The 576,716-nt window shown below is 40.3% G+C and overlaps 3 protein-coding genes and 3 long non-coding RNA genes across 12 annotated transcripts; 5 read left to right on the top strand and 1 right to left on the bottom strand.

Annotated features, from left to right (window-relative positions):
- The first annotated feature begins 2,548 nt into the window (after positions 1–2,548).
- On the top strand, positions 2,549–290,001 carry WDFY3 (WD repeat and FYVE domain containing 3). 7 transcript variants are annotated; one of them, XM_044945700.1, is made up of 68 exons: positions 2,549–2,920; positions 31,015–31,108; positions 90,252–90,462; positions 107,414–107,537; positions 115,417–115,470; positions 120,352–120,461; positions 124,198–124,359; positions 128,837–129,029; positions 130,331–130,517; positions 132,213–132,379; positions 141,365–141,832; positions 142,786–142,887; positions 145,260–145,453; positions 150,814–151,271; positions 152,738–152,821; positions 158,110–158,287; positions 162,894–163,108; positions 165,285–165,400; positions 167,817–168,045; positions 169,424–169,524; positions 169,679–169,897; positions 173,662–173,843; positions 177,725–177,956; positions 179,435–179,595; positions 181,866–181,977; positions 184,176–184,366; positions 185,550–185,702; positions 188,622–188,695; positions 188,779–188,940; positions 190,332–190,426; positions 193,653–193,773; positions 194,106–194,323; positions 198,610–198,845; positions 199,996–200,130; positions 202,939–203,118; positions 204,753–204,986; positions 213,168–213,267; positions 214,745–214,905; positions 215,941–216,170; positions 217,248–217,357; positions 218,935–219,117; positions 220,188–220,345; positions 221,558–221,635; positions 223,112–223,339; positions 230,003–230,056; positions 232,226–232,394; positions 235,457–235,620; positions 239,096–239,244; positions 241,022–241,142; positions 241,614–241,699; positions 243,578–243,658; positions 246,912–246,966; positions 247,232–247,351; positions 251,556–251,673; positions 253,043–253,149; positions 255,214–255,367; positions 260,713–260,804; positions 261,029–261,241; positions 263,723–263,870; positions 265,082–265,236; positions 266,181–266,339; positions 268,281–268,460; positions 272,788–272,970; positions 274,386–274,482; positions 277,856–278,179; positions 278,798–278,909; positions 279,262–279,459; positions 286,651–290,001. In XM_044945700.1, exons 3-68 carry the CDS (start codon positions 90,283–90,285, stop codon positions 286,772–286,774), a joined length of 10,638 nt encoding a protein of 3,545 aa, XP_044801635.1. In that variant the 5' UTR covers positions 2,549–2,920; positions 31,015–31,108; positions 90,252–90,282; the 3' UTR covers positions 286,775–290,001. The 7 variants fall into 7 exon arrangements, with proteins under 7 accessions (XP_044801635.1, XP_044801632.1, XP_044801630.1 ...); XM_044945695.1 differs by lacking the exons at positions 2,549–2,920; positions 31,015–31,108 and adding an exon at positions 39,103–39,255; XM_044945696.1 differs by lacking the exons at positions 2,549–2,920; positions 31,015–31,108 and adding an exon at positions 39,103–39,255 and having other exon boundaries at positions 198,610–198,800.
- LOC123334394 lies at positions 63,390–71,374 on the top strand. Its single transcript, XR_006552148.2, has 2 exons — positions 63,390–63,482; positions 69,560–71,374. It is a non-coding gene; the product is annotated as an uncharacterized LOC123334394 (long non-coding RNA).
- Positions 290,002–303,572: 13,571 nt separating the features above from the next.
- On the bottom strand, positions 303,573–380,006 carry CDS1 (CDP-diacylglycerol synthase 1). The gene is made up of 13 exons (XM_025289780.3): positions 379,487–380,006; positions 363,796–363,923; positions 349,465–349,561; positions 342,495–342,592; positions 338,149–338,288; positions 327,018–327,076; positions 325,135–325,217; positions 322,598–322,685; positions 319,919–319,987; positions 316,692–316,844; positions 315,201–315,320; positions 312,380–312,483; positions 303,573–306,407 (listed from the first exon to the last, which is right to left on the bottom strand). The coding sequence occupies exons 1-13, from the start codon at positions 379,604–379,606 to the stop codon at positions 306,278–306,280; spliced, it is 1,389 nt and encodes a 462-aa protein (XP_025145565.1). The 5' UTR covers positions 379,607–380,006; the 3' UTR covers positions 303,573–306,277.
- A 12,631-nt stretch (positions 380,007–392,637) lies between these two features.
- LOC123334546 lies at positions 392,638–394,238 on the top strand. Its single transcript, XR_006552565.2, has 2 exons — positions 392,638–392,838; positions 393,707–394,238. It is a non-coding gene; the product is annotated as an uncharacterized LOC123334546 (long non-coding RNA).
- Positions 394,239–479,843: 85,605 nt separating this feature from the next.
- On the top strand, positions 479,844–482,011 carry LOC123334395. The gene is made up of 2 exons (XR_006552149.1): positions 479,844–481,286; positions 481,582–482,011. It is a non-coding gene; the product is annotated as an uncharacterized LOC123334395 (long non-coding RNA).
- Positions 482,012–482,182: 171 nt separating this feature from the next.
- NKX6-1 (NK6 homeobox 1) lies at positions 482,183–488,624 on the top strand. The gene is made up of 3 exons (XM_025289781.3): positions 482,183–482,991; positions 484,730–484,902; positions 487,041–488,624. The coding sequence occupies exons 1-3, from the start codon at positions 482,328–482,330 to the stop codon at positions 487,299–487,301; spliced, it is 1,098 nt and encodes a 365-aa protein (XP_025145566.1). The 5' UTR covers positions 482,183–482,327; the 3' UTR covers positions 487,302–488,624.
- Positions 488,625–576,716: the final 88,092 nt, after the last annotated feature.

Consider the following 576,716-nt stretch of genomic DNA (forward strand, 5'->3'; position numbering starts at 1 on the left):
GCACAAAGGGTTTACCCGACTTTAATACAATTCTTTGTTTTATAGAAGACCTTGAGTTTATCTGAGAGTGAATACATGTGCAACAATAGCCATGTTGCGGGAGAACATGATCTGACCTTTTTTTTTTATTACCGAACCCTAAGATGACAGAGAAACTATACTTAGCCAGCAACAAAGACTAAAGAAGGTAAGGGCTGTAATGATGATGGATTTGAAACAGAGCTGCAAAAAAGTAAATATGAAGGGTTTGATTTTTCCTGGGCACTATCCCCTTAATTTAGAGCTTATATTTATATGGCTTCAGTAACAATGGAGAAAACTTGCTACATTTTTATCACTTTTTTCAAGATTGTATCTTTCTGTATTTATTTTCTATCACTGAAGAACCTTTGTGAGATTTTGTTTGTAAAGACATTAACAAGGGCTGTATTTGCATACTATCCATGCACATCATTGCAGTGTATTTTCTTCAACAGAAAAATGCTTATAATTAAAGTGTAAATGAATGTGACTATCAGTGTGAATAAAATCTGATAAGTTTCCTGAAACCTTCTATGTAACTGAAAATCCTTTTAAAATGCACGCAGGCCTCATGTTTAAGACAACTGTCTTTCTTACTCAATGCTCATGTTATCCATTTTATTGTCTAAAAACAGTCACTCATAAGGAAATAATCAAGAATTTTGTAGTAATTTTGTCTAGTAATAGACTGGAGAAACACAAAATCTAAATAAACACCTAATGACCAAAAAAAGAAAACACACACATACACATATTGCCTTACACAATGTAGGTGCTTTGTTTTCAATAATTTATTCTAAACTGTATTATAGGAAGATGTCTCAAAGACTTGGGTTTAAAAGTTTTACATGCTGATACAGGTTGTTGATTTCAAATAGGAGAATTACTAGTATTGAAAGATGGCAACTGAAATCTGAAATCTAACAAGGTACCGGTTACTCTGTAAAGATCAAGGAAGATTAGAACTCCACCTCCCAAAGCATACCAATATTTTTTATTAAAATACATTTTTAAGTTTGTTTTGGCACCTTCTTTTCAAACAGTTTGAAGCGCATTTTTATAATAACTTTACATTTGAATTAAAAAATTACTTTGAATTATAAAACTATATTTAAAAACATTTCCCCCTGTAATTGGCCTATTGAAGGGAATAACCTTTGAATACATTTCATCGTCTTATTCTGAAAGGGCAAGCTGCTTTTTTGGGGGGGATAGGCACTGTGACCCCACCCCCCCACCCCCAAGTGTTCACATTTAACATCCCTTGTATTTGTCAACAGTGCTGAATCTTGAAGTAATCTGCGAGTGAATCCTTACAAATGGGTCCAATTTGCCAAATGCCAAGTGACTAAACAGAAGCAAACAGCAAGTTCAGCTTGCTTCATCTTTAGTAGAGGAAATTCACAAGCTTCTGTAGATTGCAGTTAGGAAAAACAAGTTTGTCATTAGAACGATGAGGTGACCACTTCCCCCCTCTAACCCTGTCCACTCAGAATTGCTGACTCAGTTTGTCTCCACTGCCAGTAAAGTATGCCCCACACGGTCCACTGGGTTGATTAGCAACCAAATACAGAGGGGCAAACTGATAATCGCTTAGCAGTTCTAAGGTTTACCAAAACGTGCTAATTGGGTCTAAACACTGTGTTTGTTAGGACTGCAAAGGTATCCATGATGCCCTTTAGAGGAAGGGGAAAAATAACCCTACAATCTTAAGGCGACCAGTTCAAGGTCACTGAAGGAAGGAAACTGAGATCGGGGTCTTGAATGCCTCTGTCCTCTACGGGGTCGAAGCCAAAACACCACAGCATCCAGGAGTGTCAAAGCTGCGTAGTAAAACAGCTTAGCGTGGGCAGTCCTTTTGTACTCCAGCAGGAGTAAAATTAACGCAGCCTGCCGTCCGTCTGACAGCATCCAGCAAATGGGTGTAGGGTTAAGGAGAGCAGCGCCCAGCTGTCCTTTCTCAGCTGAGTCTATTTGAGAAATTGGGACCGAGGCGGGAGGCGGGAGGTGGGGGGGGGGGGGGGGAGCGCACCGCGGGCGAGGGGCAAAGGGGCTGCGAGAGAGAAACGGGAGTCGCTGGCTGAGGGCAGGACGTGGGGAAGGAAGGAAGCCGGGGTGTGTGCCTCTGGAAAGGGAAGGCTGTGGGGAGAGGGACCAGAGTGAAAAAGAGGGGGGAGGGCAAAGTCAGGCTGAGAGAGTCGAGCGCCCGCTGCCAGCAAAAGGGGGAGACGAAGCCAGCTGGTCAGAGTGAGGAGGGGGAAAGCGGGAAGCCGAGGGAAGGGAAGGAAGTCGGGAAAGAGGAAGGAAAGGCAGGAGGGTTCAGAGGAAGGAGCCGCTGCAATTTCTGCGGCCGGCTCAGTAGGAGGAGCAGGAGGGGAAAGAGGAGGATCCAGAGTCAGTCAGTCAGTCAGGCAGCAGCGGGAGGTGGAGAAAGGAGGAGGATTAAAGATGGCCACCAACCGCTGCGGGGAACGGCAACAGCCCCTCACTTCCCGGGATGGTCCCTGCGGGGCGGCCCGGCCTTGATGGAGAGGAGAAGCCCGAGAAGCGCCGAAGCTGAGGCGGCGGCGGCGGCGGCGGCGGGGACCCAGCGAGGAGGAGGAGGACGACGCGGGGAAGCAGGGAGCGGGGCCGGAGAAGGCAGAGGAGGCGGTGGCGGCGGCGTCGCTGCCCCGGCTACCTAGCGCCGCTCGCTGCACGGCCCCGGCCGACCGGCTCCCGCACCCCGTGGCCGCAGCCTCGATCGCGGCCCGCAGCCCCATCTCCCCCCCGCGCCGCGGGGCTCCCGGGCCCCGCCGTGGACGCCGCGCCTGCCGCCCCCTCCCCGTCGCCAGCGCGCCCCCCGGCCCGCCACGGTCCCCGCTCCCGGCCGGGCCAGCCCGCGCCCACCCGCCCTCCGGTGAGTGCCCCCCGGCCCCCCGCCCCGCTCTCCGCGGCCGCTTTGTTCGTGCGGGGCGGAGGCGCTGCCCACTCGCGGCCCTGCGCACGCTGCCCCTGGGGGCGGGGAGGGGGGGACAGGCCGCGGCCCAGCTGCCATCCTCCCCCGGGATCGCGCTGCCCCGGGGCCGCCGCCGCCGCCGCTGCGGGGCTGGCGGCCTGGCCTGTGTCCTCCACCGTGGCCTGGAGAGGGCGCCGTCGCGGTCCGGTCGGCGTCGGGGTCAAGGGCTCGGGCTGTGGGGAGCGATGCTGGGGGTGTTTCGGGGGATGAGGGAGGCGAGGGCTGGACGTTACCGCGTTTAAGCAGTGGGGGCGTAACCTGGCGGTCCAGGGATCCGGGACCGATCGGGGGCCCCTCCGCCAGACCCCGCGGGGTCTCGGCTCCCGGAGCTCCCACCCCCCTCGCCCCGGGCACTGCCAGGCGAGGCCTCCATCCCTCGGGCGCTGTCTCCGCGGCTGTGGGCCTCTCCTGGCTTATTTTCGAGCCCTGATCTCCCCCACCCCCCCACAAACCCCCACGCCCTGTGCTGGAAACCTTCGCTTGTGCAAGCAACCGGAGATGCTCTCGCGGAGCGTGTTTGCCCTTTTTTTCTCTTGTACGGGGGATGCGGTGCCATCGCAAACATTCACGGTTACGGTGGGCTTTAAATAGCAGTTTTGACCTCGACCAAAAGCCATTTGGCAGACCTGGTCAGTGTTTGATCCTCAGCGGCAGCGTTTCATTGATTATTATTATTATTATTATTTTTGGATTGAATTCCGAGATCCACGCTATTAGGTTTTCCTTTTTCTGAAATAATCTGATAAAACCGATTGAAAGGATGTTTACTATATCTGTGAACCCTTGCCTCTACTTCCAGTGCCTTAAAAATGGTTGTTTCCTGTGGGAAAATGGTGCTACTGCATACGAAAAACTATTTTTTGTTCCGTGATGGGCATGAGTTGGTTAGTGCCAAGTGGTTTCTGTTGTCTGAAAACCAAACAATTAAAAAAGGAAAAAAAAAAAAAAAACCTTTTGCTTTGAGATAGCAGCAGATTTCCAGGTTGAAATTACTTGATAGCAGGTTTGGAACAGTTTCCACCATCAGACGGTGTGACAAACAACATAAAACAGGACCAAAAATATGTTGATTAAAAAAACAAAAAAAGCTTGATTTGCTAGTAGTGCATAGGTCAAGAAAAATATAAATCTCACTTGAAAATAAAACTTGAACGTGAACATGGGACTCTAAGCATAGGAATTAGTTTGATTTCTATAAAAGATACTTTAAAATACATATTGTATTGGATTGATTTGGGAACCCTTCCTACGGTATTTGAACATCAGTGGTGCATGTTAATGCTTGGAACCTTTCATTCTTATGCTGGTAGGTTTCTACTACCAGTGTCTTTTTATGAGTTGATATTGATTCATGTAAAAAATGTTATGCTTCTAATTTAAAATTTCTGTAAAAAGGAGATATGAATTACAAACATGATGTTCTGGTCTTACTTGCAAAATCTTTTTCTTTTAAGAGTTAATGACAGTGTACTATTTCAGTATTATTTGGGTTCTCTCCTTTGACGATTCTTAAACTCCACTACTCAGCGTTGCAATTTTAAGAGTTTACATCAGGCATTTTCAATTTCATGCATGTGCTTTAGAAAGTCCTTGAATCCTTGGAAATCATATGCAGAATGTAGCATATATTTGCATTTTTTCCTGGGTAAAGAGTCCAGAGTCAACACATTTTCAAAAAGATCTGGCGCTGCAAAAAATTATAAGCCACCAGATATATAATTAAAGAATAAATCTGTATTTGGAAAATTAAAAATCTTAGGATTAGATTTGATCATTTGTTATCTTTCCCTTCCAGTTATGTCTAAGAAATGCTTGTTATTGAGGGTTTAGCTCACAGAAGTCATTTTTCATGCATTCTTACTGAAGCCTTAGGAAAATGTGAATCCCATTTTACAGATGTGGAAATAGATACTGAGAGATGCTCGTTCAAAGTGACAGCCAACTGGTGGGCCAACAGTTGAGCCCAGACTGTCCAACACCAGAGCCAGCACTCCTAATAATAAGGCTGCACTCCTCTCTAAGTCAATGATAGCATTTGCTTCATGTTAAAATTAGTAATTGATGCTTGACTACCATAGAACAGTGGATCGATCTGCTGTTATCATAACACAAAATACTATGGAGTTTTAGAGCCTCTGACTCTGAGTAGCAAGAGACCTTAGTGATTCTAACCTCTTCTAATAGTACTAGTCTGAACTGACACTCAAAGTAGGGCCATTTCTACTGTGTCTTTGGCAGGATTATCCAGACTCTGTTTTTAATACTTCCTGTGACCACAGGTTCACATTTTCAAAAATGTTTTAAAATATTTTTTCTGTTTATGTGAGTTAAAATCTGCCTTCTTGATATTTCAACAGATTAGTTTCCAGTTCTTCCTTTGTATCATTTGTCATCCATTAAAGGATTAATAGTTAAATAATTCCTATTCCTACATTTTTTTTGTAGTCAGGTTTTTGAGATTAATTTATATGTGGTAAAAAGTCTTGGCAGACATATACAGTTGGCTCATCACCACCACAATCAACATATGAAACATTTCTATCACTCCAAACAGCTCTCTCCTGCCCCTATGTAGTGAATCCTTTCCTCTACCTCTGCTGCTGCTAAGTCGCTTCAGTCGTGCTCGACTCTGTGCGACCCCGTAGACAGCAGCCCACCAGACTCCACTGTCCCTGGGATTCTCCAGGCAAGAACACTGGGGTGGGTTGCCATTGCCTTCTCCGCCCTCTACCTCTAGCCCTTGCTAATTGTTAATCTAATTAATATCCCTGTTATCTTGTCTTTGTAGACAAGAAATTTATGTCTATATAACATAAATGAAATTATACAGTATGTAGTCTTGATGTCTTTCATTTATCGTAATACTTTGGATATTCATTGAGTTGTTTCTTGTGTCAGTAGTTTCATCAATGGTATGCTGATAAACTTGTAACAACCTGTCCTCCAAAGAAAAAAATCGCAGATTGGTAGCATCTGCTAATTACTGCAGTGTAAACATGCTCATCATGGCCCACATTGAGCACCTAAATCAGCTTGCAAAACTGAAAATGTAGCAGTAGGCTGTCATAAGCTGTACCAGTCAGCCCCAGCACAGTGCTAAATTTGTTCTTTTGTGTTGTTGAGTACCTCTCCATTACAATGAGGTACCACAGTTTGTTCATTCATTCATGAGTTAGACATTTAAGTTGTTCCCAGTTTTGGACAGTTATGAATAAAGCTGCTATAAACCATTATGAACAGGTCTATGGACAGGAGAAATGTTTTCAGTTTTCTTGAGATGCACCTAGGAATGGGATTACTGGGTCCTATGAAAGTGTATATTTTATCAATATTAGTTACTTCATATTGAACTGCCAAACTGTTTTCCAAAATGACTATACTGTTTTGAATTCCTCTCTGCATCAGTGTAAGAGAATTTCAGTTATTCCTGTACCCTTGTTGGCATTTAGTATTGTCAGTTATTGAAATTTTAGCTGTTTTGTTATATGTGTAATGGTCTCCTTTAATGGTTTTGACTTTTTAATTCTTACTTTCAGCAGCATTTGAACCAATGTAGAAAGTTTGTGACAGATATTGCTAAATAATTTTTTGGCTTGGTCATCAGTCACTATCTCAATATAAAGGAGGTAGCACTTTAAGGCTGTTTCTTTGAGTTTCTTATTCTACTGTTGGCTTTCATATATTAAAATTCCTTTTATAGGGACTTTTCCTTATAAAAGCCCAGTGGCTGGGACTCTGTGTTCCCAATAACAAGGGCCCTGGTTAGGAAGCTGGTTCCCACGTGCCACAACTAAGACCCAGTGCAGCCATATAAGTAAATAAATGAGTTTTTTTTTAAATAAATATATTTTTTAAAGCTTTTATAATGAAACCATCACTGGAGAATTCTAATACTTAGTCCTTAACATTTTTTAAAATGTGGCTTTAAAAAAACTAGGTGAAGTTTTGTTTTTTTAAGGAAAATTTAGGGTTAAAAAAAAATCCTCAAAATAATTATAAAGCATTTCTTCAATTTTTAGCTGGACTTAAAGGGAAAATAATAGACTGAAATAATTTAAACATGTGGTCTTTGACATCATTCCAGGTGTTGTAAGGAGCATGAACCCATGAATAATTGTAGCATGACTTTAATCTTTAGAAAGCTGAGTTTCATGTAACGTTATGATGTGCGTTACCCTCCCTTAAGGTGACTTTTGAGCAGAGACTTGATGCATTTAAGGGAGTGAAAGTTTTAGAGCTGGAGGAAGAGCAGGTACTGAGGCTCTGAAGCAGGAGGGTGTTGAGTGTTGGGAGAACACTAGGGTTGGCTGGAGGGAGTTGAGAGCTGAGGTCAGGGTGGTGGAGGCCCGCAAACCACGTAGGCCAGTACTCTTAAGGACTTTGACTTCTGCTCTCAGTGAGTTTGAGCCTGAAGTGTGTCCTGTGCGTGAACAGAGAAGTGTTGTCTCCTGCGTGAAGTTCCTGTGGTGTGCCACCCTCTCCTGCCTGCAAGCTGGTCCTTGCCCAGGAATAGTGCTTGGTCGTCCTTCCCCTGTGGGTCCCCTTGGCACCCTTTATCATACCTCCACTTAAAAGCTGCTGTATTTGTCTTTATCTCCTCCCCCTAGATGGAGATCCTAGATTTTTCTTTTAAACCTCTGAATTCCTGTTTCATTAGATGAATGCTTGCTGAATTATGGAATTGCTGAAAATGGGGTGAATCATTGACAACTGGATAGGAGATACCCAACAGTATTGCTCATGTGGACGTGGATTCTGTTTTGCTGACCCTGTGTATTTAGTGCTGGGGCAGTGAGCTGTGCATAATAGGTGCTCAGTAAATACTTGGTGCATGTTTGAGTGCACATCCGTGTGCTAGCCTCTGCTGGCTTTTTTCTCTCTTCCCGTAAGCCCATGGGCAGACTTCCTCCAAATCCCTTAGCATGTTTCCCTATGGGCTTATCCTTCCTCTGATTGCATGCTCAAGAAGTGCCAAATGCATAGGAAATTCACTCATTCATTCATTATAAACAAATGTAATAATAAAGAAATGTAGATGATTTCTCTCCAAGCTAAATAGATAGGGTTCCTTGCACAGTGTTTTGGTTCATTCTTCTGTAGAATGAAAATATTCACACTTCTGTTTTCCTTTCTTTAGTGAGAATTTTTGAGATTACTTTATTACTGGGCCCCCCAGATCTTTAATAAGCAAGACACTGATTATTTAATAAACAAGACACAAGGTCTAGAATATCACTTCTATAAACAACTGAAGCAGGAGCCTTGCAGAGTGTGAAAAGTCTAGAACCAGAAATAAAGTCAATGATATTTTGTAGTGTGTTTTATTTGGTTGAACAGTTATGATTGCTATATTTACCTGACTGTATGGATGTAGAGCTTTGGGGTTTTGTACTGAGTTTGTAGAAATGTCAGGCCCCAGAACAGAGACCCTCAACTCTGAAACATCTACGTTAAGCCTTTTTGTTTGTTTTGGCTGAGTCTGGTCTTAGCTGTGGCCTGCATATGGCATCTTAAACATGCAATTGTTAATGGTATCAATAACTCCAAATATCTCCGGATTCCTTGTTCCGATACTCCTGCATGTCTTTGAACCTGCAGGAGAGGGACATTGGGAGATGATAGGTTTTGTATTTGCAGAAGCTGCAAGACTTGAGGCAGAATATTTAAAGTAATGTCTTTTAGTGATATGAGTCATTTTTCTTCCTTTTTTTGTTAAGCCAAAAAATTATTGTGTACTTGGGCTTCCCTTGTGGCTTAGCTGATAAAGAATCCGCCCGCGATGCAGGAGACGTGGGTTCGATCCCTGGTTTGGGAAGAACCCCTGGAGAAGGGAAAGGCTACCCACTTCAGTATTCTGGCCTGGACAATTCCATGGACTGTATAGTCCATGGGGTCGCAAAGAGTTGGACACGGCTGAGGAACTTTCACCTCGCTTCACTTCATAGATGTTTTTGTGTGTAATAGATCATAAATATTGGATTATTGACAGTCACAGTGTTGTAATCCATTGTGACAAGTCTAGTGATAATATCCCCTGTAGTTTTTTTTTAATATATGAAATACTTTGTGCATCTTAGCCCAGTTAATGGGGATGCTATGTGTCTTTTGATCAACTACACTGTGATTTCAGTGAGTGCTGAAATTTGGTTTGGGTTTTTTTGTTGCTGTTTTAATGGTTATTTGTGAGTTGGGCCTTGGTTTTACTTCTCCAGTGGAATGATATTAAATTTGTGCGTTGTTTTTCTTAAATTAAAGAAAATTATTAACAATTTAAATTTGTTTCTTTCCCATAAATTTTCTTTATTAAAAAAATTTTTTGTCACCTGCGTCTATTCGTGTGTAGTATATTCGAGTATGACTTGCTGTGCTTAGTTGCTCAGTCGTGTCCGACTCTTTGCGACCCCATGGGCTGTAGCCCACCAGGCTCTTCTATCCATGCGATTTCCCAGGCAAAAATGCTGGAGTGGGTTGCCATTTCGTTCCCCAGAGAGTATGACTTGGTACAATGTTAATGAAATTAGTTATTTTAAGTTTAATATACATTGTTCTATGATCAGATGCTGTTGTAGCTGAGCAAACTTGAGACTAATACTGTGGCAACCCTTTTATCATTATGCCAACTCAAAGCAGATACTCCTAAGTATCTGCTGTTGAAAACGGAATCCCTCCTCAGTAAAGTGAAGAGACCTAGGCAGTACTGTATTTACGTGTCTTGATAAGACTTCAAGTCTGGATTAGTAACTTTGAGTCAACTAGACACATGTGAAGCCACAATGGATTTAAAGCACTACTGTACTGATGTTGAGTTTAGAAGGCCAGTGAATGAGGACTTTTTTTTTTTAATAAACTAATCATGGTTGTTTGATTCTTTTGTGTGTCGCCTAATCCCTTTAAAGTATTTGTTGTTACTACTTATAAAAGATAAGTGCCTATTTACAATGGTACTTCAGAGGCCCCCAAATTAAGAAATTTGAATTCCTATTCTGCCTTTGCCTCTTTTTAAAAAATAATGTGTATTTATTTATTTGGCCACATCAGGTCTTAGTTGTGGTATGTGGGCTCTTCAGTGATCTGATGCGGGGTCTTTCCTTCCTGCCTCTTGGCCTAGTTGCCCCAAGGCATATGGGATCTTAGATCCCTGACCAGGGATTGAACCCTTGTCTCTTGCACTGGAAGGCGGATTCCTAACCACTGGGCCATCAGGAAACCGTTGTGCTGTTTGGTTCTTCATCTGTTGGCAGCCCTCATTACTGCAGGTCCCTTAGATGATAGTGACATTGAGTTCTGACGCTTCTTTAACTTTCCTTGTTTCTTAAACCCTTGGTACCAGTGTTGTGAGAATCATCATGTTACATTCTGATTTTTGACATGTGTAATAGGTATATCCTCAGCACTTGATGAATCTGCCAGGCCCAGCTTCCTCTTCCTGTATAATGTTTCTTTGTAGCTATGTCCCTCTGTTCTCTGGCCAGTGTGGTCTTCAAGGAGGCCAATTAATCAATGGCAACCCACTCCAGTACTCTTGCCTAGAAAATCCCATGGATGGAGGAGCCTGGTAGGCCACAGTCCATGGGGTCGCAGAGTCAGACAGGACTGAGCGATTTCACTTTGACTTTTCATTTTCCTGCATTGGAGAAGGAAATGGCAACCCACTCCAGTGTTCTTGCCTGGAGAATCCTAGGGATGGGGGAGCCTCGTGGGCTGCCGTTTATGGGGTCGCACAGAGTCAGACATGACTGAAGCGACTTAGCAGCAGCAGCAGCCTAAGAAAAATAGGAATCTGATACATAGTCATTATCTGATGTTAGAAAGTCATGCCAAAATTATTTTGTATCTTTTTTTCCTTCCTGGTGTGCAGGGTGGCAACTAATTTATTTGCACAGAATCTTTTAGTTTTATTGCCTTGTTCTAGGTAATGCATCCATATACATACATTTTGTTTTATAAATCATATAATTTAGGAAGTGATTAAGTATTGTCTATAGGACTCAATCGGAGAAGGCAATGGCACCCCACTCCAGTACTCCTGCCTGGAAAATCCCAAGGACAGAGGAGCCTGGTGGGCTGCAGTCCATGGGGTCGCTAAGAGTCGGACACGACTGAGCGACTTCACTTTCACTTTTCCCTTTCATGCACTGGAGAAGGAAATGGCAACCCACTCCAGTGTTCTTGCCTGGAGAATCCCAGGGACAGGGGAGCCTGGTGGGCCGCCGTCTCTGGGGTCGCACAGAGTCGGACACAACTGAAGTGACTTAGCAGTAACATAGGACTCAATACTTTAAAAGAATCTTACAGGTATCTTCTCAAAATATCCAAATTTCTTAGTACATTTTGAGTGTTTGAGTTTGGATGTGCAACTTACTGTTTTAATTTCCCTAACATTTATTCAATTTGCATTACCTTACTGGTATACATATATATATATAAATATATATATATATATATATTTTTTTTTTTAAGAAATAAACTCAGGACGTTGGGGAAATAGTAGAGTCCCACATACTCTTCACCTGTCACTCTTGACCAGTGGTAATATCTTATGTGACTAAAGTACAGTACTTATTTGAATTTTATTACTAAAATCACAGTGATTTTGCTAGTCTTAAAATGTTGACAAATATAAGAATGTTGATATTGTGATATTCACTCCTCAGGGAGTGAAGAGGTTAGGTTCTGGGCTTTGTTTCCATAGGCAGCAGAATCCTGGGAATTTCTTCCTTGAATTTTCTATAAAAAGGACAACAGGTAACTAGGCAAATGGCTGATTATTTTCAACCCAGTAGGTCGTTCACACCCTGGATCTAGTCAGGTAAGATCAATCACATGTCATTCTTCTTAATTCCTTTTGGCTGGGTCTTTTTTTTTTTTTTTTTTTAAAGGATTCGTCAGTTTTTATTTAACTTATTCTCCATAGAAAGTAATAGGTCATCATGTGAACCAAAAAATTTCATAAGGCATAGAGGATATGAATAACAATTACTTGGCATGATTATATAGACATAGTTCAAAGTGTTGTACCAAGTTTATGAAAATACCTATTCACAACCACGACTTAACTACCATTGGCAATGTCTGACACCTCAAAGACTCTCCATAAAATTCCAAAATACCCTCAAATCTTATAAAGTGGCCTGGCTTTTTTTTTATCTAATCACTACTATATTTGCTTACCGGAAACTTTCATTCTTACCAAGTAATAGAGTAGTAAAGAAAGAAGTACTGGGCAGTTAGTCAAGGGATGGTATTTATTAACTACCTGCTATCATTTTGTTGAATACAGAGGAGATTTCAGAAATAGAAGGGATGTTCTTAGTATAGCTGAATAAACAGCTGTAGAACATTACCACACATTGTATAATATATTTCAGCAAATTTTATTCTCTCTCTAAATACATACACACTGGCATGTAATTGGCCTTCAGTATGCACTGAGTGAATGAATGTAGTTAGGTAATAAGCATGTTGTCAGAAAATGATGTAAGTCTTAAGAAAATAAATGTTTACTGCCACTCCTAGGAATTCTAAGACTATTCATTATCAAGTGAAAGAATGATAATATATGTTTTATTATGTTTCTTTATTCTCTTTGTCCTAGAAATCCCTCAGTAAATTCATAATCAGATCTTCTTGATTAAAGCCTGAATCTCTCTGTCTCGAAAGCCCAAGTTCTTTTCCTGTGGCACACTGCTCATTAAAACACAGTGATTTAGATGATATATGCCACAGTTAAGTAAACAAGTATGAAATAAAAATAAACTCAGTTATTTTTAGAAATATCATTGTGTGTTGATTGCCTAATAATTTTATTCAGCCTGATTTATTTCTGTGATGCCTCTAGTGACTAAGTTAGTCCAAATATAAAGGATTCAACTTGCTCTGGGAACCTAGTTCTTCTTTCCCAAAATAATACCCTGTAAATAGGTTCTCAAATGATGCTGTAGTGTTTATTAATAATTGTGTACTTTTTTTTCTCAATTACTTATTAAATGTTTTATTGTTTGCTGTCCTGGGTGCTCTGGTATTTGCATGAATGTTTAAGACATGGATACTTCTGCTCTCAATAACTTTATAATATGATGAAGATAAGATAAACGCATAAATGTTTGAACAGTTTACAATTAGTCTTAGTCTATCTGAGGGGTGCAGAAGTTTTGTGGATGCTTAGCTAGTAGATTACTTGTAGTTGAAATGATTCAGATAGCCCTAAGATGACGTTTGATCTGAATATCAGGGGAATTGATTGAATTTCCTTGGTGAATCCTGTGAGATTTACTTCTATCAGAATTATAGAAAGTAATAAAATCAATTGATTTCACCATTAATGAGTCAGATGAGGTCTCTTGGGGAAAAATTCGCCTGAATTTATTATTTACAAAATGAGGAGAAGGGAGAGGGATAAAGTCAAAACACATGAAAGCCTTAGTTTTACTCCTGAAGCCTTTTACAACTAGGTCACCATGAAAATTGTACTAAATGACTTCTCTAGCTTATATTCTTTTAAAGGATAATTTGATCTGTTGGATAGATGACAGGTGTGCTTTATATATTTCATTTGCTAAGTTCTGAAATAAATTAGATGTTATCTCTTTGGTCAAGATGAAAACTGATGTATTGCTGTTTTATTATTTCTGATGTCTGGCCGTGTTTAAAGTATTTCTGTTGTCTTGGAGTGAAATAGCATTGAAAAAATTATTTTGCCATTGTGAAGTTCAATGTGGCTAAGGTATCTTATTGGTGGCAGGCTTAAAGGAAGGCTGGAGAAGGAAGAGAAAGGACAGTGGTGGGGGGAGGGGGTCGAGGCAGGGGTTGGGAACGCCATCGGGGGAACATGGAGAGAGAAAATAGAAAAAACACTTCCCTGTAAAGGGCGCTTGTTCTGTCCAGGGTCACTTGGTATAGCAGATGCTGACCTGTACCTAGGCAAACCTGGAACATTTCCTTTCTTTGTCAAACTTTATGAAAAAGCAGAAAGCGCTGAGTTTGCTTTAGTTATGCAATGAATACTAATGAAGAATGGTGTCATAACATGTGTTCTCCACCTCCTTCCCCACAGAGACCTAGATCTAAATCTGAGTCACCAGAGTAAATAAGTTCGGTGATTCCCAGCTTGAGTTAGCTTGCATAACCACCACATGCGCTGGCATAGGTGTTTATATTTTCAGGAGGGTATGGAGAAGCCTGACAAGACATGGCAGCTGCTGGAAAGGCCTTTAGGCCACTGTAGCCCCAACACACACTAGTGTAGTTGGGAAACGGGAAAATGTGTGCTGAATAGCATTTCTGAGATGGTAATACTACAGTGATCTCTATTCACAGCTAGGAGGGTTATATCTTTCTTACAAAGCTTATTCCTTTTTCAGATGCGCTTTAATTTTTTTCAGCCTAATACATTCATCAGAAATGAGCCAGTTATTGACTGTAGCCAGTATTAAGAGGGCTTCCCAGGTAGCACTAGTGGGAAAGAACCTGCCTGTGATGCAGGAGACATAAAGAGATGCAGGTTTGATCCCTGGGTCAGTAAGATCCCCCTGGAGAAGGAAATGGCAACCCAGTCCAGTATTCTGGCCTGGAGAATCCCTTGGACAGAGGGGCCTGGTGGGCTACAGTCCATAGAGTTGTAAAGAGTCAGACACTGAAGCATGCATGTAGTATTAAGAGATCTTTAAGGATCCCCATATTCTAGCCTTCCTTCTTCCTGCTCTGCTGCTGACACCCACTTCAGTGCAGCGGTTGATAGTTGTCTCACAGATCCTAATATCATCTGACAAAGCGTCATTCCAGTCCAGTGAAGCTCTCTTAAGCAAGTGCTATTTTACTGGAAGGAGACGGGTTGCATTCCAGTAGCTAATTGTTACTTTGGTCTTGTTATTTAACAGCAGGTATGCAATATAGATAGTAATCACACCTGGGTATGCCTTCTTGCATTTTTGTTAAAATTTAGAAATGCTCTTTCATACCCTAGTGGTGATACTGATTTGTATTTGAAAAAATGTTTACCTCATTTTTCTAAGCAAAGGTAAGTACTACGCACAGGTTTTGAGCTAGATATTTGCATTTTGTTAGCTATTATCATTAAGAAATCAATTTTTAAAAAGCCCTGTTTTTATTTTTAAAGAAGTTTAAATATGGCAAAGTAGTAAAGAATGCTGTGGTTTATTGGAGTTACAATTAAAGCTTAATTTCATTATTATTTTCCTCATGAGACTTGAATTCACTAGAAAATGTCAATGAACAGCAATTTAGAAGATAAATTGGCCAGAAGCCTGAAATAGAGAAGTTCTACCAACATAAACAAGCAGTAAAGTGAATTTTTAAAAGATAGATGTTCAACATAGTCTTAGATTGAGAAAAGTGTTGTAATAGTATAAAATTAGAGTAGAGGAAAATAATTTGCTGGGTGAAAAGTTAAAAGTAAATGAAATTAATCTATCACGTGAGATGCATTTTGCCTTGTGTTTATCGACTAGTAGGGGGTGTTTGGGGCTTCTCTGGTGGCTTGGTGGTATAGAACCCGCCTGCCAATGCAGGAGATGCGGGTTTGATCCCTGGGTCAGGAAGATCCCCTGGAGAAGGACATGGCAACCCACTCCAGTATTCTTCCCTGGAGAATTCTATGGACAGAAGAGCCTGGTGGGCTACAGTCCATGGAGTCGCAAAAGAGTTGGACACACCTTAGCGACTAAACACCACCACCACCTAAGCTACAGGTGTTGAGGAAGAGTTCCCTTTGGTAGCCTGTGTCAGGGATAGAACAGGCAGAAAGCCATCTTCTTGATTGCTTGTTAATGGGAATTCAAGGTGAAGAAGCACATGGAATTGTGGGGGGACAGGAGAGAGAGAGAGAAAAATGAATGAATAAGTTCATAGGTGTATTATGTTGTTATTCAGTTGCCAAGTCATCTCTGACTTTTTTCAGCCCCATGGATTGGAGCATGCCAGGCTTCCTTGTCCCTCACCATCTCTGTTTGTCCAAGTTCATGTCCATTTAATTGGTGATGCCATCCAACCAGCTCATCCTCTCTCACCCTCTTCTTCTGCCTTCATATCATAAATGTATACATACATTTATATGATTGGCTGTCAGAGAATTCTGTCTCTTGGCACTGGGCTACGATAATGGCCTGTTATCAGTCCTTGGGGTTGGAACTAGTAATCAAAAGTAGGCATCCCAGTCCTAGGAAGAGACCAGACAGGGACCAGACCGGGAATCTCCAGAAGTGTCAGATCAGAGGCCGGGTTACAATAAGTGAGGGATAAACAGGCCTGAAACAGCAGAGAGGGTAAGAGTGGAACACAGTGGGTATCAGAAGAAGCTCGGAACCCTAGTCATCTAGTCGGGGATATAAAGGCGGGGTGAGTTAATGTTAATAGTGACGCCATCCAGAAGTGAGGATTAGGGCTGAAACTACTAAAGCATCTCCTGTCAGAAGTCTGTATTGGTGATCTAGGATTTAAGTGACAGGAGAAGCAGAAACAGGCTCGGCTTGACTTTTTTTTTTTTTTTTCTGTTTTATATACCATTTTGTAAGGACAGAATTCATTTCCATTGTTAATCAGTAATCATTCACTTTGCTTTGCTGGCACTTGCATGGATCACGAGATGTAGAGAACTGCTGACACTTGAGAGCAATGTCTTAACAGGGAACTGGTGCTAAAACGAACAGACTGAAGCTTTGGGGTAAATGTACTTTCTTGCAAAATAGGAGGATATGAAAAAGCATGTTAGGCATGAGAGTTCTAATGTCATAGTTCTGAAGGCAAAAATACACTCTGTTTAGTTTTTGAGCAGGGTAAGAGGAAGCAAGGAAAATGTACAGTTAGGGTCATTTGATGTTAAAATGAGAACCTTCCAGACCTTTTTAATTGCTAGAAGAAGTCGTAGTAGCATTTTGGGGGTTTCAATCAGCTGATACCACCTTAAGGAGGACTAAAAGGTATTTTTGGAACCCATACTGGAAGTTGAATAATGAATTGAATGAATGGGACTTGAGCAGAAGAAACCAGAGCAGCTCTTGGGAGCCTAGCAGCAGCAGAAGTTTTTATACCTTCTTTCCAGACCCCTGCCAAGGGGAAGTCAAAAGGCGGGCAGCCCTCCTAGCTGGTGTCTAGAAGGTCACCCGTTAGTAGCTTAACTACCCTTTTCCCTTCTCTGGTCTTTCCCCTCACTTCCCTCCCCGCTTGTATAAATGTCAAGATAACCCTGATTTATGCCATCCACAGAGGCAACTTCTCTAAAAGAGAGAAAGTCTAAATGCACACCAGAGGCAGTGCCATAGGGCTGCCAATTCTGGGTGATGTCATGCTGCCCCGGTTCTGTGGTGATTCTTTCTTGATATTTTACAACTTTAATTCCTGCGAACTTGCTCTGTGCATGATTGGGGGAAAGGACACAAAAAGAAAATATATTTGAAGGGTAAGATGCGGGTACTTACTGAACACCAGGGATTAGGAAGTTAATAGTGGCTACAGTCCTTAATATTGCATCAGTGCAGACCCCCTAACCTGTTTCACTTCCAATTTCACACCTTCTGTGAGCACCTCAGCTTATCAGCATTCTGTTCCTCGCACACTGACGCAGCCCCTCATTCTTGAAAGGTTCTGAGCTCCTGGTGGTTCTGACTGTATAGGATTGTGATAGCTTCCACTAACCTTAACCCCACACAGCACTTCCAGAACATGCTGCAGTGGATTCCACTGAGCGCTCCTCATGGTCTTTCTAGCCCCCAAAGGTAGAGTAGCAGCCGCTCTTTCCCTTGTTAGTAATGAAGTGTCATTCTTTTTTTTTCTAATTTTTAAAATCTTTTGGCCACACCATGCAGCATGCAGGATCTTAGTTCCCTGACCAGGGATTGAACCTGTGCCCCCTTCATTGGGAGTGCTGATGGACTATCATTCTTTTTTTTTTTTTTTTAATTTTATTTTATTTTTAAACTTTACATAATTGTATTAGTTTTCTTATCCCATCCCTGTAGCCTTCATTTTTTCTGTTTTTTTTTTTTTTTTTTTTTTTTTTGCTGTCATGAGGAAATCACCCTGAACATGATAAGGGCAGCTAGCAGGAAAGTTTGTGTTTTTCGTTTTTTTTTTTTTGGTCTCCTGGTAGAAGTATTTCTTGGTTATTAAAACTTCTAGGTCAGCAGACTTCAGAGTTCATAAGACAAAAAGCAAAACTCTGAGAGAAGAAAAGATACCACTGCACTATTACTGTTTGGTTGCTACATCCAGGATATTTTGGAGGTGGGAGATGGCTTATATTAGTTGGTGGTTTGTAGCCTACTTTATATCCTGCAGGACAGCACCCCAAATTCAGAATCTTTTAGCTCTAGCAACAACTATTACATCAAACTTCCAGGTGTAAGCATTGCTTCCTACTGTGGGGACAGCTGTGTCTGAATAAAAATCTACTTGATAAGACTTACAAGGCCCTGTGTGTCTACCCGTTGCCATTTGAAGTGAACTGGATCAGAGGCCATGTGGTTTGTTTATTCTTAAGTTTTTATTATATTTTGTTTAGATAGTCCTTTTTGCTTCCGAGGTGGCACAGTGGTAAGGAATCTGCCTGCAATGCAGGAGACACATGAGATGCAGGTTCTGTTCCTGGGTGGGGAAGATTCCCCTGGAGTAGGAAGTGGCAACGCACTCCAGTACTGCCTGGAAAACTGAGCTGTGCTGGCTCCTGGTTGCTGCATGAGCTTTTTTCTAGTTGTAGTGAATGGGGGCTACTCTTCCTGGCGGTGTGCTGACTTCTCATCATGGTAGATTCTTTTGTTGAAACTGTGGGGCTTTAGAGCACAGGCTCAGTAGTTGTGGTGTTTTGTTGATCCGTGGCATGTGGGATCTTCTAGGACCAGGGATCAAACCTGTGTCTTCTGCACTGACAGGTGGATTCTTTACCACTGAGCCACCAGGGAAGCCCCAGCCATGAGATTTATAGGATGCATTTGGTTATACCTACATAGTGGTGCTGGCAGAGGCAGATTCAGAACTGGAGTCTCTTACAGCGAGGGTCAGCCATCAGCATGTCTGTAATCCAAGGGGCTGGGTGCCTGTGGGGGACTCACGCCAATGGCTTCTCGACAGTGGAGCAGTGAGGTCAGTCTTAGTGAGTCGGTGTCATGGTCCCTTGCGTAACTGCTTCTCCTGCCACCTGGTTGTGATTATTTTCATGAAATCTCTGAGCATGGACGAGGCTGGCTGGAGAGGGAGTGTGACCTGATCTGTGATGAGGGTCATCTTACCCACCCAATTATTAATAGGCTTTATATTTTGTTTGCATTGGCAGTGGCAGAATTCTGGTGAGGGACGTTTTTAGACCGTGGCCCTGTTGTGAGAGGTTCATTCAAATAGTCATTACCTTCATGACTCTCCCCCTTAGTTTTTTCTCTGATGTTTTTCTTCAAGGCCATTGATCATGGCATAGAAAAGGGAAGGATTGCAGGCTCTCTAGTCACTCTAAAAAGTGTCTGCCACAGAAATAATATATTCTATGAGTTCTCAAAATTTAAGCAAGATTTCAAGTCACATCCAATGGCTGTATTAAATTTGAGCCTATTTTTGTTTTACTTGACTCAGATCTTTTCCCCTTTTGATTTCTTGTTTTATAGTTCTTCAGTCATAAAGGCCTCATTTAGAAACTTTGAAATTTTGGTTTATAGAATTCCAAAATGCCATATATCCTGTATTTGCGATGGAGTGTGTTTGTATGTGTTTGTGTATTTTTTTAAACATTACATGTGTATGTAATGTATGTATGTAATGTAATGTTACATACATTTCAGTGTATGTATTTGACACTCAGGTGTTTATTGAAAGTCATTGCAGGAATTAGTTTTTTAATGTAATTATACTAAAGTTGAATCTCTTTGCTTATCTCATCAACATAAAGTTTCCATTTAAAGCTATAATTGACAAAAAGTACAATGTATCCTAATCTGAAATGTCTAGAATTCAGAGGTTGATTTGCAGTGAGGAATTGCAGGAGAGTCTTTATATATATTATTTTCCTTTGCTAATTTTAGGTTTCATGCCTGGGCATCTGATAGGACCCTGATGCTATGACGGGCTCTTAAACAGGAGTATATGGGTGTATTTTCCAATTTTTAGTATTTGCAGACCATGTACATCATCTTTAGATTACTAGCTGCTGATGATTTTGTCATCCTTCAAAGGGCCCTTCAGTATCTATCTCTCCTCTCTTTTTAAATGAACCTATTCCTTAAGTTGGAGAAGGAACTGGCAACTGTCTCCAGTATTCTTACCTGGCGAATCCCATGAACAGAGGAGCCTGGTGGGCTACAGTCCATGGGGTTGCAAAGAGCTGGACACGATTGAGCAACTAATACACATTCCTTAAGTATATACATAAAATTGAAGAAATTGTAAGTGTACAGCTCAATGAATTTTCTCTAAATGAACATGCTGCTGCTGCTAAGTCGCTTCAGTCGTGTCCAAATCTGTGTGACCCCATAGACGGCAGCCCACCAGGCTCCCCCGTCCCTAGGATTCTCCAGGCAAGAACACTGGAGTGGGTTGCCATTTCCTTCTCCAGTGCATGAAAGTGAAAAGTGAAAGTGAAGTCGCTCAGTCATGTCTGACTCTTGGCAACCCCATGGACTGCAGCCTACCAGGCTCTTCTGCCCATGGGATTTTCCAGGCAAGAGTGCTGGAGTGGGTTGCCATTGCCTTCTCCCTAAATGAACATGCTGAACCATTAAAAAAATAAAATGAAAAGTCTAGTCAAAGGCAGGGAAAAATATTTGCCAAACATGTATCCAGCAAAACATTTGAACCAGTGTATCTGAAGAACTCTCATAACTTAATAAGACAAAGAACCCTATCAAAAAATGGAGAATTTGCACTGACATTTCACCATGGATGTATGAATGGTCAGTACATTACACACAGAAAGATACAAGTACATAGAAAGATGCTCAGCATCACTAATCATCAAGGAAACGTGAATAAAAACCATACAGTGATACTATTAATACTATACACTCACTAGAATGGCTAAGAATCAAGTTTCACAATGTTAACATTGATGAAGGTGTGGAGTTTCCTCTCATACTTCGCTGATAAAATGGTAGTGCCACTTTATCCAATAGTTGGTTAATTTCTATACAGTTTAACTTATTATTTACGAGCTGTAAATTCCATTTCTAGGTATACATGTGAGAGAAGTGAAAGCATGGTGTTTGTTTGCTTTTCATGAATAATGACATTAACACCCTTTCATCTGCTTGTTTGCCATCTACGTCTTTTTTTTTGTTTTAGATGTATTGACATCTGTTGCTCTTATTAAAATTAGCTACTTGTTTACCATTGAGTAATAAAGAGTTCTTTATATATTTTGGAGATACCTGTCTTTTATCTGGTATTCGTTTCACAACTACCATCTCCCAGTTTGTGTCTTCATTTTTAAAACAGTGTCTTTTGAAGCGCAGAAGTTAATTTGATAACATCCAGTTTTCTCCAGTTATTTCTTTCATGGTTTGTGCTTTATATCTTATTAGATTTTTTTGCCCAACCCAAAGTCAATAATTTAGCACTGTTTTATTCTAGTTTTAGAAGTTTAAGGTTTTACATTTAGGTCTGAGATACATTTTGAGTTCAGGATTGGATGTGATGTGATGTATGCGTTGGTTGAGATTCTTTTGTTTTTGGATTTTTGCATGTGGATGTCCAATTGTTCTAGCACTGCTTGGTGAAGGTTTTTCCTTTCTCCATTCAGTCACTTGAGATCTTTGTCAAAAATCAGTTGATCGTGTATGTTTGCATCTGTTTCTGAAATCACTTCTTTTCCATTGATTTAGGTTTCTATTCTTTCACCAGTACCACACTGTCTTTATTACTGTGGGTTTATAATAAATCTTGTAATGTCATATAATATGTAATATGAGTACTTCAGTTTTGCTTTGTTTTGAAATTGTTCTGGCTATTCTAGTTTCTTGGCTTTGCTGTGTAAATTTTAGAATTCTGATGGTTCCCTCCACCCCCCAAAAAAAGCTACCTGAGTTTTGATTGGCGTTACATTGAATCTATAGATACATTTTGGAAGAAAGAGTGAATCTAAGTAATTTTTTGATGTATTTACCCTCAGCCTGGGTGGAGGTAAGAGGGAGGGATTATACACAAATCTTGAACTCTTTCCTATAGAGTTTATTTTCTGTGGCTAAATAGGTAACCCTGGGTAATCTTTCAGTGTGTTATGGATTGAGTCAATGTTTTCAGGTTTTTGAAGCTAGGACCTGAGGAAGGAGGGACATACCCATGTGAATTGAGAGAAGGCAAAAATGAATCCTGTGGGGATGGATTGAAATTGAAGGTATCAGTGTGAATTTATTAGTTTTGAAACTGGTATGTGTATGTGCACATGTGTATGTGTGTATGAACATATGTGTCTATATATATTTATATGCATATATGTATATGCATGCATGTATTTCATAGTAGTTCTGTCCAAGAAAAAGATAAAGAACAGTGGACATAACTAACTCCCCATTGTGGTCTCTGATGTTAATCTTATTCCCAACACAAAGGAACTGGAGTTTTTCAGAGGAATGGCTGATTACAAGAGTACATACCAGATGAATCTGTATCTTTGTATTTTTTTTTTAAGCTATAAAATAGGAATGTTTTTGGAAAAAAATGGGAGCATGTTACAAGCCTGTTGGAGGTCCTACTTTCTCAGTCATCAAATTAGTATAATAATGAACTGTGAATCATTAAAAATAGCAATTTGTTATCCATAATGTTAACAAATTGATAAATGTATAAATAGAGAAGGGAGGTCTCTTGCTTATAGTAGAATTCTGAATCCTAGAGGGAGAAAAATCATCATTTTACAGCCCTTATAGTAAATGACAGATAAGAATCATAACAAAAATATAGGGGGAAATATTGGTGAGAAGCAGATGTCTCCCCACACATTATATACAAGGTATAAAATAGGGGTAATATATATTGGTGATATCCCGGTGAAGCTAGATATGATGCTCTGAGGGATACAATGTCATCTATGTAGTATTCCAGCCAAGACTATATAACATGAGTCTGGAGGAACCACTGGACAAAGCCCACACGAAGAACATTCTGCTTAATAATAAAAAGGGAGTCGTTTATGTTCTTTAAAAAAAAAGTCATAAAAAACGAAGGCTGAAATCATGGGCAGCTTAAGAAAGATAACCACTAGCTGTAGAACCTGGCCCTGGACTAGATTATATACCAGATGCAGAGAAAAATACTATAAAATGATACCATTGGGTCAATTGAAATAAGTTGGAGTACTGACCTTAAATGCAGATATTGCAGCCATGAAATTAAAAGATGCTTTCTCCTTGAAAGAAAAGCTATAACTAACTTAGACACCATATTAAAAGCAGAGACATTAATTTGCAGACAAAGGTCCTTATGGTCAAAGCTGTGGTTTTTCCAGTAGTCATGTATGGATGTGAGAGTTGGACCATAAAGAAATTTGAACACCAAAGATGCTTTTGAACTGTGGTGTTGGAGAAGGCTTTTGAGAATCCTTTGGACTGCGAGGATGTCCAACCAGTCCATCCTAAAGGAAATCAATCCTGAATATTCACTGGAAGGACTGATGCTGAACCTGAAGTTCCAGTACTTTGGCCACGTGATGCAAAGAGCTGACTCATTAGAAAAGACCCTGATGCTGGGAAAGACTGAAGGCAGGAGAAGGGGACGACGGAGGACAGACTGGTTGGATGGCATCACCAACTCGATGGATATGAGTTTGAGCAAGCTCTGGGAGATGCTAAAGGACAGGGAAGCCCTGCGTGCTGCAGTGCTTGGGGTCACAAAGAGTTGGACATGACTGAGCCACTGAACAACAACAGCAATGTTCAAATTACTAACGAGAACTGTACTATGGTTATGACAGAACATCTCTGTTCTTAGGAAATGCACAGTGAAGCAAAGGAGCAAAGGGCCATGAAATATAAAATTCATCCTCAGTTGCTTTAGGAGGGGGGAAAAACAGCTTGAGTCTGTCTATGTGAAGGGAAAGAAAGTGCGAGAAAAGAGGACAAATGATAAAACAAGGTAACATTAACAATTGGTGACTGAGTGTGAGTGGTTATTTTTGTATTCTTGTATTTGGAGCTTTTCTGTACATTTGAAATTATTTCCAAACAAAATATTTGAAACACTTAAAATATATCTGTCCTGTATTTTTAGGCTTTCCTTATTTATAAAGGGCTCGGTTCTTTGTCTGGAACAAGTTTGGAATGAACATTTTTATAATATTTTCCTACATGTTGGTGTTGCAGCTCTGCACACTAACCATTGTTGAATATGGTAATAGCTGGGAAATAAATCTCACCCTGTGGACAGCCGGGGGAGGGGAATCATTTACTGTAGTGGTTGCTCTAGGTTTATGGACGTATTGGCTACATCTCCTGAAGTCTTTTGAGTTGTTATCTCTTATCTGTTGAAGAAATACTCTGATGATTCTTTTATTGACACATCAGGAATCTAGCTATTTTCCCCTGATTATTTAGATTATTTTCTTTTGTAAACCCAGAAAGATTGTCTTGTTTAGCCCTAAGGATGTTAACTATTCATTTCTTCATTCAAAAAATATTTATTGAATGCCTACTATGTGCTGGCCCCACCCCTTCCAAGCATTGAAGACGTAGTACCAAGAAAAACAAAGCTCTTGCCCTTGTGGATTTTCTGTTTTGCAGGGGAGGAAATACACAAGCAGAAATAGAACTGAAATAAGTGAATGTTAGTGACATTGGCGAGAAATAAATCAGGAAAGTGTGTTAGGGATGCTGGGAGTGGAATTGTTACATAAGTAGAAGCAAAGATCTGAAAATAGCGAGAATGTGAGGCAGGTGGGGATACTCATCTCAGAGTAGTTTTGAGGCAGGAAAACAGCAAGTGTGAAGCTCTGAGGCAGGAGGATGCCTACCTGTATAAGGAATAGCAAGGAGGAACTAAGTTACCTAGGTTCCTTTTTGCTATTTTAAAGATTTGGGTATTTATGAGATGAGAAGCCATTGGGAGATTTTGGGTACAGATGTTACATTATGTTAATATGATTTTTGTAAGATTATCAGGATCACTCTGTCTCCTTTGATGAAAAAGGACTGAAATAGATCAAGGGTGGTAGTTGGGAGGCCGGTTACTAAATTATGGAAAAATAATCCTAGTGAGAGATGAGAAAGATGATAGTTACTGTTACACCAAGTCTCTAGGTAGGTGCGGAGAAGGCAATGGCAACCCACTCCAGTGTTCTTGCCTGGAGAATCCCAGGGACGGGGGAGCCTGGTGGGCTGCTGTCTATGGGGTCACACATGGTCAGACACGACTGAAGCAACGTAGCAGCAGCCGCAGCTAGGTAGGTGATATGAAGGGTAGTCAGATTCTGGATATGTTTTGGAGATAGAGCCAGTAGTTTTTGCTGATGGGTTAGAAAGAAAGTGGGAACTTGAGTGGTCATGGAGAAAAGGAGAAATTAAGCAAGGAAGCTGACGAGTGGCCAATGAGGTAGGATGAAACCAGCAATAACTAGGAGAAAAGCCAGGTAAAGAAAGTGTGTCAGACCTTGATGAATCATGCCTGTTGCTGCAGATAGGTTAAAAAAGAGATCTGACTAGTTTTTGAATTTTACAATATATATGTCAATAATGGGTGACTTTGGAATTTTCAGTGGTGTGTTGGAGAGCAGTTTGAACTTAAAGAATACTGGAAGACAGAGAACAAGGACAACTGTTTTCTGACCTTTCACTGATAAGGGAATCAGACATTGGTCATAACTCAGATTGTGGGTGGGGTCAGAAGTTTTGCCACTGATGTTGTTTGATTTCTAATGATTAGAAATTGACACATATACACTGGTGGTTTTGCTTTATTGGGAGGACAGAATTAGGAAATTGATGATGTAGGAAAGAGAAGTGGGACTTAACTAGAGCAATGTCCTTGAATAGTAGGGGCATGCTGCTGCTAAGTCACTTCAGTCGTGTCCGACTCTGTGCGACCCCAGACATGGCAGCCCACCAGGCTCCCCCGTCCCTGGGATTCTCCAGGCAAGAACACTGGAGTGGGTTGCCATTTCCTTCTCCAATGCATGAAAGGGAAAAGTGAAAGTGAAGTTGCTCAGTCGTGTCCGACTCTTAGCGACCCCATGGATTGTAGCCCACCAGGCTCCTCCGTCCATGGGATTTTCCAGGCAAGAGTACTGGAGTGGGGTGCCATTGCCTTCTCCAAGTAGGGGCATAACAGCTAGTATTGAACCTGCATCTCCTGCATTGGCGGGTGGATTCTTTTACCACTGAGCCACTTGGGAAACCAAACTTTCTGAAACCATGTCAAAGTCTAACTCTTTCACTTTAATACTAGCTAGTAGGGGCATAACAGCTAGTATTAAAGTGAAAGGGTTAGACTTTGACATGGTTTCAGAAAGTTTGGTTTCCCAAGTGGCTCAGTGGTAAAAGAATCCACCCGCCAATGCAGGAGATGCAGGTTCAGTCCCTGGGTTGGAAAGATCCCCTGGAGAAGGAAATGGCAACCCACTCTAGTATTCTTGCCTGGAGAATCCCATGGACAGAGTAGCCTGGTGGGTTACAGTCCATGGGGTCGCAGAGAGGTGGTTACACCTGAGCACACATGCGCATATACAGAATGTTTAGGCATAGTAGAAGAGTGCAGATTCAGGTAAGTGGGTAAGTGTGATTCCAGAATTCTTTTGATTGCTTATATAGGAATCAATGGCAGCACTGTAGAGTGATTCAAATTACGTGGCTTTTGATTGTCTTCCTGTATGATGCTGTCTGTCAGGCAATCTGCCAAGAATCCTGAGAAGCCATAGGAGGGCTGTAGCCCTGCTTGTTACAATTCTTTTCCCCCAGATATTTAGCTTTCTGTTACTCTTTTCATTATTTAACACCTGGAAAGAGATTCCTAAAACTTTGGGAGATATCTGGAAAAAATTATTTTCTTGCAGATCTTTAAGCCAAAGAGTATGATTCAAAGGTCCTTAGAATTTATTAATACCAGCACATTTTCATGTTATAGATATAACAAAACAACTTAACGACATAGTTAGGCCAAGGAGGTATACCTAATTGTCTAGTCAAGGCTAGAATGCAGGTCTCTGGTGTTTGAGTTTATATAATTTAGTTTTGAAATTCAGTTTTTATACTTGTGTGCATATACATTCAGACTCAACCTTTTGACAGCAAAGCTAACTTACTCTAAATTGGAGGCAACCAAAGCATGAAATAAAAACACCTAAAATGTCAGAGTCAAAATGAGAACTCTGTCTAAAATGTCATTTCAATTGTGATTTGTATAAAATGGATACCTGAAATTATATTGCATATTGTAATTAGAATGCACTGAAATCATATCAAAGCATTTGCTCTTGACTGAATTTTTATCAAAAGATTACAAAACAGGATTAATAGTGTACCATTTAAAATTTCTAATACTTGAAGACATCTGTAGATTATGTTAAAATACAAACATGGGTTGAGCAAAACGTTGGTACTCTAGCTCACTGTTTCCAGTTCTGTCCAGCTCACTGCTATTTTTGCTTCTGTGTCTTTATCTCAATACTTGCCTGTATCCGTTAATTCAAAACAGGTAAAATCAAATAATCAGCAGACAAAACACATATATAATTTCTATGAAATAGTAAGTAAAGGGCAAAAAACTGAGGAGGAAATGGCTCATAGAAATGAGTAGATATTTCATAAAAAAGGAAATATGAGTTAGCCAGTAAACCTGAGGAAATGCTTGGTATCATTAATCAGCAGGGAAATACAAAGTAAGACTACAGTTAGATGGTTTTATACCCCTAAGTTAAGAAGATGGCATTACTAAATGTTGAAGAGAACGTGTGGGTCAATATGGACTGCCTAGTGCTGGTGAACTACATCAGTCCTGAATGTTCATTGGAAGGACTGATGCTGAAGCTCCAATACTTTGGCCACCTGATGCGAAGAACTGACTCACTGGAAAAGACCCTGATACTGGGAAAGATTGAAGGCAGGAGGAGAAGGGGACGACAGAGGATGAGATGGTTGGATGGCATCACTGACTCAATGGACATGAGTTTGGGCAAGCTCCAGGAGCTGATGATGGACAGGGAAACCTGATGTGCTGCAGTCCATGGGGTCGCAAAGACTCGGACATGACCAAGCGACTGACCTGAACTGAACTGAGAGTGGTGAGATTATCTCTTGCTAAACACACTTTAGGGAAAAGAAAAATTGGTGACCTCATGAAAAATTGAAAATACACATATTCCTCAACTCCTAGGCAAATCCTTAAGAGAAATTATGTCACATGTGGAACAAATGCATATGAGAACTTACATAACAGTAATGCTCATAATGACAAAACAAAAACAGAAAACCTGGGAAGAAAACAAAATGCTCTTGAAAAGAGAATGGATAACTCAATTCATTTACACAATGTGGAATTATTCTGCCTTGAGATGAAAGAACTACAACTGTATGCAACATTATGAATTCAACTTGAAAACATAAAACAGAGTGAGGAGATGAAACACAGTGCTGAAGGATATGTTCATATGTGGTATGCTTTCTGAAACTTGAAGGAATGATATGACCCTGATGCTGGGAAGCATTGAGGGCAGGAGGAGAAGGGGGTGGCAGATGATGAGATGCTTAGATAACATCACCGACTCAATGGATATGAGTTTGAGCAAACTCTGGGAGGTGGTAAAGGACAGGGGAACCTAGTGTGGTGCAGTCCATGGGATTGCAAAGAGTCGGACATGACTTAGAGACTGAACAACAGCAACTACACAGCACAGAATGCTGCTGCTGCTGCTAAGTCGCTTCAGTTGTGTCTGACTCTGTGCGACCCCATAGATGGCAGCCCACTAGGCTCCTCTGTCCCTGGGATTCTCCAGGCAAGAACACTGGAGTGGCTTGCCATTTCCTTCTCCAATACATGAAAGTGAAAAGTGAAAGGGAAGTCGCTCAGTCATGTCTGACTCTTAGCGACCCCATGGACTGCAGCCTACCAGGCTCCTCTGTCCATGGAATTTTCCAGGCAAGAGTACTGGAGTGGGGTGCCATTGCCTTCTCCAAAAGCATAGAATATAAGGTAGCAATTACAGAGGATTGAAGAGTTTAGAGATATGGGGGGAGGGAAGAGCAAATCAGTAAAACATGACCAGTTACTTATATTTAGGTTCTTGAGTTGGGTGGCAGATACATGGAGATATTCATTCTGCGCAGTTCAGTTCAGTTGCTCAGACGGGTTCATTCTATTACTTGCTTTAAATTTAAAGCATGTTACAAATACCATGTTTTATGGCAGTCAGTACTTAATGTATTTTTTTAAAAAAGCAGTGAAGACATATTCTGATGTTGGGATTTAGGAGACATGTCATCACTTCTGCCTACTTTCTCACTGTCACTTGAATCCCTAATGTTACTCACCATTTCACTGGAGGGATCTTATTTAAAAATCTTAAATCTCATTAAGCCTGTGTCTGCCATCTGACAAGCCACTCAGTAACAACTTGGATGAATGACAGAATGAATGATTTGAGAAAATAATTCACGATTTTTCTTAGAAACCACCAAAGAGGTAGATTTTTAAAAAAAATACTTTTTCATAAGAGATGAGACAGCAAAGCTAGGTTTTTGTTCCATAGGTTTTTGAATGATAATTAACTGTGTATTTGAGGGCAATATTACTGATGTTTGAACTGTTGTAGTAATATAATCACAGAGATTAACAAACATGACAGAACACATAGTTGATCAGAAAAGGAAAATGTCGTTAAGAGTTAGAAGGCCCGTGCGATTAGTCCAAGCTTCTCATTTGTGAGTGAAGGAGCTTTGGAATTGAAGAAGTAATTGAGTAACAAAAGAACTTGTTGAGAGCAAAGTTAAGAAAGACCAGAATGATTCATGGTGCTGGTGTTTTCATATTGAAATACCGAATGGTCAATAAAAGAAGCAGTTAAATGTCCTATAAGTGTGTGTGTGTGTGTGTGTGCGCGCGCGCGCGTGTGCGCATGTGCGCCCATGCATAGTCACTCAGTAGTGTCCGACCCTTTGTGACCCCATGGACTGTACTCCATGGGATTTCTCAGGCCAGAATATTGGAGTGGGTTGCCATTTCTTCCTCCAGGGGATCTTCCTGACTTAGAGATCAAACCCAGGGTTTGAACCCACGTCTTCTCTGGCTCTTGCATTGCAGGCGGATTCTTCACCATTGAGCCTCATGGGAAGCCTTAAGTATCCTATAGAAGGCAAGCTAAATATCTTGAGGTTGGATTATATCTATTGAGTGAGGAAGCAGTGTTTTTTATTTGGATTTAGAACATATCAATTTAGCTCTATACCACATTTATCTTCAGATGCTTGACAAATACTCCTAGAGAAATAACATGATTTTTTTTTTTCTTTTTTGCTCATATTTGATTCTCCAAAAAGAGACATTGTGATCTATGATGTACAGATGAATACTGGACTAAAGTGTCAAGAATTAGGTTCTGAACTGAGCTCTGCTACTAAGTAACTGTTGTCATTAATGCTTTAAGTAACTTTTCCAGATCTCGGCCTCCTCACCAGTAAAATGAAGAAGCTGAACCAGATGGAGCTTTGAATGACTGTATTCTTCTTTGGATTTTGAAGTATTTATTTATTTGGCTGTGTTGTGTCTTCATTGTGGCACATGGGGTCTTTGTTGCAACAGGCTGGCTTAGTTGCCCCACAGCATGTAGGATCTTAGTTCCCCCACCAGGGATCAAACCCACGTCTGCTGCATTGCAGGGCAGATTCTTAACCCCTGGACCACTAGGGAAGTTCCTCTTCTTTGGATTTTGAATACCAAATTTTATCTGGTTTTAAGTGCTGTCATATCATTAAACTATTGGCAAGAAATAATGAGGTAAAGAGAAAATTAGTAGGAAATGAACTACTCATAATGCTAAAACATTCTGAAAATAAACTGGGTTTTCTCTTTTTTTCCTTTCATTGCAGGTATAATACTTCTCCACATCTGCTTCAGGAAGAAAGTGCCTGCCACTCCTGTTGTTTCTACGCAGGTTCATGCCAGCCCAGAATACAGAATCAGGTCAGTTTTAGGCCTGTTTTGTCTGTTGACCAAGAAGCCAGGAAGGGCTTTGCTGCATTGTTGTGTTGTAACAAGACCACTGAACTGTGACCCTAAGGGGCTGGGTTTTAATCCATCTTTACCACTGATGATTAGGTGAACGAGGCAAGCCTCCTTTCCTGGATAACTTTGTTTTCTGCACCAAAAAGAAAAAAAGAAAGGAAAAAAGGAAAGAAAAAAAGAGAATGTATTAGAATCAATTATATTTCAGTTTCAATCCTGGCTTTAAAGCATTATACTTTTATTGTAGACACCTACATAGAATAAAATTATGTTTTGCAGCATCATTTCCTTTTTATCCTGGAAAATCTAGTTGTAAGCACAGGCTTTGGAACTCTTTATTGTTTTGTAGCAACTCTGAGTGACTAGATTGAATAATGAGCTATATTGTGAGGCACTTGGATACTTTCACTATCTAGTTGCCAGAGTTTTAGTATTTTACTTTGCTCTGTTGTTACTGAAAAATTTTAATTTTTATCGTATTTTGTAAACAGCATAAATTGATTTTCTCACAGTTCTGGAGGGTGGAAGGTCAAGATCAGGTTGTCAGTGTGATTGGATACTGGTACAGGTTCTCTTCCTGACCTGCAGAGGGTCTCTGTCTAGCTTCGTCCTCACAAGGCAGAGAGAAGGAGAACCAGTTGGAGAGCTTCCTTAACCTCTTCTTATCATTATTGGTTTAGGGCCCCACCCTTATTATCTCATTTAACCTAAATAAGCTACCAAAGACCCTGTCTCCAGGTTTGGTCATGTTAGGAGTAAAGGCTTCAACATGTGAGTTGGGGGGGGGGGGGGGGGCACACGTTTCAGTCCATAGTAACCACCTAGTAGTAAACTTGCTGGATTGTGTGAAATCTTCATCTTCACCTTCTCTAGATATTTCCAAAGTGATCTCTAAAGTGGCTGTCATCATTTACACACCCACTAGCAAGTGTGTAGATTATGGGATATATATATATATTTTTTAATGGGATATTCTTTACTAGAACAACTGAAAAATCCCAAATGGAAAGATAGAGGGCATGGTCTTTTCAAATTCCAACTCCTTTTTCCTGTTCCACCAGTATCTGGGAAGTCTTCTAAACAGCTGTTTAAACCTTGGCTTCTTCTAGTCAGTTCTTGTGTTTGTAGCTATGGTGCTATATTTTACATGGAAGGTTCCTAGTCCTTCAGTGATGTTCTTCAGCTGTAGAGAGGTTATCTTTTTGACCATGTGAGTTCTCTACTGATTGCAAGTGACTCAGTTCACATCAAATGCAGAAAGGAGATGTTATCAGACTTGTGGATGTGTCCCAGGGTACACAGAAGGACCCAGGGACAGCTGGGCTGTGCAAAGAGAACCCAGGAAGCAAATGAAGTCAGGTGTCTCTCCAGCAGTATGCCTCTCTTGCACATCCATCTCACTCTCTTTGGGTTTGGCTTTCTTTACGTTTGAACTCTCTCATGGAAGCATGGTCACTATGCTGCCCATAATTTATATCCATTTGCATTTATATCTTGTAATTCAGACTCCCAGAAGAAGGCTTACTCTTAAGCACCTAATCCCAGATACTCCAGAAAACAAACTCTGATTCCCTGGAAAAGTTGGCACTGGCTGTCTTGAGATCTTTGTTTCTCTGAAAAGGATCTGACATGTTCTTACTAAAATGTAAATGACTGAATAATATGGTATAGTAGTACTCCTTCCAGGTGTATTTGTATTTTAATTGGATCAAATATTAAGCTAAAGCTGTATTTCCAAACTCTGCACAAGTGAAATCTTGGGTTCCGGTATATAAAAATGTTAACCCAGATGCATGAAAATCACTAGGAATTGAAAGACAGTGCTTTACGGTTCAGGGAGTGGAAAAGAAAAATGTGTAACTGTTTGTGTAGTTATGGGAGGAGAGCAGATAGAGATTAATAGTCAAATATATATATATATATTTCTAAGGTAGCAGTGTTACAAAGATTGAATATAGCAAGTGAAAGAAAAGCCTTTTCTATTTAACTTCTTGAGAAAAGATTTGAAGGTAGGAGAAAGGGCCATTTGGTTTAGTCTCACCTCTACTAACTGTGATTTGGGATAAGTGACTTATTCTCCGTGTGTGTGCTCGGTTGTGCAACTCTTTGTGACCCCATTGACTAGCCCACCAGGCTCCTCTGTCCATGGACTTTTCCAGGCAATGTTTTTACAGCATCATTTCCTTTTTATCCTGGAAAGAATTTCTCAGATGAGAATACTGGAGCAAGTTGCCATTTCCTTCTCTAGGGGATCTTCCCAACCCAGGGATCAAACCCACATCTCTTACATCTCCTGCATTGGCAGGCGGCTTCTTTACCAGTGTGCCGCCTGGGAAGCCCCATTCTTCTGTACCTTAATTTACTAAATCCCGGCTCCTTTTCAGCTGTATGACCTTAACTCCCAGACGTCAATTTCTTCATCTTAAAAATGAGAATTGATGATAGTGGGACCTCAGAGTGTTCTTGTGAGGAATTAATCTATGTTAAGTGTTCAGAATAGTTTTTGGCACATCAGCAGCAGCAGTGTCAATTTTTGAAATGAGTCAATTAGATTTATGATTGCAGGAGTCCCAGCTAACTTAAAAAAAAAGAATTCTGTGGTCCAAGATCCTCTATTATGACCTCATGTCTTTTTATCAGAGTAAAGACTTAAAAACTTCGGCCATCTACTTGGGTCCTATATTGAGGCTAATTTTGGTATTGTCAATAAAAGTTATTTTGAATTCACTATGTCTATTAGTTCTCTTTTGCTACATGTATTAATTTGTTAAGGTTGCCACAATAAATTAACACAGACTGAGTGGCTTAAACAGCAGAAATTCATTGTCTCAGAGTCTGGAGGCCAGAAGTCTGCAGTCCAGTTGTCAGCAGGAGTGGTCGCTTCCAAGATGTGCAAGGGAAGGATCTGATCCAGGCCTCTTTCCTTGACCTGTCGATGGCCTCCTTTTCTCCATGTCTCTTCACATCATCTTCCCTCTGTGTGTGTCTGTCTCTGTTCAAATTTCTTCGTTTTGTAAGGTTACCAGTCATATTGGATTAGGGTCCACCCTGTTTGCTGTTGCTGTTTAGTTGCTATGGTATCCAACTCTTTGTGAGCCCATGAACTGTAGCCCACCAGGCTCCTCTGTCCATGGAATTCTCCAGGCGAGAATACTGGAGTGGGTTGCCATTTCCTTCTCCAGGAGATCTTCCCGGCCCAGGGATTGAACTCAGGTCTCCTGTGTCTCTTGCTTGGCAAGCGGATACTTAATGACCTCACTTTAACTTGATTACTCCTGTAAAAATTGTGTCTCCAAATAAGGTCACATTCTGAGGGGCTGAGAGTTAGGCTTCATTGTATGAGTTTTGAGCAGACACAGTCCAACAGATTACCCCAAAGCTCAGTGACTTAACACAACAAATGTTATCTCTCAGGTCTTGGGGTGAGTGTAGTTTCCTGGGTCCTCTGGCTCAGGGTCTCTTGCAGAGCTGCATTCTGCACGTTTGTCCACCAGTGCTGTGGTCTCGTCTGAAAGCCCCAGGGGAGGATCTGCCTCCACTTTGCTCACAGGGCTATTGCTGTGTTCAGTTCCTCATTGGTTGTCCACCCTAAGGCCCCGTTCCTCATGTCGGCTGTTTGCCAGCAACCTGCTGGCTCTTGTTGCATGAACCTTTTGTTTTTTTGTTTGGTTTTGTGATTTAAACTGGCAACCCATTTGTAATTTAACCCAACTGTAATTTAAAATGGCAACCCATCGCTTTTCCCCATTCTGTTTCCTAGGAGTGAGTCATTAGGTCCAGTCCACACTTAAGGAGAGAGGGCTTCCCAAGTGGTACTAGTGGGAAAGAATCTGCCTGCCAGTCCTGGAAACACAGGACGTGCGGGTTCAATCCCAGGGTCGGGAAGATCACCTGGAGAACGAAATTGGCAACCCACTCCAGTATTCTTGCCTGGAAGTCCCATGGACAGAGCAGCCTGGTGGGCTACAGTCCATGGGGTTGCAAAGAGTCAGAGTCAGCTGAATGAGTGCACACGTGCATGTGCACACACACACACATGGACACAAACACACACAGACACTCACACTTACACTCTCTCTCTCTCTGTGTCTCTCAAGGAGAGAGGATTACACAGGGATGTAGATTCCTGGACAGGAGGTCATTGGAAGCCACTTTGAAACTCCCTCATAGTATTGATATACAAGAATGAAGAAAGAAGAAAATATGCTAAGTGAAAAGATACATAAATATTTTAATACTATTCAGGACACTTTAGTCTTAAACTCTAAGCATAAGTTTATCTCCTTTGTGCCATATAGTTTTGTAATAAAAAATTACTCCCTCACCCTTAAAAAAAGGAGAAATGTAACTCTTATCATTTCCTTTTTTTTTTTTAAAGCAAAAAGGAGTTAATTCTGCTTCCTTTCATAAAATTTGTTATTTTTTTATCCTATGTAGAATTCTTCAAGTGGTATCTGACTGTATGCTTTGCTGAGTTGTTAACCTGCTATTTCTCATAGAATATCCAAAGGCCTACCTTTATTTTCCTAAAATATTTAAGAGTGGGAAGTTGTTGTTTATTAAGATTACTTTAATTTTATTAGCTATTCTGTGGTCACTTTCTGCAACTAGGTTATAAAGTGTGAGAAATTATCCAACATTTGTGAGAATACTTAGTATACCAAATCGGTTAAAGGAAATGCCCACTTATACAGTGTAGTCCCACAGTCATATAAACTTCATTTACCAGCTAGCAGTTCTCAATATTTATGTTGATGGAGAAGTAATTGAGAAGTATTATTATGGATTCATTTTTGTCATCTTTGTTTTGGAAGGCAGGATAGTTGTTTCTCGGAGAAGGCAATGGCACCCCACTCCAGTACTCTTGCCTGGAAAATCACATGGACAGAGGAGCCTGGTAGGCTGCAGTCCATGAGGTCGCTAAGAGTCGGACATGACTAAGTGATTTCACTTTCACTTTTCACTTTTATGCATTGGAGAAGGAAATGGCAAGCCACTCCAGTGTTCTTGCCTGGAGAATCTCAGGGACAGAGGAGCCTGGTAGGAGGCCGTCTATGGGGTCGCACAGAGTCAGACACGACTGAAGCGACTTAGCAGCAGCAGCAGCAGCAGCAGCAGCATAGTTGTTTCTGGAAATGAAATTTGACCTAGTTGACTTTATCAGCACTAGTTAATATAAGGTGAGTGTGTATGTGTGTGTATGCATGTATTTAGCACATGGAATAACAGTATTTTCGTAAATTTAGTCTAAGAAAATCTCAAATTATTGAGAAAAGATGGTCTTAACTCCATTAGAGTAGATTGTACTTCTAAAGCATCTGATTACGTGACTGGATTTTATGTTTTTAAATTATAATTATTTGTGAGTTACTATAAATACATATTATTTTGGTTTAGTTATTAGGAATGATCAGACTTTTAAATCTCAGTAGGCTTGGAAGTTGAAGTCCTCTCATGAGTCTGAATTCAGTAGGCTTTCTATGTGATATCCCTTTTTACTTGTTAGTGGGATGTAGTTTAATAGAAACAATACAAAATTTTCTATTTAAAACTTCCTTTTGATCACATAGAGTAGACTGGGGAATGAATTTTCATAGTTGAACAAATGGTAATGTTTTTTGCTTAGAAAAGTTCTGTTGCATTGATTATGACAAAGAGGAAGTTTTAAACTTAAGCTCTTATGATTTTGCATTATAAGGATGTTGAGCTAAGAGTTTTGTTTATAATTTGCTGCCTTTATGTCTTAAAAACATCTGAGAATAGATAGATTTATGACCAGATTTTGGGCTTTAGACTAAAAAAATACCGTAGCATTTTTATGGTTTACAAAATTGTTGCACACTATTGAAAGTCTATAGAATGTATTCTTTCTAGAAATATGTATTAAGAGAGTTTAAAAAGTTCAAGAAAGGGAACTCAAAGCATAATAAAAAGTGCAGATATACTTAATGTGAAACTTACATTATAAGATTTTAAAAGTTTTTTTGATCAGAAAAAATAAGTTGAAAAGTAAAGTAGCACTACTCATTAGAGTATTGGGATTTAAAAATTTAATGTAGTTTTTCTTTAAGAAATGATACTTAAAGTTTGGAACTTAGAAATACTAATCATTTTAAGCATGCTTTAACACATGATGTGAAACTGTTCTCTTTTTTTCCTTAGACTTTTGGTTTGTTGTCTATGACTACATCAGTTTCTATAACTATATCAATTGAGTTTATTTTGATCCTGAATATCCCTTATTTAGCTCCTGTTTTGAGGTCAAATTATGCATGTCATTATTGACAGTATGATTAAAAAAATTGTATGAAATATTGAAAGCAGATATGAGAGCAAAACTGCAGTGTGTATTATGTAATTTCTCTTCTTGTGTCCTCATCTGTTAGATGAGTTTCTAGTCTTGGCTAGAGAATTCCATGAACAGAGGAGCCTGGGGCTACAGTCCATGGGGTTGCAAAGAGTCGGACACAAGTAAGGGACTAACACTTTCACTTTCATAAGGGTTAAATGAGATAATACTAAAGTGCTTACTATTGTGCCTGGCACATAGTAAGTGAAAGCTAAATTCATGGTAGTTGCCATTTCTTGGTACAAGCATTGGCCTTAAGTTATGTTTACTTATGTTTTTGAAGGTTAGAATACAAGCAAAATGATGTCTTGTTAATGATAATATAGAACCCTTAGTATTCAGTTGATTATGTAGTTTATTAGCATATAGAATTTATTTTTGAAAAGTAGAATAGAGTTTACATAAATGGCTGTGAGTTTTGAGCCATCACTAAAATTAATGACTTGAAAGAGGGAGAAAAAAGGTCATGGAGGAGGGGGATGTGTCATTTTTGCTGGAGGTCTAAGGAGAGATTTTGTAGTCACTAAATTCATATATATATGTGTGTATAATATATATATATAAACATATATATTTTTTTTCCACAAAATTGGGAACACTAGGATGTCAACTTCATTTTCATTTTCTTTTAAACTTTAACTATTAGCCACTCTGTTCTTTGTTTTGTTTTGACCTGGGTGAAAGGAGTGGGAGAAGGCTTGCCTGTTTTTTTCTAGTCTTACGAAGGACATAATCCTGTTGGTCTTGTGTTCCACCTCAGTTTTTTTTTTGTTGTTGTTTTTTTTTTTAATTTTTTGCAGAATCATTTTGAGTTTTTAAATAAATATTAGGATGTTTCAGTTCTTTCACCTTCCAGATTGCTGAAATTATTTGTAATAGCGTTCTCTCTCTTCCTTCCACCTTCCTTCCTTTCTTTTCCTTGATTCCATCGAGATAATTTTTGACCTTTCATTTGGCTGTTATGTTTGGTCGTAATGCATGTTTTGTAGGAAGCAAATTCTGTGTCATGTGTTCATGGTGCAAGAACTTTTTCTCTCTATAGTATCGCTAGCTTTTTCTTAACTGTATAATTGTCTAACCCCAACCCCCTCCTCCCCCACAATGAATTTTTGTAGTTACTTCTGAACCAGTTAAAATCTGTACTTTATGAGAGCAGAGTTATTAGTTGGCTTATTTTTTAAAATATTTTATAATTAAAACAATCTAAAAATTTTTGCCTTCCTCTAACAAAAGTAGATTATCTTGTGTTTTGCTGTATCTGGGTGAGCATTCAGGAAAAGAAGGGCTTCCTTTTGTGGTCAGAGGTTGTTGAAGGAATGCTTTTATAAAAGCTTTTATCTGAAGACAAACTGTATCCCCCATGAAAGAATAACCCTTAGTTTATTGTACAGAGGCCCAACTAAAGAGATTATGTGCTTTTTAAATGTGAACTTATCCTTATCTCCCCTGTTTTTTTTAGGGTTGTTTTTTTTTTAAGATTTTTTTTTTTAATATGAACCATTTTAAAAGTCTTTATTGAATTTGTTCCAATATTGCTTCTGTTTTAGGTTTTGGTGTTTTGGCTGGAAGGCAGGTGGGGTCTTAGCTCACTGGCCAGCGGTTGAACCCGCACACCCTGCGTTGGAAGGAGTCCTAACCACTGCACTGCCAAGGACGTCCCTCCCCTGGTTTTTGAATCATACATTTTGATGTTTTTCATTTCCTAAGCCTGCTAAAAAATGGCCTTGTTCAAGGAACTCAGTTTTATACATCACAGGTATATGAAATACATCCCCTTCCCTGAATAATAATCAAAATAATAACAACATTGACTGTTTCTTAGGGGTTTTGCATATATGACATCATTTATTCTTTGTAACACTCCTGTGAGTTTGCTTCTATTATTATACTAATTTTATAGGTTAGAAACAAGCAGGAGAAGTACCTTGCCAAAGGCCACAGGATTAGGAAATGGCACAACCAGGATTTAAATGTGGGAGTCTGACACCGGGGCTCAGACTCACCTGCTCTTTTATCCTGCCTCTCTTATACATGAAGAAAGACATCATTCCGTTCTTTTCTCTAGAAGAGTGTGAAGCATTCTTATAATATTCAAATTTGTATTTGAAGGCAGTAGCCTGTGAATGTTCATTATATCAACCATAGGCCTCAAATATTCTATTGCTGAGAAAAGTAAGAAAATACAAATCAATCAATGTTTGGATCAGAACAATTTGTTCTGTCTTCTCGGTGACCTTGTATAAACTTAATATTCTATTTGGGGAAAGAATCTATTGATTTTTAAGTAATTGAATCCTAGGCTTTGCTGTGACCTAACCATATTTTTGATATTTAGTACGCTAATTTTACTTAGTGATTTCCTTTGCACATTTTGTACCTACATAGAAGTCCATATTTATCTTTTTTTTTTTTTTTAAGATTATGTAGAGAACAAGTATCCAGTATCAGATACTATAGAACTCAAGTACAGGAAGAGCAGCCACGCTTCCGGGAAACTGGAATTTTTTTGGTTATTTATTCACCATTTCTTTTTCCGAAATTGCTTATACTCTTTGTTTTTGTGTCTCTCTTCCAAATGGTTTATTCTGTTTTCTTAACATGCAGTGGTCAGTTGTGGGTGTGAGGTTCAGCAAGCTTCTCGGCCCCCACAGCTAATTATCCTGGTTCTCATATTCTAAATTCTAACTTGCTAAGAGAGAGGATTCATTTGTCTCACGTTATGAATGATGTCCAACACCCGTGCAGTCATTGGAACAACCCAGCTATGTGTTCACAATAGCATTGCCTTTTCAGTGAGTGGGGAAAGGGCAGATTCTCCAAGGGCTTGTGTGTAGGAAGAAAATAAATATCTTTAGTAACTGAAGCAATCCTTTTTTCTTTTTGAGATTTTAGTTACACGAAAACACTTTTGAGATTTTAGTTACATTTCAAGGTTATTGATTTGAGTTAGTTCCTTGCTTTTTCTTTGTAAGTGTAAGGACTTTGTGGCAAACTTATTTCCCACAGTTAATAGTTTATGAGTCTGGAATGGGGAGTTTTAAGTCTCATTTAATAGTGGAAAATAGTCTGTTAATTAAATGAATTTTTCATATCTTTCACAAGTCATATCTTGTAGCTTAATTTTAAAGAAACATAAAATTTAAACAGTGTTCTCTTTAACCTGTAGTCCACCAAAAAAAACAAAACAAAACAGTGGCCTTAGCCATTCTTTTTTACATTTTCTTTCAGTTTATTATACTTCCTTCTGTATGATTTGCCTAAGAGCAGGACTTTTAAGAGTGGTTGAACCTTTTAAGAATAAGAAAGTATCTACCACAGAATTAACAGAAAGGTGAAGAACATATATGAGATTGTGTAATGTATATGCAAATAATTCACATATTTTAATTAGAAATATATAGTTTGATCCTTTACCCATTTGTTTACCTTGGTATATGATGTTCTCATTGTGACAGTAAACTCCATGGTTTAAGAAAAGATTTGTACAGCACAACCATAATTTTTCATCTTTAGTAACAACAGAAAATCACATGGTTTTATGTTTAAAGTATTAATATAAAATACATTTGTTTTAAGTTTTTTAGTTGTTGTTTTCACTACATCAGATGGGGTATTCTTAACCATTGGACCACCAAGAAAGTCTGTTTTTAGAGGAGAAAAAAAGCATTATAATTTTGTATATCCTTCTTACAACCTGGCTGGAGTAGTAAACCAATCTAATATTTAGCAGTTAGCCCTTTGTAGATCAGCGGGAAGTTTCTTCAGTTCAGTTCAGTTCAGTCGCTCGGTTGTGTCCGACTCTTTGCGACCCCATGAATCACAGCACGCCAGGCCTCCCTGTCCATCACCAACTCCCGGAGTTCACCCAGACTCACGTCCATCGAGTCAGTGATGCCATCCAGCCACCTCATCCTCTGTCGTCCCCTTCTCCTCCTGCCCCCAATCCCTCCCAGCATCAGAGTCTTTTCCAATGAGACAACTCTTCACATGAGGTGGCCAAAGTATTGGAGTTTCAACTTGAGCATCATTCCTTCCAAAGAAATCCCAGGGCTGATCTCTTTCAGAATGGACTGGTTGGATCTCCTTGCAGTCCAAGGGACTCTCAAGAGTCTTCTCCAACACCACAGTTCAAAAGCATCAATTCTTCGGTGCTCAGCTTTCTTCACAGTCCAACTCTCACATCCATACTTCTGGTCTAACAAAAATACTAGAAATCTAAAAGCAAGTGGAGACTGGCCAGTGGTTTTATGTCCCTTCTTTTAAACTGAACTTTGAGTTTTGAAAATTTCCAGCGTACAGAAAAGCTCAATGAATGAATGCAGTGTACATCCAAATACCTTTAACCTTAATTCAACAATTACCAGTGTTTTGCCACTTGCATTCTCGTTGTGTTTGTATATATTTCACAGAGGAGTGAGGCATCACTGAACCATTTGAAAGTAATTTGAACCATTATGATGCTTCACACTTGTAAACACTTCAGCATGCACCTCCTAGAAATAAGGACATTCTTCTCTCTGACTACTGTAACATTATCATATATTAGAAAATAATAGTCATCCCATACTGTCATGTTTAAATCTAGTCCATATCCAAATTTTCCAACCATCCCCAAGATATCTTTTATACCTTTTTTCAAACAACAGGTTGGTTTGATCTACACCTTACATTTGTTTATGTCTTTTTGTTCTTTTAAAAATCTGAATTGGTTTCTCTTATCCTTTTTCTCTGTTTTTTTTTTTTTTTTTTTTTAATGATAGTGACCTTTTGAAGAGAGTCCAGAACAAATTTCTTATAGAAATCCACCTTCTGCATTTGTTTCTTCTTTGTGATATTGGAAAATATTCCTGTCACAGGAGTAGGAAGCTGTACAAGATACATAAGAACAATCTCCAGGGGAATTAAATAGTGACTGGAAGTAGTTATTACTGGGTTGAAGTTAGTAAATGAGAATAATTAAGAAAGGTTTTTTCAGGTTAATGGAGCTGAAGTTGGGAAAAGAAAGATGTTAAAGGGAATGCATATGGCACTGAGGTGAGGGTTGGTGTCAGATGGTTACTTGATAAAGAGAGAGGAGAGGGTTAGGGAATCACAGTCCCCAGCTCCTAGAGGGTTAGGTGTTCAATTCTGTGTTGAGTGGTTGAACAAACTAAGAAGTCTTTTCCGCGAAGTGAACCCAGGTCAGCTTAACTGCGGTTGGAAAAGCAAAGAGAGTTGTGTGCGTCAGACCTTTTCTATGTTACGAGGTTTTCCGTGAAAGTACAGATGTCATATTAATGTGTGCTGCTTCTTACAAACTTTCTGGGGGGAAATTTGGAGCCATGATTTTATACTTTGTCTATCAGTTCAGTTCAGTCACTCAGTCATGTCCGACCCTTTGCGACCCTATAGACTACAGCACACGGGGCTTCCCTGTCCATCACCAACTCCCGGAGTTGTCTATATCTCTTGTATTCTCTCTGTATTAGGATAGTTGTCTAGGTCCTGAAGTGGGAAGTACCAGGTACTGTAGTGACAAAAGTTTCAGAATTAGAAATCCTAGGTTGAGATCTTGTTTACCACGTTGTGGCTAAGCAGCCTGGTTTGAGTACTTAGCCTCTGTTTCCTCCTTTGTGATGATGCAGCAGCACAGGGTGAGGGAAAGAACAGAAGCTTTGGAGTTAGGCAGATGTGTTTCTCAAGCAGCCTCGTTCTTCTGGTTACTACCATGTGACTTTGGGCTACTTCTCTTATTCTCAGTGTTCTCTTCAGTAGAAATGGGATTAATATATCAATTCCATATGATTATTCTTAGAATTAAAGAGATATTCATATAAAATGCTGAATGTGGAGCCGTAAGTACTTAAACATGTTACTTTTCTTCGCAAAGAATTGTTGCAAGGATCCTGTTAAATGGTTAAACGAATGTGAACTGTCTTTGTTCAGCATTAAGTCCTACACAGGAAACTTAGCTGGTGCCTAGGAAATAGAATGCAGATATAGCATTTAGTTATTTTTGCTGCTTTTTACATTGATGAAATCTCTGCCATGATTATTTCCTAGGAAATATTCTGTACATGCTATAAAATAATATTAAATGAATCTGCTTTTTAAGAAAGTAGAATAAGTGTAAACATTTTATAATAATTTGTGCTGGTGTATATCTAAAATGATTCACTGATCTGTCAGGGCTCTGAGCTAAAATCAGTGGGGCTAGGTGAGTTATTTGTAGCCTGAATGCTTTGGCTTTTGATGTAGGCTTGCAGGAATTTGTTTTATTTTCAAAGTGTTTTTTTTTTTTTAATGAAAGAATAAAAATAAGCTAATTAAAGCTTTGCAGTTTTAAGGTAGAAAAAATAATATCTCACTCAGAGTTAAGGACTGGTAATCTGTTAGCCAACTGGAATATTTATTTTTGGTTAAGTTAAGACATGTGGTAAGCAGCAACTGCTAAGAGCATCCATCATTAGCATTACAGATTGGTAAGGACTTCAATAAGAATCTGATTATCTTTTCATCAAAAGTCTAAGATGACTTTCCCTTCCCCCATTATTTATAAAATGGAAAGAGGTGCCCAAACTGCCTTTGTGAGCACAAAGACCTCAGAGGATATTTCCCAGTGGATATAAGATAGATCAAACATTTCAATGTTTAGATGTCATTTAATTCTTTAAGCAATATGTATGGAGAGTAAGTTAAACAACTTCGTTCCAAATAATAGTTCTTGCTATACTATTGGCCATATATTTACATGCTTGTGAGCTTAGTCGTGTCCTATTCTTTGCGACCCCGTGGACTGTAAACCACCAGCCTCCTCTGTCCATGATTCTCCAGGCAAGAATATTGGAGTGGGTTGCCATTTCCTTCTTCAAGGAATCTTCCTGACCCAGGGATCAAACTCCTCCTGCATATCCTGCATTGGTAGGTGGATTCTTTACTGCTGCACCACCTGGGAAGCCCTTATTTACATAAGAAAATATGTAAATAGAAATCCAAGCAAAAGAGCCCATCTGTCAACTGAATTGACCTTTGATATTAACTCTATCTCTTTTTCCTCCCTGCCTTCCTCACTCCCACACCCATAACAAACACACACATGTGAGTGCATGCACAGTTAAGATTTTTAAATTAAAGTTTGAAGGACAGATGTTACTTGTTATTAAAAGGCTAAATGTGGTAATTAAAACATTTTTTTGTGGGGAGAGGAGACCATGCTGGGACCTACTAAATCCTCAGTACTTCTATTTAGTTTGTTTTCTTCCTTCTTGATTTTGGTTTTACTGCCTTAAAGAACAGGTTCATAAAAATGTTCCAGTTCTTGGAAAAAATGATAATTTCTATAAACTGGAAAAGAGCTTTAAGAAGTAAGATTTTTGCCCTGGAGGAATTAAATGGTGTAGTGAACTCTTTAATGTATATTTTTCATCTGTTGTATTTTATATGCTTAGTACAAAATTATAAGAAATGTTTATATTTATACAATAAAATGTTTTTATTGTGCAGCTTAAAGTGCAACATAAAAGTTATTTGAATCTGTTACTGACATCTGAAATCTACAGTATGGGTACAAAAGTGGGCTCCTAGAATCTAACTATAAATATATATTTTATAGTTTTTGTATATAATATACATATATGTTATATATGTATACATTATATGTGTAGTTTTATATAGTATATGGTTCTATATTCATGCCTTGAACTGAGAAATGAAAAGAGTCTGTAAAATGAAAGCACTAGAAACATGATTCCATGTTTCCTCATGTTTACTTTTCAGTACTCATAGGTTATACTTTGATTATGAATAATACTGCCCACAAGTAACCCCTGATAATGTCAGCTGTTTATAAAGACCATAGAATTTCATAAAGGAATTATTCCACTAGGAGCAATTAAGAAAGCTAGTTAATTCTCAAAAGGTAGACATCTTATTATGAGACCCGTCTATGTTTCGCCCTGAAATCTTGGAGAGCAAACTTTTTCTTCTCCCTTTCTTTCCATTACTGTCTCTACTTTTCCTTCCTCACTTTTCAGTACTCGACCCTCCCTCTCTTCCATTTCTTACCTTTTCTTTTCATTCATTCCTTTTAGAGATCTCTTTTCCCAGAGGTTCCATCTCGTGTTTGTGTAAAATAGACACTGAATATATTGTTCAATAGCAGTTTCTTTAAGATTGGGTCCAAGAAGGCTCTTGCAGCTGTTTCATGACCAAGGTTTTTTTTTTTTTTTTTTATAGTGTATTCCTTATCTTTGGTTCATCTGATGTTTTCCCTTGATAAGATTCTGGTTATGCATTCCTGGATGGAATATTACATAAAGGATTGTGTCTTTCTTAGCACATCTTATCTAGAGGTACACAGTATCCATCTGCTGTTCACTTGTGATATAAAATTGACCACCTGTTTCCTTGTCTGATTTCTCCACTGTGTTACTGTAGTAAACTAATATAGCGATTGGTGAGGAGATACTTTAAGACAAATAAAATATCCTACTCTTCATCAAAACTTCATCCACTATGTGTAGGATCCATTGATGAAAGCTCGCTTGTACTGATCTTGTCTATTATGGTTCTAAAATTATTTTTTTCAAATTCCAACACTCCTATTTTTATCAGCCGTTACTTAACATCCTACTGTAATAAGAGCCCTTTTATATATCTATCTCTATTGTTTTATTTATTGTTGAACTCATGGATACCTGTTTTTTCTTTTCTGACAACAATTTATTACTGTCCTTAAATATTTCAGTCCTCAAATTATCTCACATCTCACCAGTGGGACCCTCTTTTATCATGCTATCCAGAGTCAAAACATTACATAGAAAACACTCAAAAATTCTGACTATTGCTTTCATTTGATAGCTTCGGTGGAAATTGTTTTATTAATTCAGTATATTCATTTTCAGTTTATCAAGAGGCCATGATTAATTTGAAAGAATGAGTGGAGATCACGAAAGCTCTGGGATTTTTTTCATTTCATTTTCGTTTAAAGCTCACATTTGGCTTCTTTTGTCACTGAGGATAACAGTGGTGGGACTCATGACAAGACGGAAAGCTTGCAGGCAAGACGTGGATGAAGAGGAACGGATTGCTCACAGGGCAGTGTTGCTGCACGGATGTACATTCACTGTTTCCCCCTACCCATTTCTGTGAACTTGTCTAAATGGACTAAGTGTTATCTTTTGTTTGTATTTTGTATTTCTTGTCGTTTTTGTCTTTCTGTTTTGCTTTAGTTTATGATGTTTTTCATCCCTCTTGTAAAATCAGAGCTTGTCCACAAAAAGATGATTTTTTTATACTATCCAGCATTATGATATTTGTATAATTAATACCTTCCCCTTAAATATATGACAAGCCTCTGCTTTTGTGAATTAGAAACAGCAAATGTAATTTCAAGATTGTTTACTATGAAACAGATTCTTTAGTAGTTTTTGGAAAATAGTAGCATTCCTGAAAGAAAATAGCATATTAAGTGATTGGTTTTGTGCTGCTTGCCAAAAGCATGTAAGGCCTTTTCTCCTAATTCTTTTTTAATTGAGATCAGCACACATGAAAATTATACAGTTTTGATTATTAAAAATTTAATACATATATTTTTTCTTGAGTCCCATTTTTAAACAAGTTTAAAGAGAGGGTTGTCCATGTGGAAATAGAAACAAAGTAAAAATAGCCAACTCAGGACTTCAAGCCTACAGTGAACTTGGCTTTTATTTCCATGCAGTATTTCTGAGTTTAGCTTGTGTTGAATGCCAGGTTCTTTCTATAAAAACAAAATTACCTTTCTTTGGGTTATTTATAAGCTTCGTTTTTAGTATGGCCAGTGGAGTTAATGGCCATACCATTAATATTGGCTATATACCTTGAATGCGGTACTGTATCAATTTGTATTAACCTAAAATTTTTGTCATGATAAGCATTAGGTCTAATTAAATTCTGTATTTCAGGAAAAATATTGAATCTTATATGCTTTAATATTTTTAAATTATGAAGTGCATAACCTAAAATTTGCTATTTTAACTACTTTTAAGTGTACAGTTTACATTATATATATTCCAGATGTGTAACCATTACCACTATCCATTTCCAGAACCTTTCATCATCCCAAATGGAAACTTTGTACCCATTAGGCAATAATTCCCCATTCTCCTTTCTCTTGGCCCCTGGTAACCTCTATTTCTGTCTCTATGAATGTCCATATTCTAGATATTTTATGTGAGATCTTATGAAATTTGTCCTGTTTGTGTCTGACATTTCACTTAATGTGTTTCCAAGCTTCAATTCATGTTGTAGCGTGTAGCAGAACCTTATTCCTTTTTATGGGTCAATAATATTCCACTGTTATGTATATTCCACTTTTTGTATATTCATTAACCTATTGATGGACGTTTTGGTTATTTCCACCTTTTGCTGTTGTGAAATCTGCTGCTGTAAACATTGGTGTATAAGTACCTGTTAGAGCCTCTGCTTTCAGTTCTCTTGGATACACACACAATGCACACACACCTACTCACCCCAGGAGTGGAATTGCTGAGTCATGCGGCAACTCTATGGTTAAATTTTTGAGGAACTGCCATATTGTCTTCCACAGTGGCTGAATTATTTTACAGTATCACTGGCGCTATGCAAGAATTCTAATGTCTTACATCTTTGCCAAAACTTGTTATTTTTTGATAACAGCCATCCTAGTGGATGTGAAGTATTATCTCATCGTGGTTTTGATGGACATTTTCTTGATGACTGTTGATTTTGAACATTTTTTCGTGTGTTTATTGACTGTATGTCTTCTTTGGTAAAATGGCTCAGTCTTACTTTTTTATTGGGTTGTCTTCTTGATGTTCTTTTTGTATTCTGGTCATTAAACCTTAATCACAGATAGGATTTGCAGGTATTTTCTCCTTTCTGTGAGTTCTTTTCACTCTTTAGATGGTGCCCTTTCATTCTGAAGAAGCCCAATTTATCTGTTTTTCCAGTTCTGAAATTTTTTGAGAAATTATTTGAGAAACTGTAGCTAAATCCAAGGTCATGAAAAGTTGCTCTTATGTTTTCTTGTAAGAATTTTATAGTTTTAGCTTTCTGATTAGGTGTGTGATCCATTTTAAGTTTATTCTTATATGTGGTGTAACATATATAAGTGAAGTCCAAAAAAAATGAAGTTTTTTTTTTTGCATGTGGATTTCCAGTTTTCCCATTACCTTTTTTTTTTGTTTGTTTTTAAAGTTCTTTCTCTATTGAATGGTCTTGACTCCCTTGTGGAAAATCAACTGGGCATATATGTGAGGGTTTATTTTTGCGCACTCTCTGCTATTCCACTGGTCTTTATGTCCATACTCATGCCTGAACAAGGTTATTTTGATTACTGTGTTAAATATTTTGTTTTTAATATTGACTAATTTATTATTCTTAATGTGTGCCTTTTAAACTATTTCTACTATATCTTTAGATTTTGCATTTAATTTCATTTAGTTGACAGTACTCCAAAAAGAACTGTAAATATCAACTTTATAATGAGTTCTCTTGAACTTAAAATACTAGAAAAATTAATATTAAATTAAGCAGTCGGGGTTTTTTAATTGATATTGCTCTTTCTTTGGAAATTCGAGGGAAGAGTATAAAGACAAAAAATGAAATGTTAATTGTACTTGCTCACAGAAAGAATACAAAAATGAGAAAGACCAATTATTCATATAATCTATTAACTGATTCTTTAATTTTTTGTTAAATGTCACTTTTATCTTAGTTCTGGAAATAATCTACCTAATGAAGTGCTTTAGGAATTTCATAAAAGAAAATACTGGTATTTTGCAAAATACATTTTTAATAAGGACCTGGTAATGACTTAATCATTAAGCTAGGTCTGAATGACTTTATTAGGCTTTTCTTTAATGTTACAAATATCCAACCTAATTTTAGTCCTTTCAAACTGCAAAAACGATGAGAAAATTTGAACATCAGCTCTTATTTTCCTTCTCTGTTGAGATACAGACTTTATTTTCATCACTTTTTTCAGAGTAAGTTTGAATATTGAATAATATGTTCCCCAATATTTCAACTATAGTCCTTAAAATAAGTTATTTGGGATTTAGAACTGTGAACTAAAAATATTTTGTAACAAGAATACTGGGCTTTAAAGTAAGGACAAGAACCTCTAAGAAAGCAAACTTAACCTTTTAAAAGTTTGTTACAAAGTAATTAATTCTATCCCATGAACCAGTACACTAAAAAGATACACCCTCCCTCAATAACTCAATTATTCAATTTTTTCTAATAGATTTCACAATTTTTTAAATGTTATGTAATAGCCAATCTTGTTTTACTTATATCCTCATATACTTTTTTAAACTTGTAGCTGAAAACAGTTTAATTGTACAAAAATTAGTCTTTTTAGCCTAATATATGTATATAACTTGGTCATTCAAGAAAAATTTGAGTCAGTCAGACATTTTACTAGGCTGGGTATGTATTGATGAGTAGAATAGACATTTTTCCACTTGGTGTTTATCTGTTGGAGAGCAGGTAATAGATAAATAGACATCTGTGGAGGAATAAAGAAAGCGAAGTGATGGAGAATTATGGGGAGACAGATACTGCCACACTGTTAGAAAAAGGTTGTCAGGGGAAGTGACCTTGAAGCTGAAAACCGAAGGAGTTTTCCCTGCCAAGAGCTCACAGGCAAAGGGATCGCCCTGCAGTGTGAACAGTTGGTGTGGAAAGGATGCCTGGGGATGCCCGTGGCGAGAGTGGAATGAAGTTTGAGAGACAGAAAGAGATTATACTATCTAGTTTAAGAGACTGTGATGAGGAGTATGGACTTTATTCAGCATATTGAAAACCGTGGAAGGATTTTGAAATTACAGTTTTTACTAACAACAAAAAAACCCCAAACTTTTTGCCTGCAGAAAGCAAAGTCAGTAGAGGAAGTGGGAGAACGGAAAGGAGGTCATTATAGTAGTCCACTGTGTTCTAAAGTGATGGGAGAAAGTGGTGGGAGAGACGAGGACAGGTTTGAGGTAGTTTGTAGGCAGAACCAGTGGGACTTACTATGAAGCGTGAGGGACAAGGGAAGTAAGGACAATACTCAGGATTTTTTTGGCTTGAGCAAAACCTGAGGTCAGTGAGGAGGAAAATTGAGTTTATTTTTGATAATGTTAATTTTGCGATGTCTGTAAGTCATCTAGTGCACATGTCAGATGGCAGACGGTTATGCAATCCTGGAGCTCAGAGGTTTGAGATGAGATATACAGATGGTATTCAAAGTTGTGGAATGAATGAGATCATTTCTAGGGAGGGAATGCCCTAGGAACTCTAGCTTTCAGAATTTGCATGTGTGGGCAACATTCTTGCTTTTCTTTGTGAAAAAACAAAAGATAAAACTGCAGCACAGAAAGTTTGGTTTATTTCTAGCATGTATTAAAGAGTATGTGCTTTTTTCCCCTTCAATTTGATGGTAGTATGGTATATGATCATGGCATCTGGTCCCATCACTTCATGGCAAATAGATGGGGAAACAATGGAAACAGTGAGAGACTTTATTTTTGAGGGTTCCAAAATCACTGCAGATGGTGATTGCAGCCATGAAATTAAAAGATGCTTGCTCCTTGGAAGAAAAGCTGTGACCAACCTAGACAGCATATTAAAAAGCAGAGACATTACTTTACCAACGAAGATCTGTGTAGTCAAAGCTGTGGTTTTACCAGAAGTCATGTATGGATGTGAGAGTTGGACTATATAGAAAGCTGAGTGCCAAAGGATTGATGCATTTGAACTGTGGTGTTGGAGAAGACTCTTGAGAGTCCTTTGGACAGCAAGGAGATTCGGTCACTCAATCCTAAAGGAAATCAGTCCTGAATATTCATTGGAAGGATTGATGTTGAAGCTGAAACTCAAATACTTTGGCCACCATATGTGGAGAACTGACTCATTGGAAAAGACCCCGATGCTGGGAAAGATTGAAGGTGGGAGGAGAAGGGAATGACAGAGAATGAGATTGTTAGATTGTTAGATGGCATCACTGGCGCGATGGACATGAGTTTGAGTAGGCTCTGGGAGCTGGTGATGGACAGGGAGGCCTGGTGTGCTGCAGTCCATGGGGTCGAAAAGAATTGGACACGACTGAGCAACTGAACTGAATGGTATATGAGAAAAAAGTCTAAAGCTCCACCCCACCACTTGTTGAATGAATAACTAGACACCTACTGGTTGTATGACTGGAATTCTACCTCACTGAGTCTCAGTGTTTTATCTGCTAAAAGGAGTAAGAGGAGAGTTGTTTTGAAGATTAAATGAATTAAGTTTTCCGAAGTGCCCAGGACAGTGTCTGATACATAGTAAATACTCAATATTCCTTATTTTCCCTTTCCTTGCTTTTAATTCATGGGTGTGTGTATCTTTGAGCAGGCAAGCCACTCTGAAACAGGTTGTTTCTTCAGTGCATCTTCAGTGCTCTTCCCCTATTCTCATCAGTGTTATGGAGAAAGACAGATATAAACATATAACACAGAAACATATGAGTGTGTAGCATGGTATCCTAAATATCTGAAAACTCTTCTATGTTAAATGTTCATACACTGTTTTTGTCCTGCTTTTCTTAAACTGTTATAACTCTGCTGCTTTCAAAGAAGATTATCTCTTAAATAATGAAACACTGAGATAAAGGTTTGTTTTGAAATATGTTTGAAGTCTAATGAGCAGGAGAATGAATTCAGTTCAGTTCAGTCACTCAGTCGTGTCTGACTCTTTGCGACCCCGTGAACCGCAACACGCCAGGCCTCCCTGTCCTACACCAACTCCCGGAGATCACCCAAACCCATGTCCATCGAGTCGGTGATGCCATCCAACCGTCTCATCCTCTGTAGTCCCCTTCTCCTCCTGCCCTCAATCTTTCCCAGCATTAGGGTCTTTTCAAATGAGTCAGTCAGCTCTTCTCATGAGGTGGCCAAAGTACTCGAGTTTCAGCTTCAGCATCAGTTCTTCCAATGAATACCCAGGACCGATCTCCTTTAGGATGGACTGACCGAATCTCCTTGCAGTCCAAGGGACTTCAAGAGTCTTCTCCAACACCACAGTTCAAAGGCATCAATTCTTCGGCGCTCAGCTTTCTTCACAGTCCAAGTCTCACATCCATACATGACCACTGGATAAACCATAGCCTTGACTAGACAGACCTTTGTTGGCAAAGTAATGTCTCTGCTTTTTAATATGCTGTCTAGGTTGGTCATAACTTTCCTTCCAAGGAGTAAGCATCTTTTAATTTCATGGCTGCAGTCACCATCTGCAGTGATTTGGGAGCCCAGAAAAATAAAGTCTGACACTGTTTCCATTGTTTCCCCATCTATTTCCCATGAAGTGATGGAACTGGATGCCATGATCTTCGTTTTCTGAATGTTGAGCTTTAAGCCAACTTTTTCACTCTCCTCTCCCTTTCATCAAGCGGCTCTTTAGTTCTTATTCACTTTTTGCCATAAGGGTGGTGTCATCTGCATATCTGAGGTTATTGATATTTCTCCCGGCAATCTGGATTCCAGCTTGTGCTTCCTCCAGCCCAGCGTTTCTCATGATGTTCTCTGCATATAATTTAAATAAACAGGGTGACAATATACAGCCTTGATGTACTCCTTTTCCTATTCGGAACCAGTCTGTTGTTCCATGTCCAGTTCTAACTGTTGATTGAAAATGAATTAAAACAGCATTATAGAAATTTTCACTCAGGACTTCCCTGCCAGTCCAATGGTTAGGACTGTGTGCTCCATTGAGAGGGCACAGATTCCATCCCTGGTTGGGAAACTAAGATCACGTATGCCACAGGGCAGCCAAAAAAAAAAAAAAATTTTTCCACTCTTATGTATTAAAGCTTTGTAATTATTAACACAGAATTCTCAATTGTGTATTAAATTGTTCATTGTCAGATATAAAATTGGATAATCTAATACTTTGAAGGCAAAGGTAGAGTGTTAAATTTGAATCTGTGAAGTCTACCTCTAATTCATTGGCACAGTATTACAGAAGAACCTCAAGTACCCTGTGATAAAGTGGAAAATCCCATTTAGTAGATTTATCACAACCCAATTACCTTTCATTTATGAATTTATATCATTGTGGAATGATACGCTATATTCCATTAATTCTAAAAAACCTTTTTTTCTCATTTTTAGTATTTTTAAATTAGAATCATCTAACAGTAGATATAATATGAAGTTATGTATTTTCTTTGTAATTGGCAATGTATTTTCTTGGTGGTACATGAGATAGTAATTGCCTTGTAATTGATAGAAAAGCTATGACCAACATAGACATTATACTAAAAAGCAGAGACATTTCTCTGCCAATAAAGGTCCGTCTAGTCAAAGCTATGGTTTTTCCAGTAGTCATGTATGGATGTGAGAGTTGGACTATAAAGAAAGCTGAGTGCCGAAGTACTGATGCTTTTGAACTGTGGTGTTGGAGAAGACTCTTGAGAGTCCCCTGGGCTGCAAGCAGATCCAACCAGTCAATCCTAAAGGAAATCAGTCCTGAATGTTCATTGGAAGGACTGATTCTGAAGCTGAAACTCCCAAATACTCTGGCCACCTGATGTGAAGAACTGACTCAATTGAAAAGAGCCCAATGCTGGGAAAGATTGAAGGCAGGAGGAGAAGGGAATGACAAAGGATTAAATGGTTGGATGGCGTCACTGACTCAATGGATATGAGTTTGAGTAAGCTCTAGGAGTTGGTGAAGGACAGGGAAGCCTGGTGTGCTGCAGTCCATGGGGTCACAAAGAGTCGGACATGACTGAGTGACTGAAATGAACTGAACTGTGATTGATGGTAACTTGATTTTGATGATATTTTGTATTTAACTGCAAGTCTCTAGCCTAGAATACGTTTGATATTCCTTAATACTTATATACTGTTCATGAGGTTCTCAAGGCAAGAATACTGAAGTGGTTTGCCATTCCCTTCTCCAGTGGACCACATTCTGTCAGACCTCTCCACCATGACCCACCCATCTTGGGTGGCCCCACAAGGCATGGCTTAGTTTCATTGAGTTAGACAAGGCTGTGGTCCTAGTGTGATTAGATTGACTAGATTTCTGTGATTATGGTTTCTGTGTGTCTGCCCTCTGATGCCCTCTTGCAACACCTACCATCCAAAATCACTGCAGATGGTGATTGGAGCCATGAAATTAAAAGACGCTTACTCCTTGGAAGGAAAGTTATGACCAACCTAGATAGCATATTGAAAAGCAGAGACATTACTTTGCCAACAAAGGTTTGTCTAGTCAAGGCTGTGGTTTTTCTAGTAGTCATGTATGGATGTGAGAGTTGGACTGTGAAGAAGGCTGAGCACCGCAGAATTAATGCTTTTGAACTGTGGTGTTGGAGAAGACTCTTGAGAGTCCCTTGGACTGCAAGGAGATCCAACCAGTCCATTCTAAAGGAGATCAGCCCTGGGTGTTCTTTGGAAGGAATGATGCTAAAGCTGAAACTCCAGTACTTTGGCCACCTCATGTGAAGAGTTGACTCATTGGAAAAGACTCTGATGCTGGGAGGGATTGGGTGCAGGAGGAGAAGGGGACGACAGAGGATGAGATGGCTGGATGGCATCACTGACTCGATGGACGTGAGTCTGAGTGAACTCCGGAAGTTGGTGATGGACAGGGAGGCCTGGCGTGCTGCAACTCATGGGGTTGCAAAGAGTCAGACATGACTGAGTGGCTGAACTGAATGCTTATATAAAGTAAGTCACCTTTTTAAGATCAGATTATGTTTTTTACATTTATTTTCTGCTTAATATTGTTAAGTATAACACACCAGGTCAGCAAACTTTCTGTAAAAGGCCTCCATGTAAATATATTAGGCCTTGTGGGCCAAAAATCTGTTGTAGTTACTCAACTCTGCTGTTCCACAGAAGGAGCCTTAGACAGTACATGTGAACATAGTTATGTTGCAATAAAACTTTATTTACAAAGTAAATTTGGCTCAAATTTGACCCATGAGCTGTAGTTTGCCAATCCATAGTAGAACATTATAATGATCAAAATCACTTCTCAAACATTCCTTCCCCAAAATACTTTTTCTGGGTCATCTTTGATTCTTTGCATGTGTATTCTATACCAAGTTTTCTTTTTGTTCCTACCAGTTGTTTGATCTCTTGTGTCTGTGTCTAAATCAGGGTCATCGTACTAGTTCATGAGGCGGTAGATATTTTGTCTTTGTCCATGTGAGTGATCTTTGGTTCAGATTTGTTACCCACTTGTAACAAATGATTTGCCAGTTTGTTTTTTGTTACTCCATACAATAAGCTAAGATCAGTGAAAAGTTATTAACAAATTAATGAATCAGAGATTTTTAAATACTGTGCCTGAGAATAGAGTTGGTACCAGAAAGTCGGCTGCATTTGGATCCATGCTAATCAAGTTGAATCTGAGAGTTATGGTAATGAAGTTGAATATGAGAGGCAGCATGATAAAGTCATTAAGAACACTAACTCTGGAGCCAGACAGCCCGATTAACTCTAGGCTCTGCTACCCCTTACTAGTATGTGACCTTGGGCTAGTTATAGTTACTTAACCTCTCTGTGCCTCAGTCTCGTCTTCTGTAAAATGTGGACAGTAGTACTTATAGAGTTTGAATATTCAGTGAGTACCTAAAATTTAACTCATAAATAGATATGAATAGGATTTTAAGCATAGGGTATATGATCTTTAGAAATAATTCCATTACTATCAAATGTGATTAAGTCAGAATGCTGCTGCTGCTGCTGCTAAGTCTCTTCAGTCATGTCCAATTCTGTGCGACCCCATAGACGGCAGCCTACCAGGCTCCTGTGTCCCTGGGATTCTCCAGGCAAGAACACTGGAGTGGGTTGCCATTTCCTTCTCCATGCATGAAAGTGAAAAGTGAAAGTGAAGTCGCTCAGTCGTGTCCGACTCTTAGCAACCCCATGGACTGTAGCCTACCAGGCTCCTCCGTCCATGGGATTTTCCAGGCAAGAGTACTGGAGTGGGGTGCCATTGCCTTCTCTGGTAAGTCAGAATACTTGCCATTTAAAATGACAAATTAAAAGGAGCTCATAATGAGTAATTTTCTTCTTTCTATCATGAATATAGTCAAACTATCAGTGTTTTCTCTGTGTTTACCTAGATGGCAACATCCAGTATCTGGCTCTCAGTGAATGTTAATTAAATAAATGAGAATTTGTATTTTTTTTCAAGGTGCTAATTTTCCAATTATAAGAGCCATCTTTTGTCTGATTTGGAGAAAGTGTTGTCTTGCTTGTTGAAAAACATGTTTTATATTGCACTATAATCTAAAATCTGTGAATTTTTCTTAAGACATTTCTGTAAGCCATTATTTCCCTCACTTTTAATGCCTCCTAGGGATATTTCTGCTAAGAGAATGCTGTAATGGTACACAAATATATTTAACTTTTTTTTTAATCTCAGAATAGGCTGGATTAATAGCTGACATTAAAATGGCGATGAGAAAAAGATTGGCTAGTTCATTACATGGCAGTCTTGGCTTCTATTTTCCTTATGTTATAACTTGTGAGATATGAATTTATTTCAGTCTTTAGTAATAAGAAGACATCTTTTCCATAATATTTCTTTGCTCACCCATGTATTTTTTTTTTTTTTTTTTTTGTATATCTGCGATAAGGATTTTTCTTTTTTTTACTATTTACTATTTATTTGACTGTGCCAGGTCTTTATTGCGGTATGTGGGGCCTTAGGTGCAGCATATAGTGTCTAGTTTCCTAACCAGGGATTGAACCCAGGTGCCCTGTATTGGGAAATGCAGAGTCTTAGCCGCTAGACCACCAGGGGAGTCCCTGCCAGTTTTAACCCTATGAAATTGCTGATATTCTACCCTTTCTGACATAACAAAAATGGCATTTTATTTGATTCAGCCTAAAAGAAAGCAGGATTTTTTTTTTCCTGAAAATCTTTTACTCTTTGTCGTTTCATTCGATTTCAGCAGTTTGTCACTTTCATTCATTTAACAACATAATAAACTTTTTTCATCTTTAACTTTTGATAATAGCCACCTTCCAGGAGCCTTTGTGAACTGTAAATGGTTGGTTAGAAGCTATCTGTTGAGCTTTTAATGTTCTGGCACCATGTAAAAGGCTTTTCATGTATTATCTGTGATCCTAACAATAGACCTGAGAGAGGAATTATTAATAATATAAATGGCAGGGCTAGGATTTGGATTCTTTTTAATGACCTGGTCTTGGAAGTTACATAGTATTACTTCCAGCGTCCTATTTGTCAGTAGTTCCCCATTCAGGACAAAGGGAAATGGGCTCTTCTTTTTGAAAGTATCTTAAGAATTTGTTGGCATTTTAATTTTTAATTTTTAAAAAATACTGATTTATTTGGCTGTGCTGAGTCTCAAGTTGAGGTGTGTGGGATCTAGTTCCCTGACCAGGGATCTAACCCAGGCCCCCTACATTGGGACCTCAGAGTCTTAGCCACTGGGCCACCAGGAAGTCCCGTAATTTGTTGACATTTTAAAGTCACTGGAAGATTCTGGAGAGTTTTAGATGTGTTTTCTGTCATGATGAAAAATTTATTTTGCCCTTTAAAAATGTTTTTACTCTTTGATGTCAGTGTAGGTGATTTACAATTAATGGACATTCCTGAGTTCTTTGTCTTCCAGATTGTAACTTGAGACATGGTCTGTTAATTATACACAATGGAGGCACTTAGTCTGACTGTTCTTACTGGTACAGGGATTTTAATCTTCCAGTTTTTTCCTATTTGTTTAATAATTTTTTACCTATTTTATTGGCTTTACAAAATATATAACTATTCTATAAACTCTTTATTGTTGAGCCTGAGAAAGAACTAATTACCATGCCTCTTATTTACGCTGAAAATTATGTTGTTGTTTTTTTGCCAGATTTATCTTTTGATTAAATGTAGGTGTCAGTTAGTTTACACCCTGCTCATAGGCAGTCTGCAGGACTGACTGCCCTAAAGAAAATTAGAGACCTCGTACAGAACTAAGCCTGAAACACAGGAAACGTGCAGGAGAACCAGGTGCAGTCCCTGGGTCAGGAAGAGTCCCTGGAGAAGGACATGGCAACCTCCTACTCCAGTATCTTGCCTGGAGAATCCCATGGACAGAGGAGCCTGCCAGGCTACGATCCTTGGGGTCACAAAAGACTCGGACGTGACTGAGCGACGAAACGACAGCACTGAAACATTTGTGATAGAATCTTCCAGTGTGTGTATGAAAGAAGATGCCAGATTTTCTAGAGAGCTTGGAGATGTTGAGTGTGGAAAAAGGGCTGACAACTCTGGTATAAAACACACCTGTGTATTTATGGCTAATCTGGAGAGCAGAATGGGGTACTCCGAGGTAACGTGAATTGCAGTATTTCTTCATGTGATGTGTTGTATTTGACAGGGGAAATAATTGCATTGAGGGTTTTATGTTCATCTTCAGATTTCACCTGTCAACTTGTGTGCACAAAAATCAGAGAAGTCCTCTCTCTGATTTAATGCTTTATAGTGAGTCAGTGATAAAACTAGAACTAAAACCCAAGAGTATAGTGACCTAGACCATACTTGATGATCTTATCTTCCTTAGTAAGCTCTCATTCTTTGGCCTAAATTTCTGGAGATTTTCCTTATGAGTTTCTTGTTTTTCTTTAACCTACCATACTGTTTTTTTTAACATTTTTATCTTTCTTTGGTATATAGTTCTATGAACCTTGTTAGATACCCAGATTAGGATAACCTGTACCATAGTATAGACATAGAACACTTTTATCACCCTTATACTTCCTTATTCTGCTTATACACATTCTCTCCATCTCTAGCGCCTGGCAAATGCTAATGTCGTCATCAGTAAAGTTTTCTCTTTTTAAAAGTACACTGTAATTGGAATCATGCAGTATGTGACCTTTTGAGCCTTTTCTTTCATTCAACCTAATGCCTTTGTTCAAGTTATTGTGTGTATCAGGTGTTTATTCACTTTTACTGTTGAGTTACATGTGTGTGCCACAGTTTGTATATCCATTCACTCATGGAAGGACATTTTCTGGCAATAACAAATAGAGTTTCTGTAAACTTTTGTGTATGGGCTTCCCCGGTGGCTAAGTGGTAAAGAACTCGTCTGTCAATGCAGGAGATGTAGGTTTGATCCCTGGGTTGGTAGGATCCCCTGGAAAAGGAAATGGCAACCCACTTCAGTATTCTTTCCTGGGAAAGCCCATGAACACAGGAGCCTGAGGGGCTATAGTCCATGGGGTTGCAAAAAAGTCTGACACCAGTTAGTGACTAAAGAACAACAGCAAATTTTTGTGTATAGTTTTTGTGTCATCATAAGTTATTTCTCAAGTATACAAGTTGGCAAACTTTTTTCTGTAAAGGACTAGACAGGCTATATTTTTGGCCATATGATCTCTGTTGTGACTTCTCTGCTCTTGTAGGATGAAAATAGCCATATACAATACATAAATTTTTGAATGGATGTGGCTGTGTTCCAATAAGACTTTATTTACAAAACTGGAATGGCACATGGCCATACTTTTCCAACCCCTGTTTAGTGGCAAATATCTAAGAGCTGGATTACCAGGTACATGATAAGTATACTTGATAAGAAACTGCCAGCTTATTGATTTTTCATATATTTGAATTATGGAATTTTAATGAACTCAGACTTTAGTGTTCACACATCAGATCAGATCAGATCAGATCAGTCGCTCAGTCGTGTCTGACTCTCTGTGACCCCATGGACTGCAGCCTACCAGACTCCTCTGTCCGTGGGATTTTTCCAGGCAAGAGTACTGGAGCGGGGTGCCATTGCCTTCTCCGGATTTAAATGCTATTTGAGCTCAAAAAAGTATTTACAGTATATCTTTCTGCTTCTTTACTTACCTAGGTATTAGATAATACTGTGAAGCATTATAGCATAAAGGAATAAATAAAACCACAGATCAGATCAGTCGCTCAGTCGTGTCCGACTCTCTGCGACCCCATGAATCGCAGCACTCCAGGCCTCCCTGTCCCTCACCCACTCCTGGAGTTCACTGAGACTCACGTCCATCGAGTCAGTGATGCCATCCAGCCATCTCATCCTCTGTCGTCCCCTTCTCCTCCTGCACCCAATCCCTCCCCGCATCAGAGTCTTTTCCAATGAGTCAACTCTTCACATGAGGTGGCCAAAGTACTGGAGTTTCAGCTTTAGCATCATTCCTTCCAAAGCAATCCCAGGGCTGATCTCCTTCAGAATGGACTGGTTGGATCTCCTTGCAGTCCAAGGGACTCTCAAGAGTCTTCTCCAACAGCACAGTTCAAAAGCATCAATTCTTCAGCGCTCAGCCTTCTTCACAGTCCAACTCTTACATCCATACATGACCACAGGAAAAACCATAGCCTTGACTAGACGAAACTTTGTTGGCAAAGTAATGTCTCTGCTTTTCAATATGCTATCTAGGTTGGTCATAACTTTCCTTCCAAGGAGTAAGCGTCTTTTAATTTCATGGCTGCAATCACCATCTGCAGTGATTTTGGAGCCCAGAAAAAGTCTGACACTGTTGACACTGTTTCCCCATCTATTTCCCATGAAGTGGTGGCACCGGATGCCATGATCTTTGTTTTCTGAATGTTGAGCTTTAAGCCAACTTTTTCACTCTCCACTTTCACTTTCATCAAGAGGCTTTTGAGTTCCTCTTCACTTTCTGCCATAAGGGTGGTGTCATCTGTATATCTGAGGTTATTGATATTTCTCCCGGCAATCTTGATTCCACCTTGTGTTTCTTCCAGTCCAGTGTTTCTCATGATGTACTCTGCATATAAGTTAAATAAACAGGGTGACAATATACAGCCTTGACAAACTCCTTTTCCTGTTTGGAACTAGTCTGTTGTTCCACGTCCAGTTCTAACTGTTGCTTCCTGACCTGCATACAAATTTCTCAAGAGGCAGATCAGATGGTCTGGTATTCCCAAATCTTGAAGAATTTTCCACAGTTTATTGTGATCCACACAGTCAAAGGCTTTGGCATAGTCAATAAAGCAGAAATAGATGTTTTTCTGGAACTCTCTTGCTTTTTCTGTGATCCAGCGAATGTTGGCAATTTGATCTCTGGTTCCTCTGCCTTTTCTAAAACCAGCTTGAACATCAGGAAGTTCACGGTTCCCATATTGCTGAAGCCTGGCTTGGAGGATTTTGAGCATTACTTTACTAGCATGTGAGATGAGTGCAATTGTGCGGTAGCTTGAGCATTCTTTGGCATTGCCTCATCAGACCTACATAATTTATGGTAAGACAGGCTTTGGTCTTATCTTATACTGAGGATGTATTTTGCCTCCTACTTTTATTCATATTCATGTGAGGTTTTTACATGGATGAATCTTGTCTTGCTAGATAAAATATGACCTGAATTTCAGTAATTTTTATTTGACTTAAGGAAGATATGATGAGATATTGCAAGCAGATTGTTTCTCTCAGGGATGTATTAAGAACAGAGAATCATAGTGAGAGCTGCTAGATTTTTAAATCAATCAAACAGTTGATTTTTTTTTCCCTAAAAATTGAGTGTGACTGCATAGACAGCAATCACACCATAACATCCAGTCTCTTTATATGTGTTTGTTCATTTTTTTCATTATTAAAGCCAGACTGTTTAGCCACAATGGAAGCTCATCTGGGAGATCATTGTCTTCATTTTGTGTAAGCTCCAGATGACAAATTAGGTATTAAATCTTAGGTTTATGCTCATGTCCCTGGAGTTCTAAGGGACAGCATTCTCCAGTTGCTATTGGAAAGCTGTTGTTTCTGTTTGTTTTGTCTGTGGGATGCAGAATTAGCTTTTTGTTAGTAGTGTTTTTTTGTGATTCCCATGGCCACAGAGCAGGAGTGTGAGGTTCAAAGGAAGGCAAAGAATCTCGGATGTATCAGTAACTGGAGATGGTGAATAAAACAAAGGAGGTGTATCTTTCTGGTTATGGTTTGCAATTAGTTATGCTTTTCTGAAAAAGCAGTGAAGCCCTAAGACAACATCAAAGGGGTAGAAGAACATTTTGTACTGATCGTTGTCCTCCTACTTGTCTTGATGAGATGGTTGGAATATTATATCCGTGAGTGGGAAGTGCTACTGTTTATGTATGCTTTATTACAAAGTATGGCTAATGACTGCCATATTGGACATCACAGGCTTAATTTCTTCCATGTTCACTAGATTAGAATCCCTATAAAAGAGGTGTTGAATGTGCAACTTCTTGGTAGTCTAATATTCTCACTTAGCTTCCGACTTTTTGCAGTCAAGCAGTAGTCACTCTCGCTGGCTCTTTGGTTATTAAATTTTAATACAAGTCTGATTGTCTCTAAGTATGTAACTTCTTTGTAAGCCAAGGAGAGTTAAAAGCATTTCCACCATTCGGTCCTGTTTTCTTCCATAATGCAGTTATCCAGAGCAGGATTGTCCTGTGCTGTTAGGCTTGACCTGGGAATGTAAGATGAAACTCCACTGAGTGCTGCCCTGTGAGATTTCCTGGGTCACTTTGTCCTGTCTTAGCAACACGCTGATGGTTTACAGCCACCTCTGCCCAAGAGTTTTAAAAGTACATTTCCCAGACCTGAACATTATTTACTAACAAGATAAAAAGGTTAAGAGTGCCTTCCATAAAATCTGACCTTACGTTTCTATGGCAGTGGTTCTCGACCCTGGGTGCCTGTTAGAATCAACTGGAGAACCTGTGAAAGCAATACTTGGGCTCCAGCCCCAAAGATTTCAATTCAAATGGGTGGGTCCTGGGCATCAGAAACCTTTTTCAAGGTCCCTAGTTAACTCCTGTGTCCAACCAGGGTTGAAAATCCCTCTTGTGTAAGAAAATTAGTGGACCTGGGCTAGCCATGTCGAGTAAAATATTCTGAATTAAGAGACTAAATTCATAATCTTTTCCACCGTCTTTCCAGTTGGAGCCCAGATTTCAAGTCTTGAGTAAAAATACCATCAGGGGAATGGGCCCTATTGTGTTCACACATTCAGAACCTGTTGTTCAAGGAATCCCCTAAAGGTCAGTGTATGGGAAAAGAAATTAGTGGGGTTTTGTTTTTAATCTATACTACCATTGAGTTTATTGGTAGATTAAGATTGCAAATTGCTTGTGAGTAGAAATACCATTTTTAATTTACTAGATTTTAAGTGCTACCATTATAAATTGATTAATATAATGTCATGTTTAAGAAGTATGTATATATCTTCTAATTTATTTTTAATAGGCTATTAAAGGAGCATACATATTATATTGCTTATCTTTGTGCTTATACACATATAACATAGCTTTGCAAAAATATTCAAGAAATTAAGCACAATGATTGATTCTGGGAAGGCCAACTGAGGCCCAGTGGTGGGATATTTATTATTTTTACTCTGTCTTCTTCTTTGTATTATTTATTTTAACCCTCGGCATACATTAAATTTCACAAAATCTTTTTCAGTAGATAAAAATGCTTTTTTAAAAAAAGTTGTGCAGGTATGCTTATAGTTTTTTCTATTTGGAAAATTAAAAATAACATCACAATCATTTAACTTGAAGATTTCTGCTTATTATCCGGTAAATTACCTCTTGTTTTAGACGTGTTATTTAAGTGTATATCTGCTCTTTCCCAGGGCCTACCTCCTGGGTTTCTGTTTTGCTTTACATTTTCTCATGGCTCTTTCATGTGCTGTGTATAAAAGAATGGGCCCTACCTAGATGATGACACTATCATTCTTCCAGTACCTCAGTCTGGAAATCTTAATTCTTCTTTGTCTGTTTCATTTGATCCTGAAAGACATCTCATTTCCAGATTGTTAACCCTGCACTGGTGACATTTCCCATCCAATCGCCCCTCACTCCCACTCCCACTGGCCCTGCTTTTATCACTGAGGGATCATTAAAGTAGCCATTGCACACTTCACACTATGCTTAGAAGTATTCTCTCAACATACATTACTCTCTTGCTTAATCGGCGTTTTTTGTTAACCCAGACTGAATGGCCTTTTATGATCTGCCCTTGTCTACCTATTCTATGCACACCTCACTTCCAGCTTTTCCCCTGTGCTCCAGCTCTGCTAACCTACTGGAAGGAGACAGCAGCATGTTTGTGCCCTCTCTTGAGTATGCATATGATCTGGATCTGTTGAGTATGCACATGGTCTGTATATGGCCAAAAATAGGGGTGGGCTTATTTGTCAGCCGAATGAACTCCTATTCAGTTTCCAAGATTAAGTTCAAATGTCATCTTCTCTATTGATTGTTAAATGTTCCTTTGTGTCATAGCATCTTGTTTATTTATTGTTTATTATGGTAGCTATCACATTCCTCTGTAATATCTTTTAGCTTAACTATGAACCCTTAGAAGGTAATCTGTTTAACTTTCTGTTACTAACACTTAACAGTTGCTGGATGTGTTAGAAGAAGTGTTAGAAACAAACAAGGAAATGAAAGTTAACACATACAAAATTGCATACTATTTATAATCACTGGAACTCACTAATCAATGTTGTAATAACTTAGTAAACTGTACATTTAGGTAAACTTCAACTTTACATTGAAGACAAGAGTTATTTACTAAGCTGAATGACTGAGCTTGAGGAAGATGTTTGCCTTTAAAAGAGCTGATATTTTTAAAGTACCTTTAGGTGATTCGAAAGAGTACTTTTTATGCAGATAGATTTATACTAGGTACAAGGCATTTTGACAGTTAATTATTTAAATCAGAAACCGAGTCAGCCTTTATTAACATAGCCAGAGCTTATGTTCTTGGAAGTAATAATGCTATATTTACTTAACATTTATTCTGTTGTTTCAACGTTTACTTACTTTCACTGCATATTCATTTGGATATTGGTACCCATTGGTTGGCCTTTTATCATTTCTTAACTTGAATATAAGTATCATAGTAGAAAATCACTGTAGTTCACAATGTCATATTTCTTATAGATACTTGAATATATATTAAAATTGATTCTGTGCTAATTTTTTTAAACAAGAGTTACCAGTTTTTATAGATCTACTCTTAATGCATGTCTAAATTTATCTATAGTAGATAAAAGATTTCCACATAAAGATAATTGAGTAAAAGCATTTGTATTCTCTTCTCCTTCCTAATGCTAACTAAAAGGATGAAGACTAGGGAAGAACTCTTGTAACTTGAGTGAAGTGAGGAGAAAACTAAGCCTCAGACTGCAAGAAGAGCTGTAACCTTTAGAACAAATGGAGACGTGTGCAGACATCTTAAACAGAGCTCTCCCAAAGTAGGTGGCATAGAGGTCTCAGTGTGGCAGGCCAGGTGAGGCTGCAGGAAAAGACACAGATGCAGTTTTTATGCAGAAAAGAGTAGGAAAACCTAGCCGAGTGGAGGAGATCCTGTACAGAGCTGTTGCCTTGGTATCAGTGGATTCGGAGCAGCCAGAGAAGTAAACACCGAATCACAGTGCAGACAATCAGCAGCTTAACACTCCCCCCTCCTCCCCCACTTTAACCTCGCTGGCTTCATTAGGATTCTCCAACCATGCTAAGCACGTCCTTCCCTCCAGCCTTTGATTTTGCTTGTCCCTCAGCCTGGAAAATTCTTCCCCTAGAAATTCTTACGGATTACTCCCTCATTCATTCACATTTCTATTCTGCTGTGAACTCAGAAGGGCATTTTGAGTTGACTGTGCATACTCAAGCAAGCAAGCAACCTCGGAGCATTTTATTTTCAAAGCTTGCCGCTTTTTTCCTTGCATCCATCACCACCAGACTTGTGTATTGATTTATTTAGTTTTTCTTTCTTTCACGCAAATCTGAGCTCCCAAAGGACACATACATATCACAATGGTGTGTTCCACCTCTCTATTCCAAACACCTAGAACACTGCCAGGCACGTAATTGTTGCTTAATAGATGAGCACACAGTTCTTCCCATACGCAGCAGCGTGTACCCCGTACAAACTGGCAAATCCCATGTGGAGAGACTTAAAGGACATCATCAGCCATTAGCAATAATTCTTCTTTATTTTGATCCTGATTCATATAAAATAATTGTAAAAATAATTACGTTTATTAAGTCATTGAACATTTGACCACTGGATGCTTGATACTAAAGAATGTATAGTGGTACTGTGAATCAGTCAGGATTTAGTTGCAGAGAACAGAATTCATTTTAGCCAGTTTAAGCAGGAACAGACTTATTAAGGGTATATGTGTGTGCTTAGCCGTGTCCAAACTCATTGTGACCCCATGGACTGTAACCCACCAGGCTCCTTGGTTTATGGAGAGATAAAAAGGGCTGAATTTAAAGCTCACAGTTGACCTTTTACAAACATCTCCCGTGCAATATCATGGAGCTGGACCATCAAGGGAGCTGCTAGTTTCTCCGTGGGTCAGGATGCGATTGTAAGGGTTAATATACCGTGGCCAGCAGGCAAAATCTGGCTTCAAGAATTTATCTGTGTCCTTTGAGTTAAGAAGAGTTTTTGCAGTTTTTAAATGGTTGAACAAGTCAAAAGAAGAATAATAGGTTTTTAAAAAGTTATTATTGAGGTATAATTGATGTCCAACACTTTATAATTTAAGGTGTACTGCTAATGATTCAGTATTTGTATATATTGCAGAATGGTCACCACAATAAGTCTATTATTAATAACATCCATCACCACACATAGTTACATTTTTGTTCTTATGATGGTAACTTTAAAGATTTACTTTGTTAACACTTTCAAATATGTAATACAGTCTTATTAACTACAGTTGCCATGCTGGTCCTTATATCCTCATGACTTAACTCATGTTATAACTGGAAATTTATACATTTTGACTCCCTGCACCAATTTGCCCACTCCCTACCCCTCACGTCTGGCAACCAACACTGTTTTCTGTACTAGGAGCTTGATTTTTTGTTTTTTTTTAGATTCCACTTATAAGTAAGATCATATGGCGCTTATCTTTCTCTGTCTGACTTATTTCACTTAGCATATGCCCGTAAGGCCCACCCATGAAGTCGCAAATGGCAAATTTCCTTCTTTTATGGCTGAATAATATTCCATTGAGTTCTTGTACACATTTTCTTCATTCATTTGTCAGTGGACACTTTGATTGTTTCCATATCTTGGTTGTATATAATGCTGAGGTGAACATGGGGGTGTATATGTCTTTAGTTAGTGTTTAGTTAGTGTTTTAATCTTCTTTAGATAAATGCCCAGAAGTAGAGTTGCTAGATCATATGATAGCTCTATTTTTAATTGTTTGAGGAACCTCCACTCTGTTTCCTAACTGGCTACACCGTCTTACATTCTGACCAGCAGTACACAAGATTGAAATAGTGTTTTGTGTCACCTGAAAATTTTACAAAATTTCAGTATCCGTACATAAACTTATTAGGATGCAGCCATACTTTTAAATTTACCTGTTGTCTATGGTTGCTTTCACACTACACTGGCAACAGAAACCACTTGGCAAAAGATTTATTATCCAGCCCTTAAAGAAAAAGTTTGCCAAACTCTGCTCTAGAATACACACAGTATTACGGGCAGCCAGACGTATGTGTCGCATCCTGCCTCCCGGCAACCAGAAGATAATTACTGAATCCTGAAATCTCTGTAGCTTCACATTGTGAATGTCAGCAAGAGTGTGGTTTCTGTGTCACTTCTGCCTTTCAGAATCTTGGGCGAGTAGATTTGATTGGCTGAACCTATGTTGCAGCAAGAACCTATTTGCAAAGCAGTCTGTGGAAAGCCTGTTCTTTGTTTCCCAGCCCCTGTGATTAAACATTCGGCCTAATTCAGTTCTCAGTGCCTTTATAGAAGTTGCAAATATCTTGCTTCAGTAAAAGCAGACTAACAGACTTTTACTAATAGACTTTTTTAGTCCATGTGTGTGTGTTAGTCACTCAGTCGTGTCCAAAACTTAGCCATCCCATTGACTGTAGCCTGCCAGGCTCCTCTGTCCATGAAATTCTCCAGGCAAAAATACTGGAGTGAGTTGGCACTTCCTTCTCCAGGGTATCTTCCCAACCCAGAGATTGAACCCGGGTCTCCTGCATTGCAGGCAGATGCTTTACCGTCTGAGCTACCAGGGAAACTTTTAGACTATTAGTCTTTTTTGTTTGGGGCATTATATTGATTCATACTTAATGCAGGTCTGTGATGTTCAACACTGTATCATTTATTATTTTCTTAGACAAAAAGACTGTAGAATTTTTAGCATTGATACATTTATATTTTATGAGGAACATATATATATAAGCTTCAAGCAAAATATTCATATCAGAATAAAAATTTACTCTTAGCAATCTCACAAGGAATAGATTTTGCCTTCAAAATAGCAGAGTAGCTAAATCAGGCCAATCAGATAAGGATTCAGGGAGACGTTTCCTGTGAGACTGTTTTGGCGAAAGACTATTTTTAATTTAGATCCTTAGTCATGATATTGTAACTCTTTGAGGTTAAGTCTAAATATTTTCAGGGGTAAGCTTTGGGAAAAAATAAATAAATAGAAGCAGTAAGTCAGAGTTTAAAAAGAAAAAGAGATATAATAAAGTAAATAAAAGTATAAATTCCTAAAGTGCTAGTGAGGCCTGAGCATGGTAGTCAGCTGATAAATGTTTAGCAACTGTCTCTTCAAGAAAAGACCCCACGGAGCCCCCATTTTTAGTGTTTGGTGACTTCTTTCGTAAAATGTTCTCACCATGGCTGGTTTTAGGCTATTAAGGTTTGACACTGACTCTCTACAATTTCTGAAAATTTGGCCATCAAGGTTTCACGAACTGGCATAAGCTAGATCGATCTAAGCTGAGCCTAATTACAGGGTTAAGGAACAGAGGAGGCAGAAATAGTTGACATGAACATTTATAGTGAATATGCAGGGAAAACATTCCATGACACCTAGATTTCTCTTCAAGTCAAAAGTCAGCATCTTTTAAGGATAATGTAACAGTATATTATTTTAATCATAGAAGAATAAGATGAATAGTTTCTGATGTTGGAGTAGATTTTTTCTGAGGTTATCATCTTATTTTTCTTTAATGGAAAGAATTGCTCAGAACATGTTAAATTACATAATACATTGTTGTATTTAGTTGCTAGTAATATATTTTTATTTGTAATTTACTTTGATTCATTCTTCTAGGAATTTATTTCTTTACTATTTCTGAATATGATTCCGTATTTGGCGTTATGTGTTTGAGTGCCTGGTATGAGGACTGGGAAGGACTTGAACGAAAGAGAACAGGAAACTCAAATGAAAAATGTGATTAGGTATATGTAACATTTCCCTGGTCTGTCAGATGTGAGATGCTAAGAACTCTCAGCCAAGATATTACTCATGAATCATATTTCTTATTGCCAGTCTGGTTACACCCTTGGTGGGAGATACACAGAGTAAACACGGATTTTGTGTGTGCATGTTTTTTTAACTTCTTGTGGACAAAAATACTTGCATTAATTTTGTCCAAATGTTTTTAGAGAGAACAAATAGTACTATCATTGCTAGGAACAGTTAGAAAATAAAATCACAGTTGCTTTCATAAATAAAGTTATTTCATCAAGGCAAAGAGACAGCTTCCACTTAATAAGAAGAGCTCTTGTTTTCAATGTATGTGTCTCGAATTCAAATTTCACCTGATGCTTGTTATTGGATCTTTTTGGCAAGTTGCTTTAACCTTACTGGATGTCAGTTTCTTAATCTATAAATTAGGCATTGTACCACTTGTGGTAGGAAATAAATGAATACATTTTGGTGAAGATAACTAGCATCGTACTTGGCTGTGGATCTTAACTCTATTTCCTAGACAAAAACTGACGCAGAGGCAGGAAACGGGAGTTCCTTAGGGATTAACCCCCGCCCCAGTTGCTAATTGCCAAGGCTGTCCCTATAGACTCTTAAAAAAATGATTCAAGGGCAGAATGGCTGGTGTTTTCCACTTGGAAAAACTGATTATAAATCATGTGTAGAAAAGTTTGTGTGTGAAGAATTAACACGCAGAGAACAAAGCTGCAAAAACCTGATTGGCTAGAGTAGCCTATGGATGAGCAGGGAAGTCCATTCATGTATTTTTTTCTGTTGTTGAAAATCTTAAAAAAAAAAATGTGCTTAGTCCTTCCTGATCCTCTTACTCCCTACAACCCTGCCACTCTGCAGCTTGATTAGGGTTCCCTGCTGTACTTTCTTTCCCCTAGTATCTTATCAGTACTTCCCCGGTATCACATGCCACACCTGCATCACACCATGGACTCTAAGCTCTGTGAAATCAGATATCCTGAAAGAGCTGTCATTTCACAACAAATTAAATGCTACATGTGCTAGTTGTTGATATAAACTGCTGTATCCCAGGGATCCACCCAGAGCAACAGTAGCTGACATTTTACACTTTACTCTTGATTCGGAATGTTATAGGGCAGAAGGCATCATCCTGAACCATAACTCCATAGAGATAAAGGCAGATTATGTCAAAGTTGTAATGACTGAAAGATACTAATCGAAGGTTGCCTTTTTTTTTTTTAATTAAAGCCAAATCTAAGTTATCGAATACTACAGAACCACCTTGGTATTCCCAGTGTGATTTTCTGTTGATGGAAACCATGGGTAAGCTTCTCTGAGGACTGGAAGAAGCTCAGATTTATTTTGTTACTAAAAACTGCACAGTTGATTTTGACATAATAAAGAAACCAGTTTTATCTCCCCACCCCATCCCCTTATTTTTCCCTAATAGTGGATCTGAGGGAAGTTGACTGGTTTGGCTTTTCCCTCTCTGAGTCAGGTGCTGTTTCCTTATAGTTTATCATATAATATGTGGTAAGTTATCATCACTGGCCACCTTAGGGCCAGCCTCCTCCTCAAGAGGATGGAGGACTCGATCCAGGCTTTATTTTGTTTTGACCATTCAAACAGTCACAGATAATAAAACAAATAAAAACCAAAGAACCCAGAAAACTTTCAGCCAAATATTCCTACAGATACCAGTTGTTGTTTTTTTTTTCTTGTTGCTTGGGGAGGAGATGAAGTTTCCTTTAAGGAAATTTTTTAATGCCAGAGGAATAAAAAAACTAAATTGAGGAATAGCTAAGAATCACTTTAGGGAAAAAATATACCTACTTGTATCTGATTTAAATATGGTTTCATTGAGAGTCATTCAAGATATAAAATAGTTGTTATTTAAGTAATTTCAGTTATAAATACATAGTTATTATATAATAAACTGATTTGTTGGGCTTATTTTAAATTCAAAAGTACTGCAAAGTAATTATTTCCTTTAAAGGGCTGTATTTTTAGTGAGGGACAGACAAAAACTCTGTTGAAACAATAGTCTTATCATTCATTCATATGTATTCTTGTAAAATATTTGTCTTGTGTGTATTTCTAGTATTCAAGAACTGGTATGTTGTATATATTTCATCCTATTTCTTAGTTCCTTTCCCTCATCATTTTGTTTTTAAGATGCACTCATGTGAAATATATACTTTTAACTGAATATGAATGATTCTACATCTTTGTCAATCCTGTTCTTTTTTAAAAATTTTCTTCTAATGATGTCTTTCTTTGTTTCTGTTATTTTTTTGCCACACCATGCAGGATGTGAGGGCATGTGGGATCTTAGTTCCCCAACCAGGGATTCACCCTGTGCATTGGGAACACAGAATCTTAACCACTGGACCACCAAGGAAGTCCCCAACCCTGTTCTGCTTACGAAGTTTGTTAGTGATGGGCAGTGATAGGAACCTCCAGAGAGCCTTCAAGTCCCCAGTCATCACGCATACAGTTCAGAAAACACCCATTTACAAGTTCTCACCTTCTTTGGTGTGTATGCTGAGAAGCCGAATGCAGTACTGAACAGCTTACGCCCCTTAGGTCCTCCACCACTCTGTTTCCCCATCGGTCAAATACCCGCGTCCTGTCCACATCTCCAGGGACACAGGGCATTTTCCAGCTTTCTGCCTGTTGCTAATCTAATAGACATAAAGTAGCATTTCCATATTTTAGTCTGCATTTCTTTTACTGAGTAAATTAAAATATCTCTTGATACGTTTGGCCTTCCAGTATGCTTGCTCATATTTTTTTTTAATTTGGATAGCTATATTTTTCTTATTGATTTTGGAATTCCTTGTAAATTCTAAATTTTAATCCTTTCCATTTTAGACATTTGAAATATCTTCTCTCGTTGTATTACCTCTCTTTTGCATGATTCACAGTGCTCTTTACTGAGCCAAATCATTTAATTTTTATGTAACCACATTCATTTTATTTTTGCTTATGGCATACAGCTTTGAATTTATGCTCAAGAAATGTGTACGTAATTCATAAAGGTATCCTTGTATATTTTCTTCTCTTTGTAATTTTTCCCACATTTTGTGTATGGCTATAGGTATGACTTTTGTTTATTTTATTCTGAGTTTGTCACTTTCCGAATACTTAACAATCACCCTTTCCTGGGACCTTTATCATGTGTTAGGTTCCCAATACATTTAAGGGTCTCTCTCTCTCATCTTCAACTTAGTTTTGTTCTTAGGTCAGTAAGAACTAGTTTTATCACCAAGGTTTGGTGAAGGACTGTCTTTGAAGGCTTCTCAGGTGGCTCAGTCGTAAAGAACCCACCTGCCAGTGCAGGAGCTGCAGGAGATGTGGGTTTGATCCCTGGGTTTGGAAAATCCCCTGGAGAAGATATGACAGCCATTCCAGTATTCTTACCAGAATTATCCCGAGGACAGAGGAGCCTGGCCGGCTACAGTCCACGGAGTCTCAAAGAGTTGGACACTACTGAAGTGACTGAGTACACACACACACACACACACACACACACGTCTTTGAAATTTTAAATTATATGATTTAATTTTCAAGCTTCATGAAGTTTCAGCAAGTTTCATTGTTACCTCTTATCTTCCTTAAATATATTTATGTTATATTTAGTAGCCATTATGATCCTTGAAACAAATATGTTGGAAATTCTTGATCAATTTCTTTAAATATTGTATTCAAATTAAAAATCCATTTAAAAGTATAATTAAATTATTTCATGGTCTCTTTTTCCTTCATTTTGTTTAAAGTGTTAAATTTTGCTTTTTAGTAGCAATCTAGACATGAAATTAAATGAGTTGTTACCCTGTCTGAAGTTTGAGAGTATATTAAATAGATTAAAAAAATTAATCATTGAAAAATTAAAGATCAGTGAAGTTTTAAAAGACCTGGATAAATAATAGCAAGTTTCACTGTAGGGATAATTACTTTGAAGAACCAATCCAGATATTTCAAGTACTCAAGCCTGGTGTAGCTCTCAGTATTTTTTAATGAATTAATATATATTCTACTAGAAGCATAGGTTATGCATAAACAAAAATTAATTAAAATGTCTTGGAATGACTCAGTTTTCACCATAGGATAACTTTCCTGATGTAATTTCAAAAAGGAAAAGTAAATCTGAAAATAATCTATATTTTCTTGAATCAGAGTTGGACTGTGAAGAAGGCTGAGCGCTGAAGAATTGATGCTTTTGAACTGTGCTGTTGGAGAAGACTCTTGAGAGTCCCTTGGACTGCAAGGAGATCCAACCAGTCCATTCTGAAGGAGATCAGCCCTGGGATTTCTTTGGAAGGAATGATGCTAAAGTTGAAACTCCAGTACTTTGGCCACCTCATACGAAGAGTTGACTCACGGGAAAAGACTCTGATGCTGGGAGGGATTGGGGGCAGGAGGAGAAGGGGACGACAGAGGATGAGATGGCTGGATGGCATCACTGACTCGATGGACGTGAGTCTGAGTGAACTCCGGGAGTTGGTGATGGACAGGGAGGCCTGGCGTGCTGCAATTCATGGGGTCGCAAAGAGTCGGACACGACTGAGCGACTGATCTGATCTGATTCCCTACCTAGTATATTTTGCTTAGTACAAATTGTAATTTTTAGAATGTTATATGTACTTTATTCCCCAGTGGCTCAAGCAGTAAGGCATCTGCCTGCAATATAGGAGATGCAGGAGACTCAGTTAGATCCTTAGGTTGGGAAGATCCCCTGGAGGAGGAAATGGCACCCCAGTGCAGTATTCTTGCCTGGGATCCCATGGACAGAAGAGCCTGACGGGCTGTAGCCCATGGGGTCACAGCAGTCAGACACGACTGAGCAGTTAAAAGCACCCATGCACATATACTTTGTAGGGGGAAGGTGGTTAGAAAAATGAAACTTTATACCCTTCATTTTTAGACAGTTTTATTTCTTATAGCTGATATTTTCTGTTTTAGCAATTGGATTCAAAAGCCTAGACATTTGAGATAAGGTAGCTAGTATTTATATATTTAATTTTAACCTCCAATGCTAAATCTTTTAGTAGATATCTGAACTAGGAGATTTTAGTTGTATGCTTTTTACCACTGTCCCCCATCTCTAGTTGAGATGTTAATTGTCAAATATAAAAGGAGCAGAATGAGAATAGCCAGGTGTGTTTGATCCTTCAGTCTGAAAAGAAACATCAGTGCTTTTTTTTTTTTAGATTTTTCCCCCAAAATATTGAGAGCTAGACTTTATTATAGAACGTTTAAAATAAATATCAGTTCAGTTCAGTGGCTCAGTCATGTCCAACTCTTTGCCACTCCATGAATCGCATCAGGCCTCCCTGTTTGTCACCAACTCCCGGAGTTCACTCAAACTCATGTCCATCGAGTCAGTGATGCCATCCAGCCATCTCATCCTCTGTCATCCCCTTCTCCTCCTGCCCCCAATCCCTCCCAGCATCAGAGTCTTTTCCAATGAGTCAACTCTTTGCATCAGGTGGCCAAAGTACTGGAGTTTCAGCTTAGCATCAGTCCTTCAGAACACCCAGGACTGATCTCCTTTAGAATGGACTGGTTGGATCTCCCTGCAGTCCAAGGGACTCTCAAGAGTCTTCTCCAACACCACAGTTCAAAAGCATCAATTCTTCAGCACTCAGCTTTCTTCACAGTCCAACTCGCATCCATACATGACCACTGGAAAAACCATAGCCTTGACTAGACGGACCTTTGTTGGCAAAGTAATGTCTCTGCTTTTGAATTTGCTATCTAGGTTGGTCATAACTTTCCTTCCAAGGAGTAAGTGTCTTTTAATTTCATGGCTGCAGTCACCATCTGCAGTGATTTGGGAGCCCAGAAAAATAAAGTCTGACACTGTTTCCCCGTCTATTTCCCACGAAGTGATGGGACCAGATGCCATGATCTTCGTTTTCTGAATGTTGAGCTTTAGCCAACTTTTTCACTCTCCTCTTTCACTTTCATCAAGAGGCTTTTTAGTTCCTCTTCACTTTCTGCCATAAGGGTGGTGTCATCTGCATATCTGAGGTCATTGATATTTCTCCCAGCGATCTTGATTCCAGCTTGTGCTTCTTCCAGCCCAGCATTTCTCATGATGTACTCTGCCTATAAGTTAAATAAGCAAATATAAACCTAAGAAATAACTTTCTCCCTAGCATCAGGGAGTCTGTTTTTTGTATTTTATTACATGGCATTCCTTCTAAGAGGAGGATAAGACTAAGAAAAATGTGGTAAACTGGGTTGCACTATGCAATTATGCACTTTAGTAAGTTACTTCCCAAGAATAACAGTATATTTTATATATGATTGTTAACGTTTCAGATGGATTTATAAATTCTATTAAATAGAAAACTGATAAGAATAGCATTTCTCCTCTCATTCTTCCCCAAAGGCATTTTTTAAAATAGGCTACATGTGATCAACAGTGAAATGATGTAATTAGGACATGGCTATTTGTGGTAATCATTCTTAGGTTTTACTATGGTGGAAGAACAGATAAATGTAGCTTTCTTATTCTTTTCTTCCTTCCTTCCTTTTCAGTTTCTTAAATCTTCAACCCTCATCCCTAAACTCTGTAGTGAGAATGCACATGTACCCCTTAACCATGGGACATTTTTGTATTTCACTTGGAGAAGGATCTAATGCCAAAATTATAAGGAAACAATAATACTCTGATGAGCAAAGGGTTATATCTGGTAACAAGTAATATTTTTAGTCCTTAAGATTTTTATCATCTCAGATTTATTTGATGTATGTTTCTTTAAAAATTTCATAGGTTTCTTAGTTGTTATCATATGTCTCCATTAAGTGAATAAAGAGTAGTTAAAGTAATGATGATAGCAGAGTTGCTGGAAAAGTTAACAAATACGGTGTCAGCAAGATTTCCTGCTTTGCTCCATCAATCCAGCTATTCTCCAGCTAGTCATAACACATTTATTATGTTTCAGGTACCACAGCAAATACTAGAAAGTTGAATATAAATAACATAGGTTAGTGACCTTACACTAGGTTGATTCACTTTCAAGAAATGGTGGAGGAGTTCCTGTTCACTGGAAATACCCCCCATAAATCCTAAGATGTTTTTACTATATGGAGTAGGTTGAAAAATAGCCTTAGATGGGCTCAGACTAGGCTATTGGCTATCGATTGTTAGCATAACCCTTGTGGAAAGTCTCGATGGTAGCTACTGTGTGCTCAGTCAGTCAGCCGTGTCTGACTCTTTGTGACCACATAGACTGTAGCCCACTAGGCTCCTCTGTCCATGGAATTTTCCAGGCAAGAACACTGGAGTGGGTTGCCATTTCCTACTTAAGGGGATCTTCCTGACCCAGGGATCTTCCCGACCCACATCTCCTGCATTGGCAGGCAGATTCTTTACTCCTGTGCCGTGCAGGAAGCCCTTTGTGGATATTGAGTGCATGTTTTTCTAGGGGACAAGGATGAGTATTTGTGGAATTGGGATAGGGCAGAAGTATACACAGGGTGAATGAGCAGACATTCTTAAAAGGAGCAAAGAGCAGACAGAAAATTATAATTTCCATTTCCTTCATTTACTGATGATATTACGCAGTCTTTGACATGTTTGTAGTCATTCATTTTCCTTTTGTGTGAAATACCTGTTTGTCTTTTGTCCATTTTTCTTTTGGTTGATCTGTCTTTCTTTCTTTGATTTGTAGCCCTTCTTTACATATTTTGGATCTATTGCTTTTTTGTTATTTATAGGTGCAAATATTTTGTTCCCAATTTGTGGCTTGTGTTTTCTGTTAATCTTTCATGTACAGAAGTGTTTAATTTTGAAAAGAATGTGTGTGTTTGTGTATACATGTGTGAACATGTGTGTATTTTTTTTTAAGACATTCTTCCTTACCCTGAAGTCATAAAGATATTTTCCAACATTTTCTTCAAATTAATGTTTTTAATTGTGTTGGTGGCAAGGACATGGTGAATATAAACTACTGAAAGCAGAGCTGGATGGCTGGAGCAGAGAAAGACTGAGGTAGGGTGGGGAGTGCCTTGAAAAATATTTCTTTGAATCAATGATCAAGTTGCTTCTGTAGAGTTAGGTTTAGATTGTTTTGGAATTAAACACGGTCCTGAACTATTCATGATATATTCCCGGGCGATAGAAAACATCTGAGTAGGCCATTTCAGGAGGAGCAAAGACCAGGTGGGAAAACCATCAAGGGTTTGAAATTGCATGGCCTATTCAGGGAATAGCAGTTAGGTGATGTGATGTGAGCCAGGGATGAGAGGAGGCATACTGCAGAAAACAGAGCTTTGGAACTGGATGGATAACAGACTCTGAGGAGTCTTTTATACCTTGCAAAGGGTTTTGACTCTGTCTCCTTGCAGGCAATTGTGTCACTTTTGTGTAAGGTTGTGTACTGATCTGTTTGGGAATTTTAGAAAAAAAATATAGCCACACCATGGAGCTGTTAAAAACTAGAATTGATATTCACACAGCAACTTGCACATAGTAGGCAGACACTTAAAATAAATTTCACCAATAGCATCGTTCTGAAACTGTTCAGAATTTTTTTCCCCATGATCAGCTGCAGAGTCTTTGGTGCATTCTTTTGATTATTAGTGGTAAATTTTCAGTCTTTTTGAAGAGATATTTAGTAATCTACAGAAGTTATATGGAGGAAGTTTGGAAATTAAGGCAAATGAGCAAGCTGGGAAATGGGGTAATTCCATTTTTGGTAAAGCATGTATTTGATGACACTGAGTTTTAGATGTAGCTTATAAAATGCCTTGAAAGCAGTCTGTAAAGAGGAATTTTTTAAAGTATTTTGAACCATGTCAGCATAATTATGTGGACATAGCCTTTTAAGATAACTAATCAGTAGGGCAAAATTTATCTGAATGTATAAATGTTGTTGTTTTCATAAAAATGAAAGTATAAGAATTGGCAGTTTAAACCCTCATGACCATTATTATTTTTGTTGATATCTGCATTTTATTACTTTTTAAAATTTGTGATGTGTTTCTAACATAATTCTGCATCAGCTTTTGCACTTGTCATTTTCCTTTCATTGCCTTTAGAACACAGCGTGTCTTGTAGCTCATTCAGCGGTGATTTGTCGTTGGTATTGGGGAGCTGCTGCTGCTTTTGGATATTCCTCTTCCTCGGCTTGTTGTTGATGCCCCAATTCCCTGTGGAGGGTTCACTTATTGCCTTCTGTTTTGTCATCCTCTGCTTACCAACCGAACCTATTAGTAGTGAATTTTTTTTTCTTCTTCTGTCTCTGCATTCACATTCATAGTTCTTACTTTCTAAATTTATAGTAGTTTCTTCTGAATATTTTTTTTTAATGTTCCCAACAAAAATGGTCAGATGGTAATGGTTTATTATTTTTTCTTTTTCTTTCTTGTTTTTGTTGGCCACGCTTAGTGGCATGCTGGGTCTTAACCAGGGATCGAACCCACACCCCCTGCAGTGGAAGCTCAGAATCTTAACCACTGGACTGCCAGGGAAGTCCCTTCAAGTAATAAAATAAATGGATTTTAAACAAACCATAAAGAACAAAGTGGTCTTGTAAGCCTTCTTGTTTTAGAATAAATAGATAAGGAATTTAGAGAAAATTCTCCTCTTTGGCCTATTTTAAATTATTTTGGTTATTATTATTTTTGGTTTGAGCTGCCTCTAATTCATTCCTCATCTAAACTTTAGTCATCACTTTTTACTCATTTGTTAATCATGTATTGCTTGTTTTGCCAGGCACTGTGTTAGACATTGAGGAAAGAAGTTGCATAGAGATATGATCTTTGCCTTCCATAGTCTTATAGTAGTTGTCTGGTGTTGGAGAAAGGCAAAATAACAGTTCCATAGCAAGGTGAGAAGTGCTATGATAAAGATATGCACAGTATTGTGTGTATCTCTCTTATTAAACTGAGAGATCAGGGAATGCTTTCTAGACGAGCGACAGCTGAGATTTGAAGGATGATTTCATGTAGAGTACTAGAGGGGGAGGGCTCCCCACCCCCAGCCCCACCCTAGGAGAAGGTGCAGGGTCTGTGAAGGCACAGCAGGGAGACCTGCAGTAGGCTAAGTCTGGGTGGAATAAGGAGGGGGGTTGGGTCTAGGGGCCAGGTAATGAAGAGCCTGGAAAGTTGAACTTTCCCTTAAAGCTGTGGGAACTGCTGTTCCATTCATTTGTTCATTTCTAACTCTATTCTAAAACCTCAAGTAGTAGTTGTTAAGGATTTGGAGAGCATAGCCTGCTTTTAGGAAGTTCATAATTTATTGAGAGATACTGCTAATTAAGGAGAAAGCAGTGATCTTTATTTAAGCAACTTGGTTACTTTTCAATTAAGAACAAATGGTTGGTTGTCAGTGTAATTTTTTTCTGGAGATTTTCAAGAACATCAAGGTTTATGAACTCTAAAGACTTTTTGTACAATGAGAACTCAGATACATAAATTGTAAAAATTTTTTTAAATTTTCTGTGTACTATGTAATTTTTTGTGAGGGATAGTAAAGCTAGCATTTCTGGAATTCAGAATATCTGCACATAAAATAAAGTACTACCATATACGCAGTGTGTATGTAATTTTTTGTGAGGAATAGTAAAGCTTAGCATGTCTAGAATTCAGTATGTCTGCACATAAAATATAGTACTACCATATACTCAATGTGTATATGTATATAAGTCTTTTTTAAGTTTTACTTACCTGTCATCTACTACGAACTGGGGATACAAAGTTAAATAATATTTGGTTCCTACCATTGAAGACATTATAAGTTAAAGGGAGTAAATAACCGCTAATTGGTCTATACTTGTTACAGCAGAATAGCACTAAGGGCTGTTGCTTGCCGAGCACTTGTGCCAGACCTTACCCTGACGTGTTTTCTGGGTAGCACCTCGTTTGGTGAATTACACTACAACACAGCTCTGGGGTGGGTTCTGTCAGTCACTCTCTTCTCACATGTGAGGAATCTGATGCACAAGGATGGTGAATGACCTGCTGAAGTTAGACAACATGTGAATGGTGCAACTAGGATTTGAATCTTGGACAGCAAGGGGATCCAACCAGTTAATCCTAAAGGAAATCAACCCTGAATATTCATTAGAAGGACTGATGCTGAAGCTGCTCCGATACTTTGGCCACCTGATGCAAAGAGCCAGCTCATTAGAAAAGACCCTGTTGCTGGGAAATACTGAAGGCAAAGGAGAAGGGGGTGGCAGAGGATGAGATGTTTAGATAGCATCACTGACTCAATGGACATGAATTTGAGCAAACTCCAAGAGATAGTGAAGGACAGGGGGGTGCGGTGTACTGTAGTCCATGGGGCCGCAAAGAATCGTACATGACTTGGTGACTGAACAGCAAAAAGGATTTGAATCTAGGCGATCAGTTGCAAAGCCTACTTAACCAGTATGCCATACTGTCTTTCTTAATGACAGACTATAATAACTAAAGAACCATGGTAGGATAAAGCAACAAATTCTGCTTGGAGGCTTGGGAAAGAAGGGAGGCTTCCCAGGTAGCTCAGTGGTAAAAGCACCTGGTTACCAATGCAAGAGACAGAGGAGACAAGGAGACTCGGGTTCGATTCTGGGTTGGGAAGATCCCCTGGAGCAGGAAATGGCAACCCACTCCAGCATTCTTGCTTGGAAAATTCCATGAACAGAGGAGCCTGGCAGGCTACAGTCCATGGGGTGGCAGAGTCAGACATGACTGAGCACACACACACTCCCACTCTATGAGAAGGTGACCTTAAAGCTTATCTGCTAGGAAAAGTGGAAGAGGGGCCATCCTTGGCCAAAAGGAGGTGACACTCACATACACAGAGGGCTGAAGAAGCAGAATTTAGAGTGAAGCAGGTGGCTTAGTGAAAGAGGAGTCTGGAAATATAAATGGGGCCAGAGTGTTTAAGAATTTAGATATCAGATTAAGGTACTTTGGTTTATTTTTAGGCAATAGGGAATCAGCAGAGGTTGCAAATCAGAGAAGTGGTATGATACCTGCTTTGTTTTTCAGAGGACAACTGAGGGCTGTAGGGAAAATGCACTCCAGATAGGCATACCAGCTGTAGGGTAGATGGAGACTAATTCTATGCGTCGTTTCGGAGAACCAGACTTTGTTGTTTTTTATTTTCTTTGTTCTTATGTTTTCAGTTTCATTGATTTGTTGCTGAAATTTACTTCTTTCCTTTTGCTTCCTTTAAGCTTAAATTGCTTATTTTTCTAGTTTCCTAAGATAGAAGGTTAGGCTACTTTTACATTTTTATTCTCTTAAAATGGGCTTCCTACGTGCCGCTAGTGGTAGAGAACCTGTCTGCTAAGGCAGGAGACACAAGAGACATGGTTCAATCTTTGGTCAGGAAGATCCTTTGGAGTAGGAAATGGCAACCCACTCTAGTATTCTTGCCTGGAGAATCCCAAGGACAGAGGAGCCTGGCGGGTACAATCCATGGGATCATAAAAGAATTGGACACCACTGAGTGACCGAGCATATTCCCTTATATGTTTTTAGTGCTTCAAATTTCCCTCCAAGAATGTCTTCCACTGCATTTTATGCATTTTGATAAGTTATATTTTCATTCATTTTAAAATGTTTTAAGATTTCTCCTGACACTTCATTGATTCGTGTTATCTAGATGCATGTTGTTTATTTTCTAGATATTTGGGGCTTTTCCGGCTGTCTTTTGTTACTGATTTCCAGTTTAATTCCACTGTGATCTGAGAGCATATTGTGTGTGATTTCTTTTCTTCTGAATTTGCTAAGGTGTGTTTTCAGCCCAGTATGTGAAATGCCTTGGTGAAGATTCCATGTGAGCTGGAGAAGAATGTGCGTTCTGCTGGTGTTGGATGGAGCGCTTTGAAAATATCAACTCTGGTTCTAGTCAACTGATAGCACTGTTCAGGAAGCTTTGTCTGTGTTGATTTCCTGCACACTTGATCTGTCAGTTGTTGTATGAGGCCCGTTGAAGTCTCCAGCTCCAAATATGAATTTGTTTCTTTATCCCTTCAGTTCTGTCCATGTTTGCCTCCTATGGGATTTCCATGTTAGGCTTATACATGTTAAGGATTGTAAAGTCTTCTTAGAGAATTGACCCTTTTGTCAATATGTAACTATCCCTGAAATTGTTCTTGTAAAGACTGCATTGTCTAAAATTAATATAGTTAACCCAGCTTTCTTTTACCTGAAGTAACATGGTGTACCTTTCTCCATCTCTTTAGTTTCAATATATCTGGTTATTTATTCAGTATATTTGAAGCAGCTTTCTTGTGGACACCATAAAGTTGACATAAGTTTTTAAATTGGCCTAACATTCTGTCTTTTAATTGGTGTATTTAATCTAGTCACCTTTAGAGTGAGTTTTAATATAGTAAGATTAGTATCTGTCCTGTGTATAGCTTTCATATTTGTTGCATTTGTTATTTGGTTCCTTCTGCCTTCTCTGGTTTTAACTGAGTATTTTACATGGTTTCGTTTTAACTCCTCTCTTTGTGTATCAATTAAACGTTAAAAACAAGTTTTAGTGGTTGCCCTAGAGTGTATGTTTTTTACTAATATTCATCTGCCCTCCAGCTTCCCTCATAGCTTAGTCAGTAAAGAATTCGCCTGCAGTGCAGGAGTCCTCCCGCAATGCAGTAGACACAGGTTCGATCCCTGGGTTGGGAAGATCCCCTGAGAAGGAGATGGCAACCCACTCCAGTGTTCTTGCCTGGGAAATTCCATGGAGAGAGGAACCTGGTGGGCTACAGCCCATGGGGTTGCAAGAGTCAGACACGACTTAGCAACTAAACCACCATACTGTGGATATCTTACAGGAGTATTCCCAATTCTTATGACATTGCTATTACTCATCTTACTAATTCATAAACTATAATCACCTCATGCATTATTACTATTATTACTTTTAAAACAATCTTTTAGATCAGTTAAGGATGGTAAAAAATATTTTTTTACCATAATTTATTCCTTCTCTGATACCTTTCTCTTTATTACGGAAATAGAAACATACCCTGGAGATATTCCAGGCCACCTCAATGAAGCAAATATTGCAATAAAGTAAGTCACACCAATTTTTTGGTTCCCCAGAGAAGGCAGTGTCACCCCACTCCAGTACTCTTGCCTGGAAAATCCCATGGACGGAGGAGCCTGGTAGGCTGCAGTCCATGGGGTTGCTAAGAGTTGGACGCGACTGAGCGACTTCACTTTCACTTTCCACTTTCATGCATTGGAGAAGGAAATGGCAACCCACTCCAGTGTTCTTGCCTGGAGAATCCCAGGGACGGGGGAGCCTGGTGGGCTGCCGTCTATGGGGTCGCACAGAGTCGGACACGACTGAAGCGACTTAGCAGCAGCAGTGCATATAATAGTTATATTTACACTATACTGTAGTCTGTGAAGTGTACAATAACATATCCAAAAAATGTACACACCTTAATTTAAAAATACTTTTTCCTGAAAGACGCTAACCATCATCTGATAACACAGGATTGCCACAAACCTTCACTTTGCAAAAAGTAACTCAATTTGTGAAGTGTAATAAAGCATAGTATGCCTGTACAATTTTCCAATCTGTATTAATTTTTTTTCTCCCTGAACAACTTTTAATATTTCTGACATGGCATATCACGTTACAATATATATGACATTTTTTGATTGTCTGAGAAATTTTTTATTCTTCCTTCACTTTTGAGGGATAATTTTGTTGCAGGAAGGGGGACCCCTTCCAGGGCCCGAAACTGGGCTCTTGTCTAACACTCAGAAATGAATTGTCCGAGGAGACATATGCACTGACAAAGCAAGAGATTTTATTAGGAAAGGGCACCTGGGTGGAGAGCAGTAGGGTAAGCCCGGCCACATGGCTTACAGTCTCAGGTTTTATGGTGATGGGATTAGTTTCCGGGTTGTCCTTAGCTGATCATTCTGACTCAGAGTCCTTCCTGGTGGTGCACACCTTGTTCAGCCAAGATGGATGCCAGAGAGAAGGATTCTGGGAGGTGGTCAGACATGTGGTGTCTCATTTTGACCTTTCCTGATTTCTTCTGGTTGGTGTTGGCTTATTAGTTCCGTGTTCCTTATCAGGATCTCCTGTCATAAAACAACTCATGCAAATGGTTACTATAGTGCCTGGCCAGGGTGGGTGGTTTCAATCAGTATGCTTCCCCTAACAATTTCATTGGATATAGAATTCTGGACTGGTTGGTTTTTGTTCCAACACATTAAATATTTCCCTCCATTATCTTCTTGCTTGCATGTTTTGGATGAGAGGTCCACCGTAATATTTGTCCACCAAATATTTGTCTTTTAGGTAAGTTTTTCCTACTCCCTCTCACCCCCTAACCCCGCTCCCTTTCAAGAGTGTCTCCTTGTCTTTGACCTTGTATGGTCTGAATTTTATCTTCCTAAATGTGGTATTTGAGGTATTTAACCTTCCTTGATAATCTCTGAGTGTTCCGTATCTGTGGTTTGGTGTCTGTCATTAATTTTGTAAAGTTCTTAGACATTATTAGTTTGAATATGCATGCCTCTGTTCCCTTTCTCCTTCTGGAAGCTTTTCTCTTTCTTCGCCTTCTGGAATCTTCTAATTGATTTATATTCAGGCTTACTAATTCTTTCCATGGCCTTATTTGGTCTACTGTTGAGCTCATCAAAGCATTCTTCGTAATTGTTATGGTGCTTTTGATTTGTTGCACTTCCCTTTGATTTTTTTTTTTTTTTTTAGAGCACAGTTGGTGGTTGTAAAGTGTGGAAGAGGGAACAGTGTTGTAACCTGATGATTAAATCTCAGTGGGTTTGTAACTCTGGGCTGTGACCTTCACAAGTATTTCTCCCAGGCTGTTTCTTCCTTTAACCCTCTTAGGTAAGACTGGAAGGCTAGGGGTGGTGGAACTGGGGGAGGAGGAGAGGGAGATATGCCCTTCCCTCAAGTGAGACAAGGCTAAGATAGTCTTTGACCCTGGTAAGTAGGGCTTTCTTGTAGAGTTGCTCTGGGAACATTTCAAAGTGATTGCTCTTCCCCTCCATCTGCCAGAGCCTAGAGGGCATCTTTCCCAGATCATCTCTGTGAAAGAGTCTGGAGGGGTCCTAGAATTGCAGCCCAGGAAAGTTGTGGGGAGGGCCTGAAGACTGTGGCCCTCGAGAGCCCACTGTTAGCCCCTAGCAGTTCTTCACAGTTAAGGGCTCCAGGGATTTCTGTTCCAGATAAGCATATTCCATCTGCGACTTTCCTGATTGACTTGTCTCCCGAGATTTCAGGGATTAGTTTGCTCTGTAGTCTCAGTTCCCTGAGGGTTCCAGGGAAAAATCCTTGGTTTCCGGTTTCTTCAGCTGTTTCTTCTGTAAGTACAGGAGTGATTACTTCTAAACTCTTTAAATTTAGGTGTTGAAACCCTGATTTTTTCAAAATTTAAGTTCTTTTTTCCTCCTAACTTTTGAGAACTAAACTATGCCATAATATAGATGTACCAGAAGTTGCCTATTCATCTACTAAAGGACTAGGCTATTTCTGATTTTTCGTTACAAACAATTATAAAAATATATAATGCAATAAATCATCTTGTACTGTGAGTATTACTACAAGAGAGCTATTGTTGTTTACTCTTTTGCTCACCAGGCTCCTTTATCCATGGGATTTCCCAGGCAAGAATACTGGAGTGGCTTGCAGGGGCTCTTCCTGACTCAGGGTCTAACCTGTGTCTCTGCATTGCAGACAGATTTTTTACCACTGAGCCACCAGGGAAGCTCATGTTGGGTATTGATCTTAAGTGATTGTATTTTGCCATATAAATGAGATGGCTGATCTTGTCATGTCTTATACTTGGGCCTAAACTCTGATATGGCTGTTCTTGAAAGGCAAAAACAGTGTTTCAGTAGGTAGAATTTTAAAATTCTAATTCAGGACAGTATTAATGGTTCTTTTTCAATGTATAGGTTTAGAATGCCAGGTTATATATACAGTTTGTTGGGAGCCTGTCAGAATTTTGTCTTCTTTTTTCAAAAGTGTAGGAAGTTTTGCCTTCACAGTGCAAAAACACGATTTTTTTTCTCCAGAAAGTTTAAGAAAAAACCTGTGGAATTATAATTCTTGAGTTTGGGTGAACTCCGGGAGTTGGTGATGGACAGGGAGGCCTGGCGTGCTGCAATTCACTGGGTCACAAAGAGTTGGACACGACTGAGCAACTGAACTGAACTGAATGAAACTTTAAGACTTTCCCTAAGTCCTGTGAGCTATTTTTTTTCTTCTCTTGTGAAATTAAGGAGTTACTCAGAAAAAACACTTTGCAGTTTTTAGCTGAGCTACTCAAAGGCCATTAGTAACTTGTCAAATATATTTTTGCAAGTTGAAGCTGTTTACTTTTTCTACCCTTTCATAATTTAAAAATGACAAACTGTTTAAAGGATTTAAACAGTTCTTCAAGCAATTCCAAAAGATTTTCAAGCATTAACACAAGAGATTAGAATAAAAAATACTGTCTGGGCTCATGCAGTAATTATGTCATTGCTATTTAAATAACCCTCTGTTGGCAGCACACTTTTCTTTTGTGAAATGAAATAGAGTTTGCATTAGAAAACTAGTTCTTACGCACAATAATATTTGTAAATATTTTGAAAATCCCTAATAACTAACCCCCAAATAATCATTTTTATGATTTGTTCTCAGTAGTACTACATTTTGCCTGTCTCATCTTTATTGCTTTATGAACCTCTTTTTGAGCATTTAAGAAATAAATTTTTCCTTTATTTTTTATTTACAGTATTGTACATCTCTAATAAAACATAGGGCCTATATTGTTTCCCTTCCTTTTGTTGTTTTGCTTAAATAACTAAAATGTAAATGAAAAGGAATTAAATGTTTCATGATCAAGCTGAAGGAAGAAATTTAAAAATTGTTGAACATAATGTGCTTGACACCTCATAGAAATGATGCTATTTTATGTATGTATTTCAGAAAGTCGATGAGGAAAGATTTCACAGGTCAGAGAAACCCAAGACTCAAGGGAATTAAGAATCTTTCACCTGAAGTTAACTATCTTACATGGACATGTGGGTACAGATTTGACAAAAAGTACCCATTCTTTTCTGCTCTTTCACTGCTGAAGAGTACTTTAAACAAGATAGTTCTGTATCTGAATTATACCTTCACTTACAAAACATTGAAGTACAGACAAAGCTATGAGTCAGCAATCTAATAGGATAGGCTTAAGTGTTTCATAGTAAATTAGGAGAAAAGAGGAATCTGATTTTTTCCCCCAAACTGAGATTATCTGAGTAATCAAGAAATACCAGTAAATCCCTTTAGCTGACTGACAGAGATTAAATAACAGTGGTACAATAGCTTGATTACATCTAGCTAGTTTCTGTCTTTGTGTGATTATTTGTGTGTTTAGTGATATTTGATTAATGTATCTTCAGAAAAGTCAAAAAGATTTCTTTTACATCCTAATTGCCTTTTGATGCAAAATAAATATTCTAGAGTCAGAGTTGCCAAAATTCTGTAATTTAAAATAGGCACATTAATACCAGTAAGCAGAAAGGGCTGGACCAGGAGGTCAGAGTCCTAGGTTCTCACTCAGTTCTTTTTCATTGTGCATTTTGAGCAAGTTGTTCTTGTCTTGGGGGGTCTCACTTACAAGCAGAATTAATCCCCTCCTTGGTTCACTTGCTTAAATTGGAATGACGACCAAAGGAAATGGTCAGAAAGTGCTTTAATGCTCTATAAATAAGGAATGATGCTTGACTTTTTAATGACATAGACGCCTTTGAAAGCTGGAGACTCTTAAAAATGTTTTTTAAAGCGTTAAAGGATCATGAATCCCCTGAATCCTACCCACTCACTTTAGATTATAAACTGCAGCTACAGGTTAAGGAAACAGAACAGATCTATGCATAATCTGAAATGTTAGCTAACTTACACAAGATTTATAATTCACTTCAAATTTTATTTTTGTTCTGGGGTTCTCCAGGACTAGAAATAGCAGCACATAGTGGGCTATTGGAATGTATTTGTTGAAATATAATTTACATTTGGAGAACTTAACACGTTTTTCTAGAATGAAATATGTCAAGCAAGTTTGAACCAGACTGACTTTGACTTGTCATTTTGTAGTTCAGAGGGCCTCCTCGGCCCTGTGCCAGTGGTCTGAGCACTTTCCCCACGACTGGACAGCTTAGTGGTGTTGAGTGCTCCTTGAGTAGAGGGCTCTTGGCACAGACCAGCCTTGAGTAGAGTGTCTTCCTGCTCCTTACCTGTGATGAGTCACAGGTGACCTCCTGGTGTAGTGCAGCTAGGCTGCATAAACATTTGCCCACAGCCAAATGTGGAATCCACTCAAAATTCTCAAGGACAAGCGTGTTTAAGATACTAGTTCTTCTTATGGCTTTAAAAAAATCAATAGATGTTTGGTAAATAAAGCAGTAATTTCACCTTTCTTAAGAAATGCCATACTGGCTTATATGGCAAAATTGCAAATTTTCAAGTTATTCCTGCTTGTCTACAAATTAAAAAGCAAATTGCCTTTTACCCAAGTTTGGCATATCCATAATGTCCTCCCAGCCCTCCTGGTTCCTTTTGTAAGATAATCCTGTTTTTTGTGTCTGAGGTTAGCTGATAGCTGGCACAGTTCATTGTGGTTGAAAAGAGCTGATGGTGCTTTCTAAAAACTTAGTGTTATTGATTTTGGTGTGTGTTCTAACCCAGTGGTTGGTTTATTTATTTCTTAACTGCAGCTCTAGCCAGGGATACATTTTATATTGTGATTCAATACACATGAATGCACCCTTACCTAAAATAAATTTTATGAAATAATGATTGCTCTTTACATGTATTCCAGTATATTCTATTTCATTAAAAATATTTTTCTTGAAGTATAATCAATTTGCAATATTACATTCTATTTCTTTTTTTTTAATTGATTGTCATAATCTGTTAAAGGAATTAACCTGACCTGGCAAAGGGTTTCAAGGTATAGTCTAAAGAAATAGTTTAAAGTTACATCTCAGTTTTCACTTATGATTTATAATATATTTAGAGGTATCATTTCATTTAATTTGCATGTTTCAAACTACCATGTAAACTCTTCAGTGAGTATCCCAAGTGTAATCCTTCATTTACAAAAATGTTAAATGATTAAAAATAGAAAGCTTTGTGGATTTGTTTGTTTCAGTTAATTTGGAGGGTGTGGATGAATTTTAAGTTCTTTTCATCTTTTTCCATATACTCAACTATTAAGCCATATATTAATTATAAAATTTATGATCCCTTTATTTGTTGAACTTAATATGGCTGCCTTAATTGGAAATGTTTATTGCTCATCCAGCAACAATTAATTTTTTACATTTAATGTTTTACAGTTTATCCAAACTGGGGCCAAGTTCATAAAGAACATTTGAGTGACACAATTTGTAATTTGTCATTTAGAGAAATTTATCAAAATTAGCTCTGCCTCTATTTTTTCTGTTTAAAAAGTAGAAAAATATTTTAGACAGAATTTTTTTGTTTTCCTGACTTTTTAAGAGGCTCTGCCATGCATGCTGGACTTGGTGAAGACGATGATATTTTGACGGTTTGTGTATGAACATCTCCCTGCAGAATTAGAAGAGTTTATCACCACCCAGCCAAGATGAACATGGTGAAGCGGATCATGGGGCGGCCGAGGCAGGAGGAATGCAGCCCGCAAGACAATGCCCTAGGACTGATGCACCTCCGCCGGCTCTTCACAGAGCTGTGCCACCCTCCTCGGCACATGACCCAGAAGGAACAAGAAGAGAAGCTGTACATGATGCTGCCAGTGTTTAACAGGGTGAGTCCAGGCTGCCAAGCACCTGGCTTTAGGTTGGGGTGGTACTGCAGGAATCTTGAGATTACAGTAAGTCATGTTGTTGTTGTTGTTGAGTTGCTAAGTCGTGTTCACCTGTCTGCAACCCCATGGACTGTAGCATGCCATGGACTGTAGCTCCCCTGTCCGCCACTATCTCTCGAGGTTGCTCAAACTCATGTCTGTTGAGTCAGTGATGCTATCTAACCATCTCATCCTCTGCTTCCCTCTCTTCTTCTTGCCTGTAATCTTTCCCAGCATCAAGGTCTTTTCCAATGAGTTGGCTCTTTTCATCAGGTGGCCAAAATATTAGAACTTCAGATTCAGCACCAGTCTTTCCAGTGAATGTTCAGGGTTGATTTCCTTTAGGATTGACTGGTTTGATCTCCTTGCAGCCCAAGGGACTCTCAAGAGTCTCCTCCAGCACCACAATTTGAAGGCATCAATTCTTTGAATTGACAATAAGTCATAGGTAGGGAAATAAATAATAGAGTTCATTTTTGAGAAGCTTGATGTTGTCATTTCTTCCTTTCAGTTTGCTATAAGGCGATTTGATGTGAGATCTGGTCAGAATGAAGTCCTTTTATTTCTAATAGATCAAAGGAAGATTGTGAACATTTTGTAAAATGTTCCTCTAATGGTTGATCCTTGGAAGAGAGAGAGGTTGTAAATGACCACTTGTGTTATTTCTGTTATCTTTTGAAGTGATGCTTTATGGCATCAAATGGTGCAGTTGCCACAGTGCTTTGTATACTTTAAGAGTCATCACAGTTTACTTTGTTGTTTGGATTTTCTAGACGAGATCTTGTGATAGGATAGTTAGTCAAAATAGAACTAATGTTTTAATGTGTTTTGTCTAGTTGATCACATGTAGCAGTTTTAGTGGGGATTTTTAGAATAATTTAAAAGTTTTTATCAAAAATGTATATGAACATAGTTTAAAAAGTCAAGTACTTCCACAGGCTTATAGGGTCCTCTCCACTGCTAGCTGTTGCTGCCGCCTTTAGCTCTTTCAGCTTTTGCCTAGCATACTCTTACAGCTATTTCTTGATTATTCAGTTTTAATTGACTTCTTGTTGAGAAATAGAATAATTAGCTTTTTTTACCTCTGCATCACTCCAAACCATGCACACTTGCTTTCACTCACCCATGCTACCTGCTCCTTTTCCTTCCCATACGCGTACACCATTCATTTAAGCAGGATTCAGTGTTTATCCTCTGGTGACCCTGGTGTAAATATTATTCATAGATGAACCTTATAACAAACCACCACTATTTTCCATTCTTGTTTTCCTCAGACTTTGTAAAGTAACTGTCTCAATTTCTGCCTTTCTTCATGTCTCTTTTTCTTCCCCATCTCTCTTTTACTCTCCTTTGATCTGTCTTTGTCCTCCTCATGTCTTTCTCTACTTCCCTCTCTGTCTCTTTCTCCCCATCTCTGCCTGTCTCTCCCTGTCTCTCCCTGTCTCTCCCCACCTCTCTCTCCTGTTTCTGTCTGTTCCTCCTTGGCCTCCCCTGCCCCGCTTTTCTCGCCTCCCTTGTCTTTCTCTTTTCCTGTGTCCATGACTCACTGTCTCCCCTCACAGTCTCACTGATCTCTTTATTGTTTGTTCTCTGTGTCTGTTAGTCTTTCTGTGTGAAATTTTCTAGATTATTTTTCTCATTATTTTTAAATTTTATGGAGGCTTCACGTGAATTTGCAAGCTTGTACTTTTTATTTCTGGGAAAATATTTTGAAATATTTCTTTGTTAATATTCTTCCCTTTGTTTTATATGTTCCCCTTTTCTGCAACTCCATCAATCAAGTATTAACTTTTTGGGATTAACCTTGTGCTATCATATTTTAATTTCCTTGAACTCTTATTTTTTTTTTAATTGTGCAGTGTCTCCTTATCCCTTGGAAAATATTAAAGCTTTTTCAAATTTTCTCATGCCTCTTTCATTGTTATTTGCTCTAAATTACTGTTTTTCTTTGTTTATATTACTTTCTTTCATATTGGAGTAATCTTCAGCTGTCTGATGATAATTAAGAATGAGGTATTCAAACACTGATTGAAAAGTATGTGTGCAATGGTGAGACTTTTCCAGTGGTAAGATGATCTGGCTGAATAAAATGTGGAGACCCTTTAGCCTAGGATATGTTGATATTCCAGGAAAGCGTATTTTTCAGTCTCCTGGCTGAAGCGTGTATTTGTTGTTATTCAGTCGCTAAGTTATGTGCGACTCTTTTGTGACTTCATGGACTGCAGCACTTTAGTTTCCTCTGTCCTCTACTCTCTCCTGGAGTTTGCTCAAATTCATGTGCATAGAGTCAGTGATGCTATCTAACTATCTCATCCTTTGCCACCCACTTCTCCTTTTGCCTTCACTGTTTCCCAGCATCAGCGTCTTTTCCAGATGGGCTCTTCTCATCAAGTGGCCGAAGTATTGGAGCTTCAGCTTTAGCATCAGTCCTTCCAATGAATATTCAAAGTTGATTTCTTTTAGGTTTGACTGATGTCATTTCTTTCCAGTGTATGTACCTGCTGGTGTTTCCTTAAAGCTAAATTGAAGAACAAGACTGATGTTTCATGTTCCGTAGATGGACTTTCACTTAGTCTCCAGTTTGTAGCCATCAGCATTCTTGGTTGTTCCTCTCTGGGGTTTAGACTTTCGGGTGTCTCCTGGACTTGGGAGGGGCTGTCTCCGTCAGTTTCTCAGCTGTAAATAAGAATATCTACCTTGTGGAGTTGGTGTGAAGATTAAGGAAGAGAAGATACTTAACACACTTAACAAATGTTTGTCCTAGGGAACTCTTGTGTCTGTTATTGTTGTTATGGCATTAAAAATAAAGACATTACAAGATGAAGGAAAGATTATAAACTATTTATGCTGAAATGATTTCATATTGAATATATGCTGAAATACATTCAGTTTATGTGTTATTCATACCAAACTAAAGACTAATTTGACAGCAGAGAGGAGGGACAGACTCTGCATATTCTGTGTTTATTTGTTTGCTTGTCTCTTCGTGTATTTTGTTACTGTGCATTACTGCATCATTCCATGACTATGTGTCAAACAAATAGAAGTTGTGCTATATACTGTACTCTGCATTGGAGTTCTGAGATAAGGTAAAGTCCAGCTTTGTGAATCAGAAGTATCATGAGGAAGATAAACATGACATGCAATTCTGTTGGAGAAGAGAGGAACACATAAACAGATAATGGAATAACAAAGAAATGTAGTATTAGAGACACAGGAGAGTCTTATGGCTCCCCTGAAAGGAGAGTTACCTGAAAGTCTATGGGGGAGTCAGGGCAGGGAAATGTCTTTTGAAAATGTGATGTGATTCTTGAATCCTTATAAGGTAAGCATTAGCTAGATTGGAACTAACTGGGCTAAATTAACCAAGAAGGTAGTTAGTGTAAGAAATTCAAGCTTGAATCAAAGTAAATTCCACACACATGCTGATGTGTGCAAGCATCTGTAAGTGGTCTAAGAAGTTGATTTTATGTCAAGGAGGAGGGGTAAAAAATGACTATCAAGATTGATAGGAGCTACATCATGACAGGTTTTATGCCATATGAAGAGCTACCTCATGCGAAGAGTTGACTCATTGGAAAAGACCCTGATGCTGGGAGGGATTGGGGGCAGGAGGAGAAGGGGACGACAGAGGCTGAGATGACTGGATGGCATCACTGACTCGATGGACATGAGTTTGAGTGAACTCTGGGAGTTGGTGATGGACAGGGAGTCCTGGCGTGTTGCAATTCATGGGGTCGCAAAGAGTCGGACATGACTGAGTGACTGAACTGAACTGAAAGAGCTAATAATTTTTCTTGGAGGTGTGCAGAGCCAATGAGGTATTCTCAGCAATAGAATAAGGAAGAAGAAAGGGCCAAAGTGAGGCTATCTCTTATGTTTCTAATTTGAGAAACTGGGTGGATGTTTTTCCTAGTAGCTGAGAAACAAAGGTGTAAGTGATAGACTCAGTTTGGGGCATTGAGTCCACACTGTCTGTGAGCTTCCCAGGTGGAGGTATTCAGTAGGCAGTTAGAAGCTCAGGTGAGGGGATGTGGCTAGATACTTACTTTGGGGGCCACTTCAGAGATGTGGTTGTTGGAACCCTAGAAGGGGACTAAACACTACGCATGCCTCCCCCTACGCCAGAAGCAATAGGCTGAGGATGAACCATGGAGAATATGATTGTTTAATGAAAGAAGGGGAACCCATAAAGGTTACAGCGCAGGAACTGGTCAGTGGCAGTACAAACAGAATCAAGAGAGGGTGGTTATGGAACTCAAGAGATAATAGTTGCGAGAAAAAGCATTCATCTCTGTGCAATAGAGAGACCAGCAAGATGGAGACCTAAACATGTCCTTGAGGTTTGCCAGTTGGAAAGTTACTAGAAGGACAGCATCAGAAAGCAATATGTTGAGCAGTGAATGGGAGATGAGAAGAGACAATATGGATTCAACTTGTGGAAATGTGAAAGAAAAGAGGATGGAAGAAATCGATGGAGGTGACTCTGGCAATAGGGAGTTTGTGTTTGTATTTCTAGTGTTTTGCTATGTTGTTAAAAGGGGAGAGATCCAGGCATGATCATAAAGAGAAGGGAAGAAACAAGCATAGGGGGAAATCAAATTTTTTAAGAGTGAAGTTTAGTGAAGAGAGTCAAATTACAGGTGGGTGAGTGAGCCTTGACAGTGATAAAGAATCCTCCTGCAATGCAGGAGATGCGGGTTTGATCCCTGGGTTGGGAAGATCCCCTGGAGGAGGAAATGGCAACCCATTCCAGTAATCTTCCCTGGGAAATCCCATGGACAGAGGAGCCTGGTGGGCTGCAGGCTACAAAGAGTCAGACATGACTTAGCGACTGAGCACGTCCAAGTGAGCTTTGAACAAAAGAGACACCATGTGCTGTAGGAAAGCCTATAGTTTTGTTGGGTGTGAACACAGATTTGTAGTGAAGGTGGTGGAAAGTTGAATAAGATTTTGTGCGATGACCTATGTTTCCTATAGTTTTCAATAGAAGATGTCTGTGAAAACTCTGGAGTCAGTAGGTCAAACAGGGGACTTTAGAAAATTGTGATAGTTTGGAATATTAATGAAAAGGAATTGAGAAAGATAGTTGAAAAGGGACAACAGAAGACAGAGTATTTAGAGCCCAGTGAAGGTTGGAGATAGTACATTTGTACTGGATCTTACCCATGCAGGCGTGTGATTTTTCTCGTTCACTTACAAAGCGGCATGTGTGTGGAAGTAGAGAAGACAGATAGCTGTGTTTGCTCTGTTGGGGCTGAGCTTTTGCTGGGTTGATAAAACAGAGGGGCAGGAGTAGAGGGACAGAGTATAGTAAGAGATCTGACTCACATGTCACTCTTGAAATTGGTGGGATGAAACAGGAACAGAGCGTGATCATTTTTTTGCTCTCCAAGATAAAAGGCTGAGTGATGGAAAGAGATGATGATAAAAATCAGCAGGAACACAAGGAGAGGTGGGGAAAGGTTTAAATTTTAGGTAGCCATTTTGAAAATGAGAGAAATAATTACAGAAAAGCTATTGTTTTAAAACCCTGTTGAGGTAGCAGTCATTAATTTTTATTACAGCCAGTTCTGGGAAGTTGGCTTTATTTTGATTGCTTTTGTTTTTGTTTTGTATCAGTGTCACAATGTACCTACTATTGGCTACCAAGGAGTCTGAGGTCATTTCCTTCTCTCAGACTTAAGAACATTGACAAGGTGATGATAATGTTATGAGTAGTTAGCACAATTGTTATTCTCAGCTGTTAACATAAATTTGTAAGTCATATCCTGATGTGTGTCCCATGTATTTCATCAGTTAAGCTTCCACAGTCAATTAAATGAGTCTTAGACTAGAATAATCTAAATAACTTGACTTTTTTTTTTTTTTTTTTTAAAGAAAATTGAGATTCTTTAGTGGTTGTTCTTTTTTGCTTAGACTGTTTGTCTTAGTTCTCTTGGTTCTGTGCTGCCACAAGTCTCTATTCTTTCAAGCCAGAAGTTTTTAGTTGGTTAATTAAAAGCAGATATATATGTATGGGATTTCCCTGGTGGTCCAATGGCTAAGACTCTGAACTCCCGATGTAGGGCACCAGGTTCGGTTTTTGGTCAAGGAACTGGATCTCACGTGCCACAACTAAGACCTGGTGTGGTCAAATAAATTAAAAATAAATATTAAAAAAATTTAGGTCAAAAGCACATATATATGCACTGCCTTAAAGCTCTAATACAGCGAGTGATTTAAATATCATAAAGGTTCATTTGGCTCTTTTTTTTTCTTCTTTTCATTGTACTTCACTTGATTGCATTTTTTACAAATTGAAGGTTTGTGGTAACCCTCCATTGCCAGATGCCGCTTAGCATTTTTATAAATTATTTTTTTATTGAAGTATAGATGATTTTCAGTGCTGTTAATTTCAGGTGTATAGCGAATTCAGGTATATGTTTGTGTATGTGCATAGTCTTTTTCAGAATCTTTTTTTTTTTTTACCAAATATAAATAGATAGAAAGTTATTTTTGTACCATTGTGACCAATTTAAAATATATATATGTTGTATTTCTATGTTCTATTGAGTTCATAGCTTATCATTTACAAACTAAAATTGTCCTTAGATATTATATCCATTAAATTTGGAAATTGATAACCATATTTATTAAATGTTTGGCCATTTGTACATGAACACTCTCCACTAGTAAGAAACAGCTTGGATGAATGAATAGCTCAGTAAGGCTCCAGACTTCCTGCCATGATGGCCAGAAATGAACTGTGTGTGTTGTTGATTTTTGAGACTTTGCAGGATTCATGCTAGATGGTAAATAAACCATATTATAGTTAGGCATGGACATTTATCTGTAAATCGTTTCCAGAGTGTGTTCCCTAGTGTTATTTCAGTGTGTGATTTTGGCCTTTAAGAGACACACAGTTGAGAAGTGGCATGTGTTGAGTCCTTTTCCTGGGCCAGACTCATGCTGGGTTCTTCAGCTGCTCCTGTAGTCGTCATCACAGTCCCGCAAAGACACTGCTGGCCTCCTCCCTCTCAGATTCTCTCAAACTGAAGGATTATGGTGAAGTCAGAGAATAGCTGGGTAATACTTAATCAGCATTCTCAAAGATAATTAACCTTTAGTCCCAAGAACAAAAGCTTACAGAGAAAATATTTCGTTTAAACTTATTAAAAAATGAATAGCCTTTTAGTCATCTAAAAATGAACTACCATTGTTAATTATTTTGGTATATGTTATCAGACTTCATTGTGTATATTATAATCTTTCCCCTGGATCTTCTTTTAGAAATTCCCCTTGTTTTTGAATTTGCTTCTGAATTATAATTATATTCAAGAAACATCTAAGTTGAATCCAGTGTCTGTTTCTTATCCCTCACAACTAACCTTTTCTGCCTGCATTGCTGGAGACCCAGGTTCTATTTCTGGTGATCTCCTGGAGAAGGGAATTGGCTGCCCACTCCTGTATTCTTGCCTGGAGAATTCCATGAACAGAGGAGCCTGATGGGCTATTCATGAGGTCCTGAAGGGATGAAAACGACTAGGCACCCCCATGCACAATAAAACTTTATTGAATAGCTTCATTCAGTAACAAATACATGCTGAGCCTCTGCTTTCTGCATTCCATTAGAAAACACCATTCATTTGTTCTCCCCAAGTATACCAAAAATATTTAGTTGAGAAGCAGCTAGGAAATTTTCTGAAGTTTATTTAGATGGATGTTAAAAATGACCCTTCTAAAAACAAGTCAAACCATGGTAATTCCCTCTTAAGATGAACACTGTGCAAAGTTGTAGTGGTAGGGTTCCTGTGAAGTTCAATTAAGGCAGTACAGTTCTGAGTGACTAAGAGCCCAGCTTGGAATCAGACAGATCTGGTTTTGAATTCTCTTGTTACCACCTCCTGATGTCTGCCGTCTCTAACCCTTCATTTCCTTATCTGTAAAAGGGGAATAATGTGCAGGATTTAATGAGATTTGAATGACATTATCTGTCAAGTATTTGAATAGTGGTATGCACACTGTAAAGGCTCGTTTTATGATAATTGTTGTTATTTTTATTAAATTTGCCAGAAGTTTTGTTCCTTAGTACTGTTGTTTTCATCTGGGTATGAACGTCTGTTCTGTGGGACCGTCCCTCTGAGGTGGATGCACTGCCGACCAGTTCTCTCTCTCAGCTCTCCGCTTTGATAGATGAGGGAACTAAGAACAGGAAAATTTTGACCAGAGACCTCGAGGGCATAAAGAGAATTCCAGCTGTGAGCTTCCCTCTCTGTGGCACATAGGTGCATGATTGAAGCATTGTCTGTTTCCCACTATTTGTGGAAGGTGGTGAATATGTACCCAGTATTTTAAGATTTGATTGTTAAAGTCAGTCACCAAAAAAATCTCTTTACTACCTGACACTTTGAGTATTATCGAAAATGGCAGATGTCCCTGAGCTTCTCCGGCCTCCTCCTGCACCATTTCCTCTCCCATTTGAAACACCCCAGGTTCACCCCCTTTTGATCTGTCAGTGCCCATTCTCTTACCCATGCTGAAGTCTCAGCACAGTTCTTCTCACTGCCCAGGACCCTCTTTGCTTGGCTTTTTGAATTGTGACCTTTTTTCATTATTCAGTATAATCTTTCCAGGTCAGTGTCATCTTTTCACAGAGCTTTCTTTTTTTTTTTTGGTGGGGGGTGGGAGGGGTGGGTCCTAGGTTGGTGGCTTTATTATTTTAATTGGAGTTTAGCTGCTTTACACCATCGTGGTTATCTGGGTCATGAAGATCTCTTTTGTATAGATCTACTGTGTATTCTTGCCACCTCTTCTTAATATCTTCTGCTTCTGTTAGGTCCATTCCATTTCTGTCCTCTATTGTGCCCATCTTTGCATGAAATGTTCCCTTGGTATCTCTGATTTTCTTAAAGAGATCTCTAGTCTTTCCCATTCTGTTGTTTTCCTCTATTTCTTTGCATTGATCCCTGAGGAAGGCTTTCTTATCTTTCCTTGACATTCTTTGGAACTCTGCGTTCAGATGGGTATATCTTTCCTTTTCTCCTTTGCCTTTCCCTTCTCTTCTTTTCTCACCTATTTGTAAGGCCTTCTCAGACAACCATTTTTGCCTTATGCATTTCCTTTTCTTGAAGATGGTCTTGATCCCTGCCTCCTGTACAATTCCATGAAACTGTATCCATACTTCTTCAGGCATTCTGTCGGATATAATCCCTTGAATCTGTTTGTCACTTCTACTGTATAATCCTAAGGGATTTGATTTCACTTATACCTGAATAGTCTCCTGGTTTTCCCTACTTTCTTCAATTTAAGTCTGAATTTGGCAATAAGGAGTTCATGATTTGAGCCACAGTCAGCTCCCGGTCATGTTTTTGCTGACTGTATAGAGCTTCTCCATTTTTGGGTGCAAAGAATGTAATTGTCACACGAGTGTATGTTCCTCGGTTCTTTGTCTCGTCACAACAAAGATTTGGAGCGACAGACATTGAAGCCCTCAGCGCGTCACAGCTCTCGTGTCTTGGACAAACCGTGCTACAGCTCAGGCAAATCGTGCTACAGCTCCATTTTATTTAGAAGATAGCAGGAGAGAGAGAGAGTGTGAGAGAGAGAGAGAGAAAGAAAAGAGCGCACATATGCCGGAGAGAGAGTCCATGAGAAAGCGCTTTGGCTCCTCCTTTTATGTTTTTCCTCCACCTGGGCCTGCCCTATGCAAATTGGGCTTAGCCAGGAGTGCTGTTTGTTCTGCCTGGAGTCTTAACTCTGGTCCTTGGACCTTCCTTTGACCTTCCTTGTCTTTTAGCCACCGCCATTTTGGACTCCTTTTCCCTATTCTACCTACCTAACATAATCAATCTGATTTCAGTGTTGACCATCTGGTGATGTCCATGTGTAGAGTCTTCTCTTGTGTTGTTGGAAGACGGTGTTTGCTATTACCAGTGCGTTTTCTTGGCAAAACTCTCTTAGCCTTTGCCCTGCTTCATTTTGTACTCCAAGGCCAAATTTGCCTGTTACTTCAGGTATCTCTTGACTTCCTACTTTTGCATTCCAGTCCCCTATAATGCAAAGGACATCTTTTTTGGGTCTTAGTTCTAGGTCTTCATAGAACCATTCAACCTCAGCTGCTTCAGCATTTTTGGTTGGGGCATAGACTTGGATCGCTGTGATACTGGTTTGCCTCAGAAATTAACAGAGATCATTTTGTTGTTTTTGAGATTGCATCCAAGTACTGCATTTCGGACTCTTTTGTTGACTATGATGGCTACTCCATTTCTTCTAAGGGATTCTTGCCCACAGTAGTAGATATAATGGTCATCTGAGTTAAATTCACCCATTCCAGTTCATTTTAGTTTACTGATTCCTAAAATGTTGATGTTCACTCTTGCCATCTCCTGTTTGACCCCTTCCAATTTACCTTGATTCATGGGCCTACCATTCCAGGTTCCTATGCAAAATTGCTCCTTACAGCATTGGACCGTGCTTCTGTCACCAGTCACATCCACAACTGGGTGTTGTTTTCGCTTTTCTCCGTCTCTTCATTCTTTCTGGAGTTATTTCTCCACTGATCTCCAGTAGCATATTGGGCACCTACTGACCTGGGGAGTTCATCTTTCAGTGTCCTATCTTTTTGCCTGATTTTCATACTGTTCATGTAGTTCCCAAGGCAAGAATACTGAAGTGGTTTGCCTTACCCTTCTCCAGTGGACCACGTTTTGTCGGAACTCTCCAGCACGACCCGTCCGACTTGGGTGGCTCTACATGGCATGGCCCATAGTTTTATTTAGACAAGGCTCTCGTCCATGTGATCGGTTCCATTAGTCTTCTGTGATTGTGGTTTTCATTCTGTCTGCCCTCTGAGGAATAAGGATAAGAGGCTTATGGAAGCTTCCTAATGGGAGAGACTGAGAGAGACTGACTGTGGGAGAAACTGGGTCCTCTTCTGATGGGTGGGGCCATGCTCAGTAAATCTTTAATCCAATTTTCTGTTGGTGGGTGGGGCTGTGTTCTCTCCCTTTTGTTTGACCTGAGGCCAAACTATGGTGGAGGTAATAAAGATAATGGTGACCTCCTTCAAAAGGTCCCATCCCAACCCTGCAGCAGGCCACCACTGACCCACACCTCAGCTGGAGAATCCTGGACATTCATGGGCAAGTCTGGGTCAGTCTCTTGTGGGGTCACTGCTCCTTTCTCCTGGGTCCTGGTGTATCCAAGGTTTTGTTTGTGCCCTTCAAGAGTCTGTTTCCCCAGTCCTGTGTAAGTCCTGGCAGCTCTATGGTGGGGTTAATGGCGACCTCCTCCAAGAGGGCTTATGCTATACCCTGGTCTGCTGCACCCAGAGCCCCTCAGAGCCCCTGCGGCAGGCCACTGACCCATATCTCCGTGGGAGAAGTCAAGTGGACCTTTGGAAGTATCACTACAAAAAAGCTAGTGGAGGTGATGGAATTCCAGTTGAGCTATTCCAAATCCTGAAAGATGATGCCGTGAAAGTGCTGCACTCAATATGCCAGCAAATTGGGAAAACTCAGCAGTGGCCACAGGACTGGAAAAGGTCAGTTTTCATTCCAATCCCAAAGAAAGGCAATGCCAAAGAATGCTCAAACTACCACACAGTTGCACTCATCTCACACGCTAGTAAAGTAATGCTCAAAATTCTCTAAGCCAGGCTTCAGCAATACGTGAACCATGAACTTCCAGATGTTCAAGCTGGATTTAGAAAAGGCAGAGGAACTAGAGATCAAATTGCCAACATCTGCTGAATCATCAAAAAAGCAAGAGAGTTCCAGAAAAACATTTACTTCCACTTTATTGACTATGCCAAAGTCTTTGACTGTGCAGATCACAACAAAATGTGGAAAGTTATTAAAGAGATGGGAATACCAGACCACCTGACCTGCCTCCTGAGAAATGTGTGTGTAGGTCACAAAGCAACAGTTAGAACCGGACATGGATCAATAGACTGGTTCCAGACAGGGAAAGGAGTACATCAAGGCTGTATATTGTTACCCTGCTTATTTAACTTATATGCAGAGTACATCATAAGAATCACTGGGCTGGATGAAGCACAAGCTGAAAACAAGATTGCTAGGAGAAATATTAATAACCTCAGATATGCAGATGACACCACCCTTATGGCAGAAAGTGAAGAAGAACTAAAGAGCTTCTTGATGAAAATTAAAGAGGAGAATGAAAAAGTTGGCTTAAAGCTCAACATTCAGAAGACTAAGATCATGGCATCTAATCCCACCACTTCATGGGAAATAGGTGGGGAAACAATGGGAACTGTGACAGACTATTTTTCTGGGCTCCAGAATCACTGTAGATGGTGATTGCAGCCATGAAATTAAAAGACGCTTACTCCTTGGAAGAAAAGCTATGACTAACCTAGACAGCATATTAAAAAGCAGTGACATAACTTTGCTAAGAAAGGTCTGTCTAGTCAAAGCTATCGTTTTTCCAGTAGTCATGTATGAATGTGAGAGTGGTCCGTAAAGAAAACTGAGGGCCGAAGAATAGATGCTTTTGAATTGTGGTGTTGGAGAAGACTCTTGACAGTCCCTTGTACAACAAGAAGATGGATTCAGTCAATCCTAAAGGCATTGGAAGGACTGATGCTGAAGTTCTAATACTTTGGCCAACTGATACGAAGAACTGACCCATTGGAAATGCCCCTGATGTTGGGAAAGACTGCAGGCTGGAGGAGAAGGGGATGACAGAGGATGAGATGGTTGGATGGCATCAGTGACTCAATGGACTTGAATTTGAGTAAGCTCTGGGAGTTGGTGATGGACAGGAAATCCTGGCGTGCTACAGTCCATGTAGTCTCAAATAGACACGGCTGAGCAACTGAACTCAACTGCTTTACAGTGTTGTGCTAGTTTCTGTTGTACAGCAAAGTAAACCAGCCACATATGTACATGTAGCCCCTCTTTTTCACCATAGAGCATTGAGTAGTGTTCCCTGTGGTATATACAGTAGATTCTCATTAGTTATCTATTTTATACACAGTAGTATATATATATACATCAAGGCTGTATATTGTCTCCCTGCTTACTTAACTTACATGAAGAGTACATCATGAGAAACGCTGGGCTGGAGGAAGCACAAGCTGGAATCAAGATTGCCGGGAGAAATATCAATAACCTCAGATATGCAGATGACATCACCCTTATGGCAGAAAGTGAAGAGGAACTCAAAAGCCTCTTGATGAAAGTGAAAGAGGAAAGTGAAAAAGTTGGCTTAGAGCTCAACATTCAGAAAACGAAGATCATGGCATCTGGTCCCATCACTTCATGGCAAATAGATGGGGAAACAGTGGAAATAGTGGCTGACTTTATTTTTTGGGGCTCCAAAATCACTGCAGATGGTGATTGCAGCCATGAAATTAAAAGATGCTTACTCCGTGGAAGAAAAGCTATGACCAACCTAGACAGCATATTAAAAAGCAGAGACATTATTTTGCCAACGAAGGTCTTGTTTAATCAAGGCTGTAGTTTTTCAAGTAGTCATGTATAGATGTGAGAGTTGGACTATAAAAAAAGCTGAATGCCAAAGAATTGATGGTTTTGAAACTGTGGTGATGGAGAAGACTGTTGAGAGTCCCTTGGACTGCAACCAGTCCATCCTAAAGGTGATCAGTTCTGGGTGTTCATTGGAAGGACTGATGCTGAAGCTGAAACTCCAATCCTTTGTCTACCTGATGCGAAGAACTGACTCTTTTGAAAAGACCCTGATGCTGGGAAAGATTGAAGGCAGGAAGAGAAGGGGACGACAGAGGATGAGATGGTTGGACGGCATCACCGACTCAATGGACGTGAGTTTGAGTAAACTCCAGGAGTTGGTGATGGACAGGAATGCCTGGCATGTTGAGGTCTATGGGGTTGCAAAGTGTCGGACACGCCTGAGGGACTGAACTGAACTGAACTGAGTATATATATATGTCAATCTCAATCTCCCAAGTCATCCCACCGTTTCCCCGCTTGGTGTTTATACATTTGTTTGACTCTGCATCTGTGTCTCAGAGACCTTTTATGGCAACCTTGTCTCACTCCAGGCATTCCCTTTCAAGTGCCCTATTTACTTCCTTTATAACACATCACTATCCAACATAATTTTCATTTGTAAAATAACTTACCATTCATCTCCTGTACTAATATGTAGATTCCATGAGCACTTGCCTTATTTACCTTTTTAGTCACAAGTCTTTATTTACCCTTATATTCATGGCTCTGAGTATTGCCTGTCGTATATAGAAGACCAGTAAATATTTATGAGTGAACAAGTGAAACTGAATTAATCATTAGTGTAGGATCACTAGACTAAAGTTTGTTTATATCAAAGAAGCAGTCGTTTTTCTTTTCTGATGAGCAAATACGACATGGCCCTTTCTGCATAGCGTTGACTTTGGTTTGGTCAGTTCAAGGAAGATAGCTTTTGAAAGAAAAAATTTCCTTGTGGAAATACAGCAGTAAATATCAGGATATGTATGAAAAGTTAGTTACATTTTTTAACAGTATATTATTCATTTAGCATGAAAATGCTTGAATATCATTTGCTTATACTATCTAAGAAATGAGCTATTTTATGAAGTTGCATTACTCTTACGAATAAAATAGTGCTTATTAATTCTTAAGAGCAAAATATACATCAATTTATTTTGAGTAGTTTGAATAGTTATCTACTTTAAATCAGTTTGACAAAAACTTAAGTTTGCTTAAGCACTGCCTGAGCAAAATATACAGTTATTTTACAAACATCTTCAGTAGGCAGTTACATATTCATCTCTGGGTGCAGGTCAGATGGCTGTTCAAGCTTGTGTTGTTAGGCTTCTCAATTTCTAATCTATCTCCAATTTTTTAAAGAACATGGGTCTTATTTAACAGGCATCAGAGAGTAACTGTAAGCACATGATATCAGAATTCCAGCAGAAAAACATTAAGGAGTTCCTGAAGAGAACAGTTTATTTGTTCTTTGAGATGATTTAAAATTTTGTGTCAAGTTAGCAAACAGACTACCTGCATAAAAGTACACCCTGTAGAATTGATTTATTATTGTTTGTTAGGTACTTCCTGCGCTATTTGAATGTGATTGTAAGAAACATGATATCTGTTGTAAGAATGTAAGAAACATTTCTATTACAAGGATATTATGTTATATTCTTTTATTAGGATCCTTGGAAGAAAATTTTTATAGTATGAGGAGTAGAAGTACTTTCTTAAGTATGTGTTTTTCTTACCCAAGGACCTCGTGGACCATATAATTCACTAGGTTTTTTCTCCTGTGTGTTTGATCCAAACTTCGTGACTAAACTGTGGTAAACATAGAAGTCTTTTTCCAGTCCATGTGCCTAACCTTGATTTTTGTAAAAATTTGCTTATCTTTTTTTTTTCTTACTTTTTGTTTATTGTGCTCAGTCAGTAAGACATATCCAACTCTCTGGGACTCTTTGGTGGACTGTAGCCCACCAGACTCCTTTGTCCATGGGATTTCCCAGGCAAGAATATTGGAATGGGTTGCCATTTTCTCCGCCAGGGGATCTTCCAGACCCAGGGATTGAAGCCACATCTCCTGCGTCTCCTGCACTGACAGGCAGATTCTTTACCACTGAGCCATCTGGGAAGCTTTTGTTTATAATTTGTGTCCTTCCATGCTACCTAAAGAGTTTCTAGAATTTGGTTGTACAGGCAGGCAGCATGTAAACAACCATATTTAGGGAACATCCCTTTAAAAGGCAGGGTGCTGGCTTAGCAAGAAATGCAATGCTGAGTGAGATATATTTCCTCCCTTTTAGTGACATTTGAAGAGAAAATAAGAATACAAAATATTGTTTAATATTTTAATAGAGAGGTATCATTATAGTGTTAGGAGACATAGAATTCCCTTTTAGCTATAAAGAGATTTTTAAAAAATAATATTCCAGACGCATCCAGTTATATAGCTATTATAGTACTCTTTCTTTACGTATTACAGTCTGTTCAGGTTTTGTTTTCTTATTGTCTTTGCTGAACCTTATCAGTTTAAGAGTGATTTATTCTTTTTTAAAAAATAATTGTATTTATTTTTGGCTGTGCTGAGTCTTCGTTGCTGTGTTGGCTTTTCTCTAGTTGTGGCGAGAGGGGGTATTCATTGTTGGGGGTGTTGGCTTCTCATTGCAGTGGCTTCTTTTGTTGTGGAACATGTACTCAAGGGCCTTAGACTTGAGTAGTTCTGACTCCCAAGCTCTAGAGCACAGGCTCAATAGTTGTGGTGCGTGGGCTTACTTGCTCAGAGGCATGTGGGATTGTCCCAGATCAGGAATTGAACCCGTGTCTCCTGCATTGGCAGGCAGATTCTAATCCACTGAGCCACCACGGAAGCCCTGGTTTATTCTTAAGTACATTTATTGTAGATTTTTTTAAGTATATTTAATGACCTCATTCATATTCTTTATTCGGATCTTTTGGCTAACTGTCTTGTTTTGGGAATTATTGAGGTTAGAATTTAGAAAGTCTGATATACAAGTTTAGTGAATTCTTTATTTTAGCCTAGGACTTAGCACTAGATAAGTCCCTGCTTTTTACCCTCTGATATGTCTCTTTTTTTGCCATCAAAGGAATTTACCACTTTTCTCTAATTTCTTAATTTAGATTTCTTCAGAGAAATTATATTTTCTTAAGTTTATTAGTAAGATTAATTCAAATTTGATAGATAAGTGATTTTTGGCTTTTAGATTTCATTTATTTACTCATTCGTTCCACAAATTGTTTTACATGCATAAGGAAATGTGGCTAGGTGTGATTTATTGAACGAGTTGTATTTTAAGCTTATTCAGATCCGAAATAACTGTGCAAGCATATGCTTTTTTTAAACTTGATTTTCAAGTCACACCACACTTTTAAAAGCACACAGTAGAAGAAAAAAGTTGACAGGGCTGTATTAAAAATGTCTTTGTCATCCACAGGTTTTTGGAAATGCTCCGCCAAATACAATGACAGAAAAATTTTCTGATCTGCTGCAGTTCACAACACAAGTCTCACGACTGATGGTGACAGAAATTCGAAGGAGAGCATCAAACAAATCCACAGGTATTTGTCACAGAAACCAGCAAAAACTGATTTATTTGAAGGGACAGTTTGGTAAAAGTGCTATTAAAACCAAGCAGAAAATTGACCCAATTCTAAGCTCAGAGGTTTTAATACCGTTTCCCATTCCCTTTCTTACGGTCCCATGCTTCTGTTGGTATCAGCACCGTCTGCTTCCCATGGACCACTACTACCCCAGCCCTCACCCTTTTAACACACTCTGTTTCCTTTTGAACAAGATCCAAATTCCTAGCATGACATTCAGCACACACTCAGAGTCTGTAGATATACACACACATACACACACACACTGGGAATACGCACACGGCACGCATGGGTGCTCTTGCCTACCCTTTTCTGTTTCTTGTTATCTTTTTCTGTTATATTTCAGTGTATTTCAACCAAACTGAGTTGCTTGTAGTCCTGTGTGTGTTTTTTTTCCTATCCCTGTGATGCATCACTGAGGAAGAAGCATCTCCCCCATCCCCCTCTTAGTACATCTAAACCTCAGCTTGGATTAAGTTGCACCTCCTAGACAGAATGTTTCTTGATTCCCTTAATCAAAGAAACATTTCTCCCTTCTTACCTATTTAGCTTCCCAAGTTATGTTTATGTATGTATCTTTCTAGTAGACCATCTTTCTTACCAGTAGACAGTAGCCTGCAGTCTTTACCACAGGCCTTTACACAGTAGGCCTTTTGTAATCACTGCCCAAATAACTGTTCTTACTCATAATTAGGTAAGTTTAAATTTCATAAAGTATTATTCCTTCTAATCAGGATTCAGATACGCTGTTTTAGTTGTGATTACCATTAGTCATTTTCGAAAGCAGCAATATGTTTGAAGGATTTTACCTTAATTTTTACCTTGTTGTTTTGGTTTTGTAGCAATTGTTTTGAGTGATTGCTTTCCTACTGAAGCATTAGACCAAGAAATCAATAATTTAAGTTTTGCTTCTACTATCTGTTTGGAACATCACTTACCTTTTCCATCCATCGAATTACTATTTTTCCAATAATAACAGTACTGCCTTTGCTATATAATACTATTTTTTAATTTAGTTTTAAAAGTATACAGATGCATGGTTTTAAGGGTCAAATAGTTTATAGATTTATTAAAAACAGTATCTCCCTTCCACCATCCTGGTTCATCCTCATTTTTCACTCTTAAGATGCAGTGACTTTTTACATCTCTTAATTGCTTTTGATATTTACTTCTCTGTCTGTAACGTGCTTACAGTAGGTTCCCTTGATTTTTCATATTTAGATTCTATCTTCTGACTTCCCACAAGAGCAGTGAGACTGTTAAGCTCACCACCAGTACCCCACAAATGCACACTTCTATATCCCCATATCATTCTATCACAATTTGATTAGCTCGGTATTCATTATAATATTGTGTCTGAAAACACTGTGCAAAGTTGAGCCATATGGTATACTCCAATTACACTGCCTTTCTTGAAAACTTCTCCACCTCTATCACTAGTTAATGATTGCCTTTTTTAAAAAAAAAAAAAAAAAAACAACAGCAAACTAGGTTTTCTACATTTTCATTAATACATTCTTCCTCCCCATCTCCTATGTTTTTCTGAATTTCCCCTTAATATGACTGAAGGTGTCAGATGTTCTGTCAATTTCATCTTCTTGCACATAGCTCTTCCAGACCTTCTGCCTGCTTTGATCTGCAGTAGCTGCTCTTTTGGCCAGCTGGACGGCTGTCATTTTTACATCTTAACTCACATCATCCTGGGATGTCTTTCCATTTCTTTGAGATAGAGACTTGGTTTCCTGAATCTCACGTCTTTTTTTCTCAAATTAACTTCCTCATTTTTGGTAACATATCTTTTCCAGCAGCTTCCTGAGAAAAGATGCATTACAGTTATCATTTTTGATTTTGGGTTTTTTTGTTTGTTTGTTTTTAGAAATCTGTGAATGAAACTTTCTTTGACTCTTGCTGTGTAAAATGAGTTCCTTCCTCTTATCCAAGGAAGGTGATAAGTTTAGGGTGACCAGCTTTCAGGTACCAGGGCTTCAAACAGACTTTATCATGTCACATAGGATGGCTTTGTTGCAGAAAGGGGGAAACTCATAGAACCAGGCTTAAACAGGACAAAAGAAGTCACAGATCCATCACCCTCATCACCTTACAGAGAAGTGTGCATGGGATATTCCACCTGCCCAGAGCATAAATGCAGTCTTAATGGTGAAGAAATGAGAACTGTGATCTAAACTTTGAGTTCTGGACCTGAGTCCTTCCTTATTCGATGTTTGTAGGAGTTGTGTGAGAATGCTAACTGTTTAGTTCCAAGATATTTGGGGGCCCAGAGGAAATTACAAGCCCTTCTACAGAGAATAGAAGCTGCGAGGGTCCTAGGATGTTGAGCTTGGGTGCAGCACCTCTGGGAGCATGGGCAGTGATAGGTCTTAGCTGGTCCTTCTCCAGGCAGCCCAGGGTGACGTCTCTAGGTCATTTTGGAAAACCTCATGGCTTGCATGACATTTATCCCCCTTTCAATGGATACATCAGATTCTGGATTCAAAATCATTTTATCTCAGAATTTAAAAATTATTTATCCATCATATTCTAGATTCCTGTTCTCCTGTTGAGAAATCTGAAGCTATCTGGATTCTCAGTTCTTTCTCTATGGCCTTTTTTTGTTTTTGTTTTGATTCTGTTTTTTATAGAAACATTTAAAATCCTACCATTGACCCTCCTGTTCTAAAATTTCATGATAACATGCCTTGGAGTGGACTTATTTTTGAACATTATGCTGAGTACACTGGACCTGGGAATACATATCCTTTAATTTTGGGAAAGTTTCATGAATCATTCCATAATAATATCCTCCCTTCTCTTTTCTCTTTCTTGTCAGATGAACCCCTAAGTCTCTTCCTTTCATTTTCTTATCTTTCCTCACTTGTTTTCTTTTTTTTTTTTTAAACTCTATTTGCTAAAAGAGCTTTTCAGTTTTGCCATCTGTTCCTTCTATGAGTTTGGTTTTTTGTGACATGATACTTCTAATTTCTGAGAGATTCCCCCTTCCCCCACCTTTATTGGTGCTGTCTTAGCTCTCTGAGGGGGTTTTTTGGTTGTTTATTTTTTTAAGATTTTTTTTCTTCGTCACTAGTCTGCTTCTTTCAGGTTTTTTGTTGTTGTTTAGCTATTTTTGTCTCAGTCTTCTAAAGAATGTCCTCACATGTCTTACCCTTGGCCCTCTGCTGCTGTATTAGAATGGAACCTTGGCAAGTTGCCAGGTAGCCTAGCAGTTGTGAGTGGAACCTTCACCCAGGGTCATCTTGCTGAGCCATTCTCTCGACCATCTTTCCCTTGAGCTAGACAGTCCCTGGGAAAGTATGTCCAGTCTTTACTTAGACAGCATATGTCTGACTCTGAACATTTTAGAAGCTAAGTAGGAGAAAGGTCTGAGGACCCTCAACTTTTAGTACATGAGCTTTCTACTTCATCTGTGATGCACCCACAACTGTGCTTGCTGTAATATCATTGTCCCCCTTCCACCCCGGTCCAGACACCCTCTGTTTTTCCTTGAGGTGACTAAGTGCTGAGGTACTGAGTACTGACTGGACTGAGGTACTCCAGTCCAGTACCCACACAGTAGCAAGGATCTGGGCTTTGGCTGCTCTTACACATACTACTACTTCACCAATCCTTCTGTCCCATATTCACTTTTGCTTCTAAAGGTGCTTAGTGCCACCAGTTCTTTAGCCTCTGGAAAGTTCTGTTGTAGTTAGTTGCTTTTGTATTTTCCTTGCTATTGCTTTAAGATTCGAGAGTCTGCTAAATCAGTTACCACTAAATTCTCTACTGTTTTAGTATCCAAAATGTTGTTGTTTTCACCTTTCCTGTTTTTTTTTTTTAGTTCTTATGGGTTTATACTTTTTACAAAGTCCTTGTAAACAACAGTTTCAGTGGGTGTATTAGTTTGCTTGGGCTGCTGTAACAAAATAACATAATCAATAGCTTAAACAACAGGAATTTTTCTTCACAGTTCTAGAGGCTGAAAGTTTGGGATCATGGTGCCAGCATAATTGGTTTCTGATGAGATCTCTCTTGCTGGCTTGCAGATGGCTTCTTTCCCCATGTGGCCTCACCAACAGAAGAGAGAGAGTTCTCTGATGTCTCTTCTTATAAGGGCGTTAATCCCACCATGAGGGCCCCACCCGCCCAGAGACTGAACCCAGTTACCTCCCAAATGCTCCATCTCCAAATTCCATCACATTAGGGGGTTAAGGCTTCAAATATGAATTCTGAGGAGACACAATTCAGCTTATAGCAGCAAGGTTTCAGGATGGAAAAGAGATCAGTGCATGTGCTCAACCTTTTGTCTTGACAGGGGTCCATTGTGGAGTCTTTGGAGCAACGGCCATGAAAGTACTTTTAGATTGAGAACCAAAATGTCTTATTAATCAGAAGCAGTGCATTATATGAATTGATGCATAGCTTTTAAAGTGAGGCGGTTTTAATTATATTTGTACTCCTTGAAGCAAGTCTAGTGAGAGATGATTAAAATAGTTTAAGGTAACCTTTCTGTCTGTCTGTTCGCTTCTTCCACCCAAAATGGAGTTGCATACTTTTTTTATCTTTATCGATTTCAGTTGCTCCTATGGAAGTGAGAAGTCTGTCTAAAATATAAGATTTGTGTGTCGTATGCCTTTTTGACTATTTTAAATAGGTAGTGTGAAGGGAAATTTCTTAGTCACATGTTGACTCCAGTCATTGCCATTTCTTTCTGGTGTGATGTTTCTAGATTAGAAAAAAAAATTCCAAAGCTTATTTATACTCTTGTCTGCTGCTGTCTTTAGGAATACTTAATCTGCATGTTTGTGGAAAAACATTTTTCTGCATTGGAGATTTGTTGTTCCTAAATCTCTTTACAATTTTATATCTGTAGGGCTGTTTTTTAGAAATAATGAAAAGTATCTTAAATGGATGAGAAGATGTCTCATTGTTAATTACAGTAGTCATTACACAACCTTTTTTTCTTTTTTAACTCTATTTTGAAATACTTTGGAACTCACCAGAAGTTGCAAAATAGTACGTAGAGCCCCCTTTTCCCTTCCTTTGTCCACTTCCTCCACTGGTGACATCTTGTTTGCAGGTATTTTATGGTAAATTTTTTTCATCCTGTGTAATTCCATGTCATTTTTAGTTTTAAACTCTTGAAATTAATTGCAAATTAATTTCAAAATTAACTTTAAAAATTAATTTTTAAATTAATTCAGAATCAATTAGATTCAGTGCAGTTTTGTAAGTTTTACCTCCAGAAGAGAAACCTTTTCAAATCACCCTATCTCAGTTGATCTTTTGTCCTCTGTCTCCATACCAGTTAGTAGTTACTCAGTCATCTTAAATGCTTCCTTTAGAGCTTCCATCATCATCTGAAAGTATCATGTTTATTTAGTTATTTAACTTTATTGTATGTTGTGTTCACACCTCTATGACCTAAAAGAACGCACGTCATAGACTTGTTGTTGTTCAGTCGGTCAGTCGTGTCCGACTTTGCGACACCATGGACTGCAGTACACCAGGCATCCCTGTCCATCACCATCTCCTGGAGCCTGCTCAAACTCATGTTCATTGAGTCAGTGATGCCATCCAGCCGTCTTGTCCTCTGTCGTTCCCTTCTCCTCCTGCATTCAATCTTTGCCAGCATCAGGGTCTTTTCCAATGAGTTGACTCTTTGCATCAAGTGGCCGGAGTACTGGAGCTTCAGCTTCAGTCCTTCCAGTGACTATTCAGGATTGATTTCCTTTAGGATTGATTGGTTTGATCTCCTTGCAGTCCAAGGGACTCTCAAGAGTCTTCACCAACACCACAGTTCAAAAGCATCAGTTCTTTAGTGCTCAGCCTTCTTTGTGGTGCAAATTTCACATCCATACATGACAGCTGGAAAAATCATAGCTTTGACTAGATGGACCTTTGTTGGCAAAGTAATGTCTCTGCTTTTTAATATGCTATCTAGGTTTGTCATAGTTTTTCTTCCAAGGAGCAAGCATCTTTTATTTTTATTTTTGGTATTTTTTTTTTATTTTATTTTATTTAACTTTACAATATTGTATTGGTTTTGCCATATATCAAAATGAATCTGCCACAGGTATACATGTGTTCCCCATCCTGAACCCTCCTCCCTCCTCCCTCCCCATACCATCCCTCTGGATCATCCCAGTGCACCAGCCCCAAGCATCCAGTATCGTGCATCGAACCTGGACTGGCAACTCGTTTCATATATGATATTATACATATTTCAATGCCATTCTCACAAATCATCCCACCCTCTCCCTCTCCCACATTAATTTCATGGCTGCAGTCACCATCTGCAGTGATTTTGGAGCCCAAGAAAATAAAGTCTTTTGCTGTTTCCATTGTTTCTCCATCTACTTGGCATGAAGTGATAGGACCAGGTGCCATGATCTAGGTGCTCAATAAATTTTTTACTGACTTTGCCATAGGATTTCTCTGCTCCCCCTCCCTCCCCATCATGCTTTGAAAATTGGAGGAGTGTTAGAAAAGCCAGCTAACAAGAGAAAAGCATAGTTTTAGAGTATCTCCTAAGTTAGCCTTGAAATAAGAACTCTTGCTATTGCAATCTTTCTTCTTTTCTTTCATTTTCAATCTTGAACATTGGAAGTTGGATCAATGTTGTTATCCAAAGTACTTTCATGGAGATTTTTTTGATCTTTTCCTAGGAAAGAAATTCTAGATTTTGAGGTGCTAGGTGCATCCTGAATCATTCTCTTCTTGCATATCTTGTTCTGGTTCTCTGATTGATTGATCAGTTGATTTTTATTGGTAAAAACTCATAACACGAGATGTGCCCTCTTCACAAAATTTTACATGTACAATACAGTTAATTGTAAATACAGTGTTGTACAGCAGGTCTCAAGAACTTTTTCATCTTCAGTAGCTGTAACTTCATACACATTTATCAGCAACTTTGCTTCCTCGTCCCAGCCTTTGGCAACACCATTCGACTTTCTACCTCTGTGAGTTCAGCTGCTTTCAGTACCTCACGTAACCTTTTGTAGGAAGTTATCATTGAAAGTAATTTTGTTAAGATATACATGCACGTAATTTTTGTCCAAAAAAAAGGCAGGTAGAATGAACCCTCTGTTCTTCTTTTGAAGATTGGGTCTATTTCTTGTGCGTCAGAGTAAGTTTATTTTTCCAGGACTCCTCTGAACTTGGTGTGAAATACTTATTTTGTTTGTTACCTAATCGTCTTTCACATATCAAGTCTTTTTACCAGATCACTTCCTACATGCATTATAGATATATCAGGAGGAACCATGCTTATCAGCAATTCTGTTGTTTAGACCTGTCCATCAGAAGTTAGTAAAAGGTGAAAGTTTTAGGTAGATCAATGTGCAGAATGAGTACATGGGCTGATTTGTAATACATTAGTCCTCTTAGTCTCTTAATTTTGACTTAATTATTGACTTCCTGTAGTTTTGTTAAAAATATGTAGTAACTCTCATCTAATTTGAAAAAATATATACTTTTGTGGCCATATTGTGTACAGGGCATGGCTTAAGACTTTCCTCTGTCTCTTCTAGTTATTTGTTAAGTTCAGCCTATGCAGCTACTTAATTCTTAAGGTGCTTAACATCACATGGTCGATTTACATCACTGCAACAGAAAATTCCCACCTGTGTAAAAATAGTATCTTCAGCTTATTATTAAGGGCTTTGCTGCATGCTAGGTGCCACTGTTACGCCCAGTGATGCAATCCCCACTGGGCAGCAGCCCAGTGATAGAGAAGCCAGGGATGCTGACCTCAGTTGGCACCTTGTCCAGCATCTTGTGGCATGATTAGTATAATGTAGTGAATCCCAAAGTAGACAACCTAGCCTTTTTTTTTAAACAGAAAAACAGTGTGTCCCGCTCTCCTCCAAGGATTTCAAAGCCACAACACCTTCAGGTAATTTCATTCCCAAGATGTGGTTACGTATAATCAGATGGAAAGATGCATGGAAGCTATGAGTTCGAATACTGTTTTCTCACTAACGTGAAAGTGGGTTCCTTTTTTTTCCCAGAATGGGGGATGGTGGAAAGAGGTGTTTAGGGCTTGGTTACATTATTAATGAGAGAAGTGTAATAGTACTATTGATGTGCCTCACATTATCATCCTGAAGCAAAAGTTTGAAAGTAACTATGCTTTAAATGGACTTTAAAGGAACAAATTACTGTATTATTACTAACACATTTTGTGTCTGCTTGTTCTGAATGCTGTTTGATTGGGTTTACTTGTATTTTCTCAGTGTAGACTGGGAACTTATATTTCCTTGAAAACTGCATTCTATTCTTTCTTAATCTAATAATGAGTTCTATTAACTCCATTTCTGTAATTTTTAACTATATGCATTGAAATGCAGCATGAAAGCTAAAGTTTAAATCAAATGATTGGCAGCTCTCAAGATGGGCTAATATTAATATGTTCTTTTCATTCTTATAATCTTAAGTCAGCATTTAAATTTGCATTTGTTAAGAATTAGAGAAATGCGTAGTTCATGATAGTAGTAGTAGTGTTAGTCATTCAGTCGTGTCCAACTCTGTGACCCCGTGGGCTGTAGCCCCCCAGGCTCCTCTGTCCATGGGATTCTCTAGGCAAGAATACTGGAGTGGGTTGCCAATCCCTTTCCAGGGGATCGTCCCGACCTGGAGATCGAACCCAGGACTCCTGCATTGCAGGCAGATTCTTTACCATCTGAGCTACAGGGAAGCCCCATAGTTCATTATACAGCATTTCTTTGACTAGGAGTGTTTTTCTTTCAGAATTTTAAGAAATTCTATGGTTTACAGAGGTTTAATTTAAAATTACTTTCTAGTCTACATAGTTATTTTAGAGAGAATACTAAATATTACATACTTTTACAGGGAGCTTCTTGGCTCATTTAACATAAAAACTGAGAGATCCCATTAAGTTGTTTTGAATAGCAATATACTGAAATTCTGGAGTTCACAGGGTCGCAAAGAGTCGGACATGACTTAGTGACTGAATAACAAATAACTGAAATTAATAGGTGAGAGTAAATTAGTTCTTCAGAATACATTTGTTATGTAAAGATAGTTTATTTGTCAACAGGAGTTTTCAATCTTACCCTATCGTTCAGCCACAACCACTATCCAGGCTTCTTTGTGCTCAGTTGCTACTCAGTCGTGTTCCACTCTTTGTAACCCCGTGGACTGTAGCCCACCAGGCTTCTCTGTCCATGGGATTCTCCAGGCAAGAATACTGGAGTGGGTTGCCATTTCCTATTCCAGGGGATCTTCCCAACCCAGGGATTGAACCCACGTCTGCAGTGTTTGCTGCATTGGCAGGTGGACCCTTTACCATTGAGCCACCTAGGAAGTCCTCAGAGCTTTTGAACACTCCTATAATTCAAAACCAGATAACACCATTATATGCTATTGCTGAGGTAACTCATCTTCACCACCTTTTTCTCAAAAAGAGCAGGTATTATTAAGGTAGTAAAATTGTTAAATGGATTAATAATTATACTGCCTTGATCCTTTTCAAGGTTTATTTTCCTAATTAGTATCTCATTCAGTCAATTCAGCAATCTACTGAACTGTTGTAATCTTTAATAACAACATTTTTGTAAATACATTGTCTTTTTTTATCTTGAGGAATATCTTAATGTTCATTGTCAATGAAAATGAAGGAAACCACACACACACTTATAAATGCCAATAATCAGATATATGGAACTGTTTCAAACCAAGAAACATTTTTGGTATTTTGTATCTCAAAATAAGCATTGGCATTCATTGTTGGTAATTGGCAGCTTACTGAAGAGCAGTGAAAATACATTTGTCCAATCTTCTTTTATTGTTAATAGTGTTAAGTAATATAAGTGGAATCCAGAGTCACACAAACTGTGTCTTGTCTATAGGTTTCTAGATTCTGTACCAGGAAGATAACTTCCTTTTTTAATGTAGGTTTAGCTCTTCAAAATCTTTTTTCTCTCTGTGAAAGACATGGGTAGTGTTGACAAGTTGGTTTGTTAATCAGTGTTTTTTTTTTTTTTTTTTTTAATGAACTAGAAATCTATTACATTGGTTTAACTGTGAAATAATCAATTTGAACACTGCAAGTATTTTTTTTAAGATATTGAGTTATCAAATAGAATTGCACAATTTAAAAGCAAAGTTGCCTAGTTTTGAAGAAGCCTAAGAAATGAAAGCATAGCATGCCAGCTTTTGATTGAGAATTTTAGCCAACTGGGAAAAGCTCCTCACATGAGCATTTAATTCCTATCAAGGAAAGACTCCTGTTATATGTAATAACAGATGCCTGGGTCCATTGTAGGCTTGCAGGAAAAATTTGCAGGTTAGTTTTTACCAATTACCTTAAACCCTGATAGCTCAGTTGGTAAAGAATCCACTTGCAATGCAGGAGACCCCAGTTCGATTCCTGGGTCAGGAAGATCCACTGGAGAAGGGATAGGCTACCACTCCAATATTCTTGGGCTTCCCTTGTGGCTCAGCTGATAAAGAATCCACCTGCAATGCGGGAGACCTAGGTTCAGTCCCTGGGTTGGGAAGATCCCCTGGAGAAGGGAAAGGCTACCCACTCCAGCATTCTGGCCTAGAGAATTCCATGGGCTATATACTCCATGGGCTTGCAAAGAGTCAGATACCACTGAGTGACTTTTACTTTAAACCATGATTGCTAAAATGATTTCTCAGTGGTATTTTGTTTTCTTCTTTCTCTACTTAATCAGCTTTGAACGCTGCTTTTTATGTATTATTCCCCCTTTAAATCCAAATTATCCAAACCTCCTAGTGTTCTTGAGAAGTTGGATTCCATGTGTCCTTCTTTGATCTCCCTGGGTTGTTTATTCACTCATTTAACAGGTATTTATTGAGCCCCTACTTAGTGTCAATAATGCGCTCCATACAGGGGATCAGGCTCTGAACAGTGCAACCAAGGGTCGACTCCCATGGTTTTATTTTCTAGAGAGGGGCAAGAGACTAAATCAGTGAGCATGAATACAGTAACTTCAACACTTATGAGATACTGAATATCAGAAGTAAGCCAGGCTTCAGTTGACTTCTCTTTTCCAGTAAAATTTTTTTTTATCAACGTCTTTATCTTTTACAAGCTAGACAGCCTGGATTTGAATATAGGTTCTGTCCCTGACTAGACAAATTACTTATCCTCTCCATTTCTCAATTTATGTTGCAATAAGGGGTAGCTCAGTCGTTAAAGAATCTTACTGCAATGCAGGCGACACGGGTTCGATCCTTGGGTTGGGAAGATCCCCTGCAGAAAGGAATGGCTACCCACTCCAGTATTCTTGCCTGGAGAATCCCATGGACAGAGGAGGCTGATAGGTTCCCAATCTGTGGGGTCGCAAGAGTCAGACATGACTTAGCAACTAAACAACCACCTCCACCAAGGGTTATAATAATAGAAACTAACTTACTGTGTTCTTGTAAAGATGAAATGAATTAAATCTACAAGTGCTTAAAACAGTCCTTCTTATACAGTTAAGAGTCAGTACAAATAAGTAGCTAAAAAATTTTCCCTTTAAAATGTTCTTTCACATGGGAGTATATAAAGATGAAATAGCTGAGCGCAGTTTTATACATAAGTCTCATATTATTTCGTTATTGAATAAAACTCTTTTATCTTGATTGTCTTAAATGGAAGAAAAAAATACCTCTAAAGTAATCTGTGAGTGAGTGAAGTTGCTCAGTCGTGTCTGACTTTTTGCTACCCCATGGACTATAGCCTATCAGGCTCGTCCGTTCATGGGATTTTCCAGGCAAGATTACCAGAGTGGGTTGCCATTTACTTCTCCAGGGGATCTTCCCGACCCAGGGATTGAACCCAGGTCTCCCGCTTTGTAGGCAGATGCTTTACCATCTGAGCCACCAGGGAAGTCCTAATCCAAATTCTATTTATTCTGTATCCTACATCTTTATGACATGTGTTAAGTATACATTGGTAACTTAGCATGTTGGCTTAGAGTGAACAGATTGAATTTATTTTCTGACTTTAATTCATCTCGTATATCAGTATGAAAATTAATGAACTTTATACTGATAAAATTAAATGCATGGTTTGAGGTTTATCCATTTTCCCTTATCCTTAAAATTATAATCAGCTAAATTGACTTTCAGAGATTCTTCCAACGCTGCAGTTCTATGAATGACTCCCTCATTGTTTCTGTCTCCTAATGTCAGCTGCTCAGGTCACCCCTTGTTTGTCTCACTGAGCGAACCTCCTAGTTTCCCCCATCAATCTCTTTGCCCTTCTAGTTTGTCATACACATCACTCTAGATTAATCATTTTAAAATAATCCTTTCATCATGTACTTTGTTAAGGAAACTACATTCACTCCCTCTTGCCCAAAGAGTCAAGTACAGACAGCCCCTTAGCTTACCTTCCTTCAAAAATAGGCACTTTCTATCACTGCTATTGATATTAGACAATATTCTCAGCATATGCTCTTCTAGAATGTGAATGAACCCTGTGTTATTACAGTTCTTTATCTTGATTATTCCTCTGGCCACACTTTGAGTTTAAAGCAGTATGCCTAATCTCTGCTTCTCTCCCTTCCTCTGGTTGCCAGACAGACATGTACTTGTTTTGAGGCAAATTTAACTCAAATTTCCCTTCTTCCATGACTATTTTTGACTAGTTTGTGACATAGTTTTTCTTAAAATGTATCAGTTGACTTTTATTTTTCTGTCCTTATACGATAATATCTGCATATACCAATAAAACATTACTCTAACATATTTTACATGTGATTTATCTCCACCTAATGATTTTCCTTTGGTTTTATAGAGGCTGCAAGTCGGGCCATAGTCCAGTTCTTGGAAATCAATCAGAGTGAAGAAGCCAGTAGAGGTTGGATGCTTCTGACAACAATTAATTTGTTAGCATCCTCTGGTCAGGTGAGACCTTGCTTTTCATGCTTGAAGCATCTCTCTTTATCCTCTTGGGATTTTGTCAAATTAAATTTATCATCATATCTAAGTAAGAATTTATGATAATCATTGTATTCTCCTCCTTCACCTTGCTCATTTTTCTGTGCTTCTCACAAGATCTCTGTAAGGAAGTTAACATTTCCATTTTACACATGAGGAAATGCTTAGAACAGTGTTTTCTGTCTTTGTCATTAGAGTGTGTGGTCCTGTTTGTACAGCACACTGGGCAAAGAGATGAACTCCCTGCAGCTGGATGGAAGGAGCCCAGGAACTCTGGCTCCCCAAGCCCGGCCCAGAGTTTCTGTAACCCTTGTTAGGGAAACTTTGGCTCAGAAGAGTCATCTGAGATTCATCCAAGGTCACTTAGCTATTTTCAGGATAATATGTATTACCTTCCCACTTGATTTATTCCGGAGTTTGCTTTTTTCCCCCTTTAAATCAACTTTAAGCATCTGTCATGATACATATGGCACATAGTCATTTATGTGCTGTTCAAATACCTGATTTGTGACCTGTGCTGTTTTGGGGATGAAGGAAGTTTATTCAACCTTCTAAAATCTGGAGTAGAATTACCTATCAAAGTTCATACCAATCTTGAGAACGACTTTTGTCTAAATTACAGTGGGCTTTCAAATACCTCGTGGATCACAAAAGTAAGTGTGACATTGATCAGACTACCATGACAGGCCATGGAAGAAACAGTGCACATTTCTTGGTAACAATGTCCTGAAACCAGTTACTAGCCTGGAATAATTACTAGCCCACTGGAATAATTACTAGCCCACTTGAATGTTTTTCTTTTGGAATATCCTGTTTCCCTCTTTGTTTGCTGGATTTTGTTTTGTTTTTTGTTTATTTTATATTGGAGTACAGTTGATTTATAATATTGTATTATGATTTGTTTTTTAAAGCAGAAAAGGAATAAGACTCAATTTATCCTGATTTACCTAAGGCTATCCGAGTTTTACCTTAGTTTTGCATAGAAGGCCCATATCCCAGGAAACCCCTTAGTCCTGCGCACATGGAGATGTTTATTCATCCTGAGTACTAAGTAACCTTTCATATGGTCCTGAAGTAGACCATTGTTTTCATGTATCTGTGGCCATATCAGATGGCTATCAAAATACCACTTCTGCTTGCTATTGATGATAGCTATACGTGACTCTACATTACTGTACCAAAATGTGGTTGGGCTAAGCATAACATGTAAAATAATAATGTTTAATTGGAATATATGTAAGTTTTATTCGTATTTTCTGTAGATGTTCTGTTTTCCTTTCTCAATTGTGAACATGGACTGTGCTCTACCATAACACCTAGAACATGGTAGAAAGTCAGTAAATGTGTATTAACTTCCATGTGCACACATGGATAGACCAATTTATAAGCATAAGAAAAGAATCAGGAGAAAAGAATCACTTAAGAAAAATTTACAGGTGTTGCCAGTTACCAGTTTGGATATCCAGTTTTACTTTCAATCTGTCTTGTCATAAGATGGAAATGAAAAGTGATGTCATTTTACTTGATACAAAGGGGCAACCAGTAATAATCTAACTGGCAAAAGAGACGTTTTGAAAGAAAATTCAGTGTTACATTTTGAGCTGACATTTTGGTTTGCATCCTATTTTTTGTTAGCAGCAGTGAGTTACAGAGATGACTGAAACATGGTCCTGAGTCAACAGGTAGATGACAGAGATGAAGTGGGTGAAGCTAACACCATGAAATGCAGCAGTGGGCTGGATGTAGTAGTATGAAAAGGGAGATGCGGGAGTTGTAAATTTTGCAGGTGAAAGTAGGAGGAAAGACAAGGATTAAGTTTCAGGTGTGAACAGACATGTAAACTGAGAGTCAGATGGAGACTTGGGGTGTCTAGAAATAATAAAAAAATAGGTGAGAACAGCAGAGGACTTTGGAGTGTTGGAGGAGGGAAGTGATGGTGGGTGCGTAGAAACGGGCCAGACTGAGGGCAGGATCGTTCCTTGGGCGTGCTGCTCCCCTCGCCCGGCTACCGCAGTGGCTCAGGCCCCATCTATCTTGTGGGGTTTTCTGTACTAGTTTCCGAAGTACGCTCGCTTTCCTGCTCTTTAATCTATAGCCTGTACTACCAGCAACTGATTTTCTGAAATCTGGTTCTATTACTCCTTTGTTGGGAACACTTCACTAGGTTTCCAGTGCCCACCTGCAGAGGGCATTGAGCTTACACCCGCTTGGGGACCACTTAATGAGCTCCCCAGCCCAGGGCAGGATATGTGAGTAATGAGCCTTCCTTGTAAATGAAGGCTCGTGCAGTAACAAAATCTATCTTGTAAGGTTGACTTGAAAAACAGATGAGAGCATGTATTTAAAGTGCTTAGCCTTAAGCCTGTTATATAATAAATACACATTAAAGATTAGACACTATTGTGGTTTTTCAGGAGTCAGCAGTCTTGGACTCCAGTTCCTGAAACATGTTGTACAAAATGGCCTTACCTTCTGTGTATCTTCCAGGTGACCTTTCCCCTCTTGTTTTAATTCCTATCCTTCATGCCACTCTTGGCCCTGCTGATTATTCCCTTATGTACTACCTGAATGTACTACCATTGTTACACTCAGAGAGTAATCATAGTTACTGATGAACTTGTTTCTGCTGGTAGACTACAGCCTTGTGAAAGGCAGGATTCCTTCATCATTTCACGCCAAGTTCCTAAAACACTGACGTATGCTATGCGTTCAGGTAATGTTTAATAAAAAAGTTAATAGACTAAAAAAAAAAAAGTTAATAGACTAATCAACACATGATGCTAGCCTGTTGATCTCCAACATGGAAAAACTTACTCCAAATTGTACCATGGAAAGATTTTGATAATTTTTATAGCATGCTTCTTTTTTCCCCCGCATACTTCTTAACAATAGTGAAATGTTCACCATAAGGTCTAAAATTTCTTCCTCTAGTAATCTTTGAAAATAATGTACAAATTTTCTGTGTCAGTGATGGATATATCAAGTGCCCTTCCCACCTAAGAATCTGCAATGAGAATAAAATAAAAGTAATAGTAAAGGAACTAATTCATAGTTTAGTACATTAATGTGTCTTTGCATTTGTTACATAAACCTCATATCAACCCTAAGCGATATATACCATTATATAGATTTTATAGGAGAGAAAGATGAGGCCTAACAAAGTTAGTTTGCCCAAGTTTATGGTTAAGTTCCTTTTTTCTAAATCTTAGAGCTTATGTTCTCAGGAACATGCTGCCTCTTAATAGTCAACTTAATAGATACCTTAGTAGGTAACAAAGTTCTCAATATTTGATTAAAGCAAATTTCTCCAGATAGGAAATGAGTATTTGTCATTCATGGAGTCTTAAATATTTTTTCGGCATTTGAAAAGGTATTTTGAAGTATAATTTTCTGGCTTAAAATTTTTGAGCTTATTTAACTGTACCAAGTAGTTATTGGCTTCCCTAGTGGCTCAGATGGTAAAGAATCCGCCTGCAATGCGGGAGAACAGGTTTTGATCCCTGGGTGGGGAAGATCCCCTGGAGAAAGCAATGGCAACCCACTCCAGGATTCTGGCCTGGAGAATTCTGTGGACAGAGGAGCCTGGTGGGCTACAGTCCATGGGGTCCCAAAGAGTCAGACACAACTGAGTGACTTTCACTTTCATAGTACAGTTATGTCTCTCTGTCTGTCTACTCACTTTATTTATCCATTTGTTTTCCAGAAAACCGTGGACTGCATGACAACAATGTCAGTGCCTTCCACCCTGGTTAAATGTTTGTATCTGTTTTTTGACCTTCCACATGTGCCTGAGGCAGTTGGAGGTGCACAGAATGAGCTACCTCTAGCAGAACGTCGGGGACTACTCCAGAAAGTTTTTGTACAGGTATGAAAGGTGCTGTGTGTCTGTTCATCTAGGCCACCGTATTTCAGGTGTAACAGGTACACTCCTTAAGTAGATGTTCTACCTGTCCCATTTTCTATAGTGTTTCTTGCTATTTATTATAAATTGACTTTATTTCATCTAACTGGCATATTTCTTGAATCTGCCCATTTCTTTTGAGGAATATTTGGGCAAGGGATTCACAGGTTTGTTATTCTGAACAGATTCTATCATTAAGATTACCTGTCATATTGTAAAAACATCTCTAAAATGAATAAAGCAAGGAACACTTTTATTAACAATGCTATTAATTTGGGGGTAATATTTCTTCTCGTGTCAAGAAATTCTCTTGTTGCTGTCTAAATATAGAAGTCCTTAGCCAGTAAGTATTTAACTTAGAAAAGACAGTTTATTTTAGTGGCTACTGCCACCTCTTCTGCTCCCTGTCTGTGAACCTTCTTTCCCACTGTGGTCACTCTTCTTTTAATAATTGCATTAGCAGAGTAAGTAAACCTTTGTTAGCTAGTCTGGAAATATTGTCATCATTTGATATCCATTCTTGGGAGAAAATTTTCAAAACAAACAAACTATAAACATTTACAATATAATCTATCCATGGGAAATATGGTATTTAAAAATATATGTTTGACATAAAAAGATGAACACTGCATGATTTTATTTATAAGTTAAGAGGTCAGACTTCTAAAAGTAGAGTGTTGGTTGCCTGGGGCTGGGAGGTGAGAGAAAGAGAGTTGTTTTCCAGGGGATCCAGAGGTTCAGTTCTGCGGGAGGAAAATGTCCTACAGATGTTTGCATAACAGTGTGCATGTAGTTAACACTCTGTCCATAAAAATGATTAGGAGGGTTAAATTGTTATGTGTTTTTATGCCTCAATTTAGAAGACACACACCTGTTTGAGTCCCATTTTATGAAATAAGATGCCAGTTTCTCATCTCTAAAATGAAAATAATACCTGGCTAAAGGATTTGGGGGAAGAGTCAGTGAAATAATACCTAAAGCTGTGCTTCTCTGCTTTAGACATAGTAGACCTGAAATGCAAAAAGTTATTTTTCTGATAAATAAGTTTGATTTCTGCTCTTGCCTCTACCACTTTCAGCATCGATGAGAGCAGGAAGAGAGAACAGAGAGGACACTGGATCTGTATCAGGTGCAGCAGAGCAGGGGACAGGTGATGCTGGCACCTGTTACACTCGGGTTGTTGCTCCAGGAATGATTCGACTTTGCTGAGATCTATGTGTGCTAAATTGCTTCAGTGTGTTCGACTCTTTGCAGCCCCACGGTCAGTAGTCCACCAGGCTCCTCGTCCATGGAATTTTCCAGGCAGGAATACTGGAGTGGGTTGCCATGCCCTCCTCCAGGGGCTCTTCCCAGCCCAGGGATCAAACTCACGTCTCTTATGTCTTCTGCTTTGGCAGGTGGGGTCTTTTACCACTAGATTTCCCAAGTGCCTCAACTGTGAAGAATACTCCTGCCAGTTGCAAGAGACAAGGGTTCAATCTCTGGGTAGCGGAGATCCCCTGGAGAAGGAAATGGCTACCTGCCCCAGTATTCTTGCCTGGAAAATCCAATGGAGAGAGGAGCCTTGTAGTATATATTCCATGAGGTTGCAAAGAGTCAGACTCATCTGTGCAACTGAGCCCCCACATAGCAGTGAAGATGAGGGAGAGGGGGAGAGTAAAACAGATTAGAAATGAAAAGACAGGATTATCAATAAAATGCTAATTCAATGAATATTTATTGAACACTTGATTTATTAAATACTTTTGTGCTAGCAGTTAACATCCCTATCTTGTGATCATTTGCAAGACCTTCCATGACTTTAGAGCTCTTGTTTTCCTCTGAAATAATAATGTGAGGGAATGGCAGAAATGGGATTAGACCTCAGATTTATCTAACCTGTCAATTAGAATGGAAGAGAATAGCAATGGGAAGAAATAAAAGAGTAAACCACCTAGGAATTAAAGTTTTTTTAAGACATGGCTGATGAAGAGAGTGGGTTAGTCTTTGCTGATCAGACTAGAGCCCTGTTTCAGTAAAGTCTCTTAAGAAGTAACACCTTAGACAATAAATGGAAGCTGGTAACTAACTAGCAAAGATTTCTTCTAAAACTTAATTTTTTTCTATATCTGAAAGCAGTGGGTGCTGACTGAACTGAATGTAGGATTCATTTTAGCATATTGGAATCATTGGATGTTAAAGGAATATTAAAGGCCAAATGGAATGCAATAGAGAATTGAAATGAAACGCTTCATTTACACTTATGGAAACTTATAGTCATGCCTGTTCCACCCGTGGTGCCCGGCAGTGCTCAGAATCCTGCTCTCCCACCGTCTAGTCCAGGGTTCCTTCAGTGCATCAACTTAGCTTTTTTCATTTGTTATCACGGTCCAGACATTGTTTTCATCATTTTGTCTAAAAAACCCAGTGGACACAGACTTATTAAATGTTTTCAGAATGCATAGTGTTTATTATAGATAAAATCCCCGTGTTTATATTTTGTGACAGATGGTTTCCTGGGACCCTGGCAGTTGGTAGTGCTTCATGTAGGCTTTTTTTTTGTGTTTGCATTAATGTGGCCAATTACTGCTCTGCCACACTTGGCTGGACATTGTAACAGAATCCCTACGAATACAAGTGCTTAGTTTTGGGGCCGAAGAGGAATGAGTAGATTCTTCAGTTGTCTCCTGTGTAAAATGAAAAGGTTATTAATACTAGATTATCTGTAAGAATTCTTTTGACTGGGAAGATTAAGAATTAGTTATCTTAAGGGTCAACAGCAAGGAATTAAATCCAACTTATTTTTGAGCACAAGGATTTGACTTGGAAAAAAAGATTTTATTTTCAGGTTTGTTTTTATGTTACAAATTAGAGAAATGACATCTGTCCTTCTAATCACATATGGGCATGTGAAAACCAGTGAAAAGTATAATTAACAATAGACTCTTATGAGTGTGTATATATATATGTGTGTGTGTGAATATATATATATATTTGGCTGCAGTTATCTTTATTTTCATATACCTTTTTGTTACATTTAATACATGTGGGAAGAGGTACACATATTACATGTACTAATAAAAATTTGGTATTCAGCAATGTCTCTAGGCATTTTTTTTGTTGGGAAGGGGGAATGCCTGTACTTAATAGAGTTTATAAATGTTTTGTTGTTCACTGAATTCTTAATCTTTTTTTTCCCTGATATTTGTCAGCTATGAATTAGAAATTCTTGTATTTGAGTAAAATTTTGCTCTGAAGGAAATAGGAAAAGGCAGACCTACCTTTCTCAGATGAAACATGATACTTCAAATACTTTTTCTATATAATAGTTTCCTCCAGATATTAAAATATTCCGGTTTTATTTTATTTATTTAAAAAATATTTAGATGAGAAAATATAGCACAGAGAAGGAAACTTAACTTTTTCTGCCACCAAATTGAGATTAGAAGAAGAAAGGTTTTTGGAGAGCAGAAACCATAGTTTCATTCCCCAACTAGCAGGCCTTTAATGCCATAAATGATTGTGCAATGTGTATTTTCCAAACCATAGGTAAAGAATAAGTTTTCATTCCAGAGTTTAAGAAGTGTTGAGTCATGCTTTAGAAGATTTTTGGCTGCTGCTGCTGCTAAGTCGCTTCAGTAGTGTCCGACTCTGTGCGACCCCATAGACGGCAGCCCACCAGGCTCCCCTGTCCCTGGGATTCTCCAGGCAAGAACACTGTTGCCATTTCCTTCTCCAGTGCATGAAAGTGAAAAGTGAAAGTGAAGTCACTCAGTCATATCTGACTCTTCGCGAACCCATGGACTGCAGCCTACCAGGCTCCTCCATCCATGGGATTTTCCAGGCAAGAGTACTGGAGTGGGGTTCCATTGCCTTCTCCAGATTTTTGGCTACTAGACATAATTAATAATTCTGAATTAAGATGACTGTATTATTATAATGTCCCCTTCTACTTGCATAGAAGTTGGAAAAAATTGAAAATACTTTTACTTTTAAAGACATGTTATTTTCTTGTCTCCCTAAAAATGTCCTTTTTAGAGAAGAAAATTACAATTCACCTATGGCAAACTAAGAATTAACATTCTAAAACTGGAATGTTGACCTTGAAAGTTACTGTTGATTTATTCCATTTCAGGGTAGGGCAAAACAGTACCCCCCCAAAAAAAACAAAAAAACAACCCACCATGGTGAAGTGAAGATGGTAAACATGTAACTTAAAAAAAAAAAATAAGCTGATAAAAGTAGAGGTGGTTAACTGTCTTACCATAACACACTTGTAAATTATAGGTGTCTTTTTTAATGTTGCCTAACTTAGAGCGTTCATCATTGTGGCTTTAATGATAGCACTCAACACTGACCCTGAACTTGCAGAGTTTTAAATAATCAGATCTAGTCCTCTTCTAGCCCCTGCCTTTCCCCCAGTCATTCATTCATTTATGTACACATTTTCTTTGTTCTTTAGATCTTAGTGAAACTCTGCAGTTTTGTTTCTCCGGCCGAGGAGCTGGCTCAGAAAGACGATCTCCAGCTTTTATTCAGTGCAATAACCTCTTGGTGCCCTCCCTATAACCTGCCTTGGAGGAAGAGTGCCGGAGAAGTCCTTATGACCATATCCCGTCACGGTCTCAGTGTCAACGTGGTGAAGTATATTCACGGTGAATATCTCGTAACGTATTCGTTCTAGATGCTCTGAATTTTCTCCACCTTTCTCTCCTCATATGATGGTGAATTTGTTTCTCTTGTTCAGTTCTCCAAAGATTCTATTTTAAATGAAGAACTATATTTTCCAGGAGAAAAAAAATTATTTGTGAAGCGTTTTAAATGTAAAAAATCCTCATGTTCTCAATAATGGATATCCAGGAGAGTTAAAATAACCTTACCTTTAAGTAAATGATGTCATAATAATAATGCAAATTCTGCCTCATTGCCTCTTCTTCCTTCCTCTTTTGCTGAATGAAGAGAGATTTTTTGAGATGCTGTAGTTCAAACTCTTTCTGAAGATATTTCATAAGTAGACAGATAATCTATCCAATGAGGCATGAATAAAATTGAGTAGATTCTTTATCAGCACTGAAAAGAAATTGTTTATTTTTTTAGTTCATATATATAAATATATGTCAACTATCCCTTAAAATGGGTCAATAAGAGAAATAGACAATTGTAACATCTCAAACAGTCCACTTACATACACACACACACACACACACACACACACACACACAAATTGGAAAATCTTTCAAAATAGCTTCTAGTACATCTATTCATTTACCTAAAGTCCATCAGTCATTAAATGTTTCTTACCTCTGTTCCTGTGTTAAATCTTCTTAGTTATTGTTATATGACCCTGGATTTCTTAAGACAAGTAAATTTTTTTTAAAGATAAGAGAGGGCAAGTCTTTTTTGAAATGCCTCCAGTCCCAGAAGTCATGGGATGTAACTGTGTTTTAAACTAGTACATGTATCGTACAGACAAAAATTTGAAAATTTTATTTCCTGAAGTATTTCTGTATCTTAATTGTCTAGATGCACTCTAATTTGAACTTTTAACTAAATAGATTTTTCTTCTTAACTTAGAAGAGAGTTTTTAAATGTTTCTCCATTTTTTATTATATTAATATAAAGGTCAAAAATATCATTTGGCGGCAGGCAATCATCCTTTTTAATAATAAAACTTCTAAATATGATGTAAAAACTATTATAAATGTCAACTGATTTTCAACACTTCCTGTACTACTCTTTGTTTACTATTTAGAGGTATCGCTTCCCTAGTCAATTGGAATCTTCTGTTTGCTTTCAGAATGTGTACCATTTATCTTACCATATTTTATAAATATACTAAAATTTAATGTTTCATTAAATACCAGTTAAGAATGAAGTTTTCTTGAGCAGTTGACGTAAGTTATATACACACACACACATATATTTATTCAGTTCTTTATTTTCTTTGTTTTTACAGAAAAAGAATGTCTATCTACGTGTGTTCAGAATATGCAGCAGTCAGATGACCTGTCTCCCCTAGAAATTGTTGAGATGTTTGCTGGGCTTTCTTGTTTCCTCAAAGATTCCAGTGATGTTTCCCAAACTCTTCTGGATGATTTTCGGATATGGCAAGGATATAATTTCCTTTGTGATCTCTTGCTTAGGTAAAACCCCACAATATAAGAATGTATTTTAATTGTCTACTCAGTCTTCTCATCAAAGGAAGTAAAGTAGTTTGGGCTATAGGGAAAAAGAAATCAGCCAATCACTTATGTAAGGTATACTTTATACTCTTAGCTTTAATCACTTCTTTTTTTTATTCCTATTCTGTCAAGAGAGTACAAAGAGTGAATTTAGAGTTAAATTGGAAAATGTAGGTTGCACACGTGGATTCAGTGGTTAGATGTAAAGAAGAAATCTGCTCTTCCTTAGCAGCTGAGGGAGAAGAGTTTGGACGAACTAATTAACATCTTCCTGAAGTGTAAACTCTTTGTGCTTAATTATATTTTTGGTTTTCCTTAATGGTAATATCAATGCTATCGAGCTATTAAAACAGTTAGCAGCAAGAATAATTTTGCAGAATGAATGAGATGCTGAAAATGTATATATAAAACATAGTAGTCTGAAGCTACTTAGCAGCAGCAATCTAAAAGTGTTTTACTAGCCTTCTTTTTCATCCCAGATGTTCCTTGCATATACTGGAAAAACAGCTGGTTACAAGTTTATTAGGAAGAGGATATTCATGCTAGTTGTTCCCAGGCCATTAATCAGTTTTAAGTTGTTTGATTTACTGTAAACCACCACTGTTTTGTAAACTTTTAAGTTCTAACACCAGTGTGACCTAGTTGCTGTTACTTAATAGTAGGCAACCCCTAAGAATATAATTTTGCACATATATCCTAATTTACAAATGAAGACATGTGAAAGTTTATGAAATAACTATTTAATATTACTAATTAATGCTGTCCTTTGAGAATTCAAGAGTCTTAAAAATGTTGGTAACTTGTTGCAATAATTTCAATGTATGTTTATTGATCCTAAAGATACAATTCTAAATGCAAACAAAGTTTTATGTGTATTAGTGCTCCTGAATTCTGATAGCTACTAGCTGTCCCACTGTCCACGTCTGTGGCTGATTCTCCATGGCCATTAAAAAGCATATCTATGACGAGTTTATACTGACATGGAGAAGCATGTGCAGAACACTAATTAATGAAAAAAACAGGTTACAGCATTCTTTGTATAGTATAAAAATATTTATTATTAAAACACAACTTTCACATTAAGACAAGTTTAAAGGAATTAAGTTTGTTTTAAAAAATTGTTAGACTCTCAGAACTGTATTTAAATGTACTCTAATGCCAGTATTTGAGTTAATTAATGAAATGCAGATGCAGTCTTACAAATCTTCCCCTAGAATTCATTGTTTAAAACTATTAATGGAGAAAACGTCTTAGGAAAGAAATGGTTAATAAGGTTTTTGGTTGTAAACAGTGAAACTTATAACCTTAGAGCCTTAGGGAACTTAAAAGATATTTAATCTAATCCTTTTATATTAAGACACTTTCTACCAAAGATTAATGATTTACCTAAAATAATACTGTTAATGGCAGAATCAAAATTTATCCGGTGTTCTGACTATTGGCATAATTTCTTTCAAATACACCATCATATCTCATAATTAAATTTATAGCTTTATAAAAATATCATGTGTTTATATAGGAAAAAATATAAGAAGAAACTTCTTGTAGTAGTCTGTACATTTATTTATTGCATATAAAATAGAAATTTTCTTTCTGTATTAAATTTTAAAATACAACACAAGAGAAAACATATTTGCTAAATCATACTTTTCCTAGATTGGAACAAGCAAAAGAGGCAGAATCCAAAGATGCCTTGAAAGATCTGGTTAATCTGATAACTTCCCTAACAACATATGGTGTCAATGAACTAAAACCAGCTGGTATTACCACAGGGGCACCCTTTTTATTGCCTGGATTTGCAGTACCTCAGCCTGTGGGCAAAGGTGAGTCTCCCCCCACCCACCCGCCCCATTCTGAGCCACTCAAAGAAATAAGGAAAGAATAAATGTATCCAACGGATTGCTCTTTATTTATGTTATTTATATAAAGGTAATATGCTGTTTTTCATTAAGGTTGGTCCTTTTTATGGTATAATTTCTTGAATGCCAGTCTTTAGCAGATAAAATACTTGAAAATAATATGAAAATATAAAAACAATGAAATTTATATTTTAGTATTTCATTTTAATATTCAAACAGTTTAATAATTCAAACATGCCTCTGTTGAATGTTGGCACCCCACACATTTCCGCTTTATGTGCATGGAACTGGAGTGACTCTCTCTATGCCTGTCTCTATAAGATGTATATATAGAAAGCACAGGTGCAAACAGTTGGTATTTTACTAAGGAAACCTAAGTACAGAGAAGTTACATTACATACTTTCAGGTCAGAGAATACATTTTATAGTTCAGATTTCCTAGCTTTGGCTTTTCTCACCTAGTAATCTACTAACAAAACTTATTGCGTATTAATAACATTTAATTATGTAAGAGTACAAGTTTTATAGTTTATGTAATTTTTTAAATGCATGCTAACCATTCTGAGCTTCCCTGGTGGCTCAAAGGTTAAAGCGTCTGCCTGCAATGCGGGAGAGCTGGGTTTGATCCCTGGGTCGGGAAGATCCCCTGGAGAAGGAAATGGCAACACACTCCATACTCTTGCCTGGAGAATCCCATGGACGGAGGAGCCTGGTGGGCTACAGTCCACGGGGTCTCAGAGTCGGACACGACTGAGCGACTTCATTTTCACTTTCCCATTCTGAAAGAATGTGAACCCACAGGCTTCTAATAGTTCTTTTCACATTATTGTTACATACTCAATATGCAATGCTGTGGTGATATTTGCATGTAAAATTTAGCCAGAAAATATCATCATATCTGGTTATTTCAATTTCACAGCACATTATCTATGTATTTTATAATGTAGAACCCAGCAGTTATAAATTCTTAAGCCTATGAGAATAAATAGATATACTAGAATACACTAAATTTAATTTACTGGAGAAAATTGTATTGAAAAGTCATGACTTAAATTGAAATTGTTGTACTAACTTCCATAAGATGTGCCCTCCGTTTATAGTTTATACAGAACTTCTTAAATAAATAAAATCTAGGAGTATTTTACAGAGCTGTTCAATATTTTATTTAATATTAAGGAACAATATTAAATTAATGCTTCTAATTTATAGACTCAAGCTTAAATATTCCACAGTTAACTCTTTCTGTGCATTCATCTAAACATAGCTCCGTAATATAATTTTTATTTTAGGTTTCATTATTTTATTTGGTTAGTCAATCTGATTGTGACACTGAGATAATATTTAGTTACACAGTAGTGTAATTTTGTAATGAGAGAATTAATGCAGCTAAATTAACCTTCCTCATATTTCTGCCTGATTTTATCTCATCTGTAACAGGGATAATTCACATATAACCTAGCACCTCTAGGGATTATTTTGAGAATTCAGCGACATATGTCTATGAAAACAAGATCAACTAGAAGGGACGTTGCCCTGAGTCAAAACCCAGGTTACCCATAAGTGGCATAACCTTTCTAAATATCAGCTTCTTCAGAAACATAGATGTAATATTCTCTAAAATGAATAGATCAAATTGGATCATTCTGAGTTTCATTTATGACTCAAAATTATCTTTTTTATGGCTTGTTTAGACTCAAGGAGATATTAATGGTTTTATTTCACATAAAGAGATTATGAAATATGGGGGTTTTTTGCCAGCAGTATTGAGGTATAATTTGCATATATTAAAATGTATCCTTTTCAAGTGTTGGGTTTGAGTTTAGATAAATATTTGTGGTTGTGCAGTCACCACCATGATCATGATAGGGAATATTCCATCCATCTAAATCTGATGCTGGGAAAGATTAAAGGCAGGAGGAGGAGAAGACAGAGGATGAGATGGTTGGATGGCATCACCGACTCTGTGGACATGAGTTTGAGTAAGCTCCGGGAGTTGGTGATGGACAGGGAAGCCTGGCGTGCTGCAGTCCATGGGGTCGCAAAGAGTTGGACATGACTGATTGAACTGACTAAACTGATCCATCTAAAAGTTTCCTTGTTCCATTTTATATTCAGTCCCCTCTCATCACCCCCTTACCCTGGTAACCACTGATCTACTTTGGTTTTGCTGTTTCTAGAATTACGTAAACTAGACTCCTAAATTACGTAGTTTCATGTATCTGGCTTTAGTATTTCTCCATGTTATTGGATATATCTGAAGCTCTTTTTTAATACTGGATAGTATATCATTGTTTAAATATCCTGCAGTTGTTTATCCATTCACCAGTTGATGATGTTTATTTAACTATAATGAATAAAGTGTTAGGAACATTTGTATAAAACAAGTCTTTGTGTGGACATACATTTTCATTTCTTTGGGGTGGTAACCAAGCAGTGGAATTGCTGATTCATATGGTAAATGTATGTTTAACTCTATGAGAAACTGCCAAACTGTTTTCTAAAGTGGCTGTCCCATTTTGCATTCACATCAGCTATGTAATGAGAATTTGTTTTATAGTCTCAAAAACAGTTGGTGGTGTTAACCTTAATTTTAGATATTTGAGTATGTAATAGTATATGTTGGGTTTTGGGTTTTTTTTTTTTACTTTTTTCTAAATTATTTCAAGCTTTTTTCATATTCCTATTTGCTGTCTGTGTCTCGACTTTGGTTCAGATCTCTGTGTCCAGTGTTTGATAGCTTTGTTGGTTTTATTGGAATTTTTAGAGTTCTTTAGATATTCTGGATAAGTCCTAAGTATGTTCTCTTAATCTTGACATGCCTTTTCTTTTCTTGGTAGTATCTTTGAAGACCAAAAGTTTTAAATTTGATGAAGTCCAGTTTAGCACTTTTGAAATATTTTATGGGTTTTGCCTCATATTTAAGAAGTCTTACTTAACCCACATTCACAATTATCCTCTCCTGGTTTCTTCTAGGAGTTTCACATTTTTAACTCTTACGTTAAAGTGTGTGATACATTCTAAGTTAATTTTTGTATATGGCTGGAAGTAAGGTTTATTTGTTTTCCCAGTACAGATATGCACATGTGCTAGGACTCTTTGTCGAAAAGATTGTATAACTATTTATCTGGAACTCTTCTCAATTCTGCTGCGTTAATGTGTCTGTCCTGAAGCCAACGCTGCTTCAGTTTTGGTTGCCATATCTTTAAAGTCTTGAAATGGAATCATTTAAGTTGTCCAAGTTTGTTCTTCCTTTTCAAAATTATTTTGGCTATTCTAGGTCTTCTGAACTTCCACATAAATTTAGTAATCTTTGTGTCGATTATTGAAAACAGAAAAAGCCTGCTGAGATATTTATTGGGAAGTACATTGAACCTGTAGACAAATATGGGGAGAATTGGCATCTTAACAACATTGCGTCATCCAATTCATGAGTATACAGCTTTTCACTTATTTAGGTCCTGGTATTTTCTCTCAGCAGTGTTTTATAAATGTCCATTGTAAAGAACTTTCCTTCTTGTTCTTAAATTTATTCCTAAATATTTTTTTTTATAATGTAAATAAAACTTTCTGTTACTTCATTTTGGATTGCGTGTTGTTAGTTTATAGAGGAGATGACGGTCTTTTCACAGGAATGGAAATGAGGAAATATGGTTGTGACAGTGCTGTTTTATGTAACATTGGCAGAATGAAGCAAGGATGGCCATTTACAAATTTTAACTCTTTGGTTTGGACTGTTTGTAAGTAGGAGCTGTGTATATTCTGATATCAGTTCAGTTCAGTTGCTCAGTCATGTCTGACTCTTTGCGACCCCATGAATCGCAGCACGCCAGGCCTCCCTGTCCATCACCAACTCCCGGAGTTCACTCAGACTCACGTCCATCGAGTCAGTGATGCCATCCAGCCATCTCATCCTCTGTCGTCCCTTTCTCCTCCTGCACCTGGTCCCTCCCAGCAAGAGTCTTTTCCAATGAGTCAACTCTTCGCATGAGGTGGCCAAAGTACTGGAGTTTCAGCTTTAGCATCATTCCTTCCAAAGAAATCCCAGGGCTGATCTCCTTCAGAATGGACTGGTTGGATGTCCTTGCAGTCCAAGGGACTCTCAAGAGTCTTCTTCAACACCACAGTTCAAAAGCCTCAATTCTTCGGCGCTCAGCCTTCTTCACAGTCCAACTCTCACATCCATACATGACCACAGGAAAAACCATAGCCTTGACTAGAAGGACCTTTGTTGGCAAAGTAATGTCTCTGCTTTTGAATATGCTGTCTAGGTTGGTCATAACTTTCCTTCCAAGGAGTAAGCTTCTTTTAATTTCATGGCTGCAGTCACCATCTGCAGTGATTTTGGAGCCCCCAAAAATAAAGTCTGACACTGTTTCCATTGTTTCCCCATTTATTTCCCATGAAGTGGTGGGACCGGATGCCATGATCTTCATTTTCTGAATGTTGAGCTTTAAGCCAACTTTTTCACTCTCCACTTTCACTTTCATCAAGAGGCTTTTGAGTTCCTCTTCACTTTCTGCCATAAGGGTGGCGTCATCTGCATATCTGAGGTTATTGATATTTCTCCCTGCAATCTTGATTCCAGCTTGTGTTTCTTCCAGCCCAGCGTTTTTCATGATGTACTCTGCATAGAAGTTAAATAAGCAGGGTGACAATATACAGCCTTGATGTACTCCCTTTCCTATTTGGAACCAGTCAGTTGTTCCATGTCCAGTTCTAACTGTTGCTTCCTGACCTGCATACAGATTTCTCAAGAGGCAGATCAGGTGCTCTGGTATTCTGATCTCTTGAAGAATTTTCCACAGTTTATTGTGATCCACACAGTCAAAGGTTTTGGCATAGTCAATAAAGCAGAAATAGATGTTTTTCTGGAACTCTCTTGCTTTTTCCATGGTCCAGCGGATGTTGGCAATTTGATCTCTGGTTCCTCTGCCTTTTCTAAAACCAGCTTGAACATCTGGAAGTTCACGGTTCACGTATTGCTGAAGCCTGGCTTGGAGAATTTTGAGCAGTACTTCGCTAGTGTGTGAGATGAGTGCAATTGTGCGGTAGTTTGAGCATTCTTTGGCATTGCCTTTCTTTGGGATTGGAATGAAAACTGACCTTTTCCAGTCCTGTGGCCACTGCTGAGTTTTCAAATTTGCTGGCATATTGATATAGTTGATACTATTTATCTTACTTTTTGTCCATTATTTCTTCAGGCTACTTTGGGGCATGCTTTCTTCAACTTCACTGGTTTCCCTTTCATTATTGATGAAAAGAAAATTCCTGTTACCAAGGACTTTTTACCCATTCAGTGATAATTACTTTTAAAAGAGAAAACATGAATATACCTACCTTATGTTGCTGTATACATGGATACAATTTAGCTACCTTATTTTTATTGCTGATTTTAGATCAAGTGAAACAATATAGAAATATAAAATTTAAAAGAAAAAAGTAAACTGAGTTATTAGTGAAGTTGGTAAATGTATCTGTTTGTGTAAAAGCTTAAAAATGATTCCTGTTTCTATATAGTAGAAGCTTTATAAACCTTTTTATCCTCACCGGCCGATAGATTTTTTTTCAAAAGAAGAAAATCAAAGAAAAATGGAGTAGTCCTGTTTAGTAACCACTCCATGGTGGTTTTTTGTTTTTTTTTTTACCTTTACTATGCTAGTAACATCTTTGCAAGGTTGTACTCTGTAATTCAGAACTCTCTATAGCTTCCACATTTGTTCCCTAAACACAGTGTTTTAAATACATGTTTTAATAGAGAATATGTCTCTTCATAAAAAAAGACCATACCTATCTTTTTCAGCACTCTTCTGTAACTTCACCATTACAAATGTTTTCTCATAACACATCAATTCTCATGACATATTAGGCAATGTAAAAGGATAATGTATTTTTCCTTTTCTTCATTTTTGTTCACACTAGTAACCAAAGTGTCCTGCATTGTTCATCACAGGATTACTTTGAAGGGATTTTTATCTATGCTGGTTCTATCATGGATGCAGATGTGGCCAGGGCTCATGTTCAGTTGGCTTGCAGGAGTAGAACCCGGAGGATTGTTTACAGCCAGGCACCATTCTGATTGGTCACTGACATGTATAATTTGTTCGTTATTTTATGTCTTATACTTCCTAAACGTTTATTAGTTTTCTTCCTCTGGTAACAGCCCTATTGCCACCACCTTAGTTGAGGCTCTAGAGATTACTCACCTGGATTACCATAGGTGTCTTTTTTGTTTGTTGATAATTCACTTATTTGGCTGCATTGGGTCTTAATTGCATCTTGTGGATCTTCATTAAGGCACATAGACTCTCTGGTCGTGGAGCTCAGGCTTAGTTGTTCCGTAGTATATGGGACCCTAGTTCTGCAACCAGGGAATGAACCCATCTCCCCTGCATTGAAAGGTGGATTCTTAACCACTGGACCACTAGGGAGATCCCTTTTAAGTATCATTTTTTTTTTTCCTTTCAAATTTTATTTATTTATTTATTTTTTATTTGAAGGATAATTGCTTTACAGCATGCATTGGTTTCTACCAAATATCAACATGAATCAGCCATAACTGGGACTTGGTAACAACCTAGAGGGGTGGGATAGGGAAGGAGGTGGGAGAGATGTTCATATAGGTGTCTTTTTAACTGCTGACCTTTCTATTCATTTCTGTTCCTCAGCGCTATCCTCTCAGTGTTGCGTGGAATCGTAACTCCCGTGACCTGGAATCTGAAAAACAGTATTCAGTGTGTTTACTAAATGAGTGTCTGCATTTCTTTATTCTTATTTCATTTTGCATTTTGCTTATGCTTGTACCATTTAGGCTCTTTTTTCAAACATAAACTTTTACATTTTACATTAGATTCTGAATATAGGAAAGCTCTGTTCTTTCTTATATATACCCTTATTTTTCTAAACCTAGAATAATTCATTTCTTTTGTTTCTGCTTGTATAGGCTTGAGAGTAATGAGACGGTGATTGTCATCTTTTGTAATGACTTCCTTACTTTACTCTTATTTTAGTTATTTGTGTGCCAAATAGATTTTAATCAGCTAATGCAAATTTTGAAACTTATACAGGATGCATCTGTTTAATTAAATTATTAGAGCACATATGTGTCAATATTTAAGGGATTTTCCTATCTTATATAGAGCAGCCTTTTTAATCATCCTTTAGATCTAAGTATTCTCCCTTCCTCAAATTAAATATTGTAGTAATTTAATGGCTATGACAGTCCTAAATAGCTACTCCTGATATCATCAGCATTTAATATAAACTTCAAATTTGTATGCCACTAGTTTTGGAATTATAATTCAGTCATTCCTTTAGATATTTTTCCTGATAGAAAGCCATATTATTAGATTCTGTTTAGTTTCATTGTATATGTGCTGCGTGCTTAATAGCTAAGTTGGGTCTGATTCTTTGTGACCCATGGACTGTGGCCCTCCAGGCTCCTCTGTTCATGGAATTCTCCAGGCAAGAATGCTACAGTGGGTAACCATTCCCTTCTCCAGGGGATCTTCTGACCCAGAGATCAAACCTGGGTCTCCTGAATTGCAGGCAGACTCTTTATCGTCTGAGCCACCAGGGAAGCCCGTTTGAGGTTGGTTGGTAATGTGCCTTATCTTTTGTCAGTGACATCACTTAAAATTAGGTTTTAAAGAAAAAAACAGATAATGAAAATGAAACTTGAAAAGATCCAATTTTTTTCACATTACATCAAGTTCATCTCCTTTAAACTCTTTTCTTAAAGGTGAGAATTGATATTGTCACATAGCTAAAAGATGCAAAATATTGATTAGAGGTATTCTTTAACCTTATTTGTCACATGTAGTCAGATTTTTGCATTTGTATGTTCATCATTCTAAGCTTGGTTTTTAACTACCTGCAGGTAATAAAAAGTTAGCGATATCCTCAATAAGAACAAGCATAAAATTAATAAGGAACTGGAAATAAAGATTTGGCATTTGCCACACATGGAATAAGTTTATATGTTATAAACAAACAGAAAGTTAAAAAATATATATATTCTGAAGAGATTTTTTAATCTTTGCCTTTTCAGATAATGTCCAAGCCACAATGTCTGAGCAGTCTTTCTAACCCCTTTTATTATTTTTCCTAGTTCTGTGTTCATCGTCTTTCAAAAATCCATCTTATTCTGTAAGGCACTGTGTTAATATTTTGATCACTCTTGCAAATGCTCTATATTCCTAATGGTTGTGAACCTGAGGACAATTTTTGTAGGCAAAGGCTTGGTTTCATTTGCCTTGTATACTTTCTATGTTAATTTCTTTACAAGTATTTTCAGTGATTTGCCTTATAAGAGCTATTGTATATATATATTTTTTTCCAGCTGATGTGTTTGAAAATCAGGTATTTATAAATATAGCTAGTAGCTGGCCATAAATTGCTTTAACAAATGTATATGTAAGGAAATTGTACTTGTGGCTTGAAACAATTTCCAAATTAAAATTTATGAAAGCTGTAGTGTTGTAATTAAAAATGGAAAGCTGTAACTCAAGGATATTTTCCCCTTCTGTTTCCTGCTGCCATTCTTGCTTTTCTCTTCAGCCTAAAAGTCTTTTCAGATTGAGAGGTAACTGTCCTTATGGTCAAGGACAATGTTACAGATAGTAAAAAGCAACACTCCTGCACATTTCCAAACTCTGAAGCCTAGACCTGTATAATTTGCTTTATTCTTTTGAAAACCGTCTGATGTTTCAGTGTATACTCTTCTGGAATCAGAATATTGATAATACTGCATTAAAAGCTTAATCAATATTATTCATTTTTAATTAAATGACTGAACCTGATGAAGAAAAAGAAGACCTTTTGTGAAAACAGGAAGTGTTCTTAGTGAATAGATGATAAATATTACAGTTCATCATCTGCTTAAATAGATTACTTTGCCATGATGAAAATATCATATAACACCTACTTTTGTGTTCTGGTTTTCTACTTTAGGTCACAGTGTGAGAAACATCCAGGCCTTTGCAGTTCTTCAGAATGCATTTTTAAAAGCAAAAACCAACTTCCTCGCCCACATCATTCTCGATGCCATCACAAATATTTACATGGCTGACAACGCCAACTATTTCATCCTCGAATCACAGCACACACTGTCACAGTTTGCAGAAAAAATTTCTAAACTCCCAGAAGTACAAAACAAGTACTTCGAGATGCTGGAGTTTGTTGTTTTTAGCTTAAATTATATCCCTTGTAAAGAACTTATTAGTGTTAGCATCCTCTTAAAGTCTAGCTCTTCTTATCACTGTAGCATTATCGCGATGAAAACACTTCTTAAGTTTACACGACATGACTACATATTTAAAGATGTGTTCAGGGAGGTGGGCCTTTTGGAGGTCATGGTAAACCTTTTGCACAAATATGCTGCCCTCTTGAAGGATCCAACTCAGGCACTAAATGAACAAGGTAAAGCATTTTCCCTACTTTTAATTCTCTTTGGCAGAGGAGTTTGGGCAGGGTGTTTTGTTCATGTTTTGTCTTTCATTTGGTTATGGATTTGAATTACTTGATAATGTGCATAATTGTGACATCCTTGTGAATATTTCCCACAAGTTAAAATTTGTTCACTCAACCTCTGTTAGAGAATTAGGAAAAGGCAGGGGAGGAGACAAATATGTCATGGTGGAAGAGAATTTAAGGTAAAACTGAGGAAACCATTTATGATCCACATAATTAGCATCTTCTACTTTGTTAGGGAAAAACAGAAAGCTTCTAGAAACAATTGGGATGTTCAGGTGCCTCAAAGTGTTTATTAATTATAGACAGCACATTAGTTTAGTATATCTTTTTAGTGATATTTATGCACATATATATTAAGTACCTTAAATTTGATGTTCTTTGTTCTTTCTAATAAAAACATAGTAGTGTCTGGCACTTAGTATTAAATGTGTTGAATGAATTAAATTGAATAAACAGTACTACTTACAAACTTTTTTTTCCTCTTTGGTGTATTAAAACCTAGCATTCTTCTTTGTTGACACTTCTTTGATTAGGAAAGCATCTGTGAGAAGGATACATTTTACTTTGTCATTTTTCCTTTTAGTATTTTTTAGATAACTGTAGCTTTCTAGCCATACCAAAATAACATCTATAAACATTGAGTTTACTTTTGGTAGCTGGTAGTTTAGGCATATGTATCATTTTTTTAAAAGTTATATTGAGTCAGCCCAAAAGTTTGTTTGAGTTTTAACATCTTGTGGAAGAAACCAAATGAACTTTCTGGCCAACCCAATACTGTGTCATTTGTATTAGTGGTAAAATTAATAGAAATAAAATTTTAATTTGTTTTAAGAAACCTAAATCCAGAAAGAAAGAAGCTGACAAGTTTTGTGATTCGGACCTTTGATTCTTTTTCCTAGGGGACTCAAGAAATAATAGTTCATTTGAAGACCAAAAACACCTGGCTTTGTTAGTCATGGAGACTTTGACAGTGCTTCTTCAAGGATCAAACACAAATGCAGGTAATTAGAGAAGCTGCTTCTAGCAAGTGCACTGGTAAGATAGTACCTGTGGTTATATCTTCTCTAATGATTCTTCTGAGATGCTCTTGGCACTTAGAGAAAATTCTATTGATTCAGTGATGGTACTGTCCCATCTCTAGACATGTAATACTTTTGACCTTCCTAAATTTATGAATGATAAAATATATAATATTATTATTACTTTGGGGAAGGCAATGGCACCCCACTCCAGTACTCTCGCCTGGAAAGTCCCATGGATGGAGGAGCCTCGTGGGCTACAGTCCACGGGGTTGCTAAGAGTCGGACACGACTGAGTGACTTCACTTTCATTTTTCACTCTCATGCATTGGAGGAGGAAATGGCAACCCAGTCCAGTGTTCTTGCCTTGAGAATCCCAGGGACGGGGGAGCCTGGTGGACTGCCATCTATGGGGTCGCACAGAGTCGGACACGACTGAAGTGACTTAGCAGCAGCATTATTACTTCAAAATGTATTCTTATGGTTTTATTGCTTTTTATAATATGCCTTGTGTTTGAAATATTCTTTTTCTGTTTGTTTACTTATATAGTGCAGACTCTTCGTCAGATAACTTTGTTTATTTAAATATTTTCCTGAAACATCTGCTTCACATTGTGATTTTCTTAATTATTCAGTAATTCAAATCAGAGTATTATAATGTTACAACCTTAGGGAAATACTGAAAAGAATAAAACTTGCTTCTCCCAGGGGAAAAATGGATTTAGTAAATCTTTTGCTTTATCTTTGGGCTCCCCTGGTGGCTCAGACGGTAAAGCATCTGTCTGCAATGCTGGAGACCTGGGTTCGATCCCTGGGTCGGGAAGATGCCCTGGAGAAGGAAATGGCAACCCACTCCAGTACTCTTGCCTGGAAAATCCCATGGACAGAGGAGCCTGGTAGGCTACAAGTCCATGGGGTTGCAAAGAGTTGGACATGACTGAGTGACTTGACTTTACTTTTGCTTTATCTTTAATTTCAACTTCTCCTTAATCCTTTTTTTAACCTGTCATTAATGAACAGTCCATTGGAAGGACTGTTGTTGAAGCTGAAACCCCAATACTTTGGCCACCCGATGCGAAGAGCTGACTCATTTGAAAAGACCCTGATGCTGGGAAAGATTGAGGGTGGGAGGAGAAGGGGACGACAGAGGATGAGATGGTTGGATGGCATAACCAACTCAATGGATATGAGTTTGAGTAAACTCCAGGAGTTGGTGATGGACAGGGAGGCCTGATGTGCTGCAGTCCATGGGGTGGCAAAGAGTTGGACACAACTGAGCAACTGAACTGAAATGAACAGTCCAACTGTATTTATAAAATATCACTCCTGCTTTTAAACAAATAAAGCTAAGACAGTTTAATATGAGCTATTATATTAGTGGCATATACGAGGTACTCTAAAAGCATAAAGGATAGAATGCTATTACTTTGGAGGAAATACTAACTGATAATTTGGATCACTTGGTCTATGTGTTTTTTTAATACTTGAAGATGGTATTTGATGTAAGAACAGTATCATCCATGGTCAAAAGCACAGGCTATAGAACAGGGCTATAGAGACATACATTCTGCTGGCTGCTTGCTCTCTGTATCACTGACCTGACACCTTACTCAACTTCTGCATGTCTCGTATGCTTATCTGTAAGCAGGTAAGGGATGAGGAGATTAAATAAGTCAGTCTACATAAAGCCTTTGGAACAGTACAGCAACCAATGCTTTCTATTATAGAGTTTATTATTTTTTTTAATGAATAGGGGCTCAGCCACCTTTATCTCTTTTTTAACATTTTTATTAGAGTACAGTTGATTTACAGTATTATGAGTTTGTCATTTTTGTGTCCTCTACCAACTTAAAACGTTTGATTCCTTATAATTTTTTTCACTGTAAGAATAACTTATTCTCTTTTTTCTTGCTACTATTTTGGAAGCCTTGTTTTCAGTTTAAATCTCATTTATTTGCAGTATTGTTCATCTAAAAGCCTTTTACTAAACTGATTTCAAGTATCGCTTGGTAAAGCCTCTGCATAAAAATACTGGTCATTTTGGTAACCACCTACGAAATTTCTGAATGGTTGAGATTTGGAGAAATTGGGCATGTGGAATGTATCAGGGCATTCTTGCATAAAGGAAGCCTAGAGGAAATTTGTATATGCCTTTGCTGACATCCCACAGTTTTCTACTGTAATTGTAAATTTAAAAGGAGATTTTGTATTTTACTTTAAGAGGTAAAATTGCTGGGTAGGTTTTATATGGCTTCTTTTAAGTTACTCTTTCTACAAATGGATCAGATTTGAGTTCGTCTGACTTAGAATGTTTTAAGTTAACCTGTGTTGTTGTTTTGTCTCCCTCCTCCAAGGAATTTTTCGAGAATTTGGAGGCGCAAGATGTGCGCATAATATAGTGAGGTACCCACAGTGTCGGCAGCATGCCCTGATGATGATCCAGCAGTTGGTGCTGTCCCCCAATGGGGACGATGACATGGGCACGCTTCTGGGACTGATGCACTCTGCCCCACCCACAGAGCTGCAGCTCAAGACCGACATCCTCAGAGTAAGTTTGAGAAGTGTGTTCTTAACAATTTTTACTACTAAAATCTGTGGCGATTGTTAAATGACTGAGAACTATTATGAACTATCCTTGTGATTTTTCTTCAAGTCTAAAATTATGTCAAAATATGACAAAGGAGGAGGCAAGAATATATAATGAGTCAAAGATAGTCTCGTCATTACGTGCTACTGGGCAGCTACATGTAAAAGAATGAAATTAGAACACTTTCTAACACCAAACATAAAGATAAAACTCAAAATGGATTAAAGACCTAAATGTAAGATCAGAAACTATAAAACTCTTAGAGGAAAACATAGGCAGAACACTCAGTGACATAAATCACAGCAATATATTCTATGACCCACCTCCCAGAGGAATGGAAATAAAAACAAAAATAAACAACTGGGACCTAATTAAACTTAAAAACTTTTGCACAACAAAGAAAACTATAAACAAAATGAAAAGACAAACTTCAGAATGGGAGGAAATAATAGCAAAAGAAGCAACTGACAATGGATTAATTTCCAAAATATACAAGCAGCTCTTACAACTCAATATCAGAAAAACAAACAATCCAATCATATGGTGGGCTGAAGACCTAAGCAGACATTTCTCCAAGGAAGACGTACAAGTGGGTAATACACACATGGAAAGATGCTTGATATCACTCATTATTAAAGAAATGCAAATCAAAATTACAGTGAGATATCACCTAACACAGGTGAGAATGAAAGTGAAAGTGAAGTCACTCTGTCGTGTCCAATCTTTGCAACCCCATGGACTATAGCCTACCAGCTCCTCCATCCATGGGATTTGCCAGGCAAGAATACTGGCCATCATCAAAAAATCTACAAACAAGAAATGATGGAGGAGGTGTGGAGAGAAAGAAATCCTCTTGCACTGTTGGTGGGAATGTAAATTGATGATATAGCCACTATGAAAGACAGTATGCAGATTCCTTAAAAAATTAGGACAGATGAATGGATAAAGAAGCTGTGGTACATATATACAATGGAATTTTATTCAGTTATAAAAAAAGGAATGCATATGGGTCAATTCTAACGAGGTAGATGAAGCCAGAGCCTATTATACAGAGTGAAGTCAGAAAGAGAAAAACAAATATCATGTATTAACACATATTTATGGAATCTAGAAATACAGTACTGATGAACCTATATGCAGGGCAGCAAAGGAGACATGGAACAGACTTATGGATGCAGTTGGGGTGGGGGAGGAGGTAGAGGGTATGATGTATGGAGAGAGTAACATGGAAACATATACATTTACCATATGTAAAATAGATAGCCAGTGAGAATTTGCTATGTGACTCAGGAAACTTAAACCAGGGCTCTGTAACCGCTCAGAGAGGAGGGATGCAGAGGGAGATGTGAGTTAGGTTCAAGAGGGAAGAGACATAGATATACCTATGACTGACTCATGTTGATGTTTGGCAGAAACCAACACAATATTGTAGAGCAATTACTATTCAATTAAAAATAAATGAATTTAACTATAAAAAAGTAAAATAATGTCAAAATAACAATAGCTGAAGAAAAGCCAGTGTCTCTAACCTGGCCTCCAAGAGCCCTTGGAATGCCCACTGTCTCTTTTCCTTCTGACTTCCTCTCCTGAGATCCCTGCCCTTTTCCTGCCACAGACATGACAGGAAGTATAGCTGCCTTCTACAATCATACATTTCTTTTATTAAACTTTTGCTTTATGCTTCTCATCAGTAATGAGAAGTTTGTGGTTTTTATCTTTGTGCTATTGTATGTTTTATTCTGTTTTGAGTATGACAGTTTTGCATATGCATTTTAATTTTTAAGCATGATTAATTTATCTCTTAGACAAGGAGGAAATCTACATGCTTATCAATATTGGGGAAAATCTGTGTATTTGAAGGGATCGCCTGGGAAAATACAAGTGCCCTCAAAAGCTGTTAAGGTTGCCAAGTTTTTAAGCATACATTTTCCTCCTTTCTTGATACCATTATAGTTCGATTTCTAAAATATTGGTAGATAGAGGCAACTGACTGATCTGTAATTGTAAAGCAGTGTTGTTCTAGTACGTGGTAATAACTGCCTCCCTCAGGCTGGAGGAAGGCAAGAGAAGGGTCCCAGTGGGCAGCATTTACCGATTCCCATGGAGTGAGGACTCCTGCTGTGACCTATTTCAGGCAACTGATGTGTTAATGAATGTGGCTTGAGAAGAGATGTACATTACCACCCCATGGTAGAGTATCTCACGAGCACAAATAATAAAATCCAGAAAATCGTAAGTACTGAGTTCTGAGTATTTGCTACTTTTGGTTTTAAAACAATTTATTCAGGTTTTAATTTATAGAACTTAATTTTTAATTATGGTTATGTTTTTAAACAACTGGTAGGCAATATTCCAAAAAGAAAAGAGTTGGCTCTTATGACCAATATAAGCTGGCTCCAGTATTCCACCACTTTAAGGGAATAAAGTTGTGTTGGAAGACAGAGAGGAAGATTTGGGATTCCAGTTTCAATCTCCGTTTTTGCTCCACTCAGAATTGCTTCTCTTTGTTGTTATGGTTCAGACATGAAATTGTGTCCAGCTGTGCGACCCCATGCATGGCAGCACGCCAGGCTTCCCTGTCCTCCACTATTTCCAGTTTTCTCCAGTTGATATCCATTGCTTCTCACTGCCTCCATTCGGTTGACAAAACTACAGACCTATGTGATTTAGTTTGTAATTATTTGGAAACAAGGCCAAAATTCCATGAGATGTCGTATTTTATAATTCTGCTGATGTACAAATTTGAAGTTTAAGCATTAGATTTTTGCAAATGTGGGTAATATATAGCTGATGATTCTGTCTAATGAACCCCCTAGGACCTACAGCTCCTTTTAACTTTGGTATTCACTGCATTATCATTAATTATTGACTTAAAAAGGATATTGGCTTATACGTGGTATTTGAAATTTTCAGATACTAAGATTATGCTGTGATTATGTCAGAAGTGCCCAGGAATGGCAGTTTTCAGGCAGTAGGAGGTGGACTTACCCAAAAGAATGTAACATAGACTATTTTCGGTCTAAGGATTAATAAGCACTGTTTTTCTGACCCCTGTCATAATTCTAACCATTGATATGATTTTGTACATAATACTTTGATTCTTAACTCATACTTCCTCATATATAAAATAACACGTGTCCAGTTTTTCCCAGTGTGTATTTGAAGATGCTGATCAACTTTTATGCTAGGCACTTTGCTAAGAGTTTTACATGTATTTCCTGTGAAGTAAGTTGTTATTAATATTGTTTAGGTTTTACATAAGAGGAAACTGGCGTAGAAGGGTTAAGTAACTGACCATGGTGAAATGCTTTTTAATGTTGGAGTAGAATTTCTACCCAAGGGTTCTAACTCTAAGCCCTTGCATTTAGCCTTCAGGCTAGGTTATATGATGCTTAAAAATATCAAAACGTTATGAAGTCTTGTGTTAATATGAGTTGGTATTACAAGTATAGTTTATTAAATTTGAGAAAATATAGACACAAAATGGAAACTTACTGGTTGCTGAATAACGAAAGGATTACACTGTATTTCTAAATTTTATTTACATGTACAGATTGCACATTATAATTTTTTAAAATAATAAAATATGCATGTTAGTTGCTTAGTCATTTCTGACTCTTTACTACCCCATGGACTGTAGCCTACCAGGCTCCTCTGTCCATGGGATTCTCCAGGTAAGAATACTGGAGTGGGTTGCCATTTCCTTCTCCAATAAAGTATAGGTATGTACAATGAAATCTCAAAATTTCTAAAATAGTGTACTTGAAAAAGGCCTATTTAGTCTTTCCCTTCTTCATATACTATTAAAAATAAAATGACCTTTTCAAACGTAACAACTGGGAAGATTTAAATTGTGTCTTAAATAATATTAGGTTCCTAAATAATGATATTATATTTCAGTTGCTGAAACAGGGAAAAGGAGCCTGTGAATCTGCAAACAGATTTCGAATTGTTCTCTGGGGCAGTATAGTTTCATGGTTAAGTGCATGGTCCAAGGAATCAGACTGCCTGAGTTTAACTCCTGTCTCTGCCATTGTATAAGCTATGTGACTCTTTGTGACCCTAGGGACTGTAGCCCGCCAGGCTCCTCTGTCCATGGGATCTTGCCATGGGATGTTGGAGTGGAGATCAAACCCGCTACTCTTGCGTCTCCTGGTTGGCAGGCAGATTCTTTACCACTGTACCACCTAGGAAATGTTATAAACTGTGTGGTCTTTGGAAAATTATTTAACCACATGAAGCCTCAATTTTTCATCTGTGAAGTGTGGATAATAATAATGCCCATTGCATAAGATTATTTAGAAAGTTAGGTAAGCTAATGTATTAAAGCACTTAAAGAAGTACCTAATACAGGGCTTCTCTGGTGGCTCAGCAGTAAAGAATCCTCCTGCAATGCAAGAGACACAAATGAGTTCAATCCCTGGATCAAGAAGATCCCATGGAGGAGGGAATGGCAGCCCACTCCAGTGTTTTTGCCTGGGAAATCCCATGGACAGAGCAGCCTGGTGGGCTACAGTCCCTTGGGTCGAAGAGTCAGAGACAAGTTAGCAACTAAACCACCACCACCAGTATATAGTAAGTGCCCCAGAAAAGGTTAGTTATTTTATAATGTGTTATTTTTAATAATGAACACAGTTAAAAGTATGGCACTTCATATAGTAATAGTGTCCAATGCATAGGATTACTGATAGCTATAAAAAATTGTCTTACCTGTTTGGCCTTGTAGCTATTCTGGGGATGAACATGCTTTCAACCCTCTGGCTGTAGTTCACTCTGCAAGGAAGAATGCCCAGTAACTCCATGAAGTGACTCCTTTTTCGAAAGTATCAGGATATGGTCATTTTATATGAATTGAAATACTGCAGGTCTTGGCTGCCTGATCATCTCTCTCATCCTTTCTAGAATAAATCATTTTATATACACAGAGTCAAAAGTTTTCATGATTGTGTAATATTGTACTAGAACATGTATTTTACCTACTTAGCAAAATTACTTGGTAAAAATGAAAAATGACTTCATTGATGTCCTTATTCATCCAATACATAGGAAAAGCTTTTTCACCCAGGATTTGGTGTTGGCCATTATTCTATCAAAAGCAATATGTGATGTGTTTTCTAAAATTTTCTCCTGCTTATAATATGGCATTTTTTAATTAGCAAAATATTTTACATGCTTCATAAGATTGCTTTTTGGGTAAATAACAAAAATACTCTTATCAGATATTCACAGAATGGCATTCCCCTTGGACATTCATGTATGGGTTCGTTTTTTTTTTCTTTAATTTGAATTATAAGTTTGTGTTGTTTTTTTGTCCTCCGTAGGCCCTCCTGTCGGTCCTTCGAGAAAGTCACCGTTCCAGAACAGTCTTTAGGAAGGTTGGAGGCTTTGTGTACGTTACGTCCTTGCTCGTGGCTATGGAAAGGTCTTTGAGTGCGCCCCCCAAGAATGGGTGGGAGAAAGTGAGCCAGGGCCACGTGTTTGAACTTCTCCACACCGTGTTCTGCACACTGACTGCAGCCATGCGTTATGAGCCAGCCAACTCACACTTCTTCAAAACAGAGATTCAGTATGAGAAGCTGGCAGACGCCGTTCGATTTCTTGGCTGCTTCTCAGACCTAAGAAAGATCAGCCCCATGAATGTCTTCCCTTCAAATACTCAGCCATTTCAAAGACTTTTAGAGGAAGACGTCATCTCGATGGACTCGGTGTCACCCACTCTGCGGCACTGCAGTAAACTCTTTATTTATCTCTACAGAGTAGCCACAGATTCTTTTGACAGGTAGGACTCTGCGCCATACTCTGAATTTAAGGATGTGTTATGTATGACTTCAACATTAAGGCTTGAATTATATTTTAGGTTAAAAAGAAAGCACATGGATCTTCTCTCTCATTCACTTATCTATCACTTTATATGTGAACATTACTGTTGCCCTGATGTTAAGCTTTTCAGCACGGACATCTGTGTAATATTTGTCAAACCAGGGTTAGAGTTAAGCTCTCAGTGCGCCTAATAGAACAGTTTCTATGACGTTTAGTTCTCATGGTGGTGTTTCTTGTGTTCTCTTTTTCCTCAAGAACAGTAGGTACATCCAGACTTAATTGATGTTAATTATTAAGAGGAGAACATGGTTACGATTAATGTATTTTCAGACAGATGATGTAGTCTCAACATAGAATCTACATTTTATAATCCTCAAAAAGTGATGTGTCTTCCTGGGAGATACTGATAGTTCAAGAGTCTATGAGTTTAATTTGCTTATTCCTTCATTAAACAGTTTCTTAATGAACATCTACCACGTGTCACGTGACGATGCTAGGCGTTGAGAGTTCCGCTGAGCACAAGGCTTCTCTGTTTGTGTCCATCCTTTAGCTTCAGTACAAAAATTCAAACACATAAATGAACGATTACAATATATCAAGATAAAATCTGAGGGAAATCTAGGATTCTAAGATCGTAAGCCTGCTTTATCTAAATCCCTTATTTTCAGGAGTGTGTTTTCCATCAAGTTCTCACTTTGAAACTAATGTAAGAGTGATCTGGCTGCTCATTTTCCCCAAGCATGATCACTTTTAACAGTTACAATAGTTTTATCTCATAAAACAAATGAACTGTTTCTGTTAATATAATGTCCCTGTCAATAAAGCAAGTAACTCTGTTATATCCCTAACTGTAAAATGATCAACTCTGACCTACCTACTGAGATGTTTCTTGTTTCTTAATATTTCTTAGGCCTTAATATTTAGATAGAAAATACAGGTAATGTAAAAAAAAGTTTTCAAATTTTTCCTGTCTTGAATATAAAAGTGCATATTTATTGTTATATATTGTTAACTTATAGAAGACATGGGAGAGTGTAGTATTCAGGGAATAAAATGTTTTTAAAGTTAAAATTTGTATATTTAGGTTCAACCTCTTTTCCCTTGTTTTCTAACTTATCCTAGTTAGCATACCTTATTTTCAGTTTGCTTTGTCCAAAAAAAAAAAAAAAAAAAAAAACAAGGCCCACAGCAGTCTGTTTAACAAATATGTTAAATGTTAACCTTGATGGATAAGCATCTGCCTTAAGCATGCTTTTCTGTTTCCCTCAGTGCATGTGTTGTAGTCTTGTTCCTTGTTCCTGCTGAGTATGGAGGTTGTTCCCTATTAAACTTTTACTGGTATTGCTTGTGAAACTAACCAGCTGCCCTCCTGGTGTTTTGCTCTAACCTCTCTGACCTCCCCCCTGTCTGTTTTGTTGTCTATAGTCGTGCAGAACACATCCCTCCTTGCCTGACAAGTGAGTCTTCTCTTCCCTCTCCTTGGGGGACTCCAGCTTTGTCCAGGAAAAGGTACTGATCTAATAATAGCAGTCCATCTTTGTTTGCTTGGGTTTTTTTTTTTCTCCTGTGCTTAATGATATATTAATGTGGATTTCGTGCTTTGTATTGAATAACTTGGAGCTTCCCTGATGGCTCAGTGGTAAAAAGCTCGCCTGCCAATGCAGAAGACACAGGTTCAACCCCTGGGTCAGGAGGATCCCCTGGAGAAGGAAATGGCAACCCACTCCAGTATTACCTGGGAAATCCCGTGGACAGAGGAACCTGGCAGGCTACAGTCCATGGGGCCACAAAAGAGTCAGACACCAGTTAGCCACTAAACAACAGCAACAGATCGATTTTTTTTTTCCTTTCTATTTGAGTTCTTTGTTTTTTAAATTTTCAGCTTCAGCTGAGTATATTTGTGAGAGTAAAGTGTGTTAATGCTATGAAGATATGAAGGACATGTAGAATTTTGTCATCCAACTGTAGACTAAAATGTGCCTTTTAAAGCAAACATGTATTTTATTAATATTAATTTAGAAAAGATGATGTAATGTGTCTTTAGGTAGGATACTTTTCTGCTTTTTCTTTTCACTTTAAATGTGCATGGGATCATTCTTTGGTTTTTAGTGTTACTCCAAAATGAACATGCCAGCCTTGGCTGAGGAAATGTGTATTTTCTCAATCAGGTTCAACCAGTTGAAATGTGATGCTGTTATGAAGACTGAACTGGCTAACCTTTGAAAAAGTGAACAAAAAACCCTACCCTAGCTCCTGCTTTCATCAGTTGTGTGTAAATCTCTTTCTAAGCTGATGTAGTCTACCTCATACTTAAATCTTATGACTGTAAAGTTCCCCAGTGGCTCAGGGCTAAAAAATCTGCCTGCAGTGCAAGGGACTGGGGTTGGATCCCTAGGTCGAGAAGAAACCCTGGAGGAGGAAATAGCAACCCACTCCAGTATTCTTGCTGGGAAAATCCCATGGGCTTTATCGTACCTTTATCCAGGCTAGGATCGCAAAGAGTTGAACGTGACTGGCTGGCTAGGGTCGCAAACAGTAGACAGGACTGAGCGACTGAGCACATACACATAAAGAACCAGCAGTTGATTGACAGAAGTATAGTTAAGATTCATTTGAGATTCCATTTTTTAACCTGTACTTAAAATGATCATAGTCTGTGCACTTGGCACCAAAATCTCTTCCTTCCCTTGTTTCCTCATAAACAAGTACTAGTCCTTAGGTCTTGTATTAATATTCTCACATTGTGGCTTTTAAAAAATGAGCCTGAGGTTCTGCTGTGCTGTTTAATTTTGTTTCTGTGGTTCATGTTTTGAAAGTTGAATAGAGTTGTTGATAATTTAGTACTATACAAATTTAGTATTTTAATGTATTTTAATAGTAATATTCATTAGGTATATGGGCTTATATTTTCCTTTTTCTCTTAAATGTACACTGGAGTTTACAGCTCATTTTCTTCTATTAGCTCATGAATATTCATAAAGGAATTTAGCATTGTTCAATGTACTTATACTTAAAAACTTTTCCATTTTTTTAAAGAGCAGTTCTTAATTCAAGAAATTATAAAATCAGCTTGAGTTGACCTAGTGTGTTTTTCTATTGTTAAAGTAAATAGCATAAAAGATATTATTTGTGTTGGAAGATTCATGTGTGCCCACTATCTCACAAAACTACTAAATGTTAGAACAATAGTTTCAATTACCAAATAGTTTTAATTAGTTAAAAAAAAATCACATTTACAACTCTGTCATACATGAAGGCTTAAAAATTGCTGGGTTTAAAAACATTTACGTCATTAAATATTAACCAGAATTTACAAAAAACTTGGAATAGAAATTCACAGATTAAAGGAACAAATATTTAAAAATTTATCAGATTTTACTATTTATTTAAATAGTAGTTTGACAAAGGAAAAAATAGCATTTTATTCTATTTAAGGCCTTAGATCAAAAACATTTTGTCAACATTTGCAGGACGGCTACATGTAAGGATGCCCTGTCTTTGACCTAAGGGGAGACTGTCACTGAATTGACAGCTGTAGCTTGAGTTGTATCTTATTCATGAGAATTCTAATCCAGCTTACAATCTGATGTTACCCTCAAGGGTTCCCAGTGCCATTCATACTAATAATAAGATCAGTGTTGACGTTTTCAGGTTGCCATTCTAGTCAGGTTACATACATTTGCTCAGTGGTAAAAATCATAAGCTGAAAGAAATCTTTTTATTTCACAGCATAGTAACTTTCAAAGTTAGAATATCTCAAGAACATCTCAGATTACACCAGTTTATGGGGATCTTTTTTCTTGTGACAAAACTTTTTTTTTTTCTTTCTTTTGGCAAAAAGGGAAAACCTACATTGTGTTAGTTTTATGGCTTGTGGAGATTAAGATACTAAGGAAAATTTGAAATTGTGATACTTGTCTGGCATGTAAAAGCTTCAAGAGTCTTCTCTAAATATTTTAAGAGTTGAAGAACTAAGAAAACTTATTTTGGAAAACTAAAAGCATAGTTTTTTTCATTATTCAGAAGGAATAATGAAACAGAACTGTAGCTGAACAGTATCTAATCAGAGTTAGAGGAAGTGAAAACAAAATATAAAATAGTAACCAAGACTCTATGGAAAACAGTGGCAAATACTAGCTATCATTCAGACACGATTCCCGTTACTCAGTGCCTGTACACACTTGATGATAATTGATGTAAAGCAAATTCAGAATTTAAATATTTAAATATATATTCCTGAAAGAGGTAGAGAAGTCTTAGGTGTATATGAGAATTTAGATTGAAATGTTAAATTGCAATTTCTTTAGGCCTTAAAAGTAACTGCAACATAAAAATTAACAAAACCTTGAAATGTCATTTTATCCTATCTTTGTAAATGGTTAGGTCTTGTTTGATAATTATCTGTCTAATAAGTTTACCATAATCTCTAAATTTAGAAAGTAATTTAATACCTGTGATATACTTAAGTGACTTAGTAAGAATTAATTGTTATATAATGCCCATTAAGATAGACCCCATCTTACTTAATATATATCATGTTTTAGATTTCTACAATGTTTACAGTATTTTTCTTGTTTGAGAAGAATAAATGTAATTCCTGCATTAGAATATTTTTATAAAAGATTGAAAGTTTACCACTATAATAGTCAATATTAGTAAAGAGTTCAGTTTCCAAAGGCATAAAGGACTTCTTCCTAGCTAGCTATACATATCCATAATTTAAGTTCTAATTTATATCAGGCAACTCAGAAATAATTTGAGAAGACCTGTAATTAGAATATACAATTAGAATCTATGTTTCTTACCCTCACATTTGGGCTACTTTTTGTGTGTAATGAAAGCAAGTTTTATGAAATTCTTCAGTTTGGAGTCCCTATTACACAGTGGAGAAATCATGGACTTTTTTTCCAAGTGAAAAGAGTAAGAATAAGGGGAGAAACATAAGAGGAGTATACCTATTGGTAATGAGCATTTAGAAATCTACCTTAGTAAATTTAGAAATTAAATCTTTCTGAACAAAAACAGAAAAAGAAAAAGAGAATAAAAAAATGAGTAGGTGGAGGATAATGCTGACTTTAAATAAATGGGGAGAGCATGTTTTTTAAGTGAAGCTGAATACTTTCCTAGAATCTCTGTTAAAAAGAGAATGGTACTTAAAAAAAAAAAGACCGTGGCAGTGCCAATTCTTTGCTACTAAATCAGTGACTTAAAGCATCTGTTTCCCAAGCTGCTCTTATGCCAGAGAGCTGAAACTGCACTGCTCTCGGTGACAGAGCTCAGCATTAGACAAATTATGCCGAAACCGATTCACTGGAACAAAGAGCTCCCATAGGTCGAAGCCACAAGCATCTGTTTCCTTGTGCCAAGACACAAAATGTGCAAAATTCATGAATTGTAGAAGAAAATATGAACTAGAAGGAGGATATCATTGATGAGATGAAATGGGTATTCGGGACATATCCCAAGATTGAAAAAATTGTGATGAATATTTTCAGTGGTAGGGAAGATAATGCAATAAAGGATGCTGCTGCTGCTGCTCAGTCGCTTCAGTCATGTCCAACTCTGTGCAACCCCATAGACGGCAGCCTGCAAGGCTCTTCTGTTCCTGGGATTCTCCAGGCAAGAATACTGGAGTGGGTTGCCATTTCCTTCTCCAATGCATACATGCATGCTAAGTCACTTCAGTCATGTCCGACTCTGTGCAACCCCATGGACAGCAGCCCACCAGGCTCCTCTATCCATGGGATTCTCCAGGCAAGAGTACTGGAGTGGGTTGCCATTTCCTTCTCTGAAAAAAAGGATGAATCTAGTGTTAAGTAACCTAAAGAAAAACTCCCTTGATGCTTAATACCTATATTGCCAGGTAGCCAGTCTTCCCAGAAGGTGCTTTGGTAAAGAATCCACCTGCCATTCCAGGAGACACAAGAGACGGAATTTCTTTCCCTGGGTTAGGAAGATCCCTTCGAGTAGGAAATGGTAACCCACTCCAGTAGTCTTGCCTGGAAAATCCCATGAACAGAGGAGCCTGGCAGGCTAAAGTTTATGGGGTCTCAAAAGAGTCGGACATGACTGAGCGCACATGCACAGAACCAGGATTTGAAGCCAACCCTGACTCAGTTTAACCAGTTATAGAGTAGGCCATCTTGTTTGATCGTGTTTGTTCTTGATTATATTGCCCTTGGTTCAAGGAAAGTTTAAAAACACATAGGTAATTAAAAAGAAAACAATCTCACTGAGAGATTAGTGTGACCTGTACTCTGATCATAAATTATCAGAATTGTCATCTTTCCTAGAGCTTTGTTGTTTCTAGAGCTTTCAGTCACTGTAATTTAACCTGTTCTTTATATCTTCTGGTGCATATATTATCCTTTTTTTTTCTCCTTTGTTTTCTTTCAGTTTTACTGAGATATAATTGATGTACTATACTATGTAAGTTTAGCATGTGTATTCATATGGCTTAGTTAACATCCATTATATAGATTCAAGGAAAAAATACTTCTTTTCCTTGTGATGAGAACTTTTAGGATCTACTCTTGTAGCAACTTTCAAGTATACCTTAGAGCAGTGTCAACTAGTTATCATGCACCATTCTTGAATGAAACAATTCCAATAGTAAATGGTAAAAACATATAAGACCCAGAAGAATTGATAGTGAAATTGTCTGTATGTGACTCACTAAGAATTGATAATATATAGGTTTTTTAATTTCCCAACCTTAAAGTAATAGAAGATGAAGAAAATGAACAGAGACTATGATTGAAATTAAATACCCAATTACCCTTCTTTCTTTTTCACAGGCACGCATATCATTCTGTTTCTACTCCCCCCGTCTACCCTCCTAAAAACATTGCTGACCTGAAACCACACGTGGCAACTTCATCTCTCTCGAGTTCTGATGCCGTCATCATCCATCCTGGAGCCATGCTTGCTATGCTGGATCTTCTGGCCTCTGTTGGGTCAGTGACACAGCCAGAAGTAAGCTTGTGTATATTAGTGCCTCCCTGTCTTTAATAGTGAAAGGTGTGAGTGCACAAGCAAGGGGATGGGGCCAAAAAAGTGATACAGAACCTTTCTATGTCACATACGGAAATAGATAAAGGGGAAAAACAGGATTCTTCTATTTGAGTCTTAACTTTTTTTAATGAATAGTAATAACATATGTCTTAGAGTACGGTTTATTTGTTAGGTGATACACGTGCCTGTCTGTCTGTTGGGCTTCCCTTGTGGCTCAGCTGGTAAATAATCGGCCTGTAATACAGGAGGCCTGGGTGTGATCCCTGGGTTGGGAAGATCCCCTGGAAAAGGGAAAGGCTACCCACTCCTGTATTCTGGTCTGGAGAATTCTATGGACTGTATGGTCCATGGGTTGCAAAGAGTCGGACATGACTGAGCAACTTTCACTCAGTGACAAGTGTTTTAGAGTACAGTTTGTTAAAATGCTTGTCTGTGAAGCTTTAGGATTCTCCTTCATATCTGAATGAGATCTTTTCTGGGTACAGTAATCTGGGTTGTAGGTTTTTCTCTTTCATCACTTTAAGTATGTCCTGCCATTCCCTTCTGGCCTGAAGAGTTTCTGTTGAAAGATCAACTGTTATCCTTATGGGAATCCCCTTGTGTGTTATTTGTTGTTTTTTCCTTGCTGCTTTTAATACTTGTTCTTTGTGTTTGATCTTTGTTCATTTGATTAATATGTGTCTTAGGATGTTTCATCTTGGGTTTATCCTATTTGGGACTCTCTGGGTTTCTTGGACTTGTGTGACTATTTCCTTCCCCATTTTAGGGAAGTTTTCAAATATTATCTCCTCGAGTATTTTCTCATGGCCTTTCTTTTTGTCTTCTTCTTCTGGGACTCCTATGATTTGAATGTTGGGGCGTTTCACATTGTCCCAGAGGTCCCTGAGGTTGTCCTCATTTCTTCTAATTCTTTTTTCTTTTTTCCTCTCTGCTTCATTTATTTCTACCATTCTATCTTCTACCTCACTTATCCTATCTTCTGCCTCCGTTATTCTACTGTTAGTTCCCTCCAGAGTGTTTTTTATCTCATTTATTGCATTATTCATTATTAATTGACTCTTTTTTATTTCTTCTAGGTCCTTGTTAAACATTTCTTGCATCTTCTCAATCCTTGTCTCCAGGCTATTTATCTGTAACTCCATTTTGTTTTCAAGATGTTGGATCATTTTTATTATCATTATTCTAGATTCTTTTTCAGGTAGACTCCCTATCTTCTCCTCTTTTGTTTGGTTTGGTGGGCATTTATTATGTTCCTTTACCTGCTGAGTATTTCTCTGCCTTTTCATCTTATTTAGATTGCTGTGTTTGAGGTAGCCTTTCTGTATTCTGGCAGTTTGTGGTTCCTCTTTATTGTGGAGGTTCCTCCCTGTGGGTGGGGTTGGACAAGTGGCTTGTCAAGGTTTCCTGGTTAGGGAAGCTTGCCTCCGTGTTCTGGTGGGTGGAGCTGGATTTCTTCTCTCTGGAGTGCAATGAAGTGTCTAGTAGTGAGTTTTGTCTGTGGGTTTGTTGTGACTTTGGGCATCCTGTACATTGAAGCTCAGGGCTATGTTCCTGCATTGCTGGAGAATTTGCATGGTATGTCTTGCTCTGGAACTTATTGGCTCTTGGGTGGTACTTGATTTCAGTGTAGATATGGAGGCTTTTGGATGATCTCTTATCAATGTTCCCTGGAGTCAGAAGTTCTCTGGTGTTCTCAGGTTTGGGGCTTAAGCCTCCTGCTTCTGGTTTTCAGTCTTATTCTTACAGTAGCCTGAGGACTTCTCCATCCATACAGCACTGATAATAAAACTTCTAGGTTAATGGTGAAAAGATTCTCCACAATGAGGGACACCCAGAGAGGTTCACAGAATTACATGGAGAAGAGAAGAGTGAGGAGGAAGATAGAAGCGACCAGGAGGAGAAGAGGGGGAATCAAAAGGGGTGAGAGCAAGCTAGCCAGTAAACAATTCCCTGTGTGCTCTCTACAGTCTGGAACCCTCAGAGAGGTTCACGGAGTTACACAGAGAAGAGAAGAGGGAGGAAGGAAAGAGAGGTGAGAAGGAGGAGAAAAGGGGGAATCAAAAGGAGAGAGACAGGTCTAGGCAGTGCTCTGTTCCCTAAGTGTTCTATGCAGCCCAGAACACCCACAGAGATTCACAGAGTTGGGTTGAGAAGAGAAGGGGAAGGGAGGAGATAGAGGTGACCTGGGGGAGAAAAAGGAGAGTCAAAAGGGGGAGAGAGTAATCAAGCCAATAATCACACTCCTAAGTAAAATGGGTAGTGAAGATTGGATTCTTAAATGTACAAAACTGATAACAAATACTATAAAGCAAAGATTAAAAATCTAGAGGTTAGACTCTCAAAAATACAATATTAAAAAAAAAAAACTATCACAAAAAGTATAAGAAATATATATAAAGTTGGCTTTAAAAATAGTGTGTTTTTTTTGCAAGGTAATAGTAGCTTATAAAAATGAAAATTAAAGGAGTAATAGAGGACTTAAAAAAAGAAAAAAAATTTTTTTTTAATTAACAAAAAATGATAATAGCAAAAATATATCTAGGAATTTCTCTGGAGCTGTTGTGGGCAGTGTGGGTCAGTTCAGTTTCAGATAGTTCCTTGTTCTAGCTTATACTTCTCAATATCTATAGGCCCCTTCCAATGTAGTCGGTGTTAACTACAGGGATTTTAATCAGTTGCACCTGTCACTTCCAAAGCGGTTCCCTCTGTTTATTTGGCTTCTTCTGTTTGCAGGTCTCTTCAATGTCTAATTTCTGCCCTGACACAAGGGGGCGAAGGTGGTCTCTTGTTTAGGCTCACTTGTTCAGTTGTGCTGTGGGGAGGGAGGAACACTGCAAACAAATATCACTGGCGTGTGTGGGGAGTGCTCGCAGTGTCTCGGCCACACTTGGATCTGCCCCTGCTCACAGCGTGTGTGCTTTCCCAGTCTGTACTGCTCAGGCTGCAGGTTGCTATGCAGGGAGCATGCCCAGGGTTGCACTTCCCAGGTCTAAGCTGCTCAGGTTCAAGTTCTCTGGTACTCCACAAAGGCGCAGACTCGGTTGGGCCTGCATTTTGTGCCGTACCCCGGTACCAGCCTTGGTTTCTGGGCACGCCCGTCTCTGGTATGCCGTGTGTGTCTTCTGGGTTGCTGATCTCTGGCTGCGACCCTCCAGTGGATGTCAACCGTCCAGAATCTCAGGAAGTCTTTGGTTAGAAACTGGAAGCCTGTTCGCAGTTAGGTAGGGGATGTCCTCTCTGCGGCTGAGTTTGCCCCTTTCTCACTCTGGCTGGAACCCGCGTGACCCCTGCCTCTGGCAGGGAATGGGCCGCCAGTCCGCAGCCAGCTAGCTCTTCTCTGGTATTCGCTCAGTCCTTTGTTCTGTGAGCAGGCTGGCAGTGCCTTAGGTTAGGACTCACGAGATAGTTCTCTCTCTCTCTTTTTTTTTTCTTTCTTTCTCTCTCTCTGGCTATCCCCCAGGTTAGGTTGCTATCTCACCTTAGCTCCCTCAGATTGCCCTCAGGGCATTCAGGCCCAGTCCTTACCCTAAGCAGTGCTGCCCACTCCTCTCCGTTCACCCCTACTTGCTGGTGGTGGATGCCAGCGTCCGGGGTACTTCTCTGCTGGGAGTTGCCTTTAGGCACGTAATCTGTGGGTTTTATTTATTTATTTTTCCTCCCGGTTATGTTGCTCTCCAAGATTCAAAAACTTCCCCCAGACCCACTGGTGAGAGGGTTTCCTGGTGTTTGGAAACTTCTCCTCTATTAAGACTCCCTTCCGGGGACAGATCATCCCTAACTCTTTTGTCTCTCTTTGTATCTTTTATATTTTGTCCTACCTCCTTTCGAAGACAATGGACTGCTTTTCTGGGTGCCTGATGACCTCTGCCAGCATTCAGAAGTTGTTTTGTAAAGTTTGCTCTGCATTCAAATGTTCTTTCAATGGATTTTTGAGGGGAAAAGTGGTCTCCCCATACTATTCCTCTGCCATCTTAGGATTGCCCCTGTTTGTTAAAAATGCAAGAGGATTACTTCTAGTGCTAAAATAATTCTGTTTCTCCTTGTAAATCCTGCTCAGCAGTGATAATTGTTAATAAGACCAGGAGAGAAATAACTGAAGATACCATTTTCAGGCTGTTGATGTATTTTTAGTTGTAGCACTAGAGTTTGGATGAACTAGAGTTTGGGTGACCAGTTTTGTTAAAATGCTGTATGGTCTCTAAGGCCTGAAGTGTCACGAATGTTAACTATAGGCTTTTAATGTGATTATTTACCTACCATGAAAAAGACTTTAGACAAAAATACTGTTACTTGTATATAGTCATGTAATATGATGGACTTGAAAGAGAATGGAGTCTAGCTGGATGCTGGATATGCTTCTAAGAAAATGAAGATTGGAAATATTTCCTTAGTCCTGTTCCGGGATTATTTTGTGCCTCTATGCCAGCTACTTAATTCATCTAAATGTAATTTGAAGTGTCTAGAGACACCTCATATTGAAAGGTGTGCTTCACCTTTTAAAGGGAGAGAACTATCACCTATCTTATTAAGAATGCCCTGGTGTCACAGATTTCTCTGTTAACTCCAGCATGCCTTGGACCTTCAACTTGCCGTGGCCAATATTTTACAATCCCTGGTGCACACGGAAAGAAACCAGCAGGTCATGTGTGAAGCTGGTCTCCATGCACGACTGCTGCAGCGGTGCAGTGCTGCTCTGGCTGACGAGGACCACTCGCTGCACCCACCCCTCCAGCGCATGTTCGAGCGATTAGCCTCTCAAGCGCTGGAACCCATGGTGCTCAGGTCAGTGCCTTCTCTTCTTCACGTTCAGATAAGCCGCCATGAGTGATGGCCATTTGCAGAGGCTTTGTAGTCAAGAGTTCTTGCTTTATAAACATATATTCAGTTACCTGTGGGCAAAACCAGACCACCACCAAAATGGGCAAAATATAGAAACAGTTAAGTCTAGTTATTAGTAAAAGTGATGTGTTTGTTATTGGCCGTTTCTCCTCCTAGAATCCAGCAAAGTCACCATGCTTTAAAAACGAAGTCATGTTATATTTATATGACTTGCATTTACTTGAGAGTTATGAACACTTGATGAACTCTTTTAAGAAACACTTTTAAAATTTTAAAATCATTACAGATTCAGAGGAAGTTGTGAAGAGAGGTTCTGTTGTCCATCCTCCTTTCCTGCAGTGGTGACATATTATGTAACTAGAGTCCATCATCAAAACCAAGAAACTGACACTGGTACTATGTATCTACGTGCACTGTAGTTCCCTGCTGTTTATCACTTGGGCCAGATTGATGTCATCATCACACAGTTAGGGCTTCCCGTGTGGCAGTGGTAAAGAATCTCCCTGCCAATACAGGGGGCATGGGTTTGATCACCGGGTTGGGAAATCACCTGGAGGAGGGCATGGCAACCTGCTCCAGTATTCCTGCCTGAAATCCCATGGACAGAGGAGCCTGGTGGGCTGCAGCCCATAGAGTTGCAGAGTTGGACACAACTAAGTGACTAAACAACAACAGTTTAGTGGTTTAAACAACAACAATTAAGATGTCACAAGGCTCTCCCCAGTGCTACCCCTATATTATCATATTCACTTCCTTAACTCCCGCCATCTCTAATCCCTAGAAACCACTAATCTGTTCTTCAGCTTCATAATTTTGTCACCTTGAAAATGTTACATAAATTAAATCATATAATTTATGACCTTTTGTGATGAGCTTTTTCTGCTTATTACAGTGCCTTTGAGATGCATCTAAATTGTTGTATATCAAGAGTTTCTTTCTGTTGCTGAGTTGTGTTCCATGGTATGAATGTACCTTGCATAATTTAGCCATTCAAGAAATAGGTATATTTGAATAACTTTTTTAATATAAAAAAGTTATTTTCATCTGTGTTTTACAGATAAAACAACATTAAAAAAAAAAAAAAAAAAGACTTTCCTTTAAGTTACTTAACCAAACATATTTAATGTGTAAATCAACTTGTACCCCTTTTTCATAAACTTTTAAAACTTTCTTAAAAATGGTTGGACTGTATTTGTAATTAATATTTTTTAACTGACCCCACGCTAATGGTGGATTAAGAAAAACCGTTGCAGGTTGAACAGTATTGCAGCAGGTGGCGTGGTAGTCCTTATTACACTCACTAATGAGTACAGCTCACTGTTACACTGACTACGCTACTGAGACGGCCTCTGCTTGTGGTGACCATCACATTATGGGTGTATTCAGAGACCGAAAGTTTTGAAAGCAGCATGGAGATTTCCCCTGATCCTTTCTGGTGATCTGCTACTTTAAAAGTAGAGACGGTGAATGAGTGAGTGAGAGAGAGTATCTCACACCTAATACTTGTATTTACTAAATAACTTGTATTGCCTGCTTAGATAACCAGAGAAAGCAATGGAAACCAAGCATTTCGACAGGCTTGGTTTTCACAGTGAATGAATTATCAGAAGAGAAGGCTGCATGGTGGTACAAGCACCTAGCTGTCAATAAGCCATGAGTTACAAGCTAATTATATTGCGCTCTCTCTGTGAAAAACTGACAAAGGGTACCTGACTTCTAAATGTTTGGGTATATTGCTGTACGGACTTGAAAATTCAAAAAAGTCTTTTTTATTTTATTTTTTTCCTGTTACACGATGCCATAAATGACTAGGTATAAAGGGCTTCTATTTGTGTAATCCCGTAACATTTCACTATATTTGTATCACAGATGTGATTTGTATCACATTCCAGGAGAACATGCTCTTCTGTTTTCATTTTCTAACTTGTCACAATATTTTGTGCTCTTTTCAATGGTTCGTGGTTAAAACATAAAATTAACATTGTATATTATAAAACTGTTTGGATTGCTTTAGCATTTTTGGTTTGTTATAATTCATTAAATCATTTTTTGTGTGCTTAGTTTATGAGTTATATAATGTTCTCAATCAAGGAATAACTTTGCTTTGTCTCCTCTTTAGGGAGTTTTTGCGTTTGGCAAGTCCGTTAAATTGTGGTGCCTGGGACAAAAAACTGCTAAAACAATATAGGGTCCACAAACCAAGTTCACTGAGTTTTGAGCCAGAGATGAGAAGTAAGTTGACTTTTGAAATTCCCTTTTCTGGGTTTATCTTATAAATGAAAATCCTGTAGAGGATGAATAGTATTTCAAGAGAAGTTCGACTATGGAATAAAAGGGTTTGTTGGTTTTTGTTCATTGTTATTTAAGTAGAAAAACATAAATCTCATTGACTGGAGAAGCAGTTGATAGGGATGGCGGAAGAAGCATTGATGTAAGTAACATCCAGAGAAGATGAGAACTATGTAAAGAATAACCCTTGGTTTGGAAAGGGGATTGCCCCTTTCTCAGAGGATCCATAATCTCTCTGCCTTTCTCAATTAACTTTTGCTGCCTGGACCAGAGTGGTTGATTGGACTATTAAAAGACTGAGGCTTTGCAAGACAGTTGGTGCAGGAGGACATGAAGAATGGGAAATTTTAAATGCTAATAACAATAGCCGAGGAGAATGGGATAGATAGAGGAAAAAGCTAGTGCAAGGCTGGGAGAAAAGGAGCGGATCACTGGGAGGGAGAAGAGTGGCATGGCTGAAGAGCAAATGTAGTGAGAGGATAAGAATGGGAGAACTGGAAGAAGGAGATAGGATAATAGCAATCAAAACTGGAGCAGTGAGAAGAGCAAGGAAGAGAACTGTGCCCAAATTTTGGCTCTGGAGTGAAGCAGAGGCAAAGCTCATTGGAGGAAAGGTGATCATAGAAGTGGGGTGTTAGGTTGACATCCCCCAGTACACTGGCAAGAGTTAGTGCAGGGAAGAAGGGGGAGTGAAATGCCAACAGTAGTAGATGGGGGACTTCCCTGGTAGTCCAGTTGTTAAGACTTCGCCTTCCAGTGCTGGGGGTGCAGGTTCAGTCCCTGATGTGGGAGCTAAGATCCCTCATACCTCATGGCCAAAAAACCAGAATGTAAACAACAGAAACAATATTGTAACAAATTCAATAAAGACTTAAAAAAAATTTTTTTTTATAAGAATATACTTAAAAAAACAACTGACAGTTTCACAGAGAGGGCTGTGATAGGATTGCTAATGAGGAACTCCAAGGAATAGAAGTTTTTGATAGAAGGATGATGGGAGGGTGTGTTAGCAGATGTAGGAGCTGCCTACCTGTCCATCATGGACCATGGAAAAGCACCAGATTCCATCCACGCACAAGCTCTGGGGAGAATGTTCTCACTAGAGAGCTCAGTTGCCCTGGATTTCCTCCCAGCATTAATTCTGTAATTTGTTGGGTTTTAATAGTACAGTTTATTTTGTCTGATTATTAGCCATAGTTAAGGCCTCTGTGTTGATGAATTGAAGTGACCATTACTAGTGAAGCAGAAAAGAATAAAACTTAGAAGAGTAGAATGCCCCTTTTTTTCCTCTTTTTCTTTTTTTAAATTAGAATGCCCATTCTTAAAGGATGTAGTTCACCCCTTTTTTCAGGCGAGAATCAAAGAGACTGAACAGCCTTTAACCATTATTTCAACCTTAATATTTCCTATGGTTTATCAGTGATGAGCGAATACTGTGTTCTGGAAACCTGAAGATCTTTCAAGTTCAAACACAGTTTTATTGGAAGACGAGTATTTCAGTTTTTCTTATCAGTTAATGTACATCCCCTGCATGTATATATATTTTTTGTTGTTTTTGTACTTTACATAGTTCCTTAGAACTGACAAATATAGTTCCTTTCTCTAAGAGAATACTGAAAGATGTTTATGGTTGCCTGAATGGTTAGCACACTTAAGAGGGAAACAGGTAAATTCATAGGGTTCATCTTGAGAGGGAATATTTTCTCCATGACATTTGTGATATATTCCTAAAAGAATAGAACAGCTTGTATAAAATTTATTTTGTTGTTCTTGAAATTGTTTACCATTTGCATGCATATAGGGATTTTTCAATTCAAGTATTTTTGTGATCACATGTTTAATAGTTAGAAGAATTAAAAATGGGGGAAAAATGGGAGGAGCAAGTTTCTGCTATTAATGTCTGATTTTTTTTTTAATAAGAAAAATGAACTGTTTCTTTTATAATGCTTCTCAAATATTTTCTTCTCAAAGATAAATATTAAATAACTTTGTGGAATAAAAGTATAATCTGGCTTCTATGAACATCATTAATTGTAGTTTATAATTTTACTGTACCTGTGGCTTAGATAGTGATCATTGGTGATTTTTATTCTTTTTCTATCTGATTTATACTTGTACTCTGTAGTTTCCAACATTTCTGCAGTGTTTTTATTGCATTAGTAATAAATAACAAAGTAAAAAATGGTGATATTTAAGTTTTAAAATGAACATAAATGAAATTAAAACTTTAGACTTTAAAAGTAAAATTATTGTGTAGATTGAAACTGAAAGAGTAGTATTTAAAAATTAATCAGTCTTGTTAAAGTCATTGTTTTAGAAATCTGCATGATATTCTTCCCAAGAGATTTTCTTTGACTTACAGGTATGATCACATCCATGGAAGGTCTGGGTTCTGATAATGTTTTCAGCTTACATGAAGATAACCATTACCGGATAAGCAAGAGCCTAGTGAAATCTGCAGAAGGAAGTACTGTACCCCTAACCAGAGTGAAATGTCTGGTCTCCATGACAACCCCACATGACATCAGACTTCATGGGTCATCAGTTACTCCAGCTTTTGTTGAATTTGACACATCCCTTGAAGGGTTTGGGTAAGAAATTTGCAAGGTAGCCAAACCTTATATTATTTTATGCCTCAGTCTTGCCTTTGACAAATAGACCTTTGGTTTTAAATTTACTCAAGTACAATACAGTATATTTTCAAATGATTGAGTTTCAATCATTGAGTTTCAAATGATACAATACAGCTATATATTTTCAAATGATTGAGTTCTTGAGTAGGTTATTTTAAAGTTTTTAGATTTAATTATTTTCAATTATTATGCTTAATAAGTTGGTATGGTATGGGAATCAGCAGTCTAAGGTCCACAGTCCAAATCTGTTTTTGAAAATTCTTTCTTTTTTTGTAAATTATGTTCCATTTTAACACAGCCACATTCATTTATGCATATACATTATTTATAATATTTTCATGTTGGAATACAAAACTGTGATAGAGACTATCTGGTCTGCAAAGCATAAAATATTGATGATCAGGCCTGCTCAAGAAAATGTTTATCAACACCTGATTTAGTACAATAAAGTTACAGATAACATACAAATTAAAAGGTTTTGTCATCATTTTTTTCCCTCAAATGACCTAACTTACTAGCTTACACATTATATGTATTCAGTTACTATCACATTAAATGAGTAAATACTTGCAAGTGGCAGAAAAAAACTATAATAGTAGAAGTAACAATAGAGTCTAGGAGGGGTTCCTTGGTGGCCTAGTCGTTAGGATTCTGGTTTTCACTATGCTGGCCCAGGTTTAGTTCCTGGTTGGGGAACTGAGAATCCTGCAAGTTGCGAGGCCAAAAAGAAAAAAAAAAAAAAAAATAGAGACACTCCTCTGCTTATAATTTCTTGAATAAAATATATTAATCATTTTTAAAAAAGAAATCTATAGCAAATCTAGAATAGCATATTTATAAGTCACTTAGCCTCAAAATGGATATAAATGCTAAAAGATCTATATCTGTGCTAGTTTTTTGAGGGATTCTTATACATAAATTGTGTTTTAAGAACATTGTTGTGTATTCTCAGAAAGTGAATTAAAACACATTTGGGACTGGGCGAAACTAATCAGAACAGTGTTAACAGAGGAGAGTGACTCACCAGGAAGGGCCACAAGGGACTTTCTCTATAAATATGATGATGAAATTGTTCCAGTATCTTGAACAGGATTATACATTGGTGCATTTTACCATGTGCAAATTATACTATGATTTTTTTTTAATTTAAAATGTCTTTTGATATTCTCATAATTAAAAGAAGGGAAGGACTTTGTTAGGCATCCAGACTTATTCCATAATCTCTTATCTCTGATTACCCTTAAATAATGGTAGTTTGTTTCACTGTGGTAAGTACATAGCAATAAGAGAAGAAAACAACTGCCCTCTAAAATGTACTTTATCTTTTACTTAATAGCTGCCTGTTCCTGCCCAGTCTGGCCCCTCACAATGCCCCTACAAACAATGCTGTCACAACAGGTCTTATCGATGGGGCCGTGGTCAGCGGCATTGGTTCCGGTGAGTATTACTTTCTCTGCTTATGAGATTTTTTTTTTTTTTTTTTAGCAGACTATGTATTATTTAGAGATTTTGCTTTTTCTGGCACCTTTTTCAAATACAAATATGAGTCAACACAAACTCTCTTATTGTTATTTTTCTATTTTCACTTTAGGTGAACGATTCTTCCCTCCTCCATCTGGCTTAAGCTACTCCAGCTGGTTTTGCATTGAACATTTTAGTTCTCCTCCCAGTAACCACCCAGTCAGACTCCTTACTGTTGTTCGCCGAGCAAATTCTTCTGAGCACCATTATGTGTGCCTTGCCATAGTTCTCTCTGCAAAAGATCGGTCTCTGATTGTCTCCACCAAAGAGGAACTACTCCAAAATTATGGTCAGTATCTGCCTTTTTCTTTTTGATTCCTGGCAGTTATTAAAAGTACCAGACTTCATTGTAATATTCAGTTTTGAGGTCCAGTGGTAATTCTTCTCTCATTTAAATTATTATAGAATAGAATAGGTTATATGATAGCTTGATGATTGTTTACTGGTGAAATTTCAGGGCACTTTCACTTTCGAAAGATACTTATATAGAAAACAGTGGAGAGAGGTCCTAAAATAAGGATTCATCTCTGCTCGCCAAGAAATCACAGCTTTTGCTAGGAAAGCAGGATGCTTGTTTAATACATTTTAGTAAGGATTTTCATTGGCTGTGAATTCTGCTTGACTAATGAATATTCATTGAGCACCTGCCCACCATATGTGCCACTCTGTGCTAGACACAGTAACATTGTAATTACTTTATTCACTGCTAACCTTCAAGGCTTAATACTGACCATTTAATAATCCTACTTCTCTTAATTCCCTCCAACATGCCATACCATTACATTGTTGACTTCAAACTCAAGGCATTCATGAGGATCTTCCTAAAAGATACAAATAAAATAATATAGAAATATCAGTTCACTGAATTTTCTTTGCTCTGAATATAAGCATTTGCATATAAACATACCTCTTTTTTATCATCTAATTTTGTCTTTTAACTAAATAAAATAATAGCATATATTGCTTCACCTGTAGTCACTATTCACTTATTAATTGAATATGAATATTAACTCATCAGTTGGATAGTAAGGCTTCTTGTCTTAGGATTCTTAACCACGATCAGCACAGAGTTAGGCATCAATACAGGAACTACTTTAAAATCCTTTATTTGCCCATTTTGTGGCATTTGATTCTGTTTCTATTTTCTTCCTAATTTAGACTACCTCCTGTCTTGAGATATCTACTCCCTCTGTTCTTTCACTATGTCTCTGACCTCTCTCGCAATTTCCTTCAACAGCTTTCTCTTCCATCTTCCTCTTAAAATTCATATTCTTCAAGCTTTTATGTTTAGTCTTTGTACTCAACTAGCTTTTCATGAGAAAACATCCATTTTCTGTTAGCATTATGTCTTTGTAACCTCAGGGACACTGTGAAGTTAAAATTTTTTAATTTGTCTGTGTCCCAGGCTTTGTCCTCATATGTTCACTGCACACTAGACATCTTAATGTGAATAAAAGTCAACAGAAATACTTGTTCTTAAAATCTGCATTTCCTTCTGTTTTCCTGTCTTGGTGAATAGCACCCTCACTAGCAGTTATCCTGTCTTCTGTTGTTGTTCAGTCACTGGTTCTGTCAGACTCTTTGCGACCCCATGGACTGCAGCACACCAGGCTTCCTCTCTTCTGTCTCCTGGAGTTTGCTCAGACTCATGTCCATTGAATTGGTGATGCCATCCAACCATCTCATCCTCTGCTCTCCTCTTCTCTTCCTGCCCTCAATCTTTCCTTGCATCAGGGTCTTTTCCAGTGAGTCATCTCTTTGCATCAGATGGCTAAAGTATTGGAGCTTCGGCATCAGTCCTTCCAATGAATATTCAGGGTTGATTTCCTTTAGGATTGATTGGTTTGATCTCCTTGCTGTCCAAGGGACTCTCAAAGAGTCTTCTCCAGCACCACAGTTTGAAAGCATCACTTTTTTGGCGCACAGCTTTCTTTATGGTCCAAGTCTCACAGCTATGCATGACTACTGGAAAAACCATAGCTTTGACTATACGGACTTTTGTCAGCAAAGTGATGTCTTTGCTTTTTAATATCTTGTCTAGGTTTGTCATAGCTTTCCTTTCAAGGAGCAAGCTATCCTATCTAGATACCTCAAATCATCCTTGAAACTTCAGCTGGGAAGCTACCCTCCTTTCTACTCAGTCTTACTATACTGTCGCTCCTTAATGTTGCTTGAATTTTCCTTTCCTCCCTATGCCCACTGTCATAGCCTTTGTTTATATTCTTTACCACTTACCTGGACTTCATAGATTTTAATTTTTATTTTGTTGTTGTCCGTTTACCCTACCAGAAGTCTTAAGTTCCCACTCATGATACTTCTATTTTTGTAATCTGGACCCTACCACCTAAAAATTGAAAAGGGAATAATGAGTTAAGTGAATAATAATGGAGAATTTGGAAAGAGGGTAGAATTTAATAGAAAAGTTTGGATTGGGTCTGGGGATATTTCAATAAAAAATGTTTTCTAACTGTATCATTCACTGAATATAATTTACAAGACTACAGTAGTTAATATATCATTGGAAATTGTAGTAACATACACATTAGTAATATTAACAATATTACTTTTATAAGCATCTATCCTCTGATCAGCTACAGCTCATTAAGATGCCTAGGTAACTTAAAGTTGTCAGAACTGGTTGGCTCACTAAATATCCTGAAACACCACTGAATGCTGGGTATATCTTAGTTTAAGCCTGAGTCAGAATGTGAAGCTCTCAGAAAAATTTTTCATCTTCTACAGCTCTCAAGAGGATTCAGTCTACTAACCAGGGAAGGGAGAGGGAAGAGTTCTTGGTTTCACCCATACCTTTTATCTTTCCTTTTGCATCCCTTAGTCCATGACACTAGGCCCCATCAGTAGATGTATACTCTGAATTGTCATTTAAAAATAAAATCTTGGCTTTTCAGTGTATGAAAATATTTTAAGATTCCAAAAGTATGATGTTTTATTTGTGCTTGTTTCTGAAAATAATACAAACTTTTAATTGTCAGTATATTATATGAGTTTGTCCTGAAAACCACTGGGTCTGCATTAAGGTAAATGGTTAAGATTAGCTCTTTCTTAAAAAGTTTTCTTGGGTTGTGGGGAGGAATGAGTTTTTAACATCTGGATTTCTGCTGCTGTCCCATCTTCTTTTGAATTCTTATAAAAGATAAATTAACTATTTTAGCATTAAGTTAGTACTTAACCTGTTATATCCTGGCATGATTTGGCAATATACTCGGTAGCAGAGGCAAGCCAGATTAGAGTCAAGAAATGATTGCAAATGTTAGCAGATCCCCAGAGCAAAAGAAAATATCTTTCCAATTAAAAAAGAAAAAATTTTCCAGTCCACAAATCACTTTATTACCAACAGTCGTCAGCTAAAGGTCAAGGCCGTACAACTACAAAGTAAGAACAAATAGTTGCCCCCCCCTTGTATCACTGAACAGGCATAAAGCAAAAATAAACTGTTTAATTTTCTTTTTTATTTTTCTAAGTCTATAATCGAATGCATGTTAAACTATGATTTTAAAAGATGTTCTATAACAGACCATAATGGGTAATATTCAACTAATCTCTTTTTGTCTGTCGTAAATTTATTTTACAGTCTATTTATTTTTCATTTCATTAGTTATCATAACTTTGATTATGACTATGCATCTTGAGCAGAAATGAGTGAAATATATCCCAGGTTTTACTTTTTACTACAGTTAAGTTATTCAGTGAATAAGGTATTTTTATTTACATCACCATCATAATAGTCTGGGCTTCCCAGGTGACTCAGTGGTAAAGAATCCACCTGCTGAAGCAGAAGACATGGGTTCAATCCCTGGGTCAGGAAGACCCCCCTGGAGAAGGAAATGCAACCATCTCCAGTGTTCTTGCCTGGGAAATCCCATGGACAGAAGAGCCTGGCAGGAAACAGACCACAGGGTCGCAGGAGTCAGATGCAACTCAGTGACTGCACAACAGCAAGATATTAGCCCAACAGAGTGGAAGTCTCAATGTGAATAACTGTTAGAATGAGGATGATGATGAGTTTTCAATTTCTTCCCCCTCCTCCTTCAGTTGATGATTTTAGTGAAGAATCCTCTTTCTATGAGATTCTGCCATGCTGTGCTCGCTTCCGTTGTGGAGAACTGATCGTTGAGGGACAGTGGCATCACCTGGTTCTGGTGATGAGCAAAGGGATGCTGAAGAACAGCACTGCAACCCTCTACATCGACGGCCAGCTTGTCAGCACTGTGAAGGTGAGCGTGCCCGGAACCCACCTTACAAGACTGTTCAGTGGTGTGTGCAAAGCATTCGTGTGTGTGTTTGCAAGGGTATTTTTTTAAATACTGGCGTAATTTTAATTTGTCCTTCAGTGCCCATTTAAAACAGTATGTGAGGGTCATGTGGCTGGCTAATTCATGTCACTTTATTAGAAATGAAGGAGGTGTTACAAGGTACTGAAGGTGTTAGTGAAGAGCACAGTGCTTGAGCACTGAAGGACAGGGACAGTGCAAGAGCACTGAAGGACAAGCACTTGCCGGATTGGAAAGTGCTTTTTCACCATAGAGAAACCAGTTGGATGGCTGAGCTGGAAACCAGATTTGTTGTTCTTGTTATTCAGTCGCTAAGTTGTGTCTGACTCTTTGCAACCCTCTGGACTGTAGCCCGCCAGGCTCCTCTGTGGGATTTCCCAGGCAAGAATACTGGAGCCAGCTGCCATTTCCTTCTTCAGGGGATCTTCCTGACCCGAGAATCGAACCCTCATCTCCTGCATTGGCAAGTGGGTTCTTTACCAGCTGAGCCAAGAGGAAGCCCCTAGATGCCTCAGTAAACAATGAACACACTATTTTGTCACTTCATTTTTACTACTGTGTGAAGTCCAGTAGATTCTGTTTTCCTTTAGAGTTTGAATTGTTTTTATTCATATTTGTTTTCAGATCAACAGGATTAGTCCCTGAAAATAATATTGGGTGTTTCCCTATTGTTTGTTGAATGAATGAATGCATACACATTACTCTCGATAGCTGTACTACAGTTTTCAGAAGAGAGGCAAGAGTTGATGTAACCAGTAAAGAATCCAAAGGTCCTTTTTCAAGTCAGGATGAATTTTGCATGTTACTTTCTACCGAACTGTGTTTAGCAAGCTCTTAAATTTCTTTAACTTTGAAAAGATGGTATCCATTTTTATAGAGATATCACTTGAAAGAAGCAACAAAGATGAATCTGGCCTTTTTCTGAATTGAAGTTTAAAAAGTAGTGAAATGGGCCGCCTTTCAATACATTTCCTTCCTTAGTGCTATTTTACTGTGACATTGTTTCAACATGATAAATCCTGAAATGAACTCTGTGGGAATAGTCATATGTTTTCTTCATATACAGGATTGCGTTTGAAATGGGCTTGTAGATTCTTTAGAAGGTTGCTTCATTATTTTTAGTGTTAATATTATTGAAAATAAAAATGTCTAACTTCTAGGATTGTGAAGTAGGAAATTTATTATTGATATATTGATATCTGTGCTTGTGGGAAATCACAGTCCTCTGAAACTAACCTTTAGGTCAAATGTTGGTCTTCATACTCATACTCTTAACATCACAGGGAACTGTTGTTTAATGCACAGAATAATAGATGTGACCTGAAGCTGGGACAGTGTTAAGACAAAACAATCTATGGAAATGTTGCACACGCTTGTCAACAGATGAGAGCTGCCTGTGCTGTAAGAAGCTACTTGATTTCCTGATCTCTTACACTCTATAATTATGTTTATTGTAATAATTGAATGACAGTTTAAGCATCTTGTCAGTAAACAGTAGTATAATTTCAAATCTAAAAATATATTTTTCACTGAGATTAAACTGCATAAATTATAACCCCATTCATGGATCACAGCCTTGTCATGGAGAAGGGGCTCACATAACTTAATGGAGCTATGAGCCATGCCATGCAGGGCCACCCAAGACAGATGGGTCATGGCAAAGAGACGTCAAGGGAATATTTTATGCAAGGATGGGCTTGATAAAGGACAGAAATGGTAAGGACCTAACACAAGCAGAAGAGATTATAAAAAGGTGGCAGGAGTCCACAGACGAACTATAAAAGAAAGGGCTTAATGACCTGGATAACCATGATGGTGCGGTCACTCACCTAGAGCCAGATATCCTGGAATGTGAAGTTAAGTTGGTCTTAGGAAGCATTACTATGAACAAAGCTAATGAGGTAACAGAATTCCAACTGAGCTATTTAAAATCATAAAAGATGATGGTGTATTTTAACAGCATTTAACATTTTAGTTACACTCAACATGTCAGCAAATTTGGAAAACTCAACAGTGGCCATAGGACTAGAAAAGGTCAGTTTTCATTCCAATCCCAAAGAAAGGCAATGCCAAAGAATGTTGAAACTACTGTATAATTGTGCTCATTTCCCATGCTATGCTCAAAATTCTTCAAGATAGATTTTAGCAGTATGTGAACCAAGAACTCCCAGATGTACAAGCTGGATTTAGGAAAAGTAGAGGAACCAGAGATCAAATTGCCAACATCTGTTGAATCATAGAAAAAGGAAAGGAGTTCCAAAAAAACATCTGCTTCTGCTTCACATCTGACTGCACTAAAGCCTTTGACTGTGTGGATCACAACAAGAGGAAAAGTCTTAAAGAGATCGGACTATGAGACCACCTCACCTGGCTCCTTAGAAACCTGTATGTGGGTTAAGAAGCAACAAGGAGAACCAGAACTAGTAACAACACACTGGTTCAAAATTGGGAAAGGGGTACAACAAAGCTATATATTGTCACCTTGCTTATTTAACTTACATGCAGAGTACATCATGCGAAATGCCGAGCTGAGTGAATCACAAGCTGAAATCAAGATTGCCAGGAGAAATATCAACAACCTTATGTATGCTGATAATACCACTCTAATGGAGAAAGTAAAGAACTAAAGAGAGTCTTTTGATGAAGGAGAAAGAGAAGACTGAAAAGGCTAGCTTGAAACCCAGCATTCAAAAACCTAAGATCATAGCATCCGGTCCCATCACTTCATGGCAATTAGAAGAGGGGAAAGTGGGAGCAGTGACAGATTTTATTTCCTTGGACTCCAAAATCACTACAGACAGTGACTACAGCCTTGAAATTAAAAGACACTTCCTCCTTGGAAGGAAAGCTATGACAAACCTAGACAGTGTATTAAAAAGCAGAGACATCACTTTGCCGACAAACATCCATATAATCAAAGCTATGGTTTTTCCATTAGTCATATACAGATGTAAAAACTGGATCATAAAAAAGGCTCAGCACCGAAGGAATAATCAATGATTTTGAGTTGTAGTGCTGGAGAAGACTCTTGAGAGTCCCTTGGACATCAAGGAAATCAAACAAGTCATTCCTAAAGGAAATCAATCCTGAATATTCATTGGAAGTAGTGATACTGGAACTGAGGCTCTAATACTTTGGCCACATAATACAAAGAGCCAACTCATTGGAAAAGACCCTGATGCGGGGAAAGATTGAGGTGCAAAAGGATCAGGTGGTGGCACAGAATGAGATGGTTGGATGGCATCACCAACTCAATGGACACGAGTTTGTGCAAACTCTAGGAGATGGTGGAGGCATGCTGCAGTCCACGGTGTCACAAAGTGTTGGAGCAACTGAATGGCAGTAACAGCACAAATTATTTAATACTCATTTTTCTAATATTTGTATAGCACTTTACTCATTCGTAATAAAACTCTTAATGCAATTTTATTCAACACACTCACATTGCAAGTGTTATATCTAATTGCAAGACTGCCTGCCTAACCATAGTTGGAAAGTTCTTTTTATATCAACCTAAAAATTCCATAACAGCATCATTAATTTCATTTGCAAACCAGAGAGTAGTAGTGTCCCTATATTTGTCTGTTGCCCTTTCTAGCATTAGGTGGTTTATCTGTATTACAGAGTTTAGTTACAAATTTCCATCTTGCGCATCCATTTCTAGAATTTTGGCCTGCTCTTATCTTTCCCAGCTCAACAACATTTGTATATTTATAAAGTTGTATGGCCCTGGGATAATGAAAATCTACATTTGAAAATGGTTATTTTCCTAGTGACAGTGTTTGGGGTTGAATCTCACAAATTTGCTTTCCTTTTCTTTACAGCTTCATTATGTTCACAGTACTCCCGGGGGCTCAGGCTCTGCCAACCCACCAGTGGTTAGCACAGTCTATGCCTACATTGGTACTCCACCTGCCCAGCGCCAAATTGCTTCATTGGTTTGGCGCCTGGGACCTACACACTTTCTAGAAGAAGTATTACCTCCTTCAAATGTTACTACCATTTATGAACTAGGACCAAATTATGTGGGAAGCTTTCAGGCTGTATGTATGCCATGTGAGTAACTTATTCTTTGTTCTTAAAATCGTGTAAGACTTCCCTCCTGTGATATAGATGTGTGAATAAGTGCATATGTGTAGATAAGATTATACTTTACGTTTGTCTAATAAAAGGGCCTTCTCTGCGTTTCTTCAGCATGAAACTTGACCCCTCTCTGCTATTCAAAATGCTCTCCTCCACTAATCATCCCGTCCATCCTTGTTTCTTGTCTTCATGTCTGATCACTGGTTTTCCAGTTTCTTTTCTTGGCTCCAAGATGTGGGTGTATACTTTTAAGAGTCTAACCCCAACCTTCTTCTCTCTGTCATTTCTCCTATTACACGAAGCTGTTTAAAGTGTATGTCCTTTGGGAAAAGGAAAGAAGGAAGAGTCTGACAAACACACACACAACATTGTTCAGCTTGGACCAATTAGCATCAGTTTGCCTCGTCTCTTTATTCCTGCAGTCCACTCCTGTTATCCTTTATTCCAAAAGGAATTTAGAATCAGAGCGCTGATGTTAAGCTCAGTTCTTTGGTAGTGCTCTTTCCAGATGCTACCTTCCCTTCCCTCATTCTCATTCTGCCAAAGTTCTAAGTAGATTTGTGACAAGTATATGATGAATGATAATAGTACTATGACTATGTAATTTTGCTTTCACTTAGTTTCTTGATTCAGATAATATCTAATAATAGCTAACACTGACTAAGCACTTAATATGTGCTGAATAAATTGATACCCAAGAAGGACATAGCTGTTCTGGGCCCCTCACAAGTATCCATTCGTCTCCTCAAAACACCAGGACTCAGAATCTATTGTTATCATCCGCATTGTATAGATGAGGGAACTGAGGTGCAGAGATGTATAGGTCATGCAGATTTTAAGTGAGAAAGCAGAGGTTCACACTAGGTCACCTTCTTCAGAACTACTCTGCTGTGTCTACTAGAGGAATAAAGAGAGGCGTATATGAGAGCTCTCACTGGGGAGGAGACCTAATGCTACAGAGCTCACAGATGTTCCACTCATTCACTTGTTCCTTGGAACCAAGAGAAAGTGTTTTGTAATTCCTTTGGTCATACTTAGAACTCTTCTTCCTTTACGTTGTGCTGTGTATTAAGTATATTTTAAGAGTAAAACTTGGGATGCAAAGCTTTATGTTATTTAGTCGCTAAGTCATGTGCAACTCTTGAGACCCCATGGACTGTAGCCTGCCAGGCTCCTCTGTCCATGGGATTCCCCAGGCCAGAATACTGGCATGGGTTGCCATTTCTTTCTCCAGGCAAAGCTTTGTGACTGGGTGGTTTTTCCTTATTTTCTAATTAAAGAAATAAATGAAGAGCTGGAAATTAAGTAAAAGTTTCTAAATTTTAGCTCCTTGTTCCACTTTAAAAGATTTTCAAGGCTACCCATTTAAAAATAATGATAAGAATTTAAAAATTGTCTTAGGATCAAGAGAAAAGCTGATAATTTTGAAAAGGATTATTCTTCTTTTGAAGGTAAAGATGCAAAATCTGAAGGTGTGGTCCCGTCTCCTGTGTCATTAGTACCAGAGGAAAAGGTGTCATTTGGCCTCTATGCACTGTCCGTGTCCGCCTTGACAGTGGCGAGAATCCGGAAGGTGTACAACAAGCTGGACAGCAAAGCCATCGCTAAGCAGGTAAGCAGAATGATTTCCCAATGGGCCACGGCTGATGCTCCCTGCAAAGGTGTTCCAGAGCTTTCTCTGGCACCCCACCCACCCCCCCCAAGCAGGAGTGGTTGCTAAAAACAGCATTTTTCATGTATTACTTTGGTTTATTTTGCTTTGGATTTAAGCCACAGCATTTTTAGCCATTTAGTGTAATCTGGAAGAGTGAGAATTTGCTTCCAAGTGCCCAGTTTATATTCTTATATTTTCATTGGCAATTAAGAAATTGAACCTTAGGAAACTAAAGAACAGAACTGCTATTTTAATTTTTTTTTGGATAACTTACTAAACACCGGGCACCATTTTGTTCAGGACACAGCAGTAGATGAAGAGTAAATCCCTGCCTTTATTAATGTTCTTACATTCTAATGGAAGAGACAGACAGTAATAATGAAAGAAATAACCTGATCATAGAGTATGTTGGAAGACGAAGAGTGATAGGTAGAAAAACCAAGCCGGAAAGGGGAGAGAGAGAGGCTGATAGTTTTAGTGGGAGGGTCAGAGGAGGCCTCCCTGAGAAGGTGAAATTGGAGCAGTCTTGAGAGAGAGAAGGCGGCAAAGAATGATGTATCTATGGGGGGAGGGGAGTGGAGTGTGCATTCCAGGAATACTAGTGCTGAGGCCCTGAGGGGACAGTACAGGCCTGCCAGAGAGGCAGGTGTGGCCACAACGACAGGAGAGAAGGCCTGGGTAGTAGGCCAGGCAAAAGTGGAGTCCCTTGTTCTGATCCGAAGAAAACTATAGGAAGAGTAGTTTGGGGGCCAGTGAGGGAGATGTTGAGAATTATGTTTTGGAAAACTTTGGTGTCTCCATTAAGAGGCTTCTCAAAGCCACTGAAAATAGGAGTCGGTTCAAGGGAGAGGTTTGAATGCTAGGGTTGTTCCTGCTGCTGCTGCTGCTAAGTCGCTTCAGTCGTGTCCGACTCTGAGCGACCCCAGAGACGGCAGCCCACCAGGCTCCCCCGTCCCTGGGATTCTCCAGGCAAGAACACTGGAGTGGGTTGCCATTTCCTTCTCCAATGCATGAAAGTGAAAAGTGAAAGTGAAGTCGCTCAGTCGTGTCTGACTCTTCGCAACCCCATGGACTGCAGCCTACCAAGCTCCTCCGTCCATGGGATTTTCCAGGCAAGAGTACTGGAGTGGGGTGCCATTGCCTTCTCCGAGGGTTGTTCCTAGGTGGTGTTAAAGCCACGAGGCTAGGTGCAGTCACCAAAGAGGAGATGCAGGTAGAGAAGAGGAAAGGTTTACAGACAGACATCTGGCACATTCCAGTGTCACGGCCCTGGGGTGATCATGAAGAGCCAGCAGGGAAGACTAAGGAGCCAGCATGAAAGGAGAAAGCGAGGAGAGTCTGGTGTTGAAGGCAGAGATTTGCTGTGGCGGCCGTGTCAGAGCAGTCAAGAAGGGTGAAGGCTGAGGACTGACCGTCAGGTTTAGGAAGATGGAGTCGTCAGTGAGCTTGACAAGACATTTTGGCTGTTGAGGGGAGGCAAATCCGAGGGGAAGGAAATCAAGAGGCTGGAAGGAAATCAAGAGGCTGGAAGGAAAGGATTTGGGAATAGTAAGTATTGACAAGCTCTTAAGCCAGAGGCTTGCCTGTGAATAGATATATCTCTCTGCTGAGAAACATAAACCACGTAAATTTAGTTCTACAGATAACAACAGAATTATGTCTATGAATTACATTTTTTTTTTTTTGCTTTAAAAGCAAATTGTGTATGTCTGTGCAAAATACATTTCTTTTGTGCGGGCATGTTTTATCCATAAACTTTTGAGCAATTTATGTGACATTTATTTGCATACAGTGTGAAACAATTTTTTTTTTGCTTTCCTGTCGAACTTGTAAACTTTCCCCTTGCCCCTGTTAGGGTGGACGCGGACAGTGCCTTATATTCATTCTATGATATTCACTGATCAGAAATACTGGGAGGCAGTGAGTGTTGAGAACCTTTACACCACAACCGAGTTTCATTCAGAAGGACTCCAGAGCTGTTCCCCAAGACCCCCTCACTACCTTTCTCTCAGTGGATTGTATTAATATTTCACTTTCTTCCTCCGAGTTTCCACACCTTTGCAAGTATTTGCACATTTTTAAAAAATGAACGCTCATGTTTTTTAACATTCTGAGAAGTTGAGAGAGCAAAGTTATGTTCCCCATTCATGTTCTTTTTTCTTTTCCAGTAAAAATGTTGAGACCGTTCCTCTCTCATGACATTTTTTCCTTTCCTGTTTGTTCTTCAGTTAGGCATTTCCTCCCATGAGAACGCCACTCCTGTGAAGCTGATCCACAACTCCGCAGGACACCTCAATGGGCCCGCACGGACAATCGGGGCCAGTCTGATTGGATACTTGGGTGAGTCACGTTGCCTTTTCCTTTCAGGCTTCTTTGTGGTGCTGGCTTAGTCACTGAGTCATGAAAACTCTTTGTGACCCCACGCTCTGTAGCCCACCAGACTCCTCTGTCCATGGAGTTTCCAAGGCAAGAATATTGAAGTGGGTTGCCATTTCCTTCTCCAAGGGATCTTCCCAACCTAGGGGCTGAACCCAGGTTTCTTGCATTGCAGGCAGGTTCTTTACTGCCTGCGCCACTAGGGAAGCCCAGTATATAGTGTGGAGTCCTTTTAAAATTAACAAGAAGTGTTATGCCAGTTAGTGTCCTACATGTTTATCAGTCCTTGGCAATTAATGTTCCACCAGCGTCCACGTCTCTGAACTTTTTCTTTTTTGACCATACTGTATTGCTAAAAGTTTCCTTTATGGTAAGGCCCATGGTAGTTTTTCTTTGTTCGGCTCAGGAGATATTTCCTGAGCTCTGCTCTACGTTCTTTGCAAAAATATGGCAGCACTGTTGTTGTTGTTCAGCTGCTCAGTCGTGTCCAACTCTTTGCGACCCCGTGGACCACAGCATGCCAGGCTTCCCTGTCCATCACGAACTCCCGGAACCTGCTCAGTGATGCCATCCAACCATCTCACACTCCGTCGTCCCCTTCTCCTCCTGCCTTCAATCTTTGCCAGCATCAGGGTCTTTTCCAATGAGTCAGCTCTTCGCATGAGGTGGCCAAAGTATTGGAGCTTCAGCTCTAGCATCAGTCCTTCCAATGAATATTCAGGGTTGATTTCCTTTAGGATTGACTGGTTTGATCTCCTTGCAGTCCAAGGGACTCTCAAGATTCTTCTCCAACACCACAGTTCAAAACATGATTTCTTTGGTGCTCAGCCTTCTTTATGGTCCAACTCCATACATGACTGCTGGAAAAACCATAGCTTTGACTATACAGACCTTTGTTGTCAAAGTGATTTCTCTACTTTTTAATACCCTGCCTAGGTTTGTCATGGCTTTTCTTCCAAGAAGCAAACGACTTTTAAATTAATGGCTGCAGTCACCATCCACAGTGATTTTTGGAGCCCAAGAGAATAAAATCTGTCGCTGTTTCCATTTTTTCCCCGTCTATTTCCCACAAAGTGATGAGACCGTTTGCCATGATCTTAGTGTTTTGAATGTTGAGTTTTAAGCCAGCTTTTTCACTCTCCTCTTTCACCTTCATCAAGAGGCTCTTTAGTTCCTCTACACTTTCTGCCATTAGGGTAGTGTGTCATGTGCATTTTTGAGGCTATTGATATTTCTCCCTGCAATCTTGATTCCAGCTTGAGCTTCAGCCAGCCCGGCATGTCAAATGATGTGCTCTGCATATTAAGTTGAATAAGCAGAGTGACAGTATACAGCCTTGATCTACTCCTTTCCCAATATCGAACCAGTCTGTTGTTCCATGTCCAGTTCTAACTATTGCTTCTTGGTCTGTGGTATAGTAGAAAAAGCAGTGAGTGAAGAGCTCAAAGATTTAGGTTCTAACCCTTCATCTGTCACTGTGGATTTATGCCAGACATTGGAGCTCTGTGGGTGTTGATTTTTCTTATCTATAAACTGGTAATACTGGCCCTAATTACCTTAGACAGTAGTTTTCAAAATCCAACTCCATGCTATATAAAAGCATTGTGAATGCTACAAGACACACAGAAATATAAAATGCATATTGGCTTTGTTTTTTTAAGAAACTCAATTTTGATCAGTAGGCAGATGGCATTCAAACAATGCCTTTAAAACAAAAAAGGTTAAGAATGTAGATAATTGTTACAAAGTTAGTTCCAATACTGTGTTTACCATGCTTTTCAAGGTCACCGATGTACTGTTACTCATATTACATAACTGAGAGAAGCTTTGAGCAATAATGTGGAATGTGGTTTTTTGACTTTTTTTATGGGCTTCCCAAGCCTACCAGTGTAGGAGCCACAGGAAATGCAGGTTCGATCCCTGGGTCAAGAAGATCCCCTGGAGGAGGAAATGGCAACTCACTCCAGTGTTCTTGCCTGGGAAATCCCATGGACAGAGCAGCCTTGCGGGCTATAGTCCATAGGGTCGCAAAAGAGTTGGATGCAACTTAGTGACTAAAAACAAATAATGCATAATTAATGAATAGTTCTTAGGATGATGTATTCAGTTCTTGTTTACAATGGGGAATTTATTTTAACTATTTTCCACTGTCTTTTAATCAGGAGTAAGAACATTTGTTCCTAAGCCTGTTGCCACTACTTTGCAGTACATTGGTGGAGCCGCAGCCATCCTGGGCCTGGTGGCCATGGCTTCTGATGTGGAAGGGCTGTACGCAGCAGTCAAGGCCCTGGTTTGTGTGGTCAAGAGTAACCCACTAGCCAGCAAAGAAATGGAAAGAATCCGGGGCTACCAGGTTTGTAACAATAAAGCTTGGTCTTTACTTTACTTTGCATTAAAAATCTTATAATTTTCATTGTTAATTCATATTTTTTCAAACTCTGGAAGAATTATATTGTCCAAGTAAACTTTAAAAGTTGGTAGTTCTTATTAATATAAAACATGTTTCAAATAAGAATGTGGGTTGTTAGTCCAGTTATTTTTCTCTACGACAATAGGAATTAAATAGGGTCAGGACTTCGCTGGTGATCCACTGGTTAAGACTTCGAGCTTCCCATGCATGGGGAACAGGTTCCTTCCATGCTCCACAGCATGGGTGAAAAAAAAAGAAATAGGATCGTATTATCACTTGCTCTACAGATGGCTAAATCAGTCATAATTCCAGGTTCTCCTGGTTTTCCTTGTCTTTCTCCTTCATACCATGTCATCTTTTACCCCCTCCCCACCTTATTCGTTAGCTAGGGGATATGAGAGCCACTGTATGTTAAGTTTGTCATTGCTAGTCCTGAAAACACATGTGAGACTAAAAATATGCCCTGTTCACGTATTCACAGTCTCTGCTAGGTTTAGGCGGAAATTTACTTGTAACAAGAGAAATAAGTATTTGGGTCAAGATTAAATTCCTCTAGGGAAGATGAAGTATAAATACCTTCTCTAACTTTAGCAGTTAGTTCATTGGTAGTAGATAATGTTTACTATAATGTTTTCAGTAGATTTAATTGTACTATTTTGATGTTTTGTTTTGGAAAACTCTTAAAATAACAGTTGCAGCATTGTCTATCATGAAAAAATAGAAATAATCTCAATGTTCCAATAATATGAGAATGACTAATAATACTATAACCATTCCATATATCATTCAGTCTTTTAAAATTGTAATTATGGAGACAGTGTTGCAAAAGAAAACAATCCTTTTGACAAAATGTTATGTAGAGAACAGGAATAGAAAATTGTATACATGTGATGGCAACAGCAACTCAAGGTATTTATGTACGAGTAGAGTTTATGTAAAAGTGAATAGTTTAATAAGAGAATAATGGGATTACCCTGATTTTCAGATTTCCTATAATACTATGTTATCATGATGAAAGATTAGAAATCAGTGTAGAAGTCTCAGGAATTGCTCTCCTTAGGGTTCTCGTGTGTGTGTGTGTCTGTGTGTGTATGATTGATCAGCAAGCGTTGGTATTTTCTTTCAGTTGCTGGCAATGCTGTTTAAGAAGAAACGCTCCCTTCTTAACAGCCACATTCTCCATCTCACTTTTTCCTTGGTGGGAACTGTTGACAGTGGACATGAGACCTCCATTATTCCAAATTCAACAGCTTTCCAGGATCTACTTTGTGATTTTGAAGTATGTATATAAACACTAACCAGTAATACATAATCAATGAACCGATTCCTTATTTGGTGTATTTATAGAGTTAACTATGAAAGTGTTTTCTAAGACATGTTCTTGTTCTATAATTTTATGATGCTCACGTTAATGTCATTAGTAAAACATACAAAATAGAGTAGTGATCATGCTTTTTACCAGCGATAATCCATGGTATCAATAGTATAACAGTAAAATGGTATAATGCATATACCTAACTATAGTCAATTTGCTGTTGCCATTGGCATGACATGAAGCAAACATAATATTTTCAGCAAAAAAAATTTTGGTTACTAGTAGCTGTATAGTGAAATATTCATTTCAGCAAAATTACAAGATTTTTATTTCTACTGACTTACTACCATAATAGCTTCCACTTTGTCCTCTCAAGGCACCACTTAATCACGCATATTCTTTCTGTCTTTAATTTCTTGTTCACAGCACTTTGCACTCGCATCACTATATAAAATCTCCTCCCACAAGACTGGAGGCTTTAAAAGGGCAGAGATCATGTCTGTCTGCATCTTTGTATCCCTACAACCCAGAATAGTGTCTAGTACTCAAGAGTTTGCTGTGATGTCTGGCCCTAAATCATCTTTTGTAACTTTCGTAAGCTCCATCTTGTCAGTTATTTTAAAGACTGTGTGCCGTAAATGTTGTACTGAAACTTTATTTGAAATCTTAATAGCAGCACCTCTCTAAATAAAAATTCATGGCTCTCCTCTGTTCTTGCTACCCCAGCCTCCACAGCATATGATGCTGCGTTTCCATGTTTCCATTTTCTCGCATGTCCTCCTCTTGCCAGCTTTTAGGCATCACTCACCTGCCTCTTTATCTTGTTCACTACTTTCCCCATCGTTTTCTGGTGGTGGAATTTTCATTTTGTTGTTGTTTAGTCGCTAGGCCTTGTGTGACTCTTTTGTAACCCCCTAGACTGTAGTCCACCAGGCTCCTCTGTCCATGGGAGTTTTGAGGCAAGAATACTGGAGTGAGTTGCCATTTCTTTCTTCCTGATGCAAGGATGGAACCTGCATCTCCTACGTTGTATGAAATTTTCATTACTTTACAGAAAAGTGTCCACCTTCACTTCTTTATCCTTTCCCTCTGTGTTGTTCTTTTTCCTTTAGATTCTCACCCAGCCCCACAGGCTCATGTCTACGGAGACTTGAAAACCTAAATCTTTAGCTTGATATCTGAATCCAGACATATTTCTAACTTCTTCCTAAATGTTTCCATTTCTGTGTCCCAGCAACACCTACACTGAACGTAACATCCTTTCCCCAAGTTAGTTCTTCCTTTGAACTTCCGTTTCTATTAGTAGCACCACCAATTCTCCCAGTCAGTGAGACTTGAAATTGAAAAATCAACTTCCTCCTCCTTCAGTGTTTATAAACAGCACGAATTAAGGCAGATTGTGCTTCCGCATTTCATGTATCCTGTGTTTTCTGTTTCTCCTGCTACATCCTAATCCAAGCCCTAGTCAGTTCTTACTCAAATAGCAATCACTTCTTTTCCCCTTTCTTCAGTCTGTTTTATGTGTTGTTTTTACCTCATTCTTTCCAAGATATAATCATGTAACTTATCACAATTAAGTACACATTTCTCAGCCTGATATTCCAAATTCTAATACACAAACCTCTCATTCTGTTAGAAAATAATTATTAATATGTTTGAGCCCAGCACTGTATTAGGAGCTAAGAATGTGAAAATAGAAGAGTCCATGCCTCAAGGTGTTTAGTGCATTAGATGAGAAAAGCAAATAGACAGTAAAAAATTTGTGAAAACATGGAGATAAAGGTATGCAGAGGGTTTCCTTTGTGGCTCAGTGGTAAAGAACCCACCTGCCAGTGTAGGAGACATGGGTTCGGAAGATCCCCCATGTTACAGAGCAGCTAAGCCTGTGCACCTCAGCTACGGAGCCTATGCTCTAGAACCCACATGCCACAACTGCTGAAGCCCATGCAGGCCTTGTTCTGCAACAAGAGAAGTCGTCACAATGAGAAGTCTGCACACCCCTACAGAGGGTAGCCCATGCTCACCGCAACTAGAAAGCCTGTGCAGCAACAACCCAGTGCAACTAAAATAATTAAAAAAACAAAAAACAAAAAAAAAAACGAGGTCACGATAATTCTACCATCTCTGTCATTTCTGGGCCTATTTGTAATGATTTTTTTTTTCTCTTATGACTCATATTTTCCCTTTTATTTGCATACTTGGTAACTGTTGATCAGATGCTAAGTTTTGTTGATTGGTAAATTTTACTTTATTTTCTTAACGAGGCTTTGCTCTGGCATTGCAGTTTTGAAACATCTTTTAAGCTTTGTTTGGATGGACTTTCATTCATCCTTAGTGGTTATTTAGCCCTCCTACTAAAATACTACACTTCTGAGACCTGTTCCCAACCTTCCCATGTATTTTGAAGTCTCTACACAGGTTGGTGGGAGCGCAGACTAGTCCCAGCCCTTTGTGAGTTTTAGGAATTGTTTGTGGTGCTACCTTGCATTGGTTATTCCCAGTTTTGGACCTACACAGGATTCCTGCCATTCAGTTTTTGTATCCAGTAATCATTCTATTCAGTATGTTATATTCAGTATTCACTAATAGTATTCAGTCATTGAGCCCAGAGAGATTTTCTGTAGATCTTGCCCTCCTACTTGTTTACTCTAGGAGAGTAATTTTCACAGCAATTATCTCTTTTGAACAGAACCAGAAGTCCCATATAACAGCAGTTTTATAGTGTGACAGCAAATAAAAACTAAGAAAGTGGCTATATTCAATTAATTTATCTAATTTGTCTAAGTGAAATAAGTTATATGTACTGCATTTGTGTTTATTGGGTTGCAATTTGGGGTATTTTTTTAACCCTAAATATACCACTGTTCTTCATTTTTATTTTAGGTCTGGCTCCATGCTCCATATGAACTTCATCTCTCCCTATTTGAACACTTTATTGAATTGCTCACAGAGTCCAGGTATTGGTTGATATCTAAATTGCTAGTTGTTCAGTTACAGAAGTGATGCCAGTACAGTGTATAAAATCTTCTTTCTCTTACAGTGAAGCTGCAAAGAATGCCAAGTTGATGAGGGAATTCCAGCTAATCCCAAAGCTGCTACTGACTCTTCGAGATATGTCTCTCTCCCAGCCTACCATTGCTGCTATTAGTAACGTGCTGAGCTTCTTACTGCAGGGTTTTCCCAACAGCAATGATCTACTCAGGTAGTGAAAACTTCTGTGTTCATCGGTCTGGTCACTGAAAGTACCAATGAGATTAAGATGATTGAAGTGAATGTAATTGCTTCCTATCCCTGGATAATACCTGCAAAGTTAATACTATTCAGGATACTTGTACATCATGGAAAATAGGCATGTATCTTGCAAACCAGTTGTTGCCACTAGTGACTAATAGAATTTTGGGAGAATGGGTGTTAGAATTAGTTCAGTGAGACTGATTGTCCTGGACATAAAAGTGTTCAGTGTAGGAATTCTTGGTCCCCAGCCCTCTTCCAAGACCAGGCTTTGCTGCTTCTCAAGGGTATGTGCAGGAACACATATGCACATGCATACACACCCGCAGTGGACATGCCATGTCTTTTGTATTTGTTCTTTATCACCCAAACTGATGATAGTATGTTATTGTTGCATATTCATACCTTTTCTTTAACATGAGTGTTATTTTGCTGCTAATGTGAAATATGGCTTCAGGCACATTTATGGAGTAAATGTAGAGCAGTTCTAATAGGCACTTGAGAATTCTCATCTTGTCCAGAAATGGAAGAAAAAACCTACCTAAGTTACTTTCCAAATAGAAAATTGCTTTTAACTGCGCTTAATCACCTCTTGTCATGTTACTGCTCAGGTATTACAGATGACATCACACTGGCTGACTAGGGTATTCCCAGTAAAGCAGTCACAGTTGGTGCAGCATGTAAATCACTCACTTTATATTCAGTTACCTTGAAAGCATTTTTTTTTTTAACTTGGCAACAGATCTAAAACTGGAGTTTAAAGGTTAATTTGGAGATTGTCATTATTAGTAGTAATATTTATTTAAGTCTTATCCTGGTATTATGATGATCACTTTGCTAAAATTTTCACTGTAACCTATCAAGGCTTTTATTTTTCTCTGCATTACAAATTGAGAAATTAAAGCCCTGAGAGGTTAAGCTACTTGCCCCAAGTAACATGATTAAAAACTGATAGAGCTAGGATTTTAATCTTACCTGTATTTTCAAAACCCAGATTTAACTATTAGGCTACAGTAGATCCATATAGGTAATGTTAGGACATTTTTATTTGACACCATACTGGTGAGTTTTTGAAATCATTTGAATCAGTGCATTAAAGGACTCATATTTCTGATGAAGTTTATTTTTCCCTGTATGTATTTTAAAACATTATAGCATATTAATGTTAATTGTTCTAATGTTAATTGCAACAGTTCTAGGGGAAGCAGCTGAAATACAGTCATGTAAGATCTATAAAAGATCAGTTAAAATAAGAAGTATTCTCTTGGTTTTCATTTCTTTGTTTTTTTATTTCTTAGTGTGTTGTTTGTTTTGAAGAGAGAAAAAATAAAATCTATAACCTCCTTTTTCTTGTATTAAAAGGTTTGGCCAGTTCATTTCTTCTACTTTACCAACCTTTGCAGTTTGTGAGAAGTTTGTAGTTATGGAAATAAACCACGAAGAGAAGCCTGACACTGGTGAGTCAGTTTTGGAGCTTGGAACCTAACTACTGTGCTTTGCCTTCTTCTGACACAAGTTAGACCTGAAGTGTATGCCACTGTTATTTTACTTTTCTCGTTGAGTTACTTTTCTTGATCTTTCACAGACAAGCCTCTATAATACACAGAAATACAGAATTACCTACAAATTTAATAGGGGTGTGAATTTGCTTTAAAAATAAAATCTTTCCAATTTTTACAAGATTTATAGTGATGTTTCTTTAAACAATAAACTCTTCCGGTATAATTTTTGAACTTTATTTTTTTTAATTTATATAAATCTTCAGAAACACAGATTCTTACCAAAGTGAATTGTATCTGTATTACTGTTATTTTAATTTCCCTGTTAAATATTTAATAATCATTGAGGGAAAGAACATTTTATTAGAATTATGTAAGTGTAAAACAAAATTTTTGTAAGTTGTAATTCCTGAGCCAATGACAACCACTTTTTTTTTTTAATAAACTTTCCTCCTTTGAAGCATATTTTTGCCTTGCTTGAATGTATTTTTCCTGTCATGTAGATCAGAAGTTGTACTTGGAAAACACTAAAAGGTCCTTTTAAATTAACCTGTGATTAAATTCACAGTATTTTATATTTATTCAGCGTTATTTACATCATTATCCTGTTACATTCTTCCCCTATCATGTCACATAAAAGAGTTCCTTTAAAACTCTCACAACCCTATCCATCTGGGAGTTCTCTTCCAAATGGGCTGTATCATTCAGAGCACAGCCTCTCTGGTGCTTCATAAGTAAGAAGAGAAAGTGGTATAATTATGTTTTTCAAAGGAGAAACTAAGATTTGAGAGGCTGACTTCCTGCAAATCATAGAGCAGAGCTGGTAACCACTTACTTCCTACTCATTTGGAACAAAGTTGGTATTTCTTTGGGTGAAGCAAAGTAGCAGTGGGTGAGAAGCATATAGATAAATCAATGGATGACACTTGTTTAATGCTTAGTATTTGCCAGACAGTTTTAAGTGCTGCATATAATCTTATAACAACCGTGTGAAACTGGTCCTGTTACTACCAGTTTTACAAAAAGTGAGGAAACTGAGGTCTAGAAAGATTAAATAAAAGCAATTTACTGAAATCACATCACTGCATTTAAACTATGGTAGCCCAAACCAGCATTCTAAGCTTTTAACCCCTGCGTTATTCTACCATATATTCAAAGATTATTTCCAGGTTCTGAATTAATATAAGCTGAGTAAAAAGGAATTGAAAGACTACTGTTAAAATCTTAGTGGCCCTGTATCACATGTTTATTTCAAGTATTAAAAAAAGATATAGGAAAAGTATTTCTCTAGTCTTCATACTGGACATTGAGATCAATAACTACAACTCTAAACCAACACTTTAAGCTTTTAACCACTGCGTTGTTCTATCAATTCAATATATAAGGATTATTTCTAAGTTCTGAATTAATATAAACCAAGTAAGTAGGAATTAGAAAGGAGAGTACTTTAAAATCTTTGAAACTATAAAACAGATTTATTTCAAGTATTTAAAAAGATACAGGAAAAAATATTTCTGTAGTCTCCATATTTCTTGCTGATCATTGAATTTCGTTACTACAGCTAGTGTTATAAAAAAATTTTTTGACAAGAGCATAGTAGCAGGGATGTATAAATTAGGAAAATTTTCTCTTGATCTGCCAAGCTGATTAGATTAGTATTCTTCTTATCAATTCATTGCCATTTGAAAGATTAGAGAAAACCAAAAGGATTTGCAGGTCTTGTTAGTCTATGACATTAATTATTTGTGTGGACTGGACTGTCTTATGTATAATATGTTTCCCAAAAATCAAAACTGTAATTTTTTTCTTTCAAATAGTTTATACAGTCTTCAGGATACACCTACAAACAAGTGATTTAAATAATGCTGAACAGTGATACAATAATTAATGCAAAATAAATAGCATGAAAGGGCAATGCAGTGGGGAGTAAACCATCAGTTTAATGGGAAGAAGTTAACCTGAGAGTTTCATTGAGTTCATTGTTTAAAACTGTATCTGAAAATTAGGGAAACATAACTGACAGTGAAAAACTAGGCATAAAAACCAAGGAGAATTCTTAATGTCTGTGTAGATTGTCATTTTATAGAAAGGAAAAACTGAAAGGAAGTAATTCCTTAGTGTAAGTTGTGTGGTATGCCTTCAATAAGGCAATTTGTAAATTACCAGTCATTTGCCTACTAGAAGGGGAGGGAATCTCCAGTTCCCTTTGGTAAACTTAAAGCACTCTCCCCAGTGATTAAGGCACTAAATTAGCATTTTAAAAGACAAGTGTTTAAGGGTAAAAATGGTCCCTTGCCCAAGCAAGTAAAAGCATATAACCTTGGTCATTCAATTTTAGCCTGAGCTTCAATTATAGAATAAAGAAAAGAAGGCATGTTTATTGTGACTTATTAACCTACAGCTCGATGTGGCAGAGTTGGGCCTGGAACATTGGGCCATGGATCCCAGTCCCTGTGCTTCCAGGACTATCCACTGAGAGCCAGATGCTTTCTGCTTTCCTCCCTTCCTTCCCCAAGTTCTCTTGTACATTTCTGTGCCTTTTCCTCTGGTCTGTGCTATTTAAGTCTAGCTCTCCTTTGTGTATTATAATTATTGAATAATTTATGCTTCCTCTTTTCATTTTTAAATTTGAAAAAATTAACTATTTAAAAAGGAACTAGAAATTAAGGATTTGCATTGTTATTTTGTTCATGTGATCCTTATTGTTATGTGATCACTTTGCCCTGTAAGTACAAGAAAGGAATATTAATATAAAAAAGAGTTCACAGTCTTTACTATCCCTTTTTTAGATAAACTTTCGTGATGGCTCAGACAGTAAAGAATCTGCTTGCAATGCAGGAGAGCCTGGTTCAATCCCTGGATCAGGAAGATTCCCTGGAGAAGGAATTGGCAACCCACTCCAGTATTCTTGCCTGGAAAATCCCATGGACAGAGGAGCCTGGTGGGCTATAGTCCATGGGGTCAGACACCACTGAGCAGCTAACACATAAGTAAATGAACAGTTTTAATGGTTTTAAAGAGAAACGTTTAATAGACCCATTTTTTGTGTTCACTGTAGTGGAAAGTACTCCTAGAGAAAATGTTTTCTGAAAGATATATTTCAGTGATATTTCCTAGACCAGTGTTGGATATTTTATCCTAGTTTATCTCCTAGGGCAATTTAATGTATTTCTTTTCATTGCAGGAACCGAAGAAGAGTTTGGAGGTCTTGTATCTGCTAATCTTATACTTTTGAGGAACAGACTTCTGGATATCTTACTAAAACTGGTTTACACATCTAAAGAAAAGACAAGCATTAATTTGCAGTAAGTAAAATCTTTTGAGAATTGGTGGTAATAGTTGATTTTACTAGTTAATTCATTATAGACAAAAGAAAGATTTGCCTTTGACTTGTTTTTAATTTATTTTTTAATTGGAGTATAATTGCTTTACAGTGTCATGTTGGTTTGTGCTATACAGCTACATGAATTAACTATAAGTATACATACATCTTGTTTGCTGCTGACTTTTATAGATTTCTTTTTAAAACCCTGAAATTCATAGTATCTCAAGAACAAAAGCTGGTCTTAGTTTTCTTTTTAATTTGAAATCCCAATCCTTGAAATTAATGTTTTGTTTAATCCATCTGTCTGAATAGAGCTTGTGAAGAGCTGGTCAGGACGCTGGGCTTTGACTGGATTATGATGTTTATGGAAGAACACTTGCATTCTACCACAGTCACAGCAGCCATGAGGATTCTTGTTGTCCTACTGAGTAATCAGTCTATTCTCATCAAGTTCAAGGAGGGACTCAGTGGTGGAGGCTGGCTGGAGCAGACAGATTCTGTCTTAACGAATAAGATCGGAACTGTATTAGGTATGGGACTTTTATAGTCGGCTGCTTTGAAATGAGCTTTGTGTTGTATTTTTAAATTTTGGGTAAGCTTTTACTGTTTGATTTCTGTAACAACCATTAAGAGTCAAGAACTTTAATGACAGAATAAAAAGCATAAAATTAAAAAAAATTTTTTTAATTGCAAATCAAACTGAAGTCAGAGACAGGATATCAAGATGTGAAAACTCAAGTAAATTTCTTATGATTTCTTTTTGTTTATAGTTTCCTTTCTGACCTATAAGTAAATAATTTACAAATTATTAGAATGGAATTAATACTAGTAATCAATAATTTGTGTGCTTATTCCTTGCCAGTTACACTTTTCATTTTCACTGTAACTTATCTTTACAGTAACTCTATGAGATATAAATACCATCATACCCATTTTACAGATGAGAAAGTCAAGGCATAGGGGTAGTGTCACTTGTCAGCTAAGAAATGTCAAAATCTGAGTCCAAGTCACTCATCCAAAGCCCATGGTTCTAATAGTTATGTTATATTACCACTCAAGATTTAAGCTCATCAGAGTGTCAGCCAAAGCTCCTTACTCTCTGCTCACTGACTCGATGCTGTTTACAGCATTGAACTGAGCATTTAAATAATGATAGAAAATTATGGTTTCCTATATTAGATTCATGTGAACTAATATATACATTCCTATTCATGTTAATGATCTTATTTTGGAAAATGCATATTTAATATAATGTTTTTATTGAAAATTATGGTCATTCAGTTTGTAGGGTATTTTAAGATTATGTTTATGACATTACAATTTAAAATCATATAATTGTATTCTGCAGTAAGCACTAAGAGTAACTATTTACCCTCTCCTCGTCAGATGGAAAAATTAGGGATCAGATTTTAATATGTAATTTGTCTGTTAAGAAAAAAATGTAAAAGTATCAAAACCTCGGTGTAACATGTGCTGTCCAATGTTAAAACAAATGGTAGGAAGAAAGAGCTTACACCAAAGGATTATTTTTATTGTTATTTCACATGTGAAAAATGTCTGAAGGAACTTTGTAAGTGATACGGAAAGAAATTCAGAAATTCACTGTGAAATGATTTCTCAAGAAAATGAGCTCCTTTAAAATAAACATTTTTTATTATTACCATTATAGAGACTTTTATCAACAGTTTTGTAGCAAGAAATTTAGCTTATTGACCTTAATGGTAGCTAGTAGCTACTAAGAGAATAAACAACAAAAGGCATAATTCAGTGTGAGTTCTATAGAATTCTTTGGGAGTTTTTAATGCTGATTGACAACACTGCTTCTCATTGGAAGCCAAAGCAACACCCAGGTTTCACCTAGCACTTTGTGGTTTGCAGAATTCTTTAACATATGTCATGTCATTTACCGTCATGATTCCAGACACAAGTATATGTATTTTATGGTATATAAGTTATATTTTATAGGAAAACCTAATGAGTATAAATTAAGAATTAATTCCTCTCTAATTAGGGAAGTAAGACTGCTAAATACATAAGGTCCCTGAGTCATGGAGTAATATTTCTGGGTATCTGTCTTCTGTCAGTTCTGTGGGTTTTTTTCTGTCCTGCACCACTTCAGTAATATCAGGATCTGACCAACCAAACTTCATGTCTAAGAACTTATTTGTCCTTCCTTGACACCTGCCTGTACTTTACGTATGCTACTTTGGTTCTAAAAGAGGAATCTAGGTATTTAAGTTTCATTTAAACTCAATTCAATTCAATATCATTTTCTCTGAATATCTATCTGATACATACATAGATACTTGTGTACATATACAGAAATTTATCTCTATATATTGATATATCATCTCAATGGATTCTATTTCTCTTTGAGCTGATGAACAGTATGTTTTGAATGTTTTACTCACATTAGTTTTCATCAATTTTTTCTTTATAAAAATACCTTCCATACGTAGCTGTAGCTTCAGTTCAGTTCAGTCGCTCAGTGATGTCTGACTCTTTGGAACCCCATGGACTGCAGCGCACCAGGCTTCCCTGTCCATCACCAACTCCAGCTACATCAGCTATAGCTTAAATCTAAATTAATGGTCAGTTGTTAAAAACATATTAGATATTCCTTAAGATCAGTTATGGGTAGAAATAGAGTGTGAAAATTTGGAAAGGAAAATAAATGCTAGCATTGCTTTTGATTTAGGACCTATAGTTTGATCAAAATTTATTTTCCTATTTAATGTATAAAATACCACTTTGTTCATTTAGAATTTACTACAAATGAATATCACCCAGTATTCCTCATGCAGCTGGTTTTTTAGGAACGTGGTGATGTTATTAAGAGGACCAAGGGAGACCAGGGCTTCCCAGGTGGCATTAGTGGTAAAGAACCCGCCTGCCAGTGCAGGAGACGTAAGAGATGCGGGTTTGATCTATGAGTCAGGAAGATCCCCTGGAGGAGGGCATGGCAACCCACTCCAACTCCAGTATTCTTGCCTGAAGAGCCCCAGGGACAGAGGAGCCTGGTGGGCTACAGTCCATAGGATCGCAAAGAGTCAGACGCGACTGAAGCGACTTAACACACACACGCAAGGGAGACCATGCAACTTCACAGGCGCCATTGGGCACAGGTCCTAGTGCCACCCCTCATTGACTTCATGACTTCAAACAAACTGCATATTTTCCACATTATATTAAAGGATAATAGCAATTTCTTACTCACATGCTCATGTTTAAGAAATGAGAGGATATATGACGAGTTTGGTAAATTGCTGTCCAATTTTTTGTTAATTAGAAGAACATATACTCCAGAGGATTAATTAATATCACACTGAGCAATTTATTTGGACTCTTTAAAAAGCCACCCAGACACAAATTTCTCTTTCTTTCTTTTTTTTTTTTTTTTTACAGAACATGGGTTTTTAATGAATCTCATACTGCAATGAAGACACTGAACACTTATGAACAATTACATCAACACAGTAAAAACACCTTCTACACAACACTTAAAATGCACACTTACAGAATTTAAATTTCTCTTTCATTATTTTAAATAGTAGCAAGTATGTGCTACTTTGTCTTAGAAAAAAGAATTTGGGGGAAAATGTGGATATTCATTGAAATAAAAATTGCTTCAGAGTAAAAGTCAGTCTTTCATCTTTGGTTGCTATTTGCAAAAATTTTCCACTGAACCTCTGGCCAATATTCCTTCTGTACTGAGCAGTGTACTAGGTATGGGGTTGGTGAGAGAACTAATTGAGTTATTTCCCCAAATTACCTATGTAACAGAGGAAGCAGGATTGATGGAAAGGCTGGTGCTATAAACCACACAGATAAGGAGTTATCTCCTGGCAGAGCTGTGCTTCTAGAACACACTTTGGATGTTCAGATACCCACAGTCACAGTGGGCTCGGATTTGCTGTCCCTTGGCCAGAAAACTTGCCTGCAGAGTTACAGATCATGCAAGGAAAGATTACTTCGTATATTCATTTTGTCCTATCTCTAAATTTGTAGGTCATTTAAGGCTAATTAGTTCATAATATTCAGGACAAATGAAATATATTAACTCTATTATGGCTATCATATTTTTAAGTTATATTTTTAGTAGTATCCTACAATCTGGCTACTTTTTAAATATTACTTTCTTCTTAGGAATGTTAGAGCTCTTTGGAGGTCATTCTTGGTCGGTGTTTTCTTCTTTTTCTTTTTTTTTAATTCTTTGGTCATGCCCCGCCCACACCCCACCCCACCCCGCCCCACCCCCACCCGCCACTGGCAGGTGGGATCTTACTTCCACAACCAGGGATCGAGCCCATTCCCCCTACATTTGAAGCACAGAGTCTTAACCAAGTCCCTGGATGTCATTCTTTTAATGAGTAGAATTTATCTTACCTCTTGTATCTGACTGCCTCAACTATGTTTTAAGACCTAACTCTTTGCGACACCATGGACTGTAGCCCACCAGGCTCCTCTGTCCATGGGATTCTCCGGGCCAGAATACTGGAGTGGGTAGCCATTCCCTTCTCAAGGGGAACTTCTCGACCCAGGGATGGAATCTGGGTCTCCTGCATTGCAGGCGGATTCTTTGCTATCTGAGCCACCAGGGAAGTCCTATCCTAATAGACAGGCTTCCCAAAGTCAAAGAGAAAGTAAAGTAAAACTTCTGACTGGAAGATTAATTCCAAAGTTGAGTAGTTAATTGCTTATATTAATATGAATGTCCAAGATGGAAATGTCACATACTCTGACATACTCCTTTCTGGGTAAATGTAACATAGTAATCAATGACTAATTTCATCCTTCTCGTTGTATTTCCTCTTAGGATTCAATGTGGGCAGGAGTGCTGGCGGAAGATCAACTGTCAGGGAGATTAACCGGGATGCTTGTCACTTTCCTGGCTTTCCGGTTCTTCAGTCATTCCTTCCTAAACACACTAATGTCCCTGCTCTCTATTTCCTCCTCATGGCATTGTTTCTGCAGCAGCCCGTTAGTGAGCTGCCTGAGAACCTGCAGGTCAGTGTGCCTGTCGTCAGCAGCCGATGTAAGCAGGGTTGCCAGGTAGGAATTACCTAGTCGGGTGTAAGTGTAATTACATTTGCCAAAAAGTCACTGTAGGGTGTTGAGTTCATCCCAGTAAAAACCAACTGGTTCCATCCCTATCTCACATTTGGGATTTGACTGGGGTCATAGAAATCTGAAAATACTGTAGAAAATTTTCCCAAAAAGAAGTTCTGTGTTCCTGTTGTTCTTTTTCTCTTTATGATTATTCTGTGTGATTATATACATGGGAAGATTTTGGATGGTATTTTGATGATGATCAAAAGAATCCGAGTAATGTGATTTTATCTAGAAATATAATTAATTTCTGTAGAATTAAAAACAAAGGAAGTAATGTGCATTCCACAAATTAATTGGGTAGATATGAAAGGATTTTTAGTGCAAATTCTGATTAGAAAAGTGTTTCTGAATTCTTAATGATAGGTAATGTCCATATTAGGAAAACAGTAAGGCTTTACCTGATTTTCTAATCTTAAGATTATGTGTATATCTATATATAGCTTATATTTGTAGCACTGCAGAGGTGTAGGAATTTAGTCTTAAACTCAATTACACTTCCATAATGATACCAAGATGCTATTCAAATCAGCCATAGTAATCGACAAAACCTTTTAAATGAAAACACTGAGTCTGTACCCTATGTTAAATCATGCTACAGATGCATGAGCAAAGCAGAGTTTGGTTACAGACACCATAGGCAAAGTGTTATATAAAACTACTATGAATAAATCTGCTCAAACTGATTTTTATTTGGTCAAATCTTAATCTGTATGTAATCTAAAAGTGAATTAGAACATTGCTGAGAGTGGGGTGTGGGGAGTAAGTTCACTGTACTTTTTGAAGAGATCCTGCTTAAAGCCATTAATTCTTTAATTTCATCACCTAGCTAATTATTTTCCTTAGGAAAAAAAGAAAAGGATGTTTTTAAGGTAGATAACTAGGACACTGATGCATAAGATTCACTTTGTCTTGTAAATGTGAAAATGAGTTTTAAAACATAGGAGGGAAGAGCATTAAGTCTCTATCTCTTCTTCATTGCTCACTTTGAAAGAAAATAATTTCAAAGAAATTTTAGAACATTAGAACTAGTGAGAGTCTCTACCGAGAAAAATTGACAGTACCTAATCCTGATTCGCTTTCACCTCTGCAGTTTGATTTAGATTCCATCTGGACCTTTATCTTTGGAGTTCCTGCCTCCAGTGGAACCGTGGTCTCGTCTATCCACAATGTGTGCACAGAAGCTGCTTTTTTGTTACTGGGCATGCTCCGAAGTATGCTGAATTCAGTAAGTCCTCAGAGATGCTGACACCTGTCAGTAATTCCTCCTGCCTGGGATTCCTTTATAGTAGGGGAATCCTTTGGTAACCTAAGTCTTTAAACCTAAGTCTTTATTTACTACGTGGTCTCTGGAACCTCACCCCCTCTGTTTTATTTAGTGTAAGGACAGACCGTGCAGTTGTTAAGATCCTGAACTCAGGAGCTGGATTCAACATCCCAACTCTGATCCTCCAGACATACTAACCTCATGTGCCTCAGTTTTCTTATGTATGAAGTGATAATGAGGATAAAAGTTACCTCTTAGGACTCTTGTGAGGATTTATGAGTTAACATGTACACAAAGTGCTTACAAGTGTACCTGGTATAGAATACAAGCATTTTATTAAGTGTTAACTGATGCTGTTAGTGCTATAAAACACATATTTCAGTGTATACATTTATATAATAAATATATACTGTATTACATGCAATTGCAACAATATGTTACTTGAACTTTTATTTTTTTTTTTTTAATTTTATTTTATTTTTAAACTTAACATAACTGTATTAGATTTGCCAAATATCAAAATGAATCCGCCACAGGTATACATGTGTTCCCCATCCTGAACCCTCCTCCCTCCTCTCTCCCCATTCCATCCCTCTGGGTCGTCCCAGTGGGACTTGAACTTTTAAAATCACTTCTATTTAGAGGCTCAAAATGTTATCAGTGCAAGTTTTACTTAGTGTTTTCATTTTCTCTTTTAGTTATTTCTAACTTAGATATGAAGCACTGAAAGAGTAAATGACAAAATTTATGTTCATATCTCTCATAGGAATGCTGTGAATAATGATTTAATTTTTTTTCTTACAAAATTCAGGATCACATTGTAAAAGGAATTATTAACTAGACTCTTTGGATTACAAGTACCTGAAAAATCTGATTTTAGTCAAAACTGTTCTTATGCAATCTAAGAAAAGAACATTGCTCTTAAATGTGTTAATTTAGAATACTTTGGGATTCTGGTTTTGGTTTTTATTCATAAACAATTATAAAAATCTAAGCTGAAAAAGAAGACTCTCTGGGCAAGTATCAGAAGATAAACATTGTTCATATAGAGTCTTCTGTCTTTTTTTATAACATCATCATCATTGTTATTGTGGTAATGCTTTTAAGGAAAACAAAACTCCCGTGTGTCTCTTTTACTCAGTCTTCTACAGCACTGCTTTACTTCTGACACTTCAGGTCACCAAGTATATAGAAGATTTTGCCCCAGTAGCTGGGTGTTCCACCATTCAGTTCAGTTCTGACACTATCTGCCAGGATATAGCATCCAGTTCCACAGGTTAAGGGCTCAGTCTCGTAAGATACTCCCCTGCCCCGCCTCCACCAATCCTGCCCCACTTCAAATGCCAGTCAGAAGTCCAGGTTGTTACCTGTGCTTCTGACTTACCAGTTATAAATCACAGGTTCCTGTGTCTCAGGAAAACATTTTACTTGCCAGATTACCAGTGTATTACAAAAGGTAACTCCAGAACAGCCAGCTGGAAGAGAGGCATACGGCAAGGTGGGGAGGGAAATGGAGCTCCACGCCTTCTCCTACTTGCTCTTCTCCCAGCACCTCCCTGTGTCCACCAGTCCGGAAGCTCTCTAAAACCCATGAATTTTGACTTTTTATGGAGCCTTCATTACATAGACATTAATTAAAGTCATTGGTCACTGGTGATTGAACTCTTCTTCCCTGTAGGCTGTGAAGGAGCAGACTAGGTTAATTTCCAACCTTCCAATCACATGGTTGGTTCCCCTGGCAAGAGCCCATCAACCTAAATTCAAGTGTGATTGAAAAGGGCTCCTTATAATGAACAAATGGAGGACAAAATGGCACCCCGATCCAGTATTCTGGCCTGGGAAATCCCATGGACAGAGGAGCCTTTCAGGCTACAGTCCTTAGGGTCACAAAAGCTGGACACAACACAAGTCAAGACGTCAGCCTGCATGTTTGTCCCCACATGGAATGCTGGTCTTGAGAAACGAGAGAACGGCTACTAAACCACCACCACCATCTTGAACAAAAAGACACATTTATGTCTCTTATCACTTAGGAAATGCCAAGAGTTTGAGGATCTCTGTGCCTGAAATGGGCAAAGATTAAATATATATTTCTTACTATAAATCACAGTATCACAGTTGCATAATGGTTAAGAACACTGTTCTCATTTTTTATATGACAGTGTGAGGCTCAAAGGGTGAAGTAACTCCCCGTTTCATCTTACTCCTTGCTCTGTGGCACGATGGAGGATGGGGCAACTTTGATGGTAATACAGCCACTGTTGGCACCCACCACCTTCATATTGATAGCGCTGAATAATCAAAACCATTGACTCCAGTTACTGAGCTGTGAGTACCCCAGTCCAGTGTTAGTCACTCAGTTGTGTCTGACTCTTTGCGACCCCATGGACTGTAGCCCACCAGGCTCTTCTGTCCATAGGATTCTCCAGGCATGCATACTGGAGTGGGTTGCCATTCCCTTCTCCAGGGGATCTTCCAACCCAGGGATTGAACCCTGGCCTCCTGCATTGCAGGCAGATGCTTTACCATCTGAGCTATCAGAGAAGCCCAGTGTGAGTACCCCAGTGAATGGAAAAACATCCTCTCGGTTTCTAGGGGTGTTGCCTTTGTTTTAGCTTATTTCCCGATTTGTTGGCCTGTGTGTTTACCCCTGTGTATGGTTTATGAGAGTTCTGGACCATTGGTATATCAAGTTTTAGAAGAGTAGTGAGTAACTTGTAGCAATGTCAGTGACGCTAACGTGTTGTCTCCTCTCCTGTCCCCTGGCAGCCTTGGCAATCAGAAGAAGAGGGATCTTGGCTCCGGGAGTATCCTGTGACCCTGATGCAGTTCTTCAGATACTTGTATCACAATGTCCCGGACCTGGCCTCCATGTGGATGAACCCTGATTTCCTGTGTGCACTGGCAGCCACGGTCTTCCCCTTCAACATCCGCCCTTATTCAGAAATGGTAGGAAAAAGGGAGAAAAATGTCAAAATTGGAATTAGTCTGCTCCAATCGTTAGCAGATTTTTTTTTTTTTGGCCAATCTTTTAAGTTTCTGACTGTTATAGTTTTGTAACTTTCTGCTCCACCTCTTGTATCATTATCTAGTGTCTGTCTCAAGACACACCTTCTTCTGCTTCCCCTAAAATTTCAGCAGTGAATGCTACTTCCTGTTCTTATTTACCATATTCTTGTAAGTCTCTCATGAGTGACTTTCCTCTTCATGTAGCTGTTGATCTATTTCTTTTTATATGTGACAATAGCTGTAGTGTTGTGAACTCAGATTACAGAGCTCTAATAGGACCAAATTTATTTGCACTTCATTTATTTTGGGAATTCGGCATCTCCTGGATTTAGTCTTTACAAACTAATTACACGATTTGGTTGTCTTTATAAGAAATGAAATGCATGCTTGTCCTTTCTGTTCAACTTTTTCCATTTTGTTCAACTGTTATTTTTCATATTTTGCACTAACTTAGTAGAAAGTTATTAGACTACTCATATATCATATGGGCTTCCCTGGTGGCTCAGACAGTAAAGAATCTGCCTGCAATGCAGAAGACCTAGGTTCTATCTCTGGGTCGGGAAGATCCCCTGGAGAAGGAAATGGCAACCCACTCCAGTATTCTTGCCTGGAGAATCCCATAGACAGAATAGCCTGGCAGGCTACAATGGACTACAGTCATTGATATCGCAGAGTCGGACGTGACCGAGCGGCTAATACGTGTATCATATAGATACTTCTTTTGTCCTTTAAAACAAACCCAAAAGACAGTTATTCCTCCATGGGACTTCAGAATTTCATGATGTTTCCTCCTTTTTCTCCTACTTACTCTAGACCCTGGAATAAAGTACCTTCCTCATACTAATTTCTTCTTCATGTAAAAAGATGAAATAAATACTCATGCTAAAAATTGTGGGAATTTTTAGGAGAAAGACAAGTATAGCACATGACCTTAATACTGTGGCTTGTTTATAACTTTAAAATCCACACTTTTGGTAAAAACAGGATTTTAGTAATAGCGCAGTGTTTTTTCCTTGTCAGCATCTTATAATCTGTCTTCTTGACCTTTCTTTTTCTGTTGACTCAAAATTGGTACTAGTTTTGTTATTGTTTTGTTTCATTTATTTGCTTGTTTTTTTAACCTAAAAAATAGATCAGCCCTTGGGTTCACTCATTAGTATGCCAGATCTTCATCTGAAATTCTGTAACACTTGGCTTCTCAGTAGGTATGTTTTATAATGTGCACATAAAATAGTCCTTCTCATTTTATTATTTAATTTATTTCAAGGGCAGTTATCCACAGTAGAGATAAAAATTCAGCATAAAGCAGTTATATGGTTAGCGGCCAGTCAGTAGCTTGATATTAGAAAGAATGTGTGTTGAGTAATCATGATCTATGGTGTCCGATTACCTCCCTGATAGGAGTATCTGAGTAAAGCCAAGTGAACTATGCGATGTGTTTAATAGCTTCATAGGACGTTAATGTTGAAGCAAAATGCTGTTGGTGCTACAGTTTGGTTTTTAGGAAACATGGAAGTAAAAATACCAAATGAATTTGAATGCGACTAGGGTACGTTTCCTCTTGATTTTATTAGGTGACTGATCTCGATGATGAAGTTGGATCTCCAGCTGAAGAATTTAAAGCCTTTGCAGCAGACACAGGGATGAACAGAAGCCAATCAGAGTACTGCAACGTGGGCGTCAAGACATACCTGACCAATCACCCAGCTAAGAAATTTGTTTTCGACTTCATGCGGGTCTTAATAATAGACAACCTCTGTCTTACGCCTGCCAGCAAGCAGACTCCACTGATTGATCTTTTGTTGGAGGTAAAGACAAAGAGATGCATGTACACCTCTTAAATTGTTTTTATAGTGAGGGCATTAATAGCCAAGCAAGTTTTATGCCAAATACCTTTCAGATTTCTAATTCCTCTGGGTTGTAAAGGCAGAACATATCATGGGCTATGGGAATTTTTTAATCCCAAGTGTGCTAATGTATATACTATCAGTTTGTTTCTCTTCTTTCTGTTCCCCTTGGCATGTCCTTTTTTTCTTAAAGATTTTTTTAATGTGGACAATTTTTAAAGTCTTACTGAATTTAAAACAGTTTTGCTTCTGTTTTATGTTTTGGGTTTTTGACTGGAAGACATGTGGGGTCTTAGCTCCCAGACCAGGGATTGAACCTGCACCCTCTCCGATGGAAGGTGAAGTCTTAACCACTGCACTGCCAGCTAAGTCCCTGCATGTCCGTAATCCAGTCCTTTATTGCCCTTTCCCTAGACCAGGAATCGACAAACTTTTCCTGTAAGGGGCCAAATAGCAAATATTTTTAGATTTATGGGCCATACAGTGTCTAACAACTACTTAACCCACCATTGCAGTTAGAAAAGCAGCCATAGGCAATACATAAATGAGTGAGCATAGCTGTGTTCCAATAAAACTTTATATACAAGAACTCGCATAGGCTGAGTTTGGCCCAGGGACCCTAGTGTTCCAGCTGCTTCCCCCCTAGTCTCATACAGCAGCATCGTCTCCTCAGCTTGTTAACTCCCTACTTCAGTCTGTCTTATGTATCACTTCCGGTATTACTGCTTTCAGTGTCCTATGGGGCTTAAAACATGGTGCTCAATGTGCACTTTTTAAATTTTTCCTCAAGGCAGAAAATGTGTAGGTTGCTTGGTATCTAAACTCAGGCTGCTATAACAAACTACCCAAAACTGGGTGGCTTCAATGGCAGGCAGTTATTTCTCACAGTTCTGGTGACTGAGAAGTCTGACATAGGCTGCCACCAGCTTGGTCAGGTCATGGTGAGGGTGCTCTTCCTGGCTTATTGACGGCTGCCGTGCTCTCACAGGGCAGAGAAAGAGCTCAGGTGGTTCTTCATCTTCTTATAAGGGTTTGAGTCCCCTCATGGGGGATCCACCCTCATGGCCTTCCCAGAGCTTCCCAGGGGGCTTCTCAGGGCTTCCCAGGTGGCTCAGTGGTAAAGAATCTACCTGCCAATGCAAGAGACACAGGAGACACGGGTTCATTCCCTGAGTCTGGAAGATCCCATGGAGAAGGAAATGGCAGCCCACTCCAGTATTTTTGCCTGGAGAATCCCCATGGACAGAGGATCCTGAAGGGCTACAGTCCATGGGGTCGCAAAGAGTCAGACGTGACTTAGCAACTAAGCATGCATGCATCATGGCTCATCTAAACCTAATTACCTCCAGAAAGCCCTACCTTATAATATCATCATATTGAGAGTTAGGGCATAACTTACGAATTTGAGGGGAGGGGACACACACATTTAGTCCTTGCACTTGTTCATTCTCTTGATAAGAACTAGCTGATGTTTCAGAAAACAAACCCTAAGTGGCCACACTGCTGGTTCTAGAAGTTGACCATCCCTGAAAACCAAATGTTCATATAGGAAAATCTCAAAGAGAAATTTAAAAATCACAGAAGGGAATCTAAGATATAATTAGTTGCTTATTCATTCATTCTTTTGGCCAGTGCATATTAAACAGGGTCAAGCAGTACATGCAAGGGCTCTGAAAATAGTGTTTCGTGAAAGATTTCAGTGCAAAAGACTAACTGCTTTTCTTTCTGAAAAACTTCCTGCATGCTGCTGACAATTGTTTGACAACTGACCCTGCACTTTCTCTTCTCCCTCTACTGGTGAAGAGAAAACAGTTAATTTTTTATTTGAAACTTTAAAACTCCAGCAGATGTTTTATCTTATTCATGTAGAAATATCTCAGCTTGATCTATTAAAAGAAATCACTAGTATAATTTAGATAACAGTCATGCTAAGCATTTTAACCAGGACCACAGTGTTTAATATTGGCAGGAAAATAATTGATTTCATCAATAATTCATGTGGACAAGCATGCCTGGTAGAACTTGTCCTCTTTGGAAACTAAAAATAAGAAAAGAGATGGCTAGTATTTTAGTGCCTGGGGTAAGAATGTGAAGCATTTTATGCAAAATAAAATGTTTATCATGAAATAACAGAATAAAGTTCAGAAGAGGTATAATAAAGCATAACCGAGCCAAAAAATAAGATACATGTATGTAGAAGAAATGGGGTAAGTGTGTACATCCAGTAATAACACTATCAGTCTTGTCAGTTCAGTCGCTCAGTCATGTCCAACTTTTTGTAACCTCATGAACTGCAACACACCAGGCCTCCCTGTCCATCACCAACTCCCAGAGCCTACCCAAACTCATGTCCATTGAGTCGGTGATGCCATCCAACCATCTTATCCTCTGTCGTCCCCTTCTCCTCCTGCCCTCAGTCTTTCCCAACATCAGGGTCTTTTCAAGTGAGTCAGCTCTTTGCATCAGGTGGCCAAAGTATTGGTGTTTCAGCTTCAGCGTCAGCCCTTCCAATGAATATTTAGGACTGATTTCCTTTAGGATGGACTGGTTGGATGTCTTTGCAGTCCAAGGGACTCTCAAGAGTCTTCTCCAACACCACAGTTCAAAAGCATCAATTCTTCAGCACTCAGCTTTCTTTATAGTCCAATTCACATCCATACATGACTACTGGAAAAACCGTAGCCTTGACTAGACGGACTTTTGTTGGCAAAGTAATGTCTCTGCTTTTTAATATGCTATCTAGGTTGGTCATAACTTCCCTTCCAAGGAGTAAGCGTCTTAATTTCATGGCTGCAGTCACCATCTGCAGTGATTTTGGAGCCCAGAAAAATAAAGTCAGCAACTGTTTCCACTGTTTCCCCATCTATTTGCCATGAAGTGATGGGACCAGATGCCATGATCTTCGTTTTCTGAATGTTGAGCTTTAAGCCAACTTTTTCACTCTCGTCTTTCACTTTCATCAAGAGGCTCTTGAGTTCCTCTTCACTTTCTGCCATAAGGGTGGTGTCCTCTGCATATCTGAGGTTATTGATATTTCTGCCTGCAATCTTGATTCCAGCTTGTGCTTCATCCAGGCAAGCCTTTCTCATGATGTACTCTGTGTATCAGTCTTGTAGGAATCCTAATAGCTAACTATCAGTTGATAAATTATGTAATTGTCTCTTATTTTAGTTTTTCTGTATTTTTCAGTGAGAAAAGCTTGATATGGCATGTATTAACTTCGAGGTAACAGTCTCATTATTGCGGTCACTAATTTGCCCTATAGTGGAATTGTATCTGATTGCATTAGGGTGTCAGGGGTGGTAGGATGATGTTTTAGGAAGAACCAGGGAGTGTCAAGGTTGAATTTCCCAAATAGATCATTAGCTCCTTAAAGTTAGGGGCCAACTTTCATGTGTCCTTTTATCTCTCAAAAAATTAGCTCAGTGTCTTGATTTGTTCTTTAAGTAATTTTGAATCATTTACCTACAACTACATCCCTGGCCTTTCCCAAACAAGATACGATACTATCCAATAAAAGATATATAAATTTGCTTTTAAAATACATGCTTTTAGGGGCTTCCCTGGTGGTCTAGTGGTGAAAATTCTGTATTCCTAATGCAGGGGACCCAGGTTTGACTTAGTCATACGTAGAACTAGATCCTATATGCCGCAACTAAGACCTGGTGCAGCTAAATAAATAAATTTTTTCTTTTAAAAACAGCATAAGACCTTTACAGAGAAAAAAATTATACTTCTTAAAATTTATGCTTCAAATCTAACACACACAGAATACACATACAAAAAATAGTTGGTGAAAAGAATATTGCACTCCCTGTTTTCCCATAGTGTGAAAAAATAAGTTACAGTCATGATTTTTAATGTAAGGATTGTGAAGTCTTTATCTCTGAAGAAGTTCAAGAAGAGAATTATACTACACACTTGCCATTTACCTTCATGGAAGAAGGGGTTTGAACCAACTGATTTTCAGTCTGATATGCTCATGCCAGGCTATTTTCAGTCTTAAGATTATTTGGGATTTTATCACAAGAGTACCTGCTTATTTCACTACATCTACAAAAGAATGTGTGAAATTATCTTCATTAGCAGTCTAGAAAAAGAAAAGATCTGCATTCATCTAGACGGGCCACAGTGTGAGTGAGGTCAAATACAAGGGAGGTGGTGTGGTGGTGTAGCAAAGCCTGGTTTGAATTCTGGCCCTGATGTTTATTATATAAACATTTTAATCTCACCAAGCCAAATTCATCCTCTGAAGAATGATATTATATACTGTCTCCCCCAGGTGATTGCTGTGAGAGTTAAATAAATGATAGGTAAATCACCCAGCAAAACTATTTTGAGAAATTAAACATGCTGCTTTTAGCTGTGTAACCTTGACTCAGCTCAGTTCTCTTCATCCCTTCTAGTTTGCCCACCTTTAAAATAGTATATGAGATTTCCAGGTGATTTGTGTACATGTTAACATTTAGGAAGCACTTCCTAATCTGCAAGCTGTATCCCGTGGGTTAAATCTAGCCTGCCTTTATAAATAAAGTTTTGTTGGAACACACATAAAGAATAGTATAAAAATAGAATCTGTCTCTGAGGATCATAGTGACAATTAAATAAGATGATCCGTTTAAGATTCATAACACAGTGCCTGGCACTTAAGACTTACTCAGAAACCAAGTGGCCTGTGTTGTCTTGTACCTGGGCCTCCAGCTGCTCTTCCCTAGCTCGTCTTCCCCAGTGTCCTCTGCTGTCACCACCAGGCATCTCGTGGAGAAAGTGGAAGTGTGAGTCGCTCAGTCGAGTCCAACTCTTTTGCAACCCCATGGACTGTAGCCTGCCAGGCTCCTCTATCCATGGAATTCTCCAGGCAAGAATACTGGAGTGCATTGCCATGCCCTCCTCCAGGGGATCTTTCTCATCCAGGGATCAAACTCTCGAGCCTTGGGCATTGCAGACAGATTCTTTATTGTCTGAACAACCAGGTCTCATGGAGGGCCACAGGAATTTGTTGCACGTGGCCATGGAAGGAAAGTACCTGAGAACAGTCATAAAGTACCCATACAGACCTAAAAGAAAGAAAGATAGTGAAGCGGAGTTCACTGCTTTCTGCTCCTGCCATCTTCTTAAAGACCTCCCCATTCACATCAGAGTGAAAGCCATGTGACTGCAGAGCAATAAACAACCCCCACCCCCACCCCTATCCCCCTGCAAAGTGGAAAAGTAGGCAGGCACTGTTATAAAATACCTGAGAGAAGAGAAGCCAGTGAAGAGGAACACTGCAGTCAGGATGACAAAGCTCAGGCTCCTCTGATGGCTCCAGCCCATTACAGAGACAGTACGGAACACTCAAGGTCTTCCTCCCCAAGCCACAGTGCTCTCAGCCGTGGGCCACAGACGCATGTGGGCTGTCTGGCCTGTGTCCAGGAAGATTCTGCCTGGCGTCCCCAGGCCTCAGAAAGGGGGCTTTGATTCTTTGAAGACAGATGTTATTGGCTGGCTTTGTGTTTCCTCTGGGAAGATAGATCTGACAGCCAGAGGCCAGAGCAGACCACAGTGCTTCGTTCTGCGCTGAATTCATCCTGGTTGTCTGGTGAGCCAACCAGGCTTATCTGGAAAACCACGACAGAGAGATCATAGCAGAGCTGCTCTTGTTGTACATCTGTTAACTTCAATTTGGAAATTTTCAGTAGGGCTGGAAGAGTAGGGCAAGTAAAGCAATGAACTTTGGCATCAAAGAAACTGAGCTTTGAAACCTAGTTTTGACTTGACCAACTGACTTAACCACTCTAAGCCTCAGTTACCTCATCTCAAAAGTGGAGATGATAGTATGTACTTCAAAAGGTTATTTTGCAGAATGAGATAAGGTACATAAAACTAAGCAGTGTCTGGCACATAATTGTGTTCAGAGAATTGTTTAAATAAAAATGGAGAGAACTATGCATGCACTCACAAAGTTTTAAATCCTTTCAAAGTTAGGCTGCTGTGAGCCTCAGTTCGAGCTTGGAGGTTAGAACCAAGAACAGAGTTGATTCTGGGTCATGATCATTCATGACACAGCTTCAGTGAGCAGACAATTAAATACCTTTTGGTGATTGTTCTCAGTTGCTCACCTGTGTTCAGTTCTTCGTGGCCCATGGACTGTAGCCCGCCAAGCTCCTCTGTCCATGGAATTTTCCAGGCAAGAATCCTGGAGTGGGTTAACATTTCTTCCTCCAGGGTCAGATCCTCCTTCAGACCCCAGGATGGAACCTGTGTCTCTTATGTCTCCTGCATTTGCAGGTGGATTCTCTTCCACTAGCGCCACCTGGGAAGCCCTAGTGGTAACTGAGCCAGCCTTAAATCCTTGTAGAATACTTTTTAATGAAGTAAAAATAAATATTGTTGACAGATCAAGCTACTTCTCTTTGTACTATGTTCCCTGTTTTACAGACTCCAAAACTTTCTCTTGTTAATTAAGGCTATATAAACTCTACTCACTCTTACTTTCTCATTAGCCACATTGAGTTGATTATAATCCTGAATAAGTATTGCTGACTTCAGGGGTATTAAAATCCTGCTGTGAATGGCCTCTAATCTGATTAAAAGATAGTCCTCATAGACTCATCCGTCTTCTGCTTATCACTTCAGTGTCTTTACTTCCCCTTCCCTCGGCAGGGGTCAGGTCTTCAAGGCCTCTCAGCCTGAGGAATGGGCTGGCCTTGGCCCCAGCTCGCCTGCTGTCTGTTCAGCTGCACAGGAAAATGGATTAAGATTAAAAACAACATGACATGACCTTTGCTTTTTCCCAGATTACTCTCTTGCCAAACCAAACTCCTAAGCACTAATATTCGTTTAACTGTTACTTGGCCCATATTTTGTTATTTTAAAACTGGATAAATGTGTTTTACCACAAAAACAGAGAAACATTTGTTAAAACTTTGGTTGGTTTTTGAATCCTTAGAATAATATCTTTGATCTGAATATAGAATTCCGATTTTAACTACTTTTTTTAAAAACCTTTATTAGGATCGCTTTGAAAATCAGAATAGAAAGAAATGGGTTTTTTCCCCCAATAGAGCATATTTTAATTTTAAATACATAAAGCAAAACAGTGTTCTGTAGCCCACTTTCGTGTCATGGTTATAAACATAGTCCCAGACCAGTCTGTGCAAGAAGAAATAGATTCTTTAATTTCATTGGCAAAGCATCACGCCTCTGCTTATAACTACAAATCCAGATCTCCTTTTAAGAAACAACTTCATGTCACTTTATTGAATGGTTCCATATCTACCTCCTGTCCAAAGCCAACTACCAGGACTGACATTTGAGAGAATAACAAAAGGATCTCTCCTACCTTTCATCCCTGTGTTCCCCGAGCTTTGCCACCTCTCGGGTTAGAGTTCTGAAAGTTATGCACCTGGATTGTATCACCCTAATTACCTAGAGAAATGCCATCAGAGAACTATAGTTAAGCTTCATGCCCTAAGCTTTTATTCACAATAATTTTAAAAATCATCTTTGTACTATATAAAACCATTATCAAAGGTATTACCTATTGAGTTGTTCATTGTCCACTTTATAAAAAAAACCCACAGAGAACATTCTTTTCAGAACCATCTAGGAAAACATCCTTGCTGGCTAACTAGTGTGGTTTTTTAAAAAAATATTTTATAGATATTAAAAAGCTTTGTAAATCGTTTTTTCTCCTCCTTCTTGACCCTAGGAAGCTCTAAGTGAAATTGTGTGCTTAATTGATTTTTTATATAAATACTCCTGTCCCCATTGACTTCACCTTCTTAGTTACTAGATTCCTGAGCTTTTGTGTTTGTTTACATGGCCTTATGATTTATTTTACCTGTATATCATTAAAAATTGCCTGATTTCTTTTGAAAGTGAGATTATAATAATAAATATGAAAATTTTATTAAATACTCAAAATGTTGAGAATACTGTTTTTGGAGGAATGGATTCAGAAGACAATATGCCTGTTCAATTTTTTTTTTTAATCTATGATCAGAAAAATAGAGTATACACATACATACCATCCCTCATGACATATTTTATTACTTACCAGTAGGGGCTTTTTTAAATATGACTATGGTAATGTAACTATGGTTGAGGCTTACCTTCATTGAATTGGTTCTGTTTCTAATTCTAAAATTTATTACTTAGGCTTCCCCTGAGAGATCGACAAGAACTCAGCAAAAAGAATTTCAGACTTACATTTTGGATAGTGTGATGGATCATTTGCTTGCAGCTGATGTTTTACTGGGTAATATTATGTTATCTTCACTTTGTTAAAAAATACTGGTAATCACTTCCCTTCTTTATTTAAACTCCAAGTATACCACTGTTTTAACTTCATCTTTTTCCTTCTTTCCTGTGCATTTTCCCATCATATTGGTATTTTCCTTTGAACCTGGCCTTAATGATCAGCAACAAGGACTACTTAAGCTGCTTGTCCACTTTCGTACATTCAGAGGTGGCAGGAAGGGGACAAGGAAAGAGAAAAAAGTGTTTTTAAGACCATATTATGTGAACAGGCTCTATTTTTATAAATTAGCTAATACTTTAAAAAATTAACTTATTGTAGTATTGTTACAAACAAGCAAATTATAAATGTAGCACTCTGAATGAGCACCCAGACAACATGCCTCTGTAAGAACAAATGATAGAAATGTGCTACCAGCACCCGCAGAAACTCCCCTCTCCTTGACCCAATTACTAGTCTCTGAGTCACTGCCTCAGCTTCTAAAACAGCAGATTCATTTCACCTGTCCTTGAACCTTATCCACACAGGATCACACAACATGTATTCTCTTTAGTCCGGCTTTTTACACCCAATACTGTGTTCATGAGATTTATCCACATAGTTGCATGTGGCAGGAGTCCATTCATTTCTGTGTAATGTTCTTTTATATGAATATATAAATTTATCCAATTTGTTGTTGATGGACATTCAGTAGTTTCTAGCTGGAGACAATTAGAAATAAAACTGTTATCAATGTTCTTTATATAATATCAGTTTTACTACATGAAGACACACAATGAAAAGTTTTGCATCATGTAGTAATTTAGAGTTAGGCAGGAATAATAATTGCAATCAGTAAAAACTCAAATTTCTAGAAAGGAGGGGCTTAATTCTCCTGGCTCCATTGGAGGCAGAGCCAGGAGGATTAGCCTTGAGCCAGTATGTACACAGCAGGCACACTCAAGACCCTGGGGCAGCTATGGAAGTGAAACAGTGCTGATAAGGATCCTGGAGGGGGCAAAAGGTACCCCTTGGCTATTCGTAATTCCTCTGGATCTCTCTTCTGCCAAAATTACTTCGTTGTGCTTAAAGGTATATTCAAAAAGAAAAAGTTTAGTGGTTTCCTTTATCCTTTATTAGTTATACAGTATCAATTTACAGCTAATAAACTGACAATTTTTCTGTCAAAGGGGGACCATCTATCACTGACTTTAAGTTGAAGAACTGTTTTCTTATCACAGACTGTCATAAGATAGAAAGTTCACAGTCTGCATCCATAACATTTTTATCCTGCAGAAAGTATCTCTTTCAACATTTATCATGACTTCTGGCCATGAACATCATTTTGCTTCAAGTGGTCCATAAGAGTTAGGAGTCTTATTTCTGATTATAGTAGGTGTACTCATTTTTCCTTCACCTGACTTGTTTAAGGGTCTGGTCTCGGGCTGGTTGATATCCATTTTCTTAGACATTTTTTTTTTTCCCTGTTGGAATTTAGGAGAAGATGCATCTCTTCCTATCACCAGTGGAGGAAGCTACCAGGTATTGGTGAACAATGTGTTTTATTTCACACAACGTGTGGTGGACAAGCTTTGGCAAGGCATGTTCAACAAAGAATCTAAACTTCTTATAGATTTTATAATTCAACTAATTGCACAGGTAATCCATTGTCATATTAGCTGTAGAGTACATGTTTTCCTATTGAGAAACTTTCCTTGGGTGTCAAAATTGTTGGAAATAATTGTAACTAATAAGATAATGAATGTTGACATTTAATATGAAGCTCAGCTTATTGAAAGTGAATAAAACCTTTGTATCATAACCATTCCCCGTTACCTCCTGGCCTGGCATCCTCTTTCTCTCCAGCTGTGGGCTTCTCACTGTCTTCCCTGCTGACATCACCCTTTGCTACACTCATAGCTGGATAACTTTGGTTTAAAGACCTTATGTTAACAGGATTTGATAGATCTTCATAGTATGATGAAAGGTTTGCAGAACATGAAGATTTGCTGTTAAAGGAGTATTCTCTTCTTGCAGTTGAATCTGCACAAAGTCCATTGGAGCCATTTCTTTGAAAATGTCATTTTACTGCCTGTCTGGGGTGCCTTTGCCTGGTTTGGCACAAGCGACAAACCTCATTCAACACACGATGTAGCAAGTAGGAAAGGCCCTTGTCGTGTGTTGTTGGCATGTGGTGCAGAGGTTCTTTCATGTCACCTAAGAATTTAAGAATAAACTTGTATGTAAGTCAGAGAAAAGTTCTCAAGTAAGATGAAAGTAGAACATCAGACAACGTTTTTACTAATGTTTTTGGTAATTTTTGTGTGTAATTGAGTAGATGCTGATCACCCTGCCAAAACTTGTGGGTAGGAGACGCTATCTGGCTGGCACTTCTTCGTGTTCTCAGGGAGGCTGCTTCACTCCCAGGAGGGCTGGCAGCTCTCCTCACCAGGAGGTCTATTTACACATAGCACTCATCTCCTGACATCACATTTATGTGTCTCTTGGGCTCAGAACCTAATAACATCAAGTGCTTTGTATTTTTTTGTTAATAACTCGGCAGCCCAGTACTTAGCATGGCGTCTGGTACACAGTAAATCTAATAAATGTTCATGTGTGAATGATAAGCAGGGTTTTGGGGTTTGTTTTTGTTTTTTTCCATTTTACTAAGTAAAGTATCTCTCATTTCTCTAGTCAAAGAGAAGATCCCAGGGGTTGTCACTGGATGCAGTCTATCACTGCCTCAACAGGACCATCCTGTACCAGTTCTCCCGGGCGCACAAAACCGTCCCGCAGCAAGTAGCCCTTCTTGACTCTCTCAGGGTCCTGACTGTCAACAGGAACTTGATCCTGGGCCCTGGAAACCATGACCAAGAATTCATCAGCTGTCTGGCTCACTGCCTCATTAACCTGCATGTTGGGAGGTAACTTTTAGGTTCAGTTTAAACTGGTCTTTATTTTATTAATACTTCTTTGATGATAACATTTCTTTTCTCTGTAATCTCAGTTTTACTTAAAATTTCATGAGAAGGTAAAAAACAAGTATTGAATTTTTGCAATGAGATAATGATTTTTTTTTTGCTTTAATTTCCTTTTTCTTTTTGTTCATCACATGTCATATATACTTTAAAAAGATTGTTTACTTTAAAGTAATTTAGATACACGCTGTCAGAGGTGAAGAGGAGTAAAAGGATAGGAATGCAGTAAATAAATGCAATATGGGTAAAGTTAGTATTTTTCCATTGATTGTTTTGACAGATATTTCTTTGGTGTCTTCTGAGGGCCAGGCACTGAGTTAGGGACTGGGAAGAAATATGAGTAAGTCAGATCCTGTGGCAGGTCTTGGAGCTCGCAGTCTAGGAGGGAGGACCAGTAACTAAGCACGGCCAGTCAGATGTGCTAAGTGCTCTGCTAGAAGCGTGGAGCTCAGGGAGAACGCGTGTGCCAGGTGGCCTGCCTGGGAGAGACGCCTGCTGAGTTACAGCGTGAACCTGGTTGAGGAGCAATTTACTGTCCCAAGAAAACAAGGAAAAGTGATATCAGAAGAAAGCGTTCACCTCTGTGGTTTCCCAGAGGGAAAAAGAATACGGTGCATAGGAAACTGCGCGTATTCCACTGCTGCCTGGAGCACAGAGTGGTGACATAGAGATGGGAGAGGGAGCACAGACATACGAGGAAAACGTTCATAAATGAACTTTTTGCAATTTTTAGGTAAAAATGTTAATAGTCATCAAAAAGCATCTGAAATAATATGTTCATCTTAATGCTGTAATTTAATTTAATTACATTTAGTCCAGTGGATTTGTGATATCACTCCTTAAAAATGACATTTCCGTGATAAATTGGAAGTTCTGTTTTGTGAGTCTGCCGAATGTCTGTCTGCCATTAATGCAACTTTGTGACAGAGCCAGCATTCACTGGTGTCTGCAGAGTAATAGTCATTACAGTTTGCAGCTACAATAATTTCCTTCATAGAATTTAAACTGCCTGGAATTTTCTAGCAATGTGGATGGATTTGGACTGGAAGCAGAAGCCCGCATGACTACATGGCATATTATGATCCCCTCGGATATTGAACCAGATGGTGGTTACAGCCAAGATATTAGTGAAGGTAATTATCTCAATTTCCCCCCCACACCTTTCTCTACACTCATTTCTGACAAGCTTATTAACCAGAAATGTATTAATACATCTTTTGTTACCCAAACATTATTGACCAGAGATGTTTCAGTGTTGACTTACATAACAAATCACTGACCACAGGCGTTAGTTTCTGCAAAAATCCCCCGGTCGATAATGTGTTAAGATACAGCCAAAAAAACTAACTTTCAGAAACTGCCAACATTGACAATCTGTCTCCCCGTAGGGCATACCTGATCCTATACCAATACACCCACCAACATACACTGACATGCTGGCTGTGTATCTCCTTACGCTAGGATGGGTAAACCACTAACCACTGACAATGCTTGCCCTCCACATTTCATAGTAACACTGGAAAATTTGGTGATACATTTGTACAAGTACTAACACAAACACTAAATTGTGCTTATCATTAAGAGAGCCAGCTATTGGTAGTATTAGGCCAATCACAGTAGAGGCAGATATTGCTTGAGACAAGTTGTCAGTACTGCCATTTTTATTCTTTCTTCCTCTCTTTTTTAATCTAGTTCTCCCACTGATTTTGTTAAGTTCCATGCATTGAAGTCTTCGGGTGGACTGATTTCTGGTTTCCAACAATGTTCAGTTGAAAAGATTAGATAATTACAGAAGTGTTTGTTTCTCCAGCAATATAGTGTGGTCGTTCTACGTATGATTTTATCCTTTGTCCAGTTCTTATTCTTTCATTCATTTAAGCATTAATTTGTTCTGTTATTTTACTAAAATTTCTTGAATCCCAGTGATTGTTTCCGCCCAAGGAACTAAGTCTAGAAAACTGGTCCCCAAAGTGAAGGGCTCAGACTAGAAACATTGGCATCATTTGGGAACTTGTTGGAAAAGCAGATTCTCTGGTCTGACTCAGATCTGCTGAGTACTCAGTACTCAGATACTCTGGAAGGTGGAGACCAGCAATCTGTTTTAAACTCCCAAGTGATCCTGCTGCTTGCCAGATATTGACTGGTCTAGAGCAGTAGTCCAAAGTAAGATGGAATTTAATAGTAAAAATTCTAAAAATGTTTATTATTTCTTTCCTTTTGCAAACTATTCAAGAACAGTTAACTTATTAGTGAGTGTACTTAAATATTGAATTGTCCAAAAAGTTTGTTCAGGTTTTCCCATAGGATAGTATGGAAAAACCCAAGGGAAATTTTTAGCCAACCCAATATTTAGATCTAAAATTTGCTTTTAAGTGAGGAGTATATTCTTCTCTTTCAATATAAGCTAGATAATAAAATGTATATGTGATTTCCAGTTTTATAAATTAAAATGCACTCTTTTTGCTTGAATAGAAAGTTACTTTAAATTTTCCAAGTAGCCAACCACGTTTTTGGTTATCTGAGTAATCATTTTCTTTCTTTTTTTTTTTTTTAACTGAGCTGGCTATAATGTGAAGCCTTTTTTTTTTTTTTTTTTTTTGGATGATTAAGTACTGTACATCTAAGTTGAAATTCTTAGATGTAAAACAATTAAAAAAATACTAACTACCTTTGTATTATTTTTGATCACTTGCTGTTTTTCATTTCCTAGGGCGTCAGCTTCTCATAAAAGCTGTCAACAGAGTTTGGACGGAATTAATTCATAGTAAGAAACAAGTCTTGGAGGAGCTTTTCAAAGTCACTCTACCTGTGAATGAAAGAGGCCACGTGGACATAGCTATAGCAAGGCCGCTCATCGAAGAAGCTAGTTTGAAGTGCTGGCAGAATCATCTAGGTAAGAACGTTTACAGATACCATGTGGCCAAGAGACTTACACATGACTGTCCTATATGGGTGCCCTTTAGATATGAAATTAAAACTTTCCCCAAAGGATATTATGATGGCAGTAGAAATGAAAATCAATACAGTATAGACCATTCTAGAATGATTATATTGTATCAGGCTTCCCTTGAGGCTCAGCTGGTAAAAAATCCACCTGCAATGTGGAAAACCTGGGTTCGATCCCTGGGTTGGGAAGATCCCCTGTAGAAGGGAAAGGCTACCCACTCCAGTATTCTGGCCTGGAGAATTCCATGGGGTTGCAAAGAGTTGGACACTACTGAGCACTTTCACTTTCAGAATGATTATACTGAAATTAAGCTTTTCTTCTTAGATTTCTTTTTTTTAAATCTGAGATGTGTTATACATCAAGGTATCTATGAGCATGGTAAATAATATATTGCTCACAACTTCAGTATGGTCATCATCTTGGCTATGACTCCATATCCCTTATCTATAATTCTAAAGTGCCAAAAACCCTAAAAATCCAAAATGTTATTATTAATTTGATGTCAGAACTCACTTGGTGGCAAAACCTAACCTATCTTTGTTTCTCCTACTAGGCATGAATATTCATACATTTTGTTGCAGAAATATTAGTTATTATTTTATTCATTATGGTTTATTACTCTAGATCCTCAGATGCTATTGTATAACATATAGTATACATACCGTATCACCTTTTTAAAATCCAGAACTTTTTAAATTCCAAAGTATACACAACACCATAGACTCTAGGTAGGGCATTGTGAATTGTTATTAACATAGAAATTGATGACAGTTAAAATAAATTTGCATAACATTGCAGAGCTATGAGTTTTCACCCAGATGTGCGTCCAGCCAGTACAATAATTATTAAGCAGGTATCCTTACACAAGATAAGTAAATGTCGTATCTAAGACAGCATTTACAGATGCTTTTGATAACTACAGAAATGTGCTTTGTAACTATGATGACAAAGTACTAAAAGTAAGGCGAGTAAATACATGGAGAAATTGTAAAATACTCTTAATTTTAATCCTGTAGCCCATGAAAAGAAGTGCATAAGTAGAGGAGAAGCTTTAATGCCCACCACACAATCCAAATTGTCCCGTGTCAGCAGTGGCTTTGGTCTTTCCAAATTAACGGGATCAAGAAGGAATCGAAAGGAAAGCGGGCTTCATAAACACAGCCTTTCCACCCAGGTACATCGTTTAGTTTTGTTAATGATATTAGAACTTTGTATTTCAAGGTTTAGTTACAGTGTTTTATATAATACACTTAACACATACAATCATAAGATTTGAATTGACACTCTACATTTTTGCTTTCGGACAGAGAGATAACTCTGGTTATGGGGTCTTCTCCCATTTTATTATGATACAGTTGCACTATGAATGTTGTGTATTTGATCCATGTCATGAATGAATATAAGATGAGATTTCAGATATTGATATATGATCAGACTATAGTTTTTTCCCAATTTTTTCAAGCATTTAATAGTTCTATTATTAATAGTTATATAAATTTTAAATCAATAACAAAATGACATTTAAATAATTTTATTATACACACCAATTTTTGATTTTTTTTTTAACTCCTCCACCTCCAGCATTAATTTCTTCCTCATCATACTCTTTGCCATCTCAGAATCTCAGTGGCATCAGTGAAAAGCATCTGGGAGAAACCATGTGTATGAGTCATTCCATGTGTCAGGTCGGGCTCCCTAGCAAGCGCATTCTGAGAGAGGGTTTAGTGTGCAAGCTGCTTATTAGGGGTGCCCTTGATATTTGTGGAGAAGGCGATGGCACCCCATTCCAGTACTCTTGCCTGGAAAATCCCATGGACGGAGGAGCCTGGTGGGCTGCAGTCCATGGGGTCGCTAAGAGTTGGACACAACTGAGCGACTTCACTTTCACTTTGATATTTGTGGTAGGGATAAAAACGAGGCAGGACTGCTTATGGGGAAATGTCAGGGTACAGTGCAGGTCTGGCGACAGACCAGGTAGACCCAAGTGGAGCCTTGGTACCAAAGTGACCTGGCGGAGTTAACTTGTACTGAGCTGAAATGGCTCAGCCCGCTTGCCCCCAAATCAGGCAGTGATTGTGGGGTACACTGCAGCTCTCTGCAGCTGAGATGATCCCTGAAGTGCGGACAGCACACCCAGAAGCTGTGGCAGTGAGCCCTTCCGTGAAGGGGCAGTAGGGGTTGGGGTGTTGGGATCTGAGTCCATCACATAAGCCTCCGTCAGATTCATCAGATAATTCATCCTTCACAGTTTTTTGTGGGATATTTGGGATGTTGTTGTGATGCCTTTAATAGAATTTTAACTAACTGCCTTATTTCAAGGCTAGTTAACATTTTCTTTTTCAGAAAATCCATGAAATATTAAGACTCTTTTCCCACCCATTATTAGGAGATTTCTCAGTGGATGTTTACACACATCGCTGTTGTTCGTGACTTGGTAGACACACAATATAAGGAATACCAGGAGGTAAGAGTCATAACCTTAATAATGGTTTGTTTTGCATTTCTCAAGTGAGAAAAGACTGTTTCCCTTGGTATCTTCCTCCTGCTTTTAAGAGTAAGTTGCTGAACTGCATTCATCATCAAAGGTGATGTTTTTAGTTATTCCTGGCAGCAGCTACTTTGGCCACTGGTTTTAAGACAGAAAGAGTGGAACTTCCTTTGGGCAAACTGCATTAAAAAGTGACAGACTGGAGATCAGCACAGCTGAACCCTAATAACATTCATGACCATCATATTTCATGTGTTTGTTCCTAATAAAAATTAAAATGTCAGAAGATCCCTTTTTCAGACTTAATACAGAGATCATCAGCATGTGCATCAAAGTCTCTGAGAAGTCTCTTAAAATTCTAAAAAATTAAAACATAAAGTTTTTTTTTTATTATTACAAGTTCTTAGTAATTTTGTCAATAAAAACTTCAGTGAAATCTTGATTAATTCATAATTACTTAACAACGTATCCTAAATATTTCCATGGCAGCTAAATTGTATGCATTAAGGATTTCTGAATGATAAGCTGCTAATATTTTATGGGCATGATACTAGATATTTAGTTATTACAGGTGATTTCCTCCCGTCAGGAACACATAAGTACCATTATGATATCATATAACATCAAGATGACTTCTTCAATAACCATTAGGGTTAGTTATATAAAGAGATCTTTATTACTAGACTTTAAAAGTATATACTTATATTTCATGAATCATTAGATAAGTTAGTCACAAGCATCTACTGTTGAAATGTTACACATTTTGGTATTTGACAATAGCAAGAAGTTATTCCACAAGTCATAAGTTTCCCTTATAGTAAGTTGATTTGAATCTCTCCCAGTGGCCAAGTAAAAATGATTTTCCTTTTCTTTTTATATAAATGTTAAGTTCCCTATCAGAACTGCATGTGCATATTCTCTACCTAAAAGTATTGGAAATGTTATGGAGATCAGCAGGTATCTAGTGTGTTGGCAATATTTCTTGACCTGGCTTTGTAGATTTTCTTTTATTCTTGTTCTGGTAACTGCTTTACAATCTAGGGTGGGGAAGGGGATTCAGCCTTAAATTCATGTCTTTTTTATCTCTCACTGGACAAGCCATTACATTGTATTTTCATAAATAATATTGCCATCTTCCCTGTGTCTTGAGTTACAAGTTTCTTCTACACTCGGGTCAAGTGTACCACACAAGCTGCCCTGTACATACCTTCCACGGAACTTGGCGCTAAAATAATCCCCTTGGGCCATCACTAAAACCCACCTTCTCACAAAATAGCTTATTTTAGCCATAAATAAGTGTAATTTTACTTTTATGATATTGACTGAAATGGCGTGGATTGGGTTCTGTTACCAAATACTAACTTGATTTTAAGCTGTTTATAGACTTTTAATTGTTGCTCCTGCTTTTGCTTGAAAACCAACCTGGACTCCCCTCCACCCCTACTCCCTTAGCGTCAGCAAAATGCCCTGAAGTACGTGACGGAAGAGTGGTGCCAGATCGAGTACGAGCTGCTGCGGGAGCGGGGGCTCTGGGGCCCCCCCATTGGTTCCCATCTCGACAAATGGATGTTGGAGATGACAGAGGGGCCCTGCAGAATGAGGAAGAAAATGGTGCGAAATGATATGTTTTATAACCATTACCCTTACGTGCCAGAAACGGAGCAGGAAACCAACGTGGCGGTGAGTGCTCAAAAGTCAGCGTTTGTCATGGCGGTCTCAAGTTTCCCTTCTTTTTTTGCAAGCATTTTCTCTTATTCAGTTACATAAAATACCTGATCTAGAAAATTCGATGAACTGTATTACGTTGGCACTGTCAGGATGGTGGCGATGGAATGAAAAGATAAGCAGGGAGATCGCACAGTGAAGCAGTTTAGGTTGGAGACCCTGGAGCTGGCTGCCCGGTCAGTAGCTGATAACCTAGTATCAGCCACTTGAACCTCTTTAGGTTCTGCTTTCTTCACGCCTAAAATGGAGAAAAATAGCAGCTCCATCTTAGAAGCCATTAGGAGGATTAAGTGATTAAAATTAGTCAAGTACTCAGAAAAGTGTCTAGCACGGAATAAACACTATCTGACTGTTAAGTAAATAAAATAACACAGCCACTAAGCAGTACTCTGAAGAAATGCAGAGCGCAGCCAAAGAATAATAGTAGCCCGAGTGTCTAGATCATCCCAGTTATGTTGAGAAGCTTCATCACAGGTTCCACCAGTATAAAACAGACAGCATTTGCCCTTAAATTTCTTTTTATTCAGACAAGTTGCCCTTCCTAAAGCCTTCATTCAGATTTTTGCACTGACCAGAAAAATGTTGTCTATAAACTGATCATGATTTAAGAATCATGCTTTTTTTTTTTTAACATTTGGGAAAATGCAGTCTTCCCCTGTAAAGTCACTGCAAATTGAGGAAGAGAAACCCCTTCACAGTTTAAGTACTTTCACATTCTTGACTCAGACATGATTCTCTCAACAATGGAAGAAACCAAGATTAATAAAAAAGACTTGGTGCGTGTGTCTTCTAGTGAGAAGATGGTGTAACATGAGACGACTTGGATTGCTCCAGTGCCTCTTTTTTTCTCAGTCAAAACCCTGGCTTCATTTATCTTGTGCTAATTGACTCCACTTTGTCCTGTTGCTATTTAGAATATCGTAGATCTTAGACCTGCTAATACATAGTTGTTTACGATTTTTTAAAGATTGCTCCCTAAAGTTTTGTTTTTCTCAAAGCTATTTCATTCTGTCAAAAATGCCATACTTGGTAAATTTTAACTTAAAGCACTATAATTTATCATACTAGTGCACTCTGTAGCAAAAAAAATGCACCCATATTTTTGCAGCCTTCGAATAGCACATACTTTTGTCAGAGCAGACTAGCAGTACAATCTCTGATTATTCATCCATTTTTCCCAAGTAAATAATTGATTAAGAATTTAAGCCTGTAGAATTTGATAAAATATTTTTATGAAGTCAACACACAATTAAGAATATGAATTAAGAAACTCATTCAAATTGAATACATTTAAGAATATGAATTAAGAAACTGAACCTAGTGGCTCAGAGGTTAAAGCGTCTGCCTCCGATGCGGGAGACCCGGATTCGATCCCTGGGTCGGGAAGATCCCCTGGAGAAGGAAATGGTAACCCACTCCAGTATTCTTGCCTGGAGAATCCCATGGATGGAGAAGCCTGGTAGGCTATAGTCCACAGGGTCGCAAAGAGTCAGACACGACTTAGCAACTTCACCTTCACCTTCAAGAATATGAAAACAGAAGATGAATGTGCACTCTTAAATATAAGACCATTCACTATATAACTGAGATATATACTTTTTGAGTTACATAACCATAGGTTTTCTTTTTTTTTAACTGTGTGTACTCCATTGCTTCTTATAACAGTGTCATTTGTTTTAAAAAGTATTTTCAAAAATTTTTATCAGAGTATAGTTAATTTACAATGTTGTTAGTTTCAGCTGTACAACAAAGTGATTTAGTTATAAATATATCTCTTCTTTTTTAGATTCTTTTCCCATACAGGCCATTACAGAGTATTGAGTAGAGTCCCTGTGCTATACAAGGAACTCTATACCTGCTATACAGCAGGTCCTTATCAGTTATCTATTTTATATGTAGTAGTGTGTATATGTCAATCCCAGTCTTCAATTTATCCCTTGCCCCCTCCTTACCTCCCAAAACCTTAAGTTACAAAAGTATGTTTGAAGTTCTATATCAGATAAAAACATAATAATCTATTCAGAGTTCACACTTACAACCTTAATATCCATTAGCATTTTACCTTATCAAAGGAGTTCATCAGCCTGTGAAATCTATAAACAGTCTCAGAAATAAGTGTGCACCATATGGAGCTTTCCCTGCCCTGCCCGCGCCCCCCCCCCCCCCCCCCAATTGGGTTACATATTGCAAAATACAAGGCAGTCGAGAAATGTTAGAGATACATTTACAAAAAAGGAAAAAGCAGGTGGGAAGGGGAGATGATTACAGATTGTGGAATTCATGCTGCTTTAGTTCATGTAAAGTCAGGGTTAATATGCTATGATGAAATTTTCCAAATGAATAATGATTTTGGTGGTGCTAGTTCAAAATCTGTAAACTTGAAACACCATTAAATGTCCACTTTTTTATGGAATATGCCATCTGGCAATATTGACATCAAGGAAAATTCCAAAAAGTAGAAGCAAATGCTATTTCACTAACTTCTATTGTAAAATAAAAAAGAGCAGGGACTTCTAGTGGTCCAGTGGCTAAGACTCTCCACTCCCAATGCAGGGGGCAAGGGTTCGATCCCTGGTCAGGGAACTAGATTCCCACATGCCACAACTGAGAGTATGCATGCCACGACTAAAAGAGATCCCACGTGCTGCAACGAATACTTGGCACAGGTAAATAAATAAACAAATGATAAATATTAAAGAGAGAGTGCACAGATACTTACAAGGCACAATGTGCTTGATGCTCTGCAGAGCATTTACTTACAATTCCAGGGCCCTCTGAAGTGTAGTTATGTTATTATCCCAATTTCACAGATGAGAAATAGAAGCCTAGAAAATTAAGGAATCTCTTCTAGGTAGCAAGGCAAGATATAATACTAAGTAGCAGAGCAAGATATAATAACTATAGGTTGATAATTCCTCAGGAGTTGAGTCAGTCTTGAAAAAAGATTCCAATCTCTGGTGGTTTTGAGACATCATCAACAGACAGTGAATTTCTTTCAGAGAGAAACCATATACTAGATTTTTTTTTTCTCTTTTTTTATTTTCAAAGAATTTTTTTGATGTGGACCATTTTTTTAAAGTTTTTGTTGAAATTGCTACAACATTGCCTACATGTTGTGTTTAGGCTTTTTTTTTTTTTTTTTTTTTTGGCCACAAGTCATACGGGATCTTAGCTCCCAAGCTAGTGATGGGACCTGCACCGAAAGGCTACACCCCAACTACTGGACCACCAGGAAAGTCCCATATACTAGGGTTTTCTCTCTAATGCTGAAGCGTATATAGAGCTTAGTAAGTGTTCAATGAATGGACTTGTCAGCGCTCTTTCTTCCTAAATTAGAATTTATCCATTGCTTCCCATTCAGTATTCTTAGAGAATTTTCCTAATTATTCTTGCACTACAAAGGGCTAGAGTCAAATTTTATGGGGTGTAAAGTTTCTGTAACTTGGGGAGGCTCTATAATAAAAAGAGTATGGCATTATGAATAAAAAATTGCTAGAGCCTCTCTTGCAGGGCTTTGAAAGGAGCCCATGGGAAGTGAGGACTGTTGAGGTATAAGCTTAGTCAGTTTCATAGTAAATCCTCCTCTACTCTGAACCATTTTGAATGTTGCCTCCCAGAATCAGAGACCAGTCACGTCTTTCCTTTACACTTGTGGAAATGCGCCGTTCTCCTTGTACCCATCTTTATAAAATATAGGCAGTACTTTTCGCAACCTAAGAGGTATTTCAGGTATGCTGCCGCTGCTAAGTCGCTTCAGTCATGTCCAACTCTGTGCAACCCCATAGACAGCAGCCCACCAGGCTCCCCTATCCCTGGGATTCTCCAGGCAAGGAACACTGGAGTGGGTTGCCATTTCCTTCTCCAATACATGAAAGTAAAAAGTGAAAGTGAAGTCGCTCAGTCATGTCTGACTCTTAGCGACTCCATGAACTGCAGCCTACCAGGCTCCTCCACCCATGGGATTTTCCAGGCAAGACTACTGAAGTGGGGTGCCATTGCCTTCTCCGATTTCAGGTATAACAGGTACTAAAAATTGCTTTTGAAGCCTCTTGAGAGGTACAATAGGTTCTGCCTGGAGTAAGGACAAGTGATTTGATCTTCACCTTATTTATTAAGAAGAATCATTGTTTAAGTAACATTTAACTCTTTAGTCCTGTTGCTTGAGGTGAACATACAGTGATGATTTCAAAGTTATTTCTTGTTTTAAAATCTTTGATGTGTTAGAAATAATCAAGTGATTATTTCTTTGGTCATTATTTCTTAAACCTGGATAATGCTACATACTGTGTTAAAAAGTAGCTTATCTTTTATTGTAAGTTTTGAACTTTATTTTTAAGTTAGATGTTTGTAGAATGAAGAGAATATTTTAGTGTTTCATTTGCCACAGGATTAAAAGCTTTGAATTTTTATTAACTAAAATTATTTTAATGAGAACAAAAAATAATTTTGTCCTGAGAAAAGTTATGTACGTGTGCAAAATTTTCTAATTGCACTTAAAAGTCCCTTTGCACAGGGACTTTTCTTGGAGGGTCGATTTCAAATCTAAAATAGCTATACTGAGTTGTACTATAATTCTGTATTTTAAGTGGTAATATTATTTATAAATACTAAGATGTGAGCCTGGGAAATGATGCAAATACAAAACCTGGTGGTTTTTAAGCAGCTAGCTGCTCAGAATCCTGAGGAAGGAGAATAAAATTCCAAACTTTGCCACTTGAAAATTATATTTAAGTACTAAAACCAGGTTTTAATTCTATAAGCCCCTTATTTTCACAGAATAATAGTCTCAAACAAATTTACTGTTCTTTGCAAATATTATTGGGATAAAACCCTCACTGTTTCCCTTTAATGTTGAGCTGCTCAGGGCAGAAGGGTAAACAACTCACCTAAGTTCCTTTTCTTGTAATTAAGTGAGTCTCCTGTGGCTTCCCCTGCATATATTTTTATATGCTATGTATTAACTAAGCAGCTCAGGAAATTCCATTGCCAATAACAGAGAAAACTTAGAAGTAAAGGAACTATAAAATTATTTACTAGAAATTCTGACATTGAAAAATTTTAATTTCTGTATAAACATAGTTATAATAATAATTTATAATTTTTTAAATTAAATAGAACTATGATATACTAAAATTATTAGTATACATATACCTTTGATGTTGAACACTGTACCTTTTAGTAAAATAAGAACCTCAGTTAGTGGCTCAGTGAGCAAATGTGTATTAAACCAGCCCTCCGTCATATGCTCCAGGGAACATACTATTGTGTACATGTCAGACCCTGCCCACATTCTAGTTGGGGATATATAGTGGACATCAGAATTGGGTTTGACAATAGCAGTTGGTCCATTTTGCTATATTGGTTTATCACACATCTGTCCAGTGGTCTGTCTTGTTTTATTTTTTAATTAATTTCAAAATGAGTTGGAGAAATCAGTACCTTTCACCCCTAAACACTTCCACATGTATAGCAATGGAGTTCAGTATTTGTTCAGAATTCTTTTTTTATTGACATGAATTTTACATATACATCCTAAGTGCACCATTCTGTGAGTCTCAACAAATGTGTAGTAATACTCATGTAACCCAAACCTTTACCACGATTGGGAACATGGATGTGTGTTTTAAAGATTATCTGTCAACGTAAGGTATGCTTTTAAAAGTTCGCTGTTAAGGAGAGATGTTTATTAAACCATATTAAATACTTGAAAGTATGCCCAGTAGTTCCGCGTTTGTTTTGCCAGGGGAAGCAAACATTTATGAAAGCATTTTGCCTGCTCATATTTACTGTAAGGCCAGGTACTGGAAGTCATCTCCAAATACAAACTGTGAAAAGAAGAACTGGAAGGTTGCTTGGATGTGTTATTGTCTGTAGCTATCCGTTTGTATGTGTACGTGCACAGGCCACGTGCTGCAGCTCAACAGATCCTGCCTTCTTGTTACTCAGTTTCATTCTGAGAATAAAATATAAAGCAACTACCTTATTGTTTAAAAAGTAATGTTTAGAGAAACTTTCGGTTTGGAGGCTGATAATCCAAGCTTGCTTCCACTTTCAGCCTCTCTGGGATCTCAGCTATGAAGGCAGCAAAGGAAGAAGGTCCTCTGGCTTTTAGGGGAAGATGTTTTTTCACTAACAAGCACTTAGTGATTTCTGTGGTTTTGGATATTGTAGATAATAGTTCAAACCAGTTGCTTCTGTTGCAAAACAGATCGAGAGATAAGCACAGTAAAAGTTAGGTTGAAGATATTAATAATAGCTAGAACTAGGTTCCATTATCCAATTTTCTCTGTTTTTCCTTTGAAGCCATATAAAGAGTTGTCTATAAATTGTCCAAGACACTGGCAGCCTGTGCTCAGGTTTTGTCTGTGTGACTTTGAAGTCTGTCTTGTTCAGTAACCTTGAGAATTTTAGCAGTTATGTTTTACTTTAAAACTACTTTTGATAATTGAGAAAATAATCACAAGATGCTAAGTGATTATTTCAAGCAGCTTAGGATATCATATTAATTTTGTGTGAGTGCATCTTCCATATTTCATACAATCCTCAAGAGTATTTTATTTTTGTGTTGCTCTTTGTTATTTTTTTCTGATGTGTCTATACTTAATACCCTATTTTCAGTCTGAGATCCCAAGTAAACAGCCTGAGACACCTGATGATATCATTCCTCAAAAGGTAAACCACAAAATACCATAAAAGAATGCAAAATACTTACAGTTTTTTTATTTTAATTTCTTTGTTTTGGTTTTGTTTTATTTTATATTAGTGCATGGTAGACTAGACTAACCTAAAGGGATAACTCTCAATTTGCTGTTTCTGTAAGTTCCGTGGAGTTGAAAAAAGTGAATTTCATTCCTACTAAGAGATGTTCTTATCTCTCTTGCTTTGTTCTGATTAGCTTTCTAGGATCCCTATGCAGCTCACTAACAGGCTGAATACCCATCGCTCTCACCGTGAAAAGTGTACCGCTTCACACATAAACTAACAAGTCCCAAGGCATGTTAGTAATGGGCAGCCAGACACCACCAAGTTTGTTTTCAGCTTCTCATTTAATTCTTCTAGATACTAAACAATATATATTTTGAGACTTCAAGTGTATTCTCTTTTAAAATTACTTTTTCAATCAGAAGGAACTAAATGGAAACTAAGTGTATGATCACTTTTAAATACAATTTTATTTTAATTTAAATTTATATAATTGTTTTCTTTTTGCGGTAAGATTCAATACATAAGCAGTAAAAAAAAATGCAGAACTTTACAACACAGAAATTTACCTCAAAATATTTGGGGGAGAATCCTTTTAGTTCCGAATCAGATATGAAGTCAGTATCCAAGATGTTGTCCCACATTTGTTAATTCATTGTCTTGCCCATCACTAACTATGCTTTCATCTTTTTAAAAATGAACAATTTTGAGTTGAAGGTAATTGTTAAATCTTGTGTAGAGAATTGTTATAATACAAAATTAACTACCCTGCTTTCATTTCAAAAAATACTACAATATTCTTATTAATTCATCAGATTCATCCTTCCATAACTGTAATATTATTTTACAGCATTTCAGTACTTCCGTGTTACATAGTCCAGTTTTCATTTGCTGCATATCATTCATCAGTTACCTTGCAGCTCTCTTCATTCTAAGTCTACACCTGAAGTTAAGGGTAGCGGTGGCTTGAGTTAGGTATCTTTTCACCTCAAAATTGGTTCAGTATTTTAGTCTAAATATTTCATCCAGTTGGACACTTTTTTTCCATTTTACTTCAAAATCATTTTTAAAAGAGTTTTACTTAAAATAAGTATTTTTGTAGATAATAACATATTAACTATTTGATGGAGAGTTAGGCTGATAGAATATTTTCAGTTAGATTTTAATGGGGAAGGAAAGTAAGTTTAGAAAGAGAAGGTCTTTAAGCGTGTTTCAAACTCTTATCTTTTACTTAATTTTTAATTCAAAGTCTGGGTCATTCTGGTCAAGGAACATATAAACTTTTCCCTTTGGTCTTACATTTTTATAGGAAATTTTAAACCTTAATTTCTCATTGTCTGTTGTTTTAAGAAAAAAAGTTTGGGTCAACTGGACAACCTGTTTTTTAAGATAAATATTAATTATTCTGAAAAGAAAATGTTCTGTATTAAACACCAAAAAGTTAAATCTCTTCTGATGTTTCTGGGTAATTAATTTCTTCTTCAAAATGGACTTATGTATGTTCTTGATACACTCATTTATTTGTTAAGTTTCTGGATCATATTCTTTTACACAACAAACAACAGGGTTGTTTCAGCAAATTGGAGACAGAAGCTGGAGTGGCAGGTGAACCAGATGGTGTCATCTGGCCTGAAGCCAGTGCATTCCATGTGGGGTCAGAACTCTGAAGGGTTGGGCCATTCCCAGTGTTATGGTGAGACATGGGAATACCAGGAGGAAAAGGGCAGTTCTGAGTTTCTATCTCCAAGTATCTGCAGTACACACACAGATAGTTTCTACCAAAGGGATGGCCCTTCAGGCCTAAGCTGTTTACTTGGGGCAGAAACAAAATTCCAGGCTCTCCACAAATTAGACATCCCCTTACAACATGATGCTTTCTGACACTGGGTGTTCTCTCTACTGTACTGCTGCATCAGGAAGACTGTGCTCTACTAACAGGAAACATTTGACAAAAGATGATGTATTTCTTTTTTCGGAAAGGACAAAACTGCTAATATTGTTGTTTTATGTATGTCTTCTAAAAGTCAGTACAATTTAAAAAGAGAGAAACCTAACCCAAAAGTCTGTGCTTTTACTATGTACAGTCTATTAATTCTTGAAGATGAATTAGCTGAGCACTTTCCTTTTGCTGTTCCATAGAAGCCTGCTCGATACAGAAGAGCCATAAGTTATGACAGTAAAGAATACTACATGCGACTAGCCTCCGGCAACCCAGCCATTGTGCAGGATGCCATCGTAGAGAGCTCCGAAGGAGAAGCTGCTCAGCAAGAGCCAGAACATGGTGAAGACACGATTGCTAAAGTCAAAGGTCAGCAGCCTTCCTCTCTGACTTTAATTAAAAACACTTGGGAGCATTCCTTCTACTTCAATTCCTATGAAAAATATTAGCAATTATAAACAGTAGGAAGACCCTCCTGGAGAAGAACATGGCTACCCACTCCAGTATTCTTGCCTGGAGAATTCCATGGACAGAGAAGCCTGTCAGGTTATAGTCCATGGGGTCACAAAGGGTTGGATATGACTGAGTGACTATTTATATATTATAAACAGTAGGGCCAAACTTATTAAAAGTATCTATGCATATTTTAGTATATCAACCTTCTTAAAGATGGATTTCTATATCAAAACTAAAGAGACTGGCTCTTCTTTATAGCCTATAGATGAATGTCATATACCCATTGGCTTGATTTTTTTTTTTTTTTTTCACTGTATCTGGCAGAATTGTCTGTGGTACCTGATATTTTAAGTTAAGGCCCTAATAACTAAGTGAATATTTATAAGATTAAAACAACCATTAAATGTGTCATTAGTGCATGTTTGCCAACAGTAAGAAATAATGATCTTTTCTCCTATGAGCTAAAACATATTATTGCAAATCTATACTTTGTGAGCCTAGTAAGACCTGCATATGATCAAGGATTGGACTAAAATGGACATGGGCTTTTTGATTCTGGACATCTGTATATGTGTGCCCTCTGCCCTCCTCTACAGCTTCTCTGTGAGCTGGACCTTCCCAGTTTTGTCCTAAGATACTGATCCAACTGTCCTCCTGAAGCCTTCTCGTTCAGCTCCCCGGGCTCCAGTGGCGCTGTAGTCATATCTTTTACAGCAATTTCAGTGATTTTATGTTTTCCTAAAGTATCAGTTTCTCAGAGGCAGAGATTATTTCTCTCATCCCTTTATAGATTTTGGCGCATGTGTAGCACACAGTGGGGACTCAGTTGATGTTGAAAAAGTAAAATCAATCCATTGTTATTTTTTAAGCCTCTGAAATAATCATAAATTGTAAAGTCTTGGTATAGTCTATAGATAAAGCCCTGGAATGTGAATTAAAAGTGTAAGTTAAAACTTATTTGCAGATCTCATTGATAAAAATCTAATAGTATATGGCCATGTCAACGTAAAGCATTTATCTATAGTTGTGGTCAGCTTCTCCTATCATACCTGTTTTCTCTCATGATGACTATGAATTACTAAATATTTCATAAGTGACCTAATATTTTTGTAGAATCCTTGAAATTTTTAGTAGTTAAACAGAGTTTTTAGCCTTCTTATTTCTTGACACTGCATCAGCAAAGTCATTGATATCAGTTCAAAGCTGTGTTTAATGGCTATAACCAAGGTATATAATTCACAGAGTTTGTGGTGATGTGTTTGGGTCATTGGCATTTAGCTTTCTTAGCCTCAGTTTTCCTAATTCCTAATTAAACTAAAACCACAAATATTGGTGTCATCACTGTGATGTGCTAGATGTTATGATAGATATGGAATTGGAGGTTTTGATTCATCAAACTATAAATAAAGCAGCTGGCAGTTTCTCCCCTGCTGGATGTCCTCAGCAAGACTTGCTCTTTCTTGCTTATTTATTGTGTGTGCATGCTAAGTCACTTCAGTCGTGTCCGACTCTTTGCAACCCCATGGACTATAGTTGCCAGGCTCCTCTGTCCATGGGATTCTCCAGGCAAGAATACTGGAGTGGGTTGCCATTTCCTTCTCCAGCTTATTTATTGTAGTCTTTGCTATGTGAAAATAAGGTTCTTCCCAAGACAAACCAGAACCTCTGATAACTTGGGTTCAAAGGGTAGGATTCTAGCAGATATGTTTTTCCAAAATTCTTAGAGCAACTATAGTAGATAGATGTGACATTACTTTTGAGGAAACAAACTAAAGAATATTAAATGTGAGATTTAGAGATAGAGTCCTAGAGCCTGTTTGTTTCCTATACTTTGGGATATCAGTGGTTACCTTCATCCTCAGATTTTAATTTCACCTCCTGTGATTATCAATAAAATTATCAAAATGTAGGCAGTAAAATGTTAACTTATTGGGCAAATTAAAGTATCCAGCTCTATATCAAAAAGAATTGTGTTCTTACTCTTTATGATCTGTTGAGTTAAACAGATTCATTCATGTCTGAATGACCATACTGCCACTTATAACGTGAGTCTTAAAATAGCCCTCATGGGCCCTCCATGTAGGTGGGATCTCTTATAATCATGTTTATAACTTGCCATCCTTATTCTTGTTTCTGATAATGACTGACCATTTATTGATGGTATCCCCTCAGTAGAACCCACGCGTTAGCATCACCCCTGTTACCATTCACTCTGCTAATCTCTCTGTTTATCATCATCGACATCTGACACTTGCTGAGACTTTACTATTTATCATGTACGATCCTAAGCACTTGATCGGAATTACCTCATTTAGTTCTCCAACAGTCCTCCAGGTATCCAATAGAGATGATATTTTTGTCGTTTTTTATAAATGAGAACCCTTTGAGATTCAGAGAGGGCAGATAATACTCCCAGGTCATACAACTGTTTAATACCAGATCTGTGCTGAGTGGGGTGGTTTTTTGGGGTTGTTTTTTTTTTTTTTTTTTTTTTTTTGGCGGGGGGAGGCGGGCAGTGATTGGTAATTTTTATTTGTTTTGGTTTTGGAGTTTTTTGTGGTCGTGGTGGTGATTTTTTGGTCAGCACTGGGTTTTCATTGCAACACACAGGCTGTTTGTTGCAGAGAGTTTCTCTAGTTGTAGCTCATGGGCTCTAGAGCAGTTGGGCTCAGTAGCTGCAGTACATGGGCTCTCTAATTGCAGCTCATGGTATTAGTTACTCTGGTATTAGTTACCCAGCATTTAGGATCTTAGTTCCCTGCCCAGGGGATCGAACCCATGTCCTCTGCATTTGAAGGCAGATTCTTAACCACTGGACCACCAGGGAAGTCCCTAGAGCCTGTGCTACTGGCCACTGAAGTGTGTGCATGCCTTCCTGAATTCTCTCAAATTGTACAGGAAGGACTCCTTGAGACTAAACCACTCCCCAGTGGCCCCCATGAGACCACATGGCCCCCTTGGCTCTTGTCCTGCAGGACTGGTCAAGCCACCTCTCAAACGGTCTCGGTCAGCACCAGACGGAGGCGATGAGGAGACACAGGAGCAGCTACAGGACCAGACAGCCGAGGGCAGCTCGATAGAAGAGGAGGAGAAAACAGACAACGCCACCCTGCTGCGCCTGTTGGAGGAGGGCGAAAAGGTGCTGGGCTTCTGGACAGGAGGGGTTGCACTGAGTGGTTTGTTTCCCTTTTACAAGACAGCTGAAGGGTATTTATCTGGCAGCCAAAGAGACATATTGCAGCCTCTGCAGTGAAATCAGTATTAAGCCCCCTTCTGGGTTTAGCACTCTTCATCTGCAGGACTTTCTCACCTCTCCGGACACCGACCAGCATGAAGTGGCATCAGATACAGGATTAACATTGACACCTAGTTCCCTGTCTTCTTCTGTATACCCTTTACCAGACTGCAGCTCTCCCCTTAATTCTATTTCAATCCCATGTACACAACCCATTCAGCAATTTGGTCCTGTATTTTTCCCTACCCCTCTGTAATTGCACTAACCACTTGAGCAGCTTCAACTAACCCATCATCCCCAAGCCTTGAGCCCATCACCCCCAGCCTCATATTTCACCCCTACACTCAGCTTCACTCACAGAAGACTACTTGGCCTTCCTATGTCGCTCTCAACCTCTTATAACCTGCGACCCCTCTAGGCTTAGTTTACTGACTCTGCCGTGTAGCCTGAGCCCCTGTAGCACTTTGTACCTTGCAGTTCACTCCATCCATGATGTTGGTTCTTTAATTTGCACTTTACTCATTGCATTCTCTGCATAAATGCCCCTGTCACTCGCATAACCTGTATCCCTGTAACCCACATTTGATACAGCTTCATTTATCTGGAGTCTTTAGTACTCAATACATAGGAACTTTTCCTTCAGGGTTTTGCCAGCCCAGATGTAAATACCCTCCTCTAAGCTTTTATAAAGCCCTATGTCTTTCACTCTTTTAGGCCCCTTCCTATGTAATCCGTAGTAACCACAGGGTTTTAATCTATGGCCTGTAGCTTCCAAGGCGTTTCCCTCTGTTATAGCTTCTTCTGTTTGCTGGTCTCTTCAGTGTCTGGTTCCCGCCCTGACACAAAGGGGATGGTTGAGGACACTATTTTTTTTTTTTTTTAATTTAGGCTCACTTGTTCAGCCGCGCTGTGGGGAGGGAGGGAGGGATGCTGCAAACAGATAACACTGGCGTGCGCTCGCAGTGCCTCAGCCACACTGGGTCTGCCCCTGCTCACGGCGCGTGTAGCCTCTCTGCCCACACTGCTTGGGCTCTAGGTTGTTCCGCCGGGAACAATCAGAGGCCGGCCCTGGGCTGAGCTCCCAGGTCCAAGCCGCTCAGGTTCAGGCACTCGGGTAGTCCTCAGAGGCGCAGACTCGGTTGGGCCTGCGTTTTGTGTTCTTCCCAGATCCGAGCAGCTCAGGTGATGAGGTGTTTGGCGGGTGCCAATGCTGCGACTTATCGCCTCCCCGCCACTCGGTTATCTCCTTTCGAAGAGTTGGGCTGCTTTTCTGGGTGCCTGATGTCCTCTGCCGGCATTCAGAAGTTGTTTTGTGGAATTTACTCGATGTTTAAATGCTCTTTTGATGAACTTGTAGGGGAGAAAGTGTTCTCCCCGTCCTACTCCTCCGCCATCTTGGCTCCTCCTCTTTCACTCTTTTAGACCTTAATTTTTAAAATTCTGTTCAAATATATGTAGCCTGATTAATCTTGAATGAAAACATAAAAAGAGGGGGAAAAAAGTTGTAACTATAAAAACCCTATATCTATCACTCCCTGGAGAAGGGATTGGCAACCCACTCCAGTATTCTTGCCTGGAGAATTCCATGGACAGAGGAGCCTGGAGGGCTGTAGTCCATGGGTCACAAAGAGTCAGACATGACTGAGCGACTAATACTTTCACTTTCTTTTTTGTCTGTCACTCATTTACTGAGTTATGATTCTTTGTTCCTGTGACTGTTTCTTCCCCTAGATAGTGAGCTCTTTGTAGGCAGTCAGTGTTTTCTTATTTCTACCCCAGTGCCTTGCACAGCTCTTAATCACCTGATACACCCTCTGTAAACCTTGAATGAAGGAGTGTCTGGTTGAATGAATAAAGGGATAAAAGAATGAAGGAATTGAACGTGTAGTATCATGTCTTTAAAGGTTGTGTTTGTCTGTTATAGTAGATTGTGGTATAACCCTTGAAATATTACTCACTAAGAAATAGTAATTAGAAATTAGAGCTTAATTTTTTTCAGATTCTGTTCAAATATATAGCCTTGAATGAAAACAGTACAAAAATTGTAACTATAAAAGTACAGTAGGTCTGAAGGAAGGAAGCACATGATAAGTGTCTGGGAGCTTCGGAATGTTCTGTTTCTTGTTCTGGATGCTGGTTGCATCATATTTTAAGCATTTGAAAATTCTTTAAGGTATGCACTTAGGAAATAACATTTTCTCTGTGTCTATTTTACTTAAAATAGAATTATTTTAGAAGTATGTGAAGTTTTTTCACTGTAACATTCTAAATTTTTATTGTAGTTCACATGTGGTGTTGAAACTTCTATTTGTCTATTTTAGAAAATTTATTTTCTGATACTGTCATGCTTTAAGCTTCTGATCTTGTGAGCACAGCCTTTGCTCTAATTGCCTTAAGCTTGAATAGTGCAGGAAGTGCATTCAGACTGACATTCATTTGACAGTTGTTTGACTCTGATTCAGTTGCTGATTTTTTTTCCTTGACTCATGTTAAACTAAGAATAAGCAAGAAGGAATTTTTGCTAAGAACTAGATCCTGCCTGTTGGAAAGAAAACAATGGTAACATTGAGGGCTTTAGCAAGTCCGTCCTTCTATGAGGAAAATACAGCTTCTGCCAAGTTTGGCTTTTTACAATGGCACCACAGTCTGCCAGGCAGGCGGAATCCAGTGGGGAGCGAACAGAGACAAATTCCAGAGGCTGTTTTGGAAGAAGAGGAAAGTAAGCTGTGTGGAAGAGAAGACAGCCAGCAGTTGCTAACATGATTCTATATATTCTCTCACTCTTACAACCCGCCACTGAAGTATATTTGAAATTTACTTGAAGATACAGAAGCCCAGAGACATGAAGAAATCTGACCAAATCTCTAGTTAAATGACAAAACTAGAATGTCAACTCGGGCACATCAGGCTCTGCATGCCTTTCCCACTCTGTGCGTCCTGCCTGGCCAAGGGCTCAGTCAGAAGCTCCCCACATGTGTGCCTCAGTTCCCCTTCCTGCAAAGTTTCTGTCTATCTCCCTCCTCTTCTAACTTGTTCACTGACTCTGGAACCTTGTACACATGTGTCTGGCAGAGTTAGTACTCAGTGAATACTGGGATAAGTGGATTGAGTGGATGGATGTGAATAGAAGGTTGTTTCCTTTTACTGAAGTCAAACTGCAACTCAAGACTGCAATCTTAGCTCTTCTGTTTATTATGTTTGCACTCAGATTAATATGCTTAGCTCAGGGGGTGCCATCACACAGTAACATCTTGGTAAAATTTTGTTTGCCCATTAAATCCATGTTTAAAAACATTTTGCTTCCTTTGTATTTTTTTTTAAATAAATTAGTTGATTTTTTAAAAACTATACTAATGAATGTTTCTGGTTTTCTTAATAGATCCAGCACATGTACCGCTGTGCTCGAGTCCAGGGCCTTGATACCAGTGAGGGGCTACTCCTCTTTGGTAAAGAGCATTTCTATGTGATTGATGGATTTACAATGACAGCAACCAGAGAAATAAGAGATATTGAAACCTTACCTCCGAAGTAAGTAAATGAATGAAGAGACACAAAGTATAGCTGTCTTTAGCAAACAAGATACCTACATAGTTTGTTTTTTTTTTTTAATGAAAAGTTATGTTTTAAGTAATGTTATCTCTCAGTTTGTATGCATCTGTCATTACATGTTCACAAGAGTAATATTTCAAAGCTATAAGGGACAAATTTGCCTTATTTATCAAAATGAAAACTACATAAAATTTATTGCTATGCATTAATAGCATTAGATATAATACAAGTTCCTGATATTGTCATCTGTATATTTATAAAGTTATTCTGAATGTGTAGAGTGTTCTTTTTTCAAATCTCAGTGCAAACACAGTTATAGCAAAAACACAGGCAGCTGTACAAAACTCCAACAAAGGTAAGCATGCCCATGTCCTCTGAGTACCCTAGAAGCAGTGTGACCTATGCACAGGCAGGAATTAACTGGCTGAGTTGATCCAGCTTCCTTTTCTTCTGCTAGTCCCGTGATAGACATGATACTGGGTAATGGAAAACCCAGAGGCAGACAAAACAAGAAGGAAGATAAAAAGCTAAAGACTTAGAAAATCAACATGCTCTTCTCTTCCTCTTACATTTTGAACACCTAATGTACATAGTGAATGTGGACACCTTCATCTTATTCTGACACATGGTCATCTTCATTCCTAGGAGATAATTTCACATTATCATTTTTAGCAGCCATCAGGGCCACATGATGACTTTTATGGGCCTCCTCTTGCATATAAAATTATTTAAAGTGATGTTTTCTGATTGTGTTGGTTTAAAGATGAATATATTCACTTTATATATTACCACGTTTTCTTCTACCTAAAAATTCAAGGTTTTTTCTTTTGATTTTAAAAGATATTAAAACATTTTCTTGGCCCCTTAAAGGTATATAGACCTTGACACTGTACCAGCTATGCCTGATAGATATGCCCTTTTGGCCACCTCATGTGAAGAGTTGACTCACTGGAAAAGACTCAGATGCTGGGAGGGATTGGGGGCAGGAGGAAAAGGGGACAACAGAGGAAGAGATGGCTGGATGGCATCACCGACTCGATGGACGTGAGTTGGAGTGAACTCCGGGAGTTGGTGATAGACAAAGTTATATTCACCAAAGGGGATTTATAGTATCCCTTCAGTTTAGTCACTCAGTCGTGTCTAACTCTGCACTCCCATGAACCACAGCATGCCAGGCCTCCCTGTCCATCACCAACTCCCGGAGTTTATCCAAACTCATGTCCATTGAGTTGGTGATGTCATCCAACCATCTCGTCCTTTGTCGTCCCCTTCTCCTCCTGCCCTCAATCTTTCCCAACATCAGGGTCTTTTCCAATGAGTCAGCTCTTCGCATCAGGTGGCCAAAGTATTGGAGTTTCAGCCTCAGCATCAGTCCTTCCAATGAACACCCAGGACTGATCTTCTTTAAGATGGACTGGTTGGATCTCCTTGCAGTCCACGGGACTCTCGAGTCTTCTCCAACACCACAGTTCAAAAGCATCAATTCTTCGGAGCTCAACTTTCTTTATAGTCCAACTCGCACATCCATACATGACTACTGGAAAAACCATAGCCTTGACTAGACGGACCTTTGTTGATAATGTATACTGAGTTGCTAACAAGTTACTCTCTTAAAAGGTTTTTTCTTTAACTAAATATTCAGGTATATTGTGTCCTGCTTCTTTTCACATGTTGAAAATAGCACCCCCAATTGTTGAACTAGTGAGTTTACCTCTTGCATTGTTTCTGTTGCCTCCTTTTTCCGGGCCGCCTCTAGTATGCATGAGCCGATTATCCCTAGAGGAGCCAGGCAAGGCCCCAGTCAGCTCAAGAGAACGTGCAGTATCTTTGCATATGAAGATATCAAGGAAGTGCATAAACGGAGATATCTCCTGCAGGTTGGTTGATTTAGTAGAAATAAACATTTTGTCATGTTCCTTTATTTAGAGGATGTATACATGATAGGCGCCACCTTGTTGCTTAGAGTTTTGGATTTGGTTGTATATAGACAAGCTCGTGTCACATGTGGCATAGCTTTATAATACATCCCTTTAGCATCCTAAAACTTTGAGTGTTATCTTTGTTATCCATCTTTCCCTATAGTTATCCAGATTTATATTTGTTGCATAAAAATTACATTCACTATAAATGTACAAAATTATAATTTTGTAGTAAGGATTTTAGAAACAAATGGAGCAGAACAAATTCCATCTGTTTTTGTAATTTAATCTGCTAGGAATTCATGACTCAAAAAATGTTTTCCAGTCATCAGATTAACTGCTTCAATATTAGGGAAACTCATAGTGGAAAAGTTAATATGTAACCTTACTTGCATTTTTTCTTCATGTCTTTCCCTCTGATCTTTTCAGCCTATCGCTGTGGAAGTTTTCTCTGGAGATGGACGAAACTACCTCCTTGCTTTTCAGAAAGGAATCAGAAACAAAGTTTATCAAAGGTATAGATTATTACAAATACTTCATAATGCTGTATTGTGGGAAGCAATGGGAGGTGTAAAGCATTACAAGTTCAGCTCATTTTTTAAAAATCAATTAAATACTTGAATTAACTTCTTTGAAGAAAATGTTTCATTTTTGCCAGCCTCTTGAAACGTGCTTCTTCTGATGCTCTTCTATTTTGAAAGAACGTTTTTTTTCCTTCTGGTAACTTACACTGCTGCTGCTGCTGCTAAGTCGCTTCAGTCGTGTCCGACTCTGTGCGACCCCATAGACGGCAGCCCACCAGGCTCCCCCGTCCCTGGGATTCTCCAGGCAAGAACACTGGAGTGGGTTGCCATTTCCTTCTCCAAACTTACACTAGACTTCATCAAAATATCTCTAAGTATAAAGGAATGATGAAACTATAGCTTAAAAAATAATACTTTAGGTTCAGAATAGGCTTTGTTCATATTTACCAAAAAGAAGGCAGTGCCATACCTTGCTATTGAATGCAGAGCCTGAATTTTCTTAGAATTTATGTTCTTGTGGGACTTTTCTTACTTAGGAAGGTAAGTTGGATACCTTCATCCTTGAAAAAGTAGCTCAACCAAATAAAGCAGTTGACTTAATCTGACCATATTTCATTTTTGGTAAACTGTGTTTACCTAGAAGAAAAATAGTATATGTTCGTGTGCTTGCAAGTTCTGCTGGATGTGTGAATAATAAAGCTTTTATGAACTGATGGTAGGTAATAAGAGAGCCCTTATTCTTTGAAGAGTAGTATGCATGCATGCATGCTAAGTTACTTCAGTTGTGTCTGCTCTTTGCAACCCAGCCCGCCAGGCTCCTCTGTCCATGGGATTCTCCAGGCAAGAATACTGGAGTGGGTTACCATGCCTTCCTCCAGGGGATCTTCCCGACCTAGGGATGGAATCCAAGTCTCTTCTATCTTCTGCAGTGGCAGATGGGTTACTTAACCACTAGCACCACCTGGGAAGTCCAGAGAGTAATATAAATCCTGGCAATCCCTCTATTAGGGAAGTTGTGTGTTTCCAATGAGGAGTGACTAATACCAAGCAACACTGTTTATCACTGCAGTACAGCAATACTGCCTGTGAGCATGAGAGAAATGAGGGAGGTTCTGCAGAAAAAGTTCCCATGGATGTTGCCTGGGACGAACTAAGTAAACGATTGAAATGTTAGTTGCCTGTCTTATTAATTTCTAAGGGTGGTATCATTTTCAACATGGGTAAATTATCTGCTCTTCCCAACTAGAAGCTGTTACAAGGAGATGAGTTTGTCTTGAGCTGAGAGATTTCTGTGTATGTGCCAAGTTCAAGGTCCACATTGATTCCAAGGATTTTCCCACAATTCTTGGTTGCCCTTAAAAAATATATGTTGACATTAGGAGCTGCTCTGAAAATAATCATGACAGTGTCACACAAAGGTTTTCCTCGTGTACGTGTTCTCATTTGTCGGTGGCGTCTCTGTGCTGTCGTTTGTTTAGCTGTTAGCACCGCTTGCTGTCCTGTGAGTGTTTAGCTTCAGTCACTCTTTAGGACATCGTTAAGTTGACTCAATTCCTGTGAATCAGTGTGTCAAGTAATGCGGCAACATACGTAAAACTCTAAAATGTCAGGTTTTGCTGTGGATCTTTATGTTGGCTTTAGAAGCCATCATCTTACCTTTATTTGTTTATTGAGTTTCTAATTATTGAGTATGGTTTATTTGAGTATTCTAATTATTGTATATTCCCTTTGCCTGCCATTTACTGAGGAGTCGAGGGAGTGATGGTAAATGCAGCAGTTAAGCTCTAAATGAGTCATTCTTTCTTACGCTCCCATTAGATCCTGACTGACACGTCATTTCCGATTTTATGCTATTTTTAAATCTTCCAGGTTTTTGGCTGTAGTGCCATCTCTCACTGACAGTTCAGAGTCTGTGTCTGGGCAGCGGCCGAACACCAGTGTGGAGCAGGGGTAGGTCATGTGCCTCTTGCATGTTATAGTTTAATACTGAAATTGCATCATTTACATCTGGACAGTATTATTTAATATTTTAATGAATATCCCTGCACCCCAACCCCCAGTGGTTTGTAGAACTATTTTACAATACTGAAAATTAGAAATAAGAGAATATATGCATGATCGCTCATGTCAAACCAGTGTCAGATGTCTCACATGTTGATCATTTTCCTTTAATGTTTTGAGAATATGCACAGTTGTGCCCAGTTGAGTCCGTCGTATAAATAGACACTTTTACTCTGCATCTTCTATTCATATTATATATAAATATTTCCTCTTGTTTTTTAAAAATTCTTTAGAAACTTTGCCTTTATTTACTGGCCACTCATCATTACGTATAAGGCATTCTCTTGTTTTTAGATATTTCATCTTTATCAGGTTTCCTTGTTAAAAAACTTATACACATTTGTATTCTACTATTAGTGGATAAGTTTGCTTATCTCAATAGATATCAGCTTTCTGTATTTACTTTTTAATTTTTACTGATTAACTTAATCAGTTAATTAATTTAATTTTTTGAATGATTTGTTTCTAAATATATATTTCCTTTTGTATTAGTAGCCCTTTATAATCCATTGGAAAAGAAGCAGTGCTTTGGGGCTACAAATTAATTATTACAGGATGCAGGAAAATGTCTTAAAACTTTATTGGACATGCTGTAAATTTGTAAATAAAATGTGATACCAGTTTCTTTGTATCTATACATATTAAATTTGTGTATTTCTCTTTAAATTATTGTTTTTATTTTTCTTTAGCTGACATTTAATACAGATACTGCATGTATGCTTTTGTTAACTTCAGCAACATGTTCTGTTCCTAATCATTTGTGTTGTTGTTAAGATAAATACAGGAAGCAAAAGGCTCTCATGAAGCATATTTAGCCTTTTTTCTACTTGTAAGCAACTTACTAGTACTTTTGCCTGCCTAGATAATCTCCAACTTGCTATTTCATTGTTCTGTGCTGAGTTGGCACTTCTTAAAGAACTGTTCAAAGCTCAAAGGCAAGAAGCAGAAATTCATTTCCAACTTTAATGTCCTTTTCAATTATTCCCTTTCTTACAAAGTTGAGAAATGATCACAGCTCTTTTTTCAGTGCTAAGTCGCTTCAGTTGTATCCAACTCTTTTGCGACCCCGTGAACTATAGCCCACCAGGCTCCTCTGTCCACAGGGTTCTTCAAGCAAGAATACTGGAGTAGGTTGACATGACCTCCTCCAGGGCATCTTCCCAACCCAGGGACTGAACCCAAGTCTCTTCCGTCTCCTGCATTGATTGGCAGGCACGTTCTTTACTACTAGCGCCACCTAGTAGCCTTTGCATTCGGTTTACCTGAAACGAAGAATTTTTCTGGAAGTGAAAAGTGGTATCTGTACTCTTGAGCTAGAAATGTTTATGAACTAAGATTTACACCTCACTTAATTTCCTTTCAGATGATAAAATATATGGTTAAGTGCTTTACTACTCATTCTGTGATCAATTCACAAACTTCAGATTATTAATTATCCATGTTACAAAGCTGTTAAACCTTTAGGGTTTTATAGCATTCTAGAAAAGTCTGCTATAGAAAATAGTCCATAATTTTGTAAACAGCCATGACTTTGCTGTCATAAAATATTTATATTTTCATTCACTTTTTAAACATCTCTTTTAGGAATGATGTTTACCTACTGGGGACAAAATATTGTTTGCTATATCGCTTATTCCAATTGAATCTCTTTAAATCAATTTCAGTTCAGTTCAGTTCAGTCGCTCAGTTGTGTCCGACTCTTTGCGACCCCATGAATCACAGCACACCAGGCCTCCCTGTCCATCACCAACTCCCAGAGTTTACCCAAACTCATGTGCATCGAGTCAGTGATGCCATCCAGCCATCTCATCCTCTGTTGTCCCCTTCTCCTCTTGCCCCCAATCCCTCGCAGCATCAGGGTCTTTTCCAATGAGTCAACTCTTCGCATGAGGTGGCCAAAGTATTGGAGTTTCAGCCTTTGCATCAGTCCTTCCAATGAACACCCAGGACTGGTCTCCTTTAGGATGGACTGGTTGGATCTCCTTGTAGTCCAAGGGACTCTCAAGAGTCTTCTCCAACACCACAGTTCAAAAGCATCAATTTTTCGGCACTCAGCTTTCTTCACAGTCCAACTCTCACATCCATACATGACTACTGGAAAAACCATAGCCTTTACTAGACAGACCTTTGTTGGCAAAGTAATATCTCTGCTTTTGAATATGCTGTCTAGATTGGTCATAACTTCCCTTCCAAGGAGTAAGCGTCTTTTAATTTCATGGCTACAATCAACCATCTGCAGTAATTTGGGAGCCCAAAAAAATAAAGTCTGACACTGTTTCCACTGTTTCCCCATCTATTTGCCATAAAGTGATGGGACCAGATGCCATGATCTTAGTTTTCTGAATGTTGAGCTTTAAGCCAACCTTTTCACTCTCCTCTTTCACTTTCATCAAGAGGCTTTTTAGTTCCTCTTCACTTTCTGCCATAAGGGTGTTGTCATCTGCATGTCTGAGGTTATTGATATTTCTCCCAGCAATCTTGATTCCAGCTTGTGCTTCCTCCAGCCCCGCGTTTCTCATGATGTACTCTGCATATAAGTTAAATAAGCAGGGGGACAATATACAGCCTTGACATACTCCTTTTCCTATTTGGAACCAGTCTGTTGTTCCATGTCCAGTTCTAACTGTTGCTTCCTGACCTGCATATAGGTTTCTCAAGAGGCAGGTCAGGTAGTCTGGTATTCCCTTCTCTTTCAGAATTTTCTATGGTTTATTGTGAAAAATAAACAATAAATCAATTTACATAGGAATTATTGTAAAAGGTTGAAAGTTGAACTAGATGAGTGTTTGTTTCAAATTCATTTGCTATGATCCACAGTAAAAAATATACACTACATTGCATTCCAAGTAACAGGAACTTGCTTAAAATTCTGAAAATAGTTTCCCTTACTATGTGTAGTGCCTTCCAATGTTCTGTTCTTTATTTTTCTTCAATTCAATTCTGTTATTTCATATTTCAAAATGCTGACCATAACCTACTAAACCGATTTCATGACCCACCAGTAGGTTGTCCTCCATAGTTTGAAAAATTTATGGATCTGTTGACTTAAAATTTTCAGCTTTGTAATTACTTTGATTTAAAATTATTATGTTGCTAAAACAGTATGTTGCCTACAATTCATTTAATTATTTATCATTTGTAGATCTGGGTTGCTTAGTACTCTGGTTGGAGAAAAGTCTGTGACTCAGAGATGGGAGGTAAGTTCAGTGAAAATGTAAGCATCCTTCATAATTTGTAGTCAGAAGGGATAAGTCATTCAGTTAAAAGCACTTTAATAATTTATAAAATATATACCATAGACAAAAAAGTTTTCTTTTTGTTCTTTTTAGAAAAAAACTGTTTTGTTATTCTGAAATCTGTAAGAAACTATCCTTTGCCTCATTTTGCATATAAATTTTTAAAAGCAAACATAGTGGAAATAATTGATCGCTTTAAAGTGAATCTTTATTTATCTTTCCGAAGAGAGGTGAAATCAGCAACTTTCAGTATTTGATGCACTTGAACACTTTGGCTGGAAGATCGTATAATGACCTCATGCAATATCCTGTCTTCCCCTGGATCCTTGCAGATTATGACTCAGAGGTAAATGTCACATCATTTCTGTGAAATTGGAACACATTGTCAAAAGTAATTAAACGATGCTGCAGTGGCTTAAGTGATTCATATGCATTATAGTTTTCAGTTCTCAACAGGAACTTATTCCCAAGAAGATGAGACGAGCTTTAGCTTCAGTTCAGTCGCTCAGTCGTGTCCGACTCTTTGCAACCCCATGAATCGCAGCATGCCAGGCCTCCCCGTCCATCACAAACTCCCGGAGTTCACTCAGACTCACGTCCATCGAGTCAGTGATGCCATCCAGCCATCTCATCCTCTGGCGTCCTCTTCTCCTCCTGCCCCCAATCCCTCCCTGCATCAGAGTCTTTTCTAATGAGTCAGCTCCTCGCATGAGGTGGCCAAAGTACTGGAGTTTCAGCTTCAGCATCATTCCCTCCAAAGAAATCCCAGGGCTGATCTCCTTCAGAATGGACTGGTTGGATCTCCTTGCAGTCCAAGGGACTCTCAAGAGTCTTCTCCAACAGCACAGTTCAAAAGCATCAATTCTTCGGCGCTCAGCCTTCTTCACAGTCCAACTCTCACATCCATACATGACCACAGGAAAAACCATAGCCTTGACTAGATGAACCTTTGTTGGCAAAGTAATGTCTCTGCTTTTGACTAGGTTGTTCATAACCTTCCTTCCAAGGAGTAAGCGTCTTTTAATTTCATGGCTGCAATCACCATCTGCAGTGATTTTGGAGCCCCAAAAAATAAAGTCTGACACTGTTTCCACTGTTTCCCCATCTATTTCCCATGAAGTGATGGGACCGGATGCCATGATCTTCGTTTTCTGAATGTTGAGCTTTAAGCCAACTTTTTCACTCTCCACTTTCACCTTCATCAGGAGGCTTTTTAGTTCCTCTTCACTTTCTGCGATAAGGGTGGTGTCATCTGCATATCTGAGGTTATTGATATTTCTCCCGGCAATCTTGATTCCAGCTTGTGTTTATTCCAGTCCAGCGTTTCTCATGATGTACTCTGCATGGAAGTTAAATAAGCAGGGTGACAATATACAGCCTTGATGTACTCCTTTTCCTATTTGGAACCAGTCTGTTGTTCCATGTCCAGTTCTAACTGTTGTTTCCTGACCTGCATACAGATTTCTCAAGAGGCAGGTCAGGTGGTCTGGTCTTCCCATCTCCTTCAGAATTTTCCACAGTTTATTGTGATCCCCACAGTCAAAGGCTTTGGCATAGTCAATAAAACAGAAATAGATGCTTTTCTGGAACTCTCTTGCTTTTTCCATGATTCAGCAGATGTTGGCAATTTGTTCTCTGGTTCCTCTGCCTTTTCTAAAACCAGCTTGAACATCAGGAAGTTCACGGTTCACATATTGCTAAAGCCTGGCTTGGAGAATTTTGAGCATTACTTTACTAGCATGTGAGATGAGTGCAATTGTGTGGTAGTTTGAGCATTCTTTGGCATTGCCTTTCTTTGGGATTGGAATGAAAACTGACCTTTTCCAGTCCTGTGGCCACTGGTGAGTTTTCCAAATTTGCTGGCATATTGAGTGCAGCACTTTCACAGCATCATCTTTTAGGATTTGAAATAGCTCAACTGGAATTCCAGTTGAGCTTTAGCTTAGGCTTGGACAAAGTTTGGATGCTTGGCCAACTTCTTGGATTCATGGTAATCCATTCAGTCTCCTAAGTGCCAATAAATTTGGATCCACTGGAGGAGGTCACTGTCTTCTACACTGCAGCCAGTTTCAGAAATAAATCTAATTGAGTCATCTCTCCATTTAGAAAAGTATTGTATAAATCATCATCACAATTTGAACATAATTTCATTTATTTGTTTATTTTTGGCTGAGCTCCATCTTCACTGCTGCACAGCATTTCCTCTAGTTGTGGCAAGCAGGGGCTACTCTAGTTGCAGTGTGCGGGCTTCTCATTGCCATGGCTTCTCTTGTCACGAAGCAAGGGCTCTAGGGTGCACAGGCTTCGGTGGTTGTGATGCACAGGCTTAGTTCCACCAAGGCATGTGGAATCTTCCCAGAGCAGAGATTGAACCCATGTCTCCTGTATTGGCAGGCAGATTCTTTACCACTGAGCCACCAGGGAAGCCCCTGGAGAGAATTTTAAAATGTCAGTACAGTACCCTTTGCAGAGTAGCTGCTAGTTAGGTACCCCTCCTGCACTCCCAGGACTGCTGTCTGCGACCACCCCGTTCTCTTTCAGCCACTCTGCCCGTGCTGCCCTCCCCGCCTGGACTTCTCCCCACGGCTGTGCCCACCTTACCTCCCGCTGCCAGGTTCCTCTGGCTAGCTGTATTTCATCCAGCAGGACATATTCACTCACACCTCCAGGGGACCTTCTGTCCTTTCTCTCTTCTTCTTTTTCCTCTGTTCCCACACCACCTTTAAGCTGTATTGTGCTGCTTTCTTTTACATGTTGTAAGCATGGTTTTTGTCTGACCTTACTTAGCTGTGAGGATGTTGAACTCAAAGACCAACTTAGGTAACTCTTAGGGCCCAATCTCTAGAGCAAGGCCTGGTACTTATATGTGCTTTACTCATCTTTGTTGAAATAATCAAACTGCAAATGAGGTGTTTTGCATATAGAATTTCAGAGGACAAATACTAACGAGTTATTTTCGTAAGTGTGGATCAGTTTCTCCTGTCCAAGACTTTTAAAATACAAGTTGGCAAAATTGGGGGGCCATGTTGTTATTCAGTCGCTGAGTCATGTCTGATTCTTTGTGGCCTCATGGACTGCAGCATTCCAGTCTTCCCTCTCCTTTACCATCTCCCAGAGTTTGCTCAAACTCACGTCCATTGAGTCAGTGATGCTAACTATCTCATCCTCTGCCATTCCCTTCTCCTTTTGCCTTCAGTCCTTCCCAGCATCAGTGTCTTTTCCAGTGAGTTGACTCTTTGTATCAGGTGGCCAGAGTATTGAAGCTTCAGCATCAGTCCTTCCAATGAATATTCAGGGTTGATTTCCTTTAAGATTAACGGGTTTGATCTCCTTGATGTTCAAGGGATTCTCAAGAGTCTTCTGCAGCACCACAGTTTGAAGGCATCAATTCGTTGGCACTCAGCCTTCTTTATTGAAGAGGGAAATGGCAACCTACTCCAGTATTCTTGCGTGGAGAATCCCATGGACAGAGGAGCCTGGTGGGCTATAGTCCACTGGGTCACAAACAGTCGGACACAACTGAAGCGACTTAGCATGCAGCCTTCTTTATGGTCTATCTCTCATATCTGTACATGAATACTGGAAAAAACCATAACTTTGACTAGACAAATCGTTGTCAGCAAAGTGATGTCTTTGCTTTTTCATATGCTGTCTAGTTTTATCATAGCATTCCTTCCAAGGAGTAAGTGTCTTTTAATTTTATGGCCTACAGTCACCATCCACAGTGATTTTGGAGCCCAAGAAAATAAAATCTGTCACTCTGTTCACTTGTTCCCCATCTGTGCCTTGAAGTGATGGGACCAGATGCCATGATCATAGTTTTTTGAATGTTGAGTTTTAAATAAAAAGAACACAAATTAGGTATCCCATGGGTACATAGTTCAAATGTCTGCTTTTAATACGCTTAGGAGGTAAATTTTGGTTTCCTTTTAAATATATGAATTAAGTCACCTAAGGATGAGCCTTTAAAATGATCTCTGGTAGACTGGAGGAATCCACCTCATTCGGGAATCACGGCCTGGTATGATGTTGTCTTTTCGAGGTGACCAAGTTAGTGAGTGCTCTAGTTTATTTCACTTCGCTTTCACCTCTAGGAAAAAAATGCTCAGAAGTGAAGCTGGGGTGAAAGAGGGGAGGAGGGGGAGAGAATAGAAGGGAGATTGGATCCTCCGGTTTGGTGGGTGACGGAGGGTAAAAAGGAAATGGAGCTTTTGTGTCCACAGTCTCCTGCCGCTCCCTTGTTAAGACTGGGAAGGGTTTTCCCTCTTATTCCTTATCACCAAACCTGGGTTCCGAGTGCCTTCTCCTGTGCAAAATAAATTTCCAAAACAGACATCTTCATACTGAGCCAGTTGAACTGCCATGTGCCTCTCTGTAAAATATGGATAACCAGTAGATGCAAGGCATTATCTTGGAGTCCAGCTCTGCTGGTGTGACCCCATAGATACTAGCCCATTGACAAAGCATTGTGGCTATAGCCATTCTGTCTACAGTGGTGAAAATAGAGGGTGGATAGTAATTTTCGAATTGGGTTTCATTTTGTATTTTAGGAGGTCGATCTTACTAATCCCAAGACATTTAGAAACCTGGCCAAGCCAATGGGAGCACAGACAGATGAACGATTAGCTCAGTATAAGAAGCGATATAAAGACTGGGAAGATCCTAATGGTAAGTAACTTTCCCTGTCACGGGACTTGGTACCCACATTTCAAAAGTAAGCCATTATTTAGTGGTCTGACGCCCTTCCATCTTTCCCCAGGCTGCTTGTATATGATTACGTCTGTGTCTGTTACATATGCAAGCATACACGCAGCTATCAAAGTAGAAAAATCAGGTTTTGCGTGCTAACTGATGGCCATGCTTGGAAGGCGTTTTTTGGGTAGCTTGTCAAGTATTGGCAGAAAACTAAGTCTTTCTGCTTTGTCTAGGGTAGAAATTTCCCATCATAATACGCCTTTATCCCTAATCGCGTTTAGGCCAGGAACTATGCTTTCCTTTATTGACTCTTTTAATATTTTTTTTTGAAGTATAGTTAATTTAGTGTTTCAGGTATACAAAAAGTGATTCAGTGTGCATGTGTATGTGTATATGTATATGTATACATACATTTTTTTCTTTTTCAGATTGTTTTCCATTATATGTTCTTTTAATTTTGTTGAGCACTTTTTACAACCCTTTTGCATTAAAAAAATACTAATTGAGTCCCTTCTAAAATAATGCAATTTACATACTCATGATTTATTGTTTAATGTTTATCATATTACCCCTTCAAATAGGCAAAACAAACAAAGGAGGAAAAAAAAATAAGCCTAATAATATTCCCTGTTTGGAATCCTTTTTTTTCCCCCTGCCAAGGAGAATGTGTAACAGAAATTGCATAATACCCATAGACATCGATTCGGAGAAATGTATACTACTGCAAAGCCAGAACCTAATAAAGAATTGCTATACATCAGTATCCTGCTTTAGTTGAAGGTAGTTTGCTAGTAAGCCACTTATATTATTATACAGTTAGCCTCAAAACATGAATTGCTGGATGTGCTCAGTCTGGGGGAAAGTCACAGAATTACAGTAAAATGGATAGTTGCCAGATACATACATGAGGGGTTTCAGTGTCATCATAAAGTTTTTATTCTACAACTGCCAGAACTGACTGTACTTCGTGTCGCGGTTATCACGTACATTAGCATTTTCAAGTCTATTGATTAACACTAATTTTATTTTTATGTTACTCTTTTGTTTTCTTTTTTACTCTCATTTTTCTTGTTTTTTAAATTTTTATTGGCGTATAGTTGCTTTACAGTGTTGATAGTTTCTGCTGTACAGCAACGTCTTCCAGCTATACGTATACATATATCCACTCTTTTTTTGGATTTCCTTCCATTTAGGTCACTGTGGAGCACTGAGTAGGGTGCCCTGTGCTATACAGTAGATTCTCTTTAGTTATCTATTTTGTACATAGTATCAGTAGTGTATATATGCCAGTCCCAATATCCCAATTCATCCTTTTCAATTATGCTTTTATTTTCTTGGCCAGGAGAAACTCCAGCCTACCACTATGGGACCCACTATTCATCAGCCATGATTGTGGCTTCATATCTTGTCAGAATGGAGCCCTTCACACAGATATTCCTAAGGCTACAGGTAAAACTCTTTAAGTTTAGAATTTTTGCATGTTGTTCGCGCCTTCTATTTAAGATCGTTTTTGCTATTTTCTTTAATGTTGTTTATCTCCTGCCATGAAGCCCTGTGAAGTTTTAGTCACAAAAGCAGTCAAAACATAATGATTGTGGAATTTCACTGGACAAAATTGATAAATAAGCTAGGATTTGTTTACACTAAACAAGCGCCAAGGTCCTTTAGTCAAGGAAGCAAGTAGCATTTGCTTTCCAGCCACATATATGGAATTCAGCCTTAACTGATTCATCAGACATTTTAAAAAGTCCGTGTAGCTCAATTGCTATCTTCCCTATTATAATTGCTTTTCTCCAAATTCTCTTTTCATTTATTCAGCAAATATTTAGTGAATACTTACGGATGCCAGACACTATTCTAGGTGCTTAGAAGACATCAGAGAATAAAGACAGTAATCCTGCCTGATGGAATTGATATATTTTGGTTGAGAGAGACAGACAAACATAGTAATAATGATCTAGTAAAATATTTTAGTATATGATACGTGCTGTGCGAAAAATAGAGGTCAGAGAAAGGGGATAGGAAGTACAGGAACGTGAGGTGGGGAAGGACATGATGCCATTTTTAGAAAGACTGGTCACTGTAGGTCACCTCGGAAAGGAGACATCTGACCAGAGCTGGAAAGAAGTAAGGGAGTTACTGGTGTGGGTATCTGGAGAAAGTGTGCTCCAGGCTGGGAGAACAGCCTGTAAGGGGCCCTAAGTCAGGCCCTGAGATATTTGAGGAACAGCAAGGAAGCCAGTTTCTGGAGCAGAGTGACTGCAGGGCAAAGCGACAGGAGATGAGGTCAGAGAGCTAGCAGGGGCCAGATGGCGGTAGGCCTTGGTGGCCATTGTACGGACTTGGGCATTTATTTTCACACAGTGAACTTCATTGTAAAGACAAACACACTGTGTTCACTCAAACACAGCATCGGGAGTTTGATTGAAGGAAGGCAGTGGTGTATCTGTGAGGCTGTGTAAGCAAAAGAAATTCCTTTTATATTTGAGTTTGTTTTATCGATTTATAACTTTTTGATCACCTTCCTAGTTCTCCTCTTAATTCTCATGGGTATAAGAATAACAATGTCATGTTATTTTATGAAATTAGTCAAATACGTATATAACCTGAATATTTTCAACTGTAAATGGCTAAATAATAGCAGCTTTTTAAAGTTTTTTTTTAATTAATTTTTATTGAAGTATACTTGCTTTACAATGTTGTTAGTTTCTACTGTACAACAAAATAAGTCAGCCATATATCCCCTCCCTTTTGGGACTTCCTCGCCATTCAGGTCACCACAGTCCATTAAGTAGCGTTCCCTGTGCTATACAGTAGGTTCTCATTGGTATACATAGTATGTGTTAGTCCCTCAGTCGTTCCTGACTCTTTGCAACCCCATGGACTGTAGCCCGCTAGGCTCCTCTGTGCATGGAATTCTCCAGGCAAGAATACTGGAGTGGGTTGCCATTCCCTTCTCCAGGGGATCTTCCTGACCCAGGGATCCAACGTGGGTCTCCCGCGTTGTGGGCCGATTCTTTACTATGTGAGCCACCAGGGAAGCCCTATACATAGTATAAATACTGTGTATATGTCAATTCCAGTCTCCCAAATCATCCTACTCCCCTCTTTTCCCCTCTTGGTGTCCATACATTTGTTCTCTATGTCTGTGTCTCTAGTTCTGCTTTGCAAGTATGAATCCTTTCTTTTTTTTTTTTTTTTTTTAAGGAGAGTATTATCAAACAATGGGAGAACTATTTCCTTATAGTCTTGCCCTCTCTCTAAAAACTAATCTTTTTAAATTGTAGTACTTGGATATCACTTTGATACAAAGCAAGAGACCCTTTGTAAGGAGAACCCTGAAAAGAATTCTTCTTTTTTTTGTGATTATTTAAAGTTTTGTGTATTTGATGTAGGAGAATGGGAAACTGAATTGTCACCAAATGTACTTCTTTGGGGTTTCCAGGCCCTTGAGCGTGGATGCTGAGGTGGGAGCAGTTTTCTCACAGAGGTGCCTTCTCGTTCTGCCCACAGGGAGGCCACTTTGACCTGGCTGACCGGATGTTTCACAGCGTGCGCGAGGCCTGGTACTCAGCATCGAAGCACAACATGGCGGATGTGAAGGAACTCATCCCGGAGTTTTTTTACTTACCAGAGTTCCTGTTCAATTCCAACAACTTTGACCTTGGTATGTAGCACCATGGCACCGTCTTAGGAACGGTGTCCAGGAAAAGACCAACAGAAATGTCACTTTTCTGAGAAGTCTGTAGCAGACACTGACAAAGAAAGCTTTTGTTACCAGACCAACCTTGGGTCCACCCACCTGAAACACAGCAAACCCAATCGGTCTGTTGACGCTGGGTTGTGGTGAAGGGATGGAACAGTGTTTATTGCAGGGCCAAGCAAGAAGAATGGGCAGTTCATGCTCAAAAGGCCTGAACCACCCCCAGTGACAGCTTTCAGAGGAGAGTTTTAAAGAGTCCATGTAAGGGAGAGGGTCACAGGCTTTGTGATCAGCTTGTGCTCAGTTCTGCGATTGGTTGATGATGCGGTAACAAAGTGGTATTTCAGGAATCTTGGTCATCAACTTCTGGTTCCGACTGGTCTGGGGTCTATGAACTTGTGGTCAGCATGCAGTTAACTTCCTCCACCTGGTGGGGGTTTTAATATCTGCAGAACAACTCAAGGATATGGCTCAGGTTTATAGCCCTTGAGAAACTAAAAGTCCTTGACTTTATTTTAGGCTAAACTGTTATTTTGTGCTGCTTGGCTGTTTTCCTTTGTTTCTGCAGTTTCTGTCTTCTCTGGTTACATTTGCTCTTTGGAACTCTGGGGAGGCCTGGGAGACTAAGGCTTTTCTACAAACAAAGGAGGGGGAACGCACAGGGTTGGGGTGGACGGGTTGTTCTTGGAAAGGCCCTGCAGGGTCCTCCTCAGTTACTATTTCCTCATGGTATAGTCAACTGGGTTATTGGGTATATGAGACTAAATATAACAAAGAAAAATAGATTTGTGCCCCCAAATAGCTGTTTCAATCCAGAGTCTTGGGAAAATGAAAAAATTAATAGAGATTACATCTAATGGTCAGAATATCATTATTTCATTGAAAATGAAAGTGAGGTGAAATTTTATTTGAAAATTAATATGATTGAAGCTAACAGCCAAGAGTGGCATATCCACATTTTTCACATAGAGTTTAAATCTTTCCTTATTGTCTCAGCTTACATGCTGATAAGTTTTAAAATTAGAATTGCTGAATAACTCTAAGTAAACCCCTTTTTTCATCCCGTTAGGGTACTAAAAAAACAGAACCAAATCAACATTTCTAAAAGGGAGAGAAATTTCCTTGGTACTTTGCTCTCTTTGTATTATCCAGCAGCTACAGGAAGTAGATTTGACTTTGGTTATAGTTTCTTGGAACACAGTTTGCTAATCTGTGTTTTGAATATTTATTTTTACAACATATCAAAATTTCATTGTTGTACTTAGAGTATTCATGCCAGATATTGTTCTGTTTTCATATTCTTTTCATGCCCTGTATCATACTGTGTTTAAGACTTCCACATGTAAACCATTACTATACTATCTCATAAAATTTGTTAGGTAATTCAGAGAATCAGTTCAGTTCAGTTCAGTCATGTCCAACTCTTTGCGACTCCATGGACTGCAACATTCCAGGCCTCCCTATCCATCACCAGCTCCTGGAGTTTACCCAAACCCATGTCCATTGAGTTGGTGATGCCATCCAGCCATCTCATTCCTCTGTCGTCCCCTTCTCCTCCCACCCTTAATCTTTCCCAGCATCAGGGTCTTTTAAAATGAGTCAGCTCTTCGCATCAGGTGGCGAAAGTATTGAAGTTTCAGCTTCAACATCAGTCCTTCCAATGAACACTCAGGACTGATTTTCTTTAGGATGGACTGGTTGGATCTCCTTGTAGTCCAAGGGACTCTCAAGAGTCTTCTCCAACACCTTCACATCTAATATATTTGAATGATTTTATTTTATTGAGTATTATAATTTTTATTTATTTAATCACCCATTCAGCAGCTCAAACCTTGTGAAATTGTAGCTCCAGATGCAATAGGAAAGATAATAAGACTCTCTCAGTAGCCCCAGCAAAAGTCCTAAAACTGAGTCTTAGTATTGATACCTCTGATTGGACCTGGGACTCAACCTTGAGCAGCTAAAGACACCAAGTTCTAGCACTTAGAGTTGGGAGGAATGGCAGTTCCCCAAAGGAAGAGTAGATGGTGAATAGGGAAAAACAACAAATGTGAACCCAGCATTTGCATATGAATGCACATTAGGGTTTTATTAGGTTTACTTATAATTCACCTTTGGAGAATGCTACTCTCTTCCCTAGGAACACCACTTTCAAAGAGACAAATATGCAACAGTGCAAAAACATATTCCAGAAATAGTCCGTTATAATAATCTGTGTTGCAGGAATGTTCTAACCAGACTACTTACAGACGCAACCAAATCATCCACTTTTAAATAAGTAAATGAAAGAAAGGTCATGTATAATTGTCACGCTCACCTTCATAACATATCCCCTTCCTTCCTTGAAATCACACACTTTAACAACAATGCTATTTGCAAGTAAGAGCTAAAGCTCTTAAAACTTAGGGATAAATCCTCATAATCTTGGATTTAGATAAACATAAGCAAAAGCAACAAAAAAAGGGAAATTGAACTTTATCAGAATTTAAAACTTCTGCATACAAGGGCATTATGAAGAAAGTGAAAAGAAGACATACAGAATGCCAGAAAATATTTTCAAATGATATATATCTTTTAAGGATCTAGTATTCAGAATATAAAGAACTCCTACAACTCAACAGCAATAAGATAAGTGACCCAATTAAAGGGGTGAAGGACCTGAATAGACATTTCTCCAAAGAAGTTATACAAATGGCCAATAAGCATATGAAAAGATGCTCAGCGTCATTATTCATTAGGTAAATGCAAATCAAAAGCACAATAAGGTAATACTTTTCATTCACTAGGATGACTATAATGGAAAAAGCAAGACACACAAACAGAAAATGACAAGAGCTGAGGAAGATGTGGAGAAAGTAGAACATTCATGTGTTGCTGGCGTGAATGTTAAAATGGTTCAGCACTGTGGGAAGCAGTTTTGTAGTTCCTCAAAAAGTGAAACATTGAATTGCCATATGACCAAGCAGTTCCACGCAAGAACTGTCCAGAGGAACTGAAAAAAGACTTAAAGACCTGTGCATGCACATTCATCACAGCTTTATTGACAGTAGCCAGATGGTAGAAACAGCCCACATATACATGAATGGATAAACAAATTGTGCATATACATATACATATAATGGATACATGTACATATAATGGAGTATCACTCAGGCATTATAAGATACGGGGTAATGATAAATACAGCAACATAGACGAACCTCAAAAAATTACACCAAGTAAAAGAAGCTAGAGGCAGAAAGTCACATAATGATTCCACTTATATGGAATGTCCAGAACAGGTACAGACAGATAGACAGGACACAGATTGGTGATTTCCAGGGCCTGGGGCAGGGGATAGGGGGTGGGTGGGAGGAATGGGGAGCAACTGTTGACATTTAAGATTTCTTTCTGGGGTGGTCAAAATGTACGAGATATAGTTGTACAATAGTGTGAACATATGAAATGCCACTGAATTGTTCACTCTAAAATCGTTAACTTTATGTTATGTGAACTGTACCTCAATATAAAGAAAGTCAAACAAAACCGTTTGTCTCTCCATCCAGAAAAGATAGCTAATGATACAAAAGAAGGAACACTTGGGGTTTTTTCCCTGGCTCTGGAGCACCTAGGTTCATTTCCTGGTCTTATCCTTGTACCCTTGGATAAACATGGAGGGAAACTACAGAGTAGCAGAATTAGACCAAGAATTTTCAACAGACTGCCCCCTTTAAATGACATTTTAAAATTGCAGATAGCACTGATAAAATAACATTATATCACACAGTATTTAGGGATTATGAGCAAAATTGGGAAAAGTAGATTCTATCTCAGGTAGTTAGGGGATTATTCTTCCTATCAAAAAAGTTATTTCTTACTTCTTATTAGGCTTAGAGGACATTTCAGAGAGGGTGGGGAAAGGGTGTGAAAGAGGGGAGAGGGGCTGTAATAACTTGATTGTTTTATTTTTTTTTAAGTTACATGAAAATTTTTCCAACTAAATCAAAACATTCCTTTAAACAATAAAATGGATTTTTAGTCTCTTACTTGTATCACATTGTAAAGAAGCCATCAAGCCTCAATGATGAAAGGAAAGGTTTTTACTGGCCCTTACTTGGAACCTGCCTTCTGTGTCCTGAAACTTGAACAGTTCTCTATGAAAATTTATAAATCAGCTGTTTAACCAACTGCATGAAGCTAGGGAGTCCACGTCATCACTTACAGGGTCATTGTTTACCGTGATTATCTGATCTGTGCCTAGGAAAACTCTGTAATCTCCAGTTACCTTTTTGAAAGAAGAAACAGAACCCACTTCCTCAGATGCCAGTCCAGTTTTGTTTTCAGTAGATCTCATAGTAAATGCATCCTTTACTGTTTTAGGGATTATCTGGCTGTGACTTAAAATAACAGTTCATGTGGAATAAATATGACATGGTTATTAATTATCATAACTTGATTTTTTTTTTCTTCCAGGTGGTCCTATAGTCTTTCCAAGTGTTTTTTCTGTTAAATGATACAACAGTCACCAAAGAGTTACATTGTTTCAGATTTTACTTTTATTTTTTTAGTGAGAATCCTTACAGCAAAATACATGTGGGTTCTACAGCGTTCTCTCAAGAATTTAAGAATCAGAAGTATGAGAAACCACATGTATTGCAAATATTTCTGGATGACTCATACTTTTATGTCCTCTTAGGCCAAAATAGAATTCAGACTAAAATTGGCTTGAGGAGTTAGGTATTCTTTCAGCAACCTTGTCCATGTGAATGCAGAATTTTGTCAAAACATCCAGAAAAGAGTTTGAGTGCTTGGCCACTGCTGTTGACTCACCAAGCTTTAAGCATTCTGGAAAAGCCTACATGAATGCTTCAGAGAAATTGTTAATGGTCTTGCAGATGAGCAGTCTTAAGGGGCTTGTGTTGGTTTGGGCAGTTTCTTCCAAACTCAAAACAGTAACCCCATAAAATGCTTCATGAAGGAGTCCTGTGGTCAATTAAATGTCAGAAATGTTGTATCTAATACCCTTCCTAGAGAAGAGCAGTACCTGGGAGGAGCCTTGCAGAAAAGAAACATGTTTAACCTTGCATAGTTCAGCATTTCCTGAAGCCCTTTGACTGTGGGAGCCCCACAGTTTTGTGAATGCTCAGTAAATCTCTCTAAGGAGGAAGTTTGGGGAAATACCAGAGTAGATGATCTCTGCCGGTCCTTTCTGGTGATAAAACTGTATAGTTCTGGTAATGAATCTAACCCACTATTTGTCTGTTACTTTCATAGGATGTTACTATTTATCTCACTCTTTTACTTTCTTGTTAATGTATCTAATTTCACAGGCTGTAAACAAAACGGCACCAAACTTGGAGATGTTATCCTTCCACCCTGGGCAAAAGGGGACCCACGAGAATTCATCCGGGTGCACCGCGAGGTAATGGGAGTGCACTTTGCACTGGAACTGAGGTTTCACTGGGTCACTGACCACAGAACAAAGGGAGGACCCTGAGCGATGTGTTCCCCACATGTTTAAGTTACTAATGTTATTTGGATGATTTTTAGTTATTTTAGTTCCAGTTGGCCAGTGGTCACTTCTTTTACTTTCCAAGTTAGTAATACAAGTCAGCCAGTGACTGAACCTGTGTTTTGAAATTACAGGCTCTGGAATGTGACTACGTGAGTGCCCATCTGCATGAGTGGATCGACTTAATCTTCGGCTATAAGCAGCAAGGTCCTGCCGCAGTAGAAGCTGTAAACGTCTTCCATCACCTTTTCTATGAGGGTCAAGTGGATATCTACAACATAAATGACCCCCTCAAGGAAACAGCCACCATAGGGTTCATTAATAACTTTGGGCAGATCCCTAAACAGGTACGGCTGTTTTTTCCTTATCGTTGATATTTTCTATTACATTTTTTAAGCTCTGTCTTATGTCTGTGGGCTTCCCCAGTGACTCGGTGGTAAAGAATCTGCCTGCCAATGCAGGAGACGCAGGTTCCATCCCCGGGTCGGGAAGATCCCCTGGAGAAGAAAATGGCAGCCCCTCCAGTATTCTTGCCTGGAGAATCCCACGGACCTAGTCCATGGAAGAGTCACACATAACTTAGCGACTGAATAATGTATCTATGGATGGTAGATGACCATATAGTAATTAACTTTGGACCAAGTTTTTAATTAAGAACCGTGAATATTGCCCAGTAGTTGCAGTGGGTCCCTAGAGTATTACATTTCCTCCCTTTTACAGTCCAGATAAATAGAAATTGTGTTAGTCAAAGAGGATTTTCCTTGACAGACTAGTGGCAGGGCATGCTTTCTTGTCCCCACACGAGATTCGGCAGGAAACTGGCTTCTCAGCTGCTCCTCTACAACCCAGAGGAAGGGAGAGCTTCACCACATCTGATCAGGATAGAGGAGCTAGTGGGCAAGTCATGTTTCCTGTGGAAAAGCCTCTCGGAAGGTTGTGTACCAGAGGCTAGCACTTTGCCTTGCACTCAAAGAATTCCTCCAGGAAGCCCTAGCCAACCAGGTATTCAGTGTTTCTGCAAACCAGAAGAGCCTCCTTTTGAGTCACTAAGGGAATTCATCTCATCCTTTATCCCCATTGTTCCGGGCCCACAAGGAGGGCAAGGTGTGCCAGAAATTACAACACAGTGGAGAAGCCTCGTGTTGCTGGCTGTTGAGACCACCGCCTTTCCCCCAAGTGCCCTGGCCTCTGCATTTTGACCCTGGCTGTCCTTCTCTGTTCAAGATCTCTCCTGGACTCCCTTTTGTAGGTTAACTGACTCTGAGGTTTCCACAGTTGACAGCTGGGAACACAGAACAATGACAAGTCTTTGTTTATGGGAAAGCCACGATGGACAGTGGACAGCCTGCGACTCCAGCACTCACAGTGCAGTCTGACCCCCAGTGCAGGAACCAGGTTTACTTCTAAAGGGAAACATTTGTTGATGAGCTGGAATCACACTAGAAGAGCCTTAGTTAAGCCTTTCCCTTCTTTGAGGGTTACATGTGCAGGAACCATTTTTCATAACCTTCTGGGAAACAGATATTCTGAACACACATGCACTGTTGCAGGATTTTTGCCCCACTTTTGAGTTTAAGAGGCAGATAGTCTGGGAGATAGGGTTTGGATACTAACATATTTCTAGGACATTCCAGGAACTAATGGAGAGTACTTCCAAGTGTAACCGTCCCTCAAAATAGCTAAGCTTTGTCATCCTCATGTTAATTTATCCTTATATATGCTTGCCTGGCCTGCTTTATTCTCAGGTACCTCATAAAGGTCTTCAGTAAGGGTTCATTCATGAACATATTTGAAAGTATGTGGTATTTTAATACAGCTTCGGAGTCTAGTCTCTGAAGAATAAAAAGGAGATGCTCCGCGTGGGGCCCAGGCTGCTGGCTGCTATGGGGCCTCTCTAAGCAGCCATGCAGCACCTTCCCCACCCTTGATTAAACCTGGAATCACTGGAAAAAAAAGAAAGAAATGAACTCTGATCCTATGCCATGTATGTAGATAAAATGGGAATTATATCTTTAAAGCTTTGGGAGCCTCAGATGTGTATCTTTGTAAACATATTTTTTCCTGTTTTTTTCTCCTGGAAACTCAAAATGTCAAATAAATAGACTGTGATGGTGTTGTGGTCATCCTAAATCTCATTTCATCTTACGATTTTCCAAATATCTTCCTCAAATATCAGTTTTCAAACAGGAATGACTCTGCCTATTTAGAAAATGTACAGTATTTGAAAAGCAGTCATTTTAAATGTACATTAATACTTTTCAATCCCTTAGAAATACTAAACAGAAATGACAAAGATCTTTTTTTCTTTTACATCATCACAAAGTAAAAAGAAGGCAACCGTATTCATACTGAGCAAATTAGTAGCACCTAAATGAGATAGGAATGATGTCACATCCATAAAGCCCATGTTGGCACCAGATGTAACCCAGTTAGAATGGCTGCCTGCTCTCCATTGCCCAGACGGTATCGGTCTGTAAAGGATGGGTTCATTTTTAAACATCACTGAAAAATAATTTTCAACTGACTGTTATTTGAAGAGATTAATTTACTTTTGAAAAATTATCATGAAATCAGTGTAGCATAGAGCTTGATGGTAACCCAAACTTTAGTATCAGAGTCTTGTCCCCACTTACTGAGGTATGAGATCTCAGATGGCAACCTTCTGAGCCTCTTTAAATCTCTTTCGTCAAGTATAAAATGTGATAATGTGATACCTAATGGCTGTTGTGAAGCTTAAGTGAAATAGCAACAAAATATCTGGCAAATAAAAGGGCTGATTAATAAATGTTAGCTTTCATTATAAAACATGTTGTCTTCTGTCTTACCAGTTATTTAAAAAACCTCATCCACCCAAGCGAGTGAGGAGTCGACTCAACGGAGACAATGCGGGGGCCTCCGTCCCGCCAGGGTCTGCCAGTGACAAGATCTTTTTTCATCATCTGGACAACCTGAGGCCTTCACTAACACCTGTAAAAGGTAAAATGACAGGGAATGAGCTTCTGATGGATGATTCTGTGAGACTGTTTAATAATCCTAGTTACGCAATAACAAATTTGCTTCTCAGCAACAGTGTCATTTGTAATACAGTGCTAAAACCACCAAATACTTGTTAGAGTCTCCTTTTCCTTTTCTCGTCTCTTCTTTCTGCCTGTTGGATTTTGCATCCGAAAGAAACAGGTTCTCCTCTCTGCTAGGGTACTGAAAACTAGTATACCAAATCTTATAATTCAACTTGCAGAAAAACTTCTGCCATCTTCATTTACACATGTTCTGCCAATTTAGAAATAGCAGTAAGAAGACTTGTATTTTTAACATGCCAACTAAAAGCTTCTTTCATCTACTGTTATTGTAAGTTATTTTAAATTACTTTTCCAAGTAGATTTTTTTTCCCCTTTGAATGAAAAAAAAAAAAAAAATGTTTTGCAGAGTCTTGAAGTTGTCACTTAAATCCAAAAACTGGAGCATCAAAGTCTGGATGGGCGCCCAGCTCTCTGCCGCCTGTCTCATTCCACAGACTCTGCCCTGTGCCAGCTCCAGCCACTGCCCAGAGATGGCTCTGGAGCACTGGCTGGGGTCTTGGCCTTCCTTCAGGAAGTCTAGGGCTGGGTGGGGCTGAAGGCCTAGGTCATTTGGAGGTCTGTGTGGCATTCTGGGGAGCATCCCAGAGCACTCTGGCAGTCCTCGGGATCAAAAGGTGGGCCTGGTGGCTGGGAGCCAAACCCAAGCAAGTGTCCATAGCCAGGCAGGCTGGAGACACCAGTCAAGGTCGACATCTGCCCAGTGGGTCTGCAGAAGACTCCATCGAAAGCCACACCCTACTTCTCAGGTCATTTTGTATTTATGTGGGTGTCAAGATGCTTGATTTGTATGAATATTTGAGATCCCTTTACCTACCCTCCCCTGTAGGCTTCCCAGGTGGCCTTAGTGGTGAAGAATCTGCCCACCAAGGCAGGAGATGCAAGAGATGCCAGTTTGGTCCCTGGGTTGGGAAGATAACCCTGGAGGAGGAAATGGCTTCCCACTCCAGTATTCTTGCCTGGAGAATCCCACGAACAGAGGAGCCTGGTGGGCTATAGTCCATGGGGTCACAAGAGTCGGACACAACTAACACTCTCTACCCTCCTCTCTGGGATAAGGAGGTTAGTTTTCCCTATACTGGTTCTAATATGTTGATTTATTTTTTGTAGAACTCAAAGAGCCTGTGGGACAAATCGTGTGTACAGACAAAGGCATTCTTGCGGTAGAACAGAATAAGGTTCTTATCCCACCAACCTGGAACAAGACTTTCGCTTGGGGCTACGCGGACCTCAGCTGCAGGCTGGGGACCTATGAGTCAGACAAGGTTTGCACTGTTGCTTGCTCACTTATGTCATCCTGCTCTTCTGTGGCCTGGAGATCCTGCCTCATGGGGGTGGGGATAGCTCAGTCCAAGGGCTTTTCAGCTGCTCTTCCCCAGGCCAGAGGAAGGGAGAGCTTCACTGCATCCCGTCAGGATAGAGGAGCTAGTGGGCAAGTCACGTTTCCTGCAGAAAAGACTCTCCTGGAAGGTTGTGTACCAGGAGCTAGCAGTTTGCCTTCTACTCCAAGAACTCCTCCAGGGGGCCCTAGCCAACCAGGTGTTCAGTATTTCTGCCAACCAGAAGAGCCTCCTTTTGCGTCACTGTCCCACTTACCATGTCGGTACTCTTCAATGGCTGGCAGAAAACCTGCCGCCCTTCCCCTAAGAAGCAGTTGTGGCTACCATTTTGAGTCCCATTAGCATCTCTTGGAGAGGCAATACATAAGTGATCCTTTGGAGTCATATTTGCCCCTTGACAGTCCTCTCCTGAATGCATGAGGGACACAGTCTGTGTCTGTAACACAGTTCTGTTCAGTCACATTGTCATGAACAGCAGCACTCATGGTTTCCTTTTACCTTCTACCTGCTACAGTGGATGCATCCTTTCACCAGATCACCCCCTGCATCTCACATAGTATCACACAACCTAAACGTCATTTTCAGTCACACAATCTGAACATCTTTTTCCCTGACTGGAGAAACTGGAGACCCCCAATATGAACAAAGTGCTGCTTCTTATGATTTTCGACACCAACTATAGTTAGGAGGCTGTAGGGTGTAGTTCAGAGTAGAGCTTTAGGGAACCAGCCCAGCAGGTATCTGCAGGACACAGGTATTTGCCCAGGAGGGACCCAAATAGAGGTTACTTTCATTTGGTATGCTCGTCGTGTCTCAGAAGCTTGTAGTGCTTGATGACATGTGTGTCTCACATCTCTTCTATTTTACAGGCAGTGACTGTTTATGAATGTTTGTCGGAGTGGGGCCAGATTCTCTGTGCGATCTGCCCCAACCCCAAGCTGGTCATCACGGGTGGAACAAGCACAGTCGTGTGTGTTTGGGAGATGAGTACCTCGAAAGAAAAGGCTAAGACTCTCACTCTCAAACAGGTAACAGAATGTGAAATGGTGGACCTATTCCACCGCACTCGCTCATGCTCTAGAGAAACTGAAAAACTTCCTTAATTCCAAGGCAATTTAGACATTAATGGACAAGACCAAAAAATGTATGTTCTTTTGCTAGAAATGGATCTTAAAAAATATAAATGAAAAATCAGAGGATACTATTTCTGAAGATGATCCAAGCTATCCTTTTTTAAAATCTGAAGCAAGGTATCTTTAGGTGATATAGGGTTTTTTTTTTAATATATTTAAGTAATGTCAATGTTTCTCAGAGTTATATATAGGTTAAATTCTTGCAAACCAGTTATATTTGCAATTGATTCATAATAACTTCTTTTCTGGATGCTTTTCACTCATCTATACCATTAAGTCGTTGATTTTTGTTTTTTCTGTTTCTTCATTTATAATATTCTTGAAAACATGGCAAATTCATGAAATGTATTCAGAAAAACCATTGGTGATTTTATTAACAAGTATTTTTGATCACTTGTTATGAGCTGACTCTATCATAAGTGTTTAATCAAAGCAAGAATTCTTTTATCATGAAGCCATCACCTTTTTAATATTTGATTTATAAGTGAATTTACTGTAAGTTTCTTTTTAATGGAGTTTACATCTAGGTGTTTTCTGTGATAACAAATTTTAAAAGTAGTGTAACAATAATATCTGCCATTTATTGAACACCTGCCATGTTCAGGGCACTGTGCCGGGAGTTTAAAAAATGTAAAACTGCAGTCCTGACATTTCTACAAGATCATCAGCAGCCTGAGCTAATTAACACCTGGAAAAACCATGGCTTAGGGAACTTAAGACACAGGCCCACGTCACACCTTGTGGTAAAGCCAGGATATAAATTCAGTTCTGTGTGATTCCAAAGCTATTTTAAAACTAGCCTCAGACAAACAGTGCTGTTTTCAGTACCTATAGAAAGAATTGAGCTCCTCTTGCTTACTGCAGTGACCATCTCTATTGTCCAGAAACTTCAGTGGTTGCTGGGTCTAAAGGTGAGTCCTTGTCAGACACAGTCTCCACATGAGCAGGTGCAAGGCTCTCAATGCAGTTGGCTGGTCCAAACGCTCCTGCTTACGATATTTTCAATTTAGAAAATGGGCTTCAAAGCTAGCTAGCGTGCCTCTTAGCCCCTCAGTGCCAAGTACTTCTCACTTCGAACAGCCTTCTGGGTTTGCCAAGTACATAGTAAGGGTGTGTGCGTCACCAAAATTTGATAAATACTAAATACTTAGAAATTCCTAACAGTCATCTGAATCTTTTCCTTCAATATGTTTGTTTTCCTGCACTACCATTTCCCTGGATCCTGTTTCTCTTCATATCCCAGCAAAAGAGAAACGTGTTTATTCTGGTTTGAGAACAGGTCCCTCTCAGGTGCAGGAGACACCCAGGTGTGTCCAGCTCCTAACAGGTGCTCACCAGACACGTCAGAGCTGCATTTTCCCTGTATCTTCCTGGGACCATGTGTTACAACCACACACTTACATTTTTAAAAAACACATCCTATTGTAGTTCTGTAGAATGGACTTAGAGAATCAACAGCAGAAAAGAATAGATTCAGAGTTTAAATTCTGAATTTGGGGACTATGATCGATACATCTCCGTGTGGAGACGGGAAGTGTGAGAAAACCCCGGCTGGGTTGCAATTGCGACTCTCCCTTCCTTCTGAGATCCTGGGCTGAGGCCAGGAGAGAAGTAGGATATTAATGGAGAGTGGCGTCTCCCAAGTCCTCCACACTTCTCTCTTACCCCTGGTGGGGGAAGCAGGGACAGTGGCGAGAGAAGAATGAGGGCCTTCCAGACGCTGCTGCGCAAGGCGCTCCCCGCTAGCCTCTCGGTTCGCAGCGCACCCAGCTCTTTGGAGTCCAGTAAGGAACATGGCCACCGTGATCAGCCTGGTCTCATCTGTTCCCCTTTTAGGCCTTACTTGGCCACACGGATACGGTCACCTGTGCCACCGCGTCGTTAGCCTATCACATCATCGTCAGCGGGTCCCGAGACCGAACCTGCATCATCTGGGACCTGAACAAGCTATCATTCCTAACCCAGCTCCGAGGCCACCGGGCTCCCGTGTCTGCTCTGTGTATCAATGAATTAACCGTAAGTCGTAAATTGCTCACTTGGTTTGTGTGTAGGAACACGTAGCTCTGGCCAGCATAAATACAAAGTAACTCTACTCTGTAAGTTGATGGACATGCATCTTATAAAAGCCACTTGGTTTAGATGTTGTTTGCAAAAGCAAATGGATATTAAAGTTTGTAACCCAGAAAACAGTTCTGTCTTACAATCCAATCACTGCAGCAATACTTCAAAGAGCAAGATTTGGTTCAAAATAAAACAGTCTAGAATGCGCTTCTTTAAAAGCAAGGAATTTGTGGGATTTGTTAAAATTGTTGAAGTTTGATGAAATATGTTCAAAGTATTTATAAAGTGAGGAGAGTAATATTTGGGTACCCAAACAAGAGAAAAATTGTTGTAAAACGGTTTTCACAACAGATTCCAAGGGTATGAAAAAAAAATGGCCCTCAAAAATACAGTGAAACAGAACAAAATAAATGTGCTGACATAGGAGCCTCCATGCAGACTGGGCAAGGAGGGGGGAAAAGTCATTGGTTTGGGTGTTGGGAAGCAGGGAACATTCGGGGTAGGTTTACAGAGAATGAGGTCTCTGTGTCCAGGGCACAAATTCTCACATGTGCAGGTCGGTTTCACATGTGCACGTTAATGAGAACCCCCAGGCTCATCACTTCCTAGCTGTAAATGTTCACTCCCACCCTCGCTGTGAGCCCCGGGGATCGCGCTAGTGACACAGTGGTCCTAGCCTCGTAACACCATCAGCCACGGGCAGCTTTCCTTTCAAAGGAGGCATATCTTTAATTTATACCGGAAGATTCTGAATATTGAGTACTGTGCTTTCAGTCAAATACCTTGCAGTCACTCAGAGAAAAAAAAGAAAAGGAAATGTACTCATTGCTACTTAATGGCACTTGCAGTTGCGCCATGGACTTGCTAAGTCTTGTCTGACTCTCTTGTGACCCCATGCACTGTAGGCCGCCAGGCTCCTCTGTCCATGGGGATTCTCCAGGCAAGAATACTGGAGTGGGTTGCCATGCCCTCCTCCAGGGGATCTTCCCGACCCAGGGCCAGGGATCGAACCTGCATCTCCTGCATTGGCAGGTGGATTCTTTACCACTGAGCCACCAGGGAAGGCCAGTTAATGTCACTTAGATTGTCTCATAATAATACGAGTAATCACAGTCAGGAATGAGTGGGGAGCGTGTGGGGATAAGAGAGTCAAATTTGTTTTCATATATATTTGAAAGGCCTAAAATGCTTTTTTAAAACAGTACCTTCGGTTGCTCCTGCAAAGGCATCTAAGAGGAGGTTTATGGACATGTCAGTGCAGCAGAACCACTCTCATCTTCACTGTGTTGCTCTGAGTCAAATGCATAATTGCACAATTTCAAGCACTTTGTTTTATGATTGTTCTTCAGTGCTGAGGATTTTATTTCTAGTTGTCAATGGGGCCAGCATACACTCACTAGATTGCAGTAGTTGCTGCGGACACTACGGACAAGTTAGATTTTTCCCTTTGAAGATTCATTTGTCATCTCCATCACTCATGAGAAGATTTCTATTTCTGTTACAGTTTTATAGCCATCATCAAGTCTGCCTTACTGCAGTCTACACTTTGGGCGTAAGCTGCCTTGCAGCTGCCCTTTAATTCTCCTTACTCTCAACCTGCCTAACCACAGGGTTTGCTCAGACGCACTCTAATCGAGGCGCCCTGGAGTAATTGCAGAATGTCTTGCATAGTACATCATGGGGTGGCAGCCTCCCATCTCCTACAGAGACTGAACCCATTAATTAAAACTCAGTTGCTGACACTTGTCATCAGAGGTGGTTCAGGGGCTGATCCAGAGGTAGACACAGCAGTGCTTTGCTCACTATGGTTTTTGTTTGGTTCTTGCCACCTTGGTAAACTGGGGGAGAAGGGAAAGGAACAGTAGCAAGACCAGCATAGACAGTGGTTTGGAAAAGCACTGGGTCACGCCTGCCTTCCCTTACCTTCTCTCTTGCATGGGTCCTGCTGTTTCGTTTCTGGCTTTCCTCTGTTCTTGATGTTGCTGTTGTTCAGTTGCTCAATCATGCCCAACTCTTTGCAACTCCATGGACTGCAGCACGCCAGGCCTCCCTGTCCTTCACTATCTCCCAGAGCCTGCTCAAACTCATGTCCGTTGAGTCGGGGATGCCATCCAACCATCTCGTCCTCTGTCATCCCCTTCTCCTCCCACACACAATCATTTCCCAGCATCAGGGTCTTTTCTATTGAGTCAGCTGTTCACATAAGGTGGCTGAAGTATTGGAGCTTCAGCATCAGTCCTTCCAATGAATATTCAGGACTGATTTCTTTTAGGATGGACTGGTTGGATCTCCTTGCAGTCCAAGGACTTTCAAGAGTCTTCTCTAACACCACAGTTCAGAAGCATCAATTCTTTGGCACTCGGCTTTCTTTATAGTCCAACTCTCTTATCCATACATGACTACTGGAAGAACCATAGCTTTGACTAGATAGACCTTTGTCAGCAAAGTTAATGTCTCTGCTTTTTAATATGCTGTCTAGGTTGGCCATTGCTTTTTTTCCAAGGAGCAAGCATCTTTTCATTTCATGGCTGCATTCACCATCTGCAGTGATTTTGGAGCCCAAAAAAGTAAAGTCTGTCACTGTTTCCATTGTTTCCCCATCTGTTGGCCATGAAGTGATGGGACTGGATGCCATGATCCTAGTTTTTTGAATGTTGAGTTTTAAGCCAACTTTTTCACTCTCCTCTTTCACTTTGATCAAGAGGCTCTTTAGTTCTTCACTTTCTACCATAAGGGTGATGTCATTTGCATTTCTGAGGTTGTTGATATTTCTCTGGCAATCTTGATTTCAGCTTGTGTTTCATCCAGCCCAGCATTTTGCATGATGTATTCTGCATAGAAGTTAAATAAGCAGGGTGACAATATACAGCCTTGATGTTCTCCTTTCCCAATTTGAAACCAGTCCATTTTTCCATGTCTTTCTAACTGTTGCTTCTTGACCTACATACAGGTTTTTCAGGAGGTAGGAGAGGTGGTCTGGTATTCCCATCTCGAAGAGTTTTCCACAGTTTGTTGTGATTTACACAGTCAAAGGCTTTAGCGTAGTCAGAGAAGCAGAAGTAGATGTTTTTCTGAAGTTCTCTTGCTTTTTCTATGATCCAGTGGATGTTGGCAATTTGATATCTGCTTCCTCTGCCGTTTCTCAATCCAGCTTGAACATCTGGAAGTTCTCGGTTAACATCCTGTTGAAGCCTAACTTGGAGAATTTTGAGAATTGCTTTGCTAGCTTGTGAAATGAGTGCAATTGTACAGTAGTTTGAGCATTCTTTGGCCCTGCCTTTCTTTGGGATTGGAATAAAAACTGATCTTTTCCAGTCCTTGGCCATTGCTGAGTTTTCCAAATTTGCTGGCGTATTTATTGTTTTTGATGACCATCTTCCAATTCCTGTACATTGTCCTACACCCACTGGCTGTACTGAAATCCACCAGATCATTTCTGAAGTCAGACCTAGCATCACTCCTGTCAGACTATCTCAGGGATACGAGAGGCTGCCTGGGATGGTGTAAAAGCTTTGGGGTATCTAAAGGGCCCAGCGCACTAACCGACACACCATTGATGCTTCAGGAAGTAGCTTAGTTCCTTTAACAAAAGTGGGTTGTTTTTTCACCAAACTGGTAGAATTTGAAGGAAAAGCTTCATTTTTTTTCCCCCTATCTTTGGAACTCATGAAAAACTGACTTCTCAGCTCAGGGAGTCTTAGGGTTTATTCAGTGTGCCAAGAAATGACCTACATACTAGCTTTCTTCTTCTCTATTGTGAATACAAATTTGTAATAGGATATTACAGTGTTACCAAGATTTCATCTTTTTGTTTATTGAAGGAGAGAGTCCCAGCTGCACCAAAGTAAAAGATTTCTCTTCTACCCTGTGGCTTTTGTGATTGGGCTCATTTTGTAAAATTAAGTGGGTTCCTACCTCTTGGTGGAAGGTATAGATTTTGTAAACAGTAAGAGGTAAGAGAGTGGTTATCACCTCCTCAGATTACAGATAGCTTTGACATGGAATGCAGCAGGGCTCTGCTGAGTATGTGGAAGGGCTTCCACCTCCACCACCAGATCACCTTGGCCAGTCTTCATGCCACCTTGAACTCTTAAAGAGGCCTCTGTTCAGGGCATTTTTTTTTAAGTCAGCAAGCTCTGGATTCCAGGCTACCTCAGAAATTACCCAGTCACTAGTCAAAGCACTTGGAACCAGTGGTTCTCGAGAGCCAGACCAAAGATTCAGTTGCTGCTGAAAGGAGCGTGTCCTCTGCTGGGAGTGACGTTTCTCTTCCCCGTCTCAGGGGGACATCGTATCCTGCGCCGGCACGCACATCCACGTGTGGAGCATCAACGGGAACCCCGTCGTGAGCGTGAACACGTTCACAGGCAGGAGCCAGCAGATCATCTGCTGCTGCATGTCGGAGATGAACGAGTGGGACACGCAGAATGTCATCGTCACAGGACACTCGGATGGCGTGGTCCGGGTAGGTCCGCTGTGAGCACATGCGCCAGGGTGTTTGCTGCCCTGGTTCACCCGAAGCTTCTGTAGCTGTCTGCAGGTGAAGACACCTGGAGGTTGTCCTGCTGTTTAGCAAACTCGCGCTCCGATGTAGACCTTGGCCACTGGGTTATCAGACGTGGGGAGCATCAGTGACTCGGCCTCTTTTTCTGCCATTAAGCAGATGTGTTAGTGCTATTGACCACTTGACACAGGATCACTTAGACACCATTTCCCTGTCACGCTGCGATTGCTAGAAATGTCAGCTGCCCAAGTATTGGCCTTTCAGCCCGTCAGAAGGCTTCTTAGGGAAAATGCGAACCGTCTCTTCTCTGCAGAGGATCACAGAGCTCGATCATGCTTCCAGGGCCCTCACATCATCCATTCCTTTCTTGTCTCAGATCCTGGGCAATTTTACCTGAATCCTAGATCCATTTATCCTTTGCTTAGTTTTCATGTGTTGAAAAGAAAAGAAAGTGAAATCGCTCAGTTGTGTCCCACTCTTCGCAACCCCTTGGACTGTAGCCTACCAGGCTCCTCTGTCCATGGGATTTTTCCAGTCAAGAGTACTGGAGTGGGTTGCCATTTCCTTCTCCAGGGGATCGTTCCAACCCAGGGACCGAACCCAGGTCTCCCTTATGGTAGGCAGAAGCTTTACTGTCTGAGCCACCAGGGAAGCTGATGCGTTCATGCATTGGGCCTCTACCAAAAATGGAATCCACAGACTGTTTACCTTTTTAGTCTGTTCTAATACTTAGGTGTTTCTCTCGGGAGATTTTTCTTTATGTCCTTCTTTAATTATGCTCTGTAAAAGGAGAGAGCAGATGGTTGCTCCCCTTGTAATCACAGTCACAAGCAGAGCTACACAATGAGGCCATCGGCCACTCCCCGGCCACACACTACTCTCAGACTATGGGCACACCCCCAAAGGGCACACCCCCAAAGCCGCAGGCCTGCAGAGCAGCATCCCAGATCACTCTGTCTGTGAGGCATCATGAAGAGCACCCTAGCCAAACACGTCTAGGCTCCTACCTCCTGTACACCTTCTTGGAGGTGTAAAGTATATATCAGTGTATAAGGCTCACAGGGGTTTTGTAGGAAATAAGGAAGTGTACATAGTTGAACTGTGTTTCTGAAATCTCTTTGACCCCATTCCTTTTCTCTTGACTATGAAAAACCCACTGACATCTCATGCAACACAGTTTGGGGAGAACTGTTTAATTTGTAAGCAGTCCCTGCCACATTTTTCAAGATACAGGGAAACCTGACTGTACATAATAAGAGAAATCAGGTTACCTATTTAACCCTGAGAATCCATCTTCATGCAGTAACTCATAAATTGTTTCTGTAATCTGTTCAACTGTGTTGTTTTGTTTTGTTCCCATGCTTATTTAAATTCAGTTTTGGAGAATGGAATTTTTGCAAGTTCCTGAAACACCAGCCCCTGAGCCTGCTGAAGTCCTCGAAATGCAGGAAGACTGTCCAGAAGCACAAATCGGTATGGAATATTTTCTAAGTTTTGCAGTAATTTTCATGTTTCTTTTTTTTTTTTTAATCCTTATGAGAACTTACATCAACCAAGGTGAGCAAGAGCCTGAGGTCGGGCATTGCTGTCAGAAGTGGTCGTAACCACCTGGTGTGCAAAGCAGCCTGGCAGGCTCAGAGTTCTCTGGTTCATCAGGCAACGCCCCGAGTGGTAGTGTCTCATGGTCAGCTTTCGCATCCCACGATACATACAGTTACAAGCTTCCCAGAATACCAGAGGCTTGGCCTTTCCATTCTGAGAAATACAAAGCAGGTCCAAGAGTCCACGGTCCAGTGAGTCAGGGGGCCACACCTCAGTGCCACCCATCACCTGAACAGCTCCGTGTGAGTGACAGGGCAGCACCATGTTTGTAAACTATTCACAGAGACAGACCAGAGTCCATGCCCTAGACCCCCTCAGAACGGGCCTTCATCAGACAGAAACCTGGTGGTCTGTATTCTTGTTGTTTAGTCGCCAAGTCATGTGCGACTCTTTGCGACCCCATGCACTGTAGCCCACCAGGTTTCTCTGGCCATCTATTTCCCAGGCAGGAATACTGGAGTGGGTTGCCATTTCCTCCTCCAGGGTATCTTCCCAGCCCAGGGATTAAACCCACATCTCCTGCATTGGCAGGCAGGTTCTTGGTACCACTGAGCCACCAGGGAAGCCCCAGTCTTTGTTCTGTATCTGCTGTTTGTGAAGCACTTTAACATTTTCCAGTGAAATATAGATTTATTTGTGTGTGTATATACACACACACACACAGAATGTTTGGAAATGGCACCAAAGAATCAAGCTAAGGTATGCTTTGGGTTACTGAGTCTCCAGAGAAGTACCTCTCGCTGATTTAGATCAACTGGTCCAAGACTCTTCATAGAAAGGAACAGGGCTTTAAGTTCAACCTCTAGATCATGTCTCCATGACTAATTTTTGTACATTGAGAATTCAGCATGAGTTTGACAATATGAGGAAGTTGTTAAGGGAAAAGACTTACTATCAGAAAGACACAAATCCTTCTCCTTGTAAGCTGACAGTAGCTTTTATTTTCTTTGCCAGAACCGATGAGCAGGACATTGTAATGCTTGTATGACTTGAATGTGTGTAAATTTCCACATAGACAATTGCAGCTGCACTAAGAAGAAAGGCATCTGGGTGTTTGAAGACCTACACTCAGAATTCAGTTCAGTTAGTATTTGAGAGTTAATAACTGTCATGTGTCAGACATTGACTGTTCAGCGTAATGAGAAGTGTGTCCCTCTCCCTTCCTCTTAACAAAGCTTGTAGGTGAAAAACAGGGAAATACAAATAAGGACAGAAGAAGGGGTCAGATTCAGGGAGGAGAGACATTTGTATGTCTCCGTCCTCTTTATGTTTTCACATTGTGGACAAAGTTTGGCAGGAGTGGCAGAGGCGGAGAGCAGCCCACAGAAGGGGTTAACTTGGGACCATGTCAAAGTGGTAGGACTCAAGGGCAGGGCCCCAGATGAAAAACAGAGCTAGTGGCTCTCTGGAAATCAAACCCGTGTCAAAGACCACTGTTTGAAGATTTCCATGATCATAAGCCATTGGGTTAAAAAAAAAAACCCTGAGATTAGCCAACCAGATTACTAACGTTAGTAGAAGTGTTAATCGCTCAGTTATGTCCAACTCTGTGTAATCCCATGGACTGTCTCCTCTGTCCATGGGATTTCCCAGGCAGGAATAATGGAGTGGGTTGCCATTTCCTCCTTCGGGTGGATCTTCAGGTTTGATCCCTGGGTCTACTTCATTGCAGGCAGACTTTACCACAGGCAAATTAAGTATTTGTCTAGTTAAAAAATACGCATAGTGGACTGGTGCTTGCTCACTTGTTTGTTTGTTTGTTTTTGGCTGAGTCAAGGTGCAGGTGTGGCACGCAGGGTCTTCACTGACACACGCGGGTTCATGGGCTCCAGCGCGAACGGCTTCAATAGTGGAGGCACACAGGCTGAGCTGCCCTGCGGCGTGTGAGACCTTAGTTCCCTGACCAGGGATCAAACCTGTATCTCCATTGAAAGGCAAATTCTTAACCACTGGACCACCATGGAGGTCCCTGCTCTCTTGTTCTTGCTCTCTCCTTTATTCCAGTTACATATATTTGAAAAGTAGGTGAAAGTGTTGGTCGCTTAGTAGTGTCTGACTCTTTGCAATCCCGTGGACTGTAGCCTGCCAGGCTCCTCTGTCCATGGGATTCTCCAGGCAAGGATACTGGAGTGGGTTGCCATTCCCTTCTCCAGGGGATCTTCCTGACATAGGGATTGAACCTGGGTCTCCTGCACTGCAGGCAGATAGATTCTTTACCGTCTGAGCCACCAGGAAAGCCAGTTTTCCCTCCAGTAGACTATTGCAAGGGAATTGATCTGAAGAAATGCACAATAACAATGGAAAGAGGAGGAAGAACAAAATTCTCAATTAAGATTTCTATCCATAGTCTGTTCATCTGTGCTGTCATTTATATTGACTGCTATGTGGAAGGCACCATGCTGGGACTCCTTCTCTCCAACTGACCACTGTCTTGCAGAAATAATGACCAAATGTGATAGTTTGGGGTGATAATTTTAAATGTGTGAGAGCCATACAGCTGTTAAAGGAGCCCAGAAGAGAGAGTTAACTTTCTGTTGCAGGAACCATGTAAGATTTTAGAGAAAGAAGCATTTAAGATATGTCTTAAAAGAGAGGTCACATCGAAACACACAGATACTGGGAAGATGGGTCCAGGCAGGGCCAACCCACGTGCGCAAAACTCGCAGCAAGGAGGAGCAGGGCTGCATGGAGAGCACATGGAGAGCAGGGGGCGCGTCCAGCTGAGCTGTGGCCGCGAGGCAGGTGCAGGCGGCGAGAGGCTCGTAAAGGCAGGCTTTGGCTGGATCGTGAAAGAATAAATGCCGGTCTAAGGATTTGGGCCACAACAGTCTATGAACTCTGAAATTCTACCATTTTTCTATCATACCTAACTGAAAATTTTGGCAATTTATTTGCCTTTATGGCTTCCCAGTTTGAGCTAGTGATAAATAACCCTCTTACCAGTGAAGGAGACATAAGAGATGGGGGTTTGATCCCTGGGTCAGGAAGGTCCCCTGGAGGAGGACATGGCAACCCACTCCAGTATTCTTGCCTGGAGAATCCCATGGAGAGAGGAGCCTGGCGGGCTACAGTCCACAGGGCCACAAAGACTGGGAAACAACTGAAGCGACTTTGCATATTGTAATATTGAGCTTAAATTACTGTCTCTCGTGTCTTAACCCGTAGAGGAAAAATACCAGTGGGACAAAGCTAGATCTAACCATGATGTGTGTGTGTTTTCTAATTCCCCCAATGCATCACCCAGGGCAAGAAGCCCAGGACGAGGACAGCAGCGATTCCGAAGCCGACGAGCAGAGCGTCAGCCAGGACCCCAAGGACACGCCCAGCCAGCCCAGCAGCACCAGCCACCGGCCCCGGGCAGCCTCCTGCCGAGCCACAGCCACCTGGTATAACGACAGTGGCTCCGACGACTCCAGGCGCTGGTCCGATCAGCTCAGCCTCGATGAGAAAGACGGCTTCATATTTGTGAACTATTCAGAGGGCCAGAGCAGACCTCATCTTCAGACTCCCCTTAACCACCCCCACCCCAATCCCATCGAGGCGCGGAATTACAGCCGATTGAAGCCTGGTAACTCGGAAGTCCCACGTCTGTTTCTCAAGCGTTGTGGGTTGGCGAGGGTCGGTGGACTGAGGCAGAGCGCTGCAGCTCTTCTTTGCCCCATCCCTGTGACCGAGGCCGCCCGCCAAGAGGGCCTCACGTTTCTTCTTGTGTAAAGTGGACCTAGAGACCCTTGGAGATTCCATCCTACAGTAGCATTTGCAATATGTTGGGCATGTTGTAAAGAAAAATAACCTCAAACCAAAACTTCATTCATTCACAAATTATGAAAGCTTTTGAAAATGGGTAGGCTATGGATTACGGATAAATAGATAAAACTCTATTCACAGAGAACTTTACCTGTGATAGAGTTAGGGGCCACGTCCTCAACTGGAGAAGTTGTGTCTTGTACTGAGGGTTTCCCCCTCTCCATGTTTGTCCTTGTGAAGGCCTAACTGAGTCCATGGTCAGTGTCAGGCTAGACTGCTGGACCTTGAATAACCAAGGCAGCAGTGACCAAGAACCAGAGAGGCTGCCAGAGCTGTGTTCGGCTGCACCCTGAAGTTTGAGGGCCCTTTGTCAGGGGCCACCTACCATACATGGGCTCCCTTTGCTTCATCAGTCATGCGTTGCCCTTTTCCGCCCCAGGGTACCGCTGGGAACGGCAGCTGGTGTTCAGGAGTAAGCTGACCATGCACACGGCCTTCGACCGGAAGGACAACGCTCACCCTGCCGAGATCACTGCATTGGGCGTCTCCAAGTAAGTGGCCAGCTCTCCTGGGGCCCAGCCCAGGCACCCACACTCAAGCCACCTCTGGGGAGCACAGGTTTCATCTGTATTATCCTGTGGGGCTGTACCAGACACACCAGGACACCTGCCAGTGTGTGGATTTCACTTGTGAATTTCAAAACCAAAAAACTTTGCCTTCTCTGTTCTTCAGAGATACAGCATGATTTGATGCATGGAGGGTCGAGATGGAAGTGCGCATTCTGGCTCAGTGCTGTTCTGTGCCTGTTCATGCTCGACCCCTCCCCAGCACACACATCCACTGGGGACTGGGGTCACAGGGAGCTGCGGCCGCGTGGCGGTGACTCTGCCGTGTCTCCTGCAGGGACCACAGCAGGATCCTCGTGGGCGACAGTCGGGGCCGGGTGTTCAGCTGGTCTGTGAGCGACCAGCCCGGCCGCTCCGCCGCTGACCACTGGGTGAAGGACGAAGGAGGGGACAGCTGTTCAGGCTGCTCCGTGCGGTTCTCTCTCACGGAAAGACGGCACCATTGCAGGAACTGCGGTCAGCTCTTCTGCCAGAAGTAAGATGAGATGCAAGCTTTCTTTCCTTTTAATTAAAAAATTAATTTTTGTTTGTTTATCTTTAGTTGCTCTGGGTCTCTGCCGTGAGCAGGCTTTCCTCTAGTTGCGGCGAGGGTTCGGGCTACTCTCTAGTTGCGGTGCTCGGCTTCTCCTCACCGTGGCATCTCCTCATCGTGGCTTCTTCTCACCATGGCTTCTCCTCACTGTGGCTTCTCTTCTTGCAGAGGCAGGGCTCTAGGTGCACAGGCTTCAGTAGATGTGATTCATGGGCTCAGTGGCCCAGTGGCGGCTGGGATCTTCACCCCGGGTTTGAACCTGTGTCCCCTGCATTAGCAGGCTGACTTTTTTTTTTTTTTTTTTTTTAATTTTTATTTTATTTTTAAACTTTACATAATTGTATTAGTTTTGCCAAATACCAAAATGAATCCACCACAGGTATACATGTGTTCCCCATCCTGAACCCTCCTCCCTCCTCCCTCCCCATTCCATCCCTCTGGGTCGTCCCAGTGCACCAGCCCCAAGCATCCAGTATCATGCATCGAACCTGGACTGGCAACTCGTTTCATACATGATATTTTACATGTTTCAATGCCATTCTCCCAAATCTTCCCACCCTCTCCCTCTCTCACAGAGTCCATAAGACTGTTCTATACATCAGTGTCTCTTTTGCTGTCTCGTACACAGGGTTATTGTTACCATCTTTCTAAATTCCATATATATGCGTTAGTATACTGTATTGGTGTTTCTCTTTCTGGCTTACTTCACTCTGTATAATAGGCTCCAGTTTCATCCACCTCATTAGAACTGATTCAAATGTATTCTTTTTAATGGCTGAGTAATACTCCATTGTGTATATGTACCACCGCTTTCTTATCCATTCATCTGCTGATGGACATCTAGGTTGCTTCCATGTCCTGGCTATTATAAACAGTGCTGCGATGAACATTGGGGTACACGTGTCTCTTTCCCTTCTGGTTTCCTCGGTGTGTATGCCCAGCAGTGGGATTGCTGAATCATAAGGCAGTTCTATTTCCAGTTTTTTAAGGAATCTCCACACTGTTCTCCATAGTGGCTGTACTAGTTTGCATTCCCACCAACAGTGCAAGAGGGTTCCCTTTTCTCCACACCCTCTCCAGCATTTTTTGCTGGTAGACTTTTGGATCGCAGCCATTCTGACTGGTGTGAAATGGTACCTCATAGTGGTTTTGATGTGCATTTCTCTGATAATGAGTGATGTTGAGCATCTTTTCATGTGTTTGTTAGCTATCTGTATGTCTTCTTTGGAGAAATGTCTATTTAGTTCTTTGGCCCATTTTTGATTGGGTCATTTATTTTTCTGGAGTTGAGCTGTAGGAGTTGCTTGTATATTCTCGAGATTAGTTGTTTGTCAGTTGCTTCATTTGCTATTATCTTCTCCCATTCTGAAGGCTGTCTTTTCACCTTGCTAATAGTTTCCTTTGATGTGCAGAAGCTTTTAAGGTTAATTAGGTCCCATTTGTTTATTTTTGCTTTTATTTCCAATATTCTGGGAGGTGGGTCATAGAGGATCCTGCTGTGATGTATGTCGGAGAGTGTTTTGCCTATGTTCTCTTCTAGGAGTTTTATAGTTTCTGGTCTTACGTTTAGATCTTTAATCCATTTTGAGTTTATTTTTGTGTATGGTGTTAGAAAGTGTTCTAGTTTCATTCTTTTACAAGTGGTTGACCAGATTTCCCAGCACCACTTGTTAAAGAGATTGTCTTTAATCCATTGTATATTCTTGCCTCCTTTGTCAAAGATAAGGTGTCCATATGTGCGTGGATTTATCTCTGGGCTTTCTATTTTGTTCCATTGATCTATATTTCTGTCTTTGTGCCAGTACCATACTGTCTTGATAACTGTGGCTTTGTAGTAGAGCCTGAAGTCAGGTAGGTTGATTCCTCCAGTTCCATTCTTCTTTCTCAAGATCGCTTTGGCTATTCGAGGTTTTTTATATTTCCATACAAATTGTGAAATTATTTGTTCTAGCTCTGTGAAGAATGCTGTTGGTAGCTTGATAGGGATTGCATTGAATCTATAGATTGCTTTGGGTAGTATACTCATTTTCACTATATTGATTCTTCCAATCCATGAACATGGTATATTTCTCCATCTGTTAGTGTCCTCTTTGATTTCTTTCACCAGTGTTTTATAGTTTTCTATATATAGGTCTTTAGTTTCTTTAGGTAGATATATTCCTAAGTATTTTATTCTTTCCGTTGCAATGGTGAATGGAATTGTTTCCTTAATTTCTCTTTCTGTTTTCTCATTATTAGTGTATAGGAATGCAAGGGATTTCTGTGTGTTGATTTTATATCCTGCAACTTTACTATAGTCATTGATTAGTTCTAGTAATTTTCTGGTGGAGTCTTTAGGGTTTTCTATGTAGAGGATCATGTCATCTGCAAACAGTGAGAGCTTTACTTCTTCTTTTCCAATTTGGATTCCTTTTATTTCTTTTTCTGCTCTGATTGCTGTGGCCAAAACTTCCAAAACTATGTTGAATAGTAATGGTGAAAGTGGGCACCCTTGTCTTGTTCCTGACTTTAGAGGAAATGCTTTCGATTTTTCACCACTGAGGATAATGTTTGCTGTGGGTTTGTCATATATAGCTTTTATTATGTTGAGGTATGTTCCTTCTATTCCTGCTTTCTGGAGAGTTTTTATCATAAATGGATGTTGAATTTTGTCACAGGCTTTCTCTGCATCTATTGAGATAATCATATGGTTTTTATTTTTCAATTTGTTAATGTGGTGTATTACATTGATTGATTTGCAGATATTGAAGAATCCTTGCATCCCTGGGATAAAGCCCACTTGGTCATGGTGTATGATCTTTTTAATGTGTTGTTGGATTCTGATTGCTAGAATTTTGTTAAGGATTTTTGCATCTATGTTCATCAGTGATATTGGCCTGTAGTTTTCTTTTTTTGTGGGATCTTTGTCAGGTTTTGGTATTAGGGTGATTGTGGCCTCATAGAATGAGTTTGGAAGTTTACCATCCTCTGCAATTTTCTGGAAGAGTTTGAGCAGGATAGGTGTTAGGTCTTCTCTAAATTTTTGGTAGAATTCAGCTGTGAAACCGTCTGGACCTGGGCTTTTGTTTGCTGGAAGATTTTTGATTACAGTTTCAATTTCCGTGTTTGTGATGGGTCTGTTAAGATTTTCTATTTCTTCCTGGTCGAGTTTTGGAGAGTTGTACTTTTCTAAGAATTTGTCCATTTCTTCCACGTTGTCCATTTTATTGGCATATAATTGTTGATAGTAGTCTCTTATGATCCTTTGTATTTCTGTGTTGTCTGTTGTGATCTCTCCATTTTCATTTCTAATTTTATTGATTTGATTTTTCTCCCTTTGTTTCTTGATGAGTCTGGCTAATGGTTTGTCAATTTTATTTATCCTTTCAAAAAACCAGCTTTTGGTTTTGTTGATTTTTGCTATGATCTCTTTTGTTTCTTTTGCATTTATTTCTGCTCTAAGTTTTAAGATTTCTTTCCTTCTGCTAACCCTGGGGTTCTTCATTTCTTCCTTTTCTAGTTGCTTTAGGTGTAGAGTTAGGTTATTTATTTGACTTTTTTCTTGTTTCTTGAGGTGTGCCTGTATCGCTATGAACTTTCCCCTTAGGACTGCTTTTACCATGTCCCACAGGTTTTGGGTTGTTGTGTTTTCATTTTCATTCGTTTCTATGCAAATTTTGATTTCTTTTTTGATTTCTTCTGTGATTTGTTGGTTATTCAGCAGCGTGTTGTTCAGCCTCCATATGTTGGAATTTTTAATAGTTTTTCTCCTGTAATTGAGGTCTAATCTTACTGCATTGTGGTCAGAAAAGATGCTTGGAATGATTTCTATTTTTTTTCATTTACCAAGGCTAGCTTTATGGCCCAGGATGTGATCTATCCTGGAGAAGGTTCCATGTGCGCTTGAGAAAAAGGTGAAATTCATTGTTTTGGGATGAAATGTCCTATAGATATCAATTAGGTCTAACTGGTCTATTGTATCATTTAAAGTTTGTGTTTCCTTGTTAATTTTCTGTCTAGTTGATCTATCCATAGGTGTGAGTGGGGTATTAAAGTCTCCCACTATTATTGTGTTATTGTTAATTTCTCCTTTCATACTTGTTAGCATTTGTCTTACATACTGCGGTGCTCCAGTGTTGGGTGCATATATAATTGTTATATCTTCTTCTTGGATTGATCCTTTGATCATTATGAAGTGACCATCTTTGTCTCTTTTCACAGGGCAGGCTGACTTTTAACCACTGGACCACCAGGGAGGTCCTTGATGGACTCAAGGGATTTTCTTTCATTTTCTCAGAACAATAAGCAATACTGCAGTGCACACCATTATAAATGCCCTCTTCATTCACAAGCTGGAGTTTCCCTAGAGGAGATACCTCGGAAAGGAACTGATAGATGGCAGACGTACCCCTGAGCTTAAGTAGCTACGGCCACGTTACTCTCCAGAACAGTAGTGCCGGTTCGCTCTCCCTCCAGCGGGATATGTCGGTTCCTGCAGTGCTTATTCATACCTGGTACCGCCAAGCTTTTCCACTGTTGCCAATCTGATAGCCAGATTGTGTTGTTTTAACTTGCAGCGTTTCTGAGGTTGAACATCTCTTCATATGCTTATTGGCAGTTTTGAGTTTCCTCTTGGGTAACTTGGCCCATTTCCCCTTTGGGTTTGCTCTTCTGTTTTTTTCCACCTACTTGAGGAGTTGTTTTGTATCCTGGGCTCTGATCCTTTGCCTTATATATGTCTTGCAGATATCTTCTGCCAGTCTGTGGCTTGTGTTTTTAACTTGATGTATGTTTTTTTCTGGCACACGGGTTTAGAATTTTGATGTAGTAGCATGTGTTACTTTTTATGACTTTTGCTTCTTTTTTTGGCCTTAAAAAATCTTTCTCTGTACTGAGGTCATGAAGATGGCCTTGTTCATTTTCTTTTAAAAGTTTCAAAGTTTTGTTTTTCACATTTGGGTCTTTAGGTTCAAATCCACTTGGAATTTATTTGGGGGTACGACATGAGGTGGGGATCACTTACATTTCCCAGGTGTGAAGCGTCAGCTGTCCCATATGCATTGACTCCTTGGCATCTCTGTCATATACTGGGGTCCCACATACGCATGTTCGGGCCTTACTTTCCTTTTTTTAACATTTATTTACTTAGATATTTGCCTGTTAGTCTCTCAGTTGTGTCCAACTCTTTGTGACCCTTCGGACTGTAGCCTGTCAGCCTCCTCTGTCCATGGGATTTCCCAGGCAAGAATGTATCTTGTACATATTTTTGACTGCACTGGGTCTTCATTGCTATTCGTGGGCTTTCTCCAGTTGCAGTGTGGCCTACCCTTCATTGCGGTACATGGGCTTCTCTTGTTGCAGAGCACAGGTCCTAGGGTGTGTGGGCTCAGTAGTTGTGGCACACAGGCTTAGTTTCTCCGAGGTATGTGGGATCTTCCCAGACCAGGGATTGAACCCATGTGCCCTGCATTGGCAGGCAGATTCTTAACCACTAGACCATCAGGGAAGCCCCAGTCCTTAGTTTTCATGGCAGACAACAGAAAAGACGCCCCAGGCAGCACTCACTAATATTTATATCGCCTTACTCGAAAGACGCTTTCACAGAAAAGACGCCCCAGGCAGCACTCACTAATATTTATATCGCCTTACTCGAAAGACGTTTTCACAGAAACCACCAAGTGTGCCATTGCTCCTGAGCCAGTCACTGAGGGCCTTGGCTTATTGGAAAGGCTACGGTCTTGGGTTTACACTGCCCGGGTGCTCACTGGGCTGTTGTCCATTGCGTCATCTCAGCACATTACTAGCCCTCTCTGAAATCACATATGAGTTTTGTAAAGCACCAGATGCAAATCTGGCAGTATAGGTGTTTAGTAAAAAGTGTTATCATAATTATAAATTTTTTTTCAGATTAATGTCTTAAACCTTTTCTCCTGAGATGTCTGATTCAAGGTGAGGTAGCAGAAAGTTGCTGCCAGCCACTTCTTACAGGAATTTCCATGATGGCAGAGGAATCTGTCTTGAGCTTCTGTGCTTTGAGACACCCACTCTGTGAAGCCTAGTGATCCAGTAATTTCTGGTAATCAGCACCTCCATATGTCTGCTGACATACATCTGTTCTTTGTAGTGTTTAATTTTCAAAGTACTGTTTACATGTAGGTGATTCTTTAAAGTATCCCAGGCCCTCAAATGTTGAATGGAGGCTTTATTTGAAAAACCAACCAAACAAGTGACTGATGATGACATAATGGGCATGGAAGGAATGCTGTCCCAGAGGGCATAGCCCTGCCATGATCTTTTACCCTTGAGCTGTTAAGGGAGCTTGCCAGCATTCCTGAGGATCTCCTCAAAGTCCAGTCCCTTAAACCCCCGAGGCTGGTGGCGCTTCACTTATTCCCTGGACACTTCTACTGGTAGATTAATGGAGAAAATAAAATTTTCAGTCTTGTGAAAAGCCAAGCTCAAAGTGACGGAGTGCCACATTCAGGGTCATATCCTGCTTTATGCCAGGAATAAGAATGCTTTCTATAAAGAACTTGAACATCTCTAAGTGTGTATTCCACCTCAAGAAATTCTGTCAAGATAAACAGAAAATGAGAACATTTGGACCAGACAGAAAAGTCAAACTACCTGTTTAAGAAATGACTGAAGAGTGACTCAAAGTGTTTAAAAGCTCAGAAGAACTCTTTAGTGACTTGACCAAAGTAGCTTTTAAAATGAATAGTAAGAGCTATAATGCCCAGGGAAAATAGTCAGGCTCCAAGTAAAGACATTGGCATACCGCCCAAGGTTACAGGACATGAGGAAGAATGCCCTACCTCCGTCCTGCGCAGGAAGAATGGCCTCAGAGCTGTTCATTTCCCTTGGCTTCATCCTGTAGGAGAATCTTTTTTTTTTTAATTCTCTTTTGTCAAATAAATGCCTTGCCTTGGTCTGTTAGCACTTTTCTTCATAGAATGAAACAAGGAATACAGCATTCCTTGTGGTCCTTGGTCAAAAACCACATGACCCAGTACGGCCTCTGGCATTCTTCTGACACAGTATGGTCTTGAGCGTTATACTGCAGGCTGTCCATTCTGTTTTTAAATTAGCATTTCGGGCCCCAGTGGTCCGATGTTGGAAAAGATCCATAACTACTTGGTTTTGCCTCTTCTTTAGGTGCAGCCGATTTCAGTCAGAAATCAAGCGCTTGAAAATCTCCTCCCCAGTACGTGTCTGTCAGAACTGTTACTACAACTTACAGCATGAGCGGAGTTCAGAAGACGGGCCTCGGAATTGCTGAAGATTCACCCAGCTGATTGGAGACCACACTCGCGAGACCCCGCTTCCCGCCTCCCCCGTCACAACTCGCAGCTTGGAGGGCATCGAAGCAGTCTCCGTTTACACATCTCTTCACACCGCGCGTCTGAAGTGTGGGATTCAAAGGGAACACTGACTAGACGGGCGTAGAGTCCAGTCGTGGGGCAGGCACTGTGCAGATGGGCAGCACCTGCCGAGAAGACGAGGTGGTTCCCAGGAGCAACGTCTCAATATCCGACTCTCCCTTAACAGTCGCTGTCTCCAAGAGAAAATCCTCACGTATTAACTGTTCTTTTCTTGCGTCTCGTTTTTGTAGAGCTACTCATCCTCAATTGGAAAAATCAACGACTACAAAAAAAAAAAAAAAAGGCTTTTAGAAAATGGTTGTAAATCTGACTTCTTTGCAAGTAACTGTGTATATTGTAAATAGGCACAAAGGCCTTTTTTCTAAATAAGGACTTAACAGCCTGTAACATGAGACTTCCAACTAAACCACTAATTCAATGAAATACTTATGGTTTGTCTGACATCGCTCACCAATTAATTATAAATATTTTTTTTTTAAATCCTCAAAGACATTATCTGTGGTCTTTTTTCCTTCCCCCTTTCAAGCCCAGCCCGTGTGCCCGATGTCCTTTCTCTCAAGTTGCCCATGGTATCTCCACTTAACCTAAGCTAGTAACCAAAACAATGTCATGTGGACCTTCTTTAGGAAACAGTGTGGGAGAACAGGAATCTGGCCCTGAGATACCCTGGCAATCTTTGGGCATCTTGCACATGGCTACACACCACCTCGGTGTTGTTCTGATGTCATAAGGCCCCACGTAGACTTCTCTTTGGACTGCCCTATGGTCAAAGCATCCGTTCTTAGCACTGCGCCCTGATGGTCGGGCAATCCACGCAGTGCAGGAAACCACCCTGCCTCAACTAATGGAAATATATTTGCATGTAACCCAAATTAGTTTCTCTTGCATAGAACATAAGAAGTATGTGTCTTTGGTGACACTAATGTTCTACTATAGCTTATTTTCCAAAAAAGGGTTAAAACAAAAGAAAAAAGTGTACAGAATTAACATGTAAACCTTGTTGTAAAACTGGATCATGTCAGAACTGCTTATATTTAACCTTTACCATTTAATGCCATCTACCTGAAAACAGTGAGATTTATACTGTATCAATGTCTATTTTTTTGTTTTTGCTATGAATATAATTACAGTATTTTAATATTTAGTTATTTAATTTGTTCTACTAGTTGGATACAGAACACACAAATCCAGGGAGACTAAAGCTGGTGGGGGCGAAGAGATAAGTTTCGTTTACAGAAAAAAAAGGCTTTGGTGGTGGGATTTTTTAAAATGTGTGTTATGTACATATATAAATATATATATAAAACAAATGAAACGATTAATCTAGATTTTAACATTTTCAGATATTTAGTGATAATATTATGAACAAATCTAAAAGCCCTGTGATTTGAAAAACATTGAAGCATTTATGGCCCAGGAAAGGAAGGACAGGCCTTCACACCTCTCGGAGTATCACACGAAGGACAGCGGCTTTGGCATTCCCGATTTTTCATCTTTAGGCCCTGGTGACAGGCACACTTATGCACTAAAATGCACATATATGCACATGCATTCAAGCAGAGGCATTGGTACAATAGTAACCTTGTACCTAATGGGCTGAAACCAGCTTAAGAACAAATTTGTTCTTCCTGATAACTAGGTCTCCAAGAGAAAAATATAAAGGCTGCTTTAGTGCCTTATGCTTACTAAATTTACACCTTTATTTACTTAGGTTTGAGCCTACCGTCTATTTATGATTACATATCAAAATTGAGGAAAACACTTCCATTTCTAAAAGTTCAAATATACTTGTTAATAAAAGGATTATTGGCATTAATACTTTAACTTGAAGAAGAGTTGTGTTCTGTTTTCCTTCCTGTGTCTCCCTCTCTCCCATCTTCCTCCCCCTCCGCCCCCAACCTTCTTCCTTCAGTTCTAATAAATAATGCTGGGTGTTCAGCAGTTGCAGGACTTGTGCTCTCACCTAGCCGTGGGCTTTGCCCCTGTCCAGACCTAGAGATGAGTTGTAGCAGTGTTATTCTACACTTTTTAAAAGAGGCGTCCTCCTTGTGTCCACGAACCACGTTTACCCCAAACCCAACGGCAGAGATGTTCTTTAAAGACTTGAATATATGAATGTCTGTACGTAGTTACTTAAAGGTTATTCCTCTATGTAATATGAAGTTATATGAGATGAACACTTTTAAACTTTCCGACACAACTTCCATAACTAGAAGGTGGAAACCAAAACCCTCATGATAGTATTTCCTCTGGCAGCTGGTGCTGTGGGCAACCGTTTTTGTTCAGTGGGGTTTCTTTTCCTTTTTGCTTTTAATGCAGAAATCACAAATCACTCACACACCCAAGAACACTCACTCACATCAACTAATCATTTCTCTGGATGTCTTTCTGTGTTCCATGTACATTTGTTTACCAACATATATTCTCAGCATGTACACCCACCTTTGTGTGGTCCATGTTCTTTCTCTGAGAGTACCTCACAGGGCTTCTGCCTGATCTTTGTAGTGGTTTGTCCATCCATCCATTCATTCATCCATGTTTTCTAACATTTGCGTGTAGTGTGGCATGGTAATGTCATGCTTTTGAAGAGACTAGCTGCCCACAGCAGCCATCCGTCTGGATAATAGCAAAACACTCTAGATAAGTTATTTTGCACTTTCTTATGTATAAAGTTGGTAGAAACTTATTTTTGCTTTGTATCATTTAAATACATTTTGTTTGGGTAAATGAACTGTGTATAAAATATTTATGCCATTAAAACTGTTTTTAGAAAGTATTTTTAATTTCAGCAAGTTTGGTTACTTGTTGCATGACTATTAACACAGCTGACTTTTTGTGTCAGTGCAATGTATATTTTTTTGTCCTGTTATTAACTTGTAAGCCCTAGTAATGGCCGATTATTTGTACAGCAACAGAAGTAAATTGAAGATACTGGCTAAGACTGGATTGACTGTGGACTTTTGTACTATATTGCAGAATCCAATATCTGTTCTTTGGTGGTTATGTAAAAGGCCTGAAGAATTACTCTCTTAGTGTGCAATCTGTGATAACTGAATGTTCATTGTATATCTGTCTCTGATGCAAAAAGGTAGAGTAACACAATTACAATACATGATTAAATGCAGTAGTCCAAATACTTTTTTTTTTTTTTCATTTCAGATAAATACCTCCTATTTACCACCCCCAGGAAAAAAAGAAAAAGTTTTTGAGCCAGCTCTTCAGAGAAGGAAAAACAAAATTGAGGTCCAGTAAAACTGGTGTGTAGTTCTTTTCTAGTTGTGAATATATCTTTCAGAAGCGCCTGCTTAAAGTCTCTGCTTGCAGAGGTGTTGGCTGCTAGGATCTGGCTCCAGTTCTAGTGCAATCCATGTTTTAAAGCCAGGCTTTCCGCATCCTGAGTTTCCCAGTGATGCTGGACTCCCGGGGTTGTGTGCACAGCCGCAGGGAGAGACAAGTGGCTCTTGGGAGACATGACCTTCAGACTTGAATGAACCTCTGGAAAAGGACTAAATCTCATGGTTTCGGCTCCTTTTCCCTGAGCTTTTTCTCTTATCCATCATATTGTGAAATGTAAGCAATGATAAACTATATCTCTGTCTGTCTCCAGCCCCTGCTATATTCACATCAGGAATATTCTGCTGTCCTGCCTCTTTCCGGAAGCACGGCACACTCTGTCATCAGCTAGACTTTCCATTTCAGCCTTTGACCGAGATTGTTAGCAACTCACATCTGTTTTTATAGTTACTAGCTTATTTGGTCTGAAAACTGACTTCCCAGAAAGGGGGAATGTAGAAAACACTTAAGTTTATTTAGGCTGCTTTAATGTCTTCTTTCTAAATATACTAACAAAATTTCCATATCATCTTAAGTATAAATAGTAGAGTCCCACGTTTGAGGATATTGTGCTTATTACAAATTCCCCCCCAGTGCAACTGCACTGTAGAGCCAGAAGATACAGGAATGCTAAGAATTTCTAAGACAATAGATACTTCTTCAAAAATAGATCAGTGATAAGAGAAAACCCGGAGCAGTTCTCATTGTTTTAATGTAGTACTATTCATAATTCTAATGACCTCAAGAAGAGTTGCTGTCAAGGACAGACTTGCAAAATTTTTTTTCAGAGTTTAAAGGAAAATGTGCAAACGATCTTCAGTAAGTCCCATGTCTGCCTTTTGATTCTCCAGTAAAATTTCCTCTTCACCCCTCATTTCGGCCCATTTGGAGTGTTGAAGAAGCAGAGATGGAATTGCTTTAGCACCGGCTTAGACTTTTTTGCTTTAACAATATTCTCATTTTCCCCCACCCTTTGCAAAGTTCCTTTTTTATTTATATATTGTTCTTTTGACTTTTGCTAGAAGTGGCACCAAGCTCAGCTACTGAACTCAGAGATAGCATGGTGTTGAGAGAGCCTTGGCTCGGGATTCAGAGACGGTGACTTCCGGAGCCCCGCGTTTAATCCCTCTTGCTGCACCAGGTTTTCCTGCGTCAACATGGACTGTGAGCATGGGATGAGTCTAAAGTAGCTTTTCCAACTCTTTGGTCTCAGACCATTTTGATCCTTAAAACTATCACTTTTGTTTGTGTGAGCTGCCTCTATTAATAGGCATTGTATTAGAGATAAAAACTGAGATTTTAAAAGTACATATATTAATTTACATAGAAATAGCAATGATGAAACTATTATGTAGTAACATCAATTACATACGTCTATGAAAAAAAAAACTTTTCCAAACCACAAGAGAAAAAATTAGTAAAGACAGGAATGGCTTTACAGTTTTGCAAACCTCTTTCATGTCTGGCTTAATTGAACACAGGTGGATTCTCACATTTTCTTCTACGTTCAGTCTCTTGTGATTCTTCATGTTGGTTGAAGCATAGGAGGGAAATCCAGCCTCACACAGGTATGTGGTTAGAAGTGGGGCGGGGAGGGGTATTTTAATAGCCTTTTCAAGTCATTGTTTCTGAATAAGTTTCTTAAAGATTGATTGCTATATGGTATTGAAACTATTGGGTTAGCCAGAAAGTTTGGGCTTTTCCATAACATCGTACAGAAAAACCCAAATGGACTTATTGGCCAACCCATTTTATCAGTGAACTTTTTATACTCCATTGCTTGAAAACCCATTAGTCTGTCTTGTACTTTGAATCGATCTTTTACCCCTGTATAATTTTATAGCACTCATTGGCTATTTAGAGGGCTTCCCAGGTGGCTCAGTGGTAAAGAATCAGCCTGCTAAGCAGGAGACTCAGATTCCATCCCTGGATCAGGCAGATTCCCTGGAAAAGGAAATGGCAACTCACTCCAGTATTGTTGGCTGGAAAATCCCATGGGCTGGAGGAGCCTGGTGGGCTACAGTCCACAGGGTCGCAAAAGAGTCGGACATGACAAAGCAACTAAACACCAACACCACTGGCCGTTTAGAACTATTATCACCACTGCTGCAATGTGTGTGGGTCTTCCAAGATGCACTTCATCCTGTAATGTATCCCCCAAAACCACGTCATACATAATATCAAAACATCTCTAGCAGTCTCAGGAAATTCTAAGTCAAGCTCACAGTAGTGGATATCACACGTTTTCCAAAATTCTTTAAGTTCTGCTTAAAACCTAGAATTTTATCACTGGCACCAGTCACTGTTGTTTCTTTGAAGCAATAGGCTCACCTTGTTTATTTCAACAACACTGCTGCCCAAGAACTGAGAGGTCTGTCTCCTGCTCTTCCAGGGAGGAAAGATATCCCGGGAGGAAAGATATGCCGGGAGAAAAGCCACCAGCCAGCCGCAACTCAACTGCCGGTGCTTCTCTTCAAGATGAACCTTGTACCTGATGGACCTGGCACCTTCTGGGTGCCTCTCATTTTGTGTCATGTAACTTTAGGTTCAAGGTTTAATAACAGTAGTAACTTCACAGCTTCTCCAAGGACATTCTTAAGAGAAACATACTTTTCCTGGGAGTGCTTGACAACGAAGACCATCACGACAAGTGGGAGTTTGGTGCTGCTGCCCGATCGCATGCCTCAATTCTAGCAGTTTTACTCACCGTTGTTTCACTTCTGAGTTCGGTACAAATATCAATGCATTGAAAAAGGCAAACATTTCAGTATTACCATGAAATAATCTTCATCTTGCCTTTAACCCTTGAGAGGGTCTTCAGGAATCCCAAGGGTCTGGAACTCTGAATTGCAGAAGCACTGGTCCAAGGAGAAGACACATGAGGTGTTCCTCAATTTTAAAGCAACCAGTCTGAAACTGACCTGAAGCCAGGTTTCTAATCGCAGACCCGGGGCTTTCAGTGGGGCTCCCTCTGAAGCCTGCCAAGTGCAAGACAGGCCCTGCCACACTGGCTTACCGCTAGGGCCACGGCCCTCTGCCAGAAACTGCCTCCCCAGCTCAAAGCACACACAGACCAAGAGTGCATCACTGGAGTGCTGGGGTTTCTAAGACGACCTTTTTTTAGTCACATTCTTCTAGTCAAGGCTCCAAAATTTTGACCATGTAAAAACAATAAAGGACAGAAATGGTAGGGACCTAACAGAAGCAGAAGATATTAAGAAGAGGTGGCAAGAATACACAGAAGAACTGTACAAAAAAGATCTTCACAACCCAGATAATCATGATGGTGTGATCACTCACCTAGAGACAGACATCCTGGAATGTGAAGTCAAATGGGCCTTAGGAAGCATCACTACGAACAAAGCTAGTGGAGGTGATGGAATTCCAGTTGAGCTATTTCAAATCCTGAAAGATGATGCTGTGAAAGTGCTGCACTCAATATGCCAGCAAATTTGGAAAAGTCAGCAGTGGCCACAGGACTGGAAAAGGTTAGTTTTCATTCCTGTCCCAAAGACAATGCCAAAGAATGCTCAAACTACCACACAATTGCACTCATCTCACATGCTAGCAAAGTAATGCTTAAAATTCTCCAAGCCAGGCTTCAGCAGTACATGAATTGTGAACATCCAGATGTTCAAGTTGGTTTTAGAAAAGGCAGAGGAACCAGAGATCAAATTGCCAACATCCGCTGGATCATGGAAAAAGTAAGAGAGTTCCAGAAAAACATCTATTTCTGTTTTATTGACTATGCCAAAGCCTTTGACTGTGTGGATCACAATAAACTGGAAAATTCTGAAAGAGATGGGAATACCAGACCACCTGACCTGCCTCTTGAGAAACATGTATGCAGGTCAGAAAGCAACAGTTAGAACTGGACATGGAACAACAGACTGGTTCCAGATAGGAAAAGGAGTATGTCAAGGCTGTTTATTTTGTCACCCTGCTTATTTAACTTATATGCAGAGTACATCATGAGAAACGCTGGGCTGGAGGAAGCACAGGCTGGAATCAAGATTGCCGGGAGAAATATCAATAACCTCAGATATGCAAATGACACCACCCTTTTGGCAGTAAGTGAAGAACTAGAAAGCCTCTTGATGAAAGTGAAAGAGAATGAAAAAGCTGGCCTAAAGCTCAACATTCAGAAAACTAAGATCATGGCATCCGGTCCCATCACTTCACAGCAAATAGATGGGGAAACAGTGGCTGACTTTATGTTTCTGGGCTCCAAAATCACTGCAGATGGTGACGGCAGCCATGAAATTAAAAGACACTTAGTCCTTGGAAGGAAAGTTATGTCCAACCTAGATAGCATATTCAAAAGCAGACATTACTTTGCCAACAAAGGTCCGTCTAGTCAAGGCTATGGTTTTTCTAGTGGTCATGTATGGATGTTGAGAGTTGGACTATGAAGAAAGCTGAGCGTGGAAGAATTGATGCTTTTGAACTGTGAGGTTGGAGAAGACTCTTGAGAGTCCCTTGGACTGCAAGGAGATCCAACCAGGACATCCTAAAGAAAATCAGTCCTGAATATTCATTGGAAGGACTGATGTTGAAGCTGAAACTCCAATACTTTGGCCACCTGATGGGAAGAGCTGACTCATTTGAAAAGACCCTGATGCTGGGAAAGATTGAGGGCAGGAGAAGGGGACGACAGAGGATGAGATGGTTGGATGGCATCACCGACTCAATGGACATGGGTTTGGGTGGACTCCGGGAGTTGGTGATGGACAGGGAGGCCTGGTGTGCTGTGGTTCATGGGGTCACAAAGAGTTGGACATGACTGAGTAGCAACTGAACTGCACTGAAAAACACTGTAACCCTTCCTGTTGAGTATAGTTGTGCCTAAAATGGTGAGCTGGTCAGGAACTTGACCACTGAAGGTCAGTCTGAGGTTTAAGTTCTCGTTCTGCCACTTACTGTGTGACATTAGGCCCCTTCTCCACATCTGAGCTTCCTCATAAGTCAGTTCTGTATTATGATACTTGAGAATTGTTATAAAGATTAAATTGGGTAATACATATCTTTTCCAATGAGTTCGATCTTCACATATTTTGGCCACCTGATGCGAGGAGCTGACTCATTGAAAAAGACCCTGATGCTGGGAGGGATTGGGGGCAGGAGGAGAAGGGGACAACAGAGGATGAGGTATTTGGATGACGTCACTGACTCGATGGATATGAGTTTGACCAAGCGCCAGGAGATGGTGAAGGACCATGAAGCTTGGCACGCTGTAGTTCATGGGATCGCAACTCACAGACCGAACAACAATATAGGACGCGTAGTGCTTTGCCAGATGTTCTCCATGTAGTGTGGCATTAATTTAGAAATGGATTCCCAGGTGACTTAGTGGTAAAGAATACGCCGGACAATGCAGGCGATGCAGATGTGGATTCGATTCCTGGATCGGGAAGATCCCCTGGAGGAAAACTGACAACCCACTCCAGTATTCCTCCCAGGAAATTCCCATGGACAGAGAAAGTGGTTAGACAGCATCACTAACTCAAAGGACATGAATTTGAGCAAACTCCGGGAGATGGAGGACAGAGGAGCCTGGCATGCTACAGTCCATGGGGCCGCAAAGAGTCCTGAACAATAACCACAAAAAATTAGAAATATGAATGTAAAAGGAGTGGTGCATTTTCTAAAGCCTAAATATCTAAAGCCACTGACGGCAAGTTCATCTTCAGGCGGATTCACAGCAGGCAGAATGCCAGCTGCGGAAGAGCCCTTGGAAATCATGCGGCCCAAACCTTCACTGAGCACCAAGAAGAAAGGGATTCAGAGAAAGCTATGACATTCCCAAAGCCCTATTGCTTATTAAATCTAATTCCCTGCTCTGCCCCTAAACTTCCCAACTCCAAGGCCAATGATCTTTACAGACGGCTTCCAGGTTCCATTTTCCATTTTCTCTCTCGGGGGGTGGGGGTGGGGGGGTGGGTGCTGCGGGGCGGTGGTGGTGACTAGGATATTCTTTCTATCAGGCCCAGCTTTATCGTCAAGATACAGGGCTGGAACTTCAACCTTGGCCTTCGACTGTCACACTTCCTGCTCAACAAAGGCAAAGGCAAGTTGCAAGCTGCATTCCAGAGCACAAAACTATTATTTATAGGAAAACAATTCCTTCGTGATTTTGCCCTCAAGCACTGCTATACATTTCAAACAAAGCCTGTACCCTAAAATAGTTTCTGTACATAAAAGCCAAGCCACCTGTTTGCAACCTGATTTGTTGCTGTTCAGTTGCTAAGTCGAGTCCAACTCTTTGCCACCCCATAGAGTGTAGCCCACCAGGCTCCTCTGTCCTCCACTATCTCCCAGAGTTTGCTCAGATTCGTGTCCATTGACTTAGTGATTCTATCTAAACATCTCATCCTCTGCCACCCTCTTCCCCTTTTGCCTTCAGTCTTTTCCAGCATCAGGGTCTTTTCCAGTGAGGCAGCTCTTCACATCAGGTAGCTAAAGTGTTGGAGCTTCAGCATCAGTCCTTTCAATGAATATTCGGGATTGATTTCCTTTAGGATTGACTGGTTTGATCATCTTGCAGTCCAAGGGACTCTCAAGAGTCTTCTCCAGCACCACAGTTCGAAGGCACCAATTCTTCAGTGCTCAGCCTTATGATCCAACTGATTAGGAAGAAATAAACCAGGGAGCAGAGGTCAACCTAAGCAGCCTGACTATAAACTCAAGGATCATCACAGTGTGACCCTGCAGGCCAATTCTGCCAAAAGAAAGAAACCAAGACCTACCCCAGCAGTGTGACCAAGTATGCTTGTGGCTCAAGTGTGGATCCATCCATACAGATTTTTCCTTCTCCTAAGGTAGCAATTTTATGTCCATGATGATACATATTCCACTGGGCCTTGTGGATGATACAAAAATGACATAACTAACCTCTTCAAGAACTTTCTAGCCTATAAATGAGAGGCTTGCCTTCAAGTCGGTGTAAGATCTATAGTTGAATTTTCAGTGAGTCTATTCCATTTCTTACTGTTTCTAATTCAGTAAGAATGACAGTCTCATCACAACTGGTTTTCTCAGCTCTTCAATCTTCATTTTCACATCATTCTATTATTCTCTCATTTCATCGCTGATCCTTTATTGAACTCATATTTTCACTAAATTACATAATACAAAGCCCTCCCAGAAAATTCCCTTCTTTAGGGTGGTTTTTCCTCCCCCACCCCCCAGACTGGGCTCTTGGCGTGTGTGCCTGCTTTCCTGCCTTCGTTTTGTGTAGGTGTGCTAGCATTGATTTGCATCTTCCTCCTTTTAAACGTGGGTATTCCAACCCAGAGTTTGCACTTGCTGACGTACAGTGTGAGTGAATTCACCCTTAGTTTGGGGACTGGTTGTGGGATTTCTGTACTTCTGCCTTGGCCACCATGGTCCATTCTCAGCCAGGCAAGCCCACTAAGATGCTGGATTCTGTCAGTCCTTAAAATCTGCAGGGCTCCTCTCCTCCTACCTCCTTCATTCTGCACACTTGCCAGGCTATCCCTCCAACAGTAACGTCTGCCTTGAGGCTCCTAACCCATCTGTGCTCCACTTCCTCACTCCCCTGCCTCAATCATGTCTCAACTGTCACCTTCTAAGGGAGGCCTTCCCTGACGTCCGGGCAGTACTAAGCCGACCCCTCAATGATGCCCATCAGACAGCAAGGAGGGGAGGCTCAACACGTCGTGGGGCCCCCGGTTGTGGAGACAATCGGCAGCCCTCCCCTGCTCCTCCCCAGGCCCAGAATACCTTCCCCTGTACATCTACCATTACAGATTGTCTAGTCATTTAACAACTTTATTGAGAATTAACATCCTATGAAAATTCATCAAATAAGACTCTTTGAGTTGAGCATTTTAGAGTTGTGCAGCTATCACTATCGTCTAATTTTAGAACATCTGCATCACCCCTAAGGACACCTCACACCAGTAGTCCCATTCTCCTCCCTGTCCCCAACCCTGGCAGCCACTGACCTACTCCCTGTCTATAGAGTTGCCTGTTCTGGATATTTAGTTTAATGGAATTGTCAGTATGTGATCTTTAGGGGCTGTCCTATGTTAGTGAACATAATATTTTGGAGTTTCATTCATATTGTATCATGTATCAGAACTTCCTTTTTATGGCCAAGTAGTTTAGTCCGCTGTGTGGATATATCACATTTTATTTATCCATTCACCACCGGATGGACATGTAGTTTGCATCTACTTTTTACTGTTGTGAATAATGCTGTTGCAAACATTTGCGTTTACATTGGGCATTTTCATTTTTCTTGGGTATATTCCTAAGAGTGGAATTGCTGGATCATATGGTAACGCTTTACCATGTTGAGGAACTGCCAAACTGTTTTCCAAAACAGTTCTCCCATTTTACATTCCCTCCAGCAATGTGTCCAACCCTTTGTTATTCTCAAGAGAACGGCACCAGCCAACCCTCAGTCCCTTCTCTGTCACCTATGAGCCCTCATGAAAAATGTCTCTTTGATTTAGAGACAGGCCACTTTCTAATGTACTTTCAAGCTGAGAGTGACAGCCTGCATTAGTACCCTGGGAATGGAAAGAGAATCAGATGGATACACTGTCATAGGTGGAGACTTCAGCCATCAGAAATGGACAGATGCAGCAGACAGAAATTTAGTATCGACACAGCTGAACTTAAGAGCACCATCACTCAACTGGGTAAAATTGACATGCACAGACACCCAGTAACAACAGAATACACATTCTTCTCAAAGTCCCATGGAATTCACCAAAATAGACCATATTCTGGGCCATAAAATACATCTAAATTAAAAAAAAACAAATCATATAATGTCTGCTTTCAGACCACAAAGAATTAAACTGGAAATTCCAAAATATATGGAGCTTAAACACATGCATCAAAGAAGAAATCTCAAAAGAAATGTTAAAATATTTTGAGCTGAATGAAAATGCAACTTACCAAAATTTGTAAGTGAAAGGAACAGTTAGAAAGGGAGATTTATACCACTTGAGTGCATATATTAGAAAAGAAGACCAAAAATCAATAACCTAAAGAAGAGCAAATTAAATCCAAAGTAAGCATAAGAAGAGAAACAGTGAGAGCATAAATCAGTGAAGTTGAAAACAAGAAATCAGTACCAAAAAATCAGTGAAACCAAAAGCTGGTTCTTTGAAAATATCACCAAAAATCAAAAGGCCTCTAGCCAATCTACCTTAAAATAAAGAGAGGACACTGATTACTGATATTAGAAAAGAAATGGAATCTATCACCACAGATCCTGTGAAATTAAAAGGACAATAAAGGAACACTATGAACAACTCTATGCCCACAAATTTGCTAACCTAGATGAAGTGGACCAATTCCTTGAAAGACAACATGCCAAAGCTCATACAAGAAATAGTCTGAATAGGCTTCTATCAAAGAAATTAATACTTAATAACCTTCCAAAACAGACAATACCAGGCCCAGATGGATTCACTGGTAAATTCTATCAAAAAGGAAGAAATGATACCAATCGTCTACAATCTTTTTCAGAGGACAGAAGCAGAGGAAACACTTCCCAACTCATTCTATGCAAACAGCATTACCTTAACACCAAAAGCAGATAAAACCATTACAAGAAAATTGCAGTCTGTCTCATGAATATAGGTGCAAAATCCTCAGCAAAGTATTAGCAAATCAAATCCAACAATGCATAAAAAGAATTATATACCATAACCAAGTGAGATATATTTCAAGTGTTCAAGGCTGGCTCAACATTTAAAAATCAGTGTAATCCATCACATCATTTAGCTGAAAAAGAAAAATGATATGACCACATCAAATGCAAAAAAAAAAAAAAAGCATTTGACAAAGTCCAATACTCATTCACTAAAAGCTCTCAGTAAACTAGGAATACCGGGGAACCACCTCAACTTGATAAAGACTCTCTACAAAAAAATCTACAGCTAACATGATATTCAATGATGAGAAGCTTAAAGCTTTACCACTAAAATCAGCTACAAAGCAAGGTCTGTCATCCCTCCTCAACATCATACTAGAAGTTCTACCTAATGCAGTAAGACAAGAAAATTAAGTATACAGCTGGGAAGAAAGACATAAAACTTTTTGTTGCCAGGTGACAGGATTGTATGTAGAAACCCCCCCAAAATGTGACTAAAAACTCCTTTACTTAATAAGCATTAATAGAAAGTTTTCACATTATAAAAATAAGTCACTTTCCCATAGATCAGCAATGAACAAGTGAAATTTGAAGTTAAAAACAATGCCATTTACATTATCATTCCCAAAAATGAAATACTTATGTATAAAGTTAAGAAAATGAGTATAAGATTTGTATGATGAAAACTGTAAAACTTTTATATAGACATACCTTAGAGATACTGTAGGTTCATTTCCACCAATAAAGCAAATATCTCAAAGCAAGTCACCTGAATTTCTTGGTTTCTCAAGGCATATGTTATGTTTACATTATACTGTGGTCTTTTAAGTGTGCAATAGCAATATGTCTAAAAACTAATGTATGTATCTCAACTTTAAAATATTTTTAAAAAATGTAACCATCACCTGAGCCTTCAGCGAGTCATAACCTTTTTGCAGGTGGAGGGTCTTACCTCGATGTTGATGCTGCCCACTGATCAGGGTGGTAGTTGCTAAAGTTGGGGTGCCTGTGGCAGTATCTTAAAACAACAATGAATTTTGCCACAACTATTGACTTTTGCTTTCACAAACGATTTCTCTGTAGCATGCAATGCTGCTTGACAGCATTTTACCCACAGTAGAACTTCTTTCAAAATTATTCAATCCTCTCAAATCCTGCTGCTGCTTTATAAACTAAGTTTATTAATGTTTTAAATCTTGTGTTGTTATTTCAACAACCTTCAGGGCTTCCCAGGTGGCTGGGACATATCTGTAAGTCATATATCTGATAAGGGATTTGTATCTAGGATACATAATAATCTCCTACAACTTAGGAAAAACATCACATGTAAAAATGTGCAAAGATACGAACAGACATTTTATCACAGAAGATATACAAGTGGCCCATGAAAAGATGCTCAACACCATTAGCCATTGGGGAAATGCAAGCTAAAACCACCTTGAGATACCTCGGCACGCCAGCCCAGAATGGCCATCTTTAAAAAGACAACACCAAAAAAAAAAGTGTGTATAACTTATTCACTTTGCTGTACAACTGAAACTAACACAACTAGACTCCAATAAAATTTCTGAAAAAAGACAATGCTGAGTTTTGGTGAGGATGTAGGTAAACTGAAACACTTGTACACTGCAGGTAGGAATATAAGATTGTACTTTGGACAGTTTGGCCATTTCTTTAAAAGTTAAACATAAACTTACTATATGACCCAGCAATTCTACCCTGGAAATCTGAAGGGAATGCAGAAATGCCCACACAACACATGTCAACATTTTGCATAAGAACCAAAAGTTGGAAATAACTGAAATAATCAACAAGTAAATGGGTCAGCATTTACAGTATTAATAAAAAGGAAAGAAGTACTGATCTATGCAAAAATATTATGCCAGACATAGAACACTGCATAGTGTATGAGTCTGTGTATATGCAGTGTCCAGAAAAGGCAAATTCCTAAAGACAGAAAGCAAACCAGTGGTTGCCTAAAGCTGGAGGTTGGAGTGAGGATTATGTGCAAATGGGCACCAGGGATTTTTCTGGAGTGATGGGAATGTTCTCAAACCACAAGTGGTAATGGTTGCACAGTGTTATGGTACATAAACTGTATCAATATTGAGGGGGAAACAGAATTGCTAATGATACAAATGTGTCTACCTTACCTGTACTTGTTGAAGCCTCTGGTTCCCTCACAAAGTTTTGAGATTTATTAAAACTGATCAAAAATATACTTAATAGATTATTCAAGATTGTTCTGCAAACTTACCACTTTTCTGGGTCCCGTCTGAAGTTTGAACATTGCACATGCTTGAATAAAAAACCACCGGGATCCATTACACTCCAGCTGAATACACAGCAGAAAAGGAGGCTATGAGAGCTTAAACCCCAAATCCATACCCCATTGTCCTGTAAGTTTGACAGAGCAGTTTGAAATTTCATTCTTTTCCCAAGAGGACACCTTCAGGTGGGCTGTCCTTCAATGAATCTCTTTCTCTGGGCAACAAGACTGCTGGTTTACCCACCCATGTCCTTTGTACACATTTAAGGCCCAGAGTATTCTCTCAGTTCATTTTGGAAACTCACTTCGCCATCAACAGATAACATTCGACTCATCAGCCCGTACTAAACGACTCTCCTTGTTATCTGATGTTTCAAGAATATTCTCCCCTTCTGTGCAGGAAAAGGAAGACAATGGGATTAAGGTAAGACAGGCTTTTGATTTTGGTTAAATTGTCTAGATCTGCCTTTATTTGCAGCCACTGCATGAAGATTCCCAAATACAGCCACTCCTCAGGGAGTGAATTTTAAACTCTAAGTTTCAGAGCTGGTAAGGAGAACCGGCTGTGGACTCTCTGCAGGGCAGACAGCTCGTCCATGGAGGTTAGAATGATGGTGTCCATTCAAGGAGCACTTACATCGCTAAGTCACTCAGTCATGGCCAACTCTGCACCCCTGTGGACTGGAGCCCACCAGGCTCCTCTGTCCATGGCATTTTCCTGGCAAGAATACTGAAGTGGGTTGCCATGCCCTCCTCCAGGGGAATCTTCCCACTTACATTAAAACTACCTAAACCAGATGTGACCAGACATGTGGACACTGTTCTGTTCAGTCCTACCAAAGAGTCACTGCCCAGCAGAGATGGGCAACAGGAGAGGAGCAGAGAGGAAGAAGGAAGGACACCAAGGATCAGCTCCTTTATGCTGAACCCAAATCACAACATATTCACAGGAGCTTTCACTTAACCCTTAACCTAACCATAAGAACTAACAGTAATGAAGCCCATCTTAGAGTCACACCAAATAAACACTGGGATGAGTGTGGAGGGGCTGTTCAAGAGACAAATGGGGATGTGCAGTGCTGGGTCTTCAGACTCCAAACCAGTTATTAGATCAGAAGCTTGAGGACCTGGGGAGATGCCAGCATTGAGCCAGACCCTGGGAACACAGTGGCCATCAAGACAGACACCACTCGCTGCCCATGCAGCTTAGAGCTCTAGTGACGATGAATAAAGATTCACAAAAATAAATAGCAATTACAAACTAAGACATACCCAAGACATTCGGTCCTCTTTCTATCAAGAGGATATCACCTCTCAACAACCATGTTTAATGATCAGCCGAGCTTATTTACTCCCCTGCCCTGAAGATGTCACTGTTGGTGTTGGTGAAACAGTACACACTGTTTCTGTAGTTGTTGAATGAAATGTTTCTTCTCCAAAGAGAAAACGCACAACAGAGTTCAAATGTGATTTGTTTATTTTCCTGTCTGAGTAAGAGGTTCAGAGAATGGATTGACACATATCATAAGCTATCTTCCAGCCATATACAGTAGGTGTACACTGATTCTACTTTTTCTTTTCCCCTGATAGGTGACATTTTCTTTGATCAAACCAAATTACAAATGAAGAGATACTATAAAAATAAAAGGGTGTGTGTGTGTATTTTTTTTATTCTCAGACAGTAAATGTATACCCATCACCACGAGGGGAAAAGCACTGAGGAAACATCTGTACTGAACAGTCAGGACCCTCAGAGTACCTCTCCCAACAGCAGACTGGAACACTTAGCCATTACTATAAAGGAAGTTCATAGTCTTCCGTTTTTTCTGCCATCACATTTGCTACACTGGAATTTAAACCCTCTTCAGAGTGCAAATATAAAAGTGATCAAAGTCAGGGTTTTATGGCAATCTTTGCCAAACTTTATTCTTGCTAAAATATATTCTATTTTAATATACATGCTATAAAAGTACACTAAAAAGGTCAATCTTTAGAGCTCTGTTAAAATTAAGAATTTTTTTTTACATATAGAATAATATACACCCAACTCTAAAAGTATATTTGAGGATAGCTATTACTGTGACCCCAAATATTTCTAGCTTCAGATTTTGTTTATAACAGTATCAATTTTATAATACATGTATTCAGTAATGCTCTCATAATTCTATATTGCAATACTTCACTCATCACTAAAGAAAAATGCAGAGGGAACTGCATATTCTTCAAGAAGTTCTTATTGTGCAAATCGCCAGGTTTTCAACAGAAGTTCCTATTACAATACTTTTTAAACTTTGGTAAGTAAAATTCTTTTATGATCCACATTTGGGGCTTTTAATGCAGCAAGTAAAAAAAAGGCAAAAAAAAAAAAAGCGATGTTGAAAATTAACCTGAAGGTAGCTTGATTTGAAAAATGATCGTTTCCTTCTGTAATAACATCTCCAGGGCTAATTCTAGGTGTGTATGGAATAGTGTGGAATAAGGCTGACTGCACACATTCAATGGTGATGAACTGACTGAGTGCATGCCAAACCAAGACATTAGACTCCTGGGACTGAGTTTAACTATCTCCACCACAATCATGTGGTACACGTGATAAGGCTGCTAGTTTACATCTGTGGAACCCAGGCATATCCGCAATTTTCTTATTTTAAGTAGAGTTGTAGAACAGAAATATAAAATAATTGAAATTTGTTTCTGATTTAAACAAAAATATGTACCCTTTTCATTAACAAAACATTCTTTAAAATATATCAACTTCTCCTCTCCAAACATTTAGCCAAGGAGCACTAGGCAATTTTTGAAGGTTTTTGTGCTGACCGTTCAATACAATAAATACGGTTGTAGTGAGCACACAGCAACAGTAGATTATTGACATCCACTGAGAAGAAATTTATTCTCCTCTGGTTACAGTGTCCAGTCCACCAAAGGGAAGGTTTGGCATTCGTGTGCTTTTTGTTCTTGGTGGGAATCACTTCCGCCTGATTTTCGTTGTTGGAAGGAAGAAACACCAGCTGATGACCTCGGGTTTTGTGACATGATGTGAAAGAGGAACGTGACAAAAATTAGCTGCTACCATGGAGCCTGTCTGGGATGGGGTTTCCAGGCAGATCTCGCTTCGTCCCAGGGGAGTGTCTGGTGGGCTGCACGGGAACCAGGAGCCAGGCACCTGGGACCCAGGCGTGTGGAGCTGTGTCTTGGGGTGGGGGGGGGGGGACGTTGCTCTCCAGAGCAGAGCACCCCCTGCTCTGCCTCAGTCACCACCCCTCCTCACTACCTTATATACTGATGTCCGTGGGTACAGAACTTACGGAGACCAGCTCACAGGGAAACGAAGGCAGAGAAGTCAACCAAGAGTAGGCTGTGCGCGTGCCATCGTCCAGTGCTGCCTCCTGACGGCCAGTCTGTCGAGATGACGGGTGGAGCATGCTCACATCCGTTCTTCCCAGCGGAATTCTCCCATTTCTCTTGAAAGCTTTTGAGAAGATCCTGTTTTTTTCCAAACCATTTTATCTAAGTAGTCTGACGTCGGCTCTTTCGAGCAAACCAATCGTGGTAGAAACTTCAGCCCCTGTCTCTTGAATTTCAAACCTACCTAAAAGTGGAATGTTTTCCCCTGGCAAATAATTACTTCTTTGAAAAGTGGACAGTTATTCTTTTTTTGGATCCAAGTCAGCCCTTCAGAAAATACTTCAGACTGAAAGAGGAGGAAGTGGAGGAGAACTAGCTTCCTATTGTGCCTTACATAAAACGTTTTGCTGAAAATGAGGAACGGCTCCGACTACAAAGGTAAATATTTGTGGAAAGGGCACACCGCCAGGTGCAACCTCAAGACATCCTCAGTGTACTCATTTCATCGTGTGTGACTCTTTAAAATACAAGTCTTTTAAGTGACGAAACCGAGCAAGTAATGGGAAGGAAGTCAACATCAGAAAATACACTTTAGAAAAAGTACAAGACATTTTGCCCTCCATTTGCTACTTATTTCATAACTTAGATCAAGAAAGTGTTAAATATTCACAGTAACTTCAGAGAGGAAACATTCATGTCTATAAAACTTCAATCCATTGCATTTTCAACTGTTTCTGTGTACAATTACAAAAATGTCATCTGTCAGTGCTTTCCTGGAGAATTCTTTATTGTTAGTCCATCCCTCTCCGGCTCCAATTATACCTTCAAGGTGGGCTGTAGTATCCCCTTCTCAATGAGATGAGTCTTCAGCGTTTTATAGATATTTAACTGCTGTTCTGGTTGAAGCACCAACAGCTGCTGCAGCACTTTGCTGGGATTCGGACCCCTGGTAACAGCAGAAAAGACAAAGTTCACACTATTTTGAGAGAGCTGAAGGCAGCACAGACTTGTATTTAAAATAAACCATGCCTTTAGGACTTGCCTGGTGGCACAATAGGGGCTCAGACAGTAAAGAATCTGCCTACAATGCAGAAGACCTGGGTTTGATCTGTGGGTCGGAAAGATCCTCTGGAGAAGGGAATAGCTCCCCACTCCAGTATTCCAGATTCTATGGACAGAGGAGCCTGGCAGGCTACAGTCCATGGGGTCGCAAAGAGTCAGACACAACTGAGTGACTAACACTTTCCCTTTTGGTGGTACAAAGGATAGGATTCACCTGCCAATGCAGGGGAAATGGGTTTGATCCCTGATCTGGGAAGATTGCACGTGCCAAGGAGCAGGTAAACGCTGTGCGCCACAAATACTGAGCCTGTGCACTCTAGAGCCTGTGCTCCGCAACAAGACACCGCAATGAGAAGCCCACGCGCCACAACTAGAGAAAGCCCGCACACAGCAACAAAGACCCAATGCCACAAATAAGTATTTTTGAAAGATAAAATAAGTCATGCATTTAAGTGCAAAGGATCAATCTTAACAGAACTGAAACAGCTCTTACTCAGAGCTCACTATAATGTTAGCATCAGAGGAGGGAAAAAAACCTAGAACTCTCCACTGAAAGGTGTACAGGGTAGATGTGGGAGAAATGCCCAAACACAGAAGACAGGGTCAGTACGAGGCATTGATGGGGTGCAGATCTAAACATTCCACAAAACTTCTCAAAAGGGCAACCTGAGTTAGAAGTGAAGGTTGATAACAAAACCTGAGACTGGACAAGACACAGAAACCATTCTGTAAGAAAAGGAGCACAGTTCCTGGTGGATGAAGATAAACTAAAAGAGAACATGAAAATATAAATATTTTTGCTTCAAAGAAACGTCAGACAAAGAAAGTGTTTTGTTGAAAGAATACACATAGTCCTGAGCCTGCACTGAAGCCGCCACCTGGGATCTACAGTGGGAACACCAGCCTTTGTTCAAAGAAGGTCTTGGGTAAACCCCAACAATAGAAACAAAATAAAAGGGGCTCTGCTTCAGCTGTGGTGCCAGTGGTAAAGAATCTGCCTGCCAATGCAGGAGTTGCTAGAGACACCAGTTCGATCACTGAGTTGCAAAGGTGCCTTGGAGTAGGAAATGGCAACCCACTGGAGTATTCTTACCTGGAAAATTTCATGGACAGAGGAGCCCGGCAGGCTACTGTCCATGGGGTCATAAAGAGTTGGACATGACTGAACATCCACACTCGCACGCACCCTGCTTTAGCTGAAAGGAGGACAGGGAGCTGGAGAACCCTGCCTGCCTTATCCACCTTACCCAGCAGTCCCACTCCCACTGGGGAGGAAATAAGCCCAGGCAGCGTTAAGTATCCACTGGGCTGTGACTGCTCTCCACCAGGTACCATGCAGGGGCCTCTCCCTAGGCTTCTCCAGCATCCCTACACCAGCCCTTCTCTGTGCACCCTCCCCTGGTACACTCTGAGTCAGAAAAGGTCCCAACCAGGACTTCACAGTCTTCTATCCTGAGATGCTGTGACAAGCAGGGGAGTGCAATTTCCTACCTTTTGGACTAGCACTCAATCCATCTGTAAGCTACAGATCACTTTCTATACTTACACTGCTAAAGTGCTATTTTGTCCAATTCAGAATGCACCTCATTGAGACCGTAATGCATATGTACTATTCTTTGCAATTCCTACAATCCACTTGAACAGGAAAAGCAGAGTAGGTTTACTTTTCAGGAAATCCAATGGGAAAAAGAAGCAAGACACAAGTAATAGATGGAGAACGGCACAGAATTCTGAGAAAGACATTTACACGGGTAATTAAATTTATGACTTATGATAAGGACTCTTCAGTTCAAGGGCTTCCCTGGTGGCTCAGTGGTAAAGGATCCACCTACCAACGCAGGAGACTCAGGTTCCATCCTTGGGTCAGGAAGATCCCCTGGAGAAGGAAATGGCAACCCACTCTAGTATTCTTGCCTGGAGAACTGCATGGACCAAGGAGCCTGGTGGGCTACAGTCCGTGGAGTCCCAAAAGAGTTGGACATGACTTAGTGACTAAACAACTTCAGTTCAGATGGAATTATAAGTAGAAAACCCAGCAACAAAGAAATGTTTGCTGTAGGGTGGTATCACAGAGAAAATCTTTGATTCAGAAAACTGCACAATAGCATGAATTAGCTGTCTCCTAGGTCACACCTTTGTGCACGTGGCTCAAATCATTTCCCAAAACCCTGAAGCCACAAGTCTTCCACAACCGTAGTCTACTCACATCAAGACACAGCTTGTCTTATATTTCTTCACAAGACTCGGCAACTTCATAACATAAACCCAGAGTAGGGGCCCCCAGAGAAAGGGAAGGCTGTTCTAGCAAGTTCAGCTAAATGCAAAACTGTCAGCAGGTGCTCCCAGCTAGCTGCACACTGGCTCTAGCACCGTATTTCTAATCATCTAAATATTTACTTTCAAATGGAGGACAACAAGGCTCAGCATGACTTTTTCCTACTGAGAGAACAGCAGATCAAAAAGCAAAAAAAGTATGTGTTAATGCTCTAAAAGCTGACCATCTTTGGAAAAGAAAGAGTTCTAAGGACTTAATCAGTAATTACTAATACTCAAATAGATCAGTGAATAAATCATACGCAAATGGATTAAATACTCCAATTAAAAAGACAAAGACTGTCAACTGGGTTATAAAAACAAACAAAATCCAGCTATACACTTGTGAAAAGAAAAACACACTTTAAATATAAGGGAAAAGGCACACAAGAAATAAAAGGATAGACAAAGAAATACTATGCAAACATTAATCAAAAGTAGGCTGATGTTGCTATACTTATATTCCACAAAATAAGCTTTAAACAGGTATGAATATTATATGACATTAGGAGTGATTCAACAGTGTATACACTGTATACAACTAACACAATCTCAATATCTATAAAGCAAAAACTAGGAGATTCTGACTAAGCTCTCTTCATAACTGACAGAGCAAGCAGATGGAAAACCAAACCAAAAAATCAGTACAGAAGATTTAGCTAAACTCCCCCCACTGGACTTACAGCACTTGTCTCATGTACACGTGGAAGGTATGTCTGCGTAGACCATATGCCTGAGCACAAAGCAAGTCTCAATGAAATAACAGAGTATGTTTTCTGGTCACAGAATTAAAGCAAAAATCAATAAAGAAGAATGAGAAAATCTCCATTTCTTTGAAAGTGAATCAATGAACTTGTAAATAATCCCATGTCAAAGAAGATGTAATACTGGAGATCAAAAAATATTTGTAGCTGAATAATGAAAATACAAATGTGGGATGACAGTACTTCAAGAGTATTAAAAAGAGCACTCAAAAAGCAGTAGTTAATAAGAAATATATAGTGTTAGATGAACATATTAGACAAGAAACCTGAAAATCAGTAACCTAAGCTTTATCTCAAGAAGCTGGAAAAGGAACAGAAAATTCAAACTTAAGGAAGATAAAGAACACAAAAAACAGAAATGGAACCAATAGAAAACTCAGAAATAAACTCATGCACCCATGGGCACCTAATCTATCACAAAGGAGGCAAGAATATACAGTGGAGAAAAGACAGTCTCTTTAATAAGTGGTGCTGGGAAAACTGGACAATTACATGTTAAAGAATGAAATTAGAACATTCTCTAACACACACAAAAAAATAAACTCAAATGGATCAAAGACCTAAATGTAAGGCTAGACACCATAAAAACTCTTACAGGAAAACATAGGCAGAACAGTCTTTGACATAAACTGCAGCAAGATCTTTTTGGATCCACCTCCTAGACTATTGAAAATAGAAACAAAAATAAGCAAATGGGAACTAATTATGCTTAAAAGCTTTTGCACAGCAAAGTAAACCACGAGCAAAACAAAAAGACAATGCACAGAATGGGAGAAAACATTTGCAAACAAAGTGACTGGCAAGGGACTAATCTCCAAAATAAACAAACAGCTCATGCAGCTCTATGTCAAAAAAAAGAGAAAGAAACAACCCAATCAAAAATGGGCAGAAGATCTAAATAGTTCTTTCTTCAAAGAAGACATACAGATGGCCAAAAAGCATATGAAAAGATGCTTAACATCACTAATTATCCGAGAAATGCAAATCAAAACTACAATAAGGTATCACCCCACACCTGTCAGAAAGCCCATCACCAAAAAATCTACAAACAATAAATACTGGAGAGAGTGTTGGTGGGAATGTAATCGGCACAACCATTATGGAGAACAGGATGGAGATTCTTTTAAAAACGAAGAGTAGAGCCACCATGTGCTCCAGCAATCCCGCTCCTGAATATATCCAGAGAAAACTAATTCAAAAAGATACATGCACCCCAATGTTCGCTGCAGCACTATGTACAAATGTCCATCAAAAGAGGAATGGATAAAGATGTGGTACAGATATACAATGGAATATGAGTCATAAAATAGAAGAAAATAATGCCATTTGCAACAACACAGATGGACCTAGAGATTATCATACTACGTGAAGTCAGTCAAATACCATGGTATTACTCATATGGGAAATCTAATTTTTAAAAATGATACAAATGAACTTATTTACAAAACAGAAACACTCACAGATTTTGAAAACAAACTTATGTTTACCAAAAGGGAAATGCTGGAGGCAGGGCATAAATTAGGAGTTTGGGATTAACATGCACACACTGCTATATATAAAACAGATAACTAACTAGGACCTACTCTATAGGCCCTATATACAGGGCACTCTACTCAATATTCTATAATAAACGATATGGGGAACGAATCTGAAAGCGTATGCATAAATGTATAACTGAGTCACTTCGCTGTATACCTGAAACCAACAACACTGTAGAGCAACGGTACACCAATAAAATTTTTTTAAAAGATGAAGGAAAGATGAGAGTCAACATCATGAAATGGAAAACAAACACATAACACAGAAAGTTCAAGTCAGAATCTGACTCTTTGAAAAGATTAATGAAATAAACTAACAAAACTGCTCAAGGAAAATAAAGGTTAATACAAAAATGCTCACACTACTATGGGTATATATTTAAAATGCATATTTAGGGGCTATAAATATGAGTTTTCCTCCAAATAACAGGTTTTCTAGGTTCAGAAATATTCAAAACTACAGGTTTTCTAGGCTCAGACACCAGAAGAGACCATGATAAAAAAAGTTAGCATGTGGTTGATGTGGTTAGCCTTCACACCCCAGACTGGCGTTTTAGGGCAGACCCAAAACATTAAAGTTTAATAATGAGAATAAAGCACCCATATAAAATAGCAACACTCTCCAATCACCCTGCCTTGCCTCTCTACTCCCACCCTCAACACACGTACACGTCCATAAATCCCTTAGACTGCTTTTTCTCTGTAGCTCTTACAACCACCAAACAAGCTATATTTGTTGTCCACTCCTGCCCCTTCTCCCTCCAACTCCCCAACGAGAAAATAAGTTGAAGACGGGGACTGGTCTCTTTTGTCCTCTGCTACATCCGTGCGGAGAACATTCCCCAACACGTAACAGATACGCAAGCAGTAACTAGTGGGCTGGATGAATTCTGTCCTCCTTTTTAACCCTCCGTGTTGACCACCACAGCGTCCACGGTTGAGAGATGAAATCTCCTCCTGTTCCAAACCCAGTCCCATGCATCCACCCTGACTGAATTTTAACTCAGTCCTATTAGACTATGACATATACTATTTTTTAAGCTGTTCAAATCTAAGAAAAATAATTACACTTTAATCATATAGCCCAAGGCAACAGTGTGACACGGAGCCAGGAGCCACCATTCCTTTCACTGTTATGGAATACCAGTGACAGGAAAAGTAACGAATTCAAACTAATGCCTATGGGAATGAGAACTCAGAGAAATCATCTAACAAAACAGTTTTTAAAAATCTAAAAGTACCTTATAAAACTTGTGATGTACACATGCACGAAAGTTGCCATCAAGTACTGGCAATCAAATCTGTCCATTATCCCACCATGTCCAGGAATGGTGTTTGCAAAATCCTTCAGGAAAAAAAAACAACAAACATATTAGTAAATTCTCAAAAATCACCTGCTGTAAAATTTCTATCTGTAAATGTCTCCTTGACATCATGGACTTCAAGGAAAATACTTTACTATTGGATTTTCCTATTAAATATAAGGGCTTCCCTGGTGGCTCAGACGGTAAAGAATCCACCCACAATGCAGGAGACCTCAGTTCGATCCCTGAGTTGGGACGATCTCCTGGAGGACAGCATGGCAACCCACTGCAAGTATTCTTGCTTGGAGAATCTCCACAGACAAAGAAACCTGGCGGGCTACAGTCCATGGGGTCGCAAAGAATCAGACTCTACTGAGCAACTAAGCACACACAAATACAAACTTAATAGAACATATCCAACACATTTAAACCGTACCTTTGGAATATGTTAGAATCATGCTGGAATGGTTACTGAACTGACCCACAGCTTTCTGTGTTGTTGCTGCTTCCTTTTTAGGGATCCAACCCACACCTGCTGCATGGAAGCAGGGGGGGTCTTAACCATTGGGCTGCCACGCAATCCCAAGCCAAAGCTTTCAAATAACACTATTTAAATATTCAATCAATCTAGTACTAACTTTTTTTCAGTTAATAAAACTTTTTCTAAATAAAAAAAGCTGTCAGCTATTACTAATCGTATATCCTGCTCTTCTGTTTTATCAGCAACTACTAGCAGGGTGCTATTTTAGTGTTGTTGACAGATGTACAACTGGCTCTAGCTCATGTTTATCCTAATAGTTCTTACGCTGAAATAAATATTTTACTACTGTGATGAATATTTCTTCTCTTTTTTTTAAGTGTTGGGGTACAAAAGAAAATCAAAACAGCTAATTCATTTGGGATATGTTAGTCCATTAAATGGCCAAATGGAGGGACTGGTTAATCAGCCTCTGCAAGTTGACCTTGAATAGACCTATCCAGGAAATGGAAATGTGTCAGTGCCCAGGAAATGGAAATGACCAACTGTTCTTCTCATTTACTCAGGCAACCTGAAAAACCTCTAAAATGTAACCGCAATTATACCTTCATTTCAGACATGAAAAGAAATCTCATCATTCAACAAGAAACCTTGGACTGGAGACTATTAAAGCAAATAAAATAGCTAGCGGGAAGCTGCTGTATATTCCACAAGGAGCTCAGTTTGATGCTCTGTGATGACCTTGAGGAGTAGGATTGTGGGGAGCGGGGGCTGGGTGGAAGCTCAAGAATTAGGGAACATATGTATACATAGAGTAGATTCACGTTGTTGCACAGCAGAAACTAACATAACATTGTAAAAGCAATTATGCATGCGTGCTAAGTCACTTCGGTTATATACAATACTCCGCAACCCCATGGACATAGCCTGCTAGGCTCCTCTGTTCATGGGATTCTCCAGGCAAGAATACTGGAGTGGCAATCCAATAAATAAATAAATGAAAATACCATTCTAAACATAACATTTCTCTCTTTGAAAAAACGATCGAAAAACTCGGGTTAATTTTTTGCCAACACATTTCCTTCCGTCTCTCCCCTACTGACCCAAGCACAGGAGAGCCATGGTGACTCAGCCCTGCTCTACTCTTTGCAGCCTTTTCAGGCCTCTTGTCTTGCACAGCTACTGCTGTGGCCCTTTGTGGATATAAATTATCTCCCCAAGTAGGTGGTGAGCATCATTGTGGACAACATCTTGCACATTTCTGTGTATTATATGCACCTAAGGTAGAAAGTCCCCCATTGCAAGTGCTGTCTGAGTTCAGGTACTTATTTCCCTGGGATCTGGCCCCATCCACTCTGTAGTCCGATCTTCTCTCTACCGTGGCCATGCTCTTCTTCTTCACCTTCCCTCTGTGAAGGCTCCTCTGCTCCAGTGCTTTCCCTGGAACTCCCTTCCTTCAATTTCTCTGCAGGACTCATCATCCTTTCCCCGGATCCCTGCTCAAACATCACCTCCTCAGAGAAGCCTGCCCAGACTGCCCCACCTTCAGAAGCCACTCTAACTCCCGACGGCACAACAGTCAAGTCTTAGCGAAGCCACGTGAGGAAAGCTGAGATAATAGGCCATTATTTCACTTTATGAGATTCTAACTTAAAACACAGGGCTGATTTTAAGCACCTGGAACAGGGACCAGCAGACTATGTCCCACAGACCAAATCCAGCCCACTGCTTGTTTTCTGTAAGTAAAGTTTTATTAAAACACAGCCACACCCATTCATTGATACTTTGTCCATGGGACTCTCTCACTACCGTGGAAGAATTCCGAGTTGAGTGGTTCGCAACAGCACTACTATTAACAGATGGCTTGGCCTTTACAGAAAGAGTCTGATGCTCCTTGATCTGGAGAATCCACAGTCACAGATCCCAGGACTCTCCTGCATGTCCCTTCATATGAGACAGTCACAGGACACTACACTTCACACAATTCATGGCCGGATTCTTGGATGAACACCTGCAGGACCAAGATTCTGTGTCTGTCCCAACATTAAGTGACATGTGCCATTTCAAGAAGAGAAGGTGATGTGATACTTTAAGATGCATTAACATGGCACTACCAAAACCTAACAAGAAAGAAGATACTCTGTAAGGCTGACACATACAGGGTGGAAAAGCTTTTGCCCAGGGGCTTAATGTGGGAGACCAAAAGAGAACCAAATTCCAACCCTCTTACATGCTCTAATTATATTCTATAACACTCTAACAAAGAATCTAAACACATACCTTGATTTTGAAAGCTCTTTTGAATCCGCTGGCAAAGAAGCCTCCGAATGGACCAATCAAAGATGCAAACGTGGAAAGAGCAATGCTGTGTATCTGGAAAGGGTACATGCTCACTGTTTCCTAAAGAGGTTAAAAAAAAAAAAGAGAGAGGGGTTGGAGCTAACTGCATGAGAAATGTATCTGAGCATGCCACCTAAACTAAGAACCGTGATATAAACAGTACGTCAAGAGCATATGCCATATTTTTATTAATTTCACAAATTTTCAAGATCACAGGAAAAAAATAAATGTTGTAAGCTCGTACTACCCTTTGTTTATTCAGCCTATATGCCCCATTCCCTCTGTAAGGATACTGAAAGCACGAAAATCTAACAGGCTGCTTTCTAATCTGTCTAGAGATTTATACATCACTTGGGTTGCAGGATCACCAAAAATCAATTCATCTCTGAAATTGTTTTTTACAGTTGTTTCTGTAATCATATAATATATATTTTGATTGTGCATTTTATTTAACTTTAGTTTTATATGACAAAATGAGGGGAAAGTTGATCCTTCTTTTAAAATTAAGTTAAATGCTGTGGAAACACCTGAAAGTAAAATGCTTAAAAAGGCTGACAAAATGAGCATCAGGAAGACAATTATAAAAGATTTGGAGAGAAAATCATAAAAATCGAGAAGAATTCTACAAATTATTTCATAAATTCTTAGTTCTTATTCCAATTTAAATAAACTGAAATTACACATTTGAGAAAGTGCATCATGGGTGTGATTTACAAAAGATCACTAAGAACTCCAATCTTTGAACTTGTTCTCAAAGCAATGGGCTCATCCCAATCAAAGACTGACAGAATCAAAGAATTCTCTAGCAGATAACAGATGGCTTGAACACTGAAAAAATTCTCAGAATCAGTGTATCTAGCATTCAAGTAGAGAAATAATTTGTTGGTTAACCTTTTCTTCTCAAAAATTAACTTCAGTTAATAATAAAATGCTTCAAGGAATCCCTGAAACAGGTGGTCCAGTGGCTAGGACTTAGTGCTTTCCCTGCTGGGGCCCGGGTTCAATTCCTGGTCAGGGAATTAAGAGCTAGCAAGCCATGAGGCACCACAAAAAAAAAGTTTTAAATTGAGTCCATTTATACCACTTACACATAAAACTCATTATAACTCATCACTGCTTTGTAGAAATCTAAAAGATGCTGAAAGATGTTTCTAAGACAAACACAAAATAAATTACCACCAGTATTCAAACCATTAGGCAAGTAAGTTTCTAACGGATAATTAGTTTGTGATAGTAATATTCATTTTATGTTCAAGAAGGGGAAACCCCAAGAGAATAGGATATACGATTGATGCCAAGCAGTCAGTGAAACCACTTTTGTATTCTATAGCTAAAAATTCTGTAGAAATTGATTTCTTGTGAAAATCTTAATTTTACTTTTAAAGGAAGCTTAACCTTCAGGAGGGAGGGTCCCTCCCACGTTTATCTTACCCGTCTCAACACTGCCTTCAGAAAGGGAGGAAGTGAGTAACTCTGAAGCTGAAAAAGTTCTGAGGGTTCACACTCTGTAACGAAGGAGTTTACATCACTTCGGTATTCCACTGGGCAGACAAAGTACTGGTATTTGGATAACACGTAAGCAGCCTAAATGACAAAGCAAGCATTCATAAAACATTAAATGAAACAGAAATATGTATATACTAAAATGTTAATGTATATGTGTTATGTGTCAGAAAGGCCAGAAATAGAATGCCAAGTTTTCCTTGCATTCTCATTCTGCTATGTATATTTAAAGTTAAATGATCATAAGCGACACAATAAAAGACTTTGAAAAGCCATCAGGAAACTAAAAATTTTTGAAAATCAGTGTTATTATAATCTCAGTATGACAATAAGAGGGAAGGGGAAAAAGATAAAAAATTGATTTGAGCATTTAGACAAGCATATAGACAAGCATTATAGCAAGGTTGTACTTTTTTTAAAAAACATACTTAATGTCAACAGAAGCTAAGAATTATAAAGATATGGGACAGTCCAGGGCTGAAGTTTCTTACATAAAGGTTATATTAATTTCATCAATAAAAAATAACCAGTAATTCAAAATTGCTAAGAAAACAGCACAGGTGAAAAACCCAGAAAATGGTTACTAAATTATTCTTTCTCTGGACGCAACATTGCAATTTTTAAAGCTGTCTGTTCTCAGCCACAGAAGAAGATATATAGAAGCAAAATATCTTATTATAAATTTAAAGTGCTAGTTCATTTCCTTTCTCTGTGACACTCACACCATTATATTGCTCAAGAATGGTTAACAGAAGTGCAAATATAACACTGGGAATGGATATATAGTGATTTTGCTTCCAAACAACCAGTTTCCTCAAAATTACTTATTAAATATATGCTATGCTATGCTAAGTCACTTCAGTCGTGTCCGACTCTGTGCGACCCCATAGACGGCAGCCCACCAGGCTCCCTCGTCCCTGGGATTCTCCAGGCAAGAACACTGGAGTGGGTTGCCATTTCCTTCTCCAATGCATGAAAGTGAAAAGTCAAAGTGAAGTCGCTCAGTCATGTCCGACTTTTAGCGACCCCATGGGTTGCAGCCTAACAGGCTCCTCCGTCCATGGGATTTTCCAAGCAAGAGTCACTGGAGTGGGGTGCCATTGCCTTCTCCAATATTAAATAAATAAATATATATATATATATATATATATATAAAATTTCCCTCATTATTTTGTCATGCATCACATTCTTTTAGGATCGCTCTTTATTTTCTTTGGTCCTATCCTTGGTCCTATCCAGTGATATGGCTGTTTAGAATTTCTAAATTGTCTTTAATGATACCAGATTCTTGTAGTAGTATTTAACTTAATAATATTCTAGTTATCCTTGCTTCATACTGTATAAACATTGGATAGGACCAGGTCCCTTTCCATTATCCTATTTATCAATTATTATCAACATTCTACCAAATAAACGCTGGAATAATTTTTTAAATTCTATTGGAATTTTCATTGAGAATGAACTAAACTGATAAAGAAAGGAATTATGATGGTTTTCCCATCCAGCCCGACTCATTTCCATTTATTTGTGTATTTGCTCCCTCTCAAAGCCCCATGTTGTTAGTTAAGTACCCTATATATGGCTACAGAATATATTCTAGAACTGTTAAGGGACATGACTTAAAAATCAAACTTCCTGGCAGTAGTTTTTTGGTATATTTATCTTATATCCAGCCATTTTTCTGTACCTTTTCTTGATTCTCACAAGACACCTTTGAATAAAAAACCTAAATTCCATAATTATACACTATTTTTTAAAACATTAACAATATCCGTATTCACAGCCAAAAGTGAACATCAATTATCTTTAACAAACTTTTTCTGTAAACTGGGCTCACAGCCACAAACACCCATTAAGTGAAGCAGCTGGCAAGTGTGAAGGAGGCAGAACTCTTCAACCTCATTTGCAGTCTCTGCTTTTACTCAAAGCCCCCGCCTGTCCCAGCATCTGTGTCCCCCAAAGGCTGCACAGCTATTAGAAACTTCCAGAATACAACAAAGGGTCTCAACCCTACCTGTGTATGAGAATCAGCTGAGGGAGTTAATTGACCTGGCAGAGGGCTGGGACATGAATGTTAAAGAAGCTCCCCAGGTGATTTTGATACAGGCCAGGATGAGAGCTGCTGGGCTAGAGAATACGGACATACCTCGTTCTATTGCGCTCGCTTTATTGTGCTTCCCAAGTTTTGTGTTTTTAACAAATTGAAGGTTTATGGCAACCCCGCCTCAAGCAAGCCTAACGGCACCATTTTTCCAACAGCAAGACTTTAGTGGAGGAAGTAACTACAAATGTGGTAAAATAGGAAAAGAACTGCAATTAGAAGTGGAGCCTGAATAAGGGGGCAATTGCTGCAATCTCCTTATACAACTGCCATGGATGAGGAATCACTTGTGATGAATGAGTAAACAAAGTGGTTTCTTGAGAGGAGCTCTATTCCTGGTGAAGATGCTGTGAAGACTATTGAAATGACAACAAAGGCTATAGGCGATGACATAACCTTGTTTGATAAAGCAGCAGCAGGATTTGAGAAGACGGACTCCAATTCTGAAGGAAGTTATGCTGAGGGCAAAATGCTATCAGCATTGCGCGCTACAGAGAAATCGTTCACGAAAGAAGGGACAGTCAACATGGTGTACTTCGCTGCTGTCTTATTTTAAGAGATTACCAGAGCCACCTCAGCCTTTAACAACCACCACCCTGACCAGTCAGCAGCATCACCATCAGGGCAAGGTTCTCCACCAGCAAAAAGACGATGACTTACTGAAGGCTCAGATGGTGGTTAGTTAGCAGGTTTGTTTTTTTTTTGCTGGAGGGTGGGGAGGCTACAAAGTATTTTAAAATTAAGGTATGTACATTGTTCTTTAAGCTAGAATGCCATTCCAGACTTAAAGGACTAACAGTAAAAGGTAAACGTAACTTTTATACACACTTTATAAAACATTCGTGCGACTCACTTTAACCCCACTACTTGCTTTACTGTGGTGGGCTGGAACTGAAGCCACAGTATCTCCAAGGGATGACTGTGGATTCTGTTAAGTGGGCTTCAGTTACTACATTATTAGCATTTTATGGTTTAATGCCTTTAGGTTTAGAATAGATTAATAAACTTGCCACCATTTCTCAAAATATAAAATAAAAATCCGAGTAAAACTCACAATGAATCCAAAGATAACTGTGGAAAAGAAACCACCAATGAATCCTTCCCAAGTCTTCTTAGGAGACAACTGAAAAAGATATTTATTTTTTATATTAAATAAAATTTAAAAGAGTTACTGCACTCACAAAACACAGATACATATGTTCAGTGAATTCCCATAATACCCTGCACACCTCTCCTTTTTCTCGTATTGAAAAGACTTTGCAACGCTTTTTCCCTCAGTCCATGATTGTGTTTAATTTGTGTGAATCGCTCTAGCAGAGTCTAACGCATATTAGGCCCTCATACATCTGACATATTGTGAATATCTGTTTCTATAAATTGCCTCAATTTGTTTTCATCACTCAAAGGGCTATAAACTCTATGCTGAAATAACTGTCCCATGATGTTCATGCTTATATAAACTCCCAGAATAATGTAGTTCTTGAAATAAGGCCGAGATCTATTCATTCTAAGTATACATGGTCTGTGTCGACTTAGTACAGATCAAAAGCAGGATGAGTACAGCAACGCATGGGCACTGCAGAGCCCCAGACCATTACATATTCCCAAATGCCGTGCTCACAGCAGACCTCTTTCTGAAATGGCCAAATACTCCATAGCCCAGGTGCAGATCAGCCCCACAAGTGGGCACATATCCTCCTTCCTTTGGTCAGAATATGTCATTCTCTATGAAGAAATATATTGTGCTTCTAAGGATACTTTGGTATTTTGTATACCTTTGCAATTTGTTTCAGGTTGCAATTATTGTTTCTTAGTCCTTGGAGCATTCAGGAAGAGAAATCTGGAGGAAAGTCTTGAACTTGGTGAAGCAGGGGCAGGAGAAAAAGATTTAGGAGCAGACAGTGCTAACTGCTGAGATGCTCTGGAAAATAAGGACTCGGTACAGGGTTCTGATGATCAGGAAAGCACTCTGGTGGACTCTGTAAGAATCCTTTCAGTGGATCAGTGAGGACGGAAGCCAAACAAATAGCAGAGGGAAGATTCTGACATAGAAATGGGTAATATGCTAAAGTACATGAAGTCTCAGCCCGAAGTTGACAAAGCACAAAGCCTTTCTTGACCAATCTGACAACAATTCCATCATAGGTGAGCGACTGGTATGCACCACCTCTTAGGATAATTCAGTATTGTTGTCATGAAACAGCAGCTGACTCAAATTCAAAAGTGCCTGCTGATTATTTTAAAGAGAGCTTATCAAATTAAATTGACCCTATCATATTGATTTCAGGGTTAACTTGCTTAATTACATCTGGCTGCATTATACAACTAATTCAGTCTTGTAATTCACTAGAAACTGATGCTTAAAATCAGACAGTAAGTCTTCTACAGCCTCTGAGGGCTCCTGAGTCAACAACCGCTCAGCTGGTATAGAAGCCTTGACTACTTCACCACTCACTCTTGTGCTGGAGCAACTTTAGAAACTTTAAAAATATATAATTTGCTGGCCAGTGTCCCTACAGCTCAGCTTGACGCTATGTACCAGACCCTTATGTGGGGAAGCATTTAAGGAAGGTGTTTTTGAAGGACAGGCAGTCCACACACTCTTCTGGGAATGATAAACTATCCTCACATCACTCTGAACAAACAAGTTTTCTATCCGAATAATTGTCTCAGTTCCTCCAAAAATGCCTTCATGTCATAACATCCAAACAGCCACTTAATGCATTTGTGGGGATGTCATAAAAGAGCTGGGCCAACATATAAACCAAGTAATTCCTTTATAAGGCCCCAACATGGAAAGCTTTTATTTTCTGAAGCAACCAGTTCTATAAAATGGTCTGTCTTTATATGAGAAATTGATTTTTTTTTTTTAACCCCAGATGGGAACTTAAAAATTACTTCACTTCCTTCTTTGCCTCCATTGACTACTGTGCTGTGCTAAGTCTCTTCGGTCGTGTCCGACTCTTTGTGACCCCACAAACTGTAGCCCGCCAGGTTCCTCTGTCCATTGGATTCTCCAGGCAAGAATGCTGGAGTGGGTTGCCGAGCCCTCCTCCAGGGGATCTTCCCGACCCAGGGATCGAACCCTCGTCTCTTAAGTCTCCTGCATTGGCTGGTGGGTTCTTTACCACTGGTGCCACCTGGGAAGCCAAACAGAACCAAATCTAACACAAAACTACACGGTCTCCTCATGTGTATTTTCTGGTCTCTGAGCTTCACTTTTCCTTGTCACTTGCATTATTCATCGATGGTTTTTATTGTAGAACCTCAATTTTTTTTTTAATGAATTTGGGTATACAAGTCTTGAAAATGGACATGACTATGTGATGCTGGTATATCATACACCTTCAAACAACTCAGTAAAGGAGGAGACAAATGAGATGGCTTGAGAGGAAAGCAGAGTCACGGACAGGCCTGTTTAGAGGGTTGTTGCGAGGAGAATAAAAAACCACATGATAGCCAAGGGAAAGAAGCCAGGGGAAAATGACATGAGCCTTCACGGAAGAAGGATGAATGACGAGGAGTCAAGAGAACAGCTGATGAAAAACCCAGATGGAATCATTGGGAAATGCAGACTTCCACCCTCAACACTGTGGCTGCTGAGGGTAGCTAAGGAAAATCAAAGTGCCTGAGAAATCAACAACATGTAACTGCACCAAACTGTTGGGAATTTTTTCCAGTAGCTAATCATCTAGGTTATGGTAAAGGCTTGCTTGTGGTGTTTTTCCATTACCTTAATTAACGGAGTTCTTCCAAAAAAAAATCCAAAAATGTAAGCAGTTATGTCATTGCAAATAACACTTGATATTGGAACAAGGAACCTTAAAAAAAAAAAAAAGTCAACAGAAAGAAGTCTGTAAGATTAAATGGCAAATATTTACACAGGTTTTGACTCAATGAACCAATGCAATAACCCTTTGGATGACACTGCAACCTAGTCTAGAACATAACACATGCTAAAAGATGAATAGACACAATAATTATCAACCAAATTTGCCCATTTAGCAGTTAGGCAGAGCAAAATCTATAAACATACTAGAAGAATATTGCTAGTGAAAATATTAAATAATCAATTTGACAGTTAATCAATTTCTATAGCTATGGACTTTCAAATTTCCATTGTATGAGGAATGCCAACTAAAAACCGTCACTTGCCATCTGGCTCTACAAGAATTAGGTCACTAGTCACTGTCATTGCGGACCTCTGCTGACCTTTAACACATCCTGAAAGGAGTTCAGGGCAAAGGTCAGGAGTAAGGCACTCTGTGCTCCAGGTAAAACTGGCAGAACAGGCCCTCAGAGAGTTAGACATTTTTTTTAGGAGGAGATTTTATGAGGCAAATTGCTTATGTCAGACTCACTCTCATATCTAGAAAAGCACTAAAATTCTTAACAGAGACAGCTGCTCCTCATGACTAGTAGCAACCTTCTGCCAAAATGCGTGCTTGATGGCATGTGTCCCCCTCATTGAAATCGTATTTATACTGACCTCCCCTCTGACCTCCTTAGAGCAGTTCCTCGGAGCCATCTGAAAAACTTTCTCCGAGTTATCTGAGAAACTGTCTCTGGGCTATATAGTCCTCATTTGGCTCCAAATAAAACGTAACTCACAATTCTCACATCATGCATCTTTTTTTTTTTTTCAATCAATAGGAACAAGTTACAGTAGTATAAAGAATTTTTTAAAAGCAGCCTTTCAAAATAGAAATGAGTCAGAGTATAATCTGATAAACTTACACCAAGCTCTTGTCCAATTATCAGTTTTAATTCTATCTTAGCCTGCTGCTGCTAAGTCGCGTCAGTCGTATCTGACTCTGTGCAACACCACAGACGGCAGCCCAACAGGCTCCTCTGTCCCTGGGATTCTCCAGGCAAGAATACGGGAGTGGGTTGCCATTTCCTTCTCCATTGCATGAAAGTGAAAAGTGAAAGTGAAGTCACTCAGTCATGTCTGACTCTGTGCGACCACAAGGACTGGAGCCTACCAGGCTCCTCTGTCCATGGGATTCTCCAGGCAAGAGTACTGGAGCGGGGTGCCATTGCCTTCTCTGTCTATCTTAGCCCACAGGGGCATTAAACCCTACTAACTGTACAGAACCTACTAATTTCAGTGACTGCCTCCCATCAATGAAAAGTTTGTATATGGAAGGCAGTCTTAAAATGATTCCAATTTTTTGCACACACATACATAAAAAAACACCAACCTGTCAAGGAAACAAATTTATCTTGACTAAACTTACCAATTATAAAAGTTTTTAGTTACTGTGTTTCAAAAGAATGTGGAAAAAATATGGTCAGATTTCTTAAAATCTTAAGTTTTTCTCCACTCTTATTTTTAAATAATAATAATTGTTTTAACTTAAGCTAATTTTTCGGAGAAGGCAATGGCACCCCACTCCAGTACTCTTGCCTGGAAAATCCCATGGACGGGGGAGCCTGGTGGGCTGCCATCTATGGGGTCGCACAGAGTCGGACACGACTGAAGCGACTTAGCAGCAGTAGCAGCAGCAAGCTAATTTTTAACTAATAAAAATGCTTTCTCAATCCGCAACCCACTCCAAGTAGGTTACTGGCAAGTAACTCCAAATACTTGAAACCTGGATACTCTACACCTATACAAAGGCAGAGGAGAACTAACCCACCTTTCACCCAAAGAAAATGCACTGCCAGCTGACTGTCTGCTGAAAAGCAAGCTTTCCCCTTCGTTTTGCATTCCATGTAAACAGTACACTCTTTAAACTCGACTCTTTGTTTTTAAAAAAGAGTCATGTTAAAGTGTAGTAACACCTGAAAATGTATTTAATTATTTGGAGCTTTTATGAGGGTTTTCTGCATTTTACTGGAAACCTGAAAAAGGAAGTTTTCCAGTTGATAACAAAGCATTTGTCTTCAGTAGTCAAACAGGTAGAAGTGAAGTCACTCAGTCGTGTCCGACTCTTTGTGACCCTACGGACTATAGCCTGCCAGGCTCCTCCATCCATGGGCTTTTTCAGGCAAGAATAGTGGAGTGGGTTGCCATTTTTCTTCTCCAAGGGATTCTTCCCGACTCAGAGATTGAACCCGGGTCTCCTGCATTGCAGGCAGACTCTTTATGGCCTGAGCCACCAGGGAATCTAGTCAAACAGTTAAGGGGAACTTATTTTAATGGAAAAGAGTGACAACAAATAGGACATTTTAGTAGAAATCCTGTAAGACACTGTCCAGGGTAAAAGAGCTTTCAAAGTGCTATAAATATATATAAATATAAAGCAGCATATACTGTCCCCTTACCATATCATGCCTTCAAACAGATTTTGGATGACAAGATGTGACTGAGTAACTGTTATCAGTAAGGTGACATGAGTCCATGCGAACTGTTAATAGCCCAACAACACAACAATAATGAGCACAAGAGATCAGGGCAGGCCACGAAGCAACAGCAAATTTCTAGCACAACTACTGGTCAAATTTCATAAGATAAGGTCATACAAAATAAATGCCATTAGTAAATTACCTTCATTGTGGTGCCTCCTGAAACCTGAGAACCATGAAAAATATTCAACAAAGTAACCTTAATTTATACAAAAATGGAATGCTAGTACTACAGAGCTACACGTCTATTAAAAAATATATCATCATCTTGAATCATGAGATTAAAGTGGTAATGACAAGTTTGCAGTATTGCTATGGCATTTAGATAAGAATTAAAATTTTACTCTGACTGCATTCTCTAGTTACTAGAAATGCTGAGAACGATTTTTCCCTGAGTTCACTATGGTTAACATTTTCCCATAAAGAGTTATTTATAACTTCAAATGATTCAAATCAGCAGGGATCAACTGCCCTTAAATCCAATCTTTTCATACTTGAAAGCTGATCTTTACATCTCTGTTCAATGACAGTATTCCATTTTAAATTGTCAAAAGGCCCCTGTTTCATCAATTCTGAGAGACAGCCACTTTAGCTACTTTTAGCGTCATTAATATGAGTAGAATGTGAACAAAAAGGGCTAATATTTCTATGTATTAGTCTCATAATTTTTTTTCTTTTTCTTTTTTGCCGCACAGCATGCAGGATCTTAGTTCCCCAATCAAGGATCAAACCTGCAACCCCTGCATTGGAATTGTGGAGGCTTAATTGTGGAGGCCAGGGAAGTCTCTCATAATTTTCATTGAAAGTTATAAAAGGACTTTTCAAAATTCTTATGATTCTGATTTATTCATAATAAACCTATCTTTCATTTCAGCAAACAGTGTATTACATTGGTGGTTCTGTTCTGTTTTCATCTGCTGAAGTGATCCAATTCTGTCTTCGATTGCTTCAATATGCATACATAATTTTTCCCAATAGGCACCATTTTCATAGCAGATTCTATTATTTTTAATTTGTCTTGATGGTTTCTAGATTTTAACTGAGAATTTTACCGTTTCTTTTTTTCTCAAGCTCCCCAGAGATTAGAAATGTAAGAAACACTATAACTTTCCAACAATGGTGCTCAGCAGGATGTCTTAATGGGGAAAAGCAAAGCATGAAGAATAGGAATTATACCCCAAATTCACAACAAACCTAGCAAATACGTGAATTTATAGATACCACACTTGTCATTTTACACTCTTATCATTAGCTACCTTTTAAGAAAATAAGAGGTCATCATATGCAGTGATTCATTTCATAAGACACTGAACACTGTTCAAGGATACACTGAAGGAAATACTTCTGGCCAAAACAAGTCATGCAACTGAATAGCTACCCACAGCTACCGGGGAAATGTCAGCCCTGTTCCCCTTATGCCTAGGCTGAGCACAAGTAGACCCAGGTCCTTTCCATACAAATACATGACAGATGTTTCTGAGACTTATTAACTATTCAGGAGACTATGGAAACACCTCAAATTCCTACATATTTAGGGAATCCAAATACTTGACTTTAATTTTACAGCCTTTGAAAATATTCAAGGGAAAAATTTTTAGGAAACTTTGGAAACAGTTAAAAATTTTGAGTCCTCGAAAAAATGTTCAACTTCAAACATTTATAAATATAAGTCATCCAAAATTCAAATACCTCTCACATTTAGGCAATTAGCAGATTAGATCCTATTTTCTCACTACAGAAAAAAAAATAAGGTGAAGGTTTTTATTACATATAGTAACTACAAAATAATGGTTAATACACACCATATAAAACTGCAGACGGTAATGTTTCTTCACCAAGCTCAGCACAAACATGCAGAAACCTGTTCAAGAACAAAAACATGTGCTTGTTGTGTAATCTGTTACAAATTTTAAGATTCAATGAGTTCATATAAGCCAAATTTCTATACCACATCTAGCTATATGTTGGCTACTCACTCATACACCATCTCCCCTACTCTTACATTATTGTTGAGTCACTAAATCTTGTCTAACTCTTTGCAACCCCATGGACTGTATGTAGCCTGCCAGGCTTCTCTGTCCATGGGATTTCCCAGGCAAGAATACTGCCAAAGATCCAGGGGATCTTTCTGGCCCAAGGATCAAACCCTGGTCTCCTGGACAGGACTCTTACATCAAGCATTTTAAATAGAAATTTCTTGAGGGAAATGATCCTGTATTCTCCAAAATGCCTGATATAGTCCATGCCATAAATTCAATAAACATCTCCTACATTAATTGAGTCAGTCCCTTGCTAATGTGAGGACATTGAAAATTGGAGCCTGAATTTCAGTTCACTAAAATGTATTCACTGTATCATTCCATCAAGTATATATATATAGAATGTTTAAATCTCTACATCTTTGAACACTTATTATGTTCATGTACTTGTCTAAGCCTATTGTAAGGATTAACTCATTTAATCCTTCCAACATTCCTATGATGTAGTTACCTATTATTATCTTCACTTTACAGATGAAGAAAAATACACAAAGGACTTTATTAATTTACTGTGGATCATGGAGCTAGAAAGGAGTTAAACCCTTAGATTCTATTGACCCTTAAGAGTCATGTGGTTCCATAAACCATTATCCTCAAGATTCAGGTTAAGAGTGATTCAAAAATTCTCAGAAGCATATTATAATGATTACAGTAAAACAAAATACTCTTAACAATGTCAAAATGCACAAACAGTATGTGTGTTTCTGCCTATAGTCTATAAATTAATTACAATAAAATTTTACTAAATAAAAATTCTACCTAATGAACTTTTGTTGTTGTTGTTTAGTTGCTAAACTGTATCTGACTCTTTCATGATCCCATCAACTGTAGCCCGCCAGGCGCCTTTGTCCATGGGATTCTCCAGGCAAGAATACTGGAGTGGGTTGCCATTTCCTTCTCCAGGGGATCTTCCAGACCCAGGGATCGAACCTGTGTCACCAGCATTGACAGGCAGATTCTTTCCCACTGAGCCACCTGGGTAGCCCACCTAGTGAAGCAGAAATCTAATAATTCTATGTTAAATAATGAGGAGGCACTATGAAACACTTTTTTGCCCACTACATCAGTAAAGTTCTGAAGATAATTTTTTTTACAGAAGTAGATGTTAGAAGGAGAAGGAAATGGCAACCCACTCCAGTGTTCTTGCCTGGAGAATACCAGGGATGAGGAGCCTGGTGGGCTGCCGTCAATGGGGTCACACAGAGTCAGACACGACTGAAGTGACTTAGCAGCAGAAGATGTTAGAAATGCATGAACCAAGTTTAATTTCAACTAAATAGCCATGCATGCATTCTATTTGGCAATATCTTTAGAAAATGAGTTCTCTGAGAGAAAACAAATGGTCAACTAATCTATCCCATGTGAAATAAACACTATACTTTGCATACCTAAGATGTACTTATCAAGGGAGTTCTACCCACTAGAGTAAGCAAGGTTGACACTACTCTGACCAGCACAGGGAATCAAACAGCAACTGCCTACACCTAGTTTTTGATGACCGACTTGAAATGTCAGTGTAAAGGGTGACAGTAAGGGAAGAGAATGCATACTGGCTCCCAGATCCTATCTCACTTCCTATTTGCCACCTGTAGAATCTGACTGGTTCAACTGCAAAAGAAATATGGGAACATTTCTGAGCAGCGGCAAACTGAGACATATGTCACTTTCTTGACAGAAAGAAAGGAAGCGGGGGTGGGGGGCACTAAAACACGGAATTCATGGCATTAAAATCACCTGTAGCAAAAGACCTTCTTTTAAAATCACTGCTTTTAAATTTTTCTTCAATAGCAGGGAGATTTCTTTTGTGGCTTAATAAATAATGAAATTTCTATGCTGCTTTATGCCTTTGGTCCATGGTTATAGGCAAACGTAGATTGGACTTGGTTCAGAGGCTAAGGGGGGGGCTTCCCTTGTGGCTCAGCTAGTAAAGAATCCGCCCACAATGCGTGAGACCTGGGTTCGATCCCTGAGTTGGGAAGATCCCCTGGAGAAGGGAAAAGCTACCCACTCCAGTATTCTGGCCTGAAGAGTCAGACACAACTGAGCGACTTTCACTTTCCGAGCTAATGAGGTAAAGGCAACTCAGAAGCAAGACTGAGCTGAAAGTCTCCAGAACCTCCCCTTCTGCCAAAAAAGACCTTTCTGGCTCTCCCAGCGCATCCTTGGGAAATTCTCAATATCATTAATTATGAATTATCTCCTCACAAATACTACTCCAGCATGCATGGTTTTCTTGTTCTTGAATTATATACCATTCACCCTTAAGCATTTCTTCAAACAAAATTACCAACAGATTCATTCAATACTTTCCTGATGATCATTTTATCCAGGACAGTCTTGGCAATTCAGTTTTACCTGATCCAATTTTATGGTTAAATCCACCAGTAACACACAGCATTTTAGGGTGCTCTAATAAAAGATATAACTATCTGACTCGTGGATATATTAAAATAATACCATTCTTGGTATCTGGGGGAGGAGGATGTAAACTGTTTTCCTAACATATCTAAGGTTAAATATTATTTCCAAAGAAGAGACACATGCATTTACTTCTTCATTCACAGCCATTTTCTGTTTAAATGGAACACATACATGCTATATTTCAACAAATCTTTGGAAAGGAGAACTTTGCATATTTGGATCCATAGTTTTACTTTTTCCCCAATTAACAAAGAACATTTTTACGGTTATATTTCCAATTAAAATCATAGGATCTGTTAAAGTAAAATGTTCACTGAAAAAGTCTCCTAAACATACAGTCCTGATATGTAACTATTTTCGGTTACACTTACTGATTGCCAGCTATATACACAGCACTGGCCTGGTGCCGTCAGCGCAAAGACGGACATATCGTGTGGCCCAGTATCAAGGAGACCCCAGGAGGTTAGGGAGACCAAGTTCCCCAACAGACTTAAGAGAAGTATGTTCAGAAAGCATAAAAAAGAATGAGATGTCTAAGGAGTCAAGTGAATTAAAGAAGAAAAAAAGACATTGAAAAGTCCAAAAGATGTGATAGAAGGAATTCCAGAAAAAGTAGACAATTGAAAAATATTTACTGAGCACTTAAGATGCAGACACAAAATACAAAACATGGATAAGACAGTCATTCCACTCCAGGAGCTCATACTGTAACTGAAGAGACAGAAAATATAAAGAAATAATAAAGTTTTTAAAATTTCTTATTGTTGGTTAACCGATTCAGTAAACACATGCAGTCCTTAACTCAAAAAACAAAGACAGACCCAGGATTATACACTGGAGGTTACTGACTCATCGATTACTTTTGTACATGGCTGTATTTTCCCTTACTTCGCTTACTAACCAAAACTTTGAAATGTTTCAAACATCGTAGTCAACAATTCAGAAGCACACTGCTTTATGTGTTGCCATATTCAGACACTAGAATACAACTGAGGTGTTTTAAACAAGTTTAAATATGCAGTGTAGAAATTCACACAAATCAACCATTATGTTAGCTAATATATGGAAAAAGTTTTCCTTTAATCTGCATAGTGAGTTTAAGGTATAAAACAAGACTGATATGTAAATAGTTTATAATCATGTTTAATTAAAAAACTGTTACGTGGGAAGGCTTTCCTGGTAACTCATGGTAAAGAATCCATCTGCCAATGCAGGAGACACGGGTTTGATCCCTGGTCCAGGGAGATCTCACAAGCCATCATGGAGCAACAAAGCCCATGAGACACAACTACTGAGCCTGTGCTCTACAGCCAATACTATGCAACAAGAGAAGCCACCGCAATGAGACACCCACGCGCCACAACTACAGAGTAGCCCCTGCTCATGGAAATTAGAGACAGCCCATGCAGCATCGAAGATCCAGCACAGCCAAAAATAAACAAGCTATATATATATATATATATATATATATATATATATATATATATGGCTTCCCGCATAGCTCAGTTGGTAAAGAATCTTCCTGCAATGCTGGAGACCTGGGTTCAACTCCTGGGTTGGGAAGATTCCCTGGAGAAGGAAATGGCAAGAGCCAGGCAGGCTACAGTCCATAGGGGTGCAAGAGTCAGACACGACTTAGCTCTAGCTTTCTTTTCTTTTCTATACACACACACACACGCATGCACATGCACAAATATAAACTATACGTGGTTCTGGAGATACAATCCTTTATGAAAAATGATTTGTGACATCTTTCAAAGATTTCATCTACATTCTTTGAGATGAAAGATATATAGGATGTTTGAAAACAATTCTTAGTCATGTATTAATTTTAGCCATAATTTAATCTTCTACTATAACTGTGGTGTTGGAGAAGACTCTTGAGAGTCCCTTGGACTGCAAGGACATCCAACCAGTCCATTCTGAATATCAGCCCTGGGATTTCTTTGGAAGGAATGATGCTGAAGCTGAAACTCCAGTACTTTAGCCACCTCATGCAAAGAGTTGACTCATTGGAAAAGACCCTGATGCTGGGAGGGATTGGGGGCAGGAGAAGAAGGGGACAACAGAGGATGAGATGGCTGGATGGCATCACTGACTCGATGGACGTGAGTCTGAGTGAACTCCGGGAGTTGGTGATGGACAGGGAGGCCTGGCGTGCTGTGATTCATGGGGTTGCAAAGAGTTGGACACGACTGAGCAACTGAACTGAACTGAACTGAATCTTATACTGTCCGGTGATTTTTCTTGAATTCAAAGTATTATATTCAAGTCATAACCTCTCCTTAAGGGTTTTAAAAAAGAAGTCAAAATAGTTAGCCATACACAAATACAAGCAAAAAAACCTGACTAAACATAATATGCCTTTAATATGCTTCTCACTAGTTGGCTAAGGAGATCTTAAGGTGATGATATTATGGGTCCAACATCTTAAGCTTATTCACCTGTCATTACCAGACATGTAATCACATGGTTGCTCTTGTTTCTACAGAGCCCCAAATCCAAATTACCAAGATCTTTTAAAAATATATCCAGACTCTAGAGAAAATGTTGTTGCTGATGTTTGTTTTACTATCAGACAAATTCATTTTACAACAAAATTATCTAAAGTGTCAGAATGGCTTCTGGGTCCTAGTAGGTGAGTCATCTGGGATGACGTTAAATGAGTCATTTAACCTGCTGGGCCTTGCTGAGTAGGTCAGACCTGGATATAGGTACATTTTATTTTAATAAAATTCAACATCAATGAAAAAGCTTGTGTTGTCTCTGCTTTTTATATCTGTTAAGACCTATAAAACTCATTTGACCACTGCAGAACTAAAATTTGGACAGGCCTCTTGGAATGTTGTTTAATGAGAAGGATTCCAGACATTTTTCACAGCATAATTTGAAAGAAAGGTACAACTATCTCAACAGAGCATACTTTCTATTTCCTCACTCCTGTTTTAAAGTCTAACTTTATTTGCTGGACTAAGCTCATAAATGTTGCTAATCACTTCAAGAATCAACCAATAAGGCCTCAAGACCCAGCAACCAAAATCCTGATGCTAAAAAAAAAACAACATTATCTCTAACAAGCACTATGTTTAGATGCGCATGTTCTCAGCCTCTGGATCATTCATCCAGTAAATGTGTGTTAGGAACCTAAATCCCAGACCCTGTATTAGGCACCAGGAATTTAAAAAAACGAGAAACACAAAGTGGGTGCTTATGATCCTTTAATAGGACCATATTTAAGACACACGTGAAATGATAACAGATATACTGGGATGGCCAAAAAGTTCATTTGGGTTTTGAACATCTTATGAAAAACCCAAATGAACTTTTTGGCCAACCCAATAGAATACCATGCATAATTTATATCAGAAGTTTCATCACTTAACCCAGCAGCTCCTAGCTTACTACAAAGTTGCATTTGATAGAAACACAGAGACTGGAAAAGTCAGTTTTTATTCCAATCCCAAAGAAAGGCAATGCCAAAGAATGTTCAAACTATTTCACAACTGCACTCATCTCACACACTAGCAAAATAATGCTCTAAATTCTCCAAGCCAGGCTTCAACAGTACATGAACCAAGAACTTTCAGATGTTCAAGCTGGATTTAGAAAAGGTAGAGGAACCAGAGATCAAATTGCCAACATCTGCTGGATCATCAAAAAAGCAAGAGAATTCCAGAAAAACATCTACTTCCGCTTCATTGACTATGCTAAAGCTTTTGACTGTGTGGATCACAACAAACTGTGGAAAATTCTTAAAGAGATGGAAATATCAGACCACCGGACCTGCTTCCTGAGAAATCTGTATGCAGGTCAAGAAGCAACAGTTAGAACTGGACATGGACCAACAGACTGGTTCCAAATTGGGAAAGGAGTCCATCAAGGCTGTATACTGTCACCCTGCTTATTTAACTTACATGCAGAGTACATCATGCAAAATACTGGGCTGGAAGAAGCACAAGCTGGAATCAAGATTGCTGGCAGAAATATTAATAACCTCAGATATGCAGATGACACCACTCTTATGGCAGAAAGCAAAGAGAAACTGAAGAGCATCTTGATGAAAGTTAAAAAGGAGAGTGAAAAAGTTGGCTTAAAACTCAACATTCAGAAAACTAAGATCATGGCATCCGGTCCCATCACTTCATGGCAAATAGATGGGAACAACAAAGGGAACAGTGACAGATTTTATTTTCCTGGGCTCCAAAATCACTGCAGATGGTGACTGCAGATGGTGACTGCAGCCATGAAATGAAAAGATGCTTGCTCCTTGGAAGAAAAGCTATGACAAACCTAGACAGCATACTAAAAAGCAGACATTACTTTGCCAATAAAAGTCTATATAGTCAAAGCTATGGTTTTTCCAGTGGTCATGTATAGATGTGAAAGTTGGACCATAAAGAAGCTGAGCACTGAAGAACTGATGCTTTTGAACTGTGGTGTTGGCGCAGCCTTGTGAGAGTCCCTTGGACTGCAAGGAGAGCCAACCAGTCAATCCTAAAGGAAATCAGTGCTGAATATTCATTGGAGGGACTGATGTCGAAGCAGAAGCTCCAACTTTGGCCACCTGGTGTGAAGAACTGACTCATTGGAAAAGACCCTGATGCTGGCAAAGATTGAAGGCAGGAGAAGGGGACAACTGAGGATGAGATGGCTGGATGGCATCGCTGACTCGATGGACATAAATTTGAGTAAGCTCTGGGAGTTGGTGATGGACAGGGAGGCCTGGCGTGCTGCAGTCCATGGGGTCGAAAAGAGTCGGACACGACTGAGCGACTGAACTAAACTGACACTCAGAAGCACAGAAGACAAATTTACAATTACCAAAAGGGAAAAGGGGTGGGGAAGGGATAAATTAGGATTTGGGGATTAGCAGATATAGTTTACTATATGTAAAACAGATAAACAACAAGGGCCTGCTCTATGGCACACAGAACTCTAATATCCTGTAAGAAACCAAACTGGAAAAGCACATGAAAAAGTACATGTGAATCACTTTACTGTACATTAGAAATTAACACAACACTGCAAATCAACTATACTTCAATTAAAACAACTGTGTTTTAAAAGTACATTTGTAAGACTATCATAATGTCAATATCCTTGTGTGATCTTACACTGTAATCTTTCAAAGTATTATCACTGGTGGAAACTAGGAAAAGTGCATAAGGCATCCTGTCTTATTTCTTACAACTGCATGAAAATACATAATTATTGCAACAAAAAGTACATTTTAAGCCAATTTAGGATATAAAAGCAATTTTTCATAGACTGTCATAAACAGCAGTTGGTTCTAAAATCAGCCCTTAGCATTAAAAAAAAAAATTTTTTTTTTAATTTTTTGGCCATACCACACAGCAGGTAGGATCCTAGTCCCTGACCAGGAATTGAACTTCCACTCCCTGCAGAGGAAGCACAGAGTCTTAACCACTGGACCACCAGTGAAGTCCCATAATTTTTTTTTTTTCTTTCACATCAATAATAGTCCAGATTTTATTTTTTAAAACACAATTTTAAAAAAATTTATGACCCTCCTAGTATTAATATAAATGTGAATGACTCAGGCATACATTATATTTAGTATGAATTAAAGCAACAGTTTCCTATCTTGTCACTCTATTAATGTCTCCCACTCACCATTCATTGAATTACAAACCTGGTTACATTTTCTCTTAGCTTGAAATCCTCCAGTAGTTTCCTAGGAATAAAGCCCAAAGTCTTTCTATGATACACAAGGCTCCTCAAGACGGGGCTCCTGTCTACTTGTACAACCTTCAGTACCTCCCATGGGTCCCGAACATGCCACTCTCATTCCCAAGACGGCACAGCTGTATTCTCTACCTGGAATGCCCTTTCCCACCCTCCACCTGGCAAACACCTGCTTGTTCTTTGCTTTTCATGACACCGATCATCTCTTTATACTGTTCATGGGGTTCTCAGAGCAAGAATACTGAGGTGGCTTGCCACTTCCCCCTCAAAGACTGAAGGCAAAAGGAGAAGGGGATGGCAGAGGATGAGATGGTTAGAGAGCATCACCAACTCAATGGACATGAGTTTGAGCAAACTCTGGGAGATAGTGAAGGACAGGGGAGCCTGGAGCGATGCAGTCCATGAGCTCACAAAGAGTCAGACATGATTTAGCGACTGAACAACAACAATCATCTCTTCTCCAAGGCCTTCAATGGCCTTCCTGCCCCAGTAAAGCAAGGCCCTCCTCCCCTTTCTTCGTGGTCTTAGAGGTCCTTGTTCACATTCCAGCAGTGAACGAGGGGACACATGTCTCAGCAGTTGCCACACCCTGGTAGGCACACTAAAAGCCTGTTTCCCTTTGTATCCTCAACACCATGCACAGCACTGGCACTTGGAAAGCACTCGAGTGTTTGTTGAAACAGTGACAATGATGCCTTTCTGTGATTCTGTAGGACAGCAATGGTAAGCTATGCCAATGACAGAAATCAGTTAGAAAAAAACGAGCAAATACTGATTTGATAGTCAGAAATTTAAGGGGAGGAAGCAACAATGACTGTAAAGAATTAGTTGAGAGGGTATCATGTATACAATATTAGAAAAAGAAACAAGTTGCACAGCAAAGGAAACAATAAACAAGATTAAAAGACAACCCTCAGAATGGGGAAAAAATAACTGCAAGGGAAACAACTGGATTAATCTCCAAGATACACAAGCAGCTCATGCAGCTCAAAACCAGAAAAACAAACAACCCAATCAAAAAATGGGCGGAAGACCTACACAGACATTTCTCCAAAGAAGGCATACAGACGGTGAACAAACACATAAAAAGATGCTCAACATCATTCATTATCAGAGAATTGCAAATCAAAACTACAATGAGGTATCACCTCACACAGGTCAGAATGGCCATCATTAAAAAATTCTGCAAACAGTAAGTGCAGGAGAGAATGTAGAAGTAAGGGAACCCTCTTTCATCGCTGGTGGGAATGTAAATGGATAGTCATTATGGAGAACAATATGGAGATTCCTTAGAAAACTAGGAACAGATCTACCATATGACCCAATAATCTCACTACTGAGTATAAAAGCTGAGAAAACTATAATTGTTCATTATAGCTCTATTTACAATAGCTGGGACATGGAAGCAACCTTGATGTCCACCTACAGATGAATGGATACAGAAATTGTGTTACATATATACAACTGAATATTACTCAGCTATAAAAAAGAATGCATTTTAATTATTGAATTAAAATGACATACTTTTAAAGGACTGACTTTCCCACACACACTGTATATTTTTTTGTTTAATGAGAAATGGAAAGGAGTCATCCATATTGTATTAAGTTTCCAAAATTGTACTAACTAGAGAAGAATTTATTTATGAGGAAACCCCTAAGAGCTAAAACAGTAACCATTAAGAGCTAAAGAGAAAACTCACAAATAAATTTCATTTCTGCCTTTAAAAGTGAAAACAATGATAATACTCAATATTTATATAGCACCAGGTACTGCTCTAAGTGCTTTGCAAAGAAACTAAGGCACAGATTAGTTAATTACATTTCCCAAAGTTTATTCAGCATGTAAGCGGTGGAACCAGGATTCATACTGGAAATCTGACTTTTTACAAGTCCATATCTAGGGACTTCCCTGGTGGTCCAGTGGCTAAGATTCCGTGTTCCCAATGCAAAGGGCCCAGGTTCAATCTCTGCTTTGGGAACTAGATCTCACATGCTCCAACTAAGATCCAGTAAAGTCAAATAAAAATAATAGATAATTTTTATTAAAGTACATATCTAAATCAATTTCTTAAGAAATTTCTTTTATAATTGGTCAACTTCGATGGAAAACAAATCTGGTTTGTTGGTTTTTTTGGCCATGCTGCATGGCTTTTGAGATCTTAGTTCCCTGACCAAGGATCAAACCTGGGCCCCCTGCGGTGGAAGTATGGAGCCTAACTACTGGACAGCCACAAATCTGTTAATTCTAATGTTATCCTAAGTATCTGATTCTTAATCTAAAATCATAAAAATGTGATAGCCTACTATAAACAAATATATATATATATTTATATATAAATGACTATATAATAAAAAATATCAGGAAAACTAAGTACCCTGATTAATTCTATATAAAACTATTTCCTAGGAACAAATAAAGCAATATATATGTGAAAGTTTCTTTGTAAATTATATCATTACTTGGTAAATAATCCATATGCTTAAAGTTCTTTTACTATAATTTACAAAGAAAATTTTCAAATATATAGATAGACTACTAAGCAAGTACTTTCTTTCAACCACCAAGTACTTTTTTAAAACATCATTAGGGAGTAACTGCAGTTTATTTAGACTGTGATGAAAGTAGTTTTATATATGAGACATTTAAAAAGAGAAGGTGGATTAAAATGTAACCAAAAAAGGATGTTACAGTTTAACATAAATAAAAATAAGCATGTAACACTATACTGGCTACAAATCAATACAGAGTCTTTTCCTTAACTTACCTGCCAGATACAGGGCAAATGATATAAATCTGTGGTAGCGAATGAGGAACTGAAGTTGCTCTTCTCTTTGAACAAATGTAGCAAAATAATCCGCCACAGTCTCTCCATAGAAAAAGTAGTTCACACACAACAGAAAGTACCTGTAATGTTAAAACAATTAGCTTCTTTATATTTGAAACATTTTATCCCTCAAACTCAACAAAACTATTTTCTACTTTTGATGATGACACAGATCAAAACTAAGTTTGAACATAAGTTCATGATATATTCCACCAAAATGCTTTTTTCCCCATTTTAAACTTAATTTCAAACTTATCAGTGAACAAAAATGTACTGAGTGGTTCATGCCTTTATTTAGCTCAAAATCTAATGCCAGAGACAGAAAATTAGGAAACAGTGTAGAAAATACTACACACACACACACACACACACACACACACACGGTTTCTAATACACTCTCTGACACACCACACACACACACACAGAATTAAGTTTATAATGAAAATGCATTCTCAACATCTCCCTAATGCTTTGTTTTTAATATTTTTTTATTGGCAGTTTTTTTAAAAGTCTTTATTGCATGTGTTAAAATTTTGCTCCATTTTTTTATGTTTTAGTTTTTGGCCACAAGGACATGGGATCTTAGTGCACCCCACCCAGGGACTGAACCTGTACCCTCTGCACTGGAAGCCAAAGCCCCTACCACTGAACCACCAGCGAAGTCCCTCTAATGCTTTTTAATAGTAAAGCTCCTAAGCCAAATTTCCGCCTGCCCTAAGGAAGATCTATGGGAAAAGAGGGAAGAAGTAATTTCACGTCTCACCTCCCACTCTGCCCTGCCCACATTGGGTCTTGTCCCCTTTTCTCAATGCTCCAGATGGACTCTAGTTGAATACGTGACTCAGAAAGGCAGCAGTGGGGGTTGGGAGCTAGATGCAGGTAAAAATCTCTGGGGAAAAACTTTAAAAATAGGGAACACATGTACACCCATGGCTGATTCATGTCAATGTATGGCAAAAACCACTACGATATTGTAAAGTAATTAGCCTCTAATTAAAATAAATAAAAAAAATAAAATGGAGAATGTAAAATTTGGGAAAAAAAAAAAAAACTTTATGAATGGCCTGTCCCTTCTCCCAGTGCTGGTTTATCCTTTTCCCCAGGCAGAAGTCGAACCCACAAGACTTTGCTGATGGGAGTGTGTGTAAGCCAGGAAAACATGCTGAGAAACACTGCCTCGGGGTTCCTCCCGGATTCTGCCTTAGAAAGACCGTGTCCTAGGCAGCAGCAGAAGAGGAGAGGGGTGGCCGTTCCCTCTGGTCCTCATGAATACAATCAGACCCCACTATCCCCAAAGGGAAGCACATCACGTTTCCACATTACCATGTCTCTCTCTCCTATATGGAAAGTGTGACGCCTCTGTAAGGCTATCAAGGCCTATCTAGCCATCAAACCAACTGTTTTGTTTTTGGCCATGCCCCTCTGCATGTGGGATCTTAGTTCCCCAAACAGGGATTGAACTCATGTCCTCTGCACTGGGAGCTTACAGTCCTAACCACTGGACCTCCAGAAAGTCCCACACCAGTCCAACTTTTGGGCCACTATTCCCTCCCACTTGGGAGAGCCAAGAAGATCTCCCAACCTGTGGCAGGTGCCTCCTCTGTCCCCCATCTAGAACCTGATGGTGCTGCTTCCCCAGCCTAAAACACCCTTCTCCATCCAAAGCCTGTCTTCATTTCTAGTAACAGTTTCTCTGTCACCTTCTCCATGAAGCCTCTACAATCACTGGAGCCCATCTTGACCTACCTTTTTCCCCCCTTACACTTAAAATCAATCCTGCATGGGTTAACTACTCTCCAACTACTTTAACATTCATTGGAAGGCCTGATGATTAAGCTGAAGTTCTAATACTTTGGCCACCTGATGCGAAGAGTTGACTCACTGGAAAAGACCCTGATGCTGGGAAAGACTGAGGACAGGAGAAAGGGACGACAGAGGATGACATGATTGGATAACATCACTGACTCAATGGACATGAGTTTGAGCAAACTCCAGGAGATGGTGAAGGACAGGGAAGCCTGTCATGTTGCAGTCCATGGGTTGCAAAGAGGTGTACACGACTGAGTGACTCAACAATAAATACTTAATCTACCTAACATTCCCTGTACACATTGCTGCTCAATCATGAAGAAACTTTCCAGAAGGAAAAATTAGGTGTTCATAAAACCAAGAAACTGTTTTTGACTACTGTAAACCCAAAAGGTGATGCCTGTTTTAAAAAGACACCAATACTAATCAAACAACTACTGATATATTCAAAGACATGGACTGTTAATTATGAACTATCATATTATCATGTTTCATGGTCAAGGTCCTGATAACTAAGAAACCTGAAAAAACTTAAAAATATATAAAACATTAAATATTAAATTTGGTGATTTAACACAAACTGGAATCAAGATTGCCGGGAGAAGTATCAATAACCTCAGATATGCAGATGACACTACCCTTATGGCAGAAAGTGAAGAGGAACTCAAAAGCCTCTTGATGAAAGTGAAAGAGGAGAGTGAAAAAGTTGGCTTAAAGCTCAACATTCAGAAAACGAAGATCATGGCATCTGGTCCCATCACTTCATGGGAAATAGATGGGGAAACAGTGGAAACAGTGTCAGACTTTATTTTTCTGGGCTCCAAAATCACTACAGATGGTGACTGCAGCCATGAAATTAAAAGACGCTTACTCCTTGGAAGTAAACTTATGACCAACCTAGATAGCATATTCAAAAGCAGAGCATTACTTTGCCAACAAAGGTCTGTCTAGTCAAGGCTATGGTTTTTCCTGTGGTCATGTATGGATGTGAGAGTTGGACTGTGAAGAAGGCTAAGCGCTGAAGAATTGATGCTTTTGAACTGTGGTGTTGGAGAAGACTCTTGAGAGTCCCTTGGACCGCAAGGAGATCCAACCAGTCCATTCTGAAGGAGATCAGCCCTGGGATTTCTTTGGAAGGAATGATGCTAAAGCTGAAACTCCAGTACTTTGGCCACCTCATGCGAAGAGTTGACTCATAGGGAAAGAGTTTGATGCTGGGAGGGATTGGGGGCAGGAGGAAAAGGGGACGACAGAGGATGAGATGGCTGGATGGCATCACTGACTCAATGGACGTGAGTCTGAGTGAACTCCGGGAGTTGGTGATGGACAGGGAGGCCTGGCGTGCTGCAATTCATGGGGTCGCAAAGAGTCGGACACGACTGAGTGACTGAACTGATCTGATCTGATTTACTAATTTCACATGCAATATTTTCTACATAGAATAATTTTATATGTAATGTTTCAGGGGCTGGCAACTGCCCTGAAATGTTTAGCAGTGTGCCTTACACACTGACCCCATCAGAGCCTTTCTCTTCCCTCTGACAACCCTCCTTGCTGCCTATCAGAGATCCTGGGGCCTTCAGGAGACCAAGCCAGAAGCAGCAAAGGTAAGGTCATCCATCCTCTCACTGTCATGCTCCCTTCCCCCAACCCCAGGCCCATGGGGGCTTTGGAGAAGGTAGGCCAGTCTGCCTACCTGCCCTGGTGCTCAGATGGTAAGAACCTGCCTGCAATGCTGGAGGCCTGGCTTCGATCCCTGGGATGGGAAGATCCCCTGGAGGAGGGCATAGCAACCCATTCCAGTATTCTTGCCTGGAGAATCCCCATGGACAGAGGAGCCTGGTGGGCTACAGTCCATGGGGTCGCTAGGAGTCGGACAGGACTGAGCAACTAAGCACAGCACAGACCAGTCTGCAGGGGTGAGGCGGGGAGGGGAGGAGGGAGACAGACATGCAGCTTGGGCTTTCCTCTCCTGAATCAACTTGTCACTCAAAAAAGAAAAAAAAAAAAAGAAAACCCACAACTATTTTCATATCTCATCTTCCAGTCTTTGTAGAAATATCAGATTGTGTGTATGGTCTCATGTCAACTGAGGGGAAATAAACCAAAAGATTAACATATTTTTAACATTTCACAAAATGAAACTTTCTGTTAACAGTGTAATTATAAAGAGTATAAACATGTGTCCAATATAGTACTGAGGTTTTTAAAAAGAGGACAAAAATAGTGTGGATATGCAATATAAGTCAGTCACTCTGTACACAGAGTGAAAGATGAAATCTGAAAGTAGTTATGTTGAAATGGAAAGTTAAAGGTGATTTTATTCTTTCAACATTCAATTGCATTATTTTTATTCATATTTCTTTATACTCAATCTATAAGGTCAACTGGGTGGATACTGACTGGTCAGGATGCTTCCTTACCAACTTTAGAAAAGAACAGGATTTTCATATCTGAAACAGTTGTAAGTCACTTACCAGCTTAGTGTTCTAAACCAAGGTAAGTCATAAGAATGGTAGACTCTGTAACCTATGGTGATGATTTCATGGAAGCATTTCACTTGGATGCTTAGAACCTGAAACCAAGAGAAAACATTAACAAACAGCTCCTAATGTCTATATTTATGCTTAATTATTTAATAAGTAACTTGTTGTCACATGTATTTTAAAAATCTTCAGCTACCCACTTTCAGTTATTCTAAAGATCATCAGCAAAAATTCAATATTCAACTTCTCTATAATCAAGTGATGTCCCAAAGAGGTAAGCAAAACAATGTTTTATTCATAACGTTTGAGAGATCCTTCCCAAGGTAGGAGGTGGCACTGTACTTTAGAATTTGAAAGGTACAGTCTGGCTGGGGTCACAGTTAACCAGGCTTAATCAATCCCTCATTACTGCTTCATTTATTGAAGTTGGGTGGCTTTTTCTGTCGATTTTGTTTCTTGCGTTATCCTAGGAAAATGATCCTATGTGAAAATTTCCTTGTATACATTTATTTTTAACAAGTTGGTATTCTTGCCAAGGATAAAGATACTATCAGGACAAATGGCGAAAATATCCTTACTGAGTCACTCAGGGGTTTGGCAAGAGATTTTCATTCTTCCCACCATGCCAACTCTCCCTCAGCCAGCAACACACATCTCTGATCAACCCAAGCAGTGCTTCCTTGACATATTATAAGCAGCCTTCGACATCTGCAGCCCCAATGGCCAGTCAAGTGAGTCTATGCAGTTCTGTCTGCACAGTTTCCAATACACATGCCAAGCAAGTAAGTGAAAGTCACTCAGTCATGTCCGACTCTTTGTGACCCCATGGACTGTAGCCTGCCAGGCTCCTCTATCTATGGAATTTTCCAGGCAAGAATACTAGAGTGGGTAGCCATTCCCTTCTCCAAGGGATCTCCCGACCCAGGGGTTGAACCCAGGTCTCCTGCATTGCAGGTAGATTCTTTACCATCTGAACCACCAGGGAAGCCCCACACATGCTGAATAAATGGGTTTATATTCATGAATCCCTTTTTGATGGTCTATGCAGCAGTCCCTCAAACTGCTGCATCCAGCAATCTAGATAAAGGTAATTTATGTGAGTCTCAGTGAACTCCAGGAGTTGGTGATGTACAGGGAGGCCTGGCATGCTGCGATTCCTGGGGTTGCAGAGTCGGACACGACTGAGCGACTGATCTGATCTGATCTGATAGCATCATAACCAGTTGGCTTAAGTCAATTCCAAGACTCAAAGAGCAAATGGCAAGCTGAACACTCATCACCAGAAACTAAGAGATCCAAACCTTTGTCAGTATAGCAGACTAACTTTTCCCACCTCTAGAGAATCTACCCAAGGGCTTGTTTTTGTACAGCCCTGGAGCTAAGAATGGATTTTATATCTTTAAACAGTTAAAAACAAAACCCAAAGATGATATGATGGAGACACATGTGGCTCCTTAAAGCCTAAAATAGTACTATCTGGGCCTTTCCAGAAAGAACTAACCAAACTCCGCTAAAGAGTACACTTTGGGATTTCTTTTTAAGATCACCACAAATCAGCTTTCCCAAACCTACCACCCAGGATAGTCTTAGGCTATTTTTCCCCACTATTACATGTCCAATGACATACTTAAAAAAATAATTGTGTCCCCTTGGCAAGAAAATATTATGCCAAATTACTATAAATAATTCTTTTTAAGAAAAAGTTATAAATGTGTTATAAACACAAGGGGAAATCTAAATACCGTCCTTCAAATCACCTTTGTATATATTATCAAGTCTTTTTTTTTTAAACAAAAATAATCACAGAACAGGGACAATACTCAATGCTGGTAAAATGGCAAAGCTATGCTATTTATAGAACCAAGGGCTTTTAAAATATCAAGTGCACTCATGCAATTTCTATGAATACACTTGTTCAAGAACAACCATCAGGTCTATATATGGAGTTTCACTGAAAGAAGAAAAAAAGAATTTTTAATATCACACACATATATGTATATAGTTGTCACTTATAGCTTATCAACAGAATTAATATGGTACTGCTGGGAAAACAGAAAACAGAGAATTCAAAATAGAGTAAGAATTGGGTGACCACACAGAAACTAATACTCCATGCCACCAATACAGGTAGCAATGCACCAATAGGCCTCTGTTGGCCCAATTAATGTGCTAAGAGCATTAGAAAACAATTGATACATAAGTGTTTACTCTGCTACTCTGGGCTTCCCTGGTGACTCAGCAGCAAAAAAAAAACCACCTGCCAGTCCAGGAGATGTGGGTTCTATCCGGGGGTTGGAAAGATCCCCTAGAGAAGGAAATGGCAACCAACTCTAGTATTCTTGCCTGGGAAATCCCATGGACAGAGGAGCCTGGCAGGCTACAGTCCATGGGGTCAAAGAGTAGGACACAACTCAGCAACCAAACACCACCACCACTCTAGTTAGTTAGTTACTGAAGATTCAGAGAAATAACATAGGATTTTTGTTCTCAGAGAGGAATAGTCTTTCAGGGAGAACACACACAACTGCAGTACCATGTGCAAACAGCCACACGGATACAAGCACAGGCAGACATGGAAACCTGTGGTGAGGGTGCGGAGGGGCCAGCTGGTGTGAAGGAGGGGGACACACAGAGCCACGTACACGGGAGAGGAGGAGGATGTGCAGGGAGCTAGAAGCAGTCCAGAGATGCTGGAACATGACGCTGGGATGAGTAGAGAGAGATGAGTCTGGTCACAGCATCACAGGAGACAGCATGAAGGGCTGAGCAAAGGAGCTGGTGCTGATCATGAAAGGACATGATCACACCCGGGTGTCTGGGGTTAACAAGTGGAAAGAACTGATGGGAGAAGCAGCAAGAAAAGAGACAGCAAGGTAGGTAGGATACTACCACCCAGAGGGTGTGGATGAGTGGCAGAAGACGACGGAGTACAGGAAATCAGATACACCAAGGAGGTAGAACTGACTGGATTTGGTGATTGAGGAAACAGAGGGGCTAAGAGAGACAGAACACAGGGTGATACCAGGGAAGGCTTGAGAGGGAGACAGGGGTATGCAGAACGGCTAGCAACAGAACACAAGCTCAGACTGGGATATGCTGAGTTTGAACTATGGTACCTCCTATGGGTTATCCAAATTACAGTGCTTATTTTCACTCTGGGAATCTGTTTGAAGAAAATAGCCCTGCATATGAAAAAGCTTTACATTTTAATATGTTCAGGATAAAATTATTCACAATAAAGAAACACCAGAATATAACTGGAATGTCTAAAAATAACACATTGATTGCTTTAAATAACTTATAAGGTACTGCATTCCACTGAGTAGATGAATGTATTAAAGCTAACGGTTACAAGGACTATGGAGCAACACAAAACATTCAATATTTAGTTTAAAAAGGATACAGCATTTAGTCACATTACATACAATTACAATCATGGTTTTTAAAAGAAAAAAAGATGAAAAGAAATATATCAAATGGCAGTATTAATTGAGTTTTGGTCACTGATGATGGCCTTGGGAGTGATTTTTTTAATTATTTATTTTCCAAAGTAATTTTATAAAGAAACCTTATTATTAATATTTTTAAATTAGGTCCATGGCATGTGAGATCTTAGTTCCCTGACTAGGGATCGAACCCACGTCTCCTGCATTACAAAGCAGATTCTTAACCACTGGACCACCAGGGAAGTCCTTCCAAAGTAATTTTAATAAACATTTATAACTCTCACAATGGGAAATGCACTATTTAAATAATTGTGCATTAAGATAATTATTACGGGAGTTTCCAGGAAGGGGTATGGGGAACCTCTTATATCTGTCACATGTTCCCATTTCCTTCTTAAACAAGATATGCTTTAGTAACTGCATCACTTAGAAAGTGTGATTCCAAGCTGTGACGACAACAATTAAAGCACTATAAATAGAAGGTTGAAGAGAAAAAGCTCTTATTTTAAAGAATGCGAGTATGAGTTCCATCTTACAATAGTAGCTATCATTTCCTAGATGTAAGTTTTTAATAAAACTCTCCTGAATTAGTCATTTTTGAATGCCAGTATTATAAGACAAATGCAAGCTAGGTACAACGTGTACTTCTCAAAATATAAACCCTGGTTAGGGTTATTGAAGAAGGCAATGGCACCCCACTCCAGTACTCTCGTCTGGAAAATCCCATAGACGGAGGAGCCTGGAAGGCTGCAGTCCATGGGGTCGCTAGGAGTCGGACACGACTGAGCGACTTCACTTTGACTTTTCACTTTCATGAGTTGGAGAAGGAAATGGCAACCCACTCCAGTGTTCTTGCCTGGAGAATCCCAGGGACAGGAGAGCCTGGTAGGCTGCCATCTATGGGGTCACACAGAGTCGGACACGACTGAAGCAACTTGGCAGCAGCAGCAGTTAGGGTTATAAAGGTAAATAAGACTTTAAAATACAGATGGTATTGATTGAGTACCAACAGTGTGTGTGTATGCATATATCTACCCATGTTCCCTTAACATACATATCATAAATACAAAGCATGTAGAAATGCATGTGCACATGTGTGTGCATGCATGTGCAGTAAATCTAAGAGCAATAACAGTGCAAACGTATTTTAACTAGATCTTTAATATCCTTCTCTGATTAAACTCACCAAAGAAATAACCTGCAATACAATGGCGTTTTCCTTTCATAGTAGAAAAACAAAAAAGCCCAAGTACTTTAAATGTGCTTATGATTCTCTTTTTAAAAAATCAGAATCCAAATATGCAAGGATGTTTTTAAAGGGTTTTTCAATGCTGTCATAAAAGAATGGTTAAGAATTGGTCTCTATCCACAAATTCTGGCCCTTGTTACCACACCAAATAGTTCAGCTTGGAGAATAATGTCATTTTGTCACTGGGAACCCACCAAACCAACTTGAGTCACTGCCTCCAGGATACTGGTGGTAATCGTTGATCAAAACTACCTTCGAAAGAGGACTAACAATCCAAATGATCCCTAAAATTTTAAATGGCTCCCCACTGCTTTACAAAATAAATTCTGAACATCTTCACATAGTATCTCAAGGGCCTCCAGGATTTGATCCCTAATTACGTTTTCACATTCAAAGGCCCCAAGCTCCTGGTAAAGGTTTCACCTACCCTTTCCTGACACACCCAGCCACTGGGACCTTTGCTCACAGTGCTCACTCCAGCCCGACAGGTCCTCAAGGTCTACTCAAAGATCCTTTCATCCCCAAAGCCTCATTGAGCTCTCTGCCATCACCCCACCTCTCCCCCCTCAGCTTGACCGCTCACCACACAGCACTGGGAAGTGCTCAGCACCCACTCAGTCCTGAAATGTCATCCTGAGACTGCTGGGAGTCCTCGGGGGTTCAGACTCAGGGGACTGGCAGCTGGGGCCCACCCCTCACGTCACACTTGAACAGTGCTCACGTCTGCCTACCTGGCTCTCACACTCAGCACCCTCTAGCCTCACACTAAGTCGGTCCTGTCCATTATCCATCTTTCCTTTGTAAGAAAAAGCTGCAATGTCAGCAAATTAACACAACAGAGAAAGTAATTTCGCATTTTTTTTTAACCTGGATATGCCAAAAAAAAGTACAAAATTAACAAGAGGATGAAAAGAAAAGTGAAAAGGCTTTATGGTCCTTTAAAGAGGTATTCTAGGTCACTTCAGAAGTTGATGGGATTTTTTTTTCAACTGTGTCTGATTTCACTTCAAAACTTCTTTTATTTTCTTAACAAAAATAAAAGGACAATCATCATATTGCTTCTACAACTTCATCGCTGTGAATATGAGTAAACAGGGGAGGGGAAGGCAGGTAAACTATTTCTCAGGGTGTCCAGGCAGCCAGGAAACAAAGAGGGAGGTAAGATCATAAGAAGGGACTAAACTAACTGAGATGTGTGCATGCATGCTTATTCGCTCAGTCATGTCTGACTCTTTGTAACCCCTTGGACTGTAGCCCTCCAGGCTCCTCTGTCCATGGAATTTTCCAGGCAAGAATACTGCCATGGGTTGTTTCTGGAGATAGGAACTGAGATGGATGAAGACAAATAATAAAAAGAAGGGACATCATGCATAACCCTGGAACAGGCCCTCACTATTCACTGCTAAACCAAGTTCAGCACCTGGGAAGTGATGAATTTGTTTAACAGAATGTGTTTCTCCTTCTTACTTCTACCACTTTGGACTTCAAATGCTTCATGCTTCTTTGGTGATCAAGGTTTTTATACACAGGGAAACCTTGGCTGTGATGATCCTTCCCCCAAGATCTCTGCTTTACCCCGTGACTCCTACTCAGCATTCAATCACTGTGCTGCTGCTGAGAAGTGGATAAAGTCCAGGAAGCCTACCAGCACCCCCTCTGCTCTCTTAGCTTCCTATTCTTTTGTCCAGATGCTCACTGCAGCCTGTGATGATATATCTGATCAATTCGTTAGTACGTAGACAGTAAGCTGCATGAGGGCAGACGCAGGTGCGCTGTTCTCAGCCCCACCGCACCATTCCCCGGGATAGCCTGGCACAGTTTTGTCTTTGTCTTTGTTTTTTACTGTGCTTTCCCAATAAGATCACAGAGTCTATTTCACTTATTTACTATACTCTTTATTCATATGGCTACCTACACGTCTCTGCCATCAGATTGAGTCTCTTGAAGTCAAGGATATAGCTGATAGTCACATATGTTGAAGACGTGTGTGTACTTCTTTCTACTAAAAGCTTGGCACAGTTTCTGACACAAAGCTGTGTATCTGTTATATGTACTTGGTCTCTGCTTAAAGAACACACTGAATGGCCAATTTACAAGTGGAAAAGATTAGTCAAGGTCATTTCATAATCCAGAAAACGCCTAAAGGAACTAAATTTGCTGTTACCAAGTCTTGAATCACCTTCTTTTTCATGACATACTCAAATTGCTTCAATACTAATGCTGTAAAAGGAAGCGAGATACACTTGGGCAAACACAAAACACTTACAAGAAGCATCAGCATAAAGGATCCCATATAGATGATCAGGAAAAACAACGAAATCATCGTCAGAGTAAGAATTCCACGAATCCACCAGTTTTTCCATCTACAAAGGAAATGTTTGTAAAGTTAGCATCAGTGTATTCTTAAATGTTTGCATGTTGTTTCACTACTAAATTGCCAGACTTAGCAGATTTCCCTTAACTACACTTTAGGAATCCCCATGCACCTACTTTGCCTCATACAATAACAATTACCAACCAAGCAAACCAAGAGCAATTGCTCCGTCACTGAGAGCTTAAGGAAATGTGAAAATTATGTGTGCCAAAAGAAAAAACCAGCTCATGTTCCACATGAATGAGGATGGATCCTCTGATGCTGGGAAGTCAGGTGGCCAACAAGGATGTCTACACATCCCACCTCGGGTCATTCAGATGGGAAGGAGGGGCCAGGTGATAGACCACTCAAAGGAGGTCCCTCCTTCGGGGTGGTTGATATAAATGGTAATAATGTTAAGGTGGGGTATAACAGAGAGAATGGCCTTCTAATGAGAAAAAGTAAAGAAAGGGCAATGCAGAACTGAAACTGGAGAGACTAGCAATTTCAGGAAAATGAGGAAGGTGCGGGGAGATCAGGCATTGAGGACAAGGCCAACCAGAAGGTCACTTCTTTCAGCTCAACTTCTTTCAGCCTGTTTTCCTGAGAGACAGAGCCTTCAGCAATAGAGTATTCTCTTCTCCTTGGGCCTTTGCTGGTTCTTAGAGCAGAGCTCCCCTGAGCAAAAAACCTGGCTGGTCCCTGGTAGCTGAGTGTGACTTGACCTGCTTAACCCTCTGCTGTCAGTAAGGGCCTGGGAAGCCCATCTCCCCCAACAGAGGGGCATCACACATACCCCTAGTACACCTTACAAATAGCTGCACTCTTTCTGTGGCTACGTCATGAAAAATGTCAGCAGACACTGTATGAAACACCCCAAATTGTTCTAATAACACCTATAGAAGGAATAGTCATTGGAAGGACCGATGCTAAAAGCTGAACTTTTAATACTTGATGCAAAGAGCCAACTCATTGGAAAAGACCCCATTGCTGGGAAAGACTGAGGGCAGAAGGAGAAGGCAATAAGGGATGAGATGGTTGGATAGCATCACTGACTCAATGGACTTGGGTAAACTCTGGGAGACAATGAAGGACAGGGAAGCCTGGTATGCTGCAGTCCATGGGGCTCCAAAGAGTCGGGCATGACTGAGCGACTGAACAACAATAACAACAACATAGAAAGATATGCTTTCTGAATCTAAAATTCCTGCCCTCTGAGTTTATTCATTCTACATTCATTTTACACTCTACTCAATAATTTCTGACTTCTATTAGTTGAAATTATAACATTTAAATTATATCACAGACATTTTGACCCAACATATGATAACACATAGGCACACCCTATTCTAAGTATTCTCCACTCTATAACAGAAATATTAGCTGATTCCATTCATTTGTCAAACACTAATTACATTCCGTCTTCAGTCACTCTCCTATATAGTCTAGATACCCAGATCTACTCGTCTCTCAAAAATCCCTTTGATCACATCCTTTCTGCACACAAGACCTAAAATGCCAACATTAAATCCAAGCTCTTTTAAATTGTTTTCAAGGTTTTGCACAAGTTTGTCAAATTGTACTTACCCAACTTTATTTCCCTCTCCTGCTTAATTCTGCATGTAGACTCATACATTTTTCATGAGACTGAAAGCTTTGGGGCTGTGCTGAAAAGCTACAGCTGAAAGGTTCCATTTGGCTTTATAGAACGAACTCTTTGAGGATGAATGGATGGATTAGGAAACTGAGCTAGGTCGCAGAGCTAGTCAGAGGTAAATAAAGGACCACAAGCCAGTCTGTGGGTAATAACCCTGTCTTGTTTGCATGAATCTCAGAAAGGTACTAAGCCTTCCTTCATAACTGATTCTCAGACTCAGAATCACTGAGAACATTTTTCAGACAAAGGACACTATCCAAGTGTCGGAAATCAGTCCTTGGTGGGAACTTCAAGGTCCATGTGCACCTCTAACACTAAAGGGCTGGTCTTGAACGTCAGAGAAGCAGAGATTTAAACAGAGACCTACTCTCTTTTATTATACCAATGCTACTCCTCCCAGAAAAATTCCCCAACAAGATCAAAGACTTACTTGCCTTATTGTAATTTAAATGACTCCCCAAACCTCCCAAGAAAACCTAATACAAAGTTAAGCACATAAAGCACAGATTTAAACATAATATATAGCTATTGATAAGGTAACCAAAAGTTACCTCTCAAGGGAGAAGCCCTTAACTCCAAACAGAGCTCTGATATGCAAAACGTATGTACCACTGTTACTAAAATCCAGAGGAAAGTCTAGTTCCAAACTCAAAATTCTTGACTTCCCTTACCATGCCACCATGATCACCTTAGAGGAAGCCTTAATTTTGAGTCCAAGTCATCACCTCACAGATTGTTTTAGATCAAGGAACTGAGAACCAATATAGGAGAGCTTCATTCAAGTCTCCCGTCTCCACGACCTCTGTGAGCTAGAAATGAAATTTCTAAAAAGTAATTAAGCAGTGTTCTTTGCCTGGAAAATCCCATGGACAGAGGAGCCTAGAGGGCTACAGTCCATGGGGTCGCAAAGCGTTGTGCATGACTGAAGCAACTAAACAAAAGCAAGCAGTGTCCTTAAAAGCGATTATCTAAAGCGATGACACATTTATTGCTCAAATCAGGTATGCGATGCACAATGTCTTACTGTTACTACAACTCTTTAGGGGTTTTTATTTCAAAAGTAATAAAACAACAAAAAAATTTTTTTCTTTGTGGTACAAGCATCATGAGTTGTCAAAGACCGAGGCTGACAAGGGAGTTCATCTGAGCCAAGAATCAGAGCGTAGAGGCACTCTTTGAGAACAAACAAGAACTTGATGGGCCATCTAGTAAAGAGTAGGGTTTTGGAGAAACCCCATCTACCAGCCTTAGGAGGAAGTGGACAGGAAGTGCGCAGGTTCCCAGGGAGAAGGAAGATGGTATGACAGAGTACAAGAGGACCAGCAAGACTATGCCTGGGTATCTTCACGGTCTCTTAACCTTAACTAGTAACGTCTGGGCCACATCATTCTCTGGCATGCAGAGCTGTCCCGTGGACTTGAGGATGGCGCTAGCAGTGCCCTCTCTCACTGTGACACCTCAAATGTCTCTGTGCGTGGATGCTCAGTCGTGTCCGACTCTTTGTAACCCCATGGACTGTAGCCCTCTAGGCTCCTCTGTCCATGAGATTCTCCAGGCAAGAAATACTGGAGTGGATTGCCATTTCCTCCTCCTGGGGATCTTCCTGACCCACAGTTCAAACCCTCGTCTCCTGCGGCTCCTGTATAGGTAGGTGGATTCTTTACCACTGAGCCATCTCAGCACCCAGACATTGCCAAATGTTCACAGGTTGTGGGGGATGGTACAAAACCCAAGGCATCGCCCCTGGAAAGAAATACTAAGTTAGATTCATTGCTGAAGAAGCTCTTCACTCAAGGAGAAAGCCAGCCACTTCACTGGCTAATGAATATTCCTTTCCGCAGATCCACGCAAAGGTCAAGAAACAGACTGGGACACCTGCCAAGGGACTGAAGACTTTTCAAGCTCCTTCTAGTATCAATGGCTAATGCTCTCTTTGGCATTATATATTAGAATCTTAAAAATGAACATAAATCTTGTCCAAGGAATTTCACTTTAAAGATTTTATCTGGACTTTGAACAAGATGGTGGAGGAGTAGGTGGACGTGGAGTACATCTCTCTCCATGGATACATCAGGAATACACCTTCAGACACAGAAGTGCTTGAAGAACACCAGCTGAGAGCAGACAGGAGTAACTGACCACTCAGTACGATGAAAGAAGTAGGGAGAAAAAAGGAGAGTTAGTAGGACTGGACCTGCACTCAGCAAGTGGGGGAACTGAAGCAGGGGTCCGATCCCCACAACCAGAGGAGAGACAATTGAGGCTGAGAGTGAAGCAGCTGATCTATGACAGCCCAAATGGAATGAGAATCACACAGACAATCCTTGTCACAGCCATAGGTACCCCAGACAGGGACGCATGTTTCCCAGAAGGCATAGCAACTGGGAGCTGAAGCGTAGGGATTGTGGAGCAATCCCAGGGAGAGGTCTGCTGTTGACTGTGGGGAGTTGGCCCGAGGGGACATGAGGAAGGAGACTGTGGTGGGAAATGCCTCTGGAGGAAAATCAGGCAGCCATGGAGGCAAGCAGATACTCCTGAGGCATGCGTAGGGGTGGCGCCATCACGAAAGCCTCTTTCTCCACATGCCTGCACTAGCAGCTGAACAACAGAGAGGCTCGCCCACCAAACACCCGACGCCCAAACAACAGAGAAGGACCCCAACCAGGGGAGCCCTTTCAGTGCCTTACGCACAGAACACCAGAGTAGGACCCCAGTCAGCGGGGCCCCTTTATGTGCCTGACACACTGAGCAACAGAGCACCCCAGGCAGGGGAGCCCTCCAAGTGCCTGAATGGGCAGAGCAATGCAGAAGCATTAGCCAAAGAGGCCTTCCGATTGCCAGCCACCAGAGGCTAGAAAAAGATTCTGAGAGTCCCTTGGACTGCAAGGAGATCCAACCAGTCCATCCTACAGAAAATCAGTCCTGAATATTCATTGGAAGGACTGATGCTAAAGCTGAAACTCCAATACTCTGGCCACCTGATGCAAAGAACTGACTCATTGGAAAGGACCCTGATACTTGGAAAGATTGAAGGCTGAAGGAGAAGGGGGGAACAGAGGATGAGATAGCTGGACGGTATCACCAACTCAATGGACGTGAGTTTGAGTAAACTCCAGGAGTTGGCAATGGACAGGAAGGCCTGGCATGCTGCAGTCCATGGGGTCGCAAAGAGTTGGACACGACTGAGCAACTAGACTGAGGGCCATAGCTCCTGCGGCTGAGGCAGTCCATGTCCCTGCATGCTTGGCACCACCAGGGTTCCCACAACCAAAACAGCTACACCACCTTCACACTCAGTCCTCACTGGACATAGCTGCCACAGGCTAGAAAAAGCCCTAATAGCACCATATCTCCTGTGATGATAGCTGCCGGCGCTCCTGCATAGCCAGTACTGCCAGGGTCCCTGTGATCCAAGCAACTATGCCACCTCCATGCATGATCCCCACTGGGACAGAGCTGCCAGAGACTAGAAAAAGTCCTGCGTCTGTGCACACGGGGTCACTTGGGTCATGGCCAACTCCTTGTGACCCTGTGGACTGTGGCCTGCCAGACTTCTCTGTCCAGGGGGTTCTCCAGGCTGGAATACTGGAGTGGGTTGCCATATCCTTCTAGAGCACAATATTTCCTGCTGCCCTAGGCTCCGGCTGCTTTGAGTACCTGGTGTTGTCAGGGCCCCCATGACCCAGGCAGCTGCGCCACCCCCTACCTGGCCCTCACTAGGGCAGACCCAAGTCCTCCAGGGCAGCCTTAGGAGCAAACCCCTGTGAACAAGCCACATGCAGAGGTGGATATAAAACCACAACTGAAACCCAAGGGCAGGGTGACTAAGGAAGAGGACCCAAAACCTTCCCACCAGCTGTACAAGCTGCAGATTAAATCCACATGATCAACTAGGCTGACTCTGTGGCTATGGAATACATGAAAGGACAATGAGAATTCTGACAAAAGACCACGCACTAGTTCTGACAACTGTGGACATCAGAGGCAAGAACATGCAGGAGTAGAACCAGATTAGAGTATGAGCTGCCCCAGAGCAGGTCCAGAGACCAGCAGTACTGGAGGGCATCCTAGGGAGGTGAGGTGAACTGGGACTCCCATCGAGGGAATGGACACTGGTGGCAGAGACTCAAGAAAAACATTTGAACATTTATTCTTTTTATATTTTGACTTGTCCTGTAGTTGCTTCTGGATATTTTTTTCTTTTCCTTTTTTTCCCTCTGTTGTTGCAATTGTCAATTTAGGTAGTATTATTCAATCTTTTTAAGCTTTTGAGAATTTTTTAAAGCACATTTTTTATTTTTGTTATATACTTCAGCCTCTGTGTTGGCCTTTTATGGTTCTGGGGAGTTTTCCTTATTTTTTTTCTTTCTTTCTCTTTTTTTAATTTTAATTTTTAAAAATTTATTATTTTTTCTACATTTATTCCTTTGTTTTTTTTCCTACTATTCTTTTCCTGTTTCAGTTAGTCTTTAATACATATAAATCTTTATCTACCTTATCTATCTTCATCTATCTTAAACTTTGCATTTCTATTAGTTCTTTCTTCTCTTTCTTTTCTTTTTCTCACCATATTTGTTAGCTTTGTTTTCATTGCTTTAAAAATTCCCCAGTTAGCATCTTGCTTTAGTTTTGTTTTCCAGTTTGTGCTTTAGTTACTTATGTTCTTAACTGGTGGATATCACTTTTGATTCCCTTTGTTCACCAGGTCAATCTATTATACCTTTTTTTTGGACTGTTTTGGTTTTGCTTATGGGTGTATATGTATGTTTGTAAATTCCATTATTTAGTTATTATTTGCCTGATTTTATAATTGCCATTTGTCTGGGGTGTGCCTTCTGTTTCTCGTTTTTGTGTATTTGTTTTAATCCCATCTAATGCAATAACAAACCACCTGTGGTATCTCCATTTCCAGCCAGAGACCAGGCCCTGAGCCTATGGAGCCAGAGTGCTAACTCCAAGACCCTAGACTACCAGAGATTCCTAGCCCTAGAGAGTACCAAATAGCCAGAACTACCCAGCAAGGATCTCATTCAAAATTGATGATCAAAAGCTTTACAGAAAATCAAAAGTTAAGAGAATTTAGTACCAACAAGTCAGCTTTACAACAGATGTTAAAGGGACTTAGTCAGGAAAAACAAGAGAAGAAAAAGATCTAAAAAAAAATAAACCCCAATCAAGAAAATGGCAATAGGAACATATATATCAATAATTACTTTAAATGTAAATGAATTAAATGTTCCAACCAAAAGACACAGACTGGCTGAATGGATACAAAAACCCATATACATGCTGTCTACAAGAAACCTACTTCAGACCTAAAGACACATATAGACTGAAAGTGAGATGCTGGAAAAAGATATTCCACGCAAATGGAAATCAAAAGAAAGCTGGAGTAGCAATCCTCTTATCAGACAGAATCAACCTTAAAATAAAGACTATTATAAGAGACATGGAAGGGCACTACATAATGATCAAGGGATTGATCCAAGAGGAAGACAACTGACAGTAACACAATAGTACTAGGAGATTTTAACACCCCACTTACACCAATGCACAGATCATCAAAACAGAAAGTTAATAAGAAAGTACAAGCTTTAAAATGACACATTAGATCAGGTGAATCTCATTGATATCTTCAGGGCATTCCATCCAAATGCAGAAGAATACACTTTCTTCTCAAGTGCATATGGAACATTCTCCAGGACAGACCATATCTTGGGTCACAAATCAAACCTCAATAAATTTAAGAAAACTGAAATAATACCAAGCCTCTTTTCTGACCACAATGCTATGAGACTAGATATCAATTATAAGGAAAAAAAAACCGTAAAAATACAAACACATGGAAATTAAACAATATGTTTCTAAATAATGAACAAGTTACTGAAGAAATCAAAAGGGAAATAAAAAATTCCTAGAAACAAATGACAATGAAAACACACTAACTCAAAACCCATAGTTTGCAGCAAAAGCAGTTTTAAGAGGGAAGTCTAAAGCAATACAATCCTACCTCAAGAAACAAGAAAAATATCAAATAGATAAAAGAACAACAACAACAAAAAAATCCCAAAGTTAGCAGAAGGAAAGAAATCATAAAGATCAGAGCAGGAATAAATGAAAGAAACAATAGTAAAGATTAATAAAACTAAAAGCTGGTTCTTTGAGAAGATAAACAAAATACACAAATTTTTAGCCAGACTCATAAAAAAAAGAGAGAAAGAATCCAACCTACAAAATTAGAAGTGAAAAAGCAGAGGTTACAACAGACAATGCAGAAATACAAAGGATTATAAGAGACTACTATGAGCAACTATATGGCAAGTACATGGAAAACCTGAAAGCAGTGGATAGATTCTTAGAAAACTTCAATTTTCCAAGACTGAACCAGGAAGAAACAGAAATTATGAACAACCCAGTTATAAGCACTGAAATAGAAACTGTGATAAAAAAATCTCCCAAAAAACAAAAGCCCAGGGGCTTCACAGGAGAATTCTGCCAAACATGTAGAGAAGAGCTAATGATTATCCTTCCAAAACTCTTTCCAAAAATTTCAGAGAAAGGAACACTTCCAAACACATTCTACGAGTCCCCATCACCCTGATACCCAAACCAGACAATGATAACACACACAAAAAAGAAAATTACAGGCCAGTATCACTGATGACTGGCATCACTGACTCGATGGACATGAGTTTGAGCAAGCTCTGATGGACAGGGAAGCCCGGCATGCTGCAGTCCGAGGGGTCACAAAGAGTTGGACACAACTGAGTGACTGAACTAAACTGACTGATCACTGATGAATATAGATGTAAAAATCCTCAACCAAATTCTAGCAAACAGAACTCAACACATTAAAAGCTTATACACCATGATCAAGTTGGGTATTCCAGGGATTCAAGAGCTCTTTAATATATGCAAATCAATCAATGTGATGCATCATATTAACAAATTGAAAGATAAAAACCATATGATAATCTCAATAAATGCAGAAAAAGCCTTTGACAAAATTCAGCAACCATTTATGATTTAAAAAAAAACTCTTCAAAAAATGGGCATAGCAGGAACCTACTTCAAAATAGTAAAGGTCCTATATGATAAGCCCATAGCAAACATTATTTTCAATGGTGAAAAACTGAAAGCATTCCCTGCATTCCCTCTCAGATCAGGAATAAGAAAAGGGTTCCCACTCTCAGCACTATTATTCAACATAGTTTTGGAAGTCCTGCTGCTGCTGCCACGTCAGTCATGTCCGACTCTGTGTGACCCCATAGACAGCAACCAGGCTCCCCCATCCCTGGGATTCTCCAGGCAAGAATACTGGAGTGGGTTGCCATTTCCTTCTCCAATGCATGAAAGTGAAAAGTGAAAGTGAAGTTGCTCAGTCATGTCTAACTCCTCGTGACCCCATGAACTGTAGCCCACCAGTCTCCCCCATCCATGGGATTTTCCAGGCAAGAGTACTGGAGTGGGTTGCCATTGCCTTCTCCTTGGAAGTCCTAGGTACAGCAATCAGAGAAATAAAGAAATAAAGGAACTCAGATCAGAAAAAAAGTAAAATTCTCACAGTTTGCAGATGACATGATACTAAACATAGAAAATCCTAAAGATACTATCAGAAAATTACTAGAGCTAATCAGTGAATTTAGCAAAGTCTCAGGAAACTAGGCCATGATGTGTGGGGCCACCCAAGACGGAGGGATCATGGTGGAGAGGTCTGACAGAATGCGGTCCACTGGAGAAGGGAATGGCAAACCACTTCAGTATTCTTGCCTTGAGAATTACATGAACAGTATGAAAAGGCAAAAAGATAGGACACTGAAAGATGAACTCCCCAGGTTGGTTGGTGCCCAATATGATACTGGAGATCAGTGGAGATATAACTTAAGAAAGAATGAAGGGATGGAGCCAAGCAAAAAAAACACCCAACCTAGACAGCATGTTAAAAAGCAGAGACATACTTTGCTAACAAAGGTCTGTCTAGTCAAAGCTATGGTTTTTCCAGTGGTCCTGTATGGATGTGAGAGTTGGACTATAAAGAAAGCTGAGCACCAAAGAATTGATGCTTTTGAACTGTGGTGTTGGAGAAGGCTCTTGAGAGTTCCTTGGACTGCAAGGAGATCCAACAAGTCCATCCTAAAGGAGATCAGTCCTGGGTGTTCATTGGAAGGTCTGATGTTGAAGCTGAAACTCCAATACTTTGGCCACCTGATGCAAAGAGCTGATTGATTTGAAAAGAGCCTGATGCTGGGAAAGATTGAGGGCAGGAGGAGAAGGGGATGACAGAGGATGAGATGGTTAGATGGCATCATCGACTCAATGGACATGAGTTTGGGTGGGCTCTGGGAGTTGGTGTTGGACAGGGAGGCCTGGCGTGCTGCAGCTCATGGGGTCACAAAGAGTCAGACACGACTGAGTGACTGAACTGAACTGAATAGGATACAAAATCAATACACAGAAAGCACTTGCATTCCTATATAATAACAATGAAAAATCAGAAAGAAAAATTAAGGACTCAATATTCACTTTTGCAACAAAAAGAATAAAATATCTAGAACAAACCTACCTAAGGAGACAAAAAAACTGTATGTATAAAATTATAAGACACGGATGAAAGAAATCAAAGATGACATAAACAGATGAAGAAACATTACATGTTCCTGGGTAGGAGGAAGCAATATTGTGAAAGTGACTATTCTACCAAATGCAAACTACAGATTCAGTGTGATCCCTATCAAATTACCAATTGCATTTTTCACAGAAATAGAAAAAAATTTTCACAATTCATATGGAAACACAAAAGACTCCAAATAGCCAAAACAGTCTTGAGAAACAAGAATGGATCTGGAGGAATTAACCTTCCTGACTTTAGACTATACTACAAAGCCACAGTCATCAAGACAGTATGGTACTGGCACAACAAAAGAAATATAGACCAATGGAACAAGATAGAGAGCCCAGAGATAAACCCAAGCACCTATGGGTACCTGATTTTTACAAAGGAAGCAAGAATATACAATGGGGCAAAGACAGCCTCTTCAATAAATGGTGCTGGGAAAACTGGACAGTTACATGTAGAAGAATGAAACTGGAACACCTTCTAATGCCACACACAAAGATAAACAAAATGGATTAAAGACCTAAATGGAAGACCAGAAACTATAAAACTCTCAGAGGAAAACACAGGCAGAACATTTGATGGCATAAATCAAAGCAAGATCCTCTGTGACCCACCTCCTAGAGTAATGGAAATAAAAACAAAAGTAAACAAGTGAGGCCTAATTAAACTTAAAAGCTTCTGCACGCAAAGGAAACTATAAACATGGTGAAAAGACAACCCTCAGAATGGGAGAAAATGATAGCAAATGAAACAACCGACAAAGGATTAAATATACAAGCAGCTCATATAACTCAATACCAAAAAACAAACAACCCAATCAAAAAGTGGGAAAAAGACCTAAACAGACATTTCTCTAAAGAGGACATACAGATGCCTAACATGAAAAGATGCTCAACATCTAGATCTAGCGAAATGCAAATCAAAACCACAGTGAGATATCAACCAACTCACACCAGTCAGAATGGCCATCATAAAAAAGTCTACAAACAATAAATGCCGGAGAGGGTATGGAGAAAAGGGAACCTTCTGTTGGTGGGAATATAAATTGATACAGTCACTATGGAAGATGGTATGGAGATTCCTTAAAAAACTAGGGGAAAAAAAAAAAAAACAAAACACCATATGACCCAGCAATCCCACTACTAGTTATATATCCTGAAGAAACCAAAATTGAAAAAGACACATGTATCCCAATATTCACTGCAGCACTATTTACAATAGCCAGAACATGGAAGCAACCTAGATGTCCATTGACAGATAAATGGATGAATCTGTGGAGCATATACAAAATGGAATATTACTCAGCCATGAAAAGGAACACCTCTGAGTCAGTTCTAATGAGGCAGATGAACCAAGAGCCTATCATACAGAGGGAAGTCAGTCAGAAAGAGAAAGATAAATATTGTATATTAACAGAGATATATGGAATCTAGAAAGATGGTACCTATGAATTTATTTGCAGGGCAGCAATGGAGAAATAGACATAGAGAACAGACTAATGGACATGGGGTGGGGGCGGGGGGAAGGAGATGGTATGTATGGAGAGAGTAACATGGAAACTTACATTACCATATATAAAATAGACAGCCAATGGGAATTTGCTGTATGACTCAGGGAACTCAAACAGGGGCTCTGTAACAACCTAGAGGGGTGGGATGGGGGAGAGGTTCAGGAGGGAGGCAACAGGTATGCCTATGGCTGATTCGTGTTGGTATTTGTCAGAAAACAACAAAATTTCTGTAAAGCAATTATCCTTCAATTAAAAATAAATAAAATTTAAAAATTTTATCTGAAGAAAATAATTATGGATGCTAAATAAAAGTTAGCTATAAAAATATACATTTAAAGCAGAGTTGGTTTTAATTTTGAAAATTTAGAAACTGGCTGTCTAGCAACATCTGTTTAGTTAAGTAAATTGAACCAAAGCTGTACAAGGAATATATCATGCAGCCATCCAAGTATTTACATATATTTAAGGATGTTGTTCCTAATACCAGGGAATGAAAATGAAAAGAGCAAGGCAGAAAGGAGTACAATGCTGCTTTTACATTACACACACAGGCACACACATGCACACACTGCAAAAAAAAGTTTCAAAGATAAACAGTATTTTCATCAGTAATGTCTCAGTTGGAGGGTTACAGGGTTTTTTCCTGCAATCCAGGTTTATTTCTTATGCAATTAGTAGTTTTACTCCTTTGCATCTACAACTTCTAAATTTTTGCAAGGCAGACTATTTGGGATATTAAATAAAAAGAGGCTAAAATGTGTAACACATAGATTTTAAAACATTCATTTAATTTTTACAGAGAAGTTTCTTGAGAAGATTCAAAGTAGTCATTTATTACCTGCTGTTTTTTTTTTTTTTAAAGTGAAATCTTTCATAAATAGAGCACAATTCTTTGCTTCAGAATGTGGCTCTATCACTTAGCCAGGTCATTTGCTACATGACCCTGGATATGACACATATCTGTGCTTCAGTTTCTCCATTTATACAACAGGTATAATATAACCATACCTGTGTTACAGGGTTGATGTGATAATAAATTAGTCAACACAAGTAAAGTGCTTGGAGAAGCACCTAGCAAATATACATGGTCAATAAATACCAGCTACTATTACCTGCTATTGTTGCTTTATGCCAGGAAAAAAAAAAAGTAAGGAAAATCTTGTTATGCATGACACACAGGAATCCAGCATTATTCTTATATAACGTCAACACAGAAAAAAGTCCAGATCCAAAATAGACTAGGTGAGATTTTAAAGCAAAGGTACGTCTGTGAACTAGGTCATGAAAACAACTGGGAACAAGAAATATTAAAATAATAATCATACTTTTAATAAGGGAGAGCAACATTTTTTTCTGTTGGCTAAAAAACATGAAAACTTTGCCTTGAACCAGTTTATTCTAATATGGCTATCCTCTAGGAAATTAAAAATCAGAAAAGCTCATATTTTATTTACTAGATATGACTGCTGCTGCTGCTAAGTCGCTTCAGTCGTGTCCGACTCTGTGCGACCCCAGAGACGGCAGCCCACCAGGCTCCCCCGTCCCTGGGATTCTCCAGGCAAGAACACTGGAGTGGGTTGCCATTTAATCAGTGTTTTTCAGACTTCAAGTTATGACCCATGGGTAGTAAAAATCAATTTAGTAATTTAGCATTTTTTGGTCCAAGAACCTAGAACCATTATCAAAAATAAGAGAAATCAGAGTGCATCACACACAGTTATGGCAAGAATTGCTTCATAACATTTTTCCAGCAGTTAAAATATAATTTGCGTCTCTCTTGGGGCAGGTGGAAAACAGACCTCTTATTCTGTGTCACAGTATTAAGAAACTGAAGAAAGAGTGTTCTGTACCAATATTTAAGATTTTATATGCTCATCTGGGTAACAGATTACACTTATTTTGCCCTTATAAATTTTATAATTCATATTACAATGGAGGGCAATATAAAATTAGTTTCTTATTAGACATTTAAAGGTATAACAGAAAAACAAAAGGGCAAAGTGTTGTGGAGTCTGGACAATGATTTTAAATTCTGTTAGAAGGAAAAAAATTACCTATTTCCATCTGGCATTTGAAAACACAGAACAGAGGATACAGAATTTTCTTTATTTGATGTCCCAGAATCAGAAAAGGCAACTTGATGTGATAAATGGGTCACTGGCTTCAGAAACCCGGCAGACAGGGCAGAAATGCCAGGTCCACAACTTATTAGCTTTATAACATTCACCAGCTAACCTCTCAGACTTGGTTTTCTGAAACTTAAGACGTTAAAGATTAATGAAAGGATGTATATCAAGCCTCCAACACTGTGCTCATGTATGGTGAAAAATGTAAAAGTCTTCTCTCATAGCTCTAAAACTCACAAAAAGTGAAATTTCTTAGACCAGTGTAAGAAATGGTCCAGGATAACCTCACAGCTTATCTTGTTCACCCCTCAGATTGACCTTCAACCAATCGTACCTTGAAGACAAACCAGACAGAGCTTTCTTGAGGATCTCGGGGGTTCTATCTAGGGATGGTGGAATTTCTGGAATATCAGAATCTGTTCTGGAATCCAAGTCTCCATATCTGTCATCAATATCTGTTTCCTAAAATTAAAGAAAAAAGAAAATCACTTTGCAAAATAAAAGGGAATAAAGTGCATGCTTGCCAATACATCTATTTATTGCTCAGAGTACCAACTCTCATTTCCATAACTTAAAAAAAAAAAACTATTAACTTATTTTGAATATGCAAGCACTGTTGGACATCTAGTTAGTAAAGTTCCTGCTAAAGTCTATCAACATAAAGGATTAATTTAAACAAAAAACACAAAAAGAAATTTCTGTATTATCTAAATCAGAAGTGTACCACAGTATCAAATATTCATTGTTTCTCTGCTTAACAGAAAATATAGTGTTTGTGTTAATGTAGATTCTGATCAATGGTACATGAGTGAGTGAGTGAAGTCGCTCAGTCATGTTCGACTCTCTGCAACCCGGTGGACTGTAGCCTACCAGGCTCTTCTATCCATGTACAATGGTACATAGTCTCTTTTTTATTTGATTGCAATCAAAGCATCTCCAATAGGAGTAATATCTTACATTGGCATGGCATTTTAGATAGATACACAGATAGTGAAGCTGAATCTGACCTCTGTACCCCAACACTGAATTAAATCTCTGAGACTTCTGGGTGAAGTTAAAAAAGAATAGCTTTATTGCTTTGCCAGGCAAAGGCAGCCACAGCAGGCTAATGCCGTCAAAATCGTGTGTCCCAACTTAGAGAGAGTAGTGGAAAGTTTTATAGTTATGGGGTGTGACCAACTTGCGGACATTCTTGTGACTGGCTGGTGGTAAGCAGGGTCAGCCTCATCAGCCTTCAGGTTCCAATTGGTCTGGGGTCCGTGCACTTGCGGGCAGCGACCCCCATTAATCATTAACTTCTCCCACCTGGTGGGGGTTTCAGTATCTGCACAACAGCTCAAAGATTCTGCCATGGGTATCTCTTACTGGGAACCAGGACCTTGCCCCAAGGCCACACTATTGTTTCTCTTGACGGTTTCTCCCTTGTCTTGCATCCCCTGCCTTTCCTAATTAACAACGGCTAGAATCTGGCTGTTGGAACTCAGTGAAGATCAGAGAGGCTGAATGAAGGCTATTCCTGTAATCAGATGAATGGGGGACACACAAAGGCTCTGTGCCCAGGAGTCCTAGAGGGCCCTGCTAGGTATCAATAGATAGACAGATATAAATATGTAGATATACAGATACATACACACACACATATATATAAATAAATAAATAAATACTCATATAAAAAGAGATCAAATCAGTCAATCTTAGGATTCCTTTAGAGGAAATACACCCTGAATATTCACCGGAAGGACTGATGCTAAAGCTGAAGCTTCAATACTTTGGCCACCTGATGTGAAGCACCAACTCATTGGAAAAGACCCTGATGCTGGGAAAGACTGAAGGTAAGAGGAGAAGGGGATGACAGAGGATGAGTGGTTGGATGGCATCACCAACTCAATGGACATGAGTTGGCGCAAACCCCAGGAGATGATGAAGGACAGGGAAGCCTGGCGTGCTGCAGACCATGTGGCTGCAGAGAGTGGGATGCGACTTAGCAACTGAACGATAATATACATATAATTATTCTAAACACTCAAGCTTCCATCATTTTATTAGATCCTCAAGAGATAATCCTGGCCACGATGGTGGAGTACAAAATCCTGGAGCCCACCTCCTCTCATGGGCACACCAAGTTTACAACTATTATCAGAAAAGCTACTGATGAGAAAGTGTGATAGAATCTACCAGAAAAGATCTTCTACAACTAAAGATACAAGGAAAAATCCACAAGGAGACAGAAAGGAGGGGCAGTGGGGTGGTACAGTCAAGATTCATACTATAGAAAAAGCAGTTTTAAGAGGAAAGGTTATAGTGAAGCAAGCCTACCTCAGTCTCCTAAAACAAGGAAATAAAACCAAAAATAAACAAATGAGATCTAAGGAGACTTAAAAGCTTTTGCACAGCAATGAAAACCATCAACAAAACAAAAAGACAACCTACTGAATGAGAGAAAATATTTGCAAATGTTATGACTAATAAGGAATTAATATCCAAAATATATAAACAGCTCATACAACTCGCTATCAAAAAAAACCAAACAACTCAATCAAAAAATGGGTAGAAGACCTATATACGCATTTTTCCAAAGAAGACATAAAAATGGCCAACAGGCACATGAAAAGGTGCTCAACATTACTAATTATCGTAGAAATGAAAATCAAAACCACAATAATATATCACGTCACATCTGTCATTCTGACTATCACTAAAAAGACCACAAATAACAAATGTTGGCAATGATACGGAGAAAAGGGAACACTGTACACTGTTGGTGGGAATGCAAATTTGTATAAGCACTGTGAGCCAGTATGGAGGTTCCTGAAAGAACTAAAAATAGAACTCCATCAACAGATGAATGGACAAAGAAGATGTGGTATCGGGGCTTTCCTGTTGGCTGTGTGGTGAAAAGTCCGCCTGCCCATGCAGAAGACACAGGTTTGATCCCTGATATGGGAGGATCCCACATGCTGTGGACCAGCTAAGCCTGTGCACCACAGCCATTGAACCTGGGCTCTAGAACCCGGGAACTGCAACTACTGAAGTTTGTGTGCCTACAGCCCATGCTCTGCAACAAGAGAAGTCACCATAGTGAGAAGTCACCATAGTGAGAAGTCTGTACACCGCAACTAGAGAAAAGCCCATGCAGCAACAAAGACCCACACAGCCTAAAATAAATAAAATTATAAAAAAGATGTGGTGCATACACACACACAAACACACACACACACTGGAATGCTACTCAGACATAAAGAAGAATAAATTTTGCCATCTGCAACAACATGGATGGACCTGGAGGGTATTATGCCTAGTGAAATCAGTTCAGTTCAGTCGCTCAGTCACGTCCAACTCTTTGCAACCCCATGAACCACAGCACACCAGGCCTCCCTGTCCATCACCAACTCCCGGAGTTTACCCAAATCCATGTCCATTGAGTCGGTGATGCCATTCAACCATCTCATCCTCTGTCATCCCCTTCTCCTCTTGCTCCCAACCCCTCCCAGCATCAGGGTCTTTTTCCAATGAGTCAACTCTTTGTATGAGGTGGCCAAAGTATTGGAGTTTCAGCTTCAACATCAGTCCTTCCAATGAACACCCAGGACTGATCTCCTTTAGGATGGACTGGTTGGATCTCCTTGCAGTCCAAGGGACTCTCAAGAGTCTTCTCCAACACCACAGTTGAAAAGCATCAATTCTTCGGCGCTCAGCTTTCTTCACAGTCCAACTCTCACATCCATACATGACCACTGGTAGCAATCTTCATTAAAGAGTGCTACACACATAAATGCTTTGGGAGAGTGGTTTACAAAGGGGGAAACTGGGGGGAAAGCAGCTGAAATGGGTGAGAAGGAAGAGGATATTCACAGCAGGTTAATACAAGCAGAAGGAGCACTGAGCAGAATGTTGGGCCAGAAGTTGATCCTAAGAATGAAAGTATATAGGGAGATTCTAAATGTTTAGGAAATCTCCAACCAAACTCAGCCCTCATTAGCACCAAAGCTGTGGCAAATTTCATCACCCCTTCCAACTGTTTCTTTACCCATAAAAACTGGAAACATTAAAAAAAAACAAACCCCAAAACTGGAAATATTTAATGCCAAGGACTCGGTTCAGTCAGTGAAATAGTAAGCTATTATTATTATTCATACTATCAAATCGAATTCCTCATTAAGTGGCTTACCAAATAAAATGGGTACCAAATAAAATGCCTTGGGTAGCATTATCAATAATCATAAAGGAATAATAAGCTTTTGATTACTAACTATAAATCTCTTATCAAATAATTACAAAATTAAATGTGACATTATACCAAAAATGACAAAGCAAATGCCGTGTTCCCACTGTAACCCTGAGTCAGTTGGCCTCAGAGCAGATTAAACAAATAGCTGTTGACTAGTAAACCACCAGGCAGGACATCTTCTGCAAACTTCAGGGAACCTGCTGTTAGCCTGATGTGCCAGCACGTTTTCAACATCTGGAACAATGTCGAACAATGTGGATCAAGATATTTGGGAAAAAAAAAAAAAAAAATCCCAGAAAGTCCCAACAAGGAAAACTTGAATTTGCGGCATACTCACAACTGTGTTTGGGCTTCCCTGGTGTCTCAGTTGGTAAAGAATTTGCCTGCAATGTAGGAGACCCAGGTTTGATCCCTGAGACGGGAAGATCCCCTGGAGAAGGAAATGGCAACCCACTCCTGTGTTCTTGCCTGGGAAGTCAAGGCAAGACTTATTTCTTTGCTCTGCTACTCTTTTTTTCCCTGTCAATAACCCAGAGTGTTGGAAGCGTGGTGTGAGTGGTCATGGAGATGGTGACTAATGGAAGTGGCTCCATAAGGCATATCACCAGGTTGCAGAAAGAGTACCACACTAGGAATTGGGAGTTTCAAGTACACTCGGCACTCAGTACCTGGTGGGGATGGGGGCTGGAGGGTGTTCCAGGACCTTCTAAGATACAAAAATGAGAGAAGGTACAGTATTTGTATACAATCTATATACATCCTTTCATACACTTTACATCATCTCTAGATTATAAAACCTAATACAATGTAAACAGTTTTAAGTACAATGTAAACAATTGTGTGTGTGCTTAGTTACTCAGTTGTATCCGACTCTTTGCGACCATTGGACTGTAGCCTGCCAGGCTCCTCTGTCCATGGGATTTTCCAGGCAAGAACACTGGAGTAGGTCGCCATTTCCTTCTCCAGGGGATCTTCCCAACCTAGGGATCGAACCCACATCTCCTGTATTGGCAGGCGGATTCTTTATCCACTGAGCCATCGGGAAGCATCTTGCCAACAGTTGTGGTTTGATTGCTAAGTCGTGTCTGACTCTTTGTGACCCCATGGACTGCAGCCTGCCAGGCTTCTCTGTCCAGGGGACTTCCCAGGCAAGAACACCAGAGTGGGTTGCCATTTCCTTCTCCAGGGAATCTTCCCCACTCAGGGATCACACCTGGGTCTCCTACATTGCAGGCAAATTCTTTACCAACTGAGACACCAGGGAAGCCCAAACACAGTTGTGAGTATGCCGCAAATTCAAGTTTTCCTTGTTGGGACTTTCTGGGATTTTTTTTTTTTTTTCAAATATCTTGATCCACAGTTGGTTGAATCCATGGCCTCACAACCCACAGACACGAGGGCTGACTGTCCTAATTCCACCCCTACTCTAACTAGCAAGGACAAAAGGCAAAACACTTGACCCTAAAGAAACTCAGCCTCTGGTTTCCTTAAAAAATAAAAGCACTGCACTTTCCAACAAACTGCCTCAAAGTCCACTTGGTAATAAAGGTGAGGTGCCCCAACCCTCTGCAGCAGTTCATAACCTTTGTGAGAAGAGGAAATACTACTGGCTTCACTTTTGACTCCCTAGAGGTTGGCAGAGGACCCTGCACAGCGGCTGGCACTTACTATGTAAGTATGTGTTGAATGAACTGAGTCTGTAAACTTATGCTAACATTTAAGATTAAAATAGTTCTCAACTGTTCTTGCTAGGTAAATAATTTTGGCCATTTCACCTTGCTTGGGACCACCTTTTAGCACTCGTGAAATGAGGGCTTCTGACTATGAAGGGCTATGTGCTATTCTTTTGTAAATATAAAAAGACAGTGAAAGTATTTCTGGTAAATGATGAATGGAAGTTGAAATAAAGTTTCTTTATTACCCTGAAAATCTCATTCCTACAGTGAAACTAACTTCAAAAGTACTTACAAATGTCGATTTATTTATACTTCACATTACCTTATAGATAAGTAAATAATCACATCCTTCTTGTAAGTGAAAAAATTTAGGCTCACAAAGATTGAGTAAAGTGCCCCAAGTTTACTCAGCTCGAAGCAATGTAGCCAGGAGGCAGAAAGAAAATTTAAATGACAATTTTTCCACAAACTGATCTGCAGATCCAGTGTAATCCCAGTCATCTCAATTGGCTTTTATTTTGTGTGGAAATAAACAGACCGACTCTAAAATTTATATGAAAATGCAAAAGGACCTTAAGAAGAGCCAGAACCACCTGCAGATAAAAACAAAACTGAAGGACTTATACTGTTTTCAAAAGTTATTATAAAGCTGTAACTGTGATATTGGCACAAAAACTAATCAATGGAATAGAAGAAAGTGTCTAGAAATTAATCCACATTTATATGGCTAATTGACTTCAACAAAGTTGAAAGGTAATTCAGTGTACAATGCTATAATAATTAGATAATTATATAAAAGGAAGGAAGGAAGGTAAAACTTTGACCCATACTTCACACTACTTACAAAAATTAATTCAAAATAGATCAGACACTTACATAAAGCTATACAATTCAACAAACTCTTTGGGAACTGAGGTTAGGCAAAGACTCAAATATGACAACAAAAAAGTAGGATTCATAAAAGAAAAACTGAGAAATAAAACCAGTTCAAAATTAAAATGTTCTGCTTTTCAAAAGACACTGTTAAGAGAAAGAGAAAACAGCTATAGACTGGGAAAAGATATTTGCAAGAGAGTATGTGTGCTCAGTCATGTCCAACTCTTTGCAACCCCACGGACTGTAGCCCAAGAGGCTCCTCTGTCCATGGAATTTTCCAGGCAAGAATACTGGAATGAGTTTCCATTTCCTACTCCAGAGGATCTTCCTAACCCAGGGATCGAACCCGTGTCTCCTGTGTCTCCTGCATTGGCAGGCAGATTCTTTACCACTAGCACCACCTGGGATGACCTGATATTTGCAAATCACATGTCAAATAAGGGTCTTGCATTCAGAATATATCAAGAATTCCCAACAGTCAATAAGAAAACAATCGATGTAATCAAAATACATGGGCAAAGCTTTATTTGAACAGACATCTCACTGAAGGCAATAATACACTGATGGTAAATTGGCATATGAAGAAATGCTCAACATCTTAGTTATTAGGGAGTTAAAGTGAAAGTCCCTCAGTTATGTCTGACTCTTTGTGACCTATGGACTATATAGTCCATGGAATTCTCCAGGTCAGAATCTGGAGGGGGTAGCCTTTCCCTTCTCCAGGAGATCTTCCCAACCCAGGGATTGAAACCAGGTCTCCCATAACACAGGCAGATTCTTACCAGCTGAGCCACAAGGGAAGCCCAAGAATACTGGTGTGAGTAGCCTATCCCCTATCCAGTGGATCTTCCCAACGCAGGAATTGAACCAGGGTCTCCTGCATTGCAGGTGGATTCTTTACCAACTGAGCTATCAGGGAAGTTATTAGGGAAAGGAAATCAAAACCGCAATACGAGACTATGACACACCTTCTAACATAGCTAAAAAATAAAAACTGAACATACCAAGTCTCAGAGAAGATGTATTGAAACTGGGCCTCCCATACACTGCTGGTGGGAATGTGTACAATCATTCTGGAAAAGAGTTTGGCAGTTTCTTAAAAAGTTAAATACATGTCCACCCTATGACCCAGTCATTTCAATCCCAGGTATCTGCCCAAAGCAATGAAAGCATACGTCCACACAAAGACTGTACCCAGTGTTCATGGCAGCTTTCTTTGTAATAGCTCCAAACTGGAAACACCTCAAATGCTGCAAAGGACAAACTGGGCTACATCCATACAATGGAAAACTACTCAGCAACAGAAACGAACTACTGATGTATGCGACAATATGGGTGGATGTCAAAAAAATTATGCTGAGTAAAAAGAAGCCAGACAAAATGTACGTATGACATGTGTACGTACACATATATGTGGGTATATGCATATATGTATGTATTGAGTTCTATCTACATAAAATTCTGGAAAATACACATTCATCTTATAGTGCCAGAAAGCAGAGCAGTGATTACTGTGCTCAGTCGTGTCTGACTCTTTGTGACCCTATGGACTGCAGCCTGCCAGGCTCCTGTGTCCATGGGATTGCCCCAGCAAGATTACTGGAATGGGTTGCCATTTCCTCCTCCAGGGGATCTTCTGACCCAGGGATCGAACCCATGTCTCCTACCTCTCCTGGACTGGGAGGTGGATCCTTACCACTGAGCCACCAGGGAAGCCCAATCAGTGATTATCAAAAGGTAAAAGGGGAATACAAAAGGGCAGGAGCAAACTTTTAGTGGTGACGTGTTTGTTCACTATCTTTATTGCAGTGATAAATTCATGGGCGTATGCATATGTCAGACTGCACAGTGTAGTGAGTACAGTCACTTTAGTGTATGTCACATAGGTCACGGGGACTCCTGAAGAGTACACAGGAGCCCGTAGTCAGGGAAAGAGAACTGAACTGCTTCTCGACGCTGGGGACTGAAAAGGCAGGAAGAAAACCATTCAAGATGATGGCTCCAAAGAAGTCTCTAAACTAATGAAAGTAAGCAGAAGTTTAGAATGCAACAAAGGATAATGCATTAAATCAATCACAATTCCCACCCCTCTTACATCTAGTCCCCTAAAAAGTGAGTCAGATGACCTGTGTCAACTTCTCCACTCCACTACAGGTCCCTTGAGGTTCACACTGATTCCTGTACCTGCTGCTGCTGCTAAGTCACTTCAGTTGTGTCCAACTCTTTGAGACTCTATGGACTGTCCGTGGATTCTCCAGGCAAGAATACTGGAGTAGGTTGCCATTTCCTTCTACAGAGGATTCCTGTACCTAGCATTAAAACTGCAAACAAGCATATGGAAAGCCTCAAGTGACATAGAGTTCTGTGCCTAAAAGGATGGAAGCCTTGTAAAAATCTTGAATCTAAACAGTTTTGGGGCTTCCCTGGAGGTTCAGTAGTAAAGAATTGCCTGCCAATGCAGGAGACGCAGGTTCAGTCCCTGGGCCAGGAAAATCCCCCAGAGAAGAGAATGGCTACCCACTCCAGTATTCTTGCCTGGGAAATCCCATGCACAGAGGAGCCTGGTGGGCTACAGTTCATAGGGTTGCAAAGAGTTGGAACCGACTTAGTGACTAAACAACAAAGAGCTCTTACTTGAAAGAACAGTAGTTTGTATTCCTGATTTCAGCATTTTCTCTCCGTCTCTTCACTGTTTCCAGTGCTAAGTCTCTCCAGTAATGTCCAGCTCTTTACAACCCCATGGACTGTAGCCTGCCATGCTCCTCTCTCCATAGGATTTTTCAGGCAAGAATACTGGAGTGGGTTTCCATTTCCTCCTCCAGGGAATCTTCCCTCCCCAGGGATCGAACATGGGTCTCTGCACTGCAGGCAGATTCTTTACCAACTGAACCACCACAGAAGCCCTTTGTTATTCTCAGCTATTAAATGGGAAATATTCCTAACCCATACAGTTAGGGAGCAAATAAAGTTAAGATGCAAAATTACTGTTTTCTCTAAATCACTCTAAACGCATCAGCGATCAGGACTACTACTGCTTTGTTGTTCAACAACATAGAATCGTGTCCGACTCTTTGTGACCCCACACATTGCAGCACACCAGGTTTTCCTGTCCTTCACTATCTCCTGGAATTTGCTCACATTCATGTCCACTGAGCTGGTGATGCTATCTAACCATCTCATCCTCTGCTGCTATCTTTCCCAGCATCAGGGTCTTTTCCAATGAGTCAGCTCTTCACATCAAGTGGCCAAAGTATTGCTACTACCACTACTGAGTTAGGAACTATGATAATGCAGTACAAAACCAATGTGTGTCATTTTAATTCAACTGAATCTTCACTGAGTTTGATGATTCCGCAGGTGGCCTCTTTATCATCTGACATCACACTCTCTAAAATAACATTCCAACAGTGTCCCAGTCAGAGCTGAGTTCTAGTTCCAGCTCTGCACCTGTTTGAGGTCATTTTGGGTAATAATAACAAACACAGTCTATGGCAAGTTTATTATTTAAAAATACACACACATGCACATATATACACATATGTATGAACTAAATTTTTTCTAAGATCTCTTGAAGCTCCGCAGTTCTCAGACCGTACTTTATTGGGAAAATTTAAAGCACCAAACACTGATTTCCCCCTTCTGTTTTTCAAAATGTTTCTGTATCTAACCTCGATTCCTTCTTTCCTTTCCCCGAATATCCCAACTATCTGTATTCTCCACACTACGTCTGCTTTTTCTCCTAGGGATGGCCCACCCTCGTCAGCATCTTCACTCCCACTTGACTTCTTTATATAAATACTTGTCTTTCCTTGTTTGAAAAAAGAAATTTTTACTCAATCCTCCAGTCCTTTCTAGCTGCTATTCTGTGCTCCTTTCACTGGCATTTTCTACAATTACTACCAATTTTTACATCTCACATTCCTTGGCCTAATCCTTAGCTTCTATGAAGGTCTTTGGCTAAATCCCATGTTCTCCACCTCTTCCTCATTTCTAAATATGAATGACAATATCTTCTAAGCAATCCCTCCTCCTTTAGCTCTCAGGATCTCTCTATCTTGGCGTCTTCCTTACATTTCCACCCCTACTGTAAACATGCCCCATCCTAATCAAAAGTCTCTGGTTGTTCAGTCACTAAGTCCTGTACAACTCTTTGCAACCTCCATGGACGCCAGGCTTCCCTGTCCTTCACTATCTCCTGGAGCTTGCTCAAACCCATGTCCATTGAGTCGGTGATACCACCCAACCATCTTATTCTCTGTTGTCCTCATCTCCTCCAACAGCATCAGGGTCTCTTCCAATGAATTGGCTCATGACATCAGGTGGCTAAATTATTAGAGCTTTGTCATCAGTCCTCTAGATTTGACCATTCAGTTCCATTCCCACCACCACCTGGAGCCACTTCCCTACTTTAGAGAATGCCACACCTGCCCCATTCAACTCACCCACCTCCCACATCACCTACAAAAAGCCTGCAAAACTGCCCAATCATTTTTGCTTTTTTCTTAAGTCTCTTAAGTTGTGGACCAAAATGTGTCTCCAGCGGGCTCTTTTATTAGTCTTACCCTTGTCTAGGGTCCCATCACCATCATCTAAAATATGCTTCCTGTCTCTAAACCCCTACTCCTCCACTCTTCCTAGACTTAGGACGTGACCTCATTATTTCATACATATAGCATTTGCAATACACGCCTATTTGGTTTCTCTGTAGCAGTTCTCTCCCCCTTCCAACACTTTCTCCAGACTGCTGCTAGAATGACAGGCTAATGCCTCTGCAAAAACTTCTCAGTGCCTTCCAGGAGTCCACAGAAGGAAGCTTAACCTCCCTCGCAAGACCCTTAAACTCCCAACCCCTCCTTGCAAACTATAGTTTATACTCCAGGACTATCAAACTAAGCTCAGTTCACTGTGCCTAGAATGCTGATTCAAGAAACAGTTCCACGCACCCTTTGCCTAGAATGCCTTTCCCTAACACTTGTCTACCTAGCAAGTCTCCAGGCATCTTTTAATTCCAAACTCAACCCTCATCTCCTCTTTCAAGCCTTTCCTGTTGTCTCCATATAGTGTCCAGCTAGGCCTTCTCTGCTAAGAGCGAAGTAAAGAAGCCTTGTTCAGACATCTATTAAGTCTAATTATGTGCGTCTCCTGGGGGGGTTCCTTGAGGGAGTGGTCTTGCTATCTCTTAAGTATTATTCCAGCATTTAGCAACAGGGAACATTTTCACTTGCTAATGCCCTGGAGCACAGAGCTTTCTCTCCTAATAAGTCTCCAGGTCCTGAAGGAAGAGAAGGTCATGTTAATACCACCACTGTAAAAAGACTACAAAATGGCATGGGAGTGTACAATAATAGCAGAATACAACACACTTCCTGTACTTCTTTCATTAATTTCATTAAGTGCTTTCGCCTTTACTGTAACTTGACTAGAGAAGGCACTAAGAAGAGTTTAAACGAACCAAATATTAACCAGCCTCTGATATGCAGGCTGATTTTATAATGGCCCTTAACCTGGAAATACAGGTGCATTCAAATATACACCCTGATAAGAAAGGAGGAAGAGAGGATAGAGTTCAATGACTCAGAGCTTGCCAAGTCAAAAGTTCCTTGAGATAAGCTCTAAAAGGATGCAATCTTTTGGACGTGGTTTGAAAAATGCTCATCCTTGATGATTTAGAAATCTTAACAGAACTGGTTACACATGGCACCATCTAGTCTTAGAAAAGAGAATCCAGCTAGGTATGTATTAATGACCTAGAGCCAGACATCCTGGAATGTGAAGTCAAGTGGGCCTTAGAAAGCATCACTACGAACAAAGCTAGAGGAGGTGATGGAATTCCAGTGGAGCTATTTCAAATCCTGAAAGATGATGCTGTGAAAGTGCTGCACTCAATATGCCAGCAAATTTGGAAAACTCACCAGTGGCCACAGGACTGGAAAAGGTCAGTTTTCATTCCAATCCCAAAGAAAGGCAATGCCAAAGAATGCTCAAACTACCACACAATTGCACTCATCTCACAGGCTAGTAAAGTAATGCTCAAAATTCTCCAAGCCAGGCTTCAGCAATATGTGAACCGTGAACTTCCAGATGTTCAAGCTGGTTTTAGAAAAGGCAGAGGAACCAGAGATCAAATTGCCAACATCTGCTGGATCATGGAAAAAGCAAGAGAGTTCCAGAAAAGCATCTATTTCTGTTTTATTGACTATGCCAAAGCCTCTGACTGTGTGGATCACAATAAACTGTGGAAAATTCTTCAAGAGATGGGAATACCAGACCACCTAACCTGCCTGTTGAGAAATTTGTATGCAGGTCAGGAAGCAACAGTTAGAACTGGACATGGAACAACAGACTGGTTCCAAATAGGAAAAGGAGTACGTCAAGGCTGTATATTGTCACCCTGTTTATTTAACTTATATGCAGAGTACATCATGAGAAACGCTGGGCTGGAGGAAGCACAGGCTGGAATCAAGATTGCCAAGAGAAATATCAATAACCTCAGATATGCAGATGACACCACCCTTATGGCAGAAAGTGAAAAGGAACTCAAAAGCCTCTTGATGAAGGTGAAAGTGGAGAGTGAAAAAGTTGGCTTAAAGCTCAACATTCAGAAAACGAAGACCATGGCATCCGATTCCATCACTTCATGGGAAATAGATGGGGAAACAGTGGAAACAGTGTCAGACTTTATTTTTCTGGGCTCCAAAATCACTACAGATGGTGACTGCGGCCATGAAATTAAAAGACGCTTACTCCTTGGAAGGAAAGTTATGACCAATCTAGATAGCATATTCAAAAGCAGAGACATTACTTTGCCAACAAAGGTTCGTCTAGTCAAGGCTATGGTTTTTCCTGTGGTCATGTATGGATGTGAGAGTTGGACTGTGAAGAAGGCTGAGCACCAAAGAATTGATGCTTTTGAACTGTGGTGTTGGAGAAGACTCTTGAGAGTCCCTTGGACTGCAAGGACATCCAACCAGTCCATCCTAAAGGAGAGCAGCCCTGGGATTTCTTTGGAAGGAATGATGCTGAAACTGAAACTCCAGTACTTTGGCCACCTCATGCGAAGAGTTGACTCATTGGAAAAGACTCTGATGCTGGGAGGGATTGGGGGCAAGAGGAGAAGGGGACGACAGAGGATGAGATGGCTGGATGGCATCACTGACTCAATGGACGTGAGTCTGAGTGAACTCCGGGAGTTGGTGATGGACAGGGAGGCCTGGCGTGCTGCGATTCATGAGGTCGCAAAGAGTCGGACACAACTGAGCGACATCTGATCTGATCTGATCTGATCTGATGTATTAACGAAAACAAAGAGAAACATAGAACATATATTGTGTGCATTGTGATCATACATATTCACAAGTTTGTAAATTTATGGATAAATTAAGGTTGACAATAAAACATAACAGTGCAGCACTTATAAATAAATATGCAGTGTTAACCCACTCACAGATAGCTAGGGACAACAGTTCTAACGGCTCCAATCAAACCAGAGAAGTAGCTTTCATGTTAAATGTAGTATTAGGGTATTAAGAAACTAATTATTTCAAAAGTTATTTTATGGGTGGCTTCCTTGAACATGTTTTTTCTTTTTAAAAGCTTGTTATTTTCTCCCAGTTAAGGAAGTGGTCCTGGGGAAGCTGGTATTTCCTTGGTTCTAAACTATACCCGTGCTAAAGCAAAACAAACCCCAACCTCATTAATTCTATTTTTGGTCTAGTTTCCAAGGCAGTTTTCACAAAAACTATTCTCAGCCCACTGTTTTCAGCTTTGTAACATCAACCTTCAGTAGCCAGAAACTGTTACACTTTGTGTAATCCCTTGACACACAAGGTCTATCACAGATCACTTTATTCCACCTGCCTCTCAAGGGTAAAGGGGAAAAAAAGGCTCTGTCTTCCCATTGATTTTAAAGTTTCTTTCCTAAAATCACTGTTGTGGGATGTGTTCCCACCTAAGTTTTATAACCTTGGTTACCTCAAGTTCATCAGCATCAAATTTCTGGTGGAACCCTCCCCAAATTGGAACTGTGAGTCTCAGTTGTGTCCAACTCTTTGCCATCCTATGGACGCGTGTAGCCTCTATCCATGGAATTCTCCAGGCAAGAATACTGGAGTGGGTGGCCATTCCCTTCTCCAGGGGATCTTCCCAACTCAGGGATTGAACCTGGGTCCCCTGCATTGCAGGCAGATTCTTTACCATCTGAGCCACCAGGGAAACCCTTCTCAGCAACTGTACAAACAAGAAAAAAGGGAATCGGAAACAGTTTCTAGTTCCAAGAGGCCACTGACCTGACCTTGAGCAATCTACTTCACTTCTGTAATACAAACTGCAGTACCTGCTTTCAAAATAGAATGCTTCCAGAACTAGCTTCCGTGCTTTGAGTTTCTAAGATAAAATGGAATTTAATAGAAGATTTTATGAAACAATCTTATTGCCCGGCCCAGTTTCCTAAACGGTCAAGGATAAAAAAAAACCTGTAAAACTGGATTCCCCCTTGCCCAAATTTCTACTTGCACCACTGTATTACCAAATAAGCTGAAGTCTCTCTCTCTCCAACTTTTTAAAAACCATACTAGCATTATATCTACTTATTCTTCAAGGTGAAGTAAAGGCAATCTGTAGAGATGGAAATTTTAAAAGTCCTTATGAATTCAATCAGGTCAGATGAAATCCACTGGTAGAAGTGCATTGTCTGCCGTGGACTCAAAAGAAGCTGGAGAGTCACAATGTGGTCAAGTGTAGGAGACTCTCAAACGTCTGAAATCTATGATTCTGAGAAAAGACAGAGGAAACAAAAGTCCTGATGGGGGAGCGCGAGAAGCCAAGCGTCAGGGTCCGATGGCAGGTTAGAAGGGAAGGTGCGTGTCTTAAGTTTACTCCTAACTCTCCCGAGAAGAGGTGTGAGGCGCCGCTACTAGAGACGCTGCGAACTCTTAGGGTGGGAGGGACCATACCGGTTCTAGCGTGGGCCCCAGACCCCGGGGAGGAGGGACTGGAATTGCTGAAAGTAAAAAGGAGTCAAGTTGAATCCTGCAGCCATCCCGGGAGCGGCCGCGGTCACCCCGAGAAGCGCACGGTCGCTGGGGTCCGGCTCCCACTGAATTTAGCCGGGCCGGAGCGCGGCGCGGCCAGCAGCTTCACCTGACATTCCGCGGGGCCCCACCCACGCTCCCTCCCTCCCAGGTGTCCCGGCCCCCATCGGGACGCAGCCCGGGACGCGGGGGCTGCGCCTCTCGGGCTCCACTTACTTTGTCACTGGTGCTCTCGGTTTCGTGGTCGCCGCCGGCCGCCTCTCCCTCGCGGGGTGGCGACGCCGCCTCTCCCCCGGGGCCGGGGCCGCCGCCTCCCCGGTGCCTGAGTTCCCACATCTCCGGCTCCCGCGCAGCCGGGCCGGTCTCCTCCAGCACCCCCGAAATCCGAGCTTGCGCGCGAGGTCTCGAAGTCCGGCCGAGCTGCGGCCACTCACACGCCTCCCCACCCCGCACCCCACCTGGAGGCGCCGCTGCCGCCGCCGCCGCGCCGGGTCACCCCCAAAACGGCATCAACGAGCGAGCGCTCGTGGCCGCCTCCAGCGAGCGCGGCGCCGGGGGCCGGCTCGGGGAGCCCGGCCCGAGCGGAGAAGGCGGGGGCGCGGCGGAGGGCGGCCGCTGGTTGCCAGGTGCGCGTCCCCACGCGGAGGCCCAGGTGGGAGGAGGAGAAAGGACCGGGAGGGCAAGACCAAGCCTGACCTGCTTTAGCGCTCCGCCGGGGTGCCCGCCGCCCGGGCCCTGCCACTCCCCGCCCCGCCCCCCGGACTCAAGAGTCAGCCGCTCCGGGCCCCCTACACCTTTCTCCCCGTTCCTGCCTCCTGCAGCCAGGTCACGCGCCGCAGGCCCCACCCCGCCCCGCCCCTCTGCGCTGCACTGCGGTTCCCACAGCCCCGCCTCCCTCGCCGGAGTGACGTCATGGGTCCCGACCCGAGGCTCCGCCCCGGCCTCCTGCGAGCGCGCAGGTGGTGTGGCTCGGAGGCAAGGTGCGGGCTGGAGCGCGCGGGAGGAGCAGGGAGGTGGAGGAGGGTCGAGCTGCTCGCTCGAAAGTGAGGGCTGAGAACTTGTGGACTCGCCCCGGAGCCACTGGGAGGGCCGGAAGAACTCCTCGAAGGCCGCCGGGTCAGTATTGACCGCGCTCGGCCCCTACCCCTTCTCAGGGCTCTCCGCAGCTTGACACATCTCTGCGTTCAAACCTCAGAGGTTCGGGAGGTCCAGAAGCAGAAACCTGTCGGGCAGGATGAACCCGACGACTTGGAGGCATTCTGCCCCGTGTCATCACCTGCAAAAATGGGAGATGCGTTGGCCTCACTGGGCGTCCTGGGATGAGTTGGCCAGTTTAAACGACATCCCCTAACTGCTTCTCCAAGGACTTCGAGTATTGAAATCTCTCAAAAAATTCACTGCCTAGGGCCTGGAGAGGGAACCACGACTCTGAGATGCCCCCAGGTGCGGTTGCCAACCAGCTAATCTCTAAGCAGTCATGGACCTTGAGCTGCTAAAGTTGGAACAGGAAGGGCACAAGATCCGCCTTAATTCCGTTCCAAATCCTGTTAGAAGGTGATTAGTTTTCTTGACACGTATGTACCACCTGGTCATTACTGACAAGCTGACACATGGGACGAGGGGTAGGGAGGAGACAGGCCATCACTGTAGAACACACTTATAGAAATAAATCAACAATATAAATCTCTCAAGGTCATTACCGACCCATTGAAAACAAGTACTGTGGTTCTGAAAACTGAATAACAAGCAGAAATAAAAAGTCAAAGTAGGACGCACTGAAAACCAGGGCACAAAGACATTATTTTCCATCATCAAACAGATCTTTAAAGCTCTGAGTTCAGATTGGGTCGTCATATTTTCAAAGGGATAGAGAGGAAAATCAGTCTTCTGGGAAGAGCAAAAATGACAAAAGATATGAGAAAATAAGTCTTTTGAGTCACAGTCATGGCGTGGTTATCCTTAAAGAGCGGACGACTATAGGGTGATTAGTTTAATCCATTGTTCTTCATTTCTTTGGAGAACCAGAGATGAAGCACTGCCTGATTCTCAGGAACATGAGGTTGAAGAGACTGATGAAGGCAGTGATGGAGTCTCTCATCTGAGGTCTTGTTTAGAAGCCTGAGTTCTAGCTCCACCAATGCCACTAATTGGGTGTGGCCTTGGATAAGTCATTAAGCTTCAGTGTCCCCAACTATAAAGTGGATAGTTGGGAGGATGGCCTTTGTGGTCCTTTCCAACTTACAAATGATTCTGCAACTAAAGCCTCTCTTCATCGGACGCCAGTCCTTCCTTGCTCCCGTGGCTCAAGAATAGGGGACCTGATATGGCACTCAAACGGTTTCCTCCTTCCCCTAATCAACCCAAGAGCAATTAAAAACATTTATTTTTTTTGGCTGTGCTGGGTCTTCATTGCTAGGAACGGGCTTTCTCTAGTTGCGCTGAGCAGAAGCTACTCTGTGGAGAACTGGCTTCTCATTGCAGTGGCTTCTTTTGTTGCAGCTTGTGGGTTCTAGAGCACAAGCTTAGTAGTTGCGGCGCTCAGGTTTAGTTGCCCTGCAGCATGCGGAATCTTTTCAGACCAGGGATCAAACCTATGTCCCCTGCATTGGCAGATGCATTCTTAACGACTGGACCGCCAGGGAAGTCCCTGCAAGAGCTCCTTTGACTTTGTTCTGCTTTGCTGCGGGAGGGGGAAAAAAAAAATGATGAGAAAGGTATCAAGAAAAGTGCCAGGAGGGAACAATAGCAGGCAGGAGCATGTGCCAGAAGAAATAGTGGTCCCAGACCAGGAAATGTGGGCCCAGGTATTTAGACTGCCAAAGGAAATGGCAACCCACTCCAGTGTTCTTGCCTGGAAAACCCCATGAACAGAGGAGCCTGATGGGCTACAGTCCATGGGGTCACAAAGAGTTGGGCATGACTGAACGATTGAGGACAGAGTACTTTACTACTTTATCTCGCCCTTCCTTAAATTCTATTTCCTGTGTTTCAGCACAGATGGTCATTTCTTTCTGTCTTCAGTATACTTATTGCTACTCATTGAGAGCTTACACTGAACCGAGACAGCAGGAACGACTTTCTATTCATCCTCACAGCCCAATCCCTTGCAACGGTGCCGGCCCCCACCCTCATGCAGTCAACTCTTTTGTGGAAGAAGTGAGCGAAGAAATGAATGAATAGCAGAGGTACAGCATAACCAGGGACAGATATATAGTATTTGCATTTTTTAAATAAAAAGTCTATATTAGCCTTAGAAAGGTATTCACGTGTCTTTGTTTTTCACTTGATATGAAAAAGATTGATTTTAAAATGTATTAAAAGAGGGTTATAGTAATGACGAGTATGTTTTATTTTAGGTGTATTATGGTATAGTCAACCACACGGGCCTTACTGAGCCCTATGGCGTCAGACTTCCTCAATGTCTTTTCTTTTTCATTTTTATCTTTCATTTTCCTTCATTCAGGGAGCTTACCTTCTCAAAGTTTATTATTCTTAATGTTCTGTGGTACAAATTCTGGCATGTAAATGTTTCTAAGGTCTCACCTGTTGGTTTTACAAGAGTTTAATCTGCTAAAGGGCATTATGTAAACTCCGAGCACAGAGCCTAATCACAGGAGACACTCCGGCCAATATTTCTTGGTTGATTTATAGATTTTCTAGTATGTTGAAATGATTTATAACTTTGAGTGAGGCATTTGCTAGAGGGGGAAGAGAGAGTGCTAACTATTTATATGATTTTTATTAGATTTTTTTTTTTACCTTCTCCTTTGCCCAAAGATGAAGGGATCCCTTATCACCCTCTTCCCTGAGTACCCAGAATGTTCCCAGACTGGTAAACATTCCCCTCTTGTGTGGGAATTTGAGCTGCTTTCCACATCAGAGGCACAGAGGCGCCCGACTGGAATGTCCTCGGCTTGCCAGTGTAAGAAGAAATCTTCCTCAGCCAAGGTTTTGGTTGCTTGGACACCCACACCATAGCTTTTGTCGCTTGATCTGTCCGTCTTTCTCTGTTGCCCTCTGTCAATTCAGTCTGTAAATCAGAGGTAGAAATTTATTTATTTTTAGCTTTTTAGTTTTATATTGGAGTATAGCCAGTTAACAATGCTGCAATGGTTTCAAGAACACAGCAAAGCAACTCAGCCATACATATGCATGTATTAATAATGTATCAGTGAAGTGTTAGTTGATTAGTTGTATCCAACTCTTTGCAACCCCATGGACTGTAGCCCACCAGGCTCCTCTGTCCATGAGATTTCCCAGGCAAGAATACTGGAATGGGTTGCCATTCCCTTCTCCAGGGAATCTTCCTAACCCAGGGATCGAACCCAGGTCTCCAGCATTGCAGGCAGATTCTTTACCATCTGAGCCACCAGTGAAAGTGAAAGTCACTTAGTCATGTCTGACTCCTTGCGGCCCCATGGACTCTATAGTCCATGGAATTCTCCAGGCCAGAATACTGTAGTGGGTAGCCATTCCATTCTCCAGGGGATCTTCCCAACCCAGGGATCAAACCCAGGTCTCCCACATTGCAGGCGGATTCTTTCCCAGCTGAGCCACCAGGGAAGCCCAAGAATAGTGTAGTGGGTAGACTTAGGAATCAAACTAGGGTCTCCTGCATTGTAGGCAGATTCTTTTCCAGCTAAGCTATCAGGTAAGCCCCTCTGAGCCACCAGGGAAACTCCAAATACCTATCAGAGATAGAAATGTATGATTTCAGGCAACCAGAGAAACATTTTGTGGTAAATTATTGAAGGACAATTTATGTGTACATCCTTATTTTCAATGAAACTGCAAAGGAAAATAACAGTGTACCATCAATTACATCTGATTATCACAGGAACAAGTACAGCTGTGTAGAAAGAAGCAAATTTTATGTATAGGCAACCCCAGTTTCGGGTCTTCCCTGATGGCTTAGCGGTAAAGGATCTGCCTGCAATGCAGGAGCCAAAGGAGACACAGGTTTGATCCCTGGATCAGGAGGATCCCCTGGAGGAGGTCATAGCAGCCCACTTCCAGTATCCTTGCCTGGAGAATCCCATGGACAGAGGAGTCTGGTGGGCTACAGTCATCAGTCAGGTAACTTAATTCTGACGTGCCTCAGTGTCCTCATCTATAAAATGAAGATAATAAGGGTGATAATATTTTCCTCCTAGCATTCTTATGAAGATTAAACTGGTTAATATACATAAAGACATAGAACAATGCTTGGTCCTAATGAAGCACTCTACAGGTTACCTATTATTTCCATTTATATGATTAAAAGCTATGTTTCTTGAGGAAAGCAATATTTGGCTTTTAAACTCACTAAAGCTGCAACACCCCAGAGGACTTTGAAGAAAAAGGGATATGTTGGCCTTGCTTTGGTAAGGTGGGTACAAATTATGAAATCAGGTAGGGCAACTTTGCAAATAAGTACAAGGAAATCATCAGTCTGTCAAATTAATTAATTTTTGTTACAGTAAGACTAATGAAATTGGCATTTCCTATTATTAACTGGAACCAATTTACTACCATGTAATTTGCATATGTATTATGACTGAAGAATTCCTTCCATTTCTAGTTTCTCCACTGAATCATAGTAACTGAGCAAAGTATATTTTGGTGATTTAACTCCTTTGTAAAACAGGCAGTATATTCCTTCTATGACTTTGTAAATTACATTCTAAAAAGTGTGTGTGTGTGTGTGCTTTTGATACAGCATGATTCAACTATTTTTTAATTGTTGAACATGGCTGGATTTGGGCTTCCCAGGTGGTGCTAGTGGTAAAGAACATGCCTGCCAACGCAGAAGACAAAAGAGAGGCTGGTTCAATCCCTAGGTGGAGAAGATTCCCTGGAGAAGGAAATGGTAACCCACTCCAGGATTCTTCCCTGGAGAATCCCATGGATAGAGGAGCCTGGTGGGCTACAGTCCATAGGGTTGCAAAGAGCTGGACACGACTGAAGAGACTTAGCATGCATGGTTGGATTTATATCCTTTTTGGAAATGGTCATTTAGAGAAGTGGAAGACATTGGTAACTGTCCTTAGAAAAGCTAAATCACTGATTTGCTGCAAATTGTATCAATTGTCTCTGCTCCATTAATTGCTGAAATCCAGAAGTATCAGTCAAGGTTCTTAGTTGCAAGTCTGGCTGACTTAGGAAGACAAAGAATTTATTGAGGGATAATGAGGAGCTCGCAGAACTCTTTGGAAAGCTGGAGGACCCAGAAGAAAACTGGTAGGAACAAAGGATGCCAAGCAGCAGCTAGGACCATAGTCAAAGCCAAACCAGCCACCTATGGCCAACATTGCTAGACCCACTGGGGCAAACCAGCACAGCCTGTACCATCACTGTGGGGGCACTTGCCACTGGGTCCCATTGTTACCATAGCTGACCCTTTCCACTTGTGTTTTACTTACAAACTCTTGTTTACTTAAACTTTACAATAGGAATCATTTCCTTATAAAATGCAATAATAGCCATAAGATCTCTTTGTGAAAAAAGACTGATCAGAGAAATAAAAGCTATGCAATTCCTGTTTGTTGCAAGCCATATCAAATACCGTATCTCCTTTAAGAAACTTTTGTAATTTATATTTTAATTGCTCTGAAATCATAGTGTGTCTTATAGTCAATAAGAATAATAAGTAATTAGAAAACATTGTTTTATATTTTAATCGGCCACTGTATTTTTCTTAGCAGTACATAAAATCATGGTGAATTTTTAAAATGATGGCTTAATTGAGTCAATGAAGTACAACACTTTAAAGATTGACTCTTGTTGGTTAGGAAGATCACATATCTTGTATTTTTCCAGATCCTCCCAAATTGCATGTGTTTCTTTTTCAGTAAAGAGTATTTATCAAACATATAACCATGTATAATAATGGTTTTAATATTTTATTTTTAATTTATTTATTTATTTTTGGCTGGGCTGTGTGGCATGTGGGATCTTAGTTCCTAGAGCAGGGATCAAACCTGTGCCACCTGCATTAGAAGCATGGGTTCATAACCACTGGACCACCAGAAAAGTCCCCTGATAATGGTTTTAAACATCTAAAAAATCTTTTCCATGTCTTTATGTTCTCATAGCAAAAAACAAAAAGACACATTTTGCTAGACTTTATAAAGCCTAATTTTTGGTTTAGAAAATATCATCAACAAGCATGTTTCAGAATTATTTCATTCAGTTCAGTTCAGTCACTTGGTCATGTCTCACTCTTTGCTACCCCAGGGACTGCAGCATGCCAGGCTTCCCTGTCCATCACCAACTCCTGGAGCTTACTCAAATTCATGTCCATTGAGTCATGAGTCATGAGTCATGATGCCACCAGAGCATCTATTTTATTCCTGCATATTACAAAAGACTTCTAAAATTAGATGTGTTTTTAGTACCACCTACTGTCTGTCTACTGGTTCCAAATCAGGAAAGGAGTATGTCAAGGCTGTATATTGTCACTCTGCTTATTTAACTTATATGCAGAGTACATCATGTGAAATGCCGGGCTAGATGAAGCACAAGCTGGAATCAAGATTGCCAGGAGAAATATCAGTAACCTCAGATATGCAGATGACACCACCCTTATGGCAGAAAGCAAAGAGGAACTGATGAGTCTCTTGATGAAAGTGAAAGAGGAGAGTGAAAAAGTTGGCTTAAAGCTCAACATTCAGAAAACTAAGATCATGGCATTTGGTCCCGTGACTTCATGGCAAATAGATGGGAAACAATGGAAACAGTGAGAGATTTTAGTTCTTTGTGCTCCAAAATCACTGCAGATGGTGATTGCACCCATGAAATTAAAAGATACTTGTTCCTTGGAAGAAAACCTATGACCAATCTAGACAACATATTAAAAAGCAGAGACATTACTTTGTCAACAAAGGTCCATCTAGTCAAGGCTATGGTTTTTCCAATAGTCACGTGTGGATGTGAGAGTTAGACTATAAAGAAAGCTGAGTGCCAAAGAACTGATGCTTTTGAACTGTGGTGTTGGAGAAAACTCTTAAGAGTCTCTCAGACTGCAAGGAGATTCAACCAGTCCATCCTAAAGGAAATCAGTCCTGGGTGTTCATTGGAAGGACTGATGTTGAAGCTGAAACTCCAATACTTTGGCCACCTTATGCGAAGAACTGATTCATTTGAAAAGACCCTGATGCTGGGGAAGATTGAAAGCAGGAGGAGAAGGGGACAACAGAGGATGAGATGGTTGGATGGCATCACCAACTCAACGGACATGAGTTTGAGTAAGCTCTGAAAGTTGGTGATGGACAGGGAAGCTTGGCGTGCTACAGTCCATGGGGTCGCAAAGAGCTGGACAAGACTGAGTGACTGAACTCAGCTGAACTGTCTGTTGACCCTCTTTTCTCACATTTTGATTTACAAAAAATATTTTTATCATATATTAAGAGATTTAATTGATTTGCTTCCCAAATTAATAGCCTAAATTATTATGGAAATTAAATCAGTCTCATCCATCCTCTTAACAACAATAATTAATGCCTTGATCATTTAGTATCATTTTCTGTATTTAACTGGGGTGGGTTGATGTATGGGAGTGGGAAGGGGCTGTGGCCTTCACTGTGCCCTCCAGGCAGTTGAGAACAGCCTAGAGTAGGAAATTGATTAGAGTATCTTTGGGTGCACCAGAAGAGGGTGTTAACCTAATATGCTTAAGAAGGACCTGTGTTTCTGCTTTTCTCAATAAACCTGGCTTCAGCAACACACCACTCAGATTACTGTACTGCCTTGTTTAGGGAACAAATGCCAAAATGCCTTACTAACTGATTCCACCAAGATACTTCCAGTCTCTTTGAGGAGGAGTTAGTGGTGCAATGAAAACATTTTATGCAAGGACACTGAGATTTTTATAAGGAAAGACTTTCAATTACCTTACTTGCCAAGCAAATTTAGACAGCCTGGTCATTTAGCACACTTGTCAGGAGAATGAATGAATAGTATCACTCTGTGTAAATATGGATTAAATAAATTATTGAAAACTATACAATCATTAACATACATTAGCAAAGAGGTTTATATGTGTTTCAAAACACCAAGAAAATTAATATACCAATGTCAGGAAAAACTGACAAAGCTTCAGAAATGAGCAAGTCTCTGGCTGTCCTTGTAATAGGTATTTGGTGTTACCTAGCAGTCCTGCTGAGGATTATCCGATACTAAAGAGGGATATACCTTGGACTGTTGTCTTAGGTCAGGCCGCCACGGCAAAAGTACCACATAGAGCGGGTGACTTATAAACAACAGAAATTTACTTCTAGCAGTTTTGGAGGCTGGAAGTCCAAGATAGGGTGCCAGCATGGTCAAGTTCTTGTGAGCACCCTCTTTCATGCTGTAGACTGCTGACTTCTCCTTGTATCCTCACACAGGAAAGAGTAGAGAGAAAAAACCAGCCCTAGCATGACTCTTACAAAGTCACTAATCCAGTTCATAAGGGCTCTACCCTCCTGACGACATCTCATTCTAATTACCTCCCAAAGGCCTCACTTCCTAATACCATCACACTGAGGGTAGAGGTTCAGTATATGAATTTGTGTGTTGAAGGGACACACATTCAGTCTATAGAAACTGTCTTTGATCCAATTAAGCTATTTTACAACTCTGTAGGGATGAAAGTTAATTCATGGAAAACTAATAACCATACCCATGGTTCTTGTTCATGGCAATCTAAGTGAATTTTGTTTGATAGAGAAGTCCAACTCTCTAACTGATGTCTGGTGGCTAGATGCTTAGGGAAGTCGAGTGATGTAGTTCCAGTCCAAACCCAAGGGTTTGAGAACCTGGGGAGTCAGTGGTGTAAATCCCCATCTAAGCAGGAAGGCCCAAGCACGAGGGGTGTGGATGACCAAGGGCAGGAGGAGATGGCTGTCCTAGCTCATGCAAGGAAACAAACTTACTCATCCTCCACTGTTTTTTCCTATTGGATGGTGCCTACCCACACTGATGAGGGCAATCTTCTTTACAGATTGAAATGCCAATTTCTTCTGGAAACACCCTCACAGACACACTGAGAAATAATGTTTACCAGCTGTCTGGGCATTCCTTAGCCCAGTTAAGTTGCCGCTTAAAATTAATCATCACAGTGGTACAGCCAGGACCCGATCAAGGTCTCACTCTTAATGGAAGAGTTTGTTAGGACTTCTTGTGTTTTCTCCTGCGGTCCATCTTCAGCTACCTGCTACTCAGGTAGTCTCCTTAGCCTTCCCTTGCAGCATCTTTACCTCCCCATCATCACCGTCTTGATCCCTTCACCTCTCTTTCTTTTTATGCAGTACAATTTAGCTGTGTCTCAGTTGTCTCAGTGGTATTTCCTACTCCTACTGTTTAAAATACGAAAATCCTTTATCCTGAAGATGACAAGCAAAAGATGCTCCAATTATCAACTGATATTCATCCTCCTAGGAAAGGTGGTTGGAAGTGTGTGTAAGAGGCAGGAGGGTAATTTTAAATAATAACTAATTTTGTTTTTCTATCAGATATATATTTGGAAATTAATTTTGGGATGTGGGTTCGATCCCTGGTCTGGGAACTAAGATTCCCACATTCCTTGGGACAACTAAGCCTGTGTGCTCTAGAGCCTATTTGCCACAACTAAGACCGAACAGAAGCAAATAAACTAAGTAATTTAAAAAAGAAATAAAACTGGTTTTGTTTTTCAAGAATTTTTACTTCTCCTCTCCTGGTTTTTGGTAGGTTGCTCAGTGCCGTGGTGATTGACTGGATATGAAGGATGATAGAAACGGATGTGTCAAGGATGACTACAAGGTTTTAACAGTGTGGATGACAAAAGAATGGTTGTCTTTGCAAAAGCAGGGAGATTAGGAAAAGCAACTACTTTCTCCATAACCCTAATGGATATTAGTAGTAGGTGAGAAATGAGAATTTTATTTTGGACATGTACGTTTTGAGATGATAGTAATACTCTGAAGTGAAACATTAAGATAGTAGAAGTTGCATATGAGTGTGGTATAAGTGGAAGATCAAAGATTGAAGGTGAAAGACTTAGGAATTGCCAGCATGGAGGCGGGGGCGGGAGCAGAGAAACTGCAAAGATTCTCTCACAGAATATGTACAAAAGGTGATTGAGGAAGGCAGGGCAAACGGAAAGAATCCAGAAACATCTAGCAAAGAAAGGACGGAAAGGTACGAAGAGAATCAGAGTGTTACAGCATTCCAGAAGTCAAATGAGGAAAACATTCAAACAAAACAGTATCGAACGTTATGAGCTTTTAATAATGGCATGCATTATTTCAGTTGAAATTCTCACTAATTGTATGATTGACTTACTGTTATTAGACCTCTTCTCATTAATGAAGAAACTGACTTAGGAAGCTCACATAATTTGTCTGAAGTCATAGAGCTGGTGGTCAAATCAAGACCAGGAGGACCCTAAAAATCCAAGTTCTTACACTCTACTGTACAGAATGCATTGAGAATCCAGGGTTTTTATGCAACTGTTTAATCCTCATTGTGTACCAGGCTACTGTGTGTCTTTTATATACTTACTGAATTCTCCACACTCTTCAGCTCTACTGTCTCCAAATAAAATATAGAGAAGTGTCATGTAACTTAATCAAAAACCTCATGGTTGGTAAGTAATGGAGTTAGGACTTGAAATCTGTCAGTCTATTCCCAAGTTTATATAAAAAAAGGTTAAGCAGGGTAGGGGAGCCATTATTCCATTTCAGCAGTTAAGGAAAATCAACTCCTTTATCACTTTGCAATATATTTCATGGGATGAAATTTTGAAACCGCTGTCTTAGCCTATCCAGTCTCCTTTGCATGGTATCCACCTTGCAGGCTCAGCCTCTCAGAAAATCCTAACATCTTACCCATTCCATGGGCTGCTGCTGCTTTTTCTCCTTTTTGTTCTCAGTCATTGCAGGGAACTTGAAGTTCCTGAAGAGCCCAATTCAGTTGAGTCAGATTTTAGCTGCAATTATAAAACGGCTGACTGTTCTAATGTTGTAAAAATGTTCATCGCATAGGTATTATTTACTTTTTAAAAAAAAACTCCATTTCTTTTCTTTCTGATCAAAACCAGGACAAATATTAAATAAAATTTTTCCACCACCTCTTAAGCTAGTGTTTCCTCTTCACTCCCATGAATGGATAGGGTAGCAGTGGTTCAAGTGAAATTTTATGTACTTATTACAAGCAGAAGGGGTGTGTGTGTGTATCTGTGTGTGTGTGTGTGCTCGCGCATGCATGTGCTCAGTTGTGTCCGACCCTTTGCAGGCCCGTGGACTATAGCCATCAGGCTCCTCTGTCCATGGAATTTTCCAGGCAGGAATACTGGAGTGGGTTGCCAGGTTCTACTCCAAGGAATCTTCCCAACCCAGGGATTGAACCCATGTCTCTTATGTCTCCTGTAATGGCAGGCAGATTCTTTACTACTAGTGCCGCGAAAGTAGGGTGGCCAGATTTAACAAATGAACATACAGGATGCTCATTTGAATTTGAATTTCAGGTAAACAACAAATTAAAAAAATTTTGTGTAACATGCTGAAAGGAAATATTCACTGCATATCTGAAACTGAAATTTAACTAGGCATCCTGTATTTTATCTGGCAATTGTACCAGACTATGAATTCAGATCATCTTTTTTGGACTTGGAAATTCAAATTAATTCATCCCAGTAACTCATAGTATGAAATGAGAAATGTGCAAAATGCTGCGTCTGAGAGTCTGTTCCATTTGAACTCACCTGGAGATATTTATAAACCATACTTCCTGAGTACTCAGAGGCTGTGGGCAAGGACGCCCACATTCCTCAGGCAATGGTGCAAGGAGACATAGCTAACACAGAATGAAATTTTATTTGTGGTATAATTTGAATCTGAGTGACTTTCAGCTCTCTGGTTTCACAGCAAATTTGAGCATTCACTGGCTCAATCTATCTAACTGAAAATTAGAGTCAATTCTGCAATTTTCAAATTTATTTAAATCAAGTGAAAACTATTTGTAGTTCCTCCAGAGCATCTCCTTTTTAGTCTTAAGCATCTGGTTTAAGTCTTGAGGTATCCTAAATTTTCTACTGCATTACTGACTTTCTCACTTGTATACTGTACTAACTTCGTGTGTGGGTGCTAAGTTGCTTCCATTGTGTCCAACTCTTTGCAAGCCTATGGACTGTAGCCCACCAGGCTCCACTGTCCGTGGGATTCTTGAGGCAAGAATAAATACTGGATTGGGGGTTGCCATGCCCTCCTCCGGAGAATCTTCCTGACCCAGGGATTGACCCACATCTCTTATGTCTTCTGCATTGACAGGTGGGTTCTTTACCACTAGTGCCACCTGGGAAGCCCATATTAACATCAGGCCATTTAAATTATCTATAAAACAATATCCAATCAGAAAGAAATGTGATTACAGAGGATCAGCCAAAATGGCAGCATAGAAAGACACTGAGTGAACCTCTTCTCATGGGCAAACAGAAATTGCGACTATTAACAGCAATGAAAAAGACTGGAACCTGCCAGAAAAGACTTTTTACAGCTGAAGATAAAAAGAAGGAACCACAACAAGATAGGTGGGATGAGTTGAGGAATAGTCAAGCCCCACACCTCCAGGTGGGTGATCTACAAACAGGAGAATAATTACAACTGCAGAGATTCTCTCCAAGGAGTGAGGGGTCTAACCCCACATCGGGTTCCCTGGCCTGAGGGTCCTGTGCCAAGATGAGACCCAGAATGTTTGGCTTTGAAGGCCAGCAGGACTAGCTTTTGGGACACCCAGAGGGCTGTGGGACATAGAAACACCGTTTTATTTTGGGGGGAAGTTTTTTTTCTTATAATTTATTTTTAATTGGAAGATAATTGCTTTACAATATTGAATTGGTTTCTGCCATGTGTCAACATGAATCAGCCATAGGTATAGGTATGACCCCTCCTTCTTGTAGCTTCCTCCCGCCTCCCACCCCCTCCCACCCTTCTAGGTTGGGTTTGACCTCCCTGCATCATACAGCGAATTCCCACTGGCTATATATTTCACATATGGTAGTGTATATGTTTCCATGCTAGTCTCTCCATTTGTCCCACCCTCTCCTTCCCCTGCTGTGTCCACAGTCTGTTCTCTATGTCTGCGTCTCCATTGTTGCCCTGCAAATAGGTTCATCAGTAGCGTCCTTCTAGATTCCATTTGTTGTTGTTGTTCAGTTGCTAGGTTGTGTCTTGACCCTTTGTGACCCCATGGACTGCAGCACACCAGGCTTCCTTGTCCTTCACTATCTCCCAGAGTTTGCTCAAACCCATGTCCATTGAGTTGGAGATGCCATCCAATCATTTCATCCTCGATTGCCCCCTTCACCTCCTCCCCTCAGTCTTTACCAGCATCAGGGTCTTATCCCATGGAGTCAGCTCTTCATATCAGGTGGCCAAAGTATTTGATTCCAAATATGTGCATTGATATATAATATTTGAAAAACACCTCTCTTTAAAGGGCACAAAATCTCACATGCTCTGGGGCTCAGGGCGGAAGTAGTAATTTGAAAAGAACCTGGGTCAGACTTACCAGATACTTTTGACGAGTCTCCAAGAGAAGCAAGAGGCAACTGGAGCTCACTCTGGGGACACGGACACTGGAAGAAGCCCTTATTGAGAGTTTGTTCTCCCACATGGACACTGGGGCTGGTCAACACCATTCTGGAATCCTCCCTTTAGCTTACTGATCTTGGGACCCAGCTCAACTCCACACCCAGTACTGTAATACCTCAGGCCAAGCAACTAATAAGCAACTCACAGCCCTGCCCAGAAGAGAGACTGCCTTAAAACTCCCTGAGCCCACAGCTTCCCACAGACACAGCTGTGCCAACCAGAGGGTCCAGGACCTGAACCACACACTGGTATGCAGGCCCTAGACTCGGGACCCCCAGGGCCCTGCAGCTAGAGACCCTGCAACCCAGCTCCATCCACAAGTGGGCAGGCATCAGCCCCCAAATACCAAGCACCAACTACCATAAAGCCTGTCCTCACCTCCCAGACGGCCTAATCCACCAGCAGGCAGACACCAGCACCAAGACAACAGCCCCACAGCCTGCAGACCCAGCTCATCAATCAGCAGGCCAACATTACCAAATGATATAATCAAGGGATCAATGCAAGAAAAAGATATAACAATTATAAATACAAATGCATCTATAGAATCACCTAAATGCATAAGCAAATACTAACAGACATAAAGGAGAAATTGACAACAACACAATAATAGTAGGGGACCTTAATACCCTACAGAGACATTACTTTGCCAGCAAAGGTCCATCTAGTCAAGTCTATGGTTTTTCCAGTGGTCATGTATGGATGTGAGAGTTGGACTGTGAAGAAAGCTGAGCGCCGAAGAATTGATGCTTTTGAACTGTGATGTTGGAGAAGACTCTTGAGGGTCCCTTGGACTGCAAGGAGATCCAACCAATCCATTCTGAAGGAGATCAGCCCTGGGATTTCTTTGGAAGGAATGATGCTAAAGCTGAAACTCCAGTACTTTGGCCACCTCATGCGAAGAGTTGACTCATTGGAAAAGACTCTGATGCTGGGAGGGATTGGGGGCAGGAGGAAAAGGGGATGACAGAGGATGAGATGGCTGGATGGCATCACTGACTCGATTGATGTGAGTTTGGGTGAACTCCGGGAGTTGGTGATGGACAGGGAGGCCTGGTGTGCTGTGATTCATGGGGTCGCAAAGAGTCGGACACAACTGAACGACTGAACTGAACTTAACTAATACCCTACTATATCGATGAACAAATCATCCAGACAGAAAGTCAGTAAAGAAGCACTGGCCTTAAATGACACAGGCCAAATAGATTAATAGATATATATATAGAACATTCCATCCAAAAGCACCAGAATACACATATTTTTTTCAAATGTACATGGATCATTCTCCAGGACAGATCACATGCTACTCATGCTAAGCCACAAAACAAACCTCAGTAAATTTAAGAAAATTGAAATCATATCAAGTATTTCTTCCAACCACAACACTATGAGACTAGAAATCAATTACAAGAAAAAACGCAGAAAATACAAGCACATGATAGCTAAACAATGTGCCACTAAACAACTGATGGATCCCTGAAGAAATCAAAAAGGAAGTAAATAAATACCTGGACACAAATGAAAATGAAAACAAAATGATCCAAAAGCTATGTGGCACAGAAAAAGCAATTCTAAAAGGAAAGTTTAGAGTAATAAAAACTGACCTCAGGAAACAAGAAAAATCTCAAATAAATAGCCTAACCTTATACCTAAAGGAACTAAAAAAAGAACAAACAAAGCGCAAAGTTAGTAAAAGGAAACAAATCATAAAGATCAGAGCACAAACAAATGAAATAGAGACTAAAAATCAACAGTAAAACCAATGAAACTAAGAGCTGATTCTTTGAAAAGATAAATAAGATTGATAAACTTTTAGCCAGACTCATCAAGAAAAAAAAAAAGACTCAATAAATTTAGAAATGAAAAAGAAGTTACAATACCACAGAAATACTAAGGATCATAAGAGACGACTATGAACTACAATATGCCAATAAAATGGACAACCTAGAAATGAACAAATTCCTGGACATGCACAATATCCCAAGATTGAACCAGGAAGAAGTACAAGATAGGAACAGCCCAAATACCAGAAGTGAAATTGAATCAGTAATTGAAGAAATTGCTAACGAACCAAAGGCCAGAACCAGATGGTGTCACAGGTGATTTCCACCAAACAATTAGTGAAGAGTTAACACTTAACCTTCTCAAACTATTCTAAAAAATTGCAGAGGAGGGAACATTTCCAAACTCATTCCCCAAGACCAGCATCACCCTGATACCAAAATCAGACATAGATATCACACAAGAAAGAAAATTATAGGCCAATATCATTTTTGCACCTATGAACAAAGTTTGTTGACTTTATGTTCCATTTGCTAACTCAATAAAGTGTCAGCAAACTGAATCCCACAGAACGTTGAAAGGATCATACACCGTGATCAAATGGGATTTATCCCAGGGCTGCGAGGATGGTTGAATATCCACAAATAAAGGCTGTAACACAAATGTTAATGCAACACATTAACAAATTAAAGAATAACAGTCATATGATCATCTCAATAGATGCAGCTTTTGACAACACTCAATATCCATTTATGATAAAAATTATCCACGGAGTGAGTTGTCAATAGTTCTAGACTTGCCCTGGCAAGTCAGTGTCAGAGTAGGCAGTGGTGGAGGCAACGGAAGGAGGGAACTGGGAGGTGGCAAGGTGAGAAGGAGAGGGGACCTGCTAATTAAGCCGTCTGGGGAGTTGGCTATAGCAAGTCCATGTTATCCATCGGGTCAGAGCCTGGGCTTCCCAGGCTGGCTGTCCTAATTTGTAATTCTGGCTCTTTCACTTTAAACCTGACGTGTGAATAGCTGTAAGCCAACCATTTGATCTCTCCATAAGCCTGTTTCCTCATCTGTAAAACTGAACAAGTAACACTATACACTTCTCAAGGTTTGTGCAAAATTTATAAAATAATAAATACTTCCTGTTTTCATTAGTTTTTATGACTTGTTATTCTAATTAGCAATTTTATTCAGGCATTCCAGCTATTGAAAACCATTGGCTCAGCCAGGCAAGGAAAAAAGAGTTTTTTTGTGTGTGTTTTGTTTGTTTTGGTCATGCTGCACAACTTGTGGGATCTTAGTTCCCCAACCAGGAATTGAACTCAGGGCCATGTCAGCGAAAGTACTGAATCCTAACCACTGGAACACCAAATTTTATTTTATATTTTGCTCAAAAAGTGTTATTTTTAATTATAGCTAATAGAACATTGGAGAAGGCAATGGCACCCCACTCCAGTACTCTTGCCTGGAAAATCCCATGGACGGAGGAGCCTGGTAGGCTGTGGTCCATGGGGTCGCTAAGAGTCCGACGCGACTGAGCGACTTCACTTTCCCTTTTCACTTTCATGCCTTGGAGAAGGAAATGGCAACCCACTCCAGTGTTCTTGCCTGGAGAATCCCAGGGATGGGGGAGACTGGTGGGCTGCCGTCTATGAGGTCGCACAGAGTCGGATACGAGTGAAGTGACTTAGCAGCAGCAGCAGCAGTAGAACATTACCACTTAAACATGTTTTTCCTGTTTTCACAGACTGCTTACCATGCTGAAAATCATTTGCTGCTCTGAAATAGCCTTAAGCACAAATAGTGTCTCTTTCTAGGAGGAAGTTAAAAGCAGGTAATGACAGCCTAACTTCTCCAAGCTTATTTCAATATGTTAATCAGGAAAAGATTTCTTTGTTTTCTTCTACTTGAGCCCTGCAATTCAAAGGAAAACACTGAACCCAGAGTATCAGCTTTCTGTGCAAAGGAGAAACAAAAATAAGAATTGCAGGGCTGTAAAGTTCTAGCTTTCACTATCCTGCTGGCTTCTTCAGACACACCCAGGAATGATCTTAAAGATAATTATCTAAACCAAGACTCAAAGCCCAGAAATAAGCATGTCTCCAGAGCAACTAACAGCCTAAGAGTTATTGATTTCATGTTGTTAGAATAATTACTTTTATTTATTTATTTTTTCTGGCCAAAACCAAAGTGAATTATATGAGGTTTGGGTTGGTTTGTTTATTAACTCTTACCCTTTAAAATGGCTGTTTTATTTTTCCAGGTTTTGAATTTCTCTGAAATCTTGCTTTAAACTTTAAATTGTTACTGATCTTTTGGCATATTCTCTTTGGATGTATGTGTATACACACACACACACGAGCACAGTCGGCCCTCCTTATCTGCAGGTTTTGTATGCGCAGATTCCATCAACCGTGTATTGAAAATATTTAAAAATATTAAATATTTTAAAAATCCAGAAAGTTCCAAAAAAACAAAACTTGAATTTGCTGCATGCCTGGCAACTATTTATATAGCATTTACCTTGTATTGCATAAGTAATCTAGAGATGATTGAGAAAGTATATGGAAAGATATGCAGAGGTAATATACAAATACTGTAGACACTGGTATTCACAGAGGGTCTTGGAATTCATCTCCAAAAATACTGAGGAACAGCTACACACACACACATACTCACACATAAACACACATACACAAGTATCTCTGTACACAGCAGTTTAGTCTTTTTTTTTTCCTTCACTTAATAGTAGAAAGCATTTCCCAAGCATAACTTTTAAGGCCCGGATTACCCAGGAGTTTCTTCTAGTTCTACCTCTTTGTGGAGCAGACTCTCAAACAGCTGGCTTGCGGTGGAAGTGCCACGCCTGTGACTAGGCTCTGGGAGTCTGGGGGTACCTACTCCTTGCGGGTTTCCCAGCATGTCTACTACACTGCCATCCTAAGTGGCAGTTAGCCTCATACAACGTCAAGCCTGGATGGCTTAGCTATTTAATCCGTATCTTCCAAGTCCCCCCATGCCTTCCCACTCCACTGTTTAGGATGTCCATTTCTACAGCCAGACCTTCTTGGGGAGGAGGGAAATAGAGAAAGGGGATGCCAGCCAAATTTCTGTTTTCGTAATGTGAAGGTTCTTTAGCTCAATGTGGAATTGCCAGTGATCCTACTCTGCTTTGATGTAAGATAGATAACCAGTCCATTGCCTCTTCCAGCTGTCCTCTGAATCCCTCTGACACCACATGATGAACACCAAAGCAGGGTTTAGGGTTTCCCATCCATGTGGTAAGCGAGGGGGGAATATCACTAAGTGGATACTTTAGCTACCTTCCCTGGGGCTTTTCCCTGGGTCTCAGACAGTAAAGAATCTTCCTGCAATGCAGGAGACCTGGGTTTAATCCCTGGGTCAGGAAGATCCCCTGAAGAAGGGAATGGCTACCCACTGCAGTATTCATGCCTGGAAAATTCCATGGACAGAGGAGCCTGATGGGCTACAGTTCATAGGGTCACAAAGAGTCAGACATGACTGAGTGACTGACAAACACATGAAGTGGGTACCACTTATGGAGAGTCTGAAATTGGTGAGATGCTACACTCAAAGCTCTACCTACATTCTCTACGAAAAAAAAAAATATATATATATATATATATAAATATTTAATTAAAAAATTTTTGAGTCTGCCACACAGCGTGTAGGATCTTGTTACCTGGCCAGAGATAGAACTCGCACCCTCTGCAGGGGAAAAGTGGAGTCTTAACCACTGGACCACCAGGAAAATCACCCTACATTCTCTTCTACTTCTTACAATGACAGCATTGGATATTGCCATTATTTTACATGTTTCCAAGCTAAGATTCTGAAGAAGTAAGTGGCAGCCCACTCCAGTACTCTTGCCTGGAGAATCCCATGGACAGAGGAGCCTGGCGGGCTACAGTCCATGGGCTCACAAGACTCGGACACAACTTAGCGACTAAACCACCACCACCACCACCACCAAGCTAAGCTTCCGAGAAGATCAGGATAGAAATTTGTCAAAAACTAAACAGTTATTCATCACCAAAACTAGGGTTTGAACATAGGTCTTCTCTGTATTAAGATTTCTTTCTTTCCATAGTGACGATCCGACTCCCAACATATGGCAATATTTCAGCATCCTACCAAGTTAATATATTTCACTGAATGCAAGGGCCCTTCTGATAGATCTCATAGTATTTATTTTTGAATACTGCACATTGTTCTGCATCTTTTCTTTTTTGTTGTTTAACAATATACCTTGGAACTCTTTGTATATGAGGATACATCAATGAATTTCATAATTTTAATGTTGAATAGCATTCCAGTTTTCATTGTATGACAATTTTTATGATTCTTAGTTGTGCACAACAGAATTTCCTCTGGATGATTTCAACACAAGAGCACAGTTTAAGAAATCTCTGGGACAGTCAGAAAGCCATTATCTGAGGCTCTGCAACCAGCAATATGACCCCTGAAAAGCTGCTAGGAATTCCTGTGCATTGTAGGCCTTGAAGACTGGTGGTCGTCATCATTGTCTGATCAACTAGAGGCCCCTGAAGGTCAATATTTTTTCTCTTGATTTGGTCAGCTTCCCTAGAGAGAAATTCTTCAATTTTCTGTTTATGGATTTATTGCTCATGCTCAGGAAGCCATATGGAGGTTGTGGTGGAGGGGGGTGAATTTGGAAGTCTCACTTTTGAGGAATTGATTGCTACAGTTGTCTCAGTTCAGTCCTTCACCACCAGTTTCAGCTCCATGTAATGTTGTTACTGAATCCAAGCTCATACTGCTCACTGCAGTATGAGCTCAATAAATTAAGCAACAAGGAATTCCTTGTTGGAGCAAGAAATAGCAACTTGATTTGAAAAGCGAGTGGACCGAGAAGATGGTTCACTCGGTGTCCCAAAGAACCATCTTACTCATGTTAGAATTCAGAGTTGTTTTATACTAAAAAGAAAGGGGAATGTGATAATCCTCTGTTCTTGCCCAGGTAGGTCTAGTCACTATGTTTCTGTAAATCTCTAATCTGTGTCCTGAAACTTTTTAGCTCTATATGAATAGAAACTGTTGTACCTTTAAAGGTCAAGCCTGGGAGGCAGAGACTTGAGAAAAGGTTTTTATGTACTTCTCAGGCTACAGGCAATGCTCTGTTACAAAGCTACACAGCCAGTTGACTAAGCACAGGCAACAGAATACAAAGGTTAGAGCTAAGGAGCAGATTCAATATGGAGTCAGATTTGTTCTTTTCTCTCAGTGTTTCTAGCTACATGGACTCCACGATTCAAAGAGAATCAGCCTGTCTTCTGCCAGAGTGAGGAATGACCCTGGCTACACAGGGTGTGCATGGGGATCTTGAACTCCTTATAATTAGTGTATTTGCTTCTCATAATAGCTTCCCTCATAGCTCAGTTGGTAAAGAATCTGCCTGCAGTGCAGGGAACCCTGGTTCAATTCCTGGGTTGGGAAGACCACCTGGAGATGGGATAGGCTACCCACTCCCATACTCTTGGGATTTCCTTGTGGCTCAGCTGGTAAAAAAAATCTGTCTGCAATGCAGGAGACCTGGGTTCAAACCATTATAATTAGTGTATTTGCTTCACAAATTAAATCTCAGTCAACCCTCCAGTTGTTAGCCCTACTCCTAATATCCACCTGCAGAGGGGCCTGGTGTTCCCACAACTCCCTGGTGGCAGCAGGAAGAGGAGGAGGTGTATTGTAATGGGAAATACTTTACTTTTTATTGGCTTTTCTCCTGGTAACAATTCGACTTCAGCTTTCTACATCGGTGATTATTCATCTGTCTACTTTCTAGTTTCTAAAATGTTGACATTTTATCTGTTCTTTTCTCATCTCCCCTTTCTTTTCTTTTTACAAAATATTTATTTATTTATATCTGCACTGGGTCTTCGTTGCTGCGCTTGGGCTTTCTCTAGTTGCAGTGAGTGGGGGGCTACTTTCTAGTCGTGGTGCATGGGCTTTCAATTGCAGTGGCTTCTCCCGTTGCAGAGATGGGCTCTAGAGTGCAGGCTCAGTAGTTGTGACTCACAGCATGTGGAAACTTCCTGGACCAGGCATTGAACTCCTGTCCTCCACATTAGCAAGCAGATTCTTAACCACCGAACCACCAGGGAAGTCCTCTTCTTTTTTTCAATCTCCATTTTTCTTTATTGCTTTGGCTTTATATCTTTGAAATCTCCTCACCCCAGTTTTAGTGAGTCTTGGCAGGTAGTGCTGATAAACATGGTATTAAATACACTTTAAGGGCTTCCCAGGTGGTGCTAGCGGTAAAGAATCCTCCTGTCAATGCAAGAGATGTAAGAGATGCAGGTTTGATCCCTGGGTCTCCTGGAGTAGGAAATGGCAACCCACTCCAGTATTCTTGCCTGGGAAATTTCATGGACAGAGGAGCCTGGCAGGCTGTAGTCCATGGGGTTACAAAGAGTCAGGCATGACTGAGCATCTAAGCACACACCCATGTTTAAATGGAGATCATTATTGCAATATAATGTAAATAATATTTATCGAAAAGAGGATCTCCAGCCCTGCCCTGCTTTATCAAGTGGGTTCCTAAGCATATCATGTGAAGCTACTTACCTAGTCTCCAAGGAAGCTAAGGTCACAGACCTTGGCATTTTAAACTTTTGGTCAAACTGTGCTTCGTAACAGCTTACTTAAGTGGTAAATAAGAACTCTGCCCATAAAGAGATGTCCTGGTGCCAAAGAAAATATGATAATAAAAGCCTGGGCTTTACTTACTTCTTAAAACATTTTTAAGGATCATAAGAAAATGTAGGCACTATTTTATAGTGTTTCGTTTTTCCCTTTCAGAGTTCTTGTAAATTATTCCCTTGTCATTACAATGGTCATAACATTTCCCAGTTTTTACAGATAGATTTTTGTTTTGAGAGTTATAGAAACAATTAAATTTGGAGGTTGGGAAAGGTGGAGATACTGTGGATTTAAGGAAAAACTATCCAAAAAATTTTAGACATAGAAGAAAGAAATCTAAAATACTGGCACAAAAACAGACAAGTAGATAAATGAAACAGAATACAGAGTCCAGAAATCAACCCACGTGTGAATGGTCAATTAATCTATGACAAAGAAGGCAAGGATATACAATGGAGAAGAGTTTCTTTAAGAAGTAGTGCTGGGAAAGCTGGACAACTACATGTGAAGGAATGAAATTAAAATGTTCCCTCACACCATGTACAAAAATAAACTCAAAACGGTTTAAAGAGTCTAAATGTAAGACCTGAAATCACAAAACTCCTAGAAGAGAACATAGGCAGAACACTCTTTCACACACACGCACACACATAGATCTGTCTCCTAAGGCAAAAGAAATACAGAAAACAAAAATAAACAAATGAGTCCTAATTAAACTTCAAAATTTTTGCTTTTGATGTTTCAGCAAAGGTCTTGGCAAAACAAAAAAGCCTACTGAATGAAAATATTTACAAATAATATAATTAGAAGGGATCAATATCCAAAATCTATAAACAGATCATAGAACTCAGTGTATATATATATATATATATAAACCCAAACAACTCAATCAAAAAATGGGCAGAAGATGTGTATAGACATTTTTCTAAAGGAGACATATGGAGGGCTAAAAGGCACAGGATGTTCAGCATTGCTAATTATTAGAGAAATGATCAGATGGTAAAGAAGTCTCCTGCAATGAGGGAGACCTGGGTTCAATCCCTGGGTTGGGAAGATCCCCTGGTGGAGGGCATGGCAACCCACTCCAGTATTATTGCCTGGAGAATCCCCATGGACAGAGGAGGCTGGCAGGGTACAGTCCAGGGGGTTGCAGAGTCAGACACAACTAAGCAACTAAGCACACGCAGAGAAACACAAACCAAAGCACTGAGATATCACCTCAAACCTGTCAGAATGGCTACTGCCAAAAAGCCTACAAATAACAAAAGTTAGTGAGCATGTGGGGAAAAGGAATTCCCTGTATACTGCTGGTGGGAATGTTAATTGGTGCAGCCACTGAGGAAAACAGTGTGGAAGTTTCTCAAAAAACTAAAAGTGGAACTACCATATGATTCAGCGATTTCACTCCTTGGTAAATATTGGAAGAAAACAAAAACACTAATTTGAAAAGATACATGCACTCTAATGTTCATAGCAGCACTATTTGCAATAGCCAAGACATAGAAGCAACCCAAATGCTCATCAACAGATGAATGGATAAAGAAGATGTGGTATATAGTTTTACAAAGGAATAGTGCTCAGTCATAAAAAAGACTAAAATTCTGCCATTTGCAGCAATGTGGATGGGACTAGAGAATATTATGCTAGTAAAATAAGACTGAAGGAGAAAGACAAAGACTGTATGATATCACTTATAAATAGAATCTAAAAACTAATGCAAATGAATGTATATGCAAAACAGAAGAAGACTCACAGATATAGAAAAAAACTTGTGGTTACCAAAGGGGAAATGGAAGAAGGGAGAGACAAATTTGGAGTATGGGATTAACACATACAAACTACTATCTAACATATGTAAGCAATGAGAATATAGTGGATGGCATGAGGAATTATAGCGCCTGTTTTATAGAAAGTATAATCTATAAAAATATTGAGTTCTTATGCTATACACCTGAAAATAATATAAATAATATAATACTGTAAATATTGTACATACATAATACTGTAAATACTATAATATAGTTCAATTTTTAAAAGGGCAAAACACATGAAAACAATTCATATTGAACTAGTACACATGATTAGCTTACATGACTGAATCTGAACTTTTTTTGAAATTTCCATTTTTAGCTGTTACTGCATAATGAGGAAAATGGTGAGGACTTTTGAAATCTTATCTTACAGTGCGTCTCTGCTACACTTGATTCAGTCTTTCTCACCTGGCTTGATGAGATGGTTTGATGTCTGGGATTTGTTTTCAAACAACCCGGTGGAGCAGGTGGAGGGAAATGAATGGGTGTACAAATAAGATTGACTACATGTTGATAATTACTGAAGCTGGCTTGACGGGTTCATCCTATTCTTTCTACTTTTGTTATTTTTGAAAAAAACTCATAATAAAACCTTAAGAGGAGAGAAATCAAATAACAATAGACCTTATTTTTTAGAGCAGTTTTGAAGCACAGTAAAACTGAGCAGAAAATAGTTTTCACATATGCCTTGTTCCTTCCCACCAACCACCCCCACAGTCAACATCCCACACCAGAGTGGTTACAATCAGGGAGCCCATGTAGACACATCATTGTCATCCAGAGTTCATAACTTAGATTAGGGTTCACTCTTGGTCTACATTTTATGAACTTGAACAAATGTATAATGCCACATATCTACCATCATAATACAATACAGAATAATTTCACTGTTCTAAAAGTCTGTGCTCTCCCAACTCATGCCTCTCCACTAACTTCTGGCAATCACCTTTACTTCTTTGTAGTTTTGCCTTTTCCAGAACATCATATAGATGTCTGTGATCAAAAATCACTTTTTCAGAATATGACTCAAAATTAAAATCAACATCTTGCCACATAACATTTATTTATGTAAAAATAAAAAGAATGTAAATAGAATGAAAATTTAAAAAGCTGACTTTCCCATAAAAGCATGAATGAGGAATAGGCAACGACTATCCCAGGGAGTGGGTTTTCCAGTTGGCTTGGTGGTAAAAATCTGCCTGCCAACGTGAGACATGATTTTGTTCTCTGGGTCAGGAAGATCCCCTGAAGAAGGAAATGGCAACCCACTCCACTATTCTTGCCTGGGAAATACCACAAACAGAGGAGGCCAGGGGGATACAGTCCATGGTGTTGCAACAGAGCCAGACACAACTTAGCAACTAAACAGCAACAACGTCCTAGAGAGTAATACCCCATCTTAGGGATGAATACAAATGGATCTCACATTTGCCCGCTTGAATCTGCTTTTCTTTTCACCTCCCAGGATATTCTCCTAGATTCCTTTCAACTGGAGACTTGCATAGAACTTGCTTTTCTAGCTTGACCTTAACCCACTTTGCAAGCCTCCACTCTAGGTGACTGACTTGGTTAAGGCCCTTGCTCAACTGTCCCTGCAGAGGAGAAGACATCAGGCTTAGAAATAAATCACACCACAAACAGTAAGTGCCAGAGAGGTTGGGAAGAAAAGGGAACCCTTCTATTCTGTTGGTGGGACTGCAGATTGGGACAGCCCCTATGGAGAACAGTATGGCACCTTCTTAAAAAACTAAAAATAGAACCACCATATGAACCAGCAATCCCACTCCTGGACGTATGTTTGGAGAAAAACATATTAATAATTTTAAAAGATATGTGCATCCTAATGTTCATTGCAGCAGTATTTACAATAGTAAAGACATGGAAGCAACTTAAATGTCCATCAACAGAGGAGTGGATAAAGGTGTGGTACATATATACAACAAAATATTACTCAGCCGTAAAAAGAATGAAATAATGCCATTTATAGCAGCATAGATAGACCCAGAGATCATCATGCTGAGTGAAGTAAATCAGACAGAGAAAGACAGATATCATATGTGATCACTCATATGTGGCTCCAATTTTAAAAAAATGATACAAATGAACTTATTTACAAACCAGAAACAGACTCATAGATTTTGAAACAAATTTATGGTTACCGAAAGGAAACACTGAGGGCAGGGATAAATTAGGAGCTTGGGGTTAACATAAATGCACTGCTGCTGCTGCTGCTAAGTTGCTTCAGTCGTGTCCGACCCTGTGTGACCCCATAGATGGCAGCCCACCAGGCTGCCCCGTCCCTGGGATTCTCCAGACAAGAAGACTGGAGTGGGTTGCCATTTCCTTCTCCAATGCATGAAAGTGAAAAGTGAAAGTGAAGTCATTCAGTCATGTCTGACTCTTAGCGACCCCACGGACTACAGCCTACCAGGCTCCTCTGTCCATGGGATTTTCCAGGCAAGGGTACTGGAGTGGGTTGCCATTGCCTTCTCCAATAAATACACTACCATATATAAAATACCTAACCAGCAAGGACTTACTGTATAGCACAGGGAATTCTACACAATATTCTATAATAACATATATGGGAAAAGAATCTGAAAAAGAATGAATATATGTGTATGTATAACTGATTCACTTTGCTGTACACAGGAGGTGGAATCTTGACTGCTGAACCACCAGGGTAGCCCCCTGAAAGTAACACAACATTGTAAATCAACTATATTCCAAAAAAATTAAAAATAAAAAAGAACAGAAATAATCCTGGTCATATATTTCCTTGTTTAAAATTTGTTCTTTTTACATTTTCAATGATGGATAACATAATAAGAAGCAGCTTTTCAAAAAAAAAACTGTTAACTTACATGACTTGCCTATTTTTATCCTCAGAACAACCTTAAAAAGATAGATTTTATTTGTGTGTTTTTGGCCTCTCTGCTGGACATGTGAGATCTTAGTTCACGGACCAGGGATTGAACCTTAAGCCCCTGCAGTGGAAGTGTGGAATCTTAACCGCAGGACTGCTGGGAAAACCCCAACAAGGTAGGTTTTAACGTTATCTCCATAGATATGGACACTGAAGCAACAGAAAGTAAGTGGGTCAAGTTTGCCCTGCTGGTAAAGTGAAAGTGAAAGTCACTCAGTCGTGCCCAACTCTTTGTGACCCCATGGACTATATGGTCCATGCAATTCTCCAGGCCAGAATACTGGAGTGGGTAGCCTTTCCCTTCTCCAGGGGATCTTCCCAACCCAGCGATCAAACCCAGGTCTCCTGCATTGCATCAAACCCAGGCAGATTCTTTACCAGCTGAGCCAAAAGGAAGCCCAAGAATACTGGAGTGGGTAGCCTATCTCTTCTCCAGCAGACCTTCCTGACCCGGGAATTGAACCAGGTTCTCCTGTATTGCAGATGGATTCTTTACCAACTGAGCTATCAGGGAAGCCCTGCTGGTAAGAGGTGTGTAAACTCTAGGCTGGGAACTGGGAGAAGATGCTCTCCTGCTGTCTCTACTCTAAACCAGTTCTGTAACTTGAATAAGCCTCACAAACTCCCCGGGGTCTGCAGGCCACAGGGTTGGACCAGCACTAGATTATCTTCTGGCTTCTGTTCAGCTCTGTGATTCTCTCTGTGATGTTCATGCAAAAAGAGGCGCCTCAAAAGGAGACATGTGCAGCCTTCAGTGAAGCGCTTCTGGAGTGTTGACTGTCGTTATCTTTTCAACTAAATGGAATGCGTCCATGTAGTACATATTGGCTTACTTCTTTTCTTTCCTTCTTGCATCTCCAAATGGTTCCTCAAAGTCTGATTCATAACTGAGCAACATGGGCAGCTTGTTCTCATACAATGTCTTCTCTCTTTAGGATTTCAGAAGCATAATGCAATGTATAATTCATCAGGACTCTTTGTTCTTAAAGCAAATGTCTATCTAGAGTCCATTTGTCAACCTTTTGGTAATTCCCCGGCTTTTATTATACTTTTGAGGTGAAACCAAAGGCCAAACAAAGCAATTTGCACCTGTGGTAGCCATGCTCCAAGGTAGGCCCCAGTCCTTGCCTCTTGGTACTCAAACCCTTCTACAGTTCCCTTCCACATTGTGCCAGTCGGTCTCTGTGACCAATGGTGAATGGCAGAAATGGTATTTGTCACTTCCAAGATTGGGTTATAAAAGCCACATGCATGCTAAGTCACTTCAGCTGTGTCTGACTCTTTGCAACTGTATGGGCTGTAGCCTGCCAGGCTCCTCAGTCCATGGGATTCTCCAGGCAAGAATACTGGAGTGGGTTGCTGTTTCCTACTCCAGGGGATCTTCCCAACCCAGGGATCGAACTTGCGCCTCTTATGTCTCTTGCATTGGCAGGTGGGTTCTTTACCACTAGTGCCACCTGCAAAGCCACAGTGGCTGTCATCTTGGAGGCTGCCTTTGTTTTTTCTCAGATCATTTGCCCTGGGAGAAGCCAGCTGCCTTGTCAGGAGTAACTATATGGAGAAATTCCGAGAGGGAGGAACTGAGGCCTCCTGCTTAAAGGAGGGCTTCCCAGGTGGCTCAGTGGTAAAGATCCTCTGCTAATGCAGGAGCCTCAGGAGCCACAGGTTTGATCCCTGGATCAAGAAGATCCCCTGGAGTAGGAAATGACAACCCACTCCAGTATTCTCGCCTGGGAAATCCCATGGACAGAGGAGCCTGTGGGCTGGGGGGTGGGGGGGGAGCGGCGTGTGATAGTGCATGGGGTCATGGATGCACACGTATGCTTGAAGGAGATCCCTCCAGCCTGGCCAAGACTGAAATGATTGCAGCGGCTGACACCTAAATGCACCCTCATGAGAGACCCTGAGCCTCAGGTCTACTCAGTTAGACGGCATCTAAATTTTAGGGTAATTTGTCCTGCAGCAATAAGAAACTAATTTTACAGATGAGGAAACTGATGCACTGAAAAGTTGCGTATGTTAGCCAAGAACATTCGGCAGGCAAGTGGTATTGCTGAGTAAAGGTCCGAACTGTGCTCTCTTCTCATTTTAGCATCATTCATCAGTGGCATATTTTCTTGGTCACTTTATGACGATATTTTTGTTTGGGTTAATGAAATAAAAGACGCTTGCTATATGTTTAACTTGTAAAATTACACTGTTGAACAATGAGGGACTGATGTGTTTTCAATTTTCTACAGTCTTTATTCTGAAATAATTATATAAGAATTGCAAGAAAATGAAGGCAAATTTTAAATGGCTTTTATGTACGCATACCATACATGGGGCTTCATTAGCAGGGTGGCCCAGTGTGCTCAGCACCGTCCTGCTTTTTGCCTGTTGTCTGGTGTAATTATTAGTAGGGTTCCCTTTCACTGTCAAAAGTAGACTATGCATTATACACTCACTGTGGGTGGACTAAGTCAACGAATTAGTCATTGTTTGTCTTCTACAACATCAGCTCCTATTTCAACCGGAGCAACCTGCTTGGCCCCTTAAGGGCTCGTTCGTTTGCATTCTCAGGTTGGTTCTGGCCGGGTCAGGCCATCCTCAGTGAGTCCTTGTGTAGGACGCATTTAGCTCAGAATCAAACAGCACTCTTGGGTGTCCATGTCTTTCTCCTGGTAGTAGAAAGAGCAGGCTTTGCAGTCAAACAAATCTGCTTTCAAACTACCACTCCATGAATTACAGCAATGAGATCAGGCAGAGTGACTTAGATCAGGCTGTCCAGCGGCACTTCTACCATCATGGAAAGAGTCTATAATTGGGTGCTGTCAAATAGAATAGCTACTTGCCTTGTAGGACTGTTGAGCACTTGCAGTGGGACTTATATGAATAAAAAGCTTGATTTTTAGTCTCATTTAATTTAAAAATAAATACCCACATGTGACTAAGGGCTACTATACTGGATAGCATAAAACCTCCTGAGCTTCAGTTTCTTCTCTTAAGACACAGAGATAATGAGGGACTTCACTGGTGGTCCAGTGGCTTAGAATCTGCCTTGCGATGCAGGGGACATGGGTTTGATCCCATATACCTCAGAGCAACTAAGGCTTTGTGCTGCCACTACTGAACCTGTGTGCCGCAGCTAGAGAGCCTGTGGGCTGCAATGAAAGATCCCGCGTGCCACAGCTAAGACCCAACACAGCCAAATAAATAAACAGTAAAGAAAAAAAATGAAATAGAGGTAATGAATTGTACTTTTCAAGGTGGTAAAATACTTGAGAAAATGCTTCACAAATATTTGACATCCAAATAATTGCTTTATTTACATACATAAGGGTTTCCCAGGTGGCTCAGACTGTAAAGAATCTGTCTGCAATGCAGGCGACCCAGTTTCAATCTCGGGGTCAGGAAGATCCCTTGGAGAATGGAATGGCTACCCACTCCAGTATTCTTGCCTGGGAAATCCCATGGACAAAATGGGAGCTACGGTCCATGGGGTCGCAAAGAGTCTGACCCAACTGAGCGACTGACACTTTGCATACGCAGACTCTTTGCTAGATTTTGTTCTCAGCTGACCACAGCATGACTCTGTGCTTTGACCACTCCTTTCTCCTCTTTCTGTCCATATGCAGTCACTCACTTTCCTGAAAACTCAGCTGTACCTCCTGAAATCTCAGCAAGCATCCCACACCTCCCTTTCAGGGCCACTACCCTAGCTCAAGCTGCCTCCATCTGCTCGATGTTGGCCTCCACAATCCCTTCACTTCACTCTTGCTCTCCCCTCCAAACCATTTGTGACACTGGAACACAAGACATAGGTTAAAAACACGACTATCGTCATTGCCCTACTTAAACTCCTACAGAGTTTTCCTAATGAAGGTAAGGACCAAGACTTCTCTGGAGACATCAGAGCTGTGCAACATCTTGCCCCACCTGCCTTTCCAGCTCTCCTTCTTCATTGTCCTCCAACCACCAGAGCCTCCTTTCTGATTATCAAGTGCAGCAAGCGCATTCATGCCCCCAGGCTCTCACATATGCTGTTCCTTTTGGCTGGACTGCTCTCAGTTCCTCCCTTTAACTCCTTCCTAAGATTAAGATCTCTGCTCAAAAATATCTCCTTCTCAGGAGAGCACAGTCTCCTATCCCCTTAAATTAGGGGGATCAACTCTCATTCAGACCTGCCTTGTTCCTTTAAGGCACTTATCACAGTATGAAATTCTCTTATTTGTTTATGGATCATTTTTTTAAACATGAGCATTAACTCCAGGAGCACAGCCACTGTTTTTCTTTCGCTAATCATTGTAGTCTTAGCACCTAATAGAACATCTGGCTCACAGTACATGCTCAGAATGTATTTATTAAGGGAAGGAGTGAGACCACGGAAAACAAAGGATTGGGGGCAGGAAGAGAAGGGGACGACAGAGGATGAGATGGCTGGATGACATCACCGACTCGATGGACGTGAGTCTCAGTGAACTCCGGGAGTTGGTGGTGGACAGGGAGGCCTGGCGTGCTGCGATTCATGGGGTCGCAAAGAGTCGGACACGACTGAGCGACTGATCTGATCTTATCTGATCTGAAGTGAAAACTTCAGCTAGGACAGCAGCAAAACCAAACACAAAAACAAAAGCAGAGAGGATTTTCATAGTGGTCCAGTGGTTGAGAATCTGCTTGCCAGTGCAGGGGACGTGGGTTCAATCCCTGGTCCGGGAAGATTTCACATGCTGTGGGGCAACTGAACCCGTGTGCTACAACTACTGAAACCCGAGTTCCTAGAGCCCGAGCTCTGTGACGAGGAGCCGCTGCAGTGAGAAGCCTGTGCATCACAGTGAGAGAAGCCCCTTGCTCATCGCAACTACAGAAAGCCCATACACAGCAACAATGACCCAGTGCGGCCAAAATGATAAATAAACAAAAAACAGAGAGAGTGGGGTGAGCAGGAAGGAGAAAAGTTTGCTTTCAAAATCTAGAAATAACCTATTCAATATCAACATATACGTTTTTAATTTTGTGCTTAAAAAAGAATAATGCTGAGAGTTGACAAGCAATCTTTTCGACATTAGAGTGTTTAACGTTCATACTCTGGCTCTGATTGTGCCTAATTAAAAAAAAATGCATGTATTTTTCAAATTAAAAAAGGAATTGTTTTATTTTTTAAAGAAGGTTTGTTTAAAAGCTGAAAGATGTTGTTGCTTACATTGCTAAATATTTTAAATCCAGAGCCACTTTATGATTTACATAGTATGAAAAATGAACCAGAGTACTCTACATTTGCATCGAATATACCCATTGTACATTTTTTTATTCTTTCAAAATATTAGGCTGAAATAATCAGGAATGAACACCAAGCATGTACTAATTTATGAAATAAATCAATTTTGTGAGCAAAAATAGACATAAGCAGAAGAAAAAAGATTTTTTAAAGAAGCAGGAATATTGAAAAGATTTGACATACTGAATTTGTGTCACAGATAAGTGCATGCACGAAAATTTTGAAAATCAACTGCAAGAATCATTGGATGACGAAAAATGTATACAATTTTCAAAATAGAACAAGAAAAATCCCAAGTCTAGAATCTAATATCCATTGAAACACAATCTTCTTTCTCTATCATTACCCTCATTTTTATCAAATATATCTAAATTAAGACTAATTCGTTTGCAAAGAAAATCTGGTTAATTGACCACATGGGCTCTTTTAAGTTGGCTGTGCTGGAACTTCTCATAAGGAATCTCAGGTTGACCTTTTAAAAGTAATTTTAGTGAATTAATTTTTGGTTGCTCTGGGTCTTCTTTGCTGCGCAAGGGCTTTCTCTAGTTGTGGTGAGCAGCGGCTACTCGTTGCAGAGCACAGGCTTCTCATTGCGGCGGCTTCTCTGGTTGCTGGGCACAGGCTCTCGGCGTGTGAGCTTCAGTGGTTGTGGCACATGGGCTCTGGAGCACAGCTCAGTATTGGTGGCACTTGGGGTTCAGTTGCTCCGTAGCATATGGAATCTTCCCAGACCAAGGATCAAACCCCTGTCCCCTTCATTGGTAGGTGAATTCTTATCCACTGTAGCATCAGGGAAGTCCCTCAGATTACACTTTTAAAAAAGCCTCCCAAGATAGGGTAAGTCATGCCAAGGGCTTGTCATCAGATGCTGCCTGGGTAGATTTCTCCCCTCTAGTTCCAGATATTGAGATTCCTGCATCTGCCAGGAGGCAGCCTTTCTTTTTTACCTGACAAGGCTGCCAGGAACCTGAGTTTCTAATTTCTAGAGGGACCAGGTAGAAGGAAAAGATAAATGTTTCAATTCTGTTTACAAAGGTAGAATTTACTCATTTGTAATAAGTCATAATTAGCTTAAGAGGAAAGGTTTCCTTATATCTGTAAAGTGCAGGTTGAAAACCTGTAATGTTTCAGACAAAAATTTTAAAAACTATAAGCATATTCATCAGTCCCTAAGTCCTGTATAGCTAACCTCTTGTATGAAACTCTTGTATGAAACCACGAGTGTTTTCATTTGAGTTCTGTAATTTCTTAGCAAGTTTAGTTACATGATCTGAAAGTTATCAGAAACCTGTACTTGTTAAAAAGTCCTTTCTATGAAACTTCTTGAAGAGGAAGCACTTTTGCAAAAACTTCAGAGTAAAACAGTCTCTGAATGACGAAAAACTTAAAAGTCATGATTAAAGATCTGATTACAAAGAACTGAAGTTTCTTTAGTTAACCAAGTCACTGTGATATACAACATTATAAGATAATAAGTGGAATTATAACAAGTCACCGTGATATAAAACATTTTAAGATTATAATTGGAATTATAACTGATAACATTATATCAGTTCAGTTCAGTTCAGTCACTCAGTCATGTCTGACTCTTTACGACCCCATGAATCACAGCACGCCATGCCTCCCTGTCCATCACCAACTCCTGGAGTTCACTGAGACTCACGTCCATCGAGTCGGTGATGCCATCCAGCCATCTCATCCTCTGGCGTCCCCTTCTCCTCCTGCCCCCAATCCCTCCCAGCATCAGAGTCTTTTCCAATGAGTCAACTCTTCACATGAGGTGGCCAAAGTACTGGAGTTTCAGCTTTAGCATCATTCCTTCCAAAGAAATCCCAGGGCTGCTTTCCTTTAGGATGGACTGGTTGGATCTCCTTGCAGTCCAAGGGACTCTCAAGAGTCTTCTCCAACACCACAGTTCAAAAGCATCAATTCTTCGGTGCTCAGCTTTCTTCACAGTCCAACTCTCACATCCATACATGACCACAGGAAAAAACCATAGCCTTGACTAAACGGACCTTTGTTGGCAAAGTAATGTCTCTGCTTTTCAATATGCTATCTAGGTTGGACATAACTTTCCTTCCAAGGAGTAAGAGTCTTTTAATTCCATGGCTGCAATCACCATCTGCAGTGATTTTAGAGCCCAAAAGAATAAAGTCTGACACTATTTCCACTGTTTCCCCATCTATTTCCCATGAAGTGATGGGACCAGATGACATGATCTTTGTTTTCTGAATGTTGAGCTTTAAGCCAACTTTTTCACTCTCCTCTTTCACCTTCATCAAGAGGCTTTTGAGTTCCTCTTCATTTTCTGCCATAAGGGTGGTGTCATCTGCATATCTGAGTTTATTGATATTTCTCCCGGCAATCTTGATTCTAGCTTGTGCTTCTTCCAATGCAGCCACAGGACTGGAAAAGGTCAGTTTTCATTCCAATCCCAAAGAAAGGCAATGCCAAAGAATGCTCAAACTATCACACAATTGCACTCATTTCACACACTAGTAAAGTAATGTTCAAAATTCTCCAAGCCAGGCTTCAGCAGTACGTGAACCGTGAACTTCCAGATGTTCAAGCTGGTTTTAAGAAAAGGCAGAGGAACCAGAGATCAAATTGCCAACATGTGCTGGATCATCGAAAAAGCAAGAGAGTTCCAGAAAAACATCTATTTCTGCTTTATTGACTATGCCAAAGCCTTTGACTGTGTGGATCACAATAAACTGTGGAAAATTCTGAAAGAGATTGGAATACCAGACCACCTGACTTGCCTCTTGAGAAACTTGTATGCAGGTCAGGAAGCAACAGTTAGAACTGGACATGGAACAACAGACTGGTTCCAAATAGGAAAAGGAGTACATCAAGGCTGTATATTGTTACCCTGCTTATTTAACATTATATCAGGAAGATTCAATTTTAGGAATTTCGCATAATTTCTAAGACATATTAATGACATGTGTCTATATTGTTTAATCTAAGAATGCTTATCGGGCTTCTTCCTACGTGGCTCAGTGGTAAAAGACTCCTCCTGCCAATGCAGGAGATGCAGGTTTGGTCCCTGCTTTGGAAAGATCCCCTGGAGGAAGAAAGGGCAACCCATTCCAGTAGTCTTGCTTGGGAAATCCCATGGACAGAAGAGCCTGGTGGGCAGCAGTTTATAGGGTCACAGAGAGTCGCACATGACTCAGCAGCAGCAGCAAGAATGTTTATCACTATTATTTGACAATGCTTCCCATGTAATTTAACCTGCAGGATAATCCTAATTAGTTTAATAATATTTTCTGAGTGCCTTATGGGGCCTCTGAAGTACTCCAAAGTTAGCTAGAGATGGAAAGAACTTTAATTAGAAGTTGATACTTGGGAGCTTTAAAGCAGTAAGCATTCTCTGTTTCTCCATCTTCACATCTCCTGGTTGTTAACTCTTATGGCAGTCGTTTGACTCTCAAGGGAGGCCTGGGAGAGTAAAGCAAAAATCTTTCACTTTGAAGAACAGAAACATGGAGGCTTCCATGTGAATTCAATCCCCCTTTTTCTTTGATACTCTTCAATTTTGAGAACAGGTGTTGGACAAGAAAGGGAATAACATTTTGGATAGAGAGCTTAATCATACACTTGGCAGAGGGACTCAGTATCACAGGGACTAGGTTTCATAATCAGAATGAGATTGATATCATATTCCATAGAGAATGCAGTAATATGATATAAAATTGTATTAGAAAATTTTCATTAATTGGAAATGTCCTTAGACAAATGTGTTTTTAAAAAATTCTTAAGCCTAAATAGTAGGTAAAATAGAGAAAAAAAAACCCACAGAAAGTATGGAAAAGTACTTAAAAGGAGCTGACATTTGTCTATCATGTTTGTGTGGGTGTGTGAGCTCAGTCGCGTCTGACTCTGTGGTCCCATAGATGAAGCCTGCCAGGCTCCTCTGTCCATGGAGTTTTCCAGGCAAGAACACTGGAATGGATTGCCCCTTCCTTCTCCAGGGGATCTTCCCAACCCAAGGATTGAAACTGTGCCTCTTATCCACCTCTCTTTCCTACATCACTTATGTCTCCTGCATTGGCAGGCAGGTTCTTTACCGCTAGTGCCACCATATACGGAATGCTTTAAATAAATTTTAGGTGACTATGTCAAAAATTTGAATTTTAATTGAAATAGGTTAAAGGAAGTTGTTTTAAGGCCAATTGACCTGATTCTAAGGCAGGAACAACAAGGTTGGTGAGGAATGGTGATATTTAGAAGGCAAAACCTGCAAGACTTGAGAATTGATTAGATTCCCTGGTGGCTCAGCTGGTAAAGGATCTGCTTGCAATGTGGGAGACCTGGGTTCGATCCCTGGGTTGGGAAGATCCCCTGGAGAAGGGAAAGGCTACCCACTCCAGTATTCTTGCCTGGAGAATTCCATGGACTGTATAGTACATGGGGTCGCAAAGAGTCGGACATGACTGAGCAACTGAATGACAGCAGGACTTCCTATGAATGTGACTTCCGAGGCTGGGTCATAAAGGACACTGTGGTTTTCTTTTTCTCTCCTGACTCACTAGCTCTGTGGGAAGTCAGCTGCTGTGTACTGAGAACATTGAAATGACCCAGTGATTAGGAACAGAGGCCTCCTTCCAACAGCAATGTGGGTGAGCTATACTTGAAGCAGATGACTCCACACTTGAACTTCAAATAACTTCAGCCCTTACCAAACACATTTTGCCTACTGCCTTACATAAGACCCTGAGCCCAAAGTATCCAGCTCCCAGGTTTTCTACCCTTTCAGAAATTGTGTGAAATAAGATTGGTGTGTTAAGCTGCTAAATTTTGGAGTAATCGTAATTTGCATGCAGCAATAAATACCTAGTACAATCAGCAACTTGAAGGCTTGTTGAAATGCAGGATTTCAGTCCCTACACAGGACCCATTAACATTTTAAAAATATTTTTATTTATTTGGCTGATATGGGCCTTGGTTGTGGCACACAGGATCTTCCTTGCATCATGGGGGGATCTTTTGCATGGACTTTCTAGCTGTGGCATGTGGGCTCTCTAGTTGTAGAACACGGGCTGAGAGCAAGCATGAGCAGGCTCAGTAGCTTCGGCTTAGTTGCTCCATGACATGTGAGTCTTCCACTTGTTGTTCTTTAGCTGTGTATTAAGACATTGGAAACTTTCTTTGAATTGCCTTAGTCTCCAGGCTTCTGATAATTCAATGACTAGCACTGCAGTTAAAATAAGTGTTTTCATAAACAGCTATTGAGAGTACTATGCACAGTACTCAAGTGGTAAAGGTATTAGCGGAGTTGAGAATTTTAGGGCTGTCTAATGAAACCTCAAACAAAAACAAGTGGCCAAATTCAGTAATACTAGTTGGGTTGTTGTGAGGATTAAGTAACATGAGTAACAGTGCTCAGTGTTTGCTACTTTTGTTTCCTTCATTATTATAAAATGACATTTTCCAAAATGTGTTTCAAAGTTATCAAATAGAAGCATTTTGTTGTTACATAAATTTGGGATATGTGACATATGTAACTTTATCATAACACTTCTCAAAATCACTTGCATGCTGAAGTGCATGGTGAATATCCAAGAGCTTTACATGTTCCCCAACTGTATTTATACCTAGAATCCTGTTAGAAAGGGGACTCCCTTGGGATTATTGTTCCTAAGAGCCTACATTGGGAAATAATTGCACTAAATCATATAACCATCACGTGACTCTGAATGCATTTAAAAACTTACCAGTGACAGTTCCTGGCAGAGACGTGTTCACTACTGCTTTTCTGGTCTTATCAGTGGCTAAGAAATACCTTACATGTTCTGAACAATGAAACACATCTTCCTTGAGTCATTCATAAAGATTCATAAGGATATCAAATTCTCTTCAACTCTCAAATGTAACTGGAGTTTTTTGTTTTGTTTTCTGTTTTTGTACCCTATCCTTCCGCAGAGTCTTAGGAAAGTTTTCTGTGGTGGTTAGGAATATCAGTTCTGGAATCTGATATCCAATACAGAATTAGAGCCCAGCTATGAAACTTTCTGACTCTATGGACTGTAGCCCTCCAGGCTCCTCTGTCCATGGAATTCACCAGGCAAGAATACTGGAGTGGGTTGCCATGCCCTTCTCCAGGGGAATCTTCAGACTTGACTGAAGTGACTTATTACATGTGCACATGAGACTTTGAGCAAATCTCTTCAATAAAGCTCTGAGCCTCAGTGTTACCATCCATAAAATGGGGATAAACCATAGTCAGATATAGTTTTATACACATATACAAACTGTAGTTAGCTGTCTAATAAGTTGTATTCTATGCACATCCTCCTGTCCGTTTGGCTCTTAGCATATAGTATCTTTGTTTCCTTTATCAAGTTTCTACACATATTATCTTTTAATTTATTTTTAAATGGAGGATAATTGCTTTACAATGTTGTGTTGGCTTCTGCTGTACGACAACGTGAATCACTCATAAGTATACATATATCCCCTCCCTCTTGAACCTCTCTCCCACCCTCTGCCCCATCCCACCCTCCAGGTTGTCACAGAGAACCGCACTGAGCTCCCTGGGTTATACAGACACTTCCCACTAGCTATTGATCTTACCTATGGTAATGTATATGTTTCAGTGCTACCCTCTCAATTCATCCCACCCTCTTCTTCCTGCCCTGTGTCCACAAGTCTGTTCCTTATGTTCTACACATATTAGTAAAGAAAGAAAGAAAGAAAAAAAAAAAAAGCCCAGGACTGTGAGGGTCTCACCAGCCTAAAATGAAGAAAGATGCTGCTGCTAAGATTAAGTAAGCAGGTATGAGTCTCTCGTTAATGGATGGTTGACATCCCAGGAATGGGACTAGAGACTGAGACCTGTTTGGAGAAATGTCAAGAAAGGATAAAGCTAGAGGACACATGTCACATCACATCCATGGATGATCACCAAGGGTGAAGCTGAAGAAACCCATTCTATCATCAGTTGGTAAGAATGACAGTGATGATGAGAAAGGAGGCAGCAGACAGGAGTGGAACCAGAGCTGACTTGGTCAGGGGTTCAGAATATGTCACCCTAAACCATGCCATTTTGCAATATTGATTATTTTGAATTAAAGGCACTTGAGAAACAGCCAGTTCAAGAAGGGCCCTGTGATCCTCTTTTATCTCCCCAAAAGAAGGAGTAACTCTCCCACATGAAAGGTACCAGGAAGGTAGAAGACATCCTTATCATCAGAGAGAGGAAATTCAGGGCCAAGGCTTGTGTGTGTGTGTATGTGCTCAGCCATGTCTGACTCTGTTGCGACCCCACAGACTGTAGCCTGCCAGGCTCCTCTGTTCATGGAATGTTTCCAGGAAAGAACACTGGAGTAAGTTGCCATTTCCTCCTCCAGAGGATCTTCCCCACTGAGGGACTGAACCTGTGTCTTTCACGTCTCTTGCATTGGCAGGCAGATTCTTTACCACTAGTGTGACCTAGGAAGCCTTCAGTTCAGTTCAGTTGCTCAGTCCTGTCCGACTCTTTGTGACCCCATGAATCACAGCACACCAGGCCTCCCTGTCCATCACCAACTCCAGGAGTTCACTCAAACTCATGTCCATTGAGTCGGTGATGCCATTCAGCCATCTCATCCCCTGTCGTCCCCTTCTCCTCCTGCCACCAATCCCTCCCAGCTCTTTGCATCAGGTGGCCAGAGTATTGGAGTTTCAGCTTTAGCATCAGTTCCAATGAACAACCAGGACTGATCTCCTTTAGGATGGACTGGTTGGATCTCCTTGCAGTCCAAGGGACTCTCAAGAGTCTTCTCCAACACCACAGTTCAAAAGCATCAATTCTTCGGTGCTCAGCTTTCTTCATAGTCCAGCTCTCACATCCATACATGACCACTGGAAAAACCATAGCCTTGACTATATATATATATATGTATGCATGTATGTATGTATGTGTGTGTGTGTGTGTATATATATATATATATATATATAAAGCCTTATATAACCTTAAATGACAACCTTTGTTCCTCTTTCGTCATTGTACTAACTGTTCAGTAGCTCAGTCATGTCTAACTGTTAGTGACCCCATGAACTGCAGTACGCCAGGCTTCCCTGTCCATCACCATCTTCCAGAGCTTGCTCAAATTCGTGTCCATTGAGTTGGTGATGCCATGCAACCATCTCATCCTCTGTCATCCCCTTCTCCTCCTGCCTTCACTCTTTCCCAGCATCAAGGTATTTTCCATTGAGTCAGGTCTTCGCATCAGGTGGCCAAAATATTGGAGCTTCAGCCTCAGCATCAGTCCCACCAATGAATATTCAGGGTTGATTTTCTTTAGGATTGACTGGTTTGATCTCCTTGCAATCCAAGGGACTCTCAAGAATCTTCTCCAACACCACAGTTCAAAAGCATCAGTTCTTCAGCCCTCAGCCTTCTTTATGGTCCAACTCTCACACCCATACTTGACTACTGGAAAAACCATAGCTTTGACTAGACAGACTTTTTTCAGCAATGTAATGTCAGCATTGTACTACCCCTAGCATAAACTCCTTTGTCTCGTTGACTCTTCACATATTTACTGTTTCTTTGTCAAAAAGCCATAAAGGCTTTGAATCTCATAACTTGTGGAGCTGCCATGCATACTCATTAATTTTTTCTTCTGTTAATCTTACTACTAGAGAAAGGTCTCAGCCAAGAACCTAGAAGGGTAGAGGGAAAGTTATTTTTCCTCCCCTACATTTGAATAAATTGAAGGAGCAAAGCAGGAACAACTGGGAAGAGTTCAACTCTTGGTGATAAGCAGGGCTGAGTCACCCTGAGCTCCCTCTTACTGAGTGTTGGCCATGTGGTAAGTGAGTGGTTTGGTCTGAGGAGGATGCCTGTGTCGCAGCCAGAAGGTGCCTCAGCTGGTCTGTGTGGTTCTCCGACTCATTACAGATACAGTAGCTGCTCAGTGAGTCATGACTTCCTTCTGAGGCTCCTTCCTTATTCTCTCCCACACTCCTACTTCCAAATGTTACTGGCAAACCCCCTACTATTCATATGAGTCAGGGTTCTCCAGAGAAAGAAAGCCAATAGCATAAATCTGCAGATATAGAAAGAGGGAAGGAGGGACTTTCCTGGTGGTTGGGTAGGTGAAATTCTGCCTGCCAATGCAGGGGGGCGGGGGGAGGGAGGGGGAAGAAAGTGAAAGTGAAGTTGCTCGGTCATGTCTGACTCTTTGCAACCCCATGGACTGCCAGGGTTCACCATCCATGGAATTTTCCAGGCGAGGATATTGGAGCGGGTTATGATTTCCTTCTCCAGTTCAGGGGAGAAGAGGTTTAATGCCTGGTCCAGGAAGATACCACATACTGTGGAGGAACTAATCCCAATGGCTGCAACTATTGAAGCCCATGCACCCCAGAGCCTGTGCTGCTCTGCAACAAGAGAAGCCACCACAATGAGAAGCCCACATATCGCAACAAAGAGTAGCCCCCCACTCACTGCAGCTAGAGAAAGCCCGTGCACAGCAACAAAGACCCAGGACAGCCAAAAATAAATAAATAAGTAATTCAAAAAAAAAAAGAAAGAGAGAAAGAGAGATTTACTTAAAGGAATTGGCTCATGTAATTGTGGCAGCTAGCAAGTTCAAAATCTGCAAGTTTGGCCGGCAGGCTGGAGACCTGGGGAAGAGGTGATACAGCAGTTCAAGTGCCAAAGTCTGCTGGCAAAACTGCCTCTTTGGGGAAGGTCAGTCTTTGTCACTAAGGCCTTCAACTGACTAGATAAGGCCCACCTATATTACAAGAGCGTAATCTACTTTTACCAAAATCTAATTGAAGTGTTAATGTAATCTAAAAAAACGTCTTCACAGAAACATCTAGAATAACATTTGACCAAATATCTCGGTACCTGGGGGCTTCCCTGATGGCTCCATGGTAAAGAATCTGCCTGCCTAGTAGGAGATGCCAGTTCCATCCTTGGGTCTGGAATATCCCCTGGAGAAGGAAATGGCAACCCACTCTGGTATTCTTGCTTGGGAAATCCCATGGACAGAGGAGCCTTGTGGGCTACAGTCCATGGTGGTGGTTTAATTGCTAAGTTGTGTCCAACTCTTGCAACCCCATGGACTGTAGACTGCCAGGCTCCTCTGTCCATGGGATTCTCCAGGCAAGAATACTGGAGTGGGTTGCCATTTCCTTCTCCAGGGGATCTTCCTTACCCAGGGATCAAACCCAGGTTTCCTGTATTGCAGGCATATTCTTTACCAACAGAGCTAAGTCCAGGGGGTTGCCAAAGATTCGGACATGACTTAGCGACTAAACAGCAACAACTGGGTACCATGGACTAGCCAAGTTGACACATAAAATTAACATCACACCGTTCTTTCTTCATCTTTCACCAAAAGCTTTGCTTCTTCTACCAGTTATTATATTAAAAAGAGAATTAGGTTGATTCTTGGAAACTTGAGACTCATCTTTGAGCTGTGTGTTAATTTTTATGCTCTCATTATTGGGCTTTCACATTAGCATGGCCTAATTTCCACTACCAGGAATAGGCTGTGTTCTGTGCTAATGGGAAATGATATATTTAGTGTTTTGTATGATCATCCTTTAGTGTCTCTGTCCCTTTTATTGGATGAGAGCCCACATGGATGGAGTAGCTGGAGGAAAGTGTCCTTTCTGCTTACTCGTGCATTAGAATAAAAGAGAGAAAAAAAATACGTGTGTATCCAGGAAAAAGTCCATTATTTGACAGTTATTTATGGTATTATAATCAATATAATAACTCTCAAATCCCTTCTAGTTAGTAAGCGCCAAAGTGGATAGAGTAATTTCCTATCGCCTGAAGCTAGTGTCTTCTCCCATATCGGGCTCAATTCCAGTTATGCTTTAAATGACACACGCTCCTCCACAAAGTTTAACAACAAAGTACTAATTTTGGGGAGCAATACAGTTAGCAAAATAATGACAAAATAGAGTTAAAAACAAGGGCAATTCTTTTCAAAACTTATATAATTATATTATGCTTGTGTGCTCAGTCTTGCCTGACTCTTAGCGACCCTGTGGACTGTAGTCCACAAAGCTCATCTGTCTGTGGTATTATCCAGGCAGGAATACTGGAGAGGGTTGCCATTTCCTCCTCTAAGGGATCTTACCAACCCAGGGATCGAACCTGAGTCTCCTGGGTCTCCTGCATTCACAGTCAGATTCCTTACCGCTGCACCACCTGGGAAGCCATATTATGCTTAGTAGATAGATAATATTTTTTGAATTAGAGTAATTAGAACCAATTCAATGTCTTGAGACCATAATCAGCTTAAGTTTCACAACATGTTGAACAGCCATATTTGATTTATAGAGTAGTATAAAGGTGTGAAACCAATCTTTTGAAGCATCTAGACAGTTTGCCTTGTGGACATATGGCGAAAGATAATATTTTCAAGTCAATCTGTTTGTCTGTACCCAAGATTAAGGGAATGACAGATAATATAGACCCTTGAAGGTGGAGACCAACTGCAGTTGGGAATGGCTAAACAGTCTCCTTGGTGCCTTGTGGCTTCTTTAGCAACAGGAAGGTCACAGTGATCCTGAAATCGCTACATTTTGTTTTGTTTCTGTAACTGTTTCAGTGGTTTATGAACTTATGTGGAACAGTTTATATTCTTGACAAAGGATTAAAAAATATATTTTTCCATTGTTTACTGAGTTTTATTTAATATTGTAGTTTTAAAAAAATTATTTCTTTTTAATTGGAGGATAAGTGCTTTACAAAAGTGTTGGTTTCTGCTATACAGCAATATGATTCAGCCATAGGTATACATATGTCCTTTCCTCCTGAGCCTCCCTCCCGCCTCCCATCACATCCCTCCCTTCTGGCTTGTCACAGAGCCCTGGTTTGAGCACCCTGTGTCATACAGCAATTCCTATTGGCTATCCATTTTACATAGGGTAATGTATATATTTCTACGCTACTCTCTCAATTCTCCCCAGCCTCTCCTTCCCCCGCTGTGTCCACGAGTTTATTCTCTGTTTCTGCATCTCCACTGTTACCCTACAGATAGATTCATCAGTATCCTCTTTATAGATTCCATATATATGTGTCAATATACGATATATGTGTCAATATACAATATGTGTTTTTTGTCTTTCTGAGTTCATTCTGTGTAATAGGCTCTATATTCATACACCTCATTAGAACGGACTCAAATTTGTTTCTTTCTATGGCAGCATAAATATTGTATATATGTACCACAGCTTCTTTATCCATTCATTTGGTGATGGACATCTAGGTTCCTTCCATGTCCTAACTATTGTAAATACAGCTGCAATGAACATTGCAGTACATGTGTCTTTTTCAACTATGGTTTTCTCAGCCTATATGCCCAGTTTGGGGATTGTTGGGTCATATGGTAGTTTTGTTCCTAGATTTTAAGAAATCTCTATAGTGGCTGCATCAATTTACATTCCCACCAATTGTGCAAGAGGGTTCCCTTTTCTCCACACCCTCTCCAGCATTTATTGTTTGTAGGTTTTTTGATGATGGCCATTCTGACCGGTGTGAGGTGATACGTCATTGTAGTTTTGATGTGCATTTCTCTAATAATGAGCGATGTTGAGCACCTTTTCATGTTTTACTAGCCATCTGACAAAGGATTCTTGACCTTGATATCTTAGAGTATTCCTATGAAACTTAAAAAAAAATTTAGTCTGTCAGTTCTTCCTTGAGCCGTGGGGCATCTTTCATTGTGGTGCGTAACTCTCTGGTTGTGCTTGAGGGCTCAGTTGTCCCACAGCTTGTGGGATCTTAGTTTGCCAACCAGGGATGGAATCTGTCTCCTGCATTGAAAGGTGGATTCTTAACCCCTGGACCACTAAGGAAACCCCGGAAACTTTTTTTTGCAATGAAACCTTTTATAAGTAAACCAAAATGATGTAAATTGAAAAAGTAATTGTCTTAGGACACCAGATGTGTCCTTTTTTTATGCATTGGATGTGAGAGTTGGACTGTGAAGAAGGCTGAGTGCTGAAGAATTGATGCTTTTGAACTGTGGTGTTGGAGAAGACTCTTGAGCGTCCCTTGGACTGCAAGGAGATCCAACCAGTCCATTCTGAAGGAAATCAGCCCTGGGATCTCTTTGGAAGGAATGATGCTAAAGCTGAAACTCCAGTACTTTGGCCACCTCATGTGAAGAGTTGACTCATTGGAAAAGACTCTGATTCTGGGAGGGATTGGGAGCAGGAGGAGAAGGGGATGACAGAGGATGAGATGGCTGGATGGCATCACTGACTTGATGGATGTGAGTTTGGGTGAACTCCGGGAGTTAGTGATGGACAGGGAGGCCTGGTGTGCTGTGATTCATGGGGTCGCAAAGAGTTGGACACGACTGAGCAACTGATCTGATGTGATCTGATCTGATAAAATAAGTTGGGATGAAGCACAGATACTCATGGATGCAGTTCAGAGCTCTGGCAGCTGAGGCTGACTGGAATTCCCGGGGCAGGAGCTTGGTGGTGTAGCTCTCACTGCTGGGGGGTGAACTCCGCTTCTACAGTCTCTGGCTGCAAGTTCAGTTCAGTCGCTCAGTCGTGTTCGACTCTTTGCAACCCCATGGACTGCAGTACACCAGGCCTCCCTGTCCATCACCAACTCCTAGAGTTTACCCAAACTCATGTCCATTGAGTCAATGATGTCCTCCAACCATCTCATCCTCTGTTGTCCCCTTCTCCTCCTGCCTTCAGTCTTTCCCAGCATCAGGGTCTTTTCAAATGAGTCAGGTCTTCGCATCAGGTGGCCAAAGTATTGGGATTTGGCTGCAAAGCAAATGCTAAACATTATTTCTTCTTTCTGGCTGTGTGTGTGTGTGTGTGTGTGTGTGTGTGTGAAAGGGAAAATCCTCTTTGAATTTCTCTTGGTTAGCAAAAGCAGGTGCTAACGTAGACCTTTCCTATAAGTGAAGTAACATAGAGTGAACTGTTAAAAAGCACGGAATACCTGTACTGAAAAGATGTATAGTTCACAGAAAAATAAATACAAAGGTCCCTGGACCTCTGAAGGGACCATGCAAATTAAAACTATACTGACAAGGACTTCCCTGGCAGTCCAGTGGTTAAGGGGTTTCCCAGATGGCTCCGTGATAAAGAATCTGCCTGCTAATGCAGGAGACTCAGAAGACTCGGGTTTGATCCCTGGATTGGGAAGATCCCATGGAGTAGGAAACTGCAAACTACTCCAGTATTCTTGCCTGGGAAATTCCATGGACAGAGGAGCCTGGCGGGCTACAGTCCATGGGGTTGCAAAGAGTTGAACACTACTTAAGCAACTGAGCATGCACACCAGTGGTTAAGGCTTTGCCTTCCAATGCAGGGGGTATGGGTTTGATCCCTGGTTGGGGAGCTAAGATCCCACAAGTCTCTCAGCCCAAAAAACTAAAACATAAAACAGAAGCAATATGGTAACAAAATTCAATAAAGACTTTGGTGGTGGTGGTTTAGTCACTAAGTCATGTCCAACTCTTGAGACCCCCGTGGACTGTAGCCTGCCAGGCTCCTCTGTCCATGGGGTTCTCCAGGCAAGAATACTGGAGTGGGTTGCCATTTCCTTCTCCAAATAAAGACTTTAAAGAAATCAATATAATATACTATATTTAAAATTTAAAAAATAATGTCCCCTCTACTGACACACCACACTTTATACTGATAGGCAAAAACCCAAAGGTCTGACAGTTCATTGTGTGGGTGAGGTTTTGGGGAAACAGTCACTTATCACTTGTTGCTGCTGGCACTGCAAAATGTCATAACAGGCATGGCAGGGAAATTGCCCATGTCCTCAAACAGTGAAAGGCAGTCATCTATTCTTTTGACCTTCTTTGTACCATGAAAGGCTAACCCTTTCGGAAGACCTGACCCAAACTTCCTCATTAGCTGCTTTATACCACTGTGATGCCTAATGACGAGGTAACAGACAGGTTGGTTCAGTGGTGCCACAGACGAGTTCACTAGATATGCTGGGTTTCTAGCCTGTCTCTCCCATCTCCCTTTAAATCTTCAAAGTTCACACAAATGAAGAGGAAAATATTTCCTAGAATTTTGAAATACAGGCCTTAAGTGAGAAGTGTAAAGAAACAGCACTGTTATTATATGATTGTGTGTGCGTGTTAGTCTCTGTCATATGTGACTCTGTGCGACCCCGTGGACTATAGCCTGCCAGACACCTCTGTCCATGGAATTCTCCAGGCAAGAATACTGGAGTGGGTAGCCCTGGCTTTCCTGATGGCTCAGTGTTAAAGAATCTGCCTGCAATGCAAGAGACACAGAAGACACGGATTCAATTCCTTCCCTGGAGAAGGAAATGGCAGCCCACTCCAGTATTCTTGGCTGGAAAAATCTCATGGACAGAGGAGCCTGGTGGGCTACAGTCCATGGGGTTTCAAAGAGTTGAATGACTGACACTTTCAGCTATTCCCTTCTCTAGGGGATCTTCCTGACCCAGGTCTCCTGCATTGCAGTCCGGTTCTTTATCATCTGAGGTAATCAGAGAAGCCCTATTATATGATTAGTGGACCCCAAACCTGAGTGAGCATTAGAATCATCTGAGGTGTTTAAAATATTGTTGCAAATTCCTTGGCCCCATCACAGATCAGTTGCATCAGGATCTCAGGTGGGAGGGCTGGGAACTTGACTTTGAAGATCCATCATGTTGGGTGACAATTGACCTGAAGCAGTTTCTCAAGTTGCTACACTTGATCTATATCACAGAGATGTTAATGTGCAGTCCTCTAAAATAATCATTGGAATAACAATAGCAATAATATAACAACAAAGATATGACAAGAGCAGACATTTTTCTAGTGTACTAGGAGCCAAGTATTGTTCCAAATACTTCACGTTTCTTAACTCTTTGAATCTTCCTAACATCCCATAAAGTAGATAACAAGTTATCTCAACATTTCATATTCACAGAATGGTTGAGTAATTTTTCCAAGATGATACAGTTACATAGTTTGAATAAAGGTCATCTGGTTCTGAAGTCTGTGTACTAAAATAAAGGGAAGATCCCCTGGTTGAGGGCATGGCAACACACTCCAGTATTCTTGCCTGGAGAATCCCATGGGTAGAGGAGCCTGGCGAGCTACGGTCCATAGGGTTGCATAGAGTCGGACAGACCTGAAGTGACTTAGCACAGCAAAATATGGTCAAACGTTTTTAGGAAATTCTGCTTTCTCTTAGATGATAATCTGATATTGGTACAAAGCTTTGAGAAAGTCTCTGTAAACAATCCAGCTTAATATCAAATTATCTAATATTTTATAAATTTAACTCTGGAACCCTTTTTCTCATAACGTGAATCAACATCTTGAAGTGTTTATATTCCTAGGGGTACACAAGATTATCACAATCTGATGAAACAACAGACAGACCAGGTGTCTTGATTATTCTTGATTACAGAACTTTTTTTTCCTTCTTTCTAAGATAGTATAATGTTGTAGACCTTGACCTGGGGTCCACAGACTTAGGTTTCAGTTCAGGCTCTCACCCTACCAGCTGTATCATCTTGGCTGATGGGTCATCATCATGAATGTTCATTTTCTCACATGCGAAATGAGCAGGCTGGACAAATTGGCAGGTTCCCTTCAGCATAAGCATGATCAGATCTGTGATTTTGGCAGGATGCTCTGTGAGTGATGCTGAATGGATGCATCTATTTTCACTAAGAAGAGTGGACTTCAATTTTAACAGGAGAAATTTGGGTAAGTTTTAAGAAAAGTGTTCTGAATAGAAGGAATACATGACTTTAAACATTTTACCATCAAAATGTTCTAATAAGAGCAACAATAGCTGTCAATAAAAATTCAGATTGTTATCGTTTACAAAGCTCTTTCACCTACACATGCCATAGGTGGAAATTGCTATCATTTCCATTTTATTTATTTACTTATTTATCGATTGCCCTGGATCTTTGTTGCTGGGCTGGCTTTTCTCTGGTTGCGCCTTGTGGGGTCTACTCTCTAACTGCAGTGCGCAGGCGTCTCATTGCGGTGGCCCCTCTTGTTTCTAAACAAGGGCTTTGGGTGTGTGGGCTTTAGGAATTGCAGCACATGAGCAAAGTAGCTGCAGCCCCCAGGCTCTAGAGCACAGGCTCAATCGTTGTGGCACAAGGGCTCAGTTGCTCCAAGGCATGTGGGATCTTCCCGGGTCAGGGATTAAACCTGTGTCTCCTGCATTTGCAGCCAGATTCTTTACCACTGAGCCACCAGGGTCTAGAAATGAAGTATATAAGGAATGAAGAGCAGTCATTGAATTTATTGGCCAGGTGGGTACCGGAGACTGTGGCAGAAGCCATTTTGGTGGATTGGCTGAGGTGGAAGGTTTCGGTGGTTTGAAAGGAGAGTGTAAATATGAAAGTAGCGATAGCATCAGGGGGATAGTTGTGGGATGGTCAGGTAGTCTGGCCGGTGACCTTGACTTTATAGTGGCAGCAATCTGCTCCAGCAGGACGTGGCGGTCAGGATTGCAGGGGAGGGAAGGGGGGTGTCCTATAGCCAAGATGCAATAAGCTTCACCCATCTCAGCACCCTCCAAGGGAAACCGTTGTGATGGCATAGGTCCTTTAGAGCATTTGGCCCTTAAAACGCTCAGAATCATCAGGAATAAATTGTTTTCCTTATATTTTGTTTACAACATCATAAATATGTTCTATATCTATAAGTTGGTCATTCGCCTTCTTTGAACAAGTTTGCTCCTCTTTGAAATGGGGGTAATGTTGCCTGACCCCATTGTCTTACAGAGCTCTTCGGAAGAGAAAACACAGGTTTGGAATTACTTGGAAACTGCAAAGCATGTTACAAGATGAAAGGTATTCTAGTTGTGAGTCAGCACTGCAGGTTTTTTTCTTTGGCTGCCCGGGGTTTTCCTGGGCTTTCTCCAGTGCAGCGAATAGGGGCTGCTCTCTAGTTTCACTGTGTAGGGCTCTCATTGCGGTGGCTTCTCTTGTGTGGAGCACGGGCTCTAGGGCACACAGGCTTCAGTAATTGCAGTGGGAGGGCTCAGTAGTTGTGGGTCAGGGGCTTCATTGCCCCACAGCATGTGGAATCTTCCTGGAGTAGGGATTGAACCTGTGCCCCCTGCATTGGCACACAGATTCTTAACCACTGGACCACCAGGGAAATCCTAAGATTTTTTTGATGTGGACCGTTTTTAAAGTCTTTATTGAATTTGTTACAATATTGCTTCTGTTTTGTGGGTTTTTAATTTCTTGGCCTAGAAGCAAATGGGATCTCAGCTCCTCCACCAGGGATCGAACCCTCATCCCTTGCATTGGAAGGGGGAGTCTTAGTCACTGGACCACAAGGGAGGTCTTTACACTGCAGACTCTTAAAATGTCATCGCTGGTATGTGTTTGCATCCTGATAGAATACTGTCCATGTCTCCTCTCCTCTTCCCTCCACTTCACTCCCCTTCTCTCCCTCCCCCAACACCCTTACCTTTACTTTTCCTACAGTGTCACAAAGCATATACCAAACGCATGTACCTAGAACATCACAAAGCATGTACCATAAGCATTAAGGAGAAAAGGTAACACCCAGAAGGCTTTCAAACCCTCTGTGGCTGTATCCCTGGAGACATCTTGCTTGATTGGTGGCCCTGTTCTGAGAAGTGGTGGATATACCACATAAAACTATAACAGTAGAAAGTGACTTAGACAAATTCAGGTGTTCATGCCCCAGACACACTGGGATTCTCTTTGGTCACGCCGTCCATCTCTGGAGCCACAATCCCACTTCAATGGACAGGCTTCGCTGTTCCTTGTCCAGTGCCCTTTACTGCACACCCTGAGCTTATCCAGGTCCCGGGGAGCCAGTCAGTTCATTAAAGTCATCTAAGCCTCATGTCTTAGATGTAGAGGTTCAGCTGGAGGCACAGGATGGGGGCCAGGTGGCAGGTCCTGAGAGGGTAACAGGCAGGAAGGCCAGGTGTCTCTAAATGGAGGAAATAGGCTTTAAGTGTCAGACATTTTTTATCTCTCTCTTAAGCAGCAGGAGGAAACAAACAAGCGATATATTTCTTTTTCCCTTCTCCATACAAATTTAAAAAGAGGTTTCTTTTAAAATACTGTTACCATAATGACACCTGGTTCCACCTGAACTTAACTTTTCTCAAACCTTGAGTTAACCAGTGCATTTTTCTTATGGAAATATTTGTCTTAAGCTATGTTAATGTACTATGCATTTACCCCAGACTCTGTCTTCAAGTCAGTTCACCTAAAGGCTCTGGACTGACTTGACAAACCTGTTATACTCATACATTGTTCTCTTAATCTATGTTAATGAAACTATATATTTGTATGGGAATCTGCCTTTCTTCAAGATTCATGTCAATCATTTTATGGCCCAGGATGACTCACCTGGTGCCAAGATTATCTCAAAATGCATCTTGTGGGTGAGGGGCCTGGTGCCATTCTCTGAGTTTTGAGACCTTTCCTTCCTTTAATTAGCAGACTGCTAGTAACTATATAACATCCAGCTAAAAACTAGCAGGCAGGTATTCTTTCTGCCCCCTTCTGATGTCTATCTCAGAAGATTTCTCTATCTCCTTTATACTTTAATAAAAATTTATTACACAAAAGCTCTGAGCGATCAAGCCTGTCTCTGGCCCCAGATTGAATTCTTCTCCTCCACAGGCCAAGAATCCCGCATCTTTTCATTTTTCAGCCACAACCTTTCAGTCCCAGCCCCATTTTCTGCTGCTGACAGAGGGGGCTTTCCCCGGGAGGCAGGTGGAGCCATGAGATACCCCAGACTTCTTGCTATCACTTTATTTACATATAAAGCTTTATTTGGAAAATTTTCAAACTTTCAAAAAATGCAAGAATAAAAATAGTATGAAGAATACCCAAATATCCTTCATCCCAATTCACCTACTGTTAATTTTTTACCCCACTTGCTTTGATTATTTGTGCTTTCTACATACACATGTGACTTTAAAAAATAGCTGTAAAGAAACTTCTCTGGAGATCCAGTGGTTAAGATTTTGCGTTCCAAGGAAGGGCGTGTGGGTTCCATCCCTGGTCAGGGAGTTAACTTCCCACAAACCTTGAGGCCAAAAGAACGAAACATAAAACAGAAGCAATATTGTAACAAATTCAATAAAGACTTTTAAAATGGTCTACAGCAAATAAATAAATAAACGTGGTAAAATACACAAAATAAAATTTACCATCTTAACCCTTTTTAAGTGTACTGCTCAATGGCATTAAGTATATTCATACTGTTGTGCTACCAATCACCACTATCCATTTATAGAATGCTTTTCATCTTGCAATAATGAAACTATGTAACCATTAAACAATATAAATCTACACACCCAACCACCCCTTTTTCCTGGATTATTTAAGAATAAATTACATGCGTCATCACCCTTTGCCCCTAGGTATGTACTTCCCCGTATATGTCGTAACAGATGAGATATTGTCTTACACAGCTGCAGTGTAGTGCTCAGGTTCAGTGAGTCCTCAGTGATACAAGGCTTTTATCGTCAACCGTTGAGATTTCATTTTTGGCATTGACCTATTTACCTTTCGGGCTTCCCAGGTGGCTCAATGGGTAAAGAATCTGCCTGTAATGCAGGAGATGCAGGAGACATGGGTTTGATTCCTGGGTTGGGAAGATCCCCTGGAGAAGGGCATGGCAACCCACTCCAGTGTTCTTGCCTGGAGAATCCCACGGACAGAGGAGCCTGGGGGGCTACAGTTCATGGGGTCTCAAAAGAGTCGGACATGACTGTGCACTCATGCATTCATGCCCTTTCAGCATTTCCCTCTCTCACCCAGAATGAAGCTTAGAAATAGGCATTGCATTTAGTTGCCACGTCTCTATAGCCTCTTTAGTCTGGATTGTTTCCACAGCCTTTCTTTGTCCTTTATGATTTTGACTGTTTTAAAGAGTATACTCTCCCCATTTAAAAGAGCAGAATGTTCATCATTTTGTCTTTTTCTTATGTTTCCTTGTGGTTGCTATCAGGTTATGCCTTCTCAACTGGAATCCTACACACCTGATATGTTCTTCTGAGGGTCTCATATCTGGAGGCACTTGATGCCCAGCTGTTCCCCACTGGTGATGTCAATGAAAGTTATCAATAACCAACCTATAATTCGAATAGATGTGCTTCCAGGTGGCACAGTGGTAAAGAATCCACCTGTTAAAGCAGCAGATGCAAGAGACATGGGTTTGATCCTTGTGTCAGGAAGGTTCCCCTGGAGAAGGAAATGGCAACCCACTCCAGTATTCTCACTTGAGAAATCCCATGGACAGAGGTGCCTGGTGGGCTACAGTCCATGGGGTCTCAAAGAGTCAGACACAACTGAGGGACTAAGCACACACACAACTGCAATAGAAGTTTTATTTGAGCCAAACTGAGGTCTATAGCCTGGGAGACAACCTCTCTTAGGAAGCAGGGTTTTCAGCACAGTTCTATATTTTGTCATCACAAAGAACACGCAACAATCAGGGATATATTCCTTCAAGATTTCGAAAATACAAAATCCAAAAAATAGCAGATCAGCATGTGCACAACAAATCAGTGTGGTTTTGATTTTACCTGGGCAGAGACTGTCATCATTGAAGGAGGACTGGCATCCCAGGAAGAGAGGCCTTTCATCTTTATTTTTAACATGGACATCCTTTACTACTGGTCAGTGTACCCTTTTCTTGAATGACTGAAGCAGATGTACAATGTTTGTGAGGCCACAAACAAGTGGTTTTAGTTTGCATACAATTTAAGTTAAATCATGTATGAGCCAGAAATGACTTTCCCATACCTCAGTATGTAAACTTGCATTAATTTCTTGCATTAGTGATGTATGTTTGGCCACCACCTCAAGATGTTATCTTATTTCTTCATTGAATAATTACTATTTTTTTCCTTCTTTTCAACTAATAAAGAATAGGTGAGAAAACATTTTAAAATCATGCAACTATCCTATTCTTCATCAAAATTTCTCCTTAGGTTTGAAATCTATTGCTATTTCTTGCTTTGTTCAGTCTTACTAGGATGGGGGCAAAATGCTCATTTTTAACTCCTGCCCTCCCTCCACATTTATCAGTCTGTCCTCAAAATTCTCCTGTCAACTGGAGCCCTCACTTCTTCTTATCTGTCTGCCTGCCTATCTATATTTATCCATTTTATGAGGTTGGTGCAAAAGTAATTTTGGTTTTGCATTGCTGAAATTTGCCATTTGATATTGGAATACATTCTTAAATGTGGTTATGTTATACATACTTTGGATGCACATTTCTTGCTTTATGTCTTTTGCTAGTGAGTTATTACTGTTTATTTTTGTGTATTTTAGACTATAAAAATGATGTTAGACAAAAAGCAAACTCAAGCAATTTTCTTATTCTAGTTCAAACTGGGTCATAAAGCTGCGGAGATATCTCACAACAGCAACAATGCATTTGGCTCAGGAACTGCTAACAAACATACAGTGCTGTGGTGATTCAGGAAGTTTTGCAAAGGGAGACTAGAGCCTTCAAGATGAGGAGCCCAGTGGCCGACCGTTGGAAACTGACAATGACCAGCTGAGAGGATCATTGAAGCTGATCCTTCTACAATTAGGAGGTTGTTGCCCTAACAAGCAACTTCCTAAAGCCAAATTTGCACCAAAAAAAGGGTCATGGTCACTGTTGGATGGTCTGCTGCCGGTCTGACCCACTACAGCTTTCTGAATCCCAGTGAATCCATTACATCTGAGAAGTTTGCTCAGCAAATTGATGAGATGCACCAAAAACTTCAACGCTTGCAGCCAGCATTGGTCAACAGAAAGGGCCCAATTCTTCTCTACGACAATGCCCAACCACATGTTACACAATCAGTGCTTCAGAAGTTGAATGAATTGGGCTATGAAGTTTTGCCTCATCCGCCATATTCACCTGACCTCTCACCAACTGACTACCACTTCTTCAAGCATCTCGACAACTTTTGCAGGGAAAATACTTCCACAACCAGCAGGATGCAGAAAATGCTTTCCAAGAGTTCCTCAAATCCTGAAGCACAGATTTTTATGCTATAGGAATAAATAAATTTATTTCTCATTTGCAAAAAAGTATTGATTGAAATTGTTCCTGTTTTGATTAATAAAAATATGTTTGAGCCTAGTTATAATGATTTAAAATTCAGGGTCCAAAACCATAATTATTTTTGCACCAATCTAATAGTATGAACTCATGAATTCTTAATTCTTCAATGGTTTAAAATGAATCATTTTTTAAAAATTTAATTTATTTATTTGACCATGCCACACAGTGTATGGGATCTTAGATCCTGCACTAGGAATTGAACCTGCAACCCCTGTGTTGGAAGCGGAGAGTCTTAACCACTGGACCACTAGGAAAGTCCCTAAAATGAATCATTTTGGTGCTCAAATTGTCCCAGGTTTTGCCAGGAGAAGTCTCAAGCTAGCACCTGTGTCCTTGTGATATGCTCCTATTCTATTCCTTTTGTTTGTTTATTTTTTTAATTTGGAGAACTTCTTTACTTTCTGACATAACCAGCTGTTTCAGGATCAACTTGTATCTATTCTGCTCCAGTCCTGGAGTTAATTAATACAACTTCCTATCTAGGCAGCAGTTACAGACTCAGGTGAGTATGCAGAAAGAGGGGAAGTACAACCTTGGGGTAGGAAGACCTTTAGCCTTCTGCGATATGAGCAAAATAGAATGGATAATAATGAAGTAATCTGGTGAACATGTTTGCTGCTAGGAGAAAAACCAGATTTGGCACGTGCATTATTCTACAGCTGTGTCAACAGAATAAAATAGTGGCTTGATACATGTCAGTGGTAAAGAATCCACCTGCCAATGTAGAAGACTCGGGTTCAGTTCCTGGGTTGGTGAGATCCCCTGGAAGAGGAAATGGCAACCCACTCCAGTATTCTTGCCTGGGAAATTCCATGAACAGAGGAGCCTGGCAGGCTACAGTCCATGAGGTCACAAAAGAGTTGGACATGACTTAGTGACTGAACAACAACAACAACACGGACTGTGGAATAAGAATACCTAAATTAAAATTTCAGCTGTCATGTGCTGGTTACATGTCCTTTGGTTGAAGAATTAGTTTCTTCATCTGTAAAATGAAAGAGTAATAGTATTAACAGTATGAAATGATACAAGAATTACATTAAATAAACCATGTAAGTGCTGAGCAAAATCCATAGCACATAATGAATCCTCAATAAATCACAAGTTGTTATTATCAATCGTATTTGTTAGATTCTTTGTTCTTTTTCCTTTTTCAAGTTGAATGAAAAAAAACCAATACTTTTCTAGCTGGAAACTATTCTGCTGTTAAGTTTAATTTTGGGGGTGTGTATGTGGAACTGAAAAGATCATTTGGTGACATCACTTTTTTATGTATGATAGAAAGAAAATGTCTAAGAAATTGTATAATAACCATTAAATTAGTCCTAAAGGGAAAATCCTATATCCAGAGGAGCCTGACTGGCTACAATCTGTGGGGTCGAAAAACTGAGACACGACTTAGCAACTGAGCATGCATGCATGCAATCAATCCAGTTCAAAAGGGTGTTCAGAAAATAATAGTGGGAATGTTCACTAGGGGGAGCTATTGTAACAGATTATGTGATGTTCCTTTTACAATTTTTTTTGCAGTTGGTTGATAATGAATCTTTGTTGTAAGTGAAAGTTGATAAGTATGATGCTGTACTTTTGTGCAGACTGTAAATATGACAGCAGACTGTTTCAAAAGATAAACATTAGTATAATTTGTAGAGAATAAATATTTCCCAGGCTTTGAAAACTACGCTAGGATCCTATTCCATCTTGGCCAAAAGGATTTCATAGAAACTGAGTAGGACTAATAGTTAAATAAAGTTCACATTAAATAGCGAAACAAAATCAAACCATTTAAAATGATTGCCAACATTCTCTGAAATGACTATAGAAAGTAAAGACAAATGACAATTGAAATGCAGTTCTCTCAAGTCTTGCTCTAATCAGTAGTGAAAGAAGACTCTTAACACAAAAGAAGTGACTTTGAATCAGAAATAACCTGGTGATTTAGGACATACAGTGACACAGCAGCAGGGCAAAGGATCTGCTGGTAGTCAGGGGACCCAGCTATCCTGCTCTTTGACCTCAGGCCGATCATTCAGCCTCAGTTGCCCCATCTCTTACTGAACAGGGCTAGAGCTCCAAGGTTCCTTTCGGTTCTCACACTCTATCACGGTGACACTGAAAGCAGAAAGTTAGTGTAATTATGTTTAAGATACTTATTTGCTTAACTTTTACTATCTTATGTGTTATAGTCACATGGTTCATATTGTACTCCAGCCAAATACCCCCAAATCAGTCATAGTTTATTTTATTTTATTTTTTTTAATTTTATTTTCTTTTTAAACTTCACATAACTGTATTAGTTTTGCCAAATATCAAAATGAATCCACCACAGGTATACATGTGTTCCCCATCCTGAACCCTCCTCCCTCCTCCCTCCCCATTCCATCCCTCTGGGGTCATAGTTTATATATGAAAAAATTTCTGGTACTTCCTTGTTGGTTAAGACTTTGGACTTTGAAGATAGGGGATGCAGTTTCTATCCCTGGTCAGGGAACTAAAATCCCACAAGCTTTGCAGTGCAGTTAAAAAAAATTTTTTTCCCCTAACACTTAATTATTACTATTGTTTTTGGTTTGTTTTGGTTCTTTTTGAAGGGTAAGAGAATACTAGTTTCTAAGGACTAATCTGAGCTGAAGAATGTTAAAGCTGGCTATGTTAGGTTGGAAGAATAGATGAGCTATATTTCACTGCACAAAGCTAAATCAACCATTAGAAGAAGTATATATTTCAGTAAGATTTTGTATTTTCAATGGAAAACTTTCATATCAATTGTGAATGTATTTCAATTGGCAGACACAAACTCTATTCCTACTTTTTGTTTGAGAAAATGCTTTTTGGTATTTGGAAGAGTCCCTACACCTTATGGGCTTCCCTGGTGGCTCAGACAGTAAAAAATCTGGCAACTCAGGAGATGGTGTTTGATCCCTAGGTGGGGAAGATCCCCTGGAGAAAGAAATGGCTACCCACCCCAATATCCTTGCCTGGAGAATTCATGGAGAGAGGAGCCTGGTGGGCTACAGTCCATGGGGTTGCAAAGAATCAGACATGACTGGGTGACTAACACTAACATTTACACCTTATAGAACTGTATTTAAAAACACACTTTCCATTTCAAATAAGACTGATTTTATACTGTATCAGATCAGATCAGACCAGTCGCTCAGTCGTGTCCGCTCTTTGTGACCCCATGAATCGCAGCACGCCAGGCCTCACTGTCCATCACCAACTCCCAGAGTTCACTCAGACTCATGTCCATCGAGTCAGTGATGCCATCCAGCCATCTCATCCTCTGTCGTCCCCTTCTCCTCTTGCCCCCAATCCCTCCCAGCATCAAATTCTTTCCCAATGAGTCAACTCTTCGCATGAGGTGGCCAAAGTACTGGAGTTTCAGCTTCAGTATCATTCCTTCCAAAGAAATCCCAGGGCCGATCTCCTTCAGAATGGACTGGTTGGATCTCCTTGCAGTCCAAGGGACTCTCAAGAGTCTTCTCCAACACCACAGTTCAAAAGCATCAATTCTTCAGTGCTCAGCCTTCTTCACAGTCCAACTCTCACATCCATACATGACCACAGGGAAAACCATAGCCTTGACTAGATGAACCTTTGTTGGCAAAGTAATGTCTCTGCTTTTGAATATGCTATCTAGGTTGGTCATAACTTTCCTTCCAAGGAGTAAGTATCTTTTAATTTCATGGCTGCAGTCACCATCTGCAGTGATTTTGGAGCCCAGAAAAATAAAGTCTGACACTGTTTCCACTGTTTCCCCATCTATTTCCCATGAAATGGTGGGACCGGATGCCATGATCTTCGTTTTCTGAATGTTGAGCTTTAAGCTAACTTTTTCACTCTCCACTTTCACCTTCATCAAGAGGCTTTTGAGTTCCTCTTCACTTTCTGCCATAAGGGTGGTGTCATCTGCATATCTGAGGTTATTGATATTTCTCCCGGCAATCTTGATTCCAGCTTGTGTTTCTTCCAGTCCAGCGTTTCTCATGATGTACTCTGCATATAAGTTAAATAAACAGGGTGACAATATACAGCCTTGACATACTCCTTTTCCTATTTGGAACCAGTCTGTTGTTCCATGTCCAGTTCTAAGTGTTGCTTCCTGACCTGCATACAGGTTTCTCAAGAGGCAGGTTAGGTGGTCTGGTATTCCCATCTCTTGAAGAATTTTCCACAGTTGATTGTGATCCACACAGTCAAAGGCTTTGGCATAGTCAATAAAGCAGAAATAGATGTTTTTCTGGAACTCTCTTGCTTTTTCCATGATCCAGCGGATGATGGCAATTTGATCTCTGGTTCCTCTGCCTTTTCTAAAACCAGCTTGAACATCTGAAAGTTCACGGTTCATGTATTGCTGAAGCCTGGCTTGGAGAATTTTGAGCATCACTTTACTAGTATGTGAGATGAGTGCAATTGTGTGGTAGTTTGAGCATTCTTTGGCATTGCCTTTCTTTGGGATTGGAATGAAAACTGACCTTTTCCAGTCCTGTGGCCACTGCTGAGTTTTCCAAATTTGCTGGCATATTGAGTGCAGCACTTTCACAGCATCATCTTTCAGGATTTGGAATAGCTCAACTGGAATTCCATCACCTCCACTAGCTTTGTTCGTAGTGATGCTTTCTAAGGCCCACTTGACTTCACATTCCAGGATGTCTGGCTCTAGGTGAGTGATCACACCATCGTGATTATCTGGGTCATGAAGATCTTTTTTGTACAGTTCTTCTGTGTATTCTTGCCATCTCTTCTTAATATGTTCTGCTTCTGTTAGGTCCATACCATTTCTGTCCTTTATCGAGCCCAGCCTTGCATGAAATGTTCCTTTGGTAGCTCTGATTTTCTTGAAGAGATCTCTAGTCTTTCCCATTCTGTTGTTTTCCTCTATTTCTTTGCATTGATCACTGAAGAAGGCTTTCTTATCTCTTCTTGCTATTCTTTGGAACTCTGCATTCAGATGCTTATATCTTTCCTTTTCTCCTTTGCTTTTCGCTTCTCTTCTTTTCACAGGTATTTGTAAGGCCTCCCCAGACAGCCATTTTGCTTTTTTGCATTTCTTTTCCATGGGGATGGTCTTGCTCCCTGTCTCCTGTACAATGTCATGAACCTCATTCCATAGCTCATCAGGCACTCTATCTGTCAGATCTAGGCCCTTAAATCTATTTCTCACTTCCACTGTATAATCATAAGGGATTTGATTTAGGTCATACCTGAATGGTCTACTGGTTTTCCCTACTTTCTTCAATTTAAGTCTGAATTTGGCAATAAGGAGTTCATGGTCTGAGCCACAGTCAGTTCCTGGTCTTGTTTTTGCTGACTGTATAGAGCTTCTCCATCTTTGGCTGCAAAGAATATAATCAATCTGATTTCGGTGTTGACCATCTGGTGATGTCTATGTATAGAGTCTTCTCTTGTGTTGTTGGCAGAGGGTGTTTGTTATGACCAGTGCATTTTCTTGGCAAAACTCTATTAGTCTTTGCCCTGCTTCATTCTGTATTCCAAGGCCAAATTTGCCTGTTACTCCAGGTGTTTCTTGACTTCCTACTTTTGCATTCCAGTCCCCTATAATGAAAGGGACATCTTTTTTGGGTGTTAGTTCTAAAAGGTCTTGTAGGTCTTCATAGAACCGTTCAACTTCAGCTTCTTCAGCATTACTGGTTGGGGCATAGACTTGGATTACTGTGATATTGAATGGTTTGCCTTGGAAATGAACAGAGATCATTCTGTCATTTTTGAGATTGCATCCAAGTACTGCATTTCAGACTCTTTTGTTGACCATGATGGCTACTCCATTTCTTCTGAGGGATTCCTGCCCGCAGTAGTAGATATAATGGTCATCTGAGTTAAATTCACCCATTCCAGTCCATTTCAGCTTGCTGATTCCTAGAATGTCGACATTCACTCTTGCCATCTCTTGTTTGACCATTTCCAATTTGCCTTGATTCATGGACCTGACATTCCAGATTCCTATGCAATATTGCTCTTTACAGCATCGGACCTTGCTTCTATCACCAGTCACATCCACAGCTGGGTATTGTTTTTGCTTTGGCTCCATCCCTTCATTCTTTCTGGAGTTATTTCTCCACTGATCTCCAGTAGCATATTGGGCACCTACTGACCTGGGGAGTTTCTCTTTCAGTATCCTATCATTTTGCCTTTTCATACTGTTCATGGGGTTCTCAAGGCAAGAATACTGAAGTGGTTTGCCATTCCCTTCTCCAGTGGACCACGTTCTGTCAGATCTCTCCACCATGACCCTCCCGTGTTGGGTTGCCCCACAGGCATGGCTTAGTTTCATTGAGTTAGACAAGGCTGTGGTCCTAGTGTGATTAGATTGACTAGTTTTCTGTGAGTATGGTTTCAGTGTGTCTGCCCTCTGATGCCCTCTTGCAACACCTACCGTCTTACTTGGGTTTCTCTTACCTTGGGTGTGGGGTATCTCTTCACGGCTGCTCTAGCAAAGCACAGCCATTGCTCCTTACCTTGGACGAGGGGTATCTCCTCACCGCCGCCCTTCCTGACCTTCAAGGTGGGATAGCTCCTCTAGGCCCACCTGTGCCCTCAATACAAAAGAGTTTCTGGTAATTTGCAAAACTGTCTTAAAAATATCTATTGATCCCTTTCAGAAACAATGTGTCCATTTGTAGACCTCATTGGGATCTTGATTCAAACAAGCTACGTGTAAAAAGACATTTATGGGACATTGAGGGCTCCCCAGGTGGCACTAATGGCGAAGAACTTGCCTGCCAATGCAGGCGATGCCAGAGACAAGGTAGAATCCTTGGTTTGGGATGATCCCCTGGAGGAGGACAGGGCAACCCACTCCAGTATTCTTGTCTGGAGAATCCCATGGACAGGGGAGCCTGGCTGGGTACAGTCTATGGGGTCACAAAGAGTTAGACATGACTGAAGTGACTTAGCGTGAGGAAATATAAACCCTGATGAATATTTAATAGAATTAAGAAACTAATTTTTAGATATGAAAATGATAATATAGTTATGTGGATTTTTTTAGGAGTCCTTCTCCTCTTTTAGACATGCACAGTGAAATAATTATTGATGTAATGATATGATAGCTGAAATTTGCTTCAAAACACTCTAAGTGTTTGGGGGGAGAGAGAGATGAGTGAGGCCATAAATGAAATAAGCTTAGCCATGAGTTGAAAATTTCAAAGCTGGGTCCTGAGTATATGGTGGAGAGGGTAATTCTCCATTCTCTGTACTTTTTCATATTATAAGATTTTTCATAGTAAAAAGTTAAAAACAAATCACAGGCCCTCAAACTCCCAAACCCAACTGTCATTATTTAATAACTTTGAACTTAGTGTGGACCTAAGAAGACATCTTTTACAAGAGAAATTTGCAGTTCCAAGTCTTTTTCTTGATGATTGGGTCTGAATGTGTTAATCAATGCTGCCCTGTCATAGCCCCTGACATAGGAAATGCTGAAATGTGATTTTTAAATCATAAAAATGTGTCCATAGTAATAGCTCCATCTTTTGCATAATATTTAAATCAATTCATTGATTTCCAGTTGCCTGATACTCTTATTTCAGTAACAAAATAAACGATACATAGTTCAGTAAAGTTGAATCCATTTGGGTTCATTTCTGCGCAAAATCTGAAGCCAATTAAAATCTGCTTCTTGGCTGTGAATCTGGGGACACTGCATCAGTTTCTTTGTAAGGCTTGGGATTTTTTCCTTTCTTTTTTGTACAGTCACTAACCAGGTTCTTGAAAAGAGAAATTAAGAGTGAAACTCACCCATGTCCTGCCTTGGCTCTTTGTATTTTTGCATATAAAGAGATACAGATACAATGAGTATCTACAAACATTTCCATAAAAAACCAAAACATTCCCAGAACACAAAACTTCTCAACCCCATATTCTCCTTCTTCCTCTGCTTTTCTGTTTCCCTTTACAGCAAAACTCTTCCAAAGTCTATACTTGCTGTCTCCAGTTCTTCAAGAATTCTTTCTTGAATTCACTTCACTGGGGCTTTTTTTTTTTTTTTTTGCCACCATAACCCCATTTTTGTCAAGATCATTAACTGACTTTCCTTTTGCTAAATCTAAGTGCCAATTCTTACTCCCCATCTAACTTGACAGGGTTACCACTCTGGGCTTCCTAACACACATTTTGACTTCTCTTTCAGATCACAACACTCTGCAGATTTTCTTTGTGCTTCACTGGTCACCCCTTCTCAGTCTTTCTTGCTGGTTCTTCCTCAGAATCTTGATTTTAAAGACTCCAGTCTCAGTCCTTTAAACTCTCCTATATTCATGCCTATTATCTTGATAATATTATTCAGTCTCAACTAAGATCTAAATGTCATATAAATACAGATGCTCTCAAATTTATATCCAGGCCAGGCCTCTCCCATTGAATTTCAGGCTCTTATATTTGCCTGCTGCTGCTGCTGCTGCTAAGTCACTTCAGTCATATCTGACTCTATGCGACCCTATAGACGGCAGCCCACCAGGCTCCCCCATCCCTGGGATTCTCCAGGCAAGAACACTGGAGTGGGTTGCCATTTCCTTCTCCAATGCATGAAAGTGAAAAGTGAAAGTGAAGTCGGTCAGTTGTGTCCGACTCTTAGCGACCCCATGGACTGCAGCCTACCAGGCTCCTCCATCCATGGGATTTTCCAGACAAGAGTACTGGAGTGGGGTGCCATTGCCTTCTCTGTATGTTTGCCTACCTCCTTGACATTTTGGATGTAAAGTGGCATCTCAAAATTAGCACTTTCAAAGCAATTGCTAATCTCATTCACCTGAAACCTGGTTAGGGCTGATGAAAATGGAAAGGAGAAATAAAGTCATCTTATCAAATTCCTTCTTGGTTTCATCACTTGTGTAAAACAGCTTACAGTTTATCAAGAGCTGCTTCATATACTTTATTGTTGCATTTGAGCATCACAAATTCTGATCATGGATAGGCATTCCTAAACACAAGAGGGAGATGAGGAACCTGGGGCCATGAGAGGTTAAGAAGTGTCCCAAGGCTGTGTATGGTCTCTGGTGACAGAGACAATAAGAAAGGAGCCCCGTATTTGCTACAAAGGTCATGGAACTGAATTCTACCTCCTCATCTGTGAGAATACATGACTAAAATACTATAGGGTCTTGATAAAGTCACTTAGGGTTTACAAATCTGACATTAACAAAATCTATCGAAAAATGCAAAATCCTACTAAAAGATTGCATTACAGCTTGATAGTTTCACTGTGCTGATCCATGATGTTATTGTGATGGGGAGACAAACACAGGCTTTTCAGTCATATTGTTGAGACATCATTTAGTTTACCATGAACATTTTTTTCTGACTTGCCTGCAACAACAGTAACAATTAAGATTACTAAGCACTCTTCATTGTACAGGAGAATGGGAAACTAGTCTATATTTGGAAGCCTCCAGAATGAGAGGAAATTCCACAGATTCTTCCTTGGTGACCTGTTTAACAATGCCTGCTGTGATGGATCTTCTATTTAACGGATGAGAAGTACGAAAGTACATGTCAGATTCCCTGGCACATGATTGCGTACTCAATTAAAAGTATACCTGGATCTGTGGCTGACAGGCATGACTCTTGCATACATGATTGCCATTTAAAACTGGGGCTTCTAATTTTTTTTTATTTTATTAAAGTATAATTAATTCAATGTTGTGTTAATTTCTGGTGTATGGCAAAGTGCTTCAGTATTGTTATATATATATACATATTTTTTCATATTCTTTTCCATGATGGTTTATAACAAGATATTGAGTATAGTTTCCCTGTGTAATACAGTAGAACCTTGTTGATTATCTGTCCTATATATAATAGTTTGCACCTGCTAATCTGAAACTCCCAATCCATCCCTCTTTCCTTCTTGGCAACCACAAGTCTTTTCTATGTCTGTGAGTCTCCTTCTGTTCTGTAGATAAGGTCATTTGTGTTGTATTTAAGATGCCATACATAAGTGATATCATATGGTACTTGTCTTTCTCTTTATGACTTATTTCACTTAACACGGTGCCCTCCAAATCCATCCATGTCACTACAAATAGCATTATTACATTATTTTTATGGCTGAGTAGTATTCCATTGTAGTATTCCAGAATTTCATTATATATATATATATATATATATATATATATGATGGTTATATGCATATATAACCCTATCTTCTTTATCCATTCATCTGTTGATGGACACTTAGATTGCTTTCTTGTCTTGGTTATTGTAAACAGTGCTGTTATGAACTTTGGGATGCATGTATCTTTTTGAATTATAGTTTCTTCTTCTTATGCACTGGCTGAGGGATGGGCAAGCTCTCCAACAAGCAGAGCACATATTTAAAGATCCCATATTCATCTGTGTCACTGGAAGAACTGTTACTCTAATGCATCAGTTTTCAGACATTTTTCTCTCAGGACTCCTCTACATTCTTAAAAGTTATTGAAGACCTCAAAAAGCTTTTGTTTATGTGAGTTATGTCTATCAGAATATATCACATTACATATTAACCTGAAAAACATTTTAACTTATTAATCTATTTTAAAGTAACAATAATACATCTATTACCTGTTAATGTGTACAGTATATTTTTATGGAAAGATCCATACTTCTAAGAAAAATTAGTGAGAAGAAAGGCACTGTTCTACATTTTTGTAAACTGCTTTTACGTCTGACTTTGTAGAAGACAGCTGGATTCTCATATCTGCCTTCAGCCTGCTGTGCTGCACTGTTGTTTGGCTGAACCATAGGAAGAACATCTGGGTTTACACAGATGCTTGACTGGAAGGGAAGAATACACAGAAGAACTGTACAAAAAAGATCTTCACGACCAAGATAATCACGATGGTGTGATCACTCACCTAGAGCCAGACATCCTGGAATGTGAAGTCAAGTGGGCCTTAGGAAGCATCACTACGAACAAAGCTAGTGGAGGTGATGGAATTCCAGTTGAGCTATTTTAAATCCTGAAAGACGATGCTATGAAAGCGCTGCACTCAATATGCCAGCAAATTTGGAAAACTCAGCTGTAGCCACAGGACTGGAAAAGGTCAGTTTTCATTCCAGTACCAAAGAAAGGCAATGCCAAAGAATGCTCAAACTACTGCACAATTGCACTCATCTCACATGCTAGTCAAGTAATGCTCAAAATTCTCCAAGCCAGGCTTCAGCAATATGTAAACCGTGAACTTCCAGATGTTCAAGCTAGTTTTAGAAAAGGCAGAGAAATCAGAGATCAAATTGCCAACATCCACTGGATCATGGAGAAAGCAAGAGAGTTCCAGAAAAACATCTATTTCTGCTTTATTGACTATGCCAAAGCCTTTGACTGTGTGGATCACAATCAACTGTGGAAAATTCTTCAAGAGATGGGAATACCAGACCACCTGACCTGCCTCTTGAGGAACCAGGTCAGGAAGCAACAGTTAGAACTGGACATGGAACAACAGACTGGTTCCAAATAGGAAAAGGAGTATGTCAAGGCTGTATATTGTCACCCTGCTTATTTGCAGAGTACATCATGAGAAATACTGGGCTGGATGAAGCACAAGCTAGAATCAAGATTGCTGGGAGAAAGATCAATAACCTCAGATATGCAGATGACACCCATCCTTCTGGCAGAAAGTGAAGAGAAACTAAAAAGCCTCTTGATGAAAGTGAAAGAGAGTGAAAAAGTTAGCTTAAAGCTCAACATTCAGAAAACGAAGATCATGGCATCCGGTCCCACCATTTCATGGCAAACAGATGGGGAAACAGTGGAAACAGTGTCAGACTTTATTTTGGGGGGCTCCAAAATCACTGCAGATGGTGATTGCAGCCATGAAATTAAAAGACACTTACTCCTTGAAAGGAAAGTTATGACCAACCTAGACAACATTTTGAAAAGCAGAGACATTACTTTGTCAACAAAGATCTGTCTAGTCAAGGCTATGGTTTTTCCAGTGGTCATGTATGGATGTGAGAGTTGGACTATAAAGGAAGCTGAGTGCTGAAGAATTGATGCTTTTGAACTGTGGTGTTGGAGAAGACTCTTGAGAGTCCCTTGGACTGCAAGGAGATCCAACCAGTCCATTCTGAAGGAGATCAACCCTGGGATTTCTTTGGAAGGACTGATGCTGAAGCTGAAACTCCAGTACTTTGGCCACCTGATGCGAAGAGCTGACTCATTTGAAAAGACCCTGATGCTGGGAAAGATTGAAGGTGGGAGGAGAAGGGGATGACAGAGAATTATATGGTTGGATGGCATCACTGACTCAATGGACTTGAGTTTGAGTAAACTCTGGAAGTTGGTGATGGACAGGGAGGCCTGGCGTGCTGCAGTCCATGGAGTCACAAAGAGTCGGACACGAGTGAGAGACTGAACTGAACTGAGATGAAGTTTGCACATCGGCTTAGCTTAACATAGAGAAATAAGTTGGGACCATTCAGGTGGGTGCAGTGTGGCTCAGCTGGTAAAGAATCTGCCTGCAATGCGGGAGACCTGGATTTGATCCCTGGGTTAGGAAGATCCCCTGGAGAAGGGGAAGGCTACTCACTCTAGCATTCTGGTCTGGAGAATTCCATGGACTGTATAGTCCATGGGGTCACAAAGAGTCGGACAGCGACTCTCACTTTCACTGAGAGAGAGGGTCAGAGGCAAGACATGATGACAGAGAAGAGATCAGAGACCCTATGTTGCTGATTTTGAACATGGAGGAAGAAGCCAAGAACTCAGGAAATTGGGCAGCCTCTAGAAGCTAGGAAAAGCAGGGAAACAGTCTCCCCTACAGCCTTCAGGCTGCCCTGCTGACACCTGTTGGTTTTCGCCTGTTGAGACCTGTATTAAACCTCTAGCTAACGTTGACTATGAGATTGAAAAAAATTGTGTTGTTTACATGTGGATGCAGGAGGGGAAGGGGAGGGTGGAACAAATTGGGAGATTGGATTGACATAATACACTACCATGTGTAAGAACAGACAGCGAGTGGGGACCTGCTGTTTAGCATATGGAGCTCAGTTTGCTGCTCTGTGATGACCTAGACGGTGGGATGGGGGAGGTGGGAGGGAGGCTCAGGAGGGAGGGGATATATGTGTGTGTGACTGATTCACTTCTTGTACAGCATAAACTAACACAATATTGTAAAGCAATTATACTTTAATGAAAAATAATAAATTAAAAAAAACAAACCTGTGCTGTTTTAAGCCACTAAGTTTGTGGTAATTTGTTCTGAAAAGGCATACTTCTAACCACCAATGTCACCAGAAAAGATTTTAAGTACTGAGAAGTGGTCAAGCTCACGGTGGCAAATACAAGCTTTCAAAAGTTTTGCTTGAAGCCTTACATTTTATCATTGGTGACAAATCCTATTCATTGTTTTCCTTGCAGTGAGCACTTAAATGTTGTTGATATTTGATAAAATGCCTGCCAGACACCCATGTCTGTTTGTTTATCAACTGCTCTTTCAAGTAAAAGTTGTTTTCTTTGAGAACTACTGCTCTACTATGATTTGTAACAAAGCTATTATTTGTTAAATGAAATATTATATGTTAAATAAAAAAGGTATCCTTAAATAGTTTTGAAGACTTTTTAGCTTTCTTAGGTGATTTTTTAGTTTTAAAGTCATATTCTGAAAGTATTTGGCAGGAATTCCCTGGTCCCCAGAAAGGAAATCTTTCACAGTATTAAAAATACCTGGACAGCATTTTAAAAACAAACCTTGTGGTTAAAAAATGAAGTCATAACTTTTTAGTAGAACTGGCCAGGCCAACCTGAGTGAAGTATAACTTCTCTGAAGACCAAATTTATTTGTTTATTCACCAAGCATTTACTACCTATATTAGGCATTATACTTTGCATTTGGAGAAGGAAATGGCAACCCACTGCAATATTCTTGCCTGGGAAATCCCATAGACAGAGGAGCCTGGCGGGTTACAGTCCATGGGGTCACAAAAGAGTTAGACAGGGCTTAGTGGTTGAACAGCAACATTCTTTGCATTGAGAAGGAGGAGGATACTAAGGTATTGTCCCTACTTTTAAGGAGTTTATATTCCAGTGAGGAAGACCAGAAAGCTGACAGTTTGAGTAACCAAAGGATAATATTGGGTCCGTCAAAAGTTTGTTCAAGTTTTTCCATGTTACAGAAAAACCTGAAAGAACTTTTTGACCAACCCAGTACTATACGAACTGAGCACAGGATGGCATGGAAACACAAAAAGAGCACCCAGCCAGACAGAGAGGGTGTGAGGTGGATACTCTGATGTTGGAGCAGGAGGTGGGCCTGAGAAGGGGAGGAAGGAGTGGGATCCCATTTCAGGGAGGAGCACGTGTAAAGGCTTAGTGGTGTGAGTGGCACATGCAGAGGCCATGGGTAGACAGCTGGGAGCCCTGAGTTGAGTGTGAGGGTAGGGCAGGGTTGGTGGGCCTGGTGCAGGGCGACCCTAGAAAGACAAAGCAGGATCAGGAGCAAGAGAACACGACCTCGTCTTCCATGGCCAGGAGTTGCACTTTGTGCTGAGGATTTAAGGAAGAAACTCTGTCAAGTTTCTAGGGACTTGCCTGGTGGTCCAGTGGCTAAGATTCTAAATTTCCAACACAGGAGCCTGGGTTCGATCCCTGTCGGGGAGCTAGATCCCGCATGCAGCAGTGAAAGATCCCACATGCTGCAAGGAAGATCCCATGCAGCAGCTAAGACCTGGTGCAGACAAATGAAAAAAAAAAAGTTTCTCGAAGGGAGGTCAGGTGCTTGACTGCCCTGCATCCTCTCACGACCGTTCCCTTGCACCCTCTCACGACCGTTCCCTTGCACTGTCCTGTCTGATCCCTGCAGGCTGTGTCTCCCAGATCCCAGTATTTGCTGACTTCTGGCTGGTTTAGTCAAAGGGAGGCACTGTTGGGGGACTGTGTGGCAATGGGACGGGAGAAACTCAGCGTGCTTCTCTGTGATTCTTTCCACATCAGGTTGCATCGCCAGTTGCAGCTATATCGGCCCATGGCCTCTTTTCTCTCTGTACAAGCTTGACGTAATGCCCACCTCTACTGGGTGACCCCAGAGTCTGGGCTCTAGTAAGAACCCTATTTCCCTTCATCCCTCCCACTTTGGGTGGCAGCAGCTCTTTCTTCTGCTGTTGGTAATCTCTGGCTCGCCTTTCCATCCTTTTTTTGATTTCTAAGCTATTTCATCACCTGTGTCATCAGTTTGGGGTATGAAATTACATCTGCTTCTCGGCGTAGCTGGTTTCCTTGGCTGGGCACTGACTGGTACAAAAATGGCATAATTAATTGATATTCAGAAAAGATCACTCAAACTGCAGAGGAAATATGAATCACGTGGAAAGAGGTGGAAACCAGGAGAGCTTCTGAAGCTGATACAGTCAACTAGGTGAGACAGGCTGCGAGGTGGAATGTAGGCAGTGGCCATTTTAAAATGGAAATGGTCAATCTGAGAAATATTAAGAAGGTGGAATCCACGAGTTGTGCCTGATGGGCTGTGGGGGAGGAGTTACAGTGATATCCATGTTTCTAGTTTGGGCAAATGCCTGAGGCCATTCCTTGAGAAGGGAAATACAGGTTCCTGCCTTGGACCTGTAGGGCTTGAGAAATCTGTGAGATCCGTTATTGGATGGGTGAGTTACAGCGCATATAAGAGATCTGGTCTTTCCAGTTGTCGTGTACAGATGTGAGAGCTGGACAATAAAGAAAAAGCAGAGTGCCGAAGAACTGATGCTTTCAAATGGTGGTGTTGGAGAAGACTCTAGAGAGTTCTTGGACTGCAAGGAGATCAAACCAGTCAATCCTAAAGGAAATCAACCCTGAATACACTTGGGAAGGACTGATGCTGAAGCTGAAGCTCCAATACTTTGGCCACTTGATGCAAACAGCTGCCTCACTGAAAAAGACCCTGATGCTGGGAAAGATTGTAGGCAGAAGAAGAGGGCAACAGAGGATGAGATGATTGGATGGCATCACTGATTCAATAGACATGAACTTGGGCAAACTCCCAGAGATGGTGAGGGACAGGGAAGCCTGGGGTCCATGAGGTCATGAAGAATCAGACATGACTTGGTGACTGAACAACAACAGCAAAAGAGATCTGGGCTAGAGAAGTCTATGAGAGAATCACGAAAGTCTCTGGGTGTTTACAGCCACAAAAGTGGCAGAGATCACATGAGGCAGTGTGAGGAATAAAGATAGAGAAGGGAAGGGACTGCCCTGGTGGTCCAGTGGTTAAGACTTCGCCTTCCATTGCAGGGGGTGTGGGTTCCATCCCTGGTCAGAGAGCTAAGATTTTGGCCAAGAAACCAAAATATAAAATGGAAGCAATATTGTGACAAATTCAATAACGACTTTAAGAATGGTCCACATCAAAAAAATCTTAAAAAATGAGGGGATAGATGGGGGAAGGTCAAAATAGATGGGAAGAGAAGCTTTTAGAGAACTACAAAATTGTCGGCAGTCTGCTTTCAGATTTACAAGACCTTGTGGATTCCTTTTATTATTTCATTTTAATTAATTTTATTTTTATTTATTTATTTTTTTAGGATTCATGATGTAGCTTTTACGATCTTAATCCCCCACTGAGGATAGAACCTGAGGCCATGTCAGTGAAAGCACAGTCCTAACCATTGTGCCACCAGAGATTTCTCCTAAATCTGTGGATTCTTTACTGGCCTATTGATTCAGAGCTTCTACTTACCTCAAGAGGAGGGTGGCTAGAAAAGACTTTCTGGGAAAAATTGGTTTAACAAAGGAAAGAGGTTAGAAAGTAGCTGCAAAGATGCTAACTCAGGCACGTCCACTGGGATCTGGTACTTAAACTAGCCTCTTCATCAAGCTTTCCATACCCAAGGATAAGTTACCCTAAGTACTAATAAATACTGGCCAGTCTTCGGTACTCTTTAACACAATGTGTTACATGTTTTGAGAAGGAAGTGATTGCTCTGCATTGTTAGGATCAAAAATGTGTTTGTAAAGGTGAGGATGACCTGGGTCTTTGGAACAGGCTGGGTTTGGCCAGCTGGGGAGAAAGGCAGACAATCGCACTTTGCAGGACAGGTCAGCAGAAAAGCAAAGACAAGGATGTTCAAGGGACTGACTGAAGGAAAATAACATGGGAGAAAGCAGAGAGTTTATAGGAGGTAGGACAAATACGACAGCCCCAGAAGGCAAATGTCCAGCTGGAAAACTGTCATGATGAGGAAGACTTCAATTTTTCTCTATGATTCCAAAAAATAGCCATTGAAGTGTAGAACAAAAGGTACAGGGTCATATTTTAGCTCTGCCAGAGATACCCAGAGATAAAATGCCCTGGGAGACAGTGAGTTCCCTGCCACTGCAAGTATTCAAGATGGACAGAAGATGCTGGAGAGGGCAGTGGGACCAAATTTATTTTCCCTAAACTGCTCTTCAAAATTTGTTAATGAGTCAGGAAATCAATTTATTGCATTGTATTAATTTGCTTTTGAACTATGGTGTTGGAGAAGACTCTTGAGAGTCCCTTGAACTGCAAGGAGATCAAACCAATCAATCCTAAAAGAAATCAGTCCTGAACATTCATTGGAAGGACTGATGCTAAAGCTGAAGCTCCAGTAAATTTGGCCACCTGATGCGTAGAACTGACTCATTGGAAAAGACCCTGATGCTGGGAAAGATTGAGGGCAGGAGAAGGGGATGACAGAGGATGACATGGTTGGATGGCATCACTGATTCAATTGACATGAGTTTGAGAAAGCTCTGGGAATTGGTGATGGACAGGGAGGCCTGGTGTGCTGCAGTCCATGGGGTCACAAAGATTTGAACTGAAACTGATTAATTTGCTGGGGCTGCCATATATACAAGTACCATAGACTGGGTGGCTTAAGCTATAGAAACTGTCTCTCAGTTCTAGAGGCTAGAAGCCCCGCATCAAAGCATTGGCAGAGTTGCCTCCATCTGAGACTGTGAGGTAGACTCTGTTACCGTCCTTCCTCCTTGGCCCACCTTCCCTCTGTGCATGTCACTGTGTCCAAATTTACCCTTTTTATAAGGACACCAGTCATATTACCAGTTAGAGCTTACTGTAATGACCTTATTTTCACTTGATTACCTCTGTAAAGACACTACCTCCAAATATGGTTATCCTCTGAGTTATAGGAACTTCAACACATAAAATTGGGTTGGGGGAGGGGACACAATTAAACCCATTAAAAGATGTCTTCATTAGAATTTAAAAAGAAGGGGATAGGCAACCTCCCTGGTGGTCCAGTGGCTAAGACTCTGTGCGCCCAACGCAGGGGGCCTGGGTTCGATCCCTGGTCGAGGAACTGGATCCCATGTGCTGAAACTAAACATCCTGCATGGTTCAATGAAGGTAGAAGGGCCTCCGTGCTGCAGCCAAGATCTGGCACAGTCAAGTAAATAAGCTAATAGAATGAAATGGGATAGGATAGAATAGAAAATATTAGAAGACATCATCTTTGTGGGTATGTGTGTGTGTCCTGAGTTGTAAAATGTCACAGCTTCTAAAGCTGAAAGTTTGGACTTGAGATTGAGGGAAAACTCAAAGGAGGATTTCAGAGTGGTCTCCCCTCCCACTCAGAGATGGGGGGAGATGACTCTGACGGACTGCCTTTCCACCACTCAAGGGCCGCCGCTCTGTGTGCACAGCTGAGAGTTCGCTGGTCAGTGCATGTCTGCAGGGCTGCCCGGGGCCTGCCCGTGCCTTCCTGAGCCATGCTGGTCTGTTTTTATACTGCTTGCTTTTCTTTTTCTGTGTGTTGTGTACACTCGCCATGATTAAATTTCATTCCATCGGTGCAGGAATATCCCTGGGCTTTCTGCAACCGACCCCCTCCCCCGGCATTGCTTTTACTCTTACTTAAAATTCCATTTGGAGAACTCATTTATTCTAAACCTAACACTAAACTGAGTTACATGAGATGAACTGCATCTTATCTTTGTTAAGGTAAAATACTAGTTGTAAAATATAACTGTGTGGAAACATACCATATTTCAACTAATTGTGACATTAGTCAAAGCTGAAAATACAAGTCACATCTCTCTCTGCTCGGCAGTGTTAGCAAAAGCCCTGGGTGAAATTTCCAGTGATGGTTCTCTACTTATTGATGGAAGAGGTGGCACTGGTCTTGGCTGTTTGGATTTTATACCTGAATAATGATTCATTTCACTCAGAATTTAATTAAATTTGTGACTTGGCCTCTGTAGTCATTAGAGTGACTGTATTTTTTCTGCATTTGAATCAATTGAAAGGAAAATATGTCCTTTGATATAATTGCAGTTTCTTCTTTTTTTGGCTGTACCACATGGCTTGTAGGATCGTACTTTCCCAACTGGGGATCAAACTCTATCCCTCTGGCAGTGAGAGCTTGGAAACCTAACCACTGGACCACCAGGTAATCCCCAATTTCAGTTTCTTCTGTTTGCAGAAAGGAACATCCATTGGAGTCTGCCGCTTCACTAGTCAGACCTCATATGCAAAGGTTAGGATGCAAAAGTCTGAGATGAAAACTTACAGCTCAGAGAGGGTTCCATGGGTCACACAGAAGGGGTAAATCTGTTCCTCTTCCACTAAAAAAGTTCTATCCATCTGCATCATGCAGTGTGCAAACAGAACACCAGGGGCACTCTCCTGCAGGTGAATGATTCAGGGCCTAAAACAGGTAAGTTATGAGACTTGTTGATTAAGTCTGGAGGTGCAGACAATGACATAGCACTGACATCACACTGTTGTTTTAAGTTTCAACTTCTTTCCCACTAATTGAATCTCGTTTAGGAGTCAGAGAAGATATTAGGCATTTCTATCTTGATTCACCACTATAATAATCTCTTTTGTTGTTGTTCAGATGCTAAGTCATGTCTGAATCTTTATGACTCCATGGACTGAAGCATGCCAGGCCCCTGTCCTTCACTGTCTCCCAGAGTTTGTTCAAACTCATGACATGAGATGGATGTCATCCATCCTCTGTCATCCCCTTCTCCTGACTTCAATCCTTCCCAGCATCAGGGTCTTTTCCAATGAGTTGACTCTTCACATCAGGGGAACAGAGTTTTCTCCAGCACCACAGTTGGAAAGCATCAATTCTTGGGCACTCGGCCTTCTTTATGGTCCAACTGTCACATCTGTATATGACTACTGGAAAAACCAGTATAGCTTTGACTATATAGGCCTTTGTCAGCAAAGTGATGCCTCTGCTTTTTAGTAGGCTATATAGGTTTGTCATAGCTTTTCCTCCAAGGAGCAAGCATCTTTTAATTGCATGGCTATAGTCATCGTCCACAGTGACTTTACAACCAAAGAAAATAAAATCTGTCACTGTCTATTTTTTCCCATCTATTTGCCATGAAGTGATGGGACCAGATGTCATGATCTTAGTTTTTTGAATGTTGAGTTTTAAGCCATCTTTTTCATTCTCCTCTTTTATGTTCATCAAGAGGGTCTTTAGTTCCTCTTTGCTTTCTGCTGTAAGGGTAATAATATCTCTATGAGGAATCAACAGGTATTTTCCCTGAGTAATAGGCTAAAATGTAACTCCCTTGTCAGCAGCCCTGAATTTAGGTCATAGCTTTACTTTTTAAACTAGACTGACATAAACAAAGTGAGAACAGGAACTGTATTTTACCTGATGGAAGAGATGGCCATACCCATAAGCTACTTACAAAATACCACTTAGAAGAAGAGCAGATAAAAATGATCACACTTACTGAGCCCTCAGTGGGTTATGCAAGGCCTAGATATGGCCAGGTTGGCACAGAGAAGGCAAGCCCTCTTGCAAGCCCATGTTTCCACTTTAAAAATATAGGAACCATGATGCACGATACTGGATGCTTGGGGCTGGTGCCGGGGTCCAGCCCCAGCTGATCCAGGGTATTCAAAGGAGAGACGGCGTAGGCGAGGGTCAGGAAACAACTGCTTAATTAAACGTTAATTAAGGATATAAAGAGTAATAGAATGAGGATAGCTCAGTAGGAAAATTCAGTGGAGAAAAGAGGCTGAGTAGCTTGGTTTACGCGGGGGACCAATAAAACTTCAAGACAAGAAGCTTGCACCACTTACGTAGGCCACAGGCGTCCTTCCGTTCTCCCGAAGGAGAGGAGACACTGAGGCCTCCCCGGTCGGATCTTAGAAGCCCAGGCATAATTAGTAAGCATGGTGGGTTCCGCGCTCCAGATGGAGACTCAGCCAGAGTGAGAGAGAGAGCGACATGGGGAGACCAGTCTTTTGAGAAACTGATCCCAATTCTTTATTTTCCATGGTCTACTTTTATACACTGAGATGTTATGCAAAAGTCATGCAGGGTCAGCAGTCCTGACTTTTATCAAAGTCAAGTGCTTCATACAAATGTATACAGAGGTCTTAGGGGTGTTACATCATCTTCTGGCCAGGGGGCCTGCTGACAATTTATGACCCTCTCCTTGTGACAGTGGTCAGTCAACCAGGACACTTATTTATAACTCCAGGGGTGATTATTCTTAAACAGACGCCACCCAAATAAAGTTACATTCCTATAGGGTGAGGGTGTAGTGGGTTTTAGTTAAGGAAAGAATTTACTTAGCCTAAGGTCTAACGTGATTTATATCAAAAGTTAATACTTATTTCTTCTATATATTCATTAATGTGTGTAAGGGCAGGGGATATGGAGACTTAGCAACAAACATTGGCTCAAAAAATGAAAAAACCCTTCACCAATACAATTTCTAATCAGCCCATTATACTTATGGTTTTCTAACTTTTCTAAGGAACCTGTTTTTAGAAGGTTTAAAGCATCTCGTGCCTCTCACAGTTGGGAGGCTGTGAGCAATCACATGTGGCCGGACAAGCCTGTCAGGCAGGCTAGAGAACCTTCAGAGGAGTTTGTAGGTTGAAACACTCCTATCATGCCCAGGAATTATTATTAACTGGAGCTCTAAGTTAACTCCTTCTCCGAAAGAGGTGGTGGGGGACAGCCCCCCGTAAAGTCAGAGGTGTAGGTGAGAGCACAAAGTAGTAAGGTAGGCAGGTCTGGTTATGGGGGTAGATGCTCGAGGATTTCCAGGGGGACTCCTGAGGCTCGATCCCGCCTTTGCGTATGTGGAGCCTCCTTCCTCATGACCTTTGCCACGGGCGGAGTACCTCACTCTGGCCCCCAACAGGCTGGTGCACTGGGACGACCCAGAGGGATGGTATGGGGAGGGAGGAGGGAGGAGGGTTCAGAATGGGGAACACATGTATACCTGTGGCAGATTCATTTCAATATTTGGCAAAACCAATACAATATTGTAAAGTTTAAAAAAAATTAAAAAAATATAGGAACTAAATAATGCATCAATCAGGAAAAGAATTCAAAGACCACCGTCTTTGCTTTCACAGCATCGGTGACATTGCTCACGGTCTACAAATAGATCACTTCCCTGGTTCCACTGGGGGAGGAGTGATGCTGGAGGAGCCACTGAACAGAGCTGTCTATCTGGAAAAGTTCACGCTGCCCATAGGGTAGCTTTGCCCTATGACTAAGTATTAATACTACTTTATACACCTCTTCTTGATCCATTCACAAGTTCATCTTGGGAACTTTCATGGGTTTTCTTTCTTCTCACATTGCCAAGTCTTCCCTGAATCTTTCCATCCAAGGGATATTACCTGTTTGCCTGATAGAAGTTTCTTTATCCACTCTACTCTCCTACCCTAAATATCTGTTTATTTTTTTATTTTATTGGTGGATAGTTGCTTTACAATGTTGTGTTAGTTTCTGCTGTACAATGAAGTGAATCAGCTGTAGGTATACATATATCCCCTCCTTCCTGAGCCTCCCACCCTCACCCATCCCACCCCTCCAGGCCATCATGGAGCACTGAGCTGAGCTCCCTGCACTATACAGCAGCTTCCCACTAGCCATCTAGCTTACACACGATGGTGTATATATGTCAAGCTACTCTCCCAATTCTTCCTCCTCTCCCCTCCCCATCTTGTCCACCTGTTTGTTCTCTTCATCTGGGTTTCTACTCCTGCCCTACAAATAGGTTCATTGGAACCATTTTTCTAGATTTCATTTGTATATGAAATATATGATATTTGTTTATTTCTTTCTCACTTCTTTAGTCTGTAGGACAGGCTCTTGGTCCATCCACATTATGTTTCTTTATAGCTAGTCTTGCCTCCTTCAACCCCAAAGAAAGACCTACCTTTCTACCTATTTTCATCCATTTGGACAATTCTTATTCAATCACACCCTCCAGACTCTTCAGTCTTTTCCACTGAGTTTTCTTCCTTTTGGCTTTCTACAAAAATGCACAGTAATATCCAGTCCAGGGGAGAACACACAAACTCACAAACAAAAGTGAAAAGGTCCAGCTTAGATTAGCTTCTGCCTCACTTGCAGTTTTCTCTCTGTCCGGAGGCTGTCCTCTCCATGAACTCCGGCCCTTCGTTCTTGCTGACCAGATGACTGGCACTGATACTTATCAATTTGTCTCTGCCTTGTATGGTCAGTATTTTTACATGTAAGAACCAAGTTACAGATAGGCTCCTGTAAGAGTCAACTTAATGATTTTTGTTATACCTCTCAACATCCAGCTGATCTGAGATTAAGACTATAATTCTAGGTCCTGGAGTCAAGGGGGAATTTGATGTTCTCATTATCTGGACTTATCAAAGAAAATACTAGGATGGCTCAAGCAGAAGTAGATTTATGATGTAGTATTTATTTTTTTGGTGTGTTAGTCACTCGGTCATGTCTGACCCTTTGTGAACTCATGGACTGTAGCCTGCCAGGCTCCTCTGTCCATGGAATTTTCCAGGCAAGAATACTGCTGTGGGTAGCCCTTCCCTTCTCCAGGGGATCTTCCTGACCCAGAGATCAAATCTGGGTGTCCTGCATTGCAGGTCTTAGTTGCAGCACTCGGGATCTTCATTGCATCGTGTGTTCATTGTTGCACGTGGACTTTCTACCTGCAGCACTCAGGCGCCAGAGCTTTTGGGCTCAATGGTTGCAGCACATGGGCTTAGTTTCTCTGAGGCATGTGGGATCTTAGTTCCCCCACCAGGAATTGAACTCACGTCCCTTGCTTTGCAAGGCAGATTCTTAACCATTGGGCCACCAGGGAAGTCCCATGGCGTAATTTTAAATAATAACACCAGGAACTCTCATAAGGACCTTTTCTACTGAAGAGTCCAAGGATTCCTGTTCAGACTATGAATGTTCTTTGTTCTCCCTTTCCAATTACTGCAGGCCCCAGAAATTTATTCTACTTGCTCTTCTTCTTAGCAGCTGCCACGACCCAAGCAATTTCATAGAATTAGAGCCTCTCCAGTATTCTTGGGCTTCCCTTGTGGCTCAGCTGGTAAAGAATCCTCCTGCAATGCTGGAGACCTGGCTTTGATCCCTGCGTTGGGAAGATCCCCTGGTGAAGGGAAAGGCTACCCACTCCAGTATTTTGGCCTAGAGAATTCTATGGACTATATAGTCCATGGGGTCGCAAAGAGTCAGACATGACTGAGTGACTTTAAAAAAAAAAAAAAGGTGGAGAGGAGCCCAAGCTACTTCCATTTTATGAAGTTCGTGCAATAGTAAAAGATACATAAATTGCAAAATAGGATAACAAAAATTCTGGTCTATTTAGCAATTAAGCACTTTTAACATATACATTGTTAATATTCACAGGGTAATTATGAGATTTATTAAAGTGAAAGTGAAAGTAAAGTCGCTCAGTCGTGTCTGAGTCTTTGCGACCCGTGGACTGTAGCCCACTAAGCTCCTCTGTCCATGGGATTCTCCAGGCAAGAATACTGGAGTGGGTTGCCATTTCCTTCTCCAAGATTTATTAAAATATTAATATAAATCCTGGGACTTCCCTGGTGTCCAGTGGTTAAGACTCTGTGCTCCCAGTGCAGGGGGCCCAGGTTCAATCCCTGGTCAGGGAACTAGATCCCACATGCCACAACTAAGACCCAGTGCAGCCAGATAAAAAAATTAATTTTTAAAAATAAATTAACATACATCTTATAAAGACTATGTGATTGGGTAATGGGGCACAGGATTAAAATGGAAAGGTCTTTTTTAAGGCCCTAAATCAATTTTTATTGGAGTATAATTGACTTACAGTGTTATGTTAGGTTCTGCTGTGTAGCAAAGTAAATTGGTTATACATATACCTACATCCACTCTTTTAAAGATTCTATTCCCATCTAAGTCATTTCAGAGTACTGAGTAGAATTTCCTATGCTATACAGTAGGTCCTTATTGATTATCTATTTTATATATAATAGTGTGTATATATCAATCCCAATCTCCCTATTTATCCATACTTCCCCTTTCCCACTTCTTTTTAAAATTGAAAGGTTTTTTTCTTTCCATTCATCAGTGTATGCATCTGTGATTGTGTGCGTATTCTTTCCTGGAGGTAACTTTCAAGATCTAAATTTGAGGCCCTTTGTATGGAAGCTGCAGGCTTATAGCTTCCTGAACTGCCCACCTGCTTCCTCCAGGTACCCAGACAGCTGGGCAAATGGCCACACAAGCCAAGTGGTATGCCCACCAATAAGCTCTCCGTAAGACCTGCTCGAGAGTGGTAGGAAGTCTCCCGGGTGGAACCCGTTCTTGCTTCCTAAACATAAGCACACAGAACCACTAAGCTTCGGGAGAAAATAAAAAACAGATACCCATAAGTTATTACCTTTGGCAAATTTTACAAAGGTTTTATATTTCTAGTTCTTTGTGTCTGCCTCCTGACTCCCTTGGAGAAGGCAATGGCAACCCACTCCAGTACTCTTGCCTGGAAAATCCCATGGACAAAGGATCCTGGGAGGCTACGGTCCATGGGGTCGCAGAGAGTCAGACACGACTGAGCAACTTCACTTTCTTTCACTTTCCTGACTCCCTAGGCTGGGATGGCACCTAAAATTTCTATGAGTATGCCCTCCACGGCGATTCTTATGAAGTCAAAACTTGTAACAGCCACTCTATTTTCTCTCACTCCATCTTTTGTGAAGCCCCCTTGCCACAGGATGTACAGGAAACCATGCAGTCCCGCACCCGCCTCCTGCCATCAAAACTTGCTCTTAGGTGAGGATCTGCTGAATTCCTACACCTGAACTTTCATGATTGCTAAGGCATGCTTCTCAGTCTTTCCTAGGGCTTACAGTTTTTAAAACTGTATTTATTTTTGGTTTTGTTGCTGCATGCGGGCTTTCTCTGAGCATGGGCTCTGGGGTGAGCAGGCTTCAGTAGTTGCGTTGCACAGGCTGAGTAGTTGTGGCACAGGGGCTTAATTGCCCTGCAGCAAATGGAATCTTCCAGGAGTAGAGATCAAACCCATGTCCCCTGCATTGGCAGGCAGATTCTTGACCACTGGACCACCAAGGAAGTCCAGAACTTATAGTTTTAACCAAAGTACATGCTAAGTCACTTCAGTTGTGTCCGAATCTGTGCGACCCTATGAACCATAGCCTGCCAGACTCCTTTGTCCATGGGATTCTTTGGGCAAGAATACTGGAGTGGGTTGCCTACCCTCTCAGGGCATCTTCCCAACCCAGAGATGGAAACTGCATCTCTTACATCTCCTGCATTGGCAGGCAGATTCTTTATCACTAGTGCCACTAAAGACTATTTTTAAAGAGGACTAATTGATAATGTGAAAAACTGACTCCTTCGAAAAGACCCTGATGCTGGGAAAGATTGAAGGCAAGAGGAAAAGGGGACAACAGAAGTTGAGATGGTTGGATGGCATCACCGGCTCAATGGACATGAGTTTGAGCAAGCTCCAGGAGTTGGTGATGGACAGGGAAGCCTGGCGTGCTGCATTCCATGGGGTTGCAAAGAATCACACACGACTGAGCAACTGAACTGAACTGAACTGATAATGCACCATAATGCTATATAAAACATAAACTACTATTGTTGACCATTGAGGGGTTTAAGCTTCTTACCTGATATTCTGCTGAGTGGCATTTTCAGTGTTGATGTAGAGATCTAAACAGAACGTCTCAGGTGATAACTAGAGTTTTGCTCCTTGCTCCATGTCCTTAATGTATAGAAATAATGAAACGAGGAAAATGCATCCCCCTGCTGTGTAGAACAGCGTATGATGTGTATCTATCTGTAAAAGAACAAACATGGTATTCAAGCATTCTTTTGCAGAATACCTAACCTTTCAGGGAGACAAGATACAGTGCCCAGCTTTCCTGATGATAATTTTAATGATAAACTTTATTATAGTTTAGTGTATCATTGGCTTGTGTTTTTGTAATCCTACAATAAAATTTCCATTTCCACATATCCATCTGATGCATTTTCTTGGCCCAAGTTAATGTCTTCCAGTTATATCACCAGCAAACCAGACTCTGTATTGGACAAATATAGGACTGAGTGTGAGTAAGCTATTAAGTATTTTTAATTACCTTTTACTCTTCTTTGGATAGAGTATATTTTTGAGGAAGCTGAATTGCAGTACTTTGACATTATAGAGATTTATAGAACAAGCACGTGGACTCGGCTTATTCAACATAATTGGCAGGGATTCAGTACACAGAATCTTGTAATAACGTGTCAGTTTTCTTGCTCTAGTGAATGTCATAATGAACACATTTACAGCATGAATTATGCTGAGAGTGAAGAAATTTAAATCTTCATACCACTTTTATGCTCTCTTTTCCTGTTTGGTAATCAGATCTTGATTAAGAGGTAGAATTAACACCCAGTAGGGCCTCAATATTTCTTGGCTTGAATCCTCTGCTTATCTTTTCTTTGTCCCTAGGGCAGATAGAGAATAATTTATGGGCTTCATGATTTTGAAACAATAAAACAAAGTTTATACTGAGGGAAGTCCCTGGCAGTCCAGTGGATAAGACTCTGCACTTCTTCTGCAAGGGGCATGGGTTTGATACCTGATGGAGAAACTAAGATCCCTCATGCCATGGTGATGTCAAAAAAATTATCTGAAATCATATTTGTTGTTTCCTACAAGCCAATTACATCTATTTATAATGGGCATGGCAACCAACTCCAGTATTCTTACTGGAGAATCCCCATGGACAGAGGGGTCTGGTCCATGGGGTGCAATGAGTTGGACACAATTGCTTGATTAAGCACACACACACACACAAACAATTACGTCTGTTTATAATATGAAATATAAAAGAAACCTGGATGGGAAAAATAAGTAAATTGCTATCATGCTGTTTTCATTTTGCCTTATTTAAATTTTCCATTTATAGGGCCATCATTCTCATGCCCTTAGTCTATCAGTATCCATTTCTTTAGCTACTGGAATGTTGTCACTTCCTCTCCCAGCAGATGATCTTCAGTGAAGACAACAGTAGGAGCATTTTGCTCTCTATGGAGTGCTTTTGCCTATCCTCTGGGCACTTCTTCACAGCCTCTCTCTTATCTTATTTATTAAAAAAAAACTTTATTTCTTTGGCTGCTCCAGGTCTTAGTTTAGCACGTGGGATCCCTGATCTTCGTTGTGGCAAGCAGGATCTTTAGTTTTGGCACTTTAACACTTAGTTTCCCATGTGGGACCTAGTTCCCTGACCTGCGATTGAACCCAGGCCCCTTGCACTGGGAGCATGGAGTCCTAGCCACTGAACCACCAGGGAAGACCCTTCTTATTTGGACATAGTATTATTGGGATGTGCTTCATATGCCATAACATTCACTCATTTAAAGTGTACAGTTCAGGGGCTTCCCTGGTGGGCAAGTTCAGTAGTACAGAATCTGCCTGCCAATGCAGGAGACAGGGGTTTGATCCCTGATCCAGGAAGATCCCACATACCTAGGATCGATGAAGCCCTTTCACCAAATATTGGGGCCGTGCTCTAGAGCCCACAACCTGCGACTACTGAAGTCAGCGTGCCCTAAAGCCCATGCTCTGCAACAAGAGAAGCCACCACAGTGAGAAGCCCGCACACCGGAGCTAGAGCGGTGCAAGCAGCAGCGAAGACCTAGCACAGCCAAAAATAAATAAATAAAATTATAAAACACTGTACAGCTCAGTTGTTTTTTTTTTTTAGTATATTCACAAAGTTGTGCAACCATAACCATAATGATAATTTTAGAACGTTTTAATATCCCCCAAAGAACCTCTGGTAACCATCAATAGCCATTCCTATTTCTGTTTTCCTCACTGCCATCCCAGCCCCAAGGGGCCACTAATCTATCTTCTGTCTCTATGGATTTATCTATTTTGATAAATCAAACAGTATGTGAAATCTTTTTGTGACTATTTCTTTGCTTAGCAAACTGTTTTCAAGGTTCATCCATATTGCAGCATGAAGCAGTATTTCATTCCTTTTTATTGTTGAATGATATTCCATTATTTAGATATATTATGTTTTATGTGTCCATTCATTAATTGATTAATATTTGGTTTTCCCAGGTGACAGCGTTAAAGAATCCGCCTGCCAATGCATGAGACACAGGAGACACGAGTTCGATCCCTGGGTTGGGAAGATCCCCTGGAGGTGGGTATGGCAACCCACTCCATTATTCTAGCCTGGAGAACCCCATGGACGGAGGAGTCTGGTGGGCTACAGTCCACAGGGTCACAAAAAATAAGACATGATTGAGAGACGGAGTGTACATGCACACACATAGATATTAACATATTCTGTTTTATGTATCCATTCATTAATTGATGAATATTTGGGTTTCTTGCACTTTTTGGTTACTATAAATTATGCTGCTATGAATGTTAGCATAAAAATGTTTGAATAGCTATATGCTTCAGTCTATCTTATTTTTTTAAGGATAAGACTCAGAGTGTTAGAACTTAGGCTTATGATTCCTTATAATAAAGCCCTTTCCCTACTCATTGTATTCCAGAAATTTTAGAAATACAAGTTATTTTTAAAACTCTAGCATCACACATTGCTTCCATTTCTAAACTTGATTTGCATTACAAAATGTAGGAACATGTTTTGAAATTTTTCTCAAAATATTTTACATACCTTGGCATCCGCCTGTATATCTCTTCGTAATCCAAATTGCGGATAGGCAGAGATGCTCTCCTTCTAATAAGAGTAAGTCTTTGGAATATGTTGCCTGTAACACGATCCTTTTAAATAATAAGTAATTGTGAAGGAATTCTGTTGAGCGTACTTATGGAATGAACCACCCCTTGTTATGGGCCTTAGAATGCTAAGGAAATGAGTGCTGTGCAGAATGACCTGGCTGTAATAAATCAACCTAACGTAAACTATGTCAAATTAAAATCAAGTGCCTAAATGAGCTGTGGTCAAAAGCATGCCACAGTCTCCCAGTACAGAAACTGTGTACAGCCAGTAGGTAGCAACCTCCTGGAAAGTCAGTCCCCTGGAAACTTAACCATGGCAGCTGGTGAACAATGTTTTCATTTGTACCCTCCTTCAGGGTGTTGGGCTTCCTCCCTGGTTTCTTAGTTCTTCCCACATAGTCTGGTTTGTGTCTGCCTCTAGGTTGGCCTTTTGCATACACCTGGCTGTTGGTCAACTCTTAGGCTCACAGAATATAAGCATCAAAAAGCACCATAGAAATGACCTAAATCAGTGCTCTCCTTCACCCATCAATATGTGAAAGATGAGAAAAATTAGGTCTGCCAGGATTAAATGGACATGAATCTGAGCAAGCTCAGGGAGATAGCGAAGAACATGGGAAGCCTGGCGTGCTGCAGTTCATGAGGTCGCAAAGTTGGACACAACTGAGCAACTGAATAGCAACAACAACAGGGTTAAATAACCTGATGACCTAAGGCCATACTATTCTGGATCTCCTAAATTTGAATCCAGGCTAACCCTACTCCAGGAGAGGGCCCCAAACATGAGAACAGTGATGATTATAAGACACGATGCATGTTCCTTAGCTGTGAACAATTCCATTTGTCTTGGCTTAGAATCTGGAGGTGGGATTCTTGAATGTGGCTTGGAAAACTCTGAATCTCTCTGTTCTTGCCTTTGAGGGGTTTAGTGTCCTACATCAGCAATTTCAGTGCCTTTTCTCCATGTGTGTTAACTCTTCCATGGGGCTGGGTGAGGTGTTCCATCCTTGGCCTGAGCCTGTTGTTACTTATCTCCATTCTTGTCTTGTTCAGTTGCTCAGTCATGGCTGAGTCTCTGTAACCCCATGAACGCCAGCCTTCCCTGTCCTTCACCATCTCCCAGAGTTTGCCCAAACTCATGTCCATTGAGTCAGTGATGCCATGCAACCATCTCATCCTCTGTCACCCCCTCCTCCTGCCCTTAATCTTTCCCAGCATCAGGGTCTTTTCCAATGAGTCAGCTCTTCACATTGGGTGGCCTCCATTCTAGTTTTTGGTTTTTCCCCCATCTGATTGAGGAGTGGGCAGTCAAGTACTACAAAAGTGGATTCAGGGAATAGTAGGTAAACTGTGATAGAAAGAATCCAAATAATTGGCACAATTACAGGGAAACTTGAGGAAAGTTCATATTTTGGGGCAGAACCCATAGTTCCCACCTCTGGGAAGCAGTACCCTTTCCTCCTGTCTCTAGTTACATCAGGAGACCCAGAAGCGCTTGGTAAATGTTGAAATGTACTTTCATGCCATCTCCTCCTTTGCCAACACCACATTCACTTCTTCCTTGATTCCCTGTCTACATGCTCTCCTTCTGCTTATAACGCTCTTCTCTAGAACCAGAATTCTCTCTCGTTTTCTTTATGCAAATCTTGCTTTCATTTAAGACACACTGTAAGTGACTCGTGCGTTTTAGTCACTCAGTCGTGTCTGACTCTTGGTAACCCCATGGACTGTAGACCACGAGGTTCTTCTGTCCATGGAATTTTCCAGGCAAGAATACTGGTGTGGGGGAAGCTCCAATACTTTGGCCACCTGATGTGAAAAACCAACTCATTGGAAAAGACTTCTAATGCTTGGAAAGACAGATGGCAGGAGGAGAAGGGGGCGGTAGAGGATGAGATGGTTGGATAGCATCACCAACTCAATGGACATAAATTTATGCAAACTCCAGGAGACAGTGAAGGACAGGGAAGATTTTCATGCTGCAGTCCATGGGGTCATAAAGAGTCAGACACAACTTAGCGACTGAACAACAACAAAAATAAGTGATCCACTTTCTGCCACAAAGCTTTTTCTTCCAAGCACCCTGTTAAGTAACACTGCACAATTCTGAATTCCTGCAACATTTAGTTTATGTTTTCCAATCACAAGCTCTACTGAACACTGCCTAATTATCTCTAGACACATCATATATTGAACTTCATTTCTCCAAGGACAAAGAAACTCCCATAGGCAGGAGCTGTGCCTTCTGTATCCGCAAAACTTCCATGATATAACTGGCACAAAGATAGGAGTTTGTAGATGCCAAATACTTTCATTTGCCTAATTTATAATCTGAAGTTCAAGATTAATTGTAGTTAATCCATTTTTATGTGGGAGCACACCTATTTTCATCAGTCATTCTTTAAGATAAGGATCCTAAAGAAAATGCATACAAAGTAGTGTTGATTGGAAGGTATTAGGTACTGAGTATGTGCCAGGTACTGTGCTGGATACTGGGAATGCAAAGATACATTGGTCCTGTTCTCAAGATGTAAGCAAGTAAGTTCAATCATGAGGTAGAATATTCTAGGCAGAGAACGGCATAAACCAAGGTACAGAAAGCTGAGAGTTGTGTGTAGCTGTACATATGTGTGTGCATATTGTGTTTAAGCAGCTTAGAGGGAAGAATGGGCCGTATGAAGGCAATGGAAGATTTAAGAATAAATTGAAATAATAAGCTCAGTCAGTAAAGAATCTGCCTGCAATATAGGAGACCCAGCTTCGATTCCTGGTTTGGGAAGATCCCCTGGAGAAGGAAGCGGCAACTCATTCCAGTATTCTTGCCTGTAGAATTCCATGGACAGAGAAGCCTGGCAGGCTACAGTCCAAGGGGTCATAAGAGTTGGACGCTACTAAGCAATTAAGCACCACCACCTGTTCAGTAAGCACTGCCCTAGGTGCTTCTCTGTTTAAGTCTCCGAGTCAGAAGTTAGCTGTTACTACTTTGGATAATGCTGGAAGACCCCTATAGGAAAAAATAGGATATAGGAATTTTTGTTAGGATTTTGAATTTGGGAAACTGAAAGACTGAGTATGTTCATTGGAGATGCTAAATAGGCCATGCAGTGGACTAGAGCTCAAATTAGCCAATACAGTTATATGGAAAATAAAGTTTCAAGGAACATGTCTGGACTAAGCATACAACACTTTGTGACCAGGTTGGCCAAAGAAATTGGTGCAGAAGTGATATGTGTTACTTCCAGAATGAGCACACAACACACACACACACACACACACACACACACACACACAGTTGAAATGACCTCTCAGTGTTGCCTAATCTTACTTTCAGTAGTGGTGAGAAGCCTCTATACCCGTGCTGTCCAATATGGTAACCACTAGCCAGGCATGACCTTTGAGCATTTGAAATGTGGCGTGACTAAGGAGCTGTATTTTAATTTTCGCTTGATTTTAAATTAATTTAAATAGCCACATGTGGCTAACAGTCACTAGATTGCATAGCTCAGGTCTAGATAATCAGGCTATATGCAATGGAGTTTTCTGGGTTAAATACAGAAGTATATCATTTATTCCATCTCTCTACGTGCTCCAGAATGATGAGTCATGGGGATGATAAGGATGTGCTGTGGGAATGACCTTGACCTTTTACATAGGTACCTCAGTTTCTTCATTGTTAAAATGACAGTAATAATGTCCTTCTCAAGGGCTTTGAAGAGAATTAAATGAGATACCATATGTAAAAATGCTTTGCAAACTTAATGTACATGAAAACATTGTCTAAACTGTCTAAAGTTATAAAATAGTGGTTCTCAATGGGTACGTTTGGCAAATCTGTGGGTACCTTTTGCCTTGTCAGATTGATTTATGGACAATACTGACAAACAGGCAGAGCCCAGAGAGGCTCAGTTCAGTTCAGTTCACTCCCACAGTCGTGTCCGACTCTTTGCGACCCCATGAACCGCAGCAAGCCAGGCCTCCCTGTCCATCACCAATTCCCGGAGTTTACCCAAACTCATGTCCATTGAATCAGTGATGCCATCCAACCATCTCATCCTCTGTTGCCCTCTTCTCTTCCTGCCTTCAATCTTTCCCAGCATCAGGGTCTTTTCAAATGAGTCAGCTCTTCACATGAGGTGGCCAAAGTATTGGAGTTTCAGCTTCAGCATCATTCTTTCCAATGAACAACCAGGACTGATCTCCTTTAGAATGGACTGGTTGGATCTCCTTGCAGTCCAAGGGACTCTAAAGAGTCTTCTCCAACACCACAGTTCAAAAGCATCAATTCTTCAGTGCTCAGCTTTCTTTATAGTCCAACTCTCACATCCATACATGACTACTGGAAAAACCATAGCCTTGACTAGACGGACCTTTGTTGGCAAAGTAATGTCTTTGCTTTTGAATATGCTGTCTAGGTTGGTCATAACTTTCCTTCCAAGGAGTAAGCATCTTTTAATTCATGGCTGCAGTCACCATCTGCATTGATTTTGGAGCCCAAAAAAGTAAAGTCAGCCACTGTTTCCCCATCTATTTGCCATGAAGTGACGGGACCAAATGCCATGATCTTCGTTTTCTGAATGTTGAGCTTTAAGCCAACTTTTTCACTCTCCTCTTTCACTTTCATCAAGAGGCTTTTAGTTCCTCTTCACTTTCTGCCATAAGGGTGGTGTCATCTGCATATCTGAGGTTATTGATATTTCTCCCAGCAATCTTGATTCCAGCTTGTGCTTCATCCAGCCCAGTGTTTCTCATGATGTACTCTGCATATAAGTTAAATAACTTATGAGTTAAATAACTTATATAGGAGGCTAGATCTCCTATAATGCATTTGTGTAAAAAGTAAAAATTTGGATCTCTCAATGGACACTTACGTAGATGAAAATTCTCATTATTGAGCACAGAATTAACTCTTGACAGTAAAGTATCTGCCTGCAATGTGGGAGACCCAGGTTCGATCCCTGCATCGGGAAGATCCTCTGGAGAAGGCAATGGCAACCCACTCCAGTATTCTTGCTTGGAAAATTCCATGGACAGAGGAGCCTGGTGGGCTAGAGTCCATGGAGTCACAAAGAGTCAGACACGACTGATTGACTTCACTTTCCTTTCCTTTTGTATAAACACAAAACATTTTTATATGGTTTCAATAAACACGGAATTATCTAGGAAAGTAATGTCCATGTAAACTAAAAGAAAAATCTTTATCTCATTTAAGAGTTATTTACCGTTTCTGAAAATCAACACACAAATGCTAATGTATCCCATAATATTTGAAGTGCCTTTTTCAGCTTGTAGTTGCAGTAGGGACTGACTTTACTGTGGTTAGATGTTTATAAATATATATTTATGTCTCATTATTTCTTGTCTTCAGTGTGGTCTCCACTCATATACATATTGAATTGCACTTACATTATTATAAATTATTTTCCATTTATTTTTCCTTTATGTTATAGTTCAGGCTGTATATTGATTTTTTTGGGAAATTATATGTGTAGCTAGATATGAATATCATTTCAGGGTAGTAAAAGAGCCATTATCGAGTATTTGTTCTAAAAAGGGAGCACTAATTCTAACAGGGTTGAGAACCACTGTTTTAAACCAATGTGGCACTTGTTATCCCTGTTTGCTGTGGTCCCTTAACCCTATCAGAGAACTTTCTATTTGCATGAAAAACACAAATCATTACATCTGATCGTACACTAGTGCTCTCCTTTCCAAGGAAGGCAATACTTCTGTGGAGGAAGGGAGAAATAGCTAGATAGCCAACCTATCCAGCCCAGAAGGCTCATAGATCTCCCTTTAATATTTTGTCCAGGGCTTCCCTGGTGGCTCAGTGATAAAGAACCCACCTGCCCATGTAGGGGTCACAGATTCAGTCCATGGTCTCGGAAGAGCCCACATGCCACATAGCAACTAAGCCCATGCAACACAAGTGCTGAGCCAGTGTGGCCCAATGAGAGCGTAACCCCCACTTGACACAACTGGAGAAGGCCCACGTGTAGCAATGAAGATCCAGAACAGCCATAAATTTAAAAAAATAAATTAATTGAAAAATATTTTGTCCAAATAGGGGTAGTGGATTCATACTTTGTAGCAGCAATTCCTAAGCCATGATAGAACATTTAAACAAAGCACAGGAAAAAGTAAAGTGAAAAAATAAGTATCATGAAACTAGGTAAACTAGTTTATACAAACCTGTTGTTTAATTGCTAAGTCATGTCCAACTCTTTGTGACCCCATGGACTGTAGCCCTCCAGGATCCTCTGTCCATGGGATTTCCCAGGCAAGAATACTGGACTGGGTTGCCATTTCCTTCTCCAGGGGATCTTCCTGACTCAGGGATCGAACCCGAGTCTCCTGCATTGGCAGGTATATTTTTATGGCTGAGTCATCAAGGAAGCCATTATACAAAGTACTCATCATCAATTTGGGGTTCCCTGCAGGATTTTCTTCTTCCTAGATCAAGGGTTTCATTTTATATTTATTTGTATTTATTCTTTTGGCTGTGAAAGGTCTTAGTTGTGGCAAGCGGGATCTTTAGTTGTGACATGTGAACTCTTAGTTGTGGCATGTGGGATCTAGCTCCCAAACAGGGATCAAACCCTGCACTGGGAGCTTGGAGTCGTAGCCACTGGACCACCGGGGAGTCCTGTTCCTAGATCAAGTTTTGCTTCCATGTGATAGTGCTTATATTTAACCTCTATCGTCAAAGCACCTTGGACAGCTCGAAATCCAAACGCAAAGGACAGGCTGAGCCAGGTGAACATCTCTAATCACTTAAGGCCTGCCTTCAAGTATGTCTCTCCTTCCCAAGGACCTGCTCTTCCATTGATGATTGAGATCAAGAAGGCCTACTTCATTTAAGGAAACTACCCCTGTATACATAGAGACCTATCACCACTGCGAGATCGCCTCTACCAGCCAACCTGTGAAAGGCAAAACACACAAGTCTGGAGAGTCATTTGTTAGCATGACAAAGTGTTAGTTCTAAATAAAGAGTAATTAGCGTACTCAAGATCACAGATAGAGGAAATAGAGCATGAATCACAAAGGGTTGCTAAAGCCTAGGCTGATAAACAGGGAGTTTGTTCTAATAGACAGGGCATCACTTCTGGTGGGTTAACTACCCCTGCGGATTGTAAAACAGCTTGCGTGCTTGCTAAGTCGTTTCGTCTTGACCAACTCTTTGTGACCCCATGGACTGTAGCCTGCCAGGCTCTTCTGTCCATGGGATTCTCCAGGCAAGAATACTAGAGTGGGTTGCCATTTCCTTCTCCAGTGGATCTTTCCCACCCATGGATCGAACCTGCATCTCTTATGTCTTCTGTATTATCAGGCGGGTTCTTTACCACTAGCACCACCTGGGCTTGAGTACCGCTATTATTCCATCATTTTACCAAGTAACTGGAGACTTTCTGGATGACCAACAGGATAACTCACATCGTTGGCAATTTTGCAGGTAAAATGGCCAGGTTGACAGGTTTGTTTAGAAGGCTTCCTGGCCTGTGAATAGCCATTTAGAGCTATAATCTAGACCATCCGTGAAGTGAATCTATGATTAACCACTACCCTGGATTAAGGGAACAAAAATGTGAAGCTAAGTTATGTATTCGTTAATATTAAATTTTAATTTAAAAAGTAATTAAGATGCCTAAAATTGTCCTAAAAATAAGTTCAATCATTTTTAAAAAGTAACTAAAATTAAAAGTATATTTGAACTTAAATATGTGTCTTGCACATAAACCAAGTCTTAATATTATTTTCAGGAATTAAATATTTATTTGAATAACTTATCAAAGAATTCAATAAGCTCCATTATCCTTTTCAATATTTTTATTACCAAAGAGATTTTGAAATGTGAGATTTTTTTCTGTAATGGGATATGCAAAGATTCACCTAATATTTACTTCAGTTCAGTTCAGTTCAGTTCAGCCGCTCAGTCGTGTCTGACTCTTTGCGACCCCATGAATCGCAGCACCCCAGGCCTCCCTGTCTATCACCAACTCCCAGAGTTCACTCAGATTCACGTCCATCGAGTGGGTGATGCCATCCCACCATCTCATCCTCTGTTGTCCCCTTTTCCTCCTGCCCCCAATCCCTCCCAGCATCAGAGATTTCCAATGAGTCAACTCTTCACATGAGGTGGCCAAAGGACTGGAGTTTCAGCTTTAGCATCATTCCTTCCAAAGAAATCCCAGGGCTGATCTCCTTCACAATGGACTGGTTGGATCTCCTTGAAGTCCAAGGGACTCTCAAGAGTCTTCTCCAACACCACAGTTCAAAAGCATCAATTCTTCGGCATTCAGCTTTCTTCACAGTCCAACTCTCACATCCATACATGACCACTGGAAAAACCATAGCCTTGACTAGATGGACCTTTGTTGGCAAAGTAATGTCTCTCTCTGCTTTTCAATATGCTATCTAGGTTGGTCATAACTTTCCTTCCAAGGAATAATTGTCTTTTAATTTCATGGCTGCAGTCACCATCTGCAGTGATTTTGGAGCCCAGAAAAATAAACTCTGACACTGTTTCCACTGTTTCCCCATATGAAGTAATGGGACCAGATGCCATGATCTTCGTTTTCTGAATGTTGAACTTTAAGCCAACCTTTTCACTCTCCTCTTTCACTTTCATCAAGAGGCTTTTGAGTTCCTCTTCATTTTCTGCCATAAGGGTGGTGTCATCTGTATATCTGAGGTTATTGATATTTCTCCCGGCAATCTTGATTCCAGCTTGTGCTTCTTCTAGCCCAGCATTTCTCATGATGTACTCTGCATATAAGTTAAATAAGCAGAGTGACAATATACAGCCTTGATGTATTCCTTTTCCTATTTGGAACCAGTCTGTTGTTCCATGTCCAGTTCTAACTGTTGCTTCCTGACCTGCATATAGGTTTCTCAAGAGGCAGGTCAGGTGTTCTGGTATTCCCATCACTTGAAGAATTTTCCACAGTTTATTGGGATCCACACAGTCAAAGGCTTTGGCATAGTCAATAAAGCAAAAGTAGATTTTTTTTTCTGGGACTCTCTTGCTTTTTCTATGATCCAGCAGATTTTGTCAGTTTAATCTCTGGTTCCTCTGCCTTTTCTAAAACCAGCTTGAACATGAGGAAGTTCACGGTTCACGTATTGCTGAAGCCTGGCTTGGAGAAGCCTGGCTTGGCATTACTTTACTACCATGTGAGATGAGTGCAATTGTATGGTAGTTTGAGCATTCTTTGGCATTGCCTTTCTTTGGTACTGGAATGAAAACTGACCTTTTCCAGTCCTGTGGCCACTGCTGAGTTTTCCAAATTTGCTGGCATATTGAGTGCAGCACTTTCACAGCATCATCTTTCAGGATTTGAAATAGCTCAACTGGAATTCCATCATCTCCACTAGCTTTATTCATAGTGATGCTTTCTAAAGCCCACTTGACTTCACATTCCAAGATGTCTGGCTCTAGGCTAGTGATCACACCATCGTGATTATCTGGGTCATGAAAATCTTTTTTGTACAGTTATTCTGTGTATTCTTGCCACCTCTTCTTAATACCTTTTGCTTCTGTTAGGTCCATACCATTTCTGTCCTTTGTCGAGCCCATCTTTGCATGAAATGTCCCCTTGGTATCTCTAATTTTCTTGACGAGATCTCTAGTCTTTCCCATTATGTTGTTTTCCTCTATTTCTTTGCATTGATTACTGAGGAAGGTTTTCTTATCTCTTCTTGCTATTCTTTTTACCAGTTTATAATATTCAGGGACTTCCCTGGTGGTCCAGTGGTTAAAAATCCACCTTGCAATGCAGGGAACTCAGGTTCCATCCCTGTTCAGGGAACACAGATCCCTCATGCTGTGGAGCAACTAAGCCATGTACCACAACTAGAGAGCCCTAGTGACCAGCTACCGAGCTCACTCACTACAACTGAAAAATTGTAGAGAATTCGTGTAGAGCAATGAAAGATCTCACCCAAAACATTGAAGATCCCTTGTACTGAAACTAAGACCCAATGCAGCCAAATAAATAAACAAATGCATAAAGATATCATAAAAATTTATAACATTCAGATTGCTTTCTTGTACCTTAATTTTCCCCCCAGTTTTCAGAGGAGCAGTTTAATTTAGTTAAAGTATGGACTATGGAGCCAGACCACCTGGGGTTTAAATTCCAGCTTCCCCAATTACTCATGGTATAATGTTAAGCAAGTTACCTAACTTCTCTGTGCTTTAATTTCATCATTCTTATAATAGGGATAGCTATCGTATTAATTCAGAGATGCAGAATTGTTGTTGAATTACTACTGTGACGTACTCAGAACAGTAAACATTCAGTGTTATCTATTATTAATATTATATGTCAGAACATTCTGAGAACTAGTGGTAAAAGTGTCTGAGAACCTGAAGGGGTTCATGGGAGAATCAGGGCAGGAATCTTGGCATTGAGCACTTGGCCTCCCTGCAGGATCATGGTTTGTGGGAGTAAGCTGGACCCAGGTCCCTGACAGTGTTCAGGGCTCTTCTCACTTCATAGGAGACTCAGTCTGGGAGATTTCAGTGCTGATCTGTACCTGATTCAGTAAGTGGATGAAGCAGGTTATAAAATAAGTTTCAGGATACACTAGTATATACTCAATGAGACCTCGACCATTAAAGCAAAACATAGGATTAAGATTGGAGAAAAGAAAGCAAGCAAATATGTCAAAATATCTGAAGTGTTTGTCCCCTGAAGATGGGATTATGGGTGGCTCTTTGTTTTTATAATTCTTTCTACTTTCCAAATATTCTGAATTAAGGATAGTATTATTTTGATAATTAGAGAAGAAAAGTAAAAAAGATAATTCCAATAAAAATTGAAATTCGTTTTATCCAGACTGAGTCAAATGACGGAATGCAACGACGGGGAGGGGAGGAAGAAAGATTAAAATTGAAATGTTCATTTTAGAAGGCTTTTGCTATCTGAATTAAAGCAAGAATTGCCAGGCCTACACTTCATTTTATGAATTTGGCATTTCAGATAAAAATTAAGCACATATTAATCAAGGATCTATACAAAGGCAAAACCTGTTTGAGAAATTAAATTTCTACTTTTAACACAACCAGGCAGGCTTATCTTTTCTAGACCGAATGAACTGCTAAGTTTCTTCCACAAGAGGGCGGTAACTGCTCAGGGTTTCTTTAAAACGGCCTGAAGGACCCAGGCACTGTAAGCGAGGCAGTGACGCAAGTAAGACAACTTTTTTTCATGGAAGAAGGAGTCGCACACGGTGAGTCGGCTGAAAGGACCAATGCTGAGACCCGCAAGCACACCCAAGTCAGAAGCAGCACCTTTTAGGGGGACTGAAAGAGGAACTAGTTCACGGGCTCGTTTAAAATTATTTACATTATGCTCCATGGACGTCATGTATACAGGTGTAAATTTTTTTTACCGGCCGTTCACATCAGATCCTGTTTAACCTGGTGGTGAAACTGAACCAGCATTTTATTTTTTAAGGAAATTGTAGACATTCACTGACATTCCTTCAAGCACATGGAGGAATCCACAGTGGATCTTGGTTTCCAGAATGTACGACGTCAAAGCATGCACCTTCCCTGGAAGCGAATGGGTCTTTGTAGAAAATACTCGGGGGCATGCCGGGCTTGGGTGTTACACATGTAGATATGTTTGCTAAAGTTATGTGTGCTTTGCTGAAGTTCAAGACTAGTTTTCTCTCTAGCAGGTCATGGGTGTTTTCTTGCATTTCCTCTCACTCCTGAATCCAGTTTTGATATTGCAGACGTTTAGACTTAGAATTCTCCATCTTCTGGGACTTTTCACAACACTCCCTTCCGAGTGCACATGTCCCCCAGGAGAGCTTCTGTAGGTGTGCGCAGGGGTGCCCTGTTGTCACATTGAAGATCGCCGATGGGAGCTGGGAGCGGGGAGGTGGAGGCTGGTATGAAATTCCAAACCATTTTGGTAGTAGATCCCACACGGCTGTCTACAGCGGATCGGTTCCCTCTCTCATTTTGTGTTGGTCTCCGCGGGGAGAGCTAGGCCGACAGCAGGATTCCCCCAGGGCTCTTCCCCACCCGGCATTTGTAGGCCTCTCTGTACCCCGACACTTCCCAAGTAGTCTCCCTAATTCCTGGTCAGCAGAAGCGGCCAAGGATCCAGTTTCCGTAAAACCGCCTTTAGGGCATGCAAACAGATGCACACAGTCGTGCTCTCCTTCTCAGAGACTGGGTGATTCCAAGACCGTGGACTTCCTTCCTTCTCCCTTGAGTTTCTACTTAGCCGCCGGTTCCACTCGACCCCTCTTTTTAACAGGAACTGTAAACCCAACCGGCCTCCAGGTTCAGCCTGAACGAGCCCCATTCGTCGGCCCAAGTGGAGTTATTAAAGAAGTCATCCGGACAATTCAGGCAAACACCCTTTGGAGTGGGTTTTGGCCTGAAACACACAAAATTCCCTTCCTCCCTTTCCTCCCTCCTTCTCTGAATTTAGAATTGGCTTCCTGTGGCTACACTTGAGTATCCCGACCTTTGTTTGACGTTAATATATTTGGGGAAGAATAGTTATCATTCATCCCGGACAGACTGCTGAATTTAAGTACACTTAGCTGAGATTTCATTTGCATTCCTCTGTGAATTACTCTGAATTTAGGCTCTGCTCCTTCCATTTAAAACAGAAGTAGCGCAACTTGCTAGCCGTCCGAGTCCAGGGTTAAGACTAAGGGTGGGATGGTCAACTGCGTGGCGCAGGCTGCATAAAAGTAGGAACCGACTGAAAACAGTTACTTGAAAGCGGAGGCCCTGGTCTGCAGGCTAAAAGGAAGTCCAGGGGCTGGGGAGGGGGACGTCGCCTTCTTCACCCCTACCCTTTAGTTCTTTTGGCAACCTCCGAATTTGCCAAACCACTTTCATTTATTTTTCAATTAAAATGCAAATCAATCGCTTTCCAACACAGTCCTCCCCCTAAATATATATATATATATATATATATATATATATATATATATATATATAGTGCAGAGACGCGGGGGGCAAAGGGGGTCGTGAGCACGTGTGACACGTTCCATTCCCAAGGGTTGCTTAGAAATGCCGGGCTCTCTTAGGTCGTGAGCAGAATCCCGCGCGGGTCTTGGAGGGGGTGCTCCCGGAGGGAGAGAAGTCCTGATTCTTTAGGGCGTGTGTATGCGGCGTGTAAGATGGCCCTGACCAAAAACCCGCCTCCCGAATCCGCGTCGGGATCTGCTCCTCTAGGACGCCGTCCGGAAGGTGGTTTACGCTCTGCAGGGGCAGGGTCGTCTCTCCCAATAGCCCACCCTCTTCGAGGACGCCCCTCGCTCTCCCGGCTCCCAGCTGGAGACAGACGGAGCAGATCGATCATAATAACAGCACCAGGCAGGAGACACTGACCGGCCTTCCTTCGGCCGCGCCTCACCGTGAGCGTCTGAATTTCATTGCCCCACGCGGGATTCGGGCACCCAAGGCTCACCCCCCGGGATCTAGGTACATAGACCCCAGATGTTTTTATTGTCACAATTAAGAACAACACTGCTGTTTTAATTCCGCAATGTGAATGATAAATAAAAGCAAACGATTGAGACTTCCAATCGGCACCCAAGCTTTGCAATTATTTGCCGATGGCAATTAACCCAGAATTGGGTGGAGTTGAATCAGTGGTTCGCCGGGTTGGTCGGTCTTTCTGGTTTTGCTCTATTTCTACATCACCCACCTCAAATCATATACTAGATTTACAGTAGGAAAATGTTCAATGCTTTCCCAGGTCAGGCTATTTACATGAAATAAAGCGAAGTCGCTTTTTGAAATTGGAGTATTTGGGGATCACTGGCTTCCTTCCCTCTCCATTCCTACCTAGTCCTGGAGAATGTGGTGTGAGGTGTGCGGGGGAGGTGAGGAGGTCGCTCAGGGCCCAGGCGCGGGGTTCAGGCAAAGGGTTGTGTGTCACCGCCGTCCTGGAGACTCCCGAGGCGAGATAAAGTTTCGTTTTTAACGAATCGGGAAGCAGAGGACCCCAACTCTCGGGCCAGGGTCGGGCTACATGTGCCTCCCTCCTACTGGAGTTCCCCTGGTGGCCCAAGGACAGGGCGCTGGAGTTTATACCCACAACCCAGCAAACATCCTCACGGGGAAATACAGACGGCCCCCTCATCATCTGTCTTCTTGCCCTACTCAGCACAATTCACATTGAAGAAGGATCTTACCCTTCCCTTAGTCAGAGTCTATGGTCTGTGTAGTGATAGGTTTAGCCCAGTCTCGAAATTAATGAAAAATAATCGAGAGGGAACGTTATTTTTACATCAGAAGTGAATAACAAAAGTGGCAAAAGGTAAACAAAAACCTCTCAAACTCAAGCTCAAGTTGCTACCTTTAAAAGATCAGTGCAGCGGAAACCCTAGGTTATCTAAGTGGAATAAGCCCTCTGGCTTTCAGTGCTGGGATGCAAATAAGCGCTTTTGGCTCTCACAGCCAAACTCGGTCCAAGGGTGGTGCCGATCGAATTGTATTCCTTATTTATTTCAATTTTCTGCTGATTAAGTTTGGACTTAATGATCTCATCCAAACTACTGTAGTGATTATCCCTCGATGGTGTGCTACTTTAATAGCCTTAAATCTCAAAATTGTGCAAGGGTCTTCCTTCCCCATGTACACAGCTCAATGCTCCTGGAAATTTAAAGATCTCCAGCTATGGAAGAAATTGAGAGGGAATAAGAGAAACCGCCGTCCAACACCTAAACCCTGACATCCCATCATCACAGCGCAGAAGCCGGGAAGGCTCCATCTCCCGAAACATTCTGGAGTTGAGAGAGGGGAAAGAGTTTTCGAGATGGTTGTGAAGGGGTGTGTGTATGTGTACCAGATACTTTTGTATCTAAAGACTCCACCTCAATTTTGGTGATTCTGACCCCGTAAAACTCAAAACAAATAATGCTCACAGGGGAGAAAAGTTTAAAAAGTTCACTGCTCTCAGGTTGAAACATCACATGAGAAACAAACGCTCCCAATAAGCTGATTCCGTTCCCTGAGAATGGAGTAAACCTATAAATGATAACATCTTGTGTGTGTGGAGGTGGGGGGAAACCCAGGAATAAAAAGAAAAGTGAAAGAGAAGAAACAGAGAAGGAAAGCGGGGAGGTGGCAAAGATGGAATAGGGCGATCCTTCGGCCTACAAGGGGATTAAGGACATCTCTAAGGCTTAAGGAGCAACAAATTAATTTACACAATCCTGGGAGAGCCCAGATGGCCTTTAATTAATCCCTTCAAAAGAAGGAGCTAGGCCAGGGCTGCGCCGGCTGCCTGCTCCATTAGCTCCATTTTACAAGAGACCAGACTCTGTTCGAGGTGAGGCGTCGTGAGCTCGTGGGGGAAGGGGGGCTAGGGTGACGAGAGCAGGCGAGGGGGAGGCGAGGGAAGAATATGAACTGCTCTTCCATAAAAGGGCTGGGTTTTCATTATTCTTCTCTTTAAAAAGTAATACCCTTTTCGTCTCTACTCCCCCCCTCCCCTTTCCCATTTTATTTAACACAATTAATTGAGGCGTCCACTGGCCCAGAGACCGAACGGCACCACTCGCCAGGCCCCGCCCCCTTGCCCCGCCCACCGGCGGGATAGAAGTGGGAGGGGGCGGGAATCAGGCGGGCGCGGTCCTACGGCTCGCCCTCTTCAGCCAATCAGAAGGCGCGGCGCTTCCGAGTGGGAGTGACCCGGAGGCGACGCGAGGCCCCAGGCAGAGCGCTATTGGAGACGGTGGTTACGCCCCCGGCTTGCACCCCACCCTCCCCGCTCCTCGGGCCCGCCCTTCCCGGCTGCCTCGGAGTGACGTCCTTCAAAGTTCTCATTTTGGACCCCCCATCTGCCCCTCCCTCTCGTCCCCCAGCTAAAGAGGGGTAGGGAGTGATGCAAATGTTTTATTACCTTTGAGAGCTTCATCTGAACTGTCAGGCCCGGAGGGAGCAAGGAGAGGAGAGAGAGAGGTAGTGGAACAGCCTCGGAGAGGGGGTCAGCTTGGCCGGAGGACAGGACTTAGAAAAGCGAAGCCTGTGGAGTCGCTAAGAAAATGCGAGACAGAAGAGGCAAAGGCGGAGAGTGAGAGGAAGAGAGGGCGCTGGGGGCGGGGTGGGGCCGGGGTCGCCAGGCCCTTTTGCAGAAGTGGACAGACGAGTGGAGCCATAACTGAAGGCGTCAGACTTTTCACTTAGTCTTTGCTTTTCTGTGTTTTTCCTCCCCACTTTTTTTTTCTTCTTTTTCTTTTCAATATTTCAACTCTAGTACCCCGTGGCGCACAGGGGAAGACGGGTCGGCGCGCCGAGTCTGGGAGCCGCGGAGATCGGTGGCACTGCCCTTTCTGGCGCCGAAGCCTCGGGCAGAGCAGGCGGAGGAAGCCCACCCAGAGGCCAACCCTCCGGCGGGTTAGATGCGCTCTCTCCCTGCGCGCTCCGCGCGCCGAGTGCGAAATCAACCTCGTGGCCGAAAGAGCAGGGCATCCAAGTAAGACTGGAGCTCGTCGAGCGGAACCCGGCATCCTTTGAACCTCCCCGAAGAAAGCGAGCCGGCCCCCCAACCCCCAACTCTCCCCACATCAAAGATTCGGTGATTCTTAACTTTGTTACGAGCTCTCTGGGGCCGGACGGGGTTTGGTTTTGCTTATTTCCAAGAGGGAGAAGATGAGAAGTTGCGCTCTTTGAGCGGCGAGGAAAAAGTGAGGAAGAAACGAGGAGCCCGAGATTGAATCCAGGACTCTCGCAGGGAAAGGACAGCCCAAACCACCCGGACGCTGCTCGCTGGTCTCGGCCAGCCACCGCCTCTCCACTGGTGTGTTTGGACATTTCTGCTGCGCAGTTCCGAGAGCAATTCTCGGCGGCGGCATTCCTGGCCCCGTTGGCACGTCGCCCCCGGGTGCGCCGCCGAGCGCCTCCTTGCTCACGCCCGCGGCGCTTCTCGCTCTCCGGAGCCCCGCCGAGGGGTAGGGGCCGGCGCCCTAGCTGCGTGGCCGCGGGCTCCGGCCTGGTCGTGGGATGTTAGCGGTGGGGGCGATGGAGGGCCCCCGGCAGAGCGCGTTCCTGCTCAGCAGCCCGCCCCTGGCCGCCCTGCACAGCATGGCAGAAATGAAGACCCCGCTGTACCCCGCCGCCTACCCCCCGCTGCCCGCCGGCCCCCCCTCCTCCTCGTCCTCCTCGTCCTCCTCGTCGTCTCCCTCCCCGCCTTTGGGAGCCCACAACCCGGGCAACCTGAAGCCCCCGGCCGCGGGGGGGCTCTCGGCCCTGGGCAGCCCCCCGCAGCAGCTCTCGGCCGCCACCCCGCACGGCATCAACGACATCCTGAGCCGGCCCTCCATGCCGGTGGCCTCAGGGGCTGCCCTGCCCTCCGCCTCGCCCTCTGGGTCCTCCTCATCCTCCTCTTCCTCGTCCACCTCCGCTTCGGCTGCTGCGGCCGCAGCCGCAGCGGCGGCCGCCGCCGCCTCGTCGCCAGCGGGGCTCCTGGCCGGCCTGCCCCGTTTCAGCAGCCTGAGCCCGCCGCCGCCGCCGCCCGGGCTCTACTTCAGCCCCAGCGCCGCAGCCGTGGCCGCCGTGGGTCGGTACCCGAAGCCGCTCGCCGAGCTGCCCGGACGGACGCCTATCTTCTGGCCGGGAGTGATGCAGAGCCCACCCTGGAGGGACGCCCGCCTGGCCTGCACCCCTCGTGAGTACAGTCGCCTGCTGCGCCCACTTGTGCTGGTTCTGCCCGCTCTCAGGTCACGGCCTCTGGTGTGCAAGCGGCAGGGTCCACCCTCTTGCCCGCCGAGCAGTTTGGCAGCGCCAGAATCACACGATTTAGGATGGGCCAGGGCGTTCGGGGAGGGATTCTCGCTTTCCTGAGCGCCACGGTGTGTCCAGGCGGCCCCTCTTCACAAGTCCCGGGCACGCGAAGCAGAGCGCGTGTGCATGCGTCTCCGTGAAACACACCGCGGTGTGCGGGACGTGTGTCTCACCCAAGGCCTCGGCTGCTCCCGGAACAGCTCGGCCCGGAACCGTAGGCCCCTCCTGGGTTAAAGAGGTGCTGAGGGCAAGAGGGGCTACTGCGTCCCCGCCGGCACTCCAGCTTTCCCGTGTCCCAGGCCAAAGTCCCATTTGATCTTCGCAGCCTCACTGGCCTCCTGGTGGGGGAACGGCATCGAGGAGCCCTTCACAGCCCTGAGCCGAACGCTTGTGTTTGCATGTGCGACTTGGTCCAGGGTGTCCCTACCTCACCTGGTCGTCTTCATCGCCCCCGTTTCGTCCTGCGAGTACACGCAGCCCAGGGAGCCCACTGAAGTCAGGTCCGCGGTCGAGCGCCACTTCGGGCCGCTCCCCACCGCTGGGCCCTGGTTTTTTCCACCTGCCTCGGCCCCAAGGGCCGGGACGCCTTGGGCCTGGACATATTGAGGGGCGTCGTGGCTCTCAACATCCTAATAGGGGAAAGAACTGGAGGATGAACCAGGCGGCGGGACAAGGATGGTGGGGGGTGGGGGGGGGAATGCAACATTCCGCAAAGATCTTGCTGTAAACCAACTGAGGCAGCCCAGGATCGCTCTAATCTAGGTAGTTGGCCAGCTTGCCGACGCAACTCCCATCCTCCCGGGTGGGCACTGAGGGCCCAGGGCCCGGTCCTTTTCTCGCTCAGTTCTTTGCTTTTGACCGAGTCCCCGAAGTTTCTCATGTCTCCGGGTCTCAAGTCTCACCTCTGTGGCTGAGCGGCAGTAACTGAGGGAAGTTGGGAGAGCCAAGTGGAGGCTCCTTTGGGGAGCCTCGGGACTGGGGTGGCGTGGGGGGGGGGTGGCGGGGGCGGGTGAGGGTGTCGGGGAGACGCTTTTGTGTGTGTTCGGAGGGCCACGTAGGGAACTCCAACAAAGGCGACTCCCCCTCCCCCTCGGCCGCAGCAGCGTTAGGGTTGGGGGGCGACTTAGCTCGCTTGTGTTTCTAAAACAAGGCGCCCTTTGTGGCGCGGGCACAGGTTAGGAAAGCGTTCGAGGAACAAAATTAGTCGTCCCACGCAAAGGCCCAGAGACCGAGCGCCCCCAACTAGACTAGGCGGGCGAGGAAGGGGACTTGCCAACCAGTCCCCAGCCCCGCACTCCGTTTCCAGGGCCCTAGCGATTCAGCCTCGGCAAACTTGAGCAATGAGCTCTCAGTTGGACATCGTTGTTGGGCCAAAGGTTATTTAATGCAGTTCCAAGCACACCCGCTTAAAAGACAAAAAACAACAAGAAACAGGTGGGTGTAAAAATAGCAAAGGGGGGAAGAGCCTTGGGCCTTAAGCGCCCCCCAGGATTTCTCAGTGCTGCAGAGGAGCACGCTCTCGGTTCCCACCGCAACGTGGTTTCTGGAGTTCATTTCTTCTCAGTGGAGCCGCTGATAACTGACTGCTTCTTCCCTTCACTTTTAAAAAATCTGTCTCCTAGATCAAGGATCCATCTTGTTGGACAAAGACGGGAAGAGGAAACACACGAGACCCACGTTCTCGGGCCAGCAGATCTTTGCACTGGAGAAGACTTTCGAACAAACGAAATACTTGGCGGGGCCCGAGAGGGCTCGCTTGGCCTATTCGTTGGGGATGACGGAGAGTCAGGTCAAGGTGAGTGGACCTTGCAAACCTCCAGGAATAGCGCCCCTGTGTTCACCGTGTGCGTGCACACACACACACACACACCAAACTAACAAATAGCCACCCGCCCAGGGGTGTGGGTCTGCGGAGACTGGGGAGAGCTGAGATCAGCGAAAGAGGTTGGTGGGGGGGAGTAAGTTACAAAGGCTCTGGGTCTCACAGGCGGGCAAACTGTTGATGAACAAAAGGAATCAAGCCCCCGCCTTTGAAATTAGGTTAATCTAGATAGCAGCATGTGCTGGGGGAACTCTCCATTATTAGAGAATAAAAGCATTACTGAAATATCAGCCCTGAGAATAGATGAGGCCAGTTAGATAGCTTCTATTTGTAAGCATATTCAAGCTTTTGCTTGTCAATTCAGGCTCCACTAGTTACAGAATTTCCTAATGTAGATCAGCATTATAGTGCTACTGTATTAACTTACAGGTTAAAAAAAAAATCCACACAATGTGACCCCTTAACGTGGATGCACCTGCTTTTAACTGAGCCTGAAGGCAGTCACTTTGGAGTAGTAATTTTCCAAGTGAATTAACAAGATTATGACTGTATTATGAAACAGAAGTTTATCAATATATGTAAGGTTTTACTGTTTATGACAATTTATAATTAAAATGTCACTTAGCTTATAATTGAGTTGTACAGTATATTTCCAGGGAATCAAATTGGAGAGCTCTTTCCCTGAAAAATAAAGGGATGGAAACAGCTGTGTACCGTAAATCTAGTGGTTTCCTGTATTTCCAGTATTCCCTTTTGTTCTTCAGTTTGCTATATCTTGCTCTGTGTGTGTGTGTGTGTGTGTGTGTATATATATATATATATATAGATATCTATATCAATGCATTTCAGGAGTGATTTTCTATATGACCATTACAGTACCATCACTGTTAAGATTATTTTTTGCAGTGGTTGGAACAGAGTTTACCACAGTAGTCTGGAGGTCTTCATTTGTCGCCATAAATATGTCTATGTGGCTAGAAGTGAATTATTATAGCTACATAAAGAAACTAAAAATCACTTTATTAACAATTCTGATTCTCTAGATAAATACATAACATGAGAAAATGGATGAGAAGCATAAAGACAGGATGCTTCAATATATTTGGGAAATTGGTTACTTATGGCTGGTGCTTTAGGTTTAAAATATGTGTATCAAATACAATGTCAAAAATCATGAATAGGCTTAAAATAGTTGTATAAAAATGAATGTCTTAGGAAAGATCAATATTAAAATAATATTTGAAAGACCAGGTATGCTAATAGTGGGAAATAATGTAATTGGCAAAATTTCACTTTTAAAAAGTAACTCATGAAGATTCTTGCCTTGATCTTTGGTTTTATGAAAAACATTAAACCAGAGAGACAGAGACACAAAAATTGCTATGATGATTTCAACTAAGCTATTAAATATTTTCATGCATTTATGTTGGTTATTATCACTGACTTAAGGTTTGTGTTTTATCAGTTTTTTTATTTGACATCACATCATACAAGTCTACATGGGTAGGTAAGTGTTTACCTACCATTTTTGTGTGTCTTCAGACCGGAAATAAGTGAAACAGACAAATATCCAAAAGTGAAAAAAACAGAGGTTATTAGTGTAAATGCTGTGTCTTTCCCCACAAATCTCACTAAAAAGCAAGTACGCCTCAGATTGTTTGAAATACCTGAATCTGAGAAAGTAAAAAAACGAGTAGAATTGCCATCAGTAGGAGGCAGTTTTACGGAGAGGAAAAGTTTTCTACTTCCAACTAGAAAGTAGGCAAGCGAAGTCTTTTAGGGAAACTCAGTTTAAGTTTCCAAGTTTTTTTTTTCCCTCTTCTGAGACATCGCTCAGTGACAAGCTCAATACTCTCGTGTTGCTATCACTATGGCAACGGCAGGCAGTTTGTTGGTGCCCGATCCGCAGACTAGACCCGGGCGATGGAGACCGACTTTGACGGCCCGGACGCGGGAGGGCCGCAGGGGAGCGCGTCTCGCCATCCGGGGGGAGTGGGGGCGGCCCGCAGGAGCCGGGGGCCACGGCCTGACTCCTCTGCTCCGCGGAAATTCCTTCCACCACCCCGCCTCCCCCCGAATCTCCCCTCTTCTCCGCTTTCTCGGTCTGCCAGGTCTGGTTCCAGAACCGCCGGACCAAGTGGAGAAAGAAGCACGCAGCCGAGATGGCCACGGCCAAGAAGAAGCAGGACTCGGAGACCGAGCGGCTGAAAGGGGCCTCGGAGAACGAGGAGGAGGACGACGACTACAACAAGCCCCTGGACCCCAACTCGGACGATGAGAAAATCACGCAGCTGCTGAAGAAGCACAAGTCGAGCGGCGGCAGCGGCGGCGGGCTCCTGCTGCACGCGTCCGAGACCGAGGGCTCGTCCTGAGCGCCCGCCGCCCGCGCGCCCGCCGGCCTCGCGTCTCCCGCCCGCCGGGGCCCCGCGCTTTTCTAAGATGTACATATCTATTTTTATAACCTACGAGTGGAGCAGGGGCAGGGGACAGAGACTTCGGAGGATGACGAGACGTGGCAGACAAGACCACGAATTGCACCGAACTGATGCTGCAGCGGGGCCACCCTCCGCCCCCGCTCGGTGTCCCAGCCGCGTCTCCCTCTCCGTGTTCCCCCCTCCCCCTCCTCACGCCGCCCCCTACCCCACTCCACCCCACCCCAGTTTTGCCTGGAGACCGGCCGGGGCAGGGATCGCGGAGGGAGACCCGGTCTGGACCCTCCGACACCCACCTCGAGGGGGACCTCGGAGCCACCGATGGGAAGAGGGACAAGTCTCCCCCGCAAACTGCTGTGGCGACTAAAGTAACCTGTTGAAGGCTCTTTGTAAATAAATCGTGAGTCACACTGACTAGAAGTTACTTTATTGTGAATATTTAAAATGTAAGATGCTTTCTTTTTGGAATTTGGTATAAAAAGATGGACCTCCTTCTCCCGGCTCCCCTCCCGCTTTTAAGAGCAATTCAAATCACACGGTTCGCCTTTTATTTTGAAATTAATTGGAGAAGCGTAGACAGGAATGTTCTCACTCTCCCTCCCCTTTCGCGCCCCTCCCGGGTCTGGATTTGTTCAGTCTCTTTTCCCCCCCGTACATCCTCTCTGGCTCTTCTCCTACGACCCCTGGCCCCGAGCCCGGTTTCCCCCGTCCAGGACTTGAAATAGAAGACGTGGAACCAGGGAAGGCCCCCAACCAGCCTCTCTGTCCCCCTCTGAAATTGCACAGTCGTTTGTTGCTATTTATTAGTGATTTAAAGAAAGTGTTGGGGAGGGATGGGGCTACGGTAGCTTGTATTTAATTTAACTCCTTTCGGATAAAAATGCGTGTTAAAGTAGATGGTGGGAATTGTTACAACCGCTCTGGGTCAGAAACAGAAAACTCCGTTTAGTTGCTGTAATTGAATTTGAAGTGTTTTGTATCATAAGAATACTATAGACTATGTAAATTGTTTTCTTTTTTAAAGCTAATGACGGTGATATATTAGCATCTTTAACTTTTATTAATTTATATAAGGAATTCGGTTTGTAAAGAGAAGAAAACCCCCTTTGCAAGACCAGTTAAATGTAATGCACTTTCTGTTTCAAAGGATAAATCAAATTAAAAAACAGTTTGAAGAAGTCTGTTGCCTTGAATCAAAGGGTTTATATAGACCATTTGATCTCATCTGAGATCTCAAATAAAAGTCAAGACCACAAGCATTTTATTTTGGTTTCTTGGGTAAAATAATTGTTACATTATTATTATTATTATTTTGGAAGGGGGAGGTCACATCTCTCATTCTCCTAGATTGGAAAGATAAATGCAGCCCCATTCAATGGGCTTCTTGGAGAGACTTGTCCAACAGGCTGCCTCTGCTGTCTTGTCTGTGCTGTCTGATTTTTTCCTGATCGCTTTTTCCTTTGCGAGAAAGTCCCTGGAGGTTTTGGGGAGACCTCATTTCCATATACCCAAGATAGCTTCTCAATTCAGCCTTAGCTTTCTTCGCTGAGAGGAGGCAGTGGAGCTGGCTGTCAGGGCAATGCTGCTGTTTGATGCTAACATTTTCTCCCCAGTAGGTTATAAAAATACAGAAGTTGGTGGAAAACTGGGACCCCTGATTTTGCTAAACATTACAATAAAGAAGGCTATATTTCAAGAAAGCTTCTTCTCTAGGATTCTCTAGGATTAAGGAAGCAATATCACAGCTTCTGTAGCTGAAATTGTGAAAAAATAAAAATAGGGAATCCCGAGGAGAGAGCTGTATTACTGTCTTGGGATCTTTCTGTTTTCAGACACTCAGTTATAGGCTCAGTGAAATATAGTTATCCCCTTAGTGTTTCAGGTTAATGAGCTTGTGTTCAAAGGGAGGAAAATCAATAGAATTCAGTAGATTCTTCAGGCGTGTGTTAGGTAACAAAAGTGTGGGTCTGTTTTGTTCAGACCCACATGACATAAAAATAAAAAAACAGTAAAAACTGGGAACGAAATTGCTCAAAGTAAATTATTGCTGGCTACATTCCTCATGGCATGGTTTAATAGAAAGGAAGGATACAAATCTGCCTTATTTCTTTTCTCTAGTTGGTCCATGAAGTTCCCAATAAGTTTCAAACTTCTAAATTTCTGTTCTCTTCGAGAGACTTCTCTTGTGGCTCAGCTGGTAAAGAATTCGCCTGCAATGCGAGAGAGCCGGGTTTGATCTCTGGGTTGGGAAGATCCCTTGGAGAAGGGAAAAGCTAGCCATTCCAGTATTCTGGCCTGGAAAATTCAATGGATTGTATAGTCCGTGGGGTGGCAGAGAGTCAGACAGGACTGAGCGACTTTCACTTTCACTTTTGAAAGACTAAGGTGTGTGTCCTACAGAGAGGTAGCTATTTCAAAAGAGGTTTTGAATTTAAATCCTAGATGTAAACAATAAGATCGATCTTTTCCCTTCTACACTTCCTTCTTTCCTTCCCTCTGCCTCTCATCTTTCTCTTTCTGAAAGAACCTAGCGGTGGGGCAAGTCTGTTATCCTAAAGCACCACTTTATTATTTGTTATTTTGCACCAAATGAAAGTCTCTTATCTACTTTATTTACTTACTTTTACCTTCTTCCATCCCTCTTCTGTCTTGAAAAGACAAGCAACTTTTTATTTATTCCTGCTTCCTAAGAAAGGAACAATCCACCAGAAAATTAGAAATGCTTTTTCTGAAGTATAATAATAAAAACTATTATGCCAGTAGTCCTAGTAGTAGTAATAGAGTAGTATCACTTATAGAAAACTTGGAACCAAGACTGAAGCATTTCCCAAGAAGTAAATGTGCTATGATTAGTTGTGACCGACTCTTTGCAACCTCACAGACTGCAGCCCGCCAGGCTCCTCTGTCCATGGAATTCTCCAGGCAAGAATACTGGAGTGGGTTGCCATGCCCTTCTCCAGGGGACCTTCCCAACCCAGGGATTGAACCCAGGTCTCCTGCATTGCAGGTGGATTCTTTACCTTCTGAGTCACCAGGGAAGCCCCTAGATCTATAGCATTTATCCCCAGTTAGATAGGTGGAGAGACACCACTTCCAGTTTCTTCAGGAAGCATTCTCTCTGAGCTCTTTGTGTTTAAAGCATCTGAGAAGTCTGAAAGCTAGTGGCCTGGCCCCCATCCTACAGGCAGATATACGGAGGGCACACAGAGTGTGTGTGCTTGCCAGTCTGAGCACTGATGAGCCCTGAGTTGTGCAGGCAGCAGCCAGAGGTATGCTCTGGGACCATGTTGCACTGGCATTCGTTCCTTTATCCCAGGGGACTGCACCAGTGACTGGAGTTTCCAGTTAATTTACTTCCACCCAGGATTCCAGCTGGCCACCAGTTGCAACTGGCACCATAAAATGGAGTGAGGGAGGAGAGGGCGGGGGGTACCTTACTTAGGCCTCCTTTATCATGGTTGGTTAGGTTTAGTTCCATGTATGCACAACAGGAATGTTTTTCCTAAGAGTTAGCATGGTACGAAAGCTGAGGAAACACTCCACAGCTTAAACAAGGGAGAGTAAGAATTATTTTTCATCATGGCTCAAAAATTTTAGGACCTTAACCAGCCATAAGCATCTGATTAAGCCTGCCAATCAGTCATGACAGCTAAAGGGGTCATGATTTAAAAACAAAAAGTAACACAAGTGGCCCAATACACCTCTGCTTTTATTTAAAATTTTTTCCTTCGTTTTATTAAGATAAAATTGACAAATAACATTGTGTAAGTATAAGGTATACAACATAAAGTTTTGACATATGTATATATTGCAAAATAATCACCATGATACATCTAGTTAATATCCATCACCTCACATTTTTTTTTCCTTATGATGAAAACTTTTAAGATCTAGTCTCTTAGTGACTTTTGCATATACACTACAGTATTGTTAACCGTGATCACTGGGCTGTACATTACATGCCCAGATGTTTTCTACATTTTGATCACCTTCATCCATTTCCCCTATCCTCCACTCCACCTCTGCTTTTAAAAATGCTTATAGGTAAAGTGTCAACATGTAAAACAAAATGAGAAAAATGAGGGCTCTGTGTGTGTGTGGTTAAAGGAGGGTAAAACTGCTTTCTCATTTTTGTTTTATACATGAATGTCTTTTCCTATAAAGGGAAACCCAGTGAGGTTGGGTGAGGGCACTCAGCCTGGAAGCGAAGGGCCTTGTTCCTGCCTCTCAGATGTCCCAACTGCGTTCACAATTTGAAGCTCCTACTCGGTTACTTTCTCAGTCCCCAAATTCCAGGCTCAGTTCTAATTGATTTTACCTTTCTTTGGCTCACATTCAGAGGATTCTGTAAAGCTCTATACCTTCTTTCCCAGAAGTTGTGGTTTATTGAGCAGCTTCCCAAGCATGTGAGTACCGTAATCCACTTTCCCTTTCTCTACTTCGGAGGAACCAAAAATGGTTAATTCTTCCCTGGAAAGACGTGTGCCCCTCACCGCTCAGTGTGCAAGCAATCTGGACTGGAGGCCAGCTCTTCTTACAAATACAGTATTAGGCAACAGAGCCTGAGAGTGCCTTTGAAAACTTTTAGAGCCTGATGTCATGAACATGAGTGTGTTATGAGCCCAGCTAGGGTAAATCTCCACTGTCTTGTCCATTAAGCTGGTCATCAGCACACACACTCACACTCACACACACACAGGAGAGGTGAAATTCCACTTGGGAACTCCTAGCACTGAATAGCCTAAAAGAGACTGACTCTTTCATCAATCCCTGACAATAGACTCACGTAATAACAACAGAGGAAGCAGCAGATTTCATCTATAAACTCTATTTTAGGTTAATCTGAGCAGATTTCTATAAATTTTCTCCTTTCCACCACACACACACAAATGCAAAAAATATTCTTCTGCCTTCCCAGTATAACTTAAAAAAAGTCAGTTCCTCTTTACCCTTCCTTTCTTTGACAAGAAAGTGTATATTTTGTTCTGCAGCATTTAGACTCCAGCTTCACAGAGAAACAGTCTCTCTAATGTAGCCTTTTTCAAGGTCTGCAGAAATCACAATAATATATGCCCCACATCTAATGATGAAAAGCTTGACTGGAGAGTAGAGCAATGGTGTGCGTGGGAGGACAAAAGGGCTGGGCTATTTTCCTGAAGTTCAGTCTTCAGCATTAACATGGCAACCCACTCCAGTATGCTTGCCTGGACAGTTCCATGGACAGAGGAGCCTGGCTGGCTACAGTCCATGGGGTCGCAAAGAGTCAGACACGACTAAGCACAGCAGAGCATTCCAGAGACTGGCTTGGGGTGGTTTCATAAACTGGAAGGTTTATCTGAAAGCTTCAGTTCACTCTCCAGTCTTCTTCTTTGATCCAACAGATTATTCACCTCAAAGATGAATATCTAGATATGCATCATTTATTTTCTGGCCCAGACCAGATATTTCCATTGAATATCACACTTGGAAAAAAGTGGAGTATAATGTTTCTTTGTTGCCTGGCAGGAATTCTGAAGTAGAAGCCTCATCTAGGGTTTCTATTTTAGTCTGCTTTGAATAATAAGGGCTAGTTTGGGTGAAGATCTATTCAAAGGTGAATTCCTTCCTCATTATAGAGAAAGAGTTTAATGAATGTGTATTATTTTTGTAGAGGGGCCCTGTGACCTTCCTAATGTCACTGCCTATGTCTACTTTGGTGAAGCTAAAGGAAATATTGAGATATAATTATCTTATATACTCAGTTATTACAAGAGAGCAGAGATATTCAGTTGAGAAAAAAATCAGCATACTTCTATTATACAGTTTTATTTCTAAAGAAAATTCTGAAGGTGCATGCCTTCTGAAAAATCTATCAACGGTCAGTATGTTGATTGGGACCAATTTGCTTATATAGACCAGAGAAAAGTAAGGTTGCTGAAAATTCAGTCTTCTCATCTCTAAAATGGAGATGATAATTGTGCAATTATTCATAGTAACACTATTTCATATCTTTGTGACCCCATGGACTGTAGCCCTCCAGGCTCTATCCCTGGGATTCTCCAGGCCAGAATACTGCAGTGGGTTGCCATTTCCTTCTCCAGGGGATCTTCCTGACCCAGGGAATCAAACCCAGGTCTCTTTTGTCTCCTGCATTGCCACTGGGTAGTACGAAACTAGTGCCACCTGGGAAGCCCCTTCTGTCTTGTACAGGATAACTCTTCAATGGAGGAAAGGGTATGAAAAGTTAAAGTTGAAGTGGGAACAAGGGATATTTTCCGTGACACTGGAAAGACCCTAAAGCGGTTTTCAAATATTTCTCCAAATTCCTTGATATTCTTTCCTTTAAAAGATGGAGCCTAGGACTTCCCCGGTGGTCCAATGGATAAGAATCTGCCTGCCAATGCGGGAGCGGAGAAGGCAATGGCACCCCACTCCAGCACTCTTGCCTGGGAAATCCCATGGACAGAGGAGCCTGGTGGGCTGCAGTCCATGGGGTTGCTGCCAGTCGGACACGACTGAGTGACTTCACTTTCACGCATTGGAGAAGGAAATGGCAACCCACTCCAGCGTTCTTGCCTGGAGAATCCCAGGGTCGGGGGAGCCTGGTGGGCTGCCATGTATGGGGTTGCACAGAGTCGGACGCGATTGAAGCGACTTAGCAGCAGCAGCAGCAGGAGACACAGGTTTGATCCCTGGTTTGGGAAGATCCCACATGCCAAGGAGCAACTAAGTCCATGTGCCACAACTATTGAGCCTGTGCTCTAGAGCCCGGGAGCCGCAACTGCTGAGACCTTGTGCCGCAACCACTGAAGCCTGTCCGCCCTAGGGCCCATGCTCTGCAACACGAGAAGCCACTTCAATGAGACGCCTGCTCACCGTAACTAGAGAGTAGCCCCTGCTCACTGCAACTAAAGAAAAGCCCGTGTGGCAATGAAGACACAGCACAGCCAAAACGAACTAACTAAATAAAATTACATTTTTTACAAAGCATGGAGCATAATGCTTCTCTCCCTGAGAGTGGCTATACTGAGACACTCTGATGAACACAGTGCGGCAGAAGTGATGCTGTGTGGTTGGGTCATGGAAGGCTCTGTAGCATCCCCCTTGTCTTTTCTCTTGATCACTCAGTTGCCATGCTATGAGGACAATCAAGCAGCCCCATGGGGAGGGCCTTCTGGTGAGTAGCTGAGGCCTCTGTCAATCATGAGTCCTAATTTTTAAGGAATGTTAAGTGAACTCTGGAATCAGGTCCCCTATCCCCACTCAAGCCTTCACATGACTGCAGCCCTGGCCAACATGTGACTGTGACCTCATGAGGTACATTGAGGCAGAGTCACCCTTCTAAGAGCTCCACAATTTCTGAGCTATAACAACTGTATGAGGTAACCAAGGTTTATGAAGTCATTACATCTGGGGGTAATTTGTTACACGGGCATGCCCGCTAAGTTGCTTCAGTCGTGTCCGACTCTTTTGTGACCCCATGGACTGTAGCCCATCAGGCTTCTCTGTCCATGGGGATTCTCCAGGCAAGAATACTCGAGTGTGTTGCCATGCCCTCCTCCAGGGGATCTTTGCAATCATGGGATTGAACCCAAGTCTCTTAGCTCTCCTGCATTGGCAGGAGAGTTCTTTACCACTAGCACCACCTGGGAAGCCCAAGAACAGATAACTAATGTAGTATATAACAGACCTATTTCTGTTCTCTAGAAATGCTCTTTCTGAAATATAATAATAAAAACTATTATGCCAGTAGTCGTAGTAGTAGTAATAGAGTAGTATCACTTATAGAAAACTTGGAACCAAGACTGAAGCATTTCCCAAGAAGTAAATGTGCTATGATTAGTCGTGACCGACTCTTTGCAACCTCATAGACTGCAGCCCGCCAGGCTCCTCTGTCCATGGAATTCTCCAGGCAAGAATACTGGAGTGGGTTGCCATGCCCTTCTCCAGGGGACCTTCCCAACCCAGGGATCGAACCCAGGTGTCCCGCACTGCAGGCAGACTCTTTACCATCTGAACCACCAGGGAAGCTTAAAAATATAAAGCGCACATAAATAAATGTAAGAGGTGATGACCGTATCTCATAATGTGGATGTATAGTTTGGCTAACTCTGTCATACTGTTGTTTCTCATGAAGGAGTCCAAGACTTGGAAAGAACTAGGATCTGGCTTCATAGGCAGTTTTATTTGCTTAACTATGGAACATGGCTACAGATACACTGCCATCTTTACTCTGGCTGGTTAAAGGCAGGAAAAGCTTAACTCTAGGGGGAGAAAAGCTCAGGGAAATGAAAAAAAGGTACAAAGAAAAGAAGGGACCCTGAGTTTTGAGTTAAGATTGAGGGTTTAGGACTGTCCCCCTTGTCTTTCCTTTGAGAATTGGGGACAGAACTTGTTTCCAGGAGAGTCAAGGTGGCAAGAAAGCAGGAGAGAGAGAGGCAGTAAGGGACAGGCACTGAAACTGCCATTGGCTCCTTGGGATGAAGGACAAAGGGAGACAGCAAGCTCTAGAAAAATAAAGGCAGGTCCCCGAAGCCAGGAGAACTGGCTCTTGATTGAGAGGAACGCTCCTGTAGACCCTGCTTCTTCCCGAGTGAGCCCGGGCAACGGCTGCCAATCAGTATTGATGGGCAGATGGTTCCTCTTCTCTGCCATACTACTCTACACTTGCACATCCTTTGCATCACTGCAGAAGCAGAAAAGTCCATGCAGGGTAACCATGCAAACTGCAAATACAGTTGAAGGGTTGGCCTTCATGGCCTTTGCTGTAAGAAGCCACCCCAGTGCCAGCTGAGGTATTCTGATAAAGGCTGTGCAAAGAGACAAGGGACTGTGAAGGCATATATGAAATCTGTGTGTTGTCATTAACCTTCTTGACACAGAGAGTAAGGCAGAAATGGATGACTTCAAGAGACCTTGCTTTCTGTACACGTAAGGTGACTGGCTTCCCTGGTGGCTCAGACGCTAAAGTGTCTGCCTGCAATGAGGGAGACCTGGGTTCGTTCCCTGGGTCAGGAAGATCCCCTGAAGAAGGAAATGGCAACCCACTCCAGTATTCTTACCTGGAGAATTCCAGGGACAGAGGAGCCTAGCAAGCTATAATCCATGGGGTCGCAAAGAGAAGGACATGACTGAGCTACTTCACTTTCACTTTCAAGGTGACTGGCAGCTAGGGACCCACAGTTTGCATAAAAGGCTCATGATGGTTTCCAGCCAACAGTCTGCCTGCCTGCATGTCTCTCTCCCTCTTTCTCCCTTCTCCTTCCTCTCCCTCCTCCCCATTCCACCTCTCCCTCTTCTTCTTCCCCCTCCTCGTTCCCTCCTTCTCCATCTTTATGGTATGTTGTTGTTTAGTCCCTCAGTCCTGTCTGACTCTTTTGCAACCCCATTGACTGTAGCTCACCAGGCTCCTCTGTCTATGGGATTTCCTAGGTGAGACTACTGGAGCAGGTTGCCACTTCTTCCTTCAGGGGATCTTCCTGACCCAGGGATCGAACCTGAGGCTCCTGCATTGGCAGGCAGAATCTTTACCACCGAGCCACCAGGGAAGCTCTCTTTATAGAACAGGGCTATGTCATTTCACCAAGCATGTGAAATAATAAGAGTTTGCCTTAAAGGCCAGAGTGGGTAACAGTTTGGACAGAGGTGCAATGGTACCACCTCTTGGAAAACTAAGATGCAGAACAAACTTCCAGGGCACAGCACACTTGGTCCACGTTTACTGCTGGATTCCCAGGACACTACACAGTGCCTGGTCCATAGGAGGTATTCAAGGAGTAATTTTTGAATGCACACACACACACCCCCCCCCTCAATGAAGCTGAAGTCACAGGGGACTTTGCATTTTCTTGAAGGTCTTAAAGAAAATGACAGACCTTTATGGCAACCCTTTCTCATCTCCCAGCCTGGAGGCAGAGAACTGATTTCCAAGCTAGGAAGAGTCTTACTTACCTCTGTGTATACATGTAAACATCTGACAAATTGCTGTACAATTAGACATGAACAGCTTAAATAGCAAATGGGTGAGTTCAATGTAAAGATTTTTTTTTTTTATAAAATGGAAGATCAAGTAAGGTTATTATAATAAATTCATTTATCAGCTCACATTGTTACTTGTAAATAACTTTAAAATAAAATCTTCAGCATAATCATCATTCATAGTGATATATGTCATTCTTCAAGGCACATGGGTTATAATTATGCATTAAAAAAACAAAGGAGGACTTACTGGGCCTCCCTGCTGGCTCAGATGATAAAGAATCCACCTGGAATGCAGGGGACTCAGGTTCGATCCCCAGGAAGATCCCCTGGAGAAGGGAATGGTTACCCACTCTGGTATTCTTGCCTGGAGATTTCAATGGACAGAGAAGCCTGGTGGGCTACAGTCCATGGGGTTGCAAACAGTTGGACACAACTGAGTGACTAACACTTTCACTTTACTGGCCATTTAAAATACTCTTGGAGGAGGAAACGGCAACCCACTCCAGTATCCTTGCCTGGAAAATTCCATGGACAGAGGAGCCTGGCTGGCTACAGTCCATAAGGTCGCACAGAGTTGGACATGACTGAAGCCACTCAGCATGCTGCAATTGAGATGCATGTCTCAGTCATTGATGCCATCCAATAGTCTGCAATATCAAACTTAGATTTCCAGCAATATTTTCTTAGGGACAAAAACTTGAGAAGATATAAGACATAAATGAATACATCTAACTCCTGTACATTTTACCTGGGATTTCCTGCTGTTAGAGGATTCTCTGTCTCTCACTAAGACTACAAAGTGTTTCTCTTGGCCACCCTCCATGTCTGTCTCATGTTGTTCTCTGTACCTGAAAAGTCTGGATGCACTGTGGACACCTTTGCATCTTCAGAGACCTCTGCGTGGTGAACTGATCCTTAGAGAGTGTGAGAGCTCTGAGAAGCCTGCAGGAGATCTTGTTACAAGTAGCTGGTGGTGGTGGGTTTGGAGTCAACTTCTTGACCTGTTGGTCAATGTTACAATTAAGCTGTTTTCTTTCATCCACTCCCTTTCTTTCTCCTAGAATAGGGAATTTAGGAGCTCCTGGTTTCCCTGTCCCATCCCCTCCACCATTAGCCTCTGTATTGAAAGCCAACAGCCAATGACCACTTCTATTTCCAAGGCAAGTTTTTAAAATTTTGTTCTGGAGGATCTAGGATCCAAGGAGAAGGAAGAATAAGTCCAGACCTCAGGTCTCTTAACTGAAATTATGAAACTAGCAATATCTTCCCCCACTTCCCACACAGTTCCCTGTACTCACCCGTCCAAAGGGATATGAATTCTTCCACTTGTGATGTCTTCATCATTAAACAACTTTTCTCCAGCACCTTTTCTATTAGGCTGGCTGAAAAATTCATTAGGATTTTTTCTGTTACATCTCATAAAAGCAGAAGGCACTTACTGAATGGCCAACCCAACATACTGCTGGTTTACAGCAACATCCACGCATTGTCCCCTGGCTGCCAGGGACACCTAGAAAAGTCTTTTGTGTGCTACCTTTATTCCCTGGAAATCAGGGAGACCCTTACCCAGAGAATGGTGTCTGGTCTCAGGGTTTCAGTCCACAACTTAAGTCTGGGCTCTCCCTTTTACTGGATCCTATTTTGCTGGGCAGAAAAACTCCTTTTTCTTTTCATCTCTTCCCTGAATTGGCACCCAGGAGGTTCTCTTTAAAGATCAGGGAGTGTATAAGAGCAGAGAGTGAGGAACTCAGCTTCCCCAGGGAAAAAGGGGAAGAGTGCTGGCTTGGGAAGATTTACCAGACTGGACAAGTGTTCTTAAGGGAAAAGTCTGGAATAATCTCTGTGTCCCACCTACAACAGGCAGGCGTTGAAATAATCTCCCCAAAGCCTGAGAGGCTGTGCCTGGCCTGGGCCTCCTAGAACTTTCTGTTCAGGTCAGGAGAGAGGGAACACCGCACAGAGCTTGAAGGCCCGGGGAGCTCTGAAAAATTCTGCTGGTTCAAAAAGGACCTAGAAACAAAAGATGCGGAGTTTGGGGCGGGGGTGCTGAGTTTCCCTTTGAATCACAAAGGTTTGAAGGAGCCAAATCGGAATTCGCCCTGATTAAACGGGTAGACGGATTTTTAAAAAGGTATTTGCAAGCCGCATTCTATTTGATCTGGAAGAGGCTCCCCGCAGGGAAATCCTGTGTACAGGCTCGAGATCTGTCCTCTCCCGCTCCTCTGACCTGCACACTTCGGACCCTGGAATTCATGTCTGCCAAAGGGGACAAGCGGGCAAGAGCATGTCTGTTAGGAGGGTTTCATGGTGGTACTGGCTGCCTGGATGACGTGAGAATGGAGGCAAGGAGAGTCCACTGGATGGGTTTGCTCACTTCTCTTATTGACCACTTTAAACCCAGAGGGCGGTGCCTCTGCAGATGGCTGCACCACACACCCCATCCTCCCAGGAGGCGCACTGGTACCCTCAGAGGCACAGGTGCTCAGATCCTTCCACATTCCCCTGAGCCGGAAAGGGTCGTCCAGCTGTCCCTTTCAGACCCGCTCTTTTCGTGCTGCCTCCTCCGCTATCTTCCCATGATAAGGACTGAGCTCCAATCCAGTTACTGGACCACAGGGAACTCACCTCCACCAGTCAATCAATCTCTCGCCACCGCGTTCTCTGTTCTCTACTTTCAGGGGGTGACAAGGCCCGGGAAATTCGACAAGAGTTCGGAAGTGGCCGTCACCGTGTTTCCCTCTCTCATTTTGGCTCTGCCTTTTTTTTTTTTTTTTTTGGCTCAGCCTAAAGAAGTGTGTTTGGGATTCAGGATGCCCTTCCCGGACCCTGGGCCCACAGCGGACCCCGCGGCTTCGGTCCCTAACGGCTAGGCAAAGGCCTTGGAGAGCAGCCTTCAGGAGCGACACATGCCATCGCCACGTGTGCGCAGCCCGTCGGGCTCCTGCTGCAAGGAGAGGACTCAGAAGCCCCGCGGGAGGCATCATCGTCGGTACTATCTTCCCTTGGTACCGCCGAGCCCAGAACTGATAGGATACCCCGTGAGACTCTCCACAGAGCGGCTGCACAGAGGAGGGAAAGAAACCCGGGTGCCTGGCGCAGAGCCAAACACGTTCTGCTCTTTCTGCTTCTCCACGAGGTTTTTTTTTAAACCAGAGCTTGGAGGGGAAAGATTGAAGGCGGGAGGAAAAGGGGACGACAGAGGATGAGATGGTTGGATAGCATCGCGGACTCAACGGACGTGAGTTTGATGGACAGGGAGGCCTGGCGTGCTGCAGGCCCTGGGGTCGCAAAGAGTCGGAGACGACTGAGAGACTGAACGGAACTGAACTGAACTGAACTGGAGGCCGAAGGTTGAACCTCGGAGGCCCAGCGCGCCCCCTGCAGGAGGGGCGGGAGACTCGGGCACCGGGGATCCTGACCCCAGGCTGGGCCCTGGGGAGGCCGAGCGCGCCCCTTGCAGGCCGAGTGAGAAACCCCGCGCCCTGCACACCGAGGGTGGCGCCCGGAGCTTTGTCACCCAGATCCCTGTGGTCCAAGGCTAATCGGCGCCTCTCACGTGGTCGATGCACCGCGCCTTCGCCGCCACCACCGGCTCAGAGAAAGAAGCCTCTTCCGGGCCTCTCGGGGTCTCAGAGTTTGCAAGGCCCGGGCTGTGGACACCACGTTGCGCAGTTCCTAGACGAGGACGGGCTGTCTTCCCAGGCTCCTCGGCACGGACCATCCAGGCATACTACTACGCTAGCTTCCATCTTCTCTCTACTTCTCTCCTTACTTGGTGATCACAAAGATGCCGGAAAGGTCACCGCAGCCATGCTGGACTTCACCGCGAAAAATACAAAACCCGCTCTTAAATGAACGTAGAGAAGTGTGCGTGCACGTGTGAACACAAATTTCTCTCTCTAGTCTTTCATACACACACTCCCGATTCTTCCCCTTCCCTTTCCCTTCCCCCTCCAGACTGCCTCTCCCCTCTCCCCGGCAGCTCCCACCAGGTATGTTCTAGAACCCACGCAGGTTGCTAGCGCCGTCCACCAGCTGCCCCGAACATCAGTTGCAGATCTCCGCGAGGGACGAAAACATCTGTTTGTGGGGAGACTGGGAGGCGCGGCGGCGGGTGTCGCGCGGCGAGGAGTCACCCCACCCGGGCGCGGAGGGAGAGTGCCGCTCGCGGAGAATTTTGGAGATTCAGGTACCCCTCGCAGAAGGGGGCGCGAGGGCGTTTCATGTCTCTCACGCCCTGCCCCACCCCCCTCCGACCTTTGTTCTCTCCCCACTCCCTTTAGGCTCGGGGTGGGGACGTTCCCTCCTTCCTCCGTTGTGACTCCAGGAAAGGTTGGGCGCGCGACCCAGTCCCCGAGCGCGCCTACTGGGCGCGGCGCCCTACGGGCGCAGAGATGGGGACGCTGCTCGCATCTCGGGCTCGGAAATCCCTCCCTAGAGCGCGTTGGAGCCGTTTCTCCAGAGATCAGAAGGGACGGCAGGGTCTCCCGCAGTTGCAAATATATTTTTAAATAGTTTATTCCTGGTTTACTAAGTAGTTCGCCCACGTGGTGAAAAGAAATTCAAGCAGGACAAAAGAATGCGCGTGCAAGCAGGTATTTGGATGTATCCTCTTGGGTGTCTCCTCTAGGGAGTGTCTGAGCTGTTGGATAATCTGGGTGCAGAGACCCTCTTGGTCCAAGTGCCCACAGTCTCGGCGGCGGACGCTTCCTGAGTCGTCCACAATTTGTGTCTTAGTGTTTTCTTTTCTCCCCTGCTCAGCGGCATTTCGCTGTGCGGTTCCCGGGAGAGCCGCTGCTTGTCCTGCGGGTTCTAAGTTGAGCTTGGCCAGCCCTCTGGGACTTCCGAAGAAGGGCGACTGGCGTCAAGCGCTCATTATTGACTACTTTGATGGCTAATGGGGGGAGGGGCGGCTTCATTTTTCTTTTTCATTTCTCCGATTCCATTCACAGTGAACGCACTAATGGTTAATAAAATGCAGTTTGCGACGGTAATATGGGGACGGAGCGGTCCCAATAAATGTCACGAGATGTAAGACAAAAAGTACCCTCCGACTACGTGCAGCAGAACTGTGTTGCTCCCAGTTTTGGCTACGGAAGCACTAAAATAACCTGTTAACACACACCAAAGTGCATCCTTATAATAACCTCCTCAATCATTTATTAAAAGTCGTGTCAAGCCGGCCCGTATAATTCATCTCTATGCAAATACATCAATGTCAGGCCATTAGTGTATTGCTCAGGTTTTTATTAAAGTGCATTCTTTTTAATTCAGCCCCGTAAAATACGAGCCCCATTGCTCAAGAATTATAGCAACTATTAGAGTAACATATGGGCAACATGCACTCAGAAAATAAAAACCAACAGATAAAGTGGCAGGGTCACATCGCAGGAGCAAACACTTAACAAAATGGCAGTGGGGTAATAGATTTTTCTCCCAGGGCCTTTGCGAGAGGGTGTCATGGGCATCGGAAAGGGTAAGAGGCTCGAAGTTACTCTGCCCCGTCCCAACCCCAGAAACAGCCCGCGATGAACATCCTCGGAGTTGAGAGGAAAAGCTTCTAGGGGTGCTGCGTGTCTGGTCTCTCTCTTTCGATTCGAGGATTTCAGCACACACTAGAGAGAGAAGTCATTATAGGATGTTTGGTTGAAACCATCTCTTCCTTCCAATCCCCTCATCCCTGCCTCCCTCCCGTCTTCCCGCTCCGCCCCTCATTTCTTCGAGGCCTCTTCTCGGTACTTGGGGACCGGGAGCCCCGCCCCCACCTCGAGTACTTTCTGAGATGGTCTCCCCTCCCTCCTTCAGGAAAATTAAGAAGAAATGAACAAGGCCCAGGAAGACCGGGGGACTTGGTGGCAAATCTCCCTCTCCCGTGTAGAAGCCTGGAGGAAAAACTTTCCATGAAATCCACCTGAGGTAGTCCGGACACCGTTAAACTCCCGACTCAGAAGAAACGTAGGTGACCTCTGCCCATGCCACCCACTCCGCCTCCCTCCCCGCAGGTCGTCCGCCGGTTTTTCCCGGTTAGAACGCTTTGCTGTCAATTTTGCTAAACCAGGGCAGTCTAACCTGATCCTAGAGGGCCTTCCCTATTTATGGTACTGAATACCGAGAACGGTTTGGGGAGCCCTGCATCTCTTCAACCAACGCCCGATGCTCAGGTTTGAGGTGGTGTGGAGGGAGGGAGACACACACAGAGAGAAAAAGAGAGATAGAAAGGAACACCGATACGAAACAGAGCAGCTGACAAATCCACTAGAGTAGTCAGCAGCATCAAATTCAGTTTTTTATTTTTAATTCCGTTAGAGCAATCAATTTCCAGAGGCCTAAAAATAAACCTCAAATCCAAAACACAACCCAGGGCTCTCACAGAAAAATGGAGAGAAAAGGGGAAAAAAACTCTTAAGAACAATCTCCCGGATTTAATGAGAGAGGCGCCCACATCCTCATCACCCCAGCATGGTAATTGAGCAGATCTATTAACTTGTTACACTAGATTTGTTTAAAGAGACTATTACACAGTCATTTAATCAATTTGTTACACTGGAGGTCCTGACTTATGAGACACTTGCCTTATGATTCCTTAATGACTGAATTAATTTGTTTTAATAAAACCAACATTGTGTACAAGTACATTTCTAGAAATGTAATTTCGGAAGACAGAACAGTCCAATGCTTCATCTGATTAGGTCCTTTCTATGGTTTATCAAAGTCTGTAGTTTCTGACATAGCTGCTTGTATGGAGTATTTTTCTTTTTTATAGCGCCATTAATTTAATATGGATCATTAGTTCTTTATACACATGCATGTTCTGACAAATGAACCCAATGAATAATGCAGCTAATGTGCTTAGGCCCAAATGCATCACATCATAAACAGAGACCTCTGCAAAAATAACAACAATGAAATAAAACGCCCCCTCTAGTTGCCTGGTCATCATCAGGATTGCATTTCAAGTAACACATTTTGCAGAGTATGATATGTTGGACCCCAGAATTATATCAACATAACCAACTGGGTTTAACTATGCAGTGAACGCAAATAGATTTAGGGTGAATTAAGGTTGTCTTGAGAGCAGAGGCAGGACAAGAAAATCGGTTTTGCTCTTGATGGAAACTGACGTGTGTAGAATAAAATGTAAATAAACAGAAAGTCCCCAAGAAAAGGGACTTGATGTTATTGATTATGTAAAATAATTAGGACATTACAAATGATAATGCACCAGAAATAGTTGGCATTTATGGTTGAATTTTTTTTTTTGCAAGGAAAAATGATTTAGGCTCTGAAACACCACTTGAAAAATGGGGCATGATCTGAAGGGCAATAACAAATTAATAATGGAGGGATAGGAATGATCAGTTTGTAACTGATTACTGATATAAATGATAACTGAATGAGCCTGCTAGAGAGGTAAACATTTGCTCTTAGAGGAACATAAGGCGAATGATGGCCCTGCAAGATCACTTGAGGCATAAAGGGTGCTTTTGTATAATGTGTAACTATGTACAGAAGCCAAATATCCACTAACCAGTTTACTATTATTACAGAGAAGAGAGAGAAGCTGGATGTATTTCCAATAAGAAGATACTTTACAAATCTTTCTTAACAATGCTGGACAGACAGGCCCTTGGACTTGTTTCATTTCAAGAAAGACTCTAGGCTGCACACACATTAGCAGTATATTCGAATGCTTTCATGCTCTCCTTTTGGTGTTCTTTTGAAACAGAAATGGACATGAAGTTGATAAATGAAATTTGTAAATAAAAAGATATGGCTACTTTTGCTGTATTGAGTCATGATGATGATTACATACCAATGAAACTCAGCTTAGAGTTATATAAATAGAAAGAAACTTGCTCTACAAACAGTCTGGGGGGGAAAAAAAACTCCACCAAGATTTCAAGAGGTACAAAAATCAGATGTGGTTGTGTGGATTGGTTTTGATTAAACAAGTTAATATAATTGATGATTTGGATTCTCTTTTGAAACTAGTTTTCCCAACATCATCGTTGATAAAATAGGCTATTTTTGAGTCATGCACCCTCGAGTTTGTAGGTAACGTGAAAGATGCCACCTGAGTTTTGATTTTTGAAGCATAAACATTTGTAAAACAAGGAAGAGTTTCAGAAATCATACAGTTCTACAGTTCTGACATTTTCACAAGCTACATTTATCTTTTCCCTTTCACTAGATAGAGCTCAGTGATTTCTCTGCTTGAGACAGGAATGTTTATGATGATAAATCAGTGTTGTTTAATTAGATTCATCTTTACTTCATTTTAATGTTAGCTGGAAATGTATTTCTTTAGTTTATAAAAATGAATAATTTAATTACTTTCTGGTATAAAATAAGTGGCGTGTGACCAAAAATCAATGTTGGCTCCTTTTTGGAATTTTTGATTTATTTTAAATTCCTTGTGTAATATCTTACCTTCTTGTTCTGACAAAGAATTTTATGCATCTCTTTCTGTTTGTAAGCAGCTAATGTAAAATATATTTTCTATTTATTACAAAGTAAATGAATTTGACCTTTTGCTTCTCTCACCAGATGCTACTTCTGACCATCCCAAAAAGCCTGTTTAAAGTCAACAACATGAAGCAGTTGAGGTCACAGGACCAACTCAAGGTCGTTTTAATACTGGCAAAAGGTTAATTAGATCACTGCATTAAAACAGGAATAGACTTTTATTCAACTTTATCTAAATAAGTATAGACAAGCATACTTTACCTTTTAAGATTTTTTTGAAGATTCTAGCTCATTTATTAGAATAAAAAATGACTCTTTGTAAATATAATTCCTAAAATTTCCTTTCCAAATTTTAGTTATGTTTGTCATTTATTGGGTGCTTACTATATACCAGGCACTATCTAGCATACTTTACACATCTTCACATACTTTACATCATCTCATGTAATCCTCCCAATAGCCCTATGAAGCAGGTATTATTATTATCCCCATTTTACAGATGAGTATACTGAGGCTCAGCAAGATTACTTGATGATATTCAGTTCAGCCAGTTCGTGTCCGACTCTTTGCGACCCCATGAATCGCAGCACACCAGGTCTCCCTGTCCATCACCAACTCCTAGAGTTCACCCAGACTCACATCCATAGAGTCAGTGATGCCATCCAGCCATCTCATCCTCTGTCGTCCCCTTCTCCTCCTGCCCCCAATCCCTCCCAGCATCAGAGTCTTTTCCAGTGAGTCAACTCTTCGCATGAGGTGGCCAAAGTACTGGAGTTTCAGCTTTAGCATCATTCCTTCCAAAGAAATCCCAGGGCTGATCTCCTTCAGAATGAACTGGTTGGATGTCCTTGCAGTCCAAGGGACTCTCAAGAGTCTTCTCCAACACCACAGTTCAAAAGTATCAATTCTTCAGTGTTCAGCTTTCTTTACAGTCCAACTCCCACATCCATACATGACCAGTGGAAAAACCATAGCCTTGACTAGATGGACCTTTGTTGGCAAAGTAATGTCTCTGCTTTCAAATATGCTATCTAGGTTGGTCATAAGTTTTCTTCCAAGGAGTAAGCATCTTTTAATTTCATGGCTGCAGTTACCATCTGCAGTGATTCTGGAGCCCAAAAAAATAAAGTCTGACACTGTTTCTACTGTTTCCCCATCTATTTCCCATAAAGTGATGGGACGAGATGCCATGATCTTCGTTTTCTGAATGTTGAGCTTTAAGCCAACTTTTTCACTCTCCTCTTTCACTTTCATCAAGAGGCTTTTGAGTTCCTCTTCACTTTCTGCCATAAGGGTAGTGTCATCTGCATATCTGAGGTTATTGATATTTCTCCCAGCAATCTTGATTCCAGCTTGTGCTTCATCCAGCCCAGTGTTTCTCATGATGTACTCTGCATATAAGTTAAATAAGCAGGGGGACAATATACAGCCTTGACGTAATCCTTTTGCTATTTGGAACCAGTCTGTTGTTCCGTGTCCAGTTCTAACTGTTGTTTCCTGACCTGCATATAGGTTTCTCAAGAGGCAGGTCAGGTGGTCTGGTATTCCCATCTCTTTCAGAATTTTCCACAGTTTATTGTGATCCCCACAGTCAAAGGCTTTGGCATAGTCAATAAAGCAGAAATAGATGTTCTTCTGGAACTCTCTTGTTTTTTCCATGATCCAGCAGATGTTGGCAATTTGATTTCTGGTTCCTCTGCCTTTTCTAAAACCAGCTTGAACATCTGAAAGTTCACGGTTCACATATTGCTGAAGCCTGGCTTGGAGAATTTTGAGCATCACTTTACTAGTGTGTGAGATGAGTGCAATTGTGCAGTAGTTTGAGCATTCTTTGGCATTGCCTTTCTTTGGGATTGGAATGAAAACTGACCTTTTCCAGTCCTGTGGCCACTGCTGAGTTTTCCAAATTTGCTGGCATATTGAGTGCAGCACTTTCACAGCATCATCTTTCAGGATTTGATGATATTAGCAAGTATTAATCTCGATTCAAATTCAGGCTCTAAACTTAACTGCTGCTTTCATTAAGCATATTATACCTCATTTGGAAGCCATAAACTCTTTCTTAATTGGAAGCTGTTGTCTTTCATATAGTTGAATATGATGGAAGAAGAAGTGAAGTGAAGTGAAACTTGCTGTCATGTCCGACTCTTTGCAACCCTATGGACTATACAGTCCATGGAATTCTCCAGGCCAGAATACTGGAGTGGGTAGCCTTTCCCATCTACAGGGGATCTTCCCAACCCCGGGGTCAAACCCAAGTCTCCCGCATTGGCGACCAATCCTTTACCAGCTGAGGCACAAGGGAAGCCCTGATAGAAGAAATGAGCCTAAGAAACGTATATAGCTGTATTGCTTGTAAGAACAATGAACTTTTGTGTTTTTCTCATACAACACTTTAATAAGCAAGTATTAAGTATGATGGTAAATTGGTATTGTTTAATTAAAGCTGTCCCATAGTGTGTTTGCGACTGAGCGACTTCACTTTCACTTTTCACTTTCATGCATTGGGGAAGGAAATGACAACCCACTCCAGAGTTCTTGCCTGGAGAATCCCAGGGACGGGGGAGCCTGGTGGGCTGCCGTCTATGGGGTCGCACAGAGTCGTACACGACTGAAGTGACTTAGCAGCATAGTGTGTTTGACAGTGAAAATGAACAGTGAAGTGTTAGTGGCTCAGTTGTATCTGACTCCTTTCAACCCCACGGACTGCAGCCCGTCTGTCTAGGGATCCTCTAGGCATCTCTAGAGGAAGAATACCTAAAAAGGACAGAAAGAGTACCTAAAAAGAAAGAATACCTAAAAAGACACAAGCAAGGTAAGCCAGACAAATAACTTCATGTCGGGGCCCACATGGAATTTCTTTTTTCCTTTATGAATGACAAGATTGAAATAATGTAATGAACTTACCCAGGGCTTCCCTGGTGGCTTAGACAGTAAAGAATCTTACTGTCAATGCAGAAGACCTGAGTTTGATCCCTGGGCTGGGAAGATCCCCTGGAGAAGGGCATCATTACCCACTCCAGTCATCTTGCCTGGAGAGTTCCATAGACAGAGGAGCCTGACGGGTTACAGTCTATGGGGTTGCAAAGAGTTGGACAGGACTGAGCAACTAATAAACACACACATGAACATACCCATCACTCAGATTCTGAAATTACCATAGTTTCTCTAACATAGAATTTAATTCTCATATGGCATTGGTCATAAAGCCAGAAGATGCTACATACTTAATTCTCATAAATTAAATAGGTTAACACCTCAAATCTGCTCTAAGGGCAGCCATATACAATTTGCATTATCTCCCAATCACTGCTAAGAATGAAAGCTTCCAACTCCAACCTGATGTGCCATAGAAGCAGCAAATCCTATTTCCAAATTCCATATATTCAGACTCTATTTTAAAGTGGTTCTTGGTCAGGACTTTTCAGCTTTTGATCACTATTGGTGGATTGAACAGTAAGCACTCAGTAAATGACAAATGTAAATGATTTAGGTGAGCTCCAAGACAAAGTGTTCCAGCTGTGAGACCTGGCCATAACATTACAAGGCAGAACTTGCTGCTAAGAACAGATCTGGAAAATCCTTCTTAGTTTTTCCCCTGGTTCTTCTTTGGGATCTGGGCCTATTCTTTTGCCTTACCTATGGGGCTTTTCTGAGACATTATGTCCCATCTAACAACCTGTAGACGATACTGAATCTCCAGGCTGCACATGAAAGTGTAGTATCTTCTGGGTTTATGACCAATGGCATGTCTACGTTAAGTGAGATAATACGCTATGTGGGTATAAGAACGCTTTGCATGAAGTAATGGATATAATAATTGGTAGCTGTTGTTATGATTAATGTTGCTATTACTATGACTATTGCTATTACTGGTTTATCCCCAGCTTTGAAAAGAAAGAAAGAAAAAGTGAGGTCACTCAGTTGTGTTCAACTCTCTGTGACTCCATGGACTGTAGCCTACCAGGCTCCTCTGTCCATGGAATTTTCCAGGCAAGAGTACAGGAGTGGGTTGCTGTTTCCTTCTCCAGGGGATCTTTCCAACCCAGAGATCAAACCCAGATCTCCCGCATTGCAGGCAGATGTGTTACCTTCTGAGCCACCAGGGAAGCTCTAAGAAGAAAGACTTTATTGGCACATAACATACTGTAAGTTTAAGATGTACAATGTGCTGATTTCATAAATGTATATGTTGTGAAACGATTACCAAAGTAAGATTAGTTAACATGTCTTTCACCTCACATCAGTCAGTTCAGTTCAGTCACACAGTCGTGTCTGACTCCTTGCGACCCCATGGACTACAGCACACCAGGCTTCCCTGTCCATCACCAACTCCCAGAGTTTGCTCAAACTTGTGTCCATTGAGTCAGTAATGCCATTCAACCATCTCATCCTCTGTTGTCCCCTTCTCCTTCTGCCTTCAATCTTTCCCAGCATCAGGGTCTTTTCCAGTGGGTCAGTTCTTAGCATCAGGTGGTCAAAGTATTGGAGTTTCAGCTTTAGCATCATTCCTTCCAAAGAACACCCAGGGCTGATCTCCTTTAGGATGGACTGGTTGGATCTCCTTGCAGTCCAAGGGACTCTCAAGAGTCTTCTCCAACACCCCAGTTCAAAAGCATCAATTCTTTGGTGCTCAGCTTTCTTTATGGTCCAACTCCCTCATCCATACATGACCACTGCAAAAACAATAGGTTTGACTAGACAGACCTGTGTTGGCAAAGTAGTGTCTCTGCTTTTTAATATGCTATCTAGGTTGGTTATACCTTTTCTTCCAAGGAGCAAGTGTCTTAATTTCATGGCTGCAGTCACCATCTGCAGTGATTTTGGAGCCCAAGAAAATCAAGTCTCTCACTGTTTTAATTGTTTCCCCATCGATTTGCCATGAAGTGATGGGACTGGATGCCATGATCTTTGTTTTTTGAATGTTGAGTTTTAAGTCAGATTTTTTACTTTCCTCTTTCACTTTCATCAAGAGGCTCTTTAGTCTTCACTTTCTGCCATAAAGGTGGTGTCATCTGCATATCTGAGGTTATTGATTGATATTTCTCCTGGCAATCTTGATTCCAGTTTGTCTTCATCCAGCCCAGCATTTTGCATGATGTATATAAATTATATATATGCATAATATATATATGTGCCTATAAATTAAATAAGCAAGGTGACAATATACAGCCTTATCGTGCTCCTTTCCCAATTTGGAACAAGTCCATTGTTCCATGACTGGTTCTAGCTGTTGCTTCTTGACCTGCTACAGATTTCTCAGGATTCACCTCTCATAATTGCCGTTTTTTGTTGGTCTTTTGGTGAGAACATTTAAGATTTACTCTCTTACCAACTTTTGAATATACAATGCAGTATTGTTGACTATAGTCACTGTGCTAAACCTTAGATCCTGACAACTTACTCATAACCAGAAGTTTGTACTTTTTTCCCCAGTATCTTCCCATTCCCCCCGGCCCCCCGCCACCTAACCCGTTACAACCTCCAATCTACTCTTTGTTTCTATGAGTTCCAGTTTTTTAAGATTCCACGTACAAATGAAATCATAGGGTTTGTCTTTCTCTCTCTGACTTCTTTCACTTAGCGTAAGGCCCTCAAGGTCCATCCATGCTTTTGCAAGTGGCAAGATTTTCTTCTTTCTCCTGGCTGAAGAATATTCCACTATATATCTCTATATAGATGGATGTAGACAGTGTGTATATATACTGTGTAAATATATATATATACACACACACACTGTATACACACTGTCGAGTATATAAGATATATATGTGTGTGTTTTAAGTCGCTTCAGTCCTGTCCGACTCTTTGCTACCCTATGCTCCTCTGTCCATGAGGATTCTCCAGGCAAGAATACTGGAGTGGGTTGCATTTCCTTCTCCAAGATATATACAAATGTATGTATCTTGGATAAGATAGACAGTATATATATAACATATTTATATATACACTATATATACACACTATCTATATCTATCTGTATATAGACAGATATATATGTACCACATTTTATTTTTGCAAATAGCAGGATTTCTTTTTTATGGCTGAATAATGTTATCTATATTTTCTTTATCCATTCATTTGTTGGTGAACAATTAGCTTGTTTCCATGTCTTGTCTATTGTGAATAATGCTGCAACAAACACAGGAGCACAGACGTGTCTTTGGTATCTTGATTTCACTTCCTTTAGATGTATATCCAGAAGCAGATTGCTGAATCATATGGTATTATAGTTCTATTTTTAATTTTTTGAAAAATATTCATACTGTTTTCCCTAGCAGCTGTATCAGTTTACATTCTCTCTGACAGTGTACAAGTCCCTTTTTCTACACATTTCTTGCCAGTGCTTCTCTCTTGTCTTTTTGATAATAGCTTCTCCAGGTGTGAGGTGATATCTCATTGTTGTTTTGATTAGCATTTGCCTAAAGATCGGTGTTGTTGAGTGCCTTCTCATATGCCTGTTGGCTGTTTGTATGTCTTCTTTGGAAAAATATCTGTTCACATCCTCTCCCCATTTTAAAATCAGATTATTTGTATTTCTGCTATTGAGTTATATGTGTTTGCTATTATGGTTAACAAGTCCAGGTTGTAATAAGAACAACAATGGTCCTAATGATGCTGGACAGTTTGACCCTGGGGAATGCCTTCTGAATTCTGAAGCACCTTGCTCTACGAACAACTCGATGGCTGACATTTTATTTTTGGAACTTCACAGAAGCAAGAGTCAGTTTGAAGACGGGTTCGCTCCCCATCTCCTTTTATAGGATAGCAATAAACACGGCTGTATCTCATTAAATTTAATGAGTCTTCATAAAATAACCATTACATTCTGAAGGTAATGAAAGAATGGCTTTGATGGTTAGTAAATAAACTACCAAGGGCAGTTTCATCATGTTCTAGGGCAGCATGGGGTACAGGCGTCATCAGGAAGGGGCTGTGATATATTTGTGGTAAGATCAAGACAGGGTGTGCCTGGCTATACTACATGAAAACCCATGGGACAGCAATGTTCATTTTGGCCAGGGTGTTCCTCGCTATGCCTTGGTTGTGAGATGTGATTAAACTGATTGGCTTAAGAATCTGCTAAAGGATTTTACGTGTACTATGTCACTGATATTGAATTTGAATACTATCCTAGTAGGTTAGACTAAATAATTTATCTTATAAACATAGAGGTAGAGCAGATTGAATAGAGTATGCTGCTGCTAAGCTGCTAAGTCGCTTCAGTCGTGTCTGACTCTGTGCGATCCCATAGATGGCAGCCCACTAGGCTCCTCTGTTCCTGGGACTCTCCAGGCAAGAACACTGGAGTGGGTTGCCATTTCCTTCTCCATTGCATGAAAGTGAAAAGTGAAAGTGAAGTCGCTCAGTCGTGCCCGACTCTTAGTGACCCCATGGACTGCAGCCTACCAGGCTCCTCCGTTCATGGGATTTTCCAGGCAAGAGTACTGGAGTGGGGTGCCATTGCCTTCTCCGGGAAATGTTGCTATATACTATAAAAGAATTTTTTCAATTTTTTAACACTACAGTAAATTCCACCTTCTAATTCTATAAAAGAATTTATTGGACATCAGCACATAGATATTAAATGTTTACATTCAGTTTGATGGGAATGTAATTTGCAGAAGTTCACTGAGCCTTTGTCTTAAAAGTTCATCTATTTGAGTCTTATACATATTTTTTACATCTTCAAGATCTAATCAAAGTTCTTTTGCCTCTTCTGCTTTTTCTCCATACATCTGCAGAATAGTGTTGTATCTTTGATCCAAATCCCTTAGCTGCGTTCGAAGTTTGGGTATCTCCTTCACTTTCTCTTCAAGTTCGTCATTTTGATTTGTTAATTTAACTAGCTCTTCAGCCATTATGGAGCGTGTTTTTTCTAGATTGCCAATTTCTAGCTGTAAATGAGAAATTTCTCCTTTCCTTAGCTTCAGCTGAGACTGTAGATTTTCAATAATGCTAAAGGATTTTATGTGTACCATGTCACTGATATTGAATTTGAATACTATCCTAGTAGGTTAGACTAAATAATTTATCTTATAAACATAGAGGTAGAGCAGATTGAATAGAGTATGCAAATATATGTAAATAACCCTACAAATTCAGACTCTTCTGATCCAAGAGCCCTGGTACTTTATAAACAGGGCTGTAACATTGTAAATCAGAAGTTATTAACCTGTGGTCCATGGCCCAGTAGGGTCCTGAATTTATATGCAAAATTGCGTGCGTGTGTATTTTTCTAGAGAGAGGGTCCAAAGCTTTCATTATATTCTCAAAGGGGCTCACCACCAAAAGAATATAAGAACCATAGTATAAATATTCTAGATGGTCATATTAAATCAAATCACATTTACACTCTCTGCTTTTCAGGAAGTGTTACTTAATTAGAATAAAAATCTGCTACTTATTTATGACCTAAGTAGAACTAAAAGTTCCTGATTTTTCAATGAAATTTTTGTTTCCCTTGTAAATAGATAAATGAAAAAATTCTATTCTTTCATATACTTGCATTTTTTCTGTAATACTTTCTACCCTAGACTATTGTCACCTTCAGTAGCTTTTTTAGTTTTAACTTTCAATCTTATTTTTTTGAATTCATTTTGATACCAAGCCACCAAGGCTTTGGTCAAAGAAAATGGGTCTGAACATAAGCTAAGAAAGAACAAAGGAAAATGAGTCTGTGTATAAACAATCCTTTCTGGTGCTATTTTTTTCTTCCAAGTGTCTTTTAATCTAGCTTATCAACTTCCTGAATTAATCTAATAATTATTCAGATATTTCAGACTGACAAATACAGCAGGAACACTTTTGTCCCCAGATTAGCTGGTTACATAGAGTATGTAAGACAGTTTTACTGTTAGGTCAAATGAGATCCAAGGAATTGTGATGTGTTTATGCCACAGAGTCTGAGTTCCCATAAGCAAAGCAAAGGCAGAGTCAGAATTTTAGAGCTGGAAGAGATTTTTGACACAACTGAGTCAATTCTTCTTTTTAAAAAATTATTTAAATTTATTTATGTATCTGGCTGCACTGGGTCTTAGTTGCAGCGTGTGGGATCTTTAGTTGTGGCATGCGTGATCTAGTTCCCTGTGAAATCACTACGTGAAATCACTCAGTTGTGTCCAACTCTTTGCGACCGCATGGACTGTAGGCCCACCAGAGTCCTCTATCCATGGAATTTTCTAGGCAAGAGTACTGGAGTGGGTTGCCATTTCCTTCTCCAGGGGATCTTCCCGACCCAGGGATTGTACCTGGGTCTCCCACATTGCAGGTAGACGCTTTACTGTCTGAGCCACCAGGGAATCCCTGACCAGGGATCAAACCTGAGCCCCCTGCATTGGGAGTGTGGCGTCTTAGCCACTGGATCACCAGGGAGGTCCCTACGGAGTCGTTGTTTATCAAGTTAAACAAACAAACTTTAACCTAGACCTTGTCTTCTAAATCCCAACCTAGAGCTTATTTGTGACACTATACCACCAAAGGCAAGCAGGTGTGTGTTTGGGATTAAAGTAAACACTGAACTCTAAAGGTATACCAGCTCAAGGATAATTTGACTGGTTCTTTTTTCTCCTTTTTTGTATGTGTGTATATTTCCATGTACACACACACATACATGTACATACAAATATAAGTACGTAGCAGCACAAACATGTAAAGTGCTATTTATACAAATACAAATGAATTATTTCCTTTTCTTGGATCCCCTCAAGCTTCTTTGGAAACCAAATAATCTTCTCTATTTAACAGGACCTAATTCTCTCAAAGGGAAAGCATGTTCAGCCAAGGATACTCTGAAAGTATCACCGGTCACATTACTTTCGTTGTTGTTTTGAAAACTGTAAAGTGAGTGGGCATACTGGAAGGATCTATGTAAACAACCTTATAATTTCATCATTTTGGGATATGTAATCTCACAAATAAGTAGATATCTAGCCTCATACTGATGGATGGGTGACGTACTTGAGATTATGTGTACAAAAGTATTTGAAGAGGGAAAGTGTTAGTTGCTCAGTCGTGTCCCCATGGACTTAATTGTATTTAATATAAAATATTTAATCTAACCTACTTAGAAAGCAGGTTAATAACCAGATGAAACAAACAGAAAACAATACAGTGCTGAGGTTTGGAACCAGATTAACAAGTCCTCCTAGTCTCCAGGAAAAGTAACTCTAAAGTAGGATTGTTGTTGTTTAGCCATTCAGTCATGTCCATCTCTTTGCAACACCATTGACTGTAACCCGCCAGGCTCCTCTGTCCATGGGATTCTCCAGGCAAGAATACTGGAGTGGTTTGCCATTTGCTTCTCCAGCGGATCTTCCCTACCCAGGGATTGAACCTAGGTCTCCCACATTGCAGGCAGATTCCTTACTGTCTGAGCCACCAGGAAGTATTTAGTGGCTATGTATCTCTTAACATATATAAGATCATTTACTCACTAATCTGGAAAAACATTTCTTTTCTCTTGATTAAACAAATATAAAAGAAATTCTAGTTTGCTTTCCTGTAGTGTGCCTGTAAAACACAGTGAGGAAATCAGCAGCACCCTCTTAATTTATGGAACCAGTAGCATCCTCATTCCTAGGCATCAGAGGGGATTCCAAATCCTTTAGCCTGTGGATGTTTATTCCCCATTGCTGTTCAGTCGCTCAGTCCGGTCCGACTCTTTGAGAGCCCATAAACTACAGCACACCATGCATCCCTGTCCTGCACTATCTCCCTGATTTTGGTCAAACTCATGTCCGTTGAGTCAGTGATGCCATCCAACCATCTCATCCTCTGTCGTCCCCTCCTCCTGCCCTCAATCTTTCCCAGATTCAGGGTCTTTTCCAGTGAGTTGGCACTTTGCATCAGGTGGTCAAAGTATCTTCTTTCTTTCTTTTTTTTGGCATTTAGTTACTTAATTTTTAATTGGAGGATAATTGCTTTACAATGTTGTATTAGTTTCTGCCTTACAACAATGTGAATCAGCTCCCCATATCTTCTTATATTTCTTATAATTCCTGATGAGAATATCATCTGGGAACTTGGAGTCCTAGCATAATTCTTGATATTTCAGAGGGATGGAATGTTCAAATTAGGCATTCCGGATGCCACTGGGAAAAAGTGCTCAAACACCTCTTTGTGGTTTGGGCTGCTTTTAATTACGCTATTGAAGAGTTTTCAGTTAATCTTTAATCTTTTCACCTCTATAGGGTTCTTTACCTGTTGAATAGGTTACTATTTTAAAATAATGCATTCATGAACTCTTAAATAGGCATGGATTTGTGGAACAGTCCCAGAGTACTAGGATATAACTTGACTATTATGTTAGTAATTGAAATTTAAAGGTATACCCTTCGCTGATTCATGTGAATGTATGGCAAAAACCACCACAATATTGTAAAGTAATTAGCCTCCAATGAAAATAAATAATAAAAAAAAGAAATTTAAAAGTAAGAACAGAGTTTTCTGAGTCCTGTCCTTAGAACCCAAAGTAATGATAAAAGTGTGAAATGCTTCTAAAGAAGATTCCTGCCTTGACAATGAAAATGTTCCCCCCACTATTTCCATTTTTTATCTCTTCCCTATCTTGAGAAGTAGGCAGAGGTGAGAACTCATTCACAAATACAGACTCACATGAATGCCAGAATACGGAAACATGGAAAGCAGTTAATGACCTTAACAGTAAACTGTTGTGTGTGTGTGTTATGTGCTTACTGCACACTCTTACATATAAAATAATTATCATTATTTTGCTGTAGCATGATTGTAATTTTTGTGGCATTATAAACAGAGCAGATCCAATTTTTTTTTTTTACTACGACAGCAGTTTCTGAAGACATGTAAACCCATAGTGTTATTACTCTCTAATCTAGTTGAGGTGATGAAATAGTGCCAAAACTCTCATTGCAATTTCATTAGCATATTCATGAGTCGCACTCTTGCAGTGTTGCAGAAACAACACAAATTGGTTTGTGGATTGTGAACTCCCCCTTCATCTTCTGTCCAGAAGCACAGACTGTGGATTAGCAAGTCAAGTTGGTCCACAAAGTTCTGAGCACTGAGTTGCATAAGTTTTCTGCTCTGTCCTTATTTCCATATTTTACGATTCTGCCATTATTGAATGCCATGTGAATGGACATACCGTCCAATAGAAGAACAAGAATTGAAATTTGAACATGGAGCTGAGTTCAGTGCTCTGTGATGACCTAGAGGGGTGAGATAGTGCGTGGGGAGGCTCAAGAGGGGAGGGATATATATATATATATATATATATATATATACACACACACTTAGAGCTGATTCATGTTGTTATACCTCAGAAACCAACACAACATTGTAAAGCAATTATCCTCCAATTAAAAAAAATATGAGATAGATATAAAATCCACACTTCCTCGTGTGGATTTTAAGGATTTAAAACCTTAAATTTACAAATCTGTGATTTGTTTAATAATACTATTTATCCATTCAGAACATTAAAAAAAATCTATTAAATCTAACATATGGAAATGTAAAAAAAAAAAAAAAAAGAATTAGAGCTTGAATGGCTTGGAAAAATGGAGGTTCTGGAAAAGTCAGAGTAAACTGTCCTGATAGGAGAGAACATTTGTTTTTTGGTCATTTTTTATGTTTATCCTCTTTCTGTCTTTCTTTTGAATGGGAATTAAGAGGGCATTTGTAGTTTGACTGCAACTGGCTCTGGGTTTACTAAGCCAGTTTTCTTCCCTCCTTGGCACACAGCTGAAAATGAAGTGAAAGTGAGAGTCATTCAGTTGTGTCCGACTCTTTGAGACCCCATGGACTATGCACTCCATGGAATTCTCCAAGCCAGAATACTGGAGCGGGTGGCTGTTCCCTTCTCCAGGAGATCTTCCCAACCCAGGGATCAAACCCAGGTCTTCTGCATTGCAGGCAGATTCTTTACCAGCTGAGCCACAAGTGAAGCCCAAGAATACTGGAGTGGGTAGCCTATCCCTTCTCCAGCAGATCTTCCTGACACAGGAATTAAACAAGGGTCTCCTGCATTGCAGGTAGATAATTCCCTGGTGGCTCAGATGGTAAAGAGTCTGCCTGCAATGTGGGAGAATCAGGTTTGATCCTTGGGTTGGGAAGATCCCCTGGAGAAAGAAACAGCAACCCACTCCACTATTCTTGCCTGGCAGGCTACAGTTCATGGGGTTGCAAAGAGTCAGACACGACTGAAGCAACTTCACTTCTTTACCAACTGTACTATCAGGGAAGCCCCCCACACAGCTAGACTACATTTTTCCAGCCTTCCTTGCATTTAGATGAGACCAGATACTGATTTCAGGCCAGTGGAATGTGGGTGGAAGGTATACACATTCCTTCCCCTTCTAGGTCTGACCTGAAGCACCGTCTCTGTGATGTTCTGCCCTCCTTCTTGCTCCATCTGCTGGACAGGTATTTACTCTTAGGGTAACTCTGGCAGCTGATAGTTGAAGAGGACAGAACCTGAATCAGCCTGGGTCTCTGAATGACTCTATGGAATTCTTGCTCTCCACTCCTCCCTGAACCTTAAATGAGAAATAAATGTCCCTCATGATAACCCACTGAGATTTCAGACTTTACCTGTTAAAACACTTAGCATTCAGTTCAGTTCAGTTCAGTCACTCAGTTGTGTCCGACTCTTTGTGACCCCATGGACTTCAGCATGCCAGGATTCCCTGTCCATCACCAACTCCCAGAGGTTACTCAAACTCATGTCCAGCGAGTCAGTAATGCCATCCAACCATCTCATCCTCTGTTGTCCCCTTCTCCTCCAACCTTCAATCTTTCCCAGAATAAGAGCCTTTTCAAATGAGTCAATTCTTCGCATCATGTGGCCAAAGTATTGGACTTTCAGTTTCAGCATTGGTCCTTCCAATGAATATTCAGGACTGATTTCCTTTAGGATGGACTGGTTGGATCTCCTTGCAGTCCAAGGGACTCTCAAGAGTCTTCTCCAACATCACAGTTCAAAAGCATCAATTTTTCAGCACTCAGCTTTCTTTATAGTCCAACTCTCACATCCATACATGACCACTGGAAAAACCATAGCTTTGACTAGATGGACCTTTGTCAGCAAAGTAATATCTCTGCTTTTTAATACACTGTCTAGGTTTCTCATAGCTTTTCTTCCAAGGAGCGAGCATTTGTTAATTTCATGGCTGCAGTCATCATCTGCAGTGATTTTGGAGCCCCCCAAAATAAAGTCTGCCACTGTTTCCACTGTTTCCCCATCTATTTGCCATGAAGTGATGGGACCGGATGCCATGTCTTAGTTTTCTGAATGTTGAATTTTACGCCAACTTTTTCACTCTCCTCTTTCACTTTCATCAAGAGACTCTTTAGTTCTTCTTTGCTTTCTGCCATAAGGGTGATATCATTTGCATATGTGAGGTTTTTGATATTTCTCCCGGCAATCTTGATTCAAGCTTGTGCTTTTTCCAGCCCAGCATTTCAAGTGATGTACTCTTCACATCAGTTAAATAAGCAGGGTGACAATATACAGCCCTGCCGTACCCCTTTTCTGATTTGGAACCAGTCTGTTGTTCCATGTCCAGTTCTAACTGTTGCTTCTTGACCTGCATACAGATTTCTCAGGAAATAGGTCAGGTGGTCTGCTATTCCCATCTCTTGAAGAATTTTCCACAGTTTGTTGTGATCCACACAGTCAAAGGTTTTGGCATAGTCAATAAAACAGAAGTAGATGTTTTTCTGGAACTCTCTTGGTTTTTCAATGATCCAGTGGATGTTGGCAATTTGATCTCTGGTTCTTCTGCCTTTTCTAAATCCAGGATGGACATCTGGAAGTTCACAGTTCACATACTGTTAAAGCTTGGCTTGGAGACTCTTGAGCATTACTTGGGTAGACTGTGAGATGAGTGCATTTGTGTGGTAGTTTGAACATTCTTTGGCATTTCTCTTCTTTGAGATTGGAATGAAAACTGAGCTTTTCCAGTCCTGTGGCCACTGCTGAGTTTTCCAAACTTGCTGGCATATTGAGTGCAGTACTTTTACAGCATCATCTTTTAAGATTTGAAATAGCTCAACTGGAATTCCATCACCTCCACTAGCTTTGTTTGTAGTGATGCTTCCTAAGGCCCACTTGACTTCACATTCCAGGATGTCTGATTCTAGGTGAGTGATCACACCATCGTAATTATCTGAGTCATGAAGATCTTTTTTGTATAGTTGTTCTGTGTATTCTTGCCACCTCTTCTTAATATCTTCTTCTTCTGTCAGGTCCATACTATTTCTGTCCTTTATTGTGCCCATAATTTTCTTGAAGAGATCTCTAGTCTTTCCCATTCTATTGTTTCCTTCTATTTTTTTGCATTGATCACTGAGGAAGGCTTTCTTATCTCTCCTTGCTATTCTTTGGAACTCTGCATTCAAATGAGTATATCTTTCCTTTTCTACTTTGCCAATTATAGATGTGACTGCTGATGGAAGTAAAATCCGATGCTAAAAAGAGCAATATTGCATAGGAACCTGGAATGTGAGGTCCATGAATCAAGGCAAATTGGAAGTGATCAAACAGGAGATGGCAAGAGTGAACATCGACATTTTAGGAATCAGTGAAATAAAATGGACTAGAATGGGTGAATTTAACTCAGGTGACCATTATATCTACTACTGTGAGCAAGAATCCCTTAGAGGAAATGGAGTAGCCATCATAGTCAGCAATAGAGTCTGAAATGCAGTACTTGGATGCAATCTCAAAAATGACAGAATGATCTCTGCTCATTTCCAAGGCAAACCATTCAGTATCACAGTAATCCAAGTCTATGCCCCAATCAGTAATACTGAAGAAGCTGAAGTTGAATGGTTCTATGAAGACATACAAGACCTTCTAGAACTAACACCCCAAAAAGATGTCCTTTTCATTATAGGGGACTGGAATGCAAAAGTAGGAAGTCAAGAGATACCTGAAGTAACAGGCAAGTTTGGCCTTGAAGTACAAAGTGAAGCAGGTTAAAGGCTAACAGAGTTTTGCCAAGAGAATTCACTGGTCATAACAAACACCCTCTTCCAACAACACAAAAGAAGACTCTACACATGAACATCAGCAAATGGTCAACACCGAAATCAGATTGATTATATTATTTGCAGCCAAAGATGGAGAAGCTGTATACAGTCAGCAAAAACAAGACCTGGAGCTGACTGTGGCTCAGATCATGAACTCCTTATTGCCAAATTCAGACTGAAATTGAAGAAAGTAGGGAAAAGCACTAGACCATTCAGGTATGACCTAAATCAAATCCCTTATGACTATACAGTGGAAGTGACAAATAGATTCAAGGGACTAGATCTGATTGAGTGCCTGATGAACTATGGATGGAGGTTCATGATATTATACGGGAGTCAGTGATCAAGACCATTTCCAAGAAAAAGAAGTGCAAAAAAGGCAAAATGGTTGTCTGAGGAGGCCTTACAAATGGCTAAGAAAAGAAGAGAAGCGAAAGGCAAAGGAGAAAAGGAAAGAAACTCAGTTGCTGTTATTTAAATTTTCTTTGAGTCTTAAATGTCTGGTTCATTTCTGCTACTTGCTGTGTTTTCTTGCTGTGGTTATGTCTTCTAGCTTCTTTGTGACCTGATTTTTGCTAATTACATGCCCTGATGGAACAGTATACGATTAATCAAACCAGTTCTTCCATCCCACATAGTAAACTAAGTATTGAGGGAAATATCTGTGAATATATTCAAGTTCTAGATAGACAAGTGAAGCTCACCTATTGGTTAACTAGAAAACTGAAAAAGTAAACTTTACTCAGCACCCAGCATATTTCAGAAGCTAAACATTGAAAATAGTGATAATTTTTAAAGCTATGCAACATTTTTGGCTTTTCAAAACACTTCCATGTAAGCCATGTACAGTGTACTGTACGTTTGCTCAGTTCTTTGAAAGATTTAGATAAGAGGTTTTTCTGAAGATGAAACATGCAATTTTAAATGAGAAATCTGTGTTACAGTAACAACAACAACAGCAACCCTAAAATCACATATTTTTAACACAGTGAAAAATGTATTTTACTCCTAACTTTAGTAGGCAGCTAGAGAAGGTTACTTAAGGTGACCAGCTCTTCTTTTGTCAATGCTGGTTTTGATTTATATGTTATATTGCTATGATACTTTCAAAAAAAAATTAAGTCATTAGGCTTTGTGTGACTTTATAAAGTCATTGAAGGCAGGAAGAGAAGGGGACGACAAAAGATGAGATGGTTGTATGGAGTCACTGACGCAATGGACATGAGTTTGAGCAAGCTCTGGGAGTTGGTGATGGATAGGGAGGCCTGGCATGCTGCAAGCCTGGCGTGCTGCAGTCCATGGGGTTGGTTGCATAGTCGGACATGACTGAGTGACTGAACTGAACTGACTGAGGCTTTGTGTGGGCAGTTAAAGGTGATTAATATGAAGGCATGGAGAAGGAAATGGCAACCCACTCCAGTATTCTTGCCTGGAGAATCCCCTGAACAGAGGAGCCTGGTAGGCTACAGTCCATGGGGTCACAAGAGTTAGACATGACTTAGCAACTAAACCACCACCACCAATACCAAAGAAATAAGAAAATTATTATTGAAACCACAGGAGTAGATAATTAGGGTCAGAGTTGACACTGATGCACAAAAGATCACAAATTCTGGCCTTTTTGTAGCTTAAACGAGAGGCTGTGTAGAAATCTGAATGAAGTTTAAATATGTTATAAAATGTCTTCGATATCTCTCCCTCCAACCAAGAAAGAGTTTGGTTATTGAGCAGATGACAGGCAATGTATAAGGTAGCCCATGTTTGTATACATCTGAATTACAAATATGTTTGATTTTTCCACGGGAAGACTGCTCTGGACACACACTGTTCACATGATGCGATGCAGCACAGCTGATTTAATTAGAGCCTGTTTTCTTGGCATTCAGTTTCTCTGTACTGGAGGGACTGCTTTCTCTGTGGGAAAAAACTTTCAGTGGGTAACACGATTTAAGAGACAACTGCAGAATACATCCTCTTTTGCTTTTTTTTCAAGCGTCAATCCATTGCTCAATTTAAGTATGGAAATACTGCTTGTCAAAGACTTCATGACACATGAATTTCACAACAAAATATCAGTGCACCTACTGCTTGGATTTCTAGCTCATTTATTGTACAATATACAGCTAATCCAATCTACTGCTGCAAACATGTTTGTGCAGTTATGCTTGGATGCGGCACGATGGTTTTCTTTAAATTGGAGGGTTTTCTGAGGTTTTATTTTCCTTCCCTGGGCAGATAGAAGTGGACGAGACCTATCTTACTGGATAAAAAGGATGGTGTTGAGTCCATAGAGTGGAGGAGTGGGGTTTGCAGAGCTGAGAAGCTCTTGTTCCTTTGAGACCAGCAAGACAGTGCCTTCTGAACTGAGCCCGAAGGGGAGAGTCTAAGGAAGTGTGGCGCAAGAACTTGTTGTTCAGTCATTAAATCATGTCTGACTCTTTGCCACCCCATGGACTACAGCACGCCAGGCTTCCCTGTCCACCACCAACTCCTGGAGCTTGCTCAAATTCATGTTCATCGCGTCGATGATACCATCCATCTCATACTCTGTTGTTCTCTTCTCTTCCTGCCTTCAATCTTTCCCAGCATCAAGGTCTTTTCCAAGAACTTGGGGATGACACATAAGGAAATACGTGTAAAACTCTTAGAGGAAGATGCCTTAAAGGAGAGATGATTTTTTAAAAATAATTTTATTTATTTACTGTTTGGCTGTGCCGGGTCTTCGTTGCTGTGTGGGCTCTTCTCTAGTTGTGACAAGTGGGCATTACTTTCAGTTGCAGTCCATGGGCCTCTCATTGTGGTAGCTTCTCTTGTTGAGGAGCACAGGCTCTAGGCACGGACTTCGGTTGTCGCAGCTCCTGGGTTCTAGAACACTGGCTCAGTAGTTGTGGTACATGGGATTAGTTGTCCCACGGCAAGTGGGATCTTCCTGGACAAGGTATGGAATCCAAGTTTCCTGCATTGGCAGGCGGATTCATTACCACTGAGCCACCAGGGAAGTCCCGGGAGAAATTATTTTACTTGATCCTGTTGTATTATTGGTGAGCTGAATTAAAGTGGAGGAGAAGCAAGTGTTTAGATTTTGCGTTTAAAAAAGATGCATAACATAAGTGAAGAGGTCAATTTCTTTTTTCTCTTTTTAATTTTATGGATAGTGTACGCTTATTGTGAGAAACTTAGTCTCACGCTCCAGGGATAACCACTGTGAACTGCTTAATATACAGCCTGACTCTCTTTTTGCATATTTAAGCACATTAATTAAAAAAATAAAGGCTCATCCTAGGCACGTGTTCTATGACCAGCTTTTAAGAAAATCCACCAATATATTATATAGCTTTGTTCATACAACATAATGTATACGGTAGGCAAATTACAAAGAATGACTTCTAATAACCTTTGCCCTTGCACTGATGCCTGCCCTTTAAATGTGGGTAAATCTCCAAATAGGATGAGATATCACTCCCTTGATTATGTTACAGTGTAGAGCAAAAGGAGGACTCTCTGCGTTTTTCTTTAGAGAGTGGCTGCTTAAGAAGAAGCCAGGTGAGAAGACATGTAGACAGCCTCCAGCAGTGGAGAGCAGGCAGCCAGGACTTGGGAACCTTATTCTGCGATCGTGAAGAACTAAAATTTGCCAGCAATATGAAGGAATCTAGAAGTGGATTCTTCCCTATCTGAGCCTTCAGAGGAGAGAAGGCAGCCTGGCTGACACCTGGATTTCAACCTTGTGAGCAGCTGTGCCCTGCCCCGCTTCTGCCCCACAGAACCATGACTTCATAGATGGGGCTGTTTTAAGCCACTACTTTGTGGTAACCTGTTAACAGCAATAGAAAATTAACACAATCCAGGTGACTCCTTGCTGCTTCAGATTTATTATCTGAATTCACGGAGGTAAAAGGTCAAACAAAATAAACCTCAGAATTATCCAAATGTGATACTCATTTATTCACTCAACAATATTTTTGGACCCTTACTATGTACCAGTCACCAGTCACGGTTCTAAGTGCTGGGAGCAAAGCAGACAAAAATATAGTCAATCTCTTTAAGGGGTGGGAGGGAAATGCTGTTACAGTGATGCACATGTGTTTAACACTTTGTATGTTAAGAAGCATTTTTTTTCATACATGTTCTTATTCTTTTTCCCACTGAAGTTTTCACTGTGAGGCACATATTATTCTCTTTTTATAGATATGCAAGCCAGTGTGCCTGCCCTAGAGATGGAGAGACTGCATAAGCTCACTCAGCCACTAATGGCTCTAGGGATGTGCTCTTAGTCTTTTCTGTTGTGTCTGACTCTTTGCAACCCCATGGATTGTAGCCCACCAGGCTCCTCTGTCCTTGGAATTCTCCAAGCAAGAATACTGGAGTGGGTAACCATTCCCTTCTCCAGGGGATCTTCCTGACCTAGGAATTGAACCCAGGTCTCCTGCATTGCAGGCTGATTCTCTACCCTCTGAGCCACCTGGGAAGCTCTGTTCTTAAGAGTAGTTAGTATTTTAAGGAGTGTTTATAATGTACTTGACATTGAGTGCTTTACATGAGTTATCTGATTTAATCTTCACAGCCATTATATAAGGTTGATACTATATTTGTATAGCAACACTATACAAGCAACACTATCACACAAGCAACACTATCCTCTACTTATTGAACATATATCTCTAACACTGCCACAAAAATGCTTAGAAGGTTCGATTTCTGCCACCAGCATAATTCTCTTCTCTTAATTTATTCTGAATTGTTAATCCATGAACCTCACTTCTCTCAGGCAGATCAAAAGTCTTACAGAGAAGGTCCAAGTTTTTAAACATTTCTCTTCTATTTAGAGTACTGGTATTCCAGATAAAATAAGAGATACATACTCATTAAATTAAATCTAAACTTTCAATTGTATTCAAATTACTCCTTCCTCACTGGCCTGAGGCCCCTGCCCCACCCTTTCTTGAAAGTAGGAATTTCCGTGTTAGTGATCTTCCTTCCTTTGGGTTATAAAATCCTCTTCCCAATTTCAGTTGGTACTCTGGTGTTCTGGGTTTGATTAATGAGTTCGTGTTTATGCTGTCCATTCCATTTAAAGGCATAATAACTTTGATTGTGTCCCCTTCACCCTCTGTCACTAAAGCTAAATAGTCTTACTTTAAAAAAGTTTGACCTCAAAGACTACAGCCTCAGCCACCCCGTTTATTATTACTGAAATAGTCTTTCTCCAAAGCTCTCTTTTTTGTACTGTGGGGACCAGAATTGTGTATCTAATTTATAATTTGGTATAAAAATAAGATACTGTTTTTTAATTTTATTTACCCTGCCTCTGGGGTTGATGTTTAATAATTTTGTACACCTCACTGCAGCAGGACCCTGGTCAAGGCTCACAGTAGGTTCATTTCCTGGTCAGTGACACTCTGCCCAGTATCATCTTCTGCATGTGTTTGGAAGTTTCCTTAACATACTACTGTGGTAATATTTTATATCTGATGAAAAGCCACTTTAAATTTTATATACATATATATATATATATATATAAGCATTGCTTGCATGCTCAGTGGTGTCTGACTCTATCAGTTCAGTTCAATCACTCAGTTGTGTCCAAGTCTTTGCGACCCCATGGACTGCAGCACACCAGGCCTCCCTGTCCATCCCCAACTCCTGGAGTTTGCCCCAACTCACGTCCATTGAGTGGCTGATGCCATCCAACCATCTCATCCTCTGTTGTCATCCCCTCTTCTTCCTGCCTTCAATCTTTCCCATCATCAGGGTCTTTTCCAATGAGTCGACTCCTCATCATGTGGCCAAAGTATTGGAGCTTCAGCATCAGTCCTTCCAATGAATATTCAGGACTTACTTCCTTTAGAATGGACTGCTGGATCTACCTGCTGTCCAAGGGACTCTCAAGAGTCTTCCCCAACACCACAGTTCAAATGCATCAATTCTTTGGCACTCAGTTTTCATTATGGTCCATCTTTATGATCTGACTCTATAACTTTACATGAATGTTATTTGAAAGTAATTTTTTTGAAGTTTTCTTAAAAAATTATTTTTGGCTATGCTGGGTCTTCATTGCTGTGTGGGCTTTTCTGTTTTTGTGACCAGTGGGGTCCTCTTTCTAGTTGCAGTGGGAGGGCTTTTCATTGTGGTGGCGTCTCTTGTGGTGGGGCACAAGCTCTAGGAGCGTGGGCTACAGGAGTTGCACCACATGGGCTTAGTCGCTGTGGCTCCTGGATTCTGGACACAGGATCAGTAGTTGTGGCACATGGGCTTAGTTGCTCTGCAGCATGTGGGATCTTCCCAGATCAGGGATTGAACCCGTGTCTCCTGCATTGGCAGGTAGATTCTTTACCACTGAGCCCACAGAGAAGCCCTGAAAGTGCTTTTTAAAAGAAGAGGTAACAGCCTTTTTAGAGAACAATTTCTAGTATAAAAGGTGATATTTTTGTGTTAGGTTGCTATTTTATACAATTTAACTGGGTGATAAGCTCTTAGAGATAATATTATTCAAATTCCTTCTTAATAGAGGAAACTGAAGCCTAGACAAGGCAAATGACAGGATCTAGGTAGGCCAGCTACTTGAGCAGTAAGAATAAGGTAAAGAAACTTAAAACAAATATATTGAATGAAAGAAGAGACAGTTGAGTTAAATACAAGACATATTTTACTGTTATGACTTTTTTGGTTTTTGTTTATTTTCAGTTCAAAAACTAAGAGCTGAAGAACCATAGTTTTAATTATCTTTAAAAGTCACCTGTATTTTTTGGTGATAGATTAGTGTTAGATAGTCCTCCATTTTTTTGGTGATAGATTAAAAGCAACGGGAATCAAAGGAAAGGTCACAAACATTTGTTATCAAAGTGGATTGAGGACTTGGAGCCCATGGACTGGTCCTGGAAGCAATGTGATTCCCAGACAATGGCCTGGAATTAGAAAGGAGCATCCTTTCAATTCATACATAAAAGCAGGTAGTTGACTACACGTAAGAGTTCATGTGTTATATGCTAAATTGTATTTAGATATGTAATTTTTCTAAATTTGGGTTATTACATTATTGTTTCAGTTCAGTTCAGTTGCTCAGTCGTGTCCGACTCTTTGCGACCCCATGGACTGCAGCACGCCAGGCCTCCCTGTCCATCACCAACTCCTGGAATTTACTCACACTCATGTCCATTGAGTCCATGATGCCATCCAACCATTTCATCCTCTGTCGTCTCCTCCTCCTGCCTTCAGTCTTTCCCAGCATCAGGGTCTTTTCAAATGAGTCAGCTCTTTGCATCAGGTGGCCAGACTATTGGAGTTTCAGCTTCAACATCAGTCCTACCAATGAATATTCGGACTGATCTCCTTTAGGATTGACTGGTTGGATCTCCTTGCAGTCCAAGGGACTCTCAAGAGCCTTCTCCAACACCACAGTTCAGAAGCATCAATTCTTCGGCGCTCAGCTTTCTTTATAGTCCAACTCTCACATCCATACATGATGACTGGAAAAACCATAGCTTTCACTAGATGGACCTTTGTTTGCAAAGTAATGTCTCTGCTTTTTAATATGCTGTCTAGGTTGGTCTTTTCTTCCAAGGAGCAAGTGTCTTTTAATTTCATGGCTTCAGTCACCATCTGCAGTGATTTTGGAGCCCAAGTCATGTCTGACTTTTTTGTGATCCTATGAACTGAAGCCCACCTGGCTTGTCTGTCCATGGGATTCTCCAGGCAAGAATACTGGAGTGGGTTGCATCCTCCTCCAGGGATCTTTCTGACCCAGGGATTGAACCCACATCTCATGCATTGGCAGGAGGATTTGTTACCACTGAGCCACCTGGGAAACCCATTTAGAAAATACAATTTCTCACCCCCTAAAATTTTGGTATTATATATAGCTTTAAAATACTCCTTAACCTTGTTATATTAATATTTTGATAAACAGTTACTTTTGTACTTAAAAGATGAAAAATGTGATCATGTTTCTCTGGTTACCTAGATAATTGAAAGTTTGACCTTCATGCATAAAAGTACTGTTTCTTTTCAAGATTAGGTTTACTTTAAGTGCAAAGAAAGTATTCAGGGAAAATAAGCGTTCTGGGTTACCACACCTAAACATGTGAAGTGATGATAGCAAATGTTTTGACATAATTTAGCTTTTCTTCCACTCTCACATTTTTGATTCACGTACTGATGATATTCTAGAGTTTCAACACTTTCTACAGTTATTTATTTTGCTATTTAAAGTGCTTAGCGCCTACAACAACTTGGAGATTTCATAGCCTAGGAACTCTCTCATTAACACATCTCTAACTATTCCACTAAAGACAGACCCCATTATCCCCACCCAATCTTTCCTACTTCTTTGAAATTAGTTTCTTATCCTTCCCTACTAGTCTCACAGTGACTCAATTTTAGTAACTATTTCCAAAGGAATATTATAAAGGTCTTTTGGAAATTCAATGTCAAGATAACTTTTATGAACTTACAAAATGTATTAACTTCTTGTTATGGATCAGATCAGTCGCTCAGTCGTGTCCGACTCTTTGCGACCCCATGAATCGCAGCACGCCAGGCCTCCCTATCCATCACCAACTCCCGGAGTTCACTGAGACGTCCATTGAGTCAGTGATGCCATCCAGCCATCTCATCGTCTGTTATGGATAGCTTGTGTCATTTACAAGGTGATCTTAACCTCTATCAAAACTTCTCTATAATGCGTTGGCTTTGTTCCTGATTTTTAATGTTGCCTGAAATATTTGATTTCAGGAATGGAAGAAAAGCAGTTGAGTGTAGTGGTGGCCAGTAGGTTAAATTCCACTGTTGGACTATTTTAAAATTTTGAATTAATTTCCAAAATTCATATGTTAGGGGATTTCATACAAAATATTTATATTGCTAAGATTTCTATCTTCTCTTGAATAATTAGAAGAGCTGAAAATATTTGGTTTGCATCCCACATGCCAATAGTTCATTGGAACTCTTAAAAATTATTTAATTTTATTATGTTTTTATTGAAGTATAGTTGATTTATTATATTATATTGGTTTCAGATATACAAATAGTGATATGATATTTTTATAGATTATACCCCATTTAAAGTTACTATATCCTTGTATCTCACTGGTTTTATACTAGCAGTTTATATCTCTTAATCCCTTTCCTCTATCTTGCCCCCCCCCCCCCCCCCCCCCGCCTCCCCATTGGTAACCACTAGTTCTTTATGTGGAGAATGCAATCGCACCCCACTCCAGTACTCTGGCCTGGAGAATCCCATGGGTGGAGGAGCCTGGTGGGCTGCAATCCATGGGGTCGCTAGGAGTCGGACACAACTGAGCGACTTCACTTTTACTTCTCACTTTCCTGCATTGGAGAAGGAAATGGCAACCCACTCCAGTGTTCTTGCCTGGAGAATCCCAGGGATAGGGGAGCCTGTTGGGCTGCCGTCTCTGGGGTCACACAGAGTCAAACACAACTGAAGCGACTTAGCAGCAGTAGCAGCAGTTCTTTATGTCTGTGAGTCTGTTTCTATTTTGTTATATTCATTTGTTTGTTTTATTTTTTAGATTCCACATGTAAGTGAAAACATACAGTATTTGCCTTTCTTTGTCTGATTTACTTCATTAAGTATAATACCCTCCAGGTCAAACCATGCTGTTGCAAATGGCAAAATTTCATTTTTTTTATGACTGAGTAATATTCCAATATGAGTAATATTCTCATATATATATGAGAAGGCAATAGTATGTGTGTGTGTATGTATATATATATATATCTTCCACATCTTCTTTATCCATGCATCTGTTGATAGACACTTACGTTCCTTCCATATCTTGGCTATTGTAAATAATGCTGTCATGAACATTGGAGTGCATATATCTTTTTGAATTAGGTTTTTTTGTTTTCTGTTGGAATTCTCTAGATGGGCCATGTTATGCAGCTTGCCTCAGTTCCCACCTTGTCCCTTCAGCCTTTTAGATTACCTGCTTTACCCAGGTAGAAGCAAATATTAGAGGCTTAAGTCCAGATTATATAATTCTGAAAATCTCATCTCCCTATGTATATATGCCTTTAAATATCAATTTTAGTTCCCTCAGTCCCTGTTATCCAATAAAATGGACATGTAGAAATGTAATCAGTAACTGAGAAAAGCCATTAGAGTTCAGAGTTTTCAGTTCTTCCACTGAGAAGGTCCTTTGCAGTGGAGAGAGGAAAGTATTAAAAAATTGCTTTGATCTATTTTTTGCACTCATGGTTTTGATGGGCAAACCATATTAGATCCATTGTAAAGAGCTTAAGCAGATCTTTGTCTTCAAAGTCTTCTTCCAATTATGTGACTATTTGTCTATTATATTTCCTATTCTGGAAATATAAATATTAAAAATTAAATATTAAAATTTTTGGAAAAGTTATGCTAACCAACCAGAGGGCCTATTTTATTTTTTTGTAAACCAAAGATAATAGCCCCCAAACCTTTATACATGTGTCCTGGCCATGACAGAGCTTACCAAGGTGTAGAACTTGTTTTCTGGCCATAAACAACTAAAAGTTGGGAATTCCCTGGCAGTCCAGTGGTTAGGACTCTGCACTTTAACAGCTGAGGGCCTTGGTTCAGTCCCTGGTTGGGGAAGTAAGATCTTGCAAGCCAAGCAAAGCAGCCAAAACAAACTAACAGACAAAAACTCAAACGAATAAAAAGCAAGTAAAAAAAATGGACAAAATAAACAAATCTTTTTAGAAACACAGAATTGGGACAATAAGCAAGCCAGGACTATGATCCCTCAAAGAATAGAAAAATATGAGCCCTATGAATACTCCAGTCTCTAGAGGCAATTTTCAAACAATGGTGGAGCAGGCGGGAACCTAAGCATACCACATCACACTCATTGACTTGAGGAGATAGAAACTGAGGGGCTGAGGTAACTTGAATTTTAAAACAGTGTCAGTGCATAAAAAGCTGTGTGGAGAGAGAATGAGTTTCATGAACGTGCATGCTGCTGCTGCTAAGTTGCTTCAGTCGTGTCCGACTCTGTGCGACCCCAGAAACGGCAGCCCAACAGGCTCCCCCGTCCCTGGGATTCTCCAGGCAAGAACACTGGAGTGGGTTGCCATTTCCTTCTCCAATGCACGAAAGGGAAAAGTGAAAGTGAAGTCGGACCCCATGGACTGCAGCCTACCAGGCTCCTCCGCCCGTGGGATTTTCCAGGCAAGAGTACTGGAGTGGGTTGCCATTGCCTTCTCCATGAACGTGCATAAGGGGCCCTTAAAGTCTTTGAATGAATACCTATTCATGTATTTGCTCATGGATAGGTATTCATGTGTCATAAGAGTGCTATAAGGTAAACAATTCCATTAACTCACACAGGACAGAGAGATAACCAAATTCCATCTAGCCAAAGTAGAGAGACCTCCTGGGATACTTGGGGCAATTAGTAGGTACCTCAAAAGGTCATGCCTTGTCATACCTCAATAACAGGGCTAAATTAGTCTAAAAGTAAAATTCCTATTTAACTTGCCCTAACAAAGTTTTCAATAAGTCTTAAAACTATTAAGCTATAACTTATCTGATTATTAAGTTAAATTACAAAATCAAAACTATCCAGCACTCAACAGTATAACATCTACAATGTCCAGCATCATTACTATATATGTGAAAAAACACGTATGCCCATAACCATGTCTGGAAAATCAGTTCAATGGAAGCAGAGCCAAAAATGACAGAGTTAATGGAAATAACACATGAGGACTTTAAAATTGCTACTATGAATATTTTCAAGGATTTAACAGAAAAAATGAACATAATGAGGAGAGAAATGGAAGGCATAAAAAAAGAACAAAAAAAAAAAAGAAGTTTTAGACCTTAAAAATACATTTCTAAAATGAAAAAATCACTGAATAGCTTTAATAGCCTATATACTTACAGGTGAAAAGCAAGTGACCTTGAAAACTTAGAATAGAAAATATTCAAGCTGAAAAATAGAAAAATATACTGAACAGAGTTTCAGTGAGCTATGGTACAATGTTAAGAAATTTAATGTGCATGTAATTGGGGTTCAAGAAGAAGATAATGGGGTAGAAGGACTTATGGAGAAACAATGATACAGAACCTTCCAAGTCTGATAAAATATATAAACCCACAGATACATGGTAGTCAAACATGGCAAGCAAAATAAACATGAACAAAACCATATTGACGCATGTTGGAATTAAAATGCTGAAAACCAATATCAAAAAGCAAATTTTAAGAGCAACTAGATACAAAGGTCAGAGAAGGCAATGGCACCCCACTACAGTACTCTTGCCTGGAAAATCCCATGGACAGAGGAGCCTGGTGGGCTGCAGTCCATGGGGTCGCTAAGAGAGTCAGATGACTAAGCGACTTCACTTTCTCTTTTCACCTTCATGCATTGGAGAAGGAAAAGGCAACCCACTCCAGTGTTCTTGCCTGGAGAATCCCAGGGACAGGGGAGCCTGGTGGGTTGCCTCTCTGGGGTCGCACAGAGTCGGACACGACTGAAGCGACTTAGCAGCAGCAGCAGATAAAAAGGTTACATTCTGTACAGTGAAAAAAGATTTAAAAAAAACCCAACAAATATATATCAGCACTAAATGGGATTAACTTGAAGGATGCAAATCCATGCTTCTTCAAGCCAGCATGACTCAGGTTTTCCCATCAAAGCTTTGGTACTTCTCTTTAGTGCAGACTCAGCTTACTCTCAAGTAAAAACAATAAAAAGTAGGAAATGCGTATCAGTCCTTTCTTCTAATTGATTCTTTTCCTGTTTCTGTCTGTTTTTGTTCACTCTTCATTGCCTTCAGAAAGTTTCTTTTTGAAAATATTTTTCCATAATTTATAGGTGTTGTTTATAGAAGGCTGTTCTGATAGTAGCTGCTCTTGAATATCAGAAGAATATATCATTGATAACTGCTTATCTAAAGCAAAAATAGTAATTATATACCATGGAATTTATAACCTCGAATTAAAATCTCAACTATAGAATAAAGATTGTAAGATTCTTTCTTTATATGTAACATATAACATTATTTTAAAGGGGTCTATGGTAAATTAAAAAGTATGTTGTAAGTCATGTAGCAACAACTAACATGATAAACAGGTATCGCTAATAAGCAAATGGTGGAGGTAAGATGAAATCCTGAAAAATACTAATTTTGTCTAAAATAAAACCAGAAAAGAGTAAAAGATGAACAAAGAGGAGATGAAACGAGTAGAATGAAAATGGCAAGAGGGTTGAGTTAAATCCAACCATATGATAATTAATTTAAATGTAAATAGCTTAAATGCTCCAAATAAAAGGCAAAGATTATCAAGATGGAAAAAACAAGACCCAGTTATATGGAAACACACTTTATTAAATATGAAGACAAAGATAGGAAAAAGTAAAAAGATACAATCAAACACTAGCCATAAGAAGACTGAGGTGACTATATTAATGTCAGAATAAGAAGACATCAGGACAAGGACTATTACTTGAGATAATGAAGGACATTTCATAATGATGAAAGAGTCAGTTCAAGAAGACAGCAAATGTGTGTCTGACTGCAAAACTAAAAAGAGAAACAACATATCCATAATTATAGTTGATAGAAGGAGTAGACAGAAAATCAGTAAAGGGGGAGGGGGAAGTCTTGTAGGACTGAACCCTTAACCTGTGGAATCTGATGCTGTCTCCGGATAGGTGATGAGTTGAATTGTAGGACATCCAGCTGGGTCTGAGAATTGCTGTTGGTGTGGGGAAACCTTCTCCTCAACCGCATTGCAATTGGTGTTAGAACCTATATAACATGGTTCAAAGTGATGTTAGAAGTTCATAAGAAATGAGTTAATATATCCCCAGCTTGTTTCACAGAATACTAAATTTGTGGTTGTACTGTGAAAAAGTGGTTCCTTTGGCAAAAATTTGTGAAATGATGCATGTGTAATCCCTATCTGAAAATTTGTAACACACCCCGCCCGGGCTTTATTAGTTTCTGTAGAAAAACTTGTTTAACTTCATTTAAATCAGTGGTTTCCAAGCTTAGTTACCCCTTAGCATGGAATCCTCCATCCATACCAAATACTTATCAACATATTCTGAGAGTGCCTCTTTGCAAAATCAGTGCCTCTTTTCAAAACCGGGAGGCTGGTGGCTTTTCTGAAGACGGAGAGCAAGTTTGCTAGAAAAGAGGGAGTGGGAAGGATAGAAGGTGGTGAAAAGAGGGAATTTTGAGAGTGTGAGATAATAAGGTAGTGACACTCTGAACACATTCGTCAGATTCTGTTGGGATTTTTAAAAATGTAGAAGTTGTTTATTTGGAATACACAGTCAAAAATCATCCCTAGTCCTAGAAATGACTAGAAGTTTACTGCAGAGATAGTAGATCAGGCAGTTTTCAATGTGTGTTCCTTTTTGCCATATCTTCAGAAAAGACCAAATGACACCTCGTCTGAGAAGGCTGACAGCCAACCTTAAATTATTTTGCAATGTAGGATCTGTGTATCTATAGACTGAGGACAATTGCTCATTACTCATATTGATTTATATCAGGCAGTGCAGTGAACATACAATTAATAGTTGACTTCATTGGCAGCCAGCTGTTAGTGCCATAATTTACTATGAGGATGGTTTGGTCCAGGGATGAGCAAGAATTATACTGGGAACTGTATTTTTTAGCATTTTAAAGGTCAAACTCAACTCTTAATAATTTAGTCAGAGGTTTAGGTTGATTAAAAAAAAGATTTTGCTGATGCGGAATCTCTTACATGCTAATATGAGGCTAAGCTTAGGAAAGGTCTCTTCTCTTCTTTGATTTAAAGTTGCCTTAGAATTTAATGGCTAATGAAATCCAGATTTGGACTGGGTGCAAAATATCTGAAGATACTCTTGGAGAAGCTTTCAGAGTCTCAGTGAGTTTGAACTCAGAAGAGAGAAGTTACTTGGCAGCAATAAATATTTTTTTTCCTTCTTGGAAGAAATATTCAAGGTTACATCAAAGAGATGATCATAGCACAGATGTGGTTTCAGTTAAAAATCATAAGCAGAGGTTTTTCTTCAAACATTTTAGTATTTTTAAAAAATGTTTATTATGTACCTGTTTTGTGCCAAGTAGCCATGCTGAGCACTCTACCTGCAGCTCCCTTTCAATTCCCAAAATAGTTCTGTGATGTAATCTCATTACCACCTCTCTTTTAAATGGGAAGAAACTGAAGCTCGAAGGCAAAGTCAGTCATACCACTCATGATTGGAAGAGCATGTATCATAATCTAGGCAGCCTCACTCTAGAACCTGTGCTCTCAAGTCCTACACTAGATTGACCTAATGCAAAGAAATCTAATGAAATGGGCAATTTGGTTCTTTACCAAATATCGTCTCTCTCTACCCTTTAGGAACCTAAAATCACAGCATAGGTGATCCCACGGACTGTAGCCTACCAGGCTTCTCTGTCCATGGGATTTCCCAGACTAGAATATTGGAGAGGTTTGTTATTTCCTCCTCCAGAGGATCTTCCCAACCAAGGGATCGAAGCTGCATCTCCTGAGTCTCCTGCACTGGCAGGCAGATTCTCATCCACTGTGTCACCACGCAAGTCCGTCTCAATATATCTTGAGGTCAAAGATTTTCTGAGAGCAGCTGTCTTCATTTAGAAGTTGATGGTCTTTATCATTAAGAAGCTGTTTGTACAGAGAGACTTTATTGTAAGATCAGTATTCTTCTGAAAGTGTCTCCCTTTGACTCTTCCCCAAATACTTATTTGTTTTTAATTGAAGGATAATTGCTCTACAATATGATCTTGGTTTCTGCCAAACATCAGCATGAATCAATCAGAGGTATACCTATGCCCCCTCCCTCTTGAACCTTCCTCCCAACTCCCTCCCAATCCCACCCCTCTAAGTTGTTACAGAGCCCCCAAAGTATTTTTAAGGAAGACAAATGAGGTATCTAAGATGTGAAACTTAATTCTTTGAATAATTTGCATTATATTTTTGTAAAATTTGAATAAGCACCTTTCCCTTCCTGAGGCACAAAAAATGTCTCAATTTAAGGAAGGAAACCCATAACTCCTATTAGAAAGGGCTTTTTAATTTCATCCATTCATTCTACTAATATTCATCGGGCATTTTATTATTGATAGGTGCCAAGCACTGTGTGGAGACGTAATAGTGAATAGACAACTAAGTCAGTGATTAGAGGGTGATGAAGGGAAAATGAAAGTGTTAGTTGCTTAGCTGTGTCTGACTCTTTGCGACCCCATCGACTGTAGCTTGCCAGGCTCCTCTGTCCATGGGTTCTCCAGGCAAGAATACTGGAGTGGGTTGCCATTCCCTTCTCCAGGAGATCTTCCTGACCTAGGGATGGAACCTGGGTCTTCTGCATTGCGGGTGGATGCTTTACTGTCTGAGTCATTAGGGAAGTCCCTAAGAGGGTGATAAGAGCTATGAAGGAAGTTTACACACAGAACAGAAACCACAGGAGATGCACCCAATTCTGGTTAGAGATGGGAGGAGGAAGAAGGGGAGTAGCAAGGTGTGAATAATGCTGGAGACCTCGGTACAGCCCAAATCATGCAGTTCAGTTCCACCCCAGAACCTGTATGCTTGCTGCTGCCTCTGCTTAGAGTGCTCCTCTCCCAGACCTTGGCCTGCATGAGTTCCTTCTGATTACACAGGTCTACTTTTCAGACATGATTACCCACAACATCCTCTCCATTTTCTAGTCTGTTTCCTGAAGATATCTGCAATATACACATGCATATATTTACTTCTTTGATGCTTGCACTGGTCCTTTGGAATATAAATATCTAGGACTTGGTTTCCCTTGTTCTCTGCTGTATCCTTACACCTAGAATAGTGTCTGGTCCATAGTAGCTACTTGATAAATACTTACAGAATGGATGAATGAGTAAGCAAGTGGAGATGCTAGGATATTGTGCTCAGTAATTTGGATTTATTCTAAGGACAATAGAGAGCTATTTGGGCACTTTGAACAGGGGAGTGATGCATTCAGTTCTACATTTTAGAGGGGTCGTTTTTGCTGCTGCATGATACATGGATTGTAGACATGCAGGGCCACAAGCAGGGAGCTTGTAATCCACAGAGGATACAATGATAGCCTGAATATGAATAGTGGCAGTGAAGTTAAAGAGAAGTTGATGCACCCTGGAAATATTGTGAAGTAGAGTAAGTGACACAGTGATTTAGTAATTGACTGGTTACTGATTGTATTGTGAGGATTATGGCAGCGGTATCCTGGTGAATACTTAACAGATGATTCTTCAGAAGAAGAAATCCTCAGTTTTATCATTTGTCAGTTTCCATGGTGCAAATATTCCCATCATGGCCAATTCTTTTTTTTTAATTTCAAATTTTCATTTTTCCAGATTTATTGACATACAATTAATATATAACATTGTATAAGTTTAAGGCATACAATGTGTTGATTTGGTCTACTTCAGATCAGATCAAATCAGTCACTCAGTCCTGTCCGACTCTTTGTGACCCCATGAATCACAGCACGCCAGGCCTCTACTTATATATTACAAAATGAATATCATCATGGCATTAGTTAACACTTCCATTTTGTCATAAGATTGCCTTTTTTTGTGGTGAGAACATTTAAGATCTACTCTTTCAGCAATTTTCAAGTATATGATATAGCATGTTTAGCATAACCATGAATAGCTAATGCTATTCATTAGCTTCCAAGAACTCATCAGTATTATAACTGGAAATTTATACCCTTTGACCAATATCTTCCTATTCTTCCCCCTCTACCCCAATCCCTGCCAGTTCCTGGTAACTACCAATTTACTGTTTCTCCAAGTCTGGCCTTTTTAGATTCCACATATTAGTGATACAATGCAATATTTGCCTTTCTCTGTCAGACTTATTTCACTTAGCATAATGCCATCAGGGCTCATCCAAGTTGTTGACGATGGCAGGATTTCCTTCTTTATCATGGCTGAATAATATTCCATTGTGTACAAGTAGTGCACAAGGGTCGTCTTTTCTCCACGTGCTTGCCGACACTTGTTATTTCTTGTGTTTCTGATGATAGCCACCAGGGCCACTTTCAAGCTACCAACATGACGTCACATAATGAGGAGTTGGAGAGAGGTTTGCACGAGTACCTGTTGCAGGTGGGTGGGAGCTGGCTTCAGCTCCTCCACTGGAATGGAGAAATCTGTGATTGCACTTGGGTTTCTGGTTCGAACAAATGAGTGGATGTAATGCCATTCACTGAGAGGGTGACGCTCTTTTTGAGAAGCAAGTTTGAAAGGAATAATAGTAAGTTATATTTTGGACATATGCCTAAGTTATACTGTTCCATGGGAACTGGGTCAGTGGATCATGAGCTTAGGAAAATGTTTGAACAGAATTTGGTGTCACTGGAATATGCTGCTGCTGCTAAGTCGCTTCAGTCGTGTCCGACTCTGTGCGACCCCATAGACGGCAGCCCACCAGGCTCCCCCGTCCCTGGGATCCTCCAGGCAAGAACACTGGAGTGAGTTGCCATTTCCTTCTCCAATGCATGAAAGGGAAAAGTGAAAGTGAAGTCGCTCAGTTGTGCCCAACTCTTAGGGACCGCATGGACTGCAGCCCACCAGGCTCCTCCATCCATGGGATTTTCCAGGCAAGAGTACTGGAGTGGGGTGCCATTGCCTTCTCCCGTCACTGGAATATAGGCAGTACTTGAAACAATGGAAATGGATGAGACTTTTCAGAGAGCAAGATTGTGTATGTAAAGAAAATAAAACTGGGGATTTCATTGCCCCAGAGGGTGGCCAACGAGATACAGTCTGTGTTTCATGTCGTTCCTTTGCTCCATATTAGGCCTTGGGGATTATTCACAAAAGAAACAGGTTGTGGGACTTCAGGTCCAGCCTCCCAAACTTGAGATGTGTGTCTGCTCTCATTTTACTTTTAGGTAGCGTAAGCAGTTATTGTGAAGACATCTGGAATGATATTCTGCTTCTTGTTTTCAGAGTGAAGGTTGCCAAGATCAGGTAAGAAAAGATCAGAGCTTTTAAAATTTTACCACATTTTAGAAGAAGCAAGCTGTTTTTACTGAGTGGGTGGAAAAATCACAGGAGAAAATGGAGCTGTAACTAAGAACATAACAACAGCCTGGCTCAGCAAGAACAGAATGGGGCCAATACAAATACCATCTTTCCCTTACCTTTTTTTTTTTTTTTCCCCCAGCTCTGGGAGGAGTTGAGGCAAGGAGGAGATATTATGCAAAAAGGAAAATTCTGTTTTTACTCATCTAGAAATAGTTTTAATACCAGGCAAAAGGAAGGTGTTTTAGCTTCCATCAGTTTAAAATTCCAAATCCTTTTCTTTGTTCTACATTGGCATTCTTTCCACTACACTTCCCTTCAGGAATTTTTTAAAAAACATTTTGTTGTGTATTGGGGTATAGCCAACTAACAAACAGTGTTGTGATGGTTTCAGGCGAACAGCCAAGGAACTCAACCATACATATATACATGTATCCATTCACCTCCAAACCCCTCTCCCATCCAGGCTGCCATGTAACACTGAGCAGAGTTCCATGTGCTATACAGTAAGTCCTTGCTGGTTATCCATTTTAAATATAGCAGTGTATATATGCCCATTCCAAACTCCCTAATTATCCCTTCCCCCAAGAAGGGCAAGTTGAATTAATTAAAATTAGAGATACCAAGGGAACATTTCATGCAAATATGGGCACAATAAAGGACAGAAATGGTAAGGACCTAACAGAAGCAGAAGATATTAAGAAGAGGTGGCAAGAATACACAGAACAACTATACAAAAAAGATCTTCATGACCCAGATAATCATGATGGTGTGATCACTCACCTAGAATCAGACATCTTGGAATGTGAAGTCAAGTGGGCCTTAGGAAGCATCACTACAAACAAAGCTAGTGGAGGTGATGGAATTCCAGTTGAGCTATTTCAAATCTTAAAAGATGATGCTGTGCAAGTGCTGCACTCAATATGCCAGCAAGTTTGGAAAACTCAGCAGTGGCCACAGAACTGGAAAAGTTCAGTTTTTGTTCCAATCCCAAAGAAAGGCAGTGCCAAAGAATGCTCAAACTATTGCACAATTGCACTCATCTCACACGCTAGTAAAGTAATGCTCAAAATTCTCCAAGCCAGGCTTCAATAGTATGTGAAGTGTGAACTTCCAGATGTTCAAGCTGGATTTAGAAAAGGCAGAAGAACCAGAGATCAAATTGCCAACATCCATTGGATCATTGAAAAACCAAGCGAGTTCCAGAAAAACATCTACTTCTGCTTTATTGACTATGCCAAAACCTTTGACTGTGTGGATCACAACAAACTGTGGAAAATTCCTCAAGAGATGGGAATACCAGACCACCTGACCTGATTCCTGAGAAATCTGTATGCAGGTCAGGAAGCAACAGTTAGAACTGGACATGGAACAACAGACTGGTTCCAAATCAGGAAAAGAGTACGTCAAGGCTGTATATTGTCACCCTGCTTATTTAACTTATATGCAGAGTACATCATGTGAAATGCCGGGCTGGATGAAGCACAAGCTGGAATCAAGATTGCCAGGAGAAATATCAATAACCTTGGATATGCAGATGACACCAACCTATGGCAGAAAGCAAAGAAGAACTAAAGAGCCTCTTGATGAAAATGAAGGAGGAGAATGAAGAAGTTGGCTTAAAACTCAACATTCAGAAAACTAAGATCATGGCATCTAGTCCCATCACTTCATGCCAAATAGATGGGGAAACAATGGAAACAGTGAGAGACTTTATTTTTTGGGGGCTCCAAAATCACTGCAGATGGTGGCTGTAGCCATGAAATTAAAAGACACTTACTCCTTGGAAGAAAAGCTATTATCAACCTAGACAGCATATTAAAAAGCAGAGACATTACTTTTCCAACAAAGATCCATCTAGTCAAAGCTATGATTTCCAGTAGTCATGTATGCGTGTGAGAGTTGGACCATAAAGAAAACTGAGTGCCTAAAAATCGATGCTTTTGAACTGTAGCATTGAAGACTTGTGAAAGTCCCTTGGACTGCAAGGAGATCCAACCAGTCCATCTTAACAGAAATCAGTTCTGAATATTCATTGGAAAGACTGATGCTGAAGCTGAAACTCCAATACTTTGGCCACCTGATGTGAAGAACTGACTCATTTGAAAAGACACTGATGCTGGGAAAGATTGAAGGCAGGAGGAGAAGGGGATGACAGAGGATGAGATGGTTGGATGGCATTACCGACTTGATGGACGTGAGTTTGAGCAAGCTGTAGGAGTTGGTGTGAACAGGGAAGCCTGGTATACTGCAGTCCATGGGGTCACAAAGAGCTGGACATGACTGAGCGACTGAACTGAAATGAGTTCACTACAAGGTGAGCCTCAGTGTAACTTGGATATAGTTAGGTATTCCTAGCAGTCCCTGGGTAGGAAAGTCTTCCAGAGATGTTCTTAGAGCCTGTGGCATGAATTTCCCTTGTCATGGGAAGGAACAAGGCCAGAGGTCACATCTCACTATGAACACCTCCCACAGCCCCTGTTTCTGCAAATATGTGGTTTATGGAGGAGACAGAAGGATTAAAATGTGAAAGTCAGAAGCCAGTCTATGGAAAATTTCTCCAGTCGTCAATCATGTAAAAATTCTAAATGAGGAATTTGGTTCTCATCAAAGTGTAAGTTCTTCTGGTTGGAAATATAGTCAGTAGGACAGTGTTTACAATTATAAAATCATGACACATATATTTTTCTCTTTTGATGGAAATGGTAAAAAATAATACTCTCAGAATTTCTATGTTGAACAGACATAAACTGCAGCAGAATCAAAAATAGCAGATATCTCTGTATGTTACTCAGTCAGTAAAGAATCTGCCTGCATTGCAGGAGACCGGGGTTTGATCCCTGGGTTGGGAAATCCCTGGAGAAGGAAATGGCAACCCACTGCAGTATTCTTGCCTGGAAAATACCATGGACAGAGAGCGTGGCAGGCTACAGTCCATGGGGTCCCAAGAGTCAGACATGACTCAGTGACTAAACCACTACCTGTGTGAAGGAGCCTGGTGTATGCACTTCCTTTGGCTTTATCATGTCTCAGCATGTGTCAAGCATCTTGTTTGGACAAGGTCTTTTGGTTCCAGTTGAAATGGTACACAGAATTGCCAACAGCAAAACTAGCTTGTTCCTTTCTGAATATTGTCTCAGAAAAATATATCATTTTAAAAACAAGAGATCCAGCATATTTTATTAGTGTGATTTCTAAATATTTCATACTGCAGTTTACTGAGTATGTGTTGATTTGTCAGCTGGCTTCCATATACATAGGGAAAGGAGAGATGGACGAAAGAGGCAGCCACCCTAGATTGGAAGGTGTGGCCAGTTTAGGAACCAATAGAACCTACTTAGAAGGCTTGTTGCTGAAAGCCACAAGACAGAAGCCACACCTGCTCCACAGAATCTTTAAGACTTATACAGGGGCTTTAATGGGGTTCTAAACAAGAAGTTACTCTCTCAAGGCTGTATGCTTGAAAATGGCTCCAACTCTGTAAACAGCACATATAACATGCATTCCAAGGGTAGGAAAGGAGGTGAGGAGCCTCTGATTGCCCTGGGTTCAGCTCCTGGGTCAACTGGAGGTCACATCCTCTCAATGACCTCCATCAACAGTATGTTAACTTTTGTCCGTTATATTTTTACCAGCTGTTTATTGTTAGTACAGTAAACAGTAATAGTAATTAGTGCATGGGTGCTAAGTCACCTCAGCCATGTCTGACTCTTTGTGACCCTATGGACTTTAGCCCACCAGGATCCTCTATCCATGGGATTCTCCAGGCAAGAATACTGGAGTGGGTTGCCATGCCCTCCTCCAGGGGATCTTCCCGACTCAGGGATAGTACCCACGTCCCTTTTATCTCCTGCACTGGCAGATGGGTTCTTTACAGCTAATTTCACCTAGGAAGCCCAACAGTAATTAGTAGGCAATACTAGATCTGTTTCATTGATCTCTCATATTGATGTATCTTATGTTTTGTTAGTATTTGTACTTCTCATTATTTGTAAATAGCAAATAATTTTGCTTTTTACTTCTGACTTTCACATAGCTATAGCACTTATTTCTCTTAAAAGACACAAGCCAGTTAATTGTGGTGACAAGGAATAGAATTTATATGGATAAAAGAAATAGATAATTTAAATCTAAAAGTCGTTTTAGCCTAATATTTAGAGCCCTTCTACCAAAATCTTTTATAACAAATAAGCAAGCAAATAATTTTGTCTGTGTTTCACCCCGATTCTTTTTCTCAGCCTAGGATCAGACTTTGGAGTTTTGAACAGAAGAGATAGAGATTTGTGATCACATTCATTTGGAGAGAAACAATCGGCCATGTAGTAACACTGTTTTTAATCTTTCTTTGTAGCCCATAAATTTTCTTCACTGTATTGGAGTTATTTGTGAATATTTCTTCCCTTTTCTACTGGACTGTAGGATTTGAAAAGACTGTCATGTTTTTCCTGTATTTCAGGTTACGTCAAGGAAAGCTATGATAAACCTAGAGAGCATATTAAAAAGCAGAGACATCACTTTGCCAACAAAGGTCTGAACAGTCAAAGCTATGGTTTTTCCAGTAATCATGTACAGAAGTGAGAGTTGGACTGTAAAGAAGGCTGAATGCTGAATAACTGATACTTTCAAATTGTGGTGCTGGAGGAGACTCTTGAGAGTCCCTTGGAAAATCAACCCTGAATATTCATTGGAAGGACTGACACTGAGGTTGAAGCTCCAATACTTTGGCATCTGATGTGCACAGCCAACTCACTGGAAAAACCCTGATGCTGGGGAAGATTGAGGGCAAGAGGAAAAGGGGGCGACAGAAGATGAGATGGTTAGATGGCATCATCAACTCTATGGACATGAGTTTGAGCAAACTCCAGGAGTTGGTGAAGGACAGGGAAGCCTGGCATGCTGTTGTCCATGGGGTGGCTGAGTTGGAGACAACTTAGCAACTAAACAACAAATTTTGGTGTCTAAAGCTATTGTGTTTTTAGTAATGCAAAACTCAGGTGTTTTCTCCATAGGAATTTTATCCATGGATAAGTCCCAATAGTCATTAAAACTAGAAAACTCTTAATACATTAGGAAATAAAGATTGTATGAATCAGATCTAATTCTTAAGGAAGATTTGGCTCTCCAGGCCCATTATTCAACAAATTCAAGAAGCAGTGTATTTATTGAATGCCTATAAATGTTAGTATTTTTATCAATTCCTAGGACAAAACATAGATATAATTTTGACTCACTGCTAGGATCACCATATTTTATAATATGAAAAGAAATTTTTTTAGCCGTACAAAATTATCTACCTATCATTCACTGTTTCCATTGACCTAATTGATATTCCCAGTTCTTCCTACAAAAATATAGAACAACCATGGCCTCCTTAGTCATTGTCTCCCATCATTTGTGACATCACTTTCTTAGACCCTCAGTTTGGTTGCCCTTCTAGTATTTCTAAATGAGCAAGTGAAAACAACAGTTAGAACTTCATACCTGATGGCCGTGTACTCTAACCAGTAGGAGGAGCTCCATATTTCCAACAGTTTACACACACACACACACACACACACACACACGTCAAAAGAAACACAGTTAAATGCAGTTTTTAGTAGGAAGGATAAAAGTATTATGGATAAAATTAAATGTAGACTGTGCACTTTCCTTGGACCTTTCTTTGACATTCTCTTCTCTCTGAGCCCCATGAAACTGGTGGGTTAAGATAGAGCTTCTAGGTATCTTCCACTTGGCAGATGCTTTCACTTTTGGAAGGCTGAGCTTGGCCAGGCTGGGGCTCAAGGAGAAGAAAATATTGAGGAGAAGCTTAGGTATCCTCCACACTAGACCTTTGGAAGAAGGGGTGGTGCTTTTTTGTTTACCTACCTTCTCATAATGTTACCTCTGGATGACCAAGATCAGCTGTATGCTATGGGTGAAATTGGGCAAGAAGATGTTTATTTGTTCTGTTTCAAGATTAGAAACCATCTGGCAAAATATATATACCCTTTGATCTAGGTATATAGGTCTTGGTGTGCCTGAGTGTGTGTTAAGTTGCTTCAGTCATGTCTTCAGGGTAGACTCTGCTACCCTGTGGACTGTCACCCACCAGGCTCCTCTGTCTATGGGATTCTCCAGGCAAGAATACTGGAGTGAGTTGCCATTCCCTTTCACAGGGATCTTCCCGACCCAGGGATCGAACCTGTGTCTCCTATGTCTCCTGCATTGACAGGAGGGTTCTTTACCACTAGTGCCACCTGGGAAACCCGTATGTCTTGGTGGGTTACCCACAAATGGGACAGTACATGAAGGGCTCTTGACCCAGCTGACAAACTGGAGGAACATATTTTTTTTGAAAGGATTGTGGGTCATTTCCTCTGCATCACCATAGACACTTTCTGGTAACACCTCAGCCCTGAGTAATATGGTGAAGTAATAATATGATGAAATCTCTGCCATATAGGGTTGATTGTGGAATTGCTAGATCAAAGGGGACACATATTTTAAAGTGAATTAGGAGTTTTTATCCATAATTCCTTCAGCTGAAAACAAAGGATAATAATATCTGTCCTGTTGACTTAACCAATGTTGCCAGATGGTTACACTCATGTATGTAAAAGTGCTTTCTGAAACATATGGCGCTGAGCAAACACCAAATATGGTTTTTTATTGTAGTGTATATAGGTTTTGCTCTCAGAAGTACCATAAAATACTTCTTGAAGCCTAGGCATATTTGGATTATGTAGAGGAAAAGAGCGATTTCACTTTCACTTTTCACTTTCATGCATTGGAGAAGGAAATGGCAACCCACTCCAGTGTTCTTGCCTGGAGAATCCCAGGGATGGGGGAGCCTGGTAGGCTGCCATCTATGGGGTCACACAGAGTTGGATACGACTGAAGCGACTTAGCAGCAGCAGCAGCAGCAGCAGAGGAAAAGAGCAAATTTTCAGTTAGGTATACAACTGTGAAATAGGAAAGTATGGATATTTTATTCAGAGTGTTAAAAGGTTGATAGTATGTTACATGATGATGTTCAAAAGTATATAACCTGTCTAGACTTCTTCCTTCCATTTATCCTTTCTAGTGAACCTAAACCTGATTGTAGGCTTCCTGAAGATCTTAGCTAGTGAATCACTATTTAGCAGGAATTTAGAAATATGTATTTATTTACTTGGCTATGCCAAGTCTTAGTTGTGGCATGTGAAATCTTAGTTGAAATATGTGGCAGCTAGTCCTCTGGGTCCCTACATTGGGCATGAGGAATTTTAGCCACTGGACCACCAGGGAAGTCCACTGGCAGGCATTTAGGGAGCTCTGGAGTGTGGAGTTGTCAAAGTGAGATGATTATCATCAGTGTTCTATAATTAATGCAGGGACATGTCCCTCCATTCTTTTTAGTATTGATAGAAGATCATGTTTAGCAAATGGAGAGATGAATGAACCTCCTTAAGTGTTTCTCTTGGAGGTATCACATATGTTTCCAATATCTAATAGTTATGCCCTGGCTTTAGAAAGCAATACATTCCTGAGGTCTTCACCATGAGGTGACTTAGCAAAGTCACAGCAATGCTCTTCACCTTGTGGACAGCACCATCAGTATCTCATGACAGCAACTAAGGATCACAGTCTATTTCTCACACTCACGTTACATTATAGATCACCAACTCATATCAGTTCTGCTTCCAAAACACATCTGGAATCCATCTACCTCTTTCTACTGTGTTGCCATCACGACAGTCAGAACGTCATTATTTCTCACCCGAGCACCTCTGTAGCCTTGTCTACCTGATTCCACACTCAGTCCCTTACAACCCATTCTCTACTGAACTGGATATTGTTTCCAACTTCAATCCTTTAGTGACTGCGAGAAAGAAATGCCTCTCTAGATTATGAAAGGATGCTAGGAAGGGGAGTTACTCATGTTAAGTGGGAACGGAAGGATTACCTTCAAATCTGGTTATCTTTTGGGCTGGCTTCCTTAGTGTACGTCTGGAGGGTTTTGAACAAATTTCTTAAGAGAACTACTTTTTAGAAGAATTAAAACCATTTTTGTTCATGTAATGTGGAATTTGAGTGCAAAGAAGAGAGACACACCCCCTTCTGGCATTCATGATCAAGGCACATCTTAAATTAGGAATTCCAGAAAAAAAAGTTGAAATATGCTAGCACAATATTCTGGATGTCTCTAACGTGTGTATCAGAGTAAGGTTTTAGGAATGCTTAGAAGTTCTTGCATCAGCAATTTTGTTCTCTCATCAGAAATGTAGATATTATTTCTCTACCATTTGAGTTTAGATATAATAAACTCTTTGAAAACAAATTGAGTAATTTCATACAGCTCTTACAGCAGTATTACTTAGCTAGATATTCTAAGATATGATAATTGAGGGGGGATTGGTACATTACATATAAAACCAGGTCCCAAGTATTTAGTTGCCCATTCTTTGCTAGATCTTTCATTATTCTATATCAACTAATGTTTCCTCTGGGCTAATAACTTCTTAAATTATTAATAATTAGCTTTAATGTTAATTAAACTAGGCTTCCCTGGTGGCTCAGACAGTAAATCGTCTGCCTGTAATTCAGGAGACCTGGGTTCAATCCCTGGGTCGGGAAGATCCCCTGGAGAAGGAAATGGCAACCTACTCTACTACTCTTGTCTGGAAAATCCCATGGACAGAGGAGCCTGGTAAGCTGCCGTCCATAGGGTCACAAAGAGTCGGACACAACTGAGCGACTTCTCTTTCTCTTTAATGTTAATTATAATGTTAATTGCATGGCATGCTCAGTTGCTTGATTCTTTGCGATACCATGGACTATAGCCAGCCAGGTTCCTCTGTCCATGGGATTTCTTAGGCAAGAATATTGGAGTGGGTTGCCATTTTCTTTTTGAGGAGATCTTCCCGACCCACAGCAGAATCCACATCTCTTGCGTCTCCTGCACTGGCAGGCAGATTCTTTACCACTGAGTCACCAGGGAAGCCCAAAATGTTAACTAAAGGCGTCTTAAAGTCTCAAAGCAGAGTGCAGTCTCCAGATTAGATAATAACCCAGTCAATGACTTAATTCTATTGCTCAGACTTTGTGAAAGAAGAAATTAAGATAAAGAGAAAAGATATAACTTAATCCAACCCCTAGAGAATGTCAGTAATAGAGTGACATTACTCTATTTTTTTCTTTTTTTCTCTCAAAAAAGTTAGAGCCACCAGGACCCTGAGTGGTTAAGTTGCTGTTATCAGATTTTAGATATTTTACACTCATGCAATGAGGAATTAATTGATTTAGATTTGTGGTCAAGAGCAGGTGATGGAGCAGGAGATGGAGTGGGCAATGACATGGTGCTTCAAACAGCCATGATTAATCTTGGAGACGTGGAGGTGCAGAGGAAATTGTTAAATAGGATGTAGAAGAAGATGGAGAAAGGCTTGAGGGGTGCATGAGAGTTCTCAGATAATAGCTTTGGGATTTCTGGGTTGTGGTGAAAGAAGCTCTGTGTGCATTACCTGCTCAACTGCACACACTCTCTGCTGAGCCTTCCAATGGCCTCTTTTCCTGTCATTATTCATTTCAGTACATTTTTGCTTCCTCAGCTGGGTGATGCATACCCAGTGGGGTCTGTGGTTGTCATAATGTAGATGCCAAATATATGTTGAATAACACACCAAATTAAAGTCCCTGAGTAGGCCCAGTACTAAAATAACCTGTATTTCATCCTTTGGAGATTCAAAGCCAGATTAGACAACTCTGTCTGTTTAAGATGAATCTCCTTCACACTCATTAGCATGGCTGTTATTAAAAAACTAGAACATAAGTGTTGATGAGGTGGAGAAATTGGAACCCTTGTGCATCGCTGGTAAGAATGTAAAATGATGCAGATGTTATGGAAAACTATATGGCAATTCCTGAAAAAATTAAAAATGTACTGGTCATATGATCTAGCCATTCTACTTCTGATTATAAACATGGAATTTAACTAAGGAGATAAAAGATCCATACTTTGAAAGCTATAAGATATTGATGAGTTAAATGAAGAAGAAGTAAATAAATGGAAAGATAGTCCATACTCACAGATTGGCAGAATTAATAAAGTTAAAAATGTCCCTACTACCTAAGTTCAGTTCAGTTCAGTTCAGTCACCCAGTCGTGTCTGACTCTTCGTGACCCCATGAATTGCAGCATGCCAGGCCTCCCTGTCTATTACCAACTCCCGGAGTTCACCCACACTCTTGTCCATCGAGTCGGTGATGCCATACAGCCATCTCATCCTCTGTCATCCCCTTCTCCACCTGCCCCCAATCCCTCCCAGCATCAGTCTTTTTCAATGAGTCAACTCTTTGCATGAAGTGGGCAAAGTATTGGAGTTTCAGCTTTAGCATCAGTCCTTCCAAAGAACACCCAGGACTGATCTCCTTTAGAATGGATTGCTTGGATCTCCTTGCAGTCCAAGGGACTCTCAAGAGTCTTCTCCAACACCACACTACCTAAAGTGATCTACAGATTTAATAAAATCCTTATCAAAACTCCAGTGGCATTTTTCATAGAAATAGAAAAAAACATTTCTAAAATTTGTAGGAACTACAAAGGCCCTGGTATAGCCAAAGCAATCCTGGGAAAGAACAAAGCTGGCGGCATCACACTTCCTAATTTCAAACTATATTATAAAAACATAGTAGTCAAAACTATATGATACTGGCATAAGTACAGACATACAACTCAATGGAACAAAAGAAAGATCCTGGAAATAAACCCATGCATATATTGGTTTACAATAAAGGAGCCAAGAATATACAATGAAGAAAGTATAGTCTCTTCAATAAATAGTGTTGGAAAGACTGGACAGCCACATACAAAGGAATGAAATTGGATCACTAACTTATACCATGTGTGTGTTAGTTGCTTAATTGTGTCCGACTCTTTGCAACCCTGTGGACTGTGGCCCACCAGGCTCCTTTGTCCATGAAATTTCCCAGGTAAGATTACTGGAGTGCATTGCCATTTCTTTCTCCAGGGTGTCTTCCTGAACTAGGGATCAAACCTAGGTCTTCTGCATTGCAGGCAGATGCTTTACCATCTGAGCTACCAGAGAAGCACCCCACAAATTAATTCAAAATAGATTAAAGACTGAGTATAAGACCTGAAACCATAAAACTTCTAGAAGACAACATAGGGGTAAGCTCTTTGACATTGATCTTGGAAATTGTTTTTTGCATTTGCCATCAAAAGCAAAAATTAAAAAAAAAAAAAACACGTGGGGCTACATCAAACTAAAGTTTCTGCGCAGCAAAGAAAACAGTCAACAAAATGAAAAGGCAACATATAGAATGGAAAAAAATGTTTAAAAACCACATATCCAATAGGGAATTAACACCCCAAATATACAAGGAACTCATATAAATCAATAGCAAAAAACAAACAATCCATTAAAAATGAGCAAAAGAGGTGAGTAGACATTGTTTCAAAGAAAAATACACATGGCTAACAAGTACACGAAAGGGTGTTGAAATCACTAATCAATAGGGAAATCCAAATCAAAAGCACCATGAGATATCACCTCATATCTGTTAGGAAGACTGTTAGCAGTATACAAGTGATAACAAGTGCTGGCAAGGATATGGAGAAGAGAGAGCCCTTGTAGACTGTTGGTGGGAATGTAAACTGATACAATCACTAGGGAAGGGTATGAAGGTTCCTGAAGAAATTAAAAATAGAATGACTGTATGATCCACAATATGGCTTCTTGATATATATACAAAAGAAATGAAATCATTACCTTGAAGAGATATTTGTATACCCATGCTCAATGCAGTATTATTCACAATAGTCAATGTTAGTAAAAGGGTATAAGCTTTCAGTTATAGTATGAATAATGACTGAAGATTTAGCGTATTACATAGTGACTACAGCTGATAGTACTGCCGTGGATAATCAAAATATGCAAAGATAGTAGAACTTAGTTGTTCTCACCAAAAAGAAAAATGGAACATCATGAGATGTTGGGTATGTTAATTAATTTCATGAGGGGAATCCTTTCACAAGTATTTGTATATCAAATCATCAGGTTGTGTGCTTTAAATATCTTACAATTTGGTCAATTATGCCCTAATTAGAGCCGGAAAAAGAAATTGAAAGCAGGGTTTGGAATTTGTTGTTGTTGCTTGGTCTTTAAGTTGAGCCTGACTCTTTGCCACCCTATGGGCTGTAGCCTACCAGGCTCCTCCATCCATGGGATTTTCCAGGCAAGAATACTAAAGTGGGTTGCCATGTTCTTCTCCAGGGGATCTTCCTGACCCAGGGATCCAACCTGTGTCTTCTGCAATGGAGGTGAATTCTTTATTGCTGAGCCACCTGGGAAGCCTGGGGATTTGAATAGAAATTTTATATGCAAATCTTCATGGCAGCATCACTCATAGTAGCCAAAAGATGGAGGAACCCAACTGTCCATTGACAGATGAATGAATAAACAAGATGTGATTTATACACACAGTGGAATATTATTCAACCTCAAAAAAGGAAGGAAATTCTGATACATGTTACAATGTGGATGAACCTTGAAGACATTATGCTAAGTAAAAAGGAAAAATATAGTATGATTCCACTTACATGAGTTCTCTAGAGGACTCCCATTCATAGAGATGGAAAGTAAAATGGTGATTTCTAGGGGCTGAGGGGAGCAGGGAATGGGGACTTGTTCAGAGGATACGGTTGCAGTCTGGGAAGATGAAAAAGCTCTGCACGTGGATGGGGGTGATGGTTGCACAACGAAGTGAATGTACTTAATGCACCCGAGGCACGGCAGAATGGTTGATATCTAATAAGTGGTACAATGAGGTACCATTTCACACCAGTCAGAATGGCTGCGATCCAAATGTCTATAAGCAATAAATGCTGGAAAGGGTGTGGAGAAAAGGGAACACTCTTACACTGTTGGTGGGAATGCAAACTAGTACAGCCACTATGGAGAACAGTGTGAAGATTCCTTACAAAATGGGGAACACATGTATACCTGTGGCGGATTCATTTTGATGTTTGGCAAAACTAATACAATTATGTAAAGTTTAAAAATAAAATAAAATTTAAAAAAATACAAAAAAAAAAAATCAAATCAAATCCATTCCCTGCCCCAGTGGGGCAGCTGAAGCGGCCCATTTACATGGCAAGAATCCAGGAAAGCACCTCAAAAAAAAAAAAAAAAACAAAACTGGAAATAGAACTGCCACATGACCCAGCAATCCCACTGCTGGGCATACACACCGAGGAAACCAGAATTGAAAGAGACACATGTACCCCAATGTTCATCGCAGCACTGTTTATAATAGCCAGGACATGGAAGCAACCTATATGTCCATCAGCAGATGAATGGATAAGAAAGCGGTGGTACATATACACAATGGAGTATTACTCAGCCATTAAAAAGAATACATTTGAATCAGTTCTAATGAGGTGGATGAAACTGAAGCCTATTATACAGAGTGAAGTAAGCCAGAAAGAAAAACACCAATACAGTATACTAATGCATATATATGGAATTTAGAAAGATGGTAACAATAAACCTGTATGCGAGACAGCAAAAGAGACACAGATGTATAGAACAGTCTTTGGACTCTGTGGGAGAGGGTGAGGGTGGGATGATTTGGGAGAATGGCATTGAAACATGTATATGATTATATGTGAAACGAACCACCAGTCCAGGTTCGATGCATGATACAGGGTGCTCGGGGCTGGTGCACTGAGATGACCCAGAGGGATGGTATGGGGAGGGAGGTGGGAGGGGGGTTCAGGATGGGGAACACATGTACACCTGTGGTGGGTTCATGTCAATGTATGGCAAAACCAATACAATATTGTAAAGTAATTAGCCTCCAATTAAAATTAATAAATTTATATTAAAAAAACTATGCAAAAATGTCATATAAAAATGGTTGAAGAGGTACATTTTACATTAAGTGCATTAAAAAAATTTTAAAGTTAAGGTTAAAAAAGAAGAAACTAAAAGGAGCTGTTGGGAGAGGGCCTCTTTAATCTTCTCAGATGCATCTGATGAACTTCGTGGTGACAAGGGACTGGCATACTTACTAGAGGACCCAGGATAGGGTGTTGTAAGAAGAGCCACACTTTGAGAACTGGTGGTGTTTATTTTTTTTTCTGAAGAGCAATCTTGCTGCAGGCAAGATGGTCCATATTATGGTAGATTATCAATTAGCATCCGTATTATGGTAAAAATACTTCCTCGTCTACTTAAAATTGACCATAATACTCAATCCCATCACAGTATCCATCACCCTTGCTCTGACAAAATCTGCCTTTATATTATTACTAGGGAGCACGATGATTTTTCGATCTTTTGTTTCTTTTCTCTCTCTCTCTTTTTTTCTCTTTCATTTGCCAACAAAAGAGTTGTCAAAAGTAATGTTTATAATAATTTAACGGATTATTTGCTTATTAGATATTAATCATTCTGCCGTGCCTCGGGCCCATGCTGCTGCTTTGCTGCTAGAACAGTGATTCTGATCTCAATTAGATTATGTCTCTCTCCTTTACCTCCCCATAAATCATTCCGGCAAACTGAAATTAACAGCTACTGGAGCGCATTAATAATCTGCCTCACACATTGGAAAATGCATTAGCCGGAACCCTCCCATCGCTCTGACTGTTAAGCACATCATTTTGTTTATGAAATATAAACATTTCATGGAAGAGCTCCCCCACATTTCTCTGGGCCTGTGACAGCTGAAATGATTGCACACAATTGCCAGTCAGTCATGCGCCCAAATAAAGTTTGTTTAAAGTCATGGTTCTGTGACTGCCCCATTTTCTCAGGCATTTAAAAACCTACATTTAAGGAAAAATCTACCGTGATCATGAAAATACTAATAGTACCTTAAAATTGATACCTCATGTGTACAGTCCTTTTTGCATCGTTTTACAAAGTGCTTTCACTTTCTTATGCCCATGAGCTAGCAGGATGCTGTTATTATTCACATTTTATTTTTCCCTTTAGGGAAACGAGGCCTAAGAGAGGATTTGATCAAGGTCACACAGCAATTGGTGGAAGGATGGTCTAGAGTCCAGGATTTGATTGCAAGTTTCATGTTCTTTTCAATGTTCTACATTCTATACTATAAACCACACTTTGTATATCTATGTTCATACTATTTCTGCTTGTTAAATTTGTAATGCAGCCGTGTGTCCTTTGTGGGGAAAGAAGTGGTCTGCCTTTATTCTGACAGATGAAAGAGAAAAATCAAGAAAAGTCAGAGGTAGAAGAATTATTTTCCTTATTTTAATTTACTGCACTTACTCATCGTGTTGTACAACACTTGCATCTTGTACAATTCAGTGATGATGTTCATAGCAGCGTATTTGAAATGGAGATTTGACATACAATCAGTATTTTGGGGAATTCCCTGGTGGTCCAGTGGTTAAGATTCTGTGCTTTCACTGCTTAGGTTGTGGGTTCAATCCCTGGCTGGGGAACTAAGAACCCATAAGCCATGTGGTGCAGCCAAAAAACCCCAAAAAATCCTGGCATTTTTTTTTTAACTCCTATATAGATAGACTCTCTGGATGATTTCAAGAACTTAAACACCCTCTTTACTTCAACAGCAAATGTCTTGGTCTTAATTTACTTCGATGGCAGAAAAAATGGCAGCAGAGTTGAGCAGTATTTTTTATTTTGTTATGTCCAAGAAGTCTTGCTTACTGAAGTTAAACTGATTACTGTCCAACTAGTATCTAAGCTCAGCAGAAACACTGACAGCAGCATGTTTTGGCTGACTTAATTGTGGAAGGTAAATAATAGACTGAATGGAAGAAATAAAAATAAAACTTTGTTGGAATTTTTAAAATATTTATTGACAATCTAAACTTCAGGGAAATTTGCATGTAGTCGCTATTGATTTCATTTCTTACTGTTTCTATACTCTTGACTAGCCCCAGAATTGTCCCTTCTGTGTGGTTAACCTCTCTAAATTTCAGTTTATTTATCTAGAAAATAAAGATAATAGCATGCCCTCCCTTGTCTCAGACTGAATGTGAGGATCAAAAAAAGAAAAGTATATGAAATGCATCTAACTAGAAAATTCTTTAGAATTATGTATCATTTTTATCCATTAGGTTGTGGTCAAGCAGTTAACAGATTCTTACGAAGCCTTATTTTTTCTAAGGGGTTCAGGTGCGTGTGTGCCTGCTAAGTCACTTCAGTTGTATCCAGAGGAAATGGTCTCTTGACAGATTGTTGATTGGTGTTACAGATGCCTCTCTACCTTTGTTCCACCCTCCTAAAGACTCACTCATTTACTTGCTGAACAAGAAAAAGATCTTTGCCTGATGGCTGTGGTTTCATGAGTACATGCTAATAAACTGGAAGTACCTATGATTAAGTTTGAATATCACCCTGAAAAGAGTCAAAATTTATTTGACTGTAGACCTTAAAGAGGACTTCCCTGGTGGCACAGCAGTAAAGAGACCATCTGCATTGCAGGAGACTCGGGTTCAATCACTGGGTCGGGAAGATCCCCTGGAGAAGGAAATGGCAACCCACATTAACATTTTTGACTGGGAAATCCCATGGACAGAGGAACCTGACAGGGTACAATTCACTGGGTTGCAAAGAGTTGGACATGACTTAGCAACTAAACAATAAGACCTTAAAGAACTTTGAGAACATGATTGGTGTCTTTAGGACCCCAATACCCTAGCACAGTATTGGCCTGCAGTAGGCATATAATGCATGTTTGATTCATAAATCGAAAACCGTCACATCTTTCAATAATGCTTCCATTGCACAAAACTTTTCCCCATACTCTCCTTTTAGGTTGCTTTTAGCTTAGGCTTACAAGTCACAGGAAACAAACAAAAATCCTCAAACCAAACCAGTCTCATTAACCTTGCTACTGCTGCTACTGCTGCTAAGTTGCTTCAGTCGTATCCGACTCTGCGACCCCATAGACGGCAGCCCACCAGGCTCCCCCGTCCCTGGGATTCTCCAGGCAAGAACACTGGAGTGGGTTGCCATTTCCTTCTTCAATGCATGAAAGTGAACAGTGAAAGTGAAGTCGCTCAGTCGTGTCTGACTCTTCGTGACCCCATGGACTGCAGCCCACCAGGCTCCTCCATCCATGGGATTTTCCAGGCAAGAGTACTGGAGTGGGTTGCCATTGCCTTTTCCCTCATTAACCTTGCTGCTGCTGCTGCTGCTAGGTCGCTTCAAGTCGTGTCCGACTCTGTGCGACCCCATAGGCGGCAGCCCACCAGGCTCCCCCGTCCCTGGGATTCTCCAGGGAAGAACACTGGAGTGGGTTGCCATTTCCTTCTCCCTCATTAACCTTAGGCCAAACCAAAACTCATGCTGGCCTCATTTACAAGTCTTGGCTAGTAGTGTCTTTGTTTCAAGAGACTTGCTCCTGGGAATTCCCTGTGGTCCAGCGGTTAGGAGCTGGCGCTTTCACTGCTAGGGCCTGGGTTCAATCCCTGGTCAGGGAGTTAAGACCCCTCAAGGGGTATGACATGGTCAATAGAAAGAGAAAGTTCTCTTCAAAGAATTTGGGGCAATGGCACCCCACTCCAGTACCCTTGCCTGGAAAATCCCATGGACTGAGGAACCTGGTGGGCTGCAGTCCATGGGGTCGCTAAGAGTCGGACACGACTGAGCGACTTCACTTTCACTTTTCACTTTCATGCATTGGAGAAGGAAATGGCAACCTACTCCAGTGTTCTTGCCTGGAGAATCCCAGGGACGGGGGAGCCTGGTGGGCTGCCATCTCTGGGGTCGCACAGAGTCGGACACAACTGAAGTGACTTAGCAGCAGCATACTGATGATATTCAAATGACTATGCAAAAACTTTTTATAAAGGTGCTACACTTTGTAAATCCATCTTGTAAACATATATTATTATAAGTGTGTTACTTAAGTATTTTCATTAAGGGAAAGGAATCCATGCAGGTGAAAGTCAGTATGAGTTAAAAAATTTTGTTTTAAAATGAACTTATTTAGACTTGACTGAAATCTGTGTGTTTTGATATTCTTTGGGGAGCATGTGGAATATTACTGCCTCTTGGGTGAAACCAGTGGTATCTTCTGTGAATGCTTATCCATGAAGCATTATCCTGATCTTAATTATTTTCTTTTAGGCTTCTGGACACTGTTAAAAAAAAACAACACACACACACCATTGTAGTTTTCCAGAAGCCTTCAGTGGCAGGATATTTAAGATCTTTCAGCCAATATTAATTTGGAGGTAAATAATTTAAAATGATGCATGAAATGAAGTAATTTTTGAACAATCTATGCTACTCTTCAAGCAATCTTTAATAAGTGCAATATAATAAAAGCAATAATTGAATTGGTAATATATTTATCATTACTGTTAAAAGCTCTTTCTTCTGCCCAGCAATAGGAGAGGGTCATTTGGAAAGTGAGCATTAAGTATGCATGATACATACGGTATTGCACAGTACGGCCAAGTATCTTTTGAAGAAGCAGCTTCTATGCATGTGTAATAACCAATCTTTAAATGTCAAAGTTGCAGCCATTTTAAGAAAGAAATCCATATTTTGGACTAAATGTCATTTCAGATAACCAAGCTATTCTAAAGCTCCACTAGGATTTTTCAAAAAGGGAGGAAAAGCCAGATCCTCATAAGCTTTGACTTATTTATTTTTGCATTTCCATAACTTGATAATGACCAAACCAAACTTCCCAGAAAACTGAAAGCAAAATTGTGCTCTGAGCTGAGACCTGGTGTTTCTTGCTTTACTCTGAAGGAAAATTTCAGTTTAGTTATAAATCCCTGAAAATCAGGTTTTATATTGGAAATGCTGAGAGGCTTCCTGCCATTTTAGCTGCTAGAGCTAGGAATGTTTTAAGAAGGATGTATATGCATATAATATGCATATATCAGGAGGTTATAGCTATCTTACCCATGATAAAACATTTCATAAAAATTAGTTTCGTATACTGTGTGTTGAATAAGCTATACCTGTTCCCCTTTGCCTTTCTTTTTAGATTTACTTACCTACCAACAAGGAGGGTAACAAAAACTATGCTCTTTGCACCCAGGAGTAAGCTTGGTGCAGTCAAGTACCTGGTTCTCCTGGTTAATTTTTGTTTCTTAGAGAAATTTATCTGATACCTAACAATATCTGTGCAGACTGGAACCTAGCCTCTTTTTTTCCCTTTATGTCATCAAACATTAATTGCTTGATATCTTGTGAGTGAAATCTTCCATTTTTTTTTTAGGGCACATTCAGTGCAAGTCCATATACAATATGTCTTATATGTCTGGCAGATTTGTGGTCACTGTTAAAGAGGAGGGCTTCTCTGGTGGCTCAGAGGGTAAAGAATCTGCCTGCAATGCTGGAGACCTGGGTTTGATCCTTGGGTTGGGAAGATCCCCTGGAGGAGGGCATGGCAACCCACTCCAGTATTCTGGTCTGGAGAATCCCCATGGACAGAGGTCCCTGGCAGGCCACAGTCCATAGGGGTGGCAGAGTCAGACACGACTGAGTGACCAAGCATAGGAGGACAGTCCAGTGACACGGCTGTTGACTAAGTGTGGAAAGGAAACTTCATGTAGGGAGGGGATCTGACCTTCAAATGGATTGCCCCACAACATGAATATTTGCTTCTGTCTGCAAATTTTATTTAATGTTGTGGACAAAAAGATTCACTGTATTTTGGAACCAAAAAGAATTAAGAGCCTAGTCAAGGAGTAGTTCTTTTCTATAAAGATAAGCAACAGGGGGAAAGAAAAAACCCTATTAATTCTTATTTCTAGTGCATCCCTTGTCCTTTGCAGGAGAGGCAATAAATCTTTGCTCCCCAAATGAACAGCAAAGGGGAAAAAAATAATGTTAGGAGTGCCTACAACTTGTCAAATCAAATGTTAGTGAATCATGTCTTTGGAGGAACTGGTTTGCTAGAGAAGAAATAGCTTACTTTCTCTCTTTATTTCTTCTTTCCTTTTCTCCCTTCTTTCCTTCCGCTCTCTTTCTCCCTCCCTCCCTTTCTTCCTTTCTTTGCTATCCTTGTACCATGGGGCTATGGGGTGACAGTCATCATTGTCATGTCATTTATGACAACATATTTCTCCCCCTGTCCTGTCCTCTAACAGACTATGCTTGGGGACCAGTGACTTCTTGAAGGAGTTAAGAACAGGTGTAATGACTCTATATACCCTGTGGTACTGGCTGTGTGCCACATACCAAAATGATGACTCCAAAATCTGCTTGCAGCTGGAATCTCGTGCCCCCTGAGCTGCAAACAAATTCAAATTGGTAAATGATAATTTTGTCCTTTCATTACTCCGTGAGCATTATCTTCATTAACTAAATAACATGATCCATTACTTTGAACAGTCAACATATGGGGGCTTATATGATTTGAAATTCAATTTTTCAATTTCCTTGCCATGCAGAGAGCCCATTTTATTTTTTCATAAAGAAAGGGATGCCCGAAGGTGAATGATGGATGAATCTTAAATGGTTGGTGTCCAGTTTGAAAAAGCACCTGGAAGGTGGACTGTTTGGCTGCATTCATACAGATCTTTATTATTACTTAACATTCACACAGCATGTGGTATTTGCAAAGGGTTTCACACTCATTTTTATAAGCTATTCTTCATACCAATCCTGAGAGGCAGGTTCATTTTCCTCAATACATGGGTGAAAAGACTTGGCAGAGGAGTAGTTAGCCTCTTGTGTTAAGGCATCTGGGACCTTAAACATTGCAGCGGTTAGGCTGAATACTCTCAACCATTGTGTTTCCAGGGCGTGTTGGCAGGTGCTTGTATTCATAGCTGAATTTACTTTTAAAGAACACTTTAATTTTACTAAGGAACAACTTTCAAGGGAAGGAAAGGTTGATAAGGTATTTAGATACTGTCTATGGCAATCAAAGGCAGCAACTCCTTGGAATATTCATGGATCTCAGATATTTGATCTATATTTGGGGGTGTTTTGGGCTTCTCTGGTGGCTCAGATGGTAAGGAACCCTCCTGCAATGCAGGAGACCCAAGTTTGATCTCTGGGTGGGGAAGATCCCCTGGAGAAGGGATTGGCTCCCCACTCTAGTATTCTTGCCTGGAGAATCCCATGGACAGAGGAGCCTGGTGGGCTACAGTCCATGGGGTCTCAAAGAGTTGAACATGAATGAGCAACTAAGTGCACAATGGCTTGTTTTGGAGAAGGAGTGCTGGAAAATAGTTTAGCTGAAATCAGTGTATCAGTGTTAAAGGCCATCATCCATCCTTTTCTCACCCCCACCTTTTTTTAACCTTTTCTTCTTCCCCTGCCTCCCCCTACCTCCCACCCCTCACCTCTTTCTCTATCTGTTACCTTGTGGTCTGAGCCTAACATGAACTCCTCATTTCTATAGTCTTGCTGTAAAGCGCTGCCTGAGAGAACGCTGGTAAAATGCCTGGTACATTTATTGGCTCACAATGAGTCAGCACATCTCATTATATTAGTAGTACTGTGTGTTTGGAATCAGTGTTATTTTCACATCTTTGGCCTAAATTAGGTTTCAGCCACAACACTTCACACAGAAGAAAGAGGATGACTTGATAACCATCCTGATAGCTTCTGTAGACTCCTTCCTTTTCAAGTGTCTGGGTAACTTAGGCAAAAACCACTCTTAGAAGTTTGTGTTAATTTATTTTGGAGGCAGGATTGGTTTGCTAGAGAAAAAGGCTGAATTACCTTTGGTATTGTGGAGTAAAGAATGAAGTCTGAATGTGAGACAGGCATCTTATAGTGCGGCTTCTAATACATCCATTGCTTGTCTGTCCATACTTTCAGCATAAATTTCACCAAGTGACCACTGATCAGTACTTACTTTTCTTTCTCCCAATCCTCACTGTAAAAGGAAGCATTTGAGAAATGACCTACAATTTATGATGCTTTATCAATGTTTTTACTCACTATGGAGGAAAGTGTGAGAAACATATTTCATGATGAAGTGGGTTTCTAGTTAAGAGGACAAAATGAAAGCAAAGTCATAGATCAGTGTAATATGTCAAGCACAGAAAGGATTCAATTTATTGTAAATAATACCCAAGTTGCAAAAGAAATACAGCAATAGAAATCAGGTTGTTCTATATGTGAAAAAAGAAAATTACCAGGAAGAGGTAATAGGCTCCATTTATCCCTTGACACAAATTCATATGGTTTGTGCTTATTCCTTCTGGAGGATCAAGGACTCTATCTATCTTTGGGATTTTAGAAGGGTGGACAAACATATTAAACTTTCTATGGCAAAGTTATAATAACCAGCACCTTTAAATTCAAAACATCTTGCTGCTGATATATGAAGGTACCTCGGGGATCATTCCACCGAAGGAAAGTTTCTTGAAGACTGGTCTGCCCACACAGGAATCATTCATAGTGCTTAATTAAAAAATAAGATTTCCTGACTTCAGATAGAACTATCAAATTCACATCTATGGAGTTGGGGAGGAGAAACTGGGTGAAGGTGGCCAAAAGGTATAAATTCCAGTTATAAGATTCAGTTCAGTTCAGTCGCTCAGTCATGTCTGACTCTCTGCGACCCCCATGGACTGGAGCATGCCAGGCTTCCCTGTTCATCACCAACTCCCTGAGCTTGCTCAGACTCGTGTCCAGCGTGTCAGTGATGCCATCCAGCCATCTCATCCTCTGTCATCTGTCCATCTGCCTTCAATCCCAGCATCAGGGTCTTCAGTGAGTCAGTTCTTCGCATCAGGAGGCCAAAGTATTGGAGTTTCAGCTTCAACATCAGTCCTTCCAATGCATATTCAGGACTGATTTCCTTTAGGATGGACTGGTTGGATCTCCTTGCAGTCCAAGGGACTCTCAAGAGCCTTCTCCAACACCACAGTTCAAAAGCATCAATTCTTTGGTGCTCGGCCTTCTTTATGGCCTATCTCTCACATCTATACATGACTACTGGAAAAGCTATAGCTTTGATTAGACGGACCTTTGTTTGCAAAGTAATGTCTCTGCTTTTTAATATGCTGCCTAGGTTGGTCATAGCTTTTCTTCCAAGGAGCAAGTGTCTTTTAATTTCATGGCTGCAGTTACAATCTGCAGTGATTTTGGAGCCCAAGAAAAGAAAGCCTATCACTGTTTCCATTGTTTCCCCATCTATTTGCCATGAAGTGATGGGACTGGATGCCATGATCTTAGTTTTTTGGATGCTGAGTTTTAAGGCAGCTTTTAAAATAAATACTAGTCATGCAATGTACAACAACTAGTTATGTATGTTAATTAATACAATTAACATTGCTGTATTTTATATATGAAAGTTAAGAGTAATTCTGAGTTCTCATGATGGGGAAATATTTTTTATTTATTCAGTTTTGTGTCTGTATGAGACTGTGGATGCTTATTAAACACTGTGGTAATCATTTCACGAGGTATGTAAGTCAAATCATTATGCTGTACACCTTAAACTTATGCAGTGATATATGTCAATTATATCTCAATTGAAGAAAAAACCCGAAATCTCTGGGGTTTGGATACTGAGAACCTGCACTGTAAACTAAAATTTCCAGGTAATTCATAGTAGGCTTGCTAGATTTAGCAAACAAAACAAAATGCAAACCAAGCACACAAAGAAAAAAACCCAGAACATGCAGTTAAACTTGATTTCAGACAACCTTTTTTAGGGATAAGTATCCCATGTAATTTCGGGAGCGTATTTGTACTAAAAAACTCTTAATTTTGATCTGAAATTCAAATCAGACTGTGCATCTGGCAATCCTATTTGACACACATTAAAGTTTGAGAAGCACTGAGTTAAGGGGTGTGTTCAAATGTTCAGAACCAGCACCAAGCTCTAGCCTTTAGCTGAAAGCTTTTTGGGAGATGAAGGGTGGAGAGATTTCTGCTGATCTGATTCTAAATGCCTACAAAGAGCTTTGTAAACTACTAAAGTGTGCAAACAGGCTTCCTTGGTGGCTCAGATGGTTAAGAATCTGCCTGAAATGTGGGAGACCTGGGTTTGATCCCTGGGTAAGGAAGATCCCCTGGAGAAGGGAATGGTCACCTACTCTCCAGTATTCTTGCCTGGAGAATCCCATGGACAGAGGAACCTGGCGAGCTACAGTCCATGGGATTGCAAAGAATCAGACACGACCGAGCGACTAACACACACACATACAAAAAGTGTGCAAACACGGGGTCAGCAAAGCCTTGCCTCCATCCTATCTTACCAGATTTTCCCACAGGAAAAGCAACAACTTTAGAAGATCTGAATGTTATCAGCACACAGCTCTTTATCTTTTTAAAGCTTGTTCTCTTGGGGGAAAGGAGGCAGGAGGACGGACAGGTGCTTCTTGATGGACATTTTACGTTTTCTGGGAATCTGATAATTTTCTAACTATAAGGCTCAACAGTTTGTTAACTCCTGTTCAGCTCTAACCATTTTAGGGAGGTGAAGTTACTCCTGGGTAAAACTAGGCTGTTTCTTTGCGAGGAAAGCTTTTTGGAATTCTTTGCGCAAGTTCTAGTTTCTTTTAGAGGAGACTTGGGTTTGATGGTTTGTTTGTTTGTTTGTTTGTTTGTTTTTAATTTATCTGTAATAATCCAATCTTTTAGGCCCGAAAGGTGTGATGAATTTTGAGAAAGTGATTCCCTGGAACATCTGTGCTCCAGGCATTCTCTCTTCACAGACCTACTGAGAGGTGACTGCAAGAGTGAAGCCTTATTTACACTATCCATGTTTGTATAATTTGATTCTGATTTGATCATCCATGTTTGATTCTGCCTATGCACCAAAGTGTGCATGATGTATTTAAAGTAGTGATTTATAAAGAAAAATCTCTTTATAAAAACCTATTCTCTAATTTAGTATAAATTTGTTTGGATTTATGAATATCTTTTGTTACTGTAAATTCATCTTCTTCAGAATTAGTTTGGTGCAGGATTTAAACTAGCATGTATCCACCAAAGCTAATTTAGTATCCACCAAACCCAGTTCAACTTTGTTGTCATGTCCGACTCTTTGCAACCCCATGAACTGCAGCACACCAGGCCTCCTTGTCCCTCACCATCTCCTGGAGTGTGCTCAAAGTCATGTCCATTGAGGCGGTGATGCCATCCAACCATCTCACCTTCTGTTGCCCCTGGAGGAGGGAATGGTAAACCACTCCAGTGTTCTTGCCGTGAGAACCTCATGCACAGTATAAAAAGGCAATTTAACATATAAATGTTAAAAGATAAGCAGTCATGTGGCTTGGGGCCAGATTATATATGTAATGACAAGAGAAGTTCATAGAACTTTCTAATACTGTCTGGGGACTCTTGAGAATGGTTTCATTCAGATGTAATGAAGTTAAGAGGCCTCCTTTTCCATCTACAACATTATTCTCCAAAATGATCTGATGTTTCAAAAACAAATGATCATTTGCTTGGATTCCTCAGGATTATGACTAGATCAAGTGGTTTATATGGTAGTTGCCAAGTGGTGGGAGGTGGCTTACCTGAAAACGTGTGTTTGTATTTGTTGTATTTTTATTTTTTTCACATTTGGTGAACAAAGCACATCTGTTAAGAATTTTAAATTAAAAAAAATTCTTCATAAGCACACTGGAGAGTCCAGTAAAGTCTAATCAATGGTGGGTTCAAGAATATTGATAGAACATTTCTTCTTCTGACCCTATTTTACTATAATTTCTTTCCACCTGAAGGTAAGGACTTTCACTGATTTTGACTGACTGGGATCATATTTCTAATTTACATCTCCTGAGTTTACAATTCACTGCAAAAAAGCCCCCCAAAAGGGGAAGCAAACAGAGTCTGCTGGAGAAACTCTCAGAGTAATATAGTAATTGAGTAATATACTGTTTAACGAAAGCACTGCTAGAAACAACCATTGCTTGTTATTGCTACACACAAGCGGTCTGCAACCTGGAGGAATAATTGCTGCTCCGTGTTCTGTCTGAAACTTTCCTAAATAATTTCAATTCTACTGACTTTTTTTTTTTTTTTGGGCCTTTTAACCAAGCCATCAGCTTTCTAGACAACTTTGCTTCCACTTCTAGAAATCCATAGCCCATGGAAAGAGTGAATGACTCAAGACATCTTATAAACCTGACTTCATTTATCCTTACCATAGCCTTGAGAAGTAAAAGGTCTAGAAGTCCTAAGGGCCCCACTTTTCATATATGAAGAATGAGGTATAGAAAGGCCACAAATGATGCAGAGGCAGAAAATCCTCTAAAACACTAACAGCCTTCATACATTAATCTGTGATTATTAATTACAAGCATTGGTGGCTCCAGTATTAGGTGACCTATGAATCGAGTAAAACTGCCTCTTTCCTTAAAGATTTGTAGTATGTTAAGAGAGTTTGATGTTGAAATTTGGAGTTGAAGCTGAAACTCCAATACTTTGGCCACCTGATGCGAAGAGTTGACTCATTGGAAAAGACCCTAATGCTGGGAAGGATTGGGGGCAGGAGGAGAAGGGGACGACATGGGATGAGATGGCTGGATGGCAGCACCAACTCGATGGACATGGGTTTGGATAGACTCAAGGAGTTAGTGATGGACAGAGAGGCCTGGTGTGCTGCGATTCATGGGGTTGCAAAGAGTCGGACACGACTGAGTGACTGAACTGAACTGAAGAGAATTTATGTAGAGTCTATATTCTTATCATGTTAGACTCATGTGCAGAACCCTGGGTACCCTCTCAGTATTGCCTAAGTTCTTTGAGCTTCTCAAACATAAGTGATATACTATTAGAAGATGTTTATGTGAGAGTTTGCTGAGATGAATGCCTGTAGCCAGGTGATCTAAACTAAGTCTTTCTTGGTCTGATCCAAAGGGCTTTAGTACCTAAATAATCAACCATTATATGACCTTTTACATCACAAGGGTGCATTGATGGGACGGCATATACTTTCTGGGTTAGGAAAGATATCATCCATTTATTTTTCTAGTAGTCATGTACCGATGTGAGAGTTGGATTGTAAAGAAGACTGAGAGCCAAGGAATTGATGTTTTCAAATTATGGTGCTGGAAAAGACTCTTGAGAGTCTCTTGGACAGCAAGGAGATCAAACCAGTCAATCCTAAAGGAAATCAATTCTGAATGCTCATTGGGAGGACAGATGCTGAAGCCGAAGCTTCAGTGCTTTAGCCTCCTGATGCAGAGCCAACTCATTGGAAAAGACCCTGATGATGGGAAAGATTGAGGGCAAGAGGAGAAGGGGGAGACAGAGGATGAGATGGTTGGATTGCATCACCAAATCAACAGACATGAGTCTGAGCAAATTCCAGGAGATGGGAAAGGACAGGGAAGCCTGGCATGCTGCAGTCCATGGGGTTGCAAAGACTCAAACATGACCCAGCAACTGAATAACAACAACTATTGCCATAACTCAGGCAGTGGGTACAAACCCGGCTCTCTACCCCTTGATCTAAAACGTTGCAAATAAAATAGTAGATGGGATATTGGTCATGATAGATCATGGAACTGGTGGAAAGAATAGAAACAGAGAGGGAGGCATGAACCTACTTGAATAAGGGGGGTGTTTGAGACCTCCATCTCTGGAGGGTTTTGCAGGGCTCACAGGCAGGGATTGTTTAGGTGGCAGCTATATATGTCAGCAACTTTGTCTACTCTTACTCCCTAGTGGTAAAATAACAAGGGTTAACAGTTGAGTTGAGGAGAAGGTCACTAACTATGAGCTGAGTCTTCTGAACTCTGCTGTGTTTATTGTCTAAGGAAGAGACCTGTGTCTATTAGATACCTTTCTGGGACAAGTGACAGGTCAGATTAGATGGGCTGGAGAGAGAGAGAGGGCTGGAGGACTAGATACAGAAAAATGGAGCAGGCAGGCTGTGTGCAGCCCCAGCTAGATTTATTTTAGCCCTTATAAATAAAAACATGAGCAGAGCCTCTCTTCAGAATTATTTACAGAAGAATTTTAAGCTCCGGGTCCTTTCCAGGCTAAGCACTGAATGCTAAAGTTTATGATGGAGAATGACTTTGGCTACTGTGGCCCCAATTTGGACAAATCTGCCATTAATACCAGCATGGCAGTTATTTTACTGGGGGTGACAGATTGTGAGGTAGGGAGAGTAATTCAGACTATTACCCAGGTGGAAGCATGAAAGCTCAGTGATATATGAAGACCACTTAAATTCATTGTATCTTGTACATCACATCTTTGATAGATTATAGCTGTGGCATTAAAATGGAAATGGTTTCTCTGAGGCCTGACAGGGGCTGGGGTGACCTATGACCTCCCTCTGAGGAATGTGACTGACCGAATTATCAGTTAAGAGAAAAATCTACGGGGAATAGACTCACAGTGATGGCGAATCCCCCATGCATATATATTTATATATTTTTTTAAACCTCGGGTGTGATGGAAAGCTTCAGGGCTCAAACCTTCTTTCCTCCTCTCCCGGGCTCCCCTCCCCGGCACCCTTGCTCCCAACCCACGCTCACTTCCTCCGTTTCAGATCTCCTACGGGCAAGGCCCCTCATATTGATTGAAAAATTGTTATTAGAGATAGTAGGCCTCCTGCATGCTGCCTACTGATTTAATTTGGAGAACATTTAATTTTATGAAGCGGTAAATGATGGTGCCACGCTCCCCTGTGTTAGGGAGCAGCTGGTTCTTCACCTCCTCACCCGCCCAAATCCCAGGTGTCCTCTTGGCAATCATGTGCTTCCTTCCCCTTTGCTTAACAAGTTATTTCAATTTCTAAACGAAGGCTGAACAAGAGAAAGACAACATGCAAATCGAGCTCCCAGCCGCCATTCACACGTGAAAAAGTTCCCCTGGAATTCCCTCAACTCTGCCCACCCCCCCCCTTCTCTGCATCTGTCATGAAAAAAACAGAGCCCTTGTTCTCCTCAGATTGTTTTCACCAATGACCTGACACCACCATCTATAATTAATTACATCATTTACATTAGACTATTGACTAAACAAATACATAAATCATAGGCAGAGTCAATAGGTGCAGACATATTTAATCATGTTCTAAATAATGATTACTGCTCCCATAATGCAATAATTATTTTCAGCAGCTGACTTGAATTAATCTTCTGTCAGTGTGCCATTTGAAAAAAAAAAAAAAAGACCAAGATGAAGAAGGAAGCGCTGATGATGGAGGAGTTGTTTTTGCCCCTCAGTTTCTCTTCTTCCCATTCTTCCCCGCAGGCACACTCTGCTGTCCATTTCTCTTTCCATGACCCCTCCGGCTTCTCTTTCCCTTTTCCTCTGCCTTTCATGTTTCCCTTTGTCTCTTCCCAGATTCATGTCTGTGTCTCACACTTGTTCTTTTTGCCACCTGTCTCTGTTGCTTTTTCTCTTTATCCCCTGACGTGTAACTTCCTTGTTCTTCTTTTCCATTTGTCCCGGGGTTGGACAATGCCCCTGGTACCATGTCATCCCCCTTTCCAGCCCGCACCCTCCCCTCTCACCCCAACCTTGCTGCCCTCCTGTCACCTTTATTTCTAAATCTCTGCCGACAGTTTAAATGTTAAAGACTAAAAGAAGCAGTTTTCTTAATAACTTATCCAGATTAGATTTTCTTTCTCTCCTGTTTGACAGCTTTTCCTAAATCATTTTCCACTTTGGAATGGCAAATTGATTAAAGAGATGGGATAGTTATAACACAGGAGTACTCTACGAATGCAATACTCATAATTTTTAGACTAATTTAGCTTTTGTCATCAGAGAGAAGAGAATAAATCAGTGTTTATAGGTCTACATGAGTACAACTTAGAAATGGAATCAACTCTTGGAAGTATATTATTTGGGATGGAGCATATGACAGGGAGTGGGTGCTTTGCAAATAAAATAACACCTCCTGTTCTCCTTCATATTTGTCTGTCAATAGGCGAGGCCAGTTATTAAGAGGTTGACAGCTTGAAGGAAACACATCAGGCCACAATTTATTTAAATACCAATGATTTGAAGTATTAATTCTAAGAGACTGTGCATGTTAAGGATAAATGCCCAGGGAGAGGGGTGGGATGAACTGGAAGATTAGGATTGACACATATACATATTGGTACTATGTGTAAAATAGATAACTAATGAAAACATACGGTAGAGCACAGGGAACTCTATTCAGTGTCCTGTGGTGACCTAAATGGGGAGGAAATCCAAAAAAGAGAGGCTATATGTATATGTATCTGTATAGCTGTTTCACTTTGCTGTATAGTAGAAAACTAACACAACTTTGTAAAGCAAATGCACCCCAATAAAAATTAACTAAAAAAATACCCATTTTTCAAGGTTGCAAGAAAAGGATAAATGTAGAATAAAATTTTACACGCTGTCTTGTCCTTAGCACCATCCTCGGTTTCTTTATCAGTTTATAGACAATTGTTACATAAGAGGGAAAAATCACTTTGGGTCAAACAATACAAAAGAGTTGGTGATGTTTATTCCCTGTAGCTAGTTTCAATGTTTTCTCCTAAAAGCTTTTCTGCAATGATCTTTTTAATTAATGCTTGTCCTCAGGGATTTGTGATAAAAAAACAAAAAGTCCTGGGTCACCATCCATGAAATGGGGAATACATTTCCTATCCTCTTTTCTTATTCTCATCCCAAAGGGTGAGCCGTCTGTGATCCTGGGCACACGCACGTGGTGTGTCTGGCTGGCCGGGCCCCTCTAAGCCTTTCAAGCAATGACATTTTCTCTAGTTGTGTGCCAATTTAAGGGCCATGGAATAGGACTGTGATTGGAATTTGTCCTGATTAGTGATAATCGGGAAGACAGCCTTGGCAGGGAATATTTAGAATCACTGGTCATAGAATATGCTTTCATTCAAAAAATATGTACTAAGTGCTTGCCTGTGGCAGATACTGTACTAGGTAATGGTTATCCAGAATAATCATCAGATCATAGTTGTTTGTAAAGCTACCTTCCTAAACTCCTGGTTAAATTCCACGAAGCAATTTTAAACAGAACTATTTTGAGAATAGCACACTAGACAATTGTAATGATTGAATATGCCAGTTAGGATGATTTTTTTTTATATGAACCAGGTGTGTTCCAAACAGTTCAACAAAGTTGTGAGACTATTGTGAAACCAGTGAAAAATAACGGAAAAGGATGGATGTGGGTTTTGGCTTTTCCCCATTTATGTTTCTGTTCTTTAAGGGAACATGTCTGTTCCTTGAGAAGTCAGAGGACAGAGAAGCTTAAACAAGAGACCTAGTAAGGAGGGGCAGTGCTTGTAGTAAGAATGAAATAATTTCCCCATTCACTGAACAAAATCATAATGCAGTGTGGAAGTATTAATACATACCTCAAACAGATCCTGCCTCTGAAATGAGAGCATATTCTGTAATTTCTCCAAGGAACAAGGGAATACACAACTAATGTGGATTGTTGGAAACTTTGAGTTGTCATTTATATTGCTTATTTATCAAGCACAACAAGCATCTTAGTAAAAAAAGGGTAAAACTTGTAAAGGAAAGTGCAGTTTTCTTTTGTGAAAACGGGGGGAAAAATCTACTTTCTAGGGATACCGTTAAGTGTAGACAGCAATATTTATGGAAATGCAGTGCACCTGGCAATAGGCCATACACGTGGTGAAAGTGAAAGTCACTCAGTTGCATCCAGCTTTTTGTGACCCCATACAGTCCACGGAATTCTCCAGGCCAGAATACTGGAGTGGGTAGTCTTTCCCTTCTCCAGGGGCTCTTCCCAACCCTGGGATCAAGCCCAGGTCTCCCGCATGGCAGGAGGATTCTTTACCAGCTGAGCCTCAGGGAAGCCCAAGAATACTGGAGTGGGTAGCCTATCCCTTTTCCAGGGAGCTTCCCAACCCAGGAATCAAACGGGATCTCCTGCATTGCAGGCAGATTCTTTACCAACTAAGCTATCAGGAAAGCCCATATACACCGTGGGCTTTGATGCTGTTACTAAAGAATGATCAAGTACAGAGTTTTAGGGTATTTGCCATTAACTGAAGGATGGATCAGTTCTTTTTAGGTAGTTTTGAGTAAAACAAGCCTTTGTATGGCTCTAATCCACCCCCAAGATATGTTTTTATACATTTAACTCCATTGTCAGTTACTGAATCTTTGATTAGTTAACCAGACTCATTCATGCAAAGAACAACTATGCCTATTCTGAAATATGCATAAAGAAATTCACATTCTAGAAGCAGAGGCAAGGGCACAGATCATTTTTGTAAAATTATGAAATGCAATGTAATATACTGTTCAGTAATCATCTGTTCTTGTAGTGGCTGGAACTTGCCATCTGTATAGTGCTTGTGATTACCATGATTATGTATATTGTTAAATCAGATTTAAAGTCATCACAGAGATAAATAAAAACCAAATTTTCTAAATTAGCAGGACAGTAGCTTCCTCTGCTTGGCCTGTGACTCAGTGGTTTATTCTAGCACATCAGCCATATGTCCTCTAGCTTACTTGGGGAGGCTGCTCTCAGTTGCTGTATAGTCAATGACATCATTTCTACGGATAAGCATTTTCTTAAAAGCAAAGAAGTTTGGGGGCAGTTATAATAAACACTTCTTTGAGGGCCTATAGCAAAGAATTTGTAGTACTTCATAACCTAGCACATCAAGGAGCTTATATAAAAATGGAAGAATTGTGCATTTTGGCTACTGATTTGAAATATTTATAAAGGTAAATGAAAAAGGAGTCCACCTTTCCATCAGGGCCTGTGTTAGAGCCTGGTTAATATTGCATGATGAGTAAGCTATAAATAAACAATAAATAGAAATAAAAGTAGTGAATATAAAAATAATTATTGATATAAATAATAAATGAATAAAACATAAGTTTAAGGCTGAGATGGAATGGAACTCGATATGAAATTTAATTGAGCTCGATTTTGAGTTTAAGTCTTTTGGAACCAGTAGTTCAGCAAGGATTTCTGGACTTTTTTTTCCTTTTAATTTTAAATGAATGTGCTCATAGCTCCTGGCTCCTCAGGTCAGTCAACCAAAGATAACTATTACAGTAATTCTAAATAGCTGCCTGGGGGAAAGTATTTGGCCTGAGGATGGGTTTAGACCAGGGCGACCTGAGGTTTCCATTTTAAAAGGATCATCCCCTGCTCAAACAGTTTTGATCTGTCTTTTAAGAAGTCTTTGGGGAGCTGCACATTATTCCCTTTTTCTCCAGGAGAAAGCCGCAGGAGGAAATTCTTTTCTTCAGTCTTCGGATTAGCCTGATTCAAAGAAGCCTTCCAGATCATTAACCAGCTGGGCTGTAGGAACCAAAATTTCCAGAAGTTGTTTTGGGGAAAAGAGTTTTAGTGCTCTTCCTGCATGGACTCAACCTGTTAATTCTCCCAGCTGTTTAATTCCACGAGACAGGCTGTAAGAGTTGACATTTTAGGTGGGAAACTCAGAGACGAACAGATCCCTTTGCCCCAGGTTATAAGTGATGGAGCCAGCCTCAAGTTGGTCAGTCAGACTCCAGAGGCTACACCGAAAGGGGCTGTACACATGGCAACAGCAGAAACCGAATCCTATGGGGAATTCCAAGTTTTCCCATTAGTAAACCTGAGATAAGCAAGGGTGGCACTCTATCCCTCCATCTCTCTATCTCCACATTCCTACCCATCCCTCTGCTTTCTCCTGCTTTTCCGGGTGCATCCTGCCTCCCGCCTAGTGCTCAGTGCGCTCCTGAATGGAGTCTGGCACATGGAAAACAGTAAACATTTATTTCATGTATGAATGACTGATAGAAAAGGTGCTCTGAGTATAGGTACAGAGGTTACACTGCCTGATTCAAATCCTGCCCTACCACTGTCTTGTCTTGTGTTTTTGGACAAAGTTTCCACTTGGGTTCCATTTTTATTATCCGTGAAATGGGAATAATTAGAGTGCCAAGCCCATGGGAAGGTTGTGAAGACTAATTGATACAACATAGCAATAATGATTAAGACGATAGAGATGTTGCTGATACTAATACTTAAAAACCCTCAGGGAGAGGTCTTTTCTAATCCAAGTTGATAATCTCTGCAGTATTTGGACTGTTTATATTTTGTATGATTATTGATTGATTCATTTAAAGTCTACCATTTTGCTATGTGTTTTGTTTCTCCTGTGCTGTTCCCTTTTTTCTTCTTTTTCTGATTTAACTTGGCTTAATGGCAACCCTGGAGAAGGCGATGGCACCCTACTCCAATACTCTTGCCTGGAAAATCCCATGGACGGAGGAGCCTGGTGGGCTGCAGTCCATGGGGTTGCGAAGAGTTGGACGCGACTGAGCGACTTCACTTTCACTTTCCACTTTCATGCATTGGAGAAGGAAATGGCAACCCACTCCAGTGTTCTTGCCTGGAGAATCCCAGGGACGGGGGAGCCTGGTGGGCTGCCGTCTATGGGGTCGCACAGAGTCGGCCACGACTGAAGCGACTTAGCAGCAGCAGCAGTAGCAGCAATGGCAACCCACTCCAGTATTCTTGCCTGGAAAATCCCATGGATGGTGGAACCTGGTAGGCTACAGTCCATGGGGTTGCAAAGAGTCGGACACGACTGAGCGACTTCACTTTCTTTCTTTTCTTAAGTACTTTTTAAGATTCTGTTTTATTCCCTTTGTTGGTTTATTAGGTATAATGTTTTGTTTTGTTATTTTAATGGTTGCTCTAGCATTTCTAGTGCACATACTCAACTTATCACAGTCTACCTTCAAGTGATATACCAGTTCATGTATAGTCTACATTCCTAGGGATGAGAATAATACTTATATATTATGCTAGGATTAAGAAACATGGGTTCAATCCCTGGGTTGGGAAGATCCCCTGGAGTAGGAAATGGCAACCCACTTTAATATTCTTGTCTGGAGAATTCCATGCACAGAGGAGCTTACCAGTTTACAGTCCACGGGGTCACAAAGAGTCGGACATGGCTGAGCACATAGGCCAGGCCATACTAGGGTTAGGTTGAGCTACATGTAATAGAAAATCCAAAAGATCCGTAGCTTAAGAAAGATGGCACTTTGTTTCTCTCTGTGTTAGAGACGTCAACAGAATGACCTAGCCTCCTTCTGTCTTCTTTTGACATCCTGATGCACGGTTCACTGTGGCTGCTGGACTGCAAATAGGTTCAGCAGTACCATTGTTCTAGATTCTACATATATGCCTTAATATACAATATTTGTTCTCCTCTCTCTGACTTACTTCACTCCATATAACAAGCTCTAGGTTTATCTACCTCAGTTCAACTGACTCAAATTTATTCCTTTTTATGGTATGACAGAAACCAACACAACAATGTAAAGCAGTTATCTTCCATTTTAAATATTTAAATTTAAATTCCAATTAAAAAAAAAAAAACAAAAACGACTTCTGGAGCTGCAGCCATCATATCTGTTTTTCAGACAGATAGCAGGTGGAAATAGGGACAGGACAAAAGTGGTGATGACTAAAAAAAATACTTATGTATTTTATTTATTTTTGGCTGTGTGAGGTCTTAGTTGAGGCATACGGGCCCTTCAGTGGGGTGTGTGATCTTCAGAGCACATGGGCTCAGGAACTGTTGCACACGGGCTCAGTTGCTCCAAGGCATGTGGGATCTTAATTTCCCAACCAGGGATTGAACCCATGTCCTCTGCATTAGCAAGTGGATTCATAGCCACTGAACCGCCAGAAAGTCCCTGGTGATGACTTTTTAAAGAAACTACCTCTGAAATCCCTAATGACGCTTCTACATAAATCTTATTGGTTAGAAACTATTCCCATAGCCCTCCTATTTATAAAGGAAGCTGAAAAATATCTTTTTAGTTGGCACTATTATCATCATGAATAAAATTAGGGTTGTATTGCTGAGGACAAAGGGAGAATGGACATTGAGTGAGCAAAAGCAGTTTTTCCATGCCTCGTACAAGCTTAAGGTAGAAATTATATAAAATGCACATAAAACATATGGCACAGCCTCTGGCATGTGCTAATTACCTAGTAGATGTTATCTTCACAGAGT

The sequence above is a fragment of the Bubalus bubalis genome, chromosome 7, assembly GCF_019923935.1.
Source record: "Bubalus bubalis isolate 160015118507 breed Murrah chromosome 7, NDDB_SH_1, whole genome shotgun sequence".
NCBI classification, from domain to species: Eukaryota; Metazoa; Chordata; class Mammalia; order Artiodactyla; family Bovidae; genus Bubalus; species Bubalus bubalis.

What these genes read in the sequence shown, in the direction of transcription:
- WDFY3 (XM_044945695.1), top strand. Translation starts at nt 39,218, where the DNA reads ATGGCCTTGTTCAAGGAACTCAGTTTTATACATCACAG. An exon ending in AGCATCAAACAAATCCACAG is followed by an intron (nt 107,538 to 115,416) that starts GTATTTGTCACA and finishes TTTTTTAAACAG; the next exon opens with AAAAACAGTGTGTCCCGCTC. An exon ending in ACATCCCTTGAAGGGTTTGG is followed by an intron (nt 168,046 to 169,423) that starts GTAAGAAATTTG and finishes TTTACTTAATAG; the next exon opens with CTGCCTGTTCCTGCCCAGTC.
- CDS1 (XM_025289780.3), bottom strand. Translation starts at nt 379,606, where the DNA reads ATGTGGGAACTCAGGCACCGGGGAGGCGGCGGCCCCGGCCCCGGGGGA. An exon ending in CTGTCTGGTTTGTCTTCAAG is followed by an intron (nt 349,562 to 363,795) that starts GTACGATTGGTT and finishes TTTCCTTTGTAG; the next exon opens with ATGGAAAAACTGGTGGATTC. An exon ending in TGGTTTAGAACACTAAGCTG is followed by an intron (nt 338,289 to 342,494) that starts GTAAGTGACTTA and finishes TTAACATTACAG; the next exon opens with GTACTTTCTGTTGTGTGTGA.
- NKX6-1 (XM_025289781.3), top strand. Translation starts at nt 482,328, where the DNA reads ATGTTAGCGGTGGGGGCGATGGAGGGCCCCCGGCAGAGCGCGTTCCTG. An exon ending in CCGCCTGGCCTGCACCCCTC is followed by an intron (nt 482,992 to 484,729) that starts GTGAGTACAGTC and finishes TCTGTCTCCTAG; the next exon opens with ATCAAGGATCCATCTTGTTG. An exon ending in TGACGGAGAGTCAGGTCAAG is followed by an intron (nt 484,903 to 487,040) that starts GTGAGTGGACCT and finishes TCGGTCTGCCAG; the next exon opens with GTCTGGTTCCAGAACCGCCG.